Source organism: Phocoena sinus, chromosome 7 (assembly GCF_008692025.1).
Source record: "Phocoena sinus isolate mPhoSin1 chromosome 7, mPhoSin1.pri, whole genome shotgun sequence".
NCBI classification, from domain to species: Eukaryota; Metazoa; Chordata; class Mammalia; order Artiodactyla; family Phocoenidae; genus Phocoena; species Phocoena sinus.
In genome coordinates, this window is record NC_045769.1 from 55,103,553 (window position 1) to 55,552,402 (window position 448,850).

General features: G+C 39.5%; 6 protein-coding genes, 1 long non-coding RNA gene, 1 other non-coding gene and 3 pseudogenes across 11 annotated transcripts; 8 read left to right on the top strand and 3 right to left on the bottom strand.

The window, feature by feature from the left end:
• Window positions 1-37,319: 37,319 nt before the first annotated feature.
• Window positions 37,320-39,635, top strand: LOC116757130 (annotated as a pseudogene).
• A 2,769-nt stretch (window positions 39,636-42,404) lies between these two features.
• On the top strand, window positions 42,405-324,137 carry TTN (titin). Its single transcript, XM_032637061.1, is given in 317 exon segments — window positions 42,405-42,617; window positions 44,848-44,951; window positions 47,193-47,396; window positions 48,887-49,174; window positions 49,853-49,938; window positions 50,046-50,290; window positions 54,551-54,866; window positions 55,231-55,383; window positions 56,048-56,185; window positions 57,684-57,815; window positions 59,056-59,193; window positions 59,795-59,932; window positions 60,419-60,556; window positions 63,820-64,113; window positions 64,210-64,332; window positions 65,533-65,814; window positions 66,075-66,140; window positions 66,854-67,112; window positions 67,329-67,389; window positions 67,502-67,717; window positions 68,634-68,776; window positions 70,021-70,226; window positions 70,776-71,009; window positions 71,120-71,364; window positions 72,205-72,461; window positions 72,579-72,743; window positions 72,840-73,008; window positions 73,116-74,809; window positions 74,955-75,236; window positions 75,796-76,062; window positions 76,160-76,432; window positions 76,535-76,798; window positions 76,892-77,152; window positions 78,801-79,061; window positions 79,603-79,866; window positions 79,959-80,219; window positions 80,341-80,601; window positions 81,032-81,292; window positions 81,811-81,952; window positions 82,041-82,206; window positions 83,962-84,193; window positions 85,894-86,178; window positions 86,407-86,532; window positions 97,177-97,365; window positions 102,631-102,675; window positions 114,036-116,786; window positions 117,579-117,857; window positions 119,586-120,149; window positions 120,650-120,931; window positions 121,032-121,310; window positions 121,729-122,007; window positions 122,105-122,383; window positions 122,503-122,790; window positions 122,905-123,183; window positions 123,276-123,557; window positions 123,653-123,931; window positions 124,046-124,324; window positions 124,426-124,704; window positions 124,823-125,110; window positions 125,235-125,513; window positions 125,649-125,930; window positions 126,031-126,309; window positions 126,431-126,709; window positions 126,823-127,101; window positions 127,205-127,492; window positions 127,739-128,017; window positions 128,250-128,531; window positions 129,587-129,865; window positions 129,987-130,268; window positions 131,050-131,328; window positions 131,442-131,729; window positions 131,884-132,162; window positions 132,257-132,535; window positions 132,639-132,917; window positions 133,036-133,323; window positions 133,590-133,877; window positions 134,421-134,702; window positions 134,963-135,241; window positions 135,361-135,642; window positions 135,790-136,068; window positions 136,162-136,449; window positions 137,430-137,708; window positions 137,804-138,082; window positions 138,184-138,462; window positions 138,602-138,889; window positions 139,033-139,320; window positions 140,565-140,846; window positions 141,069-141,347; window positions 141,769-142,050; window positions 142,167-142,445; window positions 142,969-143,256; window positions 143,368-143,646; window positions 143,760-144,038; window positions 144,128-144,406; window positions 145,002-145,289; window positions 145,424-145,711; window positions 146,261-146,551; window positions 149,445-149,732; window positions 150,326-150,418; window positions 150,539-150,824; window positions 151,610-151,793; window positions 152,001-152,090; window positions 152,187-152,454; window positions 152,563-152,823; window positions 154,671-154,880; window positions 155,088-155,165; window positions 155,271-155,297; window positions 155,707-155,766; window positions 156,076-156,159; window positions 158,016-158,090; window positions 159,104-159,151; window positions 160,015-160,419; window positions 160,885-160,947; window positions 161,307-161,378; window positions 161,539-161,616; window positions 162,188-162,277; window positions 162,507-162,587; window positions 163,936-164,022; window positions 164,418-164,501; window positions 167,160-167,243; window positions 167,468-167,548; window positions 167,695-167,775; window positions 167,946-168,029; window positions 168,273-168,374; window positions 168,794-168,904; window positions 170,681-170,761; window positions 170,954-171,022; window positions 171,251-171,334; window positions 171,496-171,579; window positions 171,865-171,948; window positions 172,171-172,254; window positions 173,025-173,105; window positions 173,408-173,614; window positions 174,522-174,599; window positions 174,803-174,877; window positions 175,081-175,173; window positions 175,965-176,042; window positions 176,236-176,385; window positions 176,593-176,676; window positions 176,868-176,945; window positions 177,455-177,538; window positions 177,799-177,882; window positions 178,092-178,175; window positions 178,371-178,715; window positions 180,237-180,311; window positions 181,093-181,167; window positions 181,823-181,915; window positions 182,512-182,589; window positions 183,933-184,001; window positions 184,151-184,240; window positions 184,378-184,671; window positions 185,508-185,588; window positions 186,736-186,813; window positions 193,085-193,168; window positions 193,280-193,363; window positions 193,447-193,530; window positions 194,565-194,648; window positions 195,144-195,227; window positions 196,475-196,558; window positions 196,692-196,775; window positions 196,909-196,992; window positions 197,122-197,205; window positions 197,339-197,416; window positions 197,820-197,903; window positions 198,375-198,464; window positions 198,736-198,813; window positions 201,782-201,895; window positions 203,245-203,313; window positions 205,700-205,780; window positions 206,683-206,754; window positions 207,382-207,474; window positions 208,125-208,187; window positions 208,534-208,623; window positions 210,430-210,480; window positions 211,040-211,441; window positions 211,615-211,893; window positions 212,136-212,411; window positions 212,552-212,691; window positions 213,316-213,442; window positions 213,536-213,799; window positions 214,093-214,359; window positions 214,500-214,763; window positions 214,852-214,991; window positions 215,151-215,277; window positions 215,395-215,661; window positions 215,782-216,048; window positions 216,889-217,155; window positions 217,248-217,387; window positions 217,812-217,938; window positions 218,731-218,873; window positions 223,837-223,960; window positions 224,494-224,760; window positions 226,415-226,512; window positions 227,199-227,367; window positions 227,464-227,730; window positions 227,837-228,103; window positions 228,196-228,474; window positions 228,566-228,974; window positions 229,079-229,203; window positions 229,306-229,572; window positions 230,350-230,619; window positions 230,714-231,016; window positions 231,108-231,410; window positions 231,660-231,847; window positions 231,938-232,052; window positions 232,159-232,443; window positions 232,542-232,693; window positions 233,389-233,536; window positions 233,848-234,025; window positions 234,552-234,673; window positions 234,767-235,054; window positions 235,162-235,458; window positions 235,587-235,773; window positions 236,246-236,361; window positions 236,454-236,753; window positions 236,867-237,166; window positions 237,260-237,365; window positions 237,455-237,651; window positions 237,735-238,040; window positions 238,143-238,421; window positions 238,974-239,273; window positions 239,373-239,675; window positions 239,789-240,154; window positions 240,463-240,765; window positions 240,897-241,196; window positions 242,043-242,339; window positions 242,434-242,718; window positions 242,813-243,106; window positions 244,442-244,741; window positions 244,848-245,156; window positions 245,241-245,431; window positions 245,828-246,257; window positions 247,568-247,876; window positions 248,010-248,158; window positions 248,245-248,277; window positions 248,374-248,503; window positions 248,593-248,892; window positions 248,986-249,303; window positions 250,432-250,728; window positions 250,837-251,136; window positions 251,222-251,536; window positions 251,623-251,771; window positions 252,863-253,013; window positions 253,103-253,384; window positions 254,732-255,034; window positions 255,914-256,216; window positions 256,308-256,589; window positions 256,690-256,989; window positions 257,083-257,385; window positions 257,481-257,789; window positions 257,903-258,184; window positions 258,531-258,830; window positions 258,916-259,209; window positions 259,300-262,266; window positions 262,590-262,910; window positions 263,009-263,293; window positions 263,391-263,690; window positions 263,988-264,290; window positions 264,720-264,995; window positions 265,099-265,398; window positions 265,493-265,795; window positions 265,973-266,272; window positions 266,757-267,044; window positions 267,409-267,705; window positions 268,268-268,570; window positions 268,669-268,974; window positions 270,101-270,388; window positions 270,484-270,774; window positions 270,865-271,152; window positions 271,316-271,903; window positions 272,004-272,108; window positions 272,576-272,773; window positions 272,877-273,173; window positions 273,263-273,850; window positions 273,942-274,244; window positions 274,353-291,458; window positions 292,074-292,370; window positions 292,479-293,066; window positions 293,160-293,462; window positions 293,580-293,876; window positions 295,249-295,536; window positions 295,648-295,848; window positions 295,851-295,946; window positions 296,352-296,438; window positions 296,441-296,653; window positions 296,743-297,048; window positions 297,152-297,222; window positions 297,224-297,266; window positions 297,269-298,918; window positions 299,241-299,534; window positions 300,272-300,559; window positions 300,677-300,976; window positions 301,076-303,142; window positions 303,244-303,546; window positions 303,665-303,970; window positions 304,065-304,355; window positions 304,451-304,747; window positions 304,877-305,182; window positions 306,075-306,380; window positions 306,466-306,747; window positions 306,927-307,520; window positions 307,642-307,929; window positions 308,049-308,348; window positions 308,824-309,126; window positions 309,683-309,985; window positions 310,087-310,671; window positions 310,800-311,105; window positions 311,221-311,520; window positions 312,156-312,731; window positions 312,845-313,150; window positions 313,516-314,109; window positions 314,229-319,888; window positions 320,017-320,173; window positions 320,918-321,597; window positions 321,694-321,847; window positions 322,383-322,685; window positions 322,823-324,137. Coding segments are annotated over 316 exon segments (103,032 nt in total). The 5' UTR covers window positions 42,405-42,617; window positions 44,848-44,860; the 3' UTR covers window positions 323,122-324,137.
• On the bottom strand, window positions 242,218-325,492 carry LOC116756537. Its single transcript, XR_004350675.1, has 4 exons — window positions 325,324-325,492; window positions 279,320-279,469; window positions 253,114-253,214; window positions 242,218-242,300 (listed from the first exon to the last, which is right to left on the bottom strand). It is a non-coding gene; the product is annotated as an uncharacterized LOC116756537 (long non-coding RNA).
• A 24,308-nt stretch (window positions 325,493-349,800) lies between these two features.
• Window positions 349,801-374,122, bottom strand: PLEKHA3 (pleckstrin homology domain containing A3). The gene is made up of 8 exons (XM_032638298.1): window positions 373,715-374,122; window positions 369,812-369,928; window positions 364,644-364,799; window positions 362,018-362,154; window positions 360,331-360,495; window positions 357,170-357,213; window positions 355,143-355,258; window positions 349,801-350,735 (listed from the first exon to the last, which is right to left on the bottom strand). Exons 1-8 carry the CDS (start codon window positions 373,752-373,754, stop codon window positions 350,608-350,610), a joined length of 903 nt encoding a protein of 300 aa, XP_032494189.1. The 5' UTR covers window positions 373,755-374,122; the 3' UTR covers window positions 349,801-350,607.
• LOC116756756 (40S ribosomal protein S27-like) lies at window positions 350,932-352,583 on the top strand. Its single transcript, XM_032637671.1, has 2 exons — window positions 350,932-350,982; window positions 352,166-352,583. The coding sequence occupies exons 1-2, from the start codon at window positions 350,932-350,934 to the stop codon at window positions 352,475-352,477; spliced, it is 363 nt and encodes a 120-aa protein (XP_032493562.1). The 3' UTR covers window positions 352,478-352,583.
• On the top strand, window positions 368,751-369,101 carry LOC116757031 (annotated as a pseudogene).
• Window positions 374,123-375,656: 1,534 nt separating the features above from the next.
• FKBP7 (FKBP prolyl isomerase 7) lies at window positions 375,657-385,029 on the top strand. Of its 2 annotated transcripts, none has more exons than XM_032636516.1 (4): window positions 375,657-376,244; window positions 377,536-377,687; window positions 382,392-382,522; window positions 384,689-385,029. In XM_032636516.1, exons 1-4 carry the CDS (start codon window positions 375,994-375,996, stop codon window positions 384,848-384,850), a joined length of 696 nt encoding a protein of 231 aa, XP_032492407.1. In that variant the 5' UTR covers window positions 375,657-375,993; the 3' UTR covers window positions 384,851-385,029. The 2 variants fall into 2 exon arrangements, with proteins under 2 accessions (XP_032492407.1, XP_032492406.1); XM_032636515.1 differs by having other exon boundaries at window positions 375,717-376,244; window positions 382,389-382,522.
• Window positions 385,030-388,163: 3,134 nt separating this feature from the next.
• PJVK (pejvakin) lies at window positions 388,164-396,295 on the bottom strand. 3 transcript variants are annotated; one of them, XM_032638444.1, is made up of 7 exons: window positions 395,914-396,295; window positions 394,323-394,390; window positions 393,177-393,372; window positions 392,525-392,666; window positions 391,110-391,227; window positions 388,953-389,051; window positions 388,164-388,759 (listed from the first exon to the last, which is right to left on the bottom strand). In XM_032638444.1, the coding sequence occupies exons 1-7, from the start codon at window positions 395,922-395,924 to the stop codon at window positions 388,467-388,469; spliced, it is 927 nt and encodes a 308-aa protein (XP_032494335.1). In that variant the 5' UTR covers window positions 395,925-396,295; the 3' UTR covers window positions 388,164-388,466. The 3 variants fall into 3 exon arrangements, with proteins under 3 accessions (XP_032494335.1, XP_032494333.1, XP_032494334.1); XM_032638442.1 differs by lacking the exon at window positions 395,914-396,295 and having other exon boundaries at window positions 394,323-395,521; XM_032638443.1 differs by lacking the exons at window positions 388,953-389,051; window positions 395,914-396,295 and having other exon boundaries at window positions 394,323-394,549.
• A 167-nt stretch (window positions 396,296-396,462) lies between these two features.
• PRKRA (protein activator of interferon induced protein kinase EIF2AK2) lies at window positions 396,463-417,031 on the top strand. The gene is made up of 8 exons (XM_032638445.1): window positions 396,463-396,686; window positions 397,243-397,412; window positions 400,954-401,035; window positions 403,663-403,741; window positions 404,791-404,908; window positions 406,719-406,813; window positions 413,032-413,206; window positions 416,309-417,031. The coding sequence occupies exons 1-8, from the start codon at window positions 396,622-396,624 to the stop codon at window positions 416,464-416,466; spliced, it is 942 nt and encodes a 313-aa protein (XP_032494336.1). The 5' UTR covers window positions 396,463-396,621; the 3' UTR covers window positions 416,467-417,031.
• On the top strand, window positions 408,738-408,844 carry LOC116757253. The gene has a single exon (XR_004350900.1). It is a non-coding gene; the product is annotated as a U6 spliceosomal RNA (small nuclear RNA).
• A 15,262-nt stretch (window positions 417,032-432,293) lies between the features above and the next one.
• Window positions 432,294-432,708, top strand: LOC116756323 (annotated as a pseudogene).
• The last annotated feature ends 16,142 nt before the right edge of the window (window positions 432,709-448,850 follow it).

Genomic DNA, 448,850 nt, shown 5'->3' on the forward strand with positions numbered 1-448,850 from the left:
ATTCATTATAGATTTTTGATGAAGGGGAAGCATTAATTATGTTGCTGTAAAGCCTGTCTACAAATAATAAAAATATTTAAATTTAATATATTCAAGTTGGTATTAAAAAGTTACTGGATATTAACTGAAGATGTGAAATGTGTGGCTAAGTAAAAAGTTGGCATATATTTTCTTGTGCTGTGTATTCAATTTAATGAAAAAAATTTAATCTCTTAATTTTCTTAAAAATTTTGACAGAAACCTATTAAAAGCTTATATATACAGCATCCCAGGGAATTCATAGTCTCTTAATTCTCCTGTCCTTTTTGTCCAGTTTCAAGTATTGTGCATGTCTTGCCAAATTGCTATTCCCATTTGAAGCTAAAGAGTAAAACCTACTTATGTCCAAAGAGGGCCAGCAGGACCAGGTAACAAATTCTTGTCTCACTCTTATCTCTTTCTTGTTAATTTAGTGGGATCTCCCATCCCTTTTTGTCAGCTTGGTTGAGTTTTTTTTTAACAGGAGAAAATCAAACAGAAGTTTAATAACATGGGTACATCAGAGAGACCCAGGAAAACTGAGTAACTCCAGCTTGGCTGAATTTTTGGTTTGGGGTTGTTAGGGCCTGGGAGTTACTGGTTTGCTTTACCTGTTGCATGCCAGTAAATGTTAATCCTTTGGGGAGCAGGATGGGATATACATATATCCATGGTGATGACCAAAGAAGGCATATAAAGTCCCTGATATATTTGATTTCTATATCAAGCTTAAGGTTTATACATATATCTGATATATATATAGCTTATGTATATAACATATATATTATATATTTGTATACATACACACCTAGAGCTCAAATGTTGGGATAAAACATTATGCTGATATTCACGTTATAGTTCGGATAGCTGTGTGTCTGTCTATCTGTTTATCTATCTATCATCTATCTATCTATCTATCTATCTATTATCTATCCATCCACCCATACATTTACCTACCTACCCACTTACCTACCTACATATTCTTCTGGGCTGTTGACTATCTAGTAATCCCCACAGCAGTGAAGAATAATTAGCTATTCAGTTATTCTTTTGGTTATACTTTAATTTCAGTGTGATTATCCTTTCTGTTAACATTTTTGTCTTGATCAAAAATTCCCCCTATGAAAGTATGAACCAAAAGTATTGGTTAAAAATGAAAAACTTAGGAAATGGACATGATGTTTCTATTTTGAGATATATACATGATTTATACCTGTTTACTTCTAGAGTAAATTCTGGAGAGTTAGCAATATCAAAACACTTTTCAACAAGAAAATGAAAATGACCAAAAGAAATTTTAAAGAATATATACTCGATACCTTGAAGGAATGCAACACAAAATGTGTTTTGAGCTTCCTATAAGGCAAAATTATTTTTTCCAGTTTTTATTTTCTGATAAAAGGATGTATAAACATTTGATGGTAGAGTTTTTTTTACATTCAATTCCAGGAGAAACTTACCATAGGAATCCTTACATTTGAATCTTTGCATATTCTATAATATCTAAAGTATTTGGAAAAAGAAGCAGGAAAATTTAGCTGTTTCATTCAATAATGCTAACCATCACTTATAGTTAAGACACAGGCTTAAAGTAAATTATTGCAAGAACCTCCTAACCACTTCACCCTTAAATTTCTTCAGGTAGCACACAAGGTCCTTTAGTACCTATGCTTCCATTCCCAGCCTCTGTTCCATCCCTTCCAATCCCCCCATAAAGCGATACTTAACTTCAGGTTTTACCCTGTCATGATCTTACTTCTCTCCAGCCCTCCTTCCCAGAACTCCCTTACTCTATTCTACCCAACTTCATGTGGCTTAACTCCTGCTTATCCTTCCAGGTCCTTTGGAGACACAACCTTCCCAGGAAGCCTTCTGACCCATCAAGTCCAGTGTAGATGTTCCTGCTATGTGCCCTGTCAGCACCTGAGCTGACCGTGTCACGTCCCTTAATAGTTGCATTGGAATCGCACATGTGAGCATCTGTCTCCTGGCTAGAGCGAGAGATCCTTATCAGCAGAATCTGTGACAGCCCTGTTCGTCATCATACTCCCAGCACTTAAGGCATAGTCACACACTCAGTATTTCTTGAATTGTTGTCAGAGGTAAGCGAAGATAAGCATAGCTTGTTTTGTCTCTTCTTTTTTTTTTTGGAGAGATGGGTGGGGAAATGTCAAAAGAGAAAGATGTTATTTGTCACCTGATTATTCTTTCTTGTTATGGACATTAACCAGTCAGAATCAGGTTCTAACCTCACCTAACCTACCACACTTAAGTGAGAATCCTCCAGAGCCTCTGGGCTGCACCCCAATTGAAACTCTAAACTGAAAGATATAGGCTGGCTCTGGCAGTGGAGTGGAGAAGTGGGTGTCTCCCCTCTCAGTGACTAAGTCCAAACTGCCAAAACCTGAATTTATGTACTTCTTTAGAACACTGCACAAATTATCAATATTTTATTGTAGCTGGGGCTCAGTCATCTGGTTGCGAACAGATCTTATTTAAAACCGGCTTTTCATTCATAAGTGTACATCTAAAAACAGCCAAATCCAAAAAATTAGATTATTTGAATTCCAAATGAAGGAAGGAAAAAAAATTGCATCTCGTTCCACTCTGTTTATTTTTATTCATGACCGTGCCTTACTAGAAATTGCCATCTGAAGCTTTTGACATTCCTGTTGTAGGTACAGTATTGTAAGCGTGTCCATGAAGTAAGTTAGCTGAAACAAAATATCTCCTCCTAGTACACTCTGATATTGTGCATGTCAATGCAAATGCCAAAGCATGACAGACTGTTTTCCATTTATAATAAGCAGAATCTTGAGCTGCATCAAACAGCCAAAAAATTTGCATTCACGAAATGAAACAGTGTCCTGCTCAAAGCAACAACAATTCATTTTCTCCTCTCTCTTCACATGAGATGAGATTTGAATGTTATCAGCTGTGCACGAATTCAGCCTCAAAATGGAAACACAAAGCTGCTAATTTGGCTTTTCCTCAAGAATCCCCACACCATTATTCCTTATGTGGGTGAGAGTTTATATAACATCATGAACCACCCAAAATCGGGGGTGAAAGTTGGATGCATGACACTCCTCCAGATGAACAAGCCTTTGATTCTGGAGTCTGTTTGGCCAGATAGCTCTTCCTTCTGTTCAACGGAAATTTCCTTTGTTTAAGCCAGGACTTGGCAAATCCAATTCTTCAGATTCTCTTTTTTACACCGTAAAATTAACACCCTATCCTCCTTAGAGGACAAGGGAACAGAAAGAATTGTATAGACAAGAACGTTTGTGTGCATATATTTTCAGTTAACGTAATAAAAACCTAGTGAAATTAAAACATATTTTAACTATAGGCATTGCTGGAAAAATTGATGACTTTTCTTTAAACCAAAACAATAATAGGTACATAATTTGAAGTTTCCGATCTGTATTCTGATGGCTCCCTGCTATGTCTCTTTTCCCATTTAGAACTCACTTAATAACAATACTTGTGAAATAACAGCTCCAGAGCTGGCTAATGAAATAAACTTTTCCCTTTGTCATTCAGCAACTGTTCTTTTGCAAGAAGTTTATTGATCCAATAACTACAAAATGACATTTTATCTTATATTAGTATTAAAAATCATATAATAAAATCTTCTGAAGATAAAAATTCACAAGATGAAATACAAAGGAAGCTTATCCATGGCAAATAATCTCTAACCCTTGTTATTCTAATGATGCCAGAAAGCCGCCTTTCTTTGTAATAAGTATTATGCAAACCTCCATACAAACAGGCTGTTGGCAAGCAGGGCAGCTGGAAATGCAAAGTAGGAAACCAGGTACCTGGCAGGATCAGAAAGGTTAAATGCCTATCTGCTCCAAAGTGTCTTTTCTAGCAGCCATTGCCATGCCGACCCTCAAAGGCCTACCTTTGATTCAAGTTAACGCAGCTTTAGAAGATGCCTCCTAAATGCACATTTATTCATTTCTATTCTTTTTAAAGGAGTAATAGAATTTCTCCTCACATCCTGCTCTAGGTTATCAGATTAAATAAGAACATTTCCCCCACCAAAAATCCCCGATAGATTCTTGTGAGGAAATGGGGTATGTGGGAAGCTGAAAGATTTGTCTGCTGTGTTCCACTAAGTGTTGGGAAATATAGGACCAGAGGGGAAAAAGAGCCAAACATCGGGATGAGGAAACTGAGTCAGCTTTGTTATCCTCCCTCGCAGTATGAATTTCCTACACATCTAGGAAACGTATGTGGGGAGCTCCCTGAGAGGAAGTTAGAGGCCACAATAAAATGTGTCTGCATGACTTTTTTTGTTATTCAATTAGAGGACTGTACTGGTTGAAGTGTCAGGGTGAGCCCTAAATCCACAACTGGTGTTCTTGTAAGAAGGCCATGACAGACCTGGAGACACAGAAGAGACACGTGGGAAAAGGCCCAGTGATGACAGAAGCAGGTTGGTGTAATGCAGCTGCTGCAAGCCGTACAACACCAGAGGTGGCCACCACCAGAAGCGAGAGGAGCAACGAAGCATTCTTCCCTAGAGACTTCAGAGAGAGCCTGGTCCTACTGATGCCTTCATTTTGGACTTCTAGCCTTTAGAACTGAGAAAGAAGAAATTTCTGTTGTTTTAAGCCATCCAGTTTGTGGTATAGTCCTCCTTCAGTATCCCTAGGGGATTGGTTCCAGGATACCTCCTCCCCCAACAGATACCAAAATCCACCAGTGCTCAAATCCCTTACATAAAATAGCATGGTGCAGTGGGACCCTCCTTTATCCACAGGTTCTGCATCAGCAGCTACTGAAGACCGACTGTTCTTTGTTACAGCAGCCTGAGGAAACCAATGCAAAATGTTTTAGAAAAATCCATACACGTCTTTCTCTGGAAAAAAAAATTCCCAGAGACATTCACTAATAGACAGCAACCAGTGCTGCCAATAAGCACTCCCAGGTTGTGCTGCAAGGCCTCAGTTCTCTTCTTGATTTAGGGATCATCTTGGTATATTTCAGTCAATCAGCAACTATTCATCTTCTACGTGAACATTGTCCCCTAAGTATACCACAGTGTACTAAAACCAGATAAAGATATTAAAATACAACTGTAGGCCAATATCGCTCATGAATGTAGACACAAAAATTCTCAACACAGTACTAACAAATCCAGTCCAACAGTGAATAAATAAACTTACACCTACAAGTGGAATTTTTTCCAGGTATGCAGGCTGGTCCAATATTCAAAAATCAATCAATCCACCACATCTACAGGCAAGAGAAGAAAAATCATATGATTATATCAATTGCTTCAGGAATGACATTTGAGAAAATTCAATATGTGTTCATGATAATTTTTTAAAAACTCACAGAAAACTAGTAACAGAAGAAATTTCCTCAACTTGATAAAGAGCATCTACAAAAAAACTATAACTAACATCATACTTAATGGTGAGAGACTGGACGCTTTCACCCCAAGACTGGGAAGAAGGTAAGAATGTCCTCTCTCATCACTCTCAGCCCACATTGTACTGGAAGTCCTACCTAGTGAATAAGACAAGAAAAGGAAACAAAAGTTCTGCAGATTGGAAAAGAAGAAATAAAATGCTTTTGTTTACAGAAAGCATGATTTTCTATCTATAAAATCCCAAAGAATCTTCCAAAAACTCTTAGAACTAATAAATAAATATAGCAAGCTCACCAAAAGCAGACGGCCTGCACCAATGGTATCCAGGAGAAAGGCAGGGAGTTAGCAATAAAAGAATCATGGTGAATCAGGCATCTTTTGAGGCCAAGGCAAAAGGTGGGCAACCTGAATTTGTCTCTTTCCAACAATTGATTACAGACATCATGGATACTTGTAATCTAGTTGCAACATCTCACACTTTATTTTTCTTGCAGCTTCCTGCATTATTTTGGGGGGTTTTGAGAGAGGTAAATTATTTGAAGGAGGCAGTGCTCAACAGAGCAAGGGAATATTTGATGTGGAACATAAACTTTATCATTGGCTGCCATTGTCATTATCACTGAAAGAGAAAAATTAGAAAGACATTGTAATTACAATGTTGTAAAGCTGAGCTTTCCCCAACAATAACATATTAATATTAGAACAAAAGGAGTCCTTTTAGCCTCTGACCTCAAATCCCAGAGTGGATGATTTATCAGTTGGTACTGTGCTGCACTACGAGAATGAACGTATCTCCCGTGGATAAGTGCTCCTCCTATCAGCAAGGATGGACTCGTGCTGCTAGTATATTTCTAAGGCTTCTTGATAGAAGTCAGAGCTAAAATATGTCAGCCATTATATTATACTTTCAAAAGTAATCAGTTTCATGAAGTCATATACTGGTCTATTAATTAATTAAAAGATGGAAAACAAATGACTACTTTGGTACCTACATCTAACAGGAAACTTCAATGAAACTAATCATTTTGTATTTTCTAGATGGTAACTATAAGTACTTTCTTCATTTCCATGTTCTTGAAGGTAATTTTTGGTCATATATATCATTTGTCTAAAACGTAATTGGTGTTATACGTTACCACTTAAAAGAAAACTAACTGATGTACCACAAAGGCCAAGTATTAAACTTACATTTTATCAAATGCTTTATAAATTTAATCATATAAACAGTGAAGCCCTGTTACAACTCCATCCAGGACTTATAAATGGATATGCAAGCAAAGCAGTCATAGTTTTAGTTCAAACCTATGGCAGCATATTATATAATTGCACAAATATTGATTTACTATATTACAATTAAAAATGGATCATGAACCATGAAGAATGACTCAGGCTTAACAGAATGTATATGTGGGAGTCATGACCACAGTCTAAGGTTATGGGGCTGGTTTTCTTGACAGTTGAATCCCATTCTTCTGTGCTCTGACTCTATCCCATCATAGGTAAAAATTCAGTAAGTTAAGGGATGGCACCATCTCACAAAGAACCTCAGAATTAGGGAAATCTATATGGTTTCTTTAAATGTGAGACATTGTTGGTAGCAGTCATGCAGCACAGTGTGTCACATGTCATTAATGTCATTGTGAATTAATAAAAACCTTTTCAAGAGTTTTGGATCTTGGTGGGGTGTGTGTGTGTGTGTGTGTGTGTGTGTGTGTGTGTGTGTGTGTGTACACCTATTTCTTAGTATGAGTTCTTATCCATATGAATTAGGTAATATATAAAATTCCCAGGTGATGTATGATTAATCAGGTTAGGAAAACACCTCTTGTTAATGGTACCAGGGCCATGAGGAACTGATGACCAAGAGTTAAAATAGACATTTCTTATTTTAACAGTGGTATAATACAGACATATATTTATGTGCATGCCACAAGATAAAATACTCAGCACAACTCTCCAGTTTTTTAAATGTATGATTAAAAACCGGTGTTTCCAAACAGGATTCCCAGATTACTGATAAACAAGGGGAAAATACTCTTCAGATCTGTATACAAATATATCAGCTCCGAATATAAATCCATTTAAATTCCTCCTAGGTAGCAATTCAGAGAGTTATTTCTAAATAGAACTTAGAGGTTACTTTTATTTAAATGTAATAACAATATCATAAATCATGCTTGGGAAGCAGCAGGGTTTTTTTTAGTCCATTGGCTATTGTATTTGTATCTTCCATATAAAGTACTGAGTGTGGCTTCTTAAAAATGGATTTTTCTAGTTCATTTTTCAAGGTTATACAGCATGTATGATTACTGCAGGGACAAATGTTTTGTGTGTTCATTTCTTTTTTACTGCTAATGGTTTATACATGCAAATAATGAAATGTATATTATGTCTACTAAGTACGTGGAAACAATGTAGAATTTACTTGCCTGATTCTTAGCTCCACTGAGAATTCTTTAAAATGTAATTTAACATTAAATTCTTGTAAAGGTAATAACTTTAATATGATTTTCTTATACACCTTTTGCGGATAGGGGATATTTATTCTTGTATGAATATTGATTCATAAATGCTCTTAAGGAATGCAGTTGCTCCAATTCGAGAGAGAAAATTTTCATGGTATTTAATATTTGATAGGGAATATACTCCTATTTAACATCCCATTGCAGAATAGTGATCTGTTTATAACAGGACAGTAATCAAATTAAATGAAGACAGTTTTCCAAAGTCAAATATAATCGTTTCTCACTATGGTGTAGTCTTTCACCATGAAAAAAGAACTAGCTGTTGAATTCGTTTCTCCTATACTTTCTTACCATGTCATTAATTTTAATGGGAAAAAGTTTAGAAGGTATGAAATAATAAAGAATTTGTTTTGCCTGGCACTAAGTAACTAACTGTATACTGCATAGATAATTTAACCCAATGGTCATATTAAACATTTTTTAGTTTCATGGAACTTAGCTGGTGAAATTCACTGAAATTGAATTCCATGACAGCCACGAACAGGAAATATTGTCTAAGGCAATAAATAGGTGAGATGATAAAGACAAGATGTCAAGCAATAGCTATAACAATATGATTAAATAACAGATGGGACCAAGGATGGAAACCATTGAAGGAAATGCAAACCCAGTTATAATTATGTGTTAGTAGTCTTCTCTGTGATGTTGGTTTAAAAAATTGTGTCCTCTTCCTTTCTTCTGTTCTGGAGTAAACACACATAAATGTACATATGCATACACATCCATATGTATCTACAAACTTGCATATAAATGCATCTAATTGTATCTATATTCATAATGGTATCTTCTGAAAATCTTACAAAGACTTGGTATAGAAAGTCATCCCAGGCATCATCATCTGTCTCCATATGACCATTCCATCGGAGCTGACGCTGATAAACCTGGCATAGCTTCAGGAACGACTCCTCCAGTTTAGTATGCAGACATGGTCATGTAAACCTCTAAGACTTAGCCTCTTTGAGCCAACCTGCAAAGTTTCAGATTGGTAGAAAAGAGGAACATTTCTCCATTGTGTGTCCACACTTGGCAACCCCTCCCCTTCACACCTGATTCTCCTTAAGTGAAGAGTTAGTATAAGGTAGGAGGAAAATATTTTTCACAAATGCTTTAGAACTACACATCTTAAAGAATAAGTTGCCATAAGTCAACTGCTTGATTTTATCTGGTGTGTCTTTTAGAGCCTTGCTATAGAAGACTAGCAGCGTCAGCATCACCTAGGAGCTTGTTGAAAATGAAGAATCTCAGATTTCACCCCAGCCCTACTGAATCAGAATCTACGTCTTAGCAAGATTCTCAGGTCATTTTTATGCATATTAAAGTTTGAGGAACATTGTTTTAGAGAATACTTTGGTTTCTAAAGACTTCAAGCCTTGTATGCAGTAACTTCATGTTGGTGACATCTGTGCTCCAAATTTATAAGATTCAAAATGGAAAAATTCAACACTGTCATAGGAATATTGAGATAGATTGACAGATTTCTATAGTAGAAACAGTAAAAGAAGTTAGAGTGGTAGGGATCATTCTGAAATCTGTAGAGTCCTGTTTGAGAATGAATTTAGGTTCAGGGATTACATGTTTAATCAGACAGTTTTGACAACGTGTGGTATTTAAGCAATGCCACCAAGAACTCTGCAAAATAGTTTCCGGAAGAGTAGGTTCTATTCTATGTTCTAAGCCCATAGTGCTAGCCAACAAAGTTTCTTAGGGCCATAGTAGTTCAGGCAGATTATAATGACTAAAGTGCTTTTCTGTTTGAAAATATGCCAAAGATTTATTCAGAATGGAGACAACATTCTCTGCATTAAGAGCTTCTTTTGGCAGGGTGGAGCGGGGGGTGGGGGGCGGGAATCAGAAACCACTTGCAATTATACTCAGAGTTGTATGCCCCGCCAATGAGCATAAATAGCCAACAAGTCAATGTCAGCATTAAATGCCCTTTGGAAAGTTTACCAATGAGTTCCCAGAGCATACTGTTTCAAGTGACCTAAAAACTTGAGTTATGGTGTGATCACTTAAACGTTTTGCAATGAAAGTAACTAATCTAAATTTTAGACGATTATTAATGTTTATTGCTGCCATTTCTGTATGTAGAGATTACCAAGGAAACTTTGTTGTTCTTGTTAGAAGCATTAAAGTATATTTTTGACTCCAAACACAGTACGAGGTTTATATGGCTATTTAATAATATTGACACATATATTAAAAATTAGTATCATTGATATTTAAATTATATGACATTGGCTGTATAGCACATTATTGGAAATAAGCAAATTGTAACCAAGGTTCACTGTCATTTTAATTTTTTAATGATGGATGTGACTTTACATGTCTAATCGAGAATTGCCATTTGGAGATAAAGTAGATGAGATAAAACTCAGCCCCTATTCTGATGTTGCTCTGAGGAACCTAGAGGCATAGAACTCTTTTTTTAATTGGATAAACATAGGCTTTTTGTTGAGGTTGTCTTGTATCTTTTTACAGGTTAATTGAAATGCTTTAATAATATTTATTAAAATAGTGGAACATTGATTTTATAAAAATGTATCATGCATTTGAGCCTGTTTTAATCATCTTGCATTCAACCAGAAATGGAAATGAGCACTTGTTTTAAATATATGGGCTATTCTGTATTACTCCTCTTAAACGTTACTATTTTGAAGTGCTAAAGACCTGAATTCTAATCCTAGCTCTGATACAGAAGAGCTCTGAGGATTATGGCAACTAAAATCTCTATCCCTCATGTTCCTTGCCTGTGAATGATTTTATAAATTAAACCATCTCTAAAAGTGCTACCAGCTCTCACTGATCACTAAGGGGTATTAAATACACAAGTACGTCCTTGGTTTTCTCATTAGAACAGGCAGATGATATTACCAAGAACTTGGTGTTTGGGGGCCAAGTGACCAAGAGGCCAGCCAAGTTTCAGGATAAAATTTAAAGAAAATTTCCTGGGAAGAAGAAGGCAAATAAGAACTTTCTTTGCTGGGAATAGTACACACTTGGCGGTCATAAAATGTTCTCTTTATTCCACAGAGAAGAAAAGAAAAATATTACGGTAGGACTCCAAATAGAGTCAGTTAAAAACATGGTATACCCAAGCACAGGCTCTTATTCAGCCCCTAAAAGTCTCAGCCTCAATGCCCTTTAATATAGAAATGCTGTTAGCAGTCTATGATTCAGCTGAATGATAAAATAATTGAGAATATAGCACATAGTAGTTGTCGACAAATTATCCCTATGTTAGAAAAGAGACAGTTAATTGGCATAGATCTTGTCATTCTCTAGAAAAATGCAACCATAGTTGGACATTCTCTTTGTATGGAATGAGTATGAAATTGTGTAGTGGCGAAATAGAACATAAAAGGTCATTTGGACATGTTTAGCATGTGGAATCTTAAACTTCATAGGTAGGCAACCTCATAAGACTGTAGCACTCCAAACAGGGTTATCAACATGTCCACCCACACAATATCTGCTTTCAAGGAAAGCTCTGTGTCAGTTTCAGGCAATTAACAAATTTTAGCTTTTATTATATTGAAATGAAGTCAAATTATTTTTCTGTTATGATCTCTTTTGAAATAAGCTTTTACGTATTTCTAATGATTTCTTCTAAATGGTTCATATAAATTAATGCTTTTTTTAAAAAATATATTATTTGATTCCACTTTGATCTACTTTAGCTCTCATTCTCAGGGAGAAACAACTGAGTTAAAGTCACTGTTTTAAACAATATTTTTTATTGCATTTAGAGTAATTACAACTAGAACACTTAATAGTTTTATTCTAAATTGAGCTAAAGCCTGGACAAAAACATTTTTAAGTACCCAACATGTTCAGATTTTTTAAGTTTTACTAGGAAAAGATTGTGTGTTTAATTAAGAATACATATCTAAAAGAAAAATCTGATTTTGTGAGATTATAAATTCTGGTTTTCAGAGCAAAGATAATCCTGAGAGAGAAATTATCTGAGCCTTATCTGCAACCCTGCCACCCATTCCAGACACACATACACACACACACACACACACACACACACACTCTCTCTCTCTCTCTCTCTCTCTCTCTCTCTCTCTCACTCTCATTCTCTACCAGTCCAGTGTGACCAACCCAAGGAGAATGAGGGGCAGGAACACAGTCACACAAGTCAGAGCCGAATAAGAATAAAAATAGAACCTTAAGCTTTCAGAAGCACCAGTTTTTAAAGTGAGCCAGAGGACAGAGCAATAACTATATATTTAAACAGAAGTAACTACAACTTTCTAATCAGGTACCCGTTGATAGAACATAAACTGCAGTAAATCATGACCCAGTGTCCTGTTATGTCTCCCATAAACAAGGGGGGGTATCATTGGTGTGCTTTACTTGGTGAATATGCTTATGTAGATGCTTCATATACAGATGCAATAAATATATTCTACTATGGCTTTTAATTTAATAGAAAGCGTTTTAAAAAAAAATATTCAGCTTATATGTACATTGACCAGAACATGTTCTGTGTGGAAACTGCATTTTGCTTGGGTTTTGAGAAGAGCATTCCATAGGATATCTATATTCTTACTAAAGTTACTTAAAGATAAGGAAAATGTGGTTTTCGTGGTGTATTCCTCTAAGGCTGGGCTTCTCAACCTCTGCACAATTAACATTTGGGTCCAGATCCATCTTTGTTGTGGGGACAGTCCCGTGCATTGTAGAATGTTCAGCAGCACGCACAGCGTCTACCCACTAGACAACATTAGCACACCCACCCTCAGTTGTGACAACTAAAATGTCTCCAGATATCACCAAATATCCCCAGCATAAAATCATCCTCAGCTGGCAACCACTGTTCTAAAGAACAACTTAGCACAGCCTTGGTCGGGATCAAACAATACTGCTTTGTTAGCAAAATTTAGGAAATAAAATCCAGCAATTAATGTGGCCTTCACACACATTTACTGTTGTTTATTTAACCTTTTCTTTTATCAGATTTTTTTCTTAAATGGATTACTACTATCCTGGATAGATTACTAAGGTTTTAGTTTAACAAATTTGTTATGAGAGCTGAAATTTCCAGCTTCTCACCCTCCCCCCAGTATAATGATGATGTTCAATCAAATATGTCAGATAGAAGCCCACAAAATTCATCAGATTGGAGTCTACATCCTCCTGGGATTTGAGAGGAAAAAAATGTGGAGAATATCATTTTTTGGTAAGGAGGCTAGGTCCATTTGCCATCGAAGTCTACATGTACACTTCTAAATGTCATCGATATTAATTCTGTTTAAATCTGTGCCTATAGTATACTCTCTAAGGATGTGGCTATTTAGTCTGGAAATCCGTACTCTGACAAAATCCACCATAAAGCATGAGAATTTGTAGCTTAAAAACAAGTTTCTTCTCCTGTCAGTTCCTTCTCTCACCCCTCTATGTGCAGAAAATAGAATTTAACAAGATGACTGTAGTCAAGAGTCTTGACAGGAAGTTACCTTAATAGGTTTTATTTTTACTTTTGCTTTTGTTTTTGTTTTTGTTTTATTAAATTCAGGGAACCTATTGGTGGTTGCTAGATGCTGGAAGGTTGCAGTAAAAAGAAAATTGTTATTGTTTATAAATACTTCTGAAAATGAACACGTTTAAAATACAGCATATGTGTAGCTTCTATCAGCAATTACAAATACCTTTTTCTTTTTTAGTACTAGACAAAATTCCAGCATTTCTAGAAAGTGTTGGGCCCACCCACCTCCAGGAAGGAGGTTTGATTCCACACTGTAGTGCCTGGAATACTGGCTTATCGGTTATGACAAACGTACAACACTAAAGCAAGGTGTGTGTGGGAAAGGAGTACTTTCCTCTTAATATTTTTGTAAACCTAAAACTTCTCTAAAAAATAAAGTCTATTAATTTTTTCAATGGATTTGAAAAGAAAAAAACATTAATTTTTGAAGTGATAAAAAAGTGAAATCTAGTCAAATTGTGGTTCCTAGGCATAAAATGGATTGATTGTTCTAAGCATCATTTAGATTTTTAATTTGTGACACTGTTTAATAATAAACAAACCTATTAAGAGAGAAATATTGCACGTCCCAAGAATTTTTACTTTATTATTTTTTAATACTTGATAACTTAAATGTATGCAAATATTAAACTAAATATAAGTCCATTATGTTTATAAAATTAGGAAACAAAAGAACTGCAAACCAGAGAGAAACAAAACAAAACCAATAAAATTATACTTATCAGCATTTGTCAGTGTGTCAGATGACATGTTGTTGAAACTAATCACTACTTAAAATGTGAATATGGTTTTACAGCAAGCTACAAAGGAAGGAGAATTACGATCCGAAAGGTTGCTTGGTGAGCGTGGAGTTAGAGAGGTAAGTTTGAATTCATTATCATTAGGCTCAGATGGTCTGACGGCTTATCTTCACAATATGATAAGGGTTCTGAGAACGTGTGGCCCAACAGAGTGTGCCCTGCCTGCCTTCTTTCAGGTGGTGCTGGAAAGGATGAGGAGAGCCACTGCTTCCCTTGGTAACTCCTACTGCACTGCATTTCTGAACAACATGCTCGTGACTTATTAGAAGTCTTTTTTTCTTTGCATTCTACTCTAGCCTGAAAGCCATTCTGTCTCATTAAGGTAACTGAAAATCTATCTACCATCCAGGAACAGTCTGATGCTCAAGTCTGTTTCCTAATAGCAACCCTACTTCTCTGATTTTTGAGCTCTGGGGTCTGCCTCAGTGTTACCTCTACCCCTTAAGCGGATTGCCACGCCTACCCACTCACTGCCCGTGGAGGCTTTTAATGAGCCAACGTGTAATCAGTCATTACTCATTCAGTATTAAAAACCCAATTAAAATGTTGATTGTCTACAAGCAGTAGCAAGTGTGATGTGACATGTCTCTGGAATCGTATTCTTATGTATTCAAGCATCCGTGTGTCTTGTGCTGTGAGGTGGTGTGCCCCGACATTCGATATAAAATCTGAGCTAAATACCTGAAGCAGATAAGGACTCATCATAGATGTAGATGCTGATTTTTCACACTTCTCTGGGAAGAATTGGTGGATGTTTCTATTTTCTATGAAAAATCCTCCAGCTACCCTTCTATTTTTTCCTCCCTTCACAAAAGAAATCTCTTGAAAGAGGTTTATACACTTCCATCTCCCACCACTTCATGGACCAACATCTCCCTAATGTTAAAATGACACTGAATCCAAATGGCACGTTCCAGCAACCTTTGGAACCATTCATTTCTCCCTCATTCTTAAAGGATTGATTTCCTTTGGCTTTTGTGCTACCATTCTCACCTGGATTTCCTCTTATTCTTCCTTCTCCATCTTTTTGCACGTCTCCTTCTCCTTTAACTGTTGCACTTTCTCAGTTATCCATCCTAGTTCTCTTCTCTTTTAGACCTCCCTGTTCTCCCGAGTGAGAGATCATTCACTCCCAAAGTTTCAGGTGCCAACCAAATGAGCCAAGAGCTGCTGAAGGTTTATCTCCAGTTTAGACTCCCATTATAAGCTCCAGGTTCTACCATCTACTCTGCACCTCAGCTGAATCTCCCACTAGCCCCTTAGTTTTGCCTATATCAGAACTTACCTTTCCCCAAGCTTGTGTCTCTCCTTATGTCAGTAAAAGGCATTATTACCAACCCACTTACTTAAGCCAGAAATCCTGGGATCATCTTTACTTTCATTTGCCTCACTCCAAGGTCTCTAATTTTTGTTTGTTTGTTTGTTTTTGTTTTTGTTTTTGTTTTTTGTGGTATGCGGGCCTCTCACTGTTGTGGCCTCTCCCGTTGCAGAGCACAGGCTCTGGACGCGCAGGCTCAGCGGCCATGGCTCACAGGCCCAGCCGCTCCACGGCATGTGGGATCTTCCCGGACTGGGGCACGAACCCGTGTCCCCTGCATCGGCAGGCGGACTCTCAACCACTGCGCCACCAGGGAAGCCCCAAGGTCTCTAATTTTTAACAACTCATAATCATCTCTCAACTTTGACCTCTTCTTTTATCTTCACTGACATCACCATGCTCTGGCCTGATGTGACAGCCTCCCTACCTGGTCTTCCTGTCACTCAAAGATGGTCATTCTTGCCCTTCCTTGTCAGATATAGGCCCAGAAGGGTTATTGCACAGCTGGGTAGAAATAAAACTAGGCTAGAACCCAGATCTCATACCTTCCAGCTACACCATGTCTCTGGCTGGGGATTTTTCCCTGCTTTAGCCTGGGAAAGAAAGATCTTTTCCCAACCCCATTCATCTCTTCTTCCCCTCTTCCAGCAGTATGTCATGCTCCAGCTGTCCCAACAGGCTCTCAGGTCCAACTTCTTGAATATCATACAAACTCCTTTCACAACTTCTTGAATATCATACAAACTCCTTTCAAAGACATGGATTATATACAAAGAAGGCATTGCAGACAGTGAGAAGATGGTCCACCTTTGGTCAGGCTAAGGGAAGGACCATACTTAAAGATCCCTCAGTTCTGAATATTCTTGAGTCAAACCCAAGTCTTTCTGTCTCTGGCTTTTCTAGAAGGGTGACTTCTGTTCATACCCACAATCTCATAGCCAGTCTAACCAGCAAGCAGAATTGAATCCACACTATTTCTGAAGCTATTATGAGCTATTAAGTTAAATTGTTGGATTTATTAATCTGGAACTGCAAAAAAGTTAATCTTATTCTTACCTTAGTACAAAGTTTATGTCTTTTACTCTCCTAAAAATTCTTTTAATAGAAGGTCCTCAGGAGGTAACACTTATTTATAGGAATTTCAAGACAATAAGACAATGGGGTGAACTATCCGCCTCACCCCCAAGTCCTATTTTAATATTATTACATTTTTCTATTCTTAAATGGGTCACTGGTCTGGAATCATTGAATATAGAATGGCTAAGAAGAAAAATATATTGAGTTATATCTGGAACTTTCTGTATGAGATAATGTTAAGGAAAAAACTGGAGATGTAGCATTAGTTTCTGCATATTTATTTATCAGATACTACTTGCAGAATAAAGATGTGGAATATTGCAACCTGATGAATTAATCAACTTGAAAAAACCTTTCAGAAGGACACAGCAGGGAGAGGAATTATCAGGGAACAAGTTGAATTAAAAGATATTAATTATTGTGAGCCATCGCCTCCTGTTTCTTGTTGTGGTTTTTTCACAGTGTCTATAGTGAAATCAGTAAAATCTAGTTATATTCCATTATAAAAGTATTTGTTCTTTGTGATTTGGATTATGATTTAAATAATATTAGATTCATTTAATTCCATTGTAAGGCTATAATTTCTGAACACGAATGTTCCATCTTTTTCAAACACATTAAAGGAATTTTTCTAAAGGATAAGAACTTCCTTGCATGTGTATTTCTCTATTTTAAATAGCTTTTTCCTCTTATTATACATAGCAATAATCTTTATTGTAGAAAACTCAGAGAATATAGAAGAGCAGAAAATAAGAATATCAAGTTAACCCATCATCTACCACTCAGAGACAATTATTATTAACATTTTAGTATTTGTATTTCCAGGATTTTTGCTGTGTGCACACACACACACACACACACACACACACACACACTTGTGTATATAGCTATCTATAAACATATATGACATCAATACTCTCCAGCCAAAGACTATTAGCAGCGTATCCAAAGTTAAACATGTTGGGCTTATTGCTTGTTGCAACAAAGACCACATACCGTAGGGAAGCACAGGGCACCTCAGTAACAGGGAGTTTGAAACAACTTAGGATTTGGGCTTATGTTAGGTGACTTCAGGGAATTTTAAGGAAACAAAGCCTTGCTGTGAATTGGAGGCAGAGGTGAGTGTATGTTTGGGTATCTTAATACATGTTATCTATAGGGCGGGAAGAATGAATAGAGGTAGAAGCTATAAAGTAGTAAAGAAGCAGCAGTCACTCATATTAGCCAGGATAGACTTCTGGGTCATTTATGTGGCTTGGACAGTGTTCACGTTTGTGTTCAGACAAGACAGCGGGGTGGTTTTGTTGTTGTCTTGAGCCATCATAGTCCCAGAGTGGCCCTGTTCGTGTTAATGTTCTGTGATCTTGTTTATATTCAACAGGAGGACACAGACCGAGCTGGGAGTGCCCGACCAGCTTCTGGATATCAGGGCCTGCTTTCTTCTCTTTCAAAGCTTAGAGAGTTTTGAAACTTACAGGACTTCCTCCGTCTTTGGAATTTGACTAGTGTAGATCGTGCCATCCAAAATTATTTACTTGGTGACTTGCTCAGTCTTTTGTTTATGGCATCTGAGTTTCCCATGTTGCTTAAGATAGCCTGTCCAACCTGTGAGGTTCCACAAATATTTTTATGTAGGTAGTTATAATATTTTATTATGTTCTTTTTACTTTTAGATATTTAATCCATTTAAGATTTATGTTACATGGTATGAGGTGCTTTTTTTTTAAGAATTTTTTTTTTACGTGAACCATTTTTAAAGTCTTTATTGAACTTGTTGCAATATTGCTTCTGTTTTATATTTTGGTTTTTTGGCCACAAGGCATGTGGGATTTTAGCTCCCCGAGCAGGGATCGAACCCGTACCCCCTGCATTGGAAGGTGAAGTCTTAACCACTGGACCGCCAAGTAAGTCCCAAGGTGCTTTCTTCTGAATAAATATTCAATTATATCAGCACCATTGTGAACTAAACCATCATAAATTCATTCCTCGGATTTCCTTGTATCTATTTCTGGACACTCTATTCTATTTAATAATTTATTTTTATATTACTGTGCTAATACCTGGCAGTTTGATTGCTGTAGTTTTGTAGTAAGTTGTAATTTCTGGTAAAGCAGTTTCCCTTTCACCATTATTCTGATTTTTCAAGAGCTACCAAATGGTCTATTGTATCAGTATAAATACTCCCTATTGGCAGACATATAAGATATGTCCAGTTTATATTTCCTATTACAAATTTTTAGAACAAGAGTTTTTTTTCCATCATTTAATATAATTCTATGTGGCACAAATAGAGAACAAAACCACACATTAGTGTGTCTCTGATCTGCTATAGGCTCACTTATTAGTAGGTGACACTCTGGTACACAGCTGTATTGTACACATGATTCAAATTCACATTTCCCCCAAATTAACTGCCATGGCTCTATAGTGTTACAATGTGTCCAACCCACAAATGTTAAAACCTTCAGTGTCAAGAACCCACGTAAACAATTTTCACCCTACTGGATTTATCTTACTGGTATGCACAGCCTTCTGACCCTCAGAACTTCAAGGATCAAATGCTTAAACTGACTAATCCCTTTAATATCTTTTTCTAGTGGTAATTCCTGCTCATACCCACTGCCAAATACTATCCCCTAAAGTCTTAAACAAAGCTCTTAGAAACAGAGGTATGAGGCAGACAGCTTGGCTTGGCTGGTTCTAACATTGACACGTGACATGGCTTCATCTTCAAAGCCCTTTTGTGTCATGAACTCATGAAAAACAATGTGTAGCTAGAACCTTTGGCCTTCTCCTGTGGCAGCAAGTTCTGACACTGAGAGAGAGATTTGCATTTCATGCTGACCTTCCCCAGGATGTCTGCTTGCCTCTTACACATTTTACAAAGAGAAGATTCATTCAATGTCTCTAAGGACTGTTCTACATCAATAGTCTACAATCCAAGAGCATAATTACCAAACTGGAAGTGGATTTACTTACAAAAATATAAATTACTTGGTAAGTGTAAAGTAGTGGCTGTTGTTAATGCCAGTGAGAAAATGTGAAATGTGAAAATGTGAAAAACTTTACAACAGGGAATGTGAACTTTGTTAAATACTCTTAAAAATAATGTTAATCACACAGAAAACCAGGATCCTAGCCAGAGTACTCCTGGCTTTCAGTTTCAATTCCTATCAAAGGGACACCTGAGAGACATGATAGTTACCAAAGATCTTTCGAATATGATAAATCCTACTTACAGATCAGGGGGTGGAGCCCCACTCCCACTCATTTTTTTAAACTTGCACTCTATCTCATCAACTCCTCATTCAGTTGCAGTTATGAGTTGCCTTTTAATGTTATGCCCTTGACTTTCGTTAAAAGCTTCCACCAAAAATATCAACATATAAATTAGGTCACTACATCTGTGATAGATACATTATTAAACACTTTATGTTCTGGATATCACTCAGTACCCTCTCTGTAAAGTTGTGCCTGATAAATTTTTAAACTTTAAAATTCAATGTTAAAAAAATTGCACTTCCGCAAGGAATTGGCATGCTTCCCCCTCTAGATTGAAAATCACGTCTCTTTATTCTTTAACTTTCAGGAAGTTCACCATCTAACCTGAAGATCATCTATAGTAAATAGAGTTTCCATCTTGGTTTGTGAGTTTATGTTGTTCTTTGACATGGTTTTATTTTTCTACTCTGTTTCTATTTTCTCTGAAAGTTATTCTTTATTTCTATTTCTCTTATATCATTGTATCCACTTTTGCTGAAATACCTCAATTTTTTTTTTTGTGGAATGAAATGCAAAGTTTCCTGCCAAAGTTATCCTCTCCATGAGAAGTTCTGTTTTTGTTTCACCTTACACTGCCCTCCTCCATCTCTGGGTTCCTGGGCACTTAGCGTACCAATCACTTTGATTCCTTCCTTCCACCATCTCCCTTGCTTTGTTACATAGCTCTCTTGTCTTTCCAACTATTAGGTGAAGGACTTTATGTTTTCTGTAGCCCCCGTAGTTCTTGGTACATGGAAGACTCTCACAAATCACTTGAAAAGAAAAGAAAGCAGGGAGAGAAGAAGAGAGGGAGGGAGGAGGAAAGGAATAGCAGTCTGAACTTAATGTAAAAAATACATCCAGCCTGTAGGGAAGAAGGGGTAAGGAAGAAGTCTATTGGAAATTGAAACAATTATCCAGTAATGAAGGTAATTGCTTAGGTTTGTTTGGCTTAGGGGGGAGTGAAATTTTTATTTTACAATTTATTTTATTGAGGTATAGTTGATTTACAATGTTGTGTTAATTTCCGCTGTACAGCAAAGTGATTCAGTTATACATATATATATTCTTTTTCATATTCTTTTTCATTATGATTTATTACAGGATATTGAATATAGTTCCCTGTGCTATACAGTAGGACCTTGTTGTTTACCCATTCTATATATAATAGTTTGCATCTGCTAATGCCAAACTCCCAAAATCCTTCCTCTTGCCACACCCCTCCCCACCTTGGCAACCACAGTCTGTTTTCTATGTCTGTGAGTGTTTCTGTTTCGTAGATAAGTTCATTTCCGTCGTATTTTAGATCCCACATATAAGTGATATCATATGGTATTTGTAACAAGTTTTTATTATTGTCTCTATACAACTAGGTTAGGTCACACAGTCAGGCAGGAAACACATGCAACTCTATAGCATAACTGAAGAGAGTTTAGTAAAGGGACAATTACAAGGTGTGGGCAGGTTCATGAACACTAACAGGGGATGGTGAAGAGCCCTGGGAAAAGCACGAGTAGAAAGCCCAGCTAAAAACATGGCAAAGGAACAATTACCAGAACCCAAAGAGAGTACCTGTAGGAAAGGAGTCCTCAACAAGAGCATGGTCACAAGTAGAAGAAGGATGCAGCCAAACTACAGCTAGGCAAGGAAGGAGCCAAAGGAGTAAATACCCCAAACTCTCTCCTGCCAGCACATCCCATAGAATGGAAGGGGGTGGGTAGTAGATAGAGGGGCAGCCAGAGGATATACAGTGCCCCGCACTTCACTTTCACAGTAAGGGCTTGCTTCAAAAGGATTCTACGTTTATAATTAGGTGAGGAACCCGTAGGCCGGGAGGGTGGGGGGAGGAGGGTGGGGAGAGGAGGGTGAGGGGTGGAATTTGACTAGGAATTTGAAAGAGATGGGGTAAAACACAGAGGTAAAAGGCCTAAATCTCTGCAATACACATACAAAAGCTTCAGAATTCCATAAGAACGTAAATCATCATTTAAGGCTCAAAGGGTCTTTCACATATTTCAAAGCTTACCTTTGTTTTCAAGACAGTAGAGCTGCCTTCAGGGTCATTTTTAGATTTTTGTCCCACACAGGCTCTTTTTCTTTTAGAGAATCCTCCACCCCTTAACATATCAACCATATTAAAATGTACCCACCATTAATGCAGTTGACTAGTTAACATGTCTTTTTTTGTAGGCATTTGGTAAACATCTATTATTTTTCATTTTTGCAAATTCCTTTTTATATTTCAGAGCAAAACTTATTTTTCAGCTCCAAAGACATTTTTGGTCCCCAAAGAGCCCTTAATCCTTAGGTCTGTGCCTGCAGTAGTCACTGGATAAAATGAGCCAGACTGCCTCACTTTGGTGTATGTAAATCTTATTATTTGACAGTAATATCACCACCAGTGAGCATCTGCCTGTGGTCGGATTTGATCTGGTTTAAGGTTTCCTGTCCCAACATCCCAGAAACCCAGCTTATATCTTCTTTAAGATTCCAGTAGTTCTTGAGCTTTGCTTTAATTCCACGTATAAATGTCATGTCACCTTCTGAGGTCCTTCCGGGAAAGACATGATGTGTGTTTCTATAAGCTCACTCTTGGACTTCTCAAATATTTCTTAGAAAACACTATTCTGGATATTCAGCTGGGTAGTTAGATAATGGATCAAATTAATATTAGCAAGCACAGAAATGATTTTCTTTTATGTCATGTTTGGCAGCAGCAAACAAACTAAATGCTTACCATCTGTCAGATTCTCACTGTCCTGGGCAATATCACATTCATTCTGTCATTTGTTGTCCTTCTCTTCAAGGGTTAAAGGTAAAATGTCTTCCTCCTGCTCTTCACCGCCTTCTTCTGCACTGGGGTCTTGAGCATTGCTGTTGTTTATTTCCTTATGTTTTGGGTCCTGTTCAGAAGTTTCATCAATTTTTTTCTGTTTCAGCGTCTTCATTTCATCTTCACTCAATTCTTTTATTCATTTTCTGTGTCTACTGTCTACTGTCTACTGGATTATTCAAATGGCTGATAAGATCAAATATTGTTGGTATTGCATTATCTCGAAGAACTGTCCTATAAGGACTAGTTCTACAGATCACAGAAGTCTCCAAGTGTTTGGCACACAATCGATAATGTTTATCTAGTTGATCGGGTGTTTTATCTTTTAAGTCGGTTCTCCTACAATTCTCCACACACTTCTGGCATCTGGCTGGATCCCGCGGCAACCTGAAAAAGGCCAGGTCCAACCGCGAGCTCTTCCGCGTGCAGTTGGGGGCCGTGCAGAAGTTCGGCATCATAGTCTGACTGCGGGCCGGCCCGGTCCTCCCCTCCCCCGTCCTCAGGGCAGCCCACCGGCCCGCCTGTCGGGGCCAGGGAGGGGAGCCAGGCCGGCCGGCCGGCTCGTTAGGGCCTGTATATATGCTTTTAGATTCACTTGACCTCATATGAAACATGTTGATGTATTGTTATGTTTTTAGAACCAAAATCAAACCACTTTAATTCTTATGGGAATTAGACGGAATGAATGAATAAAATCTTGAAGCTTGTGTCATCTTGACGTGGTGCATACAGAGAGCTCAAGAGCAGGGGAGATGGACCATATATATTACAGACACAAGGTCAAGTGTCTGTCCTCCAAAGCTGCTGATCTACTCACTGTGTTTGGACGTTTTTAGACTTTGCAGTATGGTCAAGATACTTGCCTTTTGGCATTTACATCCTTATATGACATTCAGAGTTAAGAAGGAAGGAAGAAAGGAAGGGAAGGGGAAGGGAGGGGAGGGGAGGGGAGGGGAAGGGAGGGGAGGGGAGGGGAAGGGAGGGGAGGGGAGGGGAAGGGAGGGGAGGGGAGGGGAAGGGAGGGGAGGGGAGGGGAGGGGAAGGGAGGGGAGGGGAGGGGAAGGGAGGGGAGGGGAGGGGAGGGGAAGGGAGGGGACGGGAGGGGAGGGGAGGAAGAGACCAGTTAGTAAATAGCTAATATACTACTCTGGAAAGAGTCCACGTTATTGGATTAGTGAACAATACTGGACAATATGTGATATCATGCTAAGCATTAGCTTTAAAATTAAATATTCCATAGTTGGCATATAGTAGTAAGCTAGCCCAGTGGAAACCAAATACTACTCAGATTTGGGGAGTTTGCTGATGCAGTAAGATCTTAATTTACCACCTTAACAGTGGGGAGGAGTCCCACAGATAATCCAAAACAGCTGATGATTCAAATATAATGCCTACTTAGTTTTGGAATGCATGGTGTGATTCTCTTTTTGAACATTATAGTCATAGCAATTCAATAAATATTTATTAAGCATATGCTCGGTGCTGAATACTGTGCTAAATGATTATAATTTGGGATTCTATCATTGCTTATTGGCTCAACAAATATCTAATGAGTGGAGACTTTTGCCAGGCATTGTGCTAGGTGATGGCTAAACGGTGGTGACCAACAAGACAGTTATGGTTCCTGTACTTTTGGAGATTGTGGTTCACATAAACTACTAATAAATTCTCAGTAATCTACGACTGAAACCTACACTGGGTTCAGTGTCTCCATCTACACAACTGTGGTTGCTGTCAGACTTTGTTTATACTCCATTGGACCAGTTACCAAAGGAAGGACTTATTGGGGGTTATTTGAGAAATGGGTACAGTTTTCAAGACTAATGTAATAGTCCTTTGTGAGAGAAAAGAGTAAAATTAAGGTCTCTTATAATTCATTAAATTTTTTTGTGTATTCTTACTGTGTTAAACACAATTCAAGCACTGGGATTATAGCAATGCATGCAATAGACAGAATCTCTGCTCTCAAGGAGATAATTAGCACAGTAATATGTGGTAATAGTATAGCTATAAAGTCCCTTCCACTCATAAAGTGTTTCAAAGTGAAATATAGGCTTATCATTGAGCTATTTTTACACAGAGAAGTAGAAAAGCAAATTCAGGAAGTGCACGAGGAAGAATGCGCTGACCCAAACAACCCGTTCTGATGGATTAGCGTCTGTGTTCCTTGAGTTACAAAGGCAAGCAAACCTACATCGGGGACATGGGGGACAAGGAAGTGCTGCTTAAAATTTGAGGCTTCTCTTTGTCCTACTTTTTTACTACCTCCAGTTACAGGTGCTTTAGTAGTAAGATTGAATTAATTGCTTTCTACAATTGTTTACAGGTGTACTAATAGTCACTCACATTTAATGGCACATTAAATACGAAAAGTTTATTTTAGACACGTGTGATACTTCTATCACAATAAGAAAGATCAAAAAGTTGGTCTTATCCTGCCGAAGAGGCAAGAGACTTTTTCTTCCCTCTTTGTTTCCTGGCGCGCAAGGAGAGGGGATTAAGAGCGCAGCTTAAAAGAGCTCCAGAGACGGATGCGAGCCGCGGCTAACAGCACGGACCCCAGAAACGGGCATGAGACGCTAAGGCTGCTGCTGCCGCCACCAAGAAGCCTGTGTGCGAGCACAGGCCACTCTCCACACCTCCCTTCCGGGGAGCCTGTGCAGCCCGCCACTGCCAGGGTCCCGGGATCCAGGGACAACTTCCCCGGGAGAACGCACGGCGCGCCTCAGGCTAGTACAACGTCATAACCGGCCTCTGTCGCCACAGGCCTGCCCCGCACGCCATGCCCCTCCCCCCCCCCCCCCCCCCCCAGCCTGAGTGAGCCAGAGCCCCCGAATCAGCGGCTCCTTTAACTGTATCCTGTCTGAGCGAAGAACAGACGCCCTCCGGCGACCTACACGCAGAGGCGGGGCCAAATCCAAAGCTGAACCCCAGGAGCTGTGAGAACAAAGAAGAGAAAGGGAAATCTCTCCCAGCAGCCTCAGAAGCAGCGGATTAAAGCTCCACAATCAACTTGATGTACCCTGCATCTGTGGAATACCTGAATAGACAACGAATCATCCCAAATTCAGGAGGTGGACTTGAGAGCAAAATTTATGATTTTTTCCCCTTTTCCTCTTATCGTGAGTGTGTATGTGTATGCTTCTGTGTGAGATTTTGTCTGTATAGCTTTGCTTTCACCATTTGTCCTAGGGCTGTATCTCTCTGTTTTTTTTTTTACCTAAAAAAATTTTTTTAATAATTATTTTTTTATTTTAATTTTACCTTACTATATTTTATTTTATCCTCTTTCTTTCTTTCTTTCCTTCCTTCCTTCCTTCCCCCTTCCTTCCTCCCTCCCTCCCTCCCTCTCTCTCTCTCTCTCTCTTTCTTTCTTTTTCTCCCTTTTATTCTGAGCCGTGTGGATGAAAGGCTCTTGGTGCTGCAGCCAGGAGTCAGTGCTGTGCCTCTGAGGTGGGAGAGCCAACTTCAGGACACTGGTCCACAAGAGACCTCCTAGCTCCACGTAATATCAAACGGCGAAAATCTCCCAGAGATCTCCATCTCAACACCAACACCCAGCTTCACTCAAAGACCAGCAAGCTACAGTGCTGGACACCCTATGCCAAACAAATAGCAAGACAGGAACACAACCCCACCCATTAGCAGAGAGGCTGCCTAAAATCATAATAAGTCCCCAGACACCCCAAAACACACCACCAGACGTGGACCTGCCCACCAGAAAGACAAGATCCAGCCTCATCCACCAGAACACAGGCACTAGTCCCCTCCACCAGGAAGCCTACACAACCCACTGAACCAACTTTAGACACTGGGGACACACACCAAAAACAACGGGAACTACGAACCTGCAGCATGCAAAAAGGAGACCCCAAACACAGTAAGAGAAGAAAAATGAGAAGACAGAAAAACACACAGCAGATGAAGGAGCAAGATAAAAACCCACCAGACCTAACAAATGAAGAGGAGATAGGCAGTCCACCTGAAAAAGAATTCAGAATAATGATAGTAAAAATGATCCAAAATCTTGGAAATAGAATAGAGAAAATGCAAGAAACATTTAACAAGGACCTAGAAGAACTAAAGATGAAACAAGCAACGATGAACAACACAATAAATGAAATAAAAAATACTCTAGATGGGATCAATAGCAGAATAACTGAGGCAGAAGAACAGATAAGTGACCTGGAAGATAAAGTAGTGGAAATAGCTACTGCAGAGCAGAATAAAGAAAAAAGAATGAAATGAACTGAGGACAGTCTCAGAGACCTCTGGGACAACATTAAATGCACCAACTTTTGAATTATAGGGGTTCCAGAAGAAGAAGAGAAAAAGAAAGAGAAAAAAAAGAAAAAGAAAGAAAAAGAACTGAGAAGATATTTGAAGAGATTATAGTTGGAAACTTCCCTAATATGGGAAAGGAAATAGTTAATCAAGTCCAGGAAGCACAGAGAGTCCCATACAGGATAAATCCAAGGAGAAATATGCCAAGACACATATTAACCAAACTGTCAAAAATTAAATACAAAGAAAGAATATTAAAAGCAACAAGGGAAAAACAACAAATAACACACAAGGGAATCCCCATAAGGTTAACAGCTGATCTTTCAACAGAAAGAAACTCTGCAAGCCAGAAGGGACTGGCAGGACGTATTTAAAGTGATGAAGGAGAAAAACCTACAACCAAGTTTACTCTACCCAGCAAGGATCTCATTCAGATTTGATGGAGAAATTAAAACCTTTACAGAAAAGCAAAAGCTGAGAGAGTTCAGTACCACCAAACCAGCTTTACAACAAATGCTAAAGGATCTTCTCTAGGCAAGAAACACAAGAGAAGGAAAAGACCTACAATAACAAACGCAAAACAATTAAGAAAATGGGAATAGGAACATACATGTCGATAATTACCTTAAATGTAAATGGATTAAGTGCTCCTACCAAAAGACACAGACTGGCTGAATGGATACAAAAACAAGACCCACATATATGCTGTCTACAAGAGACCCACTTCAGACCTAGAGACACATACAGACTGAAAGTGAGGGGATGGAAAAAGATATTCCATGCAAATGGAAACCAAAAGAAAGCTGGAGTAGCAATTCTCATATCAGACAAAATAGACATTAAAATAAAGACTATTAGAAGAGACAAAGAAGGAAACTGCATAATGATCAAGGCATTGATCCAAGAAGAAGATATAACAATTGTAAATAACTTTCTTTTGTTTTACCTTACTTTATTTTCTTTTATCCTCTTTCTTTCTACTTTTTCTCCCTTTTATTCTAAGCCATGTGGATGAAAGGCTCTTGGTGCTGCAGCCAGGAGTCAGTGCTGTGCCTCTGAGCTGGGAGAGCCGACTTCAGGACACTGGTCCACAAGAGACCTCCCAGCTCCACGTAATATCAAATGGCAAAAATCTCCCGGAGATCTCCATCTCAACACCAACACCCAGCTTCACTCAGTGACCAGCAAGCTACAGTGCTGGACACCCTATGCAGCCCGCATAAGCACCCAACATAGGAGCACCTCAATACATAAGGCAAATACTAACAGCCATAAAAGGGGAAATTGACAGTAACACACTCATAGGAGGGGACTTTAACACCCCACTTTCACCAATGGACAGATCATCCAAAATGAAAATAAATAAGGAAACACAAGCTTTAGGTGATACATTAAACAAGATGGACTTAATAGATATTTATAGGACATCTTCCCCGAAACCCTTTGAGGTAGATATTATAATCCCCAATTTACAACTGAGAAATCTGAGACTCCAAAATTCGAGTTGCCTAAGCCCGTGTAGGGTAGGCGCAAAATTCCACATGCCCCTGGAGTCAGTGCTACTGAGATACACAAGACCAACTTTTTTTTTTTTTTTAACATCTTTATTGGAGTATAATTCCTTTACAATGGTGTGTTAGTTTTTTGGTTTTTTTTTTTTTTTACATCTTTATTGGAGTATAATTGCTTTACAATGGTGTGTTAGTTTCTGCTTTATAACAAAGTGAATCAGTTACACATATACATATGTTCCCATATCTCTTCCCTCTTGCTTCTCCCTCCCTCCCACCCTCCGTATCCCACCCCTCTAGGTGGTCACAAAGCACCAAGCTGATCTCCCTGTGCTATGCAGCTGCTTCCCACTAGCTATCTATTTTACGTTTGGTAGTGTATATATGTCCATGCCACTCTCTCACTTTGTCACAGCTTACGCTTCCCTCACGCCATATCCTCAAGTCTATTCTCTAGTAGGTCTGTGTCTTTATTCTGGTCTTACCCCTAGGTTCTTCATGGCATTTTTTTTTTCTTCAATTCCCTATATATGTGTTAGCGTACGGTATTTGTCTTTCTCCTTCTGACTGACTTCACTCTGTATGACAGACTCTAGGTCCATCCACCTCATTACAAATAGCTCAATTTCGTTTTTTTTATGGCTGAGTAATATTCCATTGTATATATGTGCCACATCTTCTTTATCCATTCATCCAATGATGGACACTTAGGTTGTTTCCATCTCCCGGCTATAGCAAATAGATCTGCAATGAACATTTTGGTACATGACTCTTTTTGAATTATGGTTTTCTCAGGGTATATGCTCAGTAGTGGGATTGCTGGGTCATATGGTAGTTGTATTTGTAGTTTTTTAAGGAACCTCCATACTGTTCTCCATAGTGGCTGTACCAATTCACATTCCCACCAGCAGTGCAAGAGTGTTCCCTTTTCTCCACACCCTCTCCAGCATTTATTGTTTCTAGATTTTTTGATGATGGCCATTCTGACAGGTGTGAGATGATATCTCATTGTCATTTTGATTTCTCTAATGATTAATGATGTTGAGCATTCTTTCATGTGTTTTTTGGCCCATATGTTTATTTTTGTTTTTATTTCCATTTCTCTAGGAGGTGGGTCAAAAAGGATCTTGCTGTGATTTATGTCATAGAGTGTTCTGCCTATGTTTTCCTCTAAGAGTTTGGTGGTTTCTGGCCTTACATTTAGGTCTTTAATCCTTTTGAGCTTATTTTTGTGTATGGTGTTAGGGAGTGATCTAATCTCATACTTTCACATGTACCTGTCCAGTTTTCCCAGCACCACTTATTGAAGAGGCTGTCCTTTCTCCACTGTACATTCCTGCCTCCTTTATCAAAGATAAGGTGACCATATGTACGTGGGTTTATCTCTGGGATTTCTATCCTGTTCCATTGATCTATATTTCTGTTTTTGTGCCAGTACCATACTGCCTTGTTTACTGTAGCTTTGTAGTATAGTCTGAAGTCAGGGAGCCTGATTCCTCCAGCTCTGTTTTTCGTTCTCAAGATTGCTCTGGCTATTCGGGGTCTTTTGTGTTTCCATACAAATTGTGAAATTTTTTGTTCTAGTTCTGTGAAAAATGCCAGTGGTAGTTTGATAGGGATTGTATTGAATCTGTAGATTGCTTTGGGTAGTAGAGCCATTTTCACAATGTTGATTCTTCCAATCCAAGAACATGGTATATCTCTCCATCTATTTGTATCATCTTTAATTTCTTTCATCAGTGTCTTATCCTGCTCTGCATACAGGTCTTTTGTCTCCTTACATAGGTTTATTCCTAGATATTTTATTGTTTTTGTTGCAATGGTAAATGGGAGAGTTTTCTTAATTTCACTTTCAGATTTTTCATCATTAGTGTATAGGAATGCCAGAGATTTCTGTGCATTAATTTTGTATCCTGCTACTTTACCAAATTTATTGATTAGCTCCAGTAGTTTTCTGGTAGCATCTTTAGGACTTTCTATGTATAGTATCATGTCATCTGCAAACAGTGGCAGCTTTACATCTTCTTTTCCTATTTGGATTCCTTTTATTTCCTTTTCTTCTCTGATTGCTGTGGCTAAAACTTCCAAAACTATGTTGAATAACAGTGGTGAGAGTGGGCAACCTTGTCTTGCTCCTGAGCTTAGTGGAAATGGTTTCAGTTTCTCACAATTGAGGACGATGATGGCTGTGGCTTTGTCATATATGGCCTTTATTATGTTGAGGAAAGTTCCCTCTATGCCTACTTTCTGGAGGGTTTTTATCATAAATGGGTGTTGAATTTTGCCAAAAGCTTTCTCTGCATCTATTGAGATGACCATATGGTTTTTCTTCTTCAATTTGTTAATATGGTGTATCACATTGATTGATTTGCGTATATTGAAGAATCCTTGCATTCCTGGAATAAACCCCACTTGATCATGGTGTGTGATCCTTTTAATGTGCTGTTGGATTCTGTTTGCTAGTATTTTGTTGAGGATTTTTGCATGTATGTTCATCAGTGATATTGGCCTGTAGTTTTCTTTCTTTGTGACATCCTTGTCTGGTTTTCGTATCAGGGTGATGGTGGCCTCGTTGAATGAGTTTGGGAGTGTTCCTCCCTCTGCTATATTTTGGAAGAGTTTGAGAAGGATAGGTGTTAGCTCTTCTCCACATGTTTCAAAGAACTCACCTGTGAAGCCATCTTGTCCTGGGCTTTTGTTTGTTGGAAGATTTTTAATCACAGTTTCAATTTCAGTGCTTGTGATTGGTCTTTTCATATTTTCTATTTTTTCCTGAAATAGGTCTTGACAGTTTGTGCATTTCTAAGAATTTGTCCATTTCTTCCAGGTTGTCCATTTTATTGGCATAGAGTTGCTTGTAGTAATCTCTCATGATCTTTTGTATTTCTGCAGTGTCAATTGTTATTTCTCCGTTTTCATTTCTAATTCTATTGATTTGAGTCTTCTCCCTTATTTTCTTGATGAGTCTGGCTAATGGTTTATCAATTTTGTTTATCTTCCTAAAGAACCAGCTTTTAGTTTTGTTGATCTTTGCTATCATTTCCTCCATTTCTTTTTCATTTATTTCTGATCTGATCTTTATAATTTCTTTCCTTCTGCTAACTTTGGGGTTTTTTGTTCTTCTTTCTCTAATTGTTTTAGGTGTAAGGTTAGGTTGATTATTTGAGATGTTTCTTGTTTCTTGAGGTAGGATTATATTGCTATATACTTCAACTCTGAGAATTGCTTTTGCTGCATCCCATAGGTTTTGGGTCGTCGTGTTTTCATTGTCATTTGTTTCTAGGTATTTTTGATTTCCTCTTTGATTTCTTAGTGATCTCCTGGTTATTTAGTAGTGTATTGTTTAGCCTCCATGTGTTTGTATTTTTTACACATCTTTTCCTGTAATGGATAACTAGTCTCATAGCATTGTGGTCAGAAAAGGTACTTGATACAATTTCAGTTTTCTTAAATTTACCAAAACTTGATTTGTGACTCAACATATGATCTATCCTGGAGAATGTTCCATGAGCACTTGAGAAAAATGTGTATTCTGTTGTTTTTGGATGGAATGTCCTATAAATATCTATTAAGTCCATCTTGTTTAATGTATCACCTAAAGCTTGTGTTTCCTTATTTATTTTCATTTTGGATGATCTGTCCATTGGTGAAAGTGGGGTGTTAAAGTCCCCTCCTATGAGTGTGTTACTGTCAATTTCCCCTTTTATGGCTGTTAGTATTTGCCTTATGTATGGAGGTGCTCCTATGTCGGGTGCTTATGCGGGCTGCATAGGGTGTCCAGCACTGTAGCTTGCTGGTCACTGAGTGAAGCTGGGTGTTGGTGTTGAGATGGAGATCTCCGGGAGATTTTTGCCATTTGATATTACGTGGAGCTGGGAGGTCTCTTGTGGACCAGTGTCCTGAAGTCGGCTCTCCCAGCTCAGAGGCACAGCACTGACTCCTGGCTGCAGCACCAAGAGCCTTTCATCCACATGGCTTAGAATAAAAGGGAGAAAAAGTAGAAAGAAAGAGGATAAAAGAAAATAAAGTAAGGTAAAACAAAAGAAAGTTATTTACAATTGTTATATCTTCTTCTTGGATCAATGCCTTGATCATTATGCAGTTTCCTTCTTTGTCTCTTCTAATAGTCTTTATTTTAATGTCTATTTTGTCTGATATGAGAATTGCTACTCCAGCTTTCTTTTGGTTTCCATTTGCATGGAATATCTTTTTCCATCCCCTCACTTTCAGTCTGTATGTGTCTCTAGGTCTGAAGTGGGTCTCTTGTAGACAGCATATATGTGGGTCTTGTTTTTGTATCCATTCAGCCAGTCTGTGTCTTTTGGTAGGAGCACTTAATCCATTTACATTTAAGGTAATTATCGACATGTATGTTCCTATTCCCATTTTCTTAATTGTTTTGCGTTTGTTATTGTAGGTCTTTTCCTTCTCTTGTGTTTCTTGCCTAGAGAAGATCCTTTAGCATTTGTTGTAAAGCTGGTTTGGTGGTACTGAACTCTCTCAGCTTTTGCTTTTCTGTAAAGGTTTTAATTTCTCCATCAAATCTGAATGAGATCCTTGCTGGGTAGAGTAAACTTGGTTGTAGGTTTTTCTCCTTCATCACTTTAAATACGTCCTGCCAGTCCCTTCTGGCTTGCAGAGTTTCTTTCTGTTGAAAGATCAGCTGTTAACCTTATGGGGATTCCCTTGTGTGTTATTTGTTGTTTTTCCCTTGTTGCTTTTAATATTCTTTCTTTGTATTTAATTTTTGACAGTTTGGTTAATATGTGTCTTGGCATATTTCTCCTTGGATTTATCCTGTATGGGACTCTCTGTGCTTCCTGGACTTGATTAACTATTTCCTTTCCCATATTAGGGAAGTTTCCAACTATAATCTCTTCAAATATCTTCTCAGTTCTTTTTCTTTCTTTTTCTTTTTTTTCTCTTTCTTTTTCTCTTCTTCTTCTGGAACCCCTATAATTCAAAAGTTGGTGCATTTAATGTTGTCCCAGAGGTCTCTGAGACTGTCCTCAGTTCATTTCATTCTTTTTTCTTTATTCTGCTCTGCAGTAGCTATTTCCACTACTTTATCTTCCAGGTCACTTATCTGTTCTTCTGCCTCAGTTATTCTGCTATTGATCCCATCTAGAGTATTTTTTATTTCATTTATTGTGTTGTTCATCGTTGCTTGTTTCATCTTTAGTTCTTCTAGGTCCTTGTTAAATGTTTCTTGCATTTTCTCTATTCTATTTCCAAGATTTTGGATCATTTTTACTATCATTATTCTGAATTCTTTTTCAGGTGGACTGCCTATCTCCTCTTCATTTGTTAGGTCTGGTGGGTTTTTATCTTGCTCCTTCATCTGCTGTGTGTTTTTCTGTCTTCTCATTTTTCTTCTCTTACTGTGTTTGGGGTCTCCTTTTTGCATGCTGCAGGTTCGTAGTTCCCGTTGTTTTTGGTGTGTGTCCCCAGTGTCTAAAGTTGGTTCAGTGGGTTGTGTAGGCTTCCTGGTGGAGGGGACTAGTGCCTGTGTTCTGGTGGATGAGGCTGGATCTTGTCTTTCTGGTGGGCAGGTCCACGTCTGGTGGTGTGTTTTGGGGTGTCTGGGGACTTATTATGATTTTAGGCAGCCTCTCTGCTAATGGGTGGGGTTGTGTTCCTGTCTTGCTATTTGTTTGGCATAGGGTGTCCAGCACTGTAGCTTGCTGGTCTTTGAGTGAAGCTGGGTGTTGGTGTTGAGATGGAGATCTCTGGGAGATTTTCGCCGTTTGATATTACGTGGAGCTAGGAGGTCTCTTGTGGACCAGTGTCCTGAAGTTGGCTCTCCCACCTCAGAGGCACAGCACTGACTCCTGGCTGCAGCACCAAGAGCCTTTCATCCACACGGCTCAGAATAAAAGGGAGAAAAAGAAAGAAAGAGAGAGAGAGAGAGAGAGGGAGGGAGGGAGGGAGGAAGGAAGGGGGAAGGAAGGAAGGAAGGAAAGAAAGAAAGAAAGAGGATAAAATAAAATATAGTAAGGTAAAATTAAAATAAAAAAATAATTATTAAAAAAATTTTTTTAGGTAAAAAAAAAAACAGAGAGATACAGCCCTAGGACAAATGGTGAAAGCAAAGCTATACAGACAAAATCTCACACAGAAGCATACACATACACACTCACGATAAGAGGAAAAGGGGAAAAAATCATAAATTTTGCTCTCAAGTCCACCTCCTGAATTTGGGATGATTCGTTGTCTATTCAGGTATTCCACAGATGCAGGGTACATCAAGTTGATTGTGGAGCTTTAATCCGCTGCTTCTGAGGCTGCTGGGAGAGATTTCCCTTTCTCTTCTTTGTTCTCACAGCTCCTGGGGTTCAGCTTTGGATTTGGCCCCGCCTCTGCGTGTAGGTCGCCGGAGGGCGTCTGTTCTTCGCTCAGACAGGATACAGTTAAAGGAGCCGCTGATTCGGGGGCTCTGGCTCACTCAGGCTGGGGGGGGGGGGGGGGGGGGGGAGGGGCATGGAGTGCGGGGCAGGCCTGTGGCGACAGAGGCCGGTTATGACGTTGTACTAGCCTGAGGCGCGCCGTGCGTTCTCCCGGGGAAGTTGTCCCTGGATCCCGGGACCCTGGCAGTGGCGGGCTGCACAGGCTCCCCGGAAGGGAGGTGTGGAGAGTGGCCTGTGCTCGCACACAGGCTTCTTGGTGGCGGCAGCAGCAGCCTTAGCGTCTCATGCCCGTTTCTGGGGTCCGTGCTGTTAGCCGCGGCTCGCATCCGTCTCTGGAGCTCTTTTAAGCTGCGCTCTTAATCCCCTCTCCTTGCGCGCCAGGAAACAAAGAGGGAAGAAAAAGTCTCTTGCCTCTTCGGCAGGATAAGACCAACTTTTTGATCTTTCTTATTGTGATAGAAGTATCACACGTGTCTAAAATAAACTTTTCGTATTTAATGTGCCATTAAATGTGAGTGACTATTAGTACACCTGTAAACAATTGTAGAAAGCAATTAATTCAATCTTACTACTAAAGCACCTGTAACTGGAGGTAGTAAAAAAGTAGGACAAAGAGAAGCCTCAAATTTTAAGCAGCACTTCCTTGTCCCCCATGTCCCCGATGTAGGTTTGCTTGCCTTTGTAACTCAAGGAACACAGACGCTAATCCATCAGAACGGGTTGTTTGGGTCAGCGCATTCTTCCTCGTGCACTTCCTGAATTTGCTTTTCTACTTCTCTGTGTAAAAATAGCTCAATGATAAGCCTATATTTCACTTTGAAACACTTTATGAGTGGAAGGGACTTTATAGCTATACTATTACCACATATTACTGTGCTAATTATCTCCTTGAGAGCAGAGATTCTGTCTATTGCATGCATTGCTATAATCCCAGTGCTTGAATTGTGTTTAACACAGTAAGAATACACAAAAAAATTTAATGAATTATAAGAGACCTTAATTTTACTCTTTTCTCTCACAAAGGACTATTACATTAGTCTTGAAAACTGTACCCATTTCTCAAATAACCCCCAATAAGTCCTTCCTTTGGTAACTGGTCCAATGGAGTATAAACAAAGTCTGACAGCAACCACAGTTGTGTAGATGGAGACACTGAACCCAGTGTAGGTTTCAGTCGTAGATTACTGAGAATTTATTAGTAGTTTATGTGAACCACAATCTCCAAAAGTACAGGAACCATAACTGTCTTGTTGGTCACCACCATTTAGCCATCACCTAGCACAATGCCTGGCAAAAGTCTCCACTCATTAGATATTTGTTGAGCCAATAAGCAATGATAGAATCCCAAATTATAATCATTTAGCACAGTATTCAGCACCGAGCATATGCTTAATAAATATTTATTGAATTGCTATGACTATAATGTTCAAAAAGAGAATCACACCATGCATTCCAAAACTAAGTAGGCATTATATTTGAATCATCAGCTGTTTTGGATTATCTGTGGGACTCCTCCCCACTGTTAAGGTGGTAAATTAAGATCTTACTGCATCAGCAAACTCCCCAAATCTGAGTAGTATTTGGTTTCCACTGGGCTAGCTTACTACTATATGCCAACTATGGAATATTTAATTTTAAAGCTAATGCTTAGCATGATATCACATATTGTCCAGTATTGTTCACTAATCCAATAACGTGGACTCTTTCCAGAGTAGTATATTAGCTATTTACTAACTGGTCTCTTCCTCCCCTCCCCTCCCTTCCCCTCCCTTCCCCTCCCCTCCCCTCCCCTCCCTTCCCCTCCCCTCCCCTCCCCTCCCCTCCCCTCCCCTCCCCTCCCTTCCCCTCCCCTCCCCTCCCTTCCCCTCCCCTCCCCTCCCTTCCCCTCCCCTCCCCTCCCTTCCCCTCCCCTCCCCTCCCCTCCCTTCCCCTTCCCTTCCTTTCTTCCTTCCTTCTTAACTCTGAATGTCATATAAGGATGTAAATGCCAAAAGGCAAGTATCTTGACCATACTGCAAAGTCTAAAAACGTCCAAACACAGTGAGTAGATCAGCAGCTTTGGAGGACAGACACTTGACCTTGTGTCTGTAATATATATGGTCCATCTCCCCTGCTCTTGAGCTCTCTGTATGCACCACGTCAAGATGACACAAGCTTCAAGATTTTATTCATTCATTCCGTCTAATTCCCATAAGAATTAAAGTGGTTTGATTTTGGTTCTAAAAACATAACAATACATCAACATGTTTCATATGAGGTCAAGTGAATCTAAAAGCATATATACAGGCCCTAACGAGCCGGCCGGCCGGCCTGGCTCCCCTCCCTGGCCCCGACAGGCGGGCCGGTGGGCTGCCCTGAGGACGGGGGAGGGGAGGACCGGGCCGGCCCGCAGTCAGACTATGATGCCGAACTTCTGCACGGCCCCCAACTGCACGCGGAAGAGCTCGCGGTTGGACCTGGCCTTTTTCAGGTTGCCGCGGGATCCAGCCAGATGCCAGAAGTGTGTGGAGAATTGTAGGAGAACCGACTTAAAAGATAAAACACCCGATCAACTAGATAAACATTATCGATTGTGTGCCAAACACTTGGAGACTTCTGTGATCTGTAGAACTAGTCCTTATAGGACAGTTCTTCGAGATAATGCAATACCAACAATATTTGATCTTATCAGCCATTTGAATAATCCAGTAGACAGTAGACAGTAGACAGTAGACACAGAAAATGAATAAAAGAATTGAGTGAAGATGAAATGAGGATGCTGAAACAAAAAAATTGATGAAACTTCTGAACAGGACCCAAAACATAAGGAAATAAACAACAGCAATGCTCAAGACCCCAGTGCAGAAGAAGGGGGTGAAGAGCAGGAGGAAGACATTTTACCTTTAACCCTTGAAGAGAAGGAAAACAAAGAATACTTAAAATCTTTATTTGAAATTTTGATTCTTATGGGAAAACAGACCATACCTCTGGATGGACATGAAGCTGATGAAATCCCAAAAGGTCTCTTTACTCCTGATAACTTTCAAGCCCTGCTGGAGTGCCGGATCCATTCTGGTGAAGAGGTTCTGAGAAAGTGCTTTGAGACAATGGCAGTGAACACATTATTCTGTTCGAAAACACAGCAGAAAAAGATGCTAGAGATCTGTGATAGCTGCATTCGAGAAGAAACCCTCAGGGAAATGAGAGACTCTCATTTCTTTTCCATCATCACGGATGATGTGGTGGACATAGCAGCGGAAGAGCACCTGCCTGTGTTGGTGAGGTTTGTTGACGAATCTCACAACCTGAGAGAGGAATTTGTGGGCTTCCTGCCTTATGAAGCTGATGCAGAAATTTCGGCTGTGAAATCTCACACTACAGTAACTGAGAAGTGAGGATTAAACATGGAGTACTATCGTGGCCAGGCTTACAATTGTGTCCAGTGGATTTTCTTCCAAAATGAAAGTTTTTGCTTCTAGACTTTTAGAGAAATATCCACAAGCTATCTACACACTCTGCTCTTCCTGTACCTTAAATATGTGGTTGGCAAAATCAGTGCCTGTCATGGGAGTATGTGTCCCATTAGGATCAGCTGAGGAAGTTCTTTCTTCCATCGATCAGCACAACTGCTTTTAGAGCTTGACAGTGTAATTTCTGTCCTCGTTCAGAACAATGAAGAAAGGGGCAAAGAACTGAAGGAAATTTGCCATTCTCAGTGGCCAGGCAGGCATGATGCTTTTGAAATCTTAGTGGACCTCCTACAAGCACTTGTTTTATGTTTAGATGGTATAATAGTGACACAAATGTTAGATGGAATAACTGCATGGCTGGCCGAGCATTTGCACTCTGTAGTGTGGTAACAGATTTTGATTTCATCGTTACCATTGTTCTTTAAAATGTCCTATCTTTTACAAGAGCCTTTGGGAAAAATCTTCAGGGGCAGACCTGAAGGTCATCAGACCTCTGATGTCTTCTTTGCAGCTAGTCACGGCAGGGCTACATTCACAAAATGAAGTGATGGAAAATATCGAAGTTTATCATGAATTTTGGTTTGAGAAAGCCACAAATTTGGCAACCAAACTTGATATTCAGATGAAACTCCCAGGGAAATTTCTCAGAGCTCATCACAGTAACCTGGAATCTCAGCTAACCTCTGAGAGTTACTACAAAGAAACTCTAAGTGTTCCAACAGTGGAACACATTATTCAGGACCTGAAAGATATATTCTCAGAACAGCACCTCAGAGCTCTTAAATGCTCATCTCTGGTACACTCTGTCATGGGACAGCTCAAATTCAATACATCAGAGGAGTATCACGCTGACATGTACAGAAGTGATTTACCTAATCCTGACACACTCTCTGCTGGGCTGCGTTGTTGGAGAATCAAGTGGAAACACAGAGGGAAAGATGTAGAACTTCCACCCACTACTTATGAAGCCCTTCATCTGCCAGACATCAAATTTTTTCCTAATGTTTATGCATTATTGAAGGTTCTGTATATTCTTCCTGTGATGAAGGTTGAAAATGAACACTATGAAAACGGGCAAAAGCATCTCAAACCATACCTGAGGAACACTTTGACAGACCAAAGGTCAAGTAACTTGGCTTTGCTTAACATAAATTTTGATATAAAACATGATTTGGATTTAATGGTGGATAAGTGTACAAGTAAGTACACAAGTGTATAAGTAAGTCAGAGCTTCCTACAGATAATTCAGAAACCAATGAAAATACCTGAGACTTTTTTTTAACATCTTTATTGGAGTATAATTGCTTTACAATGGTGTTAGTTTCTGCTTTATAACAAAGTGAATCAGCTATACATATACATATATCCCCATATCTCCTCCCTCTTGTGTCTCCCTCCCACCCTCCCTATCCCACCCTGCTAGGTGGTCACAAAGCATCGAGCTGATCTCTCTGTGCTATGTGGCTGCTTCCCACTAGCTATCTATTTTACATTTGGTAGTGTATATATGTCCATGAAGATACCTAAGAGACTTTTAAAATAGGCTTTCTCTTATATATGATATTTGGAAAAAACTGTAAGAAATTTGAAAATATCTTACAGAAAAGTTGTAAGGTGTACTTAGGCCACTTAATCACTGAATATCTTGACCTGTAGGCCCCCCATTGAGTACATTAGTCATTGATAATCTGCCTGTTTAAATGGCCCGTTTCAACTCCCATACTTTGGAGACCTAACTGTTCTTCCAGAAGATAGCATTGAAAGTACCATGTTACACTCTGTGATCTCTGCTAATGGCACTTTAGCAGAATTGTATTAGTTAAGTCATTTTAGACATAACATTTATCACTGTGGATCCAATTGTCAAGTATTGAGTTATCAGTTCTTTGAAGAAATAAATTGTGAGGAGGTACGGGAGGAAGGAATACATTTTATAAACATTACAATGAAGCTTATGACTGACGTTTGAATATTAGGAGTTTTAAGTATGCTGTTAAAAATCTGTAAGGGACAGTTAAGAAAATTATCAGACTGTAATAGAAACATGTGAGCTCGCCAAACAAGGATTTCAGTGTAGATTCTGTCTTTATCAAATGAAGTTAAAGGAACAAGTTATAGTTAAAGTTTGAATGGAAGAGCCTTCCCTTGTTCCACATCCGGTTGTTGCTGTTTGCATTCCTTTATTGAGCCTACATCTTCATAAGCTTTTTGGCAGGTATATGTTGAACACTTCTGTTTCATGGTCAAGACAGGATCAGAGGCCATGGATACTGACAACTGATTTGTCTGTTTTCTTCTGTCTTTTTTCATGACTGTATCTACTGCCTCATCTTGATTTACAAGCAAAACCTAGAAAACCCACAAAAATAAGTGTTTTGTGGTTTATCTAGGAATAATACAGAAAATATTGCTGTTATTTTTGGTGAAGAAAATCAATTTTGTATAGTTTATTTCAACCTAAATAAAATGTGTATTTTGTTTAAAAAAATAAAAGCATATATATATACACGCACTCACCACACACACACACACACACACACACACACACTTGCACACATTTTAAATAGATAACCAGTTAGTTATCTATTTAACAATGCAAATCAGAAAGATCACATGACATTTCTAGTCTAGCTTCACTTTATGACTGGCAGGTTGCCTGTAACATAGTCTCTAATTGGGAATAATTTTTAAGATATATAACATGAAACTAGTTGTTTCTGAATAAAGCAATCAAACAGGATTTTGTCAGGTAGCGTCTGTAGTAGGAAAAATAATACCAACAATACAGATACACTGCTTAAGAAGACAAATGTTTAAATAAATATGTCATCTTGTCTATATAGCTATATTACATAAGTTGTCCAGTATATTTTATTCCTGTTTAATGTTAACAAGTTAATCACTGTATAAATAATTACCAAGAATGAAATACTCAGGAAGTTGAAAAGTCTAATGCATGGTCTTCCACATCAGGGGAAATTTTTATTACAGATGTAAATTTAACTTAAAATTTTAGTCTTTTATTAAGAAAAATCTCTTTTTATTATCAACAAGACAATTTTCTTCCCTCTTAGTGAAGCTTTACAAGTCTCTCAGCTGAACTATTTTAAAGCTCTTCTGGTATGCTCTTTTGTATTTGAAATATCTGTTGCTTGAAATTAAATTCAGTTCTAAAATAGCAACTATATCATCTCCTAACTACTTCCCATTAGTAAGAGCAAACTCCAGAGATTAGTAAGGCAGCTTTCATGTGCCTGAAAAAGAACCCTATGGATGTTTTAAACAAAAGATTTGGCTGCTCATTAAGGATCAGTGCATGTATATTTGTAAATATTAATGCCAGAAAAAAATGAAATCTGGAAAAAAGAAATCCTTACACTGTCTAGGCTAAATCTAAACAGAGTTCAGATTTTGCCTCTCAACTTTATTTCTTGCAGGGCTGTATAAACACTTAGCTCATTAACATTGGCTTAACTCTCCCCAAAGTACAAGTGGATTCTGGAGAAAGTAGATAGTATAAATGAGCTCTCTTCAGTGCTGAGGTTTTTAGGCACTGGTTCTTCAAAAAAAAAAACGGTGAAGTCTTACGCATGAGATAAACTCCCTCATCTGTTGTCATGATTGACAGGTCCATTTGCTTGGTTGTATGGGGGAAGGGAACAGGAATGGGGCCTCACTCAGGGCAGAGGCCTCAGGTTTGGAGCGGTTTTGTATAATTGCCCACAAGTGTTTTCTATTGCCACAAATTCTCCTCAGACCAGTTATTTTCAGATTTTAACATGGGCAACAAGTGCTCCTCCCCAAGCCTCAACAGAGTTAGTTTTTAAGTACGGTTCTATTCCCTTGGTAAAGCCCCTTTTGAGATACTAAATTTAGCGCTGCCAATCAGAAGAACAGGTGGTCTGCGCCGCTCGCTACCAAATAGGTCCCGCTCCCATCATGCTTTCCTGGGAGAGCCAATCAGCCAGCGCCCTGCCCTGAGATGTGGGGCTGTCAGCAGATCTGGCAAATATAAGGGCTGGGCCCGACCCTGACTCGTGAGCAGTCGTGCATTCCCAGCCTCGCCTCGGGTGTAGGGATTGCATAGAAAAGCAAAACTACACAGTCTTGACTGTGTAGTTTTGTTTTTAAGTTTAGAGGCTCACCGATTCATGTTGGAGATGGTCGAAAAAACCAACTCTAGATAGGACGTCGTTTCAGAAGCAACCTTGGGCTTAGTCCCACCCTTTTTGGGCACTCCTGAGAAATCAGGTGAGCAGCATTTTTTCTTTCTTATTAGTAGAGTCCCTCCCTTATCGGTTTCTAGTTCCGCATTTTCTTTGTATGCTAAATGCCTATATGGAGGTGTTTGTCTGACTACTTGGTGCTGGTTCTGATCCTCTATTTGAATCTGGTTGTTAAATTCTGTTTTGAAATATGCGAAGCCTTTTCCTTTCAAAAGTTCGATGCTTTAGCATATCAGCAAGTCAGTGATTCAAATTGTTTAAATGCACCTAACATTCTAAAAGTATTAAAAGTTGAGGTCTGAAATGGTGATAGAAATGCTTGCTTCTTTTATAGACTTTTTTTGTTTGTTGAGAATGTTCAAGGTTATATTACTCTGTGATAAAGTGAGACACACCAAGAATAGCTCTGATAAAATGCATGTGGTATCAGCTACACCCTGATGACTTTTTAAGGGAATCAACTGCTGAGGTATCAGTTGCAGGACAGTGACAGAACACTTGCCTGCTGTCAGTCAATGCTGGAGAGTTTATTTTGGGAGTATGACATTTTAGATGCATACCTTCAGCCATGATTAGACAAAGGCCTCTCAAGAGCAAATGCTAAAGCAACAAAATTTACCTGAACAATAGGAATAGAAGACCTGTTTAGGCCAGTTAATTGCAATATATTTAGAAATTTGGAAAAAAAGAAAAACAATATAATTGTTTTCTAAAATACTCAGCATTTCACTATGTATTTTAGATCAACTCATACTCAAATTATATGATATAATTGTTGATGCTAAGAAGGGTAAGAAATAATGTTTTAGAGACTTCTTATTTCAAATTAGACCTTGATTTCCCATCTTCCTGGAATTAGATTACTAATTGTAAATGCCTATAAATATATAGGTATATAAAACATAAATGGTGTAAAAGAATATAGCTATTTTTAGAAGATGCACTTGCTCAGAAACAGGAAGAGTTTGACACAAAAAGTTATTTTTGTGTCCTGAGGATAATATGCTACACTAAGAAGTTCTTGGTAACAGTTTCTTTTGGATATTATCTGAATTTTTCAAATATAAATGTTATTGTCTCAGAGAATTCTAGTTTCATTTTCTTTTTAACTAAGTAAAAAGTTACAATAAGGTACAGAATTAGATGATTGCTTCACACACTTTCAATAAATAGAGAATTTTATGAAAAATAGTAATGAAGCAATTGACAACTGAGAATCTGCTTTTTATATCAGAATAGTGGAATAGTCACATTCAATAACAAGGTATTTATGTCTCAGAAATTTCTTCTCGTAATCTCTCTAAAACTGATAGGCAAAGTACTTGCTTCCACTTAACAAAACAACTTAACTGCCGATTTCGTGTTAATTTCTTTGATTTTTTAATATTTGTGCTATGAAAGCATAGGTGCTTTCACTTCAACTGCATCGCAGACCAGCCTTCCATCTTTCAGAGTTTGCACATTGTTCCTTATTAAGAACTCAAGTCAGTATTTTCCTTGCAGATCTATAATAAATACTGGCCTGCTCAGTTAAATTTAAACTTTTCCTGAATATTCACTTCAACAGTATCAACATTTACTGAACAGTTACCATATGAAGAAATATTAAGGACTAAAAAACACTGTATTCTGTCTACAAAAGGTTTGCATAGTGGACCAGGCTTTCCAAAACTTTTCAAGTTAGGAAAGAAATTGCAAAGTTCAAGTTTTTAGTTTTGGTGACTATTTTAAATAATCACCTGGGTTACTTAAGGTAATAGTGCCTGAATCTATGTCAACTTTATAAATACAGATACAGTGTCTGAAAAATATTGGGAGGAAGGAAATTTTTTAAAATAATTCTTTCTGACATTGAACCGATGAAAAGATTCGTTTTACACTTTTCACACATATCTTCTATTATTTGTCAGTACCCCCAGCTTCCTCCAGCTTTCCCTTTCTCCCAACTCTCTCTCAGATTTCCCACCTTCGGTAAGACTGAACTTCCCTCTTCGACCACTAGGGTACATTCCTTGCTCTGCTTGCTTCGATTTTTTTTTTTTTTCCATCCCCCCCTTAGACGTGCTACTCTGTTAGGCTATAAGTCAACTCAGAGGCCAAATTCAGGCCACAAAAGAGAAGGCCTGCCCATCACTCTGGGCCCACAGATGATCTGAGAAGCAACCCATTTGGAAAATGTGTGTCTGCCATCTTCAGAGTAGCTCCAGAATGGCCCTAAGCTGTGACCTTCTAATTTCTTTTCTCTTCCTTTTCAGAGTGCCTAAAAAGATGACAACTCAAGCACCGACGTTTACGCAGCCGTTACAAAGCGTTGTGGTACTGGAGGGTAGTACCGCAACCTTTGAGGCTCACATTAGTGGTAAGCTCACACGTTCACACTGTCCCTTTTTCTTCTCTGCCTCCTGTCCATTAACTTTGCTGTAGGACTTGACAGCAAGTTTAAGCCTTGCTTTGACTTTGTGAAATGGGCCCACTATGGAAGGGTCATTGTAAGGGTATACTGTTCACAGAGTTCCTACAAAATCTGACAATATAATGGCTTGAAAATGTTTTATTCCTATTTATAATTCCACAAAGCAAAATAAATAGCATTGGATTAAATTAGCTGTCAGAATCCAGGTGCTAAATAGGACCAAATCTGGTCATTCTATCTTTGGATTCAGCTGCAGAGCCAGACTGGAAGCCAAGAACTCCAGCCCAATAGGGGCCAGTCATGGAGCTGCTGGGCGAATAGCCTGTGTGCCTGAGCCTCTGTGGGTTTACATGGAAAATAACAGTACAACTGACTTTCCTCAGTGGCAGAACTTTCAGTGATGAGCTAACTCCTAAGTATTTTATTTTCAATCTTTATTAAGTGATTCTAGTCAATGAAAAGATTTTCCAATCATTTTGAAAGGACACCCCAAAATAATATATGTCACTCTGGTTCACATATTAAAGAGAAACAAACATTAACCCTACAATTGTATTTAACAGGAAGTTCTTCTGTCTCTTTTTTTCCTTCTTTTTCTTCTTTATAATTCAGTTTAGGGATGGTTTTGAAAATGGATGGTTTCTGGGACCTATCATCGTGTAACAAAATGGGGATAATCTATGAACTATATTGTAAATAATCTCAAAATTATTTAATCTCAAATTTATTTAATCAATATTTTCTCCTGCAGTATTATAACGGGTCATGTAAGATTTTATGGATTAATTAAAAGTTGATGCTTGATGTACCTCTATGATACACTGTTCCTCTTTTTTTTTTCAACTTTATGGCTTATAATAAAGATGTAAAATGAGATTTCCTTTTCCTTTCTCTTTCCTTTTGTTTTCTGTCTATGTACCAATCTTATTCATAACTGGATAACACTTTATTTTACATTGCACAAATAACATATAATCATTCTTCAATTTCTATTGTATACGTATATAGAAATGTATAGAGACCAGTTCAAGTCTTCTCTTGTATGATAATCTCTGACTTCCAAATAATTTACTTATTTATCTTATAACACTCAGTAACTTCTGAACTGAGCAGAACACATATGGCTTCAGTGGGAAGTTTGCCTGCTTGTGGAGTAATGGAATCTGGCTTCCTCATAACTCCTTGTTCCTTCACACTTTGTGCTAATACATTCTTAGAAAAACACCACTGAAAATATTTGAACACCCATGAATTCGTTAAATAAACTATTCACTTGGCCACAGTGGGAGATTGGCTAATATAAGGACAACAAAATAAACTTTCTCTCGCTTATCCTCACCTCCTCAGTTTAAGGAGTTAGATCACCAGCCTTCATGCCAAAGGCAAAATAAACCGTGCTCTGAATTTGCCTCATGCCTTCCGAATGCAGAATTTTAGTATACTTAAAGCATCCAGCCGTGTACATGTAGTCATTAGCTCCATGATTCACGGTGGGTGAAGAGAATTTGACTTTTCTACCTGCAACTCCAAGTATCCATGTTATTCTGAAAGAGTTGGTTTGGCACCATCTCTTATTGTATGAGAAGCTGCCCCTCCTTTGTATGGCATTTTTACTGAAGCACATTTGAAAGGCAGGAGAGGTCAGGAAGACAGTGTCCCTGTAACCCAGAGGAGGTAGAGGGCTGAGCGTGTTCTCTTGTGCTTATTAGGCTGAACTTTTAGATCCCTTTGCTGCTTTTGTTCTTCACTTGTTTTTGAAGAGGACAACAGTCACTTTTTATCTCACTGTTTCCTTGGCTCTTCATTTTTATAAATTTCCTTCATGATTTTAATGATGTCTATTAAATTGCATCAGATAGAACCTTGGGCAGGAGGGCAGGTGATGGCAATTCTGGTCCTCTGTGTGCCACTGCCAGCTGAGGGACCTTGGAAAAATCATTGACCCTCTTTTGGCTTCAGTTTCCTCCCCTATAGAATGAAGGTGCTGGCCTCCACGTGAACCCACAGACCTTCCTAATGGTCTGTAAGTTTACACTTTCATCACACAGCTGTCAAAATTTCACTATCATTAAATAGCATGACTCTCTGGATAGCTTTTATGGTTTAGGACAAGGAAGTGAACATAATGGGACAGAACAGAGGACTTTGCAGTGCCCCAAACATAAAGATGAATTCTTTGTTCTCCAGGTTTCCCAGTTCCTGAGGTGAGCTGGTTTAGGGATGGCCAGGTGATTTCCACTTCCACTCTGCCCGGCGTGCAGATCTCCTTTAGCGATGGCCGCGCTAGCCTGAAGATCCCCGCCGTGACTAAAGCCAACAGTGGACGATACTCCCTGAGAGCCACCAATGGATCTGGACAAGCGACTAGTACTGCTGAGCTTCTCGTGACAGGTAGGCTTTAGGGGACCTGCCTGTCCCCTGCACCACCCCCGGAGCGCATCTCCAGGATCTGGGGAAGGGAGTCCCCCAAAAGCTACTGAGCACAAGCAGATGCATCTCAAATCTAGAGAAGGACCCACTGGACACTGCATTGATAGCAAAGTTGTTTGTCTTTTGGAATTTGGTTTTCCTCAAAAAAGTGGCTGAGAACTAGTTCCTCTATACACATATTAAGCATTCAAAATTATATTAAGGAAATATTAAAAATCGTGTTTCTGAGCAAGTAGAAAGGCTTGGAGCCTTGTCTATATGCCTGCTAAGGAAATATGCGTATCTCCAGGAATTCACACTTTAACAAGCACGTAGATGATTCTGATACCAGTGGTCCACAGACCACCCATTTAAGAAATACTGCTCTAGGCTATAACATTTAATAATGCTTCATTTACTTTCCATTTCTAAAAACATTGCACAGTAAGCATACACAGAAATAGGGCAAATGCTTGTTTATTCTTCAAATGCAGGACACAGTTTCCCCACAAAAGTTACCACAAGTCTTTGTGGCCTCTGTCATTTTTCTCCATCCTTTACTTCTGTGTAAGACATTAGTACAAAGAACATTGCATTACTTCACACATTACATAACAATATCTTTCATGAGCTGCATAATGTTATATATGTTTATCCAATAAACTACACGTTCAGCACTGTTTAAGTATAGGGCTATCATTGACCAAAACAGAAGGAACATCACGTAACATTAGGTATGAACTTTAACATACATCCAGAAAATTCAGAAAGGGAAAATGCACAAGGTTGACAGCATCTGCTGTTGTTTATTACTCAAAAACATGTCAAGATTAATCCCACTCACCCTTCACATTTATTTTATTAAAAATTTCTTCCAGCATAATTAGCCAAAAAAAATCCCCTTTCTGTAGCATCTAACATTAAATCATGTCATTATTTGGATTAACATTTTAAATGCAAGTACATATTTGGGTTATTTGAATACTGATTAAGTTGGAGCCAATTTAGGATTTTTTAATTTAAATTAAAATTTAATGATTCTGTATGTCACAGGTGTATCCAGCAAACCAACCACTGGAATTCATTTTAGTGCAACTTCCTGAAATATGTAAAGTTATCTTAACATATTAATATAGTGCTAGATGTGAAGTTGGGAGGAAGTGCAGGAAATATCCTCTAGAAATGTCATAACAAGATCTAGGCTTTGTCTTTAAAAAAAAAAAAAATGTGGTGGCCTAGAACAGCTAAACAAGACAAAGCAAATCAAATATGGTGGCCGGGTGCCCTCTGCCACCTCCTGGCTCTGCTCTTACTGTCATCTGATGGATGAGCTGGGCTCAAGGACAGTCAAGCATGTTTGGTTCAGCTAGCCATTGCCTGGTTTGGACACCAGAGCTGTAATCATTTAAAAATAGATTGTTGGGAGTGCCCTGGCTGGCGCCAGTCCTAATTTTCTTCCCTTCCCGCTGCAGCGGAGACAGCACCACCCAACTTTGTTCAACGGCTGCAGAGCATGACCGTGAGACAAGGAAGCCAAGTGCGACTCCAAGTGAGAGTGACTGGAATCCCTACACCTGTGGTGAAGTTCTACCGGGATGGAGCTGAAATCCACAGCTCCCTTGATTTTCAAATTTCACAAGAAGGCGACCTCTACAGCTTACTGATTGCGGAAGCGTACCCTGAAGACTCTGGTACTTATTCAGTAAATGCCACCAATAGCGTTGGAAGAGCTACTTCCACTGCTGAATTACTGGTTCAAGGTATGTACTGGAGGTTGAGGAACAGGGAGCAGGGAAGGGGAAGGATTTAGGACCAAGTGGGGTCAGAGGTCCACCTGCCTTCCCTCTGGGTCTGGGGATGCTGTGAGTTGAAATCAAAGCTGGCATTTCAACACCCATGAAAAGTCTCTGAGGTTCGCGCAGGAGTTTAGAATCATTGAAGCAGTCTGTGGTTTTTAACCCTACTAGAAACTGGGAAGTATTTCAATTAAGTCATCTATGTTTTCAAATTATTGGCAAGCGATGGAATTTTTTTTTTTTTTTTTTTTTTTTTTTTTTTTTTTTTTTTTGCGGCTCCGGACGCGCAGGCTCAGCGGCCATGGCTCACGGGCCCAGCCGCTCCGCGGCACGTGGGATCCTCCCGGACCGGGGCACGAACCCGCGTCCCCTGCATCAGCAGGCGGACTCTCAACCACTGCGCCACCAGGGAAGCCCCACGATGGAATTTTTTAAAAAAAGATTCTAATTAAATTCATATCTAATAATAAATAGTTTCTATATTTAAAGCTAATTTATATTCATACAACATCCAAAACTTTCTGCATTTTTGCCCATTGGGACACACAAAATCTTATTGACTTTGTAGTCAGAATTAACATAATCCCTTTAAAAATGGGTCCTTGGGCTCCCGTCTAAATATTTATCTTTCCCTTCCTACAGGTGAAGAAGTAGTACCCGCTAAAAAGACGAAGACAATTGTTTCGACTGCTCAGATTTCAGAAACACGACAAACTCAAATTGAAAAGGTTTTTTTGTTTTTTTTTTAATATATACTGTCAGGTTTTAAGCCTTTCAGATTGTTTCTTCATCAACAATTCCTCCTCACCATGGGCTTTGTTTTTCTCTTTTACAGAAGATTGAAGCCCACTTTGATGCCAGATCAATTGCAACAGTTGAGATGGTAATAGATGGTGCCACGGGGCAACAGCTGCCACATAAAACACCTCCCAGGATTCCTCCTAAGCCAAAGTCAAGGTCTCCCACACCACCATCCATTGCTGCCAAAGCACAGTTGGCTCGACAGCAGTCCCCATCGCCGATAAGACACTCCCCGTCCCCGGTCAGACATGTGCGGGCACCGACCCCATCTCCGGTCAGGTAAAGCCTTTTAAAAGAGATCATTATGCATTTTCAAATTAGGTTTAATCCAATAAGACGAGAGATAAAAGGAAGAAATAAGAAATGTAGGGTGTGATAAAGGAGGTAAACCAAAAAGACACTGGTTATGATTTTCACAAATCCTCACTGTCCACTGGTAAATTGGAGAACTTTATAAACTCTAATTCTGAATTCTTATTTGTATACCATTTAATATCTGCTTTAGGAGTCAAGAAAAAGCACAGCGAAATGAGAAGAGCACAGAATTTAGGGTTGGAAGCCCTGCGTTCACTCAGCTTGATTACTTGTTAAAATGTGACTTAGAAAATAATTATAATAATAAAATAATCACTAATATACATTGACCACTTTCTCTATGTCAGACATTTGATTGGCACTCTGTGTATATTATCTCATTAAATATTCATAGCAACCTCTAAGAACTATCACCCCTAATTTTATAGCTAGGTGACCAGAGCTAAAGAAGTTAAATAATTTGTTTAAGGTCTTAGTCGTGTCATTTGTAAATTATAGAGAAACACAGTAAGAATTATCTCAAGGTGTGTTGTGAGGGTTCAGTGAGATAATTAGTTGAAGGTTTCTTGTAGATATAAAATAATTATACAAGTGTTCTTCTGCTCTAATAATAAGTAAAACCTTCTAAATATTTTGCATGTGCTTATGTTATTTTGTCTAGAATATAAAATGGATTTCTGTTAGGTTTCTATGCTTAGTTAATATGGAGGTATATTAGAAAGTAAGAATGTATCATCAGGGCTCAGAAACTATTGGGTTGGCCAAAAAGTTTTCATAACATTTTACAGAAAAACCCGAATGAATTTTTTGGCCAATCCAATATATAAGCAAGTATAAATTATCCATAGCAAATTTGAAACTTTGGGATTTAGCTTAACATGCTGAGGTTTTTTTTACACGATAAACTGATAAAAGGGGAAAATTTGGAGTAAATAAAAAAGTGATTCTTGACCAATTTAATTTTTTAAATGTAGAGAAAATTCCCCTGCCACAAAAAATTTTAAAAGAAGAATAATAAGTGGATAGTTGATCTAAAAAATATTCAAACTTATTGTGAAGTTACTGTAATCAAAACAGTATGGTATTGGTAAATGAATAGAAAATACATGGGCAAAGCAGAACAGAGTGTCCAGAAATAGAATTCAAGTATCCAGGAAATTCAATGTTTAATCAAAGTGACCTTTCAGTTCAGTGGGGAAAAGGATATTTTACTCGATAAAGAATGCTGGCCCAGTTAACTATCCATTTGGGAAAAACCGAATATAAACTTGTACCTACACTATTTACAGAATAAATCTCAGCTTGACTAAAGAGCTAAATTAAAAAATAAATCACAAAAATAAAAGAGAAGAAAATTTGTGAAAACAACTGTAGGGAAGAGCTTTTAAAAACAGATTTACAGACTCAACAACATAAAAATAAAAATTTATGTATGGCAAAAGCAAGGTCATTGCTACACCAAACAGTGTATTTGTGAAAAAAATTTAAGGGTGCCTCTTCCTCGAGATATGTCATTGCCTCTGCCATAAAATATTAAAACAAGCATACAGTGGCTACAGTGTGAATTGTACAAGCCTAGAAACAGTGCATAATCTACACAACTGTACATGTTGATGCTGGATAAGACCCTATAAATAAGCAAATGCAAACTGTGGATCTCGGGGGAAATGTTTGCAATACTTATGACAAAGGACTAATACATCAAAAAGCTTCCACAAATTACTTATTAAAGAAAAAACAAGCAACACAAATGAAAAAAATTGACAAAAGACAAGCATTTCACACCAGAGGCAATGTAATGTCCAACAAATATATGGAAAAATGCCAGGTATTTTCCAGTCTTTATTATAGTGGCCACTTTAAAGATATTGGTAAACACTCATGTGAAGCCTTGACCAAAAAGCTAGTTTTAAAAACGTGTCTGGCTATCAAAAAAAGTGTTCTATCTCAGGCTAACTCCAAGTTTGCATACCACGAAATCACAAGACAGGCCGCATGTGATTTCTGGGGGAGATAACAACCTCACCGTATTTTTAATCCAAGCCTAAGAGTCATTTAGAATTACAGAGCTTCCCTGATTCTATGGAGTATTTTGACTGTCTTTGAAGTACTGAGAATTCATTGATAACAATCCCAATTATTTAGCCCCCCAAATTTGCTTTAAAATAAGAAATTTAAATATCAATTTGTGGAGAAAATAATGGTTATCCAGGATAGACAATTTCCTAAAATGTCTCACAGTCTAATCTTGATTTTTGTTGTAGAGAAAGGCAAATATATTTCATTGAATAAGGTGCATTGTATCTAGCTGTGACCAGGTGATTATTTTCTTTTTATTGTATGAGCAGAAATAAGCATTTTCCTATAATGACTCAAATTACATTGATTTTCGCAGTTATGGGCTTACCTGCAACCTGCAGCTAATCACTCATGTCATGCTAATCGTGTCTTTAACTCTATTTGAATTAGATCCACTTTACTAGGTACAGCAAGAACAAGACACGGGTTGAAACTTGGAAATACATGTCACTTTGCTTTTCTTCAGTTGGTGTAAACCCTACGTTATTCTAAACTGGTCTTTGTTATGGTTCTAAGGCAATCACTTTCAGAGTAGATACTTGTTCCCCTAGATCTACCTTTAGTTGATCACAACTCCATTTATAAAATGTAAATTGATTTTCACCTAAAAACCCTTCTTCAAGAAAATGATTGAACATTTCTTCATGAAACTGGTTAATATTGTAATGTACTAGTAATTTACTCTGTAATTTAGAGCAGATATCAACTGTACCTTGAGCCTTAATTAGAATAATTGTTTCATTTATGATCAGTGTAAGTTAAATACCCTATGTAGTGACAGAATACATTTATAAACGTTTTCCTGCATGTAGTAGTTAAATGCAATGATAAGGCAGTACTGCCACCTGGAGGGAAAAGTATAATAAATCCTTTGGATCAAGAATTAAATTATGAAAAATTTCATCTTAAAATAATGCCTGGAATTACTACTATAGATTAGGAGCTGTCATTTTTGTCTGTAAATGCCTTGATTCAGTACCCAGATTCTTGAACTGATGCTATTTCAGTTTGGACACACATAAAAAACGATGAAAACTGTTTTGGAAGAAACCACTTTATCAATTTAATCAAGAACTATAGAATCCTTAGGTTTCAAATTATCCACTATAAGGATATTTAAAAGAAGTCCAGAGTACAATACAATGAGGGCGAGGGTAAACAAAGACAGAATAAATTTAAAACAGCAGTTCACCATACTTTGACCAGAACAGCAGTTTGCAAAGTGCATTGCACAGCCTACACCCAAAAAAGTTCTGCAAAAAGAGTAATGAGAAAGCCTTGCAATTCACAGGGCATATGGGCATGATGAAGGCTGTGGGAAATCCTGCAGGAAAATTAAAAAAAGGTTTACCTTGTTTAGCCTTGAGCTGCACAAGCATTTTGATTACAGAAACCTTTCTTCCTTCAACACCTATTTGACGTCCCCTCGCCCCCACCTGCTCCCCAGAATTGGGAGTACAGAGAAATTTAGAGATGGTTACCATATTTGCCGTGTCCTTTCTTTGACTGTATTTTAAGGACACGCCTTCTGCTGTCTTGACTTTTCTAAACACGAAAAGGGGGGCAGGGCACAGAATTCTTTAGTTTAGAATTAAATCTGATTCTCTTACAGAATTACCGCAGATGAAAATAAGGCTCACTGAGATTTAAAACAAATTACTTTCAAGTACATTACTTGCCTCTGTATAAGTTATTGAGCCACGGATTTTATTTTTATTTTTTAAATTTTATTTATTTATTTTTGGCTGCATTGGGTCTTCATTGCGGCGCACGGGCTTTCTCTAGTTGCGGTGGCTTCTCTTGTTGTGGAGCACGGGCTCTAGGTGTGCAGCCTTCAGCAGTTGCAGCGCGTGGGCTCAGCAGTGTGGCTCACAGGCTCTAGAGTGCAGGCTCAGTAGTTGTGGCGCACGGGCTTAGTTGCTCCGCGGCATGTGGGATCTTCTTGGACCAGGGATCCAACCCGTGTCCCCCGCATTAGCTGGTGGATTCTTAACCACTGCACCACCAGGGAAGTCCCAAGCCATGATTTTAAAACTCTTCCTTAAATTAAACATTTCCAGATTTTTCTTCCTTTATTCATATCTGATGACCAAGGGAGTAGTTCCTTGTCTTGGCATTCTTTGACCTCTGTCATTTGATTTTCAGGTCCGTGTCTCCAGCGGGGAGGATCTCCACGTCCCCCATCAGATCCGTTAGGTCTCCGTTACTCGTCCGGAAGGCTCAGATGCCCACCATGCCTCCAGGCCCTGAAGTGCCTCCCCCTTGGAAGCAAGAGGGCTACATGGCTTCATCTGAGTCTGAGATGAGAGAAACCATGGTGACAAGTGCTACTCAGATCAGGACAGAGGAGAGATGGGAAGGGAGATACGGGATCCAGGAGCAAGTGACCATCAGCGGAGCGACAGGGGCTGCCGCCAGTGCTACCTTTGCGGCAGGGGCTGGTGCTGCTGGGGCTGCAGAGGTACTGTCAGAGCTTCCTTTCTCTTCCTTTCACATCTGGTTTCTCCCAACAGAACCCTGCCATGAAACGCAGTCTGTGTAGGTTGCAGGGAAAATGCATACGAACATAAGAGTATAACCGAAACTGAAAACCCAATTCGGCTTATGCTCTGTAAAAGCGTTTTTTAATTGGAACAAAGGCTCTAAATCTGTGAGCTTTTCATACGTGTAGGTTTTCACAGTACCTACCATATCTCTCTTGGCAATGATAAATGCTTATGCATGTGTCTACTGTACTCTAGGTGGCTTGGTTTCCACTGTTCTTTTGTATTTTCTACCGTGCGTGTCATTTCACAAAGTAATGTGCTTGGTCACTGCCAATCCAGGTGAAACAAGAAACTGACAAAAGTGCAGCTGTTGCAACCGTTGTTGCTGCTGTTGATATGGCCAGAGTGAGAGAACCAGTTATCAGTGCTGTAGAGCAGACTGCTCAGAGGACAACCACGACTGCTGTGCGCATCCAACCTGCTCAAGAACAGGTAGGCCTGGGGCCATGCACACTGAGCTGTGCATGCAATCAATGCTCACATCACTTTGAGGACAACACTGAGCCCACCATGGCCCGGACTTTTAGGTTTTTCGGAGCAGGAGGTGGTCTGTGACCAAAGGTGTTCAAGTTACAAACATTCTAAGTACCTGGTCTAAGTCAGACAGCTAGGCAGGTAAGAGTTAACTCTCAGAAGGTCAAGATAGGAGGTCAGACAAGGTATCCCAAGTATCAGGGCACTCCTGAGTTAAGACAGGCAAAGGTGGCCGAGAAAGTCAGCTGAACAAGACGGTACACGTGCATTCAGAGCTGTAGTTCCAGACCGGTCCATCCAGAGCTCAGTCTCTCCAAGAGCCAGGCAGGAAAACCATTATTTCAGGTCTGCCATTACCTTTCTCTAAGCTTCCCCCAAAGACCTTTGCTTTTACTTTCCTCAAAACAAACGTGACGCTTGATTCATAGCTGAAAGGTGTTATAAATCCAAGATAATTTCCCATCTCATATTTGAATAGATTTTCTGTTATAGTTTAAAATCACTCTAGCTTTCCTCCTCGTCATCTCCTGTGTGACATTTATGTCTTTATCCTGATTTATTATTGTGACTTTTTATATGAGGTGCATTACAGTATTTCTTTCCTTTCCCCTATGAAAATCAGATAAAAAAGGAGGCAGAGAAGACTGCTGTAACTAAGGTGGTAGTGGCCGCCGATAAAGCAAAAGAACAAGAATTGAAAGCAAGAACCAGAGAAGTAATTACCACAGAACAAGAGCAGGTGCACGTAACTCATGAACAGGTGAAAATGGTTTTTGATATGAAATTATTATTGTGATTACCAGCGTCAACACAGATAATAATGTTTACCACGAAGGGCGTTGTTTCTTGAGCAACACGGTTGTTTCACACTAATAACATCCCCTGTATCTCTGTATCCCTGGGTGCTGGATACCAAAGTCCCTTAGAGTCACCAGACGCTTCCCTTGAGTAGACAAAAGGGACCTCTAGGAACACATAGCAGAAGTAGAAACAGGGGTCTCATCTACACTGGCCTGGGGACGCACTGGCTAAATATGTGACTACGAGGCACGGAGAAGTAGATGCTAAGGTGGGAACTGGGAAGGGTGGAAAAGAACACTGAACACACAGTGCTTTGAAAATAGCTTAGCAACTGCCTCCTGACTCCTTAAGAGAACGTTTGAACATGGATTTAAAATGAGATGGACAGCATGGCCTTCTCAGGTGAAATAACCAGAAAAAGGGAAAAAGACAGCCCCATGCTTGGAGGCATTCAGGAGCGAATTAGATGAGGCCAACTGATAGGGCTCTTGGCCACCCAAGCCGATTGTCAGTTGGGCGGGTTTGGGGAGATACCTCTCAAGCCTCTTTTAACCCTGAGATCCTGAATTTCAGTGACGACGCCTGAGAATGGTAAAGAGGCAAATGGAGAAAACTGGCCCCCCCAGCACCCCCTTTTCCCCCACATATACCTTAGGTGTCCAGATCCAAGCACAGTATCTTCAGGGAGTTAAGGATTTGGAAAACATTTTGCCTGGGATGTGCACAAAACTTTTCTCCCTTTAATGTCTCAATTTTAGAAAAGTAAGTCTTGATATTCCAAACCATCACAATAGTTAGGAAATTTTTCGAAGCAAAATTATCGTATAAATGTGGATTATGAATCATCTATACTTGATTTTTTATATATAAAATTAAAGGGTCAGACAGTATTACTTCTAAGGTCTTCCATTCTAATATCCTGTGCTCTAAGATTTCCTTTAGATGACAAAGTGACACAAAATAATATTGCCATATATCCATTTATAAAAATTGGAAGTCCTTTTTCTTTTGCGGTACACGGGCCTCTCACTGTTGTGCCCTCTCCCGTTGCGGAGCACAGGCTCCGGACGCGCAGGCTCAGTGGCCATGGCTCACGGGCCCAGCCGCTCCGCGGCATGTGGGATCTTCCTGGACCAGGGCACGAACCCATGTCCCCTGCATCGGCAGGCGGACCCTCAACCACTGCATTGGAAGTCCTTTTAAAGAAGACTACACTCTCCAATTCAAAGCAGTGTTGAATCCAATTTTCTTTCTCTAAGCAACATAACTTATGGTTTAGGCAAATAAAGAGCATGAGTATGGTCATATTAATGAAAATGAGATCATTTATTTAGTGATATCTCTAGAAAAAGGACTTTTCTTCTTTTACTTCCTATTTTTTTATATTTAGTAAACATTATGTCACTTCCATTAGAGATTGGAAGACAATAAGGTTTTGTTTTTATCATTGATTTCAGATAAGAAAAGAAACTGAAAAGGCATTTGTACCAAAAGTAGTAATTTCCGCAGCTAACGCCAAAGAACGAGAAACTAGAATAACCGGAGAAATTACTACAAAACAAGAACAAAAACAAATAACACAAGAAACGGTAAGTCAAATTTTGTAAATACCTTGTAATTTGTTGACAAATATCACAGTCCAGCCAGCTACATGTACCCTCTAACCAAAACCTCTAAGTGGAGGAGTCTTTTGTGTATATTATCTTTCTGTTGTTTCTCTATATCTAGTACTTAAACTCTTTCGTGATGGAAATTCTGCTCTCATTACACAATTTTCCACTCAACTGATCAGTTTCAAGGAAATTGTCTATCTACTAGAATAGTTTGGGGCACATCAGTGACGTTTCTAGAGCATAATTAAATGGAAGATAGATATCACTCCAGCCCAGTTATCCACTGGTACAATCAGTTATTTCATGCATAGCCTGAGCCCTTGGTCACTTAAATTGTAACACACAAACTTGACATAGTTGGAAGACACATGCATGCATATGCCCCTACACACACACACACACACACACACACACACACACACACACACCAGCCATGAACACTCCAACTAAATATCAAGGGAAAGTGAGGAATTGCTAGACATCAGAGAAGACCAGTACTTCTTCAAGAAAGTGCCCTAATTCCTGGTTGATGAACAGTGACCCAGAAGTGTTTGCTGCTTTTGTGCTATAGAGCCAAGTTGGAAAAACCCCAATATCACCAAAATCTACTTCTCTCCCATGTATGAAATCAAGACTTACTGGGTCTAGCAAGAGGCAACTTTTGAATTCTTTCATGTTCAAGTAGATTTCAGTGACATTGAGGTTGTTCCAACTTGGCCAGCCTCTCTTAATCTCAGGCTCTTTGTTGATCCCAGAGCTACTTTTTAAAAAAGATCCAGCTTAGAACACTGTATACTTAAAAGGCTGGCCAGAGGTCTTTGGATGAAATTCCCTCTCCTTACAGTGAGTGAGAGACTTTGAAAGGAACACAAGTTGGCATAATGAAGGGCATAGAAGTCCCTGTTGCCATTGCAATGCTGGTGACTGGCGAGTTCAGTCTAACTGTAGTTGTCTAGCCATTTGCTAGCGGGTGCTCATTAAGTTCCCTAATGTGTCAACATTAAAGATGAGACCTTTTCAGTTTCTAGGACAATTTACTCAGGGGCAGGTGGGCAGAAAAGAAGCCCACTCCTGGGTTTTAAACACAAGCGTAGGCCCTCAAAATGAAACTGTGATAACACCGAACATTCTGTATTCTCTCAAATGTCGAAAGGATATCTTGCCATTTCTCCTGTGCCTTTTGAAACTCAAACCTTCATTTTACTCTGAAAATCAGACAATGCAGAAAGCTGAGACAGCTGCTGCATCCATGGTGGTAGTTGCCACTGCCAAGCCCACAGTCTTAGAAACAATTCTGGGAGCTCAAGAAGAAAGTGTCACACAACAAGATCAAATGCATGTAACTCATGAAAAGGTGAAAACTTCCTGCTGGTGTGAAATTCACTCTTGTTTCATTCCATTTGCAAGCCACCTACATTTTCATCCTGGGTCTTAATCATCATCTTTTCACCTCCTTCTCTTCTTATGACTCACACAGAAAACTTCAGAATCTCTCAGGAACCTTTTGCTGTCTATCTAGCTTTCACTGCCACTTTTCATTCCTAACTTTTTGGACTTCCCTTTGGATTCTTACTAGTATGATATTATAATTCACCTTAATATTTAACATGTTTCTATTGAATACTCCAGTGTCAAAGTCAATTGATAAAATGCAAAATTAGGTATTTTTTTATGACTCTATTGTCATAGAGTCATAAAAAATTATGAGAAGAATAAGGTGAGAAAGAGAAATGCATCCTTTTATTGCTCAACACATATTTTTCTTTTAGACTGAACTTATTTTGATATTGTTACCAATGAAACAGTATGGATGATCAAAGCAACTCAGATGATAAAATGTCCTTGCATAGGAAGAAATATTCTTCCTGTCTCAGCTTTGACTTAATTTCTTTTATTAGAGGCTATATGAAATTTAATGACCATTTTCTCATCTTTTTTTTTTATTGTATGACCAGATAATGAAAGAAACTAGGAAAACAGTGGTACCTAAAGTCATAGTTGCCATGCCCAAAGTCAAAGAACAAGATTTAGTAACAAGAACTAGAGAAGGCATCACTACCAAAAAAGAGCAAGTTCAAATAACTCAGGAAAAGGTGAATACAGATATTCGAGATGGGAAAAGTTTCATCTTTAAACTAATTTCCAGTAAACCATTAACTACAGTGTGATATGAATTATTGATCTGTATTTTCCTTTTTGAATCCCCAACTAAAATCCACATGGTGAATGTATGACTTCTTACCATTACTTTTATCTGCACATTTGATTTTCATTCGTCTGTAACATTTGTAATTCACCATTATCCTTTGCACGAAGATTGGCATTTTTAGCCTGACTTCTAAAAAGCAATATAAGGAATCATCTGGAGATTTTTTTTTGTAGTTAACGTTTCTAAGGTTTGTGGTTCCCAGTGAGTGTGTACAAACACTGCCCAGTGCAAGTTAACTTCTTTTGTGTAGTTAACCCTGAATAACCTTGTCTTGCATCCCCACTAAGGGGGTGGGGGTGGGGGGAAGTGTCATACCATATGCATCTGAAGCCCTGTACAATTTAAACCTGGATTTTACTATAATAATCAGATGAGAAAGGAAGCTGAGAAAACTGCCTTGTCTACAATAGCAGTTGCAACTGCTAAAGCCAAAGAACAAGAAACAATACTGAGAACTAGAGAAGAAATGGCTGCTAGACAAGAACAAATCCAAGTTACTCATGGAAAGGTGACTATTGCTATTCCAAGTGTGAAATCCCCTATTATAATACATTAACACTAAATCTCATGTGAAATCCCCTATTATAATGCATTCCAAATCTCAGAATTTCTTATGAGACACTATTAACCCGATTTATTTTTAGATGTACAATTGGAAACTAAAAAACTGAATTATCTATTATTGTTAATATTACTACATATTCCTTTCCTCACTTATGTCTTCACTATTCTTTTCCATTTTTTTATTATTAACAGCTGGAGATTCTCCAGAAGTTGATGATTGAGATTGCATGCAGGCTAATTTTAAGATACTCCATGGACATTTAAAACAAAGTGTTCAAGTAAATAATGACCCTTACTGTCAAAAAGATGTACATTTTGAAGTACAGTATTAAGTATAAATAAATAAATCCAGTATATTACAGTGTAGAGTATGGACTTATTTCAGGAAAAAAACCATAATTTTCATCATGTGAAACTCTACCTTTTTTTCTCCCTGTAAATATCAGATGAGAAAAGAAGCTGAGAACATTATGGTGCCTGCTGTAGTAGCTCCCACTAAAGCTGAACAAGATGCAATGTTAAAATCTAGAGAAGAAATTATCCAACCAGAGTAAATACACATCAACCATAAAAATGTCATTTGTAGCATCTGTTTGTGGCTATGAAATTTCCATGAATTTACCTTCTTCCCAGGACTCTATACCCCGGGTGAACTACTTACCTAATTTTATTCTTTATTGCGAATATAGTAATTGGGAATTAGCAACTAGTTTTTCAATTTCTTGAGCGTCATAACTGAGTCCTGTCTGTATTTCCCTCAATGCTGTTTTCTATCTCTACATCTTTGGGGTTTTTTTTTCTAAGACACGATTTAAGATCCGCTTTTTTAACATTTACGTAAGTCTAATATTGAATGGCATATCAGCCTTCTAGAAGTCTCATTGACGACAGAAATTCCAATATGTAACATACTTCATGAGTGATTATATTTACATTTTTGTTCTGAATCGCATAAATTTGACTGTCTTATTTTTGTTGTTAAAAATTAGCTTAAAAAAATTAGCTAAGAGTGGAAGCTCAGGAAATGTCTAGACTCAAAGAAATAGTTACCACTGCAAAATCTGCGAACACTGCCAAGAACTAGAGAAGGATTTGCCATTAAGCAAGAACAAACACATCTTTTTCATGAGGAGGTGAAAACTGATGCTGTGGATGTGACAAGCCTTGTTTCATCCCATTTCATCATCAGCTCTCCTGACTTTTCATCCACAATGAGTCTCTGTGCTCCTGCTGCTCCATTTAATTGCTTAACTGATCAACAGAACATTAGAGACCATTAGATTCAGTCCAGTCCTTCCAGTGCAACAGTCAGCACTTCTAGTTGTGGAAAGTCAGATTAAATAACATTAGAGACCATTAGATTCAGTCCAGTCCTTCCAGTGCAACAGTCAGCACTTCTAGTTGTGGAAAGTCAGATTAAGTAACACTTTTCTTTGTGTCTTCTAAATTAATTCTCAGCTTTAAACTGGTATGAGTTAGGGTCTCCAATTCTAGTCCAATTCTTCTTCCTGATTATCTAGGTTCCAAAAATATGAGGGATATTAGAGTCAGTCCACTAAGAAATAAGAGCAGCTATCAGCATAGATTACTCATTTGTGGCTGTCCATCAATGAGTATATGGGTCCACCAGCATATGTATATAGAGTTGACATGTTAACTAAGGAAAAACATATAGATGCTTCCCCAACTTAAAATGTCTTACTATAGTTAAGATTCTTTTTTGCATAAGTTTTAAATTAAGAATAACATTCATATATGTCAGTTAGCAAAGGACAATTTCTTTGAGCTTAAGTTTTCTCATTATTAAAATAAGTAAAATGAAAACTCAAAACTATTTCATAGACAGGTTGAAAGATTCAAATGAGATATAATGTAAATGTAATCATTCTATAAGCAAAGTAATTTATATGTGTGTGTGTGTATATAGTTGAAGATGTTAACATTTTAAAACATCTATAAAATTAAAGTCAACTAATGGCCTATATGGTTTAAAAAAAGAAACAACCAGAAGAATGAACTTAACCCACCTAATCCTCACATATATTTTGCATTCTTCTAAGATGCAATCTAAAGTGGAAATGGTATCTGCAATTCTTCAAGGCAGATTAGATTGTTTGTGGCTTCCTAGACGGAGAACTGGATGAAGCCTATAATCACTAAAGGCCCAATTTCGTCTCAGAAACACCTCATTTATATCTTAAATGGTTCAGAGAATAATTTTAACAGATATAGGGGCAGCACACTTGAAAAACACTTCAGATGCAATCTAGATTCTATTCACAGCAGCAGAAAAGAAAACTGAACATTAATAAAATATTCCAGCATTCTTTTAAAGAGCACTGATGGACACGGTGATGTGATTTTTGCGATATGCTGTTTCCAAGTACTGCAGAGAATAATAACGTATGAGCTGTATCAACTGACTTGCTTTCTTTAAAAGAGAAACTCCTTTGCAAAATATGTTCCCATTTATGATAATCAGATTCATGGAAATGAGAAAACAACATTTCTTTTTCCTTCTTCACTTTAACTTACAATAGTAAATTGAACTTTGCTGTGAAAGGTTGTTCTCTTGAATCCAAATATAACACTTTCATTTTCATCACAGTATCTTCATTCGTGTGTTTTAAGAAAGATACTTTCTAATAGATTAAAAAATTTTTGTACCTAGGGAATCATAAGTAAATTAATATGTTCCCTGTGTGTTCACAAGTTTTCATGTTATCTTAGATTTGCATGTGACTGTACAATTCTGTAGCAACTGATTTTTCTGGATGGGAGTGTGACAGTATTGAGTGCATTTTTATCATCGCCATCATTGTACCGACGCCGGACTAAATGATCAGCAATAAAAATAATCAATGAAGATAACCAGCGCCGAAGTCCTGATTTCACAAGTGCTAATTGACTGTCTGCCATGGACAAAGTACTAGACAAACTCAAAACTTCCTTTCTGTTTTACATACACATTGTGTTGTCCTATGTTGTGTTTATGTGATTTAATGTCTAATCTATTTAAGCAAGGATTCAGAGTGTATCTAACTAGATGTCCATGCATTATAGTAATCAGTGAAGTTCGTAAATGCATTTCTAAGTCATATTTCTGGAGACATTAACATAGCTTTGTAACGTAGGTGCCGTCAGCCCGTTGTGCCTTTAGACATGACTTACATTACTGAGTATTAATTCTGGAAACCTTGTCTGCAGGTGGGCGTTGGGGAAAAGGCGGAAGCTGTAGCAACAGTGGTTGCTGCAGTAGACCAGGCCCGAGTTCGAGAGCCCAGAGAACCCGGGCATGCTGAAGAAATGTATGCTCAGAAGACCACTTCGGAGTATGAGCACAAGGAACACGTGTCTGCCGCAAAGGTAACTGAGCATCCGCCACGTCCAGCCTCAGAACCCCACATTGTCCCTAAAGCAGTCAAGCCTGGAGTGATCCACGCTCCTTCTGAGACTCGTATCACAACGACGGATCAAATGGGAATGCACATATCATCACAGGTGAGTCTGGACCCACTGACTGCTCCCAGGAGAGCAAGCTTAACTGCTGTGGTCACCTGGTGAACACGGGTATCACTGAGTTCCATTTCCACGCAGATCAAGAAAACGACAGATCTAACAAGTGAAAGATTAGTCCATGTGGATAAACGCCCCCGCACAGCAAGCCCTCACTTTACTGTTTCAAAAATTTCTGTTCCTAAGCCAGAACATGGATATGAGGTAAGAAGTTAATGAGCTCGACAAAGAGATGTTAGGCTCAAAGGAGGAAAGTATCTGATGTGTGACGTAGGGTATCTTTGCCGAAAGCCGATGTGGGCCTCTTTTTGATGCTGTCTGTTTGCTTTCACGGTGGACTCAGAAGCCCCTAAAGTCTGAAACTTGCCCAGCAGGGTGAGCCTAGGCTAGCAGTTGGTTATCTTACACCTCTGAGAAGACACAAATCCATACAGGCTTCTTTCTTTTCACATTTTGTAAAAGATGATGTGTTACGCGGTTCAGTTTTCCTCATTCTGTGAGACATTTCGGAGTAACTTAAATGAGAATTGATACCAATAATAAAGACAGACGTTGAGAAATCATGTGTGCGTATACTCACTGTAGCAAAATGGAGAGGTGGTACTGTGTGGTAGTTGGGCTGGATTGTGGAATCACACAGCCCTGGATAAGTACCCTGGTCCCTGCCCCTTATTAGCTCTGTTATCAGGGGCAAGTAAGTACATGTAAAATCCTTAGCAAGTTGACAGGACCTAATAACCCTCAGTGTTAGTCACAACTGTTCTTACTTTACACACCCAAGGCATGGAATCTAAACTTTGTATGCTTCAAAGGATTGTAAGATATGTTTAATACCTACATTTGGGATAGTCTCAAATTACTGTTGAAACCAAATAACCATGGACAGCAATAGAATAAAAAGAGTAAGGAAGCCCTTAAGATATTTTTCTAAGCATCTCCATTTTCACCTTTCACACAGATTTGTGGCCGAAGCCTAAATGTGCTATTTTAAAGTAGTTCTTAGGAATTAACCAAGTATTTAAATTTTTTATTATTTTTGAATTTCCCACCGTCGTATTTTCAAATACAGCTTCATTGGGATGGTTAAGTGAAAATTCATGACCGAGTTTTAGAAGACCTTCAGTCCCTTTATGATAAGAGCATAAAATAAGAAGCCCTAAGTATAACTTTGTAAGAAAGGTTTTCAGATACATTTTAGAAACTGGCAGGAATGACAAGGAGCTTTATAACTGGCTTATCGCTGACATTTCATTAACTATAAAAGTGATAATGAGAACAATAAAAAAGGGACCATATAGGAAAGAGACTCAGACTCACCCCAGGAATACTAGTGGCAAAGAAGTTCCGAGTAATGACTGGGATGACAGTTAAGTGACTTTATTTTCTGACTCCGTTTCTATTCAGGCATCAATAGCTGGTAGTGCTATTGCCACGTTACAAAAAGAGTTGTCAGCCACACCTTCTGCTCAGAAGGTCACCAAATCCGTGAAGCCACCTACTGTGAAGCCCGCTGAGGCTAGAGCGAGAGCAGAGCCCACCCCTTCACCCCAGTTCCCCTTTGTGGACACACCAGAGACTTTTAAGAGCCAAGCTGACATTGAGGTGAAGAAGGAAGTCGGGGTGAGCATCACTGGTGGCGCAGCCCGTGAAGAACACTTTGAAGTACTGCACGAGCGTGAAGCCAAGGTTGGTCACCGGAGCGCCCGCTGTCTCTTGATCCATTCCTATGGAGGACAGCCAGGCGCTTGACCAGTCTGTGCTACAGAAGTGGTCAGCCAGGTGTCCTGCCTTTCTCCATCACCGTGCTTGCACTTCATTTTATTGAGCATGGTGTGGGTCGGAGCTATTTTTCTCAAGTTATTTTTATAATTTTGCATATGCTAAGAGCTTATGAGCCTTCCCCTAATTTCCTGAGCATTTTGTAACATCCTTTGTAAAAATTGTAGGTAACAGAAACAGCAAGAATACCTGCACCTGTTGAAATCCCTGTTACGCCACCAACTTTAGTCTCGGTGAGTAAAGTTGATTGTGTTGGATCATATGCATATCTGATCAAATAATTTTCATATATGCAAAGATCAGTTTCTCAAACTGGAAAATTCCACGAGTGCATTTACAAGTACTAATTTTAAGACCACGTACTATTTGGCAAGGAGAGGGGGAATTCTGTGTGACAGCCATCAGTCATGTATTCAACAGATTTAATGAGTTTCTGTTATGCATACGGCACTATCGCAAGACCAATCTGGCCCTCTTTGAAATCTCTGTCTTACTATCAGAGAAGATGTACGTAAATAAGCGTAGTGAAATGTAGAAGGTGATAAGCACTTCAACAGAGGGAGCGTCTGGAGGAAAGCTAGGTTACTTCCAAGTGAAGGTAGCATGGAAAGCTTTGCTGAAGAGGCAGCGTCTGCTGCTGAGCCTTCAAGCTTCGTCAGGATTTGCATATGTGCAAAAAACAGAGGGTACAGAGTTGCCCTATTATATGGTATCAATACTGTTCTACCCTATGAACCTGGAAATGCCTTACATTTATTTCAGACTGGGGATATTCCAATTTCCAAGGGAGTTTCTCTACTAATATTTCTAGAGTCTTGATCTTAAGAAAGCATTTCATGACAATTAGAGTGTGCAAGGTCAAACCACCCCCACATTTGTTACAACACATAGAGATGATTCATGAATATGCACATGTATCAATACTTCCTTTTTCTTCTCTCTTTAGGGCTTAAAGAACGTGACTGTTATTGAAGGTGAATCTGTCACCTTCGAGTGCCACATCTCTGGATACCCATCCCCAAAAGTGACATGGTACAGGGAAGACTACCAAATAGAAAGCTCCATTGATTTCCAGATAACCTTCCAGAGTGGAATTGCTCGTCTTATGATTCGTGAAGCCTTTGCAGAAGACAGTGGGCGATTTACTTGCAGTGCTGTGAACGAGGCTGGGACTGTCAGCACATCCTGCTATCTAGCTGTGCAAGGTCAGTGGCCACACCCCCACCAACCTTCCACACATGCCATCGCTGTCGCCTGACACTTCTTTTCACCATATGGTGTCTGCACACCTCGTAATGGAGCGCCCTTTTGGAATTGAGGGGTTGATTATGGGGTCATCTTAACTGTGATGCTAAGCAGAGGTCACTAATGAAACAAACTAAATATCTGACTTAAAAAGAGAAACTTCTGTCTTCTTCTAGTGTCAGAAGAGTTTGAAAAGGAAACAGCTGTGGCTGAGAAAATTACCACCGAAGAGAAACGGTAACACGCTTTTTGCTAATGAGTTTTGTTGTAGTACCGTTTTGCTTTTTCATTCCTTTCGTATTGGCAAATTGCAGTCCAGAAGCTAATATGAAGGGAATTCTCTTTCCAGCTTTGTCGAATCAAGGGATGTGATAATGACAGATACTAGCATCACAGAGGAGCCAGCAGGGCCTGGAGAACCTGCCGCTCCTTTCTTTATTACAAAACCAGTGGTACAGAAACTGGTAGAAGGCGGGAGCATTGTATTTGAATGCCAGGTTGACGGCAACCCAAAGCCCCATGTCTACTGGAAGAAGTCCGGTGTTCCTCTAACCACTGGATACAGGTATTTTGATGGCTGAATGATAGAGTTCTCTGTGATTTGTCTGATATGTACATGAAGCCAAGAGAGAAGTAGAATTTACCTACCCCACCATCCCTCAAAGGTAGGCTCTTTTGTTATGGAGCCTTCATAGTGCGCTTTGAGGTATCTTCATGTTTTCATATGAAGTCTTATTGAGAAACAAAGCTCTGTGAGAAAAGTGGATGGAAGATGCATTTCTTTATATTCTATTTTGATTCACTTATAGTGCTAGTGAAATGGAGAAAGTGGTGTGGATTTTTACACACACAACATATTCTTCTAGAAGGGATTGGAAAACAACTTTCAGTAAAAATGCTTAGTAATTAAGCCACTAAAAGACAAAAGAAAAAGGGTCATGTAATGAAGAAGAAAGCTAGTTATACATGAAAATCTATGCTAATAAATTTGCTGCAATTGAATATAAAATTAGGTTTGAATTTCCCGCAACTTAAACAATCTAAAAATGTAGCCATCGTATCTTGAGAATAAATACCAAAGGCTTCATATTGAAATGTTTAAAGGAATTTATTGTTTTGATTATTCATTTGATCTTCACATAAAACAATGAACAAAATAATGAGCAAAGAGAAATATCTAAGTGTTTAAATGGCCTCATCATTTGCTAACATAAACACTGAAGCCCCTTATTTCCATACAGTTGATTCTAGTAGTCTTATAGTCTATTATCTATTTTAAAGAATATATTACTATTATGTAAAATGAACATTTTAACTTGATTGGCCTGCATTACTCATGCTCATGCATTTTGCTCAATTTTCAGCAATCTTATATTCTATGGTGGAGATTAGTCCCATGTGTAGGATCATTGAATTTTATACCACAGATCCACATAAGGGTTACTTACGGCTGAATTTTTTGTTTGTTCATTTCCATAAAGATACAAAGTGAGTTACAACAAACAAACTGGTGAGTGCAAACTGGTGATTTCGATGACGTTTGCCGATGATGCTGGAGAATACACTATTGTTATTCGTAATAAGCATGGAGAAACTTCTGCATCTGCCTCCTTGCTTGAAGAAGGTGAGTGCAATTCTAAGTGGTTCCGTGTGCACAATAAGAATGGAAATGCAGGGAAGTAGCAGTGCCATGTGATTGTCAAAAGGCCTGTTGCTATATCCTAGTTCTGATACTGACTGTGTCCCCATCTGACCCATCGCTTGGCCTCAGCTGTACAGGAAATGTTTTAGATCACACAGCCTCCAAAGCCATACCAGTGCTAAACTTCGAAGGTTCTAACAATAGTTTCTTTTCAGTACATTTATTTCTAAGCATATAATGCCTTTGAAAATGCAGGGATTCTAAATCCAGTTGCCCTCCAGATCCAGACAGATATTAGTGATCGCAAGGCAGACAGTGGCAAACTGGAGAGAGTATACGCCCTGCCTCAAGGGGGCAGTAGCTCCCCAACTCCAGTACATTGTTGCCAGGCATGCAGTACCAGGCTCAGTGTTGCCAGAGCTTACGATTTTTTTTTTTTAACATCTTTATTGGAGTATAATTGCTTTACAGTGGTGTGTTAGTTTCTGCTGTATAACAAAGTGAATCAGCTATACATATACATACATCCCCATAATTCCTCCCTCTTGCATCTCCCTCCCACCCCTCTAGGTGGACATAAAGCACCGAGCTGATCTCCCTGTGCTATGCGCCTGCTTCCCACTAGCTATCTACTTTACATTTACATTACATTTACATTTGGTAGCGTATGTATGTCCATGCCATGGAGCTTCTGATGTTTTAAAGAAAAGCTAGAAATCAGGATTTTCAATATTTATAAGTAATTTGGGGAAAAAAAGGTGCAATAACATGTAGGTTAAACAAAATGTATCTGTGGGTCTCCGTTATCTTTGCCTAGATGTTCACACTTATAGTGGACCATCCACGTTCTGTCTCATTTGAGCTGCACAAAACTCCTTAGGGTTAGGATATTATCCCCATTTGGCAAAGCACTCAAGACCCAGGAAGATAAATGCATTGCCAAAAGCCACATGGCAAATTAGGAAGACCTCTAGGGTTGATCCCAAAGGACTGACGACTAATATAAAATTCTTTCTACAATAGTAGTGGCTGCCTTGACTTCTTAACGTAAGTTTGGGTTTGAAATTCAATCTAATTAGTCTATACTGAGCACTTTGATAGTAAAACTTGGCAGATCTGGCTTTTGGTTATCAACTTTCTGTGGTGTAGGACTTGCTTGAATGAACAGTAGCATGGAGGCTTTTTCATAAGAACATTAAAAATTAACTTATGTTCTTAACTCCTAGCTGATTATGAGTCACTGATGAAGTCCCAGCAAGAAATGCTTTACCAGACACAAATGCCTGCATTTGTGCAAGAACCTAAAGTTGGAGAAATAGCACCTGGCTACGTATACTCTGAATATGAAAAAGAGTATGAAAAAGAGCAAGCCTTAATTAGGAAGAAAATGGCCAAAGATACTGTAATGGTCAGAACTTTTGTGGAAGACCAGGTGAGTGTAACAATAATGACCAAGTAAATCACTTCATACATTATACTTTCCTCCCACAATGCCCCTCTTTCTGTTTGATATTTTCATTTTCAAGTGATAGGTCAGGGTTAGACTACAATAAACATGTCCAGGTTCACTGCTGACGAGGTTCCTTAATCTTCATAACATGTTGCACATATGACTTTAGAAATAGGAATTACATACAAGCAGGGAAAACAAATACTAGCACAACCAAGTTCATTACTGCCAACATTTTTTTATCGGTAGGATGAACATCGCATATATAACCCATACTCTTAGAATGTCATTGACCCAAGACACCACAGCATGAACTGACAAAGATGACCCGAATGCAGATTTAAAACCAAAACAAACAATGACCCATCTAATTCTCACTGAAAAACAAACAAGCAAAAACAAAAGCCTTCTAGATTTTTCTTCCAGTTAAAAATTTTAATCAAACCTTATCTCTGAAATGAATACTCTTAAGGAATTTCTATCAGTCGGCATATATGTTTTTAATAAACTGTCATCTTTCTCACTGTGTAGGAATTCCACATTTCTTCCTTTGAAGAGAGACTTATTAAAGAAATTGAATACAGAATAATAAAGACTACATTAGAAGAACTTCTTGAAGAAGACGGAGAAGAAAAGATGGCAGTTGACATTTCTGAATCTGAAGCCGTTGAAGCAGGATTTGATTTAAGAGTCAAGAATTACAGAATTCTTGAAGGGATGGGTGTTACTTTTCATTGCAAGATGTCTGGGTATCCATTACCCAAGGTAAAATATAAACATCGATCATACCTCCATGCTACAATAAAGACATGAATAGGTTACAGGATAACCATTTTATCTAAATTATATTGACATATGCATGATATTATTTGCAGATTGCATGGTACAAAGATGGCAAGCGCATCAGACATGGAGAGAGATACCATGTGGACTTTCTACAAGATGGCAGAGCTAGTCTGCGCATACCTGTTGTTCTTCCGGAAGATGAAGGCATCTATACCGCGTTTGCCAGCAATATTAAAGGAAATGCAATTTGCTCAGGGAAATTGTATGTGGAGCCCGCTGCGCCACTCAGTGCTCCGACTTACATACCCACACCAGAGCCAATGAGCAGGATCAGGTAGACTCGTGATGATTTGTGTCGACTAGTATTGAAACTGTTTAAAACACCAAATATCTCTGTAGCAAATTGCTACTGTGTGGCAGAAAAAATTGAAGGCTGAGATAGCACAGAAATTTGCCATTCGCGATACCGGCAGTTGCCCAGTTTTTCTTTCTTGCCCCTGCGTGAGCTGAGAAAAGCATTTCCATTGTGGACCATATTATTTATTTTGCCAGTGCTGTAGCTAACGTAATGAGAGCTGTAAAGTTTTATTTGACATCAGATTTTACATATGTTACCCTAATTTATACAACAACCTTGCCATGGAGGGATCATCATTGCTATTTTGGAAGTGGGAACACTCAGCTTCCCTGACCCTGTGAAAATTGCCTTAGTTCACCCAGCCTGTGTGGTGGTGTCAGCACTTGAAATCCAATCCAAGCCAATCTGGCTGCAGTGTATAGATGGAGTTTGGGATTTTTTCAAATATAATTTCTATGTTTTTCCTCTTCTGGGATAAAGAAGTATATTTTTCTTTTTCCATAAATGTACTCACGTGGTTGTTTAAGCAACCAGCATTTATTGAAATATTTTGGTAGTTGAACCAAAAAGGTTCGGTAAGGTTCGGTAACTAACTAAACCCAGTGGTGAGGGAGAGACAGCATTAAGGACCATTCTAAATGAACAGCATAGCTTTGGGGGCAATAATAATGTATTCCGTTTTGGATCCCAGCAAGTTTGAGGTACCTTTTAATGTGTACACAAAGTAAGTTCTAAAATAACATTAAGAAAGAGCTTTGTCTTACTGAGTTTTCTCTATGCCTCGTGAAAATATTCTGCTTTGCCTTTCTTTTTCAGGTCCATCTCTCCACGTTCAGTGAGCAGATCTCCGATACGCATGTCCCCTGCACGGATGTCCCCTCTACGGATGTCCCCTGCACGGATGTCCCCTGGACGTAGGCTGGAGGAAACAGATGAGTCACAGCTTGAGAGACTGTATAAGCCAGTCTTTGTGTTGAAACCTACTTCTTTCAAATGTTTAGAAGGACAGACTGCCAGATTTGACTTAAAGGTCGTGGGTCGACCTATGCCAGAGACCTTCTGGTTTCATGACGGTAAGTGTAAGTTTTTGCTCATAAATCATGAAACACAAAAGTAAGCTTATATGTTTGCCTAACAATTTAAAAATAACTATTTTAACATGTTTTCTATTTTACTCTATTTTTTTACAGGTCAGCAAATTGTCAATGACTATACCCATAAAGTAGTCATTAAAGAAGATGGTACCCAATCACTAATTATTGTCCCTGCAATACCCAGTGATTCTGGAGAATGGACTGTGGTTGCCCAAAACAGGGCAGGAAAATCATCAATTTCAGTGATTTTAACTGTGGAAGGTATTTGCTCTGAAGATTAAAAAAGAAATTACCTTATCACCTGGGTTATAAACAGGTAGTTCAGCCCTACTCAGAATCATGACCTTTCTCTTTCAGCTGTGGAACATCAGGTAAAACCAGTGTTTGTGGAAAAACTGAAAAATCTCAACATAAAGGAAGGTTCCCGACTTGAAATGAAAGTCAGAGCTACGGGTAACCCCAACCCTGACATCATATGGTTGAAAAACAGTGAGATCATTGTACCTCATAAATATCCAAAAATCAGGTAAGTTTGCTTGAAAAATAATAAAACTAAGCTCATTACACAAATCCAATAACCAAGGAGGCCACAACTACTTCTGTACTGATGATTAATTTTCCCACTTTTAATAGAATTGAAGGAGCCAAGGGAGAAGCTGCCCTTAAAATTGACTCCACTGTCAGCCAAGACTCTGCCTGGTACACTGCAACTGCCATTAATAAGGCTGGCCGAGACACTACAAGATGCAAAGTAAATGTTGAAGTTGAGTTTGCAGAGCCTGAGCCAGAGAGAAAATTAATCATCCCACGAGGGACATACAGAGCCAAGGAGATTGCAGCCCCAGAACTGGAGCCCCTCCATTTGCGATATGGTCAAGAGCAATGGGAAGAGGGTGACCTCTATGACAAAGAGAAACAACAGAAACCATTTTTCAAGAAAAAACTCACTTCCTTAAGGCTCAAGCGCTTTGGGCCTGCCCACTTTGAATGCAGGCTAACACCAATTGGTGACCCAACGATGGTGGTGGAATGGCTCCATGATGGAAAGCCACTGGAAGCTGCCAACAGGCTCCGTATGGTCAATGAATTTGGGTATTGCAGCCTTGATTATGGAGTTGCATATTCCAGAGACAGTGGTATCATTACTTGCAGAGCTACTAACAAATACGGAACAGATCACACATCTGCTACCCTTATTGTCAAAGATGAGAAGAGTCTCGTGGAAGAATCTCAATTGCCTGAGGGGAGGAAAGGCTTACAGAGAATTGAAGAATTAGAGCGGATGGCTCATGAAGGTGCCCTTACAAGTGTGACAACCGATCAAAAAGAGAAGCAAAAGCCGGACATTGTCTTGTTCCCAGAGCCAGCAAGAGTACTTGAAGGGGAGACCGCCAGATTCCGTTGCCGAGTGACAGGCTACCCTCAGCCCAAAGTCAACTGGTACCTCAATGGGCAGCTCATCCGCAAAAGCAAAAGGTTCAGAGTTCGCTACGATGGCATTCATTATCTGGACATCGTGGACTGCAAATCATATGATACAGGTGAAGTCAAGGTCACTGCAGAAAACCCTGAAGGTGTGATAGAGCATAAAGTGAAGCTTGAGATCCAACAGAGGGAAGATTTTAGGTCTGTGCTTAGGCGAGCCCCTGAGCCAAAGCCTGAGTTTCACGTACATGAACCTGGAAAACTTCAGTTCGAAGTACAAAAGGTAGACAGACCTGCTGACACCACTGAAACTAAGGAAATTGTGAGGTTGAAAAGGGCTGAAAGAATTACCCATGAAAAAGTGTCTGAAGAGTCAGAAGAGCTGCGTAGTAAGTTCAAGCGCAGGACTGAGGAAGGCTATTATGAAGCCGTTACTGCTGTGGAGCTCAAGTCTCGTAAGAAGGATGAATCCTATGAAGAACTTCTAAGGAAGACAAAAGATGAACTTCTCCACTGGACCAAAGAGTTAACTGAAGAGGAGAAGAAAGCCCTTGCCGAAGAAGGCAAAATCACTATTCCAACTTTTAAACCTGATAAAATTGAACTAAGTCCTAGTATGGAGGCTCCTAAAATCTTTGAAAGAATCCAAAGCCAAACAGTGGGCCACGGATCGGATGTACACTTCCGGGTCAGAGTGGTGGGGAAACCAGATCCTGAATGTGAGTGGTACAAAAACGGTGTAAAGATTGAGCGCTCTGACCGAATCTACTGGTACTGGCCTGAAGACAATGTCTGTGAGCTGGTCATAAGAGATGTGACGGCTGAGGACTCTGCCAGCATCATGGTAAAAGCCATCAATATAGCTGGGGAAACCTCAAGTCACGCATTCTTACTCGTCCAGGGTAATTTGAATTTCTTTCATTTGATGGATCTGTTTCTATTTATCCATGAATATCCAGTAGTGTATTTCTTTTTATTTTCTTTTCCCATTATCCAAATTGTGAATTTAATTTAATGTGCTTTTTTTTTTTTTCCTTTGTCTTATAGCCAAGCAATTGATCACTTTCACACAGGAATTACAAGATGTTGTTGCTAAGGAAAAAGACACCATGGCAACATTTGAATGTGAAACCTCAGAGCCATTTGTCAAAGTGAAATGGTATAAGGATGGCGTGGAGGTTCACACGGGAGATAAATACAGGATGCTCTCTGACAGGAAAGTTCACTTCCTCTCCGTCCTGACAGTTGACACATCTGATGCTGAAGACTATAGCTGTGTACTTGCCGAAGATGAAAACGTAAAAACAACGGCTAAACTTATTGTCGAAGGTAGTAAATAATGATTTCATTCCTAAGTTTTAAAGTCACCCTTAGTATGTGATAAAATTAGCTATGCAATTTTCACTTCATAAAGCGAATTACTTGGGAATTAAATATAAGCTCCATAGCAAGACTCATGAATTTATACTGGTAATTAAGAATATTGACAATTTGGATGTTTTATTTTTTTGACCTCACTGTGCGGTATGTGGGATCTTAGTTCCCCGACGAGGAATCGAACCCGCACCCTTGGCAGTGAGAGCACTGAGTCCTAACCACTGGACCACCAGGGAATTGCTGACAATTTGGATTTTGAAAAGCAAGGTCATTCTGATATCTTGCTTTTAAATTTTTTATTGAAATATAATTCTGTGCTTTAAAAATAATTTTTAAATTAAGTAACTCCTTTTAATTGATAATTTATTTCTCAGTCCAGCAGTTGGATATTAAGAATATTCCTGATAGTATGGGGCGGGGGGAATAAGAGATCTACGAGGAATTTTCTCTATCCTAAGTCTAGATGCATAACTCTCCAGGGAAATTAATTTCTCCTTCTCTTATGCCTCAGGTGCAGTCATTGAGTTTGTGAAAGAACTTCAGGACATAGAAGTTTCAGAATCATTTTCAGGAGAGTTAGAGTGCATTATAACCCCGGAAAATATAGAAGGCAAATGGTATCATAATGATGTGGAGCTTAAATCCAATGGCAAGTACACAATTACATCTCGCCGTGGACGTCAGAACCTCACAGTCAAGGATGTGACCAAAGAGGACCAGGGAGAATACAGCTTTGTTGTCGACGGGAAAAAGACAACCTGTAAACTAAAGATGAAACGTAAGCCTTCCCCTTCCTGTCAGCCTGCAGTGAGTATCACTATGGCTTATTGATAATAAATAATCATAACATTCTTCTTTCTCCCCATATTTCACAGCCCGCCCCGTTGCTATCCTACAAGGACTCAGTGATCAAAAAGTCTGCGAGGGTGACATTGTCCAGCTTGAAGTTAAAGTCTCCTTAGAGAAGGTGGAAGGTGTCTGGATGAAGGATGGCGAAGAAGTGCAGCCAGGCGACAGGGTTCACATTGTGATAGACAAGCAGTCACACATGCTGCTTATTGAAGACATGACTAAGGAGGATGCTGGACATTACTCCTTCACCATTCCTGCCCTTGGACTGTCAACCAGTGGGCGCGTCTCTGTCTACAGTGAGTGCGACTTACATAGTCTTGTATGCTGTGAAGTGAGCACACGTTTCCAACAAAATTTGTATTCACAATTCTTTTGTGTGTGTGTGTGTGGTTTTGCAGGTGTTGATGTGATAACACCTCTAAAAGACATTAACGTGCTTGAGGGCACCAAGGCTGTGCTCGAATGTAAGGTCTCAGTCCCTGATGTGACTTCTGTTAAGTGGTACTTAAATGATGAACAAATCAAGCCTGATGATCGCGTGCATGCCGTTGTCAAAGGCACTAAGCAGCGGCTTGTGATTAACCGGACCTATGCTTCAGACGAAGGTCCTTACAAGCTGATGGTTGGCAGAGTTGAAACCAGCTGTGATCTTTCTGTAGAAAGTAAGAATTGTTCCATGTCACTTAGTATTATTTTAAGCATTCTATTTTCCCAGTATAATAGTAACCAAGTGATTATTTTATTTTTCCCCCCAGAAATTAAAATTATCAGAGGTCTTCATGACCTTACCTGTACAGAGACCCAAAATGTGGTCTTGGAAGTTGAACTGTCTCACTCAGGAATTGATGTCTTGTGGAATTTTAAGGACAAGGAAATCTATCCCAGTTCTAAATATAAAATTGAAGCTCATGGAAAAATATATAAGTTGACGGTTCTAAATATGATGAAAGACGATGAAGGGGAATATATATTTTATGCTGGAGAAAATATGACATCTGGAAAACTTATCGTGGCAGGTTAGTACATTTATCATTTAACCTAAGTTCTTATGTAGGGCAGTTGTTTTAACTTAAGAAATCATTGACCATTTCCTCCCAAATTCCCACCAGTTTCCCACTTCCTTGCCTCTGCTTATGCTGTTCTCAAAACCAATAATACCCTTGACACTATTCCCATCAGCCTAAATTCCAAATGTTCTTCCAGGAAGTTGTAGCTCAAATGCCATCTCCTCTGTGAAGCCTTCCTTGATCTTCCCATTTGTAGAAGATCTTAATCCTCCAACCTCAGGATCACTTTATGTGTGTTTCTTTCATGACCCTGACCCATATACTTGTTTTATTCCCCGTTTCTTCTTCCCACACCTGAGTAGATGCTCCCCAAATGTGGCATTGCTTCTTTCTCATCTTTGTATAGTCCAATACGTTGCACATGATAGATTGATGAGTTAACGTTTGGACTGAGTTTTATTTAAACTCTCCTACTGTAAAGACGTATTTCTTTTTTTTATTGCTCTTGTTTCATTCACTTTTGTTTTCTTTGTTCCCTTCATACTTTATAATGAACCCAATGAATATTTTAAAAATATACCTCAATATATGTGTCTGTGTGTCTCTTGTGAAATGAAGTAGACCATTCTCAGCAGAAACCACCAGCTTAAAAATGAAGACTCAAAAGTCTAAGCCAGCTGTCAAGAAAAAACTAGGCATCATCATTAATTTGTTTGGTACATAACAATTTAGGTTTTGAGGAGACTAAATTGTGCAATCCGTGGTATATAAGCAAGAGAGATGGGAATAGTGTCTCCTCTGGTATGAAAATTTCATGGTTTATACTTTATTACATTATAAGATTTCCTCGAAGATTTGACCATGAAAAAAACTTCTGAAACAGAATTTTAGATTCTGCACTTTGATATGTTTAATATAAATTACATGTTTTTAAATGTGTGGAAACAAGAAAAAACTATGAGCCTCTATGTGATTTCACCCAACATTTTTAAAGTACCTGCCATTGGCCAGGCGCTGCTAGGAACTCAGGATACAAAAATGAATATGGCATGATATTTTTTTTGAGGAATTCACAATATAGAGAGGGACAGATGCATTAGCAACTAACTTGATGAAGGAGTAATTATTTCTGCCAGCGATGACGGCACTGGAGCCAATGGGGGAAAACTTCGTAGGAGAGATGACATTTGTCAAAATAGTGATTTTTAGTATATAGGAATCCCTAATCTTCTAGAAACATTGATGACTATACATTTTGTTCAGCAAAATTTTTTTCAGTCAGATATTAGATGTATTTTCAGGAAATCATCCGTAGAAGACTTAAGCAGAATGCTTTTGAGGAAGGAACTGAGTTACGGGCCGTCCATGAGGTGTGCTCCACATTAAGGTTCTCAAGAGTTCTGTATAACTTAACAGTTGCTTTTCCTTTGCAAAACCTTTCTGATTCCAGTAGTTTCCCTGGTTATCAGTGATACATACTTAGAATGAGGGGTTTCTGTGATACCTCCTTAAAGTGCGTAAAAATAATTTTATTAGACATTTCATGATGTTCAGAATCATGTTTTAAAATTTGATGTTTTATATTAATTGTGCAAAGATTTTTCTATTGTATAAATATTTTTAAAAGACTCACACTTGTACTTCTCTTGTTCCAAAGGGGGTGCCATCTCCAAGCCACTCACAGATCAGACTGTAGCTGAATCCCAGGAAGCTGTGTTTGAATGTGAAGTTGCCAACCCAGATTCCGAAGGAGAATGGTTGAAGGATGACAAACACCTACCGCTGAGTAAAAACATCAGAAGTAAATCTGATGGCCACAAAAGGAGGCTTATCATTGCTGCCACCAAACTAGATGACATTGGAGAATACACCTACAAGGTGGCCACTTCCAAAACATCTGCCAAACTTAAAGTTGAAGGTCAGTGATATAATAACAGATTTATCCACTAAAAAATCGTATTATATTTTTGACAGTTATTCTAAAAGTCAAATGGTGTAATCATTTTGGATGCCATAAATCCTCATTTCATAAAATCATTATAAACTCTCGAACTTTCTTTCTGAGCCGTGTACCACAAGGTGCAAAATTGCTTATGAGTTAATGTGAAGAAGCCACGTCTTAGGTTCCAGCTCTGTGGAGCAGCAAATTAGATGCTCTCAGTCTGTATTCTTCTTTCACTCTTCTCCAATCCATTGATTAAGTTATTAATATACAGCTATGCAAACTACATCTCATTCAAGTATAGAAAAGACATTATACAAGGTACATTTCAAACTGGACCCAGGTTTTCCTGAATAATCTCAAAGCGTCTTTTAAAAACTCTAGAGATGCTGCATAACTGCAAATTCTTTGATAACCATTCTTTTGCAAGATGACCCGGTAACATTCTTATTTGGGACTTCTCTTACCTGAATGGTATCATCTTTATTTTCTAAACAAATCATAAATTTGTCTTCAGCTGTCAAAATTAAGAAGACTCTGAAGAACCTCACGGTGACAGAGACACAAGATGCTGTTTTCACTTTGGAGCTCACACACCCTAATGTAAAAGGTGTCCAGTGGATCAGAAATGGGGTTGTGCTGGAATCCAATGACAAGTACACTATCTCAGTCAAAGGAACAATTTACTCTCTGAGAATTAAAAACTGTGCCGTTGTGGATGAATCTGTTTATGGCTTCAAGCTTGGAAGGCTGGGAGCCAGTGCCAGACTGCACGTTGAGAGTAAGTTGACTTAGAAACACTTTACAAGTAGCCAACTCGTGGTTACCGTGAAGTTAACCATATCACTAAATGGCTTCAACTTTCCTCATTAGCCGTCAAAATCATTAAGAAGCCAAAGGATGTGACTGCCTTGGAAAATGCCACCGTTGCCTTTGAAGTTAGCGTTTCCCACGACACAGTGCCAGTGAAATGGTTCCACAAGAACGTGGAGATTAAACCGAGTGACAAACACAGGCTGGTCTCAGAAAGGAAGGTCCACAAACTGATGCTGCAGCATATTTCCCCCTTGGACGCTGGGGAATATACAGCTGTGGTGGGGCAGTTGGAATGCAAAGCGAAACTATTCGTGGAGAGTAAGTATGAGGCAGCCCCTGTGGCATTTCTAGGTGATCTCCATGTATTCGTTCGTTTGTCTGCTCCATCTTTTTTTTTAAATAAAATATATTAACTGAAGTGCTCTCTGATTTTCCCAAGCATTACATATTACAAAAACCATGAAAAACATTGAGGTACCTGAGACCAAAACTGCCTCCTTTGAGTGTGAGGTCTCCCACTTCAATGTGCCTTCCATGTGGCTAAAGAATGGGGTGGAGATTGAAATGAGTGAAAAGTTCAAGATCGTGGTGCAGGGAAAACTCCACCAGCTGATCATCATGAACACCAGCACAGAGGACTCAGCAGAATACACATTTGTCTGCGGCAATGACCAAGTCAGCGCCACCCTGAAAGTGACACGTGAGTAAAATATATATACAAATATATATATATACACACACACACACACACACATACACACACAGAGAATATCCAGTAGACTCATTGTTATTCCATAGCCTACACTTTTTCTTCCTGACCAGTTACCTTGATTGAAACATCTACTGTGTCCACACTGAGTTAGGCATCTGGATAAAATTTTTGATTAGGGTAGCATTGAAAGGCTACCTATGAAGATGCTCCATTGTCTATCTCTTAACTTTTTCTGTTCCCCTGTCACTCGACATTGTCCTGTAGAGGGGTACCTGGAAGGTATCATGGCTCATCTCTCTGAACTGTGATACCTAAACAGACGTACTAAGAACATTCCAAGTTTTCATTCTGCGCCTGTCATAACCCACGTCATATTGACACAAAATCTCCTTGGGTGTATTTCCTTTCCCCTTTGCAGCAATCATGATTACATCCATGCTGAAGGACATCAATGCTGAAGAAAAAGACACCATTACCTTTGAGGTCACAGTGAACTGTGAAGGCATCTCTTACAAATGGTTAAAGAATGGTGTGGAAATCAAATCGACTGACAGGTGCCAGATGAGAACCAAAAAGCTCACCCACTCACTGAACATCAGGAATGTTCACTTTGGGGATGCTGCTGAGTACACATTTGTGGCTGGAAAAGCTACCTCGACAGCCACTCTTTATGTGGAAGGTATGGTTTCATAAATGTCATATCCATGAAAATAAATGGCAAACACACTATATAAAATGTTAGAGCATCAGCTAATGAATGGATAAATAAAATGAGGTATATCCACACAATGAAATATTATTCAGGAATAAAAAGGAGGTACTGATACATGCTACAACATGGATGAACCTCAAAAAACTTTATATCAAGTGAAAGAAGCCAGCCACAAAGGACCGCATAGTGTATGATTCCAGTTATAGGAAAAGTTCAGAGCGCACAAATCTGTAGTGACATAGATTGGTGCCTAAGTCTGAGGGGAGGACAAAGGGAGGGGTCTGGAGGGTGATGGCTAAGGGGTACACGGTCTTTTTTGGGGGTAATGAGAATGCTTTGAAATTCATTATGGTGATGGTTGCACAACTCTGAATATACTGAAAGCCACTGAATTGTATACTTTCACTGGGTGAATTGTATAGTATGTGAATTATATCTTAGCAAAGCTGTTAGAAAGATTAATTTTTTTACACGCTGTTCTCCAGCTCGTCATATAGAATTTAGGAAACACATTAAAGACATTAAGGTTCTCGAGAAGAAGCGAGCCATGTTTGAATGTGAAGTTTCTGAACCTGACATCACTGTGCAGTGGATGAAAGATGGCCAAGAGCTACAGCTTGTGGACAGGTCCGTTGGTTTGTTTGCCGCATCCCAGTGATTCCCAGTTTCCTTTGAGTCATCATACGTTAAACCTCAATTTCCCTTTCTTCCATAGAATAAAGATACAGAAGGAGAAATACGTCCACCGCCTTCTGATCCCATCCACCCGGATGTCTGATGCTGGGAAGTACACAGTGGTGGCTGGAGGCAACATGTCCACTGCCAGCCTCTTTGTAGAGGGCAGAGACGTTCGCATCCGAAGCATTAAAAGGGAGGTTCAGGTAATTGTCCACATGCTGAATTTTTGGAGAAGTCCTCAGTGGCGCCTAATCTATCCTTTTGTCACATTTTTTTTTAACATCTTTATTGGAGTATAATTGCTTTACAATGGTGTGTTAGTTTCTGCTTTATAACAAAGTGAATCAGCTGTACATATACATATATCCCCATATCCCCTCCCTTTTGCGTCTCCCTCCCACTCTCCCTATCCCACCCCTCTAGGTGGACACAAAGCACTGAGATGATCTCCCTGTGCTATGTGGCTGCTTCCCACTAGCTATCTATTTCACATTTGGTAGTGTAGATAGGTCCATGCCACTCTCTCTCTTCGTCCCAGCTTACCCTTCCCCATCCCCGTGTCCTCATAGAGAATGTCACTTAATTTTTTGACTTTTAAATTTTCTAACCACAGTCTTCTAAAAAAATGAAATCAGCTTATCCCTACCAGCTTACACTCTTGTGCTGACATCAACTTAGTCACAGTTTCCTCTCGCTTAGGGAATAAGTGTATCCCTCGCAGCTGTCTAAATACTTTAATGAAAGCAGCTGTAGACACTTCACTGTCAAATGGCCACTTACCAAGCAACATCAACCCTAAAGGAGCTAAAATTTAAATTGTGGTGTTCGCACAGCAACTGGAATTAAGGGAATTCAGAACAAGGTGGCATTTTCTCAGAAGCCTTCTACCTTGGAGAGGCAGCTGTGTGGGGACTTGACTGGGAAAACTCCCTCCGAGGTCCAAGAGGAAGACCAGTTTGAGCAAAGCTGGATTCCTAGCAGGGATGCTGAGCAAACACCTTTGCTCTCAACTGTGCATGTACGGCTTGTCCTCATGGGTGCCAGTCTTCCCACGTGATATAACGGGGCGATAACATGTGAAGGGAAGTATCACTTGAGCTCAAGTTTATCATATTGCTCGTCCAAGGAGAGCCAGGCATTACATTAGGCCAGAGTGAAAAAGCCTTCCGTGCATAGTCAGATAACCCAATATGTCCTCCATCCTTTATTGACCAATTCTGAAACTTGATTTTCTCACTTTTAAAAATGAGGATAATAGTTCCTACCTAGCCTACAAGGTTCACATCATGTGAAATCAAATTGAATAGTAACTTAAAAGAACTTTGTCAATGATAAACAGCCTTCAGATGTAAAGTGTCATTATTTCTTTTTTATTTTATTTTTATTTTATTATTTACTTTTGGCTGTGTCGGGTCTTTGTTGCTGCGTGCAAGCTTTCTCTAGTTGCAGTGAGCGGGGGCTACTCTTGGTTGCAGTGCACGGGCTTCTCATTGTGGTGGCTTCTCTTGTTGCGGAACACGGGCTCTAGGCACTCGAGCTTCAGCCGCTGTGGTGTGCAGGCTGTAGTTTTGGTACATGGGCTTAGTTGCTCCACGCCATGTGGGATCTTCCCAGACCAGGGATTGAAGGATTGAACCTGTGTCCCCTGCATTGGCAGGGCGGATTCTTAACCACTGCGCCACCAGGGAAGTACCACAAAGTGTCATTTTTTCTGTTATGGTTAAGAAGCAAACATTTAAGGATGAAATCATTGCCTCCGTGCAGATGTAAGCAAAAGAAGTATGGGCACCTTTTGTCCAAGGATATGCAGGAATACTTAGAATGTGCGATAACCAGTCAGTTTTCTATATCATAATATATAGGTTTGACACGCTCTTCAAATGAGCTGTTTTGGAAACAGGTTAAAACCGAAAGGAAACCAGGGCTTCAATTTTCTTTTCCTGTTGCTCCTTTAAAAGGTTATTGAGAAACAACGTGCTGTCGTTGAGTTTGAGGTCAATGAAGATGATGTAGATGCCCACTGGTATAAAGACGGCATTGAAATCAATTTCCAAGTTCAAGAACGACACCAGTATGTGGTGGAGAGGAGAATCCACCGGATGTTTATCTCTGAGACCAGGCATAGCGATGCTGGTGAATACACCTTTGTGGCAGGAAGGAACAGGAGTTCTGTTACCCTCTACGTCAATGGTAGGTAGAGATATTAACATATTTTGTGCATCCATCTGTAATAATCCTCCCTTTCAACTTGCTGAAGTTCTGGTAGTTTCCAGGCAATTTCTCAAGAACCCATGGTACTCATATGTTTGAAGTTATTACATTTATTTTCATATTATACCTGTGGAAATGGGATGGTAGCTGTTAAAAGGACCAAGATGTTATTCACAGAAGGCACCTAATGGCTAGATCCTTATTTAGTTTGGTCAACATTATTGAACATCCATTTTATGTCAATTATAATAGACCCCAAATGGGTTTCTAGGTATGGTTTTCAGTTGTTCTAGTTCTCTACCCTTGGCCCTAACTGCTTGAATACTAGTAACACTACCAAGTGATGGGGCATTTCCAGTCTCTGGTGGGGCATTTCCAGCCTCTGTTAGGGCATGCCTGGGAGAACCTAGGAAGCCACAGGTGAGCTCCATGCCCTAGGACCAGGGTCTGACTTTAGTGGGGGATTCCATATGCTACCAAGTCCTCAGAGGAGCACCATTAAACCATCCACTTTCCTCATTAGAAACCTTAGAGCTGAATCTGAGGCTGGTCTAGATCCATTCCTGTCCTGACCTTGGGTCCTACCTGTCTGAACAAATACCCCTGAGACAGATGAAGGAACAGTAAGAGTAATCTCAAGTTTCATAAAAATGAACCGTATTGCCAACATTCCCCTGGTCCCTAGAAGACCAAATGGTCATGGTATCCAGTTATTATTATTTCTATATTAGTGGTAGAGAAACTGAGGCACAGAGAAGTAAAGGTCTACCCATATGGCTGTGTCAGAAATCAGCCTCACAGAAGTCATTTCTCCCCATTTCTTGGTTCCATGAATGACCCAGTTTCCCTCAGTCATCACAACACCAAGAATATGTTTTAATTAGCATAACAGGAAAGCTGAATTTAAAAAAAAATTACCTAATTGCCTTTAGACCTAAAATGACATTCATTCATTCATGCATACTGATTGCACTTCACTGGCACCTGTATATTAAAAAATGACTATCACATATACACAAATACTTGAAAACTGAACCTGAATGGGATGAGCCACCTCACCACATGATTTGCCCAAACAACTGTTAAAAATAGGTAGCATGTGGGGCTTCCCTGGTGGCGCAGTGGTTGAGAGTCCGCCTGCCGATGCAGGGGACACCGGTTCGTGCCCCGGTCCGGGAAGATCCCACATGCCGCGCAGCGGCTAAGCCCGTGAGCCATGGCCTCTGAGCCTGCGCGTCGGAGCCTGTGCTCCGCAACGGGAGAGGCCACAACAGTGAGAGGCCCGCGTACCGCAAAAAAAAAAAAAAAAAAAAAAAAAAAAAAATAGGTAGCATGTGGAAGTGTTCTAGCATTCTTTAGAGGACTGACATTGTGACATTGTCACCCCGATCCAGATCCCAGCCAGGAAAGGGGTGACCGTGTTATGCTGAAAAACTCAGCACTCCCAGCATCACCCCCCCCCCCCATCAAATATCAAAAGTATCTCCCTCTACTTAGGGACAAAATTCCAATTTTTTTTCTTTCTTAGCACAAAGAATGTTCTAATATTCTGAGGCAAGTAAAGATATCACCATTCCAAAGTTTTGTTTCGGGGTACATAACCACCTGTCAACAAATTAACATAGATTTTCCCGTGCTTTCCTGTGTTTTCATGGGCTATTGTTTCCTTTTCTTCCCAGCCCCAGAACCGCCCCAAATTCTGCAGGAGCTCCAGCCTGTTACGGTGCAATCTGGCAAGCCCGCCCGCTTCTGTGCTGTGATATCTGGCAGACCACAGCCCAAAATTTCCTGGTACAAGGAAGAGCAGCTCCTTTCTACTGGTTTCAAGTGCAAATTCCTTCACGATGGGCAAGAGTACACACTTCTGCTCATCGAAGCCTTCCCAGAGGACGCGGCCGTCTATACCTGTGAAGCCAAGAATGACTATGGAATTGTCACTACCTCAGCATCGCTCTCTGTGGAAGGTACCTTGCTACTTCTCAGCTTTTAAAGTAAAACCTAAGAAACCCGCTTTTGTATCCTCCCAGGGCATTTAAAAATACAACTTGGAGCTCCTAAAAGTAGATTGCTACCTAACCTGGAAACTTTGAAAGGGCTCCACTCCCAGATAAATTAAGAGAAATCGGCATGCTTCATTCTGTGAGGTCTGTAGGCTGCCTTACTCCTGACAAGTCTGTGGTCCCTTCCTTCAGTTCCAGAAGTTGTGTCTCCTGATCAGGAAATGCCAGTTTATCCTCCTGCCATCGTCACCCCACTTCAGGACACCGTCACGTCTGAGGGACGGCCAGCCCACTTTCAATGCAGAGTTTCTGGAACAGGTAGGTTTACAAGCAAAGGTAGAGTTGCTAATATTTAAAAAGAATGATGTGAGGAAAAGGTTTTCTTACCTCTCATGCATAATTTGAAGTTTCCTGGGCATCTTGCAGAACACCTTACTTGGATTATTGAATTGAGAAATTAGATCAGTGTTTTCCGCTACTGGACTGTACACCTAAAAATGGTTAAGATGATAAATTTTATGTTATGTGCTTTTTTAAACTACAATTAAGAAAAAGGAATGAGTTCAGTGTTTTTCTGTTTTAAACTTGAAAAATGTCATGTTTTCCTTATGATTGTAGTTACACTTTGTTATCTCTTGAAAAAAATACAACAAAACCTACAATTATTATTAGATTAATTATAATGGCATCTACATATGTTTTAAGAGTCCATTTATATGTAAGACGTTGTTCAGTCTATGGACAGTGCTTGTGTGAAAAGCCATATCCCTTTGGAAGGTGGTATCCTGTAGTGGACAAAAGTGGGGGCGTTATGATCAGAGAGGTTGGATTCGAGTCTTGGCTCCACTCTGTGACCTTCGGCAAATACCTGATTTCTCTGGTTCTCTTTCCCTCATGAATAAAGTGAGGATAATATTGCATTCAGTCTTAGAATGTACATTTCATGAGGGCAGGGATTCTGTCTTAGTACCGAGAACATGGTGCCTGGAAAGCTGTAGCTACTAGAAGGAAAGCTCTGTGAAAGCAAGGGTGGATCCTTGTCCTAGAATAGCTCCATACATAGTAGGTACTCAGTAAGTAATTGTTGATCGGACAAAAGAATGCTTGTTAAATGGCTGATATCAGTGGCTGTAGATCATTGTCATGATTATGTCAGCTAACCCACATCAGCACATATCGCAGCACCCCTCATACAGTAATCCCTCCATCTGTTAGCTGTTATGATTTTTAATTGGTGCATGTTTCCCAGAACCACCGGCCCCTCCCCTCACCCCAGGAGTCTGACCTTAGTAGAATGAGGCAAAATGTTTAGAGCCATTTCTAGCCAATGATGATTGTAGACCTACCTCACATAGGGACAGGGTAAATCAACCTTATCCCGAATGAAAATCACTCCCTCATTTGCTTGACTGTCGTATACCACCACAAAGGGAAATTCTCCAAGCTCGGGCATCTCACAGCACTCCTAATAAACGTTTGTTTTTCTTATTGTGCTTCTCCCATTGGGTTATGGCCCAGTCTCTACCTTGCCAAGAGCCGGTTTCTTAAGCAAGTTAGTATTTCAATTGGGCTTCTATCACCTAATGATTTCCTCCACTAGGATGGAGATGCTGATCTAGAAACCAAATAGACCTGTTTGATTTTATGAGCATAATTAAAGGATATGAGGTATATAAAGCACTTACAGGCATGGCTAGCAAGTGATTGGTGCTCAATACATTAATTTTGTTACAACCATTGAGAGGAAGTATAGTAACATAAAAGTCTGGTATTGGGTGACCAACATAGATAAATACTATAGACTTTGTGACTTCAGAGCATGGTATTTGAAAAATGCCAAATATTAAGAAATGAGGACTGATTCGGTGATATCCTACTAAAAAGAAAAATGCATTTTAATATCAAATTCACTAAAGCCATACTAAAGAATATATCCATTCATTGAATTTTTAGAGGAAATTTTTCAAATAAACATATGTATATGGTTTATCTAAAGTAGTAGTCTTAACTATATTTGCGTAGTACTCTTTAGTTTATAAGTCATTTTATAGTTTGCCTTTAAGGCATTGCAAACATACATTTGAAGCTCTCTACAAGACTCCAATTGGGGTAGAAAAAGAAAAATATCTTTTCAATGTGACTGATGTCCTTAAATATTTGAATGGACTTTATAAATTCATGTGATCATTAACTCTCTATGTGTGGTAATATTAATACACATACAGAGGTTTTAGAACCCTTTCATAAATGTATTTTCTATATGACAAAAATAAAATTCACTGAATAAATGCCTTTTAAAATAAAAGCTCACCATATCACGTTTCATGCCCCTCAGACAGAAAATATTCACACAACTTCCCTTAAGAAAGTAAGTGCAGCTCTGCTTTCTGCAAATTGGAAAAAAATATGAATCTGCAGAAGCCCCAGTCTCATGTTTTTGGGAACTCAGTACTTGCTGAAGCATGGAGCATGGTCCTGAGCAATCTGGTGGTGCTTTTGTAAGTGGAAATGTTATCTGTTGAAGGTCTCTGGTGCCACCTACTGGTGGAAGAGAAGTTTGGAAAAGTAGAATTTTAAAACTTGTAGCAAAGCTAGCTTTTTGCTAGTGCTCATTCCACAGATAATGGTCAGTATCATTTGGTGGCTTACAGAGTGGCAGCTAGCTAAGTGAGATGATAAATAATTAGTTTAGCAATGAGGAATGCCCACTGTTCATTTAAACTTTTTTTTTGTTTTATTCTACCAACATCTGTGTTCCTGCTTTTGAGACATTACACTAGGTTCTAGGGATGCCAGGACCTGTCTCTTGCCTTCATGGAGCTCAGTGTGTAGGTGAGGAGACGCGCATGCACAGCTAGATCCCAAGGTTGTAAGTGCTGTAACAGCCCACCTACTCAGTGCTCTCTGTCTGGGAAAGAGCTGGAGAAAGATGCACGGACGGCACGCTGAAGAATTAATAGGCTCATGAGCACAGTCGTGCTCCAGGCAGACAACAACGTTTACAAAGTCATAAAAGCTCACCAGAACACTCCACGTGCTGGCAACAAGTGGTTTTAGTATGGTTGGAAAGTGATGCAACGAGTGGATGAGAAGCTAGAAAAGAAGGCAAGGGCCAGATCCTAAAGTGTTGGTATTCTGTGCTTAGGACTTTAGATTTTATCTTGTTTACTTCGAGGAGCCACTGAGAGATTTTGAAACCCCTGGGTAACATGATCAGGTTTTCTTTTTAGAAACAGCACTCTGATCATGAAAGGAGGAATGGACAGGTGTGGGAGGTGAGGCTGAAGGTAACGGACCAGCAGAGAGGCTATCATATTATAATAGGCTTGGAAAGTGTTGACAACTGAGTCAGGAGAAAGATGGGGGTAGATTGTGCAAGAGTCCAGGAGGCAGAATGAACGAGACTCAGGGACCAAATACAATGGAGTGGTGGGGGTGAGGAACTGGGGCAGTGGGGTGGCCTCACAGAAGCCATGAGAGGCCAGTGACTGACACAGATAGTGGCAGCCCAGTAAAAAGTACCAAGTCCATTACCAAGACAGGTCTTGCCCTTTAGCTCATTTATTATTGACAGTTCATGCCTGTCCTCCTGCTTCACTCAATTCACCAAAGGAAGAAGTTGTCAGGAAGAATAAGCAGGGAACCTTGTGAGGGAGAGAGAGTACCAAACTCTCCATCCTTCCCTTTCCATTGATGTTTAAACAAACAAACCAAGTATTTGTAGGATGACTTTTACATCCCATGTGATGATGGTATTACTTATATATCCTATGACCCTGTTTATTAGGTAAGTTATTGCTGATCCCTTGTGATGTTAGACATTCTCACTTTAATGACTGACTTGTGCCTGTGGTTTATAAAACCCTTTCCTCTGTGTATGTCATTGAATTCACACAGCAATTTTATAGCCCATGAATAGTCCATGAATTATTATGCATCTTATTTTACAAATGAGAAGACTGGTCCAGAGATTAACTGACATGTCTAAGGTCACACAGCTGGTAAATTGTAGTGTCAGGATTCCATTTCCTACCTTACCTTGCTATCTAAGGAAATAAAAAGATTTGTTTCTTTAAAAGGGGAACTTGTAGTTTATAACAACTACCCTAGTGGGAAGCAGGGGAATATTCATAAACCAATATTTATGCAACAGTGCAAACAAATACTAGAGGACTGGACTATTAGAAGATCCCCATGGGTGGTATTGAGATAAGGAGGTAATATAGTGACCACATTTCAAAAACAAGATGGCTTCTGATTTTTGGCTTTTAAAACAAGTAACTAAATTTGAATCCACGCTTGACTTACAGGGCTATTGCATTAATGGAAGTATAATTTTTTTTAAAGTACACATCATCTTAAACTGTAACAACATAGTAATATTTATCCTTGATTTGGGGTTTTTATTTTCTATCATTTTAAGATGGTTCAAATCCTTGTGTGGAAATAGCTAGTTTTTTTTTTAATTTAATTTTATTTATTTTTTTATACAGCAGGTTCTTATTAGTCATCAATTTTATGCACATCAGTGTGCACATGTCAAACCCAATCGCCCAATTCATCACACCACAATCCCCACCCCCCTGCGGCTTTCCCCCCTTGGTGTCCATACGTTTGTTCTCTACATCTGTGTCTCAACTTCTGCCCTGCAAACTGGTTCATCTGTACCGTTTTTCTAGGTTCCACATACATGCGTTAATATACGATATTTGTTTTTCTCTTTCTGACTTACGTCACTCTGTATGACGGTCTCTAGATCCATCCATGTCTCAACAAATGACCCAATTTCGTTCCTTTTTATGGCTCAGTAATATTCCATTGTATATATGTACCACAACTTCTTTATCCATTCGTCTGTTGATGTGCATTTAGGTTGCTTCCGTGACCTGGCTATTGTAAATAGTGCTGCAATGAGTGTGTCTTTTTGAATTATGATTTTCTCAGGTATATGCCCAGTAATGGGATTGCTGGATCATATGGTAATTCTATTTTTAGTTTTTTAAGGAACCTCCATACTGTTCTCCATAGTGGTTGTATCAATTTACATTCCCACCAACAGTGCAAGAGGGTTCCCTTTTCTCCACACCCTCTCCAGCATTTGTTGTTTGTAGATTTTCTGATGATGCCCGTTCTAACTGGTGTGAGGTGATACCTCATTGTAGTTTTGATTTGCATTTCTCTAATAATTAGTGATGTTGAGCAGCTTTTCATGTGCTTCTTGGCCATCTGTATGCCTTCTTTGGAGAAATGTCTATTTAGGTCTTCTGCCCCTTTTTGGATTGGGTTGTTTGTTTCTTTAATATTGAGCTGCATGAGCTGTTTATATATCTTGGAGTTTAATCCTTTGTCTGTTGATTCGCTTACAAATATTTTTTCCTATTCTGAGGGTTGTCTTTTGGTCTTGTGCTGTGCAAAAGCTTTGAAGTTTCATTAGGTCCCATTTGTTTATTTTTCTTTTTATTTCTATTACTCTAGGAGGTGGATCAAAAAAGATCTTGCTGTGATTTATGTCAAAGAGTGACCTTCCTATGTTTTCCTCTAAGAGTTTTATAGTGTCTGGTCTTACATTTAGGTCTCAAATCCATTTTGAGTTTATTTTTGTGTATGGTGTTAGGGAGTGTTCTAATTTCATTCTTTTACATGTAGCTGTCCAGTTTTCCCAGAACCACATATTGAAGAGTCTGTCTTTTCTCCATTGCATATCCTTGCCTCCTTTGTCATAGATTAGTTGACCATAGGTGCGTGGGTTTATCTCTGGGCTTTCTATCTTGTTCCATTGATCTATGTTTCTGTTTTTGTGCCAGTACCATATTGTCTTGATTACTGTAGCTTTGTAGTATAGTCTAAAGTCAGGGAGTCTGATTCCTCCAGCTCCGTTTTTTTCCCTCAAGACTGCTTTGGCTATTCAGGGTCTTTTGTGTCTCCATACAAATTTTAAGATTTTTTGCCCGAGTTCCATAAAAAATGCCATTGGTAATTTGATAGGGATTGCATTGAATCTGTAGATTGCTTTGGGTAGTATAGTCATTTTCACAATATTGATTCTTCCAATCCAAGAGCATGGTATATCTCTCCATCTGTCGGCATCATCTTTAATTTCTTTCATCAGTGTCTTATAGTTTTCTGCATACAGGTCTTTTGTCTCCCTAGGTAGGTTTATTCCTAGGTATTTTATTCTTTTTGTTCCAATGGTGAATGGGAGTGTTTCCTTAATTTCTCTTTCAGATTTTTTATCATTAGTGTATAGGATTTCTGTGCATTAATTTTGTATCCTGCAACTTTACCAAATTCATTGATTGGCTCTAGTAGTTTTCTAGTGGCATTTTTAGGATTCTCTATGTATAGTATGTCATCTGCAAACACTGACAGTTTTACTCTTCTTTTCCAATTTGTATTCCTTTTTTTTCTTTTCCTTCTCTGATTTCCGTGGCTAGGACTTCCAAAACTATGTTGAATAATAGTGGTGAGAGTGGAAATCCTTGTCTTGTTCCTGATCTTAAAGGAAATGCTTTCAGTTTTTCACCATTGAGAATGATGTTTGCTGTGTGTTTGTTGTATATGGCCTTTATTATGTTGAGGTAGGTTCCTTCTGTGCCCACTTTCTGGAGAGTTTTTATCATAAATGGGTGTTGAATTTTGTCAAAAGCTTTTTCTGCATCTCTTGAGATGATCCTATGGTTTTTATTCTTCAATTTGTTAATATGGTGTATCACATTGATTGATTTGTGTATATTGAAGAATCCTTGCATTCGTGGAATAAACCCCACTTGATCATGGTGTATGATCCTTTTAATGTGCTGTTGGATTCTGTTTTCTAGTATTTTGTTGAGGATTTTTGCATCTATATTCATCAGTGATATTGGTCTGTAATGTTCTTTTTTTGTAGTATCTTTGTCTGATTTTGGTATCAGGGTGATGGTGGCCTCATAGAATGAGTTTGCGAGTGTTCCTTCCTCTGCAATTTTTGGAAGAGTTTGAGAAGGATGGGTATTAGCTCTTCTCTAAATGTTTGATAGAATTCACCTGTGAAGCCATCTGGTCCTGGATTTTTGTTTGTTGGAAAATTTTTAATCACAGTTTCAATTTCATTACTTGTGATTGGTCTGTTCATATTTTCTATTTCTTTTTGGTTCAGTCTTGGAAGGTTATACCTTTCTAAGAGTTTGTCCATTTCTTCCAGGTTGTCCATTTTATTGGCATAGAGTCGCTTGTAGTAGTCTCTTAGGATGCTTTGTATTTCTGTGGTGTGTGTTGTAACTTCTCCTTTTTCGTTTCTGATTTTATGGATTTGAGTCCTCTCCCTCTTTTACTTGATGAGTCTGGCTAATGGTTTATCAATTTTGTTTATCTTCTCAAAGAACCAGCTTTTAGTTTTATTGATCTTTGCTATTGTTTTCTTTGTTTCTATTTCATTTATTTCTGCTCTGATCTTTATGATTTCTTTCCTTCTACTAACCTTGGGTTTTGTTTGTTCTTCTTTCTCTAGTTCCTTTAGGTGTAAGTTTAGATTGTTTATTTGAGATTTTTCTTGTTTCTTGAGGTAGGCTTGTATAGCTATAAACTTCCCTCTTAGAACTGCTTTTGCTGCATCCTGTAGGTTTTTGATCGTCTTGTTTTCATTGTCATTTGTCTCTAGGTATGTTTTCATTTCCTCTTTGATTTCTTCAGTGATCTCTTGGTTATTTAGTAATGTATTGTTTAACTTCCATGTGTTTGTGTTTTTTACGTTTTTTTCCCTGTAATTCATTTCTAATTCCATAGCATTGTGGTCAGAAAAGATGCTTGATATGATTTCAACTTTCTTAAATTTGCTGAGGCTTGATTTGTGACCCAGGATGTGATCTGTCCTGGAGAATGTTCTGTGCGCACTTGAGAAGAAAGTGTAATCTGCTGTTTTTGGATGGAATATCCTATAAATATCAATTAAATCTATCTGGTCTATTGTGTCATTTAAAGCTTCTGTTTCCTTATTTATTTTCATTTTGGATGATCTGTCCATTGGTGTAAGTGAGGTGTTAAAGTCCCCCACTATTATTGTGTTACTGTCAATTTCCTCTTTTAGAGCTGTTAGCGGTTGCCTTATGTATTGAGATGCTCCTATGTTGGGTGCATATATATTTATAATTGTTACATCTTCTTCTTGGATTGATCCCTTGATCATTATGTAGTGTCCTTCCTTGTCTCTTGTAACATTCTTTATTTTAAAGTCTATTTTATCTGATATGAGTATTGCTACTCTAGCTTTCTTTTGATTTCCATTTGCATGGAATATCTTTATCCATCCCCTCACTTTCAGTCTGTATGTGTCCCTAGGTCTGAAGTGGTTCTCTTGTAGACAGCATATAGATGGGTCTTGTTTTTCAGGAAACCTGTGTCTTTTGGTTGGAGCATTTAATCCATTCATGTTTAAGGTAATTATCGATATGTATGTTCCTATGACTATTGTCTTAACTGTTTTGGGTTTGTTTCTGTAGGTCCTTTTCTTCTCTTGTGTTTCCCACTTAGAGAAGTTCCTTTAGCATTTGTTGTAGAGCTTGTTTGGTGGTGCTGAATTCTCTTAGCTTTTGCTTGTCTGTAAAGCTTTTGATTTCTCCATCGAATCTGAATGAGATCCTTGCTGGGTTGAGTAATCTTGGTTGTAGTTTCTTTCCTTTCATCACTTTAAGTATTTCATGCCATTCCCTTCTGGCTTGTAGGGTTTGTGCTGAGAAGTCAGCTGTTAACCTTATGGGAGTTCCCTTGTATGTTGTCATTTTTCCCTTGCTGTTTTAATAATTTTTCTTTGTCTTTATTTTTTGCCAATTTGATTACTATGTGTCTTGGCGTGTTTCTCCTTGCGTTTATCCTGTATGGGACTCACTGCCCTTCCTGGACTTGGGTGGCTCTTTCCTTTCCCATGTTAGGGAAGTTTTCGACTATAATCTCTTCAAATATTTTCTCTGGTCCTTTTTCTCTCTCTTCTCCTTCTGGGACCCCTATAATGCACGTGTTGTTGCATTTAATGTTGTCCCAGTGGTCTCTTAGGCTGTCTTCACTTCTTTTCATTCTTTTTTTCTTTGTTCTGTTCTGCAGCAGTGAATTCCACTATTCTGTCTTCCAGGTCACTTATCCATTCTTCTGCCTCAGTTATTCTGCTCTTGATTCCTTCTAGTGTAGTTTTCATTTCAGTTATTGTATTGTTCATCTCTGTTTGTTTGTTCTTTAATTCTTCTAGGTCTTTGTCAAACATTTCTTGCATCTTCTCGATCTTTGCCTCCATTCTTTTTCCGAGGTCCTGGATCATCTTCACTGTCATTATTCTGAATTCTTTTTCTGGAAGGTTGCCTATCTCCACTTCATTTAGCTGTTTTTCTGGGGTTTTATCTTGTTCCTTCATCTGGTACATAGCCCTCTGCCTTTTCATCTTGTCTGTCTTTCTGTGAATGTGGTTTTTGTTCCACAGGCTACAGGATTATGGTTCTTCTTGCTTCTGCTGTCTGCCCTATGGTGGATGAGGCTATCTAAGAGGCTTGTGTAAGTTTCCTGATGGGAGGGACTGGTGGTGGATAGAGCTGACTGTTGCTCTGGTGGGCAGAGCTCAGTAGAATTTTAATCTGCCTGACTGCTGATGGGAGGGGCTGGGTTCCCTCCCTGTTGGTTGTTTGGCCTGAGGCAACCCAACACTGGAACCTACCTGGGCTCTTTGGTGGGGCTAATGACAGACACTTAGCTCACGCCAAGGAGTACTTCCCAGAACTTCTGCTGCCAGTGTCCTTGTCCCCACATTGACCCACAGCCACCCCCCACCTCTGCAGGAGACCCTCCAACACTAGCAGGTAGGTCTGGTTCAGTCTTCCCTGGGTTCACTGCTCCTTCCTCTGGGTCCTGATGCACACGCTACTTTGTGTGTGCCCTCCAAGCGTGGAGTCTCTGTTTCCCCCAGTCCTGTTGAAGTCCTGCATTCAAATCCCACCAGGCTTCAAAGTCTGATTCTCTAGGAATTCCTCCTCCCGTTGCCGGACCCCCAGGTTGGGAAGCCTGACATGAGGCTCAGAACCTTCACTCCAGTGGGTGGACTTCTGTGGGATAAGTGTTCTCCAGTCTGTGAGTCACCCACCCAGCAGTTATGGGATTTGATTTTACTGTGATTGCACCCCTCCTACCATCTCATTGTGGCTTCTCCTTTGTCTTTGGGTGTGGGGTATCTTTTTTGGTGAGTTCCAGTGTCTTCCTGTCAATGATTGTCCAGCAGCTAGTTGTAATTCTGGTGTTCTCACAAGAGGGAGTGAGAGCACCTCCTTCTACTCCGCCATCTTGGTTCCTACTCGCTAGTTTTATTATTATTTATTATTACTCCTACTTTGAAAAAAGCCAAATATATCTAGGATGCCCAAATTTCATGACTCTTTCCATTTTAAAAATTTTCTTTTGTGCTGAGACCTTCCAATGCTTGCCTACTGGTAACAAAATAATAGAGATTTTCTTCTTCATCCTTTAAGGGTGTCTCTTTTAGACTTTATGGAATGTTCATCTTCTCAGGTCTGTTTTTGATGGGTCTTTCTGCCTAACCAGCGTGCAGATATCCCTCACTTCCTGTCTCAGTAGGTAACCACAATCTCAGATCAAACCCTTTATGATGACTGTTTCTCAGGGCAGTCTTTTTCTCATTTGACTGAACATGTCAAAACCTTATCTTTGCTTCCATAGCATGACAGGCAAATGGTTAAAAAGAATATAACTAAAATTGTAAATTTTCAAACATTATAACCCATCTATAAGCTGGATTTTTCTAGAATCATGTTTCCTTCTTAAAAATGAAAAGAAATTATATAAGATCAGATGTGGCATGCCCAAAAGAGAAGTATAATGTTATTTAGATAAATATAAAATTAGTCACTAATATAGTCAATATTGTGTTTGCAGGTAAATAAAAATATCCACTTGTTCCAGTGACTTAAAGATCCTTTTCCTTTCACGTTACAGATCTAAAAGTGTCTTGGTACAGCAAAGACAAGAAAATCAAGCCATCTCGGTTCTTTAAAATGACTCAGTTTGAAGACACTTACCAACTGGAAATTGCTGAAGCTTTTCCAGAAGATGAAGGAATTTATACTTTTGTTGCTAGTAATGCTGTAGGTCAAGTATCAAGCACAGCCACTTTGAGACTGGAAGGTACAGTAAAACAACTTTAAGAACCACATTTAAATATGGATCTAATCTCACAATGTCAGTAACAAATCACTAAGGATTTCACGTAAATCATCGTTGGTCCTACCATTCTCTTAATGTGACTAATTGTTTCCATGTTATATGTGACGTTCTCGCTTTTCAGTTACCCCTTCTCATTATGAATCACAAACCATCATTTTTTATTTTGCCCTGCTTTGTCTCCATAGAATTTTGTAATGTGTTGCTCTCATCATCAGCTTTCATGCTTCCTGATCAGCATGTATCAGAATGGGCAGAAATATGCTAAAGAATTAGATAGATCTGTTTTCTCATCTGGCTAGGATGCAAATTCTAAAAAAAATGTTTTTAAATCTAAGAGTGTTACCATCCCACCATTGTACTGACACAATTCTGATTTCACAGAAGCTACAGTGGGTGATTTCAGGTCTGCACACCAGCTGGATGTGTTTACTGTCATTCAAAGAATGCCTGAGGGTTGAGGGGCTCCACTGTAAGATGGTTTAACATCTCTGTTACTTGGGGCTCTTCCGCTGCAATCAGAAACACTTCCTCAGTGTCGGGGTGGGGGGCACTTTGATTCAAAATGAGATAGTATTTTTATAGAATCAGGCTGTTTTTCCTGAGCTAAAATAGTCTCTGTAATATTAAGCATATACAAATACATAAAGAGTTAGGGCAACTTTTGCTTTTTTCCTTGATTTTAAACACTTATTATAATAACCAGAGGTTTTCTTAATAATCAGTGTAGTGTGGTTTACAAAAAAGAAAAGCTGGTTTGACAACCGGAGGGGAAGAAATAACAACAGGAAACAAGAATACCTAAACTGAATTGCACACTCCACGACTGCCCTCGTACACAATGTAGTGAAGTTCCTTAGAGTAGTTATGTCTCAGCATGTTTGTCTGGAAAATGGAAGGGAACTTGTGTGACTTTGAATCAATGTGTGTATGTAGTGACATACGTTGACAAGGCATCAGGATTGGTCTGGATTCTAGTTCACCACTGAAATTGATAACAGATCTGTAGACAACTCCCAGTAAGTTCTGGTTTCAGTGCAGGGTAAAGACATTAAAGGTTGGCATGCTTCTTTTCAGGATTTAGCAAACTTGAAGAAGTTACATCAGACTCTCAATGGCATGTCTCTTCATCAGTTTCATTTAAGAAGGAGCCCCTTGGCCAAAAGCCCATCTTCATCCAGCCTCTATCAAGCCTCAGGGTGCACAGCGGGGAGACAGTCAGATTCCATGCCAGGGTTTCTGGCATTCCCAAGCCAGAAATCCAGTGGTTGCATAACCAGCAACCAATTCTACCAACAAAAGATGTAGTTTTCCATTTTGAGGAGTCCACAGGCATGGCTTTAATGCTTATAGTTGATGCTTACTCAGAGCATGCCGGCCAGTACTCTTGCAAAGCAGCCAATAGCGCTGGGGAAGCCATTTGTGCAGCTATACTCACAGTGACTCCAAAAGGTAAAGAAAGCCTGGCTTGCTTCAAAGACTTTGATCTGCTGCATCCCTCCTACTCCCACTGTTACTAATGAGAGTCTCTGCTGTGTGTCTTGGTGCATATTGTGGTCGGTCCATAATTTATTAACAAAGTAACACCCAGGTGCCCCTAAGTCCTCAATTATAGTTTAACCAGTGTACTTTAAATCTCACTGAAGTATGTGTTCTGGGCATTACACTAGTTATTATTTGGTTAGGCATCAACTTTGCTTGACATTTTTACTTTTCTAAACAGCATCTCATCATTGCATCATTAATGATTTATTTGCTACATATTTTTGATAAAGTATATGGTGGAGGGAGGACAAATGATATCCCGAATAGAGTCAGAAAAAAAGAGGGAGCGGCTATGTCATTCTGGATAGCTGCGATGACAACAAAAAGAAGGAAGCAGATACTGTATGGCATCCTCATGAGCCTTCATCATCCATCCCTCACTGGATCACTGGGAATGAATTTTCTTTTGTGTCACCCTGACATCCTGGAGCACACTGCATCTGGCATGCTGCTTCCAAGTAACAGTGACGTCTTTCATCTTCATCTTCCATGCCATTTTATGTTACTAACCTAGCCAGGTGACAAAACTTAGATCCTAATGTTCTTTTCTTTTTCTTGTCACTTGATCGTACAGTGCAAGCCCTAGCTAGGCAAAGTTCTGGGGAAAATGTAAGAGAGTCCACCAAGTCCCAGGCAGTGGCAGATCCCTGTTTCACAAAGCAGGAGAGCAAAATATCCCAAAGCGAAATTAAGTCATTTCAAGGATCATCATACGAATATGAATTTCAGGTTTTTGAAGGTGTATCTCAAAGTTCCGCCCACACAGCTACATCCATTCGAGATGTAGAGTTGCACCATACTGCATCCCTTTCACAAATTGCAGAAAGTACTGAGTTATCTGAGAAATGTGCTGAAGAGCCAATGGATGAAGCACCAAGGATTCTCCTGCATCTTCAGGACCTCTCTGTAAAGTGCGGCGACATGGCTCAATTCCTCTGTGTCTCAGAAGAACCTTCCGTTGATGTAACCTGGACTCATGAAGGTGTAAAGATAGAGGAATCTAAGAGAGTGAAGCAGTCACAAAATGGCAATGCTCAGTTACTTACCATATGTAATGTTCAGCTGGTAGACCAAGGATTGTACAGCTGCGTTGTCCACAATGAGTACGGAGAGAAGACAACATCAGCAGTACTAAGAGTAGAAGGTGGTTATTTGATATTTAGCTCTGACTTGCTTCATTTCATCCTCATCGCTTTATGCAGCTTTTCCATCATGCAGATTGAATCAATGAATATATTAAATAGAATACCCTTAAATTAGCACTCTATTCATAAATGACTTATGAAAGTCAGCCAAGTCGTTGGCCAAACTTAAGAACGTGTAACTTTCCAGTCTAGATTCAAGGAAGTTTAACTTTCAAATCTGAGTTCAGGAAGTCAAGGTTTGTTTCGTATGTGCTCTTTTTTCTAATACTTACCAAATGTGCCACCTAGGAAGTGTACCAAAGAAGGTTCAGATGTTAGAGTTCATCAAGTGTTTATTGAGCATTTATTATTGTGCCTGGCACTGTCTGGACCAAAATTAGTAGTCTTTAGATATTTCTCAATAAATGCTGCTGCTTTATAGTCTCAGATCCTCCCAGAATTGTAGAATTATCTCACAGCAAGATCATTATTTTTGTTGTTGTTGTGCTTGATTCACCACTGTGTCTAGAAGGGGCACAAATATATTTGGGCAAAGGTTAACTTCTTCCTTCCTTCCATGGACTTTCTTCTTGGATGCTAATAAAATGAGAAGAGTATTCTTCAGGTACTAGAAGCCTGTGCTGTGTGTCTGCAGCAAAGGACCTTTGCTGAATCCCATGGAGGGAAGCTGGTGGAAGAAGTTTAGGCATCTCCAGGGGTCTGTGGAGAGCTGCGGCCTCTAGCTCTTCCCTGATCCGGCCATATTATTGTTGAGGCGTCAGAGATGAACAGGGGCAATACAGTGCTGTGTGCACGGCCATCTCTGCAGTGAATTTTGAGATAGATTCATTAATTCACTTAATGTATCTGCAATCCTCACTCACCAAAAGGAGGATTTGTTTTTTCTTAATCTGACATTTTGGTCTATAGCTATTTCTGATTAATTTTCAAAGCCTAAGAAAGGGATAGCTCAAGAACTGAGGTCTAATTATGCAAATTAGGTAGAAAATTCCACCATCCAGAAAGTTGACCCTCAGTTTCACCATAGCTGCTGGCTAGCACAGTAATCACACAAGAAACTATCTATCTGGAGGCGTTGTCTACAAGTCACGTAGGTGACAACTGTGACGGTTTCCGCAGCAAGATAATTGGGAGCTGGTGTGTTGTGGAGGTGGGAGAAATGTAGGTCTTTCAACTCGCTTCCTAAAGAACCTAGTGCTCTAGGACAGTCCTTCGTCATCATGTTCCCAGAGTGGATTTGAGCTGGACATTTTTGCCTCAGGATTTCCAGTTCACTCAGTTCCAACAATTATATTATTAAAATGTTCTTGGTGCGTGAGCATTTTTTTTTCCCTTGGGAAGTCCAGACTGCCTTACTGAAGAAAGTTAAAAGAGAAGCCACTTTTCAGTATTTGAAGAGTGAAGGATCAGGCACAGTTATCTAATTATCTAATATAGGCCAGTCTTTATCTGTTCCTCTTCGATTTGGGCCTAATAATCTTACATAGGCTAGTTATCCATGAAAATCAGGTAGGAATGGGAACCCCCATAAGTCTGTTTGAGTAGAGTTCTTATGTGCATAGTAAGCATAGATATATCCTAGTTTGGGGACTAATGTGCTGCTTACCCTCTCATCGTAATGACATTCCATCGTCTCTAAATTCCACGTGTGTTTTACTCTTACAAACACAACTAATTTATTCCTTTTCCAAACTTTATTCTTACCTAGCAAAAGAATTGCAAACCAGACCACTTACCAAAATTACCCTTGGTTCAGACACTAAAAGTATTAAAACACTCAAAGAGTCCCAAGTTAAAACAACCCATGAAGTAAAGAGAGCATCATCAAAGAAAACATCAAGTTTGTCAGTAACTTCATGCCAAAGACCACAAGGAACTGAGAAGCCAGGGCGGCAAGCACACTGACTTGTGTCACACAGGCGGGAGAATGAGAGTGTTACCTGAGCACCTGCTTTCTCTGAAGCCACCCAGAGATGATTGTGTCTAAAGGCTGTGACTTTTCCTTATGTAATAAAAGTAATTTTGAGTTGAGGACTCTGTTCTGCTCTTTAACATATAATTGGACTTTGCGTGAAGTTTTAAAGGTGGTTCAAATCAAAGGAGTGTTTACTAGCAGAAAACTCAATTCTGCAGGGAAATCTGAGAATGGCCCTCAGTTAAAAGTGGCAAGTTAGAAAATGCATGTTCCTTCTAAATGTGATTTCATCTCCTAGCAAGTAGTCAGTCAACAAGACATTAAAAAAGAAATATTCCTTTTGTTTGTGGATTGCTTTTCTCAGTGCATGTAAAAGGCATGGGGAATTGTGGAAGTACAAGTGGAAATTTCATAGAGAACCTAAAATAAAAATGTTTAAAAATCTTTCATCATTGTCATGTACTTTATCAGCTCATTGATCTGTTTGGCATGGATTTTGGGGGTTGCATTTGGGGGATGTAGTTTTCTATTATAGTAAAGAGAAAATTGTAATTGTGTGAATCATGAATTGAGGCAGAAAGTACATGGAATTAATCATGAAAATCTCTTGTTTTTGCACTCTAGCTCCTGAATCAATGTTGCATGAGCAGATTGAGATGGAGATGAAAGGTATGGTTATATTGAATATGAGATTTAAGTAGAAATTCTGAAGGATTAATAGAATCCTTGAGCTGCCTTCTGTCAGTAGTATTGAGAAAAATGACATAGATGTACAAATATATCTCTTACAGTATATATTACTGTGTTGCATGCCTGGTTTAGTATGCTGATAGTTACATGCATTTCACAGTAATTTGTTTTATGGTAATTTAAAATCTTATATTTAAAATTTATCAGCCATAATCAACTTCATGTTTGCAGCCATTTTCAAAAGCGTGTATTAGAAAAGGTTGTCATCTTAATGCATGAAATCATGAACTAGAAGTTTGTTTTCAAAATCACTGTGAATTAAATTGAACAAGAGACAATAACCTAGCTGTCATTCTCAGAATGCAACATCATGAATGAATTATTATTGAGACGCTTTTTTATTTAGGGTGTGTGAAAATGTTACATTCCCATTCCGGTTTACACTTCATGCACATACATCATTTTAACATTGATATGTCTCTTACACTGGCTTGCAGATAGCTGCCTTATGTGATCCTTATTGCCTGCTTTTCTTTGCATAACATCGTGACTTTATGGCTGTATTAGTTCGAATAAACGCCTTCTCATTTTATTTTATTATTTTATTTTATTTTAGCTAATCACTTATGGTTATAGTTCTCGTATATATATCTTAAATAGTTAATTCTCCAAAAATACAATAATTTAATCTATAATCAAAAGGATCAGAAAGGGCGTTTATTCCACTCTCTGCAAGTCAGGTAAGATTTTCCTCTTAGCCATCAAAAGAACAGTTTTCCTGCTCTCAAAACAAATATGCACAGGAACATGTTATTTTGAAATTCATTTGTGCTTGTTCAAGAAGAAATTTCAGCAGTTTGAAGAAAAGACCAGACAACGAACGATTTTCGTGTCAGAATCTTTTAAACAGAGCATGGTGTTGCGTTTATTCGAACAAATATGGTGAGTGAAATTTTTTATGGATTTGTGAGAATCTGTAGCATGCACTTTATTTCATTTCCTATTTTGCAATTTCATTTATTTTCAACTTTTTCAAGTACTATGGAAAATAGTAAAATGCTTTATAATTGAACTTTTTTTCAGAATTGTTCTCTGAGGAAGCGTCTGAACATTCAGAAAGAGATACCTGCGTTGCCTTCTCAGATCCTGAAGACATAGATCACAGCTCCATGGCTGCTAAAAGATATGCAAGTAGAATATCATCTACAAGCTCCTGGCCCAAATATTTCAAGCCTTGTTTTACCCAAAAGCTTATGTTTAAATATGTTTTCGAGGGTGAACCTGTTGTTTTTACGTGTAGATTAATTGCCTGTCCAACTCCAGAAATGACTTGGTTTCATAACAATCGACCTATCCCAACAGGTCTTCGACGAGTTATAAAAACAAAGAGTGATTTACATCATCACTCTTCCAGCTTAGAGGTTAAAAGGGTCCAAGACAGAGATACTGGAAGTTATAGATTATTAGCAATTAATAGTGAAGGGTCTGCTGAGTCAACTGCATCGTTGCTTGTTATTGAAAAAGGGCAAGATGAGAAATATTTAGAATTTCTGAAAAGGGCAGAACAGACACATGGAAATATGGAGGCTTTAGCTGAAAGGAGAGAAAATAGATTAAAGGTTGACCTGAGGTTTACTGGCTCTCCCTTTAACAAGAAACAAGACGCGGAACAGCAGGGAATCATGCGAACTATACACTTTAAGACAGTAAGTCCTGGCAGGAAAACAGATTTAATGTATGATGAAGAATATTTAGAAAGTAAATCGGACACAAGGGGATGGCTTAATGTAGGTGAAAGTTTCCTGGATGAGGAGACCAAAATGAAGTTGCAGCATTTACGGGAGGCTAGAAAAATGTTAATGGAGAAAAAGAAATTATCTTTGTTAGATATGTCATCTGAAATAAGTTCAAGAACTTTGAGAAGTGAAGACAGTGATAAAGACGTTCTGTTCTCTCGAGAGGAAATAAAAAGCAGGTCTGTATCTGACCTAGCTGACAATAGGGATAAGGTAGATAATTCAACTGAGGGTATTGTCCAAGATCCACAGGTCCTTCCTAATCTAATGGATCAAAATGTAGAATCTGGAGAACCTCCCACAAGCTTTCAAACTACTGTTGATGAGGAAATTCTCCAGACTGAAATGAGAGTGAGCCAAGAGGCATTCCTAAGAGAAAGTCTATCAAGGGACCATTTATATGGTAGGATTCTAGTAAATGAGAATATCCAAGCAAGAGAACAACTTGAAAAACTTATGACCCCAACGGAAATTGTAGAGTCATCTAAAGATATCACAAATGTAAGTAAGAATGAGGAAATACATGAGACCCCTGAAAAGGTGTCTCAAGTTACTATACCATACACCAGTGAATCTTCTGGTGCAGTTGTAAATATTCAAGAAAGTGAAGCATTAGATATTGACCAAATAAGAAAAGATGATCTGAGAGAATTTCAACACTCCACTTCCACAAAAGTCGATGAATTCAAAACTGAACAGGAAGAAAAAGCCACAAGATTTTTCGAAAATTCTTTCCAGAAACATCCACCACGTTGCCCACCTTCATTTCTTCAAGAAATTGAACCTCAAGAAGTTTATGAAGGTGATAGCTGTGAATTCGTGTGTCATTTTCAAGGATATCCTCAACCCATAGTGACATGGTATAACAATGATGTACCAGTCCCATGTAATCGAGGCTTTATCACTCAGACCTTCAAAAACTATTCAACGTTAACCTTTTCTTCTGTCCATCCTCAAAATGAAGGTTTCATTACCTGTGTGCTGTTTAACCAATACGGAACAGTAAAAACAACCGGTGTACTTAAAGTGAAGTCAAAACAAAGGCATGATGTCGAAGCACATAGGGTCCCAGTGTTGCATGACTACACTGATGAAGAAGAGGAGCTGACATTGGTGTTTGACCAAGCAAAAGGCGTTCCTCCATCTCTGAGACAGGAAGGCCAAACAAATCTCCATATGTTAAAAGCTAACCCACCAGTTCCTCCCTCTGCAGACATAGAACTTCTTTCCTTTCCTGTAGAAATTCAGATAACGGCAGCTACTCCTACCCCAGAACAGGATAAAGAGTCAAGAGAGTTGTTTCAACTGGAGGAGTTGGAACCTAAAGCAACACCTCAAGATGAGGCTACTCGGTCACCAAAGCACAAATTTATATTTTCATCTGATATTACTAACGAGCCGCCAGAAGTGTTACAAGAAATGCCAAAGCATGCCAGTTGTAGAGAAGGGGATTCCGTAGTCCTTGAATGTTCACTGTCTGGTGAGCCTAAACCAGCTGTGACATGGTTCCACAATGGAGTCCTTTTAAAGCAGAACCAGAAGTTCCAGTTTGAAGAAGTTAATTGTAGCCACAGGTTATATATTAATGATGTTAATTCTCAAGATTCTGGAAAATATGAATGTGTTGCTGAAAACAGTTCAGGAATGGTTGAGAGTGTTTCAGATCTAACAGTGGAACCTGTCACTCACAGGGAATATAGTCAATTAGAAAATATGGGTGGAGTTTATGCCAAATATTCCAAAGATCAACACATTCAGGGAGAATCTGTAAGGGCACACTTTCGTGATTATCCAGCCGGTCCTTTTACTCCCCAGTCCAATATAAAAGAATATTCTGTAAGAGAATATTTTCAAAGCCTTGAGACAATTGAACAGATAGACCAGAAAGGCCAGGTTTCTTGCACATCTTCTAGAGAAAAACTGCCCATATTTATGCAGGGTGCTTCTAGATCCATAACAATCAACAAGCCTCTCCGAGCTGAACTCATACAACGTCAGGATGAAGAGAAAGAGGAACATGTAAATGAAAAATCAAAGCTACACCAAGCAGAGGGGACTGTCTATCCATCTGTTGATGATTTCAGTGAAGTTAAAATTAGGAAAGAGGTAAGAAATGATCTGGGGAAACTTGGTGGACCAGAAAGGGAAAACGTGCAAGAATATGCCCAAAGTGACTATTTATCAAATATCCACTCTGAGAGAACTTCTGATGGTTACAATACGAAAGAATCGTCCATAATTGTATACGAAGAACCCTTTGGGGAAGGGAGATACTACCCAGGAAAAAAGGTGAGGCATAGAATCATTGCATTTGAAAAGTTACAACATATAGAAAAAGGTGTTCTAGAAAAGAGACCTACCAAGAAATCATTTGTGAATCCTCCTCAAAAGAAGCTTGATGACAAAGACTTTCCCTTAAAGCAAAGAAAATCAAGATCAAGTAACCTAAACACAGATATGCATCAGGCAGAGGAAATGCCTCCAAACACTGAACAAGATTCATCTAACATTGTAATGAATTTAAAGCTGCTTTCTTCTCAAACTCATAAGGTACTTGAATTACAAGAGAGGGAACAACAGAAGGAAGTAGGTCTTATAGATCAATTTGCAGTTGCTGAAAGGGCTGAACATGAAGCACCTATTACATTTGACCTAAAGCAATTTCATGCTCAAATAGAAAATGGGGATGTAAAATTTCAGGAAGTTAGACTAGATAGTGATCAATCAGAAGAAGCTTATTTTCAAACCCAGCATCCTGCTTCTGAAACAACCGAGGCTGAGAGCATTGTATTTGATCTGAAGCAAATGTATTCTCATTTAGGAGACCCAGCTAAGGAGTTTCAAGAGCAAGAAACTAGGCAACAGCAGGAAACACCATATAAAGAGGAAGTTCCTAGCACTGAAACATTACAATCTGATACACAGAATACCTCTCAAAGCGCACAAAGTAACATATTTACCAATCCAGAGATTTCTTCCAGTAAGGAGTTTTTAGATAGGACTGTGAGGGAGAAAAGTGGTAGTGATGAAAATGCCTCTTATTTGGAAAAACATATGCAGGAACAAAATTTAGAAATTTTAACTACTGATATTTCTCTTAAAACTATTTCTGAAGAGATCCATAGTGAACCGTGTGCCCTACTTTCAACCTCATCCACAGATGTAGGAAAAACTGATATTTCTGAGAAAAATGGGGATAGGAGTTTCATTTCACATGTGAGAAAAGCAAGTGAGGAAAAACTTATAGAGGTTTGTAAAAAGGAGGAGGAGCATTCTTTGGAACCAGAGTTGGAGTCATTTCAAAAGCAAGATGGAGGGACACAGGGATATGCTGCTGGAATTTTGGGAGACCACATAAGTGAGGTTCAGGAAGCAGACACATGCCACAGAAAAATTTCCCTGAGTCAGCACTTTCCATTCTTGATGACTGAGGAACAACGGAATCCAAATGATCAAATAAGTGAGAAAATGGATGCTCCTGGAAAAGAAAAATGTTATGAAGAAATTCAAGTTCAGAATGAAACTTCTTTCTCCAGTACTGAAAAACAAAAGATAGAAACTTGTTTTTCTGAAAACCCTCCTAAGTTGGATGAGGCACATACAACAGAGGTAATGGAATGTGAGACCTCCCTAACACAGTACTTACTGGCTGCTGGAAAGCATGAAGTTCCTGAGACGGCAGACACCAAGCACAAGGCAGATCTTGTCCACAGTGAATCAGTCACATCAATGGAGGTCGAAGAAGTAACTTTCAGCACTGTGTATGAGTACTACAACCAACAACAGGAATCACTGGGACGCCCATTTTCTCCTGAATCTGATATTTCAATTGATGTGGGAAGTACAAGCAGTGAAGCACTCTCTGAGCTAGATCAGTTTTATACCCCACCATCCTCTGTTGAACATCTTGAAACTCCAAAGTCTCCTGATTTGTATCTTACTCCTGTAGACACAGCTAAAAAATCCTCAACAAATTTAGGAGGTAAGACTATTGAAAGGACCACACCTTTAGAGGAAGCTACTGAAAGGTACTCAACACCTTCCGAAGGCAAGGTAGCAGAAAGGTGTTCTACACCCTCAGGAGAGACCCTGGAGAGATACTCCACACCTCCAGGAGACACCCTGGAGAGATATTCCACACCTCCAGGAGAGACCCTGGAGAGATACTCCACACCTCCAGGAGACACCCTGGAGAGATATTCCACACCTCCTGGAGAGACCTTAGAGAGGTATTCCACGCCCTCAGGGGAGACACTAGAGAGATATTCTACACCTTTAGGAGGAGAAACTGTTGAAAGATATTCTGTTCCTACTGGAGGACCAAACCCCACTGGAATCTTTAAAAGGTGCCCATCAAAACTAGAAAGGGAGGACAGTCCATCAAGTGAGCATTTCCACACACCTACAGAAGAGAGAAGCTCAGCTTATGAATTATGGCGTTCTGATTCCTTTGGCACGCCCAATGAAGCCATTGAACCAAAAGACAATGAAATGCCGCCATCTTTTATTGAACCTCTGACCAAAAGGAAGATCTATGAAAACACAACCTTGGGCTTCATTGTTGAAGTTGAGGGCCTTCCAGTTCCTGGTGTGAAATGGTATCGAAATAAATCTTTGCTAGAGCCAGATGAAAGGATCAAAATAGAAAGGGTGGGTAATGTGTGTTCTTTGGAAATTGCTAACATTCAAAAAGGAGAGGGAGGCGAGTACATGTGCCATGCTGTAAACATCATAGGGGAAGCAAAGAGCTTTGCACATGTAGACATTGTGCCCCCAAAAGAGAGAGCAGTGGCCCTTCCGCCTCCAGTAACACATCAGCATGTCATGGAGTTCGATTTGGAAAACACTGGGTCATCAAGAACCCCTTCTCCTCAAGAAATTGTCCTGGAAGTTGAATTAAGTGAAAAAGATGTTAAAGAATTTGAGAAGCAAGTGAAAATAGTCACAGTTCCTGAATTTACTCCTGATCATAAAAGCATGGTTGTGAGTCTGGATGTTCTCCCATTGAATTTAGCAAATCCAAGTATGGCTTCAAGGGAGGAAGAAGACAAAGATTTAACAATTGACTTAGAAGTATTTGAAATGCCTCCTCGCTTTATAATGCCTATTTGTGATTTTAGAATTCCAGAAAACTCAGACGCTGTGTTCAAATGTTCAGTCATAGGCATCCCAACTCCTGAAGTGAAATGGTATAAAGAATATATGTGTATTGAGCCAGATGACGCTAAATATGTGATTAGTGAGGAGAAGGGAAGTCACACCCTTAAGATTCGCAACGTCTGTCTTTCTGATAGTGCAACGTACCGGTGCAGAGCTGTGAATTATGTAGGGGAGGCTATCTGTCGGGGATTCCTCACCATGGGAGATTCCGAAATGTTGGCTCTGCTGTCAAAGAAAAGTAAAGTGACATTGAGCAGTGTGAAGGAAGAATTAGTCTTAAGGAACAAATATTCAGACAGCTTTTTTGAATTTCAGGTGGAGGAAGGGCCTCCCAGGTTTATCAAAGGTATTTCTGACTGTTCAGCACCGTTAGGGACAGCAGCTTATTTCCAGTGTTTAGTCCGTGGCTCTCCGAGGCCCACAGTTTACTGGTACAAAGATGGGAGATTGGTGCAAGGAACAAGGTTCAGTGCCGAGGAAAGTGGCATAGGGTTCCACAACCTGTTCATAACAAGCTTAGTGAAGGAGGACGAAGGTGAGTACAGGTGTGTAGCTACGAACAAATCGGGCATGGCTGAGGCCTGTGCAGTGCTCACCCTAATTTAAAGCTCCTCATGCAAGGTGTTAGTGTCCCCATAATGATGAGAATGGACTTGAATGCTTTCACACTTTCCAGATTATATAGTTCTAATAAATCTCCAAATACGTCTACTCTATTTGAACAAATTACATTGATAAACCCCAGGGAAAACAGTTTCTCTATGTGGAAATCTCATGTTTGTAATACATGTAAATATTCTATTATCTAAACTGTGGAATTATCACCTGTGTCAATTCTGCTGTGAATCATCAAACACTATTAAACATCTCCTTGGCTACCTAATCGTTGGTACTTCTACTTTACCCTCCTTCTACTCCATAAAGTCCTTCAGCAGAATGCATTCTCTTTTAGCAGATAAACTGTATGTCAAGTAAAATGTGAAATGGAAGACCATGTCAGATGACCACACAGACAAATTGGTAAGGTAAAATCTCTCTGCTCTGAGTATAAGTCATTTTGGAAACGATAACTCTTTTGCACCCAAATACATGCTTATTTACTCAGAACAAACCAAGCAGCAACAGAAACCAGCTTTGCCCAACTGGTAACTAACTCTATAATCTGTTTTACCTTGCAATCTTTATATTTATTTTTAGCTCTTTAAAAAATATTTTCATTATTAATATCCCTCTTCTTAAGTGTTTTAACTCTTGCTGCTTTTGAAGGGACCAGTGGTGCTCTCTTGGTGGGTAGAGTTCACCTAGACATTTGCAGAATATGCAAATAAATATCTTTCCACTTTTGGAACTACCTTATTTTCTCAATTTCTGAGATAGCATTAAGTGTAAAATGCAGCATTAATTTGATACTGGACTGGGGTTGGGACAAGAAACTACTATATTACATTTATATATAAATTTTAAACTGCAGTACAATTTCAGAATCTTTAAAATTAGAAAAAGATGGTGGGACATCTCTAGTCTTGAAGCAATATGGTAATTTGTATTTCAGATTATATACAAATAAGAAGATAATTAGCTTTCCTGTCCTTTTCTCTGAATTTTATTTTTAAAACTAGAAATTAATAAGCACTCAAATTTAAGATGTATAAACGTATATGTTTCTAAAGTGGCTGTTTTTGTTTTTCAAAATTATAATTATAGTAAGTTCACAAAATCCTTAACGTACCTATGTGCCACTGTGAACTAAATCTTCTCATATAAGCTGTAATAAACATAAAGAAACTTAGTTTTTTCTTACCTGAAAACGAAGGGTTAGACCAAAAGACCACAGAGGTGATTGTTCAACTATGATTCTGTGTCATCCCAGTGGTAACTTTTCTTAATATAATTCGGAATACATTTCAGTTTTGCAACAGATAACAAGAGGAATAATAGAATATAGTAATTTGATTGTGAGACTTCTCTTCCTCCCACTCTGTAAATTACTCACTGTCATCTAATGGCTATTTTCTCCCCTGCATTGAGCAATTTTTACATAACATGATCATATTAAATACATTAATTTTACTTTAATTCTAAAACATTAATCATTTAATTTAAATTTAATTTTCAAGAGAATCCATATGTCCAATCATGTTTATTATGCTTCTATCATCTGTCAAATTTTTTATTCCCACAATGGGACTTCCCTAAAAGCCTTTCAAATTAAAGAAGAAACTAGGAGAATGTGTAGGATACAGACAGACCAGTCAGGCTTACACCCCACCCACCCCACCCCCCAAAGAACATTCGCTTTGCTTTCTTTGAGTCACCATAACTTATCAAGATAGATACACTATTGTGAAACAATCATTTCTGTTTCAACCAGTGAGCAGACAATATCTGTGATCATAATTATAGATATGATATATATCTATATACCACATCATAATATATATTATTGTATATTATATATATTATATGCATATAATATATATATATAATATATATATATAATATATCACATCATAAATCCCTGAAATAAAACTAATTCTATAGTTTAGGGACTTAAGGATTTATTCTACTCTGAGTCACATAATGGATGTTTAAATAAATTAGAAATTCAGGTCATGACAAACATGATAAGCACACTTTACCCAAACATTATACAGCATAACAATAGTTCAAACCTGTTCTTGAAAAGAAAAAAAAGTTTTAATGCCATATTGGATTGGCAGCAAGGGCTGAAAACTATACCTTTATGCTTATAAAAAGGTGGGCTTTATTTGATTTTGCTCATTAGAATTCTGTTAGTCTTAAATTCATGGCGCTTGAGGAGATTCAGAATGAAAGTGACTGAATAAAGAAAAATAAGCTTTGCCCACCCTTGGCTTACTTATTAATTGTTGTAGATAATTAAATGGAATTTTTTATTTTCGGACTCAACGGCATACAACTTAAAAGCCTGAAATATGAATTTCTCTGATGCTGGATAAAGAATTCATTGTTTTATGCATAGTAGAGTTTAAACATAATTATTAGCTGCTATTACTACATGTATTTTTAACTACACCTTTCATGTTTCGGGACTCTTGAATTTCATCTGGTATCTTTCATATAGTTAATATACCATGTTTAGAAGAAAGGAAAAACAATTGAAAATATTTCAACACGTTAGTGAGTAGGGGTATTTTCGCTATACTGACATTCACTCCCTTTACAGATACTTTGGGAGTTCAAGTGAAAAGGGAAAGCTGACATGAGTGATACATCATAGATTAAATGTTAAGTGGTCACCATTAGTATGTGAAATTAATCAATGTTTTTACAGCTTACTAACTGAAATAATAATAACTGAGTTTGTATTCTACATGCTATAGGTAAGTTTTACCAGTATATTTATATAAGCCAACAGATACTGGAGTCCTGCCTTTTACTGCTAATACATTTGAATTAAAGCATAAGACTATTCCACGTGATGCAAGTAAACTAATACAATAGTAAAACTGCTCTAGGTAAGGTAATAAAACTATTATTAACCAGAGCTGTTCTATTTACCTAATAGATTTAATGAAAAGCTGATTCCTTGTTATCAAATTACGTCTTTCATCCTGTCCATGATACTGTTTAAAGAGTATCTGTTATTCACCCTTTGTTTTCCTGTTCAATAATACTGTGTAGGTATTTCTCATGCAATAAACTATAATTAACTTTTTAATGTTGGAGTTTTCTCTCATTTCTGATTCTCCCATTTTCTTAACATAAGCCTCATTATAAAAGCTTTGTTGAAGTAATAGGGCAATTTACACAGGCAAAGGAAGGCTTGCATTTCTAGTAACTGAAAACAGTTATAAGCAGTAGCTAGAACATAGATGTTTTAGTTTGAAAATAAACAGTCTTCAATTTGACAATGAAGATCACTCTTAAACTCAAGAAAATTCTAAATGTAAATAACAATTCTGGATCTTTTTAGAAATTTATTTAAATGATCCTGAATTCTTTTTTAATTAATATTTAGTGGAATTTTTATTTAAAAGTTATGTTTTAAAGAAAAACATTTGGAGCCTGAATTATTTGATTAGCAGTATTTAGCCAGCCAGCAGTTTCTCAGACTTTAGAATTGGGACTGTATCACAAAGGAAAACTCATAAGAACATCTTTAAAATGTATAAACTCTAACACAAATGAAATGGACTGAAAGTTGCATCAGTACAGTATTTATAATCATATAATATAATAAGCTAAGGTTAAAATTTTAGAAATGTGCCTTTTGATAAATTAATCTCAAGATAATCTAATGATTTCAGGAATAAAACAGAAGAAGGCCATCAATTGGTGCATAATTATTTGACGACTTCTTTGTTTGTTTTAGTAAAATAATAATCATTTTTCCCCATACAGAGTTTTCTAGTTCTCTTCTGTCTGCTGAGGAAGAAGGACCTCAAACCTCTAGCTCTGGCCTTCAGTTATCTAATAGAAATGAGACACTGGAACTTTTGTCTGAACCTCCAGTTCATTCAACTAAATTCGATTCCAAAAAGGAAGGCAGTGTCCCAGTTTTCATCAAAGAAGTGTCAAATGCTGAAATAAGCATAGGGGATGTGGCTAAGTTGTCTGTTACTGTCACTGGTATTCCCAAGCCTCAAATTCAGTGGTTCTTTAATGGAGTAATGTTAACCCCTTCAGCTGACTACAAATTTGTTTTTGACGGTAATGACCACAGCTTGATCATTCTGTTCACCAAATTAGAGGATGAGGGAGAGTATACATGTATTGCCAGTAATGAATATGGACAGGCAATATGTAGTGCCTATCTGAAAATAAATTCCAAAGGAGAGGGGCTCCAAGAACCAGAATCAGCAGAAGAGAAATCTCTGAAAAAGCTCGAAGGTCCTTGTCCTCCTTACTTCCTTAAGGAGTTAAAACCAATTCACTGTACGCAGGGGCTCCCTGCCATCTTTGAGTACACGGTGCTTGGAGAGCCTGCACCCACTGTTTCGTGGTTCAAAGAAAACAAGCAGCTTTGCACCAATGTTTATTACACTATCATTCATAATCCTGATGGTTCCGGGACATTCATCGTCAATGACCCTCAGAAAGAAGATAGTGGTTTATATGTCTGTAAAGCGGAGAATGTGTGGGGTGAATCCACCTGTGCCGCAGAGCTGCTCGTGCTTCTGGAAGACACACACATGACTGATGCCCCCTGTAAAGCAACGTCCACACCAGAGGCTCCTGAAGATTTTCCCCAGACGTCGTTAACGGTCCCTGCAGTTGAGGCACTTGACTCAGAGCAGGAGACTGCAGCTTTTGTCAAGGACACCATTTTGAAATCCGCTTTAATTGCAGAAGGAAAACAGCAGCTTTCTTATGAGCATATTGTTAAAACCAATGAACTGAGCAGTCAAGTGACTTTCATAGCTGAGCAACTGCAATCCACAGTCATGTTACAGCAGGATATGCCCACTCCTGAAAGCATCAGTGAACTTCTTTCCATCAGTGACACTATTCATGTCCAGCCTATCAAGGAACCACCTCCCAATGTACAGCTGCAGATTGTCCAGTCCCAGGACACCCTCCCCAAAGAAGATATTCTAATGTATCAAGAGCCTGAATTACAGGTGGTTCTATCAGATACTGAAAAAATCTTCCCAAGTGCCATGTCCATAGAGGAAATTAGTTCATTAACAGTTGAGTCTCTGCAAACTTTAGTAGCTGAACCTGAAGGGAGTTATCCACAGTCATCAATAGAAGAAACGCCAGCCCATTCATATCCAACCTCTGTGGCTGAGGAAGTACTTTTACCAAAAGAAAAGATAGTATCCACAGTGGACGAAGAGCAAAGAGTGATCCTTCAAGAGCAAGAGGTGCAAAGTGCTCTCATCCTGAATCAGAGCTTAGCTGAGGGACACGTGGAAAGTTTCCAGGGTCCTGACATCATGATCTCCCGGGTCCCTTCAGAACACACGTGCACAGAAGGTGAAATCTTAATGGAAAGTGTGGATCAACTGGACAGTGCAAAGCAAGATTTCGCAGCCAGCGTTGAGGAAGGCAAGTCCTTAAGGTTTCCGTTGGCGGGTGAGGAAAAGCAGGTACTGCTCAAGGAAGAGCGTCTTGACAGCTTGGCAATGCCCCCGAACCAAACCACTAAGTATAAAAAAGAGCCCATGGCAATAAATGGTGTGCAGGAGGTGCAGGGAAGTGACCTGCTTTCTAAGGAAAGTTTGCTTCCTGCTATTCCTGAAGAGCAGCGGTTGAACCTGAAAACTCAGATCCGCAGGGCTTTGCAAGCAGCAGTGGCCAGCGAGCAGCTGAGTCTTTTCTCTGAATGGTTAAGAAACATTGAACAGGTAGAGGTCAAGGCCATAGACTTCACCCAAGAGCCCAACCGCATTATGTGCACCTACTTTATTACCTCAGTGAAGTCTCTAACAGAAGAATTAGCCATCACTATTGAAGGCATTGATCCTCAAATGGCTAACTTGAAAACTGAACTTAAGGAGGCTTTGTGCTCTATAATATGTGAGGAAATGAACATCTTAACAGCTGAGGAACCTGGAATTCAGAAAGGAGCCACAACAGACTTGCAGGAAGAAATGGATTCTTTTTCTAATCCACAGAAGGTTGAAGCAATCACCGAACCAGAGGTTGAATCTAAATATCTTGTCTTAAAGGAACAGATAAGTTATTTTAAGGTGGAAAGTCAGGTCAAAGCTGTGGGTGCCACAACTGCTTCTGCTGCTGTCTCTGATGAAAAACTGGATGAGATACCAAAACCATCAGAGGAAAAAGAGAAATCCCCTGAAGGTGGTACTGAGAAGGCTGGTACAGTAGAGATACGGGAGGCTGAGGGTAGCTCACTCAGAGAGGGTGGTCCTGACGTACAGACGCCCTTGGTGGACACGATTGCCAAGGAAGGTGACACCGTAAGACTCGCGTCATCCATAACAAATGCCAAAGAGGTGAATTGGTATTTTGAGAGTAAACTGGTGCCTTCAGATGAAAAGTTCAAGTGTTTACAAGATCAAAATACATATATGCTAGTGATCGACAAAGTAAATAGAGAAGAACATCAAGGGGAATATACGTGTGAGGCCTTGAATGATGACGGAAAAACAGCAACTTCAGCAAAACTCACTGTAGTCAAAAGAGGTTGGATTTTAAGGATTCAGTGAATCAAGTTCTAACATTCACTGGGTTGTAATGATTTAGGTTTCCTCACTGAATTTTCACTTATCTGCCATTGCCAGAATGCAGTTTATTTAGAGTAAGAATGAAATCACAGACATAATCATGGTTATTAACTTTCCCATTTTCCCTTACTGCCTTACTGGGTGGTATGTTATATCTACACTACTACTTATTTTTAAAATGAAATGTATTTTCATATATTTCATAATACTGATAAATGCTTTTTAGTGTCTTTCTATATGAAAATACTTTAATGATATGTAATAAAAAGCTGTCAGTGAATACCTAGTTACCCTGAAATCACCACTCTCATCCTTAAATTCAAAATAACCATGATTAATTGTCCATTTGTGTTTCTTGTTTCGATTATCTTTTTTGCTATTGTTTCACTTCATCACTTTATTTAGTAGATCATGTTTTTTTCACATCATTCGCAGTGTTCCTAGTCAGCATGGTATATTTAAAGAATATATCATGTTGTTATGCATGTAAGCCAAGAGCATCACATCATTTTAATCATTTTTTTCACAATTCACTGAAAAGTAACAATTGAATATGTTGAAAGCTGCTTGCTGTCTTCTTTTGCCTTCAGTGATCTTCCTCATTTTCCAGTCACTTGTCTTAAACTGCTGCAATCCACTTCACTAATTTCAACTGTTTCACTCCATTAACAGCAACAAAGGTTAGAAGGAAAAGAAAAATGTGGGGTACCTGAGAAGGAGGTGTGCTAATGGGCTCTGCTTCCCTTTGCAGCTGCCCCAGTGATCAGGAGGAGAATTGAGCCCCTGGAAGTAGCCCTGGGCCACCTCGCCAAATTCACCTGTGAGATCCACAGCGCCCCCAATGTCCACTTCCAGTGGTTCAAAGCTGGCCGAGAAATCTCTGAGAGTGACAAGTGTTCTATTCGGTCTGCAAATTATGTCTCCACCCTGGAAATCCTGAGAACCCAGGTTGTTGACTGTGGCGAGTACACCTGCAAAGCTTCCAACGAGTATGGCAGTGTCAGCTGCACAGCCACACTGACTGTGACAGGTAAATGCCATACACTGACACAGATGTTATTCCATTTCATATTATTGCCTAGGCTAGGTAGTGCAGAGCCTATGAGAGACATGAAGTCATTGTTTACAGTCACATTTCTAAAAACAGCTAAAGAAAAAAAAATTTTTTTTTTTCTTTCTTTTTTTCTTCTTTGTGTGAAGGAATCACACAAGCAGTGGCTCCTCATAGTTTGGTTTGGGTTTTTGTTTTGTTCTGTTCTTTTTATTAAATGGTCTGGCTTGACCTCTAGCATAAAATATTTCAGGACAGTTTGGTGCTACTAAAAAGCAAATGATGTCCGAATGTGTGTAATAATTTGGAACCAGTTAACCAATTAAGAACAGAATTACAAAATGAAAAAAGCCAAAGCATAAGACTAAAGTCAAACAAATCCTAATAAGAGACAGGGAGCTAGTACAGAACTACAAACTAGGATTCTCACCCTAAGCTTTATTACTAATTGAAAAATAAGAGTAACTACACAAATATTCTGTTCTCCATTTCCTGAGGACACACAGGATGACTGTCAAGTAGGTAACACTCATCAGGAGTTTGAATTCCCTCATTAGCAAAAAAATAATAATAACTCTTTCCTACCTCTTTTTCTCACTCTTTCTTTCTCTTTTGCTCTCTTCCTACAAAGGGAAAGTGTGAGTATGAACTTATGAACTATGGTTTAGGGTCAGAAGTAGCAATGACTTGTGCTGTTGACAGAAGCATGCACGAAATGCCAGGGTGAGGCTGTCGCTTTGTCTTCTTTTTCTTTTTGAAGTATAGCTGGTTTACAGTATTACCTTGGTCATCTTTTTCAATGACAGCATGGAGGGGAAGGGTAAATGCAGCACGCATCTTTGACTTGAAAAAGCCAGGGTTTCCTGTAGCTTCCTCTCCTCTACAACTCTTTTATATCAGAAACTCCACACCCCCAGGCCCATGGTGACCCATTCAGTGGATTTCGCTTTGTGATCAGTCTCCGTACCGCCAAGTGCATGGCATTATTCTTAATGACACTTTGGGAAATTTCTTCACCCAAAATAGGCCAGTTCAGTAATGGGACTAACACTTGAGATTCAGATCACAAGAGGAAAGAAGAAAGAGGAGGATTTTTTTTTTTAATCAGAAAGAGAGGTTCCTAAGTGTTCGCTTCCAAATGCAGAATGGACATGGGAAATCACTGCTATAAATATTTTTACAAGTTTGGAGTGATTTAGTGGATACTTTTAAAGTTGTGCCATTTAAGGATTTGCTAGTGGTCATCGACATGAGGGTTAGAGAGACTTTATAAAACTACTGAAACTTTTTATTACTTAATATCCCTACTCTTCAGAAAAGTCAAGTACGTTTTCTTTATCTTCCTTATACGGTCTTCTAATTTGCAGAATTAACATACCAGCTGAATTGCTTATCAGATAATTCAAACAAATAATCAGCTCATAAAATGGACAAAGCTTTAGTAATAGTGAGTCAATGTTGCGAAATAAAGGAATATTTATTCTTTCCTTTGATAGAGACATTTAAAGTGCTGTCTTGCTCCTCTATAAAAAAAACTCTCATCCCTTTCCTTTGACACATCTTTTCACCTTAATACATTACCCTACTTTGAGTAATGTCTCATGTCTACCTAAAGCTATTACTCATCTTTTTTCTTTCTTGGAATATGTAATTACAGCAAGAGCTTTGTAGGGACAAAATATAACACTGAAAACTTTTCTTTTACAGAGGCATATCCACCAGCCTTTCTCTCCAGACCTAAGTCCATAACAACTTTTGTGGGTAAGGCAGCCAAGTTCCTCTGCACAGTGACAGGGACCCCAGTGATTGAAACCATTTGGCAGAAAGACGGCGTGGCCCTCTCACCTTCCCCTAACTGCAGGATTTCAGATGCAAACAACAAACACATTTTAGAACTCTCAAATCTTACAATTCAAGATAGAGGAGTTTACTCCTGTAAGGCTTCTAACAAGTTTGGAGCCGATACTTGCCAAGCTGAGTTGGTCATAATCGACAAACCACATTTCATTAAAGAGCTAGAGCCTGTGCAATCAGCTGTCAATAAGAAGGTACACCTTGAGTGCCAAGCAGATGAAGACAGAAAAGTCACAGTTACATGGAGTAAAAACGGGCAAAAGCTCCCCCCTGGGAAAGATTATAAGATCTGTTTTGAAGATAAAATAGCATCCCTCGAGATCCCTCTGGCCAAACTAAAAGATACAGGAACGTATGTTTGCACAGCTTCCAATGAGGCTGGAAGCAGCTCCTCTTCAGCGACAGTAACTATCAGAGGTAAGAAGTGTGTGAATAATATTTCCACTCCCTTCTCTCATTTTGTGATTAAAATAATTTCATCCAAGCAGCCTTTTTGGTTTGGGGAAATCCTGGCATTGTTTGATTTTATTTTTTCAGTCTTCTTCACAATGCACTTATTCTTGTTTGTTTAAAACTCTCTGCCATTAACAAAGCTTGCTTAAAACTTCTTCTAAGAACTTCGAGTGTCTAGGCAATCCTTAACTATCTTCTTTCATACAATTGCTCTTTGTATAAGTAGAATTTGGTTGGTTTTGTTTTTGTTTGTTTGTTTGTTTGTTTTAACCAAGAGTCTGGGAAAATGTTTTGGAATCATAGAAACATGGAAAGCTATTGAGTATGCCACAGCCTTTTCAGAAATTTCAAGAAGACATTTTATGTGTGTTATGTGTCTCTTTGTTGTATGATGTCTACTTTTCTTTTGTGTAGTTTATGATTCAGATATCTTTTCCCTTCTCATTTTTGTTAACTTCATGTAGAGCCACCATCCTTTGTGAAGAAGGTGGATCCCTCTTATTTAATGATCCCAGGTGAATCAGCACGCCTCCACTGCAAGCTGAAAGGCTCACCTGTGATCCAGGTTACTTGGTTTAAAAATAACAAAGAACTTACTGAGAGTAACACAATCAGAATGTCTTTTGTCAATTCTGAGGCTGTCCTTGATATTACGGATGTAAAGGTTGAAGACAGTGGGAATTACTCGTGTGAAGCAGTGAATGACGTTGGCAGTGACAGTTGCAGTGCTGAAATTGTTATCAAAGGTTTGTTTACTCTGTCGTAGTCCATTGTTTTCCTGAGAAAATATTTTCTTTTCAATTGCTTGTAACACATGCTTTATACAATGCTTTCATGCTTTTGTAGAACCTCCTTCTTTCATCAAAACTCTCGAGCCTGCAGATATAGTGAGAGGAACAAATGCCCTCCTTCACTGTGAAATCTCAGGCACTGGACCATTTGAAATTCGCTGGTTCAAGGATAAGAAGCAAATTCGAAGTAGTAAAAAGTACAGGTTGTTTTCTCAGAAATCTGTCGCGTCCCTGGAGATCTTTTCGTTTAATAGCGCGGACGTTGGTGAATATGAGTGTGTTGTTGCTAATGAAGTTGGGAAGTGTGGCTGCCTTGCAACCCACTTACTAAAAGGTTAGTGCTTGAAAAACTGGCATCTCTTTAATAAATTGTCAAAATAGCTTTCTTAAACCAAGGAAGGAAAACCGGTACTTTCTTTTCTTCTCCTAATCTTTGAAAATATTTTTTTTGCCTTTGGTTTGACCTGGGACCCTGGGGAAAATCCAGTCTTTATCTTGAGACCAGTATAAATATATAATCTCTGATAACAAAAGTGAACTACATAATAAGCGATTTTGTCAACTGATAACCGTTTATCTTCCTTGCTTCTTTCTCTTGGATGGAATTGTAATTCCTCTTGAATTTGATTTCTTCTTCTAATTAACCAACACCATGGGATAGATAAATGTAATCTAGATAAAGTTCTTAAATGCATATGGTGTTGAAGTGTTTGGGAATTAAGAAATTTTGGATGCTCTCTTTCTTTAATTAGAACCACCAATCTTTGTAAAGAAAGTAGATGATTTTACTGCACTAGCAGGACAAACGGTTACCTTACAAGCTGCTGTGAAAGGGTCAGAACCCATTTCTGTCACATGGATGAAAGGACAGAAGATCATTAAAGAAGATGGAAAAATCAAAATGAGCTTTGCCAATGGTGTTGCGGTCTTGATAATCCCTGATGTGCAGATTGGTTTTGCTGACAAATACACATGCCTGGCTGAAAATGAAGCTGGAAGCCAAACGTCTGTTGGGGAACTAATAGTTAAAGGTTCGTGTAAGAACGTTTTAACTTGGAGTTGATATTTCCTTTTAAAATGAAACCTTACTACACACTTCAGAATTCCAACTATTTAATACCCTTGTAGAACCTGCCAAAATCGTTGAGAGGGCAGAACTGATCCAGGTGACGGCAGGAGACCCAGCCACGCTGGAGTATACAGTCACGGGTACCCCAGAGCTCAAGCCCAAATGGTACAAAGACGGGAGACCTTTGATTGCCAGTAAAAAGTATCGAATAAGTTTTAAAAACAATGTTGCCCAACTCAAGTTTTATTCCGCCGAACTGCATGATAGCGGCCAATACACATTTGAGATTTCCAACGAAGTGGGCAGCAGCTCCTGTGAGACAACTTTCACTGTCTTAGGTTAGTATCTTTAGAAACCTGTGCTTCCATATTCCTCTGAAACCCAACAAACAACCAAAACTAAAATCACTGAGCACTGTTCCACATTGTTCTTTCTTCTCTTCTTGTGCTGTGAACAGATCGAGACATTGCTCCATTTTTTACCAAACCCCTACGCAACGTGGACAGTGTGGTTAGTGGGACCTGCAGGCTGGACTGCAAAATCGCTGGCTCCCTCCCCATGAGGGTGTCCTGGTTTAAGGATGGTAAAGAAATAGCTTCCTCTGACAGATACAGAATAGCATTTGTGGAAGGCACAGCCTCTCTGGAGATAAGCAGAATAGACATGAATGATGCAGGGAATTTCACCTGTCGAGCCACAAATTCCATGGGAAGCAAAGACTGCAGCGGAGCCCTGATTGTGCAAGGTTGGCTGGAACCTGTGCCTTTCATTCTTACGTAGACGGTGTTCAAATTAAGCCTTCTTCCCTTCAGTCATGCCTCTTAACTCTTTGAAATTCTTTCTTATCCCCCTTCTTTAGAACCACCCAGTTTTGTAACTAAACCGGCATCAAAGGATGTTCTGCCCGGCTCGACCATCTGCCTGAAGAGCACCTTCCAAGGGTCTACCCCTCTCACAATCAGATGGTTTAAGGGTGACAAAGAGCTGGTTTCCGGTGGAAACTGCTATATCACCAAAGAAGCTTTAGAAAGTTCCCTGGAATTGTATGTAGTAAAAACCTCCGACTCAGGCACATATACCTGTAAAGTCAGCAACGTGGCTGGAGCCGTGGAGTGCAGTGCAAAGTTATTTGTAAAAGGTTTGCATAGTTTTCTTGACATCTTTGTGCCACCATTGTCAGAAGTTCTTCCCTCTTTCTCACGTTTCTGGGTGATTTCTTTCCTTCCACAGAACCTGCCACATTTGTTGAAAAGTTAGAGCCATCACAGCTGTTAAAAAAGGGAGACGCCACCCAGCTAGCCTGCAAAGTAACGGGCACCCCTCCAATTAAAATAACGTGGTTTGCAAATGACAGAGAAATTAAGGAGAGCAGCAAACACAAAATGTCTTTTGTGGAGTCCACCGCGGTTCTAACACTTAAAGATGTTGCCATTGACGACAGCGGTGAATATATGTGTGAGGCTCAAAATGAGGCTGGCAGTGACCACTGTGGTAGCATTTTAATAGTCAAAGGTTTGTGTTCACATTGCCCCTTGTGATACCAAAGTTGTGGCCCAGGGCACAGACTCCACCCCCATTAACTCACAATAATTCCTTTTCCGCTATAGAGTCACCTTACTTTACCAAGGAATTTAAGCCTGTTGAAGTGTTGAAGGAGTATGATGTCATGTTGCTGGCTGAGGTGGCAGGCACAGCTCCCTTTGAGATCACTTGGTTCAAAGACAACACAACACTGCGAAGTGGTAGAAAGTATAAAACCTTCATTCAGGATCAGCTGGTTAGCCTGCAGATCCTGAGGTTTGTAGCTGCGGACGCGGGTGAATACCAGTGTCGGGTGACCAATGAGGTGGGCAGCAGTGCCTGCAGTGCCAAGGTGACCTTAAGAGGTTAGTGTCAGTTCTAATGACGGACTGGCTTTTCTGCAGTGTCAGTGATTTTATTTTTTTAAAGCCAGTTTTGCTCTAGAGCTGGTATTCATTGAGAATTCATTCTTCTACTAGAACCCCCAGCTTTTGTAAAGAAAATCGAGAGCACCAGCTCCCTTAGAGGAGGTACCGCTGCCTTCCAGGCCACTCTGAAGGGCTCCTTGCCAATCACGGTGACTTGGCTGAAAGACAACGATGAAATCACTGAAGATGATAACATAAGAATGACCTTTGAGAACAATGTGGCCAGTCTGTACCTCAGTGGCATTGAAATCAAGCATGATGGGAAATATGTCTGTCAGGCCAAAAATGATGCGGGAGTACAGAGATGTTCCGCATTACTCTCAGTAAAAGGTTGGTTCAGAAAGTTTGCCATGGGTTTCAGGGAAAAATGCAGATGTAAGCCTTTCAGCAGAGCAGTTCACAACCCACACCTATCCCTTTGTTTTCTACAGAACCTGCAACAATCATTGAGGAGGCTGTGTCTATAGATGTCACCCAAAGAGACCCAGCCACTTTGCAGGTTAAATTTTCAGGGACTAAGGAGATTACAGCCAAATGGTTTAAAGATGGCCAAGAACTGACCCTGGGCCAAAAATATAAGATCAGTATCACTGACACGGTCTCTATACTGAAGATTATTTCTACAGAAAAGAGAGATAGTGGAGAATATACTTTCGAAGTCCAAAATGATGTCGGGAGGAGCAGCTGCAAGGCTAGCATTAATGTATTAGGTTGGTACAGCTTTTCTATGGAGAGAAACTGGGCATTTCTGTGCTCCTTCATCTCTTACAATTTTAGAGAAAATAAAAATTGGTAGATTGACCATTTTTTTTCTTTTTCATTGCATAGATCTTATCATACCTCCCTCATTCACCAAAAGGCTGAAGAAAATGGACAGCATTAAAGGGTCTTTTATTGACTTAGAATGTATAGTGGCTGGGTCACATCCCATGAGCATCCAGTGGTTCAAAGACGACCAAGAAATAACAGCTAGTGAAAAATACAAATTCTCTTTTCATGACAATACTGCCTTCTTGGAAATCAGTCAGCTGGAAGGTACAGATAGTGGAACCTACACTTGTTCTGCCACTAATCAGGCAGGACACAACCAGTGCAGTGGCCATCTGACAGTCAAAGGTTGGCAATTTTTATCCCCGCCTCTCAAGAACTTATTGCTCTCTCATTTCTTAATTCTTACCTTGACTGATCATTCTAAAATAAACCATTCCTTCCCCCTTTTGCTTCTTTTTCTTTCACCCAGAACCCCCCTACTTCCTGGAAAAGCCACAGTCACAAGATGTCAATCCCAATACAAGGGTTCAATTAAAGGCGCTTGTGGGTGGCACTGCACCCATGACAATAAAATGGTTTAAAGATAACAAAGAGTTGCACTCGGGAGCAGCTCGCTCAGTTTGGAAGGATGACACCTCCACCATTCTAGAGCTCTTTTCAGCCAAAGCTGCCGATTTGGGGACCTACATTTGCCAACTGAGCAACGATGTTGGTATAGCAACCAGTAAAGCCACTCTCTTTGTCAAAGGTCTGGTCTCTACATTTTCTCATTGTCTCACTTGCCTAGATTTTCTTGGAGGGAGGGAAGAGGCTTAAGAAAACGATTCTCATTGGCCTTTGGGTTAAAAAATGTTCAATATCACATGTTTTCCCCCATCTTTAGAACCTCCTCACTTCATTAAGAAGCCCAGCCCAGTCCTAGTGCTGAGGAACGGACAATCCATGACATTTGAATGCCAGATAACAGGCACTCCTGAAATCAGAGTTTCTTGGTATTTGGACGGGAATGAAATAACAGCCATTGAGAAACATGGCATTTCCTTCACTGATGGTTTAGCCACTTTCCAAATTTCTGGTGCCAGGGTAGAACATAGTGGGACTTATGTCTGTGAAGCTCGTAACGACGCTGGCACGGCAAGCTGCAGCATTGAGTTAAAAGTGAAAGGTTCGTTACTGCATCTTCTCTCCTTTCTGGCTGTGCTGCTGGCTAGTCCTCGGGTCTTCCTTTGAGTGAGCTATTCTCTGTCTTCCTTTTGAATCTTTAGAACCTCCCACCATTATTAGGGAGCTGAAACCCGCGGAAGTAGTCAAAGATAGTGACGTGGAGCTGGAGTGTGAAGTTATGGGAACATCTCCATTTGAAGTCACTTGGCTGAAGAATAACAAGGAAATTCGAAGCAGCAAAAAGTATACGCTGACTGACAGAGTGTCAGTGTTTAATCTCAATATCAACAAGTGTGACCCCTCAGACACTGGTGAATACCAGTGCATCGTATCCAACGAAGGCGGCAGCTGTTCTTGTAGTGCTAGAGTCTCTCTGAAAGGTCAGTTAGACACACAAGGAGCAGGCTACCTGATACAAATTCTGTAATGCTCTTTAACCTTGTATGATGGGGAGGAGTTCAAATATACCTCTTCTTTTCACACTGTCTACTTTAATCACAGAGCCACCCTTGTTCACTAAGAAGATAGAAAACGTCACTACTGTCTTGAAAAGTTCTGCCACCTTTCAGAGCACTGTGGTGGGCTCTCCTCCCATTTTTATAACCTGGCTCAAGGATGATCAGATTCTGGATGAAGATGATAATGTTCACATCTCCTTTGTGAACAATGTGGCCACAGTTCAAATCAGATCTGTGGATAATGGACACAGTGGGAGGTACACGTGTCAAGCCAAGAACGAGTCAGGCGTTGAGAGGTGTTATGCTTTCCTTTTAGTACAAGGTGTGTAAGCTAATCCCTTTCAAGAGTTATTCTGTGAAGACAATTTCACAAGCAGTTCCTTGGTTCCATGGAATTATTAATGCAACTCATCCACGTTTTCATTCTTACTACAGAACCCGCTCAGATCCTAGAGAAACCTAAGTCTGTTGATGTCACTGAAAAAGACCCCGTGACCTTGGAGTGTCTTGTGGCCGGAACACCAGAACTCATAGTGAAGTGGTTTAAAGATGGGAAACAAATGATGCCCAGTAGATATTATTCAATGAGTTTTGAAAATAACGTGGCCAGTTTTAGGATTCAGTCAGTAATGAAGCAAGATAGTGGGGCATATACTTTCAAGGTGGAAAATGACTTTGGAAGCAGTAGCTGTGACACCTACCTGAGAGTGCTAGGTTTGTATCTTGGCCCCAGTCAGCTTCCCTTACGTATATTATTGTCCTTGGTAAACAAATGGCAACATATTAATGGATGTGTTTTGCTGTTTGCATTGGACAGATCAAAATATTCCTCCATCATTCACCAAAAAATTAAGCAAAATGGATAAAGTTCTAGCCTCTTCCATTCATATGGAGTGCAAGGTTTCTGGCTCACTCCCTATTAGTGCTCAGTGGTTTAAGGATGGAAAAGAAATAACTACAAGTGCAAAATACAGGCTCGTCTGTCATGAAAACACTGTGTCGCTGGACGTTAGTAATCTGGAATTAGAAGATACTGCGAATTACACATGCAAAGTCTCAAATGTAGCAGGGAGCGAGGCATGCAGTGGCATCTTAACTGTAAAAGGTTAGAATTTCTTTACCTCTTTCTGACCCTTTTCTGCGATTGCTTTTCAAATGTAGCACTCTTTTCTGGAGTCCTTTAAAACTAAAAGTCTCCATAATTCTGTTTCTTTAGATACATATATGTTGAGTTCAAGAAATATTCAGTCATTACCTCTTTTCAGTAATGTTTTTTTATATGTCCATAAAACTGTCAAAATAACCCAACAAGAAGGAACTTAATTATATGTATTTCTCTTAAAATCTATAGAACCACCAAGTTTCCTAGTGAAACCTGGGCGACAACAAGCCATACCTGATTCTACAGTGGAATTTAAAGCTATACTAAAAGGAACACCACCGTTTAAAGTAAAGTGGTTTAAGGATGATGTGGAGCTTGCCTCTGGACCTAAATATTTCATTGGCTTAGAAGGCTCAACTACCTTCTTAAATCTCTATTCAGTGGATGCTTCCAAGACTGGACAATATACTTGCCAAGTTACCAACGATGTTGGTAGCGACTCTTGTACCACAGTGTTGCTTGTGACAGGTGTGCCAGTTTGATTGTTTTATGTTTTTGTCTGACCTGTGGCTCCTGTCCTTTCTGTAATCTTTTACAATATATGTACCCAGTCAAGAAAGTACCCTTCTTTCTAACACGGTACACGCTGTTTGCCAGGCATTGTTCATGTTTTTCTCTTTCCTATGTAGGACCTAATTGAAGTTCGTTATTTATACCTGCTCTGTTCCCTCATAAATCTCCTCTTTTCTTCACTCTCTAGAACCACCAAAGTTTGCAAAGAAACTAGAAGCAACCAAAATAGTGAAAGCAGGTGACTCAGCACGACTTGAATGCAAGATAACTGGATCCCCAGACATCAGAGTTGTGTGGTACAGAAATGAACATGAACTCCCAGCCAGTGATAAATATAGAATGGCTTTCATTGATTCAGTGGCCGTCATACAGATGAATAGTCTTGGTACTGAGGACAGTGGGGATTTCATTTGTGAGGCTCAGAACGCTGCTGGCAGCACAAGCTGCAGTACCAAGGTTATAGTAAAAGGTAGAAACCTCTTTCCTCTGTTCCTCATTATCTGAAACCCACCTTCTTCTCCCCGGGCTATCATAGCTCTTCATTCTTTTGCTGTCATTTTTAGCTTCCATTTGAGATCATAGAACATTTTCCCAAACTAGTATTATTTCCATTTTTAGATGTTTTTTCTTCTTAAGATTTGCCTACATGTAGACAATCATTCTGAGATATTTTTCTTGTTATTCCAATGTCGTAATTCTACTCACCTCAACATATTAGCCAAGCAGTTCAAATTTGATGTTTCCAAAATGCTCAAAAAAACAAAGTGGGCATTTTAAAATTAATTTTTACCTTCAATCAACTTATAAATATATCATCATCCTCACTATAATCTTTATCATTAAAAGCAAGGAATATTTACCACATATATACAAGGTTCAAGCAATACAGATTTTAACCTTACATTTACAACAGGACAATTATGTATATTTTTCTCTCTCAAATGTCAGTTCCTATTTTTTTTTAATTATATCACTATACTTTGTTGCAAGTAGTACTAGTGTTTTCCAGAATTTTTTTCACAAAGTCCAAGTTTGTCATATTGTAAGGTGATTATTGCAAAAACCATTTGTTGACATGGAAGACTTAGAGCACAAATGTTGTGATAACTTCCAAGTGTCCCAATTGTAATGTGTATACAAAAAATTTCATCCCTGAAGTCAGGACTCCGTACCTCATGCAAATCATATTGATTCTTACACTTGGGTTTGGGGGTTTGTTTGGTTATTGTTTTGTTTTGCTTTACAGTTTTGTGCATCAATCTTTATAGTCCCAGAAAAAGTAGTAAGGTGGAGTAGACAGAATGTCGAACTGCTCAGTAAGGTCACCTGAGGTCTAGCCCAGGTTCTCGGCCAGTGAAGCAGAGTGATTTTGTAAAGGCTGATGACTTCTCTGAAGCTGTTACTCCTAAAGTGATAGTGCTAGACCTATTATAGTATCTTGATTCATTCTTCCAATTTAAAAACAAAGAAATAAAAATATGAAGTTAGGTAGCCCAGTTCATGAGGAATTCTTGCTTTTTACAGAACCACCTGTTTTTAGCAGCTTCCCTCCTGTGGTAGAAACCCTTAAAGATGCTGAAGTTAGTCTTGAATGTGAACTTTTGGGAACACCACCATTTGAGGTGGTTTGGTACAAAGATAAGCGACAACTCCGAAGTAGCAAGAAATACAAGATCGCATCCAAAAATTTCCATGCCAGTATTCACATTCTCAGTGTCAACACTTCAGATATTGGTGAATACCACTGCAAAGTACAGAATGAAGTAGGAAGTGATACCTGCATTTGTACTGTAAAATTAAAAGGTATGCATTATTTCCTACTCATGGCAGAAATGGCAGGAACGTGCAAAATGCTTATTTGTTTTCTCTCTTCCATTATCTCGACAATCTTTCCAACAATCTCCATCCGTCTTTCCCTCTTCAGAACCACCAAGATTTGTCTCCAAACTGAACAGCCTCACGGTTGTAGCTGGTGAGCCCGCTGAGTTACAAGCATCTATAGAAGGCACCCAGCCTATTTCTGTCCAGTGGCTTAAAGAAAAGGAAGAAGTGATTAGAGAAAGTGAAAACATCAGAATTACATTTGTGGAAAATGTGGCAACTCTGCAGTTTGCAAAAGCAGAGCCAGCTAATGCTGGGAAGTATATCTGCCAAATCAAGAATGATGGTGGAATGAGGGAGAACATGGCCACGTTGACTGTTTTAGGTTGGTACAATATGGCGCGATAGTTCCTTGATACAAGGAGGTGCCAAACGCTGAGATGACTTACTAAGAGATACTGGTAGAGTCTCCTGTTTTGAATTTCTAGAACTATGTCAGTCGTCACCCATTTCAAAGGTTTACGGGAAAGGACCTTTCAAACACTCCTTTCTGTGTCTGTGAGCCTAACAAAAATGAGCCGTCTCTTATTATTTTCTTGATGGGTTACAGATGTAATCATGACTATCTTTTGTTGAAGCATGAAAAAATTGGGAGCCCAGCATATGCTACAAGGAAATTTTTTCCGAAAGTAATAGTTGTTAAAGCTGACAAGAACTCCAAAGATCAAAGTTTGATAGGAACGACTTGCACTTTCATCTTTGGGCATATTCATTTTCAATTTTGCCATTGTTTGGATAACAACTTTCAAAAAACTGTCTTTAGCACCTCAAAGTAGAACAGAAATACTGAGTAATTCATAACAACATGCAGGCTTTGTTCTAGAGAGGGTCAAGTGCAAATCAATATATGTCAACATTGATTTGTACATTGAATTGTTTTGGAAGTCAACTAATGCACCAACATATTTCTTAATAATAACTCGTATAATTTCGTGACAGTGTGTAATTATGGAATCACATTTTAAGGTCTAGAGAAAGAGAGAGAGAGAGAGAGAGAGAGCCCTAAGATATCCATATCATTGGAAGAAACAGTGTTAATGAATTTGATAGTAGAAACAAGGTAAAGTTAACAGGCTTTGACAGATGGCTATCACATTTTATTTCAGAGCCTGCGGTCATTGTCGAGAAGGCAAGTTCGATGGCAGTGACTGCAGGAGAAACGTGCACTCTGGAGTGTAAGGTGGCTGGCACTCCTGAACTCTCAGTCGAATGGTACAAGGATGGAAAGCTGTTGACCAGCAGCCAAAAACACAAATTTAGCTTCTACAACAAAATCTCTTCCTTAAAGATTCTCTCCGTTGAAAAGCAAGATGCAGGCACATACACTTTCCAGGTTCAAAATAATATCGGAAAAAGCAGCTGCACAGCTGTGGTTGATGTTTCAGGTTAGTTCCGATATGTTCTTCCCATTGCTTAAGCAAATTCCTTTCACACGCTTTCTTCTCTCAAGTGTCTTCTATTCTTTCAAACCACGAGTCTCTTGCCTCTCCTCATGCAGACCGAATGGTTCCTCCCTCTTTCACACGAAGTCTGAAAGATACAGTTGGGGTCCTGGGTACATCTTGCGTCTTGGAGTGCAAAGTAGCTGGATCATCACCTATCTCTGTTGCCTGGTTTCATGAGAAAACCAAGATTGTCAGTGGAGCAAAGTACCAAACTACGTTTTCAGATAATGTCTGCGCGTTGCAGCTGAATTCTCTGGACTCATCGGACATGGGCAATTACACATGCATGGCTGCTAATGTCGCTGGGTCTGATGAATGCCGTGCTGTGTTGGCTGTACAAGGTCAGTGTTAGACGCTCACACCCTTTCTTATGAGTTCCTCTTTGGGTACATATCCAGTTTGACACACATTCAAAAGTGCTCTTCTTTTTGATTCAAAATTGCAACTAAATTCGATGCTTACAGGATCTTATCATTGTCCTCCTTGTCTGTGTAGAACCACCCTCTTTTGTGAAGGAACCTGAACCTTTGGAAGTACTACCAGGCAAAAACATCACCTTCACAAGTGTCATTAGAGGAACACCTCCATTCAAGGTTGGCTGGTTCAGAGGTGCCAGAGAACTGGTGAAAGGAGACAGATGTAACATCTATTTTGAAGACACCGTGGCAGAACTGGAATTATTTAATGTCGACACATCTCAGAGTGGGGAATATACCTGTGTGGTTTCTAACAATGCCGGCCAAACATCCTGCACTACCCGTCTCTTTGTAAAAGGTTTGCTTCAGTGCATTTGTGCTTCCTACTTTTTAAGGGACATCTTTGTTTGTGTTTTCACTGTGTTTAACTGCTGTGCTTTGTCACTCCCCAGAACCAGCTGTATTTGTGAAGAAATTAAGTGGTCACTCTGTAGAGCCAGGGAAGTCCATCATTCTGGAGAGCACCTACACTGGAACACTCCCCATTTCAGTTACCTGGAAAAAGGCTGGTGTGAACATTACACCATCTGAAAAATGCAACATAGTCACAACAGAGAAGACCTGCATCCTGGAAATTCTGAATAGCACAAAAGGAGATGCAGGACAGTATTCTTGTGAGATTGAAAACGAGGCAGGAAGGGATGTTTGTGAAGCTCTGGTATCTACATTAGGTGTGTTTCTTATTCTCAAATGATTGGCATTTGTCTAACATGAGGCATGGTTTGTGTGCTTTTCTTTAATTCCAGTTGCTGACTGTGAATCTTTCTTCTTTAGAACCACCTTATTTTGTTACGGAACTGAAGCCTCTGGAGGCATCAGTTGGAGATTCGGTTTCTTTACAATGCCAAGTTGCTGGGACACCAGAAGTTACAGTGTCTTGGTACAAAGGCGATACCAAGTTACGGTCAACTCCTGAATACAGGACCTATTTTACAAACAATGTGGCCACACTTGTTTTTAATAAAGTGAACATCAATGACAGTGGAGAATACACATGTAAAGCAGAAAACAGTATAGGGACTGCTTCTTCTAAGGCTGTCTTCAGAATTCAAGGTGATGATATTATTTAAGAAATTAAGAAGTTTCTTTTTTCCTTGTCTTCACTCTTATCTTTATGGGGAAATTTTTATTTCATCTACTAATGCCTCAAGTATTACTTGTCTTCCAACAGAGTCCCAGCTCCCACCTTCCTTTGCAAGGCAATTAAAGGATATCGAACAAACTGTTGGGTTACCAGTTACCCTCACTTGTCGACTGAATGGCTCCGCACCCATCCAAGTGTGCTGGTATAGAGATGGGGTACTTTTACGAGACGATGAAAATCTACAGACATCATTTGTAGATAATGTGGCAACTTTAAAAATTTTGCAAACAGACTTGAGTCACTCTGGCCAATACTCCTGCTCAGCTTCTAATTCACTTGGAACAGCATCTTCCAGTGCTAGACTGACAGCAAGAGGTTTGTTCCTATGTTACTCTCTCTCTTTGCAAACCATAGCTTCTTTTTTTTTTTTTTTTTTTTGCTGTACAATCAAAATTTGTATTTTATAACTAATAAACATCTTAAAATTTTGTATTTTCTTTAATAGAATGGATCAAAGATAAATTACATAATTAGGAGAATCTCCTTTTACAAACCATAACTTCTTAGTCATTGTCAAAGTAGAAATGGCCAATAAAAAAGAGAAAAAAAAACCCATGTTGCCTTTTCTTCTCATCTTTCAGAACCTAAGAAATCTCCCTTCTTTGACATCAAGCCTGTATCTATAGATATTATTGCTGGGGAAAGTGCTGACTTTGAGTGTCATGTTACTGGTGCTCAACCAATGCGAATTACTTGGTCAAAAGATAACAAGGAAATCCGTCCTGGAGGAAACTACACAATTACATGTGTGGGAAACACTCCCCACTTGAGAATTCTTAAAGTAGGCAAAGGAGACTCTGGTCAGTATACTTGCCAAGCAACCAACGATGTTGGCAAAGACATGTGCTCAGCTCAACTCAGTGTAAAAGGTATCTTCACATGGCATTTACCAATATCGTTCTTTCCCATGTTGTGTAATTTTCTTTGAAAAGTTTCTTTAGTTTGTAAATGTTCGGGATAAAGTAACTGGATCATGTTGGAATTTGTATGTTAGTGGTGGAGGCAACATTCATCGAAGTTCTGTTTTCTCTTTATTTTGTTCTTTAAGTTAGTGAATCTCTAAGAGTAGTCTTATCAGAGGGTTGTTTAATTGAAATTTGTTAAATGTTGTTTCAACTCTCTCTTTTTTCACTCTTTCCTATTATGTGGCATTCTGACTTACCATTTTGATCAAATACCTCTATAATACATTAACTTACATGTTTTAGTTTCCGTATCCAAACTACAAAGATTAACTTGCCAATTAAATTCTCTATTAAAATATTAAAAGTTTATTTAATAGAAAAGATAAATATATTTTACCACAAAGCTCTCAGAAAGTACATATATTCTTACTAATAAAACAGATTTTAAATGTATTTATGGACTCTTCAGCTACAAACGTAAGCTGTTTTTTTCCTTTGACTTACTAGAACCTCCAAAGTTTGTTAAGAAATTAGAAGCTTCAAAAGTTGCAAAGCAGGGAGAATCCACCAAACTGGAATGTAAAATAAGCGGTTCCCCGGAAATCAAAGTTTTGTGGTTCCGAAATGACGGTGAACTTCATGAAAGTTGGAAATACAACATGTCATTCATGGATTCTGTGGCATCGCTCACCATCAATGAAGCCAGCACAGAGGATAGTGGGGACTATATCTGTGAAGCCCATAATGGTGTTGGGGACGCCAGCTGCAGCACAGCCCTGACGATTAAAGGTTAGACATGCTAAGCTGCTTTCTTTCTTCCTTCTCCTCTGATCTGGATTCTTTCTCAGCAATGTTCTGAGCTCCAAAATAAAAAGGCTAGTTAAGGGGATTTGCTTGCAATTCTTAAACTAGTTTTTATGACTAGACATTTCTTATGTTAGTATACTGTCATATGGTCACACCAGGCACTCAACGATTTAGACTCTAAAATATTTTTTCCCTTTCATTAGGCAAATGCTCTCATTGCTTATCTTCTTTTCTTCTGGTAGCACCTCCTGTTTTCACCCAGAAGCCTTCTCCAGTAGGAGCCCTTATAGGTTCTGATGTTATCTTCCAATGTGAAATTTCGGGAACCCCCCCATTTGAAGTGGTGTGGGTTAAAGATCGAAAGCAAGTTCGGAGCAGCAAGAAATTTAAAATCACTTCGAAAAATTTTGATACAAGTCTCCACATCCTTAATCTGGAAGCTGCCGATGTAGGAGAATATCACTGCAAAGCTGCTAATGAGGTGGGAAGTGACACGTGTGTTTGCACTGTCAAGTTCAAAGGTTTGTATCCGTGGGCACAAAAATATTTATCTCTTGCTTTCATCTTTTCCTGCTTGACCAATAATGTATGTGGCTGTCATTCTCATCTTTTTTCTCTAACCACAAATTTCTTTCATTAGAACCCCCACGGTTTGTGAAGAAGCTAAGTGACACCTCAACCCTCTCTGGGGATGCCGTTGAGTTACGGGCCATAGTGGAAGGCTTCCAGCCCATTGCTGTCATCTGGCTGAAAGATAAAGGTGACATTATCAGAGAGAGTGAAAACACTAGGATTTCATTCATTGATAACGTTGCAACACTCCAACTTGGAAGCCCAGAAGCATCTAACTCTGGAAAATATGTGTGCCAGATCAGAAACGATGCCGGAATGAGAGAGTGTTCAGCAGTCTTGACTGTCCTAGGTTAGTAACAAAGTACAGCCTGAGAAAAAAATCAGGTTGATTGACCCATGATCATTGCCTGCACATATTACTCTTAGCCAATAATATACTGATTACACTCTTAGTTTGAAAGAAGACTTTGTGTTCAATGCAATATACTTCTTTCAGAACCAGCCAGAATCATAGAGAAACCAGAACCCATGACTGTCACTACCGGAAATCCTTTTGCATTAGAGTGTACAGTGGCTGGGACACCAGAACTTTCAGCCAAGTGGTTCAAAGATGGGAGAGAATTATCTGCAGACAGCAAACATCACATCACATTCATCAACAAAGTGGCTTCACTTAAAATCCCTTGTGCAGAAATGAGTGACAAGGGGTTATATAGCTTTGAAGTGAAAAACAGTGTTGGTAAAAGTAACTGCACTGTGTCTGTCCATGTTTCGGGTGAGTAGTATGAGGTTTTTGTGAATATACCATTTTTCCTGGGGTAGAAAATAAGGCTTCTCTTTCAACGGAAAACTACCTTTCTCCACGTAGATCGAGTCGTGCCTCCTTCCTTCATCCGCAAGTTGAAGGACACCAACGCCATCCTGGGGGCCTCGGCGGTTTTGGAGTGCAGAGTCTCCGGCTCCGCGCCCATCTCCGTGGGCTGGTTTCAGGATGGAAATGAGATCGTTAGTGGGCCTAAATGCCAGTCCAGCTTTTCGGAAAACGTCTGTACTTTGAATCTGAGCTTCTTGGAGCCCTCTGATACAGGCACATACACGTGCGTGGCCACCAACGTGGCTGGGTCAGACGAATGCTCGGCCGTCCTGACTGTCCAAGGTCAGTGCACAGGCACCAGGCTGCTGCTTGACTTAGTGACTGCCTCACAGGGGATTTCTTTATTTTGTCTTCGTGTGTAGTCTTTTTTTTGTTGTTGTTGTTGTTTGTTTTTTAACATCTTTATTGGGGTATAATTGCTTTACAATGGTGTGTTAGTTTCTGCTTTATAACAAAGTGAATCAGTTATACATATACATATGTTCCCATATCTCTTCCCTCTTGCGTCTCCCTCCCTCCCACCCTCCCTATCCCACCCCTCCAGGCGGTCAAAAAACACCAAGCTGATATCCCTGTGCTATGCGGGTGCTTCCCACTAGCTATGTACCTTACGTTTGGTAGTGTATATATGTCCATGCCTCTCTCTCGCTTTGTCACAGTTCACCCTTCCCCCTCCCCATATCCTCAAGTCCATTCTCCAGTAGGTCTGTGTCTTTATTCCTGTCTTACCCCTAGGTTCTTCATGACATTTTTTCCCCTTAAATTCCATATATATGTGTTAGCATACGGTATTTGTCTTTCTCTTTCTGACTTACTTCACTCTGTATGACAGACTCTACGTCTATCCACCTCATTACTTCGTGTGTAGTCTTTTTTTTATTATTAATTAATTTGTTATTTTTGACTGTGTTGGGTCTTCGTTTCTGTGCGAGGGCTTTCTCTAGTTGCAGCAAGTGGGGGCCACTCTTCCTCTTGGTGCGCGGGCCTCTCACTATCCTGGCCTCTCTTGTTGTGTAGCACAGGCTCCAGATGTACAAGCTCAGTAGTTGTGGCTCACGGGCCTAGTTGCTCCACGGCATGTGGGATCTTCCCAGACCAGGGCTTGAACCCGTGTGGCCTGCATTGGCAGGCAGATTCTCAACCACTGCGCCACCCGGGAAGCCCTCGTGTGTAGTCTTAATTCCCTTTTCTTCAAGGAGCAAAAGCACTGCTCAATTGGATTTCTTTTTTCTCTTGATCTCCCCCACTCCTGGGGTATCTAGAACCACCATCTTTTGAACAAACCCCTGATTCCTTGGAAGTTCTCCCTGGAATGAGCCTCACATTCACCAGTGTCATTAGAGGCACCCCGCCTTTCAAGGTCAAATGGTTTAAAGGCAGCAGGGAACTGGTGTCAGGGGAGTCATGCAGCATCTCTCTGGAAGATTTTGTCACAGAACTGGAATTGTTTGAGGTGGAGCCATTGCAAAGCGGGGAATATTCTTGCCTCGTGGCTAACGACGCTGGCAGTGCTTCCTGTACCACGCATCTTTTTGTGAAAGGTTTGCTCTTTTCTCCAAAAACATGTATCTTTAGCATTCTTTTCTGATTCTTTATTTGAAGATGCCACTTCTGCTCTGCTGTTTTCTCCTTCTAGAACCAGCCACCTTTGTGAAAAGATTGGCTGATTTCAGCATCGAGACAGGAAACCCCATCGTTCTCGAGGCCACGTTTACCGGCACACCTCCCATCTCGGTGAGCTGGATGAAGAATGAGTTCCCCCTTACACAATCTCGGAATTGCAGCATTACCATGACGGAAAAATCTACGATCCTAGAAATTCTTGATAGCACAATAGAGGATTATGCACAATACGGTTGCCTCATAGAAAATGAGGCCGGTCAAGATATTTGTGAAGCGCTGGTATCTGTCTTAGGTATGTTGACAGTTACCTCTTCTTATTGCTCTCTTTTCTTTCTTTTAATACATCCTCTTTTAGCTAGTATGATTGATTGATTACCATCCTTTCTACCTTAGAACCACCTTATTTTATTGAGCCTCTGGAACACATGGAAGCAGCCGTCGGAGAACCTGTAACTTTACAGTGTAAAGTGGATGGAACCCCAGAAATTAGAATTTCTTGGTATAAAGAACACACAAAGCTACGATCGGCTCCTGCGTATAAAATGCAATTCAGAAATAATGTTGCCTCCTTAGTAATCAACAAAGTGGATCCCAGTGACGTGGGAGAATACACGTGCAAGGCTGAAAACAGCGTGGGGGCAGTGGCTTCCTCAGCTGTGCTCGTTATCAAAGGTGATGATCATTCTCCTAACAAGTCTTGCTGTGTGTTGACAGATCCACTTTCTTAAAAACGTCACAATGTTAATGGGTTGAAGTATGCTGTGGGTGTTTTCTCTCTTGTAAATAAGGATTGTCTGTGACTCCCTTCCAGAGCGCAAACTTCCACCTTCCTTTGCAAGAAAACTGAAGGATGTTCAGGAGACCCTTGGCTTCCCAGTTGCATTTGAATGTCGCATCAATGGCTCAGAACCTCTTCAAGTGTCTTGGTACAAAGATGGGGTGCTTTTGAAAGACGATGCTAATTTGCAAACATCTTTTGTTCATAATGTAGCAACTCTTCAGATTTTGCAAACTGACCAGAGCCATGTTGGTCAGTACAATTGCTCTGCTTCTAATCCTCTTGGGACAGCTTCATCCAGTGCGAAGCTCATCCTCTTAGGTGGGTAGCTCATCACATTACCCTCTTCATCATAAAGCAGTTTCACTGCTCCGGGCCACCAAAGGTCTGGTGCCACTTAGTTTCTGCTCCACGTCTGGGAGCATGAAAACTGAAGTCACCATGTTGGTCTTCATTCTTTTCAGACCATGAAGTGCCTCCTTTCTTTGATCTAAAGCCTGTGTCAGTAGATCTTGCTCTCGGAGAAAGTGGTTCTTTTAAATGTCACATAACTGGAACTGCACCAATCAAGATCACCTGGGCCAAAGATAACCGAGAGATTCGCCCTGGAGGCAACTACAAGATGACTTTGGTTGAAAATACTGCCACTCTGACGGTTCTCAAAGTAGGCAAAGTCGATGCTGGGCAATACACCTGCTATGCAAGCAACGTCGCTGGAAAAGACTCTTGTTCTGCTCATCTGGGTGTACAAGGTACTTGTTCAAGTGAAATAGTAAGGTCTCATTTCAACATCTGAAAATATAGGAGAAAGCGTGTGCTTGAAAGATACGTTTAGGACTGTGGTCTAGGAATTGGAAGTGATTGAACAGATCCAGGGTCTTCTAAGTGGGAGCAAGTTTTTTATAATGTTTATTTAAAAAAATATAAAACATGGACTGAAGGTCCATTTTCAAAGGCTGAAATTGCAAGAAAACCCAAGTTTGAAAGAAATTATCTTAGGACAATAAAAGGAAGTTGTCTCGAATGACTTACTTTCCACATTAGTTTATAAATTAATGGATTTTGTTCCTCGAGGGGCTAGCAGAGCCCCAAACTATCAAGCCCTTCAAGAAGAGTCAGATTGTGTCAACTTCTTTTCCTCTACTAGCTCCACTTAAATAACAATGGAAGCCAGGGGACTGGGGAGTACATCAATATCTGACATCATGGAAGGCAACCATGTCTCTCTGTAGCATGTTCAAGGCTGCTGTGGTCAGAAATCAAACATTTAACTCAATGAGCTGCTGGTCTAACCCATGAGAGCATTTTTAAGGGTTTTAATGGTGATAGTTTATAAATAACTTCAAATTAAAACAGAGTTAGATTTAGCAGCCCACGTGCTCTGTGATATATCGCTAGTTATTTTTATCTCCCTAAACTTGAATTTTTTGATTCAGTTAATGAAGAAAGCAGTCGCTCTCCCCACTTCAAAGGAATATTATGAAGGTTGAAGAAATATCTATTTAAGGCCTATGAGAGAAAATAGCTCTTTAAAATCTTAAGATATCTAACCCAATTTTGCTACTCTGACTCTTCATGGTACATAACTGATATCTTTGCAGCCACAGGAAATAGACCGTCCTGTGCTGGTTCACGTACAAGAAAGTAATCAAACTCTCTCAATCCCTGTAAACCATAGTGTGATTTCACCAACAGATACACACTCTGACTGTGTTCTTGCACAAAGTGATTCTTTTGCTGGTAGGAGGATTGCACAAAAGGGATTAATGTCTCTTCCTCTTTCCTTTTGCAATAATATTTGATGTGGGTGCTTACAAAAATAAATATATTTTATAGGAATTTTCTAGTTAAGTTTCACCTAACTATTCTTCCTGGAACTGCAGCAAATAAATTTGTTTTCCAGAGCTAAAGACCTCTCTGTTTGATTTTTCACTTCATCCTGAATTACATGTGTCTTCCCATCTCTTCCCTTGTGTTTTCTGTCTTGCTTCCATAGAACCCCCCAGGTTCATTAAGAAGCTAGAACCTTCAAGAATCATGAAACAAGATGAATCTACAAGATATGAATGTAAAGTAGGAGGGTCTCCAGAAATCAAAGTTTTATGGTATAAGGACGAGACTGAAATTCAAGAGAGCAGTAAATTCAGAATGTCATTCCACGACTCGGTGGCGGTATTGGAAATGCACGCGCTCAGTGTAGAAGACAGCGGAGACTACACGTGCGAGGCCTGCAACGCAGCGGGCAGAGCAAGCAGCAGCACCACCTTAAAAGTTAAAGGTCAGCTCCTACCCTTCTTTCATGTTTTTCACGTTAACTTCCTCCTAGTTGTCCTCTCAATTCCCTGTTTGACTCTCTCCGTCGAGGTTCTAAAAATTTTAAAGGACACAATAGAAAATCGAGTGTAGTGTTCTCTCTCTATGGTGGAATGGAAAACTGATTCTTACTTGTAACTACATAGTTACAGAACACATCCTAATGTTCCTTTTTTCCTAACTTTAGAACCACCCGTTTTCCGCAAAAAGCCTCATCCCGTTGAGACACTGGAAGGAGCTGATGTTCACCTTGAATGTGAGCTTCAGGGCACCCCCCCGTTTCAAGTTTCTTGGCATAAAGACAAGAGAGAACTTAGGAGTGGCAAGAAGTACAAGATAATGTCTGAGAACTTCCTGACGAGTATTCACATCCTGAGCGTCAGTGCTGCAGACGTTGGGGAATATCAGTGTAAAGCCACGAACGATGTGGGGGGAGACACCTGTGTTGGTTCCATCACTCTGAAAGGTTAGAGTGACTCCATCCTCTTCTGCTTACAGTTTTCCTTCTAACTTTAATACCCTGTTGGCCCCTCAGCTCTTGCCCCATCCTTTACCACTAGCTGTCTTGTACTTTTCCCCTCTCTCCTTTCTAAATCCTTTTATAGTTAGCACGCATCCTATTTCCAAATCCTACTAATTACCCTTTTAGACAATTTTCCCAGTAGGTTTTGATTGGATTTAGAAAGCTAGAGAGGCCAAGATGTTCGACTCTTTCTGCTTAGTACAAACTCTAATGCATCTCTGCTCCCATTCACCAAAAATGCCTCTTCTTTAAGAAATAGAAACAACACATGATCACCAGTTTGATTCCTAGCATTCATAGCTTTGAGGGAAATACCCATAGCCCCACACATTTTAAATCCCTGATTTTGCCTCTTTTTCATCAGCACCACCAAGATTTGTGAAGAAGCCCAGTGACATTTCTGCCATCGTTGGTGAAGAAGTTCAGCTTCAGGCTGCTATTGAAGGCACTGAGCCCATTTCCGTGGTGTGGTTCAAAGACAAGGGGGAGATGGTCAGAGAAAGTGACAATATATGGATCTCTTATTCAGAAAACATTGCAACCCTACAGTTTTCAAGAGTGGAAACAGCCAGTGCCGGGAAATACACCTGTCAGATCAAAAATGATGCTGGAATGCAAGAGTGCTTCACCACAGTGTCCATCCTCGGTTAGTGCAGATAGAATGTCATCATGAATAGAAGGCACGCACTTACCAGTACTCGTGTCTTCTTTAGTTTTTCAATGTGATTTTAACATTTGAAAACAATTTACATCTCGTTCCAGAGCCTGCAGCAATTGTCGAAAAGCCAGAATCCATAAAAGTGACCACGGGAGACACCTGTACCTTGGAGTGCATGGTCACTGGCACACCCGAACTCACTACTAAGTGGTTTAAGGAGGCAAAAGAGCTGACAAGTGACAGCAAATACAAAATAAGCTTCTTCAACAAAATATCTGGCCTTAAGATTATTAACGTGGCCCCCAGTGACAGTGGGGTGTACAGTTTTGAGGTGCAAAACCCTGTGGGCAAAGACAGCTGCACAGCCTCAGTTCATGTTTCAGGTTGGTTGGTTGGGCTTTTGTTTCAATGTTATTATAGTATAGTTCCTGGTTTACATACGTGTGTATAAGAAACTCCACATTCTACAGCGTGACATGAGTCTGACATCCTCTGAATCAGCAAAATCAGAGGTAATAGACCTATAGAGTTAGAAGAAAACCAAGTCCCAAAGTTCTATCCCTTTCTTTTGGAGGAATTTCCACAATTCAGGGTGGTAGGAGTAACACTTAATCCCTGGATATGGAATAAGGATATGTAGTCTTCTACTGTCACTTATGCTGGAGTAATTCTCCACATAATGATTCATAGCAAAGAGAGACCAAAATTCCTACCTAATAAGTCAACTAGCATGTCTTGTCCACTGATTCTCAAGGCTTTCCATGGTGTGACCCCACTGGGAACTCTGTGATATCCTCACAGAAGAGCCAGATGGATCTAGGCATACTCCATCAAAAAGACAATAATTCTCTCTTCAAATCATTTTATAACTGATGTCCTTGTTTGTTTGATTTTTATCACATTCAGACCGAATTGTGCCTCCTTCATTCACAAGAAAATTGAAAGAGACAAATGGTCTGTCTGGTTCCTCAGTGGTAATGGAGTGTAAAGTCTATGGATCACCTCCAATCTCCGTCTCCTGGTTCCATGAAGGAAACGAGATCAGCAGTGGAAGGAAGTACCAGACCACCCTGACGGATAACACTTGTGCCTTAACTGTGAACATGCTGGAAGACTCAGACACCGGCAACTACACATGTATAGCTACTAATGTGGCTGGTTCTGATGAGTGCAGTGCTCCTTTGACTGTGAGAGGTCAGCTAAAAATAACAGCAAAATAGAATTGCATTTCATTATTTATTCAACATTTTTGTCATCAAAATTCAAAAGTGGTAAACTTTTTACGGTATGTGCTTTTTTGTTTAGAACCACCATCTTTTGTTCAGAAACCTGATCCCATGGATGTTTTAACTGGAACAAATGTAACTTTCACAAGCCTTGTAAAAGGAACACCCCCGTTCAGTGTCAGCTGGTTCAAGGGTAGCAGTGAACTAGTACCAGGGGACAGATGTAATGTGTCTTTGGAGGATTCAGTTGCTGAACTGGAGCTGTTTGATGTAGATACATCACAAAGTGGAGAATATACCTGCATCGTTAGTAATGAAGCTGGCAAAGCTTCTTGTACAACACATCTATATGTAAAAGGTTTGTTTGACTGCCATTCTGCATTTTTACAATTAATATACATGAAATAATAGGTGTGCCTGTATCTGTGTGTGTATGTGCTTTATTTCATGTTTTCAATTCGCCTGCTACAGCCCCAGCCAAATTTGTGAAGAAGCTCAATGATTACAGCCTAGAGAAAGGAAAACCCCTGATCCTAGAGGGCACGTATACTGGAACTCTTCCTATTTCAGTTACATGGAAGAAAAATGGCGCAAATATAGCTCCTTCTCAGAGGTGTCATATAACCACAACTGAAAAATCTGCAATCCTGGAAATTCCAAGCAGCACAGTGGAGGATGCAGGACAGTACAACTGTTACATTGAAAACGCTTCCGGGAAAGACTCCTGTTCGGCACAAATCCTGATACTAGGTGTGTTATGATTGCACATTCGTATCTTTATATACAAATAACCATCCTGGCATGTCTCATTCATGACTGGTTATCTCTCTTGGCTGCAGAACCACCATATTTTGTCAAGCAGTTGGAGCCTGTGAAGGTGACCATTGGAGATTCTGCCTCTTTGCAATGCCAACTTGCTGGGACCCCTGAAATTGGGGTGTCCTGGTATAAAGGAGATATGAAATTGAGACCCACGACTACCTACAAAATGCATTTTAGGAACAATGTTGCTACACTGGTTTTCAACCAGGTTGATAGTAATGACAGTGGAGAATATATCTGCAGGGCTGAAAACAGTGTGGGAGAAGTTTCTTCATCAACTTTCCTGACTGTTCAAGGTGATTGCAATATTTTTTAAGTGAATGAATGTGTTTCTTTTGAAAAAGATTTAAAATATCTGGCGAGGATCTTCTTTTTTGGAAAATCTTCCCAAATGCAAAACTTTCTTCTTAAGTAGTTCTGCCTATAAATTAGCAGTTTCTCTTTTTTGATCACCTTTACAGAGAGAGGTAAAATGACTAATCTTCAGTTGGAAGATCATGTCATCATTTGTCTCTATAATTAAATCTTTCAGAAAAATGAGTAACCATATTTTTTTAAATTCCACCCATGGGTGTCTCATGCAGATCGCTAGAAAGCAGTCTTAAAAAGTAAGAAAATCTGCTACATGCCGGAGATGTACCTTAAGCCAATGAGTTTCTCTGCTGGCTTACATATTTTTACACCTACCATGCGTCAGCGTGGCATCAAAGTAAAACTTTTGCTCCAAAAATTTACCTACTTTTCTTTGAGTCCAAGTTAATTCAGGATATGTGAATACCTCCTGATATTTTTATAGGAATCCCATTATTTATATAACAATAATTGTGAGAAGAATATTCAGTAAATTCAAAATGTCCAGAATTATTCATTACTTTAATTCCATTCCTACAGAGGAAAAACTTCCACCATCATTTTCTCGACAGTTGAGAGATGTTCAAGAAACGGTCGGGCTGCCAGTTGTTTTTGAGTGTGCTGTCAGTGGATCAGAACCTATCTCGGTGTCTTGGTTTAAAGATGGCAAGCCGTTGAAAGACAGCCCCAATGTACAAACATCATTTTTAGATAATGTAGCCACTCTCAATATTTTTCAAACAGATCGGAGTTTTGCAGGCCAGTATTCTTGCACAGCTACAAATCCTATAGGTTCTGCTTCTTCCAGTGCCAGACTCATTCTCACAGGTGTGTGGATTCTTAAACTTCTATTTCTGTAATTAAATTTTTTATAACCAAATTTGAAATTAGAGGAGGATGATTTGTGTGAACTGGGATGGTCAAGTATGGAGCCTGAAACCGTCTTTCTGCTCTCCTCTCAGAGGGGAAGAACCCACCCTTCTTTGACATCCCTCTTGCCCCTGTGGTTGCTGTGGTGGGAGACAGTGCGGACTTTGAGTGCCATGTGACTGGGACACAACCAATAAAGGTCACCTGGGCCAAAGACAACAGAGAGATCCAAAGTGGCGGAAACTATCAGATTAGTTATCTGGAAAACAGTGGCCACCTGACAATCCTGAAAGTAGACAAAGGAGACTCTGGACAGTATACCTGCTATGCTGTCAATGAAGTGGGAGAGGACTCCTGCGTGGCACAGCTCAATATAAAAGGTATCTTTGTATATCACATCCTAAGGGTGTGGTTTTATTAGGACAAATGAAATTTAGCACATTTTTAAACCACTGACATAAAAATGTTTCAGAAGAAATGTTTCTCTAGAGAAAAGGTGATCTTTTAAAATCTGTATTTCTCTAAGTTTTTATATATCCTACATAACCCTAAGACCACTCCTTCCCCCCCTTTTTTCTTTTTTTTTTTTACAAATATCTGGTTCTGTAAATGACCATAAGTTATTCTTATCATCCATCCCATAAATCAGAGAACAGTTTAAAATAAGCTTGTGAAAATAAAAGAAAAAAACCCACAACATTGTAAATCAACTATATGCCAATGTAAAATTTAAAAAAATTGTTTTAATTTAAAAATAAAATAAGCTTGTGGAAGGAGGCCAAAATGTTTAGCAACATTACACTGATATGCTGTATTCAGTTGGTCAGCATTGACTTTGAACTTAAAATATGACTTTTCTTTCTTGAAAAGCCTCCTATTAGTAACCTACTTCTGGATTCCACTTCATGTATCCTTGAACTATCTTACAGAGCGGCTAATTCCACCAAGTTTCACTAAAAAACTCTCGGAGACAGTAGAAGAAACAGAAAGGAACTCTTTCAAACTCGAGGGCCGTGTTGCTGGTTCCCAGCCTATTTCTGTCGCTTGGTACAAAAATAACGTAGAGATCCATCCAACGTCTAACTGTGAAATCACATTCAAGAACAACACACTTCTGCTGCAAGTCAAGAAGGCAGGCATGGACGACGCTGGTTTGTACACGTGCAAAGTGTGGAATGATGCAGGCTCTGCTCTGTGTACATCTTCAGTCGTCATCAAAGGTAAGTCACCTTCAGAGCCCCTGGCATGATGTGTTTTTCTTTACTGCCTATTAGACAGCCGTGTGTGTTTCTTCTGACATCTCGACAAAGTAAGTTATAACAGATATGAATATATATTATTTAATTGGCTTGCCACAATTCCACATATGTTTACTAAAAAACATACATTAGTTGTAATTTAATTATGTGGCCCAGGAAAGTAGGTGTCACATAATAAATGGACTGTACCTTAGCTTGTAAATCACATCTCGAAATTCTCTCAGGTAGTTAGAAGTCTAAGTCTACTTTGAAATTCATACATAAGTGACATAAATTTTTATGAGGCACATTTGTTTTGAAATTTTTTCAAATTCTCATAATTGAATATTGCGTTACCTTTGCTTATTATGAGTCTATCACATTCTGAAACATTCTCTTTTCTAAGGATATTTCTAAAGGATTATTGTCTGACATATATTGCCCAAAGCTTTTAGCCTGTAAATGAATATTAACCTCATACAGAAGGGTAAAATTTGCTCAGAAAGAAAAAGAAATGGGTGGAAAGATGTTACATATCATTATGAATACACAGTCATAGCTTGAGGCAAAGAAATAGACTGTATTGTTTAAGGAGATCTTCTCAATCTGATCCTCTAACCATAATGGCTTCATCCATATAACTTTTTTTTCTTTCTTAACATCTTTATTGGAGTATAATTGCTTTACAATGGTGTTAGTTTCTGCTGTAAAACAGGGTGAATCAGCTATGCACATATATATATATATCCTCATATCTCCTCCCTCTTGTGTCTCCCTCCCACCCTCCCTATCCCAATCCTATAGGTGGTCACAAAGCACTGAGCTGATCTCCCTGTGCTATGTAGCTGCTTCCCACTAGCTATCTGTTTTACATTTGGTAGTGTATATATGTCCATGCCACTCTCTCACTTTGTCCCAGCTTACCCTTCCCCCTCCCCGTGTCCTCAAGTCCATTCTCTATGTCTGCATCTTTATTCCCGTCCTGCCCCTAGGTTTGTCAGAACTTTTTTTTTTTTTTAGATTCCATATATATGTTTTAGCATATGGTATTTGTTTTTCTCTTTCTGACTTACTTCACTCTGTATGACAGACTCTAGGTCCATCCACCTCACTACAAATAACTCAATTTCGTTTCTTTTTATGGCTGAGTAATATTCCATTGTATATATGTGCCACATCTTCTTTATCCATTCATCTGTCGATGGACACTTAGATTGCTTCTATGTCCTGGCTATCGTAAATAGTGCTGCAATGAACATTTTGGTACATGACTGTTTTTGAATTATGGTTTTCTCAGGGTATATGCCCAGTAGTGGGATTGCTGGGTCATATGGTAGTTCTATTTTTAGTTTTTTAAGGAACCTCCATACTGTTCTCCATAGTGGCTGTATCAATTTACATTCCCACCAACAGTACAAGAGGGTTCCCTTTTCTCCACACCCTCTCCAACATTTATTGTTTGTAGATTTTTTGATGATGGCCATTCTGACTGGTGTGAGGTGATACCTCACTGTAGTTTTGATTTGCATTTCTCTAATGATTAATGATGTTGAGCATTCTTTCATGTGTTTGTTGGCAGTCTGTATATCTTCTTTGGAGAGATGTCTATTTAGGTCTTCTGCCCATTTTTGGATTGGGTTCTTTGTTTTTTTAATACTGAGCTGCATGAGCTGCTTGTAAATTTTGGAGATTAGTCCTTTGTCAGTTGGTTCATTTGCAAATATTTTCTCCCATTCTGAGGGTTGTCTTTTCATCTTGTTTATGTTTTCCTTTGCTGTGCAAAAGCTTTTAAGTTTCATTAGGTCCCATTTGTTTCATCCATATAATTATGAGGCAGTTCATCAAAATCACTTAACAGTCTAACTTCCTTGAACAACTGGGAGTTAATTACCAACTCTGATGATCTAGCTGGCCATGTTAGGGTGCACAGACAGTAGGTTAATATCATCAATAGATTAATATTACTAATAAGCTAATATCATTGAGTTAACTTTTTATAATTCTAATTTCATCACTCACTTAATAGTACTTAAATGCGTTTGATTTTTAAAACATTTAGTTAAATGAAGAATGAATACTTAACCATTCATGATGGTTTTACATTGAGTAGATAAATACTCTCTATAGAATTCTGAGGCTTTTTATCCATAGAGTTTAAAAATGGATATCAGAAGTTTTCATCTTTGCAATCATGAATATTGCTTATTTTCCTTATATGTAGGTCTCAAAACCATTCAATAAAATCATTACATAACACCAAGCTATACATGGCCTTCCCATCATGTTACTGATATCTTCTTCATGGGTTTTCATTTGAGCACTGAGCTTCAACGCCTCATTCCTTTGGGCAAAGGTTGGATTTTAAATGCTACTGTAGCTGCATATAATAGCTAAAGATGATCATAAGAGAAAGTCACGTATTAACATGTGGGCTCATGGTTACTCAAATGTTGGCTTTCTTTCCCAGAGGGTAGCAAACATTGTATATCAGGAGCAGAGTTCTCCAATAGGCCCTTCGTTTTTAGGGTTCAGTGAAAATACAGCTGCATGCAGGTTTGAGAGAATCAACGGTGTGCTATATGACATCGAAATTTATAGGAACGGCCAGTGCAGTGTTTGCAGGGCCTAATGTTTGCAAAACACAGATGCTTGGGTAATTCATGGGCAGCATGGCATCTGTTCTTTGCTTGTTTTTAAACCTTTTTCTATTTATAAAATCCAACACATGTAACTATTGCTTTCAGAGACAAAGGCACATGATTCAGTTCTATTATAGCAACCAGTGCTACCTGTTAGAGGCAAAACTTGTTTCTGTTCTGGAGTTTAATATTTTTTTGTTTTTGTGTTCCTCACGAAAGTCCCTTTCTAATTCTAGCACCTAAGAAGCCACCTGTGTTTGATCAGCACCCTACTCCAGTAACAGTTAGTGAAGGAGAATTCGTGCAGCTTAGCTGCCACGTCCAGGGATCAGAACCGATCAGGATCCAGTGGTTGAAGGCTGGCAGGGAAATAAAGCCCTCAGACAGATGCAGCTTCAGCTTTGCTAATGGGACTGCTGTGCTGGAACTCAAGGATGTGTCTAAAGCAGATGCGGGAGATTATGTGTGTAAAGCTTCAAATGTGGCTGGAAGTGACACTTGCAAATCAAAAGTGACCATTAAAGGTACAGACACCTCAAAACTATTATTTGGATTAAGTCAACTGCTTGTGTTTATTTGCTTATTTGCTTATTACAGTTTAAGTAAGAATGGAATTAGATTTTTAGAATTATCAGTTACTGCTCATTTGCAATTTATAGTCTCCTTATTATAATTGAAATATTAGGTAATTTAGTGGCAATAATTTCCACACAAATTTTCTGAAAGTACCCCAAGTTCACCATCACACTTCTTGACCCTTTTTTCACCATATCCAAAAGGATGTAACTAAATGGAGTTCCAAAAATGATCCTGTAATAATGTGACATAAGGTAGCCTGATATCATATCCCTAAAGGAAATCTATATAATAAAACCAAGTTGAGAAATATAAAACTTGATGCTATTAATGTGATTGCAGTTCAATCTGCATGTAATAGCTACAACTAGTTATAAATGTCTATGAAACTGCTTTGTCTTCTATAGTCCACTCTCATATAGGGTGTGTAATATTTGTGACATTGCCAAATTCTTAAAGCCTGTTTTTCAAAGGAAATTATTTATTACAATTTGAAGGTAATTGTGATTTTTTAAAAAAACATGTAAACGTGTTGTTTTAGACAAACCAGCTGCCGTCCCAGCAGCTAAGAAAGCAGCAGTAGATGGAAAACTCTTCTTCATATCAGAACCTCAGAGTATGAGAGTTGTAGAAAGTAAGTACTTCATGAAAATTACATCTTCATCTGTCTTGTACATTTTACTGCTGATTTCATTTCAGAAAAACTGGTTTTGGAAAATTAAATTTTTATTGATTTGTTTTCATTGTTCCTTAGAAACCACTGCAACATTCATTGCGAAAGTTGGAGGTGATCCAGTTCCAGGTGTTAAGTGGACAAAAGGGAAGTGGAGACAACTGAGCCAAGGAGGTCGAATTTTTATCCACCAGAAAGATGGTGAAGCAAAGCTGGAGATCAGAGGCACCACAAAAACCGATTCTGGATTATACCGATGTGTTGCATTTAACAAGCATGGTGAAATTGAAAGTAATGTTAATCTACAGGTGGATGAAAGGAAGCCACAAGAGAAAATTGAAGGAGATCTTAGAGCAATGCTGAAAAAGTAAGTTCAATAAAATACCGTGCACGGTAATGTTCCATTCATGGACCATCCCCTCCAAGATTCAGATTGTGAAAGAACATTAGCATATAGACATTTTAACAGAAACAGATAAGCAAATACACAGTATTTGAGTGGAAGTTAGTGGTGCATTAACATCAATTTCTGAATAATCTTGAGAAAATTTTGAGAATGAGGTGAATTTTTATTAAAATTTTGAACAAAGGAAATGGCCTGTAGAGAAACCTGTGTGTCTAGGCATGAAATTTTTGTTTCTATGTGTAATTTCTCTTGCTCTGAATGGCTTTCTAGATAAACCATTTTAAACATTTTCCATAATTGCCAATAATTTCAGAACCAATTATGTTTGAACATCACTGTTAATCAATTAATCAACATTTAATTTCTACATATTTTCCTCATGATATATGTATTCTTTCTTGATGCTTTCCATGGCTATTATTATTTTTCCTTATAATTCTTTGATTAGCCTCTTTTGTTGTAAAGCTTACAAAAATATTTTTGTTATCCTTTCTTAAACTCTTTGATCAAATTTCCATACTTTGTGACTATAGTCTGATCTTAATCCACTCCACCTCCAAACCCACAATTTTGTTTGTTTGTTTGTTTCACAGTTAACATGGTAAAATTAGTAGTTCTTAAATAAAGGACACAAAACTATTCCTTTGTGAAAAAAATTTTATTACATTTATAATCTTTGAATGATGATAGACAATTCAAAATAAGTAGAAGACAGGTGATTCATGTTTATTTCTTATTTCATTTAGGACTCCAGCCTTAAAGAAAGGAGCTGGGGAAGAAGAGGAAATTGATATCATGGAACTTCTCAAAAATATTGATCCAAAAGAATATGAAAAATATGCCCGCATGTATGGAATCACTGACTTCCGGGGTCTTCTTCAAGCATTTGAAATGCTAAAGCAAAGTCAAGCAGAAGAGACACATAGATTGGTATGATCTTTTATATATAGTATCATCTTTAAAAATTCACACTTGAAACGTCTAACATACGCCTTTTGAGTTTCCAGAACCCTACAGTTGTATAAGATCAGTTAATATAACCTAAGCAGCATCAAAAATGGAGGTTAAATATAATCATTCGTCCTCTAATTCAAATTTTATTCCATATGTAATACTTACGCTTTTTTTCCTCCCTAGGAAATTGAGGAAATAGAGAAGTCAGAGAAGGAAGAAAAGGAATTTGAGGAACTTGTATCATTTATTCAGCAAAGGCTGTCACAGACAGAGGTAAAATGAATTATGCTGATCACAAAATGAAGAAATTATTATTGGGAATTACAAGGGAAGGAGTGACTAATGCATTTTAATTCTTTATTCTCCTAGCCTGTCACTTTGATCAAGGACATTGAAAATCAGACAGTTTTGAAAGATAATGATGCTGTGTTTGAAATTGACATTAAGATTAATTATCCAGAAATCAAGCTTTCGTGGTACAAAGGGACTGAAAAACTGGAACCCAGTGATAAATTTGAAATAAGCATTGATGGTGATCAACATACCCTCAGAGTCAAAAACTGTCAACTTAAAGATCAGGGCAATTATAGATTGGTGTGTGGTCCACACATCGCTAGTGCTAAACTAACTGTAATTGGTAAGGAAAAAGAGTTTTACTATTTTAAAAAAAACTTGTGAGATGAATTTACTACTGAGTACATCACATGTGATATCGTACAAAATGTATATTGTATCATACCCACAGAGCCTGCCTGGGAACGGCATCTTCAGGATGTTACTTTGAAAGAAGGCCAGACTTGTACCATGACTTGCCAGTTTTCTGTGCCAAATGTAAAATCCGAATGGTTCAGAAATGGCAGAATCCTTAAACCCCAAGGTAGATACAAAACAGAAGTGGAGCACAAAGTCCATAAGCTGATCATTGCAGATGTTCGAGCAGAGGACCAGGGTCAGTACACCTGCAAATACGAAGACCTTGAAACTTCAGCAGAGCTCAGAATTGAAGGTGGGTGAAAGACTGTGGCTGGAGTTATCACAGCATTGGTCAGTGGCAAATGTTGTGCAGGACCTCTGCAACCCTGCCATCACATGTATCTTAAAGCGCTTGTGTGGTCTCATTTCCCAACACACATACTCATAGCATTCACTCACGTCTCAAAATCCATTTGAAATCAAAACGGAAGTATTCACATAAGTGCCGATTCTGTTGCATAGTTCTTTTTGACCTGAAGTAGATTTCAGTCTAAACCATGACTTGACTTTCTAACACTTATTTCTGTAAAATTTCATAATTATGCTAAATTCAGTAATTTTTTACAATTCTGTTAAATGCCATAATTCTCACATCTATGATTTTGAATTCTAGAAATAAATCTTAGAAAGGACCAGATTTCATGGCTATGTATCTTGAGGATCTTGGCTAGGAGCTGACATTTTGTTTACACGAATCAATTTGACTCTATCTGTATGAAACTTTATAGATAAAATTAACAACATATGTGATGTGTGATTAGCAGCTATTTTTCAAAAATTATTGTTTCATAGGAAGATCATATTCCAACCTCTGAATCTCTGAAATGAAGTGGAATCCTAGGACGTAGGAGCAACAATATTTATTTCCTAAAGACCTACACCTTTAGACTGCATTCAGCAACATTTGGCTCTAATCATGGGCTCTACTTCCAGGCGTTGCCATTTATAGCTGTTGAAATAACTATGTGACTTATTTACATAAGCATTTCAACATCTCTGACTTGCTTTATAGTGGATATCAAGGCCTGGTTGTATTTTTTTGTTTTGTTTTGTTTGTTTGTTTGTTTTACGGTACGCGGGCCTCTCACCGCCGCGGCCCCCCCCCGCCGCGGGGCACAGGCCCCGGACGCGCAGGCCCAGCGGCCATGGCCCACGGGCCCAGCCGCTCCGCGTCACGCGGGATCCCCCGAGACTGGGGCACGAACCCGCGTCCCCCGCACCGGCAGGCGGACTCCCAACCACCGCGCCACCAGGGAAGCCCGGCCTGGTTGTATTTTAAAGTTCATAAATTTTAAATCTTTTTTCATTTAAAGGATCCAGTTGAAACCACTTATCATTTTTTAAATAATTGCCTCCTTTTATATGATCCTTCAAAGAAAAGCTCACCAGAGTACATATGACATCTAAGCTATTCATGATACTGCAGTACGTTGAATCCCAGCCTTCCAGATAAAATTTTGCAGAAGGACCTCCACGCCAGCCTATTCTCTTGCTACATACCCTGCCATTCCCAGTGGGTGGACTTCATGCCTGCCCACGGGTGCTTGCAAGGCAGGTTTCAGAACTCTTCATAATGAATCCTTTGAAATTTAGAAGTGCAGATTTCCTACTGAGTTTGAAATTATTTTTACAGGGAAAGTTATACAAGCCAAAAAATAAACAATTCTAGATCCTGAATAGCAGAATTATTTTACAGAGGAAAGAATTTCAAAGGGGAATGAGAAGTATACAGTAAAACTTTAAGTTTATGTTCCCTTTATTTTGAAGCCCCCATTTCACTAACATTTTTAAAGTTTAAATGTTACTTTTGGGTTATAAGCACCCTTGACTATTGCCTTCATGTAAATATTGTAAGGACTTTCAGGGATTTCTTTAAACTTTCCCACACTGATCCTGTAGGAATACACTTAAGTATTGGGATAATTTTTTGTTACTGATGCGAAGAAGTGCACTTTCTTCTTGTTTTATCTTTTCAGCCTTTTTCTGCTATTTTCCAATCGGATAAAAAGATAAGAGACTTTAAACATCTGTGGGGAAAGCACAGTGAAAGAAATTCCTCCCCAAACAATCTAAATTTGAACTGTTTTTGTACTTAAACAGCTGAACCAATTCAGTTTACGAAGCGCATACAGAACATTGTGGTGAGTGAGCATCAGTCTGCCACCTTCGAGTGCGAAGTGTCCTTCGATGACGCCATTGTAACGTGGTACAAAGGACCAACAGAACTGACGGAGAGCCAGAAATACAACTTCAGGAATGACGGTCGCTGCCATTATATGACCATCCACAACGTGACCCCAGATGACGAAGGTAACTTAATTGACAGTGTCCCTGTGACTATATAATTTCAACTTTGCCTGTTTTATTTATTTCTACTCTAGTTTACGCTTATACTCTGTAGTTCTATCTAGATTACTTTTTTTAGGAAAGAGAAATATAAATAAATACTATGTTTAAATAAAGAAGCATTATTTACAGACATATCAGAAAGCAAACATTTCACGATTTTTTCCTTAGGTGTCTATTCAGTAATTGCTCGACTGGAGCCCAGAGGTGAAGCAAGAAGCACAGCAGAGCTGTACTTAACAACCAAAGGTCAGAAAACACCACATTCAAATCACAGTGCAATCTTGGAAACAAAGTAGCCTGCCAAGACAATTCTAAATTTTAAAAAATATCTTTTTTTTTTTTCTTTTGCAGAAATCAAACTTGAGATGAAGCCTCCTGGTAAGTTAAAAAAAAATCAATCCTTACAATACATTCAGTGTAATTTTGTAAATGATAGAAGCCAAACTAACATGTCTAAAAATATTATTTCTTTTTTTCAGTAAAATATTATTCAGTAAAATTATTTTCAGTAAAATAATACCAACGTTAGGCTTTGTGAGTTTGGGAAATTAGAGATAATGAGGTCACATTCAGCTGATATCTAGGATCAAGTTTGGCCGTAGAACCAATTTTCACAGGGAATAAATTTGCATGTGTGTCTGCCTACAAAAGAATCTTAATATCTTTGTTTCTATATGTTAAATTCTGCGGTTGGAAATGCCTGACAATCAAACACATCTTAGTTGTCTAATAAATATCTGTGTTTTCAGTCTCTCGGTGCTTATCATTACTAAATGTCCCTTTTCAGATATTCCTGACTCCAGAGTTCCAATTCCAACCATGCCTCTCAGAGCAGTACCTCCAGAAGGTAAGATCCAGCACCATGACCCCTGGGCTTGAAGCTGCAGTATCCTACCACTAGGAAGTTACCAATGCCAAACCGTAGCATACAGCAAGAACAAACTCTTTCTCATCATATTCTTCACTGTGTAATTAAAAATCAAAGCAAAAGAGTAGTTACAACTTAAATAGATGCTAATTTTGTTTGTTCTGATTGTTGAATGGCTGCTATAACACCTTTGAAGTACTGAAAGAAATGCATGAGACTTTTCATCATATTTCACACAAAATAAGAAACGAAAACTATGTTACTTCTGATGGCATTTATTTTCTTCAGAAATTCCTCGTACGGCGGTTCCTCCCATCCCCCTGTTGCTACCATCACCTGAAGAAAAGAAACCACCAGCAAAACGTATTGAAGGTATTATATGTTATCTACCTAAATGTCAAAATATAGAACTATTACAGACCTGGAAAATGTCGTTTAAGGCAACATGTTGGCCCCCTAGTGGTCAGCAGTTTGAATTGCCTTTCAAAACGTAAATTATATGCTCTGAAGTATTAACTAAATATGTAAGACGTGTGCGTAAAAGTCTGAAAATCATCAGAAAAAAACCAAATATGATACTTAATATTAAAATATGTTATTTTAAAGGAATCACTTAAGCATTAATGGCAAACTGATTTCACATTTCACATTTTCCTAACTACTACATAAAGCAATAAAATAATACAGTCAAATTCTAGTGAAGCTTATAATAAAAAATACTAGTGTATAGTCAGATTTAAATTTATAGATAGTGTTTTTCCCAATTACACTGTTAGCTACGCTAAAATTCACTATTTTGTTATAAAAATATGATTTAGAATATCTTTGATTTTTTTTTTTTAAGCTAAGGAAAGAGCTCTCCAATAAACTCATGAGTGTGCCAGGAAATTATCCTTCTCAGATATTTCAGTAGATAAACTGTACTATTTGTGCCCCCAAACTGCTCAACTAATCAGTCAACAGACTGCCTGGGACTTTCTAGAGTTCTGGGGAGTTCAGAATTGCTGTCAGAATTCTCCTAGCATCATCAGGAAAAAATTCTGCATGTCAAAGTCACATTTTTCCAAAGCCAAGCCACCATTACTGTAGTAGTTTCCATGGTTTGACATGCTAGTTCCCTAATATCTACTACAATTGGTGTCAAAAGCTTGAGCTAGTTTTCAGCCAGCCTCAGGGGAAATTCAGTTAAAAAAAAACAAAAAGCACTTCCAGTTTTATGACTACTACAATCTCAATAACAAAGAAAAGCATTTTTATAATTTATATGAACATAATTAACTATATTTCACCTACTTATGATAGCAAAAATGAATAAGAATCAAAAATCATAAAATAGATTTCCACTTATATTTGTTGTCAGAAATAATAATTTATCTTAATGAATGATTTATGATTTGAATGTTAGTGTCAACATGACTTAAGTTTGAATGCCCACTGGGAAACTTGAGAAATTAAATCATATTTTAAAAATGCAAAAGTGTTATTTATTCATGAATACTAGGAGCCATAATCAAGTTACGATCAGGGGCCAGGATCAAGGTATAATGTCAGAAATGACAAAAGAAAACTTCCACAATATAACATAGGTGGGACTTTAATTTTACTAATTCACTTGTTAATTCTTTTTCCTGAAAACTATAAAGTGTTCTTACCTAAGTGAAATGAACATGAAAAGCTGTACCTCTGCTATTTATGATATCACTTGGGTCTACTCTAGATGTTTGAAAACTTTAAGCAGGCATAAAATCAGTGAAGATGTAAGATCACCCTTCATATTCTATCTCCCTCCAAAAAAATGGTTCTGCTTTGTAGTCCAAGATCTTTCTGAAACAGATATCTTGCAATAATGTGCAGAATCTCTTGTTACCATCAAAACATATTAAAAAAAAATATTTCAGGACTTACCTTGTGGTGCAGTGGTTAAGAATCTGCCTGCCAATGCAGGGGGCATGGGTTCAATCCCTGGTCCTGGAAGATCCCACATACTGCAGAGCAATTATGCCCGTGTGCTACAACTACTGAGCCCGCGGGCCTAGAGCCCGTGCTCCTGAATAAGAGAAGCCACTGCAAGGAGAAGCCCGAGCACCACAACTAAAGAAAGCCTTTGCACAGCAATGAAGACCCAATGCAGCCGAAAATAAATAAATTAAAAAAAATTTTTTTCAATAAACCTCCCAGTTTCATGAAAATATTTTAGTAAAATTTACATCTGACATCTCATTTTTTAGTGACCAAAAAAGCTGTGAAGAAAGATGCTAAAAAAGTTGTCACAAAGCCCAAAGAAGAGGCACCACCACCTAAAGGTATTATAATTAATCAAAATTCAGTCTTACTGCTTTTCTCTTGGTTAAAAAATTTTAATCCCAAATAGAGGAGGATAGAGGAAGGTTAAGAGTGTGAATTCACAAAATGGTACCTCTTCCTTTACTCACCCTCACCCTCTTCTTTGATTCAGTCCTCACTTTCTCTCTACTTTCTTTCTTTTCCCTTTTTTTCCTCCCCTATCCTCCTGTGCCTGTGTCTACCCATGGCACCCAATGGCAACACCAGAGAGTTCTCATTATCTCTGGATAGTGATTTAAAGAAGGTACTGTCCTCTGGTCCAACAGCTGGTCTTGATCAAGTCGCACCAACAGAAGGTCAAGGGCTGGCCCTAATTTTAAGTGGCCACTCCAGCCCAACTCAGCACCCTTCCTGGTTCACCTGAGCTAAATGTCAATACTTGCAGGGAAAAATAAAATACTTTTTGCAGGGGGATGAATTTAGTTACTTTAAATTTTTATTATATCCTGGAAAATTTTTAGGAAGAAGATGGGATAACTAAATTTAAGCAAATAGTTTTATCCATCTGGCTAAGATTAAAGTACAGCAACCTCCTAAGAAAAGGAGAATCCAGGAGCATAGGGCACGATTCACTGAGACTTTTTTTTTGTGGTCATTTGTGAGATGTTATAGAATAAGAAGAATCTCAAAAAAGCATGGCTATTTCCCAAACTTTATTGTTAATCACTGAAAAAATTAAACATGCATTATTTTTAGCATCAGACATACCGAATATTCTCTTTATGTTTCATGTTAATTTAAATTGTTTTAAATCAACATAAAGTAGAATAAAATTTCAGCCTTCCTGCATTTTCGTTAACATGGCATTGCGTAGCATTTTTGGTGAGCTAAATTTGGATCTTATAAAAGCATTTTATATATGGGTAGTAATCACAGATCATACAAATGGCTAACAAGGGTATACAGGATTAGTAAGCATTAAAAAACTTATAGTCTAAAGATAAACATGTATTTTATGTTTTCAAAGTTCCAGAGGTTGCCAAGAAGCCCCCACCTCCTACTGCCTTAATTCCAGCAGAAGGTAAATGAAATATTTTATTCTATTTATTTCCGAGATTTGCATCTCTGCGTTGTATTCTTATTTTATGTATTAGGCTTCCAACTTATTATAAAGTTGTAGAGTCTCCTCTGCTGCAGTAAAATTAGCAGTGGAAATGATGGCTACTTCATACTGGTCGAATTCCAGGAAAGAAAAACCCAGGCAAATGTTTATGCAGCCTCAGTGCAGTGGACTCAGGGAAAGAAATGGTGAGGGCTAGAATGGGAGGGGATCCCTTATTGTTTCAACTGTAGCTAACACAAATGTTAAGGATCATATGAATAATGTTAGCCTTAATATTTTTAAAGTTGTCATATGAAAGCAACTGATTGATTTGGTTACATGGCTTTAAATATCGTCTTTATCAAATTGACTAAAAAGTTATATTCGATAGTCAAAAATATAGCTTTAAAATTAGTACTGTTTTTGAAAGAATAGTTTGGAATTTAAGTAACTACAGAAATATTAGAAATAAATTCCACAAAATGATCAAATATTAAGATATTCCATGGGGAAAAATAACTAAGGGTTTTACAAACTGGAGCTCCCATGAAACAATGGAAGATGTGTTCATTTGATGATATTTACTGAATGCCATTTTGTTCACACCAGAAAAATCCTCAGGTTAAGAGTAGAGTCTCTCTTGACCCTACTGACTGTGTTCCATAATCAACAGAAATTTAAACAGAACCAACACAAAGAAAACGTAAATGATCAATATAAGGCTGAGATCTCAGATACTGATATTGCTTGACTACCTAGACTTTCATTTCGTGAAGTAATTGTATGGATATAATTAACATGCTAATATTATCTTTTCAAATTAATTAATTTATTTATTTTAGCTCCTGAAGTGATTGATGTATCCTCCAAGGCTGAAGAAGTGAAAATAATGACCATAACCAGAAAGAAAGAGGTCCAGAAAGAAAAAGAAGCTGTGTATGAGATAAAGCAAGCAGTCTACGAGGAGAAGAAAGTTTACATAGAATCTTTGGAAGAACCTTATGACGAACTAGAGGTAGAACCATACACGGAGCCATATGAAGAGCCTTACTATGAGGAACCAGATGAAGAGTATGAAGAGACCCAGGTAGAAGCTAAAAGGGAAGTTCATGAGGAATGGGAAGAAGATTTTGAAGAAGGCCAAGAATACTATGAAAGGGAAGAAGGTTATGAGGAAGGGGAGGAAGAGTGGGAGGAGACTTACCAAGAAAGAGAAGTCATCCAAGTTCAAAAGGAGGCTTATGAAGGTATGTATTAATTGAGTGACTTTTTTCTCTCTTCCTCATTTTTTGCTCAGTTCTTTATATTTTCAAGGTTATTAACCTGATGTGCAATGGATATGAAATAGATGAAATGACCATTTCCATTTTTTAAAGTTAGAAATCTTTAGAATCTTTAAAAGCATCATTGTCTTCAGAGTTACTTTCATGCTTTGATATTGTAAGTTGAATCATGTAATCGTATTACTAAGACTGAATTCCAAGTGCTCTTTTCTAATGCAGAGGTTCAAGTTTTAGTTTCACTGCCTCACTGCATCTCTGCTTGATCCTGCTTCTAAATCCAGCATGAGTAATCCTGTTAGCAATAAAGATCCCAAATACAATCATTTACACAGTTGTATATGATTCTTAACTTATATCATTTGCCAATTGATACAGTCTATTAGAACTTAACCTATTCAAGCATCCCTTATTACTGTGTTTTTGTTAAAGAATCACGTGAGAGGAAAATTCCAGCAAAAGTACCGGAAAAGAAAGAAGTACCGCCTCCTAAAGGTATGTAATTGGAATTATTTAAATAGATTACATCATCGATGTCATTATCATGGCTTGCTGGGCAAAAATGTATGAATCACCAGTTCAATCCAATAGGCACAACTTCTTCTGGAAGCTTCATTGTATCAGTGATTTTTTTCCTAAGAATATCTACCTACTTCATTTAATTCAAATGTAAAATGATGATAAAAAGATTGTTGTGGTAAATATAAAAAATAACCAAAATACTTGAAGTACAGAGGCTTGTACTTAAAGTTCACTGCAACAAACTTGTCTCTCTTTTAAAAATGAGAGAAAAAGAGACAGACTATTTTAATAGAAATTCTAAAAGTACTGCAATTTTTTTAAAATGCTTGCAGTTGTAAAGAAGCCCGTAGTTGAAAAAATTGAAAAGACTTCTCGAAGAATGGAAGAAGTTCAAGTCACCAAAGGTATTATCATTTAAAACATTTCTCGTACCATGTACACAAGTAATTGTTTACTGATATATAGTCACATGTTATTTATATAGTCATCTAAACTAAGATATTTTTAAATTTTGTGCAAAGCAATATTCTTCACAATACAAATATATTTGTACATATTTTTAAGTACCCGAAGTTTCAAAGAAGATTGTTCCACAAAAACCTTCTCGGACTCCAGTGCAGGAAGAAGTTATTGAAGTGAAAGGTATACATCTTTGTCTTTCAGCTACAAGTTTTAAACATTTTTATTTATGTGTATGAATATGTATACATATATTACTGAACAACTCACAAATCTGAAATCGCCAAAATAAAGACATATTATATACATTTTATGTCGCACATTTATATAATTTAAGTAAATAATAACATTATCTTTGTTTTTAGTATCACTTTAAAATTACATAATTTTTTTTAATTAAAGAAGGATTTGTGTTTAATCAGTAGTCTTCTAACTTTACTGTGCCATGCACTCCATTCCATATAATATTCCTCATCCCCTCATTTATATGAATAAACCCTAATGGATTTGGGAAAGCACCACATCACGTGTGAAGAAGTTGTGTCTATTTGATTCCCATTTAATAATGTTTGATAAAGGCTGCATGGATTGTGTGTCCCTATAGATCAAAATGTGATTTGTTTTCTTGTCAATACTGAATCTGTTCTCAAGCTATTATATTAACCCACTAATTCTGTGTCTAAACAAGCCATGTATTTGATCTGATGTCTTGAACTGGAAAAAGAAATACTAATGTGAAATACTCTCTTTAAAGTACCCGCTGTACATACAAAGAAGATGGTTATTTCAGAAGAAAAGATGTTCTTTGCTTCTCACACAGAGGAGGAAGAAGTGTCAGTCACAGGTATAAGGCAAATTTGAATATGGGGCTCAAATGGAAGGGCTTCAGATGGATTTTTATCCCTCTTCTTATCTAATTTGTGATTATGTAGATATCTCTGTCTCCTTGTGAATATTTGTCATCTTTTTCATTTCACATTTGTCTGTTTTAATTTGTATTTCAATATTCTTTGTAAATTGCAACACCACCCGTAGTATGGCATAACAGGAACTAAAATGTACATTTTTTAAAGTCCCTGAGGTACAAAAGAAAACTGTTACCGAAGAGAAAATTCACGTTGCTGTTTCCAAAAAGATTGAGCCTCCGTCTAAAGGTATTAGTGATTTATTCTAAGTTTAAAATCTTTCAAAAGTTCCAAAGTAAATATCTGAATATGTTAATATTAAATAATAAATTTAGTCGCAGTCCACAGACCTTTAGCCACTATGTGCAAATGACATCATAGGGAGATGAGAAGACCATGAGGAGGGTATTGGAGAGAGGAATGACAATTCCTGGAGGCTCTGTACCCTGCTTCATGGAGCTTACAATCTAGTGGCCAGCTGTTTAGAAAAAGAAATAGTGTCCTGGGGGCTTCCCTGGTGGCGCAGTGGTTAAGCATCCGCCTGCCAGTGCAGGGGACACTGGTTCAAGCCCTGGTCCGGGAAGATCCCACATGCCGCAGAGCAACTAAGCCCGTGCGCCACAACTACTGAGCCTGCGCTCTAGAGCCTGCGAGCCACAGCTACTGAAGCCCAAGCACCTAGAGCCCGTGCTCCGCAACAGGAGAAGCCACCACAATGAGAAGCCTACGCACCGCGACGAAGAGTAGCCCCCACTCGCCGCAACTAGAGAAAGCCTGTGCGCAGCAACAAAGACCCAACACAGCCAATAATTAATTAATTAAATCTATTAAGAAAAGAAATACAGTGTCCTGGAGCCAGCTCATACCCACTCACCAGAGCTGATGGTTAAATTTTCAGGAATTTTGCTACCCAGCATTTAACGCCTCCATGATTAAAAGTTAAATTATATAAAATTAAATAAGTTTTATTTAAAACTATGGTAATAAATGCTCAAAACTCATTACTATTTTCCTATTATCTGTGTTTCTGAGGTTATGTTGATTGCCTCTGTGTTGTGGAAATACTGGATAATTTTGTGCTACCTCTCATCCCTTCCCAACTCTGAGACAATGACATCATCGTTGGTAGCCAGGATGCATGTATTTGCACCACCACAGAGGCTGGAACTTGGAAACTGGCAGTGGCTACAAATTAGGGCTCCCCTCCCTCCACCGACCCTCTCCTACACCCAGTCAAATTGTTAAACATTTAGGATACAAAAATTATTTAAGATAATTGAATGCAGTTGTTCTAATGCTGCGGCTTTATAAAAGTAAAGTTTCTAAAACTGGTGTCTGAGGAACAGGCACTGGCACCTCTGAGGAAGGGGTGCTCCTACCTGTTCCTAGGAAAGTGGAGGTTCCTTCAGTTAAAAATGAGTAACAGTCACATTTTCTAATTAGCCACTAGTTCCTTGCCCTTAATCCTTGATTAACATGTAATTTTCTTGCATTCAATTGGTACAAAACCAGAATGTCTACTCTTTAAGTCTTGCAACAACATATGCCTTGTCAAAATGAACAATTTCTCAAAATCGACCCATTTTTTTTTTTAAAGTCCCTGAGCCACCCAAGAAACCAGCCTCAGAGGAAGTAGTCCCTGTTCCCCACCTTCCTAAAAAGGTGGAGCCCCTACCAGCCAAAGGTAGAATCATATTTTTGAAAAAAATTTCTTAATGTCTGTCTTCTTGTACCTTTTTCTGTTGGCTCTGTGTGTTAATGAGATAGTATCTGTAAACCATTTGTAATGTAGTTTAATTCTGTGTAGGTTGATTTCATTAACTTGTGGTAATATGTTACACAAATGTCAGGAATACTCCAGACATGCTGATTGGGTCTTTGTCCGCTTCATGTAATGTATGTAATGTCTGTATGGTATTGATGTATTTAGCATGTATTTTCATCACAAGTTACATGCTTGATGTTAAATTACTTCCTAAATTCTTTCACTCTCGCTGAGGATTTATGATTTAATGTAATCTTAAATGTCTCACAAGGAGGCTAGAGTTCTCAATTGTTTCAACAATGGTGTCTTTAAAGTTCCTGAAGTTCCCAAGAAACCTGTACCAGAGGAGAAAAAGCCAGTTCCTGTGCCTAAGAAGGAACCTGCCGCTCCCCACAAAGGTACACCAGAACTGATCACAGGCTGACCCTTTGCCCCAAATGCCAGTGCTTTGTTCTATACAGTCTTCGTACTTACTCTGCTGTCTATTTTGTGTCTTTTACATGCCCCTTGTGTTTTTCATTTATTTGTCAGCTTCCAGGGCTACACTCCACATATGTTATTTGTGATACTGAACATTAAAAGAAGTTATTTTTCAAAAGTAACTATATCAAACTGCTGTCTTAAATTTTTAATATCTTCCCTCTCCTAGAGAAAGAAGAAATATTTGTGAAACTCATTTTCTACAGGGCATGTTTCTAGGAAAAACTCTTTCAGCCCTCAACTATGTGACTTTTTCTTAATAATAAAAAAAATACTTTCATGAGTTATGACAAGATACAAAGACTAACAGGAGAGTGTTTGGCAGAACTGAATGTTAATGAGGTAAAGATGTACACAGTGCTTCTGGGAACTGCCACTCTTCTGAAAAGTCAATAATGCCTACCCTTAAATAGTTGGAAACATCAACTTTTGGCATTTACTTTCACCATGTTTCTTGAGATATTAACTGAACGTTGACATTTGCCATAAATGTTGCAATTATCTAATTAGTGAGTCAAGGGACCTTTCATATAGGGATGTTTGGATTCAAATGTGCTAATTCTTGCTTTAATTTTTTGGATTTGGTTGGTTTTGGTGGTTTTAGTGATAAAAGACACTACTTTATAGAGGCAATGAAGTAACAAACTGCACACATCTGGTCAGTTATAGAGAGATCCAGTATCATCCAGCTTAGGAGAAAGCAGGCTCATACATTTTAAGAAGTGTTCTCTTTTGCCTGATTTCTCAGTGTTTCCATTTTCTTCCTTAATCAAATCTGCTTCTCTCTTTCTCAAACTCTTGGCTGTTTCAGAATTCTGGGTCTTTTTCTTTTATTCTTTTTTTTTTAATTGAAGTACATTTGTTGCACAATATTATATAACTTACAGGTGTACAATATAGTGATTTACAATTTTTAAAGGTTATACTCCATTTATAGTTATTATAGAATATTGACTGTATTCTGTTGTACAATATATCCTTGTAGCTTATTTTATACCTAATAGTTTGTACCTCTTAATCCCCTACTGCTCCTCCCCACTTACCTCTCCCCACTGGTAACCACTAACTTGTTCTCTATATCTGTGAGTATGCTTCTTTTTTGTTATGTTCACTAGTTTGTTGTATTTTTTAGATTGTACATGTAAGTGATATTATACAGTACTTGTCGCTCTCTGACTTATTTCATTTAGCATAATACCCTCCAAGTCCATCCATGTGTTTGCAAATGGCAGCACTTCATTCTTCTTTATGGCTGAGTAGTATTCCATTGTAAATATATACCACAACTTCTTTATCCATTCGTCTGTTGATGGACACTTAGGTTGCTTCTATATCTTGGCAATTGTAAATAATGCTGCTATAAACACTGGGGTGCACGTATCTTTTCAAATGAGAGTTTTTATTTCTTTAGGGTCTTTTTTTTAACCAAATGATTTTTAAGAATGATTTCTGATTATCTAATCATTAAAATATAATGATTATATGAAAATAAAATATGATTATAATGAAAAGGTTATATTACTAAAACCAGTACTAATACCAAAGCCTCTTGGTCACTCCTGGAGGAGACTCAGAGGCATGTCTCATTTATGCATGAAAATAAATGCACTTAGTAACATGTATGTATAAACACCCCATGTATACATAACGTAATATATACATGTATCAATGTGTATCTGTATAATTACATCAAGATATTACAAATGCAAGTGTAGAGGTGCAGATGTTCAAAAAAATTGCCAATATCTTATTTAAAATGGAAAAAATTACCGATAATGCATGCTGTTAGAACTACATAAGCCACTTAAAAATTCAACACCATCAACACTTAGAATAGGTAAATTAAACCCATTGTAAACCTTCTTTGGGTCATAGACCCTATTGAAAACTATGGAGCCTCTTAGAGAAAAGCACATATATACATACCCACAAAATTTTGCACACAGAACTCCCCAAAGTCACTGACACACAGATGTCATACTGAGAGGGCTACCCTAGCAAAAGAGTGTTTCCTGAGTTTTATAGACACTACAGGTGCACCAAAAAAAAAAAAAAAAAATTCAGAAGAGAAATATAAAAAAAATAATGATATAGATGCAACCATTCTAATGAGATCTTAGTCTAAGATAGTCTTAGATAAAGTATACCCATTGTTGTCATGGATTCCACTCTCAATACAAAGAGTAAAGGAATTTTTCTATATACTATATCCACACTCTATATTGTTTATATAATTACTAATTTGGTATTTTTATTGGAGTATAATTGCTTTACAATGTTGAACTAATTTGTTTTTATCAAAAGCATACCAATATATAAAGAAAGAATGAATTCTGTGCACATCCTTCTGTGTATATAACTCATTTTTAATCGCCTAAATGCCTCTGTAACATTACTTGGGACATTTACCACATGTGACCTTAAGAAAACTATAGTTTAATTTTGTGCATTATTTTGCCAATGCATAGAAAACCTATAACATTAGTAAACTACGTAAAGATTTGTTTGTGTGTGCCTATATCCATTCATAAAAGTGACATGTGGCTGAACTAACATTCTATTTTAAAAACTTTAAGTCCCAGAGGTGCTCAGGAAACCTGTCCCTGAAGAAAAGATTCCTGTTCCTGTTGCAAAGAAAAAGGAAGCTCCACCAGCTAAAGGTACAATGACTTGCTTAGTAAGAAAGCCCTGTTTTCATGTCTTGAGTATAAAACATTTCTGTGTTTAATTATCTAATTTAGTTTGTTTCATTCAAAATGAATGTTTTATGGTGTAAGAATTCAACAAAACTGTCTGTCCACCTACCTACTTTCTTACAAAATAACTGTCCATTAGCTACTTTGGAAAATATAAAGTTAACTCTAAAAGTTAATGTCTTTTCAAGTTCCTGAAGTACAGAAGAGGGTTGTTGCAGAAGAAAAAATAATCATCATCACTGAAAGGGAGGAATCTCCACCACCAGCAGGTAACCTCATCCCATCTCCACAAAATAACCTTGTCTTCCCTTCAAGCTTCTTTAATTGCATATCCTCTTTAATGGGCCTGCAAGTTCTATGTTGCTCATTTACTTTGCCTTCCTGAGAATTTTAAAATCAAATACTATCCTTTAAGTGCCAGAAGTACCAAAGAAGAAAGTTCCCGAAGAAAAAAGACCTGTTCCTTGGAAAGAGGAAGAAGTTCCACCACCGAAAGGTATTGTCTCTCCGTCTTTCCAAGAACCATCTTTATAATATTATGTTCCTAGGCAAACAATGATTTTGTTAGTCTTGTGATATATGTGCATCGTGAGTGTGTATCTGAGTTTTGTGATGGTCTTCGATGAGGTAACACTGAAGTTCTAAAAGTACACAATGTTTTTAAAGTACCAGCTCTGCCTAAGAAACCTGTCCCTGAGGAGAAAGTTCCCGTGCCAGTTCTTGCTGCTAAGAAAGCCCCTCCTCCCCGAGGTAGGATTTGTCTCAAGCCTCTGACAAAAGTCTTTTAGCTGGTGGATTCTTTTTCCTATCTGGTGTCTTCTTGTACTGACCCTTTGTCTCTCTTGGAAAGAATTTTTGTGTGTATATACTCGTGATAAGTTATGTAATTTGCTAGTGAAAGTGGTGTACTGTGCAAATCTTCCCCAAACTTTAGGGAGAGAAAATTGTTAAGATTCTTGATTTTTAAGCTTCAACTTTAATCCTTTCTTAAAGCTGAAGTTTCTAAGAGAACTGTCGTAGAAGAAAAAAGATTTGTTGGTGAAGAAAAACCATCCGTTGCAGTTTCTCAAGGAGTGGAGGTCGTGCAGCACGAAGGTATATAATCGGAAGTGAGGGGAGAAATGAGTTTGCATGTGTTTCCTCCAAGTCTTTTCTTCTTACCACATAGTTTACTTTAGAAGTTGTTCTTATCAGTGTCTGTTGTAGCCTCTGAGACTGAATGTTTTGTGTCTACATTGGTCCTGAATCATTGTAAGAGGGTGAGTGAGATGCTGAACATGTGGTAATTGTGAAAGTGGCCTCATTTGGGCATAATCTGAATATTCTTCTCAGTCTTGCGCTGTACTGTCCCCTCACCTGAACTCAGCTCTCTCCTTCTTGCAATGAAGAAGCAGTGTGAAACCACCCCCTAAGCAGATAGAAGAACATTACCCATCTATAGGGAACACACGGTTATAATCAGTACTTCAATGGGCTATTCGGGCTGAATTTCAAGTATATCTTATCTTTTAAAGTATCCGCAGAGGAGGAATGGAGTTATTCAGAAGAAGAGGAAAGAGTATGTGTTTCCGTTTATAGAGAAGAGGAAAGAGAGGAGGAAGAAGTGGAGGTTACAGATTATGAAGGTAAATAATGCAGATAAGCTAGTGGTGACCTGGCGTCTTGATGAGCTGTTTTCCTTCACAGATTATTTATCAGATTAATGAAAGTGACAAAAATTCAGTGAATGTCTACTGGTCTTATTTGATGTATCTTTTGATCGAAACACAAGACTCAGGAGCATTAATTAAACATCCAAAGTATTTCTTGTCCATTCCCTCTAACTTGACTCTGTAGGAAACAAGCCTTCATATTTATAGGTAACTAATGGTGCAAGTATCTCCATACACATTTATCCTTTCAGTAGATGGGACTTGGTTTCAGTATGGTGGACTGCCATAATCTTCACCTTGGTAGTCTAATGTCTAAAACATGGGTAACAAATAGCGGTGTTGATAGCACAACTCACTAATGTGTCCTGACTCACAGATTTTAAATGAATAAGAAATTATATACATTATTACGTTCCAGAAGTCAAGGCCAGGTTTGAGAGTGAAGCACTGAACACGGAGGGCTTTCCAACATTCCATGTATGGAGAAAACAATCGTGTAATATCTTTCATTAGATCAATTTGTTCTTCAGATGTTCACATACCTATAAAGCTAGTTCTCTATAGCTTAGGATTGAACAACGAGCTTTATTTCAATGTTGGGATACCCTTTTAATGAATTAAGACACCCCTGGGTTTACTGCTAAAGCTCAGCATTCTGGCTAAAGCTATATATCTGAAAGAACTTTACTAAGAAAGTTTTAATGTAGCTCTGCTTTAAAGATTAATCCGTAAGTGTCTCAGTAAATTAACTGTCTTCCCAATGAAAAGATGAATAGAATTGTACAGGCAGATGCCCTTGAGTGTATCTCTGGCTAATAAAAGGGGCCCCACCTCTTCTCCACTTGGAAGAAAAGTCCATGTGAAATCCAGATGTGCAGTCTTAATGGAATGGCTTAGAACAGAGCAAGACTTGACTCCCTAGAGGAAGCTCACCAGTTCTGTTGTGCTTCCTGGGAAAGGCCAAGATGGGCATAAGCCAGGAATCTGATGCATTCAAAGAGGGTCCTATCCCTTCTAGAAATGTTTGGGAAACCATAACATGTACACAAGGAAAGTTCTCATTGCATGAATATAATTTCAGTTTTTTATACATTATAAATTTCTTTTAGTACTATAGACTCTGATTAAAAGGAAAGACATTTTATGATATTCTTATGTTTCCATTAAGCCCAAAGATTTAGGGGAAAGATGGGTAGCCTGTTAAGTTTACTCCTGGTGTTTGTAACTAGATCGTCCTCTTCTATAATTAATCTTATACCCAGACTCAAAAATCATAGGAAGGCTCTTTCCTCGTCCACCATAGCTACTCTCGCAAAACTTGGGGGAAAAGTCTTGTTTCCAAGTCCTCAGTAGGTTTTTCATATGTAATACAGGTCTTTCCTTTCTTTCTTATGGACCTACTTATGATTCCTCAAGTATATTTTTGAAACTTGTCTTCAAATTCCTGTGTTCTTGTTAACTTAGCCGCTAGGATTGTTTTTACATCTTGCACTTGTCCTGTTCTTCCTGTGAATACAAGCATTGTTATCTTTATGTTATACTTACTGAAACTTATTTTCTATGCTCTTTATTAAGGCATATGCTTTGATTAAAATCTTCTTCTTTGGGTATTTTAAATGAGAACAATCAGGGAGTTGGAAAGTGTTAAACTTTTACTATTTTACTTACTTTTTGACATAATAAAGTACAGCTAAAATTAAACATGAAAAACACTACAACCTGTCTTCTTTGAAATTGATATCTTTAAAGTGATGGAAGAGCCTGAGGAATATGTTGTAGAAGAAGAGCTGCACTTTATTTCTGAGAAAGTGGACGCTGAACCAGCCGAAGGTAGACCAACTCTTAGATTAATTCTAGCCCCATATGTGTTTGGCTTGTCCCATTCTTAATGTCCTCTTGTAGTTAATTTTTTGTCTGTATTGAAAATGTTGATAAATATCATGTGTAATAAAAATATTCCTTAAATTTTCATTAAAAAGAAATCTGGACATTTCCACAAATGTATTTTATAATCTTTTCAAGTGCCTAAGAAGAAAATTGTACCCAAACCGAAAACTCCTGCTAAAATAGAGGAGCCTCCACCAGCTAAAGGTACAATTCTCTCTCGAAGCAATGGGATACCATTTGTCTTAATAGCTATAATAATGCCTTTAGTTTGAATAACTGCCTCAGTTTTGTCAGCATATACGTGTAAACATTTTTACTGACTATAGACATTAATGTTTGTGTAAATGTGTGATCTTCTCATAAAGTGAGTTCTTTGCCCCAAAATTACACTTCTCCTGTAAGCTAATATTCTTAAACCTAATATTTCTAAAGTTCCTGAAGTACCTAAGAAAATTGTGCCAGAAAAGAAAATTCCTGCTGCAGTTCCCAAAAAGGAAAAGGTGCCACCAGCCAAAGGTATATTGGGCTTTCCTTTATTCTTGAATAATACCTGTCTTTTTAAATCTTAAATTGATACATTCTTCAAATTTTTATGACATTAACAAGAAAATAAGTGTGCCTATGTTTAGTGTTTTTCACATTTGTATGTCTGATCGTGTTGTGCAATGTCTTTTAAGTGCCAGAAGAGCCAAAGAAACCAGTTCCTGAAAAAAGGGCTCCTCCCAAAGTGGCTAAGATAGAAGAACCTCCTCCCACCAAAGGTAAACGAAACCCCCCAGCACAACAACTAGAAACATGTCTTGTCTTTCTCGTCCTCTCACTGCTGTCCTTGGGTCACCCCTTCTGTATGGAGGTTATTGGTGTATGTTGGCCGCAAGGATATATTATTGCCTTGTCTATGGTGGACTATTACTTGTTGTGAAGTTCATTTGTGCGTACCTTGTAAAATTGTTATACTCTAAAATCACAATACTTTCTGGCTAATACATTTTTTTAAATTCCACTTTAAGTAATATAACTCCGTAATCCTAAAATTATCTTTCAAGTGACTGAGAGGCACATGCAAATTGCCCAGGAAGAAAAAGTTCACGTTGCTGTAACTAAAAAAGTGGAGCCTCCAAGACCAAGAGGTACATGGGGCCTTTCAATACACAGAATATTGTACCTACCCTATTCTCTTTACCAAATACACTAGTTATGGGTGTTGGGGTTTTGTTGTCATTGTTATAGTTGTTTTATGTTTGAAATCGTGAAAATATCAAGTCTTTTATGTTTGAGTTACTACTATACAACTACCTTTTTGTTGTTTGAATGAGGAAAACAGTTCTTTAAAGTGAAATCTGTCTTTAAAGTGCCTGAGGAACCCAAGAGAGCTGTTCCAGAAGAAAAAGTTCCAAAACTCAAGCCTAGAAAAGAGGAGGAGCCACCAGTAAAAGGTATACCAACTTTTCCAAAAATCAAAATAAGCCTTTAGGTATCAAAATAAGCTTATAGGTATAACTAACCTAGTGGAATTGGGATCCTTAGAGAAAATAATTTAAATATGTATTACAAAGTAAGTAATATGCATATGCTATTCCGTATCATCTCAAAACTAAATATTTCTGATACCAGAAAATATTCTGTCTTTTCTTCTCAAAAAAAAAAACAAAAACAAAAATGAAACTCCATACAAACGTGTAGATACTTTCCCTTAAAACGAATTTATCTTCTAATGGTTCTTTGTCTATATACTAAACTCCTTTGCAGAAATGCTTGTTTTGTGTGGCAACATTTGATGAAATTTAAATTTTTTAAATCCTCAATTTTCTACATTGTGCCAGTAGAGCTTATGAAAACACCTTAGAATTAAAGTGAAGAAACTATTCATGTGATGCAACCTTCTGTCTAATGCTTGTTTGATAGTCATTGTTTATACTGTCTAGTTGTCTTTTTTATTTCTTTTATAAATACTACTTGATCTTCTTAAAGTTATTCAATGTCTTTTAAGTATTAAGTAGCTTAGAAAAAAGTATTTATATATATATTAGAACATGTTTATTTCCAAGTCTATTGATTTTTCTTACCACTTAAATGAAAAATTTAAACAACGAGCATGGTTATGGTCATCTTTGTCCTCTTTGTCCTTGGATTGCACACACAAGTTCTCTTAACACATGTTATTCTGAATCTTGCAATTCACTTTTAATAATTATTCTTTTTAAAGTGACTGAACTCAGGAAAAGAGCTGTCAAAGAACAAAAGGTATCCATTGAAGTTCCAAAAAGAGAACCTCCAGCAGCTAAAGGTATATTGTGCTTTGACTAGATAATAAAATGAAGCATGAACCTACACAGCTCTTTGCCTGTTAGTTTCTAATTTGACTCTCATTCTTTATTGGCTTATTGTTGCCTAAAGGCAGGGAATCTAACATTTGAAATTATAAATAGCAAATGTACACTCTGTAATACCTTGGCCAGCAAAGGACAGTCAGGCTCTCCCATAACCAGTGCATGAGACCATCAGCAAGGAATGAGATCACAGCACATTGTCACTATGGTCCCTAAATGGGCTTCAAGTAAAATGCACCTGTTGTCAATATTATTCCAGAAGTAACTGTAACAGCAGAGAAAGAATGGGCTTACACCCAGGAAAAAGAAACTGTTTCAGTACAATGGGAAGAGGAATATGAAGAACATGATTATAAAGAATTTGAGGAGTATGAACCAACAGAAGAATATGATCAATATGAAGAGTATGAGGAGCATGAATTCGAACATTACGAAGAGTATAAAGAACATGAAGAATATGTCACAGGTATGAGCAGATCTGCAAACCTGAAACCACATTAAATATGAGTAAAATCCATAGACAGGATAAAATTTTGAATGCCCAAAGAAATTTGGAAAGAACTTTGTTTTGTTTGGCAAATTCAGAATTTTTTTTTTCTTGGATAACTTCTAGAAAAAAAAATCTCTATAAATCGTAAAGTTGTGTTAGAGTTTGGTTCTGGGCATAATCTATTTCCTCTCCTTTTTGCTTATAAGAAAATGTCATTACGTTTCTTTCTCCAAAAGGTCAAGAGTCTATCTTCAAGTGCCCTTGATCATTCTAATACATGACCACAAATTTCTCAACATCTCTCATCCTGAACCTTGTTATTATCAAACATAATAGGCTATTGAGAAAACACCCTACCCTCGGGGTTCCCATCATCCAAACTTCACAAAGACTGCTTCAAAAGTAAACACAGAGAAAGCCAACACAAGCCATTGGGTTTTATCTTTGTGAAGATCAAATCTGTAGGAATAAGTTTCTATTGGAATTTCAAAATGAAGCAATATTATTTCACTTATTCTATTTTTGATGTTTCACAGCCTAACTTTGAGAATGTTCTATGTAGTTTTACAAATAGAATTAAAAAACAATATTATGTGGAGAGGAGTTTAACCATGATTTTGTCTACCTGAAGTGAAATGATAATATAATATGTAAAAGGGAGTCACAATTACCTAACTGAAGTAAATAGCAAGGAAGAAATAGCAATAAAAGCTTTTTTAGGTCTTATACACCTTATTCTACTCGGATCTCTGATTCTCACTCACCTCTAGAGTCTATGCCTATGCTGTAGATAAGATATATTGTTTTAATTCTTCGTATCCATTGAAGAAATATGTTCTAACAAAAATGTCTAACATTAGATACCCTGTATATATTTTTAAAGAGCCTGAGAAGCCCACCCCAGTAAAGCCTGTCCAGGAAGAACCGGTTCCCACAAAACCAAAGATCCCACCAGCTAAAGGTAGAGTGAGAAAAACATTATCAGTCATGAGACCTGTGGTCCCTACATGTCTGTCCAAGTATAAATCCATGTTGAAGTGGCAGAGTACCAATCGTGTGTGTGTTTGGGGTCATTATGTTGTACATCATATTCTTTTTTTCTTCTTACTACTCTTAAGAAGTTTGATTCAGGTTTTTAAATCTGTTAATATTGATGTTTTAAAGTGCCGAAGAAAGCGGTCCCTGAAGAAAAAGTACCAGTGCCCATTCCTAAGAAACTCAAACCTCCACCGCCCAAAGGTACATGGCAGCGTAATAACTACCAAAAACATCTTTTTTACTTATGTTCTATAAACGTGTCTTACTACCTTGTCTGATGTTCTTTGTCTTTACTGAATATATTGTTTGGTGCCGATTCTTACATTTCTCGGCATTTCATGTATTTTTATTTACATATTCGTGTGGTTGGTTTTAATGGTCTCTAATAATTAATATCTTTAAAGTGCCTGAAGAAGCAAAGAAAGTTGTTGAGGAAAAAATACACATTTCAATTACCAAACGTGAAAAAGAGCAGGTGACTGAACCAGCTGATAAAGGTATAATTTCCTTCCTCGATTGTGGTCTTTTATAATGTCTCTTTTAAAACTAAAGCAGCTGTGTTTTGCTTTTTTTTTTTCTTCATTGTTTTGTGTCTTTTATATTAATAGTTAGGTGGATGTTGGATGTAAAAATCTGTAAATACAGGATTAAAAAGATAATGTTATCTTAAAAGGAAAAGTTATTTCGAAGTTATTTCAAAATATATCCATAGCTTCTTATACAGTGGCTGTGTCCTAACACATGGCTACAATACATATAAGATAGAATGTTTGGATTTAAAATCGGTGACCATTTGGCACATTCCTGACTTATCTAAATTGATGTGATGATATAACAGTATTCACCACAGTTTAATACCTGATTATTGATCCTAAAGTCATTTTGAAGATTGAAAAAAAGAGTTAACTCAATGTCTAACCATTTTTCCCTGCTTTTTACTATTAAGTAACTTCACTGCAATTTCAGAAAGTATACGTATCCAGAAGTAAATTTAGCTTTTCAGTAAAGGATGTTTCCTACAAGCAGAGATACCCAAACACTAAACATCATTTCACACTTGGTCTCTGCTACCTCAGACCTCCTTGAGTACTTTTGTATGTTTTTATTCCAGTAAGGTTCAGAATCCTTTCCATGGAGAATCTGAAGTTTCTTATGAATGAACAATCACATATCTCTTATATGAGAGGCACTTGCAGCGTTACTCTATTTCCTTAAAATACAATAAAGCAAGCATTCACTGGGTACCCTGTTTCTGACAATAAAATTTCCTTATACTTAATGTTTTAAGTGCCCATGAAGCCCAAGAGGGTTGTCACAGAAGAAAAAGTACCTGTTCCTAAAAAAGAAGTAGCAGCACCTGTTAGAGGTACCTATATTCACTCTTTTTAATGTGTTGTTTGTCTTTTTTGGTATGAAATTCATGTTCAGTTCTATGTGTAAAGTTCTGTGGGAAAGATAAAGCCTATTCCTTCTTCTATTACAAATGGCTATGTTCCTAACGTGTCTTAATCTTATTGAATAATTGGAAAATATCCAACCTAAAGATAATATCTTTAAAGTGCCTGAAGTACCTAAAAGACAACCAGAAGAGATTGCCTTTGAAGAGGAAGCTGTAACCCAAGTAGAGGAATATTTTGAAGAAGAAGAGTACATTCATGAAAAAGAAGAACTCATAACTGAAGAAGTGGTACCAGTGGTACCCATCAAAGGTAGATTATGTCTCCTGCCAAGGGATAAGCAGCAGCATCTTTTGTATCCAATTTGGTCAGATTCTGGGATTTATTAGCACTGATGACCAATTCTGCTTATTTTAGAAAAAGACACTTTAAGATGCTGAAGTATGATTTCTGTAGTTGCTTTTCACATTTTATATCTTTTCTGTGACATTTCCAAAATTCTTCATAATATCTTTAAAGTGCCTGAGGTACCCAAGAAACCTGTTCCAGAAGAGAAGAAACCTGTTCCTGTTCCCAAAAAGAAGGAAGCCCCACCAGCAAAAGGTACACCACCACTCTTATCATGAGCATATAAAAGACTTCATCTGCATATAAATAGCTAATTATCCTGAATTCAGAACCTTGTGTGTGTTACTGTCTATTCTTTGAAACTGTCCTGTTGTTTGTTAACTATCCTTTGTGTGGATGTGTTGTTACTGGTAGTAAGAACTTATCAGTAAACAATATCTTTAAAGTGCCTGAGATTCCTAAGAAGCCAGAGGAGAAGGTTCCTGTGCCCATTCCTAAGAAAGAGAAGGCTCCACCAGCTAAAGGTACATCTCTTTGTAATCCATCAGTGGAATAGTGTAATAATTTACCCATGCATTGATAGTGTAACTTGGTGAGCCGTATCAGTTCTTTCCACCATGATGATATTAACAATATCAATGCCAAGACAAGCTGGTTACTGGAGCAGTTTATTGTGTATTCATCTCTGAAATTTTACCTTCAAAAAAGCATGCTGGTGCTTCATGCTTGGTTCCTCCTCTTTAGTGGAAAGTTCTTAGAGTAAAGCAAATTCTAATTGTAATACCAAAAATGGACAAAATCATCATTTACCAGACATTGTGTGTTGTCTTTATCAGTCTATGTTTTTTCAGTGTTTTTTAATCTTAATTTTTGTGCATTTTCTGGCCTTTGTTTTGTGGCTGTTATAATTATTATTTTCATTCTTAAAGTGAAAGTGTTAGAATATCTATGATGCTTCAATAAGGCCTAAAATTGCTAGAGTCTTCTCTATGGGTGAAAAATTTGACACTAACCCTATTTGATATCTTTAAAGTTCCCGAAGTACCCAAGAAACCTGTACCAGAGGAGAAAGTGCCAGTACCGGTTCCTGAAAAGGTGGAAGCTCCACCTGCCAAAGGTACATGAACTTGCAATGTCATAAAATTTTTTAAATTTCAACTTTGCATATGAGTAAAAAATTAAATGGTTCAATTACGTGCTCTTTGGGGATGCAACGCTTTAGTATTCCTTTATGGAAAAGAAAAAATTTTATTTTAAAGGTAAAATGCTTCTTGAAGTAACTTGGTCATACTCTTATGACCTTAATCTTTTTGAAACTACACCTAGACTCAAAATTTTAGGTTGTGTAAAATGTTTCTCTAAATCATTTCTTTAAAGTGCCAGAAGTGCCCAAGAAGCCTGTGCCTGAGAAGAAGGTGCTGGTTCCTGCTCCTAAGAAAGTAGAGGCTCCATCTGCAAAAGGTACGTCACTTCATCATTTAAAGTCCATGGGAAAAAACCTTACATTTACATATATTCACATACAAATTCCCTTATAACATTACATGTTTTAAACAAGTGTCTATCTTGTTAGAAATATAAAAGTCAGATATTTCATGATTCCTTTTTATGTCTATTGCTCTAAGACATGTAAAAGAGCACATTCTTAAAGACAAATAATATCTTTAAAGTGCCAGTGGTGCCCAAGAAGGTCATCACAGAAGAAAAGGAGCCAACACCTGTTCCGAAAAAAGTGGAAGCTCCATCACCCAAAGGTACATTAATCTCGAACAAAACCAAGGCAAAAAAGGAAAACTAACCGGCATTATACAGCCTCACTAATTATAATTACTTATGTTGGTGACAGTTGATGCTTTATGATCACAGAATATTTGCTTTTCATGTTGTCCCACTGTTTTGAATATTGTACATAAAAGTGATGCTTGTCCTATTGAAAAATATCTTTAAAGTGCCAAAGAAACGTGAGCCAGTTCCAGTTCCTGTAGCTCTACTTCGGGAAGAGAAAGTTGTATTTGAAGAAGAAATTGTTCTTGAAGAGGAAGTTCTACCTGAGGAAGAGGAAGTTCCACCAGCAGAAGAGGAAATTCCACCTGAAGAAGAGGAAGTTCCACCTGAGGAAGAGGAATTTCCACCAGAGGAAGAGGAAGTTCCACCAGAGGAAGAGGAAATTCTATCAGAGGAAGAGGAAGTTGCTCCTGAAGAAGAGGAAATTCCTCGTGGGGAGGAAGAATTTGTACCTGAAGAAGAGGCAGTTCCTCCAGAAATTAAAGCTAAGGTGCCAGTACCTGCACGAGGTATAGCAGTTCTTCTTGAAGTCATCAGGCCTCTTTTGTGTTGAATTCTGCCTTTCCATCTTTTTTGTTCATCTCTAATTTTATCTATGTTGCTTTACTCTCTGTGTCTTCTACCATCTAAATCTTAGAAAACATTCCGGACGTGTGCTCTTATTGTTTTGTGTCTGTCTTATGTGTCTATTTATTGTAAATCGTCTGAATGTCTTTTCAAATTTTATGATATGAAATGTTATTTAGTTGTTTGTGGCCTTATTCTCATGTGTCTTTTTGTTACATATACAGTGCTGTACATGTGATTTTTAATGTCTTAAAATGAATGTTTTTAAGTGCCTGAAGTGCCAAAGAAACCTGTACCAGAGAAGAAAGTCCCTGTTCCAGCTCCTAAAAAAGTGGAACCTCCACCACCCAAAGGTACACCTCCCCAAAGTGAATACACATTCTTCATCCATACGTTCACCAGAAAAATTATAGTTGAACTGGGATTTAGGAAAATTTATGTTTGTAAACTAGATAGTCACATTAATTTCTAAAAATGTTCAGGAACACTGATATCCACTTTTTATTGGCTGCAAAGCAGTATTCAAGAGCGAAGATGGAAGGAAGTATTGTCCCAAAACTGCCCCCAAAATTCTATCCAATTCCCTATAATTTTATTAAGCATAATAATTTTCATATAGATATTTTACAAGGCTGAATTATCTACACAAAAAATACCTGAAAAATATGATGAACAAATCTTCCTAAATGTCATCCTTCAACCATGTATATTAAGTGCCTTTATAACATCAGGATGAAAAGGTAAAAGAAAGATTAATGTATTTATGAAAGCATTGCATAAGAGCTTATGTCTTCTGATACATACATACAGATGGTAGCCCAGCAGGTTTTGATTTTAGCCTTGAATTTGTATCTTGCTGTGTTAGCCTGAGCAAGTCCTTTAACTGATCTGAGCCTAAAGTTCCTCTCCTATAAAATGGGGATACTAATGTCAGTTCTAGCAGGCTCAGATATTATTGTGAGGATAAAATTAAGATATATAAAAGTACTCTATCACTGAATGAATAGTATCCAGATTTATCATATTCAATCAGTTCATAGTACAGGACGTAATATATTTATGCCTTAAAGCTCAATAATACTTTCTGCAAAAGTTTATGACATCACTACTTAAAATAAGCATGACCTCTCCACTAGGTTAAATAGTCTTATAAGCAGTGAAACAGTAAAGCCGATCCTTTATTGGATTTCAGGAATTCAGAAATATTTTTTAGGTAATGATTTAATTAATTTCTAGTGAAATTTAAGTGGATGAAATGACAGCATCTGTCCTCTGGTATTCAAATAGGTTGCTGATCCCTTCCTCCACAAAACCTAATTATATCGTCACACTTGGGCTCCTGACTTGCATTAGGTCCCTACCCTGAGCAACTGTTGCATGTTGGTCTTTCTCTGTGGACTTCCTGTGTTCTCTCTTTTTTGTCCCTCACAATAAATTCTTATCATGGAATGATGTCTTTAAAGTGCCTGAGGTTAAGAAGAAGGTGCCAGAGAAGAAAGTGATCACTCCCAAGAAAGAGGAGGCTCCTCCTGCCACAGGTACTGCTATTCCCAAGCGAATTAGACACTGCCATTTCTTTCTTCACGTGTAAAAGCCAAAATGTCCCATTTCCCAGTATTTGTTAACATAACTTACATTATCGTGGTGTCCATTATCTCTGTGTCTGTGAAATGAACTTACAAAATAAAATAATATCTTGAAAGTGCCCGTGGTGCCTAAGAAGCCTGATCCAGAAAAGAAGGTGCCTCCTCCTGGTCTTAAGAAAGCAGTGGCTCCTCCTGCCAAAGGTACATCACTCCCAACAGGGGTGTGTTTGCTTCCCCGATGTTGAACTGTGATGCTCTTCACTTAGGGATGTTCCATATAGACGTTTGCATTGTGTGGTCTGTGTGTAGTCGTTAGTTGGGGCTCTGCTGCATCCGTGTTTGTGCTGTGTCAGTTCTTCTACTTTGTGTTTGTGTAGTTTATGTTGATTTGTCTATGTATGTTGTTCCTACAAAATAAAAATACTAAACTTATATATCTTTAAAGAGCCTGAAGTACCTAAGAAACCAGTCCCTGAAGTACCCATTGCTCTCCCTAAAAAAGTAGAGGCTCCAGCAGTAAAAGATAGAATGTCTCTTTAATGGACCCTTTATCTTAAACCACAAACCTCTTATTTTTGTCTCATTAACTGATGCTATGAAATGTCAATGTTTCATCTGGTGCATGTGCATTCTGTTATTAACTCTCTTGTGTTGAAAAACGGGGAACTTGGTCTTTATGTACTCCTCTTGGTTCCTGCATTTTGAGCACCTAAAACAATCAATATCTTTTAAGTTCCTGAGGTGCCTAAGAAAGTGGAAGAAAGACGAATCATTGTTCCTAAAGAAGAGGAAGTTCCACCAGTTGAAGGTAGATGACTTTCTAAGAAAACAGCATTTTCAAAAGCATCATTGTCTTATTTTTGTGTAATATTTTCAGGAGGTAAATGCACATTTCACTCCAGAAAATAAATGTATTCACACTGTAAAAGAAATTATTCTTTACCTAGTAGAAACTGGAAAGGCAAACTAAAACCGATCAAATCTCTCTTCTTACATGCTTAGGCTGTTTGTTTCCTTGTTTGTTTTGTTTGTTTTACTTTAATGAGAATCTTTGAAGGGAAACCATATTTGCCATGGGAAATTTTTCATCAGGTGACTTGGTGGGCAGTTGTGGGATTAGCTTCTCCAGGAGAAGTTCCAGTTAAGCCTAAGTAACTGGTGCAGAAAATCTGACTTCTACCCCTAAGTGAATGTTTGACTTCAAAAAAATCCACCTCCATTAAAAATAATAATTTAAACTAAATTCTTTCTGAAGTCCTTTCCAGTTCTAAAATTCTGTGAAGGGCCTAACATATTTTGAAGACATAGTAAGACCTTTTCCAAGGATGAGTGAGTTTTCACATGCACTTAGAAGGCTGAGTTAACTATGCTGATAAGACAACCTCAGTTTTCAGATGTATCATTTTAGTCTAATATTCAAATGAATTATAAAAATAATTTACAAAATAATCATCTTTTTAAAGTGTTTGAGGAGCCTGAAGAGCCTATTCCAGAAGAAGAGATCCCAGAGGAACCACCTCGCATAGAGGAGGTTGAGGAGGTGGCACCACCTAGAGGTACAGCTGCTTTTATGAGTTGGACATTTAAAATGTCTGGTGTTCCGAATCTTTCTCAGAATTCATCTAAGCCTGATATTCGCCAGTATACTTTTCTTACATCATATCAATGATAAATTGAAGATTAATTACAACTGGCACCTGAAACTTTGTGTTCCTTTTCTTGACCCAACATTTTCTACTGCGTCTACAATTCAGTTAGAATGAGAGAGAGAATTTTATGCTATTGACACTTTAATGTTTTTTTGGCCAGATGCTATTGTAATACTTTCTCCTAGTTTTCAATCCTTAGTTTTTTTCTTCAAGTGGGGAAAAATCTATTTCTATGGTGTTTGCTCTTTAGAATAATTGTTAGGCTATCATTGCTAAAGACTATGACAATCTTTTTATAGTTGGTATTATGTTTGCTTATAGGATTTCCAAGTAATATCCTTCTCACTTTTAGAGTCAATACTTCATATATGCAATTACCATTTAGGTTGCTAATATATTTTTAAACTAAATCAATGTTTTGTGTTTGTGGGTTTTTTGGTATATGGTGGTTGTTCTGTTAATTGCATGTCATTTTTCAAAATGTCCATGAAATATCTTTTAAGTGCCTGAAGTGGTTAAGAAAGCAGTACCTGAAGCACCTACTCCTGTTCCTAAGAAAGTAGAGGCACCACCAGCTAAAGGTATAACAAATCCTTTTATTAAAGACAATATCTTTTTTTTTTTTTTTTTTTTTTTTGCATTACGCGGGCCTCTCACTGTTGTGGCCTCTCCCGTTGCGGAGCACAGGCTCTGGACGCGCAGGCTCAGTGGCCATGGCTCATGGGCCCAGCCGCTCCGCGGCATGTGGGATCTTCCCAGACCGGGGCACGAACCTGTGTCCCCTGCATCGGCAGGTGGACTCTGAACCACTGCGCCACCAGGGAAGCCTAAAGACAATATCTTTAAATTCCCATATATTTTCTTTTTAAAAAACAAAAGTATCTTCATTCATTACTTTCTTAGAGTCATTTATTTTTTGTGTGTGTGTTTTGTTTTCGAAATTTATTTTGATAATGGGATTTATCGGATTTTCACTGCTGCGTTTATGCTGCTGTACACACGCTTGATTCTCTTACGGAGACATTCTTAGAGTCATTTAAATAGGAAACTCATGAAATTGATTAAGAACCTGTCAAATATAATTCGTTCGATTGTTTTAGCCTTTTTTGGAATGTTAATGAATGATTATGTGTGTGTGTGTGTGTGTGCGTGTGCGTGTGTGTGAATTATTCCAGAATATTCTTATTTTAAATAGCTGAGAATTTTAATGTTAATAGTACATCTCTCTATACTTATATACATTACAATGGATCCTTCTTCCCAACATTCCATTCCTAGATTTTATTCCATTACATAAATCGAATTTTCTCGTGGAATTATTATAATAATTATGTCTACTGTGTTATTTTATGGAGGGGGGTTATCTGTTCTAATGCTTAGATAATAATTATTTTAAAGAGCCTCGTGTCCCTTTTGTAATATCTGGCCAGAGCATTCAAGGTTATTAGAAAACGTCTATCTCTCATTGTTCCTAATTAGGTTAATGCTTCAGTAGCACTCCTAACTGATTAAGTTATGCTGCCCCTATTGCAATAGACATCCTCAGCAGACACGATAGTGCCCAGCAGAACGTGACACCTGTATCAAGGCTTAAGTACTCTATGATGGCAATCACTTGAAAAAAGCCTTCATCAAATTAAAAATAGTAGAAGTAGGCCCAATATTGGTAATTCCTGCTATTTAAAAAAAAAAAAAAAAAGATAGCACAGGTTCTTTGTGGACATACCTTCTTCTAAGGTGTGGCTAGTACAAATGAGTGATTTGGAAAAATATCTTTATAGCCTCTAAAATTGGTGTCCAATTTTACAATAGAGTGACTTCTTAGACTTCGATTATTTGTAATGTTGATGTTGTTTCTGATGTTTTTATTTCATGTTTATCATTGAGTACTGTCAGCTAACTGAAATGCCTCATATCTTTAAAGTGCCAAAGAAGGTTCCTGAAGAAAAAGTACCTGTTCCTGTTCAGAAAAAAGAGGCCCCTCCTGCCAAAGGTACATCTCTTTTTAACCTGAACTTTCTTATAATCTTTTTCATTAAGATGTTTATGTTTTATGTCTACATGTCTTGATTGTTTTTGATGTCTTTTGCCTATGGAATCTTGCTCTTGACAGTCTCAAATATTAAAACTATGTCTTTAAAGTGCCTGAAGTTCAAAAGAAAGTCCCAGAAAAGAAAGTCCCTGAAAAGAAAGTCCCTGTGCCTAAAAGAGAAGCTGTTCCCCCAGCTAAAGGTACTTTTGGGAAGATCTTTGATTTTCACGTGTTGTTGCATGAAAGCCTTTCTCAGCTGTTTTTATATTTTGAATTTACGTCTTCATTTCTGCTGTGTTTAAAAAAAATAGATCTCTTAAAATAGATACTCTTTCAGGGAGAGCTGTTCTTGAAGAAAAAATATCAGTTGCTGTCCACAAAAAGGAAGTAGTAAAAGAAAGAGCAGAATTAGAAATAGTGGAAGCACAAGTGGAAGAAGCTCGTGAAGAAGAGTTCCATGAGGTTGAAGAATACTTTGAAGAAGAAGAGTTCCATGAGGTTGAAGAAGTCCTCAAAGTAGAAGAGTATAGAGCTGAAGAAGTACACGAAGTTGAAGAAGTCCATAGGGTAATAGAAGTCTTAGAGGCTGAAGAAGTGGAAGTATATGAAAAACCCAAAGCTCCACCTAAAGGTATAGGGAATTGTGCAGATATTACAGATTGTTATATGTTGCTCTAACTTCTTTTTTAAAGTACATTTCATATTCAGTTTGGACATTAGAAACCCACTTACTTTCCATGATAAAATCATGAAATACTTTAAGCATGAGTTTAAATTACTTGATAACAATGTTTGATATGGAGTAGAGATTAACCACAGAGTATAATTTTAGCCAACAAGATAATAATGTTTGATATCTACTTACCTAAGGAGATAACATAATTCACGGTATGAATTTGTGGATTTCTTTTTAAATCCAAGTAAGAGTGTTACGTGATTGTTACACGTACCAAAATATCTGGCCAGTGTCATCAGTTGAGTGAGAAAGAAACTCCTCAGTTCACTGAGGAATTTACATGTCCAGGCAAAAGAACCATTGCTTTGTTAGCATTTCAGTCAACTGTTCACAAACTGATAATTACTTATCCAAATCTTCTACCATTTTATGATATTTTCAGGAGAAATAACATTAAGGAAGGAAATGAAGTGTGGTAGTAGCACCTGCATTCTAGTATATTCTGAGGATAAACGTACAAATACATTCTCTGCAAGACTACTCCAGCTCTTGAACAAATTAATAATATGTGTGTAATATGAAGGAATGTGTGTGTGCTTAGTATACACAGTAAATTTACAATGCAGATGAAATTTCGCAAAATCAAGTTTTTTTGGAAGTAGGTGTGGTATAAACTTTTAAAATATGAATAGAGAAAGCATTTTATGAGCCCTCATTGTACTAATTTTAGTCATCGTGGGCCATGATACTTCAGGAGTTCATTCTAAACCAAAACACCAATATCTTTAAAGGGCCTGAGATATCCAAGAAAATCATCCCTCCAAAAAAACCACCTACTAAAGTTGTTCTTCGAAAAGAGCCACCAGCTAAAGGTATTTTATTGGTGAAAAATTGCTTAACCTAATTTTACATATAGTAGCACCTTGGCTGCTTTACAAGTTTGAATTCTGCTTGATGTTTTTCTTCTGTGTTTTGTGTTTCTGGAATGTCTAAAACAAGCTAATATCTTGAAAGTGGGTGAGGGGCTAAAGAAAGTTCTATCAAAAAAGAAAGTCACTGTTATACTTAAAATACCCAAAGCAGTATCACTACTAACCAAACAGTGAACCCAGTTTTCCTTCTTTGGTACTCTTTGATTATATATTCACTCACCTGTTTATTGATAAATCCTTGTTTTCCTGTTAATTATTAATTTTAATGACCTAATAAATATAAATACATTGTGACTGTGTGTTTAATGTCCCTGCTTTGTTCAGTTTTTGTTTTTTGTATTTTTTATTTTTGGTTGTGTTGGGTCTTCGCTGCTGCGCAGGCTTTCTCTAATTGCAGCGAGCGGGGGCTACTCTTCGTTGCTGTGCGCGGGCTTCTTATTGCGGTTGCTTCTCTTGTTGTGGAGCACAGGCTCTAGGTGCGCGCAGGCTTCAGTAGTTGTGGCACGTGGACCCAGTAGTTTTGGCTCGCAGGCTCTAGAGCGCAGGCTCAGTAGCTGTGGCACATGGGGCTAGTTGCTCCGTGGCATGTGGGATCTTCCGGACCAGGGCTCAAACCTGTGTCCCCTGCATTGGCAGGCAGATTCTTAATCACTGTGCCACCAGGGGAGCCCTGTTCAGTTTTTAAACCTCTTGAATTTCACAATAAAAATGAAAAACAGTAGCTTATAAATAATATATACTTACATTTTTAAGTCTCTGAAGCATTTAAGAATGTTATCACTGAAGAGAAAATATCAATTATTCCACCAAAACAAGCAGAAAGAGCACCAGCTGAAGGTGTCTTATTCATTTTTCTTGTCAAGTTCTTATGATTCTTACATGGGAAGTTCCCTTGGATTTTTGTTGTTGTATTTGTTATCAAAATTCAACTCATTTTAATAACTGTAATGTATTTGGTAAAGTGATGTCTGTATTTTATACTGTGGCTATGTTCTTTTCTGTCTTTACATTTCTATTATGCTCTACTTGTTAAAAAATCTTTATGAATGTTTAAAAGTAAAAGAAACTATTACTACTGTCGCCAAAGTACCTGAAGTACCCAAGAAAATTGTGGTAGAAGAAAAAGTACATGTTTCTGAAGAGCCCAAAGTTCCACCAGCTAAAGGTATCTGCCTTTGCTGATTCGCCACTAATACAAAACTCCCTTTTATTCGTTTATTATGAGAAGAAAGAGAGAGAGATTGTTCTCCCCTCAACGCCACAAAATGGCTGAATTATGTAAACTTCAATTTATGTCCCATAACATAATCCTCCCTTTTGTGACTACCCTCTGGGAACACAGGCCTGAGCCTAAAAGTTGGTTTTATTTGTATTGATCCTCTTCTTAAGCAATATTTAAATATTGACCCCCCCAACTTCTTTTTCAAAAATAATTCATTTTGGAGGCTATTTTCAAGTAGCTCTGGAAACAAATAAACATGTTCCAAGTGACAATAGAAAATGATGTTGTATCCAAAGGGCAAAGTCCTTCTAATATGACAAATCAACAACTCATCAACAAGTCCGTCTAGAGAGGTGCATTGATTGTGTGTTTAGATGACTTATAATTTGGGGATTTTTGACATTCTCCTTGTTAGATGTCCCTTTTTGTCTTGATATTTTACACCCAATGATGCAATTTTTTAAAATAAAACAAATATCTTTAAAGCACCTGAAGTACCCAAGAAAATTGTTCCAGAAGAAAAAGTTCGTGAAGCTGTTCCTAAAAAGCCTGAAGTTCCACCAGCTAAAGGTATACACTGATACTAATCACAACATGAAATAACTCTATGTTTAGTTATTCATGGTTTAAAGTGAATGTGAGTGATGTAAATATTTGTCTTTTGTTTCGTTATATTCTTAATATCTTATATTTGGTATTTATTACAATTAATATACTAATATCTTTGAAGTTCCTGAGGTGCCTAAGAAAAGTATTCAAGAAGAAATATCACCCATAGTTCTTTCTGAAGATGCAACAATGTACAGTGAGTGTAGAAAAACTGGTGGTTCTCTTTGGTTCATCTGTGTTTGTCTTCATAGCTTTTAAAAGTAAATATACTAATATCTTGTAAAATCCTAACATGCCAAAAATATTCGGCTAAAATTAGACAATTTGAATGACTATTAGCTTCAGACAAGTTATATTTCCTCACCAATTTAAAAAATAAAGAGTCCTGTACGTATACCGTTGCCCAATTTTAGAAAAGTCATTTGTCTTGTTGAATTTGTCATTGTCTTGTTAACCTGTTCTGTGTACAAATGTCTTCTGCTTTTCAGCAATTCATTTCCTCAGACCATAAGGCAACTTTCTTTAACTTGATGATAATATTTTACTTGGATATGTAGAATCAAAATACTTCAGCATTATATTTTTTACTCTTTGCAACAATCGTTGTAAACATTTTGGCAGTGCTATTCAAATACCCATAGATTTACAAGGCCATTAGAACCTCAAAAGAATTCTCAAGCCATTTTTGGTTTTGCCTTCATGCAAAATTATAATGAATTAATTTGAAGAGTAAAATAATATGAGTAAAAAAATATTCTGAATAGAATACTGTTTAATAATCTGAATAGTGAAAATGCCAGCAGTCAAGATATCCTTCCATTTATTTGAATGTAAAATTTAAATACAATTTTTGTCACCCTATAATAATAGGTTTGGATAAAAATATATGATGACTCCCACCTTTGAATACCCTTTCTATACTTGAGTTTGCTTATTATTATCAGCCAGTCTTCCTTTCTGAAATCTGGAGAAATCTTTATTTTTCAGTTGCCTTATTTTCCAAATATTTAATCATTCTTATTTTTCTTTTCTTCTTCCAATCTCTGAATAGTTTTCACATTCATATTGAATATGAAGCCATAGACTAGATTTGGTTTGAAAATATAGATAACTAGTTTCCTGGAACAGGAAAAGACTTGGATGAATTTCCAGTAAGTCAAATATTGGAGAATTCTTGATGTGCAACTCAACATCAACCCTGTTCCTTAAGAAAAAAAATCCATAAAAATTAAAAACAATAGGGAAATTTTACCAGTATCTTTCTGCAGACAAAGTAAAAGAATTATATACTAGTCCCTGACCAATGAATTCCTCAGTTTTACCGTCATGATCATAAAGAAATGCTGAAAAGTCCTATATCATAAAACTGGGAATGAGGCTTTTTCCTAGCCAGTGTGTTATTGTCACTAACTTGGATCTGTGTAGTACTAGTCATTTGAGTTATCGATGTGTATTATGTATTATGTTTTTCTTAACACTATTCTTCATCCACCTTGAAATGCCTCTAATTGTATAAATACTAACATCTTTAAAGTTTATGAAGTATCTGAAGAATCATCTCCAGAAGAAAAAGTACTTGTGACTCATCCTCAAAGGACAAAAACCAAAGTAGCAAAAGGTATATAATACCAATGACCCAGTGAAGAAAATTTATTTTTGGATCATTTTAAAAGCTCAGTACTTTTCTTCAGCATTTATAAATATAACTATACTCATATCTTTTAAGTGCCTGAACCACCCAAGAAAGTTGTTCCAGAGGACAAGATATATGTGACTATTCCTAAAAAGAGAGGAACACCAGCAACTAAAGGTACATTCCAACAACATCAAACTTGGATGAATATCTTTGGCTTCAAGACTCAAAAATTGCGTGTTATATAATCTACTGTTTTTATAACTTCTAAGTGTAAACCTACTAATATCTTTAAAGAGCCTGATACAACCAGAGAAGTATTTCCAGAGGTGGAGTTACCTGAGGCTGTTCCCAATATTCCAGAGCATCTTCCAACTGAAGGTATAATTCTTAGTTGCGAAAATCTAAATAAGAAAACCTTTCTTCATCAGTCTGCAAAATGTGTTCACGGCTTTGTGTAGATTTTCATGACCTCTAATGCTAAAATACTAATATCTTTAGTGTCCCTAATGTACCCAAGACAAGGAACTATCTATGACTTGCTCCTAAAAAGTCAAATCCCACTCATATAATGAATAAACATTAGAACAAAAATAAAATTTCTAATTAAAGGTTATAATATCTGCTAATATCCCTAACTTTCTTTGTAAGTCATATCTTCATGTCTTTGCCTTTCTCAATTAAAAAATACTAATATCTTTAAAGAGTTGGAAGTCTCCAAGGAAGATGTTCCAGAGAGACAACCTCCTGTTACCAAAAGAAGAAAAATACCACCACCAAAAGGTACAAGCCAGAAGAAGGTTGACTTTCTTATCTCATGACTGTAGTTGTACTCACCACATGTAAAAATAGTAATACCTCTAAAGCTCCAGATGCTACCAGGGAGATCACTTCAGAGAAGTGGGTCCCCCAAAGTAGCAGCTCGACTGGGTATATACATGTCCCCATGAGTCATAAGGGGGAAAAGTCCATAACTTTATACACATGGAGATGCTTGGGCTATAAATTTTATCTAGGAGCCCTCCAGGGAAAAAAAAATATATATATATATAATGTGCAGATGTGACCCAGATGGAAATAGCTATTGCTGTTTCCTTAAAAAATAAAATTCAGACTAGCTAGAAAAAAAAATCTATATGAGAGATCACCTATAACATTTATATCCCTGAAACTAGACTGAATAGGCACACCCCACAGTGCTCTAAAGCAGAAATCAGTGCCGTAAAATGACAGAGGTGCTTGGCTGTAGACTATAGGTTAGTACTTCAAACACTCCATGGGGTTGAAATTCCAGGATATAATACAACTACCTGTTGAATTGCTCTTCTATTAAAATAAACTTACTACCAAAAACAAGCGCATAATTTTGAAATAACTGAATTCCCCTAAGACTTAAATATCATAAAAATATTTTTAGAAAACCATGACTTAAAGAAAATAAAATATTAAATTCACTGTGGAACTGTTCTATCTGTAATATCATCTCTACCCGAGAGCCTTCTAAAACCAGGGCAGTTAAAACCAAAACCAGTTAAAGTTGGAATTCTGCCCTGAATATTTATTTGCTCCTCTCATTGTCTTTTATTTTTAAAGAGTCCTACATTTTCTCATGTTGAATATTTTCAGATAAATCAACAGATGAGAATGTTTTAAAACATCTCCAAAAATTCGTCACAATACCCATGATATTCTGTAATTTAAAGAATATCTGAACATTTTGACAATATTTTCTCTGTCTGAAATATTTTAGTTGTTCTCCTTCCTCCTTTACTTGAAAAACAATCACCTTTTTAAAGTGCCTAAGGGACTTCCCTCGGGGTCCAGTGGTTAAGACTCCATGCTTCCACTGCAGGGAACATGGGTTCGATCCCCTGGTCAGGGAACTCAGATCCTGCAAGCCGCTTGATGCAGCCAAAAATAAAATAAAATAAAGTGCCTAAGGTGAGGGTACAAAATAAAGCCAATCCAGGTAAGGAGCTGTTTTATCCTCTTCGAGCTAATAGCAAAAGGTACATTGTTAATTATTTAAAAATCAGTTTTTTTCACTTAAAGGTAAATTTTTATCTCAGTTCCTATGTATCTACCATTCAAAGAAATAAAATTACTAATATTGAGAGTGCCTGAGGTGACCAAGAAAACAGCTCCCGATAATCAAGTATTCATACTTTTACCAAAGAATCAGATTTGGGGAGCAGGGAGGTCACCCAGTCTGTGACATTCCTGTAGGTGGGGTTTTGACTAAAACTCTTCATTGCTCTTCATCACTCTGAAGTACAATGAATTCATATTTTAAAGTGCTTGAATCACCTCAAGAAGTTGTCCCTGTAAAGGAAATACTCATACCTGCTCCCCCTGAAATTGAAACACCTTCCACTAAAGGTATCACTCATTCTATCATTCCTTCCTTCATTTATTTAACAAATGCCTACTATGTGCATGGTGCTGGGGAGCTGGGGAATAATAAACAAAGACAAGATTTGATTCCTTCCTTCAAGACTTTGTACCTCATCCAGTTCTTGAAGGAAGCACCCTTGTAGACATAAAAGTCACTTTGGTTCAGTTAATGTCATTAATGTCTCCACTGATCCCTTGACCTCTAAGTATAATATAATACTAATATCTTCAAAGTAGCTGAAGCTGTGCGAGAAGTTGCTCCTGAAATGAAAGTATCTGAGGATGTTCCTAAAGAGGCAGAACCTCCACCTGTGAAAGGCACCTGTCACCTCTGAACAGATACTGAAGAAATTGTCTGTCTTCGGTTCTTAAAACTATGTGTTTCTAATGTTCTTCCTAACTCCTAAATGTAAATATACTAATATCTTTAAAGCACCAGAAGCTCCACAAGAAGTTCCCTCTCAAAAGAAAATATGTGTGACTGTTCCTATCAAAACAGAAAACCCTCCTATTAAAAGTGTTCATTCAACAAATACTGCATAAGGAGGGTCTACAGGGTCATAGGACATCCACTAGTTGCTGGAGAAGGGTGAGCCCATCTTCTCAAGGATGCTGCTAATCCCATTCAACTTAGTTGATTGGTGGGGCAAGGGGAGAATAGGCAGAGAAGAAACTTCTAAAAAACTACATTTGCTAACATATTGTGGTTATTGTTTTCATTAATCATTTTAACTCCTAAATGTGAAATACTAATGTCTTTAAAGTGCCTGAAGCTGCTCAAGAAGGTGTTCCTGCAAAAAGAGTTCCTTCCAAAAAAAGAGAACCTCCATCAGTTAAAGGTACAAGTCCCCATGCCGTCAAGTTCAAGAAGAAATAGCTCCTGTAGTCTTTGAAAATATTTTGCTGTTCCTACTGATCTTTGCAACACTAAATGTTAAAATACTGATTTCTTAAAGTGCCTGAAGCTCCCCAAGAAATTTTCCCTGAAAAGAAAACATATGTGGTTCGTCACGAGATGACTGAAGCCCTTCCTGATGAAGGTATATGTTGCTGGAAGCTTAGACGTTTGGAAAAATGTCTTTTCCTGTATAAATGTATTTCCTGTTTGTATTGATTCTTGTAGCTCCTAAACGTAAAAATATTAATATCTTTAAAGTGCCTGAGGTGCCCGAAGAAGTTGTCTGGGAAAAGAAAGTGCATGCTCCCCAAAAGCCTGAAGTTTTATCTGTCAAAGGTACATCCTAACAACCCCTCAGGAGGGAATAGAGAGGGCTATGGAAAGAACTGCCTTGCTAGCCTTGAAAGTGCTTTTGCTGTGTAAATGTGATTCTTGTCTGTGTTGATCCTCATGACTCAAATGTAAATGTACTAATATCTTCAAAGTGCCTGAGGCTCCCAAAGAGGTTTTCCCTGAAAAGAAAGCACCAGTGGCACCTCCTAAAAAGCCAGAAGTCCCACCTGTTACAGGTATTTGTCACAAACCTTAGGCCTAAAAAGGCATAGCTCTTCAGCTCTTGAAAGTAATTTGTTCCAGTGATCTCATAACTGCTAAATGTAATTTTACTAATATCTTTTAAGTGCCTGAGGCTCCCAAGGAAGTTGTCCCTGAAAAGAAGGTGCCTGTGATGCCTCCTAAAAAGCCACAAGTCCCACCTGTTACAGGTAGCTGTCACTCACCTTGGATTTAAGAAGATAAAACTCTTCTGCTCTCAAAAACATTTTGATCTAGTGGTCTCATAACTCCTAAATGTAATTTTACTAATATCTCTTAAGTGCCTGAGGCTCCCAAGGAAGTTGTCCCTGAAAAGAAGGTGCCTGTTATGGCTCCTGAAAAGCCAGAAGTCCCACCAGCCAAAGGTAGCCACCTCCATGTTGCTATGTTTGACACTGTCTGTTTGTCTTTACTCTGGCTAATCATGAAAATACTACTCTCTTGAAAGTACCGGAGGTGCCAAAGGCAGCTGTCCCAGAAAAGAAGGTGCGTGAAGCTATTCCTCCCAAACCGGAAAGTCCTCCCCCAGCAGGTAATGACAATGCTGTACATACCAGGGAGAAAAATAACTGCTATTTTAGCTAGAAAAAAATGATATGTATAAATCCCAGTACATAAAGGCGATATAATTCTAAAGAAAGAAGAGTTGTCAGTAATCGAATATATCTTGGTGTATGATTGCATGATATAGTCGTTCATTATTTCCACCTTTTCTAAACACAAATTACCAATATTTTTTAAGTGCCTGAGGTGCCGCCAAAGGAAGCCATCCCTGAGAAGAAAGTGCCTGTGGCTCCTCCTAAAAAGCCAGAAGCTCTACCTGCTAAAGGTATTTATCCTTCCGTGTTGTTGGTCTCCTGTTTTGGGGACTGGGAAAAAGTGTTTAGAAGTGTCCGCCAGTTTCATAAATGATACTTGCTTGGGCAAATGTGTTGTCGATATTCCCATTTTATAGTTTCAACTAATAGATACTAATATCTTCAAAGTTCCTGAAGTTCCTAAAGAAGTTGTACCTGAAAAGAAAGTGGCTGTACCCAAAAAACCAGAAGTCCCACCTGCTAAAGGTATTTATTCCCACTGCTGTGTTAAGAATATATATTGTCTTGTCCTCTTCATGAATATTGTAACATATGCCTACACTGTTCCCAAATTCTAAAAATGCTGATATCTTTCAAATACCTAAAGCTGCTCAAGAAGTTGTCCCAGAAAAGAAAGTTCCCGAGGCACCGCCCAAAAAACCGGAAGTCCCACCAGTTTCAGGTATTTTTCACCCCAGTCTTTATTCTATAGAAGAAATGCCACCTCTGCTCTTGGAAATACTTTTAGTCCATTGATCTCTTTAAGCTAAGCATAAAACTACTAATATCTTTTAAGTGCCTGAAGTTCCTCAAGAAATTGTCCCTGAAAAGAAAGCACCAGTGGTACCTCCTAAACAGCTGGAAGCCCCACCTATTACAGGTACCTGTCATTCACCTTAGATTTAAGAAGATAAAACTCTTCTCTTGAAAATATTTTGTTCTAGTGGTCACATAGCTACTAGATGTAAATTTACTAATATCTTTTAAGTACCTGAGGCTCCAAAAGAAGTTGTCCCTGAAAAGAAAGTACCTGTGATGCCTCCTAAAAAGCCAAAAGTCTCACCTGTTACAGGTATTTGTCATGAACCTTAGGGTTAAAAAGACATAACTCTTTTGTTCTTGAAAATGTTTGTTCCATTGGTCTCATAATTACTAAATGTAATTTTACTAATATCTTTTAAGTGCCCGAGGCTCCCAAGGAAGTTGTCCCTGAAAAGGTGCCTGTGATGCCTCCTAAAAAGCCAGAAGTCCTACCTGTTACAGGTAGCTGTCACTCACCTTAGATTTAAGAAGATAAAACTCTTCTGCTCTCGAAAACATTTTGATCTAGTGGTCACATAACTTCAAATGTAATTTTATTAATATCTTTTAAGTGCCTGAGGCTCCCAAGGTAATTGTCCCTGAGAAGAAAGTACCTGTGATGCCTCCTAAAAAGCCAGAAGTCCCACCTGTTACAGGTATTTGTCATGAACCTTAGGCTTAGAAAGGCATAGTTCTTCTGCTCTTGAAAATGTTTGTTCCAGTGATCTCATAACTACTAAATGTAATTTTACTAATATCTCTTAAGTGCCCGAAGCTCCCAAGGAAGTTGTCCCTGAAAAGAAGGTGCCTGTGATGCCTCCTAAAAAGCCAGAAGTCCCACCTGCTGAAGGTATTTGTCACTGATCTTAGGCTTAAAAAGACATAACTCTTCTTCTCTGGAAAATATTTGTTCCAGTGATCTTATAACTCCTAAGTATAATTTACTAATATCTTTTAAGTGCCTGAGGTTCCCAAGGAAGTTGTCCCTGAAAAGAAAGCACCAGTGGCACCTCCTAAAAAGCCAGAAGTCCTACCTCTTCCAGGTATTTGTCACAAACCTTAGGCCTAAAAAGGCATAGCTCTTCTGCTCTTGAAAGTAATTTGTTCCAGTGATCTCATAACTTCTAAGTGTAATTTTACTAATATCTTTTAAGTGCCTGAGGCTCTCAAGGAAGTTGTCCCTGAAAAGAAGGTGCCTGTGATGCCTCCTAAAAAGCCAGAAGTCCCACCTGCTGAAGGTATTTGTCACTGATCTTAGGCTTAAAAAGACATAACTCTTCTTCTCTGGAAAATATTTGTTCCAGTGATCTTATAACTCCTAAGTATAATTTACTAATATCTTTTAAGTGCCTGAGGTTCCCAAAGAAGTTGTCCCTGAAAAGAAAGCACCAGTGGCACCTCCTAAAAAGCCAGAAGTCCTACCTCTTCCAGGTATTTGTCACAAACCTTAGGCCTAAAAAGGCATAGCTCTTCTGCTCTTGAAAGTAATTTGTTCCAGTGATCTCATAACTTCTAAGTATAATTTTACTAATATCTTTTAAGTGCCTGAGGCTCCCAAGGAAGTTGTCCCTGAAAAGAAGGTGCCTGTGATGCCTCCTAAAAAGCCAGAAGTCCCACCTGCTGAAGGTATTTGTCACTGATCTTAGGCTTAAAAAGACATAACTCTTCTTCTCTGGAAAATATTTGTTCCAGTGATCTTATAACTCCTAAGTATAATTTACTAATATCTTTTAAGTGCCTGAGACTCCCAAGGAAGTTGTCCCTGAAAAGAAGGTGCCTGTGATGCCTCCTAAAAAGCCACAAGTCCCACCTGTTACAGGTAGCTGTCACTCACCTTGGATTTAAGAAGATAAAACTCTTCTGCTCTTGAAAACATTTTGCTCTCATGGTCTCATAACTCCTAAATGTAATTTTACTAATATCTCTTAAGTGCCTGAGGCTCCCAAGGAAGTTGTCCCTGAGAAGAAAGTACATGTGATGCCTCCTAAAAAGCCAGAAGTCCCACCAGCCAAAGGTAGCCACCTCCATGTTGCTATGTTTGACACTGTCTGTTTGTCTTTACTCTGGCTAATCATGAAAATACTAATCTCTTTAAAGTACCTGAGGTGCCAAAGGCAGCTGTCCCAGAAAAGAAGGTGCGTGAAGCTATTCCTCCCAAACCGGAAAGTCCTCCCCCAGCAGGTAATCATGAAACTCTCCAAACCAGTATTTTTAAAAAGAAAAACTCTCTTCTTAGTGCTGTAAAAATCTTTTTGCAAAATATTTCATATACTTTAGTCAATTCTAGCATTAAAATGAGCTTGTGTCTTTAAAGTGCATGAGGAGCCTGAGGAAACTGTCTCAGAAGAGCCTCCAGCTGAAGTCGTGGAAGAGCCAGAGCCTGTTCCTCCTCCAAAAGGTACTGGCCAGCTGCTGGGTTGCCTTTGCCAATCTTAGCTCTTCTTGTCACGAAACTTCTAGGCATTATGGGCTTTTCTCTTGTTTCTCACTCCTCTTCACTGATTCTAAAACATAAATTCTAATATCTTTAGTGACCGTGCCACCTAAGAAACCTGTCCCAGAAAAGAAACCACCTGCCGTCATTGCCCAGAAACCTGAACCACCACCAGTGAAAGGTATTTCCCACTGCCACTGCTTCCTACAGAAAAATGTCTGTCGTTAAAAAGCTATGTTCTGCTGCTCCGCTTAATGATTTCCGTATGTCATTGAAACTATGAGCTAATAACTACTAATGTCTTTTAAAGTGCCCGAGGTGCCCAAGGAAGTTGTTCCTGAAAAGAAAGTGCCTCCAGTGGTTCCCAAAAAACCAGAAGTCCCACCTGCTAAAGGTACTCGTAACTGTCCACTGTTTCATGGAGGTGGATACAGCCTTTATCTCTTGAAAAGTGTTTTGCTCTGTGTAAATGTGATGAGCATTTACAAATGATTCTTCATAATGTTAAAATACTAATATCTTTTAAGTGCCTGAAGTTCCAAAAGAAGTCCTTGCAGAAAAGAAAGTAGCTGTTCCCAAAAAGCCCGAAGTCTCACCAGCTAAAGGTACATGTTACTAATGAGATTCTGTAGAAAAGCACTCACTCTTGGTCTCAAAAGTCACTTACTATAGGAAACCCTTTTGTTTGTCAAACATCTTATATTAACAACTACAAACCTACTATACTGGATGTTTAGGGTTTTAAATGTTTTTAAATAGCATCACTAAAAAAAAAAACTGGTACATCTGTTATAAGTATTAGAAGAGTTTACTAACATGGTTTTGTTAATCTTAATAGGCTACATTGTCTTCCCACTATGTGGATCCAAGAACAGATCACTGGCCTAATCGTGAATTTTGTTCTTGGATCTCTCCCTGGGTTATTTGAACTAGATGTGAACTAGATATGGTATAAATTTCATGTATTTCTCAACTACCCAGAAGTAAAACCAACTCATATCTTTTAAGTGCCAGAGGTACCAAAGAAACCTGTCTTAGAAGAGAAACCAGTCGTCCCTGTTCCCGAGAAAGTAGAGTCCCCTCCTCCAGAAGGTATAGGTAATGCCATTTATGAGCTTACCACTTATGACTGTTTTTAATTTAAGCTTTGTTCCTCTTCTTTTCTAATTCAGTATCTCTTGGCCATTTTCTGTCCTTTAATTATTTGTCTTACTTCACTATTCTTAATTAGCTCCAATCTCAAATCTAGTTTGGGTCATCAGTCAGCGGTATCTACACTGGCCATCATAAGGTGTTTCAACAAAGCTTCTCTAACGCACACAAAGTAGGACAGGAAAACTAATGACTATAAATGACATTAAACACCAAAAGGGCTTTTCAAGCATTCAAATCAATAGAAACAGAAATCAGTCAAACAAGATGGATTTCATCTTAACAAAAACAAGAAACGATATTAATAGAAACAAGGGAAGAAATCAAGATGACTATTTATTGTGTGTTGCATTTTATGCATTTTAGAATATTGTTCCATACATTCAACTAAAATTAACTATATCTTTAAAGTATATGAAGAACCTGTAGAAATTGCTCCTGAAGAGGAAGAGCCAGTTCCTGTTGCAGAAGAGAAGGAACCAGAAGCCCCACCTCCGGCAGGTACAAGACAGGATTCACTGAATGGGAAAATACATCATTTGATTTTTATGTCTATTATATATCTTATTTAAGGTAAAATCTGTCTTCTGTCTCCTTCCTTAACATTTGACCTCATTGGCAAGAACAGAAGTCAATTGCACACATAAAACTTTTGTCCTACAGAGTTTAACAACGTGCATAGCAAAGAAATGTGTGATCTTTTTTATTTATTCATAGCATTAAACTTTTCATTGTAATCATCTGACTCTAAAAGAAATTCCTATCTTTCAAGTGCCTGAAGAGCCCAAGAAGATTGTTCCAGAGAAGAAAGTTCCTGTCATCAAAAAAGCAGAACCTCCACCACCTAAAGGTACTTACAGTAAAATAAATATTTACTTCATTTTTGTGTGCTGTCTAAAACTTGACATTCTTTCCTTATTTTGTATTGTGCTGTATCGTGTGTTGAACTGTTATCTGTATGTTACAGTGCTGAACAGACTTGTCAAGTTTATGTGTACATATTGCATCTTGCAATTTTATATTATTAAACGCTACTAATATCTTTAAAGTACCTGAGATGGCAAAGAAAGTTGTCCCAGTGAAGAAAGTCCCAACTGTTAAGAAGCCAGAAACACCAGAAGTTAAAGGTATTCACACAATCATTGACATCATAATTTTGTTTAAAGTACTCTGATATCTTAAACTGGAATCCAATAAGTTGTCTTCATTGTTAGGGACAAAAATGTCCTTAGTTTGCTTTCATTAATTTTAATTGCTGCTCTGTTAATTATAGTTTCTTTATTCTTAACATTTTTTTCAATGTCTTTAAATATTCTTTTAAAAATAAAACTAATATCTTCAAAGTGTCTGAGCTGCCCAAGAAACTTGTTCCGGTAAAGAAGGAACCTGTGCCTGTTACCAAAAAACCAGAAGTCCGGCGAGAAAAAGGTACCTACCATGAAGAAGAAAATATGTATTTCTCTGAATGCTGTCTGCACATCTTGATAGTAGTTCTTAGAGCAAAAATTACTGAAGTATAAGTATATGCAAAAACAAATTTTACAGAAAAAAAGGGGGAAATAATGAAGACAAAGAGAGAAAATGAGACAGACAAGTAGGAGAAATCCAGCCTATCCTGAGAGATAAGGCTGGATATAAAGATGACAGTCACATTTTGGAGTTCTTTGAATGCCAGTATAAGGCATGTACTTTAGTCTGTGGGCAATAGGAAGCTTCAGCGGTGTATAAATGAAAAGGAGTTGGGCTTCAGATAACTGGCAGCAGTTCAAACTCTTAGAAAAGGATGATAATAGGAAAGAGCCACTGCAGTTACTTAAGGTCTTCAAAAATTGGACAAGATCAGTGGTGATAGAGATGGAAAAGGAGATTGGATATAAGAGAGGTGGAGATTGAGTTGGTGTCTATTCTCAAAGCAATTAGGGAAATAGAGGAGCCCAAGATGATTGTAAGGGTTGAAGCTAAGCCATGAGGATGGTTCATTGGGTCCCCAAGCTAAATTAATATTAGAAAGAAGATAGTAAATATATTGTCCACTTTTCAAGTATGGAAGTTGGGGACATGCATCTGGAACTTAGGAAGGAGATCAGGGCTGGAGATGTAGATCTAGAAGTTATCACCATGGAAATAAGAGTTGAGAGTGCAGGAGTGATTGCTCAAAGAATGTAGAGCCAATTTTTCAAAGCATCAAAGTAGACCAGTGGAGAACATCTACACTTAAGGGTACACAGAGGAAGAGAAATAAATGAAGAAGGCTGCAAAGACTCATTTATAAAAAAGGGTGCCTTGCCTCCAAAGCCAGTTTCCCCACAGAGTCTTATAAGATGAAGTACTTTCCCATGTATTCTTTGCCTGCTCTTTGCAGTATCTTACACACCTTCTAAATTCTTAATAGTAAACAAAACCAATATCTTTAAAGTGCCTGAAGTTCCCAAGGAAGTCATCACAGAAGAGAAAGTGTCAGTTCCTACCCCTGAAGAACCAGAAGCTCCACCCGTCCAAGGTACATGACTGCTCTATAAATCTTGGAAAGATGACAGTTGTCTTCATCATCTTGCTTTGGTTGTAGATGGATCATTTGTATTTATCTGTTGTCTGTCTTATGTAGTGAAATTATTGGTATCTTTGAAGTCTTCTGAAGAATATGTTATAACGTGTAACTAAGTTGATATGTTGAAACTTAGCAGTTGCAGTATTCTATTCTGAATTCAGTCTAAAATATTAAACACTGTGTTTTTTAAGTTGAAGAGTCTCCTGAGGAAATAATATATGAAGAAAGAGCATCCATAACCATTGGTAGAAAAGTGACTCCCCCTGTTGAAGGTAGATATATATTATATAAATATAATTTTTTTTAAATCTCTTGAAAACTCCTGTTAGAAATACAAAAGTATTTATAGGGTAACATTCCTTCTTGAAATTTTATATAAAAGCATTCTAGCACATGTTTGACTGCTTTGTTTTTCAAATCATTATACTTCTTTTGAAGTAGAATCTTTGATTATTCTTGATGGTAATTATAAATTCTAAAAGATACAGTTTACTGAGACAACACTGGAATAATTGTATTGGATCCTCAAATGATAACCCAACGTCAGATATTAAAAGTCATCTCATTTGCCATCAACATACATCAGATAGTCAGTAGAAAGCTTGAGTATAAGAAAATAGAAATCTTACCTCTTTTTCTATGTAAGTGAATTTGTGTATTTTTGCTTTTGTGACTGTCATCTTTGCATCTATGTGAAATTTCTATGAGTCTTTGTGAAGAACTTTATATTAGTCTCTTATCCTTTGTCACCATTCTTTAAAGAACGTGAAATTGAAAAGTATGTTAAGCCTGAAGAACCTGAACCTGAACCACAGCCTGAAGAAATACCAGTACAAGGTACTCAGTTAATTGGGCTTAAGTCTTCATCACCATATTCTTCATCTGATACATATGTGTTTTGCGTTGTTCTACGTGTGCAGTACGTCTCTTTGCACCTGTATGTAAGATATTCTGTTTTAAATGTGCATCTCAGTCTTATGTATTCATGTGATTTGTACTATTTATTTCACATCAATGTGGCTTATATGGATGCTTCCTTTGTTGTTTTTATTAGTGCCTGTGCCGTATTTCTCATTATCTATGTACAGTGTTGATATTCTTATATTTTATGCTGGACACTTTTACGTTTTATGTTGGATACCAATAATATGTATCCAAAAAAGCAAACTTTTTACTTCATAAATATACCAAAATTTCTACTGAATATACTGTATATCTACATACCAATTAACATATTCCTATACTAATACTCCTGAAATACTCTTTTAAGAACCTGAACCTGAAAAGAAGGTTATTGAGAAACCAAAACCCAAACCAAAGCCCCCAGCTCCTCCTCCAGCTCCACCTAAGGAAGACCTGAAGGAGAAAATGTTCCAGCTTAAAGGTATAAAATGCCACTTCCAAAGTTTTATTAACCTGCTCCAATCTTCTATCCAGACATCTGAAGTGTTGCTTGCAAGAAATGTATTTTTAAAAGATGTACTTTCGGACATGATCAATCTGTGGGAATTCCTTAGAGACCTGTGTTTTATGCTGCCCTGGGTGCCTTGTTGGGCCATGCCTGCTGCCCCAAGAGTCAGAAAGTACACCATTGTTAGCTTCATCCTGGCCATCTCAATCCAGGGGCTGTCCAACTAACTTTCTCATGCAGAGTCGGGTGAAAGGATTTTCTGATTTCAAAGCGTGGTTGCTCTGCATATCTTTGGGATCTTGTGCATGTGGAATGTAGAAGAAAACTCTGCAAGATATTTTTAATTTTGCAGTAGCAAATTTATACAAAAGCCAAAACTTTGTTCTTAAAGAATGACATATGCTTTAAAATATACTATAGATAATATATTTATGGCATCCAATAGCTGATGTGTTCATAAACCATGAAAGGAAGGTATATGAACGCTCTGGCACTGCTTCCCCACTTTTTTTTTTTTTTTTTGCAACTTAATAAAAACCCAATTGTGTTCCCTGGTTGTCCTCACCATATCTAGAAAGATACATTTGATATCCAGCATCTCTTCCCATTGTTAAACTTCCTTTCTTTCTCTTTGCATTTAGGTTTCTCTTTGAATTGATTCAACATTACTTAATTTTTTAAATAGCATCTTTAAAAGCTGAAATAAACTAGCAAAATCATATTATTCTTTTTATTTCAACAAAATGTTGTCTTATTTGTGGTGTCATGAGATTTCATGAGATTTCCCAATCTAAAATAATCTAGATATAATCTTAGGTGAGCAATTTTCCCATACTCACCTACACATGTACACAAAGCCAGAATTTTCCATGGTAAGACTTCTTTCTTGCCTCTCTACAACCCTCTTGGCCTGTAGGAGAAGCTTCTGGCATTTTTAATCAGACATGGAAAAAGTGATCACTTCTTAAAAGGCTACACATCTGTTGGTTAATATATTCCATGAGGACACACACTTAAATACATTTCCCTTCATGTAAAATTTATATGCAAAGGAAGATTTCTTCCTCCTGCAAAGAACAAAAATTATCTTCCTTCTCAGCCAGACTTTAACTTACTACTCAAGTTTGGAGTAAAACTGCAATCTGTTTTCATGGTTTGAACGCTTCTTGTATGTTCTTCAGTGGCTGTTTGTTCTTGGCTGTTATTAATGCTTTTGAGTTATAAGCAAAGCCTGGTTTTGATTCTTAGAGCACGTATTTAATCATTTGCTTCAGATAAGACTAAATAAACAAATAATGAAAGTAAGATCATCTTCTTTAAAGCTATTTCAAAGAAGAAAGTTCCTGAAAAACCTGAGGCTCTGGAAGCAGTGGAGCTTACACCTCTGAAAGGTATTTCAGTCTAGAAAACGCTCATATGCAGTATCCCTTCATCTGACTGCTCCTCCTGCTTTCTAGAATGTTCTTCTTCTTTCCTTTTTTAAAATAATCAGAGTAGTCTCATTGATTTCTTGTATTTTTGTAGCTTTTATGGTCCTGGTTCATGAGTATTACTTTCTTTGTCTCCCATCAATTTCATACATTCCTGAGTAGATGTTTTTTCCTTTGTCTCATCTACATATGTCTTCTTGAATTTTCCTAAACTCAGAAATATTAAATTTTACTGCTTAGCTGACATTAATATCAGGACATGTCTTAGATTAAAATGCTTTGCAATTTCACCTGAACAACAATATTTTAGCCAGTGTTATAAGCGCTAAAAATAAGCCCTGTTCTTCTATACTATTAAGGTGATTCATAGGGATTTCCTTGTGGCTTTCCTATCTCTTTTTTCTCATGGACTCCAAGACATTCTTTCAGGTGTACAGATCTCATGTTGTAGGGCAATTTCATTATCACTGCAGGTCATTTTTTCAAAATTTATTTCTCTTTAAACAATATTTTTCCCTATCTAAACTTAGACCCTAAAGGAAAATAAATGAATCATAAAACATCTATTAAAATTAAAATTGTGAACTTTTCCAGTAAGTATGGTGGGTAACCAGTGTTCTGTTTAATTAACACATCCAGACTCATAAGTTGAATCTGTTCTTGTTTCACTCTGGAATTTTGGAAAAATCACCCATCTGAATGTATATTTCCTGATTTATAAAATGGAGATTACAAAATAATATTACTATGGATGTTAACCAGTAAAGGATTATTACAAAGCCACGCAAATATTAAAATGACATGTAATGACATATAATGACTTTAAAAGTAATAACTACAATGGCGTGTTCTACACCTGAGTCTCATATGTCAGTAAGATCTTAAAAATAAAATAATAATGTGGAAAAACAAATACAAAGATATATTTTCACTATATCCATTAAATAAGAAAAGGATATTATGCCATTCCAACTTATGTTAATTAAATGCATGGGCATCTCCAGTTTGATCAATGAAAATTGATTACATTACGAATATTGGTAACTTGAAAATAGTATCAAAGGCCAGCAAAATTTATCATGGATAAAAAAATTTAATGTTTAACTGTGAAATTTTACTTAAAATATCAGTACTTGACAGAAAAAAGTCATTATTTAAAGTGAAATATTTACATATTTCCCTTCTGCATGTTTAAAATTTGAAGTAAGAGACAGGCATGGCTGTGTTTTCACATAAAACAAAAACTTTTTAATGAATTGCAAATGTCTTTTTTAAAGCACCAAATGGGAAATTTAGAAATAGCTAAGAATTCAGATTGTAGGTGTGTGAGCAAATATAATGTTACATGATACAAATAAATAATGCTTTAAATTAGATTTTTTTTTTTTTTTCGCGGTACGTGGGCCTCTCACTGTTGTGGCCTCTCCCGTTGCGGAGCACAGGCTCCGGATGCTCAGGCTCAGCAGCCATGGCTCACGGGCCCAGCCGCTCCGCGGCATGTGGGATCTTCCCGGACCAAGGCACGAACCCGTGTCCCCTGCATCTGCAGGCGGACTCTCAACCACTGCGCCACCAGGGAAGCCCTAAATTAGATTTTAATTGACATTAGTAGAGAGGTAAAATGGTTCAGTAATCAGTAAGTGTTTCTCTTTTTTTTTTCCCATTCAAAACCATTAGGGCTACAGTAGTAATAGGAGGCTGCTGTATATAGTATCATCTGCCATGCTTGATATCCACTAAAGATGGGATTAATTTGGAATTCCTTGGGTCCGTTTTAGTTTAAATTCAAGAACATTTTCTTATTCATTAAAAATAAGCTCTAACACCAGCTTTCAAATTCTATAGTTCTATAATTTCAGGTTAGTATTAGTTCAAAAAGGGAACCTTAAGAAAGGATGCTTCTTAAGAAACTTATCAAACTCCAGATACTTTTGGTTTCTTCTCTCATCAGTGGAGAAGATTGAATAATGTCACTAACACCTACTATAGTTGATGGTCGGGGAGATATCAGAGTAGATTTGGGCAATCTACAATTGCAGATTGGGGCAAAGATGCTGTCAAGAACCTTGTATTTGATGAAAGATTCATAAAATCAATATAGACACTTTTAAGATGAATGAATATATTTGCCTGTAGTTAATGCAACTGAATTTCATCACAAGGTTATATAGATGTTTGCAGAGGAAACAACTTGAAGTGTATTCTTTGCTTTCAAATTCTGTGATATTTATACGTAACAAAAATTATTACTTATACAGTAGTTACTAGTTTTGAAAGAGACATTTTTCTTGTTGAAATTTACTTTTTATATGAATTCACTTCAAAATTTAAATCATATTCTTTTAAGTGCTTGGAGGTGAAAAGAAAGTTCGCAAATTACTTCCTGAACCTAAACCTCAACCAAAGGAAGAAGCTGTTCTCAAAAGCGGTATAGTATTTTTCAACTGTTATATCAGCTTCAAATACACACACAAAAAGGACTTGAAAGCTTACAAAATGTTTCTGTCCTTTGGTTTTCTTTTAACTTAGATTCCCAATTTATCAAAATTCATTTGTAGTTGTATTGAAAATTAAATGTAATCATTTCCATCTTTTTAAAAGAAGACAAATTTTGTGAGCAGAGTATCTTGAAATTTACAACATTAATAGACATGACTAAATTGATAATATTCTAAACTAATGACTGTAGCTGCCATTTTCATAATCAAATTATGTAGTAAAATACACTAAACCTCTTAAATACTCTAAATTACACCAAACTATTTAAGCCTAAACTCAGCATTCAGTTTTAAAAAGTGTAACACAGGATTACCACAACTAATAAATAACATTTTCTAAAAACTGAACTTTTTTTTGACTTACAAAATATTAAAGAATTAGAAACAAGATATTTGAATGAAGAATCAAATTCTAACATTTTCTTCACATACAATTACTTATTTCTAGGCTACATTTCTTTGACCAACTCCACTTCAGTAAACTTTATACTTACTTAAATGCTTCTTTTCTCATTAAATTATGACATTGGATTGTGATTAGAATTTGTTGCTATTCAAATTATTCATTTTGTGTTTGGGTCATTCCTACCAGGGATTTAACTCTGAACAGACTATCTACATAGATATAAAGTGACTCTGAGTGTTGTTTTAATTAACGTAACAACCTTTGATTTTTTTTTAAGCATTTTTAGTGTAAATACCAAGTTCCCAGGTGCACTAGGTTGCATGCTTTTCACTTTCTTTGCTTTGTACATTATTTGCATTTGTCAAATGTATTCAACATCTTCATTTGTTTGTCTTGGTTTACATATAAATATTTTTGTCTTTTAAGTTCTAAGAAAGAGACCTGAAGAAGAACCTAAAGAAGAACGTAAAGAAGTAGAAAAAATTAAAAAACCTGCAGGTAGGAATCTCAGTAACAATTTGTGAAATTACCTTTTAACAAAATGGACATTTAACAAAAAGTTTATCTTGTAAACATAAACGGATTTAAATATAAATGTAGCTTCATATTTCATGTGTCACATAGTCTATGTTTTCCATTGTCTGCTTCCTGTTTAAATATTTTTATAGTACTCAAATATATTCATGCATTTCCCTGCACTTCATTATTATTATTATTTTGTCACTTAAGTTTTCCAGTAGAAACAGTTGTGAAATAATCAAGTTGGCTGCAAAATGACTTCATGGGAAGGTGTCAGAAATGTTTCATAAAATTTGGGGGCTTTTAAGGGGGCTGATTTTTATCATTCGCCTAGTCACAAAGAGTATATTTGGAACTATTTTGAATCGATTTAGAAAGGGAGAGATAATGGAGTTGGGAGGCAAGTATAGGTGAAATAAAAGAAAGAAAAATAAATTGAAGCAGAGTCAAGAAGAGAAAATAGAAATTAATTGATAGAATATAAGGGTTTTTTTAAGCCATCAATAGAGCTTTTGAAAAAAGTTTGATCTGATTATTTCAGATCAGTTGATTTCGAAGGATTCAAATCCTAAAATAACGCTAGAAAATCATCTTATTATCTTAAAGTGCCAGAACCACCTCCAAAAGCTGTTGAAGAGGTTGAAGCACCTCCAGCTACTGTTAGCAAAAGGGAAAGGAAAGTTCCTGAACCAGCAAAAGGTACAAACTTTCTGGCATTTTCTTAGTTGTCTCTAAAAATACAAATATGCATCAATTAAAATATCATTACACTGGCATTGAGATTTGAACACATGACCTTGACCTGCTCATCTCATCCAGCTTAATTTTCTTTACCATTGCACTCTCATGTGCAATTGCCTCATGTCCACCCATTTGTTAAATTTTTTTTTTTTGCGGTACGTGGGCCTCTCACTGCTGTGGCCTCTCCCGTTGCGGAGCACAGGCTCCGGACGCGCAGGCTCAGCGGCCGTAGCTCACGGGCCCAGCCGCTCCGCGGCATGTGGGATCTTCCCAGACCGGGGCACGAACCCGTGTCCCCTGCATCGGCAGGCGGACTCTCAACCACTGCGCCACCAGGGAAGCCCCAATTACTAAGTTTTAAAAACTAAAACAATTGTATTTATGGGCAATGAGATGAAAAACATTAGAACCAGTAAAACTGCCTTACTATATTTTCTAAGTATTTTGTTTAAAATGCAAAATAAACTTGGAGTATTTGATTTGGTGACTATATGTGTACAAGTTCTAATACCTTCCAAGATATGTTAAACATGCCCAATTTTGGTCTGACTTTGTGAAAAACTTCAAAAATACTGTGATAATCTGCTTATTACTGTGAATTGTTTTAGTGCCTGAAATTAAGCCAGCAATACCTCTCACTGCACCTGAACCAAAACCAAAGCCTGAACCAGGTAAGCAAGCTTATCCTCAATGTCGACAGCATCTTCCTTCCTGTTTCACACAATTAATGTGTAGCTAATAAGAAAAAGGGAGTAAAGCCCGCATGCATCAAATGATTTCTAATGTCCCAATGTATTATTAGATTATAATGCTATATTTTATTTAATATAATGTTACATATATTCAAATATATTATTATATTGTACATAGATTTTATTACAGTTAGGATATATTGTTCTCTGAAAAAACCAGTTATTAGGAGATTTTAAAGTTACATCAGAGAAGGCAAATAGGCCACCAAATGATGTTTTAGGAAGTGACAAAGGATACATTAATGCAATGGACATCTTTCTACAGAAGTGAAAATAATCAAACCACCTCCTTTGGAGCCCACACCAGCCCCTATCGCTGCCCCAGTGACGGTGCCAGTCGCTGGAGAGAAAGCAGGTACTTATTCTGTGGTTTTCTTTTTGCTGGTTTGTTTTGATGGCTTAATAAAAACTTCGTTAAAAATCAAGCTCTCTTTTTGTTGAAACATAGGCGTCATTTCAATTGTGGGAGCTTATATAAATTCTCAATTAAATTTTCTTCAGCTGCTAATCTATAGCAACCTAATCTCTCACCCATGGCTGCCTATTGTGTTTCAATTGAAATGTGCATTCCTGCAAAAGACCATTTCTTTATATGCTTTTGAGATTAAGTAATGAATATGTTCAGTGCTGATGAAAATTAAGATGTACGGATACTCTCTAAGGACATACATATAGGAATCCCATGGAGATTCAAATTTCCCATATGCCCTGCAGGAATCATTTCTCATTTTTTAAAAAGATTGCATTTTGGGCTAATGAAAAAGTTCTGGAAATGGATAGTGTTGAGAGTTGCATAATATTGTGAATGTACTTAATGCGACTGAATTAAGTTGCATTAAAAATGGTTAAGATGGTACATTTTATGGTTAAAATGGCAAATTTTATGTTAGGTGTATTTTACCACAATGAACAGGAGAAAAAAACAGGACTGCATAGTTCAGCCTTTAAATCTATATAAGAATTTAGATCAATAATAATTTTCTTAAATGTACTAACTCAGTGATACAGCTGTCTCAGGTACAAACAAAATACTTATTATTGTACATGAACTATTAGTAGTTCATCACTTAGGTGATAATCTCAAAACCAAAAATGATTTGACATGTATTGATCATTGATAAATACACGTCCTAACTATTTGATCTTTGGCTACTTCCTTCATCTCTTTACATTTTAATTTCCTAGTCTGTAAAATCAGAATAATAACTATAACTACCTACTAGGATTATTGTGAGGATTAAATATATGCAAAGCACTTAGCACAGTGCTTGGTACATAGTAAGCCCTATAGAAGTATATGGGTTTTTATTGTGTTTAATAACATGAGACAATATACTATGTTCTTCTGGCTGTAGTTTAATTTTAATATTTATATTAACATATTTTGTCACTGATATTTGTGGTTTGGGCGTTATTCTTTTAAGCTTTTGTGATTTCTATGTGATAACTTTAATTAGTTCAGAAAAAGACGATAACTGCCATTGAGATGATTAAGTATGTGTAAAACTATAGCTTTTCTCACATCCCCAGGGCCTGACACTAGGGAATTGATTCTACAGTTTATACTGCCCCTGAGTGAACTGAATTAAACTCTAAGTGTAGGAACTGTCTTGGTTCTGCCTTAGTTCATTGTCTAATTAAGGTAAATCTTCAAAGGAATCCATGCATTTGTAGAACATAGACCCTTTCTTTTTCCTTAGTCTTCTCCGGATTTATCTGCCCAACTTAATAAAGAAAGCCCTTTAGTAACTTCTGGGTCATTTCCCTTTTGCCTACATTGATTCCTTGTTGACAAAAACGTATTTCCTTGGTTCACATAACCAGCACATACCTAAACATATAAAATACTTTACATAGCTAGGCAAGAATAAAACTCTTTTTCACAAGGAAAGAGTAAGCCTTCCAGAAATGGGAGAAGAATTACTTGCTGAAAGTAATTTTTTAATCCTAAAAACATTGGCAATTTAGCTTGGTCACATCATTCTCAGAATATGCCTTCTTGGAAATATCCACATATTCTCCATGGAAGTCATATAAATCTAACTTTTTTGTTACGCATTAATATTTATAATAAAGAGCATGATTCATCCCACGTGGTTTACTACTAAGCATGAAATAAGTCTGAAAATTGTTTAAATGCTGAGTTTTATTTTTATTTCAGAAGCCAAAGCACCGAAAGAGGAGGCTGCCAAGCCAAAAGTTCCCATTGCAGGTAAGATTCATTTCCCTGTACCTGAATTGTAACCTTTCACTCTGGGAAACTTTACATTCAAGGGAAACTCTCTGTACGAGGGGGAAAAAATTCAAAATTTACATCAATCTTTATGACTTCTAATTGATTCTGCACAAACTAGTATGTCTTCTGATATTGCAACTAATATACCTCTAATATTATTCAAGTGGGTAATACATATATAAAATATATACTTTAGCATAATAAACCCTATAAGTTCCTAGTTTCATTCTTCATATACATGATACTTATACATGACAGATAAAATACTTAGACGCTAATCTGGACATTATATATTTGGCTTTAAAACTTGAGAAAACGAAGAGCGTTTATTATTCATGGATTCCTTATGCCACCTCATTTTCTTTCTGAAAGAAAGCAGGATAACTTCAATTGACCTTTCAGTTGCCTAGTCTTTAATTTTCTCTTCTTGTCTTCTGGTCGCTCTATCACTGGTTTCATCCAGCAGACAGCCAGATATGCACTTTCTGACCCTTACGGAAAAGCCAATTCAACTTTTAATTTTATTTTGAATTAGGTGTAGCCAAAAAGACTCCTTCACCAATAGAAGCTGAAAGGAGAAAGTTAAGACCAGGAAGTGGTGGAGAGAAACCGCCTGCCGAAGCTCCGTTCACCTACCAGCTGAAGGCTGTGCCACTGAAGTTTGTGAAAGAAATCAAAGACATTGTTTTGACTGAAGCAGAGTCAGTTGGCTCTTCTGCAATCTTTGAGTGTTTAGTCTCCCCCTCCACTGCAGTTACAAGCTGGATGAAAGATGGTAGCAATATCCGTGAGAGCCCAAAGCACAGATTCATCGCTGATGGGAAAGACAGAAAGCTGCATATCATTGATGTTCAGCTTTCTGATGCTGGCGAATACACCTGTGTTTTACGTCTGGGAAATAAGGAAAAGACCTCCACTGCGAAACTGATTGTCGAAGGTAATTTCCAGTCTTATGAATATGGTCTGTATTAAACTTTAACACAGTAAACCTCAATAGCAAATTTTACTGTCATTTTGGACAAAACCTCTTATCTCCAAGCTTTATTTCATTGAAAATATTGTACGTATTGAAAAGTCTCTGCAGATTCTTAATACCACAATTCTCCACAGAACTTCCTGTGCGTTTTGTAAAAACGCTTGAAGAGGAAGTCACAGTGGTCAAAGGACAGCCATTGTACTTGAGCTGCGAGTTAAATAAAGAACGTGATGTGGTCTGGAGGAAGGATGGCAAGATTGTGGTGGAGAAACCCGGCAAAATCGTGCCCAGCATCATTGGCTTGATGCGGGCCCTGACCATCAATGATGCAGATGACTCCGATGCAGGGACGTACACAGTGACTGTGGAAAATGCCGACAACCTGGAGTGCTCATCCTGCGTGAAAGTAGTAGGTTAGTACTTTGCTGGGAAATTTAGTTCTACTTATATTAAGAAAAGAGAAGAGAGAATTTTATTTCCCAGTATCAGGATATCAGTAGTCTTATGCCTTATCTAAGGGGGGGGAATATCAAATCATAACAGATTAATCATGTCCAGTTTCGAGAATTTTTTCCTATTTCTGAAATTTACTAAGGAAGTTATTTATATTACTTGTTCAGATCATAATTATCTTTCTGACCTCACTGTCATACAGAAGTCATTAGAGACTGGCTGGTGAAACCCATCCGAGATCAGCATGTGAAACCCAAGGGGACAGCTGTTTTCACCTGTGTCATAGCAAAGGATACTCCAAACATTAAGTGGTTCAAAGGATATGATGAAATCCCCTTGGAACCAACTGATAAGACTGAGATAGTAAGAGATGGAAATCATATACACCTCAAAATTAAGAATGCTATGCCAGAAGATATTGATGAATATTCAGTGGAAATTGAAGGGAAAAGATGCTCTGCAAAGCTGACACTTGGAGGTATAAAAATCTTACCTTTTATTCTCAAAGATAAGTTTTGTATATGAGCCTGAGGCAAAACAATGTACATACACACACACACACAAAAGCATATTTAGGTTGCTGAAAGCCTTATGGTATTTCATCGTTTACCAATACAGATCGTGAAGTTGAATTGCTTAAACCAATAGAGGATGTTACCATTTATGAGAAAGAAAGTGCAAGCTTTGATGCAGAAATCTCAGAGGCAGACATTCCCGGAGAGTGGAAACTGAAGGGAGAACTTCTAAGACCCTCACCTGTGAGTAATTTCTAATTTTAAGTTGTTAGTCATATACACAAATGAACCTATCTACAAAACAGAAACAGACTTGCAGACATAGAGAACAGACTTGCCAAGGGGGAGGCAAGATCGGGGAGGGATGGATTGGGAGTTTGGCGTTAGCAGATACAAACTATTACATATAGAATGGTTAAACAACAGGGTCCTACTGTATAGCACAGGGAACTATATTCAATATCCTGTGATAAACCAGAATGGAAAAGAACATTAAAAAACGTATACATATGTATAACTGAATCACTTTGCTGTACAGCAGAAACTAACACAACACTGTAAATCAACTATACATCAATAAAAATAAAATAAGTTGTTAGTCATATAAAATAACTACATTCTATAATCAGGTTTGACGTTCAGATTTGGTTCAGTAATGATTGAGTTACTTCCAGCTTCTGAAGTGTCAAAGAGGGGAAGAAATTTGATGCATTATTTGTGGACAGCTCAGCAATTTTTTAAAAATTTTATGACAAAACACTTTTCCTTATTTTTATTAGTATTACAGTTATTTTTATGACTCTGCAGAAATCTGTATCTGAAACATTCTATCTCATTCAAATGCTAACTAAAACTGCCATTTTTCAGACGTGTGAAATCAAGGCAGATGGTGGCAAACGCTTCCTGACTCTGCTCAAAGTCAAACTGGACCAGGCCGGTGAAGTTCTTTACCAGGCACTTAATGCAGTCACGACTGCCATTCTGACAGTAAAAGGTATTGACCTTTAGAACTCGTGGAGTGTGCTCAACTTCATCTTATAAGTCCTCTGCATTCTGAAAAACCTCATTCTTAATGTTTGATTTTCAGAAATCGAACTTGACTTTGCCGTGCCCCTGAAGGATGTCACGGTCCCAGAAAAGCGACAGGCTCGATTTGAATGTGTCCTCACTCGAGAGGCAAATGTTATATGGTCTAAAGGACCTGATATAATCAAGTCATCTGACAAGTTTGATATCATTGCTGACGGAAAGAAACACATTCTTGTCATCAATAATTCTCAGTTTGATGATGAAGGGGTCTATACTGCTGAAGTGGAGGGCAAGAAGACCTCAGCAAGATTATTTGTTACAGGTGAGAGCTGGTGAGATCTGCCTCTAACATCCCATAGTTAGGCACATGAATGTCTGACTTTAAAGACAGAACACCAAGTTCTAACAGCTGTAAGTGACCATCGGCCCCATGACTTTATTTTCACATTGCCATCAAAACAACCCCCTTAATTTTTTTTTTAATGGAGGAGAGCTCCATTTGAAAAGGTGACTCAATAAATGCCACGTGAAACAGATTCTTTCTACCAGACAGATTAGAGTGGAATATTTCTGAGAACTAAATTGTATTTCTGAGCCTATTACCTTGCATTGCAGGTATAAGATTGAAATTCATATCACCTCTTGAAGATCAAACAGTGAAAGAAGGTGAAACAGCAACTTTTGTCTGTGAACTTTCTCATGAAAAAATGCACGTAGTCTGGTTCAAAAATGATGTCAAACTCCACACAAGCAGAAGTGTACTCATCTCATCGGAGGGCAAGCTTCACAAGCTGGAAATGAGAGAAGTGACACCGGATGATATATCCCAGATCAAAGCGCAGGTTAAGGACCTGAGCTCCACAGCAAATCTGAAGGTCTTAGGTATATGTGACCAACTATAACCAAAGAGCCAGTTTTTGGATGGTGGGAGTGGGTAATAGTTAAACATTTTGCAACCTGTAACTCTTTAATTACCTTTCATTTTCACGTTCTTCTGATCATCTGCTGAATGTCTTTTACAGAGGCCGATCCCTACTTCACTGTGAAATTACATGATAAGACTGGAGTCGAGAAGGATGAGATTATTCTGAAGTGTGAAGTAAGCAAAGATGTGCCAGTGAAATGGTTTAAAGACGGGGAAGAGATTGTACCTTCACCCAAATACTCTATCAAGGCAGATGGCCTGCGCCGCATCTTAAAAATCAAACAGGCAAAACTGAAAGACAAAGGCGAATACACGTGTGACTGTGGCACAGACAAGACAAAAGCAAACGTCACTGTTGAGGGTGAGTTGCGTAAAATTTTTAAATGTACCCTATCTGAACCTGCAGTTTATTTGTTCAGTCATTCGAACAAAAGTCTGTATAATTTCAGCCCAACTAATAAAAGTGGAAAAACCTCTGTATGGAGTAGAAGTGTTTGTGGGTGAAACAGCTCGCTTTGAAATCGAACTTTCTGAACCAGATGTCCATGGCCAGTGGAAATTAAAAGGAGAGCCTTTAACTGCTTCCCCTGTAAGTCACAATGATCTGATCACACAGGTGGGGGGCTTGCTTGGTTGTTGGTGGAAAATGATACATTTCTGGTATGAAATCTCTTGATTATTTGTAGGGATAACCAGTGATGAAAATGATGTTCTCCTTTCTCTTTCCTCCTCACCTCACTCCAAACAGGACTGTGAAATCATTGAAGACGGGAAGAAGCATATTCTGGTCCTTTATAACTGCCAGCTGGATATGACAGGCGAGGTCTCTTTCCAAGCCGCCAACGCTAAATCTGCAGCCAATCTGAAAGTGAAAGGTACACTCCACCTGCCAGCCAGCCTTCTGTATTTTCTTTGCCAGGCTTCCTTATGGGACCCAGAATTGATGAATGGAATCATATTCTGGCTTCATTCACACCCTCTTCTTTTTTCAGAATTGCCACTTATCTTCATCACGCCTCTCAGTGATGTTAAAGTCTTTGAGAAAGATGAGGCTAAGTTTGAGTGTGAAGTATCCAGGGAGCCCAAAACATATCGTTGGCTGAGAGGAACCCAGGAAATCACAGGTGATGACAAAACTGAGCTTATTAAGGATGGCACTAGGCATTCGCTGGTGATCAAATCTGCTGCTTTTGAAGATGAAGCAAAATACATATTTGAAGCTGAAGATAAGCACACAAGTGGCAAACTGATCATTGAAGGTAAACAGTTTTATCAGGCCAACTTTAATTGCTTTTTTTTTTTTTTTTTTTTTTTGCTTTTATATATCCTCCTTTAAGGACTGGAATTAATAAGGGTTGTTTTTTTTTTTTTCTTGATAGGAATCCGACTCAAATTCCTCACCCCACTCAAGGATGTAACAGCCAAAGAGAGGGAAAGTGCCGTGTTTACTGTGGAGCTGTCCCACGATAACATTCGTGTTCGCTGGTTCAAGAACGACCAGCGCCTGCATACCAGCAAGTTGGTCTCAATGCATGATGAAGGGAAAACCCATTCCATCGCATTCAAAGACCTCTCTATTGATGATACCTCTCAAATTAAAGTAGAAGCTATGGGTTTAAGTTCAGAAGCCAAACTCACTGTGCTAGGTAGGTGCTTTTTTTTTTTTCAATTTAATATTATTGCATTCAATTCATCAGAAATTTGTGGAGTATCTACTACATAAAATTCTTTCAAGGGTTATATTGCATGAAAGCAACACCTATCCTTAAGGAACTATCACATATATTGTTAGGCTTGTTTCTCAAATGTTTTTACCTAAAAATACGAGGATTTTAAAGGGATAGACTCTGGCTCACAAAATAGCCAGCTCAAATCAGAATTAAAATTCAGTTAATTATTGAGCCCTGTCATGTTTAAAATAGGGATATAAACACTTCTTCTCCCCTCACTTTATCAAAATTATTTCAGAAAAATGTTTTTCAAGTCCCTAGGAATCACAGAACTTACATTAATAAAGCTCATTGTTTTTCCTGGGCCCTTAATATTAGGCAGATTATATATAAAGCCTAACATATATAGAAACTATCAAAGGCAAACAATTGATATAAGAAAGACTAATGATGTGAATCTGAAAGCTTACAGGTAAACGAGGCATAAGAGATTTGCTAAGAAATTAAAAATTCATCTGAATAATGAAGGAACACATAATTAGGTTTGAAGCTAAATTTCATTGTATCTTTCAAACTACTGTTAATAAAATACTTCAAAATATAATATAGATGGATTAGATTTTGATAAATCCCAGGCATTGATTCTGTTTCTGACTTTTAGAGAACTTTTGAACATAAACATGTTAAATGTTTGTGGAAGCATGGTGCAATTTCTAAACATACCCAGATCTCTGTGAGCTGTCCCTTAAACTTTCCAAGAGACTGTCATCTCCTTAAGTGGTTAATAAAATTTTTTCACTTATGCTTTACTTGCAGAGGGAGATCCATACTTTACAGGAAAGCTTCAAGATTACACTGGCACAGAGAAAAGTGAAGTGATTCTACAGTGTGAAATTAGCAAAGCAGATGCACCGGTGAAATGGTTTAAAGATGGACAGGAGATAAAGCCATCTAAAAATGCTGTTATTAAGGCAGACGGCAAGAAGCGCATGCTAATCCTAAAGAAAGCCTTGAAATCAGATATTGGACAGTACACCTGTGACTGTGGGACAGATAAGACCTCAGGAAAGCTTGAGATTGAGGGTAAGGAAATTTCCACGAGTTTCACTCTTGAAGCTGTTGGAGTTATTTCTGCCAGAGGCCAATGACACATGCTGACCCTGCACTTTTTCTAGATCGGGAAATTAAACTGGTGCGACCCCTGTACAGCGTGGAGGTGATGGAGACTGAGACGGCCCGCTTTGAAACCGAAATCTCGGAAGATGATATCCACGCCAACTGGAAACTCAAGGGAGAGGCACTACTCCAAACACCTGTAAGGCTATTTCTGAACTTGTCAACACCTAGAGGAGCTGTATGAAATAGAAAAGGACAGGAGAAAAATCAGACTGCATGCAAGGCATTTAAAACATACCAGGTTCTTTACCAGACCTCAAACCAAAGAGAGCTATTAGGGTCTATGAATGGGCTTGGACAGGTACACTTGCAGTATTTTTGATCCAGCATAGTGGTATGAGGCTGTAGATATTCTGTGATGCTGCTAGTTGGTTCAAAATGATGTGGCTAAAATAAACACTGCCTTCATGAATAATATTCGTTCGCTTTCTTTCACAAAACACAAAATTATATAGTCGCCTCACCAGTTATTTGTAAATTCCTTTAATTAAGATATTATATCCTCAGAAAAAAATACCAAAGAAGATGACTTCCTACGAAAACTTTTCTTTCTTTGGGTACAGGAGTGTGAGATCAAGGAAGAAGGCAAAATGCACTTCCTTATTTTGCACAACTGCCGACTGGACCAGACCGGTGGGGTAGATTTCCAAGCTGCCAATGTTAAATCTAGTGCCCACCTCCGAGTGAAACGTAAGTATTATGTGTTTCTGCTGAAAACAAATTGTATAGTTCTGCAGCAAATGGATGTGAGTGAAATTAATTGGATTTATTCAATTAATTAGAAAACATTATTAAAGTATAGAAACTGGCTTTCTTGTACTTACTTTTTGTCATCCTCATACAACTGTGGTTCAGATTCTAAAGTTTTGGAAATTTCACTGACCTTGCCATTTGAACAAAAGAAAATTAAGTCAGAATCTCCCACTTCGTAATTCTTTCACTCAAAGTAGGTATTCATAGAAAAAGAATCTAACTCAGAACACTTAAAGACCCTTAAAGAAATCCTTCAAGTGGCTGTACAAGTATAGCACCATAAAGAAAAACTTTGCTGCGTGGGCATTTCAGACTCATCTCAGGCTAACATTTTTGGAAGGTGCAAAAGTGTTTATGGGTTGGGTAGGCTATGACATTGAGCGGCCCTTGTCCTCTCCCAATCAGAGGCTTGGTTATTTTGGAAGTCACATACCTTCCGTAGCAAGAGGAACTTGATGCCCGGCACAGAGACAGATGCAGCACTAATTTCCTGCTGACCTTGTATATATCAGAACGAAAGGGCCCCTACAGATACCCACTCTCAGGCCACTAGCTCTCCCCTTCTGGGCACCAAGGGGCCACGTTCACATGGGAGTGAGAACAGTGGGCAGTCCTGTGGCTCTTTCCTTCTTGAAGAAAGCAACCAGGGAGATTAATAACTAAATCTGTATTTATCCTTTTGGAATTACAAAATGAGTCACTCAAAGCTTTTTCCTTCCTCTCGCAAAGCACGAGTCATTGGTCTTCTGAGGCCTCTAAAGGATGTCACAGTGACTGCAGGAGAAACAGCCACCTTCCACTGCGAGCTGTCTTATGAGGATATCCCAGTGGAATGGTACCTCAGAGGGAAGAAACTAGAGCCCAGTGATAAGGTAAGAAGCAGGAGTGCGGTTGCCTTGCCTTGCTCTTCCTTTTCCCTCAGTTCTTTTCATCCTCACGTGTGTGTTGTTCTTTGCTTCCCTACATCCGTCTCCCTTTCCCTTTCTTTTCCCTGCTCAAGCCTGATTTCTGCTGAAATTGTAAAGCAGATTCTTCTCATTTTTGTTGGGTTTAACCTGATGATATTTTTACTGAAATGGAAATTAACATTTTAAGTACGATCAAGTTTTAGGTTTTTGAAGAAAAGGCAAACGCTCATTAGCTATCAGTGATAGTTTAATTCATCGAAAGACAGGAAGGATCAAAAAGGTTTTCTGATTCGATGCGTGCTAACGAGGGTACAGATTTAAGTTTTATGGCTAATTCTCTCCATGCTATCTAGTGTTCTGCATATAAGAAGATTAAGAGGAGAGGATGGAAATGCCATTTCAGGCAGTGGATCAAGTAGTTGAGATAACTTCTGGGCAGATATCTGCTCTTCAAGCATTTCTCCAAAGCTATTTTTAACCCTCAAGTGCTTTGAGCTGTGCCAATTCTGGAATGCAAGTGGACTATTTAAAGTGCAACGGATGGTGCTGGCAAGAAAGAAGGGCTCTGTGATTACCCACATGTATGAGCAAATATACTTTAAGAAGTTTTAGGGAATAACTAGCTTCTGGTGTTACCCCAAATTTCACCCGTAAGTAAAAATCAGAGTGATTATTCAGATAGGCCCAAAATACAGTTTACCCAAATTGAGCTCCGTATTTTGCCCCCTAAGACAGTGTGTGTGTCTAAATTATCTTTATAATTCACCATTAATTTTGAATTCTTGAAATAAAATTATACAAAATGCCCAACATGGGTTGGAAAGAAAGCACAGGGCATTTCATTGTTCTCTGTCAGTTTTTTTTCAATATTTTTAGAAAGAGTATCAAATGTGGCATCAAGCTCTCAGTTTAAATCAAGCTGTTAAGAATTATAGGAATGTAATTTAAAAGGGATTCAGTTTAACAAAGAGCCACAACGTTGATTAAAGTATTAGAAGGAAAATGCCTTTGAACAACTGCTCTCAAACAAACGAACAAACAAAAAAAACTAGTATTCTGCCAAAGTGATTGAAGGGTGATTCAGTTAACAGTCATCTGAGAGATAAAATCTGCCTGCTATACTGACAATAACGACCAGTTGATCTCCTTTGTTACCAAGGATAGAAAAAGCAGCCATATGTTCAAATTGCAGCAAGAGAATTAAGTTTGATATGAGGAAACTGTCCTCACCGTGAGGTCTTCTAAATACTGAACTGGGTGATGGAGGCATCTCCACCTTCAAGTTTGCTTTTTAAAAATATACATTTGTCCAATTAAGTGTGGTTTAACTGCTTTCATGTCTAAAGGCAGAGACTTGGTTGACTTCAAAATCCTTTCTAGATCTATAAAATCATGATTTGAATAAAGGAACACTGCTTAAGGACAAATGATATTATTCTTCTGCTACTAAATATTTTTTGCTCAAATTAAGAGCTTTTATTAAAGATCAGTCATTATTTCTAATGTAAAAACTACTATTTTATTTTATTTTTTATTTTTTTTAATTTTTATTGGAGTATAGTTGATTTACCATATTGTGTTAGTTTCAGGTGTACAGCAAAGTGCATCTGTTATACACATACATATATCCACTCTTTTTTAGATTCTTTTTCCATATAGGCCATTACAGAGTATTGAGTAGAGTTCCCTGTGCTATACAGGTCATTATTAGTTATCTATTTTATTTATAGTAGTGTATATAAAAACTATGCTATTTTAAATTAAAATGTAGACTCCTAAAAATCTGAGTTACATTTCTTTTACTAAAATACACACACACACACACACACACACACACACACACACACACACACACATACGCATTTATCTTATTGTCACGGAACCTTTTTCTCAGGTTAGAAAGGATCACCTTACTATAATTCTATTGGGCCTTTTTGTGTCTCTCTTGGCATAGGAATTTTAATCTTTTACTTTAGCCACCTAAAATACTTCAGCCTTCTGTGAACTTGCTCGTATATTATTAAAAGTCTCTTTTTATAAAGAACTGAAATATAAACTGTGAAATAAGTCATTTTACTACATTTTGCAGGTTTTGTTTAAATTAAGTCTATCAGAACAAACTAGCTATTATCAATTTAATTCAGGCCTTTCATCTTCACTTTGGTATAGTTTTTGGAGGCTAAACATTCTGTAACCAAACAAAGACACATTATTAGAATAGAAAATCAAAAGAGAAAATTTCAGAAATGAGTTGTGGTTTTTTTACCCCCTTTGGCCATCAGTCCAGGAAAAGACTGCTAAGTCCTAAATGGCCATTGAGAATTTTGTATTTAAACTTTAAGAGCTTGGTCACAGTCATAATGCCTATTGTATTATAGTAATATGCTTCCATTATAAGTTAACAATATTTTAAAGGAATAATCTCTAACATTATCTTCACATAATCTACCACAAAATCTTCAGCATTCATATTATTGTTTTATTTTTATAAGGTAGCTGTTAGTTTTTTGCCCTTTAACATAATCAGTGTATACTGTATATGAGCTATTTCCTAAGAACCGCTGTGTTCTGAGGCAAGTTCTCAGTAACAGAATATTCTAGAGTAGCCTCAGAGGAATTTCAATGATAAAGCAACATGTTAACAGATAAGACATATCTGTTGGTGGATTAGAATCTGAGATATGTTTTAAAATAGCCCTAAATTACAGTCCAAATTTTAAATTCAAAATTTATATTGAAACGTCATCACAGAAACAATTTTTCTCCCATTCAAGCACCATGTCCTTGAATAAGTAGCTGTGTTCCTAGGACATATCTTAATTATCTTCTCCTACTTATTCTCCCTTATTATGTTTTTGGCTTTCTCAATTATTAAGGTAGTTATATTAATAACCATGCCCAGCTCTTCACTAAGGAAAAACCTTTATATGAAATTTTATTCCCGACTCTTTTTTTTACACCAACATAATAAACAGTTCCACTGCTGAAAAATTTTGACATTATTCTTAACTGTAAGTGAACTCTGAAGCAAAGTCGATCTGTATGACAGGGCACAGTGTCTTATGGAATTTGGGATGGTAGAACTAGAAGAACCTCCAATTGTCTTATAATTTACTGTCAGGATGGCCCTGTCTGTAGCCTGATTTTCAATTGCACATGCCACAATTATGGGACCTAAAGGCAGCCCATATCAAGGCAGTGTATTCTTTTTTTGTTTTTTAATTATTATTTATTTTTGGCTGCATTGGGTCTTCGTTGCTGCGTCTGGCCTTCTCTAGTTGCAGCGAGCGGGGGCTACTCCCTGTTGAGGTGTGCGGGCTTCTCATTGCAGTGGCTTCTCTTGTTGCGGAGCTTGGGCTCTAGGCGCGCGGGCTTCGGTAGTTGCAGCTTGTGGGCTCTAGAGTGCAGGCTCAGTAGTTGTGACACACGGGCCTAGTTGCTCCGCGGCATGTGGGATCTTCCCGAACCAGGGCACGAACCTGTGTCCCCTGCATTGGCAGGTGGATTCTTAACCACTGTGCCACCATGGAAGCCCAAGGCAGTGTATTCTTTATGACAATTCATTTTCCTACAGTCTATACCCCTTCAAACCACCTAAGGTTGCATTTACAACAAGAATTTATCATCCAAATATTAACAGTAATGGCAGCATTTGTCTTGATATTCTAAGATCACAGTGGTCTCCTGTTTTAGCTAGTTCTGAAGTTCCTTTATCCGTTTGTTCACTGCTATGTGAACAATTGTAGCCCTGCCTGATACCTGATTTTACCAGTCATGAGGTACAAATACATGAAAGGGAAGAAGAGGCAACATCTTCATTTGTGTTTTTGAACAAAATTAAGAAATTGTACAAATTATTTTAATCACAGTTTAATTGGCTTGTGAAATAATTTTAATTGCTAAAATAAATGGGAAGAATTCCAGCTCATTGCAAGGCAAACACCTTGCATTTAGAACATAAGTTTACTTTCAACTTACTATATGCAATCAATTTTCCCCCTTCCTTTCATGATTTAGCTATTCTAAGTTCTTCCTTTATATATATAAACCCAGCAGCAGAATGGAGGCAAATATATATGTATACATATAAATACACACATATAAATTTGCCTAGGCATTTCAACATAAAAGTCCTCCTAGTAACTATGTAAAGGTAACTGAGAAACTATAGAAGCCTAAAATTTCCTTAAAAGATTCCAAACTATTGGTTAGAATTATTTTCAAATACACATATGCTATACAAATGATTATAAAACAACTTGGAGAGCACTATTTCAAACTGTTTACCTGAATGAACTAAATGCACCAAAATATATATATACACACACACACACACACACACACACATACATATATATATAGTAATGCCATTTCATATATTTTTTTCTTCCAGTTTTATTGATATATAATTGACGTACAGCACTGTATAAGTTTAAGGTGTACAGCACGATGATGTGACTTACGTATATCATGAAATAATTACCATAATGTTTCGTGAACATCCATTATCTCATATAGATATTAAAGATACAGAAAAAAATTTTTTTCCTATGACGAGAATTCTTAGGATTTACCCTCTTAACAACTTTCATATGTAACATAGAGCAGTGTTAATTATATCTATCATGTTGTACATTACATCACTAGTACTTATTTATCTTATAAACAGAAGTTTCTACCTTTTGACTGCCTTCATCCAATGACCCCCCATCCTCACCCCCCACCCCCAGAAAACAAAGATCTGATCTCTTCTTCTGTGAGTTTGTTTGTTTTTGAAGTATAATTGACCTATAACACTATATTAGTTCCTGGTACATAACATAGTGATTCTATATTTCTATAGATTTCAAAATGATCACCATGATAAATTTAATTACCATGCATATATTCTTAAACTGCACCTTTTTTTTTTTTTTTTCAAAATAAGGTGGTCACACGTTCAGAAGGAAGAGTTCATACACTTACTCTGCGGGATGTAAAGTTAGAAGATGCTGGAGAAGTCCAACTAGTAGCAAAAGATTTCAAAACGCAAGCCAACCTCTTCGTGAAAGGTAATCACATGGCTTATTTTTTAAAACATGTATAATGCAGAGGTTCATAAATAATGCCAACTCTCAACTATCTGTATATGGTAAATACCACAGATCATTAAAATTCACCAAATATCAGAAAGTCTAATTTTACTTTTTGGCTTAACAAAATAGTTCACAGACTACTAAAAAAAAAAAAGCCAAAATTGGCTAGAATAGGTTTTACTTCCTTTTTCCATCCCCACTGTTTTTACTGCATTTAAAAAACTGCTGGAGGAAGAATTATTATCAATAGGTATCTATCACTCTCTTAACCAAGAGTTGGCTGTTATTTCCTTGATGTTTCATATTCTCTAAAAATGCTTTTTCCTCTGTGTATAAAAATAATGATGAAACATCATTATTAGACGAAAACATCTGAGTGGAATCAAAACTTACAAATGAAACTTAAAAACAGAAAAGCCCTCAAGATACAAGAGGAAAATTGAGGAGGTGCTGAAACTCTTGGAGAAGGAAAGGAGAAGTACCTTGGCTAATTAGTATGATTCTTTCAGAACCCCCAGTTGAATTCACTAAACCTCTTGAGGACCAGACGGTCGAAGAGGAAGCCACTGCGGTATTGGAGTGTGAAGTATCCCGAGAAAATGCTAAGGTGAAATGGTTCAAAAATGGGACAGAAATTCTCAAAAGCAAGAAGTATGAAATTGTTGCTGATGGCAGGGTCAGGAAACTTATTATACACGGCTGCACCCCAGAGGATATTAAAACATACACTTGTGATGCTAAGGATTTTAAGACTTCCTGTAACCTGAACGTCGTGCGTAAGTATTCTTCTTACACAGCACTTTTCACTTGCAACTCTTTGATAACAACAACAAAAAAAAAAACCCCACTTTTTTGCATGCCCTTCTTGGCCTAACCACATTTCTTGGCAACTTACAGTATCGATACTGATGTAACATGATATTTTATGTGTTTAAAAAAAAGAGAGGTCCTTCCACTACATCTGGTCTGAGAAGGGCAGAGTGATCACTTTTTGCTATGCTTCTCACTGAGTAGTGAGAGATGTGCTCTTTGTCTACATGGGGTAAGCCTACTGCAGGAATATCTCAATACAGATGAGGACAAATTGAATTTAAAAAGACAAGAAGGGTGTCATAAAAAAAGAAAAAGGAAAGGAAAGGAAAGCCATTGCCACTTGGAAGGAAAATGAATTTTCAGGTATGAGGAACCACTAGAAAATGATCATGAAATTTCAGTCTGAATAGGAGCACACTGGAGGTCTGCTGTAATATGATAAAGCCCATTCACATAATGCTGTCTCTGAGAATAAGAATGGAAAAGAAGACGGAGAGAAGCCTGTATCCCTTGAGTCCTATAAATGAAGAGAGCACTAATGGTTTTTAGCACTACTTCTTCCTCTGGTGGAAAATAAAACGTCTTTTTTCAGAATGCCACATGCTAGCTCATTTTTTTCATTCATTCATTTGTCCAGCAATAATATTCTAGTGTCTTTATTTTTGTGCAGTATTTGCTATTGGTTTAGTTGCTTCCCATCTGTCAACAGCTCATAGTGGCTTTGATTGTGCTTCCATGCATCTTGGTCTGTTTTATTCTTTCCACTTTGTGGCTGTTCTGCTTTCGCTTATGACAGAATAGCTTCTTGGGTCTCCTTCTTCCCTTTGTTACCTACTTTATCTCTATTCTAAGAAGGCTCAGCAACAATGAGCATATCTTCAAGCCTATTAGCCAGCACTTGTGTCCCAGAATTTCATTGATCAAGAAAGGGCATCTTGGGAAGGACTCACAAGGAACCCTGAAAGAAGGAAGGGCATGTGGGCAGCTCTCCAATCCTATATATCCAACAACTTAATTCTGGAGATAAATGAAACCAGAGATTTAAAAAAAAAAATCACCCTTCCATTCAAAGCATGTTGTTTTGTCACACTAATGGACTTTATACCTGACTTATACGTGACCTCTTTGAAGCTGACACACAGCAAAAAAGCTGAATGTATGTGATTTCAATTGCAAGCTCATGTCTCTTAGCCATAGACAAGACTGATCATAGCTTTTCAAGCTGCACTATCATTGAATTCTCCTAATTTCTCAAAGATTATGCTGCCTGCCTTAAATAAGATAACGATTCTTTGCTACTGGTATTTCCTTTGACAATATCAACTTTCAACTCTGGAGAAGTATCAATGAAGATATTTCCTTCAGCTTTCCTTCAGAACTGAGCTGGCGATACTTAGATAGATAGATAGCAAGAATTAGTTGGACATATATTATGCCACATAATTTTATGAAAACGAAGAGATATGTAAAATGCAAAGTATCACAATGGAATGGCAGCTCCAAGTGATTTCCAAATCAGCTGTAGCCTGCTAATATGAAAAAGCCTGCAAAAGCACCACAGTATGTCAGAGTGAATTTCTAGAAACCTCACTGAATTCTGATGACCTTCTCTTACAGCTCCTCATGTGGACTTCTTAAGACCACTCACCGATCTTCAAGTTAAAGAAAAAGAAATGGCTCGGTTTGAGTGTGAAATTTCCCGAGAAAATGCCAAGGTCTGTGATTGTGTGGTTGCCAACTTGTGTTTTCTGATAACTTTGTTTACTTTTGGTCTGACCAAAATGAAAAAAACAAAAAAAAAATGAATCAAACATCTCTGTCGTCATCACTTTACTTTTAGGTTAATGATTATTACTTTAGTGTGAGATACATACTTGATTTAATTGTTCTCTTTTTAGTATTACTATTATTCGTTTGCTATTACTTGAAAAACACTGGCCTTGCAATCAGGAGATTTAGATATTATTAATTTGAACCATATGAAATTGATGTTTTCTTAGGTTAAAAACAATCAAATTAAAAAAACAACAATCAAATATCAGCAATTTCATATGTCTCGACTGAGTACTCCTGGTTGCCATTAACTACCATTGGCGAGTCGACTTTGAGTCCTGGAAAACAAAGGAGTTGGTCTGCATGAAATCCAAGGCCCTCTACGGCTCTAATACATGATCCCATTATTTTTAATAACTGATAATAGTATCACAGCTGCTCACTTAATAATTGAAGCAGTCTGTTCTTGTTTTTTGGGGTTTGGTTATATTTACCACTTTGGTTCTTCTTCATAATGTAAAGTCTTATTGACTGCTTTTAGAAAAGCTTAGGATCATAGTTCCTCTTAAGGACACACATGTGAAGGAACAACAGAACTGATAAAGGTATTTTTTTATCTTAAATATAGGTTCAGTGGTTTAAAGATGGTGCTGAAATTAAAAAGGGCAAAAAATATGACATCATATCTAAGGGAGCAGTCCGCATTCTTGTCATCAACAAATGTCTAGTGGCTGATGAAGCAGAATATTCCTGTGAAGTAAGGACGGCGCGAACTTCCGGCATGCTGACAGTCCTGGGTAAGAATGAAGTCTTTCTTTGCAGGAGTATATGTGTTGGGAAAAAAAAAAATTCCAGTTTAATTCAGTGTTTTTTGTTTTTAATTCTTCTTGCAGAAGAAGAAGCTGTCTTTACAAAAAATCTTACCAACATTGAAGTTAGTGAAACAGACACTGTAAAACTGGTTTGTGAGGTCTCCAAGCCCGGAGCAGAAGTAATTTGGTACAAAGGGGATGAAGAGATCATTGAAACAGGAAGATATGAAACACTTACTGTTGGACGAAAGAGAATCCTGATCATTCAGAATGCTCACCTGGAAGACACTGGCAACTACAACTGCCGACTCCCAAGTTCTCGAACCGATGGCAAAGTCAAAGTTCATGGTATGAAAATTACAGTGAATACTATTGTATTTTAAGAAAACCATACCTGTTGCATGTAAGGTACAAATGCTTAATATTTCAATATCTTGCAACTTTTTCTTTCCAGAACTTGCTGCTGAATTTATCTCAAAGCCTCAAAACGTTGAAATACTTGAAGGAGAAAAGGCTGAATTTGTCTGCTCTCTATCAAAGGAAAGCTTTGCAGTCCAGTGGAAGAGAGATGATAAGACACTTGAATCTGGAGATAAATATGACATAATTGCTGATGGCAAAAAGAGGATCCTAGTTGTGAAAGATGCCACATTACAAGATATGGGCACTTATGTAGTCATGGCTGGGGCCGCCAGAGCAGCGGCTCACTTGACAGTAATTGGTAAGTTTGTTTGTGCTTCTTGGATTTACTTATATTTGCATCTACCACATTAGTACTTCTTCATACTACAAAATCTTGTTGATTGCTTTCAGAAAAACTCAGGATCATAGTTCCTCTGAAGAACACCCGTGTGAAGGAACAACAAGAAGCTGTCTTTAACTGTGAGGTCAATACCGAAGGTGCCAAAGCCAAATGGTTCAGAAATGAAGAAGCCATATTTGATAGTTCAAAATACATTATTCTCCAAAAAGACCTGGTCTACACCCTCAGAATTAGAGGTGCACAATTAGATGATCAAGCCAACTATAATGTGTCCCTGACCAATCACAGAGGTGAAAATGTTAAGAGTGCAGCCAATCTAATTGTAGAAGGTAAGTCACTTATTTGACATTAGAGATTTAAAAAATCAATTTCTATGATGAAAACAATTAAAATCAACACTCTTCTTCTCCTTTCCAACAGAGGAAGACCTTAGGATCACTGAGCCTCTTACAGATATTGAAACAATGGAGAAGAAATCTGTCACATTCTGGTGCAAGGTGAACCGTCTCAATGTAAGACTGAACTGGACCAAAAACGGAGAAGAGGTGGCTTTTGACAACCGTGTTTTATACAGAATTGATAAATATAAGCACTCTCTAATCATTAAAGACTGTGGCTTCCCAGATGAAGGTGAATACATTGTCACTGCTGGACAAGATAAATCTGTTGCTGAACTTCTCATCATAGAAGCCCCTACAGAATTTGTGGAACACTTGGAAGACCAGACAGTCACTGAGTTTGACGATGCTGTCTTCTCCTGCCAGCTCTCCAGAGAGAAAGCAAATGTAAAATGGTACAGAAACGGGAGAGAAATCAAAGAAGGCAAAAAGTACGTGAGAGCTTCTCAGTCTCTATTTCTGTAGCTATATGTACAAGTTTGCCAATTTAGTGGTCATTATGCAAGCTAACCAATAATTCAATCTCTTCTTTTAGATACAAATTTGAAAAAGATGGCAGAATACATAGACTCATTATAAAAGACTGCAGGCTGGATGATGAATGTGAATATGCTTGTGGAGTAGAAGACAGGAGGTCTCGAGCTAGACTCTTTGTGGAAGGTACATATTAAGTGAAAGGACGATTTTTAATTCTCGTACGTTTTTAAATGTTGTTAATCCCAATACAAACATGTTTGTATTTATTTCACATTTTCTTTTCAGAAATCCCTGTTGAGATCATCAGGCCTCCCCAAGACATCCTTGAAGCCCCTGGTACTGATGTTGTCTTTTTAGCTGAGCTCAACAAAGATAAGGTGGAAGTCCAGTGGCTAAAAAACAACATGATTATTGTCCAGGGTGACAAACACCAGATGATGAGTGAAGGAAAGATACACAGGCTACAGGTCTGTGACATTAAGCCCCGTGACCAGGGTGAATACAGATTTATTGCCAAAGACAAAGAAGCCAGAGCTAAGCTTGAACTGGCAGGTAAGTCCCTTTCTTTTATTTTCAAACATCCTTACAATACCACAGATGCTGGGTAGGTTTCAGATTTCACAGTTAATTAATGAGAAAATGTTTGTGAAAGCTTTTTATTCCAATTAAGCCTTGTCCACACGTTAACTATTCTAATTCCTCTTACCACCAAGTGTCCTGACTAAGAGGAAATTGACAGCATTGCTCTTTACATGCGATAACCTTGCACAGCTCCTGGCACATGGCAGCTGTTCGTTAACTCCTAGAATTAACCTATTGCCCTGAGAGTCTTCCCAGCAAACCCAGACCTAGAGACAGGCCCATTCTTTTCTACTTTCCAAATCCCTGTGAGGCCTCTGAGGTCTGTTCTCATCCTGACCCAAGCTTCCAAGACATCCTTAGAGGTTGGCATTTTGAAAGAGCCATTAATGTACCTCTTGTGCATAACAAGTTTATCTGCTTTATCTTGAACTAAGTATGAGGTGCCTATTTTATATAAAAAACAAAAAACCGAAAACATGTTCTGTGCACTATATTCAGGCCTCTGTTATTACTATTGGCAAAGAATGGAGATTTTGTGGTTTCATATCATACTTAGTCCTCTGTTCTTCAGAGTCTGATAATTTGCAAAATAAGCCGTGAGAACTCTAAGTCAGCTAGTGTCCTCTCCTGTAAAGTTACTGTGACATGTAACCAGTATTTGCTAACAAATGCATAGTAAAGAAGCTATGGCATAGCTGGACTATGATAAATAACTCAAAAGCATTCACATATTATTTTTCTCACTAGCCGCACCTAAAATCAAGACAGCTGACCAAGACCTGGTGGTTGATGTTGGCCAGCCTCTGACCATGGTGGTGCCCTATGATGCCTACCCCAAGGCAGAAGCTGAGTGGTTTAAAGAAAATGAACCTCTATCTTCAAAAACTGTTGATACTACAGCTGAACAGACTTCTTTCAGAATTTCAGAAGCCAAGAAAGGAGACAAAGGAAGGTACAAAATTGTGCTTCAGAACAAACACGGAAAAGCAGAAGCATTCATCAATTTACAAGTTATAGGTAAGCCCTTGAGTCACTTGGACTTTATTGGCAAAGCACAACTAAAAGCGTGATAACACACTAAAAAAAAAAAAAATGTATACGTGAATTCCAGATGTTCCTGGGCCAGTACGTAACTTAGAAGTGACAGAAACATTTGATGGTGAAGTGAGCCTCGCTTGGGAAGAACCATTAACTGATGGTGGAAGCAAAATCATAGGTTATGTTGTTGAAAGACGTGACATCAAGAGAAAGACCTGGGTTCTGGCCACTGACCGTGCAGACAGTTGTGAGTTTACTGTCACTAGACTACAAAAAGGAGGAGTTGAGTACCTATTCCGTGTGAGCGCAAGAAACAGAGTCGGTACTGGTGAACCAGTAGAAACTGACAGTCCTGTAGAAGCAAGGAGTAAATATGGTAAGAAGAAGTTTTTAAGTAAATTGTAAACTAGCTTATCTTTGCTTTTATCCCTGAGATAACCTAAAGCCCGTGTTTTCTGGATATCCAGATGTTCCAGGCCCTCCCTTGAATGTAACGATCACTGATGTGAACAGATTTGGTGTCTCATTGACATGGGAACCACCAGAGTATGACGGAGGTGCCGAGATCACAAACTACGTCATTGAATTAAGGGACAAGACTTCTATCAGATGGGAAACTGCCATGACAGTAAGAGCTGAAGACCTGTCTGCAACTGTCACTGACGTGGTGGAAGGACAGGAGTACAGTTTCCGGATTAGGGCCCAAAACCGAATTGGAGTTGGAAAACCAAGTGCGGCCACACCCTTCATCAAAGTTGCTGATCCGATTGGTGAGTCCATCAAAAAAAGGGAAATAAGTAATCCATTTAATCAAGAAATTAAGCTTATCGATTAAAATAAATCAAATTAAACAGAAGTTAATGAAAAGAACATCAGAAAAATTAGAACAAAATTGTAGAAATCCAGACTGGGCCTGCTTGTGTCCAGTGAATACGGGGATGATAGAAATGATTACAGCATTATCTTAATAAGCTGTCACTGAATTAAATGGTATGCTCCAACTCTTTCTTCCAATCCAGAGAGACCAAGTCCTCCTGTGAACCTAAACTCCTCAGATCAGACTCAGTCATCAGTTCAGCTCACATGGGAACCTCCTCTGAAAGATGGAGGAGGCCCAATATTGGGCTATATAACAGAACGATGTGAAGAAGGAAAAGATAATTGGATTCGTTGCAATAAGAAACTTGTCCCCGAACTGACTTACAAGGTAGGGCATGTGTATCTAAAATAAATAGTCGGTAAATGATCATGGACTTAAACGTATATGTATTTTACAAATATTGATTCATAATTTTAGGTTACTGGATTACAAAAAGGAAATAAATATTTATATCGAGTATCTGCAGAAAATGAAGCTGGTGTTTCAGATCCATCTGAAATTCTTGGTCCTCTAACTGCTGATGATGCATTTGGTAAATGGATATTTTATTTTTAGATTTGGGAATAGCACAAAGCTACTTTGGGGTACCAGGGATTTAAATACAGTACTGGAAACTCATTAAGTTTTCTTTTTGGTAGTTGAACCAACCATGGATTTGAGTGCATTTAAAGATGGCCTGGAAGTTATTGTGCCAAATCCTATCAAGATCCTGGTTCCAAGTACAGGCTATCCAAGGCCAACTGCTACCTGGTCTTTTGGAGATAAAGTACTAGAAGCCGGAGACCGTGTGAAAATGAAAACCCTATCTGCCTATGCTGAGCTTATCATTTCTCCAAGTGAACGTCCAGACAAGGGCATTTACACGCTGAAGTTAGAAAATCGTGTGAAAGCAATTTCTGGGGAGATTGATGTCAGTGTAATTGGTAAGGAACGAAACTTTTGTGATCTAAGGTGATTTGACAGTATTAACAAATATTGGTTCAAGCTATTAATGACTTCTGACTGCATTTTTTTTTTTCAGCTCGCCCAAGTGCACCCAAAGAACTGAAATTCGGTGAGATAACCCAGGACTCAGTACATTTGACTTGGGAACCACCAGATGATGACGGAGGAAGTCCATTAACCGGATATGTTGTTGAAAAGCGAGAAGTCAGCCGGAAAACATGGACTAAAGTGAGTTTTGAGCAGCAACTACAGAAAAGAGAGTGGGGGAAATCCCGAAACGTCGAGATGCCTTGCGAAGTTTTTATGTTTTTACCTTTACCTTGCTGAAAAAGTACCTACGACTTTTTTAAATGTATTGATGCTAATGCTTCCTGAGGTAGTTCAACCAAGATTTGGTGTAATTGCCTCATTTTGTGAGCCTTACCAGATTTTCAACTAGGTTTATTAAAAAATAAAACAAAACTTACCTACTCAGTTGGTACCTGATAAGTATCCAGTATGCCCTTTTAAGCTATAAGCCATTCTTAGGACACTAAGTACTTAACTCCCTGGTGGTCATACTTCTTCTCACTCCATTAAATTACCTTAGTTGGCCTAATCTGCCATTTTCTCTCCTCAGTTTATACCATTACTGTTTTTTACCTTGATTTATCATATTTCTAATAACCAAGCTGGTAGAAAGAATCAACACCTTATTTGCCGACTTTTTAATGTGTACAAACTATGAAGCAGTTCCACCTTACATTAGGCGTCAAATATTATTATGTCTTACTTTGCAATTTTTTCCTTAATATAAAATCAGCGTAAGAATAATCCTTAGCATTCAAAACAACTTCCATTTGTAACCCTGCTCATGGTAAAAATATTTTGACTTAGGCAGAGTTTTTGGAAAACAGTTTATTAACTGTATTGCTTTGTCCCAGGTTATAGACTCTGTGAGCAACCTAGAATTCACAGTTGCTGATCTTGTTCAAGGAAAAGAATATTTATTTAAAGTCTGTGCTCGTAACAAGTGTGGCCCTGGAGAACCCGCATATGTTGATGAACCTGTAAATATGTCAGCTCCTGCAAGTGAGTACATTCTTGATATTTTCTTACCTAGCCTCTTGTTACCTGTTTTTCCTTTTATTTTTATTTATGTACGTATTTATTCATTTGGCCGTGCCACGCAGCTTGTGGGCTCTTAGTTCCCCGACCAGGGATCGAACCCATGTCCCCTGCATTGGAAGCACAGAGTCCTAACCACTGGACCACCAGGGAATTCCCACCTGTTTTTGCTTTTAGACCTGGAGTTGAAGTTATGGGGGAAATACACAGGTTGGCAGTATGGAGATTTCATAGATGGCCTATCTAAGACTGACTCTCTCTTTAAAATGCTACAGCGGTACCTGACCCACCAGAGAATATTAAGTGGAGAGATCGAACAGCCAAGAGCATCTTCCTAACATGGGATCCACCTAAACATGATGGTGGTTCACGCATCAAAGGATATATAGTTGAAAAATGTCCACGTGGTTCTGATCGATGGGTCGCTTGTGGAGACCCAGTTGCAGAAACAAAGTAAGTTTTTAAATTATTTGGCACAAAAGTAAATATTTACTCTTACTAAAATGGGCTTTCTTTTGGAAAATCTAAATGTTAAGTTTAGAACTTCCTTGGTGTGCCTGTCTTTTTTTTTTTTTTTTTTTTTTTTTTGCGGTACGCGGGCCTCTCACTGCTGTGGCCTCTCCCGTTGCGGAGCACAGGCTCCGGACGCGCAGGCTCAGCGGCCATGGCCCACGGGCCCAGACGCTCCGTGGCATGTGGGATCCTCCCGGACCGGGGCACGAACCCGTGTCCCCTGCATCGGCAGGCGGACTCTCAACCACTGCGCCACCAGGGAAGCCCCCGCCTGTCTGATTTTTAAAAGTGCTGCTGAACTTACCCTTTAATCAAGGTTTTCATTAGTTAAAATGTTGAAGCAATCCAGAATTAATTTAAAGGATAGTATTATACCAGGGGTATGAATTTTGGAAATATTATGAATACTACACAATGGAACAGATTAAATGCATTAAGTAAAATATCCTATTTTGTTTTCTGACAGAATGGAAGTAACAGGTCTTGAAGAAGGCCAGTGGTATGCCTATCGTGTGAAGGCCTTGAACAGGCTAGGAGCTAGCAAGCCAAGCAAACCCACAGAAGAAATCCAGGCTGTGGACACACAGGGTACTTACTTTTGGTTTTTGCTTTATCAGTCAGACTTTTGACTTTAATTCTACCCAAATTTGGTAACATCGTAAATAATCTTTTCCAATTCAGAGGCTCCAGAAATTTTCCTCGACGTGAAGCTCCTTGCGGGTCTCACTGTAAAAGCGGGAACTAAGATTGAACTTCCTGCCACTGTAACTGGCAAACCTGAACCTAAAGTAACCTGGACAAAGGCTGATATGCTTCTGAAGCAGGACAAAAGAATCACCATTGAAAACGTTCCTAAAAAATCCACAGTGACGATCGTGGATAGTAAGAGAAGTGACAGTGGCACATACATTATCGAGGCCATGAACGTTTGTGGTCGGGCCACCGCTGTGGTAGAAGTGAACGTCTTAGGTAAGGGAGGCTCTCGTTTTAAAAATGGGCAAACTCGTTCCGGCTACTTTTGAAAATAAAACATATTAAACAAATGCTTTTCGCTGAGTGTGTACTGTCATCCACAGATAAACCTGGACCCCCAGCTGCTTTAGACATCATGGAAGTGACCAACGAGTCATGTCTTCTCACATGGAACCCACCACGGGATGATGGCGGATCTAAAATCACAAACTATGTCGTGGAGAGAAGAGCGACCGACAGTGATATGTGGCACAAGCTCTCGTCAACTGTCAAGGATACAAAGTTCAAGGCAACCAAATTAACACCCAATAAAGAATACATCTTCAGAGTTGCTGCAGAAAACATGTACGGTGTTGGTGAGCCAGTTCAGGCCACTCCAATAACAGCCAAATATCAGTTTGGTAAGTTTCTCATTAATCGAGTGGCTTAAAAAAAAAAAAAAAAAAAAAAAGATACTTGTGTCAAAGTTGGATTTAGGTGTCATATTTATATACAGGACATATAACACATATGATTATCCTGTCTATAGATCCACCTGGACCTCCAACTCGCCTAGAACCTTCTGATATCACTAAAGATGCAGTGACCCTCACATGGTGTGAGCCAGATGATGACGGTGGCAGCCCCATCACGGGTTACTGGGTTGAAAGATTAGATCCTGATACTGATAAATGGGTTAGATGCAATAAGATGCCAATAAAGGATACAACATACAGGTACGCCCAAGCTCTCCATTAAGGATGTCAAAAAAGCAGTGTATATAAATTTTCATTCTTTAGCATTCCTTTTGATTATACCTGATTATATATTACTATAAAATTTTAAATTATTTTTACTTATCTTTTCTATTACCACATAATTTCAAAAATGATATAAATTCCATTGAAGGGCACATTTCTTAATTTCTTACCATAAAATATAAACTGTCTGGAAGTTCCAAAGTGTTTGGTCCTCTAGTATATTATGGTAATGATTATTATTATAGATATTATAATTAGATTGGTACATGTGACCAAATCTAAAGTGTGTGACAGTTAAAAGGCAATTTTTAATTTATATTGAAATATTTCAGTTAAATATCCAAACCAGTTTTTCACAATTTAAATAAATTAGCTTCTTCTGTGTGAAATAAACAGAGGTTTCGCCTTCTTATCGTGGTATTCAACTCACACTTTGTTCCTAATTCAGAGTGAAAGGTCTTACCAATAAGAAAAAATACAGATTCCGTGTGTTGGCTGAAAATCTTGCTGGACCTGGAAAAGCAAGCAGATCAACTGAGCCAATCTTAATAAAGGATCCCATAGGTATTATTCATATATTTTCTGTGATTATTTTGAAGCTTATATTAATTCCTTTTGGCAAACCTCAATAATGGTTTCATTTCATTGGCTTGCAGATCCTCCATGGCCCCCTGGAAAACCAACCGTGAAAGATGTAGGCAGAACATCATTAATGCTGAATTGGACAAAGCCAGAACACGATGGAGGGGCAAAGATCGATTCTTACGTCATTGAAATGCTAAAGACTGGAACAGAGGACTGGGTCCGAGTGGCCGAAGGGGTTCCCACCACCGAGCATTTGTTCCCAGGGCTCATGGAAGGGCAAGAATACTCATTCCGAGTTAGAGCTGTGAACAAGGCGGGCGAAAGTGAACCCAGCGAACCCAGTGACTCTGTGCTTTGCCGGGAGAAACTTTGTAAGTCACTCTTAATTATTTCATCCCTGCTATCTAATCTCTTAGTGACTACTAGAAAATTTAGTGAAGACTGAATATTGGACAATAAGAAATTGAATTTTTTTTTCCTTCAGATCCCCCATCACCACCTCGCTGGCTTGAAGTTATCAATATTACAAAAAATACAGCAGACCTAAAGTGGACAGTTCCTGAGAAAGATGGAGGGTCGCCCATCACCAACTACATTGTGGAAAAGAGAGATGTGAGGCGGAAAGGCTGGCAAACAGTGGACACAACTGTCAAGGACACCAAGTGCACAGTGACCCCACTGACCGAGGGTTCTTTATACGTGTTCCGAGTTGCTGCAGAAAATGCCATAGGACAGAGTGACTATTGTGAAGTCGAGGACTCTGTCCTGGCCAAAGACACCTTTAGTATGTTCTCTAACTTCATCTTTGTGACATCATTTGCAGTGGATTGTCACTTTTCTCCCTGGTTTTTCTAACCGCTGAATATTTTGCTTTCAGCCACCCCTGGACCACCCTACGCTCTGACAGTGGTTGATGTGACGAAAGGACATGTTGAGCTGAAGTGGGAACCACCTAAAAATGATGGTGGAAGACCGATACAGAGGTAGAATTTTAATTAACTCATAAAGAAAAATTTACGTTCGGCTGAAAATTCTTTATTCATGCTCACGAAATGCTTTGTTGTTTCAATAGATATGTCATTGAGAAGAAAGAAAAGTTAGGTACCCGTTGGGTGAAAGCTGCAAAGACCTCAGGACCTGACTGTAACTTTAAAGTAACTGACGTCATTGAAGGAACAGAGGTCCAGTTTCAGGTTCGGGCAGAGAATGAAGCTGGAGTTGGACACCCAAGCGAACCCACAGAAATCCTGAAAATTGAAGATCCAACAAGTAAGTAGTGTTGATTATACGAAGGATATTGTCTAGAGCTTGATGATGAGACTGTGGATGTGAATGTTTCACTCTCTTTTCAGGTCCTCCTTCACCTCCCCTTGACCTGCATGTGACTGATGCTGGGAGAAAGCACATTGCCATTGCTTGGAAGCCTCCAGAGAAAAATGGTGGAAGTCCTATTATAGGATACCATGTTGAAATGTGTCCAGTAGGCACTGAGAAATGGATGCGGGTTAATTCTCGCCCAATAAAAGACTTGAAATTCAAGGTTGAAGAAGGTGTTGTGCCCGACAAGGAGTATGTTCTGAGAGTGAGAGCCGTCAATGCTGTTGGTGTCAGTGAGCCATCTGAAATCTCCGAAAACGTGGTTGCCAAAGACCCAGACTGTAAGAACAGTTTCTTTTTATAATTAATAAATAAAGTAGGCTTTACTCATGCACTGCATTTTGACACACCCTTTTTTTCCCCTTTTGGATTATCTCTTACAGGCAAGCCAACAATTGATCTGGAGACTCATGACATTGTCGTCATTGAAGGTGAAAAATTAAGCATTCCTGTTCCCTTCAGAGCTGTCCCAGTTCCAACCGTTAGCTGGCATAAAGATGGCAAAGAAGTTAAAGCAAGTGATAGATTAACAATGAAGAACGATCACATCTCTGCACACCTTGAAGTTCCCAAGAGTGTCCATGCAGATGCTGGAGTTTACACCATTACCCTGGAGAACAAGCTCGGCTCAGCAACTGCCTCAATCAATGTCAAAGTCATAGGTAATCATTCTTTGATGAAACACCAGACATTCTTCACCTGTTGGGAAAATTGGTTAACTCTGCAATGTTAGTATAAGTGGCTTCATGAGCTGGCCATTTGTAAACTAAGTGTCCTTTCAGATTATTTCTTCCCATATGAGAAGCAAAGCAATTCTGAAGAGATGAAATTGCTATTTAAACTCTGATTACACTAATTTACTTCTGTTGTAATTATTTGCACGTGAAGTACTAATTTAAGTAAAAGATATGGCACACCCAAAGAATGTTTAAATAACCAACATTCATTTACTAATTGTATTTGCATGTTTTCATAGTGTTCTCAACGAGGAGTGGTAACATTTTCTGCCCCCTTCCCCCCCCCACACACATGGATGGTGTTTTGAAGTTTGGGGGGCCATTTTTGCTTGGAACAAAGACTAAGGGGGAAGTCACTGACATTTAGTAATTGGGAGCCAAGGATGCAAAATGGCCTGCAATGTCCTACTCAGAGTGTGCCCTTAATATGCTGACTTTTCAGGTTACAATGATAATTGTCAATTTGATTTCTAATAGGACTACCTGGACCATGCAAAGATCTTAAAGCAAGTGATGTGACCAAGAGTTCTTGTAAATTAACCTGGGAACCTCCAGAATATGATGGTGGAAGCCCAATTCTTCATTACGTCCTAGAACGCAGAGAAGCTGGGAGGAGGACGTATATACCAGTCATGTCTGGTGAGAACAAACTGTCTTGGACTGTCAAAGATCTCATACCAAATGGTGAATACTTCTTCCGTGTTAAAGCTGTCAACAAGATTGGTGGAGGCGAATATATTGAACTGAAAAATCCAGTAATTGCTCAAGATCCGAAGCGTAAGTTTGAGCATGAATGTAATAGAGCTAAGGGTTAATATGCATTTTTTTTAAGAAGATGGGTTTCCCTATATTAACAGGTTTTTTCTTGTTCTTCAGAGCCCCCTGATCCACCTGTAGACGTTGAGGTACATAATCCTACAGCTGAGGCAATGACTATTACATGGAAGCCACCTTTGTACGATGGAGGGAGCAAGATAATGGGTTACATCATAGAGAAGATTGCTAAGGGTGAAGAGAGATGGAAGAGATGCAACGAACACCTGGTACCAGTCCTGACCTATACAGCAAAAGGCCTTGAAGAGGGAAAGGAATACCAATTCCGTGTGCGAGCAGAAAATGCTGCTGGTATTGGCGAACCTTCTCGGGCCACTCCTCCAACCAAAGCGGTAGATCCTATTGGTAAGTTGTGTTTAACGGGTTTGCCATTTTCCCATCGTAAAAGAAATGAGAATGAGGTTTTGTCAGATATTTGAATCAGAATTGAAAACAATTACTGTTTTTAATCATTGCAGATGCCCCAAAAGTCATTATGAGAACAAGCCTAGAAGTGAGACGAGGTGATGAAATAGCACTCGATGCAATTATTTCTGGGTCACCTTACCCAACTATTACGTGGCTAAAGGATGGAAACGTTATCACACCAGAGGAAATCAGGAAGCGGGTAGCACCCCTGGTTAGGAGGAAGAAGGGTGAAGTTCAAGAAGAAGAAGAACCATTTGTCCTGCCTCTGACACAGCGTTTGAGTATTGACAGTAGTAAAAAAGGAGAATCTCAGCTACGTGTCCGAGATTCTCTCCGACCTGATCATGGCCTGTTTATGATCAAAGCTGAAAATGACCATGGTATTGCAAAAGCTCCTTGTACCGTCAGTGTGCTAGGTAAGTAGGTAAAACTACACTTTCCAATGGAAGAAAGTTAATGTAAGTGTTTTGTGGGCAGTTAATAGAAGTGGGAAATAGCTTCAGCAAGGTATCCTAGGTCCCAATTTTTTCTCCTGGCTATGCAGAAGAAATCAACTGACCTTGTTATTCATTAGCTAATGTGATACAAAGATAGACAGATGTAGAAAAAACAGAGGTTTATGTCACAGAAGCACACTGTGTTTAGAAGCTTAGACGCACACTAAACATTTACATTTTCCAGTGCTACACAAAATTTTAACCACTTCTGTCTTTCAAAATATCAGATATACCAGGACCACCAATCAACTTTGTATTTGAAGATATTAGAAAGACCTCAGTCATCTGTAAATGGGAACCACCCCTTGATGATGGTGGCAGTGAAATTTTAAACTACACTTTGGAAAAGAAAGACAAGACAAAACCTGACTCAGAATGGATTGTCGTCACTTCAACACTTAGACATTGCAAATATTCAGTGACAAAGTTGATTGAAGGAAAAGAGTACCTCTTCCGCGTCAGAGCTGAAAATAGGTTTGGGCCTGGACCACCATGTGTTTCAAAGCCACTTACAGCTAAAGATCCATTTGGTGAGGATCTTTAGCATTTAAACTTTGCCTTTTTATCATATGTTGGTATATATATTATCACAGCTTGTAAACTTGAATTTTCACGTCATGCTAGGGAATTAATTCAAATATGCCTTTTTAATTTTAATCAGAACCACCTGATGCACCCGATAAGCCCATTGTGGAAGATGTCACCAGTAACAGTATGCTAGTGAAATGGAATGAACCAAAAGATAATGGAAGCCCCATCTTGGGTTACTGGCTTGAAAAACGTGAGGTGAATAGCACACACTGGTCTCGTGTCAACCGAAACCTTCTGAATTCTTTGAAGACCAATGTAGAAGGCCTATTAGAGGGACTCACCTATGTCTTCAGAGTATGTGCCGAAAACGCAGCTGGACCTGGAAAGTTCAGTCCCCCCTCAGATCCCAAAACAGCACGTGATCCAATCTGTAAGTAATTCCTTAAGAAGAAAGTGGGGTATAGCATGGTCACTATAATTAACAGTACTGTTTTATATGCTTGAAAGTTGTTGAGAGTGTAGATCTTAAGTGTTACCAAACGTGGTAATTATGTGAGGGAGTGGTGGTGTTAACTAACGTTATTGTGGCAATCATTTTGCAATATATGCATGTATCAAATCATCACATTGTACACCTTAAACTTACATGCGTCGTATGTCAATAATATCTCAGTCAAGCTGGAAAAAAATCAAACTAAATACTAGCAATGACTGACTACAGACAAATGTTGAGGTTGCAGTGTAAAATTTTAAACATCTGTATTTATAACTTAAAAGCTTCACAAAGCAATAATTACCCATATTACATGCAACACACTGTGGAAAAAAAAAAGTGGGGTCACGTAAGCTACTGCGCATTTTAAAACCATCAGTGAGTTGTTTTTTTTTTAAATAAATATATTTATTTATTTATTGGCTGCATTGGGTCTTCGGTGCTGAGTGCAGGCTTTCTCTAGTTGCGGCGAGCGGGGGCTACTCTTTGTTGCGGTGAGTGGGCTTCTCATTGCGGTGGCTCCTCTTGTTGTGCAGCACAGGGTCTAGGCACACGGGCTTCAGCAGTTATGGCACGTGGGCTCAGTAGTTGTGGCTCGTGGGCTCTAGAGCGCAGGCTCAGTAGTTGTGGCACACAGGCTTAGTTGCTCTGTGGCATGTGGGATCCTCCCAGACCAGGGCTCGAACCCGTGTTCCCTGCATTGGCAGGCAGATTCTTAACCACTGTGCCGCCAGGGAAGTACCCATCAGTGAGTTTTGATTTCTGTGTCTGCATTCATTCTAGCTCCACCTGGGCCACCTGTCCCAAGAGTCAATGACACAAGTTCCACAACTATTGAACTAGCATGGGAACCCCCAGCTTTCAATGGTGGTGGGGAAATTGTTGGCTACTTTGTTGATAAGCAGCTGGTTGGCACAAATGAATGGTCCCGCTGCACAGAGAAGATGATCAAGGCCCGTGAGTACACTGTCAAAGAAATCCGAGAGGGCGCCGATTACAAACTTCGAGTGAGCGCTGTCAACGCTGCAGGTGAAGGACCGCCTGGAGAAACAGAACCCGTTACTGTGGCTGAACCACAAGGTACTTAAATAAGATGATGGATATTTTCCCAGTACGAGATTTTTTTTTTTTTCCATCTTTCTTGGGCTAATGTATGACTGTTCTCTCTCAACAGAGCCTCCAAATGTGGAACTAGATGTTTCTGTCAAGGCTGGAATACAGATCGTGGCTGGGAAGACTCTCAGAATTCCAGCTGTGGTAACTGGTCGTCCAGTGCCAACAAAAGTGTGGACCAAAGAAGAAGGAGAGCTGGATAAAGACCGTGTTGAAATAGAGAACGTTGGAACCAAATCTGAACTAATTATCAAGAATGCATTAAGAAAAGATCATGGCAGATATGTGATTACAGCTACCAATAGCTGTGGTTCTAAATTTGCAGCAGCCCGGGTAGAAGTTTTTGGTAAGGAATATTACATGGATTTCCACAGGATTTTTCCTAAGTGATACTATCTATCTTATTGCATTGATTTTTTTGTTGCCGTTTTATTTTTCAGATGTCCCTGGTCCAGTTCTTGATTTGAAACCCGTTGTAACAAACAGAAAAATGTGTCTGCTTAACTGGTCTGATCCAGCAGATGATGGAGGAAGTGATATCACGGGCTTTATTATTGAAAGAAAGGATGCTAAGATGCATACTTGGAGACAACCAATAGAGACTGAGAGATCTAAATGTGACATCACAGGTCTCCTTGAGGGACAAGAATATATGTACCGTGTGATTGCCAAGAACAAGTTTGGCTGTGGCCCTCCTGTTGAAATAGGACCAATTCTTGCAGTTGACCCACTAGGTAAAAAAGAAGGTTTTCATTGTGTATATAAAGTAAATACTGATTGCTTCTAGTTATGTCACTTATGTATAGAGCTTTATGGCTTCAAACTCCCAACAATCTCAAGATCTATAGCTGGAATAATGAGAAAGTAATGAGAAAGGTAAACTAAATAACTACCAGCAACTTTATACCATGTTTACAATAATTTCAATGTAATTTTTGCACAAAACTGGGCATAGTTTTGCGTGCTGAAAAACCTGAATCACTGGAGCTTAGCATAACCTAAAAATAGTTTAGAAATATTACATCTTAGTAAGAAAATACACTGGAGTAATTAGTCAAAGAGAGTTCATTGTTTTTGAAAGATTACAGGACAGAAAACTGCCTTAGTGTAAATGCTTTAGTCTTCCTTTAGCCCCTCAAGTAGTCCCCAGACTGGAAGGATGAGGGAGCACACCAAAACCAGAAAGAGCCACCAAAGAATGGAAACCCAACCAAAGGAGATCTCCTTGACCAGTATAAACAAACAGGAAGCCCTAATATTGCACACGCTTGGTAATGCATGCTGACATCCCATCCTAGAAAGCCAAGTCTTTGAGGATGCCCCGTTCCCCAAGAGACAGAGGAGTTATTCCTCCTCCTCCTCCACCACCACCACCACCACCACCACCACCACCCAAAAACAGGAACAAAATTACCTCCTCACTGTAACAGCTCATCTCAAAATGTCTACTACAGCTCAGGTTGTGCCAGAAAGAACAGAACAGGGTTGGACTTCTACCACTAAGCTCTGCTTCTGGTTGCGATAACAGTCAAGAGTGGATTGGGTCTAGTTTCACCATGCAAAGCTTATTCTCTCTATCTTGTCCTTCAGGACACAAAACTACAGCAGCATTACATAAATTCTCTTTCCACCCCCTGTTAAACCCACACTTGAGGCAACATGGTCCAAAGTGTGTTCAGTAGACATAGCCATTTTCTGTTAATAAGAAAGGAACACTTGCTCTCAGCTGGTCACTCAAAGCAAAACTTCACAGACAGCCCTCCTAGGTCATTAAAATTAGAAGCTTTCCCACTGACAGAGGTAAAATATCTAAAATGCTAAATATAAAAAAGCATACATGCACCTCAATTTTTAATCAATAATCTTGACTATAGAGTTTACTAAGAAAAATTCTGACTATATGAACGCCTATAATTCTGTTAACTGAGATATTCTGAGGATTTTAAAGACAGATGCAACAATATGCTGAACAGAAACCTATTTTTCACATAATTAATCCGAATTGAAATGTGATTTCTTACATGAATACTTATTTCATTCTTGTCATTTCAACCTGCCTCTGGTTAAAGGTCCTCCAACGTCTCCCGAGAGGCTTACATATACGGAAAGGACCAAGTCCACTATCAACCTTGACTGGAAAGAGCCCCGCAGTAATGGTGGCTGCCCCATCCAAGGCTATATCATTGAAAAACGGCGTCATGACAAACCTGACTTTGAAAGAGTTAACAAGCGACTCTGCCCAACCACATCTCTTCTGGTTGAAGATCTTGATGAACACCAAATGTATGAGTTCCGTGTCAAGGCCGTCAACGAAATTGGTGAAAGCGAACCATCCCTGCCTCTCAATGTGGTCATACAAGATGATGAAGGTGTTGAATCTGAACATAATAATCATTTTAATGCACTTTATCTCATAGGTTGAGCCAACATCCTTATGACTTTGCTATTTTTTCCCCCTTTCCCTTCTCTTTGCAGTGCCTCCAACTATTAAGTTGCGCCTGTCTGTTCGAGGAGACACCATCAAAGTTAAGGCGGGAGAGCCTGTTAACATCCCTGCAGATGTGACAGGCCTTCCAATGCCTAAAATTGAGTGGTCCAAGAATGAAACTGTGATTGAAAAACCCACCGATGCACTTAAGATAACCAAGGAAGAAGTATCCCGAAGTGAGGCAAAGACTGAGCTTAGCATTCCCAAAGCAACCCGGGAGGACAAAGGCACTTACACGGTGACTGCCTCTAATCGCCTTGGCTCAGTGTTCCGAAATGTCCATGTCGAAGTATTCGGTAAGTGACACGCTTTCTTATAAAAAAAAGAAATCCAGTGTCTAAGAATTTGCTTCTCAATCTCCTCCTTTGGTTCCTTTTCAGATCGTCCATCCCCACCAAGAAATCTTGCTGTTGTTGACATTAAAGCTGAATCTTGCCACTTAACGTGGGATGCCCCTCTAGACAATGGTGGGGGTGAAATCACCCATTATGTCATTGACAAACGCGATGCAAGCAGGAAGAAAGCTGAATGGGAAGAAGTCACCAACACTGCTGTAGAGAGGAGATATGGGGTAAACTCTTCTAAGTATTTTCTTATGCACACTTAAAGGACATAACCCTGAATTAACATCATTCTAGCATGACCTTGGAATTTAATGATTAAACTCAAAACCACACACAAAAAGCTTAAGTATAGTTTTTAGCATCTTGCACATAAAGCCACTTAGTAAATACTTTGATATACAGATCCTCTTTTACTTGAGAGAGCCACTATTAGGTGCAATAAATTTACACATTCTCATTTTAAATGACTTTCTCCATGTTTGAGTGGAGAAACTCAGATAACTGAGTTTATAGAAGTATTTCTTTTTACAGTCTTCCCTACCAAAATAACTGGAATTTTAAAACAAGTGAAAATCAATGTAAGTATATTGTTTTTAAGAAATTATTGTTCATCTGATTTCTAGCTCTGGAAACTTATCCCCAATGGTCAGTATGAGTTCCGAGTTAGGGCAGTGAATAAATATGGAACCAGCGATGAATGCAAATCAGATAAAGTGGTCATTCAAGATCCTTATCGCACTCCTGGACCTCCGGGAAAGCCAACAGTCTTGGAGCGCACCAAAGGGTCGATGCTAGTGAGCTGGACTCCTCCTCTGGACAACGGCGGCTCTCCAATTACTGGCTACTGGCTGGAGAAGAGAGAAGAGGGAGGTGCCTACTGGTCACGTGTTAGCCGAGCACCGATAACCAAAGTGGGATTGAAAGGCGTGGAATTTAATGTTCCCCGTTTGATTGAAGGTGTTAAATACCAGTTCAGAGCGATGGCAATAAATGCTGCAGGAGTTGGCTCTCCCAGTGAACCATCAGACCTAGCTGTTGCAGGAGATCCCATATGTAAGTATGCTTCCATTTCTGGAATTTATCAAGGGCAAAGCCACTAGATGGATAGCTCTGCTCTTAAATTTCTTGTGTATTTCTATGCCAAATTATTTCACTTATTAAAAAGTTTCATACTTACATAGACTATCAGAAGTATATGTGTATGTGTGTATACATATATACACATACTATGCACACATATCTAATATGTACATATACATGTATATGCATACACATACATACAAAAACTCATACAGTGTTTAAACACTTAGATTAAATCTAGTATTGTATGAGGAATCACAATAATAAAGACCCTGGACTATAAGCTCCTCTCTGCTCCCATACCTTAAATAAACCTCTCTCTCATTAATTAGCTACTGCGGAAATTATCTCCCTCACTAAACAGTCAGACCCTCCAGTAGGAGTTCAACAAAAGCAAAAGTTGTTAAATTTTCAATAGTATATATTGAATAAAGATATAAGATCTTCAAGCACAGTCTGTGAGGTCAAATAAAAGAAAAAAACAATTCTGAAAGATCTATGAGCAGATCGGCTCAAAAATTAAAATACCATGGCCTTAATGATTAACTTCATTTGCTATATAAATGGATTTTCTATGGGGAAAAAAATTCAGCTATTTGTTCAAAAGACTTAAAATAATCTAAGTTCTATACAGAGCATACATAAAAAATGAATTAGTCATTCATCCTGCAAGCTGGTAGTAAACATATGCTATGTGCAAAGAGCTGTCCTAGGCACTGGAGAGGAAAGAGCTATGGTTAAAAAGATGAATGGAGTAAAAGAATTTCCATAATCGTAAAGCACTGTCAGAAATGTGATGGATTGTCACCCGATGAGGGACAGGGTCAATGGCTACAGTAATGGGCTTAAGATTAGTTTGTGTTCAAAGGTTTACCAGCTAATGATGAAATCATTTTTTAATTTTAATTTTATGGTAGGTTCAATTAAAATAAGCTTTTAGTAGAGAATACTGCAGAATCTCTTCAAAGGGACCTCAAAAGTAAAATAGCTTTTCACCGATTGTGTGTAAATAGAGTATTTCTCTATCTAGAGCTAGTCAGTAATCTTTCTACTCCCAGTTAGTTGTTTGCTTTCTTTGTTTTAGCATTAATGCTAAATGAAAATAGATTTTCTTATATTTCTCTTCTCTAGAAGGTAATTTATTCCTTTGGCATTCCTATTTTAATATTTTAATAGATTAAAAATAAGATATGATCAGGTATAGTAAAACATTCTTATAGTATATAAATCTATCATCCCACCAGCTTCAAAATCTGACTTTTTTTAATTTATTTTTTTATTAGATCCACCTGGGCCACCTTCTCGCCCAGAGGTCAAAGATAAAACAAAGTCAAGCATCTCACTAGCATGGAAACCTCCAGCCAAAGACGGTGGCAGTCCGATCAAAGGATACATTGTAGAAATGCAAGAAGAAGGTACTACTGACTGGAAAAGCGTAAACGAACCAGACAAACTTCTAACTACCTGTGAATGTGTGGTGCCGAATTTGAAAGAGCTCAGGAAGTACAGATTCCGAGTGAAAGCTGTCAATGAAGCTGGTGAATCTGAACCAAGTGATACAACTGGAGAGATCCCTGCCACTGATATTCAAGGTACTAGTCCTTAATCCATTTATGTATTCATCTTTTGATCTTATTATGAAATTGATTCATTTGTTGAAGACACGTCAATTACGATTTTGAAAAAGGTGAGCTAAATCCTGTTATATTATCCATGGTATTACAGAGGTACCAGAAATTTTCATTGACATTGGAGCACAAGACTGTCTGGTATGTCAAGCTGGCACACAGATTAGGATTCCTGCTGTCATCAAGGGACGACCGACACCAAAATCATCTTGGGAATTTGATGGAAAGGCAAAGAAGGCAATGAAGGTAAGAAAATTATAATTCTCTGCATCTCCCATTGACTCACTCTAAGGAATATTTACACTATAACTGACTATCTTCTTTTCTAATAGGATGGGGTTCATGACATACCTGAAGATGCACAGGTAAAAAAAACAAAAAACTGAAATGATTCAGAATCGGATTGACTTCAGTACTGCTATGATTTCATTCAGTGTATGACTGCTGTTTTCTTTGTACAGCTGGAGACTGCTGAAAACTCATCCGTAATTATTATTCCGGAATGTAAACGATCCCATTCAGGCAAATACAGCATCACAGCCAAGAACAAAGCAGGACAAAAGACTGCAAATTGCAGAGTTAAAGTCATGGGTAAGAAAGACTTTAGAAGTTATTATGGAATAAGAACAAATTATTTAAAACAAGGCACCACTGTTTATATTGTGATTTGCATCCAACAGACGTACCAGGGCCACCCAAAGATCTTAAAGTCAGTGACATCACAAGGGGTAGTTGCAGGCTTACATGGAAGATGCCGGATGATGATGGAGGAGACAGGATCAAAGGCTATGTTATTGAGAAGAGGACTATTGATGGAAAAGCTTGGACTAAAGTCAATCCAAACTGTGGAAGCACTTCATTTGTAGTTCCTGACCTCATCTCTGAACAGCAATACTTCTTCCGCGTGCGGGCACAAAACCGTTTTGGTATTGGTGCTCCCGTGGAAACCATTCAGAGGACCACTGCCAGAGATCCAATATGTAAGTTTTTAAGTCTAAGATTAAAGTAGCTTCCTAAGCTTGAAATATATTGTTATAAATAATGATTAATACTTTCTTTAACTATTTTTAAAGATCCTCCTGATCCCCCTATTAAACTCAAGATTGGCCTCATAACAAAGAACACAGTACACCTGTCATGGAAACCCCCAAAGAATGACGGGGGCTCCCCGGTCACCCACTATATTGTTGAGTGCCTTGCGTGGGATCCTACTGGGACAAAGAAAGAAGCATGGAAACAGTGCAATAAGCGTGATGTGGAAGAACTGGAGTTTACGGTGGAAGACCTGGTAGAGGGTGGGGAATATGAATTCAGAGTCAAAGCTGTCAATGCCGCAGGAGTCAGCAAACCTTCAGCCACTGTTGGCCCCGTGACTGTCAAAGACCAGACATGTAAGTACCAATGCGTTATCTATCAGAGAATGTCCTCTTCGTGAATGCCTTCCTAGATACTCAAGAACAGTCCAAAATAAAGAGATGTCTCTGTACGTCAGAAGCTACCATGGGTTCAGTCTGGACGTGGGCCCATTACCCAATCACTCATGCCCTCAACTTGCACAGAATTATCATATTTCCATACATATTACCTTTCCCTTACTGAAAGGAGATACTGTTTGGAATTTCCTTACTCTAATTTTTCTCCATGGCAGGCTGTTTTACTTACCAGAAGTTAAAACAGTTCCTCTGCATGCTCCTCAAAAAGGGCAGAAAGTAACCAATTATTTGCTTAGCAACTGCTGAGACCCATTTATCTTCACAATCGAGTTTCTTTTTCTTAAGTAGAAACTTATATACCATCACAGCCATGAATAATCTGGGAACAGCATCAAAGGAAATGAGACTGAATGTCCTTGGCAAAGGTTATGTGGTTTTATTAAAACTACATGACTTTCTCTATTTGAGAAAAAGATATATCTACTTTAAGAGATAAAATATCCACACAAATATGGTAATAATTCTTCCTCTCATTATTGTTACCATCATTACTGCTGTGTATTTGTTAGTTCTCTCTTCTAAATATAGGAAAGCTGTAGTCACTACTCCCTGTGCATATTCTTATACTAAATTCATGAAAAATGGAAAATTGCTTTGCCTCTATTAGCAGTTAGTTATATTTCTTAACAGGGGAATTCACCTCAGAACGAACAAAGTAGGTCCCCTCATTAACTCTGCATAAATATTAGGGAATATCAGGAAAGAACTCCCAAGTCTAAGATACTATAGTTTCACTTCTCTCTGCCCTTTTTCAATATCTACAATCATAATGATGCCAGGTAAGAGAGAGACAGTAGGTGATACATAGCCACATGTAGATCAATAGAGGATGATGACCACATATGCCTGTTCCCTAAACTGGTATAAATTAACTGAAGACAGATCTGTTCTTTATGTCAGGTAGGGCTATAAAGCCTGCTTATAGTAGATCAAATAACTTTATCATCACTGTGAATTCTACTTTCGATCCTTTAGTGTTTTTTTATGTTCCTAATGACAACTTTTTTTTTTTTTTTAATAATCTAGGCCCACCTTCAATTGAGCTAAAAGAATTCATGGAGGTTGAAGAAGGAACTGATGTTAGCATCGTGGCCAAAATTAAAGGTGTGCCATTCCCGACACTAATCTGGTTTAAAGCTCCTCCAAGGAAGCCTGATAACAAAGAACCTGTTGTCTACGACACCCATGTCAACAAACTGGTGATGGATGATACCTGCACTCTAGTGATTCCACAGTCTCGCAGGAGTGACACTGGCTTATATACCATCACAGCTGTGAATAATCTGGGAACAGCATCAAAGGAAATGAGGCTGAATGTCCTTGGTAAAGATTACATGGTTTTATTAAAACTACGATTTTCTGTCCATAAATGTAATATCTGTCTTTAAGATCATTCTCCTAATAAAGTTTTCTTTTTTTAAATCATTTTAGGTCGCCCTGGCCCTCCAGTGGGACCAATAAAGTTCGAATCTATTTCAGCAGATCAAATGACACTATCTTGGCTTCCACCTAAAGATGATGGTGGGTCTAAGATTACAAACTACGTAATTGAGAAAAGAGAAGCTAACAGGAAGACATGGGTGCGTGTCTCTAGCGAACCTAAAGAGTGCACATACACAATTCCAAAATTGCTAGAAGACCATGAATATGTATTCCGAATCATGGCCCAGAATAAATATGGCATTGGGGAACCTCTTGACAGTGAACCAGAAACAGCAAGAAACCTCTTCTGTAAGTAGGACATGTTTCACATTCAAAGTCATTCTTATTTGTGTTTTTCAAAATTTCTTATAAATCACTGTGATTTTTGTCACAGCTGTCCCTGGAGCACCAGATAAACCAACAGTTAGCAGTGTGACTCGAAACTACATGACTGTCAACTGGGAAGAGCCAGAATACGATGGAGGCTCTCCTGTTACAGGATACTGGCTAGAAATGAAAGACACCACTTCAAAGAGATGGAAGAGAGTTAACCGAGATCCTATCAAAGCCATGACTTTGGGTGTTTCTTATAAGGTGACTGGTCTTATTGAAGGTTCTGATTATCAATTCCGGGTATACGCAATCAATGCTGCTGGTGTGGGTCCAGCAAGTCTGCCATCAGACCCAGTGACTGCTAGAGATCCCACTGGTAAGCCTTAAAACCATTCTTCCCCCCACCCCACCAAAAGTGCCATGGAAAAGTCAAGAATACTAACGCATACTGGTTCTTTCCAGCCCCTCCTGGACCTCCATTTCCCAAAGTCACAGACTGGACTAAATCATCTGCGGATTTGGAGTGGTCTCCCCCACTAAAAGATGGTGGATCCAAAATAACGGGATACATCGTTGAATATAAAGAAGAAGGAAAAGAAGAATGGGAAAAGGTAGCTAACACTTGGCATTATGGAAATGTACTATGAATAAACTGAACACTTAGTAGTTATTCTCAATCCCATTAACTCCTAACTGTATTTTTTTATTAAGAAATCAGAAAAATAACATATAATTTAACTGATAATCCAAACATCTCTTAGGTCAAAAAACCTAATCAAAAGTTAAGTCATGTTATTGTTAACTTATCTTTTGGCTATAAAGCCTGAAAAGATGGAATAAATGATGCATATATGTGGAATCTAGAAAAATGGTACAGATGAACCAGTTTGCAAGGTAGAAATAGAGACACAGATGTAGAAAACAAACGAATGGACACCGAGGGAGGAAAGCAAGTGGCCGGGGGTGGGGTGGTGGTGGTGGGATGAACTGGGAGATTGGGATTGACATGTATACACTAACATGTATAAAACAGATAACTAATGAGAACCTGCTGTGTAATAAAATAAAATTCAAAAACAGAACCTATTTTATCAGATTATATAATAAAATGTACATAGGTATATATATATATAAAAGGATGGAACAAGTAAAAAGTACAGTTTTTTTTCAATCACTTGACAATATTTTCAAACATAATTCCTTCCATTCAGTATTTACCTGTAATATCTGATCCCTAGAACCTAAATTGGCAACAATTTTCCCAAAGAGAGTAAATATGCTGTTGCTATGCTTTGGAAAGCTATTAAAACAAAAAACTACAGTAGTCCCCCCACCGCGATTCCCAAGGGATATATTCCAAGACCCCAGTGGATGCCTGAAACCATGGATAGTACCGAGCTCTCTCTATATATACTATGTTTTTTCTTTATTAATGGGCAGGTAGCATATACAGCGTGAATATGATGGACAAAGGGATAGTTCACTTCCCGGGCAGGGATGGAGCAGGATGGCCCAAGATTTCATTACATTACTCAGAATGGAACGCAATTTAAAACTGATGAATTGTTTATTTGTGGAATTGTTTTCCATTTAATACTTTTAGGTTTCCGTTGACTTCAAGTAAATGAACACAGAAAACAAAACCACGGATAAGAAAGGACTACTGTATTCTAATTATAAAATGCTTGTGATTTTTCCCTAGGCTAAAGAAAAAGAAGTGAGAGGAACAAAACTCGTTGTGACAGGATTAAAAGAAGGAGCATTCTACAAATTTAGAGTTAGAGCAGTCAACATTGCCGGCATCGGAGAACCTGGAGAAGTCACAGATGCCATTGAAATGAAGGACAGGATTGGTACTTACTAATATTTCTATTATTTTATCAATATTTGCATTTTGGATTGGAAATGAAAAGCACATTTGTTATTTTCAATTGTTTTCCAGTATTACCTGACCTTCAGTTAGATGCCAGCGTCAGAGACAGAATTGTGGTCCATGCTGGAGGGGTGATTCGGATCATCGCCTATGTGTCTGGCAAGCCTCCTCCAACCGTTACCTGGAGTATGAATGAAAAAGCTTTACCTCAAGAGGCCACCATTGAGACCACAGCCATTAGCTCATCCATGGTCATCAAGAATTGCCAGAGGAGCCACCAAGGCATCTACGCTCTTCTTGCCAAAAATGCAGGGGGCGAAAGAAAGAAGACAATTATCGTTGATGTATTAGGTAACAACTTTCAATTCGTCCATGCGTCTTTAAAAAATAACACTTTATTTCATCTACAATAAAGCTATATTAGTTTTTTAAAAAACTATGTTACAAATATTTTGGAAAATAAGAAAAATCACCCACAATCCCATTGACCACTATTAGCATTTTTTAAAATTTCCTCCTTTTTTTATCCTAACCATATTTTATATGGCTGTACTCCTATATAAAGTCTTATGTGCTGCCTTTTTATATAATATGCCACCATAAGCATTTACTATGTTATCATATAGTTTTCATAAAAGCAGCTTTCCTGCAAATGTCCATGAATGTTTAACAATTTGCTAAGGTTGACCATTTTCACATCATAGGACCTGTCAGTTATCATAATAAGACAAAAGTCCCTTTGAAGGTGTCAGTATTCTAATTGAAGAGAAGCATCATATTTGGTTATCAATATTGCATTTCTTGTCACTGAATATCGAGTTGAACTCTACGAGGCTTGTTCATGCCTCTCACTGGCTGCTCTACTCCAGTGATTTGCTCAGAAAGTGAAGCCCTCCCACTCAGATCTCTCTCTCAACACATCTCTAGGCACAACCATACTCCAAACACACAGTTTTTATGTGAAAATAACCAGTTCTCTATTGAACATAATATTATGAAAACATGTTTTGCTTTCATTAGTGAAAATGGCATGCGGAAAAAGATCTCATTGAGCAACGGTCCTTCAAGCTTCTAGGTTGTTTCAAACTCCTAAACAGTCTTCTGTCCAATGGCTATTACTTTAAGAACTGGTGTACTTCCAGGTTAAATTTCAAACCTCTCAAAGGTCATTCTGAGATTTGGGGTCTCCTGTGCTGCTCAGATTCACTGGTCACCCAGAAAAAAATTCTCTCCCACTTTCCCCTCTGGAGAGTAAACTGGACACAAAAAGTAGTCATGCCACTCTTCACCCCTCTCCTGTCTCCCTCTGTGCATTTTCCTCCCAACATTGCCCTCTTATCTGACTCACAAATTACCAAAAAAAAAATGTGTGTGTGTGTGTGTGTGTGTGTGTATGTGTGTGTGTGTGTGTATATATATATATATATATATATATATATATATATGTGTGTGTATAAAACTGTTCCTTCAGTTTCTACTAAAGCAGGGGCAACCAGTAACTACTGCAAACCTACTTCATTTTAAAATATGGTTGAATATAGACACAAGGAAAGAAAAAAACCAAATCAATTAATAAACACAAAATCTCACTCTTTTCGTAACATTTTTGTCTCCCTTTTAAAAACAGAGGGTAACAAGTATTGAGCCCAGTAGTCCATTGACGTCAAACAACTGAAAACCTTTTCCTCCTATTTCCAGATGTGCCAGGTCCTGTTGGAATACCATTCCTGTCTCACAACCTAACCAACGACTCCTGCAAACTGACATGGTTTTCTCCAGAAGATGATGGAGGCTCTCCAGTCACCAATTATGTCATTGAAAAGCGGGAAGATGACCGCAGAGCGTGGACCCCAGTGACATACACAGCTACACGACAAAATGCCACCGTCCAGGGTCTCATTCAAGGAAAAGCCTACTTTTTCCGAATTGCAGCTGAAAATAGTATTGGCATGGGCCCGTTTGTTGAGACAACAGATGCGCTTGTCATAAGAGATCCAATAAGTAAGTACAATTTAAAACAATTTCATCTTTAATCACTTTTTCACTCATTTAATAAAAGACTATAGTGACAAAGTAGGTACACAAATGCCAAATATTTCATTCATTTGGCAAGCATTCATTAGGAAAATACGTAGTCTCTGATGTTGGTAGTATTTGAACGTGACTGTGAAAGAGATTGCGGGAATATATATGATTCTTCAAATCCTCCCATGTAATACTACATGGATTCTTTTTTTAATTTCCAACTTAATGGCATGAACATGAAGTATTTTCCTAACTCTAAAACTACCAACTCTGGGGACTTCCCTGGCAGTCCAGTGGTTAGGACTCCGAGCTTCCAGTGTGGTGGGGTGGCAGGCGGGTTCGATCCCTGCTCAGGGAACTAAGATCCCACAGGCTGTGTGGCGTGGCCAAAACATTAATGTTTAATGGGGGACTTTGCTGAATTATTTGGCCTCAATGAACCTCTATTTCCTCATCTGGAAATTAGCTTGTATTGAGTGCCTTTCAGCTCTACTCATTTTATGTTGAGATTTCTTTTGTTACTTATCAAAACGAATAGTTTAATGTTTAAACGCAATCCTCGGGCTTCCCTGGTGGCGCAGTGGTTGAGAGTCCGCCTGCCAATGCAGGGGACACAGGTTCATGCCCCGGTCCGGGAAGATCCCACATGCCACGGAGCGGCTGGGCCCATGAGCCATGGCCGCTGAGCCTGCGCGTCCAGAGCCTGTGCTCCAAAACGGGAGAGGCCACAGCAGTGAGAGGCCCGCGTACCACACACACACACAAAAAAACGCAATCCTCAAAAGGCATTATTTACTACATTTTCTATTACATTCTTAACATGACATTCGTCTCACTGTCATTCCACACTTGCAGCTGTACCAGAGCGTCCTGAAGACCTAGAAGTCAAAGAAGTTACTAAAGATTCTGTTACTCTGACTTGGAATCCCCCTAAGTATGATGGCGGATCCGAAATTATCAACTATGTCCTAGAAAGCCGTCTCATTGGAACTGAGAAGTTCCACAAAGTTACAAATGACAACTTGCTTAGCAGGAAGTACAGTGTGAAAGGCTTAAAAGAAGGCGATACCTATGAGTACCGTGTCAGTGCCGTCAATATTGTTGGACAAGGCAAACCATCATTTTGCACCAAGCCAATCACTTGCAAGGATGAGCTAGGTATGTGTCAAATGCAGCTTACACTTTGAAAACGTGTACACTTATAGGTTTACCTTAAGACATCAAACTGACTTTCCTTTATACATTTCAGCTCCTCCAACGCTTGAGCTCGACTTCAGAGATAAACTCACGATTCGAGTTGGTGAAGCTTTTGCCCTCACTGGCCGTTACTCAGGCAAACCAAAGCCTAAGGTTACTTGGTTCAAAGATGAAGTTGATGTGCTAGAAGATGATTGCACTCATATAAAGACCTCGCCAACAACACTTGCTCTAGAGAAGCTCAAGGCCAAGCGTTCAGATTCTGGCAAATACTGTGTGGTTGTGGAGAACAGTACAGGCTCCAGGAAAGGTTTCTGTCAAGTTAATGTCGTTGGTAAGTATTATTTAGCAAGAATTAGAGACATTCTGTTCTTTCCAAAGCAGAAGTGGAAATAATATTTTGTGGTGTGATTTTTTTTTTTTTTTTTCCTCAGACCGTCCTGGACCACCGGTAGGACCAGTTGTTTTTGATGAGGTGACCAAAGATTACATGGTTATCTCTTGGAAGCCACCTTTAGATGATGGAGGCAGTGAAATTACTAATTACATTATTGAGAAGAAGGAAGTGGGCAAAGACGTTTGGATGCCTGTGACATCTGCAAGTGCTAAAACAACATGCAAAGTTTCTAAACTGCTTGAAGGAAAAGATTATATTTTCCAGATACGTGCTGAAAATCTGTATGGAATAAGTGATCCTCTGGTGTCTGATTCAATGAAAACCAAAGATCGTTTCAGTATGCATCATATTTCTTTTCAGTGATTCAATGTTTGATATTGTTAACGGGAAGAACTAAATTTCTAACATATTTTGCTAATGTTTGTTATAGGGGTTCCTGATGCACCTGACCAGCCAATTGTTACAGAAGTTACCAAAGACTCTGCATTAGTCACCTGGAACAAGCCAAACGATGGAGGAAAGCCCATCACAAACTACATCCTGGAAAAGAGGGAAACTATGTCTAAACGATGGGCTAGAGTTACCAAAGAGCCTATCCATCCATACACTAAGTTTACGGTTCCTGATCTTCTAGAAGGGTGTCAGTATGAATTCCGGGTTTCTGCAGAAAACCAAATTGGTATTGGAGACCCAAGCCCACCATCCAAACCAGTCTTTGCTAAAGATCCAATTGGTATAGTACTAAAGCATTCTTTCAGCTTTCATTTTATCCAACTTTGTTTTCAGCTATACTCTAACTCCTTTTTGGTTTTCTCTTTTATTATGTAGTGAAACCAAGTCCACCTATTAATCCTGAAGCAATAGGTACAACACGTAATTCAGTTGATCTAACCTGGCAGCCACCACGTCATGATGGTGGGAGCAAGATTCTGGGTTATATTGTTGAATACCAGAAAGTTGGAGATGAAGAATGGAAAAGAGCCAATCACACTCCTGAGTCATGTCCTGAAACTAACTATAAAGTCACTGGTCTTCAGGATGGTCAATCCTATAAGTTCAGAGTAATAGCAGTCAACGTAGCCAGTGAATCAGATCCAGCTCATGTTCCCGAGCCAGTGCTAGTAAAAGACAGATTTGGTGAGTGTAATGTTCTCAGCTGCCTTTGCAAGGAAGACAGGTTTCATTGTCTATGCTTAAGTGTAAAATATATTAACAAAACAAATCTGTAAGTACTGTTCTCTTCATTCTAGAACCCCCCGAGTTGATTCTTGATGCCAACATGGCAAGAGAACAACACATAAGGGTTGGTGATACTCTAAGACTTAGTGCTGTCATCAAAGGGGTGCCGTTCCCAAAAGTAACTTGGAAAAAAGAAGACAGAGAGGCTCCAACTAAAGCAAGGATTCATGTTACTCCAGTTGGTAGCAAGCTTGAAATCTGTAATGCTGCCCACGAAGATGGTGGAATGTATTCCTTAACAGTGGAGAATCTAGCTGGTTCAAAAACTGTCTCAGTAAAAGTACTTGTATTAGGTAAGAATTTTAGTACTTGTGATGTACTTAATGCAACAGCATATAAAAGTAACTCTAGGGCTTCCCTGGTGGCGCAGTGGTTGAGAGTCCGCCTGCCGATGCAGGGGACACGGGTTCGTGCCCCGGTCAGGGAGGATCCCACATGCCGCGGAGCGGCTGGGCCCGTGAGCCATGGCCGCTGAGCCTGCGCGTCCGGAGCCTGTCCTCCGCAACGGGAGAGGCCACAACAGTGAGAGGCCCGCGTAACGCATAAAAAAAAAAAAAAAAAAAAAAAAGTAACTCTAAATACATTTTTAGTTATCTGGATTACATCACTTATATAACTGCATTACTTAACACTTTTCAGATAAGCCTGGGCCACCTAGAGATCTGGAAGTCAGTGAAGTTAGGAAAGATTCTTGTTACCTTACTTGGAAGGAACCACTGGATGATGGTGGTTCTGTTATTACAAATTATGTGGTTGAGAGGAGAGATGTTGCCAGTGTCCAGTGGTCACCTCTTTCAACTACATCAAAGAAAAAGAGCCACTTTGCTAAACATCTTACTGAAGGCAATCAGTATCTCTTCCGAGTAGCTGCTGAGAACCAGTATGGACGTGGTCCTTTTGTAGAAACGTCTAAACCCATCAAGGCTCTGGATCCCCTACGTAAGTTGCTCTCTTTGGATACAAAAGTACTGTTTTACTGTTTTGAGAATATTGTTTATTCATCATAACTTCTTCTTCTTAAAAGATCCTCCAGGGCCACCCAAGAACCTACACCATGTAGATGTTGACAAGACTGAAGTCTCCCTTGTTTGGAATAAGCCAGACCGTGATGGTGGCTCTCCAATCACTGGATATTTGGTGGAATATCAAGAAGAGGGCACCCAAGACTGGATTAAGTTCAAGACTGTGACAAACTTAGAGTGTGTTGTTACCGGACTACAGCAAGGAAAGACCTATAGATTCCGTGTAAAAGCTGAAAACATTGTGGGTCTTGGTCTTCCTGACACAACTATCCCAATAGAATGTCAAGAAAAACTAGGTAATTTTTAGATTGGAATTATTTTCTTTCTTTTTAAAATTATTCATATTGTGAAAATCAAAATCTAATTTCCTCATGTTTCCTTTCCAGTGCCTCCATCTGTGGAGCTGGATGTGAAATTAATTGAAGGCCTTGTGGTAAAAGCTGGAACTACAGTCAGATTCCCTGCCATTATAAGAGGTGTACCTGTTCCTACTGCAAAGTGGACAACCGATGGGAATGAGATTAAAACAGATGAACACTATACAGTTGAAACTGACAACTTCTCATCAGTACTCACCATTAAGAACTGCTTAAGGAGAGACACTGGGGAACATCAGATCACAGTTTCCAATGCAGCTGGCACCAAAACAGTGGCTGTACATCTTACTGTTCTTGATGTTCCTGGTCCACCAACAGGCCCTATTAATATTCTGGAAGTTACCCCTGAACATATGACTATCTCATGGCAGCCACCTAAGGATGATGGAGGAAGCCCTGTGATAAATTATATTGTTGAGAAAAAAGACACAAAGAAAGACACATGGGGTGTTGTCTCTTCAGGAAGCAGTAAGACAAAGCTGAAAGTCCCACATCTGCAGAAGGGCTGTGAATATGTCTTCCGAGTGAAAGCAGAGAATAAGATTGGTGTTGGCCCTCCCCTTGACTCCATACCTACTGTTGCTAAACATAAGTTTAGTCCTCCATCCCCCCCTGGTAAACCAGTAGTTACTGACATTACTGAAAATGCTGCAACAGTGTCTTGGACTCTGCCAAAATCTGATGGTGGCAGTCCAATAACTGGTTACTATGTGGAACGTCGAGAAGTAACAGGCAAATGGATGAGGGTCAACAAAACACCTCTAGTGGACATGAAGTTTAGAGTGACTGGACTCTATGAGGGAAATACATATGAGTTTAGAGCTTTTGCTGAGAATCTTGCAGGACTAAGCAATCCGTCCCCAAGTTCTGATCCAATAAAAGCTTGCCGGCCCATCAAACCACCTGGACCACCTATTAATCCTAAGCTGAAAGACAAGACCAGAGAAACAGCTGACCTGGTGTGGACAAAGCCTCTCAGTGATGGTGGTAGCCCCATTCTGGGCTATGTAGTGGAATGTCAGAAAGTTGGAGCAACACAGTGGAGCAGGATTAATAAAGATGAACTCATTAGGCAATGTGCCTTTAGGGTACCTGGACTAATTGAAGGAAATGAGTACAGATTCCGTATAAAGGCAGCTAATATTGTGGGAGAGGGAGAGCCAAGAGAACTAGCAGAATCTGTGATTGCAAAGGACATCCTTCATCCTCCAGAAGTAGAACTTGATGTTACCTGTCGTGATGTTATTACCGTTAGAGTGGGTCAAACTATCCGCATTCTTGCTCGGGTCAAAGGCAGACCTCAACCAGACATAACTTGGTCCAAGGAAGGCAAGGTGTTGGCCCGAGAAAAGCGGGTTGACCTAATTCACGATCTACCTCGTGCTGAGTTGCAAATTAAAGAAGCTGTTAGAGCTGATCATGGCAAGTATATCATCTCAGCTAAGAACAGCAGTGGACATGCCCAAGGTTCTGCTATCGTTAATGTCCTTGACAGACCTGGACCTTGCCAGAATTTAAAGATCAGCAACGTAACCAAAGAGAACTGTACTATTTCTTGGGCAAACCCTCTAGATAACGGCGGCTCAGAAATAACAAACTTCATAGTGGAATATCGCAAACCAAACCAGAAAGGCTGGTCAATTGTTGCTTCAGATGTCACTAAGCGATTAATCAAGGCCAACCTTTTAGCCAACCATGAATACTATTTCCGAGTTTGTGCAGAAAATAAAGTAGGTGTTGGGCCAACCACTGAAACAAAAACTCCAATTCTGGCTATTAACCCTATTGATAGACCAGGTGAGCCTGAAAACCTTCATATTGCAGATAAAGGAAAGACATTTGTCTACCTAAAATGGAGGCGGCCTGATTATGATGGCGGTAGCCCAAATCTATCATATCATGTTGAAAGGAAGCTGAAGGGCTCTGATGACTGGGAAAGAGTGCATAAAGGAAGCATTAAAGAAACCCACTACATGGTTGACAAATGTGTTGAAAACCAGATTTATGAGTTCAGAGTGCAAACGAAGAATGAAGGTGGGGAAAGTGACTGGGTGAAGACAAAGGAAGTTGTTGTAAAGGAAGACTTGCAGAAACCAGTACTCGATCTGAAATTAAGTGGTGTGCTAACTGTCAAAGCAGGGGACACCATTCGACTTGAGGCAGGTGTTAGAGGCAAACCATTTCCAGAAGTTTCATGGACGAAGGACAAAGATGCGACAGACTTAACAAGATCACCAAGGGTCAAGATTGCTACCGGTGGTGATTCGTCTAAATTTTCTCTTACTAAAGCAAAGCGAAGTGATGGTGGTAAATATGTAATTACAGCAACTAATATAGCTGGCAGTTTTGTGGCCTTTGCCACTGTCAGTGTTTTAGATAAGCCTGGGCCTATAAGAAATCTGAAAATTTTTGATGTGTGTAGTGATAGGTGTTCTCTTCGCTGGGATCCACCAGACGATGATGGTGGCTGTGAAATCCAAAATTATATTTTAGAAAAATGTGAGAGCAAGAGAATGGTTTGGTCTACGTTTTCTGCTACTATCTTAACACCTGGTACTACAGTAACACGTCTCATAGAAGGGAATGAATATATTTTCAGAGTCCGTGCAGAAAATAAAATAGGCACAGGGCCTCCAACAGAAAGTAAACCAGTTATTGCAAAAACCAAATATGATAGACCTGGTCGCCCTGACCCCCCAGAAATCACTAAAGTAAGCAAAGAAGAGATGACTGTGGTTTGGACGCCACCTGAATATGATGGTGGAAAGTCCATCACAGGATACTATTTGGAGAAAAAGGAAAAGCATTCAACACGATGGGTCCCTGTCAACAAGAGTGCGATCCCTGAGAGACGTTTGAAAGTACAGAATCTCCTCCCAGGACATGAATATCAGTTCCGAGTCAAGGCAGAAAATGAAGTTGGAATTGGAGAACCAAGCTTGCCATCAAGGCCAGTGGTGGCAAAAGACCCCATAGGTATGATGTTCTTGCTTTTTCCGGTATTACACCAACTCTTAATCTCAGGCACAGAGGTATTAGACAAATAAGTTAAATCCACAGCATCAAAACTTTAATCTTAGCCAGCAGTTTTCCAAATAGATCTTTTACCAAATCGCCTGAAATGTACAGACAATGGTAGATTCTAATTTTATGAAGGAAAATAAGGAGGACTGAGTAATTGAGAAATTGAATGTACTATCTGCGGTTAATTAAGGATGGACTATATAGAATTACTCATTAACGTATCACTAGTAGTTGTTAACCGTGTGTAAATTTATTCTTATATAATTTACTTTCAGAACCACCTGGTCCACCAACCAATCTCAAAGTGGTTGATACAACCAAAAGTTCCATAACTCTTGGGTGGGGAAAACCGGTGTATGATGGTGGCGCACCAATCATTGGATATGTTGTGGAAGTGAGACCAAAGAGACCAGATACATCACCTGATGAAGGCTGGAAAAGGTGTAGTGCTGCAGCGCAACTCGTTCTCATGGAATTTACCGTGACCAGCTTGGATGAAAACCAGGAATATGAGTTCAGGGTTTGTGCCCAAAACCAAGTTGGCATTGGGCGCCCTGCAGAACTAAAGGACGCTATTAAACCTAAAGAAATCCTAGGTGAGGCCCTATGTTATCACTTGATTCATTCATGTTTCACTTCTCACATGATTTCCCCACATTCTGAAGTCAACTGACGGCTTTCGTGTCATTTGCAGAACCTCCAGAGATTGATTTGGACGCCAGCATGAGAAAACTGGTCACAGTGAGAGCAGGATGCCCTATTCGACTATTTGCCATAGTGAGAGGGCGACCAGCCCCTAAGGTCACTTGGCGAAAAGTGGGTATTGATAACGTGGTCAGAAAGGGACAAGTTGATCTGGTTGATACTATGGCCTTCCTTGTCATCCCCAATTCTACCCGTGATGACTCAGGAAAATATTCCCTGACGCTTGTGAACCTGGCTGGAGAAAAGGCCGTGTTCGTGAATGTCAGAGTATTAGGTGGGTTATAAACAAGGGTCTTCCTCCCCTTCAAAAATGCCTTAGTTAATAAGGAGGCTGAGGGAACTCGTATATATGATTTTGTCGTCCTTCACAGATACTCCTGGACCTGTGTCTGATTTAAAAGTTTCGGATGTCACTAAAACATCATGCCACGTTTCCTGGGCCCCTCCCGAGAACGATGGTGGGAGCCAAGTGACACATTACATTGTGCAGAAACGTGACGCAGATAGAAAGACGTGGTCAACAGTCACCCCAGAAGTCAAGAAAACGAGCTTCCACATCACCAATCTTGTCCCTGGAACTGAGTATTTCTTCAGAGTAACTGCTGTCAATGAGTATGGCCCCGGCGTCCCAACAGACATCCCCAAACCAGTGCTCGCAACAGATCCTCTAAGTAAGTTACATCCTTTCTCCCTCCTTTTAACTCCAGTCCCCGACCTCAGCAAAATCAAGATACCGAAACATTTTACTCCACTAATGAAAGGGCCTTCACTTGTAGAAACCTAAACAGTACAAATAAATACCTAACTCACTCACTGAAGACTTTTTTGATCTGACTCATCCGTGTCCTTTTTACTTTCAACATCCCGAACCATAGCTTCCAAATACTTTGAAGCAAGTGGCATACGAAAACATTTATGCATATTTCCAAAGGGATGGATTAGGTTACCTGGGTGGTTTTTTCTTCTAGGTGAGCCGGATCCCCCCAGGAAACTAGAAGTTACTGAAATGACAAAGAACAGTGCTGCGTTAGCCTGGTTACCTCCCCTGCGCGATGGAGGTGCCAAGGTCGACGGCTACATCGTTAGTTACAGAGACGAAGAGCTGCCTGCAGGTCACTGGACAGAGTACTCGGTGGTGAAAGACCTCAGCCTTGTCGTCACCGGCCTCAAGGAAGGAAAGAAATACAAATTTAGGGTAGCGGCCAGAAATGCCATCGGAGTCAGTTTGCCAAGAGAAGCTGAGGGAGTGTACGAAGCCAAAGCACAGCTGTGTAAGTAGTCAGAGTCGTTTTCCATGCGATAAAAGTTTGTGAGGATTTTCTTTTGACATGTAGATGTTTATCCCTGAAGAAGCTAGTTCCAGAAGTACTTGAAATATAGTAGAGAACAGTGGTTTGGAAACATCTGGACCCACGACAGGTAGTAAATACACCTTAAATCATGACACAGGACACACGTACATATATATGACTTAGAAAAAGTTTCTTAAAGCAACACCCATTCTTATCATGTATGCTGGCCTCAGATATTCTCAATTCGTTTTGATCCCATTCTCTTTACAAAGTTTTAGCAGTAATGCAAACATTAATTTGAATCCACTAACGGGTTGCAATCCACAATTTGAAAAGCACTAGTATAGTTCCCCATCAGAGGAAATTTAACCTCCCTGACAAATTAACGTATCTTTATCTCACTTTTAGTGCCACCCAAGATCCTTATGCCAGAGCAAATTATTATCAAAGCTGGGAAGAAACTCCGAATTGAAGCCCACGTGTATGGAAAGCCTCATCCGATCTGTAAATGGAAAAAAGGAGAAGATGAAGTTGTCACATCCAGCCACCTGGCAGTACATAAAGCAGACAATTCTTCAGTTCTGATCATAAAAGATGTTACTAGGAAAGACAGCGGTTACTATAGCCTCACTGCAGAAAACAGTTCTGGGACAGACACTCAGAAAATCAAAGTTATTGTCATGGGTAGGTTACGTGTTAGACAAATGGCCATCCAAATATGAGTATCAGAAACATATTTTACAGTCTGATCCCTATTCTTACATTTCTTTCCTCTCGGTTCATGCAGACGTTCCTGGACCCCCTCAGCCTCCGTTTGACATTTCTGACATAGATGCCGATGCCTGCTCCCTGTCATGGCACATCCCCCTGGAGGACGGAGGCAGTAACGTCACCAATTACATAGTGGAGAAGTGTGACGTGAGCAGGGGTGACTGGGTGACAGCGCTAGCTTCAGTGACAAAAACTTCCTGCAGGGTTGGAAAACTGATCCCAGGCCAAGAGTATATCTTCCGGGTCCGTGCTGAGAATCGATTTGGCATTTCAGAGCCTCTCACATCTCCAAAGATGCTGGCTAAGTTCCCATTTGGTATGTTTCTTTCAGGAAGAAAAAAAAAATTGTGTTTTCTTTCTAGTCTGTTACTTAGGCTAGAAACTGATATTTCCCTGAACTTCACCTCCAGATGTTCCCAGTGAACCCAAGAATGCACGAGTCACTAAAGTCAACAAAGACTGCATATTCGTGGCGTGGGATAGACCAGACAGCGATGGAGGGAGCCCCATTACCGGCTACCTGATTGAACGCAAAGAAAGAAACAGTTTACTCTGGGTGAAAGCTAACGATTCCCCTGTCCGGTCAACTGAATATCCCTGTGCTGGCCTGGTAGAAGGCCTTGAGTATTCATTCAGAATCTATGCCCTAAATAAAGCTGGACCCAGCCCACCCAGCAAACCAACTGAATATGTAACTGCGAGAACGCCAGTTGGTGAGTAATTTTTTTGAGTAATTTTTTTTTAAAAGTATTATGAGGACACATTTAAATCTTGGAGTCTCTGAAGGTTACTATTTCCATTCAGGAATATGTTCTGGGTGATACTGTGAAACACAGAGTTTAAATCTCTGCTGTTAAGATCAATGCTGAGAATATCTCTTTTGGTTTTAGATCCTCCTGGAAAGCCTGAAGTTATTGATGTTTCCAAGAGTACTGTGTCCCTCATCTGGGCCCGTCCAAAGCGTGATGGAGGCAGCAAAATTGCTGGCTATTTTGTAGAAGCTTGCAAACTTCCTGGTGATAAGTGGGTACGGTGTAATACTTCACCTCACCAGATTCCCCAGGAAGAGTACACAGCTACTGGCCTAGAAGAGAATGCTCAGTATCAATTTAGAGCAATTGCCAAGACTGCGGTAAACATCAGCCAGCCTTCTGAACCTTCTGATCCAGTGACTATCATGGCAGAAAATGGTAAGATTCTGTTGAACATCACAGGCAAAGGTGGACGGCACTCGTAATGTGTATTTCTCCTAATAAAAAACTAAATCTACACCTATGGAAATAAGGACAAGTAAAATGATAGGTACTTCGTATACAGACACTAAAAAATGATCATGGAGAATCTTAATAATATGCTAAACTAAAAAACAGGATACAAACCTGTGTGGACCGCATAATTTTAACCATACACAGGCACAGGCACAAGAAGGTGCCAAAGAAATGCACCAAAATGATAAGAGTGAAGCTTTAAGGATGCTGGAATGATGGGCGAGCTTTCCTTTTTTCTTTATACTTTCAGCATTATCAAATTTCGGCATTTCTTTTATAATGAATAATGTTACTTTAAAAAAATCCCACCTTGAAAAAGACAGCGTATGAATTTCCGACTTTATCAGTAAGAATTATATAATATAGCTTTGCATATATTAAATCCTTTTATCTTATTTCTTTCCAGTTCCTCCCAGGATAGACCTGAGTGTGGCTATGAAATCTTTGCTCACTGTGAAAGCTGGAACTAATGTTTGCCTGGATGCTACTGTTTTTGGTAAACCAATGCCCACAGTCTCTTGGAAGAAGGACGGGACGACGCTGAAAGCATCAGAAGGCATCAAGATGGCCATGCAGCGGAACCTGTGTACCCTGGAGCTGTTCAGCGTGAGTCGCAAAGACTCAGGGGACTATACCATCACTGCCGAAAACGCAAGTGGCTCCAAATCAGCCACCATCAAGCTCAAAGTGTTAGGTAACTAAAGCACTTCACTAGAATCTCATGTTTCACTTTGGTTAATGTGATGTCATAGAATTTACAAAATAATATGTGAGAAGAGATACCTATCTCGATGTATCTTTCGTCATCACGGAATTATTCTCATCACAGAACAAGAGCGTTTTACAGCCGAAAAGACCACTAGAGATCACATATTCCAGTTACATAATTTTAGATATGAGGAAATTAAGATTCGGAGAAATTAAGTAACTTCCAAGGTCGTATAGGAAGTTAATGACAACATAAAGGCTGCAGCCCAGGTCTCCAGACCGCCACTCTACTCATTCCCTATTTCACATGTGCGAGTGAAAGACTTCACTTTTCTTTCTTATCCTTTCAGATAAACCAGGTCCTCCAGCATCTGTTAAAATCAACAAAATGTATTCAGATCGTGCAATGCTTTCTTGGGAACCTCCTCTTGAAGATGGGGGCTCAGAAATCACCAACTATGTTGTTGACAAACGTGAAACGAGCAGACCCAACTGGGCACAAGTCTCTGCCACTGTGCCCATCACCAGCTGCAGCGTGGAGAAACTGATAGAAGGCCATGAGTATCAGTTCCGAATTTGTGCTGAAAATAAATACGGAGTGGGCGACCCGATCTTAACTGAACCAGCAATTGCTAAAAACCCATATGGTAAGAACATTTTCCTGAGGTTTTTCTCTTTTTTTTTAAACATCTTTATTGGAGTATAAATGCTTTACAATGGTGTGTTAGTTTCTGCTTTATAACAAAGTGAATCAGCTATATGCATACATATATCCCCATATCCCCTCCCTCTTGGGTCTCCCTCCCCTGCTCCCTATCCCACCCCTCTAGGTGGTCACAGAGCACCGAGCTGATCTCCCAGTGCTATGCGGCTGCTTCCCACTAGCTATCTGTTTTACGTTTGGTAGTGTATATAAGTCCATGCCACTCTCTCACTTCGTCCCAGCTTACCCTCACCCGTCCCCGTATCCTCAAGTCCATTCTCTAGGTCTGCGTCTTTATTCCTGTCCTGCCCCTACATTCTTCAGAACGATTTTTTTTTTTTAAGATTCCATATATATGTGTTAGCATACAGTATTTGTTTTTTTCTTTCTGACTTCACTCTGTATGACAGACTCAAGGTCCATCCACCTCACTACAAATAACTCATTTTACTTTTTAAATATTACCTTTTAGACTGGGACATTAACTTGTCAATCAATCTCTGCAGACCCACCCGGACGCTGTGATCCTCCTGTTATTAGCAACATAACCAAAGATCACATGACAGTAAGCTGGAAACCACCAGCAGATGATGGCGGCTCCCCCATCACTGGCTATTTGGTTGAAAAGCGGGAAACCCAGGCAATTAACTGGACTAAGGTCAACAGAAAACCCGTTATAGAAAGAACGATAAAAGCAACAGGTCTCCAAGAAGGCATGGAATATGAGTTCCGAGTTACAGCTATAAATAAGGCTGGACCAGGCAAACCCAGTGACGTATCCAAAGCTGCTTATGCCCAAGATCCTCTGTGTAAGTTTTCATGAGAGAGTCCAATATTCTGTGTTATAATCAACATTCAACTGGGAATGAGGTTCTAATGAAAATTTTCTATTATTATTTATCCTCAGATCCTCCTGGTCCACCAGCTTTTCCCAAAGTATATGATACAACCCGTAGCTCTGTGAGTCTATCTTGGGGCAAGCCAGCCTATGACGGTGGTAGCCCTATCATTGGTTACCTTGTTGAAGTGAAACGAGCTGATTCTGATAACTGGGTGAGGTGCAATTTACCACAGAAGCTACAGAAAACCCGCTTTGAGGTTACCGGCCTAATGGAAAACACAGAATATCAGTTCCGCGTGTATGCCGTTAATAAGATAGGATATAGTGACCCCAGCGATGTGCCAGATAAACACTGTCCCAAGGACATTTTAAGTAAGTATTACCAGGAAAAATATACAGAACTCTTCTCATCAGTCATATTGTAAGAGGGAGTATGGGACTCCCTTATGTAGATTTAGTTATTTATAAGAAGTTTTAGGGTTGGTAACTCTACAAGTATCAGTACATTTTAGGAGCGCTGGGTTGGTACTTTATGGTATTGTATAATAAGCTCAATGGAATGCAAGTATGAGAATTTCATGTCTTCAAAAGAATATAGAATATAGGAATTTTATTCTGAGAATAAAAAGATTTTTTTAAACTAAGTAGTGAGCTATTTATCATTCTTAGGTTTTTATTTTCTCTTCTAATCTACCCCTCTCCAGAAGTATATAATGGTAAGCTCTCCATCACCTTAATTTCTCTTCTCACCATTTCTTCTATTCACTTATTCTCCCTAACCAGTGCTCCTTTTACTTTGGATTACTTGGTATTATACTTCACCTTCTGTGTACTTTTCTTCCTACAATGAAATGAAGAGTATATAGCGGAGTGCCTTCACTGGAAGAAAGCCAAAAACCAATCATCTACTTTTAATATACAGAGAGTTTAAGAGTATATAAGGTTCATGAGATGAGATGCAGATCCTCCAGGGAAAACCTGGGTCAGCCTATAGGATACTGGAAAATAGAAAGATCAATAATTGCTACAGAGTATTAAAATCGTTGGCAACGGGACTTCCCTGGCGGCGCAGTGGTTAAGAATCTGCCTGCCAGTGCAGGGGACACGGGTTCGAGCCCTGGTCGGGGAAGATCCCACATGCCGCGGAGCAACTAAGCTGGTGCGCCACAACTACTGAGCCTGCGCTCTAGAGCCCACGAGCCACAACTACTGAGCCCGCGTGCCTAGGAGCCTGTGCTCCACAACGAAGAGTAGCCCCCACTCACCACAACTAGAGAAAGCCTGCACGCAGCAACGAAGACCCAAAGTAGCCAATGAATAAATTAATTAATTAATTTTTTAAAATAGTTGGCAAAAGTTTTGAGGATTATATTAAGGATTTTCTAAAGAACTAGATAGAGATCAGTTATGGAAAGAAACATATTTTAGGAGTGATCAGGCCAGTTCTTGGAAATACATTTGACCATTATTACTCTGTCTTTACTCCAACATTAAACAGTTCCACCTGAGGGAGAACTTGATGCTGATTTGAGGAAAACACTCATATTACGTGCTGGAGTTACAATGAGGCTGTATGTACCAGTAAAAGGACGTCCACCTCCCAAGATAACTTGGTCTAAACCAAATGTCAATCTAAGAGAAAGGACTGGACTGGACATAAAGTCAACTGACTTTGACACTTTCTTGCGCTGTGAAAATGTGAACAAATACGATGCAGGAAAATATATCTTGACTCTGAAGAACAGCTGTGGTACAAAAGAATATACCATTGTAGTGAAAGTGCTTGGTAAGTCCACTTGAAAAAACAATCATATATATGCTTAAAATGTAGTCTATGTATTTTTTACATATTCATTTCTTATCTACCCACTATTTATTCAGATACTCCTGGGCCACCCGTCAATGTGACTGTCAAAGAAATATCCAAAGATTCTGCTTATGTTACCTGGGATCCTCCCATTATTGACGGCGGGAGCCCCATCATAAACTATGTGGTAGAAAAGCGTGACGCAGAGAGGAAGTCCTGGTCCACCGTGACAACGGAGTGCTCCAAAACAAGCTTCAGAGTTTCTAACTTGGAGGAAGGAAAATCCTACTTCTTCAGGGTGTTTGCGGAAAACGAGTACGGCATTGGTGATCCCAGTGAAACACGTGATGCCATGAAAGCTTCCGGTGAGCATATAAGCTACCATCCCGTCATTTTGAGTGACATCTTACCTTGGTTATCCAGGGCTTAGACTTATCGTTTCTCCTTTGCTTTAGAAACCCCTGGACCAGTTGTGGACCTTAAAGTGACGTCTGTGACCAAGTCATCTTGTAGCATAGGCTGGAAAAAGCCTCGCAGCGATGGTGGGAGTCGAATTATTGGATATGTCGTTGATATCCTGACTGAAGAAGATAAGTGGCAACGAGTAATGAAATCACTAAACTTACAGTATTCCATGAAAGATTTGACTGAAGGGGAGGAATACACCTTCAGAGTGAGTGCTGAGAATGAAAACGGAGAAGGGACCCCAAGTGAAATCACTGTTGTGGCAAAGGATGACGTCGGTAAGCCTTCAGCCATCATCTCCATTTTCCCTTTGTCATCAAAAGTGCCCTCTTGAGCCCTACTCACTGGCTTATGTAAAAATCCTTTAAAAACTATAACGATCTGAAAAAATTAACTGCCTGGCATTAAAAATAACAATAACTTATCTCTGCTGTTTTACAGTGGCTCCTGACCTTGACTTAAAGGACCTTCCTGGTTTGTGCTACTTGGCTAAAGAAAACAGCAACTTCCGTCTTAAGATCCCCATAAAGGGCAAGCCAGCTCCATCCGTGTCCTGGAAGAAAGGAGAAGATCCTCTGGCAACAGACACAAGGGTCAGTATCGAGTCATCTGCAGTTAACACAACTCTTGTAGTGAATGACTGCCAAAAATCTGATGCTGGAAAATACACAATCACACTGAAGAATGTTGCCGGCACCAAGGAGGGAACCCTCTCCATAAAAGTTGTCGGCAAGCCTGGCATCCCCACCGGACCGATCAAATTTGACGAAGTCACAGCAGAAGCCATGACCTTAAAGTGGGGTCCTCCAAAGGACGACGGAGGTTCTGAGATCACCAACTATATCCTAGAGAAGAGAGATTCTGTAAACAACAAGTGGGTGACATGTGCCTCAGCTGTCCAGAAAACCACCTTTAGAGTCATGAGACTTCTTGAGGGTATGGAATACACCTTCAGGGTCAGTGCCGAAAATAAATACGGTGTAGGAGAGGGCTTGAAATCGGAGCCAATTGTTGCTAGACATCCATTTGGTAAGTGTCTCAAGGTCAGAAAACATAAAGCAAAACATGGTTCTGGCTCATTTATAATACATTCCTGACTATAAATCTTGCATTATCTATTTTTTCCTAGATGTGCCCGATGCTCCCCCACCTCCCAATATTGTGGATGTCAGACATGATTCCGTATCTCTAACTTGGACTGACCCCAGGAGAACTGGAGGCTCTCCAATTACAGGTATTTAGTTGGCTCTTACCCTACAGCGTTTACACTACGATTTCTTCCAAATCTTCCTCCCTGAAAACAAGTTGAATCTGTACTCCTTATTCATAGCACTATCTGCACATACAAACACGTATTTTCCTTTTTTCAGTTCATTATGCATTCAGTACATGAAGCATTAAGCTAATTCACTAAGCTAATGCTTAATTTCAATGCAAACCTCCTAATGTAATAGTTAATAAAGGCTTTCTTAATGATATCTATTTTTGTAAGTTAAAACTTTTTGACAGAAGGTGCAATAAACGTCTATTCCAAGAGGAAAAAATGGCTCTATGCCTAGGTAATAGAAGTATACATACAAGCAAGAATGATTACTTGTTCCGTGCGCGCGCGCGCATGTGTGTGTGTGTACGTATGTATTTAAAAATCAGGCTACATTTGTACTTTCTATGTGAATTGACACATCACTGGATCTTTTGTAGGGTATCATATCGAGTCCAAGGAAAGGAACAGCCTTTTGTGGAAGAGGGCTAACAAGACTCCTGTTAGGATGAAAGACTTCAAAGTGACAGGACTAACTGAAGGTCTGGAATATGAATTCCGAGTTATGGCAATCAACTTGGCAGGAGTAGGCAAGCCAAGCCTGCCATCAGAGCCAGTTGTGGCACTTGATCCAATTGGTAAGTCATCATACAAAGCAAAATCCAGGTGTATTTTCTTCATGAAGAGAACATTGGTGTGTGTTTGACTGGGTTTCTTTGTCTGTTTTTTGCTTTATTTTAGATCCTCCTGGCAAACCTGAGGTTATTAATGTAACAAGGAATTCAGTGACTCTCATTTGGACTGAACCCAAATATGATGGTGGTCATAAGTTGACTGGATACATAGTGGAGAAGCGAGATCTTCCCTCTAAATCTTGGATGAAAGCCAACCATGTTAATGTCACAGATTGTGCCTTTACTGTTACTGACCTTGTTGAGGGTGGAAAATATGAATTCAGAATTAGAGCAAAGAATACAGCAGGTGCTATCAGTGCTCCATCAGAAAGTACAGGAACCATTATTTGCAAGGATGAATATGGTAGGTCTATTTTACTTTTTATGCACATAAACAAAAGTAAATTAAGCGTCCTTCCTTTTCTGATGAAAATGTTCTTTTTTTCTTTGCAGAGGCACCAACCATTGTCCTTGATCCCACAATAAAGGATGGGCTAACAGTTAAAGCAGGTGACACCATTGTTTTGAATGCCATTAGCATTCTCGGCAAGCCTCTTCCAAAGTCAAGTTGGTCCAGGGCAGGAAAAGACATCAGACCATCAGACATCGTTCAGATAACTTCAACCCCAACATCTTCCATGCTTGCTATCAAGTATGCCACTAGAAAAGATGCTGGTGAATACACCATCACTGCTACCAATGCTTTTGGCACAAAGGAGGAGCATGTGAAGGTGACAGTCCTCGATGTACCTGGTCCCCCAGGTCCGATCGAAGTCAGTAATGTTTCTGCTGAAAAAGCAACGCTTACATGGACACCTCCCTTAGAAGATGGCGGCTCACCAATTAAGTCTTATGTTCTTGAAAAGAGAGAAACCAGCCGACTTTTGTGGACAGTGTTTGCCGAAGATATTCAGTCTTGCAGGCATGTGGCAACCAAACTTATCCAGGGAAATGAGTACCTCTTCCGGGTCTCAGCTGTAAACCAGTATGGCAAAGGGGAACCCGTACAGTCCGAACCTGTCAAGATGGTAGACAGATTTGGTACGTAGAGCATATAAAGGAACTGATATGTTAGCATTTGCAGCAGAATTTAGGAAATCATAGATTTCTCATAAATTTGCTTTCTTTTCAGGTCCACCTGGCCCCCCGGGAAAACCAGAGGTGTCCAATGTCACTAAAAACACTGCCACTGTCAGTTGGAAAAGACCAGTTGATGATGGTGGCAGTGAGATCACAGGGTATCATGTAGAAAGGAGAGAGAAGAAAGGCTTGCGATGGGTGAGAGCAACAAAGACTCCAGTTTCCGATCTCAGATGCAAAGTAACAGGACTGCAAGAAGGAAACACCTACGAATTCCGTGTCAGTGCAGAGAACAAAGCAGGAATTGGTCCGCCTAGTGATACTTCAAATCCTGTTCTAATGAAAGATGTAGCATGTTAGTATTTATCTTTTTCAATACAGCCCATTTGGGAGTGCCAATATTTTATGTAATTTATACAAAAGCCAAACCCTTAACACTTTTGTGCCTTTGTCTCCTTTTCAGATCCCCCAGGACCACCCTCAAATGCACGTGTCACTGATACCACCAAGAAATCTGCTTCTTTGGCATGGGGCAAGCCTCATTATGACGGTGGGCTTGAAATCACTGGCTATGTCGTAGAGCATCAAAAAGTAGGAGATGATGCCTGGATAAAGGATACGACAGGAACCACCCTCAGAATCACCGAGTTTGTCGTCCCTGATCTTCAGACTAAAGAAAAATACAATTTTAGAATCAGTGCCATCAACGATGCAGGTGTTGGGGAGCCAGCAGTGATTTCAAATGTTGAAATTGTAGAACGGGAGATGGCTCCTGATTTCGAACTAGATGCTGAGCTTCGAAGAACCCTTGTTGTGAGAGCAGGACTCAGTATTAGAATATTTGTGCCCATTAAAGGTCGTCCTGCTCCTGAAGTGACATGGACCAAAGACGATATCAACCTTAAAAACCGAGCTAACATTGAAAGTACAGAGTCGTTCACGCTCCTGATCATCCCAGAATGTAACAGATACGACACCGGTAAATTTGTGATGACCATTGAAAACGCCGCTGGGAAGAAAAGTGGTTTCGTTAACGTCAGAGTCTTGGATACACCAGGACCTGTCCTTAACCTGAGGCCTACTGACATCACAAAGGAGAGTGTCACCCTGCACTGGGACCTCCCACTGATAGATGGGGGCTCACATGTAACAAACTACATTGTGGAGAAACGAGAAGCAACACGGAAATCCTACTCCACGGTCACCACTAAGTGCCATAAATGCACATACAAAGTTACTGGCTTGTCTGAAGGACATGAATACTTCTTCAGAGTGATGGCAGAAAATGAGTATGGAATTGGTGAGCCGACAGAAACAACAGAGCCTGTAAAAGCCTCCGAAGTACCATCACCGCCAGACAGTCTTAACATTATGGACATAACTAAGAGCACAGTCAGCCTGGCGTGGCCTAAACCCAAGCACGACGGTGGCAGTAAGATCACTGGCTATGTGATTGAAGCCCAAAGAAAAGGCTCTGACCAGTGGACCCACATCACAACCGTGAAGGGGTTAGAATGTGTTGTGAAGAATCTAACTGAAGGGGAAGAATATACCTTCCAAGTGATGGCAGTGAACAGTGCGGGGAGAAGTGCCCCTAGAGAAAGCCGACCCGTCGTCGTCAAGGAGCAGACAATGCTTCCAGAATTGGATCTCCATGGCATTTATCAAAAATTAGTCATTGCTAAAGCTGGTGACAACATCAAAGTTGAAATTCCAGTGCTAGGTCGACCAAAGCCCACAGTTACATGGAAGAAAGGAGACCAGGTTCTTAAACAGACCCAGAGAGTTAATTTTGAAAACACAGCGACTTCAACCATCTTAAATATCAATGAGTGTGTAAGAAGCGATAGTGGGCCCTACCCATTAACAGCAAGGAACATTGCGGGAGAGGTTGGTGATGTCGTCACCATTCAAGTCCATGATATCCCAGGGCCACCTACTGGACCAATCAAATTTGATGATGTTTCGTCTGATTTTGTCACCTTCTCTTGGGACCCACCTGAGAATGATGGAGGTGTATCCATAAGCAACTATGTCGTAGAAATGCGACAGACTGACAGTACCACATGGGTTGAGTTAGCAGCCACCGTTATACGCACTACCTACAAAGCCACTCACCTTACTACCGGAGTGGAGTATCAATTCCGGGTAAAAGCTCAAAACAGATACGGAGTTGGACCAGGCATCACATCAGCATCTGTAGTTGCCAACTATCCATTTAAGGTTCCTGGGCCTCCTGGTACCCCTCAGGTAACTGCAGTTACCAAGGATTCAATGACAATCAGCTGGCATGAGCCTCTTTCTGATGGTGGAAGCCCCATTTTAGGATACCACATTGAAAGAAAAGAACGAAATAGTATTCTCTGGCAGACTGTGAGCAAAGCATTAGTACCAGGCAACATTTTCAAGTCAAGTGGACTTGCAGATGGTATTGCTTATGAATTCCGAGTGATCGCGGAAAACATGGCTGGCAAAAGCAAGCCGAGCAAGCCATCTGAACCTATGTCAGCTTTGGATCCCATTGACCAACCTGGGAAACCGGTTCCTCTAAATATTACTAGACACACAGTGACCCTCAAATGGGCTAAGCCTGAATATACTGGAGGCTTTAAAATTACCAGTTACATCGTTGAAAAGAGAGATCTTCCTAGTGGACGGTGGCTGAAAGCCAACTTCAGCAACATTTTGGAGAATGAATTTACAGTCAGCGGACTAACAGAAGATGCCGCATACGAATTCCGCGTGATTGCCAAAAATGCTGCTGGTGCTATTAGCCCACCGTCTGAGCCATCAGATGCTATCACATGCAGGGACGACGTTGAAGCACCAAGGATAATGGTGGATATCAAATTTAAGGACACAATTATAATAAAAGCAGGTGAAGCATTCAAGCTGGAAGCTGATGTTTCAGGTCGCCCACCTCCAACAATGGAATGGACCAAAGATGGAAAGGAGCTTGAAAACACAGCAAAATTAGAAATTAAAATGGCAGATTTCTCTACTAATCTGGTAAACAAGGATTCACTAAGACGGGATGGCGGTGCCTATACCCTTACAGCAACCAATCCTGGTGGTTTCGCTAAACATATTTTCAATGTCAAAGTTCTTGACAGACCAGGCCCACCTGAAGGACCTTTAGCTATATCTGAAATGACATCAGAAAAATGTGTATTGTCATGGTTGCCTCCACTGGACGATGGAGGTGCCAAAATTGACAATTATGTAGTTCAGAAACGTGAAACCAGCAGACTGGCATGGACGAATGTAGCTTCAGAAGTCCAAGTAACAAGACTAAAGGTCCCTAAACTTTTAAAAGGCAATGAATACATATTCCGTGTGATGGCTGTAAATAAATATGGAGTTGGAGAGCCACTGGAATCAGAGCCTGTGCTTGCACTAGATCCTTATGGACCACCTGATCCACCCCAAAATCCTGAAGTTACAGCTATTACTAAAGATTCCATGGTTGTCTGCTGGGGACATCCTGACTCTGATGGCGGCAGCGAAATCATCAATTATATTGTGGAACGGCGTGATAAAGCTGGCCAACGCTGGGTGAAATGCAACAAAAAGACTCTTACTGATTTAAGGTATAAAGTGTCTGGACTGACAGAAGGACATGAATATGAGTTCCGGATCATGGCTGAGAACGCTGCTGGAATCAGCGCACCGAGTGCTACCAGTCCATTTTATAAAGCCTGTGATGCTGTGTTTAAACCTGGCCCGCCAGGTAACCCACGTGTTCTAGATACAAGCAGATCATCCATTTCAATTGCTTGGAACAAACCTATCTATGATGGTGGTTCCGAAATCACTGGGTATATGGTTGAGATCGCCCTGCCAGAAGAAGATGAATGGCATATTGTCACTCCACCAGCCGGGCTCAAGGCAACTTCTTACACTATCACCAACCTCACAGAGAACCAGGAATATAAAATCCACATCTATGCCATGAATTCTGAAGGCATTGGGGAACCTGCACTTGTTCCTGGAACTCCAAAGGCTGAAGACAGGATGCTGCCTCCAGAGATTGAACTGGACGTTGAACTGCGCAAAGTTGTTACCCTAAGAGCTTGTTGTACCCTGAGACTTTTTGTTCCAATCAAAGGAAGGCCAGCACCTGAGGTGAAGTGGACCCGGGAACACGGAGAATCTTTAGATAAAGCTAGCATTGAGTCCACAAGCTCTTATACCCTGCTTACCGTTGGAAACGTAAACAGATTCGACAGTGGCAAATACATACTAACTGTAGAAAACAGCTCAGGCAGCAAGTCTGCATTTGTCAGTGTCAGAGTACTGGATACACCAGGCCCTCCACAGGATCTGAAGGTAAAGGAGGTCACTAAGACATCTGTCACATTGACATGGGAGCCTCCTCTTCTTGACGGAGGTTCAAAAATAAGTAACTACATTGTTGAAAAGCGGGAATCAACAAGGAAAGCATATTCAACTGTTGCAACAAATTGCCACAAGACTTCCTGGAAGGTAGACCAGCTTCAAGAAGGCTGTAGTTACTACTTCAGGGTTCTCGCTGAAAATGAATATGGCATCGGGCTGCCTGCTGAAACCGCAGAATCTGTGAAAGCATCAGAACGACCTCTTCCTCCAGGAAAAATAACTTTGGTGGATGTCACAAGAAATAGCGTGTCACTCTCTTGGGAGAAACCTGAGCATGATGGAGGCAGCCGAATTCTAGGCTACATTGTAGAGATGCAGAGCAAAGGCAGTGACAAATGGACCACATGTGCCACAGTCAAAGTCACCGAAGCCACTATTACTGGATTAATTCAGGGTGAAGAATACTCTTTCCGTGTTTCCGCTCAGAATGAGAAGGGCATCAGTGATCCGAGACAACTGAGTGTGCCAGTAGTTGCCAAGGATCTTGTCATTCCACCAGCCTTCAAACTCCTGTTCAATACTTTCACTGTACTGGCAGGTGAAGATCTGAAAGTCGATGTTCCATTCATTGGACGCCCTACGCCAACTGCAACCTGGCATAAAGATGATGTACCACTGAAGCAGACAACCAGAGTAAATGCTGAGAGCACAGAAAATAACTCACTACTGACGATAAAGGAAGCCTGCCGAGAAGATGTTGGACATTACGTAGTTAAACTGACTAACTCAGCTGGTGAAGCTACCGAAACCCTTAATGTTATTGTTCTCGACAAACCAGGGCCTCCAACGGGACCAGTTAAAATGGATGAGGTGACAGCTGACAGTATCACTTTCTCCTGGGGCCCACCTAAGTATGATGGTGGAAGCTCTATCAATAATTACATCGTAGAAAAACGGGACACTTCCACAACCACCTGGCAAATTCTGTCAGCTACTGTTGCAAGGACAACAATAAAAGCTTGCAGGTTAAAGACTGGATGTGAATATCAGTTTAGGATTGCAGCTGAAAACAGATATGGAAAGAGTACCTACCTCAATTCAGAGCCTACTGTAGCCCAGTATCCATTCAAAGTTCCTGGTCCTCCTGGCACACCGTTCGTAACGCTCTCCTCCAAGGACTGTATGGAAGTACAGTGGAACGAGCCAGTCAGTGATGGAGGCAGCAAAGTCACTGGCTATCATCTAGAACGCAAGGAGAGAAATAGCATCCTCTGGGTTAAGTTGAATAAGACACCCATTCCTCAAACCAAGTTTAAAACAACTGGCCTCGACGAAGGCATTGAATATGAATTTAGAGTCTCCGCACAGAACATCGTGGGTGTCGGCAAGCCAAGTAAAGTGTCAGAAAGCTACGTAGCCCGTGATCCATGTGATCCACCAGGAAGGCCAGAGCCAATCATTGTCACAAGGAATTCTGTGACTCTTCAGTGGAAGAAACCCACATATGATGGTGGAAGCAAGGTCACTGGTTATATTGTTGAGAAGAAAGAACTGCCCGAGGGCCGCTGGATGAAAGCCAGTTTTACAAATGTCATTGACACTCAGTTTGAAGTAACGGGCCTAGCTGAAGATCACAGATATGAGTTCCGGGTTATAGCTCGGAATGCTGCAGGAGTGTTTAGCGAGCCTTCAGAAAGTACAGGAGCAATAACAGCAAGAGATGAGGTAGAACCACCACGAATTCGTATGGATCCAAAATACAAAGACACAATCGTGGTTCACGCTGGTGAGTTATTCAACATTGACGCAGATATTTATGGCAAACCAGTACCAACCACTCAGTGGATAAAAGGTGATCAGGAGCTTTCAAATACAGCTCGATTAGAAATAAAGAGCACTGATTTTGCCACCAGTCTCAATGTAAAGGACGCAATACGTGTTGACAGTGGAAATTACATACTGAAAGCCAAAAATGTTGCAGGAGAGATATCAGTCACTGTAAATGTCAAAGTTCTTGACAGACCAGGGCCACCTGAAGGACCTATCGTTATATCAGGAGTTACAGCAGAAAAATGCACACTCGCTTGGAAACCCCCACTACAAGATGGTGGGAGTGATATCATAAATTATATTGTGGAAAAGAGAGAAACCAGCCGCTTGGTTTGGACTGTGGTTGATGCCAACGTGCAAACTCTCAGCTGCAAGCTTACTAAGCTTCTTGAAGGCAATGAATATATCTTCCGTATAATGGCTGTCAACAGATATGGTGTTGGCGAACCTCTTGAATCTGAGCCAGTAGTTGTCAAGAATCCATTTGTAGTGCCAGATGCACCAAAAGCTCCAGAAATCACAGCGGTGACCAAGGACTCAATGGTCGTTGTATGGGAAAGGCCAGCATCTGACGGTGGCAGTGAAATTCTTGGATATGTTCTTGAAAAACGGGATAAAGAGGGCATCAGATGGACAAGATGCCATAAACGTCTGATTGGCGAACTGCGCTTGAGAGTAACTGGACTCTTAGAAAATCACAATTATGAATTCAGAGTCTCAGCTGAGAATGCGGCTGGACTCAGTGAGCCAAGCCCACCTTCTGCTTACCAAAAGGCTTGTGATCCTATTTATAAACCAGGACCTCCAAACAATCCCAAAGTCATTCATACTACCAGATCTTCCGTCTTCCTTTCTTGGGGCAAACCAATATATGATGGTGGCTGTGAAATCCAAGGATACATTGTTGAAAAATGTGACGTGAGTGTTGGTGAATGGACAATGTGCACTCCACCGACTGGAATCAATAAAACAAATACAGAAGTCGAGAAGCTGTTGGAAAAGCATGAGTACAACTTCCGTATCTGTGCTGTTAACAAAGCTGGAGTTGGAGAACATGCTGACGTCCCTGGACCTATTATAGTTGAAGAAAAATTGGAAGCACCAGACATTGATCTTGACCTAGAACTAAGGAAAATTATAAGTATAAGGGCAGGCGGCTCCTTAAGGTTATTTGTTCCTATTAGAGGTCGTCCTACACCAGAAGTTAAATGGGGAAAGGTGGATGGTGAAATCCGAGACGCAGCTATAATCGACAGCACTAGCAGCTTCACCTCTCTTGTTCTTGACAATGTCAACCGATATGATAGTGGAAAATATACTCTCACGTTAGATAACAGCAGTGGGACAAAGACTGCCTTTGTTACTGTGAGAGTCCTGGACACACCAAGTCCACCTGTTAATCTGAAAGTCACAGAAATCACCAAAGACTCAGTATCAATTACATGGGAACCTCCTTTGTTGGATGGGGGATCCAAAATTAAAAATTACATTGTTGAGAAACGTGAAGCCACAAGGAAATCATATGCTGCAGTTGTCACAAATTGCCATAAGAATTCTTGGAAAATCGATCAACTCCAAGAAGGTTGCAGTTACTACTTTAGAGTCACAGCTGAGAACGAGTATGGTATTGGCCTTCCCGCCCATACTGATGATCCAATTAAGGTTGCAGAAGTCCCACAACCTCCAGGAAAAATAACCGTGGATGATGTCACCAGAAACAGTGTCTCTTTGAGCTGGACAAAGCCTGAACATGATGGCGGCAGTAAAATCATTCAGTATATTGTGGAAATGCAAGCTAAACACCATGAGAAATGGTCAGAGTGTGCTCGAGTCAAGTCCCTTGAAGCCGTAATTACCAACCTAACTCAGGGAGAAGAATACCTTTTTAGAGTTGTGGCTGTAAATGAAAAGGGAGGAAGTGATCCTAGGTCTCTTGCAGTTCCGATAGTTGCCAAAGATCTGGTCATTGAGCCAGATGTAAGACCTGCATTTAACAATTACAGTGTACAGGTTGGCCAAGATTTGAAAATAGAAGTGCCAATTTCTGGACGTCCTAAGCCAACCATTACCTGGACTAAAGACGGTCTTCCACTGAAGCAGACTACAAGAATCAATGTTACTGATTCGCTTGACCTCACCATACTCAGTATTAAAGAAACTCATAAGGATGACAGTGGACATTATGGAATCACAGTTGCTAATGTTGTTGGTCAGAAGACAGCATCCATCGAAATTATAACCCTAGATAAGCCTGATCCTCCAAAAGGACCTGTTAAATTTGATGAAGTCAGTGCTGAAAGTATTACCTTATCTTGGGAACCTCCACTGTATACAGGGGGCTGCCAGATCACTAACTACATAGTTCAGAAAAGAGATACAACCACCACAGTATGGGATGTTGTTTCTGCTACTGTTGCCAGAACTACACTCAAAGTGACCAAACTGAAGACTGGTACAGAATACCAATTCAGAATATTCGCTGAAAACAGATATGGACAAAGCTTTGCCTTGGAATCTCAGCCAATTGTAGCTCAATATCCCTACAAAGAACCAGGCCCTCCAGGCACACCATTTGTCACAGCCATTTCCAAAGACTCCATGGTTATACAGTGGCATGAACCAATCAATAACGGAGGAAGCCCAATCATAGGTTACCACCTTGAGAGAAAGGAAAGAAATAGTATTTTGTGGACAAAGGTCAACAAAACTATTATTCATGACACCCAGTTTAAAGCACTCAATCTTGAAGAAGGCATTGGATATGAATTCAGAGTTTATGCTGAAAATATTGTTGGTGTAGGCAAAGCAAGCAAGAATTCTGAATGCTATGTAGCCAGAGATCCCTGTGACCCACCAGGAACCCCAGAAGCAATAATAGTTAAAAGACATGAAATCACTTTACAATGGACCCAACCAGCATATGATGGTGGAAGTATGATTACGGGTTACATTGTAGAGAAACGTGATTTGCCTGAGGGTCGTTGGATGAAAGCCAGCTTCACAAACGTCATTGAAACTCAATTTACTGTGTCAGGTCTTACTGAAGATCAAAGATATGAATTCAGAGTCATTGCAAAGAATGCAGCTGGTGTAATAAGCAAACCCTCTGACAGTACTGGACCGATAACTGCCAAGGATGAGGTCGAACTCCCAAGAATTTCAATGGATCCAAAATTCAGAGACACAATTGTGGTAAATGCTGGAGAAACATTCAGGCTTGAAGCTGATGTCCACGGAAAGCCCCTACCTACCATTGAGTGGTTAAGAGGAGATAAGGAAATTGAAGAATCTGCTAGATGTGAAATAAAGAACACAGATTTCAAGGCTTTACTTATTGTAAAGGATGCCATTAGAATCGACGGCGGACAGTATATTTTGAGAGCTTCCAATGTTGCAGGTTCTAAGTCATTCCCAGTGAATGTAAAAGTGTTAGACAGACCAGGACCTCCAGAAGGGCCAGTCCAGGTTACTGGAGTCACCGCTGAAAAATGCACCTTAACATGGTCTCCACCACTTCAAGATGGTGGCAGCAACATTTCTCACTATGTTGTTGAAAAGAGAGAAACAAGTCGGCTTGCCTGGACTGTTGTTGCTTCAGAGGTTGTAACCAATTCTCTGAAAGTTACCAAACTCTTAGAAGGGAATGAATATATTTTCCGTATAATGGCTGTCAACAAATACGGTGTCGGAGAGCCTTTGGAATCTGCACCAGTACTCATGAAAAATCCATTTGTGCTTCCTGGACCACCAAAAAGCCTGGAAGTCACGAACATTGCCAAGGACTCCATGACCGTCTGTTGGAGCCGTCCAGATAGTGATGGTGGAAGTGAGATTATTGGCTACATTGTAGAAAAAAGAGACAAAAGTGGCATTAGGTGGATAAAATGTAATAAACGCCGCATTACAGATTTGCGTCTAAGAGTAACAGGATTAACAGAAGATCATGAGTATGAGTTCAGAGTCTCTGCAGAAAACGCTGCTGGAGTTGGAGAACCAAGTCCAGCCACAGTGTATTATAAGGCTTGCGATCCTGTGTTCAAACCTGGCCCCCCCATCAATGCACACATTGTAAACACCACTAAAAATTCAATTACACTTGCCTGGGGTAAACCCATCTACGATGGTGGCAGTGAGATCCTGGGATACGTAGTAGAAATCTGTAAAGCTGATGAAGAAGAATGGCAAATAGTTACTCCACAGACTGGCCTGAGAGCCGCTCGATTTGAAATTTCAAAACTCACTGAACACCAGGAGTATAAAATACGAGTCTGTGCCCTCAATAAAGTTGGTTTAGGTGAGGCTACATCAGTTCCTGGTACTGTGAAACCAGAAGATAAACTCGAAGCACCTGAACTTGACCTTGACTCTGAATTAAGGAAAGGAATTGTTGTAAGAGCCGGTGGATCTGTCAGAATTCACATTCCATTCAAAGGTTGCCCAACACCTGAGATCACTTGGTCTCGAGAGGAAGGTGAATTCACAGATAAGGTCCAAACTGAAAAAGCAGCAAACTATACCCAACTATCAATAGATAACTGTGATAGAAGTGATGCTGGAAAATATACTCTCAAGCTGGAAAACAGCAGTGGATCTAAATCTGCCTTTGTAACTGTGAAAGTTCTCGACACCCCAGGACCAATACAGAATTTGGCAGTCAAAGAAGTGAGAAAAGATTTTGTCCTTCTGATATGGGAACCACCCACCATCGATGGGGGTGCAAAGGTCAAGAACTATGTTATTGACAAACGTGAGTCAACCAGAAAAGCATATGCTAATGTGAGTAATAAATGCAGCAAAACAAGCTTTAAAGTTGAGAATCTTACAGAAGGAGCCATGTACTACTTTAGAGTAATGGCTGAAAATGAATTTGGAGTTGGTGTTCCAGTGGAAACCGCTGATGCTGTGAAAGCAGCTGAACCTCCTTCCCCACCAGGAAAGGTCACACTCACTGACGTGTCCCAGACTAGTGCATCGCTGATGTGGGAGAAACCTGAACATGATGGTGGTAGCAGAATCCTGGGGTATGTTGTTGAAATGCAGCCCAAAGGAACAGAAAAATGGAGTGTTGTGGCTGAATCCAAAGTCTGCAATGCAGTTGTTACTGGTCTGAGTTCTGGACAAGAATATCAGTTCCGTGTCAAGGCTTACAACGAGAAAGGAAAAAGCGATCCAAGAGTGCTTGGTGTTCCTGTCATAGCCAAGGACTTGACTATACAGCCTAGTTTTAAGTTACCATTTAACACATACAGTGTTCAAGCTGGAGAAGGTCTTAAAATCGAAATTCCTGTCATTGGCCGACCGAGACCTGAAATTTCATGGGTCAAAGACGGCGAGCCTCTTAAACAGACAACAAGAGTAAATGTTGAGGAAACAGCTACATCAACTATTTTGCACATTACAGAAAGTAACAAAGATGACTTTGGAAAATACACCATAACAGCAACAAATAGTGCAGGTACGGCAACTGAAAATCTCAGCATTATCGTTCTGGAAAAGCCTGGACCTCCAGTTGGACCAGTTCGGTTTGATGAAGTTAGTGCAGACTTTGTGGTCATATCTTGGGAACCTCCAGCCTATACTGGTGGCTGCCAAATAAGCAACTACATTGTAGAGAAGCGAGATACAACTACCACCACTTGGCACATGGTATCAGCAACAGTTGCAAGAACAACAATTAAAATAACCAAACTGAAAACAGGCACTGAGTACCAGTTTAGAATTTTTGCAGAAAACAGGTATGGAAAAAGTGCCCCCTTGGATTCTAAACCAGTTACTGTACAATATCCATTTAAAGAACCCGGACCACCTGGCACTCCTTTTGTGACATCAGTCTCGAAAGATCAAATGCTTGTGCAGTGGCACGAGCCAGTTAATGATGGAGGCAGCAAAGTTACTGGCTACCATCTTGAACAGAAAGAAAAGAACAGCATTTTATGGGTCAAATTAAATAAGACTCCCATTCAAGACACCAAATTCAAAACAACTGGGCTTGATGAAGGCCTTGAGTATGAGTTCAAAGTTTCTGCTGAAAATATTGTTGGCATCGGCAAGCCGAGCAAAGTGTCGGAATGCTTTGTTGCTCGTGATCCGTGTGACCCACCAGGTCGCCCTGAAGCCATTGTTATTACAAGAAACAGTGTCACACTGAAATGGAAGAAACCCGCCTATGACGGCGGCAGCAAAATAACAGGTTATACTGTAGAAAAGAAAGATCTACCTGACGGCCGTTGGATGAAAGCCAGCTTTACTAATGTATTAGAAACTGAATATACAGTGAGTGGACTTGTAGAAGACCAAAGATATGAATTCAGAGTAATTGCAAGAAACGCAGCTGGCAACTTTAGTGAACCATCTGAAAGCACTGGCGCCATTACTGCAAGAGATGAAATTGATGCACCAAATGCCTCACTGGATCCCAGATATAAAGATGTCATCGTTGTTCACGCAGGAGAGACTTTTGTCCTCGAAGCTGATATCCGTGGCACACCTATACCTGATATTGTTTGGTCAAAAGATGGGAAAGAGCTTGAAGAAACAGCTGCCAGGATGGAAATTAAGTCTACTATTCAGAGAACAACTCTTCTTGTCAAAGACTGTATACGTAGTGACGGAGGACAATATATCCTGAAACTCAGCAACGTGGGTGGAACAAAGTCTATACCAATCACTGTAAAGGTACTTGACAGGCCAGGGCCTCCTGAAGGGCCTCTGAAAGTTTCTGGAGTGACTGCTGAAAAATGTTACCTGGCATGGAACCCACCTTTACAAGATGGTGGTGCTAATATCTCACATTACATCATTGAAAAGAGAGAGACAAGCAGACTCTCCTGGACCCAGGTTTCAACTGAGGTACAGGCCCTTAACTACAAAGTCACTAAACTTCTTCCTGGTAATGAGTACATTTTCCGTGTCATGGCTGTGAATAAATATGGAATTGGAGAGCCTCTGGAATCTGAGCCTGTTGTAGCCCGTAATCCTTATAAACCACCAGGTCCTCCTTCCCCACCTGAAGCCTCAGCAATCACCAAAGAGTCTGTCGTCGTAACATGGGCACGCCCAGTGGATGATGGAGGTGCTGAAATCGAGGGCTACATTCTTGAAAAACGAGATAAGGCAGGCATCAGGTGGACCAAGTGCAACAAGAAAACACTAACAGATCTTCGATTCAGGGTAACTGGCCTTACTGAAGGGCATTCCTATGAATTCCGAGTTGCTGCTGAAAATGCAGCTGGTGTGGGTGAACCTAGTGAGCCATCTGTTTTCTATCGTGCATGTGATGCTCTGTATCCACCAGGACCACCAAGTAATCTAAAAGTGGCAGACACTTCCAGATCTTCTGTCTCCCTGGTGTGGAATAAGCCAATTTATGATGGCGGCGCTCCTGTTAAGGGCTATGTTGTTGAGGTCAAGGAAGCCACTGCTGCTGAATGGACAATGTGCACTCCACCAACAGGATTACAAGGAAAGCAGTTCACCGTGACCAAGCTTAAAGAAAATACTGAATATAACTTCCGTATTTGTGCCATCAATTCTGAAGGCGTAGGTGAGCCTGCAACTATACCCGGTTCAGTTGTTGCTAAAGAGAGGCAAGAGCCACCAGAAATAGAACTGGATGCTGATCTCCGAAAAGTGGTCATTCTGCGTGCGAGTGCTACTTTACGCTTATTTGTCACTATCAAAGGTCGACCGGAACCTGAAGTTAAATGGGAAAAGGCAGAAGGCATTCTCACTGACCGGGCCCAGATTGAGGTGACCAGCTCATATACAATGTTGGTAATTGATAACGTTACCAGATTTGACAGTGGTCGGTATAATCTGACACTAGAAAACAACAGTGGCTCTAAAACTGCTTTTGTTAACGTCAGAGTTCTCGACTCACCAAGTGCCCCTGTGAATTTGACCGTAGGAGAAGTGAAGAAAGACTCAGTGACACTGGCTTGGGAACCACCGCTTATTGATGGCGGAGCTAAGATTACGAACTACATCGTTGAAAAACGAGAAACTACAAGAAAAGTGTATGCTACTGTTACAAACAATTGCACGAAGAACACTTTTAAGATTGAAAACCTGCAAGAAGGATGTTCTTACTACTTCCAAGTCTTGGCTTCCAATGAATATGGGATTGGTTTGCCAGCTGAAACAACTGAACCTGTTAAAGCTTCTGAAACACCCCTTCCACCTGGAAGAGTAACTCTTGTTGATGTGACCCGTAACACAGCTACAATTAAGTGGGAGAGACCAGAAAGTGATGGTGGCAGCAAAATTACCGGTTACGTAGTTGAAATGCAGACCAAAGGGAGTGAAAAATGGAGCATGTGCACACAAGTTAAGACTCTAGAAGCAACTGTATCTGGCCTAACTGCTGGAGAGGAGTATATCTTCAGGGTAGCTGCACTTAATGAAAAAGGAAAAAGTGACCCAAGACAACTTGGAGTGCCAGTAATTGCAAGAGATATTGAAATAAAGCCTTCAGTTGAGCTTCCTTTCAATACTTTCAATGTAAAGGCTACAGACCAACTGAAGATTGATGTTCCATTTAAAGGAAGACCTCAAGCTACTGTAAGCTGGAAAAAAGACGGTCAGACTCTTAAAGAGACAACTAGAGTAAATGTTTCTTCTTCAAAGACTGTAACATCACTAACAATTAAGGAAGCTTCAAGGGAAGATGTTGGAACTTATGAATTATGTGTTTCAAACAGTGCTGGATCCATAACAGTTCCTATTACTATAATTGTGCTTGACAAACCAGGACCTCCCGGACCTATACATATTGATGAGGTTAGTTGTGACAATATAACCATTTCTTGGAATCCTCCAGAATATGATGGTGGCTGCCAGATTAGCAATTACATCGTTGAAAAGAGAGAAACCTCTTCTACAACATGGCACGTAGTTTCACAGGCAGTTGCAAGAACATCCATTAAAATAGTTCGTCTAGTAACAGGAAGTGAGTATCAGTTCCGTGTTTGTGCAGAAAACCGCTACGGAAAGAGCTCCTACAGTGCCTCTTCAGCTGTAGTTGCAGAGCATCCATTCAGCCCCCCAGGTCCTCCTGGTACTCCTAAAGTTGTGCATGCCACAAAATCCACCATGTTGGTAACCTGGCAAGTGCCAGTTAATGATGGAGGAAGTCAAGTACTTGGCTATCACCTTGAGTATAAAGAAAGAAGCAGCATTCTTTGGTCAAAAGCAAATAAGAGCCTCATCACTGCTACTCAAAGCAAAGTCTCCGGCCTTGATGAAGGACTGATGTATGAGTATCGTGTATATGCTGAGACTATTGCTGGAATTGGTAAATGCAGTAAGTCTTGTGAACCAGTCCCTGCAAGAGACCCTTGTGACCCTCCTGGACAACCTGAAGTCACAAATATCACGAGGAAATCAGTGTCACTTAAATGGTCTAAGCCACATTATGGCGGTGGAGCTAAGATCACCGGATACATTGTTGAACGTAGAGAACTACCAGATGGCCGGTGGCTGAAGTGCAATTTTACTAACGTACAAGAAACATACTTTGAAGTAACCGAACTTACTGAAGACCAGCGTTATGAATTCCGGGTTTTCGCAAGGAATGCTGCTGACTCAACTAGTGAGCCATCTGAATCCACTGGACCTATCACAGTTAAAGACGATGTTGAGGCTCCAAGAATTATGATGGATGTCAAGTTCCGAGATGTTATTGTTGTCAAAGCTGGAGAGGTCCTTAAGATAAATGCAGACATTGCAGGGCGACCTCTGCCAGTAATTTCCTGGGCCAAGGATGGTGTAGAAATTGAAGAGAGAGCAAGAACAGAAATTGTCTCAACAGATTACAATACTTTGCTAACAGTGAAAGACTGTGTCCGACGAGACTCTGGGCAGTATGTGCTAACACTGAAGAATGTTGCTGGAACTCGGTCTTTTGCAGTTAATTGCAAGGTACTTGATAAGCCTGGCCCACCAGCAGGACCACTTGAAATAACTGGCCTCACTGCTGAGAAATGCTCTGTTTCTTGGGGACCGCCCCAAGAAGATGGTGGCGCAGCTATCGACTATTACATTGTAGAAAAACGCGAGACAAGTCGCCTTGCTTGGACAATATGTGAAGGAGAGTTAAGGACAACATCCTGTAAAGTGACCAAGTTGCTCAAGGGCAATGAATACATCTTTAGAGTAACCGGTGTTAATAAACATGGTGTTGGCGAGCCCCTGGAGAGTATGGCTGTAAAGGCACTAGATCCATTTACGGTTCCAAGTCCACCCACATCTTTGGAAATTACATCTGTGACCAAAGAGTTCATGACACTTTGCTGGGCAAGACCAGAGAGTGATGGAGGCAGTGAAATCTCTGGATACATAATTGAAAGGCGAGAGAAAAACAGCCTACGATGGGTGCGTGTAAACAAAAAACCAGTTTATGATCTGAGAGTGAAATCAACAGGACTTCGGGAAGGATGTGAATATGAGTATCGGGTATATGCAGAAAATGCTGCAGGCCTGAGCCTTCCAAGTGAAACCTCTCCCTTAATCCAGGCAGAAGATCCCGTGTTCTTACCATCTCCTCCATCCAAACCCAATATCATGGACTCAGGCAAGACCAATATAACTATTGGCTGGGTTAAGCCCTTATTTGATGGTGGGTCCCCAGTAACTGGATACACTGTAGAATTTAAAAAATCTGATGAAACTGACTGGAAAACTGCCATTCAGAACTTACGGGGCACAGAATACACAATAAGTGGACTAACCACAGGAGCCGAATACATTTTCAGAGTAAGATCTATCAATAAGGTCGGTGCTAGTGATCCCAGTGATAGCTCCGATCCCCAGATAGCAAAGGAAAGAGAAGAAGAACCTGTATTTGATCTTGACAGTGAAATGAAGAAGACCCTGATCGTCAAGGCCGGTGCCTCCTTTACCATGACTGTGCCTTTCCGAGGAAGACCGGTACCCAGTGTCTCCTGGAGCAAACCAGACACTGACCTCCGCGCTAGAGCTTATATTGATTCCACAGACTCTCATACATCACTGACTATTGAAAATGCCAATAGAAATGATTCTGGAAAATACACATTAACAATTCAGAATATTTTGAATGCTGCTTCACTGACCTTAGTTGTCAAAGTTTTAGATTCTCCTGGTCCTCCAGCCAATATTACTGTACATGATGTCACCAGGGAGTCTGCAGTGTTATCCTGGGATGTTCCTGAAAATGATGGTGGAGCACCAGTGAAGAATTACTACATAGAAAAACGGGAGGCCAGTAAGAAAGCATGGGTCTCAGTGACCAGCAACTGTAACCGCCTCTCCTACAAAATTACCAACTTACAAGAAGGGGAGATTTACTACTTCAGAGTCTCTGGAGTAAATGAGTTTGGTGTTGGTGTACCAGCTGAAACGAAGGAAGGAGTAAAAATAACAGGTATGTTTTAAGAACAAAGAAAACCTACATATCCATATTCATTTGCCTAGACTAGTGTGAATCATTTTAATTATTGTTTAATCTTAAATGCTTTTGGTTCACACCTCGAACAATTCATACTATAGCACAAAATGAAATCTTACTACTAGAGAAAGTTCTTCATTGATTAAAAAAAAGTAGAAATTTACATAGCTAGAGTTGGATAATGTATTCTGAATTTAAGTATAATTGAATTTGACTGCACGTATATATATATATAAACATATATAGTGTGTGTGCAGAAATTGTATGATAGTGTTTCTTACAAGATTGTTCATCTCATTCCTCATTTTTACACCCATGATAAATTTGGGATAAATTTAATCATTTTATTTGGTCATTTGACACTTACTTGATTTGAATGCTATGACATGCTATAACATAAAATGACAAAGCCTGGGAAAGTTTTGCTTGGCTCAGAAGCCAAACTGATCATGTAAAAAGTAAGAAAGACTCAAATAAAAGTAACTCTGTGGCCTTCATTTAAAAATCTTTCTTTTCACAATGCAGGAAGAACACAGGTGGGGAAAAAATGTTCTAATAACTTCTCTTTCTTCTGATGTTTTACTTTCTTAGAAAAACCAAGCCCACCCGAAAAACTTGGAGTAACAAGTGTATCCAAAGATAGTGTTTCCCTGGCCTGGGTGAAGCCAGAACATGATGGTGGAAGCAGAATTGTACATTATGTCATTGAAGCACTAGAAAAAGGACAGAAAAATTGGGTGAGATGTGCAGTGGTAAAGTCAACCCATCATGTCATTTCTGGTCTGAGGGAGAATTCTGAATACTTTTTCCGGGTGTTTGCTGAAAATCAAGCTGGTCTGAGTGACCCAAGAGAGCTTCTGCTTCCTGTCCTTGTAAAGGAGCAGCTAGGTATGTCTAATTTTATGCAGAAGCAAAATTTGAAATTACTTGCATTGACTTAAGTTAATTTGCAAGAAAACGTTTTTCACCTTCACCTTCCATACTCTTATTTTTCAGAACCACCTGAAATTGACATGAAGAACTTCCCAAGTCATACCGTCTATGTTAGATCTGGTTCAAACCTTAAAGTTGATATTCCAATTTCTGGAAAACCACTGCCCAAAGTGACCTTATCAAGAGATGGTGTCCCGCTGAAAGCAACCATGAGATTTAACACTGAAATTACTGCTGAGAACCTGACCATCAATCTCAAAGAAAGCATTGCTGCTGATGCTGGAAGATATGAGATCACTGCTGCCAACTCCAGTGGAACAACCAAAGCTTTCATTAACATCATCATACTGGACAGGCCTGGTCCCGCAACTGGCCCTGTTGTGATTAGTGATGTAACTGAAGAGAGCGTGACTCTCAAGTGGGAGCCACCTAAGTATGATGGTGGAAGTCAGGTTACCAATTACATTGTACTCAAGAGAGAGACAAGTACTGCAGTATGGACTGAAGTGTCTGCGACAGTTGCAAGAACCATGATTAAAGTCATGAAACTGAGCACAGGACAAGAATACCAATTCCGCATCAAGGCAGAAAACCGCTTTGGCATCAGTGATCACATAGATTCGGCTTGTGTGGTTGTCAAACTACCATACAGTAAGTTGTCAAACTTTTCAAAGATCCCAGGTTTCCATATACATAAATGTTTTAAATGTCTGTATTAACCTGTGGGATTTCTCTCTTTTGTAGCAACACCTGGACCGCCATCTACACCATGGGTCACTAAAGTCACTCGAGAAAGTATCACCGTGGGCTGGCATGAACCAGTGTCCAGTGGAGGCAGTGCAGTTATAGGCTATCACCTGGAAATGAAAGACAGAAACTCTATCTTATGGCAGAAAGCCAACAAAATGGTCATCCGCACCACTCACTTCACAGTCACAACCATCAGTGCTGGACTTGTCTACGAATTCAGGGTGTATGCAGAAAATGCTGCTGGTATTGGAAAACCCAGCCATCCTTCAGAACCAGTCCTAGCCATTGATGCCTGCGGTATGTATTTGTCATTAGAAGGACAGTTCTCACTACTTAAAAACGCAAACCTTCTTTCTGCAAAGCAAAATAATGTTGAAATAAGTGCCACTAATCTGCTTCCTGTCATTACCACAGAACCCCCAAGAAATGTCCGTATCACTGATGTTTCAAAGAACTCTGTCAACCTTTCGTGGCAACAACCAGCTTATGATGGAGGAAGCAAGATTACAGGCTACATTGTTGAGAGACGAGACCTTCCAGATGGCAGATGGGCCAAGGCCAGCTTCACCAACGTTACCGAGACTCAACTCACTGTCTCTGGCTTGACTCAGAATTCCCAGTACGAATTCCGTGTCTTTGCTAGAAATGCTGTCGGTTCCATCAGCAATCCATCCGAGGTTGCAGGCCCCATTACATGCATCGATTCTTATGGTAAGCATTTTTAGCAGTTTGAATCCCAACAGCAATTTAACTCAGTATTTTGTCTTACTTTTGTGGTCCTAATCTGTAGGATAACTTTTACTATGTACGTTGTTAGACTTTTAGAAGAAATTATGAATTAGCTGTGAGTCGTAGGAAAATTCCATAACCCCTCCAGGCCTCTTGACGTAACTGTAAAACATGAGATTTGGACTACAGGATACCTAAAGAGCTTTCTGACTTCAACCTTTCATGATGCTTTGATTACATGAGTTGGTGTTTTCACTCTTCTGTTTAAAATTTTCAGCATCAATAATTAAAACCATGGTTGAATGCCCAGAGAATATTCCTCTGAAATAAGTGAAAGACTAAACAGAGGCATTAATGATGATAATATTAGCAGCAGCTAACATTTACTGGGTACTTTCCATGAATTCTCTCCCCTAGTTCTAACAGCCTTAAGATAAGCCCATTTTACAGAAGAGAAACTGAGGTTTAGAGCACTTATATAACTTCCCCAACATCAAGCAGCTCATTAACAATAGGGTGGGTATTCAAACAGACAGACTCCAGAATTCTCTCTACATGGCTGTCAGTCCAAAATACACACACTTGACCATTCTGGAAAATAAGTGGCACATTCAACTCAACAGTGCTTTGAAAATTAAAATTTCATGAGAGTTAGGTACCCTGTGACACTTTTTCTAAAAGTCCCCATTTTCAAGGAGGAGTCTCTACGGTATCTGGGCAAAAGTATCCACTCCCATCCTCATGCTGAGAATCCCAGGGCTTCTCTTTATGAACCAGGCTTTGTAGACACTGAGTCAGTATTTGTGAGACTGTGAAGCAAGTCAAATTAATTCTGTTTCTCAAAAACCTTAAGCAGCCTGGCAGAAAATCAGTCCAGGCAAGTTTACAGCTCTGTGAGTAGATAATTCAGAATTCAAGGGTCTGATGTGAAATGCCCCCACTTGGATACCAGTGAACTGGGAAGGGAAAATAAAAAGAATCAGAGGTAGTCAGAGGAAGGAGAGCTAGAATAAAAGAAAACATATAATTCAGCTTCTGCAATGATGCTCTCACTGCCATATCCCATCGCATCACTGGAATAAAACACCTGATAGATGTTAAAATATATTTCAAAGGCATTTAAGTCCCTGTGCAATTAGTGCAGTGTCACTGGGGTACAGAGCTTACTCACAGTCTTTCTTCCCCATCTGTGATAAAAGAGTGGCTTGTAAAATTAAATGTAAAATATAAACAGTATTAGAACTACTTCGTGTGTATTATTTAATAAAGGCCAATGAGCTTACTTTGAAGTTGCTGCAATTATTTATTTCATCCTTGTGATTTTCTAAATATTTCTCATCTGTTTTTCTTGAAGGTGGACCCGTAATTGATTTGCCTCTAGAATATACAGAAGTTGTCAAATACAGAGCAGGTACATCTGTGAAGCTCAGAGCTGGCATTTCTGGCAAACCTGAGCCTACAATTGAGTGGTATAAAGATGATAAAGAGTTACAAACCAGTGCACTGGTGTGTGTCGAAAATACCACTGACCTTGCAGCTATACTCATCAAAGATGCAACGCGCCTTAACAGTGGAAGCTATGAATTAAAACTAAGGAATGCCATAGGCTCAGCCTCAGCCACCATCAGAGTGCAGATCCTTGGTAGGTGGTGAATACAGGCCCACATCATATTTTGTTTGCCTAAAACTTAATAATTTTAAATTAGAAGCCTTCTAAAATTTACTAATATACCATTTTGTTTTTCATTCACAGACAAACCAGGACCTCCAGGTGGACCAATTGAATTTAAGACCGTCACTGCTACAAAGATAACTCTTCTCTGGCAGCCTCCAGCGGATGATGGCGGTGCAAAAGTCACTCACTACATCGTGGAAAAGCGTGAGACAAGCCGCGTCGTGTGGTCTATGGTGTCTGAAAATTTGGAAGAGTACATCATTACGACCACCAAGATTATCAAGGAAATGAATACATCTTCCGGGTTCGCGCTGTGAACAAATACGGAATTGGTGATGCACTGGAATCTCACCCAGTGGTAGCAAAGAATGCATTTGGTGAGACATGATTTCATTAGAAAACTAAAATCAAATACCTGAAAATTTAAAAATAAATGTAAACTGGGAATTCCCTGGTGGTCCAGTGGTTAGGACTTGGCACTTTCACTGCCAAGGCACGGATTCGATCCCCGGTTGGGGAACTAAGATCCCTCAAGCCATGCAACGCGGCCAATACATACATACATACATACATACTATTCTGCTAGCTTATGAATATGTTTTCAGAGCTTGATTGACTTTTATTTTCTTGTTCATCATATTGCTTCTCATTATCATCCTTTTCACCAGGTAGAAAGTATAATAAATGAAACCAATATTCTTAGATAGGATTTGAAGATTAAAAGGTAGAATTTTATCAGTAATGTTGATCCTTTGAACTCATTTTCCTCTCCTTTCTAACAGTCACACCTGGGCCTCCGAGCGTGCCAGAGGTGACAAAGATAACCAAGAATTCGATGACTGTTGTCTGGAACAGGCCAGTTGCAGATGGTGTAGTGACATAAGCGGCTATTTCCTTGAGAAACGAGACAAGAAGAGTCTGGGATGGTTTAAAGTCCTAAAGGAGACTATCCGTGACACCAGACAGAAAGTGACAGGACTCACGGAACACAGTGACTATCAATACCGAGTTTGTGCTATAAATGCTGCTGGACAGGGTCCATTTTCTGAACCATCTGACTTCTACAAAGCTGCTGATCCTATTGGTAAGTGTGGTGTCTTCACCTATGTCTTCTTTCATGTCACCAAACTGTACACGATTATGTAATTACGGTACTGTGATTGGCCATGCCAGATCCTCCAGGCCCACCGGCTAAGATAAGAATCGAAGATTCAACTAAATCGTCCATCACTCTTGGCTGGAGTAAGCCGGTCTACGATGGGGGCAGTGCTGTTACTGGATATGTTGTTGGCATGAGACAAGGAGAGGAAGAGGAATGGACTGTTGTCTCTACAAAAGGAGAGGTCAGAACTACAGAGTATGTGGTATCTAACCTGAAACCTGGAGTCAATTACTACTTCCAGGTATCCGCTGTAAACTGTGCCAGACAAGGGGAACCTATAGAAATGACTGAACCCGTACAGGCCAAAGATATACTTGGTACGTACCTACTGGTATGATTGTGTTTTTATTTTTTTAATAGAGGAAATCACTCATTTCCTTGCTTTAAAATTCATTGTATATGCCCATTTTATGTCTACAGAGGAACCAGAGATCGACCTAGATGTGGCTTTCAGGACCTCCATTATAGCTAAAGCCGGTGAAGACGTTCAAAGTGTTGATTCCCTTCAAAGGCAGACCTCCACCTACTGTCACATGGAGAAAGATGAGAAGAATCTTGGCAGTGATGCCAGATACAGCATTCAAAACACTGATTCATCTTCATTACTCACTATTCCTCAAGTCACTCGCAATGATACGGGCAAATATATTCTCACAATAGAAAATGGCGTTGGTCAGCCAACGTCTTCAACTGTGAGCGTTAAAGTGCTTGATACACCAGCTGCCTGCCAGAAACTACAGATTAAACATGTTTCTCGAGGCACAGTCACATTGCTCTGGGAGTCTCCTCTCATTGACGGAGGATCTCCCATAATTAACTACATCATTGAGAAGAAAGATGCCACCAAGAGAACATGGTCTTCAGTGTCACACAAGTGTTCTAGCACATCCTTTAAGGTAACAGATTTGTCAGAGAAAACTCCATTCTTCTTCAGAGTTCTTGCAGAAAATGAAATTGGAATCGGGGAACCATGTGAAACTACAGAGCCAGTGAAGGCTGCCGAAGTACCAGCTCCTATACGCGATCTCTCAGTGAAAGACTCAACAAAAACATCTGTTACCCTGAGCTGGACCAAGCCTGACTTTGATGGTGGTAGTGTCATCACAGATTATACTGTGGAAAGGAAAGGTGAAGGCGAACAAACATGGTCACATGCTGGTGTAAGTAAGACATGTGAAATTGAGGTTAGCCAACTCAAGGAACATTCAGTCCTGGAATTCAGAGTGTCTGCCAGAAATGAGAAAAGGACTGAGTGATGGCGTCACTATTGGGCCATTACAGTGAAAGAACTTGTAATTCCACCGCAAGTTGACCTGTCAGAAATCCCTGGGGCACAAGTCACTGTGAGAATTGGGCATAATGTGCACCTCGAGCTACCTTATAAAGGAAAACCTAAACCATCTATCAGTTGGCTGAAAGACAGTTTGCCGTTGAAAGAAAGCGAACGTGTTCGTTTGAGTAAAACTGAAAACAAACTTACTTTGAGTATTAAGAACGCAAAGAAGGAGAATGGAGGGAAATACACCATTATTCTCGATAACGCAGTTTGTCGAAACTCATTTCCCATTACAATCATCACACTCGGCCCACCATCAAAGCCCAAAGGGCCCATTCGATTTGATGAAGTCAAGGCTGACAGTGTCATCATATCATGGGATGTGCCCGATGACGATGGAGGGGGAGAAATTACCTGTTACAGCATTGAGAAGCGAGAAGCTTCACAAACTAATTGGAAGATGGTGTGTTCCAGTGTTGCCCGGACAACTTTCAAAGTTCCTAATCTAGTCAAAGATGCTGAATACCAGTTTAGAGTTAGGGCAGAAAACAGATATGGAGTCAGCCAGCCACTTGACTCAAACATCATTGTGGCAAAACACCAGTTCAGGATTCCTGGCCCCCCAGGAAAGCCAGTTACATACAATGTGACTTCTGATGGCATGTCCCTAAGTTGGGATGCTCCAGTTTATGATGGCGGTTCAGAGGTTACTGGATACCATGTTGAAAAGAAAGAAAGAAATAGCATCCTGTGGCAAAGAATTAACACATCACCGATATCTGGAAGAGAACACAGAGCTACTGGACTAATGGAAGGCCTGGATTACCAGTTCCGTGTATACGCTGAAAATTCTGCCGGCCTAAGCTCACCTAGTGACCCAAGCAAATTTACCTTAGCTGTTTCCCCAGTAGGTAAGTGACCGAGGATTATTCAAATATATTTAATTCCACAACTGAATGTGTTAGTGACAACTCAAACACTGCTTTTCTTCCACGTATCACCTTCTCACATATTTCCTAGCCACTAGAGAGCTGGTCAGGTAAAGCAAGGGGGATGATTTTAAATCAGTCTAAAAGAGCAATTTAAAATTCTTTTTTTAAAGACTCTGATACAAAAAAAAAATTGCAATTAATGGCTAAAATGAGTTTGGGGGATTTATTTATTTTCCTTCCACTGAAGATTAAGAGTTGATTACAGAAATAACGATGCCTTTAACTTGCATCTAATTTATAGACCCACCTGGCACTCCTGACTACATTGATGTCACCCGGGAAACCATCACTCTGAAATGGAACCCACCACTGCGTGATGGAGGCAGTAAGATTGTGGCCTACAACATCGAGAAACGGCAAGGGAGCGATCACTGGACCAGATGCAACTTTAGTGATGTCAGCGAATGCCAGTACACGGCAACAGGACTTAGTCCTGGGGATCGATATGAGTTCAGAATACTTGCAAGAAACGCTGTTGGAACCATAAGCCCACCCTCACAGTCTTCTGGCGTTATTATGACAAGGGACGAAAATGGTAAGCATTTACAACCAATTTCCAATGTAACTAAGAGCATTCACATTTAAAAAAAAAAAAAAAATATATATATATATATATATATATATATATATATATATATATTGGGGGGGGCTGGTCTATAAAAATGGGAAGAGAAACAACATTTCATACAGATTACCAAAGGTTGTTAGGTGGATGAATTCGATTTTCTACCTTTCAGATGAAGAGAAGAAAAAAATGTAATTAGCATCAATTCTTTTTACCACGTCTACTATTTCATTTCCATATAAATAGCATGCAAGTGGGAATGAGTTTTTAGCTTTGTGATTTCAGTCATTTATAATAAATGAAGAAAAAAAGGTCCCAAGAATAACTGTCCCTCTCGACTGAAGTTACTAAAACACAACACAGGTCCAACAGCACAATTATCACCTTGCCTGAGTGCAGCTGATGGCCCCGCACAGGAACTTGTTTGAATATGCAGCAGTATCAGGAAGTAAATGATCCGTAAATGTTTCATTTCTCTTTTTACAAATGGAAATGCAAGATTAATAACATGACAGATATAACAAAGGCAATAACCTAATAATATGCAAATGTTTAACCCCATAGTCTAAATTCTCAACTATCAATCCTTTCAGAATAGCCTTTGGTATAAGCATTACCCTTTCAGGATTTATGATATGGTGCCAATGAAAAACATGCTTATTTAAGTCTTCATTAAGCCAAACTAATGCATATTGTCTCTTTTGTAGTTGCACCAATTGTAGAGTTTGGCCCTGAGTACTTTGATGGTGTCACTATTAAGTCTGGAGAGAGCCTTAGAATTAAAGCTTTGGTGCAAGGACGGCCAGTACCTCGAGTAACTTGGTTCAAAGATGGAGAAGAAATTGAGAAGAGGATGAATATGGAAATAACTGATGTCCTTGGATCCACCAGCCTCTTTGTTAGAGATGCTACTCGGGACCATCGTGGTGTATACAGAGTGGAAGCCAAAAATGCATCTGGCTCCACAAAAGCAGAAATTACAGTGAAAGTACAAGGTACTCATAAAATAGCTTCTTAATCTTACAATGTACAGGACTTGGATTAAAGACATGCCTGATTGCATTTTAATGGCCAAGGAGAAAGAAACTAACTCTGGAACCTTTTTCTTATAGATACACCAGGAAAACCAGTCGGGCCAATAAGATTCACCAGTATAACTGGCGAGAAGATGACCTTGTGGTGGGATGCTCCACTCAATGACGGCTGTGCTCCCGTATCGCACTACATCATTGAAAAACGGGAAACCAGCAGACTTGCTTGGGCGCTAACTGAGGATAATTGTGAAGCCCTCAGCTATACTGCCACTAAACTAATAACTGGCAATGAATACCAATTCCGTATTTCTGCAGTCAACAAGTTTGGTGTTGGCAGGCCACTGGATTCTGACCCAGTGGTTGCTCAAATACAGTACAGTAAGTGACCATTTTTACTAAGTGGTACTATGTCATAAGGTTAACTTCCAAGCAAATGTGTCTAATTGGTTTCTTTCTTTCTTTGTTTTCATTTTACAGCTACTCCCGATTACCCTGGCACTCCAGAACCTAGCAATGTAACAGGCAATAGCATTACCCTGACATGGGCAAGGCCAGAATCAGATGGTGGCAGTGAAATCCAACAGTACATCCTTGAAAGGAGAGAAAAGAAAAGCACACGATGGGTGAAAGTGATCAGCAAACGACCAATCTCTGAGACAAGATTCAAAGTCACCGGTCTGACAGAGGGCAATGAGTATGAATTCCATGTCATGGCTGAAAATGCTGCAGGAGTAGGACCTGCAAGTGGTATCTCAAGACTAATCAAATGTAGAGAGCCAGTCAACCCCCCAAGTGCTCCCACTGTGGTCAAAGTGACAGACACATCAAAGACAACTGTGAGCTTAGAATGGTCTAAGCCAGTGTTTGACGGAGGGATGGAGATAATTGGGTATATTATTGAAATGTGCAAAGCTGACTTAGGAGACTGGCACAAGGTGAATGCAGAAGGATGTGTGAAAACAAGATATACAGTTACTGATCTACAAGCAGGTGCAGAATACAAATTCCGGGTTAGTGCTGTCAATGGTGCTGGAAAAGGAGACAGCTGTGAAGTGACCGGCACCATTAAAGCAGTTGACCGATTATCAGCTCCTGAGTTAGACATCGATGCCAACTTCAAGCAGACTCATATTGTGAGAGCTGGGGCCAGTATTCGCCTCTTCATTGCCTATCAGGGTAGACCGACTCCGACAGCTGTGTGGAGCAAACCTGACTCTAACCTTAGCATTCGGGCTGATATCCATACAACAGACTCCTTCAGCACCCTCACCGTGGAAAACTGCAACCGAAACGACGCAGGGAAATATACCCTTACTGTGGAAAACAACAGCGGTAGTAAGTCAATCACATTCACCGTAAAGGTGCTAGACTCTCCAGGCCCACCTGGCCCAATTACCTTCAAGGATGTGACCCGGGGATCTGTTACATTGATGTGGGATGCCCCTCTCCTTGATGGGGGTGCCCGAATCCATCACTACGTGGTAGAGAAACGAGAAGCCAGTCGCCGTAGTTGGCAGATAGTCAGTGAAAAATGCACTCGTCAGATCCTCAAGGTCAACGACCTGGTAGAAGGCGTTCCATACTATTTCCGTGTTTCTGCAGAAAATGAGTATGGTGTTGGTGAACCCTATGAAATGCCAGAACCAATGGTAGCCACGGAACAGCCTGCTCCACCAAAGAGACTTGATGTCATTGACACAAGCAAATCCTCTGTGGTCTTAGCTTGGCTTAAACCTGACCATGATGGAGGCAGCCGAATCTCTGGCTACCTGCTCGAAATGAGACAAAAGGGATCTGACTTCTGGGTTGAAGCTGGTCACACCAAACAGCTGACTTTCACAGTGGAGCACCTCACTGAGAACACTGAATATGAATTCCGCGTGAAGGCCAAGAATGATGCTGGCTACAGTGAACCCAGGGAAGCCTTCTCTTCTGTCATCATCAAGGAGCCTCAAATTGAGCCCACAGCTGATCTCACTGGAATTACCAATCAGCTCATAACTTGCAAAGCAGGCAGCACGTTTACCATTGACGTGCCAATCAGTGGTCGTCCCGCCCCCAAAGTAACATGGAAGCTTGAAGAAATGAGACTTAAGGAGACAGATCGCGTGAGTATCACAACAACAAAAGACAGAACCACCCTGTCTGTAAAGGACAGCATGAGAGGTGACTCTGGAAGGTACTTCCTGACCCTGGAAAATACAGCTGGTGTTAAAACATTTACCATCACAGTTGTGGTCATTGGAAGGCCAGGTCCAGTAACTGGCCCCATTGAAGTCTCATCTGTCTCAGCTGAATCATGCGTCCTGTCATGGGCTGAACCTAAAGATGATGGAGGCACCGATATTACTAATTACATAGTTGAAAAGCGTGAGTCAGGCACAACAGCTTGGCAGCTTGTCAATTCCAGCGTCAAGCGCACTCAGATTAAAGTCACTCATCTCACAAAATACATGGAATATTCTTTCCGTGTCAGTTCAGAGAACAGATTTGGTGTCAGCAAGCCTCTGGAATCAGCACCAATCGTTGCTGAGCATCCATTTGGTAAGAAAAATAGAAATCGTATTTCCAAGTCTCTATTATTAAATATTTCCCCTGAATTTTATAAAACTATATTCATATTTGATACCTTTGCTTATATTTAGTCCCACCAAGTGCACCTACCAGACCTGAGGTCTACCATGTGTCTGCCAATGCCATGTCTATTCGCTGGGAAGAACCCTATCATGATGGTGGCAGTAAAGTCATCGGCTACTGGGTTGAGAAGAAAGAACGTAACACCATTCTTTGGGTGAAAGAAAACAAACTGCCATGCTTAGAGTGCAACTACAAAGTGACCAGTTTGGTAGAAGGACTGGAGTATCAGTTCAGAACGTACGCACTCAATGCCGCAGGCGTTAGCAAAGCCAGTGAAGCATCAAGACCTATGATGGCTCAAAACCCAGTTGGTAGGTATCAGAATTTAAGGGTACATTTGTTTATCACCATCATCACCACCATCGTCATCATTATTGGTACTAGCAAAATTCAGAGTTGCATTTAACCTTACTTTTGCATCCCTTCCAGATGCACCAGGAAGACCAGAGGTGACAGATGTCACCAGATCAACGGTGTCACTGATTTGGTCTGCCCCAGTGTATGATGGAGGCAGCAAGGTTGTAGGCTACATCATAGAGCGTAAGCCAGTCAGTGAAGTTGGAGATGGTCGCTGGCTCAAGTGCAACTACACCATTGTATCTGACAATTTCTTCACCATTACTGCTCTCAGTGAAGGAGACACTTATGAATTCCGTGTGTTGGCCAAGAATGCAGCAGGCGTAATTAGCAAAGGATCAGAATCTACAGGCCCCATCACTTGCCGAGATGAATACGGTAAAGAATAGTCAATGCTCTCCTTTTAAGTTATCACAATTTCTGTAACAATAAACTATCGTATATTCATTCACATCTATTTTGCCTGTGACAGCTCCACCCAAAGCCGAACTCGATGCCAGATTACAGGGTGATCTGGTTACCATCAGAGCAGGCTCGGATCTTGTTCTCGATGCTGCAGTTGGTGGCAAACCTGAACCCAAAATTATCTGGACCAAAGGGGACAAGGAACTAGATCTCTGTGAAAAAGTCTCTCTGCAGTACACTGGCAAACGAGCAACTGCTGTGATCAAGTTCTGTGACAGAAGTGACAGTGGAAGATACACTTTAACGGTGAAGAATGCCAGTGGGACCAAGGCCGTGTCTGTCGTGGTCAAAGTTCTCGGTAAGTACGTCAAACGATCTTTGATTTTCATAGCTTTCTCAAGCGTGGGCAGAAAGAAACACCTTCCTCATTGCTCGTCCTTACACCTGTTTCAGATTCCCCGGGCCCATGTGGAAAGCTCACCGTCAGCAGAGTAACAGAGGAGAAGTGCACTTTAGCCTGGAGCCTTCCTCAGGAAGATGGAGGTGCAGAAATAACTCACTACATCGTGGAAAGACGCGAGACTAGCAGACTCAACTGGGTCATTGTGGAAGGCGAATGCCCAACCCTATCCTATGTGGTTACCAGACTCATCAAGAACAACGAATACATATTCCGAGTGCGGGCAGTAAACAAATATGGCCCTGGTGTGCCTGCTGAATCAGAGCCCATTGTCGCCAGAAACTCCTTCAGTGAGTATTAACACTCAAACAGTTCAGCAGTTGAAATGTAATGGGATCGGGGAGAAGGGAGGACAGTCATAGCAATAGTGATTTTGTGCGATTCTGATCATCCTTTTATTTTCATAAAAATATAAACAGCTATTCCATCACAACCTGGCATACCTGAAGAAGTTGGGGCTGGCAAAGAGCATATCATCATTCAGTGGACAAAACCTGAATCTGACGGTGGCAACGAGATCAGCAACTATCTAGTAGACAAACGTGAGAAGAAGAGCTTGCGCTGGACACGTGTGAACAAAGACCATGTGGTGTATGATACCAGGCTGAAGGTGACTGGCCTGATGGAAGGTTGTGATTACCAGTTCCGGGTGACCGCAGTAAATGCTGCTGGTAACAGCGAACCCAGCGAAGCTTCCAACTTTATCTCTTGCAGAGAACCATCATGTGAGTTCCAAGAATCATAAATAACCCTAATGCCCATCAAAACCACATTACGAATAATTTTCCAACATGCCATTTCCAGTAACTTGTAGAATTTGTGAATGGCCTAGAAAGTCATATGCTTATTAGAAGGATCTTAAATACAGCCTAAGACAGAAAACATTTCAACTACTACTTCTGTCAATAAGTTAGCAGTTACATTGCTAAAAATTGTTGCAGCATTTTCCAATCTGTGATAAAAATAAAGTATTCTACTACCGATATGAAAGGGATGTATTTTGCAAATCTTCCTAAGAATGGAGAGAATTTTGTTGTAATGATAATAACTACTGAAAAGAAAAAAAGACAACATCTCTTTTAAGAGGCTTAGCAGAGCATAAAGCTTCTTGTATTTTAGTAAGCACCTAACAAAATAATTGTCACAAAAGCTTCAGAAATAAGTGGCAAATCCTTGTACAAAGTTTAAGCCCAAGAACTAAAAGGAATAAATCACTTGGATTGAATCGAGGAAGTAGAAGAAACTTATTCCTGTACTTATTAGCAATGTAGAGGTGACAAGTGATATTAACCCTGTTGAAAGCTGAGCAACTAAAGAAAAGTCCCTGAGAATGGGTGCTGTTAGCAGTGAGCTTAGCAGGACACAGCATAGTTAGCCAAAGTGGCCAGAAAGAAACATCTACCTTTCTAAAGAAGTTTAACTCTTAAAACAATAATAATAGTAATAATAGAGCATACAGTGCTATCCTGCAACATCAGAAGAGCCTAGTTACAAAGAGTATCTTGGTGAGTGTGGACAAAGAACGGTAATGCCTCAGTGAGTCTTGAAAACCAAAAATACAAATCTCAAGCTTCCTTATTTGTGTAATACCTGCATCCTTATTTTAAAATTTCATAGATACCCCTGGACCACCTTCTGCTCCCAGAGTTGTAGATACCACCAAACACAGCATTAGTTTAGCCTGGACCAAGCCCATGTATGACGGTGGCACTGACATCATAGGATATGTTCTTGAAATGCAAGAGAAGGACACTGACCAGTGGTACCGAGTGCATACCAACACCACAATAAGAAATAATGAATTCACTGTGACAGACCTTAAAATGGGCCAGAAATACTCCTTCAGAGTCGCTGCTGTGAACGTGAAGGGCATGAGTGAATACAGCGAGTCAACTGCTGAAATTGAGCCCACGGAAAGACTAGGTATTTATAATATAAGGTTTTAGGTGAATTATTTTCTCATCACACCTGTTCATGAATTAATTAAGTTTTGACATTTACTTTCCAGAAATACCGGATCTTGAGCTTGCAGATGATTTAAAGAAGATTGTGACCATCAGAGCTGGGGCCTCGTTGCGGCTGATGGTGTCTGTATCTGGAAGACCACCACCCGTCATCACATGGAGCAAGAAGGGCATTGACCTTGCAAGCCGGGCGATCATTGACAACACTGAGAGTTACTCTTTACTTATTGTGGACAAAGTTAACCGGTATGATGCTGGAAAATACACCATTGAAGCTGAAAACCAATCTGGCAAGAAATCAGCAACTGTCCTTGTTAAAGTATATGGTAAGTATTTGTCTTAAGATGAACTATGCTGTGAGTAGATTCTTTAAAAAGATACACCTTGACCTCTGATTATCACCTCTCTAAAAGGAACTATGTTGAGTATGTTTTCCTGCCCCCCAAAAAATCTATCAACCAGTCAGGCAAACAGGAAGTATGGATCTTTCATTCTCTTGTTTTAGATACTCCTGGTCCCTGTCCTTCAGTGAAAGTTAAGGAAGTATCAAGAGATTCTGTGACCATTACTTGGGAAGTTCCCACAATTGATGGTGGAGCTCCTGTCAACAATTACATTATTGAGAAGCGTGAAGCTGCCATGAGAGCATTCAAAACAGTAACTACCAAATGCAGCAAGACGCTCTACAGAATTTCTGGACTTATAGAAGGAACCATGTACTATTTCAGAGTGCTGCCAGAAAATATTTATGGCATTGGAGAACCTTGTGAAACATCTGATGCAGTTCTGGTCTCGGAAGTACCTTTGGTGCCTGTGAAGCTAGAAGTTGTCGATGTCACCAAATCCACTGTTACCCTTGCCTGGGAGAAACCACTGTACGATGGTGGTAGCCGGCTCACTGGCTATGTTCTTGAGGCCTGCAAAGCTGGCACCGACAGATGGATGAAGGTTGTCACCTCAAAACCCACAGTCCTAGAGCACACTGTTATTTCCTTAAATGAAGGTGAACAGTACTTATTTAGAGTAAGGGCACAAAATGAGAAAGGTGTGTCAGAACCAAGAGAGATCATCACAGCCGTGACTGTACAAGACCTCAGAGGTATGTACCAAATCACCAAAATAGCAATAATAGTAAAGGAAAATGAAGGAAACATTCAGAATTCATGACACTTTGTCATTAGAAATAATACTTATGAATAAATGCCTACTTTTTCTCATAGTGTTGCCAGCAATCGATCTTTCTACAATGCCTCAAAAGACCATCCACATCCCAGCCGGCAGACCAGTAGAGCTGGTGATACCAATTGCTGGTCGCCCACCTCCTGCTGCTTCCTGGTTCTTTGCTGGCTCTAAACTAAGAGAATCAGAGCGTGTCGCAGTTGAAACTCATACTAAGGTAGCTAAATTAACCATTCGTGAAACCACTATCAGAGATACTGGAGACTATATACTTGAACTGAAGAATGCAACCGGAACTACTTCAGAGACCATTAAGGTTATCATTCTCGGTAAGGATGAGAGACCAAGACACAAGCAAGCTGTTGTTGTTTAGTCACCCAATTTTGATCTGAAGTGAAAATTAACCTCCGGGATTTCTTTTTTTTTTTTTTTTTTTTTTTTATCATAGACAAGCCTGGTCCACCAACTGGGCCTGTCAAGATTGAAGAAATTGATGCTACTTGGGTGACCATTTCCTGGGGACCGCCTGAACTGGATGGTGGTGCTCCACTGAGTGGCTACGTGGTAGAACAACGTGATGCCCACCGTCCAGGGTGGCTGCCAGTGTCTGAATCAGTGACTAGACCAACATTTAAGTTTACCAGGCTCACTGAAGGAAATGAGTATGTGTTCCGTATCGCTGCGACAAACCGCTTCGGGATCGGCTCGTACTTGCAATCTGAGGTCATAGAATGTCGCAGCCGCATCAGTAAGTCCTGGACGCCCGCCCCCGACTCTCCCCACCTCTGATTCTAAATATTAACAAGAGGGAATTTATTCTTAATATACCCTTATGTAAGTAAAAATAGGTCACAAAGTTAATCCCAGGGTCTTTCCAAGGTTTCTAAATCTCCTTTTCTTGGAAGTTTTCAACATGGTTGGGGTTTTTTTAATGGAAGAAAGAGAGGAGGGAGTTAGGGAAGGATGGATGGAAGGAAAGGGGGGAGGGAGGACTGGCGGTTACAGTGAGAAACAATACAGAATACATGCTTAATAAATGTTTATAAAATGGAAGAAAATGAGGAACAGCAAGAAAAGTACAAAAATGAAAACACGAGAAAAACAGTTGCAAGAGTCTTATATGTACCATTTTAAGATGGTATATGCAAGACACACTTATACAAATGTATGAGTCTTCAATTTATTCATGGTGCCATGTTGTGTTTACCTCTGTCTTGCTGCAGATATTCCTGGACCTCCAGAAACATTACAGATATTTGATGTCTCACGTGAGGGCATGACACTTACTTGGTACCCACCAGAAGATGACGGTGGCTCCCAAGTGACTGGATACATCGTGGAGCGCAAAGAAGTGAGAGCAGATCGATGGGTCCGTGTAAATAAAGTACCAGTGACGATGACACGGTACCGTTCCACTGGCCTTACTGAAGGCTTAGAATATGAACACCGTGTCACAGCCATTAACGCGAGAGGAACTGGAAAACCAAGCCGTCCTTCCAAACCCACCATTGCCATGGATCCAATTGGTAAATACCTTTTGTATAAGTTTATTGAGGTATAATTTAATGTGGTAACAGTCACCCTTCTGAAATACGGAATTCTATAAGTTTTGTATAACCACCACCACAATCAAAATATAGAATATTTCCAACAGCTCAAAAAGTTGTGTCCTCTGTCATCAATCCCCTCCCCACTCCAACCCCAGGCAACTTTGGGCAAATAACTTTTTATATTCTTCTCTTGAGTCTATTTCTCCCGCTTTAAAATGGAACTCACAATACACACCCTATATCACAGTTAAAATTGTAAAGCAAGTTAATATTTCTGGAAGCACTTTAAAAACTGATGGTAAATGTAAGATAGTATTAGTGATTATAAACAAAGCACAAATAAGACAAGGAAAAACCAAGAGCTTTAAGTAATGTTAACTGATTAAAATGAATTAAACATTTACAAAATGAAAAATATTCTACTGTTATAGTCCATGTTTCCACAACTCACTGAAATTGTTAGGTGGTGCATTTGATTTTCAACTTTGCAGAAACTTTAACAAGTATGTTGTTGTCTTATTCTTATTTCCAGCTCCTCCAGGAAAGCCACAAAACCCAAGAGTTACTGATACAACAAGGACATCAGTCTCCCTGGCCTGGAGTGTTCCAGAAGACGAAGGAGGATCTAAAGTCACAGGCTACTTGATCGAAATGCAAAAAGTTGATCAATACGAATGGACCAAATGCAACACCACCCCAACCAAGATTCGGGAGTATACTCTCACACACCTACCTCAGGGCGCTGAATACAGATTCCGTGTCCTAGCTTGTAACGCTGGTGGACCTGGGGAGCCCGCTGAGGTACCAGGAACAGTCAAAGTCACGGAAATGCTTGGTAAGACATATGATCATTCACTTTCTGCTGTAATTGCCTTAAGACTTATTTCCTACACCCGCCTCCCAAAATGCTAATTGTAACCCTACCTTTCTTCCCAGAATATCCTGACTATGAACTTGATGAAAGATACCAGGAAGGTATCTGTGTAAGACAAGGTGGGGTCATCAGACTTACCATACCAATCAAAGGAAAACCATTCCCAATATGTAAATGGACCAAGGAAGGCCAAGATATTAGTAAGCGTGCCATGATTGCAACCTCTGAAACTCACACTGAGCTTGTAATCAAAGAAGCAGACAGGGATGATTCTGGCACTTACGACCTGGTTCTGGAAAACAAATGTGGCAAGAAGGCTGTCTACATCAAGGTCAGGGTGATAGGAAGTCCCAACACTCCAGAAGGACCACTTGAATATGACGACATACAAGCTCGCTCTGTAAGGGTCAGTTGGAGACCCCCTGCCGATGATGGTGGTGCTGACATCTTAGGCTACATCCTCGAGAGACGAGAAGTGCCTAAAGCCGCCTGGTACACCATCGACTCCAGAGTCCGAGGTACATCTCTGGTTGTAAAAGGCCTCAAAGAAAATGTGGAGTACCATTTCCGTGTTTCAGCAGAAAACCAGTTTGGAATAAGCAAACCCTTGAAATCTGAGGAACCAGTCATACCAAAAACACCACTGAGTAAGTGCTCTTCCAACCATAACACTGTAAAAATCCTCTCAGTGCTCTTTTGTTTCGAAAGGAAAGCCACCAGCTTACTAGAGTTGGGACTGCATTCTAACACATGTGTTTTCCACTTACATTCCTAGACCCTCCCGAGCCTCCAAGCAATCCCCCAGAAGTACTAGATGTGACCAAGAGTTCTGTCAGCCTCTCCTGGTCCCGGCCCAGAGACGATGGTGGTTCTCGGGTCACAGGCTACTACATTGAACGCAAGGAGACATCAACTGACAAGTGGGTCAGACACAACAAGACTCAGATCACCACCACAATGTACACCATCACCGGGCTTGTTCCTGACGCGGAATATCAGTTCCGCATCATCGCACAGAATGACGTTGGTCTAAGTGAGACCAGCCCTGCTTCTGAACCAGTTGTTTGCAAAGATCCATTTGGTAAGGAAAGAGTTTCCAAAGGGGTTAGAATCAGAGAGGCAAACCACCTTTGCTGTTTTTCTTTTATTTCAGCAGGAAAGCTGATTTCCTTTTCAACTGTTTTCAAATATTTCAGATAAGCCAAGCCAACCTGGAGAACTCGAGATTCTTTCAATATCCAAAGACAGCGTCACTCTACAATGGGAGAAACCTGAATGCGATGGTGGCAAAGAAATCCTTGGATACTGGGTTGAATATAGACAATCTGGAGACAATGCCTGGAAGAAGAGCAGTAAGGACCGCATCAAGGACAGGCAATTCACAATAGGGGGTTTGCTGGAAGCTACAGAGTATGAATTCAGGGTTTTCGCTGAGAATGAGACAGGGCTGAGCAGACCTCGAAGAACCGCTATGTCTGTAAAGACGAAACTAACATGTAAGTAGCCATTAGTTCTCTGCTTATGGTTTACAAACTGAGCAACATGTTAAGGCTAATTCTTCCTCTGGACTAAGCAGATCTCCAGAAAGCTTTACTGGAGAGCAAGTGTTTGGAAAGAAATCACTCACTCTGGCATATGCACACACAGGGAACAGGTGATGCTTCTAGAGGAAGTCATTCCAAGCACATAACCTCAGCAGTGAACTGTTAGGTGCAGTGAACTGATTCCTAAAGCAATTTCTCCCTTGAATACAATGGTGTTTTTTTTTAATACTCCTAGTAAGACTTGAAGGGTCAACAAATGTACCCCGCTTCAGTGAACCTAAGTAAGGGCAAATCTACAGATTTATAGAGAACTAATATTCCCCCAAAACCCTATACATTGTTAATGCCTCCCGATCATAAAAAGTCACCCTACATAATAATATGATGATGTGCTCATTGAATCTCTACTTTCCAGATGATCCTCCAGTCACTGTGAAGCCTTGTTAAGAATTAGACTCATATGTAAATAATGGTGTCTAATAAAGTATTAGTCAATAGGATGAATTTCATTCCTGATATACAAGGACAGAGGATTATAGATTCAGTAGTAACAATAATGCATTAATGTTATCTCTCATACCCTTCAGCTGGAGAGGCCCCAGGAGTACGCCAAGAAATGAAGGATGTCACCACCAAACTGGGTGAAGCTGCTCAACTCTCATGCCAGATCGTTGGAAGGCCTCTACCAGACATTAAATGGTACCGATTTGGTGAGGAGCTGATACAAAGCCGCAAGTACAAAATGTCTTCAGATGGACGCACACATACTCTAACAGTAATGACCGAGGAACAAGAAGATGAAGGCGTTTATACCTGCATAGCTACCAATGAGGTTGGAGAAGTAGAATCCAGTAGTAAGCTTCTCCTGCAAGCAACGCCACAATTCCATCCTGGTTACCCACTGAAAGAGAAGTATTACGGTGCTGTGGGGTCAACGCTTCGACTTCACGTTACATACATTGGCCGTCCAGTACCTGCCATCACTTGGTTCCATGGCCAGAAACTTTTGCAAAACTCAGAAAACATTGCTATTGAAAACACTGAGCAGTATACTCATCTCGTCATGAAGAATATCCAACGTAAGACTCACGCTGGGAAATACAAAGTTCAGCTCAGCAATGTTCTTGGAACGGTGGATGCCATCCTTGATGTGGAAATACAAGGTATTTTATTTTCATTCTCAGTGGGGTTTTTTTTTGTTGTTTTTAAAGAAAAAAGAAAAATATCCTGGGAGACACACTACAGAAACCACTCCAATTGTATTTTCTCCCAACAGATAAACCAGACAAACCTACAGGACCAATTGTGATTGAAGCTCTATTGAAGAACTCTGTGGTGATCAGCTGGAAACCACCTGCAGATGACGGAGGCTCCTGGATCACCAATTATGTGGTAGAGAAACGTGAGGCCAAGGAAGGGGTTGAATGGCAATTGGTGTCTTCAGCCATCTCAGTGACAACCTGTAGAATTGTGAACCTCATGGAAAATGCTGGGTATTACTTCCGGGTTTCGGCTCAGAACACGTTTGGCATCAGTGACCCTCTAGAAGTCTCCTCAGTTGTGATCATTAAGAGTCCATTTGGTGAGTACAACCTCTACAGTCTCCCTATGGCAAAATTCCATCTGTATGTAAAACTTTTTTTTTAAACAGAAATAACTTTTGAAAGGAGATAGCAAAGATTCAGCTAAAGTACAAGTGCCTTTTATCTCACTTAAATTGAATTTTTGCTTATCTAAAAGGGCACATGTACACCCTATCCCCTTCTTCTCTAAAAAGGAACTTTGTGTTTCAGTAAGTTTCTCAGCATAAAGTAACCAATTTCATTTTTCTGGATTAGTTATTCTTAATAGAACTTTGGGTTCATAACATTTTATTTTTTATAAAATAAGCTCTTCATAAAGCTGTTTGTTTCACCCCATGAGTCAAATGCTTTTTGTTTTAAACAGAAAAGCCAGGTGCTCCTGGCAAACCAACTATTGCTGCTGTCACAAAAGATTCTTGTGTTGTGGCCTGGAAGCCACCTGCCAGTGATGGAGGTGCAAAGATTAGAAATTACTACCTGGAGAAGCGTGAGAAGAAGCAGAACAAGTGGATTGCTGTGACAACAGATGAAATTCGAGAAACCGTCTTTTCAGTGCAAAACCTTATTGAAGGTCTTGAATATGAGTTCCGTGTGAAATGTGAAAACCTAGGTGGGGAAAGCGAATGGAGTGAAATATCAGAACCTGTCATTCCCAAATCTGATGTCCCAATTCAGGCACCACACTTTAAAGAGGAACTGAGAAATCTAAATGTCAGATATCAGAGCAATGCTACTTTGGTCTGCAAAGTGACTGGTCATCCAAAACCAATTGTGAAATGGTACAGACAAGGCAAAGAAATCATCGCAGATGGATTAAAGTACAGGATTCAAGAGTTTAAGGGTGGCTACCACCAGCTCATCATTGCAAGCGTCACAGATGATGATGCCACAGTTTACCAAGTCAGAGCTACCAACCAAGGAGGGTCTGTGTCTGGCACTGCCTCCTTGGAAGTAGAAGGTAAAAACAAATCAGCAAACACCATTTTGGTGCTAGATTACATATTAATTGGGGGGGGTGCTCTTAAATAGTGTTGGGTATTGCTAAATTATATTCTTCCTTCTTTTATTCTGATACAGTTCCAGCCAAGATACACTTGCCTAAAAATCTTGAAGGCATGGGAGCAGTCCACGCCCTCCGAGGTGAGGTAATCAGCATCAAGATCCCATTCAGTGGCAAACCAGACCCAGTGATCACCTGGCAGAAAGGGCAAGATCTCATCAACAACAATGGCCACTACCAAGTTATTGTCACAAGATCTTTCACGTCACTTGTTTTCCTCAATGGAGTGGAGAGAAAAGATGCTGGTTTCTATGTGGTCTGTGCTAAAAACAGGTTTGGAATTGATCAGAAGACAGTTGAACTGGATGTGGCCGATGTTCCCGACCCACCCAGAGGAGTCAAAGTTAGTGACGTTTCACGAGATTCTGTCAACTTAACATGGACTGAGCCAGCTTCTGATGGTGGCAGCAAAATCACCAACTACATTGTTGAAAAATGTGCGACCACTGCAGAAAGATGGATCCGCGTAGGACAGGCCCGAGAAACACACTATACCGTGATCAACTTATTTGGAAAAACAAGTTACCAGTTCCGTATAATAGCAGAAAATAAATTTGGCCTAAGCAAGCCTTCTGAGGCTTCAGAACCAACCATAACCAAAGAAGATAAGACCAGAGCTATGAACTATGATGAAGAGGTTGATGAAACCAGGGAAGTTTCTATGACCAAAGCATCTCACTCTTCAACCAAGGAACTCTATGAGAAATATATGATTGCTGAAGATCTTGGGCGTGGTCAGTTTGGAATTGTCCACCGTTGTGTTGAAACATCCTCAAAGAAGACATACATGGCCAAATTTGTTAAAGTCAAAGGGACTGATCAGGTTTTGGTAAAGAAAGAAATTTCCATTCTAAACATCGCTAGGCACCGAAATATCCTATACCTCCATGAATCATTTGAAAGCATGGAAGAATTAGTTATGATCTTTGAGTTCATATCAGGACTTGACATATTTGAACGCATTAACACAAGTGCTTTTGAACTTAATGAGAGAGAAATTGTAAGCTATGTTCGCCAGGTCTGTGAAGCACTTGAGTTCTTACACAGTCATAATATTGGACACTTTGATATTAGACCAGAAAATATCATTTACCAAACAAGAAGGAGCTCCACCATTAAAATCATAGAATTCGGTCAGGCCCATCAGCTGAAGCCAGGGGACAACTTTAGGCTTCTGTTCACTGCCCCTGAATACTACGCACCTGAAGTCCACCAGCATGATGTTGTCAGCACAGCCACAGACATGTGGTCACTCGGAACACTCGTGTATGTGCTGTTGAGTGGTATCAATCCATTCCTGGCTGAAACTAACCAACAGGTAATTGAGAACATCATGAATGCTGAATATACCTTTGATGAAGAAGCATTCCAAGAGATCAGCACTGAAGCCATGGACTTTGTTGACCGGCTGTTAGTGAAAGAGAGAAAATCTCGCATGACAGCATCTGAGGCTCTCCAGCACCCATGGCTGAAGCAGAAGATAGAAAGAGTCAGTACTAAAGTGATCAGGACATTGAAACACCGACGTTACTACCACACCCTGATCAAGAAAGACCTCAACTTGGTTGTGTCTGCAGCCAGGATCTCCTGTGGTGGTGCAATTCGATCTCAGAAGGGAGTGAGCATTGCTAAAGTTAAAGTGGCATCCATTGAAATCGGCCCAGTTTCCGGACAGATAATGCATGCAGTCGTTGAAGAAGGAGGATATGTCAAATACGTATGCAAAGTTGAAAATTACGATCAGTCTACCCACGTGACTTGGTACTTTGGTGTCAGACAGCTGGAGAACAGTGAGAAATATGAAATCACCTATGACGATGGAGTGGCCACCATGTATGTCAAAGACATTACCAAATTCGATGACGGTACCTACAGATGCAAAGTAGTCAACGACTACGGGGAAGACAGTTCTTACGCAGAGCTGTTTGTTAAAGGTGTGAGAGAAGTTTACGACTATTACTGCCGTAGAACCATAAAGAAACTTAAGCGCAGAACAGATACCATGAGACTCCTGGAAAGGCCACCAGAATTCACGCTGCCTCTCTATAACAGGACAGTTTATGTGGGTGAAAATGTCCGGTTTGGAGTAACTATAACTGTCCACCCAGAGCCTCGAGTTACATGGTATAAATCAGGTCAGAAAATCAAACCAGGTGATGATGATAGGAAGTACACATTTGAGTCCGACAAGGGTCTTTACCAATTAACAATCAACAGTGTAACTACGGATGATGCTGCCGAATACACTGTTGTTGCAAGAAACAAATACGGTGAAGACAGCTGCAAAGCAAAGCTGACTGTGACCCCACACCCACCTCCAACAGGTACGACCCTAAGACCCATGTTCAAACGGCTACTGGCAAACGCAGAATGCCAAGAAGGCCAAAGTGTCTGCTTTGAGATCAGGGTGTCTGGCATCCCCCCGCCAACATTAAAATGGGAGAAAGACGGTCAGCCACTGTCCCTCGGGCCCAACATTGAAATTATCCACGAAGGCTTGGATTATTACGCTCTTCATATCAGGGATACTTTGCCTGAAGACACGGGTTACTACAGAGTCACAGCCACAAACACTGCTGGATCCACCAGCTGCCAGGCCCACCTACAAGTGGAACGCCTGAGGTACGTCAAACAGGTGTTCAAGACTAAGGAGGAGCGCGAGCGACACGTACAGAGGCAAATTGACAAGACGCTGAGAATGGCTGAAATTCTTTCCGGAACTGAGACTGTGCCACTGACACAGGTCGCCCAGGAGGCACTGAGAGAAGCTGCCACCCTTTACAAACCAGCCGTCAGCACCAAGACTGTAAAAGGGGAATACCGACTTGAGACAGAAGAAAAGAAGGAGGAGAGAAAACTCCGCATGCCTTACGAAGTACCAGAGCCACGCAAGTACAAACCGGCTGCCATAGAAGAAGACCAACACATTAAGCAGTTCGTGCCCATGTCTGACATGAAATGGTACAAAAAGATACGCGATCAATTTGAAATGCCTGGGAAGATGGACAGAGTTGTACAGAAAAGACCCAAGCGCATCCGCCTTTCAAGATGGGAACAGTTCTACGTGATGCCTCTTCCACGCATCACCGATCAATACAGACCCAAGTGGAGGATTCCCAAACTGTCCCAAGATGACCTTGAAATGGTGAGACCAGCCCGCCGGCGTACACCTTCTCCTGATTATTACTTCTATTACAGACCCAGGAGACGTTCTCTCGGTGACATCTCGGATGAAGAATTACTCCTGCCCATTGACGACTACCTGGCAATGAAGAGAACAGAGGAAGAGAGGCTGCGTCTTGAAGAAGAGCTGGAACTGGGTTTTTCAGCCTCACCCCCAAGCCGGAGCCCACCACGTTTTGAGCTTTCGAGTCTGCGTTACCCTTCCCCACAAGCTCACGTCAAGGTGGAGGAAGCAAGAAAAGACTTCAGATACTCAACGTATCACATCCCAACGAAGGCGGAGACGAGCACGAGTTACGCAGAGCTGCGGGAGCGGCACGCCCGCACCTGGCACAGGCAGCCCAGGCAGCGGCAGAGGATCATGGCCGAGAGAGAGGACCAAGAGCTGCTGCGTCCAGTCACCACCACCCAGCGCCTCTCGGAATACAAAAGCGAGCTGGACCACATGGCGAAGGAAGAAAAATCTAGAAGGAAATCAAGACGCCAGAGAGAAGTGACTGAAATAACGGAAATTGAGGAAGAATATGAGATCTCCAAACACGCTCAGAGAGACACTTCCTCCTCGGTGTCCAGGCTGCTGAGACGCCGGCGCTCCCTGTCTCCGACCTACATCGAGTTGATGAGGCCGGTGTCCGAGCTGATCCGGCCGCGGCCACAGCCAGCTGAGGAATATGAAGATGAAGATGACGTAGAAAGAAGGTCTCCTACCCCAGAGAGGACTCGCCCACGTTCCCCCAGTCCTGTGTCTAGTGAGCGTTCACTGTCAAGATTTGAGAGGTCGGCAAGATTTGATATCTTTTCCAGGTACGAGTCCATGAAAGCTGCTTTAAAAACTCAGAAGACATCAGAAAGGAAGTATGAGGTCTTGAGTCAGCAGCCTTTTACGCTGGACCACGTGCCTCGAATCACACTGAGGATGCGCTCCCACAGGGTACCGTGCGGCCAAAATACACGTTTTATCTTAAATGTTCAGTCTAAGCCAACTGCCGAGGTCAAATGGTACCACAACGGTGTAGAACTCCAAGAGAGCAGTAAGATTCATTACACCAACACCAGTGGGGTTCTGACCCTGGAAATTCTGGACTGTCATATTGATGACGGCGGAACATACCGTGCCGTGTGCACCAACTACAAAGGTGAGGCTTCTGACTATGCAACCTTGGACGTCACGGGAGGGGATTACACCACCTATGCTTCCCAGCGCAGAGACGAAGAGGTCCCCCGATCCATTTTCCCTGAGCTGACGAGAACAGAGGCATATGCGGTTTCATCATTTAAGAAAACATCTGAGATGGAAGCTTCCTCTTCCGTCAGGGAAATGAAATCACAGATGACAGAGACAAGGGAAAGTCTCTCATCATATGAACACCACGCATCTGCAGAAATGAAAAGCGCTGCAGTCGAAGAAAAGTCGCTGGAAGAAAAATCCACACACAGGAAGATCAAGACGACTTTGGCAGCAAGAATTCTCACGAAGCCAAGGTCCGTAACGGTGTATGAAGGCGACTCTGCAAGGTTTTCTTGCGATACAGATGGTGAGCCGGTACCGACTGTGACATGGCTGCGTAGGGGACAAGTCATAAGCACTTCCGCCCGCCACCAAGTGACCACCGCAAAGTACAAATCGACCTTTGAGATCTCTTCAGTCCAGGCTTCGGATGAGGGCAACTACAGCGTGGTGGTAGAGAACAGCGAAGGGAAGCAAGAGGCACAGTTTACTCTGACCATTCAAAAGGCCAGGGTTACTGAAAAGGCTCTGACATCACCACCGAAAGTCAAATCCCCAGAGCCTCGGGTAAAATCCCCAGAAGGAGTCACGTCTCCAAAACAAGTGAAATCCCCAGAACCGGTGACTTCTCACCCAAAAGCTGTATCACCCACAGAGATAAAACCCACACCAGCAGAAAAGGTTCAGCAGCTGCCAGTCACTGCCCCACCCAAGATAATTCAGTCCTTGAAAGCAGAAGCTTCTAAAGATATAGCAAAGCTGACCTGTGTGGTCGAAAGTACTGTATTGTGTGCAAAAGAGGTCGCCTGGTATAAAGATGGTAAGAAACTGAAGGAAAATGGGCATTTCCAGTTTCATTATTCAGCAGATGGTACCTATGAGCTCAAAATCCATAACCTCACTGAATCTGATTGTGGAGAATACATTTGTGAGATTTCTGGTGAAGGTGGAACTTCCAAAACTAACTTCCAATTTGTGGGACAAGCCTTTAAGAATATCCATGAGGAAGTTTCAAGCATATCAGAAACCAAGAAAGCAGCTCAGAAAACTGCTGAGTCAACAGAAACCAAGAAAGCGGCTCCGAAAACTGCTGAGCCAACAGAAACCAAGAAAACTGAACCAAAAGCTCCTGAACCAGTTTCCACAAAACCAGTAATTGTTACTGGGCTGCAGGATACAACTATTTCTTCAGACAGTGTCACTAAATTTGCAGTTAAAGCTACTGGAGAACCCCAGCCAACTGTCATCTGGACAAAGGATGGAAAGGTAACCAGTTTTTAAATGATCCTTAAACTTACCTTCTAAAAAAACTAACCTCTTCCCTCTTCCCCATCTCCCAAAGAAAGTTTAAAATTAAATCATTTTTTAAAACTCAAATCACATGCATTCTACAGGCCATAACACAAGGAGGTAAATATAAACTCTCTGAAGACAAAGGAGGATTCTTCCTAGAAATTCGTAACACTGATACTTCTGACGGTGGACTTTATACTTGTACAATAACAAATTCAGCTGGATCTGTGTCCTCTAGCTGCAAATTAACAATAAAAGGTAGGTTGGCTTTTATTCTTACCAACCATTTTCAGAAAACAATATGAAGGAAACATTTCTAAACACTATTCCTTACACACACACACACACACACAAGTATTAAAATAAAACTGTTTTACCAAGTTACAGAATACCATTTGTACACAAATGTACAAATACACATATTTGAAGTTAGCATATACTTTTATATTTATTAAGTGTCTAATTGTATGTGGTGTTATATAAGATTCCATAGAGATTATGTAAGATTCCTGCTCCCAGGAACATTTAAGAATAAAGTCAGGTGATTATACAAAATGGCACTTCTTCCCTAAAGCTTCACTCTTGCTAATTTTCCAAAGCAGTGGGAAGTTAATGAAAGAACTGTATCGGTTTTCCCAATTAAAATTAGTTTGCTTTCATCTCAGTCTTCTAAAACATAATTCAATTGTTTTAATTACTCAAAATCTCCTAAATCCACCCATCTCCTAAATCCTTCAACTATTCTTTTCAAAACTTTTTTTCCCCTTAAGTCATAAAAATCATTCTTCTGTTTAGTTGAGTTTAAATAATCATTACACTGATCACCAAAGTCATGCATGACCAGTCTCCAAGATTGGGACTGAGAAAGAGTTAGGTATTACCTACACTGCATGCGTTAAGTTAATATTTTTTCTTCGTATATTATTCACTTACAGAATCCACAAGAGAAGAGGGTGGGGCCTCTTTCCAATTCAGTTTGCCTTATAGAGCTTTCTTTTTCAGCTGTAAAAGACACTGAGATACAGAAAGTATCGACACAAAAGACCTCCAAAAGTACATCCCAGAAGAAGGCAGCTGTCCAAGAGGAAATTTCCAAAAAAGCCCTAATCAAGATGTCAGAGGTGAAATCTCCAGAGAAGCTGGCCCTCGAGGAGGAAGCTTCAACAGTTCTGATTTCCGAAAAAGTCAAGAAATCAGAAGCGACCTCCCTGGAAAAATCCATTGTCCATGAGGAAATCACTAAAACATCACAGGCATCAGAAGAAATCAGAACTCATGCCGAGATTAAAGCATATTCTACTCAGATGAGTATACCTGATGGTCAGAAAGTGACTTTAAAAGCCAACATTGCTGGTGCCACTGATGTGAAATGGGTATTGAATGGGGTAGAGCTCAGTAACTCCGAGGAGTACAGATATGGCGTCTCAGGCAGTGACCAGACACTGACCATCAAGCAGGCTGGTCACAAAGATGAAGGGATCCTCACCTGCATTGGCAAAACCAGCCAAGGAATCGTCAAGTGTCAGTATGATCTGACCCTGAGCAAAGAACTCTCAGATGCTCCAGCCTTCATCTCCCAGCCCAGATCTCAAAATGTTAACGAAGGACAAAATGTTCTCTTTTCTTGTGAAATCAGTGGTGAGCCATCGCCTGAAATCGAATGGTTTAAAAACAACCTGCCAGTAAGTTGAGTTATGAATATATTACTGAAGAAAGCTTTAAATACTCCATCTACGCCTGAAGAGCTCAAAGAAACCCTTTTTTTCTCTTCTTTTTAGATTTCTGTTTCTTCAAATGTCAGCGTAAGTCGCTCCAGAAATGTATATTCCCTTGAAATCCGAAAGGCCTCAGTAAGTGACAGTGGGAAATACACAATTAAGGCCAAAAATTTCCATGGCCAGTGTTCAGCTACTGCTTCCTTAACGGTCCTTCGTAAGTATATCTTTACCATTTTCCTTACTTGCTTAAGGCCGTTATCTGAGTTTTTTTGTTTGTTTTTTGCTTTTGTCTTCTGAGCCCAGCAAACTCTCTGGAGCCTCATTAAGTTCCATGTGTAAGAGACACAGGCCTCCTGTGTGAATTCATTCTTAAAGGTCAGCGTTTCTTTACAGAGAGACAGGAACATGGATAAGTTAACTTTCAAAGCAAAGCTACCAACTGTCCTATTACATGTATTTTCAGAATGCACAATATAAAAATTATTTTCTGTATGACTAATCATTTTTCTCCTAGTGATTCTAGCACCTGCATGTAATGTAATGATAGAAATATAAGGATTCGTTTCTGGGAGACACTGAGCTAGCTCTTGACAACTGTATGTATGTATTTGCTTGTGCTTCCACAGCAAATTGTTTGGGTTGCATTTCTGTGTGTGTGTCTAAGTGTTCCATTTCTGTAAGTCAGTGTCAGATGTCACCAATTAACCAGATGTCATTGGTGTTCACTGTGTATCTGCTATGCTCCACAGCTCTAGTTGAAGAACCTCCCAGAGAGGTAGTATTGAGGACAAGTGGTGACACGAGCTTGCAAGGAAGCTTCTCATCTCAGTCAGTCCAAATGTCTGCCTCTAAGCAGGAGGCCTCCTTCAGCAGCTTCAGCAGCAGCAGTGCTAGCAGCATGACCGAAATGAAATTTGCAAGCATGTCTGCCCAAAGCATGTCCTCCATGCAAGAGTCTTTTGTAGAAATGAGCTCCAGCAGTTTTATGGGAAAATCTAGTATGACACAACTGGAAAGCTCAACTAGTAGGATGCTTAAAGCAGGCCTAAGAGGTGAGCAATCAAATTACTGGTAGAGGTAGACAAGCCTAGTAGCATGGTAGAGTCCTTAGTACATACAATTCAGTAGAAAGCAAATTGTTATATTTTCAGTGATCCTGAAACTTTTTTCTTGTTGTTGTTCCATAAAGGAATTCCACCTAAAATTGAAGCTCTTCCCTCTGACATCAGCATTGACGAGGGCAAAGTTTTAACAGTAGCCTGCGCTTTTACGGGTGAGCCTACCCCGGAAATAACATGGTCCCATGGTGGAAGAAAAATTCAGAATCAAGAACAGCAAGGGAGATTCCACACTGAAAACACAGATGACCTGACAACTCTGATCATCATGGATGTACAGAAACAAGATGGTGGACTTTATACCCTGAGCTTAGAGAATGAATTTGGATCTGATTCTGCTACTGTGAATATAAATATTCGATCCATTTAAGAGGGCCTGTGCTCTCATATTCAGACATTCTGAACCTTTCCTGAACGATTCACATAGACTAATCTTTCTGATCTGTAAATACTTTAAAAAAATGTAGTTTTGTATCAACCTAAATGAGTCGAAGTTCAAAAATATGCATTTCAATCTTCTTAATTGTTGACCTAAGAAGATTATACATTTTCTAGTGACATGTACATACTGTATATAGCCGAATTAACGGTTATAAAGTTTTGTACCATTTATTTTATGACATTTTACAATGTAACTGTTGAAACTAACTGTTGGTAGGAGAAAGTTTCTTATGGAACGAATACCCTGCTCAACACTGAATCAATCTTTGTGCCTCAACATAATGTTGATGTCTAAGTATGCCTCAATGGGTCGAGAAATTCCCCATTGAAGACGTCCTATCCACCGACATGATGCTGTGCACGTCACCTGATATGTGCACCGATACTTACTGAATCAGAAATGTAAGGCATTGGTGATGTTTGCATTTACCCTCCTGTAAGCAACACTTGAACGTCTTACATTTTCTCTGATGATGTCACACTCAAAATGATCATGACTTAAATATTACCAGAGCAAAGTGCAACGGCCAACACTTTGTTCGCTCATTTCACACTGTCTCTGACCATAGAGAGTGCCTGGGTAGCTTGGAAAAGCAACATCACCTGGCCATCCCCTCATTTAACCAAGCTGTTCATGCGTTCCTATGCCAGAGCAGTGCCAACTCTTGGAGGTCCCGGGGTGCAGCCAACGCCTTCGTGTGGTAGCTCTAAATTTAAATTACACCAGAGAAACCGGGGCAACTAAGCAATGAGCCACAGCAAAAAATAAAGAACAACAACAACAAAATAAAGCTGTCGTTAAATTAAAAACAACAAAATATTACTAACTGCCCAAAATATCAATTTGATGTAGTTCTTTTCATGCAGGTTTAAATTCAATTGTTAGTTATAATTGTTGGACCTCCTTGAGATAGTAACAACAAAATAAAGCAAGCTATCTGCACCTCAAAATTTGTGATTGGTTGTTTTCTGTAAAATTCTGGGGTTGGGGAGGTATGTGCCTTTGCAAATCACAGAAATGATCATAGATAAGAAGAAGCAACTCAAGTTCTTCACAGCAAATATTTAAATTACCATGTTGAATGCATTCCACAATTTTTTAAAAGCATAGATATGATTCTCATGGATAAAGTTACCCCCAAAAGTTAACAAAAATCCCCCAAAATAATAGATCAAATCTTCTAAGCTTATTATCAAGAAAAATATTTTTATGGGAGCTGATTCATTAAATCCAAAGATATTGAACATTACAATTCACAATATTTTGTGCCAGACAGCAACGCAAAGATGAGCAAGATGAAATAGACCCTGTCCCTCAAGGAGTATAGAAAAGAATATGACAATTTCAGGGAAAATGATCAATTGTGCAACTGAATCCATTACTGGCTATTGCAGCTCCAAACTGAGACAGAACAAATCAAAGTCCTCAAAGCTAAAGAACTCGTTTTAAATGGTATAGTCCTACTAGGCTTTTCAAAACAACTTCATAATAAAATATCTAGCACCAGAAAAATCTGTATTTATCCACCTCAATTAGATAATCCTAATTGTAAACCTATAAAGTCGATTCTTTGCCTAAATTACCCCCTAAATGTACGTACAAGCGGCCAAAGCTGAAGCAAATGCACTGTCAATTCTTACTCCCCCAAAGAAGATCTTGGGTCTTCGTTAATTTATTCAGCAAGCATTCTGTCTTATGTCAGATGCCCTAAAAGCAGAGCCTAAGACTTGACTCTAGCATAAGTAATTTTTTGAGGGACTGCTCTCAGGAAAAGGAAGTGAGGGAAGCAGAGGAGAGGAAGAAAGCTAAGCAAGAATGTCGTCTCCGCGGGAGCTTCAGCCGCATCCCACAGGGAGCATAAATTGCACCAGAGTTGGTTCCACCTGGGAGCAAGGGCGCTGACCTTCTCTCCAGCTAGTGCCTACAGGCTGGGAGCTTGTGGGAGCGGGGGCGGGAAGAGGGAAATAACCTCCGGGTTGAGGGGCACCCCTTGGCCAGAGCAATCTCTGCAGACTAGGGCAGCTAAACAGCCAATACACAAGAAACTGGGCCGGGTACACATCACCTGGATCTGGGAGGTACGGACAGCACCCACTACACCATCTAACAACTTGAAATGCCAGTTCTTACCTTAAAACGAGAGAGGCAGGGATTCCTGAGGATGACTCCCAGCCCTGACAGGCTCATGTTCTAAGGAGTCCTATCCGTGGCTGAGGCGCAGTCCGTGCTGCTCAGAATTCTGAAGCTGAAGGAACTGTAGTTGCAGCTCCCAAATCCAGAGATCCATTTTGGGCCTGGGAGAAAGGGGAGGGGCTAAGGCCTATCCCGGGAAGGAAATCCACGCCAAGCCGAGAGGCCTGACTTCTTTTCAACCAGTAGCAGAAGCCCACGCCTCTGAGAGCGGCAGGGTGTGGCCAAGGGGTCACACGTGAGAGGACTGCGTAGGGAGGATCCTGGGAAGTCCCTCAGAGGCCCTCCGGCTGGAACTACAAGCACCCCTTTCCGGGTTTACCAGCCAGCCTCCCTCCGAGAGCGCCTCCAATAACGGCGCTCCCCCGCGTAGGGTGGGTGGGGATTCCTGTCAGTCCCACCCCACCTCCAACAGCCCCAGGAATGCCTTCCCAGCAACTTTGCATTTCCTGTTCAGACCACCTTGTCTCTCCCCCCTGTCGGCAGGGGGCGCCAGAGAGCAGCAAGCAGACGCCTTCTTCCTGGTTCAACCCTCCAATCCACAAAACCTATGAGTAATCTTCACTCTCTTCCTGCCCCTCTTTCTGCTGAATCCTTCCTGTATATTTTATAAAGCCCCCACTTGGCTACACTCATAAGCAGCATAGTGTAGGAATTATATATACGCACTCAAAACCCAGAGTACCAACCCAAATCCAGGATCTACTATTTGCTAACTTGTGTCACCTGGAGTAATTACTGACCTTCTCTATCCCTTGATGTTCTCACCCATAAGATGGGAATAACAACAGCATCAACCTCACAGGTTTTGTGAGGATTAAACAAATTACTACATGTGAAACTCTTAGAGCAGTGCTGCCACAGCACCCAATAAACACCAGCAATCAGTATTATATTAGAGACCACCATGCAAAACATCGAAATTAGGGAGCAGAAAAACATTTTAGAGGGGGTGTAACACAGACCTCACTTGTAATCACTAGATACATTATTTTGCTAGGGCTGCTAGAACAAAGTACCACAACCCTGGGGGGCGGCGGGGAGGAGGCTAGGAGTCCTAAATGAAAGTGTCAACAGGACTGGTTCCTTCCGAGAGTTGTTAGGGAAGGATCTGTTCCAGGCCTCTCTGCTTGACTCGTAGATGGCCACCTGTTCACATAGCATTCTCCCTGCATGCATGTGTGGGTCCAAATATCCCCTGTTTAGAAGGACATCAGCAATATTGGATTAGGTTTCACACTAATTTTACCTTATTTTAACTTCATTGTCTGTGTAAAGACTATCTCCAAATAAGGTCACATCCTGAGGTACCAGAGTTTTGGACCCCAACATATCTGTGGGGAGGGGTACACAGCTCAACCCATAACACTAGACATGATGGGCATGAGACAGCACATCTTTAAAAGAAGTGTTTTGGTAGAGTTTCTCAAAAGATGAATTTATTATCTCTAACCAGTAGTAGCCAATTATATAGATGAACCATCTAGAGGTACGGAGGTAGGTAAATCAGAAACAGCAGTAAAATAACAGGTTAAATTGACAGTCTCCATGGTGAGACATTATTCTTCAAGAAAAATGTTTTATGATTGTGCTCAAGGAAAAGAAAGTAATTTGTATTTGTTTATTCAGCCCCAAATGTAATTTTAAGAAATTCGGGCCGAGAAAACCCAGTTTCCTTGTAATAGGAGAAAAGACTGTCTGCGAGGTAAACAGAAGGACTTTTTGCAAGAGAGATTGGCCGCCCTTTTCTGCTGGTGCAGTGGTTGAGAATCCACCTGCCAATGCAGGGGACACAGGTTCGAGGCTTGGTCCACGAAGATCCCACATGCCACGGAGCAACTAAGCCCTTGCATCACAACTACTGAGCCTGCGCTCTAGAGCCCGCGTGCCACAACTACTGAAGCCCGCATGCCTAGAGCCCGTGCTCTACAACAAAAGCCATTGCAATGAGAATGCCGCGCACTTCAACGAAGAGTAGCCCCCGTTCGCCGCAACTAGAGAAAGCCTGCACATAGCAACGAAGACCCAAAGCAGCCACACACACAAAAAAAAAATCGATGGGCCAATCTATTTTTTTTTAATTAATTTATTTTTTTAATTAATTTTGGCTCCGTTGGGTTTTCAGGCTTCTCATTGCAATGGCTTCTCCTGTTGTGGAGCACGGGCTCTAGGCAAGCGGGCTTCAGTAGTTGTGGCATGCACGCTCAGTAGTTGTGGCTCACGGGCTCTAGAGTGCAGGCTCAGTAGTTGTGGCGCAAGAGCTTAGTTGGTCTGCAGCATGTGGGATCTTCCCGGACCGGGGCTCGAACCTGTGTCCTCTGCATTGGCAGGCGGATTCTCAACCACTGCACCACCCAGGAAGACCTGGCCCATCGATTTTTATTCTAAGGTTATAAAAATAGTTTTATGCCTTTTGGTATGTCTGGGTCGATATTTCCCAAACTCTTCCTCAAGATGTTGGTAGATATTATGGGAAAATTGTCCCACAGCCAAATAAACTTAGGATTTGGGAAATCGTACTTCTTTATGCAGGACTTCCCAGGCCTTTGATGAGCTAGTGTGTGTTGTGGTCCTCCAAGAGGCGATACAACGCTCCCCGAACTTATCTGATGATGGAACTGTTTTCACTGGTACTGTACATGATGTAGGCTGAGACAGACCACAGTAGGTGGAAACATGGGAGGTCTGAAGAGGATTGGATCTTGGTAGAGGAGGAACTAGGTATCACCTAAGAAATGAAATTAAGTGCTATGATAAAAAAAGAAAAATCCGGGGCTTCCCTGGTGGCGCAGTGGTTGAGAGTCCACCTGCCGATGCAGGGGACACGGGTTCGTGCCCCAGTCCGGGAGGATCCCACATGCCGCGGAGCGGCTGGGCCCGTGAGCCATGGCTGCTGAGCCTGTGCGTCCGGAGCCTGTGCTCCGCAACGGGAGAGGCCACAACAGTGAGAGGCCCACGTAACACAAAAAATATAAATAAATAAAAATTTTAAAAAAAGAAAAATCCAAGGCATTTGAGAGCACATTGCTAGGGCATCTGATCCAGTCAGAGAATTGGGGAACAGTCAGATTAGAGGAAGTTACATGTAGAAGCTGTGACCTAAAGTGTGGGGTGAACTGAGGCGATAAGGAGGAGCTTTCAGGCAGAGGATCCTTGTGCCTGCAGAGGTCTGGGGCAAGGGGAACACGACACATTCAAAAAAGTTAATAAGGGGGTGCAAGAACCTCTGAAGGGCTGGAGGTGAGAAGGAGGGCAACATTGCAAAAGGCCTCTTATACCCTATTATGGACTTTGGGCTTTTCTGTAAGAGGTAAGGGGAACCATGAAAGAGATTTAAGCAAACTAGTTACTTGATCAAATTTTACTTTTACAAAGTATTTAGCTATTCTGAGAAAACTATGACATGTATTTGCCATTCTATGCCCAAGAGCTTATTTCTTCCCAGCAGACTCCACTCATAGGAAGACCTTCACCTATGACCAAATTTCTAACCCATAATGTCCCTGTAATTACCGTTCCTAGGCTTTATAGCCATCCGTGGAAAGGTGTTTCCTAAGAATGTCTGGGGACTTAGGGAAACATGTAATAAAGCCAGACTGGTTGACTCTCCAGGTAAAGGAAAAGGTATGAGAGAGGGGGTGACTTGTGGAGACAGGAGGGCAACTTACTGCCGCAATTCTTCTCGGTGACAATGACCACTGCTGTGGAACTGCAACAAATCTGGCCCAACAAGCCAAGTTCTGATGATGCGATGTCAGGAATGTGGCTCCTGGGGACGACTCCCACTTACTCCTGCTCCATTTTAAGAAAAGGTGGGAAGCAGGTAAGAGGAGTGGTCAGGTATGCCAATGCTTTCCAATCTGTCAGGAAATCACTGCAAAAGATAGCATGTCCTAAAAGTGAGGCGGCCGAAGCCATGACAGTCGAGCGGACGGCGGGCCGGAATCATCACACCCAAACCCACTCATTATGCTGCTACTGGCCTTATGACATTGATTTCACGGCTGAGTGATATTCCATTACACACCAGAAATACATCTACACGTAGAACAACTCCTACAGAACACCTACTGAACGCTGGCAGAAGACCTCAAACCTCTCAAAAGGCAAGAAACTCCCCACGTACCTGGGTAGGGCAAAAGAAAAAACAATAAACAGAGACAAAAGAATAGGGACGGGAACTGCAACAGTGGGAGGGAGCTGTGAAGGAGGAAAGGATTCCACACGCTAGGAAGCCCATTCGCGAGCAGAGACTGCGGGTGGCGGAGTGGGGACGCTTCGGAGCCGTGGAGGAGAGTGCAGGCACAGGGGTGCGAAGGACAAAGCGGACAGATTCCCGCACAGAGGATTGGTGCCGACGGGCACTCACCAGCCCGAGAGGCTTGTCTGCTCACCCGCCGGGGTGGGCGGGGCTGGGAGCTGAGGCTCGGGCTTCCATCAGAGCGCAGAGAGACGACTGGGGTTGGCGGCGTGAACACAGCCTGCAGGGCGTTAGTGCACCGCGGCTAGCCCGGAGGGAGTCCAGGGAAAAGTCTAGACTTGCCGAAGAGGCAAGAGACATTTTCTTCCCTCTTTGTTTCCTGGGGCGCGAAGAGAGGGGATTAAGAGCGCTGCTTAAAGGAGCTCCAAAGACGGGTGCAAGCCGCGGCTAACAGCGCGGAACCGGACACTGGCATGAGACGCTAAGGCTGCTGCTGCCGCCACCAAGAAGCCTGTGTGCGAGCACAGGTCACTATGCACACCCCTCTTGCGGGGAGCCTGTGCAGCCCGCCACTGCCAGGGCACCATGATCCAGGGACCACTTCCCTGGGAGAACACACGGCGCGCCTCAGGCTGGTGCAACGTCACAACGGCCTCTGCCACCGCAGGCTCACCCCGCATCCGAACCCCTCCGCCACCCGGCCTGAGTGAGCCAGAGCCCCCGAAGCAGCTGCTCCTTTAACCCCATCCTCTCTGAGCAAAGAACAGATGCCCTCCGGCGACCTACATGCAGAGGCGGGGCCAAGTCCAAAGCTGAACCCCGGGAGCTGTGAGAACAGAGAAAGGGAAATCTCTCCCAGCAGCCTCAGAAGCAGCGGATTAAAGCTCCACAATCAACTTGATGTACCCTGAATCTGTGGAATAGATGAATAGACAATGAATCATCCCAAACTGAGGAGCTGGACTTTGAGAGCAAGATTTATGATTTTTTCCCCTTTTCCTCTTTTTGTGAGTGTGTATGTGTATGCTTCTGTGTGAGATTTTGTCTGTATAGCTTTGCTTTCACCATTTGTCCTAGGGTTCTGTCCGTCCGTGTTGTTTTTTTCTTTTCAAAAAATTTTTTTTCTTAATAATTATTTTTTAAGGTGGGAGAGCCAACTTCAGGACACTGGTCCACAAGAGACCTCCCAGCTCCACATAATATCAAATGGCAAAAATCTCTCAGAGATCTCCATCTCAACACCAGCACCCAGCTTCACTCAACGACCAGCAAGCTACAGTGCTGGACACCCTATGCCAAACAACTAGCAAGACAGGAACACAACCCCACCCATTAGCAGAGAGGCTGCCTAAAATCATAATAAGTCCACAGACACCCCAAAACACACCACCAGACGTGGACCTGCCCACCAGAAAGACAAGATCCAGCCTCATCCACCAGAACACAGGCACCAGTTCCCTCCAACAGGAAGCCTACACAACCCACTGAAACAACTGTAGCCACTGGAGACAGACACCAAAAACAATGGGAACTAGGAACTTGCAGCCTGTGAAAAGGAGACCCCAAACACTGTAAGTTAAGCAAAATGAGAAGACAGAGAAACACAGCAGATGAAGGAGCAAGGTAAAAACCCACCAGACCTAACAAATGAAGAGGAAACAGGCAGTCTACCTGAAAAAGAATTCAGAATAATGATAGTAAAGATGATCCAAAATCTTGGAAATAGAATAGAGAAAATGCAAGAAACATTTAACAAGGACATAGAAGAACTAAAGATGAAACAAGCAACGATGAACAACACAATAAATGAAATTAAAAATACTCTAGATAGGATCAATAGCAGAATAACTGAGGCAGAAGAACGGATAAGTGACCTGGAAGATAAAATAGTGGAAATAACTACTGCAGAGCAGAATAAAGAAAAAAGAATGAAAAGAACTGAGGACAATCTCAGAGAACTCTGGGACAACATTAAACATACCAACATTCGAATTATAGGGGTTCCAGAAGAAGAAGAGAAAAAGAAAGGGACTGAGAAAATATTTGAAGAGATTATAGTTGAAAACTTCTCTAATATGGGAAAGGAAATAGTTAATCAAGTCTAGGAAGCACAGAGAGTCCCATACAGGATAAATCCAAGGAGAAACACGCCAAGACACAAATTAATCAAACTGTCAAAACTTAAATACAAAGAAAACATATTAAAAGCAGCAAGGGAAAAACAACAAATAACACACAAGGGAATCCCCATAAGGTTAACAGCTGATCTTTCAGCAGAAACTCTGCAAGCCAGAAGGGGCTGGCAGGACATATTTAAAGTGATGAAGGAGAAAAACCTACAACCAAGATTACTCTACCCAGCAAGGATCTCATTCAGATTTGATGGAGAAATTAAAACCTTTGCAGACAAGCAAAAGCTGAGAGAGTTCAGCACCACCAAACCAGCTTTACAACAAATGCTAAAGGAACTTCTCTAGGCAAGAAACACAAGAGAAGGGAAAGACCTACAATAACAAACCCAAAACAATTAAGAAAATGGGAATAGGAACATCCATATTGATAATTACCTTAAGTGTAAATGGATTAAATGCTCCCACCAAAAGACACAGACTGGCTGAATGGATACAAAAATAAGACCCATATATATACTGTCTACAAGAGACCCACTTCAGACCTAGAGACACATACAGACTGAAAGTGAGGGGATGGAAAAAGATATTCCATGCAAATGGAAACCAAAAGGAAGCGGGAGTAGCAATTCTCATATCAGAGAAAATAGACTTTAAAGACTATTAGAAGAGACAAAGAAGGACACTGCATAGTGATCAAGGGATCGATCCAAGCAGAAGATATAACAATTGTAAATATTTATTCATCCAACATAGGAGCACCTCAATACATACGGCAAATACTAACAGCCATAAAAGGGGAAATCGACAGTAACAAATTCATAGTAGGGGACTTTAAGACCCCACTTTCACCAATGGACAGATCATTCAAAATGAAAATAAATAAGGAAACACAAGCTTTAAATGATACATTAAATAAGATGGACTTAATTGAGATTTATAGGACATTCCATCCAAAAACAACAGAATACACATTTTCCTCAAGTGCTCATGGAACATTCTCCAGGATAGATCATATGTTGGGTCACAAATCAAGCCTTGGTAAATTTAAGAAAATTGAAATTGTATCAAGTATCTTTTCCGACCACAACGCTATGAGACTAGATATCAATTACAGGGAAAGATCTGTAAAAAAATATAAACACGAGGCTAAACAATATACTACTTAATAATGAAGTGATCACTAAAGAAATCAAAGAGGGAACAAAAAAATACCTAGAAACAAATGACAATGGAGACACGATGACCCAAAACCTATGGGATGCAGCAAAAGCAGTTCTAAGAGGGAAGTTTATAGCAATACAATCCTACTTTAAGAAGCAGGAAACATCTCAAATAAACAACCTAAACTTGCACCTAAAGCAATTAGAGAAAGAAGAACAAAAAACCCCAAAGTTAACAGAAGGAAAGAAATCATAAAGATCAGATCAGAAATAAATGAAAAACAACTGAAGGAAATGATAGCAAAGACCAATAAAATTAAAAGCTGGTTCTTTGAGAAGAAAAACAAAATTGATAAACCATTAGCCAGACTCATCAAGAAAAAAAGGGAGAAGACTCAAATCAATAGAATTAGAAATGAAAAAGGAGAAGTAACAACTGCCACTACAGAAATACAAAAGATCATGAGAGGTTACTACAAGCAACTCTATGCCAATACAATGCACAACCTGGAAGAAATGGACAAATTCTTAGAAATGCACAACCTGCCAAGACTGAATCAGGAAGAAATAGAAAATATGAACAGACCAGTCACAAGCACTGAAATTGAAACTGTGATTAATAATCTTCCAACTGGGCTTCCCTGGTGGCCCAGTGGTTGAGAGTCCGCCTGCTGATTCAGGGGACACGGATCCGTGCCCCCGTCTAGGAGGATCCCACATGCCGCGGAGCGGCTATGCCTGTGAGGCGTGGCCACTGAGCCTGCGCATCCAGAGCCTGTGCTCCGCAATGGGAGAGGCCACAGCAGTGAGAGGCCCGCGTACCACAAAGAAAAAAAAAAAAATTTCAACAAACAAAAGCCCAGAACCAGATGGCTTCACAGGCGAATTCTATCAAACATTTAGAGAAGAGCTAACACCTATCCTTCTCAAACTCTTCCAAACTATAGCAGAGGGATGAACACTCCCAAACTCATTCTATGAGGCCACTATCACCCTGATACCAAAACCAGACAAGGATGTCACAAAGAAAGAAAACTACAGGCCAGTATCACTGATGAACATAGATGCAAAAATCCTCAACAAAATACTAGCAAACAGAATCCAATAGCACATTAAAAGGATCATACACCATGAACCAGTGGGGTTTATTCCAGGAATGCAAGGATTCTTCAATATATGCACATCAATCAATGGGATACACCATATTAACAAATTGAAGGAGAAAAACCATATGGTCATCTTAACAGATGCAGAGAAAGCTTTTGACAAAATTCAACATCCATTTATGATAAAAACCCTCCAGAAAGTAGGCAGGAGGGAACTTTCCTCAACATAATAAAGGCCATATATGACAAACCCACAGCCAACATCATCCTCAGTGGTGAAAAATTGAAAGCATTTCTACTAAGATCAGGAACAAGACAAGGTTGCCCACTCTCACCACTCTTACTCAACATAATTTTCGAAGTTTTAGCCACAGCAATCAGAGCAGAAAAGGAAATAAAAGGAATCCAAGTCGGAAAAGAAGAAGTAAAGCTGTCACTGTTTACAGATGACATGATACTATACATAGAGAATCCTAAAGATGCTACCAGAAAACTACTAGAGCTAATCAATGAATCTGGTAAAGTAGCAGGATACAAAATGCACAGAAATCTCTGGCATTCCTATACACTAACGATGAAAAATCTGAAAGTGAAATCAAGAAAACACTCCCATTTACCATCACAACAAACAGAATAAAATATCTAGGAATAAACCTACCTAAGGAGACAAAAGACCTCTATGTAGAAAACTATAAGACACTGATGCAAGAAATTGAAGATGATACAAATAGATGGAGAGATATACCATGTTCTTGGATTGGAAGAATCAACATTGTGAAAATGGCTGTACTACCCAAAGCAATCTACAGATTCAATGCAATCCCTATCAAACTACCAATGGCATTTTTCACTGAACTAGAACAAAAAATATCACAATTTGTTTGGAAACACAAAAGACCTCCAATAAAAAAAAAAAAAAAAAAGACCCCCAATAGCCAAAGCAATCTTGAGAAAGAAAAATGGAGCTGGAGGAATCAGGCTCCCTGACTTCAGACTATACTACAAAGCAACAGTAATCAAGACAGTATGGTACTGGCACAAAAACAGAAATATAGATCAATGGAACAGGATAGAAAGCCCAGAGATAAACCCACGCACATATGGTCACCTTATCTTTGATAAAGAAGGCAGGAATGTACAGTGGAGAAAGGACAGCCTCTTCAGTAAATGGTGCTGGGAAAACTGGACAGGTACATGTAAAAGTATGAGATTAGATCACTCCCTAACACCATACACAAAAATAAGCTCAAAATGGATTAAAGACCTAAATGTAAGGCCAGAAACTATCAAACTCGTAGAGGAAAATATAGGCAGAACACTCTATGACATAAATAACAGCAAGATCCTTTTTGACCCACCTCCCAGAGAAATGGAAATAAAAACAAAAATAAACAAATGGGACCTAATGAAACTTCAAAGCGTGTGCACAGCAAAGGAAACCACAAACAAGACCAAAAGACAACCCTCAGAATGGGAGAAAATATTTGCAAATGAAGCAACTGACAAAGGATTAATCTCCAAAATTTACAAGCACCTCATGCAGCTCAATAACAAAAAAACAAACAACCCAATCCACAAATGGGCAGAAGACCTAAATAGACATCTCTCCAAAGATATACAGACTGCCAACAAACACATGAAAGAATGCTCAACATCACTAATCATGAGAGAGATGCAAATCAAAACTACAATGAGATATCATCTCACACCAGTCAGAATGGCCATCATCAAAAAATGTAGAAACAATAAATCCTGGAGAGGGTGTGGAGAAAAGGGAACACTCTTGCACTGCTGGTGGGAATGTGAATTGGTACAGCCACTATGGAGAACAGTATGGAGGTTCCTTAAAAAACTACAAATAAAACTACCATATGACCCAGCAATCCCACTACTGGGCATATACCCTGAGAAAACCATAATCCAGGAAGAGTCATGTACCAAAATGTTCATTGCAGCTCTATTTACAATAGCCAGGAGATGTAAACAACCTAAGTGTCCATCATTGGATGAATGGATAAAGAAGATGTGGCACATATATACAATGGAATATTACTCAGCTATAAAAAGAAACGAAATTGAGCTATTTGTAATGAGGTGGATGGACCTAGAGTCTGTCATACAGAGTGAAGTCAGAAAGAGAAAGACAAATACCGTATGCTAACACATATATATGGAATTTAGGGGGGAAAAAATGTCATGAAGGACCTAGGGGTAAGACAGGAATAAAGACACAGACCTACTAGAGAATGGACTTGAGGATATGGGGAGGGGGAAGGGTAAGCTGTGACAAAGTGAGAGAGTGGCATGGACATATATACACTACAAAACATAAGGTAGATAGCTAGTGGGAAGCAGCCGCATAGCACAGGGAGATCAGCTCGGTGCTTTGTGACCGCCTGGAGGGGTGGGATCGGGAGGGTGGGAGGGAAGGAGACGCAAGAGGGAAGAGATATGGGAACATATGTATATGTATAGCTGATTCCTTTTTTTTTTTTTTTTTTTTTGTGGTACGCGGGCCTCTCACTGCTGTGGCCTCTCCCGCTGCGGAGCACAGGCTCCGGACGCGCAGGCCCAGCGGCCATGGCCCACGGGCACAGCCGCTCCGCGGCATGTGGGATCCCCCCGGACCGGGGCACGAACCCGTGTCCCCTGCACCGGCAGGCGGACTCCCAACCACTGCGCCACCAGGGAAGCCCTGATTCCCTTTTTTATAAAGCAGAAACTGACACACCATTGTAAAGCAATTATACTCCAATAAAGATGTAAAAAAAAAAAAAAAAGTATCTACACACAGCTCCCTTAAAAAGAGGATAAGCCCCACTTTGGAAACCACTTTCACGGCTCTGGTGCTTGGGATTCCTCTCCTTCCTCAGCCAGGAGGGGCCTCTGTTAACAAGCCTTGTGTTGGTGCGTACAGTTGTCCCTCAGTATAGCGGGGAACTGGGGGGGCGGGGATTGGTTCAAGGACCACAGTGGATACCAAAATCCACAGATGCTCAAGTCCCTTATATAAAATGGCGTAGTATTCGCATATAGCCAAAGCACATCCTTCTGTATACTTTAAATCATCTCTAGATTACTTATGCATAATAGAATGTAAATGCTATGTAAATCATTGTAAATACAATGTAAATGCTATGCAAATATTTGCTGGTGCAGCAAATTCAAGTTTTGCTTTTTGGAACTTTCTGGAATTTTGTTTTTCAAGTATTTTCTACCCGTTGTTGGTTGAATCCAAGGATGTGGAACCCATGGATACAGAAGACCGACTGTACTTACCTACAAGGTCTCCTGAACTAGCAGAGCCTCAAAGACAAATGTTCCTTGCTAAGGATATAATAGGTATAAATTCCCTGAGTTATAGGGGAAATCTCAGGGATGTGGAGGGAAACTTGTGACACCAGCCTCAGCCTCAGAGAGGAACATGGGGGCAGAATTCTCTGCAATTTTAACAGGAATGAAGCCAGTTATTTGTTTACAGCCTCCAATCCATCTGACATCACTGCAATGTTTTTAGATTTTAGTCAGGACACCTGACTCCTCATTCCGCACCCTGCTGAGAACCCTGGCCCACATCCATAAGGGGGGCTGGCTGTCCCCTCTCTACTCCCACTTCCCTGCCTCAAACAACCCAAACAAGCTGGAGAGAAGGGATACCAGCAGGCCCGTCTGGCCAAGACCAGAAGGGAGACCGAGATGCCCTGTCCCGATAAGCAGAAGGACCACCACAAGGAAGAGAATGAGGCCTCCAGAAGGAAAGCGGAAAGTGGAGTACACTGAGATCCAGAGCCTTCGGATAACGTGCCCAAATTCACACAGCTGGTAGCACAGCTGGATCTAGAAGCCAGGTCTCCGTTTACCACTGTGGTCTTGCCACCCCTTCACGACTACAAAAATCAATCCTGCTGGAGGGTGAGATGGCCAGAGAGAGTGTTTAAGGAGAAGAGGGCTCTGTTCCCCTTCCAGGTCATTATAGTTCCAGGGCAGGGTAGACAACAAAATCCCTTCAGGTCCCTCCCAGTAAAAAGGCCCCTACATAGTCAATTCCTCTTCTCCGAAAGCTAAGGCCAGAAATACTGAATGTTTTATTGGCATTTGCAATATAGCCAGGAAATAGGGTGCTTATCTGACCCAGGATATCATAGTAACAGACAGTGGTGGCAGAGCCAAAAGCTTTGTGGAAACAATGTTATGAGCCCTAAAGAAATAACAGAAAAGAACCTTTCCAACCTACAAGGAAGGAGGCACCCTGACAAAACAATCAGCTGGATTCTGGGTGGGTGCTGAGACAAAGGGAAACCAGCTGAGACCCTAAAATGTTTAAGGCAGGGGACCGCGGCCATGATAGGGGAAGTTTCTGAAAGCTGGGAATTGGGTAGATATTACTTCAGAGACCTTGGAGGGTTTGGTTTTATTCATTTCAGTTTATGACTAGGATGAGCATTTTTTCACTCAAATTTCTTTCTTTCAAAAAAGAATCCTCAAAGTAATGGTATGAATGAAGAAGTATCCTTACAAGGACCATACTTTCCATTTTTCTTTAATACACAAGGCGGCTGTGAAAGGGATTGAAAGAGCATGGCCTTCAGCCTGGTGACCATTCTTTGAGTTCCTTTCCCTTTCCCCATCTTAGGGAGAGAGGAATTTGATGGTGATGGTGATAGTGATGGCAGTTTCTGTCACATATGCTCTAGATCAGAAAATCATCTTAAGTTATTAACCTGCTGACATGAGCACACATTGCTAGCGTCATTTTCCAACCCTGTGTGAAAATGTCTTTACTTGCTTAGGACAGAAAACCAGAGACAGAAGCAAAAGGCCAGGTATATCAAGATCAACATATACCTAATACCACCTCCAACACTGCTTCTCCAACTTTAAAGTGCATAAGGACCACCTGCACTTGCTCAAACGCAGACTCTGGTTCAGCAGATCTGGGGTGGGGACCTGGGAGTCTGCATTTCTAACAAGCTCCCAAGTGACACTGATGCTCATGATCCTCAGACCATGCTAAGAACAACCTGGAAAAATGCCTGGCTTTTCACGCTGTTAGATGATGGTCCCAAACTTTAATGCTTTTTATATACACCTCTTCTTAAATGCCACAGTTAGGAGGGGGAGTTTCCACCTGGCTCAGTGGTCTCCAACCCTGGCCACCCATTGGAATTACTGAGGAGCTTTTAAAAATACCACTGTAATTGGTCTGGGTCAACCCAGCATCAGGAAGCTTAAATGCTCCTGGGGGCTTCTAATGTGCAGCCAAGGTAGGGAACCCCTGATCTCGCCAAATAAGGTGATCCACTTAATGTTTCCACTTCAAGGTTAACTGTTATTCTCCTAATATCTTTTCTCACATCACAGCACTGACTTTAACTTAGCCAAACAGAGTTTACATTTAAGTGTGTAGCAAACGAGTAGTCATATATTTTTTTAAAGCAAAGGTTACCCTTCCTTAAATTTTCAAAATTTTTCTTAGTGACATGGCAAATTTATTAAGCATTTTTCCCCACAGTGTTGACATGCCTCCGTTTTATTGATTTATAAAATTGCTACAATACTTTAAACAAGCAGGATTTTCGTAACGAAAATATCGAGTACACCTTTTGGCATTTGGAAGGAAAAAGAATGCTCACAAAATAATTATACATATATTTTAAATGAGGTTTATTTTTCCCCCTGGGAATAAAAATCCTATTCTGAAAATGTTTCAAAATTAGAGTGCTTAGTTATATCAATCTAAAGCTATTTTTGCTATTAGGTTACTAGGTTTATTTAGAGACTAGCTTTTCAATCAATTTCAATATTTCCAATTTATTTAACTTCTAAAGTTACAAACTGTTCATTTAAATACCCACGAACTCTTATTGCAAGAAGCATATGTATTAGTTAAAACTAACCAAAAATAGACATTTAGAAGGAAAAAATAAAATAAAATAAACCATGTGTTTATGTTTCCAATAATATTTATGCACACAAAAAGCTATTTAAAACAATCATGATATTTTCTAATGCTTATTTATGTTAGTGTGCAAATGTGAATAATACTATTCAACTAGCTAACTAAAAAAGTAAACATTTAGGAAAGCCAACTGTAGTTAAGATAGTCAATTTATCTCAACTATTAAAAATAAAACAGTGAGTTTTTAAGTACACTGGAGAATTAGAAAGCAAAGACGAATACTAGCCACATAGTGCTTAGTAAGTAGTCAATACTGACTGAACAAAATTTTTTGAAGAGGTGGATAAATATATACCCTATCCTAAATCTAGATGCCTCCAATAACTCCCCACTCTTTCCAAGTAATTCATTTTCCAAAAGAGTCCACCAAATATGGAGATACTGAGGAGGCTATTTTGGGGGACTCTATAACCATCAATCAAAATGGGAGAAAAAGTTACAAATATCAAATCCTGTTGTACACCTGCAACTAATATAATGTTATATGTCAATTATACCTCAATTTAAAAAAAAAACCTCTATTTTGTATGAGCCATTAAAAAATAGAGAAAAAGATAAAATAGAGTGAATAAGAAAAAAAAGGAAAGTTAGAACTGGAAAAGTTCATATGACTTTCTCTTTGGCTAATTACAGGTAATATTGGAAAGCTCTTAGAAACTTACTTTGAACATTCAACCATGATTTTTATAACATACAGCCATGATTTCCTCAGAGCTCGTAAAAAGAAAAGGTTGAGATAACACAGAATTTTGACAGAGGGCAAAAAAATCACATCATGTGTCTTTTACTGTCTCTAGAGCAAGCTAGAGACTTGAACTTAAAAACATCATCTAAAAAATTATATCCATTCCTTTACTCCCAAAAGAAAGAAAAACACCTGCAGGTGTCAAATCTGACAGTGACAGATGCAAACATTATAGCTGAGGAAGTCACATGTCCCCCCAAAGAAACTGTTACGAGGACGAAAAATGATAGGTCATTGGTTAGGTACATTTTGCTAGGCTTCATGACTTAAGGCAAATTTAAGGACACTGTGCGGCCAACGTAGCCTGATTCACAAAAGCAAGAAAGAAAACTTGCAGTCTGTACACTCTCCCCCCAAAAGTCATGGCCTGTATTTTAAAAACACAGCAAGGAGAAAGAAGGGCAACTTGTCTAAGGAGGTTTGCTACTTACGCAAAACCACTAATGAACTAAAACTCTTCTCTCAAGTGATGACTAAGGGTGATCTAAATGAAAAAGGTGACACATGCAAAGCACTGGTATGCTATAGAATTTCACTTCCTAAACTGATACTTTTTAAAGTTTTTTTAAAGTATGGCACTTTTTTCCCTGAGCACCACATCAAGGTTGCAAAGGTCTTCGAATTCACAAAGGCACTGCTAATAAGTTAATGGTGTGCACTACTCATGCACACATATACACTTGGTCTGAATACAGAGATGATGGGTTATTTTTGTTTCCATTTAAAAATATATACACATGGGCTTCCCTGGTGGCGCAGTGGTTGAGAGTCCGCCTGCCGATGCAGGGGATGCGGGTTCGTGCCCCGGTCCGGGAGGATCCCACATGCCGCGGAGCGGCTGGGCCCGTGAGCCATGGCCGCTGAGCCTGCGCGTCCGGAGCCTGTGCTCCGCAGTGGGAGAGGTCACAGCAGTGAGAAGCCCGCGTACCGCAAAAAAAAAAAAAAAAATATATATATATATATATATATATATATACACACACATGATTAAGTTCACCCTAGTGTGATAGTGCAAACTGAAAACAGGGAATCAATTATGAGTTGTTCAACTTGGTTTATTGTGAGTGTTTGAAAATGTAATCTAGCAAAATTCTGCAGAGTCAGACCATAATCATTGCCCTATATTCTGGATGACAGAATATCCTTGCCACCATTCCCACACCTTCCCCACCAAGCCCACAGCAGACATCATTAATCAAGTAGGTAGGTCACTCTCTGCTGATCCTAGCCTCAAACTTAGAATCCCGGAAAGCCACAACTAACTGAGCAGAGTTGGCACAGAAGGAAAAAAACCCAAAAAGACAGTGTGCCAATGGTCAGGTACGTTAAACCACAGGTATTTACTGCCTCACACTTCTTTCTGGCCAACAACCGCAAACCAAGAAAACAAACAAAATAATAAAGTCAAATAGGAGTTGTATATATGACTTGTATTCTAAGGCCTCACCCAAGATGGGGTGTCACGACAAGGAGCTGTCAACAATCATCTGGGTATGCCAGTTCTGAAGGCATGCTGAAACACTTGTATAACCTAGTAACCACTTGTATAACCTAGTAACCACAAATGCCACAGGAAAAGGGCAAGTATAGAAATTTCCTATTTAATTTAAGTACAGAGTCTGATTCTGATGGTAAGACTTAAAAGGTATTTGTTGTATGCTCATTTACCACACAAATTTGGCAACTAAAGGTTTTTAATCATGTACACATTCCAAGACAGAAATCCAGACCTTTTACCATCTCTAGGCCACTTTTGATTGCTGCCAAACAAACAAAAAACACAACTCTATTTTGACCAAATAATGGTAGCTTCTACAGCAAACTTATTTTAACCTTTGTAACTCAACTTGTAAAATCAATTGTAAAACTAAACATAAATAACTAAACATATCTCAAAACAAAATGGTTCCAAGTTGCATTGTCCACAACCAAAAAAAACATGCGTACAGAACTGTACGCACACACACACACACAATTAAAGAAAAGCACTAGAAACGCCAGGATTACTTTCAAAAGAAAATGGCCTCATTCTGGCTATCTAGAAAAAGCCATCAATTCATAGTTCCTTGCATAGAAGGGTTAAAAAGGAAATAAAAGAGTTAGAATGTCAGGTCAGGAATGGCAGCGGTCAGAATTATTCTACTGTCACACACAAGACATACTTATAAAGATATGTAGAGTCACCTTCTCCTTTATTACCAGCTGCACCACATAGATGTGCCACTGTTTACTTAACCACCTTGCTTTTGATGAGGGTATCTGAATGACTGCATAAAATAAAAGTCACACTTACATAAAACAAAAGTCAACGCGTAGAGGAAAGGTCTGGAAGGGCACGTAGCAGAAGAGTGGTTACCCCTGGGAAAGCGGGGTTGACAAGGTGAACTTTCACTTTATTCACACTGTCTAAATGATTACTTAATAAAGAGAATATATTCAGGTACAGCTTTAAAAAAAAAAATAAGAGGAATCGGGGGAATAACCCAGCTCTCTCAGAGTCTGAAGTCCAGAGTACTGAGACAGAAAGATGATGGCACTGAGCGGGACTGAAATGCTTTCCTAGGTCCCCTCCTTTTCACTACACATAAGTACTCTTCATTATTCTTCATTCCTAAACTGCTACATCTCATCCAAGATGACCACCTCTGCCTACTCATACCAAAAGAGGGTGGGAAAGAAAAGAGTGTGGGTATAGCTCCTGACAGCCATGGATCCTTTCATGACACTATTCTCTCTCCTTTGCTCTTAACTGTCCCCATGCTACCAAATCTGGTAATATACTTTATATTGAGATTTAAGTGGGTAAAACAGTCTTTGTGACAACTTTCAACAGCACAACTATCAACAGCATCCTCCTCTCACTCTGACACTAAGGAGAAAATTCATTACAGAGTCATGTATTTTATTCATCTTTGGTATTCTATTACCCCTCACTAATGTCAAAGGAATTACTTAATTTGTTAATATTCCTATATATTAATGCATTTGTTTTATCTATCAAATTAATCAAAACATAATCCTCCCTTCCATAAGTTCTGGATTTTATAAATTCCAGGTTAGTTATTTATTCAGCAACTAATGTTAGACCAGAAGCATATGAACTAAAATACTAAATGAAGAGGTAATTTAAACACTTAAGTGTTTCAGGATATAGTTACAAAATATTTACCATTCTAATCAATCGCACGTGAGTTAATCTTGGTTCTGTATCCTGGTTGCTCTTGTATTCTTGTACTTTAACATCCTTGTTACGAAGCTAAATTGAAGTAATGCAACTGGCCCATAGTAAGTGTTTTATTATCAAAGAGACCAGCAAAAGACTATATGGGGGGAAGGGGTGCACATTACAGGACAGAAGGGGGAAGTTCCATCCTATGAAAATATACTAGATTAGTTGCTGCATTTGGGAAAGAGGCAGCATAAGGGCTCTAAAGATGTAGACATTAAAGTTCCAGAGATGAAATATCAAAGCAAATAATGAGACATAATAAAAATAATATATTTACATCTAGGGAGGGGGAAATGCCAGCATCAAGCTAATAGCAGGCACTGTTTGACCCTGCCCATGACTACCTGTTTCATCTGTCCTACCAAAGTCAAGCTGGTAATTTGCAAAGAGGTTTATTCACACTAAGCAACTGGCCACTCTTTTGTAGAAAAATTTCTAGCATCTCTAGTGTACTGATATTTACAGCCCTTTGTCACAACCATGGGACTCTAGTGAGAGAGAATGCAAACCTCCTTACATATAAAAATCCCCTTCCCCGAAGTATGCAACTTAATATCCATAAGAAGAGTAAAGTGAGCACCTACTCACATTTCACCTCTAAAAATTAGTATTCAGTGTTATCATATACACTCTTAATCCAGACACAAAGACGATACTTAAGATAATTGAGCAAATGCACACATTCTGCTTTATGTAAGTTCATAACATTTTCTGAAAAGTATACAAACATTCACTAGGTCATAGGTGCAGTGACTGGAGTCTACTATTTCTCTACTTCTATACTCTATATATTCAGAGTATCTCATCTACTGGCTGTAAGGCATATAAACATCACCTCCTTAATTCTGTTTTTTATACTTCATATTTAGATGATTAAAATAAAACTCAATACCAATAAAGCTTAAAAGCACATCAAAATTGTTATTATATACTTTTGAAACTTTTAGCCTAACTATTACTGATTGGATTTTTAAGGCTTTAATGTGTCTTAAAAACATTTAACCTGAGCATTTCATGTGAAGTCTAGTTAAATGCAGGGTCAATAATGTCAAACACTAGAGAATTCCCTGGCGGTCCAGTGGTGAAGACTACGCCTTCCAATGCAAGGGGTTTGATCCCTGGTTGAGGAGCTAAGATCCCACATGCCTTGTGGCCAAAAAGCCAAAACATAAAGCAGAAGCAAAACTGTAATAAATTCAATAAAGACTTTAACAATGGTCCACATAAAAGAAATCTTAAAAAAAACAATAATAATAATATCAAACACTAGATTTTCTCATGTATCAATAACTCTTCCTTTGGTGAAAACATCTTTATTCAAGTCTAAGTGGGTTATTGAATTAAGAGTGATAGTACTAATAATAATAATGGTAACAATATTTATAATAGCTAATACTTATTAACACATACTATGTGCCAGGCACTGGTCTAAGTGCTTCATATGTATTGATTCTTCTAATCCTCACAACAACCCTATGAGGTAGGTAATATAGTAAAACCATATTAATTGAAAATCATCAGAGAGTGGAAAGAATGAATTACAGAATAATACTTTCTACAATTTTATACACATTATTACAACTTAAACCTAGACTTCCAGTTAAATATAGTAGACTGACCAACATGTCAGAACAGACTACATAGCCATGAGATTTCAACAAGTTTATAAAAATAAAATCCAGGAGGAGGTGTGATAACTAACCTAGCAGAGTAGAGGAAGTTAAAGCCTATGTACCCAGAAGAGAGGAGCCAATACACTCAACCAAACACCTAACAAGTTCAGAACCTGAAAGTAGCAGGTGCTGCAGAAAAAGGGGATGAGGCATAGGGCTGAAATTAGGACTAGATGTCTATAAAATGGGCAACTGGACCCCAGGTCCTCTCCCCACTCTCCACAGCCAGACAACCCACCCAGCCCCAAACTCCATCCACTGGAGAAACTGAAGCTGAGGGTCACCAAACATAGAAGACAACTGCAGTGGGGTGGGGCAGGGTATGTGGAGGCCGAAAATAGAAGGATTAAGTAAAAAACCACATACAAACTGTGGAGTCCTCAGCCCTTTTTTCCCACCCTGCTGCTAGAATGAGGAATCCTTCCCAGGGAAACTGAATAGCTCCAAAGAAAAGACCTCCTCTGAAATTTAGGGAACTCCAAGACAAAAGGCCAGCTCTGCCTGAGGCAGATAACTGATAAACCCAGCCCACACATAAGGAACTATGAAGTCAGCTTTTTAGCACCTAATTCTTAAAATGAATGGATGACCTCTCCAACTTTCTAAGAAAGCCTTCAGAATGGAAGACACAATCCAAAACAAAAAGAACAGGAAACAATGCAGGAAACAGGAAAGACATGAGGAAAACACCCATAATCATCCTCATAAAAATGGAACAGAGAAAAAAGATATCTTAGAAATTAAAAGATAGAGCTAAAAAAAAAATTCAACAGAAGAGCTGGAGGAACAGAAAAAGAACAATTACAATACTACAACTTAGGAGAGAAAAGAGGATCAATTAGACGTCCAACATTCTTTTAAAATTAGAGGATCAGTCTGGGAGGTCCAACATTTAAATGACAGGAATTCTAGAAGAACAGGATGGAGAAAATTATCAAAAAGGTAACACAAAATGTTTCCCAGAATTGAAGTAGACAAGTCTGCAAATCGAAAGATTCCACCAAGTCAAGTACCCATCCACCTGAATGAATAAAGACCCACACATCCTCATGAAATATTGGGCATAAAGAGAAGCTCTTAGAAGCTTCCAGAGTGTAAAAACAGGTCCCACAGGAATCATGAAGGCTATAAGACAATGGAGCACTGCCTTTAACATTCTAAGAGAAAATTATTTTCAACAGAGACTCCAAACTACCAATCTATCAAGAGTAGAGACATTTTCAGACCTGTAAAGCCTCAAAATCTTTACCTCTCATGCACCTTTTCCCAGGAAGTTTTTGATAGTGGATATACTTTGGCAAAAAAAAGTACAGTAAATCAAGAAAAAAGATCCAATAAACAGGAGATCCAACATGAGACTGAAAAACAAAGGGATCCCAGAATGACCACCAAGCCATGCACGGGTCTGGAGAGCAATGGTCCAGATGGCAGAAGATGAAGGACTGTGGAAAAAATGTCGCCAAAGGGAAAAGGAAAAAAAAAAGGAACTGATGGATTATCTAATGTTGCTTAGCATTTAAGCCTTTGGATACTCATCGTGACAGGTATATTAAAAACTAAGCAAATTTTAAAGTCAGGAAATTATTATTGTAATTCAAGGAAAAATAAGATTCTAGTAGAAAGGAAACAATGATAGGAAATAATTGATAATAATTGATAATGATCAATAAACAACATTTGTATCTATTGATTTAACAAAAAAGTTGTGATTAATCTACATTGGGAGGGGTAGGGGAGGTGAGGATATAAGCAAAGTAATCCTGCCTGCCATAAAAGGAATTCAAAAAATCATTTTTAAAATTGACAAATCAAGAAAGCGTAATAAAACATTTTCAAGGAAGGTAAATACTAGAACAAACCACTAAGAGCTAGAAGTACTTGTCTCCATGGCTCTAAGAGGAGGAACTACTCCTTTTCATTATAAGCCTTGCACTTCTACTTGAGCTTTTAAATTATGTGCATGAATTACTTTAGTAAAAAGAAAGCTAGTTTTTAAAAAAAGAAAAGAATTCAAACTTACAAATTCAGTATGAATTCAAAGAAAGGAGGATTGTGGAACAGGAAAGCATGAAAAGGAAGCCCTATCTACCAGCTACAATTACTTACCCCACCAGGGCTATTCACAGAGAGACCTCCTCAAAGGAGCTCCCACAGCCTAACCAGGCTTTCTTACAGGCCAGGATATTCCCTCTGCTCCAAGCGGCAGGAGCAAACGACAGACCCAGAGGCACTTCATTTAATAAAAGTGAAGAATTGGTAGAGTCCAAATTAATGATACTATAATGTGTATGAAATCAGTATAAACAGCAATAAAATACTGCCATATTACAAGGATACATTTCCTGAGATCTTATGATAATTTCTAAACACTAAGTATAATAACACACAGTGGAAAATCTACAATTCAGGGTGAAGTTCCATGGTGACAGTCAAAATGAAGATACTTTACCTCTTGCCTTGGAATTTAAGCTTAAGCAATAGCATCCATTTCTGGACTTATCCTGATTAAAGATAACACAATAATTCAGTGTAATATAACAAAGTTCAAATTTGGTCCATTTACAAAAGAATTCTCATCAAAGTTGTTTTAATCATAGAAGTCTTGGATTCCCACACAACACAAACCAGGTACTTGAAAAGTAAAGCAAGTACTAGCTCTGCTTAGAAGATCACTGATATACCAAGAGTCTCTAAATTTCTCAATAACCCCATGGCCTAGATAAAGCAAAACAAGAACCAATAGTTATACATTACAGAAAGTCCTGAAAAACTAAAATTCTTATGAAATTGTTCTTATTTGGTTCATCTTTTTCTTAAAATTCAAAAAAGTCAGGCACACTTGAAAATACACTGGGCTCCTCAAAATGCAAGGTTCCCTGAAGCTTTATAGGTTGCTTCATGCTACCAACTCACTGATCAAAAACCTAGATGTAATTCATGATACATTGATATTCCCTAAAAAAAAAAAAAAATGATTTCACAAATGTGTTGGTTCCTAAGGGAGAAAAGGTGGTTCCAGTCACAATAAAAGCCATACTTAGGAATATAGCAAACTTTTTCAAAGGACCTGTTTCAAGGAGAAAAAAATGATATGAACCAGAAATAAATGTATTTTATTTTTTAAGATATTTACAGGAAACTGTTCAGGAACTCATATTTTTTGATAAAGCAATAGAAAATGGATTTATTTTCCATGAGTTCAAAAGCTTTGTTATAGTGTTTTCATTATAAACATACTGGTTCCAAAAAAAACTACCAGATAAACTCCCACAATTAGTACCACCTTGACCTTCATAGTCTTATCACCACTCATTCTTACTACAAAAAATAAAAAATAAAAAAATAGAAGCAGCAAAAAATCTGATTACTCGCTCAACATGAAAACTTACATTATCAAACTTCCTTTTTCTCAAATTAGACATATGAAGTATAACATGAGCAGAAAGATTCTTCTTAATATAGTCTAATGACCTGTGTGCTATTTAAAATCACAAATACTTTGAGTAGCATAGAGTTAACCTAAATGTATATTAATGTATATAGATTGTTTATGTCCATTTTAAACTTAAGGAAGAAAGCCTGTAACTACAGACTTATTTTAATAAGGAAATACCAAATATTAATTCTTTTAAAAAAATTCTCACATAAACTTACAAGAGAAATTTAAAATGAACAGGACGCACTATTCTAAGCTCACAGGCAAAAAAGCTAAAAATATGCCTAATTTGTGTATTTACTATGAGGTCCAAAGATACAAACAAAATCAAAGCAATAAAGAATATTATTACCACTTGATAAAGATTAGACAAACTATCAATAAATGTAAAAAATACAATGTATTATATGATGAGTTTGAATGCAAAAACCACATATTTATTAAACATATGATTAACTTAAAAACACCAAACCAGTTTGTTTTAAAGTGCTCCTCATCCAAAACCTTGGACAAAACCATCACTCCAAAGTGAACTGAAAAAACAGTTTACAAAGCAAACACTGACAATAGGTATGGACAGGCACTACCAAAAAATGCTATTTGTTCTTTAATTAAATAATGCCATTCTCAAGTTATGTAGGGCAGTCACCTTGACAGATTCCTTTTTTATAAGTATTCATAAATAAAAAATGTCTAGATATTCTAAAGAGCCGCAAACATTAATACCTTACAACAGCAGCTTACGTCTATTTTCGGAAAAAAGCACTAAAATCCTCTTCCATTGCAAGTCATTTATTTCTCTGGTGGAAGTGAGCAAGGTCACTACAATATTAACCTCTTTTCTAGAACAATGTAAATAACAAGGTATACACATCTTAAATTTGGTAGGTCATAAAAGTTAGGATGCAATCATTTTTTCTGATGCAACAGAAAAATAAATAAGTAAAAATTAAATACTTTAACCCAATATTTGGTATTGATAAATCAGTAGTGTCAACTTCATATACAAAGGACAGCACAATCTCGTTTTTAAAAAATCCTCAATGTCATGGTATTTGGGGTAAAAATATTTCGAATATTAAATGTTTCCTTTTTGCTTAAAGGAATATAATACAAACACCATCAAGCTGCGACCGTAACTCACTTTCAGCTGGGTTAAAGTGACCATTTGGTCCATGGCACAAGTTACATATACCACACTTCTGTCAAACTGAAACCTTAGGTTTATAAGATTTCATGTTTATAAGCTACAATACACACTGACTAAGATGTCAGTCCCTCACAGTATTTTAGAAAAATATCTACATTTGTCCTTACAGATGTCAAAATGTTACACCATCATTTGTTCAAAAAAAAAAAAAGATGCACATTCATACTGTGAAGTTATTAGGAAAATACTCTTGCAAATAAACTATATAAAGATAAAATACACTTCAAAGGTATGTGGGTTGTTTTTTGTTTGTTTTACAATATTCTATAAAGTGCAGAGAAATCCTAAGGGAAAAATTACTCCCTATAACATAGTTTAATTACAGCAGCTTTTGCATAGCAATACTTAGAGGAAGTTGGACACTTCCGTTTCCTCAGGAAGAGAAGGATGGAAGAGGATCTTCCGATTCAGATTTTTTTTTGGCCATAAGTCTGCTTTCTTCAGGAATGGTTGCTGATGCCAAATCTCCATTAAGTGTATTTCTGGAACAGTGAACAGGTCCTATTAAGAAATTGATTAAAAGGTTAAACATCCTATCAATAGTAACTCCAGTCCTCCATGAAAGAATATTTCCTATTCAGGGACATGAAATTCCTTTAGCTTCCTGCTAACTTTCTGATCGTTTGTTTAAGAGTAAAAACGTAACTTTTCTAGTATTGGCAGTTGTAAGGAGAAACTTCAGAGTTCTTGAGAAATTATGAAACTATCTGAAGGAGAGATACTTGTTTTGTTCATTGCTAGAACCAAGGTTGGCACACATGAGCAGCCAATAAGTATTTGCTGAATTGAATTTAGTCTTTCTTAACTATCGCTTTTCCAACCTGATCGCTTTAATGCTGTTGGTGTCCTCCTCGTTTTCTAGGCAAAGAAACCAAGTCCCAAAAAAGATTACAGACCTAACTCAAGAATCACACAATAACAGAACTGGAACTAATTCAGGTCTTGCTCTTTTCATCACAAGACTTTCTTTTTCTTTCTTTTTTTTTTTAATATTTTAATTTTATTGGAGTATAGCTGATTTACCATGTTGTGTTAGTTTTAAGTACACAGCAAAGTATCACAAGACTTTCTGAGGAAAGCTGACAAGGTATGTCACAGTGAAAGTTCTCACATCTCCATATGGGATGCAGCTCACAAAACTATCACTGCAGCTGCCAAGTGAGCACATCAAACACACTGGCATGGTCCTATTCACTTTCACATGTACATATTTTTTTAACTTAGCATGAACATTTATTACTTTTATAATTTTTAAAACTAGTTAATAAAAGTAGAAGCAGCTGCATATCTCAAGAAAAAGAATATGCTGCAATAAAGACTTTCAACTAAGATTGCTAATTTGCAGAACATACTTTCTAAGAAAGAGCACTAATTCAGTCTCTGCTTTGTCAACTAACTGGGACACTAAACTTTAGGATAAACAGAAGGAAATCTAAGGATAAATTAGATTTATCCTTAGATTAATAAGGATATCTTAGATATCCTTAGTGGCCTACCCTACACTTGCCAATTTTAAAAAGTTCTAGAGAGGTGAGATATATGTATGTATAAAAATATTAACGTCTGTGTATATAAACATTAATGCATGTATGGGTGTGTGTGTGTGTAACTAATTTTGTTACCCTCCTTAACAGCTAAATTAGGGGATGTTAAGTGGAATATTTACACTGAGATCTTATAAAAACAGTTTTCAAAAATTCAGAACCAGGGCTTCCCTGGTGGCGCAGTGGTTGAGAGTCCGCCTGCCGATGCAGGGGACACAGGTTCGTGCCCCGGTCTGGGAAGATTCCACATGCCGCGGAGTGGCTGGGCCCATGAGCTACGGCCGCTAAGCCTGCGGGTCCGGACCGCAACGGGAGAGGCCACAACAGTGAGAGGCCTGCGAGAGGCCTGCATATGGCAAAAAAAAAATTCAGAACCAGGTTCGCTAGGGGTGTCGCCTTAGAGATCTGCACGGGCTGGGCCTGCGAAAGGATCAACATGCCTTGCCTTTAGCTAGAGATTTACTGCATCCTTCCTTGGAAGAGGAAAAGAAAAAACATAGAAAGAAACAGCTGGTTCAAAGTCCAAATTCTTATTTTATGGATGTAAAACGTCCAGGCTGCTACAAGATTACCACGGTTTACAGCCATGCTCAGACAGTGGTGCTTTGTGTAGGCTGTTCGACCGTGTTGTGCCAGCCGACAGTAGGAAAGGCCAGACTCACAGAAGGGTGTTCATTTAGAAGAAAGCAACACCGATGATCCACACAACTTCCTGAATTTGTGTTCTATCGCAGAAAGCCTTATCAGTTCAGTAATTCCAGTTAATCTACCAAGATAATTAATTATGTTTAATTTTGTAAGGTATACAACAGCACTCTCCTATTTTGGTGTCAGTTCTTCAATAAAGTATTGATTACGGGCAAAAAAAAAAAAAAAAAAAAAAATTCAGAACCAGAGTGCCTAAAAGAGAAGAGAGCTAAGGAAAATGGCTGGCTTTAAAAGAATTAATTTAGCTATAACCAATGAAAATGACGCCCTTAAAAAAAAGAAATGGCAGGACTTCCCTGGTGGCGCAGTGGTTAAGGATCCACCTGCCAATGCAGGGGACACGGGTTTGAGCCCTGGTCCAGGAAGATCCCACATGCCGCAGAGCAACTAAGCCCGCAAGCCACAACTACTGAGCCTGTGCGCCACAACTACTGAAGCCCACGCGCTCTAGGGCTTGGTGTCGCAACTACTGAGCCCGTGTGCTGCAACTACTGAGCCCACACACCTAGAGCCCATGCTCCACAACAAGAGAAACCACCACAATGAGAAGCCCCCGCACCACAACAAAGAGCAGCCCCCACTCACCGCAACTAGAGAAAGCCTGTGTGCAGCAACGAAGACCCAACGGAGCCTCAAAATTTAAAAAAAGAAATGGCATCTAAAGAAAAGTACAAGGCAGAATAGAACTCTTTCATAAGCTCTGGATGAAAAGGGTCATGTATAAAAGGCAGAAAGAGCAAGGTAAATCAGAATGTATGTTACCTGCCCCAGGTGACATTTTTTCCCATACTTAAGCTCTTTAACCATTTTCCTCTTTTTCTTATCACTTCCAAGATCTAGTAAATTGGCCCAGGAAAGTTTCTCCCAACCCTTTTCAACACTCAATTCTTTTCCTTCTTTCATTTCTTTACTCATTGCCCCAACTTATATTCAAAATGATAATGAGCATAGTGTTCTATATCAATAAATAGATTAGTTCTGTAAGAAAAATGGGCATTAAAAAAAAAAAAAATGCAGGCTTCCCTGGTGGCGCGGTGGTTAAGAATCCTCCTGCCAATGCAGGGGACACGGGTTTGAGCCCTGGTCCGGGAAGATCCCACATGCCGCGGAGCAACTAAGCCTGTACACCACACCTACTGAGCCTGCACTCTAGAGCCCGTGAGCCACAACTAGTGAGCCCACGTGCCACAACTACTGAAGCCCAGGCGCCTAGAGCCTGTGCGCCACAACAAGAGAAGCCACCGCAATGAGAAGCCCATGCACCACAACGAAGAGTAGACCCCGCTCGCCTCAACTAAAGAAAGCCCACACACAGCACCAAAGACCCAACACAGCCAAATATAAATAAATAAATTTATTTTTTAAAAACATGCCGGGCTTCACTGGTGGCGCAGTGGGGCCTGTCGATGCAGGGGACACGGGTTCGTGCCCCAGTCTGGGAAGATCCCACATGCCGCAGAGCGGCCGGGCCCGTGAGCCATGGCCGCTGAGCCTGCGCATCCAGAGCCTGTGCTCTGCAACGGGAGAGGCCACGACAGTGACAGGCCCGTGTACCGAAAAAAAAATGCCATCAACTTCGAAAAATCTGAAAATGATCAGCAGTCCCCTTTAGAATCTCAACCATTTTCATGAACTTTACATTTCTCCTCTAATTAAACCTGTTTAACCTTCTGGTTAAGTAAAGCAACTCTATTTTATACAATGTTTTCAATATATTCAAATACTAGAAATCCAACACCATTGTTTAGTCCCATTTCAGCCACACTATAAATTAGCCGGGCTCTTCTAGGCCATCTAAAGAATTTAACCACCATTCACCATGTCATTTCCATAAGGGAAATAAAATCTTGTTCCAAACAGCTGACTTACAAATAAACTCTTGGAACACAATCTGTTGCTTAATTGAGAACTGTATGTAATTTCTATCCCACATGTTTCATGGGCAATAGTAAAGACTCTGAAAAGCAAAAGTCTATTAATGGAGTTGTAATAATAATACCATATTTGCATTCACTGAAAATCATGGTCACTACTGTCGAAGTAGATATTCTGACTGACTTTCAAAGCTTTTTCTCTGAAGAGAAAAATGATTAAATTTTAACATAAATCACAAAACCTTTCCTAAAGTATTCAATCACAGTATGCTGACTCTTTAATAATAAGGAAGAAAAGGTACAGGAATAAATGTTATTATAATTCATCACCATCACCAGAAAAAATTATTGTCCTTGGCCATTTCAAATTCTTTAAGTAACAATGCTGATTTTTTTTCTTTGAACTTAGAACTTGCCTTTATTTTCCCCTAGAATCCTACCTACAATTTATGCTTTCTTCTAACATGTTTTTTAAATGCAAACACAATGGGAATATAAATTACTAAGAGATTACTAAAATGCAGTGGGAGTAAAAGATTTTGATATTACATATATAAATCTAAGATATGGCACTTACAAAGAGATACTTAGTACTTCCTAATAACAAAGGTGACTGTAAGAGGATATAAGAGCTTCTGTTGATTGTGTGCTAGTTGCTTAGCTCTGAATTCACGGGCAAAGTACATTGTTCACTGTCAGTATCCTTCATTTCAACAATTACAGAGCCCCACACCAATTTTGCTGAATAGGCCAAAGGGAGAGACACAGCCCTTCTAACTTACTATCTGGGTCTTCGAGAGGAACATCATTACAAGAGTCTGTATCTGAGTAGGTTCTTCGGCGCCGCTGGGAGAGTCGGTGAAGTGTAGACACTGTTTCTTTTATAGAGTGGCTACTCCTGCAAGTTAAATAAAAAGCATTAAATTTTAAGGACTTCAACAAATGAAAACACCCTCAACTGCAGTTTTCAATGATTTCTCTTTAAATGAAAGAAGAACTATTTTAATACCCAAAGTTCTATTTTAGCAACATTCTACTCCTTCAGAGATCAGGCCACAAACAAGTCAAATCATTTAGAATCTAGTTGGTAAGCTGGGGAATACAGCCTCTGAGCCAAATTAAAAGGAAAAGAGGTACAATGAAGAAGTGATTTCTTTTATAGAGGAAGGTCCAGCTAGAGAGTAAACATATCAGATGGTTAACAAGTGTTTAAAAACTAAAAGTTATGGATTTCACAAGTGCATGCATCTAGCGTCATCCATAGCCAATCTAAAACAGCAGAGCGAAGGGGACGGGCAAGCAGCGTGGGAGCACGCTAGAAGCCAACTCACTGAGAGCAACAAGAGCGGATAAAGACGGCAAATGGAGGCTAGGAAAACTAGTTTTAAAAAAATCAGTCTGGGGCTTCCCTGGTGGCACAGTGGTTGAGAGTCTGCCTGCCGATGCAGGGGACACAGGTTCGTGCCCCGGTCCGGGAAGATCCCACATGCCGCAGAGCGGCTGGGCCCGTGAGCCATGGCTGTTGAGCCTGCGCGTCTGGAGCCTGTGCTCCGTAATGGGAGAGGCCACGGCAGTGAGAGGCCCGCATACCAAAAAAAAAAAAAAAAAAAAAATCAGTCTGGAAAACCAGAAAACTAGAAAAATCAACCTAAAAAATTCAACACAGAAGCAAATCACCACCACTCAACAGCACCTCAACTACCACTGGATGATAGCCCAACATTACTGTTCTAAATGACAATTTTGATTCATCAAAAAAAAAAAGTTTAAAAATTCTTATTATATCTTATTTAATAAGGTAGAAAGGATAAAATACAGGTCAAAAAAATTCTGTCATCAAGATAAAAGTTTGTTAAAGGAATCAAACTTTTATTTTTCTGGAAAATTCAGTTGATGAAACTCTTCATTCCCTGATAGGATTAGATACACACATCACTGGACTCCTCTCAGCACATAACAGTTCAATCAATTACATAACCATTAGAGGGAAAAATAAAGTGACAAAATAATAAGGGGGTTCAGTTAGCACTTTTTTTTCTTTTGGTAGGCACTCAATAGATGTTTACTGAATGAAAGATTAATTCTATAGTGCTTTACAATTTTCTAAAGTTTCACACATGTGATTTCATATAATCCTACAATAACCTTTTTTTTCCCCTACCCCTATATTGATGTAGAGAAATAAATGCTAATATCACTATAATTTCATCATTTTCCAAAGACAACCATAATAAGACAACCATAGCAACTTAAAAGAATGTTACCTACCAAGATAAAATAGCCTGGGATATTGGCAGGATCTAGAATGTAAATTTTTTAAATGTGTTGATATGAATACTTTAAAATATTTTAAAATATTTTAAATACTTTAAATACTTTAAAATACTTTAAAATAGCAATAGTTTTTCTCTCTTTTCAGTAACACCTTAGCTCCTATTATAACAACAGCTCAGCATGAATATATGATGCTATAAAAAACTGTAGTAAAATAAGCCTAAGCTTGGAGCCTTAATACATCAAAAATGGATTTCTATTAACCATCGTTGGATACAATTTACATCTAAAAAAAGTATGATAGCTGGCAAGGTGCTTACCTTGCTGACTAATTTATTCACTCATTTTTTTTCTTTACCTACGACCTACTGGGGCCAGACCCTATACTAAGCACTAAGAGAAATAATGCTGAGCAAATCAGAACCAGACTTTGCCCATACAGAGTTTACATTCCACTTTATGTTAAAGACCCAAAGAAGTACCCTAAGTAGGTATAATTTTGAGAGAACTTGGTCAGAAGAAAAGGTTATTTTACCTCTCTGAACTGCAAGAACCAGGGTGGCTGACAGAACGCTTCATCTAGAAATTTAAAAAGAAAATAAGCATAATTCATATATCAAGTAGAATAAGACAGCTCTAATATATTATTATTATCATAATTAACATAAATTTACTCAAAGAAAAAGATGGCTGGCCAAAAAATTTATTTTTTACAGACCCAAGTAACATTATTAGCACAATATCAAGCTTTCTCCCCAATAATTATTAACTGAAATCTTTCTCAACACATACAAAAACATGCTGGATTGTTTTCTCAATATTAAAAACTGAATTTTATAATATATATATACTACATGTGTTTGTATAAAGATATAAAAAACAGTATACTTAACAAGTCCCCAAAAAATCACACTATTTGTGATGAAAAGGAGTATCCAGCAAGCCAGAAAAGAAAATAATCTAATAAATGTCTCTCTCTTTTTTTTAAAGGGTAGAGCTTCTCCTTACCATTCATTATTCAGGTAGCTATTACACAGATGTTCTAAAGTGTGGTTTTCATGGAAAACAGCATTAATTATTCAAGTCTTTTAAGAACTCAGAAGAGGAACCCTAAGCCTCAAATAGGTTTCTAAAAACATACACTTAAAATATAAATAAATAAATAAAATCTGAGTCAGCAGAGTATTAATAAATATGACAAATATGAAACATGATTTAGATCTAACTACTCCACCAAAAAAACAGAGGCAGCCAAGTAGATTATTTCAATGCTTAGCAAAGTAGCAAAAAAAGCAATGCTTATATCAAAGGCTAACGATGGTTGCTTTATATACAGGGGCTCAAGTCTTACAAGTGAGTCCAAGTCTAACAGTTATGTTACGTAAATGCCTTCTACAGTTGCTCTGAGAAATCCCAGTTGAAATGAGAACAATTATGACCCATCCAATTTGTAGTCCAAGGATATCTAATATGATTAAAATAAAGATGCAACTGGACATTAACATCTCCTTTAACAGAAATCACTTCCCTTAGGATTACTCACGCAGCAACACCCCCACTACAATTATCTGTGGATCAAAATGACAATTGTTTAAACTTCTATGATGATTTGAAATATAACTGAGTGCAAGTTAATTTAAAGAGGGACACGATGAGATAACCATATAAAGTAGTTATAAAGATCAAGTTAATTTTGGAATTCTCAAATTTTTCAGCTTTATTTTTCATTTACTCAGGTCGTTAAAGAAAAAGAAAGAAAAAGATTTCCTCTTGAAGACTGTCTGACCTTACTTTCCATGCTATGTGTCTCCAGAACTATTTACCGTAAGCCACAATTTTTGCCTTATGTATGAAGTAAAATGGCACAGTGAGGAAAAATAAGTGGCCTCTAACCAGTATTTCCTAGATTAACTTATTGGATTTCTTGTAATGTTTCTACTGATAAAAAGTTTTAGTTTAAAAGAGACAGTTATTATAGCTTCTTATACATAAAATACACATATGACCTCTCTGGACTACAGAACATTTGTAACAGAAGGCATTCTCCTCAGAAGTTCAATGAAGAAATTAGGCAGGTTTGAGGTGTTTTCATTATATTTGATTCTATAAAGTCCACCTTAAAAAAAATACAGTGTACCCCTTGTATATCAAGCTCAGGAACATAGCACTATACATCCATCTCAAAAGATCAGGATTTTTTGTTCAACTATACATGTTATTTAGCAGTCCACAATAAACCTAAAATTGTTCTAAAAAGCAACATTGTCAGACTGTGTTCTACTAAACAACACAGTCCTCTGAGTTATTAAAAAATAAACAAAAGGGTTCAATCATCAAATAAATTTCAGAAAATACTACACACCACCTCTCCTCAGAGATTCATAATACACTTTAGCATAAAAGAGGTTCTAAGAAGTCCTACATCAGCGAAACCCAATTTGTTTAAGTTAACCTAGAACTTCCCAAACTAATCTGGCCATAAAACTCATTTTCATGGTATACCTATCTCAGAGGACGCTGTTGGTCCATCATAAATTATTTAGAAATCAATGATCTAGAACTTCCCTAGTGGCGCGGTGGTTAAGACTCCACGCTCGCAACGCAGGGGGCCCAGGTTCAATCCCTGGTCAGGGAACTAGATCCCACATGCATGTCGCAACTAAGAGTTCGCATGTTGCAACTAAGGAGCTTGCCTGCCTCAACTAAGGAGCCCATGTGCTGCAACTAAGGAGCCGGTGAGCTGCAACTAATACTCAGTTGCACAGCAACCAAATAAAAAAAATTTTTTTTAACACTTTAGGAAAATAATGATCTAAATAAATTTAGGTAATAATCTTTACTAATTCTCATATGACCAAATTTGCTGTGGTGGTTAAGAGAACCTCAGAATAAGTTGTACCCTATTATTTCTGCCAACAAATAGGTCTGCAGGTAATTGCTAAAATAAGAGCCAGGTGGCATTCTTCATTCCACAAAAGAGCTCACGAAAATAGTTTGATGAAAAACATGTAAGGTTTCATCAAACCTCATCTCACCTCCAAGTTCCCCACAGCATGCTAGGGCAAGTTTATTACCTTGAAAAGGAAAATGAATCCATCACCCTTGGCAAAAAGAGTACTCCCTGTTCAGAGTAATCAGAAGATAAGAACCTAATGTTAAGGACCTAACATTAAACAGGTTACATCTACCTCTGATGTAAAAAACACTGTAATTTACAGATGAAAAAAATGAAGCCCAGAGAGATTAAGTAACTTGCCTATTTGGAAGGTTCAAATCCAAATGCTGACTATAAAATACTGTTTCCCCTGTAACATGTTGTTTCGAATCCCTTACAGCTCCTCTAAAAATTTACTTAATTTTATCCCCTTGTGAGTAAATCTTCACCCCATAGTGGTGTTTTTACCAAATAGAAGAGTGTTACCCAACCTTTTCATGTCACAGCACCCACAGAGCACTATAATATTTTCCTGACACACTGGGGTAAATGGCATAGCCCTTCCAAGGGGAGGGGATCAGGACCTTGGCTCATGTTGAGCCCATCAGCTGAGAGGCTCCCATACAGAATCTGAGTACAGTAAAAAAAAAAAATTCAACCTGTTGACTATTTCCCTCCTACTGACAGTTTCCAGCCTTAAAAATAAACACAAAAACAAAACCACATGCAGTATCACTGGAAGAAAAACCAGAAATTCCAACCATTTGAACAGGAGAAGGTGACACAGGAGAAACTAAGGGATCCGGATGGCACAGCTGAAACATCTCAGGTTTAAACTTGGCATTCGCTATCTTCACACATTCCTCAAGCGTTGTGATGAATGTATTACACGTGGCACTAAGTAGAGAAGAGGCTTCATTCATGTTCTGAAAAATTACATGCAAAAAGTTGAACGCACTCACACACAACTATGTGGATTCACGCACCACCTTACCATCAAATAATGAAACATTACCTTCAATGGATACCTTACTAGGTTATGCTCAAATCTGTTTAAAATGCATTACCTTAGAAAATTAAAGCAATGCATGAATAAGAATTATCTGTCTCTCAGGTAAACAATGTATCAAATTAGACTCCAAGAAAAAAATAACTCTTGCATTTAAACGAAGTATCATATTGAAAAACTGTGTACAAAAATTTATCTTAAATAAACCTAACCTAGACTGTAAGTTTCTAACTATCAGAATTCCAAAGGTAATCACAGCAGTGGAACACCATGAGGGTTACTGAGTGCCAGGTAGAATTCATGTCTACCCCATGCACATTCTCCCATTTCTTCCTTGGTAGAATAAAAACTCCAAGTTCTTTTGGGGACAGCAGAGTGCCTTGTTCCTGAGGGATGAATATAGACTGGTCTAAGTCAGTCATGTCTATTCCATGACCCTTTGTCAAATACTCATTTTTCCTAGTTTTCATGGACCCAGACTAAAAAGATAATGAGAAGTCTGCTAGGGTTTCTGGGATTTTCATTCCCTGATAAAAGCAAAGACAGCAAACTGAGATGGTCTCTCTCCACCCTGGCTACCCCACTGCCTCCTGCTTCTGTGCAAACTTGTAGTCACCTTGAAGGCTAGGGCATGAGGAGAAAAAAACAACACACCAAAAATGGCAGAGTGGAAGGACAGAACAAGATTGGGTCCCCGACACTGTCCCTGAGCCAATGGAGCAGACGTAAGGGCACCTGCCTGCAGAGAGCCTGTGGTGAAACAGCAAGTGCCTTAGGGTTTAACGTACTTACATCTAAAGGCAACCTACCTCACCTAAGATTTCTCCCTAGTAGGAGAAGGCCACAGAAAAGTAGGAAGATTTCTTGTCCCACTTCTCCCAAGTTAGGCAAAAGGGGACTGGGAACCAGGCTGGCCTTTCACCCAGAGAGCAGTAAGGCTCACTGGTCCTACTTCACCAGAAAGAATGAGCCTATTTCATAGCCAGGTTCTGCAAATCTGAATTTTGATTCCTACATCACTGCTCTGAGAATGATTCTTTTTTTAAGTTAGTTTATAAAGCTAAATTATTAACCCTCAGTAGTTAAGCTAGGACCTAATTACAAAAGAAAGAGAACAGCACCTGTCCAATGAACTCATGCAGTTAGTCTGGAGAACAAAGCTGGTAATGCTTCTTTCCTACCCCAACCATCAAATAATCAATTGGCTGCAAAGACAGGCCTTGATTCCTTGGACAAATGTGCTGCTTGCTGCTTTACTCTGGTTATACAGACATAGTCTAAAAGATCCTACAAACTGCCAGATAGTCTACAGTACGAAGAGGTCTGAATAGCTGAGAATAACTCATTTTGAAAATGCTTCTCTGTCATCTTATGTAAGAAGCTCACCCACCATATGCTGCAAAGCATAATCAGACATGAAAGGATCATCTTGGATATACCTCTATGCTGGGAGATGAATGATTCTCATCATGGTGAACAAATTCTTGGATCGTATGAACTTGCTTCATTAGGAGGTCACAGTAGAGGCGAAGCTCAGACATTTTGGTTTTCAGAGATTCACTGGTTTCACTTATTTCTGAAAGGAACATATGCAAACATTCAATTAGACTATTTTCATACTTCAGAGGCAAAACAACAAAATGGAATCATTAAAAAGTAAGGCAATAGATATGAACACCTGTAGCTTAAGAGGTATGAGACCTTGGAAATAGAATATAAGGTTTTCCCTGAGGAAACATCTTCTCTTTAGATAGGTGGAAAAAACTGGCTGTCATATGTCTGACATGAAGTTTAGGTAGATTAATTTCCAGAAACAGGCTGATGACAATGAATGCCTTATACAGGATATTTCCATTCCATTACTCATCTTTAATTTGATAAGCACTTGTATTTCTTTTTTTGTGAATTGGCTTTTCTTGTCCTTTACACATTTTTCCAGTTCTAATGTTTAGTTTTTCTCTTAGTAATATATAAATTGATAAATTTATAATTTATAAAAGTTCTTACGCATTAAAGATAGCAATCTTTCATCCCTCCAAAATACTGCAAATACTTTTCAAGATCTGTCAGCTTTCTTTCAGTTTTCTTTATTGTATTCTGGTAACAGAAGTTTTTAACTTTTATATAGTTACAACTGCTCTATATAAACATTCATTTGTTTTCTTCTGTTCCTTTCACAGCTTCATTTTCACATAGTATTGGTTTAAGAATTTTTTTAATTAAAAGCCTATGTTCCTTTCTTTAATATATCCAGACAGACTAAACATCCAGCCATAATCTCAGCCACTCACTTACCAATACCTTCTAAACTAGATGTGTAAGCAGCAGAGGAAGGAAAAAAGTATACACAGTAGATCCTGATGCTTCTCCATATTCTTTGAGCCAGTGGCACTGCTTTGTGGTACTAGTCATGAAGCCCCTCTAGCCAGAGTAGACCTAAGCAGCTCTATCTGCCCATTTAACCTAACCTAAATTGATTTTTACCCAAGTTTAAGTCCATTCCTTCTTTTTAATTGTAGCTATATATATATATAACAAAATGTACTATTTTAACCATTTTCAAGTATACAGTTTGATGCCATTAAGTACATTCACATTACTGTACAACCATCCATCTCCAGAACTTTTTCATCTTCCCCAACTGAAACTCTACACACTTTAAACACTAACTCTCCTTTTCCCCCTCCCTTAACCCCTAGAAATCACCATTCGACTTTCTGTCTCTATGAATTTGACGACTCTAGGTACCCCACATAAGTGGAATAATACAATATTTGTCCTTTTGTGACTGGCTTATTTCACTTAGCACATATTCAAGATTCATTGGTGGAGCATCTGTTAGAATTTCCTTCCTTTATAATAAGGCTGAATACCATTTTATGTATATACCATACTATGTTTATCCATTCATCTGTCTATAAACATTTGGGTTGTTTCTACCTTTTGGCTATTGTGACTATTCATTCCCTTTTTTTTTTTTTCGATGTGGACCATTTTTAAAGTCTTTATTGAATTTGTTACAATATTGTTTCTGTTTTTTTGTTTTCTGCTCGTGAAGGCACGTGGGATCCTAGCTCCCCAACCAGGAATGGAACCCGCACCCCCGGCATTGGAAGGCGAAGTCTTAACCACTGGACCACCAAGGAAGTCCTCATTCCTTCTTATCCTACCCTTAACCATACTCTATCCGTGATGTTCTTTCACATATTTGAAAACTGTTATAAATTCAATCCTTAGCCTTCATTTTTCAATAACCCACAATTTAGTTGTTTTCACTAATTTAAATAACTTCTATTGTTTTTTAATTATAAAAGTAATACATGTTCAGTGAAAATTTTTGAAAATCAAAAATATATAGGGAAAAAAACTGCAATCTCACTACCAAGATATAAATACTGTTATTATTTTCACATTATATCTGCATATAATTGAACTAATACCATAAATTATTTGCTTGGCTCTTTTTTTTTTCTTTTTGGCCACAGATGCGTAGCTTGCGGGATCTTAGTTCCCCGACCAAGGATTGAACCCAGGGCCACGGCAGTGAAAGCGCTGAGTCCTAACCACTGGACCAACAGGGAAGTCCCTTGCTTTGCTTTTGAACGGGCAATATCTGTAGCTGGTAAAGTCAAAAGTTACGGTCAAAGGGTATAAAGTGAAAAGTGAGTGTCTCCCACAAATTCCCTTTCCAAAGGTAACAACCTGACCAATTCTTACATATCTTTCCTGAGCTGGCCAAGGAGTAGCTATGTAATTTTGAATCCTGCTTTTTTCAATTATCACTCAACTTTGGGCATTTTCTCATATCATTAAAATTCCTTGTAAACATTTTACTGGCTACATAATATATCAGCCTATGAAAGCACTATATAGTTTACTGAACCATTCCCCTAAATTTAAACCTTGGCAATGTTTATAAATTTTTTCACTATAATGAACATCTATGTACATAGATCTTCTACATTTCTGATTATTTCTTTGGGATAAATTACTATAAGTGAACATGACAATTTACATTTATGTTTAAGAAAATGTTCTCACCACAAAGGAAAAATGTATAGTTACCTTTTTCTTTTTTAGTCCTAGTGTCAGACAAACAGGCTTTGGAGCTCCCCAAAGCAACCAGCCACCTTTGTCTTTCAGCTGCATTCACTGCCTTCATGTAGAAATGCTGCTCTCCTGGAATGATTAATTCCATTCTTGTGTTGTCTGCTGAATGGACTATGATGATAAACAAAGGGGAAATATAGTCACGAACTCAAGTAATTTGTGGAGAATCAAATCATCACTTACACAGTATTAGATGTTTCAGACCTAAAACAACAAACTCTGATTCAAGAGGCAGGCAGTGACACCTCCTTAAGGGGTATCCAGGGGTACCCTCCAAGCCACCATTCTCACATATACCCAGGCTGGTAGTGGTGTCAAAGTGGTGGTAGCATGTGAACAGAAAACAACAACAAATTAACTACTGAAAAGTGAGATCTAAGAACTCCCTCCCCTGGGGCCACCAGTACCCCTGTCACACTTATCACACTCTTTTTTACAGAATTTTACGTCAACCACCAACCTAAAATAGACCTAAATATAAAAGGTAAAACAATAAACCTTCAAGAAGATTTCTTAAATAGGACATAAAAAGTTCTAATTAGGGCTTCCCTGGTGGCGCAGTGGTTGGGGGTCCGCCTGCCGATGCAGGGGACGCGGGTTCGTGCCCCGGTCTGGGAGGATCCCACATGCCGCGGAGCGGCTGGGCCCGTGAGCCATGGCCGCTGGGCCTGCGCGTCCGGAGCCTGTCCTCCGCAACGGGAGAGGCCACAACAGTGAGAGGCCCGCGTAACGCATAAAAAAAAAAAAAAAAAAAAGTTCTAATTAAAAAAAATTTTTGACAAATTGGGTATTACTGAAATTAAAAACTTCTGTTCGTCAAAAGATACCATTAACAGAATGAAAACACAAACTACAGATCAGGAGAATTATCTGCAATATGAAAACTCATTCAGACTATACGAAGAACTCCTACAAATCAATGTGAAAGATAGCTCAGTTTAGAAATTGGGCCAAAGACTTGAAAAGGGACTTCAAAAGAAGAGGATGTTCAAATGCCTAATTAATATCTGAAAAAATACTCAACATCATTAGTTACTGAAAAAAATGCAAGTTAAAACCACCATGAGGGCTTCCCTGGTGGCGCAGTGGTTGAGAGTCTGCCTGCCGATGCAGGGGACACGGGTTCGTGCCCCGGTCCGGGAGGATCCCGCATGCCGCGGAGCGGCTGGGTCCGTGGGCCATGGCCGCTGAGCCTGCGCGTCCGGAGCCTGTGCTCCACAGCGGGAGGGGCCACAGCAGTGAGAGGCCCGCGTACCGCAAAAAAAAAAAAAAAAAAAAAAAAAACCACCATGAGAGGGATCTCCCTGGTGGCGCAGCGGTTAAGAATCTGCCTGCCAATGCAGAGGACACGGGTTCGAGCCCTGATCCAGGAAGATCCTACATGCCGAGGAGCAACTAAGCCTGTGTGCCACAACTACTGAGCCTGTGCTCTAGAGCCCGCCAGTCACAACTACTGAGCCCACGTGCCACAACTACTGAAGCCCGCGTGCCTAGAGCCCGTGCTCCGCAACAAGAGAAGCCACCGCAATGAGAAGCCCGCACACCGCAACAAAGAGTAGCCCCCGCTTGCCACAACTAGAGAAAGCCCGTGCACAGCAACGAAGATCCAACGCAGCCAAAAATAAATAAATAAATAAATTTAACAGTGATTCAATCCATTAGTGTTTAAAAAAAAAATCACCATGAGATAGCACTAGGTATAGTAGAAGAATTCAAAATCTTCAAATTGCTAATAGTAAGCTTTGGCAAGGATGAAAAGCAACTGAAACTCTCATACTAGTTGAAAAACAAATTGGTACAATTACTTTGGTAAACAGTTTGGCATTATCTGAGACAAAAAGTCTCTCCTTGATCAAACTTGTTGGGCTCTTCTGAACCCTCTGCTTGACTAGGCCCAATCTGGGGCTTCCAGCTCTGTCCTAGTAGAGTCCACTTTTAGCAAACATCCTGCTAAGTCAGTTTAGCCAGAATCCCCCACCCTCAATATCTGATCACCCTCCTTATCTGACCAAATTCCACTTCCCGCCACCCCCAGGTAATAATATCTGATCACCCTGACCTGCCTCCAATAAGAATCCCGTTAGGTCTGTTTAATCAGAATCCCCCTTTATCTCTGAAGTTTCATCCTTATAATTTTCCATCCACTGATTCCCCTATCCCACCCCCTGCCACTCTGTTCCTTGGCTATAAACTCCCACTTTTCCTTGTTGTATTCAGAGTTGAGCCCAATTTCTCTCCCCTACTGCAAAACTCCATTGCAGTAGCTCCTATACCTATTCCAACAGACCTGAGTAAAGTCTGCCTTACTGGGTTTTTTTAATAATTTTTTTAAATTGAGGTATAGTTGATTTACAACATTATACTAGTTTCAGCCATTCAACATAGTGATTAAAAATTTTTATAGACTATACTCTACTTATAGTTATTATAAAATATTGCCTACACTCCCTGTGATGTACAATACATCCTTGTAGCTTATTTATTTTATACACGGTAGTTTGTGCCTCTTAAGCTTTTACCTCTATCTTGCTCCTCCTCCCTCCTCTCTCCCCACTGGTAACGCTAGCTTGTTCTAAACAGCTAGCTTGTTCTCTACATCTGTAAGTCTGCTTCTTTGTGCCTTACTGTTTTAACAAAAGTCAAGAATAGTATTTCTTTTAATATCTGTTAAAGCTGAATGTATGAATATTCAATGTCTCCCTTAGCAATTCCACTCCAGTTCTAGATATATACTGAACAGAAACGCATATATATGTTCAACAAAATAAATATATGAGAATGTTTATGGCAGCATTTTATAGTCCCAAAATGGAAACAAAATGGAAAAAACAAACACCCATCAATACTAGAACGGAGAGCCAAACTGTGGGACAATCACACAATAAAAATATTACAACACATCAGTAAGAATGGTGAACTGTTACAAAGAACAACATAGACGAATTTCGCAAATATGTTAAGCCAGACACAAAAGAAAACATTGATTTATTCCAGTTATATAATGTTCAAAAGCAGGCAATACTTAAATATGGTGATAAAAGTCATATTAATGGTAACCTTTTAGAGAGATTAGTGGCTGAGATAACATGATTATTATCCCAGCATCTAGAATGCTGATAATATTCTAATTCTTGATCTGGGTGGTGATTACACAAGTGTATTCACTTCGTAAGCATTCTTAAGGCTGAATATTGAAGATTTGTGCCCATTTCTGTATCTTATTCTTTAAACAAATAACAAGGACAACAATAACGCTGCCATGGCTTGAAAAAGTGCTAGAGTTGCCTTAAGAATTCTGCCACTAACAGTCTTTTAAATATCCTCAAGGTTGTCAAATCTTTGAACTTTGAATGTAGTTTGATTTCTGACAAGAGTCAGAATCTCATTTGGAATCAAATATGAAGAATAAGATGAGATAAAACCATCATTTTTTTTATATCTTTTTTTTCTTTTGTGGCCGCAGTGCGTGGCATGTGGGCTCTTACCCCAACCAAGTACCAAACCCTGTGTGCCCCATGCAGTGGGATCACAGAGTCTTAACCACTGGATGGCCAGGGAAGTTCCCATAATTTTTTTAAAAAATAAAAATTCATGCTTTGAATGTGCTTTTCTTGTGTGATTTATAAAAATAAAACAAAATTACACCTCATATAGTTCAGAGAATATGCAAGTAACAACGCGGAAGTGTTTCTATATCTTATGTAGCCATGACCCCCTGTAGGGTTTAACACGCCCTTCTCTAGTGGTTTATTTTTTCCTTCAATTCTCTTTGAAGAATTCAATACTTTTCATTACCACTTTGTCTGATTTCTCCTACCTACTTGCACCCCACATATCCCCACCACACACACACAAATGAATCAATGGTCCATGAAACCTTCCTTCATGAAAATTACAGCATGACTTACTGCTTTTTTCTCCCCTTTTGAAAAAGCACAGTATGGAAAAGGAGTGGGGAAGGTAACTTTACAGTAGAGAAATCTGACAGACACTACCTCAGACAGGTGGTCAAGGTTAATGTCAAGAGTGGTATATCAGCTCTCTCGGGTCCTCACTTCCAAGATGACGAAGAAAAGAAGGAACAACAGTTATGCCAAAAAAGGGCCGTGGTCACGTGCAGCCTATTCACTGCACCAACTTCGCCCAACGCGTGCCCAAGGACACCATTAAGGTCATTAATTAACACAGTAGAGGCCGCAGCCATCGGGGACATTTCGGAAGTAAGTGTCTTCGATTCCTATGTGCTTCCCCACCTGTACTTACATCGAAACTACATTACTGCGTGAGTTGTGCCAGTCAGAGCAAGATAGTCAGGAATCATTCCCGTGAAGCTCATCCCAGACGGACCAAACACTCCCACCCCAGTTTAGACCTGCGGAAGCTGCCCCATGACCTCCACCAAGGTCCATGTAAAGACTAAGCCCTTATAGACTGAAGAAAAACCATCCTCTCCAAAAAAATATTAAAATGGAAATTATACATTGGAAAAAAAAATGGTGTATCATGTTGACAGCATGTACTCCTGATGTGATCTTCCTCCCTAAAACCCGTAACCCCAGTCTAATCATGGGAAAAACACCAGACAAATTCTGATAGAGGAGCTTCCTACAATATTCCTGACCAGTACTCCTTGAAACTCTCAAGATCACTAAAAAAAGAAGAAAAAGAAAGGAAAAATATCTCTATTACCCAGAAGAGCTTATTTCCAATTCAGCAAAGAACCAGAGTTTATGACTCTGAGTTCATACTTTACCAAAAACCTGCGCTGGCCTCATCATCTTTAGAGTTCAGCTTCCAATCTTTACAACACGCTTCAATGAAAATGAAAGAAAACACTTGTAGACTCAGCATGGACACTAAAGTGGCATCCACAAGAAATTGCTTTTTCAAGTCCACATTGGAAGACTAGTACTTCGAATTTCAATTCAAAGTTTATTTATAGAGGGAGAAATATCAAAAATTGTGCCTAACAATGCTAAGTGCCACTTCTGAACGCTAAGGAGATAAATGGCATTAGAAGATCCCTTCCTGGTTAGAAATGCTTTTCTCCTCTCTTTGCAGTATGCTGAAGAACCCTTTACTTACCTAACTACAAATTCATTTAATTCCATATATTCACTTACCTTTAATTTCACAAACTGCCATCTTTATACTTCCTTTGCTCCCTTTGCAAACATCATCTTGTGAATCATAGTAGGACAGGATTCCATTATCTAAAACAAACCAACGAGGCTGCCAACCTACAAAGATCATAAATAACAAAACAGCAATAAAAAAGTACTTTAATCACAAAGAAAACTATGATTACAAAATTTACCATCCATGTCATTTCTTGGCTCTAAAATAACATTCTGACAATGAAATTTTTAATTGCCAAGATCTGCCCAAAATACTCTTGCATCAATCTCCATTTTGCTGGAAGAGATTTCTGGAGAAACCTCTAGATCAGAATAAATATGGGGAATAATACCTTTATTCTGGCTTACAACCTTCTCATTAACAACCCATCAGACCCATCTTCAAAAATAGCCCTACACACAGAAAATAGCCCAAACACAATTGCCCCTTTTTTCTAAGGGAAACAGAGTCAGGTTATAACATAATGGAAAAAGCAACAGAAGACATAGATTCTAGCCCTAGTTTTGTTATCATTCTTTGTCCCAGGTTGAATAACCTGAGACAAATTTTCATCCCATTAAATATCAAAAATTCCCAGTCTCCAAAATGAGTGAATTGAACAAGAAGACCTCTCAAGTGCCACCTCGCCCTCTAATTCTGCAATGTGGCTTTCCTCTCTCCTATAAAATAACTCCACCTAAGCCAACTCCCTTGCACACAGTGAGTGCTGAATGATTTACAGTCTCTCACACAGAAGTTGCATACCCTGTGGTGAGAGCATGGAGCCACCACTCCTCTCTCCTTGCCCTGCTGTTGCACAGCTCAGGCAGAAATGCTAGAAATTGAAATCATTCATTTAATTAGCATTGACTCAGTGACTACAGCACACAACTATCACAGACTTGGCTCTAATGCGAAGCTGGGGGTGATGATGTCTGTCCTTGAAGCTCAACTCCCACTCTTGCAAGCCAAACTCAGTGTTCCCTGAAATCTTATCAAGCATGCCACTAATTTACAACAGTTCACTGATTAATAACATGGTGACCATGCTGGAGGCAGTGCGACTGCCCTTGTTCTTTCTGTGACTGTTAAATCACCATTCAGCCTGGTCACTTTAGACACTGTCTGCTATATTAATCAGTTCAGTTTTTCTGGGCCAAATAGTACCAAGACAGTGACAGATAGGGGAATCATTCTTACATCCTGATATAGACCCAGGATTTACCTCCCCAAAAGGCTTTACCTATAACACTTTTGAAATGACAATGCTGAGTAATCATAAAAAGATTAACAGCAGGGAATGTGATAATACAGTTCAGAGGGATGGATATACAAAACCAAGTTTCAGAGGCTTGGAAAATTCTTTTTATGAAACTCTATATTCCTTAATGAGGTCTAGCAAATTAGAAGGTAAGTTCTTCTGGTACATGAACTTTATCTTGTTCATCACTGAATTCCCAAAACCTGGGAAAGGTGCTTGGCACACAACAGGTACTAAAAAAAAATTTAATTCTCACGTGATTGAATGAATGAATGATTACAGAAAACTGAGATATTGCCTGTTACCCATAAGAGTACAGATACACAGTATATCCAGTATATCCATAATGTATTGGGCATGCATAGAAATGATGAGGATGGTATCTTTCCAAACATTAATTCACCTTGGCAAACAAATTATAAGAAGGTTATGGTGAAAATACACTCCTCTACCCCCAGTCTAGTGTGCCTACAGGACAAATTGTGATTTTGTAAGCCTGCATTATTGTGATTCAATATCTCTTTAAAAGAAATATTGAGCAAAATGATCATTTAGAATTTGTACCAACTTGAAAAGTGACTATAGTTAAGTATATTAATCTAACTAAGACTGTTAATGATCTCTACATACCCCTTTGAAGAAATATTTAATGAAACAATCTCTAATTGATTCACACATATATATAAGGGCTATATCTGTGAAAAAAATTCATAGGTATTCCTTTTTCTAATACCTTTTCACAACACACATTCTTTTTTATCTCAAACTACCAAATGTTACTGAAATTCTTATTCTCTACAAAGGATTCTTAAAGCACACTGTCATCAGACTGGAAGGTTCCTTAAAGATCACTTAGTATGAACAGCTATTCATCCTTCTGACCTAAGATGAACTAAAAGTAATAATCAGCATGCCACTGAGCCAAATTTAAATTTTAAAAATAGAATTCTTCCAGACAAAAGATTTCATTTCATCAAGCTTCTACACTGCATACTAGCAGTTAACTTAAATGCTCTGCAAAGATTAAAACCTTAAGTACACAACGTTAAAAGCTCAACCAGCTGGTGCTCAGCGACAGGAGATGAGAAAGAGGGCCACTAAGACCACATTTAGCTCCAGGAATAAATTTTGACTCATCTTAGTAATCACCCATTGCTCTGGGCTATGCATAAGATCCTCACATGACCTCCCAAGCCACTGCGCTTAGAATGTTTGCAGTGAGATGATCATCTGCATCTCAAAGCAGAGTAACTACCATCTCAAAGTTAAACTACACAGTATAACTGTTCTCACAACAGCCCATGTGAAAATGCCTAATAAAAAAAATTTGCCTCGTTTTATTAAATGTTTCCTGTTAAAACATACCAGTTACAGAAATGAAGTGTTTGACATTCTAATGCAAACAAAACATCCATGTATCATAAATGTAAAGCATTCGCTGCTATAAATCTGCCTTTAACATTCCAACTAATCAAAAAAAGAGACAATTATAGCTCAGTGCTTATGTCTTTAAGTGTTTATGTGCAAATTTTGCACAAGGTCAGATGGACACAAGTTGAATGATACAATTACTAAGGGGTTCAATACTTTTGGCAGAGTGAACAAGTGGGCAGCAAATCAAGACTGGCCTATTACACTAAACCAAGAAATCTGTTTGCTATTTAATCTTACTTTAAATCCACTCCCCTTCCTCTAATTTGGTGAGATCACAGAATCCTGGAGTTGGAAGACACCTTCAGGATAAACTAGTTGATCACCCCTGCCCTATGAGACAGATCTTGAGAGGAAAAAGTGACTTGTCCTTACTGTTAGCTGATGGCAGAGATGGGACTACAACTCAGATTTAAGGCTCTTTTAATAAACCAGACTGTTGGTGTCATGGAAACGGGCCCTTCCCTGCTGGTCTCTTATTTCTACAGAAACACCTAGTTCTTTGGTGTTCTTCCTTTCAAGCAACTTCATGAGTGAAACTGATTTGCCTGCTCCACCTTCTGTGTCTTGCACTTTCTCCCACAATTTCTCACACACTTACCTGAATACCAAAACATAAGGATAACTCATTGACAATCAACCCCTAAGAGAATATAATCTGGGAACAGCTTCCAAAATCTTGCTTGCTATGCTTGAACAACTTCAACGAAGAGAATTTTTAAAATAAACCGTGTTGCTAAGGAAAATTAAAAGAAACAGTGAAAAGATTTCCTAAAACGAAATCTTGATTTTAAAGGGCCCATTACAGTCCTATGCCCCAACAACTCAGTTATCAACAAAATGCTTAATTAAGTGTGAGTAAAGGCAGAGACTGCAGCAACACATGTAGAGTGACTAGGAATGGTTCCGGAAGCTACAGGAGAAAACAGAAGTATTATTACACGGGCAAAGAAATGGTCAGGTGCACTTCCCACCCTCAGGATGGTGCGCAGCCTCGAACTGTCCCCTGCAGAGGCCAGATGGGCACTTACAAGAGACAGAGAGAGCGATTAAGCCCGGGAACCAGACAGAACCGATTCGCTGTGAGGGTCCCCGCCGGCCCGGCGGAGGGAGGAGGAGCCCCTTACCCGCCTTCTCCGCAGCCTCCCTGCCTGAGCCCGTCCAAGTTCTCTCCCCGCCGCCCCCACCCCCACCCCGGTCAGTCGAGCCCTCATACCCGTGAGATAGTTGGTCCACTTGTACAGAACTCCCTCCATGCTTCAGAGCCCGGCGCCGCGCATCCTCCTGGCCCGGCGCCGGCCGCAGTGAAGGGGGAAACGCGGGGCCTGGGGCAGCCCCTCCCGGCCCGCCCGGGCCCCTCCCCGGGCGCCCCCAGCCGGCACAGAGCAGCCCTCAGCCCGCGCGCGCTGCCGGGACGTGGCGGCCCTCAGAGGCCGGGACGGCGGCCGCCGCGCGGTGCTTGGGGGCCTTGAGACATCCCCGGGCGAGCCCCGGAGGCGGCGGCAAAGTCGGGACCACGGCCGGCCTCCCGCTCGCGCTCCCACCGCCCTGCTGCTTCCTTCCGCGCCCCGGCGCTCCTTCCTCCTCGCCCGCCTTCCTTTCCTCCCCCAGATCTCTCGTTTGTTTTCATTGACCCCGACGTCGCTTTCACTTCCTGGATGAAAGGGGCCGGCTTGTCCCGGGAAACCCCTCCCCGGCGGCGGGGCTGGAGGAGCGGGCGCGCTTTGCTGCGGCTCAGCCCAGCCCGAGGCTGCGCGAGGAGGGCGGGTCGGAGCCGTGACTCCTCCTCATCCTCCCACAGGCCCTCGGCTGGCGGCCCTGGGCTCCCGCTCTCACTCAGAACGCAGAGCCCCGGACCGACGGCCCCCCGGGGCCTAAGCCTCAGGGCCCGGGACCGGCGTACTCGGACCTGGCTACGTGCGCAGCCCCCGTGCCGACCCGAGGACTAGCCGCCCCCTCTCCCCCACCCACGTCGCACTCGTAGGCCTCTCAGGTTTTCCTGTAACTGAGCCTCAGGTCTTTCTGGTGGTTGTTTTTTTTTTTTTCACAAAAAAAAAAAAGCCTCCTCTTTATGTTTCCTTCGTATCCTTCTCCCGTTCAGGGGGTCCGAGAAATTATCTTCTAGGAAGTCAGTGTGCATTGATTGAGAGTCCCACCACGCCGACAAAGAATCTTAGCCACAACTTCATTTAGAATATAAAACACGGGAGCAACCGTTGGACTTTATTTTAAAAATGGAAGTTTTCTCTAGCCTTTATGATTTTTTAAAATCCTGTTTGGAAATGACCATCCCCTTGTATAATTGACAATAATTTTCAGATTTCTGTAATTTTACAAGCTTTAAGCAAAGCCGATATAAGCAGGCTCGGTGCTGCGGCTTTTAGGCTTTTAGCATCACTGAGGCGGACACCACCTCCCCTTCCAGAGCCTAATCCAGGCCTTCGCTGAGGTCCTTCTGGTTTGGGTAAAAGTCTTTGGGTATTCGCTTGGAAATACGGCGAATTGACGGATAGATGGATAGATGGAAATGTATTTAATAAATCGAATACGTATAGTTAAATGTTAATGATAGAATCCAAGTAGTGGATATAAGGCCGCGGTGATGGGGTAGTAAAATTTATTCTGTATGTTGTAAAGTTCTTCATGCTAAAATGTTGGGGGTGAGGATATAAGGCTGGCTTTGTGTCGGACTTGGTCAAATCCCTGCCGCGTATTAGCCGTGAGATTGAAACAGAATGCCCAATACTCAAATTACCTAGTTTTCTCGTCAGTGGAATGTGGATAATTACCTATGTCGCAGAGTTGGTAAGAAAAGCAAAACTGTTAAGAGCTTTACCCGCACTCCTAGAAGCCCTCAAATCAAGGGCGACAGCGAGTGGTGAGCGAAGGAAATGCAAACCAGCAGCCGGTCCCGAATCGCTGGAGTCGGCTCTGGGGAACAGCCGTTAACCCCACTTCGGGGAGCAGCGGTACCTCTGTGTACTAGTGTGTGGCTTAGCCTGGAACCGCTTAATGCATGACTTCGACCCCGAGAAGGCGCTTCAAAGACACCGCAGAAGCAGAATGCCTCCCCCGATGCCCACCAGTTCTCTAGGGATCTGAGGAGACGCCTTTCATGCCCAGAAATGACAATCCTATCCTCGGACTACGACACCCCATCAGAGTCTTATTTCCTCTTTTGCCAGTTTCAAAAGGTAACGCGAACGTTACTATCGAACCCTGAGGAAACTGTTTGTAAATTATGCGGACTTAGGGAGGAGATGCGGTGCAAGTGTGGAGTGTTGCCTTAGCGACTGAAAACAGCCAGCCAAAGCGCGGGGTACCACCAGGACGAAACCAGCAGCCAACGCGCAAAAATTCCGTTGCTGGGCGCGCCGCTGGGAAAGGGGGCGTGTCCACGCTTCACCCCGCCCCCGACCTTTTATGACGTAGGACAATGACTGCCACGCGTCGTAACTAGGCTGCTGGCGCGGCCACTCCGCGCCAGTGACACGCATGAGGGAACGCGGTGGTCATCTGGGGCCGACTCTCGGAATCATGCATTTCTTATTTAGGTTAATCATTTCCGTTTACCTGTGGGGCATTTTTACTGCTCAGGGACAAAAGGCAGAGGAGAGCATAGAGGAAGTGAAAATTGAAGTTTTGCACCGTCCAGAAAACTGTTCTAACACAAGCAAAAAGGGAGACCTGCTAAATGCCCATTACGACGGCTTCTTGGCTAAAGACGGCTCGAAATTCTACTGCAGGTAGGAAATGATGCGAACAGCTCCCGCGTCCAGTTGATGCACTAAATCTACCCTCCCTCCACCAACCAGAAACCTAATTTGTTGTTTGATTGATTTGTTCTTGTTTTTTAACAGCGAGAGTTAAGCCTTTTATTTCTAGGGGGGAAATCAGATTTGATACAGTATTTCCCTATTATATGGAATATTATTTAAATTACTGAAAATGTTGACCCAAGAAATTATTAAAAATACACACATCCATACACTCCCCCGACCACCACCACTGCCCTTGGTACCTATAGAAGTAAGTCAAGGTACTGTTTGTGAGAATGTTCACACTTTTCCTTTGCTGTGGGTTGGAGCCTCCTTACTGAGGACTACGTAGAGTTGTTTAGGAGATATTGTCTGGCCTTCAGAAGCACGATATTTACTGGCTGGAGGCCACTTTCCAGCTGTATCAAGAAGCCACTACAATGACTTTGTCTGGTGACTTCCGGACCCTGTGTCCTGCCTGCCCCCTCATCCCACCACTACTTACTCTGATTTAATTGATGGTTTATTACTCAGAGGTAGAATGTCTTTTCTCCTTCTGTGCTATTACCCTATAAAAATACAATTGGGGGGCTTCCCTGGTGGCGCAGTGATTGGGAGTCCGCCTGCCGATGCAGGGGACGCAGGTTCGTGCCCCGGTCCGGGAGGATCCCACATGCCGCGGAGCGGCTGGGCCCGTGAGCCATGGCCGCTGGGCCTGCGCGTCCGGAGCCTGTGCTCCGCAACGGGAGAGGCCACAACAGTGAGAGGCCCTCGTACCGAAAAAAAAAAAAAAAAAAAAAAAAAAATACAATTGGGGAAAGTTAGTTCTTTGCATCTAGAATAGAGAAATTTAATAAGAAGAAAAAATACAAATTTTAATCATGGTTCAAATGACTTTTTGAGGCTAAACCTGTACCATCATTTTTTAGAACAAACCCAGAATGGTAAATAAGTCATTTGGACAATCCATGCAGCTAGTTAGGGGCAGGAGACCCATTAAAAAGTTAACTGTTGAGTAGTTTTTGTAAAGATGACAAAACAAGAAAATGAGATGACTCCTAATGACTAGCTTTGGGCAAATCATACCTCTGTCTAGCTATTATGAGGGAAGTTTGAGCCAAACACCCCACTAGGGGGTTCAGAATGAATCTTAATATAGGAAAAGAGATGGTTAGAGAGGACTCCAATTTTAAATTGGAACTAAATGCTCAGCTGTATTTTAATGTTTGATTTTATTTTTCTTGAAATCAACTTACCTAGGTGTTGTTTTTAATTATAGCCGGACACAAAATGAAGGCCACCCCAAATGGTTTGTTCTTGGTGTTGGACAAGTCATAAAAGGCCTAGACATTGGGATGACGGATATGTGTCCTGGCGAGAAGCGAAAATTGATTATACCCCCTTCATTTGCATATGGAAAGGAAGGCTATGGTAAGGTATTTTAATATGTATATCTCTAAGTTATATTTAAAAATAAGTCACAGACTTCGGGTATATAGTCAAAAAATCAAAAGCAGACTCTCAAAGTTAAATAAGATATAGAATATAGGGTCCAATAAACTTTAGCTCTATCAAGTCCAGTCATCATTAAAGAAAGAAATTAAAACAAAAATGATATACCATTTTCACCCATCAGATTAGCAAAGACATAAAAGTTGGCAAAGGTATGGAAAAAACAGCAGTCCCAGGTATTATTGCTGGGAATGTAAATCATTTGACCTCTTTAGCAATTTCTATCAAAATTTAAAATGTACATATCCTCTGATCCCATAGTTCCATTTCCAGGAATGTGTACCAAGGTACATCTTAAAGAACATGGATTGCAGACTTTTTTGGGTAGCAAGACTGCAAACTACCCGAGTATCCCTTAGTAGGAAATTAGTTAACTAAGTTATGCTATATCTATACAGTGGATTATTGTGCAGCCAGTAAAAAGAATGAAGTAGAGCCATATGTATTAATGTGTTAAAGATAAAATGGGATAGAATATATTCCTGCAACAAATATTTATTGAGCAGCAGTGCCTGGCTCTATTCTAGGCACTGAGCATAAAGCAGTGTACAATGCAGAAACAGTTTCCTAACGTCAATGACAGCTTACCTGTGAGAGGGAAAATTTCACATATGTATCATGTATCTACATAGACTATCTAAAAAATACACCATCTGATGATATTAAATGTTCCTGGGAAGGAGGCCTGAGGGTCAAGGGTAAGGAGATTTCCTCTCATTCTGTAATATATTATACTATTTAAGTTTTTTACTGTATGCATGTACTAAATGTTTTATTGAAGTATAGTTGACTTAAAATACTATATTAGTTTTAGGTATAAAACATGGTGACTCGATATATTTATAGATTACACACCATACAGAATTATTACAGTATTATTGACTATATCCCCTGTGCTGTATATAATATCCCAATTGGTGGGAATGTAAATTGGTACAGCCACAACTGAAAACAGTACGAAAGTTTCTCAAAAAATTAAAAATAGAACTACTATATGATCCAGCAATTCCACTCCTGGGCATTTTTCTGAAGAAAATGAAAACACTAATTTGAAAAGATATATGCACCCCAGTGTTCATTACAGCATTATTTACAATAGCCAAGATATGGAAACAACTTAAGTGTCCATCGATGGATGAATGGATAAAGAAGATGTGGTATTAAAAAAAAAAAAAAAAAAAGAAGATGTGGTACACACACACACACACACACACACACACACACACACACACACACACACACCACTGGAATATTACTCAGCCATGAAAAGGAATGAAATCTTGCCATTTGCAACAACATGGATGGACCTAGAGGGTACTATGCTAAGTGAAATAAGTCTGACAGAGAAAGACATGTATTAATTTTTCAAAAATTAAATTTTTTAAAATCACTAAAGTTAAAAGTGGAGCAGAATAGAGAAATTTTTAAGAGGGGAAAATGGTCTGTGTGGCAGAGGGCCGGTTTCTATATTGCATTCTCAGTTGGGTCCTTGCTTCCTATTGCTGTGTGAAGACTATAAAGATTTTTCTTTTGGCCACACTCCAGGGCTTGCGGGGATCTTAGCTCCCCGACCAGGGATTGAACCCATGCCCCCTGCAGAGGAAGTGCAGAGTCCTAACCACTGGACCATCAGGGAATTCCCCAAAGGAAGAATCTTTACCTCCTCATTCTATTTAAAGCCCTTCTTAACCCCACGTATTTGAAATATTTAGTATATAATTAAAGCAATTAAAGATTTTCTACAATGAAATGTTGTTTTTACTCCCCAATATTTCATTGAAATGGCACACCCTCTGTAAGGCTGTTAGTTTACTCATTAGGCGGAATGGTTCCCTCGCCTATTCTTTCCAGCAAGAGTAGGGGATCACTGCCCCAAATTGGATTGGAGGGAAGTTAGTGGTACAAGTCAGATCCAATCAGATTTAAAGCTCCTAAAGAGACAGTTCCAGATAACTACAGCTTCACTTTCAAAGCTTTTCGCCAATCATTTGGTTCCATCAAAATAGCTCCCACAGAACCATAATTAGTGTATCCTATTTTTAGTTGTAAAGGAACCTAGGAGAGGGAGAGAGAATTGAAGATAAATTGAATGCAGTCTTGTCCTAAAAATGCTGTCATAGGTTGAGGTCAATTCTAGGCAAAATGATATAGGCAGAGTTTGCCTTTCATTCTCCTTAATCTCATTTTCAGAGTTTCTCTTTCTCTCTTGTAGATACCTCCACATTCTGCCTGCTACCAGGGCACCCACATCTCTCAACAATAGGTGCTCATCTTGGGTCCTGTTACCCTGTGACAAATGAGTACTTATTTTATCCTTTTTGTAAACTAATTTATGCTTAGATACAAATGACTACCCAGTCTGCCTAAGCTATTAATAAGCCAGACCCTTGCTACAAAAGTGTAGAAATTTGACTTGAAGTTAGTTCATATTCAATTTGAGGTGTCTTCAATAAATATATAAAAATAATGAATCTCACTAGTAACATCACCAACACCTACATTTTACACGTAAGGAAACTGAGGCCCGACAAAAGTGTGTTCTTTGGAATGTAGTTAACTGCTAGTTTACCTGCATTATTTATAATAGCTTACTAATAGCTTGAATTCAATTATTTTAAAAGCTGTTGTGTATACCATAAGTAACTGCTTAACAAACAATATCTTGATTGAATAAGCTTTTTTAAATAAGTTGTTATTAAGACCTAACATTAGCTATAACTTTATTTTAGGTAGTACTTGAAGAAGTCTTTTCCTGTGGGCAATATCTTTGCCTAATGTCACAGAGCACCCCTGCATGTCTTGAAATGCATGTGACTTGTTAGTGCTTTAATTAACAGTATATGTGGTATGTATAGATTCTTTACATTAACTTCTAATTCTTTGATCTGCTTCTCTAAATACAAGTAATTCTATAGCAAATGCATATTTTTCTCTTCTTTATACTGTAATTTTTTAATAATATAAAACTTAACTGGCAATATATTCTATGTTTACAGTAGAATTTTGGGGAAACTTAGACTTGTAATATTTTTTAAGAAATTTGAATTTGTGTTTTGAATTTGTTTTTAATTATTGTCAGGAGAAGTTATTTTTCTGTCATAAAGAGGTCTTAACTGGACAGAATAGGAATGGGTTTTGTAAAAATGATCAATCAATCTCTAGCTCTTTTACTATAAAGTCAGGTAATATGTGGTATGTTGGTTGGGATGGTCACATTAGTCACGTAATATGTGGGTAGATTTTTCTATGTCCTGGCTTTGGAGATGGCTGATCCACTTATTTTGGCTGTAACTTTCAAGCTTTGTTCTTTGGATTATGTAAATACTTTAGCAAGAATTCTCCACTTTTTCATTTAAAAAATTACTGTTTGCTTCAAAGAACAAACTTAGCCATTTTTCAAATAAGTGATAGAGGCCATTCATTCAACAAATATTTGAGTAACTATAATGTACTGGTGACAAAAGCCACCCAGTGCCTCTTAGCAAGTCATTTCTGCAGGTCATTTTTATGAATGGCCATCTGAAGTAGCCCATAGATTGCTAAAGTCATCTGTGACATCACTTAATAGATTAACTTTATTAAAGAGAGCTATTTAACTTAATACTTAGAAGGCTTTTTTGTGATTATAAATTTCTTCATGAAATTGTTACTGGTTTGTTCTGTCATTGCACTATTTTTTGTCTATAAAAATTTGAAAGACATGTATACTAATACATATATTTTATTCATACTTCCAAATAACTGAACAAAATCATTTTCTAAAAGAGACCTATCTATGAAATTGTTCTGCCTGTGAATTTCTTCTCTGCACTAGCTCTCTCCTGTATAATGTTGGGGTATATTAATAAAAATTACATGATTTAGGGCTTCCCTGGTGGCTCAGTGGTTGAGAGTCCGCCTGCCAATGCAGGGGACACGGGCTCGTGCCCCAGTCCGGGAAGATCTCACATGCCGTGGAGCGGCTGGGCCCGTGAGCCGTGGCCGCTGAGCCTGCGCGTCCGGAGCCTGTGCTCCGCAACGGGAGAGGCCACAACAGCCACAACAGTGAGAGGCCCGCATACCGAAAAAAAAAAAAAGAATACACCTGCCAAGGCAGGGGAGACGGGTTAGAGCCCTGGTCCAGGAAGATCCCACATGCCACAGAGCACCTAAGCCCATGCGCCACAACTACTGAGTCTGCGCTCTAGATCCCGTGAGCCACAACTACTGAGCCGTGTCACAACTACTGAAGCCCACGTGCCTAGAGCACGTGCTCTGCAACAAGAGAAGCCACCGCAATGAGAAGCCTGCGCACTGCAATGAAGAGTAGCCCCTGCTCGCCGCAACTAGGGAAAGTCCACGCACAGCAACGAAGACCCAACGCAGCCAAAAATAAATACATTAATTTTTTAAAATACATGATTTATATTTATTTCAATTTAATCAGGAAATAATGGTCCCCTGGGTCTTTAGAACTGACTTGGTTTGAAGACATATGGAAAAAGTGTTCCTAAGAAATATTTAGAAAGCAATTTTTATAAATATGAAATAATATAATCATAATGCTATAATGGCTATTTGTAAATAAATATTTGAACGTTATCTTCATGTAAGTTAAAGTGTTAAAATTTACACCTTTAGCAGAAGGCAAGATTCCACCTGATGCAACGTTGATTTTTGAGATTGAGCTCTATGCTGTGACCAAAGGACCACGAAGCATTGAAACATTTAAACAGATAGATGTGGACAATGACAGGCAACTTTCTAAAACTGAGGTAATTCAAACAGATTTCATATGTACAATCTCATTTTTTGTCACATCTGTGTTATAGCTATTATTTTTACTTCTACCTAGTATGGACTGATTAATTTGCTTTTATAGAGCTGGTTACAAAAAAACTAAATTCCAAGAAGAAAATGTACTTTTTTAATGTAAAACTTGAAACTAAGTCAGACTGTTTAATTTCCTTTCTCCCTGCAAGAGGGTCATTAAAATACCAAACTAATCTCTACGAGGCATTTCTGGCATCTAGCCTACAGGAGAAGATCTTTTCAAGCAGCACTGTAGGAATTTGTAACTGGGCAAACAATTCCCACCTCATAAGATTGTGAGGATTCCATGAGATTATTAAAAGAGCTAGGAAGAATTTGAACTGTGTAACCCAGAAAGTTGGTAAACAGGGTCCTGGAGTTCAGTTACCTAGCTTCTGCATCCTTAAAAAGCTAAAAATAGAGTTGTCATGTGATCCAGCAATCCCACTCCTGGGCATATATCCAGACAAAACTATAATTCAAAAAGATACATGCACCCCTATGTTCATAGCAGCACTATTTACAATAGCCAAGACATGGAAGCAACCTAAATGTCCATCGACAGACGAATGGATAAAGAAGGTGTGTGTGTGTGTATACACACACACACACACACACACACAGGAATATTACTCAGCCATTAAAAAAAGTGAAATAATGCCATCTGAAGCAACATGGATGGACACAGAGATTATCATACTAAGTAACCTAAGAGAAAGACAAATATCATATGGTATCACTTATATGTAGAATCTAAAAAAATGATACAAAAATGAACTTATTTACAGAATAGAAGTAGACTCACAGACGTAGAAAACAAACTTATGGTTACCAAGGGGGAAAGGAGGAGAGGAGGCATAAATTGGGAATTTGGGATTAACAGATACACGCTACTATATATAAAATAAACAACAAGGACCTACTGTATAGCACAGGGAACTATATTCAGTATCTTGTAATAACCTATAATGGAAAAGAATCTGAAAAAGAATAGATCATAGATATATAGATATTTGTATAACTGAATCACTTTGCTGTGTACCTGAAACATTGTAAATCAACTATACTTCAATGCAAAAAAAAAGTGATAATAAATAAAATACCCAGCCTTGTTTAACACTATCTCCAAATCGTTGTGCTTTACTCTCTTTTATATTATATGTATTAATATATGATTTATTTATATAATATACATAATTTCCAATAGAAATATAATTGAGTTACATACATAATTTTAAATGTTTTAGTAGCCACATTTTAAAAAGTAAAAAGAAACAAGTGAAATTAATGTTAATTAATTAACTCAATATATCTAAAATATCGCCATTTCAACATGAAACCAATATAAAAATTATCAATGACATTTTTTATTATCTTCAAACTTTGTTGTGTATTTTACCCTTACAGTAGCTTGTCTCAATTTGATCTACCACATTTCAAGTGCTTAATGGACATATATGGCTAGTAGCTACCATGTTAGGCTGTGCTTATGTGTCTTTGCTTAGAGAAATGTCATATAGAGAAAAGGGAATACTTCAGAATACCTGTTCCTTATTTGACATTAGAGAGATGATCATAATTTGTAGATTGGGGGAGAGCTATAGAAGCATAGAAAAATTAAGAAAATTAAATTTTATTTCAAAACCTGTAGTTGGGTTTTTTTAATTCATTATACGTATTTATTATTGGGTTGGCCAAAAAGTTCATTCGGGTTTTTCATAGGCTGGAAAAACCCGAACGAGGCCAACCCAATAACTTTAGAGATTATAGAAATGCCAATTTGGATTTTATTCACTAATGGAAATTCTTAAGAGGGAGTTTCCTTTGGTAATGTGGATAGTGTAGATTATTGGAAAGCATTTAGTTTCAACAAAATTCAATTCAGATGTTAATCTGAGTATGTACCACTAACCACCTATAACCTCGGGGGAAGCTAGTTTGAAGATGTGTTTCTCTTCAGAAAATTGCTTCAAAAGTTGAAAAAATTAAACCTCAAATAGCTTTTTAAATTTTTGTATCACTTATTATAAGCAGTCTTAGATATGAGTTTCTTTATGTAAACATTTTCTCAAAGTTGCTGGAAATTTCTTGTGATATATTTTTATTAAAGAAATATTATTTTGGCCTAGATAAGTCATTACCTGAAAAAGGAATTTGAAAAAGATGAGAAGCCACGTGACAAGTCATATCAGAATGCAGTTTTAGAAGATATTTTTAAGAAGAACGACCATGATGGTGATGGCTTCATTTCTTCTAAGGAATACAATGTCTATCAACATGATGAACTATAGCATATTTTTATTTCTAAATTTTCTTAGCTATTTACTGTACTTTATATGTAAAACAAAGTCACTTTTCTCTGAGTTGTATTCTCTATTTTTCCCCCATGAACATATTTTGATCCCTTCAATACATGTAATTTTGGAATAATAAATGTGAGACTGTTTTGCAAAAGTTAACTTTCAAGTAAGGCGTGATTGTGTTTCCTTTTGCTTTATTCTGTTAACATGAATTGCACCACCATAAAATCGACTTCTGCATCCTAGCGGGCAGCTTTTCCCCTTCAGGTTATAGGAGGACATCTATGTCAAAATCCACAAGCTCTTCCCAACTCTAACCTTAACAGCATGTATAGTTATGTAAATATCCAAATTTTAATATTTAAAGTGCCCCATATTTTAAAAATATTTAATAGGGACCCAGGAATTAACATTTCATTTGTTTATACATTTCACAGCATTATGGATAGTAGGATATAAAAATCATAGGACCGAGGAATCTTCCTTTAGTATACATGCAGGAAAGTATTAGTTGTATAACTCTGTCAGAGAGCCTCAACACAGTCTCTGTACTTTTTGGTGCAAGTTTCTGGCCTTAGGTATTTGTTCCAATGACTAATGTTTGAAAGACATTTCATCAGACCAAAGGCTTTGTGCCTTTGTCTTAGAGCAGGCATCATAAAGTCTGTACTGCTCTGACTCTTGCATTCCCTCAGACATCATTATACGCCTCTTCCTTCTCGTAGGCCTTTATATCTACCATCCCTAACTTTTTGTCTTGATAGTTTTAAATTGATGCTACGCTATTTCTTAGTCTCCCTTTCTCTAGGTATCTCTATCCTATGTCACTTCTCACAATGTTCTTGTTATTAACCATGAATGAGCATTACAAACTGGTATGCCATCAAGTTTTTGATAAATGTGTAGAACTTACTTTACACATGAGGATATCAAATGAGGATGCAGGTGAGGATGTAAAGTGCCATGGCAATTTTGTGTCATGGTCAAATCATTGTGGTCCAACATGTTGAGAAGAAGAGGTAAGAGATGCTGTAGAAAATCATGTTGGTACCCAAGAAAGGATACATATTTATTGGAACATGTAAGTTTTACTTACTGTGTATGTAGAAAGTGTGGTTAGGCAGTAAATAGCTCTATTCAAAACCAAGTGAGTTCAAAACAATGTCTTTTCCATTTTCTGAAGCTTGCTCTTTCCAAACCATTGTTCACTGTTCATCTTTTAACCTCTTTAAATATACTGCTAGAAATCCTATAATTTAAAAGTATAAGGGCAACACAAAAACCACTAGATTAGTGGATATTACATATGCATAGCACAGTTAGACACTTTGTAAAATAAAAACCTTTACTATCTTTTCTTTCCCCCCTATATTTCTTCATTCCTATACCCAATTTTATAACTCCTCACTTAATCATCAACTTTCATCCCTTTACTTCCCTCAGAAAAACCTGCTCTGTTCAAGTAAACTAAGTTGCTAATACAATATTATGTTTTGGTTTGGAAACTGCCCCCATTCTCTATATCCATATTAATAAAAGTCACTAGAGGTTTTTTTGATCAATATACTCATATTTGCACCTGAATCATAATATACTCGGCCCAAAACAAAAATACCATGAAGGCTATAAATGGAAATTATCCTATGATACCAACTTTCTAATTCTAACCTTTCTGTCCCATTGTTTTCATACCAAGTGCTTTTAAACTTATGTTTGTTTTTTATTTATTTATTTTTGACTGCATTGAATCTTCGTTTCTGCACACAGGCTTTCTCTAGTTGTGGCGAGGGGGCGCTATAGGGCCTAATCAAGCAGAGGGCTCAGAAGAGCCCGACAAGTTTGATCAAGGAGAGACTTTTTGTCACAGATAATGCCAAACTGTTTACCAAAGTAATCGTACCAATTTGTTTTTCAACTAGTATGAGAGTTTCAGTTGCTTTTCATCCTCACCAAAGCTTACTATTAGCAACTTGAAGATTTTGAATACTTCTAGTATACCTAGTGCTATCTCATGGTGTTTTTTTTTTTTAAACACTAAATGGATTGAATCACTTTTATTTATTTATTTTTGGCTGCGTTGGGTCTTCGTTGCTGCACTCAGGCTTTCTCTACTTGCGTTGTTGGGGGGCTACTCTTCCTTGAGGTGTGCAGGCTTTGCATTGCAGTGGCTTCTCCTGTTGCAGAGCACAGGCTCTAGGCGTGTGGGCTTCAGTAGTTGTGGCACGTGGGCTCAGTAGTTGTGGCTCGCAGGCCCTAGAGTGCAGGCTCAGTAGTTGTAGCGCACGGGCTTAGTTGCTACGCAGCATGTGGGAGCTTCCCAGACCAGGGCTCGAACCTGCGTCCCCTGAATTGGCAGGTGGATTCTTAACCACTGCGCCACCAGGGAAGTCCCTAAACTTATGTTTTAAAAAATTATAGGGCTTCCCTAGTGGCGCAGTGGTTGAGAGTCCGCCTGCCGATGCAGGGGACACGAGTTCGTGCCCCCGTCTGGGAAGATCCCACATGCCGCGGAGCGGCTGGGCCCGTGAGCCATGGCCGCTGAGCCTGCGCGTCCGGAGCCTGTGCTCCGCAACGGGAGAGGCCACAACAGTGAGAGGCCCGCGTACCGCAAAAAAAAAAAAAAAAAAAAAAATTATAGATTTTTAACTTTTTAAATAGTTAAAAAGATAAAATATTAATCCTTCCACATACATATAGTATACAAGTATTTCGTATTTATGTAATTGCCTAATGACTTCATAGGCATATTCCTAGTAGTGACTGCTGTACTATTTGATTTCTGGAACTTTAACATAGTATTTTTGTAATAATTTTAAAATGGTGTATAGTAAATAATTTAGGTTGCTTGTGTATAAAAAAATTTCAGATGTCTTACAGAGTAGATGCAAAAGGTCTCACAGAACTAAATACGTTAAATGTTTTAAACATTTTCAAAGGAGAAAAGAAATAAACATGTCCCAGCTGCCTTAACTTTAAAATGACTGTAGTGAGTTTTTATAAAGACAAAGCTGGCGAGCACATATATATGTACATCACAAAATGGCAGCCCATTACTACTATCAGTCATCTTTAATTGTGTACACAAAACCCCACACTGAGCTCAGTGTGCTTTTAATTTGATACCACAATTAAACATTTAGGATTACATTAAATTATTAACACATTTTTCTCATTTTACCAGACCTAAGGCAACAGTTAAAGCACCATAAAGTTGCCACTTGTGTGCTCTTGTCATTCTTAGATCCTGAATTAAAAGCCAACTAAAAATAAAATTGATATCTAGAAAATTTCTATGTAAAATGAGACTAAATCCCAAAATATACTTCTAAAGTGACTGGCAGATTTTATGAAGGAATATCTATATTCTGAATTTTATATTTAAACCTTTTCCAATATAAACATTATTAATCCTCATGACAATTTATGAGGTAGACACTATTATCATCTCCACGTTATAGATGGGAGAAATGATGCCCAAACAGGTTAATTTCTTGTTCCCCTCCCTCTTTAATGTGCTACAACTCATCAAAGCAAACCTAGATAATTTTGGAAAGGTGTGTGGCACAGTTGCACCTAAAGCACCAGCAAGATACATTGATTTTCCATTTTATTTCATTCTCTTGTGCCAAACATCAAAACAAGGAACTGCATGAAGTCTCACATACTTCTGCCCATCGACAGAGCACTGAAAGCACCCATAAACCGTCTCCCTTTTAAAGCTCCCCATGCCACAGAGTATGCAAGGTCCTTTTGGAATGCTGTGATTAAGTAAATTAACTCGGATATGAGTCCCTTCTTTGAGTGAAATATCACTCATGCTGAGAGATTTGTCATAATAGTCAGAAAAAAGATCATCTAAGTAAAGCTGTGAACGAGAAATGGCATCCATCACTCTTCTATCTAAAAGGACAAAAAAAGAAATGTGTTACAAGTCAAATAAAAAATGTATAGCCAAACTGCAATTATAACTATGTGTGAATCTAAACCATCAGTCATGAAATTTGGCTTTTAAATTTAAATTCTTAAGACAGTATTACTGAAGAGATAACCTCAAGTGTTAACCTGAGAAGCAAAAAATCTTCAGCGGACATACTTCTTTCAAATAGTATATTTCTCAATCTGTAGAGCAGTGCAAATGTTGCCGTTTCTTCCATTTCAAATCCTCCTTTTGACACTGAAGTGACACAAAGGTCTATAAAAAAAAATTTAGAAGATGTTATAATTTGAACAACTCATATATATATATTTTTTGCGGTACGCGGGCCTCTCACCATTGTGGCCTCTCCCGTTGTGGGGTGCTCCGGACGCGCAGGCTCAGCAGCCATGGCTCACGGGTCCAGCCGCTCCGTGGCATGTGGGATCTTCCCGGACTGGGGCACGAACCCGTGTGCCCTGCATCGGCAGGCGGACTCTCAACCACTGCGCCACCAGGGAAGCCCAAACAACTCATGTTTTATTGGGAGTTTTAATTGTGGTTGAATTCTGGTATGTGCCATTCATTTTATTTTTTTAAGTTAAATTTTACATATTTTTAGAAAAGGTAACATTTACATGGTACGAAATTCAAAGAGTACAAAAAGAGGATACGGTGACAAATAAGTCTCTACATTGACCCCAGCCTCAGTTTTATACCCCAGGGTAACTACTGTTGTGTGTACTTCCAGAAATACTCCATATATTTTACATGCATAAAGAATATGTATATATGTATGTATGTATATATATAAAATTGTTTAGGCTCAAATAGATACACATTTCTTTAAAATATCATAGAGATTATTCCATGTCAGGATCTTCAGTGCTACATAATTCCTAACGGCTTCACAGTATTCTATTGTGTGGATGCACCATTATTCAACTAGCTGCTGATAATACACCTTAAGGTTATTTCCAATCTTTTGCTATTATGAGCTGACTATCCTTATACCCACATCATTTCATATATGTATATCTATAGGATAAATTCCTAAAAGTGTAAATAAGGCTAAAATATATGTAATTTAAAATTTTGATGGACATATCAGTTCTATCAGTTTACACTTCTAGTGATCAATATTATTGTAAAAACCTACACCCTTGGACTTCCCTCGTGGTCCAGTGGTAAAGAATCCGCCTTGCAACACAGGGGACACAGGTTTGATCCCTGATCAAGGAACTAAGATCCCACATGCTGCGGGGCAACTAAGCCCACGAGCCACAACTACTGAGCTCGCGCACCTCAACTAGAGAGGCTGCGTGCGGCAAACTCTAGTTGCCCATGCACTCTGGAACCCGAGCGCCACAACTACAGAGCCCACGTGCCCTGGAGCCTGCATGCCACAACTAGAGAAGAGAAAACCCGCAGGCCACAACTAGAGAAAAGCCCGCGTGCTGACACGAAGAGCCCGCGCGCCACAACGAAAGATCTCGCGTGCCCCAACGAAGATCCCGCATGCCTCAACGAAGATCCCACATGCTGCAACCAAGACCCGATGCAGCCAAAAGAATAAATAAATACATCTTTTTTTACAAAAAACCTACACCCTTTAGTGTCCCAGATAGAATTTAATTAGTATGATTTGTTTCTGGGCTCCCTATTCCCTCCTCCGACAGAACTGCAGAAACAAAAACAGGTCTAAAAATGTTCATAAATCACCATGGCTAAGGGGCTCCCTTGCCTATTCCTTTGGGCTACACCTAGACTTGAGCTGGCTGGTCTAATAATCTTAAAACCTGTGAAATGTAGAAATTTAAACTGAGCTGCACTGCAGTATTATATAAGGTGACAGTTTGGGGGAATTATTTGTAACTTTAAGGTTTTAGGGAAAGTCTGGAGTTGGGGGAGCTGGGTCTATGAAAGGAAAACCGGAAGAAAGGTTGTCTTTGGGTATCCTAGTTTGGATGCCTTGACACCTTCGACATCTTACTGTCTACCTACTCTATTTGCCTTCATCAAAAGCTACCTATTAGACGACAATTTTTTATTTTCCCATATAAGTCAAGGAAATACTGTCAGTGGATTGTGTTCTCACTCTTAGCTATAATTGTAAGTGGGTGGTGGGAAGACTACAGCCTTCCCCAAGAAACAGGGATGAGCTGATGAGTAAGTAAGGACTGGAGGGTCTTTCCCAGTTACTTCACCCAAACATAATATTGACAGTACTTGAGAGCAGCACTCTTCTATTATTAGACACTCAGAAAGAGACAGAGATTCTCATTAAATCCTTCTTTAAAAATACAATCATTTTGGTGTTTCATGCAAATCACTCACCAAAGGCACCATCCAAGTAAATGAAGAGTTCGAAAACACTGAAAGCTATGGTTGTGTGTGCTGGAAAAACAATAGCTTTGTCCCTTCCCCTGGTATTCTGTTCATCCATAAAATGAAACTATATTAAATAAATTAAATAACATGGTTAAGGAGCACAACACATAACGATATATTTTTGGAGAAACAAAACATTCCCTACAATCCTACCAAAAACAAACATCCCCACCCCTACAAGCAAAGAATGCTCCTACTTGAATTCAACTGTTTCTAGCAGAGGTCCAAATTAATGGTCCATTGGAGACTTGTGATCTATATTAGGAAATACCTCTCACTACTTTCTCATTTACTTTGTATCAGAGCCAATGATTAGTGCTACCACATGGGTAATGCTCTCTGGCATAGAAACGTTTTTCTTTCAACTGTAAACCAACTGCCTTTAAGTGCTACAGTTGTTTTTAGCCTATTCTGTCCACTGTTCCAAAGCAATTACCAACAATTAAGTAAATGTTTCACTCAGTTCATGCCCCCAAAATGATCCAATGTTAAACAATTTGGTGGGCACCTAAATGTAGCCACTGAACAGAACCTTCATTTGCAAAGATTTGAAATGATTATCATTGTACCCTATCTTTCTAATAATTCATTTTAATAAAACAAATCAAGTCATTATATGCGTCATTATTAGGTGAATGACAAGGACAAATAATACCATAATTGAGCTAAAAATTAAACACAAATAGCTTTCAACATTTTTTTTTTTTTTTTTGCGTTACGCGGGCCTCTCACTGTTGTGGCCTCTCCTGTTGCAGAGCACAGGCTCCAGACGCGCAGGCTCAGTGGCCATGGCTCACGGGCCCAGCCGCTCCGCGGCATGTGGGATCTTCCCAGACTGGGGCACGAACCCGTGTCCCCTGCATTGGCTGGCAGGTGGACTCTCAACCACTAGCGCCACCAGGGAAGCCCCTCTTTCAACCTTTTTTAAAGAACTTAACATTGAATGAAGCATGTTTGGCCATTAACAATATTATTTTAGAAAAATTAATTTAATATAAAAATATAAACTCAACTTTTTAAAATTCAAGTAAAAACTGTATCACTTAAAAATAAAATCAAAGAACGCAACATAACCACTCAATTTGTATTCTTAAAACAGCATAATAGTAATATGAGGGACTCCATTGTACACATTATTTCACAAGGATCAGTGATTTCTAACATTATTTTACATGTTTATAATTCAAATTTTCTTGGATTTTTTTTCATATTCTAAAACAAAACCATTGGTGTGCAAAATCCTATATACAATTGCAGGTCAACATTTGACAAAATACACAAGGCTCATTAGAAACTGAATACTTAAAAAATTCCCATTGCAGCTTTTCAGTAAGAGAAGTCTAATGGGTCTAATGGTTTACCCTCATGGATTCCCCACGAATTCCAGCGTGCACAGACAGTGAGCACTGTCGTGTGGTTCGGATGCTTTCCATGACCACACACAATACTGCCTTTCTGCTCCTCCTTGACTGACGTATCAAACTGTGGTCAAAATTAATTTTTCTGAAATCAAGAAGACAGACATTCACAAGAATCTGTAACATCTAACTATGTATAATCAAGTACATTTTTTGATTATCATGTGTTACTATTCACGATCCACCTTAATTAAATCAAGGCAGTCCTAATACAAATCAGAAGGTGTGCTCAAAAGAAATTTAATAATCTGCCTCTCCTTCCTATTTTGTTAAAACACGCATACTATAGGAGTCTGTTGGAGGAGACTCTCTTAGTGTATTTGCTGCAAGCAGATTCTTGAAGTCTTGTAATCTTATAATTTAGCAAATGCGGCAGAGCCAAAGTGATTTTGCAGAGCAATTAAATATTTTTTAAACCAAATGATTCCAGGTATCTACACTTATCCAAAGCTTGGACATATTACTAATTTGCAGTATTTCAAATAAATCAAACAAATTACTCTAATAAAATATAACCCGAATGTTTTAAGCACTCTTTGTAATGAAGTTTATATAATTAAAATATTTAATAAAAACATGGAGGTATTATACTGACCGTGTAGTAATTTCCTTGAGTAATGTTGATACTTCCACTTCATGTTTGGTTACTACACCAAATGAAGCTTTTACTGCAACTGAATCTGATCCAGTAACGTTAATCCCAACGTCATTCACAATATGGTTGCCTCGCCTTCCATAAAGTGAAACGTCTGATTCATCTTCATAATTCAGTAACTGATAAGATGAAACACCTTTAAGAAAAGGAAATCAATATTTTAAATGTCTTGAATTCATCTAATGTAAATATGTATAGTAGCACATTAATTTACCATTTAAGACTTGATTACCCAAATGTTGAGAATGGCAACATCTTAAACCAAGATTAAAAAAAGCAATTCAGGACTTCCCTGGTGGCGCAGTGGTTGAGAGTCCGCCTGCCAATGCAGGGGACGCGGGCTCGTGCCCCGATCCGGGAGGATCTCACATGCCGCGGAGCGGCTGGGCCCGTGAGCCATGGCTGCTGAGCCTGCGCGTCCGGAGCCTGTGCTCCGCAACGGGAGAGGCCTCAACAGTGAAAGGCCCGCGTACAGCAAAAAAGGGAAAAAAAAGAGCAATTCAATTAATCTGACAACAAGAGAAATAAATATCTAGAGTACTTTAAATGAACTCAAATTCTCTTTCAGCCAACAGCATACTTAAGCATCAAGATCCACTGGCTAGCTGAAAGAAAAACAAGAGTTTATAAGAAAAATTTGTTAAAATGTTAATATTAGCCTGTTAATACATTTCAGCTTACCGACTGTAGTAACTGAATCAAAAAATAAATACAAATTACTTTCATCACATTTAACCATGTGAGATAGGCAAGACTGAATAATACCCCCATTTTATAGATGAAGAAATATACTATTATGTCATATTCTAAGTTGATTTGGTTAAAACAATTTATAAAATAACTGAAATTAAATTATCCAATAAATAATCTTATAAAATACATTTGAAATTATTCAACCAATAAGAGATTTGACAGTATAAAAACGTTAGGCATTGTTAACAATATTACTGTCACAGTAATAAGAGTTGCTTTTATCAATGAAAATACATAAATATTATGAACATAGGTAGCACAGACAACCTATGTTTAGATTACCAATAATATAACTGAATGAGTAGTCACTCCCAAACAGACATTTAAACTTACCAGCTGAAATTTCTCTGTCTCCTAGAAGAATATCTTTCAGTGTAAAGGGTGTTGAAGTAAATTTATATCTAGGAAACAGAAAACATCTCTTCTTTTTTACCACCAGACTTAGAGGTTGGTATTTGTCAGCCTCACTGAGGCTTGGAACGGGAACTAATCTCCCTCCATCTCCAACTTGTTTGACAAAGCTCTTGGTAGCCGCAGCAAACATATTAATACAGTATTAAAACGTCATGAACTGCAACCCTCAGATAACAAATCCATGTTTTCAAAAAAAATCAGGCATAAAACTAAGTCTTGCTTGATTTTAAATATAATTATACACGTTAAAAATACAAAGCATGGTTTCACTGAGTAGCTTACCAGTGTACAATTTACAACACTACCTCCCCTGGTGTGCTCAGGTAATGAATTATAGATTAACAGTGTAAAATGATATACTAAAAGCAAGTCTAATTTGGAATTGCAGTCTATAACACTAAAATATACACAGAAAACTACTAATCTTTATATATTATCAATGTCCTTGATGACGGTCACAGCTGATAGTGGTTTGCCAGGTTCAAAGGAAGCATATAACCCTACAGGGAACAATACGTTAGCCACTAACATTAGCCCTGGATGCCATCCACAGTGGACCTAGTCCAAAGGGAATTCCTTCACAAGTCCATTGTGCCAATTTTGGCGACAGAAAAGCACTATTTCTGTGTTATGGTACACAGTTCATTCTTTGAACATTTCATTCATTTTCCTTGTATGTTTACAAAATCAAGTGATTAATATAAAAATAAATTCACAGAATATAAGGAAACAATTGTATGCAGAACTTTATAAAATACTAAATGAAAGTCATATTACATATGTGTAACTGCATAAACTCTGACTTAGGAGTTTCTGTTGAAGCTGGCACATAGTGTCTCTCTGAAATAGAGTACTGCTGCATTTATTTTCTTTTTGTTTCATCATTACTATCCAGTTACTCAACCTTTAAAGAGAGCTGTATAAAGTTTAGACTTGTTTTTAAGAAATTTTATGGCTAAATCTTAGAAACAAATCTGAGTGCTGAAATAGTGTACTGTCATGGCTATGTGGATGTCAACATAATTTTGAAATAGTGGCTATGTGGTACTTAAAATAAGATATTCATTAAAACAGCAATGCATAGTAATCGATATACAAACATCTATAGAGGGGGTAGAGGGAGGAAGAAAATACAGGCTTAATTCAAGTCTCAAATAATGTAAATCACTTTGATTAGACTCCGGACAGCTTTTTCATTTGCTTTCAAGTACCCAGGGTTCGAGAGAAACAAACAAAAAGTTCCTAATAAGGACCCTTCGTGTGAATAGCATCGTGCAAGGCAATCTTCCAGAAACGAGAAAGCACAAGGAGTTATTACTGCAACTGGCAAGCAAAACCCCTAGAAGCGATACGACATCTAATGTCGCTGTCTGATCCCCACCAAAGGTGGTGCATCCCAAGCAAACGCCATTACAACCAACACAGGTGTGCAGAAACAGCATTTAATTAGAATCGGGTCCACAGAAAAGCCTTCGTTTACACCTAACGTGCCTTGCTGGGATCCGCTAGCCCAGCACTCATCAGGCGATAAAAGCCTAGAAGACAATGGAGCCCACGTGGGGGTGAGAGGAGTGGGTGTCCGGACGTTCCCGCGAGCACCTAAAAGCAGGACTCCAGGACAGGAGCCCACCTCAGCCCTCAGGAGCGGGTATACCGCGAGTCTCAGGCTTCGGGCCCAGGCCTAGGGAGGCTCTCCGGCAATTTTGCATTTGGAATTTTAAAATCATTTTCTTAAAGTGACGCACCGCTCCTCTTCCCCGTCCCCCGCAACCCCCTCCAAAAAAAAAAAAAAAAAAAATGGCTGAGCTTCAGGCCTCACAGTCGCTGAAGCTTGCCCGCCCGACGACAAGCCTCTCTCTGGGCAGGGAGCGGCCTCCTTTTCAGGACACACAACTGCGGTCTCCACTAGCCGCAGGGCCGAAGGTGGCGCACGGGCCGGGGCTGCGAGGGGGCGGGGCCGCCGAGGAGCTCTACCCGAGCCAGGACAGCAGGAGGCGTGACCGGGAGCCTGGACCGGCGCTACCGCAAAGAAGCTCCGCCTCCGCCCCCCGCCCATCCCCTGGAGGGACGCAAGCGGGGAGGGAAAGGGGAGTCGGAGGAGGGGAGGAGGTGGTGGCGTCGGCTCTAGCTCGCTCCTCTCGGGGACCGACCGACCCGCGGAGCGAAGACGTCGCTCCACACTGCTCTTCCTCCCGCCGCAAAGCCGTCCCTTCTGGCCATGTCTCAGAGCAGGCATCGCGGCGCGGCTCCGCCGCTGGAGCGCGAGGACAGCGGGACCTTCAGGTCAGCGCCCGGGCGGTCGGGACCGAGCGGGGCAGGGCCGGGAGTGGTGGGCAATAGAGGAGGGGGCAGGGGAGCCGGCTGTCCAGCGGCATTCTGGGTAAAGCCCCTTCCTGGCGCTCGCGTCCTCACGGCTGCTGGCGGGCGCTCGGCCCCGCCCTCTCGGCGGCTAGCGGGCCGGGGTCTACGGCCCGGCCCCGCCCCTCCTGCGGCCTCGGGAGGCTCGGGGTGGCCGGAGGTGGTTCCCGGCCGCCGCCTGGGAAAGGGGTTTATAGGCTTGGTCCCGGGAGGTTGCAGCACCCGAGCGTACCTCCCGATTCCCCCGCGAATCCCTCCTACCCGCATTCAAGTTGTCTCCCTAAAGACCTCCCTCACCCTGCTCGCCGCCCGCCGCAGCGGGGCCGGGAGGCTGTCGCGCCTCGCCACCTCTAGCCCTGGCCGACGGGGAGCTTCGGTGCCTCCGGCGTCACCGTTGGTGGCTGTTAAAACTAGTCTTTATTTGCTTCTGCTTCCCTCCCCGCTTTGACATGCAAAGCACAGCTTTTTCTGGTTTTTGCAGTTTGGGGAAGATGATCACAGCTAAGCCAGGGAAAACACCAATTCAGGTATTACATGAATACGGCATGAAGACCAAGAACATCCCAGTTTATGAATGTGAAAGATCCGATGTGCAAATACACGTGCCCACTTTCACCTTCAGAGTAACCGTTGGTGACATAACCTGCACAGGTCTGTATGCACAACGAACCCCGATGACCATGTGGGTTGGCGGGTCAAGACCTGGTATTGCTTCTTAGCTCGGAAAAGTACCCTTTTTACCAGAGACAACAGTGAGGAGCAGGCTCTTAAAACTGATACCTTTCTCAGGTCATTGGGACTTTCCAACTTCCTGATCCTCTCCCTAATTTTCTGTTCCCCAGATACCAAGAGAAGCTCAGAAACATACCCTAGGATCCTCCTAGGGATCTTCCAAGAATTAGGGAGAAGCAGGAAAGGCTCTTGGAGCAGCCATAGATGAATCAGTAGGTGCTGTCAAATTTCATAGGTTATAGCAGATGTCAGGAGGCATGACCCCAGAATTTTCTGAGCTGCTCCCCTCTATGTATGGACTCATTTGGCACTTTGGGCCCATTGTACCACACTCGGTTCTGTATCCAAGCAAAATGAGGAAGGCGGAAAGCTCAACTACACTATATTGCATAGCAGCTTCTAGTTCCTGGCACTGTACAGTACTTTAATAAGATGTTGTCACCTTTTTTATACATGAGGAAATAGGTCCAGAGAGATTATAAGAAACATGCCCAAGGTCACACAGCAATGAAGTTTCAAAATTAAGATCCACCTTATTATGGTCATTGAACTTGAGCAAATGATAACTGAAGTAGCCCATTTGTAAATGTAGACATTTTATTCCTTATGTATCTATTTAATTGCAAACACAAAAAATATTGAATACTAAATTTAATTTGGAAGAATGCCAAGAAAAAAATTCAGCAAGAAGGCTGAAGTTCCACCATCTGGTAATCTGAAGGCATCATTTGTTTGTGTCCCTGAAAATCTGGATTCCGCTATTTTCATTGAAGCCACTTTAAGAAAATTTTGAAGCTTTTTTGTCTATGTGGGGCAGGTGGATTGTAGCTAGATTGTAGCTAGAAGGTTCCTCATATGAACCATGGAATCAACATTTGCACTACTGCTTTAGCTGGTCTATTTTAGAATACTCAGTGAAAACTCAAAAGTAGCCTTTTTCCCTTCAGTGTGTTTTAGATCAGAGATTAACAACCTGTGGCAACTGCTTAGTCCCCCTACTCTTCTCACACTGTCCTGTCTTCCTGTGCAAGCTTATCTACCTCCGTGGCTTCAAATACTATCTAAAGGCTGATAATTCTGAAACCTCTGTCTTCAGCCCAGGTGCAGTTACAGAACAGTGTATCTGCCTGTGCTTGCTAGGCATTATTGCTTGGATGACCCAAAGACACCTCAGTCTCTCACTGTCCCAAACTGAATCTATCTTCTCTTTCAAATCCATTTCCCCTGCATTCCCCAGCTCAGTAAAGGCACCACCATCACCCGTCTGCTTACAGTAGAAATTTGGGTTTCACCTTCTTGACCCCTTCTTCTCCCTCTGCCTATTGTCCAGTCTGCCCCCAAATCCTACTTCCTAAATTCTCTTGAATCTGTCTGCTTCTCTCATCTTTCTGTTGCTACTATCCGAGCCACATGGATTATAGTTGCAGCCTCATAGCTGCTCTTTTAGCTTCTATCTTGTGTTGTCCATTTTCCACACAAAAACCAGAGTGTTTTTTCTGGCATTCAAATCTGTGCATGTACTTCCTCTTTTTAAAATCCATTCAGTGGTTTTCCCATCACCCTCTGGATGAATATAAATTTCTTAACATCACTGACAACCTTACTTCTCAAAATGTGGTCGACAGCAGCATTGCTATCACCTGGGCACTTGAAAGAAGTGCAGAATATCAGGCCCCATCCAACACCTACTGTTAGTATGCATTCTAACCAAATTCCCAGGCAATTCCTAGTTTGATAAGCACAAATTTAGGAGACCATTCTTTGACCTCTCCTACCCTTCAGCTCTCTAGCCTTTTGCCTCAAAGTTCCTTTCCTCAAGCTTTTACTGTCCCCCACAACTTGGGGCCTGAGAACACCATGCTGTGGGTTACCTCTGAGGCTCTGCAAGTACTTTCTCCACCTACAGTGCTCTTCCTAATCCTCCAGCTCTCCTCACCTCACTAACTTTTACTGATCTTTCAGGTCCTTGTTTAGTTATCTCCTCCTTCATGAAACCTTTCTGAATCCTTACCAAGAGTAGGGGAGCTATCCCTTTTGTAGGCTACCCTACAACCTGCACTTAGGCCTGCTGTGATACTCCACATTTCAGACGTCTTTTTTTTTTTTCTTTTGGTATGCGAGCCTCTCACTGTTGTGGCCTCTCCCGCTGCGGAGCACAGGCTCCGGACGCGCAGGCTCAGCGGCCATGGCTCACGGGCCCAGCCGCTCCGCGGCATGTGGGATCTTCCTGGACCAGGGCACGAACCCGTGTCCCCTGCATCAGCAGGCGGACTCTCAACCACTGCGTTACCAGGGAAGCCCCCAGATGTCTTTTTATAGACAGAATCTCACACATTAGGCTGTATGCTCTTTAAGGGCAGGGACCCTGCTTAGCTCTCTACTACGGTTGACCCTTGAACAACACGGTTTTGAATTACGCAGTCCACTCATACGAGCATCTTTTTCAGTAGTAAATACTACAGTACCATACAATCCATGGTTGGTTGATTCCGAGGAAGCTAGAAATGGAGGAACTAAAGATACAGAGGGCTGACTATAAATTATGGGTAGATTTTCAACAGTGCAGAGGGTCGGTGCCCCTAACTCCCACATTGGTCAAGGGTATATCCTTAATACCTATGTTAGTGGATAAATAAGTGTGGTTTATGTGGTCTCCGACGCTTGAGAGCCATGCTTGAAATTTATTCCATGTTCCTTTTCTTTCCTCCACACAGGAGGAATGGACATCAGCATTCTGATACCACTTTGGAAAGGTTCTCAACACCTAGTTTGAAGTCAGAAGGAAAAAGATTGAATTTACAATTTACTTGTGTGGTTGCTTACTAAAATTAGGCATCAGTCTCAGTGATTAGTCAGGCCTAGTCCCTTCTGCCCCCTTAGCTACCCATGTAAGGGATACAGATTATATGGAAGACGCTTAAGGTAATCTCTCAACTTCTTCCCTATACAAACCTTCCCCCACTGTATCCAACAGGTAGTCATGACTGCTTAGCCAAGCAGAGGGGTTTAATTCAGTATAGGAGGGGTTGTTACAGTGAAAGTGTGCACATTTTGCTGACAAACGGTGTTGCTGTAAGTGGCTCCTTTAAAGGAAACTTGTTGCTATAGAAGAATTTCCTTTCTAAGAATAATGGAATAAGTTGCATTTCTTCAGAAGGTATGACATAGTCTACTTTATTACTTTATGTAATAAGCATGTATAATGTATACCTGTGTAATGATTTTTATACAGGTATACAAAAATACATATAATTTTTTAAATCACAGGGATTTTTTAATGTATTAACTTAATATGGTATTTTATTTCAGTGTATAACTGTATGCAAGTGTATGTTTTTATTACCTAGTGTGTATATATATAAAATGTGTAGTGGCTTTGTTTTGTATTATGCAAACATCTATGTAAGCCTCACATTTTCACAGCATGTAAAGAGTTTTTTTTTTTTTAACCTTAATTCAGGTGAAGGTACAAGTAAGAAGCTGGCGAAACATAGAGCTGCAGAGGCTGCCATAAACATTTTGAAAGCCAATGCAAGTATTTGGTGAGCTAAATTTCTTTGTATTCTGCAGCTCAAAAATATCATGGCTGAGGTAAGGTTAAAAGTTTGAACATGCTCACAAAAGCAACAAAGTAAACAGTTGTTAATATCTAGCTCTAAAATTCTATTTCGTTGTGAAGACCTGTCATCCACTAAAGACAACTTTATCCGTAAGAAATTAAATCCAGCTATTAATTGGCAGTTGAAGGCTCTATTAATTAGTAGATGAGGTGCAACACTAGAAAACCAGAGTGTTTCTGGCAAACATCTTACTGGATTAAGAGTTTCTTTCTACAATGAAGAAAACAAGGTGTGAGATAGAAAAAGATCAGCTAAAAGTATTCTTTTAGAAATTCGAATTTGAAAGGAGACAAAGAGATTTCCTTCTAAATGTGATGTTAATTCTTTTTTTCTTTTTAATACATTTATTTGATTTATTTATTTTTTGGCTGCGTTGGGTCTTCTGTGTCTGTGCACGGGCTTTCTCTAGCTGCCGAGGGCTTCTCATTGCAGTGGCTTCTCTTGTTGCGGAGCACAGGCTGCAGGCGCGCAAGCTTCAGTAGTTGTGGCTCGCGGGCTGTAGAGCGCAGGCTCAGTAGTTGTGGCGCACAAGCTTAGCTGCTCCACGGCATGTGGGATCTTCCTGGACCAGGGCTCGAACCTGTGTCCCCTGCATTGGCAGGCGGATTCTTAAACACTGTGCCACCAGGGAAGCCCCTGGGATGTTAATACTTGACAAATATTTCCAAAATAAATTTGTTATCACATTAGGTGCTTTTGGAAGGAGCACTGGTCCTGGAGCATCTCATGTATTGTAAACTGGTGTCCTTTGATTTCTAATGGGCACATCCAGGAGCACATTTTGCCTGTAAATTCTTCCCTTTACGCGCATTCAAGTATATTTGGAGTACAATCTGGTATATCTGCTCATAGCTGAGAGCAGAGGCCCATGGGAATTTAGGATGGGTTTTTTGTTTCCTAGTCATAGAAGAACTTCTGGCTTAGGGATATATTGATATTTAGATTCTCATGCAGTGTTCCTCCCATTTACTTAGTAATTCTAAACCTTTTAGGTAGTTTAGAACCAACCAGCAAAAGCCTTGGATCTCACAAAATGACTAGGGTCATACATTATAAATGATTTATGCTAGCTTTCTGGACATGCCAAGTGACATGGCGGGTTTTGGATTTTCCCCTTGCTGGTGATGGCCATGCCATTTCTGTGCAATCCAAAGGTCAACCCAAAGTGTTGCATATATTCATAGAAATTAGTATACAGAGTGTACTTTCTGCACATGGGCACTTCACTTTGTCAGCAAAAAAGGCTAACAAACCTTACTATGTATTTGTGCTTCTTGACAGATAAGATGGGAATTGCTAAGCTGTAAATCAGGCTGAAAGTGGCCTAATATGATAGAGACTTTCTCACTTCTCCATCACAATTACTTGGGTAGCTTCAGTGTACAGCATTGTAAGTGAATATTTGTATCTCGTCAGCTTATGTAAAGCTTGAAATTCTGGCAGGTAGAAAAGAAACTTGAGGGCTTCCCTGGTGGCGCAGTGGTTGAGAGTCTGCCTGCCGATGCAGGGGACACGGGTTCGTGCCCCGGTCCGGGAGGATCCTGCATGCTGTGGAGCGGCTGGGCCCGTGAGCCATGGCCGCTGAGCCTGTGCATCCGGAGCCTGTGCTCCGCAACGGGAGAGGCCACAACAGTGAGAGGCCCGTGTACCATAAAAAAAAAAAAAAAAAAAAAAAAAAAAAGAAAAGAAATTTGAGGAAATGGCAATAACAACCTCACTGGTCATGGAAGAAATGCCTCTAGCTGCTTAGGTGGCAGTAACCTTGAAATGCAGCTTGTTCCACATTAGGCATCCATCACCCAAGTAACTACTAAGTTCACACTACTTAGAAGAGGTTGTTCTCTTTTTCTCTAATCACAGTCCCCACATGCTCAAATCAGGTTCATGCTGGCCATCAATTTTATGCAGGATACATATAAATCTTAGGAAGATTATCCTAGCATAGAGCAGATAATAGATCAAACCAGGTCTTTCTTCCATAATTATCTGGATGAAAAAGCTACATTTATGATCTGTATGGTTTACATTGCCAGGCTAAACTTCCTGTTAGTCTTCCCTTTTTTTGTAGTTGTAACAATAGTGTGCTTTATTTAAATACATTTTTATTGAGCATCTATTATATATAAAGCACTGCAAGGCTTATGAGGGTAAGTAATACATAGGCCCTACCATTAAGGATTTTATAGTCTGAACAGGGGAGAGGTGTGATGAGGGATAGACAAATCACATGTATTTGTAAGAGTGTACAACTTATGGTAAAATAATTTGTTTAAGAAAGGGTCAAACCAAATGTTACAGTGGTTCAAAGAAGGGAGAAGTTATGTTCCACTGGGGTAAAAGAATAGGCTTCTGAGAGGAAGTGGCAATTGAGGTATACCTTGGATGATGGATAGATCAGATTCTTACAGAAGAGGTGGACGAGAAGGGTATTCCATGCAGAAGGAAAGGCAACAGCAAAGGCATGGAAAGCTAAATTGAAAATGCTTGTCCTTTACTTAATAATTTAGGGGAGATTATTTTGTTTTATAACACTTTATAAAAATGTTTAGCTTTGCAGTTCCAGATCCCTTAATGCCTGACCCTTCCAAGCAACCAAAGAACCAGCTTAATCCTATTGGTTCATTACAGGTAAGTGGCACAGTTTTTCCATACTTAACTTTTTGTCTACTGAAAAAAATGCCATAAATTTTGATAATATCATAAGGGCTGAGAGAAGGAATTAATATTTTAAAGATGGTATAACATTTTGTGTTCCAGGTTATGATCATTAGATGTTAAAGTGCTAACTTGAAATTATTTTCCTATTTATTTATGTTTTGGATTTTCTTCCATATACAGTATCTGCCTTTGGTTTGTGGAATTCTCATTTGAGATCAGCAGGACCTCAGTGCACATGGGTAGAGTGTTTTATATTTTAAGAATATTTCTTGCCACTCTTGTGACAAATCTCTACTTCTGTTGAGAGAGAAGACTTTATAAGAACCCAAACTGAGTAACCTAACTCAAGAAAAGGGAAGTCGTTTGCTTATTTGCTTATTCTACCGAAAAAATATATTCAGCTTTGAATTTCTGTGTGCAGAATATCCTCCTTGCAGACTATCCATGTGCTCTGTTGGACAACTCCCCTCCCTATTATCCAACCAGTCCTTTGGTCTCTTTCCTCCTCTGAGTTTTTCTGTAGTTTTCTTCCCCTTCTTTCCTCAACCTCATCCAGGTGTGTTTGTTTGATGTCTGCTTCTCATCTGCTCTCGATCGAATGTAGTTAGTTAGGCAGCCATGGGTATGGAAGGTTATAGTTAGGAGGGGAGAGGCTTTAGGAACTGATGGCTGTGAGACCTGTAGCTGTCCTCTCTGATGTTCCCAGAGGCTGAACGTAGCTTGTCTTTCTGTTTGAACTCTTTGATATCAACTCACTACAGCTTAACGGAAGAACACCATTCACTGCTTCACCACAGGAAAACTGCTTCCGTTTTGGTATTGTGGGCCTATAAGATATAAAATGCAGGAATATCTCTGGGAAATAGAGGGCCTTCTCTCATTTTTTTCATTGCAGAATATCATTATTCTTTGCAAACATATAAATAGATATGGGATCAAAATCATGAGAGAATATCATTTGTGTGATTGAGCCACTGCATAGTAAAAATTACTAATAAATCCTCATCTCGATTTTCTAGGAATTGGCTATTCATCATGGCTGGAGACTTCCTGAATATACCCTTTCCCAGGAGGGAGGACCTGCTCATAAGAGAGAATATACCACAATTTGCAGGCTAGAGTCATTCATGGAAACTGGTACTTATTCCTTTTTACCCTCATACAGTTGAAGACATTTGAAATATTTTGAGAAGATGAATGACCATAGAAATTTCTGTTGTGATTTCTTTTCAAATATTTCTATGGGGAAAAAAACTGACACTCCTGGTCTACTGTTTCTAACTTTCTGCAGTTGAATTTTTTTTTTAATTTTTTAAATTTATTATTTATTTTTGGTTGCGTTGGGTTTTCGTTGTTGCGCGCGGGCTTTTTCTAGTTGCGGCAAGCGGGGGCTACTCTTTGTTGCGGTGCGCAGGCTTCTCATTGTGGTGGCTTCTCGTTGCAGAGCACGGGTTCTAGGCACTCGGGCTTCAGTAGTTGTGGCTTGCGGGCTCTAGAGCACAGGCTCAGTAGTTGTGGCGCACAGGCTTAGTTGCTCCACGGCATGTGGGATTTTCCTGGACCAGGGATCAAACCCATGTCCCCTGCATTGGCAGGCAGATTCTTAACCACTGCACCACCAGGGAAGTCTTCTGCAGTTGAATTTAAGTATAAATGTTTGGCTTAAGAATACTTAACTTCTTAATTTGATATTTTTTAAAATTATGAGTTGGTAATGGATAAACAAATAAATAATTGACTCTTTAAACAGTCTTCATTGATATAATAGGGACTTAAAAATCATTTTGGAGAAAAAAGCAGTAGTAAATCTCTTGGAGTTTCAATAGCTATTCTAGAAGATAGGAGGACAAGAAGATTACATTTGAAAACAAGATGATTAATAAGAGGCTGATGGCAAAAAATTGCAGTGGGATAAAAATGAAGTAGAAATTAACCTTTTACATTACAACAACTTTACGTTGTAAAGGCCACAGACTATGAGAAAAAAGTCACTTAATAAAGTACTCCTGAGGATTCCTATTTTAACTTCTCTAGCATGTTTTTGTTAAGTGGCTTAAAATGGAATTTTACCTTGGTTAGATATTAGTCTTAAATAATAAGCAGCTGTTTGCCCTTGAGAGGTAGTGTGGGCCAGTGCAGAAAGCCCTAGGCCAGAAGCAGGAACCTCAGCTTCCTGTTCTTGATGCAGTCCTTGATTTGCAAGGTTAGGTAAATTGCTTAATCTCCCTGCCTAGATCTCAGTTTTTAAATCTGTAAACATGGAAGTAGATGATATTGATAGTGTCTTTCAACTCTAGCCTCTCCTATGCCCTTCTTATTCATGTTAAAGAAAGAAATTCCACATAGTTATCAGTGTATAGGAGATTATAAACAAGAAATAGACATTGAGAGATAGCAGTTGTAATTCTAATGTACCTTGGTAAATTTGAATATTTAGTCAGAATTAAACCAAATATGGTTCATTAAAGCTAGACATAGGGAGATACATCTGTTAAAGAAAAACAGAAAGTATAACTATTAAAGATAAACTGTTAAAGAAACGTCTTCAAAAATGTAACCATTAACAGTTGTATGAAGCACAACAAGTAAAGATGTCACGTCTGTAAGAGAATAGTATACGGGCTTCCCTGGTGGCGCAGTGGTTGGGAGTCTGCCTGCCGATGCAGGGGGGCGCGGGTTCCTGCCCCGGTCCAGGAGGATCCCGCATGCTGCGGAGCGGCTGGGCCCGTGGGCCATGGCCGCTGGGCCTGCGTGTCCGGAGCCTGTGCTCCGCAACAGGAGAGGCCACAACAGTGAGAGGCCCGCGTACCGGGAAAAAAAAAAAAAAGAATAGTATACAAAAACCATGAGATCGTTCTCTGACCAAACACAGTACATTAAACATTTGGTCATTCTCTATGGACACTAGCTTATTTTCTAAACCTACTATTTCTTTTTCTTTATTTAGGAAAGGGGGCATCAAAGAAACAAGCCAAGAGAAATGCTGCTGAGAAATTTCTTGCCAAATTCAGTAATATCTCTCCAGAGAACCACATTTCTTTGGTGAGTAATGATCAGAGGTCTACAATGTTAATGTGATTAAACATCTGTTGCTGTAGGAAACTTCTCTAGATTTCTTTTTGTATAGATACTTCAGAGTTGCAGTTTTAAACAAATCTCTTAACTGTTGAGTAATACACTACCCCAATTTTAGCTGCTTGCAGTATGTGAGCCAGGATCACAGGCGTGGCCAGGTAAGAGAGTTTGGGAGGCACAGTCAGATTCAGAATAATATGATGGTATCTAAAGATGGTAAGTCACTAGTGCCACTTTTGCCTTCAGATTGACAATTCACTCCCATCTCTTGGTTCATCCATTCATTTATCCACTCAGCAAACATTTAGGGAACTCATTATTTGCCAAGCTTGATGCCCTAAGGAGTTTGTAGCCAGCCTACTGAAAGAGAAAAGAACCTTACAGACTGGTCCTTCCAGAGGCGTCTTGGGAACGTAGGAGAAGGATCCAACTAAGACGGGGTTTTAGGAAGACTTCTTGGAGGAAGTAATAGCTGAGCTGAGACCTATAGGATGACAACAGGAAAAAAGAATTCCAGAGAGAAGAAAGACCATGTACAAAGACCCAGGAGTGAAACACTTTATGTGATCTAGGACTGCAGAGTAATTTGGGATGGCTGGAGCATATTCATAGATTTGGAGGGAGGGAGTCTCAAACAATGAGGCCAGAAAGGAAAAGAGGGATTGAATCTTGCAGGAACTACTATGTTAAGGAGATTGAACTTTATCCTGAGGGTAGTGCAAAGTCATTAAATAAATTTAATATGTAAAGGACAAGATCCAATTTATACATTAGAAGGGAAATCACTGGCTGCATTATGGTGAGTGAATGAATATTAGAGTCAAAGAGACCTGCTACAATGCTGTTTTAGAAAAGCAGATGAGAAATGATGGTGGCCTAGACTAAGGTAGTGGCAGTTGAAATGATCGATTTAAAAATTATTTAGAAAACTGAAGTGAATGGGGCATGGTAACTGATTGCATGTAGGGGGTAAGGAAAAAGAAAGAAATAAACATTTTTAGCTTGGCAACAGAGTAGATGGTGGTACCATTCAATAATATGGGGAACACAGAAGATGAGTAGGATTTGAGGGGGAGCAGATAATGAGCTAAACGTAGGATACATTGAATTTGAAATGTTTGTGGAGTAGCTAAGTGAAAATGTTGAGTAGGCAGCTGGTATTCAGATAGAGAACTTAAGAGATTGGGCTACACATAATATATTAACTGAGATTCTGATATTTGTATATAGGTATGTATGGTGGTCCATTATCTGAGAGTAGGATGTTAGGTAGGAAATGAAAAGTGAAGACTATAGGAGTGTCCTAAGCTTCTGATAAAAAAAAAAAAGGGCTCATTCTGTAGGGAAAAAAGACTATATCTGAGTAAGTAATATAGTTTTGGTTTTGCTTTTTTAATAGAAAAATATAAAACACTGCATTCACTTCTTTTAAAACTGGATTAGAGATGAAACCATAATCACAAAACACAGGTTTGTAGGTGAATTCTGTTAAATCATCAAGGAAGAGATAATCTTCCATGCTATTTAAACTCTTCCAGTTAATATATATAACATAGGGGAAGCTTCTAAATTTATTTTCCAAAACTAACATAACACTAATATCTGACAATAGCAAATCCCAGTGGCAAAAATTATGGATTAATCTCCCTTATGGTGAAACACCTTAATATTCAGTAGAACATTAAAAGAATAATATACCATAGACAAGTAGGGTTTATTTTAGGACTGTAAGAGTATTTCAGTGTTGGTAAATCTATTACTATAACTAATCACATTAATGGGTTAAAGGAGAGAAACATTATCCTCTCAATAGATGCCAAAAAAATTTTGACAGTCATTACTGATAAACTCTTTTAAAATATCCCTATTGTGATTTAAAATATATACCTCAGTGCTCGCTTCAGCAGCACAGAAACTAAAATTGGAACGATAAAGAGAAGATTAGCATGACCCCTGTGCAAGAATGACATGCAAATTCATGAATCGTCCCATATTTTTATAGCCAAGACGTGGAAGCAACCTAAGTGTCCATTGACAGATGAATGGATAAAGAAGACGTGGCACATATATACAATGGAATATTACTCAGCCATAAAAAGAAATGAAATTGAGTTATTTGTAGTGAGGTGGATGGACCTAGAGACTGTCATACAGAGTGAAGTAAGTCAGAAAGAGAAAAACAAATACCATATGCTAACACATATATATGGAATCTTAAAAAATCTAAATGTTTCTGATGAACCTAGGGGCAGGACAGGAATAAAGACTCAGACATAGAGAATGGACTTGAGTACACAGGGAGGGGGAAGGGTAAGCTGGGACAAAGTGAAAGAGTAGCACTGACATATATACACTACCAAATGTAAAATAGCTAGTGGGAAGCAGCTGCATAGCACGGGGAGATCAGCTCGGTGCTTTGTGACCACCTAGAGGGGCAGGATAGGGAGGGTGGGAGGGAGATGCAAGAGGGAGGGGATATGGGGATATATGTATACATATAGCTGCTTCACTTTGTTATACAGCAGAAACTAACACAACACTGTAAAGCAATTATACTCCAATAAAGATGTTAAAAATAAATAAATAAAATAAAATATATACCTCAGGAAAAAAATCAAAATCATGGGTACATGTTTACATGTCTTATCCATTCCCATTAATTTCAGAAATAAGGCAAGGATGCCCACAGACACCTTTTTTTTTTTTTCTTTTGGGTCACACCATGCAGCTCTTGGGATCTTAGTTCCCCAACCAGGGTTTGAACCCAGGCCCTCAGCAGTGAAAGTGCTGAGTCCTCACCACTTCCCAGGACTGCCTGGGAATTCCTGATACCCTTTTTTTTAAACATTGTTCTAGAAGTATCAACCAGCATAATCAGAAAACAAGAGGTTGGAAATAAGAGGAGATAGAAACGATCATTAATTATAAATAATATAATTGTATCCCTATAAAGCCCTAGAGAAAAACTACCAGATATAATAAGAGAATTCATCAAGGTAACTGATCATAAAATTAATATACAGAGTCAATAGCTTTCTCATATTATTTCTGTTACAAAGGTAACCACCAGGGCTTCCCTGGTGGCGCAGTGGTTGGGGGTCCGCCTGCTGATGCAGGGGACACGGGTTCGCGCCCCGGTCCGGGAAGATCCCACATGCTGAGCGGCTGAGCCCGTGAGCCATGGCTGCTGAGCCTGTGTGTCCGGAGCCTATGCTCCGCAACGGGAGAGGCCACGGCAGGGAGAGGCCCACATACCGCAAAAAAAAAAAAAAAAAAAAGAAATAACAAAGGTAACCACCAGAATAATTAAAAATAGAAAGGTGAAAATTATTGCTTCTGGAAAGAGGACTTGAAGGTAGGGAGGAGGATTGTTGCTTTTATAATTCTGTACTATTTAATTTTTTTGTTGTATGTGTGTATTACTTTTAATAATAAAATGTATGAAGCTTGATAACATTTATCATTTTATAGCAAAATAGAACTCTGTCCTGAAAAAGCATACTAGAAAAAATTAATAGCTTCCCTATTTATCAGTATTACAAAATGGAATATAGAAGATCCTATTCTCAATAGTAGAAAAGAGGATAATATGACAGGGAATAAACTTAGAAAGAAATGTGCAGGACTCATATGAGAAAAACTTTAAAACTCTAGTGAGGGATTTAACAGAAATTGAATAAATGTAAAGCTATCTATTTTTGATAGAAAGACTCAATACTGTAAATATATGAAAATGTAATATAGTCTTAGTCAAAATCTACCAGAATTCATTTTGGATCTTGATACAACTTTACTGAGTTTATCTGGAAAAATAAACTCAAGAATAGCCAAGAAAACTGAAAAGGAAGAGTACGGGAGGTGGGGTTATACCCTACCAGAAAATAAAACATACTATAAAACTATAGTAGTTAAAACAGCTTTTGTATCGCAATAGACAGAGGATAGGTATAGATGCCAATCCATATAGGAAGATAGTATATGACAACAGGGAGATTTCACATCAGTGGGTGAGAGGATGAATGGTATAGAAATAACTTACAGCCACATTGTCGGGGGAGGTGAGGGGTGGCGGAATACACATGCACACAGGTGTATGATATATTTAGGTTGCTGCCTTATTCCTTACATTAAAATAAATTTCAAATGGATCAAAGATTTAAACGTAAGAATTGGAACTGTATGAGAAAACATGGAAGAGCTTTCCTTTTAAAATTCTTAGCATGGAAAAGCCTTTTTAAGCGTAACTTAAAACATAGAAGCTGTAAAGTAAGATTCACAAATTTAACTACATAAAACCTACACTGCACAGCAAAATGTCTGTAAATAAAACTAATAAAAACAAAGTAAGAAGAAACTGTTTTGAACACATGAGTAGGAAGGGACTGTTTTCAATACCAAACATAAAGCTTACACATCAATAAAAAAGGCAACCCAGCAGAAGAAATACAAATGGTGGGGAAAAAAATGTTCAACTTTATTCATGCATGTTAAACAAGATACTGTTTTCACCTTTAGTTTGACAAAACCTACAAAGTTTGACAATACCTGGCATTGGCTAGGGTGTGAGAAAACAAACACCCTCCAAGACACTTGATGGAAGTATAAATTGGCTCATAAATCAGTTTGGAAGTATTAATATTTATCAAAATTAAAAGCATACATGTTCTTTGACTCAGCAGTTCTACTTCTAGAAATGATTCTGTCGAGAAAGTCATCCAAGTGCAAAAGAGTTTCATTGTAACACTGTTAGTGAAAGAAACCAGAAACAACCTAAAACCTACAGTTGGAGACTGGTAAGGTAACTGTAGTGCATGTATGTGCAGTGCAGTGATATGAGAAAACTTAACAGATGAGAAAACTTAACAGTATCAGGTGTAGAAGAGTAAGCTATCATTTTTGTTTAAAAAGATTATACATGTGTCTGCTTAAACGTGCATAGAATGCGTACGGAAGTATACTGAAGAGGTGTTTAATAGCAAGTATCTCTGGGGAGTGGAGCAGAAGTCTGGGGAAGGGGCAGCAAGGAAAAGAGACTGTTCTTCGTATGTATTTGTTCTTGTTACAGGTATCCTTTTACTATCTGGATGACCTATGACTTTTTAAAAACAGCATTTTTTAAAGTTCCAGTCAAGGAATGTAAAATTCTACTTAGTAAATTTTGCAAATTATGCAAAAATTACCCAATTCTTTATCATGGCCATCCCTATGATCTTTTGAAAATCCCTTAACCTCTGTCAAGCTCATTGATAAATAAGACCAAAGGACAGGTTGCCCTACTTACTTCAGAGAGTAGTTTTTTGTGGTTTTTCTAATGGCATATTATATGAAAGCAATTTAAAAACCATAAACTAACATGGAACTGCAAAGTATTCTAAGAACAGAAGTGAAAAAGTAAAGATAGAGGGGAAAATAAAGAAAAGAGGAAAAGGAGAAAAGAAAACAGGAAAAAACAAACTCAGTTGGGTTCTGGGATAAGTCTGATAAGAATTTTTTGACATGCCATTCATTTGAACGTCTTGTTCTCAAACTTGCACATTTCACCTTGTCTACAGTTTCTTTGTTTTCTGCTTTACAGCTGTCAGTTAGAGACTGGTATTTAATACAAGAAGCCATAAAGATATGAAAATTCCTTTATATTTTAATTTGTAAATTGCTCCATTAGGCAGACTCGATTACAGTTGACCCTTGAACAACACAGGTTTTAACTGCTCAGGTCCACTTATATGCAGATTTGTTTCCATAGTAAATACTGCAGTCCACGGTTGGTTGATTCTGTGGATGCAGAACTGTGGATACAGAGGGCCAACTATAAGTTATACATGGACTTTTGACTGTGAGGAGTGTCGGCTGCCTTAACCCCCATGTTGTTCAAGGGTCAGCTGTATTGCAGATTTGTTTATCGTGCTCTTAAATATGTTATACATCTTAACGTGACCATCAGAAATTTTGACTGAGACCTTTATACTATACAAAGGTATTTTTAAATACTTCCAGTATATTATTGCACATTCTTTTTTCTTTAACATTGTGGTGTTTGTTAAATGTGTGTGCTTGTTAGTGCTATCTAGTTTAAATCGGAAAGTTTAAACATGCTTTATAAAGTATTAAATGTGAGTGCTTAATTAATACTTATAATAGCGTTGGAACCCAGTCCAAGAGTCTTAACTTTCGTCTCTGTTTTTCAGACAAATGTGGTAGGACATTCTTTAGGTTGTACTTGGCATTCCTTGAGGAATTCTCCTGGTGAAAAGATCAACTTACTGAAAAGAAGCCTCCTCAGTATTCCAAATACAGATTACATCCAGCTGCTTAGTGAAATTGCAAAGGAACAAGGTTTTAATATAACATATTTGGATATAGGTATGATTTTTTTCTTTAGCTTATGCTAAAACCTGTTTATTTTTTTAAATGTTTGAGGAACAAAACCTCTATTATAATTTTTTTCATTGATTGGGGATTCTGACTATATATAATTACTAGAACAGTAACATATATCATTGGTATGTCCCATTCTTATAAACAATAAAAATAGAGGTAACATCTATACAGTTATAATAGTAAAAACAATAATAGCTAAGAGTTATAGAGTTACTATGTGCCAGATACTGTTCTAAGGACATAACATATTTCAACCCACAGAATCCTCAAACTGTGAAGTAGATTCTATTATTCTTATATATAAGTGAGGAAAGTAAGACAAAGAAAGGTTGAGAAACTTGCCTGAGATAACATAGCTGCTAGTCAGTGGTAGAGCCAGATTAGAAGAGTCCCTGCTGATATAATATCTATTAAACCAGCCCTGATGGGCAGCTTGACAAATAAAAAGGCACCCACATTTCTAGAACAAGTACCAAGTTTGTGGGGGTCAGGCCAGACGTCTCTCCACTTTATCACTGTGTACCACTTCTGGGAGATAAATGGGGACAATTTATAGTTTTATCTCACCTCAGCTATGAACTGCTATATTTTTTCTAGCTCATAATCACTCAGATAGACAAATGCAGACAGATTGGAAAGCAATCAGTGTGGATTTTCTTTTAATGCAGTTTATAACTGGCTAATTTGTTTGTATGTGTGTGTTCATGTGTGTTTTTGGTGTCTTGATTTAACATCAGTATAGTATGTGAAGAATTTGATACCCCTTATTCTAGCCTTAGTGACCTGGGGGGACCTAGCTTGTCAGAGCTACTAGCACTGAGAAAGTAGGGTGTTTCGGGACTGAAAGAACTTCTAATTTTCTCTGCTACTTTGGGATTGAATGATGGGTCAGGTACAGTGCCTCAATATACTGAGAATTATGCAGAACCTGGGGAATAATGCAGAAAGATGATCAGAAAACGTAGCTGATTGAGAAACCATTCATTCAAAAAATATTTCTTAAGTATCTACACATTGTTGGGTGTTTGAGACACAGATGAATAAGCCATGTCATGAATATGACTATGGAAGGTTTTGAATCTGGGAAAAGAAGGAAACTTGAGATGGTTTTTTAGATTACAAATTAATGATGACTTTGAAATGCTCCTTAGCAATTTTAAGAACTAAATAGTTCTTGTAAACATAGAACAGCAGTTTAAAAACCACAGTCAGAAAAAATAAAAATAAATAAAAAATAAAAACCACAGTCAGTTAATTTGACTAACTTCTATGCAATTACTTTCAAAAGAACCTCAGTGTTCTCCAAAGAAGATCTACAAATGGCCAAGAAGCACGTGAGAATGTGCTCACTATCATTAGTCATCAGGGACATGCAAATCAAAACAACAGTGAGGTACCAATTCACACCCAGTAGGATGGCTATGATGAATAAAATAGAAAATAACCAATTGTAGAAATTGTAGCCCTCATATGTTACATAGTGAACACGTAAAGTAGTTCAGCTGCTGTGGAAAATTTGAGGAGTTTTGTTGCTCCTCAAGTGAATTACCATATGACTTAGTAACTCTACTGCTAAGTATGTACCCAAAAGAATTGAAAGCTGGTATTCCAACAGATACCTGTACACACATGTTCATAGCAGTACTATTCACAATAGCTAAGAGGTAGAAACAGCCCAACGTCCATTGACAGATGAATGAATAAACCAACTGTGGTATATACATGCCATGAAATATTATTCAGCCACAAAAAAGAATGAAGTTCTGATATATGCTACAACATGGATAAACCTCAAAAATAATTATACTAAGTGAAAGACAGACAAAAAAAGTCACATATGATTCCATTTCCATGAACTATCCAGAATAGGTTAATCCATAGATTGGTAGTTGCCAGGGGCTGGGCGGTATGGGTGGGGATAGTGTTTTCCCTTGGGGTGATGAAATGGTGAGAATGTTCTGTAACTGGATAGACGTGGTGGTTGCACCACATTGTGAATGTACTAAATGCCACTGAATAGTTCACTTTAAAATGGTTAATTTTATGTTATGTGACATTTACCTCAATTTAAAAATGAACCTAGGGCTTCCCTGGTGGCGCAGTGGTTGAGAGTCCGCCTGCCGATGCAGGGGACACGAGTTCGTGCCCCGGTCCGGGAAGATCCCACATGCTGCAGACTGGCTGGGCCCGTGAGCCATGGCCGCTGAGCCTGCGCGTCCGGAGCCTGTGCTCCGCAACGGGAGAGGCCACAACAGTGAGAGGCCCGCGTACTGCAAAGAAAAAAAAAAAAAAGAACCTAGATGCTAGAACTAGAAAGCCTCTTCACACATTAAATAATCCCATTGTATCTGGATATTTTATACTATATTGATTCTAGCTGAAATAACATTTAATCATCACAATTTCAAACAACTCACCTGTTTCTACTCCTTTCCCTGTCTCAATAAACCATCTTTAGTAAGAGTGATTCATCAGATGTTAAGACCGTTTGTTTTCAGGGTTTCAGTGTTGTTTTAAAACATCCTAAACAAATATACAAAATGGAATTAAACTCTCTGCACAGACTTAATAACCAAAGAACATGACATCACAAGGGAGGTTTTGCCCTGAACCGTGTATTTCCTGGTTCAGTGTCTACTGAAAATAACTCTAGACTTCAGAGTGGAAAATACAGTCTCTCCAGTCCTCCAGCAAATTTTTTTTTCCCTTTTAAAAAAGTTGCTGTGGTTCAGTAATTTGCAAACACTGTTAAACTAACCACATTAAAATTGCCTTGGGATCTCTTTGAAAATGCAGGAATCTGGCCACTCCAACCCCTACCCCTGCGTTTCTGATAGAACAGGCTGGAGTGAGGCCCAGGCACCTGGATTTCTTTAAAGTTCCCCCAGGTGATTATGAAGCACAGCTGTGTTTGAGAACCGCTGTAGCTGGGCAGTTTGTACAAGAATGACAAAGATGATAAGTGGAGTAGTATACCATGGATGCTTAGGGAGGAAGACGGTAATAACAATTGTATTGTTTTTACAAAGGATCTGCTTTCTATGCACGTGGCATTAATCATCACGTCTGAATGTGTCATTGCAGAAGAACTGAGTGCCAATGGACAGTATCAATGTCTCGCTGAATTGTCCACCAGTCCCATCACAGTCTGTCATGGCTCGGGGATCTCCTGCGGCAGTGCGCAGAGTGATGCAGCTCACAATGCTCTGCAGTATTTAAAGATAATAGCAGAAAGGAAGTAAACGTGGAGCAATTAGAAAACCCTTCAGTAGCACATAAGAAGTCCCCCTTTCTCCCCTTCCCAAGTAAAACATTTACTAGAATGTTTGAGTCTGTGTGTTGGTTCTAAATCTCTTCATAGATTCCATGAACACTCCAGATTTAATTATCTCCTGGTAGTTGTTATTAAGATGTTTTTAATGGCTTCGACTTTGTATTGGTATATTGTATTTATAAACTTTGTACCATATGCAGAGTGTAGCACCCATTTTACAATGCCATGTACATAGAAGGAAAAAAACTGCATGATTGTTGTTGTCGATGAAGGAGGAGGATAAAACAAAACTGCTAGCAACAGTCTTTCCTACTGGTGCTTAACCTCTTCTTTGTGCAAGGCTTTGTAAAGGGATTTTGAAGGAAGCCCCTTAGAATTAGTGTTGAGGAACGCACTAACAGGTTTTAATTGAATGTGATTGTTAAATTTCAGGGAACGTGATTGGTCTGCTGTGTATTCGAATCCATGTAATAAAGAGCTGTTGTTATAATGGGTTCTGTTCATTTCATTAAAGTGCTACTGACTCGACTGTGGCCCTGTTCTTTTTAGCCATTCTTGTAACATTACAATGTGGATACTGTGTTATTTACATATCTCTAGTTTACTTCTTAGAGTCAAAGGTTAAAAAAAAAAAAAATTTACAAATGTATATGTGATGAATCACTTCCGTATTTTCTCTACGCATATGCAGTGTTGTCTTATGCTTTGACATATAACCATTCATAGACGCATAGTAGTTGAAAAAGCATTAGAATTACTGAAACAAAACTTTCCAGTGCACTCAATTCAGTTACAAGAATGTTTCAAACAAAATAGTGAGTGCTTCAAAGGTTAGGGAATAAGTCTCATGAGCAAATTTTAATTTTGCCTTTTATGTTTTCATATATCATCTCATAACACCTCAAATCTGCCATCTGTCAGTGCCAGCTGATAGTGCTACACCTGTAGATCAGGGAATACCTCAGAGAGGAAGAGAGCGCTCAGTGATAAAGGCAGATGTTGACAACCTCAAGTGTCAGTCTAGCAGGAAGTATGTAACAAATGTTTTTCTGTCTGGAAAAAAGATAACCTGAGTGCAATCCTTTGAGAATAATAAACCTACATAATAAAGGGAAACCAGTGTGTGTAACTTGTTTAAAGCTCTAAAGAGCATTTAACTTAGTTTCACGTTATAAGCCATGTGTACGTCAATTAAATCAGGATTTCGGTTATTTTGGGGGTGAGGTTAAGGAACACACAAAGACTGGAAACAAAGTTTAGGCATAAAGTGGAGCATTAAGATTGGATTAACCTTGGGTGTTTATGAATGCTCTGGAATATAGACAGGGCACAATGAACTCACTTTAGAGATGACATCAGACCCTTCTGCACAGTAAAATGCCCACCGTGAAGAGGGTAAGTTGGGGGGAGGTTTCAGAAGGTGTTGGAAGAAGAAGATGAGGTCCAACAGGGGGAAAGGACAATGTATTTGGGTTCTAAGCAGTTCAAATGTATTGAAAAAACGATGAGATCTGAGTATAAGGTACCCGGAAGCCATGCTCTTCCTTCTGCCTATGCTTTCTCTACTTCGGGCTACGGAGGAAGCATGTGTTCTTAAAAATACTGTTCAGGACTTCCCTGGTGGCGCAGTGGTTGAGAGTCCGCCTGCCGATGCAGGGGACACGGGTTTGTGCCCCAGTCCGGGAAGATCCCACATGCTGCAAAGAGGCTGGGCCCGTGAGCCATGGCCACTGAGCCTGCATGTCCGGAGCCTGTGCTCCGCAACGGGAGAGGCCACAACGGTGAGAGGCCCGCGTACCGCAAAAAAAAAAAGAAAATACTGTTCAAATGCCACCTCTGTCAGACTGTCCAGATGTGCTAGGGAGTTCCCTGCACCATCAGGTGTTCTTTAACAGCATTTTGTCAAGGCTCTTAACCAATCTAATTGGTTATACTGTTAACCATGTTAGGTGAGTGACTCAAATAGGCTGAACAGGCAACTATGCCTGTTGCATTAGATGCATCAGTAGTGGGGAAATATGCTGTGTGGAGTTTATGACAAGTTCCAATGGTAAAATCACAATGTGGATGCCAAGGATTCTGGATCAAGACCATGCCATCTATAGCGGAGAAGTAAACACCTTTCAACAAACAGCTCCTGATGTGCCAGTGTGCCCTGGTAGAGATGTAGCACCTTATGATGGGATGCTTGGTAGCCATGTAGCCAAAACCACCAATAACGAGCTGGGTTCTTTCAGTCCCATAAAGTCATAAAGTTGGGTTGAGTCATGTCGCAAACCATTGTAACATGGAAGATGCATCTAGGAGCAAACACAAATATGGCCAGAGGGCACAGTATGCTACATAAGCAGGCAGCCTGGACTCCCAAGTCATCTACCACTGTTGCACCGGTGACTCTCCCTCAGTTCACACCTGTTGCCAGTGATCCTGTGTGGCCAGTTGATGGAAGAGAAAAGTGCCTGAATTTGACTCGTGGATAGGTAAGGCCAGTACATGGCACAAAATGAAAATACACGATGGCTATACTACAGCCTACAAAGGGGTGGCCTTGAAAGATAGTGATGAGGGGAAATCGTCCCAAAGGGCAGAGTTTCAGGCAGTACACCTTGCCATCCATTTGCGTGGAAAGTGGCCCAAGGTTAGAATATACTTGACAGTGGCAACTGGTGTGGCCAGCTGGCAGGGGCCTGAAAAGAGACTGGAAGACTAGGGACAAGGAGATCTGAGATAAAGCTACATGGACAGGCACAAAGTGTGAAGAGCTTCGTACTGCCTGTTGATCCATACCATAAAGGATCCATGATGGAAGAGGCCCTGAACAACCAAGTCGACAAAATGACATCATCCAGTGTCTGGGATGGAATAGCCACTGTAGCAGGATTGGAGGCTACAGTTGACCCAAAGGGATGGGTGCCCACATACCTAGGCTGATCTAGTTACATTCACTGCTGAATGTTCAGCCTGCCAGTAACAGAGACCGATGCTGAGCCCCCAATCCTTCAGGAAACAAATGAGCCACTTGGTGGCATGTCAACTTACAGCGGTCCCAGGAGAAAGGTGATTATCAGCTGTAGCCCCGAGACTAGTTTCAGTGTTGGGGACTGTAGTTTATTTCACTAACTACTTCTACGTTTCCTCTAGGGAAAGAGGCTGGAATCCTGGAGAATGCTCCCAGATCTTATTCTAAGTGGATTCAAGCAATGCAAGGGGTGGACTATCATTGTGGTCTATCACCCAGATCCCACTTAAGGGCTTAAGGAAGGACTTAATCATCCCAGCTGCAGGGAGTGCTGCCGGTGGGCAGTCCTCAGTGGTCAGCAGGACCAATTACATAATTTGTAGGGCCCGGTGCCAAATGAAAATCTAGGACTCCTTGGCCAAAAATTATAAAGAATTTTAGGACAGAGACAGCAGGGTGTTAAACTAAGTGTGGGTTTTTTTTGAGTATGGGTCTTGTGTGACTACATGAGTTGCATGTACGTGAAGGCAGTTCTAGCTATCATCCCTCTTCAGAATTGCCTCAGTTGAAAAGCGTCACTGCATCCAAGGTCACATCCCCTTTTTTGGGCAGCCTGCCTCCACTGACTGGTCAACAAAGACCTCACCGTCTTGCTCCAGTCTGGGGCAATTCCAAAGGGCCCAGCAGCTTTAGAGTTTCCTAGGGGTCCAGCTGATAACTTTGTTGAGACTGTATCGCAATCCAACTTCTCCTCCTGTCCAATCCCAATTTCTTTTTATTCCTTTCAAAGACGGTGATCCCAAAAGCATTCCCTAAATAAACGTCCTGCCACTGTCTCTTCCTCAGAGTCTGCTCCCTGCAGAGCCCAACCTGAGATATGGAGTTATAGTTTAGGGTGAAAAGAAAAATCGGATAAATCATGTTACTTATCAAAAAAATTACAACTCTAAGATACTTTTCTCTTTAGATCATATGTCTTTTGCCTTTTATTTAAAAAAATGCTTTTGTAGGTCTGTGTGGTTGGTGTGTGTATTGCTCTGGTGGCAGGGCACATTGGGATTTTGAAAAGACTCTTCTTGACATCCAAAGGACATTCAGGAAATGAAATAGAAGTGATCCTAATTTGAGGACAAAGCCTGTCATGAGTAAGGCTACATCTAGAATAACACTGCACTTCAAGGGCCAAAGGACAGTTAAATATCTGGGAAGATTTTTAAGAAGCCGCATTGTAATATGAGTTCTAAAAAGTTCCAACTTTGAACGCTTCTGAGTATTAGAACTAAGCAGCAGCTCTTAATAGAGTAGGGGGAAAAATCAACTTATTTTGATGCGTTCAAGTACAGCTTTACCCGAAAAACTGTAAATTTGTGGAACTACTGACGATGTGGTCCACTCTGAACATTTTACTAGCTTGACAACGTTTTCAGAATTATTGACAGATAGGAGATAATGATGGCTTTCTGCCACAGATAAAGCTGCTACCAGAAAAGGGAAGTTTGGGCTTGTGGGAAGATAACAATAAACCAAGTCTTGCACTTATTCTATTTAATTTACCATTTCCTGATTTCTGCATTTGCCTTTGTAAATTTATTTAGGTTCAAACGTATAAATTCTAACCATCCACAGAGAACAACGTGCAAAAGATCTGGCAGCTGCTATTCAGAGAGGTCAAAGTTGATGGATGGCATATGTGTCTGCTTGTCTGGTATGAGGTAAGAGTGGGTGTTATGGGAAGGAGACCAGAACAAGCTAGTTCTCCTTCCTATGCTAATCAGAGTGAGTGGATAACTGCAATGCGTCTGTTGCATTTTGTGCTAGTAGATATAACTGAAGTTTGGGGAAATTTTATATGTATCTCAAGAAAAAAGAGGCACAAGACAGAGGCAAACTAAATATTTAAGTATATGGGCTAAAGCCAAAGAAAGGCATGGGTTTAAAAATGTCTCCCTTATAAATTTTTGTATGAGATGAAAAATTTAGGTAGTAGATTGGAAATTAGATGGTAGGGTCTTCCCTGGAGGTGCAGTGGTTGGGAATCCACCTGCAAGTTCAGGGGACATGGGTTTGAGCCGTGGTCCGGGAAGATCCCATGTGCCGCGGAGCGACTAAGCCCGTGCGCTACAACTACTGAGCCTGTGCTCTGGAGCCCACGAGCCACAACTACTGAAGCCCGTTTGCCACAACTATTGAGCCTGCGCTCTAGAGCCTTCAGGCCACGACTGCTGGGGCCCCGCGCGCCTGGAGCCTGTGCTCTGCGACGGAAGGGTCCGCCAAGGTGAGAGGCCCACGCGCCGCATCAAGGAGTGGCCCCCACTCACCGCAACTGGAGAGGCCCTCGTGCAGCAACTGAAGACCCAGCACAGCCATATATACATACATACACACACAAATAAACAAATAAATAAATAGATGGTAGATTCAGTGCTGGGTGCTATTACAAATATTTGCATTCCTATTCATGAGCTTGTACCTTCATTCCATTGCAATCTGCTTCATGGCCAGATGGGTGTGTTACTGCACAGTATTTATTGATTTGAAATTCAGAAATTGATAGGAGTACCATCTATGCCTTATTGCTTGGATTGTTCTGTTTTGCTCTATATTTCTAATGAATAAAGATTTTAATAGCAAAAAAAAGCAGACTAAGGATTTAATATTTGGTTCATGCAAATAAAAAGGACTTAGGCAAATGCCCTCTTTTCATTTGCTAATGGTAGGACGGTAATAAAGATTAGTACTAATCAAGAAAACCAGCTCATGTGGTGGTACTTTTGTCCTATCCACCATCTTCTGCTTCTAAGCACTGGGCTAAGAACACATTTATACTGAGCTTCAGAGTTTTAAAGAATAATATAGCTAGACTTTATTAAGGACTTACTGTTTCCTGACACCAGACAAAACATTTTACATGTATATATAAAGCCATTTTTCTGAGAAGCTACACGGCACAATAATTAAGTGAGCAGCTCTGAAGTCAGTCTGCCTAGGCTTGAATTCCAGCTCCAACATTTAAACTGCTGCGTGATTCCGGACAAGTTGCTAAACCTTTCCATTCCTCTGTTTCCTCATCTCTAATATAAGAGTAATTGACTTCTGCTTCCAGCATGAAGGAATAACAGATTCCGGGCCAGCCCTCCCTCTGTAAATAACTATGAAACTGGACAAAAGACACAAGGCAGGTGTTTTCAGACATTGGACGACAGCATAGACTGTGAACCTGAGAGGGGGTGAATCCAGAGGCACATTCTAGATGGTGCATGTCAAAGATTTTATTCAATTCATTCAATAATGAGGGAACTAGTAAGATGCCCTGGCCAGTTCAAAGAGCATTTGTGGAGCTAGGGCATTTCTTTATAGGAGAATGAGATTGCTGGGTGAGATACAAAACTGTTTAAACTATAACTTTGGGGGTTGTCTGTTCCACTAGGCAGAAATCTGCACTTCTACCAGGAAAAAAAAAAAGTCTACAAGTTAACATGCATCATCACTAAGTCTGGAAACTTAAACCAAGGATAAGCAGCAAGGTGAAGTACATTACCCTGGCTAATCCTAGCATAGCCTTCACTCCCATGTCACTGAAAGGACATGCCACCCACTATTTTTTTTTTGCCTCATATCCAAGTATTAGATAATTTATCTTAATAAGTTCCATTTCCTCATTTAGAAAATGAGGCATATTCACTTATAACTCTCTGAATCCTGTTGTCATGCCTGCAAATTACATGCCTGTAATTCTAAATGGAACCCCTATTATCAACTAAAGGGATCTACAGAGCAGTGTTTTGCAGAGCATTTAGAAGGATAACCTCCTAGACTGGAGTACTAAAGGATGGTATTAGAACCTTGCTACACCTAGATGTTTACCCTTAATTTGAATGATATTAAAATATAATTTCATACTACTACTAAGAGTTAAATTACCAAGAGATTCCTGGGATTTAGTTACTGTGTCAAGTGTTTTACGTGGATTATCTCAATTAATGCTCACCTCAACCCTCTGGGATAGGTTTATCCCATTTTACAGCTGAATAAATGAAACTTAGGTAGACAGGTAAGAATACCTAAAATCATCAATCTGGGAAGAACTGAGCCTTCTGACTCCAAATCCAGTGTTCTTTCCAGGACCTCATAGTATTTGATCACTCGGAGTCACTGTTCAACAGCATCCTTAATTCCAATGTTCTTTGCATCACACAGACTCTTCAAGCCTCAATTGCCTCACCAGTGAAATAGGGATAACCTGCTCTACCTTCCTCCCAGATCATTAGGAAGATTAAATGAGATAATGAATGTGCAAGTATTTTGAAAACCTTGAAGATACACACAGTGTAAGGCATTCTCCTTACAAAGCTATGATATTGGAATGACTCACTCAAACATAAATTCCTTCTATAACATTTCAACTGCCTTGAGGTACAGGCTTATGGGATCAGCAGAGTAAACATTAAAAAGTCTGCCCCAGGGACTTCCCTGGTGGTCCAGTGGTAAAGAATCCGCCTTCCAATGCAGGGGACGTGGGTTCGATCCCTGGTCAGGGAACTAAGATCCCACATGCTTCGGGGCAACGAAGCCCAAGCGCCATAGCCACAACTACTGAGCCCGTGTGCCTCAACAATAGAGCCTGCACGCAGCGCGGCAAACTACAGAGCCTACACGCCCTGGAGCCCACACGCCACAACTAGAGAAGAGAAAACCTGCACACCAAAACGAAGAGTCCGCACACCACAGCTAAAGATCCCGCATTTCTCAACGAAGATCTGGCCTGCCGCAGCTAAGACCTGACACAGCTGAAAAATAAGTAATAATTTCGAAGAAAAAAAAAAAACGTCTGGCCCAAGGACAGGACCCAAGGTAATTTATGGCATTCTCTGAATCTCTACGGCACTTCCTCTTCTTACCATCTGCACCATATTGTCTGATGATGGGCCTTTTTTCTCAACTGATACTGAGAACTTTGGTTGTTATTTAACAGTTTCGATCAGCACTGTCCAAAAAAAGCCATAATGCAAATCACATATATAAATGTTCTAACAGACACACTGCTCATGGAGGATAATCTGCTTTATTCAAAGTCCACTGACTTAAATGTTAATCTCATCCAAAAAAATACCTCCACAGAAACATCCAGAGTGATGTTTGACCAAATAGCTGGGTACCATGGCCCAGCCAAGTTGACACGTAACAACCCTCACACCCCCTTTAATTTTTTTTTTTTTTTTTTTTTTTTGCGGTACGCGGGCCTCTCACTGTTGTGGCCTCTCCCGTTGCGGAGCACAGGCTCCGGACGCGCAGGCCCAGCGGCCACGGCTCACGGGCCCAGCCGCTCCGCGGCACGTGGGATCCTCCCGGACCGGGGCACGAACCCGTGTCCCCTGCATCGGCAGGCGGACTCTCAACCACTGCGCCACCAGGGAAGCCCCCCCCCCCTTGAATTTTATCTCATCTATTTCTTTCATTGGGAACTCCAGTTAACAGGTTATAATCACTGTTATCACTTTCTCACCTTATTCTTTCATCTTAATAACGATTTAATCCTACCATTCTGACAGGTTCCCTCAGGGTCACTCATGAGCTTCTCATTGCCATATAGAATGGTAATTCTAGAACAGTGTTTCAGAAAGTGTGTTCCACAGCTTATTTTTAATAGCTTTTATACTACTACTAATAATTTTTAAAGATTCCAATATATAAATACAGTTGGTAAACTCTGGGTTAAAGAAGTTTATTTATGATAGGTCTTATCAGGTCCCTTTAAAATATCACAGCTGGGATACAGTGAGTAGCATTTTCCAAATTTTTTTTTTTGTGGTATGCGGGCCTCTCACTGTTGTGGCCTCTCCCGTTGTGGAGCACAGGCTCCGGACGCGCAGGCTCGGCAGCCATGGCTCACGGGCCCAGCCGCTCCTTGGCATGTGGGATCTTCCCGGACCGGGTCACAAACCCGTGTCCCCTGCATCGGCAGGTGGACTCTCAACCACTGCGCCACCAGGGAAGCCCTCCAAATTTATTTTGATGTCAGAATTCTTTAAATACCTTGTGGGATTAGCCGAGAGGAACACACACTTTGGAAAACACTAATTTTACCTCAATCTGTAAGTTTTTATAATTCTTATTAGCTTATAGCACAGTTTTGACACAATATATGCACCTTTTGTTTTTATTTTTTTCCTACCTTATTCCTAAGATCTTGTTTTACTCCTTCTGGGTATAAAGTGTATCGTATCTTTTCACATGTCAAGCTTCCAGAATTGGTGCTGTACACACAGGATGTGTTCCCATGAGTGAGCTTTACCTTGTTGCTGATCATTTAAAACTTAGCAACTGCCTTGAACCATAGGAACTTCAGCACATTGGTCACTAGGGGAAGACACACAGCACGTGGGCCACCCCTCTCCTCAAGTCCTCCAAACTACTATTCCAGCCACTCACAAACCACACCCAGTCTTAGGCAGAAGATATGAGCTACCTTCTGCTTCGTGCTCTCGAGGTCAGTGAGCTCAGAGTGGAATCACAGGCAAAGCAGAGCTCATGCAAGAATGACCAAGCCGAGATCAAGCTGAAGAGCCACTGAATGTGGTAGTCGTTAGAGTAAAACTCCCTTAGGCTTGTCCCCCTACCCGGTTTAAAGAAATCATGTTTTCCCTTAGCATTTAATTTCAGGAGCTGTAAATATTACTGCTTTTTAGGTAAACTGTATCATCCTAAATCAATTTACTCGGGTAATAAAAGATAATTCCATTAATATAAACTGCTCCAAGGGGATGCTGATCAAGCAATGAATTTTATTTCATTTGAAATGAGGTCAGTATTTAATTTTGCATGTTAAGTAACCCTGACTTTACTCTTGAAGGGAGCCTGAGAGAGACGAAAGGAAATTTCCTTTTCATTCATGTGAGAAACAAACTTTTTTTTTTTTTAACACCCATATTCATCAGTGTGACCGTTAGTCCAAGAGGAGGCAATCGGTATCTTTACCAACAAAGCACCTTCCCTTTGAAGGATTGGTACTGGCCCCCTCTGTACAGTATTGTAAAACCTGAAGGAAAAACCATAGCCAAGTGCTACTACCAGGACAAGATCGATATTTACTATACCTACTTCACAGTGAAGATACCTTTTCTGGAAAATTCCTCACAAGAAAACTGAAATTCAAGCTGCCGCTCTTTCTTCAGCCACCACTGCTCAATCCTGCCTTGTGTGAGCCTGACGTTCGTTCTCTCCTTTTTCAACAAAAGATGTCAGAGACCAGGACGGCCATGCTGGGGATGGGAGAGGTTGCGCGGGGCAGACCAGGCTTCCATGTATCGGGACCCTCGGGAGCTCCTTTAGGAAGGGAGGGGTCAGGTAGGACATGCAGGTGCGGGAGTCTGGGGGGCAGTAGGTCCCAGGGCGAGCCACAGGGAGCAGCGGCACGAACCCGGGAGCAGGGCCCGGAGACTCCGCCCTCCTAGCCGACAGCGTCTCTTGGGAAGGCAGCCCTAGAGTACTGCTCCTTGAGGGGCGGGGTCGCCGGGTTGGGAGGCGGGGAGCTGGGAGGGCTTTGGGGCGGAGAACGAGAGGACTGGCCCAAGGGATTGGAGTGGGCGTGGCAACTGCTTGGAAACGAAGAGCTGGGAGCAGTGAGCCCCTCGGGGAACTAAGATAGTAGATGTGCAAGGGGTGCGGGATGAGGGAGGAGAGGGCATGGGGAGGAAACGTACACAGTTTAGAAACTGCTGGGTAAAGAATGAGTCTTAATAATTAGGGAACACCACCAGAAGATTAGAAATCGAAACACAACTTCATTCCAGCAAAATAGATTTGCACTTGTCCAATGGAAGACAGGAAAAGGGGAAAATAATTTTTTTAAATGTATGGTTGGTAAAAAATAAATAAGATAAACAATGTAATATTTGGGTTAAAGACAAAATTATAAGCAAATATCCCCAAATATTTAGTGCTGAATGACATGAAACCACATGTGAAAATTTTTGCAACACAACAAGCAGTACCTAAAGAGAAATATAACTCTATTTGAATAAAAATACAAGAAAAATAATCTCAGAAATCAGAGATTACAAAAGGCTAACAAATAGAGCAAAGAGAACAAGGAGGGACATAAGGGCAAACAAAAAAAAATCAATAAAAAGAGCAAAAATATTGGGGATTATTAGTGAAACCACAGACAATCCTACTACACAGACCTCTGGCAGAATTTGTTAAGAGAAAAACAAACAAACCATCCTAGAGAGAGAAGAGGCAAAGAAACATAATGTGTAATAAAAAGTGGAAAATAATTACAGACACAGAGAATTTTAAGAAAAGGTAAACCCATATGAGCAACTGTGCAGCAAGAACTTTCAGCACCTAGATGAAATTGACACATGTTAACAATGTGTAACCCATGTAACCCCAGACATCTGAATAGACTACTAACCATTAAAGTAATTGAACTGGATATGGAAACCTCCAAAAAAATTAAAAAGCTCAGGTCTGAACAATCTTAGAGATGAGTTGAATCAAAGTTTCAAAGAACAAATGATTCCTCTTTTGTATGAACTGTTCCAAAAAAATAGATGGAATGAAAACGATTCAACTATTTTGTAGCAACTACTATTATATAACCTTGAAATTGAACCAGATAAGGAAAAGAAAAGATAGTTTCGTATAAGACAGTTAGAAAACTGTCTTTTCTATACTTAGAAAAGACAGTTTAAGTATAAAAAAAAGACAGTTATAGACAATTTCTCTTATGAATCCAGTGGGGATAAAGATTTTCAGTAAAAGTTAATTATGTTGCTGTATTGCTTCATTTTAACAGGAGTTTTTAAAAAATATATTATAACTGTATGGACACTATACTGTGAACTCAGTGAAGACAAAGACCAGTCCACCTTGCTTTCTATTTTAATGGCAGCACCTGGAACAGTTCCTGATCATTTGTAAGCACACAATAAATACTGGTTGAATGAAAAAGTGAATTTTTAAGGCCCACTTTTCTGTCTAGCATGAATTTATTCAACAATCTTTAAACTTGTCTGTGGTAGGTAGAATAATGGCCCCTCAAAGATGTGCACAGGCCTGACCCTGTGAATATGTTAGGTTACATGGCAAAAGGGAATTAAGGTTGCTAATCAGCTGACTTTAAAATAGGACAATAGGGCGTCCCTGGTGATGCAGTGGTTAAGAATCCGCCTCCCAATGCAGGGGACACAGGCTCAAGCCCTGGTCCGGGAAGATCCCACATGCCGTGGAGCAACTAAGCCCATGTGCTATAACTACTGAGCCTGCGAGCCACAACTACTGAGCCCATGTGCCACAACTACTGAAGTCCGTGTGCCTAAGGCCCATGCTCTGCAACAAGAGAAGCCACCGCAATAAGAAGCCCACACACTGCAATGAAGAGTAGCCCCTGCTCACCACAACTAGAGAAAGCCCGTGTGCAGCAACAGACCCAACACAGCCAAAAATAAATAAATTTTTAAAAGAATAAAATAAAATAGGACAATATCCCAGATTATCCAGATGGGCCCAATGTAAACACAGGTGTCCTTAAAAGAGGAAAGATCTTCTACAACTAAAGACAAAAAAGAAGGAACCAAAACAAGTTGGGTAGGAGAGATGGACTCATGATATAATCAAGTCCCATACCCCTGGGCAACCCACAAACTGGAGAATAATTATAATACAGAGGTTCTCCCATAGGAGTGAGAGTTCTGAGCCCCATGCCAGGCTCCCCAACCCAGGGATCCTGCACCAGGAAGATGAGCCCCCAGAGCATTTGGCTTTGAAGGCCAGTGGGGCTTAATTTTTGGAGCCCCACAGGACTGGGGGAAAGAGAGACTAACCTCTTAAAGGGTGCACATAAGATCTCACAGATCCAGGGCAAAGCAATAATTTGCTAGGAGCCTGGGCCAGACTTGGAAAGTCTCCCAGAGAGGTGGGCTGGGGTGGGGCTGGGGGATTGGAGGGGTAGTAGTGGGGGGTGGGAGTGAGGGGATGGGGGTGGCTGTGGCTCACCCTGGGGGACACAGACACTGGCAGCAGCCATATTTGGCTGTGTTACACATTCTACTATGTAACACTGACGCTGGCGGCCACCATCTTCAGATCCTCCCTCTAGCTCATTAGCGCCAACACCTTGCCTCATCCAACAGGCTGTAGGTACCTCTAGACATGCCCCTAGACACGGCCCTGCCCACAAGAGGGCCAAGACCCAGCTCCACCCACGAGTGGACAGGCACCAGCCCTGCCCTCCAGGAAACCTACACTAACCTCTAGACCAGCTTCAACCACCAGGGGGCAGACACTAGACCCAAGAAGACTACAATCCCACAGACTGTGGACTCAGCCTGCCCACAGTAGGCCAGACCCTACTTGGGACCACCTGGGCCCTGGCCCTGCCCACTAGCAGGCCAATACAAGCTTCAGGACACCCTGGACCTCATACCCGAGCAACAAGGTGTTGGTGGGAGGAACCAACACCTCCCCACCAGCAATCTGACAGCAGCTATGGGATCCCTGGGTGCTGAAGCCAGCTCTAGGACCTGGCTCTGCGTGCCAGTGTCCAGCACTAACCCCAGGACCTGGCTTCACCTGCCAATGGCGGGGGCAACAGCTCTGGAGTGTTCTGGACCCTGACTGCCCACCAGTGAGCCAGCACCAGCCCCAGGGCCCCCTAGGATTCCACAACCAGCTGCCTCATGACAAGGCCCCCCTAACCAGCAGCATCTGCACAAGGCAGGGCCTGACAATCAACAGGGTTAGGGGCCAACCAAACCTACCAGACCACGCACATAGTCAGCCCACTACAACAGAAGAACCCATGAAGCCCTCTTAGGGGTAATCCCTAGAGCCTGGGTGATGAGAGGGGAGAGCACTGCTGGGATGCATAGGACGTCTCCTACAGAGGGCCCCTTCTCCAAGGTAAAGAAACTAACTTACCACATACATAAAAATACAAATAGCAATTTAGAAAAAATGAGGCAACAGAGGAACATGTTCAAGACGAAGGAACAACATAAAACCCCAGAAAAAGAACTAAGCCAAGTGGAGACAGGCAATCTACCAGAGAAAGAGTTCAGAGTAAAGGTGATGAAAGAACTTGGGAGAAGAATGGATGCACAGAGCAAGAAGTTAGAAGTTTTTAACAAAGAGTTAGAAAATATAAAGCACAACCAAACAGAGACGAAGAATACAATAACTGAAATGAAAAATACACTAGAAGGAATCAACAGTAGACTAAATGATACAGAGGAATGGATCAGTGAGCTGGAAGACAGAGTAGTGGAAACCACTGCCACTGAACAGAAAAAAGAATGAAAAGAAATGAGGACAGTTTAAGAGACCTCTGGGACAACATCAAGTGCACTAATATTTGCATTATTGGGGGCCCAGAAGATGAAGAGAGAGAGAAACGTTCTGAGAACATATTTGAAAACATAATAGCTGAAAACTTCCCTAACCTGGGAAAGAAAAGAGTCACCCAAAGTCCAGGAAGTGCAGAGTCCCATACAGTGTGGGACTGTACCTCTGTACCCAATGAGGAACACACCAAGACACACTGTAATTAAAATTACAAAAATTCAAGATAGAGAATATTAAAAGCAGTGAGGGAAAAGCAACAAATAACATACAAGGGAATACCCACAGGCTGTATCAGCTGATTTTTCAGCAGAAAATCTGCAGGCCAGAAGGGAGTGGCACGATATAGTTAAAGTGATAAAAGAGAAACGCCTACAAGAAGAATACTCTACCCAGTAGGGTTCTCATTCAGATCTGATAGCGAAATCAAAAGCTTTACAGACACGCAAAAGCTAAAAGAGTTTAGTACCACCAAACCAGTTTTACAACAAATGTTAAAGGAATTTCTCTAGGTGAAAAAGTAAAGGCCACCACTAGAAACAAGAAAATTACAAAATGAAAAACTCACCAGTAGAGGTGAGCTCACACACAAAGTTAGTAGGAAAATTAAAAGTATTAAAATCACCTATATCCACAAATAAGCAGTTAAGGGATACACAAAACAAATGTAAAATACAATATAAAAAAACAGTAATCAAGAGGGGAGGAGAGTACAAATGCAGAGTTTAAAAATGTATTTGAAATTAAGAGATCAGCAACTTAAAACAATCATGTATATACAGATGGCTATATAAAAACCTCATGGTAAGAACAAACCAAAAACCTGTCGTAGATATACACACACACACACACACACACACACACACAAAATCCAAACTTAACATTAAGATAGTCATCAAATCACAAGAGAAGAGAACAAAAGAAGAAAGGTTAAAAAAAACAAAGGTAGGAAGTCCTTCTCTCACCGCACTCTTTTAATAAATGCAAGTCTCTTAAAGTTCTAGACTTTGATTCAGGATTCAAGGCGTAGAATTTGGCTCAGAATTAAAAGTCATAGAATTTAATTCATGCAACTTTCTTCACTTGTGTCAGGCATGTTGGTGGTGGTCTTAATAGAAATGGACTACGATGCACTGGGTAGCAATAATATCACATAAAACCCTCCCACACAAGACGGCACAATACTGATTAACCAGATCAGAAAAAACATATTCCACTGGACAAACCAGTATACCTACCGGTCTAAATATCACTATTTTCAAACTGCCCACCTTGTAACAGTCCATAACATTTATCAACTCTTTGAAGCCTGAAATCTTATGTATTATTTACTTATTTAATATATTATTTATTAAATAAACAATTTGTTTATTTAAAGAAAGAGAACAAAAGACGGCAAAAAAAAACAAACCTACAAAAACAAACTCAAAACACTTAACAAGGGGGGTCCACGTGGGTGCCGGCGCTGCAGGTAGCAGGGTAGTGGGGTTGTCATGGCGGAGCTGCAGCAGCTCCGAGTGCAGGAGGCAGTGAACTCTATGGTAAAGAGGCTGGAGAGAGAGAACATTGGAAGATGCAGGGCCTCATGTTCCAGTGCAGCACCGGCTGTTGTGAGGACAGCCAGGCATCCATGCAGCAAGTGCACCAGTGCATTGAGCGCTGCCCTGCACCTCTGGCTCAACGCCGGCCCTGGTGACCAGCGAGCTGGAGAAGTTCCAGGACCGCCTGGAATGGTGCACTATGCATTGCAACGACAAAGCCAAAGATTCAGTAGATGCGGGGAGTAAAGAGCTTCAGGTGAAGCGGCAGCTGGAGAGTTGCGTGACCAAGTGTGTGGATGAACACATGAACCTCATCCCAGTCATGACCAAGAAGATGAAGGAGTCTCTCTCATCCATTGGGAAATAGATGTCTGCTATTGGCCATCGGGGTTGAAGGCAGGAATGTATTTAAAAAGAGGAATGAGGATTTGGGTTTTCTAAGGAAAGTTTATGAATGAGGAAATTAAGGATGGCAGCAAGTTTAAGGCCTATGCCACTTGCCTCTGGACACTGGTTCCTTTGTGTTTGAATCCTAGGAAGTGAAAAAACCTGGTGCTAAAATTTGGGTCAGAGATAGCACAGGAGAGTTTTTGTGAGCCTGAATTTCATGAGCCTGAATTTCAAGTGCTTTTCCTGGCAACAGGGAGCCTCCCTTGTACCAAACCAGAGCCCTCCAAGGTACCAGCTTCTCTTAGTACACAGATACCAGCAGGCTGGCAGGTTCACCTGACCTGCTTATGAGCTGGTGGAATGTGAGGAGAGGTGTTTCTATTTGTTGCCAATCTCCTGTTTACCAGAAGGATCACTACAACATTTTCCACAAACTGGAAACAAAATCCATGAGGTCACTAATTTAGAAGGGGAAAGGGGGCTTCTGGGGATTTGTTTTGCTTGGTTTTGTTTTACATACAAGGGCATGAAGTTACTTTTAAGATGTAGAGTTGGGAGAGGTAGTTTGGATAAAAATTTTGAAAGGGTCCTTGCGGATATTCATTTCTGCCGTCAAAATGTGGATGCACATTTCTTAAAATTCTCACACATGACATCTTTCAGCCTGGAGACCCTGCAAAAATATAAGAAGTGCTAGCATACTGGTAGGGGAAGCAAACCTTCCCTCTAACTGGCAGCCATGATGAGCCCTGAGGCTGTCTGCAGTAGAGTCAGCTGAGTGACAAGACAATCTTGCAGTGACACTCACCCTTGAAGGGAAAGGGGATTGTGATTGTGCTATATGCCAGTATTAGAAATGAACAGCAAAAGAGGAATTGTTAGCTGCTTAATTAAGAGTTATGAAGTACTGGCTTTGGATAAATCTGGTTTTCATAAAACAAGTAGAATGAAAGCCTAAACCCAGTATTGCTTACTTTGCCCCCTGCAATAACAGAGCTCTGTTGAAACAATCCCTTGGCAACACAAAGGTCAAAGGAGAAAAAGTCGGCAACTCAGGGGCAAGCTGTGACTCCTTTAGAGCAAAAAATGGGACAGCCCTACGTTACCAAATACCACTTTGGCAACATGCATTGTTCCTGCCCCAGTTCTGGCACTTTATCGTTTTATTAAGGACCTTGTGTTTTTACCAACTTATTACTTGATAATATAGCCTGTCTGTTTGCTGCTTCAAGACTGTGATATATTTTCCTAGTGGTTTGGTTTTAAAAATAAATAAGACTTAATTTTTCTTCCAAAAAAAGAAAAAAAAAACATTTAACAAAATGTCAATAAGAACATTGGAGGGCATTATGCTAAGTGAAATAAGTCAGACAGAGAAAGACAAATACTGTATGATATCACTTACATGTATAATCTAAAAAATACAAAAAACTAGTGACTATAACAAAAAAGCAGACTCACAGATATAGAGAACAAACCAGTAGTTACCAGTGGGTAGAGGGAAGGGGGGAAGGGCAAGATACGGGTAGGGGATTTAAAAAAAAATTTTTTTTTTAAAGGAAAAAAGAGAGTTGGTAGTTGAGACACACTGCAGCCATAACTTTTAGATGTTTTTAGATTCCAGTTTGAGGGTGAGGAGACTAATTTTTTCCCCAAGAGAAGTGTAAATCTTCTATATGAATTTGGAGGGAAAAGCCTGCTGATGCAATCTGGCCTTGGCCAGAGGCAATACTACCAGTTGTGCCCTCACAGCGTGATACTGGGTGATATGCATGGAGAGAATCTGAGCTATGTTTTATGGTTTACGGTTGGGAAAATTAGGCATTTGACAGGCAGGGGAATATTGTTTGGAACTTTGCTCAATAGGAGGCCATCATTACCAAAGCCTCGATGCCAAAGAGAAAGCTTGTTAATTCAGCTTTCCTTGATGGCTAATAACTTCTAATAGTCATTATATGGGTTACTTGGCCCTGCTGGGTCCCAGCATGTAAGCTTCTTTCTGATCAAAGTTACCCCCATGGGTAGGCTGTGGTTAAACGTTTTAATTTCTGTCTTCATGAAGTTCTGTTATCCTAGTCCAAGAGATTGAACTGGCAGCCTCCAACTTCCTTACCTTTTTTTCAACACAAGAATATAATTTTAAGAAACCTTTTGCTTTGAAGTAATTATAGATTCACAGGAAATTGCAAAGATAGTACAGAGAGGTCCCCTGTACCTTTCACTCAGTGTCCCTAAATGGTTACATCTTACATAAATATAGTACATTATCAGAACAAGGAAATTAACAATGGTTCAACATGTGTATACATCTAATTTTTAAATTTAAAGTATACACAACATAAAATTTACCATCTTAACCGTTTTTAGGTGTACGGTTCAGTAGTGTTAAGTACATTCACATTGTTGTGCAACCAATCTCCAGAACTCTTTTCACCTTGCAAAGCTGAAACTCTGTACCCATTAAACACTAACTCCATAGATAGCTAGTGGGAAGCAGCTGCATAGCACAGGGAGCTCAGCTCCGTGCTTTGTGACCACCTAGAGGGGTGGGATAGGGAGGGTGGGAGGGAGACACAAGAGGGAGGAGATATGGGGATATATGTATATGTATAGCTGAGTCACTGTTATAAAGCAGAAACTAACACACCATTGTAAAGCAATTATACCCCAATAAAGGTGTTAAAAACAAAACAAAACAAACAAACAAACCACTAACTCCCCATTCCTCCCTCCCCACAGCCTCTGGGAACCAACCTTGTTCTTTCTGTTTCTATAAATTGTATAGATGACTTATGTAAGTAGAATCAGACAGCATATGTCTTTTTGTGACTGTTTTAATTCACTTAGCATGATGTTCCCAAGGTTCATCCATGCTGTACCACGTATCAGAATGTATTTCCTTTTTAAGGCTGAATAATATTCCATTGTACATACATACTCCATTTTGTTTATCTATTAATCTGCTGATGGGCACTTGGGTTGCTTCTGCCTTTTGGCTATTGTGAATAATATTGCTATGAACATGGGTGTACAAATATCTTTGAGACCCTAATTTCAACTACTTTGGGTATTGTTAGGGGCTGAACTGTGTCCCCCTTAAATTCATATGTTAAAGTCTTAACCCCCAGAATATCAGAATGTGACTGTATTTGAAGATAATTCCTTTTAAGAGGCAAATTAAAAGTGAAATCTAATCCAATCTGGCTGGTTTCCTTACAAAAAGGAAATTTGGACACACTGAGAGACATTTTCTGAAATGTATACTTCTTAGTATGGTCTTAATATTTTTCATTCTTTTTTCTTAAAATTGCCTACAATATTCTTTGAAGTTGCAGTTTACAATAAGTACATTTAGATTGTTGACATCTTCAATTGCTTCTTCCTCATAGACCATAATATTTTCAATTGAGAAACTACTTTCTCTGCTGAGGTACCTGGTAATTTGGGGCAAATTCTAAATGGAGGATATTCTAAAATCTAACACTGGGGCTTCCCTGGTGGCACAGTTGTTGAGAGTCCGCCTGCCGATGCAGGGGACACAGATTCGTGCCCTGGTCCGGGAGCATCCCACATGCCGTGGAGCGGCTGGGCCCGTGAGCCATGGCCGCTGGGCCTGCGTGGCTGGAGCCTGTGCTCCGCAACGGGAGAGGCCACAACAGTGAGAGGCCCGCGTACCGCAATAAAAAAAAATCTAACACTGTTTTTGTTGTGAAATGTGTAAAATTTCAGCACAATATTTTCACAGGTACTGTTCCTTTGTTATCGATTCTAGTGCCTTAAGCAACAAAAAGGATTTATAAGACAAAGTGTGTCCAATAAATGGTCTCTATAATTCTTCAGAAAATTTCGCCAGATTTTAATGCTGCAAAACCATTGGTTGTTCTCGTTCATTCCATTCAGATAAAAAAATGTAAAGGTTCTTCTTACAAGTCCAGATGCTCCAAAGCTCAGTTAGAGAATTTAAAAGTTACATGTACATTGTTTGAGCTCTCAGCATTCAATTTGTTCAGTTCCTTCCTTGTGCTTGAAGGAATAAAATTCAGTGTCTTCCTGTTTGGAAGTTTTCCTTTCAATAATTGCAACTCACTAAAAACTTCAAAACCTGAAGTTTTTGGCAGTCTACTCATTGAATATTTAGATTAATAATTTCCAATTGATTTTGAGCAAAGTGAAACCAAAATTTAGAGAACTTGTTATAAAAATGTTTGATACCATTGCAAGATACCTAGAATTATTTACAGAGTAGTACTTCAAAGTACTACTCAAAAATATTAAAATTCAAATGATGATATATAGTAAAAGTAGACTATAACCATTGGAAAACTGTGATTTTTTTTTTTTTTTTGGCGGTACGTGGGCCTCTCACTGTTGTGGCCTCTCCCATTGTGGAGCACAGGCTCTGGACGCACAGGCTCAGCGGCCATGGCTCATGGGCCCAGCTGCTCCGCGGCATGCGGGATCTTCCCAGACCGGGGCACGAACCCGTGTCCCCTGCATCGGCAGGAGAACTCTCAACCACTGCGCCACCAGGGAAGCCCAATATTTCACTTTTGACATAATTAATTGCTAAATGCTTTACTCCAATTACACGAATTGGATGAAAAATTGAACTACTTTTGGAATTATTTCAATTGATTTTCTATGTGAAGCATCTTATGACACTGGTATGAAGTTGTCATTATTTTGCACTATTTACAATAGCCAAGGCATGGAACAACCTAAGTGTCCATCGACGAATGGATAAAGACGATGTGATACACACACACACACACACACACACACACGCACATGCACACACAATGGAATATTACTCATCCATAAAATGAATGAAATAATGCCATTTGTGTCAACATGGATGGACCTAGAGATTATCATACTAAATCAAGTAAGTAGGAAGACAAATACCATATGATATCACTTATACGTGGAATCTAAAATATGATACAAATGAACTTATTTACAAAACAGAAAGAGACTCACAGACATAGAAAACAAACTTATGGTTACCAAAGAGGAAAGGGGGGTGGGGGAGAAATAAATTAGGAGCTTGATATTAACATATACAAACTACTATATATAAAATAAACAACAAGGACCTACTGTATAGCACAGGGAACTATGTAATAACCTATAATGGAAAAGAATCTGCAAAAGGATAGATGCATAGATAGATGTATAACTGATTCACTTTGCCATATACCTGAAACACTGTAAATCAACTGTACTTCAATTTTTAAAAATTGACATTATTTTAATTATATACAAAGTTCTTTTGCTAATGGAGCCAACACACTAACAGCTATTGCTACATGTTAGTGTACGTGTAAGAAAGTTGGACTCAATATGAGCAAAAGTAATTTAGAAGTAGATACATGTGACCTGAATGAAAGTTATGCTTCACATAGTGATGGGAAAATGCACCTTTTGCTGCTGCGTGTGTTAAATCATTGTCTTCAGGCATGACGTTCTTAAATAACAACTAACTTTTCAAGCATGCTGATGCCTTTTCAGCAGATTTGAATCTTCTGGCTTTTTTTTGGGTTTTTTTTCATATTCTGGTTTTCATGTTAAGAGATTGAATGGACAAACAGACAATGGCCATACCATATATGACGACAGAACTCTCGCCCACAACCTCTGCAGCAATCAGCCCAGAACTGCCAGGACTCAGTCAATGGCTGCCAGCTTCCTCATTTTTGCCTCGATTTCCAACTCAGGACCATCCAAAGAAAGCCAAATATACTTCCCAAGCTAAACGTGTAGGATATACTGCTTCTAGTTAGCATACCTCCATCTTCCCCATGTCAACAGTTCCCAATCCAAGCATATCTGAAAAAAAATTTTTCAATATAGAACTTTCCCACCCTCCTATCTGCCTTTGGGTTTCTGCCAAAGGCAAGTGATGGTGGCTCCCCTGCTATATAGCAGCCTCTGAATAAATAGCCTTTGTGCTCATGTGGATGGTCTTCATCCATTTCCACAGTGTGGTCACTGATGTCATGGTGGATGAAATTACAAATGGTGGATGGTAAATGTTGATAACATTTTATGCAAGTTACATTTTTTTTTTTTTTTTTTAGCGGTACGTGGGCCTTTCACTGTTGTGGCCTCTCCCGTTGCGGAGCACAGGCTCCAGACGCGCAGGCTCAGCGGCCATGGCTCACGAGCCCAGCCACTCCGCCGCATGTGGGATCCTCCCGGACCGGGGCACGAACCCGTGTCCCCTGCATCGGCAGGCGGACTCTCAACCACTGCGCCATCAGGGAAGCCCGCAATTTACATATTCTTCATTAACTTTACTGAGAAACAGAAATTCAGTACTTAACTTTTAGTCCTGGTTACTGCTATACAAATCCTTTTCTATCAACCTTTGAATTCTATGAATGATTTTTCACCTAATAGTAAAATTTTCTTCCTGGTATTGAATGGTACCTACTAATTTCTCTAAACATTGATAAGTGGTCACAGCAGAACCTGAAGAATCTGTCTCGTTATGTAACATGCCAAGAAAATTCCTATTGCATGCTTTGATGACTCATCAAGGAAAGACAACCACTTGGAATAAAGAGCCCTCACAGAGAAATGCATTAATACAATGGCTATGAGCAGTAATATACAGGTGGTAAAGGTAGTGTGGATGACAAAAAATACAGATTTACATTCTCTGTTATCATTTAGAAATGCTTTTTGAAGTCTCAAAAAGTACAGATTTACATTCTCTGTTATCATTTAGAAATGCTTTTTGAAGACTCTTGCATTGTTTGGATTTTTGCCAAGGGAAAACGTAACAGAAAAATAAAAACCCACTACCTTTAAACATCAGTATTTTTGTTTCACTAACAGGTCATCAAAACAGAACCCACTTGTACTGGCAGAAGTGTTCAGATTTCTACTCCTGGTGGTAGACAACAGATGTCACTCACTCAGCACTAACCATTCCCAGCTCTGGCCTCAGCACAGAAGACATATTCCCTGTCAATTCCGATTTGTGTAAGAATGTCGTTAGCCGGGTGTACAGGCATGTACTTGCTCCCAGGGAGTTTCCATAACATCTCTATATTCTCACTCTTAAATAAGAGCTTTATTTCAGATTCATACAGGCTCTTTTGTGGTTTTTTGTGACATTTTCCTCCTGCTCCCTAAGGATGAAATTGATGAGAATGTACCTTTTTTTTTTTTTTTTAAATCTCAATTGGCTCATTTAGGCAACAAGTTCACATGCTAATGAGAATAGGTGAGTTTGTTTAGAGAGGAGGGCTGAGAGAAGGATTTTCTGATTGACAAACAGCTGGACTTTTCCATTGAAAACAAATATTCTTCTCCTTTCAAGTTAAGTATATTAGAGGATTCTGGTTTTCATACTGCTTTAAACCAGGGTTTAGCTGAGATAGGATTTTGTTGTTCCAAAGTCAGATCATTTTAGGGCCACCTGAAATCGCTGAAGTCATCCAGGTCATTGCACTAACATGAGTCTAAATTTAAATGATACCTTTAGTCACTCATCATTATAATAGTGACCAGATGCAGTACAGTGTGATGGAAAAACCTAAAGAAGAAGCTAGAGGCAGGCCATCTATGTGGTTTTCTATGTTCCCGCTTTCTCTGTCTTTAGAGGTATATGCCTTACTGGATGAGTCTGTGAGGAATGGAAACAACTGGTTTCCCCTCCAGTTGTTACCTGTTGTATTTTCCCATTTAACTGAATTAATCATTTTCATGGAAACCTTTATTAAAAATAGTTTCAAAACAGACTATCTTGCATGATTTTAATGTAATGAAAAAATTCAAAGTTATTTTCTTCAGATACTTTCATTTTCTTCTGTCTGCAAGCTCCAAGTGGAGCTGTATTCATTTATTCATTCAATAAATATTTCTTGCATATGCACAATATGCCAAGTGCTGTTTTAAGTAAAGATGACAGATTTGTAAGAGACTCATCTTAGATGTCTCAGCTCTAGCAACTGGCTAAATATTCAATCCCATGTTATTTAACGACAGCATTTAAACTTCCCCCACCTTTGCACTGTGCAACTCACCTCCTCCTGCTTTGTGAATACCACTGGGGTAGGCTGAATAACGCCCCCGAAGGTGTCCTTGTTCTATTCCTCAGAATCTGCCAATGTTACTTTAAATGGCAAAAGGGACTTTGCAGATAATTACATTAAGGATCTTGAGTTGAGGAGATTATGCTGGATTATCTGGGTAGGGCTTAAATGAAATCACAGCATTCTAATAAAAGAAAGGAGGCAAATTTGACTACAGAAGCAAAGATTAGAGAGATGTGGCCACAAGCCAAAGAATGCAGACAGCCACCAGAAGCTGGAAGAGACAAGGAACAGATTCTTCCCCAGAGCTTCCAAAAGCAACCGGCCCTGTCAACATCTTGATTTTAGCCTTGTAAAGACTCATTTTGGACTTCTGGCCTCTAATACAGTAAAGAATAAATATCTTTGTATTAAGCCATTAAGTCTGTGGTAACTTGTTAAAGCACCAGTAAGAAACTAATACAGGTACAGGCCTAGGTTTTGAGTATGATTGTACTGTATAGAAGTGGAGTCTAGGATGTATCCAAAAGCACTAATGTCATCCATGAGATAGCAGTTTTGCAAATTTCCCCCACTGACTAGAAAAAAGGAAATTTTCTTCTTTATTGTTCCCCAAATCTACTGAGAAGCCAGTACAATGTGAGATGGCACTTTGGGGACAGACAGGCTTTTCCAGAATTTGCCAAATTTGAAGCGCGCATAATATACCTGCATGGATTTGTTGTCAGGATTTGTCCCAGATGCTAACAAATGAAAGATAAAGCATCTAAATCAATAACCTCAGGGCTTCTGTTGAGCTGCACCTCACAGGCCTGCAAGCCCTGTACTTGTCCAGACTCAAGGCAGAAGGGAGAGCTGGAGTCAGCGACAGAGACACCAGTGGTTTAGCGGACGGGGGTTGGGGTGGGGTGGGGGGGGTTGCTTACCTGCCTCAAGAGACGTCCCCGAGGGACCCGCCACCGTGTGCGCAGGTAGCGGCCATCTTTGCTCCCAGAGGGTGGGGGGAGGTTGCCTGTTATAGGCGGAATTGACGTCAGCTTGGCTCATCGGTTACCAGGGAAACTAGCAGAGGAGCCTGCCCCTCACCATGCCTTTGATAAGCTCTCCAGGTGTAGAGACTCTGATCTAAAGATTAGAACAATCACTAGCTGGGGCCTGGTGCAAGTGTGTAGGAAGGTCAGTCAGGTGAGTTGGGTGTAGGTGAAGCAGACATTGGTGGAGCAGGAGATGGACTGAGAGCAAGAGTACAGCCATCGTGAGAGGCCTGATCATACAGCTTCTCACATAATACTAGTTTTAGGCAATTTCACCAATTCAGCTAGACTGTGGAAAAACATCTTTTGCACTGAACAAAATAAAAAAGTTTGGAATGTTTCACTAAGTATCGTGAACTATGTTTGGCAAAATTGTGAGGAATTTAGAAAATAGCTGACCTCTTGGGGCTGATACCGTGAATCTGAACATTACTGATGGAAGAAGCCACGCTGGGAATGCCATCCTCCTGTGTGGCCGCCTAGGTAGGTGCCTGCATATGCAGGTACCTCTTAGAAGTAAATGTACAAAATCTAAAGTCTGGTGCACACCTACATTGGTGACACAAGTGATGGTATTTAAAAGCATCACTGAGACCCAGTCTTGGTTTTTTTACCGACAAGGGTCCTTGGACTTATTAGTCAACAGAAATTGATAAGAGGCCAGACAAGGAATTCAGGCAAGGCTTTACTGGGACTCGTGCTCTAGCAGGAAGGAGTGAAAACAAGGAACAGGTGCCCTTGCTCGCACCCTGAAGGGGGTCCACCTGGTTCCTTAATGGGATGAGGGTGGGGACAGATAGGTGGGTTGGTCCAGACGGGCGGCTTAGGTAGTCCGCCTATCCCCTTGGTGGTGCTGTGAGCAGGGATCATTCGAAGTACCCGGCTTTTGTTCCTGGCTCCTCAGAAGTGTCAGTTGGGTTTTAGCCTTTTTGTATCTCTTTGTTCATAATTTGCCCCAACTGTGCATGCAGGCAGTTACTTTTAGTCCCTTAGAGTTTCTTTGTATTCTGTTGCTGGAGGAGACATTTGTCCAGGTGGAGGCACTCCAGTAAAGGGTCCCAGGTCCCAGGTCCAAGCCTATCTCAGTTTGAACATCATTTGCCCAGAACTGTAGCAGGGTTAATGAAGAAGCTTCTTCTGTCATTTTCCTTTACTCTGTACACCAAGGATAAATGCCTTTGGAATACTTTAAAGAATTAACCACAGAGACCTCACAAAATGACTAGTACATTTTGAAGAGAGTATATTAATTACATAAATATAAATGTACTTTATTCTACATGGGGGAAAAAAGACTAGAGGAAGTTTTTTTTTTTTTACGCAGGCCTCTCACTGCTGTGGCCTCTCCCGTTGCGGAGCACAGGCTCTGGACGCACAGGCTCAGCGGCCATGGCTCACGGGCCCAGCTGCTCCACGGTATGTGGGATCTTCCCGGACCGGGGCACGAACCTGTGTGCCCTGCATCAGCAGGCGGACTCTCAACCACTGCGCCACCAGGGAAGCCCAAGATTTATTAATAGAGGATTTAAAAGACAATTTTAAGAAAGGCAAGAAGCTTAAAAAAATATCAACCAAAAAGTATGGTGATAGCCTATAGAAAATTCTGAGAGATGCAGTGGAGAATTAAGCCTTCAGTGGGAAGAGACTTTGGGAAGAAAGGTTGGATGTAAGGTGGTTTAAATTTTTTTGAAAGAAAAACTCTCGTTCTCATATTTGTCTTCCTAAAATTCTATAGATAATGACCGGAGTTTGAAGGGTGGTTTAAAATACTGAGTTGTTAGCACCTGGGAAGTAAACTTTTGGTAAACTTAAAAACCATGGACAATTTCAGGAGTAATTAGGAAATGCTGAGCGTGATCACTGGTTTTTATCCTCAAGTACTTGGCACTTGGATGACCTTGTTTCAGACTTGAGAGCTTCCTGGTAGGAATTTATTTTTGTAATTTTCACTTTTCCCCCCTCAAATTTAGGAAGCCCATCAAACCCATTGTTTAAAGGAAAGAACAGCCCTACTAGCTGAGCCTACACAGAAAGGAAGCAGCCACCTCAGGCATGCAGCTGTTGACACTGCCCAGCTACCCAGCAGTGGCCAGAGAGGCCTCCGCAGTTCCGAGTCAGGCCAACCAATGGCCGTCAACATTTAACCCTCACTCTCTGATGGCTTTCCCTCTGAGCAGATGAGCTATCACAAACTCAGTTGTATTTACCCCAGTGTGCCATCCAAATTTTGTACCCAGGAAGCTAAAACTAAACCAAGAAGTGACTACCTACAAGCCAGCAATAGTGTAATGTAACTGGGGCTATGGGCACTCATAAGAGGTTAATTCTATGACATGACTTTGTAATTGGACTAGGGAACTGACTTATGGTAGCCGTGATTATATAATCACAGACTATGCAAATAAAAGTTTCATCTACTGTGTCCCTTTGCTGCTTCTTTTCAATTTGCTTTCCAGTTGCTTTATTACATACAGCAAGGAGCAGGGCATTTCTTTGACATCCCGAGTTCTTATCATTTTCTCAGTCTTTCCCTCTCTTTCCCTCTCTCCCTCCATCCCTCTGTCCATCTAAGCTAAGAAGTTCTATTGTATATACTTTTCAGAAAAGGACACAAGGCAGAAGGATTTCTTTGTGCACTCCTGCAACTCACATCAAAGCTTCTCAGAATAATACTAGGAACACATTTCCAGGAGGGGATATGAGATCATCTCCGTGATTGGACAGTGTCGGGATGAGGCTGTGCACCACCCTATAAATTCACCAGAGCGGACCAGGCTGTTGAATGGCACCAGGGCCTATGTGTTTAACATATTCCAGCAGGATTAAAATAGGTCGACTGTCAATATTTGTTTTAGAAGAAACTGATTTGGGGATTCTAGTGACCTAAACGTTTGGTATATTGCTTTCTTTGACACTGCCTCTGAAATTATTTCTTCCTACACTTCTTTATAAGAAATTAGAGACTTGGAGCTCAAGACTGATAAATCCTCTACTTACAATGCATACAAAGACCAGGATACACTATTACTACTTTATCGGAAGTGCTTTCACTTGTGAAAGAAAATATTCCCTATGAAAACTCTCTTTTTGAAGGGAGAACTTGGATGAGTGAAAGCTAACCCCTAGGGGCTTTCCCCAGAGACAAGCCATGGAAAACCCTGATCTGTGCGATATTGGGTTTCCTGCAGTCCTCATGAACTACAGCTTTACTCCTATAATCTAGAAACAAATAGAGAACTGAAACCAGCTTTCTGAGTCTTTTAATATAAATATGTTCAAAATTCAGAGAAAAGTCCTGTGTTTTGGTGTTTGATTTGAAAACAGTTTCTACATTGTTATTACATGAAAAAAGAGCTGGAAATGTAGTCAGAATAAGCACTCAATCTTCTTTACACGCTACTTGAAGTCTCGCTAGAGGTAAAAATCTTTACTACTTCCGTGGAAAGGTCATTAGAACATACTATTCATAAAAAACAAGCCTCTTCATACAGTTTATTTAAAATTTACTGTTTTCTGTGCTCTTACAAATGTAACGTTCTAGTATACAACATGCATTGAAGAGTACAACTCTTATTTTGAGGTCGCACAGAATCGACAAGTTTTTTCAGTGGATAATTACTCTTTCATTAGGAAATTTAACTGCAAGCTATTTTTCTGTAGAAAGTTGCCTGAAATTCTATCACTAATATATGATAAAATTTAATTTTTCTATCTCAAAATGACCATATGCAAATGAACACTACATGACTAATGCCTTTATACCTTCAATTATAAGCAGAGTAATTTCACAGTGAAGTTTTTTCCAATGAAAAGTTTAAAATATATTATTTTCAGGGAAGAAGCTGATCTGGATAAAAGAATTTGCGGCTAGACCTCATTATAAAAATATCAGTCAGGTGATCAAAGCATGTTTTGCCACAGAATTTCCCTGTGGCTTCCACCTGCCAGGCCCCATTAGCCAATTTAAAAAATCCTCTTAGGAAGGGGGGTGGGGGAGAGAAGGATTGGGAGTGTGGGATTAGCAGATGCAAACTATTATGTATAGGATGGGTAAACAACAAGGTCCTACTGTATAGCACAGGGAATTATATTCAATATCCTGTAATAAACCATAATGGAAAAGAATATGAAAAAATATATAACTGAGTCACTTTGTTGAATACAACAAGTTAAATACAACATTGTAAATCAACTATACTTCAATAAAGTTAAAAAAATAGGGCATTCCTTGGTGGTCCAGTGGTTAGGGCTCTGAGCTTCCACTGTAGGGGGCATGGGTTCGATCCCTGGTCAGGGAACTAAAATCCCACATGCCATGCAGCGCCACCAAAGAAAATTTAAAACAAAACTCCCCTTGGAGACACAGACCAGGTGTAAATGGGAGTGGAAGGTGGGGCAGGGGAGGTTGACCCTCGGCTTTGAAGAGTAAATTCTGGTTGCGTGGGCTGGTTAGATGCCTCCAGAACACACTTGTAGGGCTCTGGATTAACACAATCTCATCTTGTAGGTTTCAGAGTTCGGCCCTCCCCACTCTTCACCTTCATATGACAGCCCTGGCAGAAGGACAGAAGTCACAAAAGTGAGGAGAAGCCACACATGGCAGAGTGAGTCACAAGTTACTGAGCTCTAGGCAGTTTCCGGTTCTTGAATTAGACTTTCTTGGCGACTACTTGAATGTCACTGTGAGAAAAACAATAAACAGGAGCGAGGGTGTGGGAGGTTAGGCCAGCGCACCCTCATTGGAGGGTCCCCGTCAGCCACAAGATTCCCTGGGGGCTGAGGGTGCTTGTTAAAACGTGGATTCTTGGTCCACACCCTAGATGTATGGACTCAGAGTCTTTCGAGGGAAGGTCAGGAATCTGCACGTAAACCAACAACCAAGATAATAACTTGGCCCCCTGGGATCGCTCCAGCCACCCGCCCCCAAGGAGCACGATCTCCGCCCCACTTAGAGAACCTACTTTTGTTTCCTAGATCCCATTTCTCGTTTATTCATTCTTGCCTTTTCTCTTCATTCGCATTTAATGTCAATCATGCTATATTTGACGGTCTCTGGGAAGGTCTGACTTTTGGCAACAGGCTTTGGGGGGCAGGATATAAAGAATAAGCTTTCAACTTGCACAGCAGCCTATGGCAGGAAGTTCACTGGATTCCAGGCACTTCATTTCCATTTCTTTTTCAAAATTAGGTTTAGCAACTTTATTTCCAGATGGGGAGTGAGAAGATTTTAAGAGATGGAAAAGCAGCCTTCCTGAGTACTGGAAGTTTCAAATGTTTGTGACCTAAAAGTGGGGCTGGGGAGGCCAACAATACGTAACAGCGTAGGCTACTTCCCTTCTCTTCCTCATCAACATGACGTTATTTCAAGAGCCGTCATTCTGGATTCCCACGGCTTTGTCAGGTATTCTTTCATTACAAACAAGAGAAAACCACTTCCCCGGGCTTCCTCAGCACTGCCGGCAAGTTCAGTGTTACCATTATTTTGGACCCCTAAAAGATGGAAATGAATTAATTAACTTACACGGCTATTTTGATGTGAAAAATAGTTCATTGTTTTCTAAGTATTTCAAATCTAAAGTTTTTACTGGGTTACCAAACTTAATGGGCATCTCTTGCAATATATTATTATTTGATGGTGGATACGGGGGTAGGGGCATGGGAGGGTTTAGAGGCATACTTCTCCCATATGCATACAGCCTTCTAGAAAAATTCCATATGCAATTAATACAAGAAAATAGACAGATTTTGAAAAGTGATGAAAGCTGATCAATGATTGCCTCGGGGTGAAGCATGGGGAGGGGGAGGAGAGAGGGATTAGAAAGGGGCAGAGGAAACGATTGGTGATGATGGATATGTCCACTATTGTAATTGTGGTGCTGGCGTCAAGAGTATATGCATATGTCAAAATGTATCACATTGTACAGTTCAGATATGTAAAGTTTATTGTATGTCAGTGACACCTCAATAAAACTTTTAAAATAAGCTTGAAGTGACTGAAAAAAAAAGTTTCTAGCAGCCACATTATTTCCTAAAGAAATAACTGAATGAAGATAATTAAAGGGGGTGGGGAGTTGCTACCTAGGATAAAAGAAGTGATCGTTTTAGCATTATTCTGTCTTTAAATGCTTTTTTTTTTTATTGTGGTACGCGGGCCTCTCACTGTTGTGGGCTCTCCCATTGTGGAGTACAGGCTCCAGACGTGCAGGCTCAGCGGCTATGGCTCACGGGCCCAGCCCCTCTGCGGCATGTGGGATCTTCTCGGATCGGGGCACGAACCCATGTCCCCTGCGTCAGCAGGCGGACTCTCAACCACTGCGCCACCAGGGAAGCCCTAGTCTGTCTTTAACAGTGTTAAATTGTGCTTACCCCATTAATTAAGAGTAAGAGAAACAGGCAGAACTCAAATAGGATTATACTTCGCTTTATGAAAACTTGATAGTCCTCTTTCCAAAATTGTCCTAATTTATATTTAGAAGGAAGAAATGATAAAAAACAATTTTTTTGCAGAAAATAAAAGCATTCCTTTTTTATGTTTTTTCCTACCAATCTGGAGATACCGAGGAATACATAATTATGGGGTAATTTTTAATCCATGAACATTTAATAGTGTTCCACGGAGCTAAATGCAGTGGTTCTAATATTGATATACTACCCTGCAACTGTGCATAAATGTTGCATATTTTATAAACACTCAGTGACATAGTGCAAAAGAACAGACACATGTATCCCTGCCCCTCACCATTTCAGGATCAGAGGGAAAGAGAAAATGAATCAAGATAGTTGTTTTGGAAAACAGAAGTATGCATATGACTGACAGGCCTGTAAGCTGGAAATTATGGGGTATTTTAAGTAACCCATGAGAAATAATGACTTAATTTTTTAAAAAGCCAATTAAAAACCAGCAAAATCTGAGGGTAAATTTGCACCCTGGGTAGCAGCATACTGCCACCTGTAAGCTGCCTTAATCGTGCAGCTCATTTTCTTAAGATGTTGGGAATGCTGACTCAGCACAGCAATTTCTGAAAAATTCATTCTTCTTT

Excerpts from the sequence above, each read along its gene's own strand:
- PJVK (XM_032638442.1), bottom strand. The coding sequence starts at position 394,533 with ATGTTTGCTGCGGCTACCAAGAGCTTTGTCAAACAAGTTGGAGATGGA. Across the intron at positions 393,373-394,322 it reads AGACAGAGAAATTTCAGCTG|GTGTTTCATCTTATCAGTTA; the intron begins GTAAGTTTAAAT and ends CTTTTCTTAAAG. Across the intron at positions 389,052-391,109 it reads TTACTTGGATGGTGCCTTTG|ACCTTTGTGTCACTTCAGTG; the intron begins GTGAGTGATTTG and ends TTTTTTTTATAG.
- LOC116756756 (XM_032637671.1), top strand. The coding sequence starts at position 350,932 with ATGAAACTATCTGAAGGAGAGATACTTGTTTTGTTCATTGCTAGAACC. Across the intron at positions 350,983-352,165 it reads TGTTCATTGCTAGAACCAAG|GGGTGTCGCCTTAGAGATCT; the intron begins GTTGGCACACAT and ends CAGGTTCGCTAG.
- FKBP7 (XM_032636515.1), top strand. The coding sequence starts at position 375,994 with ATGAGGGAACGCGGTGGTCATCTGGGGCCGACTCTCGGAATCATGCAT. Across the intron at positions 376,245-377,535 it reads GGCTCGAAATTCTACTGCAG|CCGGACACAAAATGAAGGCC; the intron begins GTAGGAAATGAT and ends TTTTAATTATAG. Across the intron at positions 382,523-384,688 it reads GGCAACTTTCTAAAACTGAG|ATAAGTCATTACCTGAAAAA; the intron begins GTAATTCAAACA and ends ATTTTGGCCTAG.
- PRKRA (XM_032638445.1), top strand. The coding sequence starts at position 396,622 with ATGTCTCAGAGCAGGCATCGCGGCGCGGCTCCGCCGCTGGAGCGCGAG. Across the intron at positions 397,413-400,953 it reads TGGTGACATAACCTGCACAG|GTGAAGGTACAAGTAAGAAG; the intron begins GTCTGTATGCAC and ends ACCTTAATTCAG. Across the intron at positions 401,036-403,662 it reads AAAGCCAATGCAAGTATTTG|CTTTGCAGTTCCAGATCCCT; the intron begins GTGAGCTAAATT and ends AAAAATGTTTAG.
- PLEKHA3 (XM_032638298.1), bottom strand. The coding sequence starts at position 373,754 with ATGGAGGGAGTTCTGTACAAGTGGACCAACTATCTCACGG. Across the intron at positions 360,496-362,017 it reads ATTCATCTCCCAGCATAGAG|AACATGAATGAAGCCTCTTC; the intron begins GTATATCCAAGA and ends GTAATTTTTCAG. Across the intron at positions 357,214-360,330 it reads CACCTTCTCCTGTTCAAATG|ATGAAGCGTTCTGTCAGCCA; the intron begins GTTGGAATTTCT and ends TTAAATTTCTAG.